The 573,610-nt window shown below is 39.8% G+C and overlaps 3 protein-coding genes across 3 annotated transcripts; all 3 read left to right on the top strand.

The window, feature by feature from the left end:
* The first annotated feature begins 7,786 nt into the window (after nucleotides 1–7,786).
* On the top strand, nucleotides 7,787–24,821 carry LOC124246594 (nephrocan-like). The gene is made up of 3 exons (XM_046674908.1): nucleotides 7,787–7,975; nucleotides 15,784–16,685; nucleotides 24,374–24,821. The coding sequence occupies exons 1-3, from the start codon at nucleotides 7,787–7,789 to the stop codon at nucleotides 24,819–24,821; spliced, it is 1,539 nt and encodes a 512-aa protein (XP_046530864.1).
* A 19,403-nt stretch (nucleotides 24,822–44,224) lies between these two features.
* On the top strand, nucleotides 44,225–74,882 carry NUS1 (NUS1 dehydrodolichyl diphosphate synthase subunit). Its single transcript, XM_046676059.1, has 5 exons — nucleotides 44,225–44,810; nucleotides 58,790–58,915; nucleotides 59,817–59,966; nucleotides 68,835–68,934; nucleotides 72,117–74,882. Exons 1-5 carry the CDS (start codon nucleotides 44,396–44,398, stop codon nucleotides 72,205–72,207), a joined length of 882 nt encoding a protein of 293 aa, XP_046532015.1. The 5' UTR covers nucleotides 44,225–44,395; the 3' UTR covers nucleotides 72,208–74,882.
* A 105,568-nt stretch (nucleotides 74,883–180,450) lies between these two features.
* On the top strand, nucleotides 180,451–550,925 carry SLC35F1 (solute carrier family 35 member F1). Its single transcript, XM_046676589.1, has 8 exons — nucleotides 180,451–180,628; nucleotides 401,735–401,910; nucleotides 473,433–473,560; nucleotides 503,868–504,027; nucleotides 510,931–511,087; nucleotides 512,972–513,024; nucleotides 520,492–520,646; nucleotides 549,118–550,925. The coding sequence occupies exons 1-8, from the start codon at nucleotides 180,456–180,458 to the stop codon at nucleotides 549,340–549,342; spliced, it is 1,227 nt and encodes a 408-aa protein (XP_046532545.1). The 5' UTR covers nucleotides 180,451–180,455; the 3' UTR covers nucleotides 549,343–550,925.
* Nucleotides 550,926–573,610: the final 22,685 nt, after the last annotated feature.

The raw sequence follows: 573,610 nt of genomic DNA, 5'->3' as shown, positions 1-573,610 counted from the left end.
TTCTTTAAGCTCGAAGCCTCAGTTTCCAAAATTTACTTCACTCAGTAATAAGGTAAAATGCTTAGCCTCAGTGCTTGGCACTTGGTATTCCTTATTATTACACCACAGGTCATACATTTCCAAAGCAACTGCTTAAAAAGGTGTACTTATTTCAAAAACTGGTACAGTGCACCCACGCGTGACATTTCAGAAAAACAGAATTATGAAGATTCATATGTTCATAAATATATCGAAGGCAGAGCCCATTGGGGACACAAAAATAAATGAGACGTGACCCTTATTCAAGCAGAGCTCACAGGCTAGTGAGTCTAACCCGCATAGCTACAGCTTTAATTTGAGTTTTGCAGTACCCTTGGGAGTGTTTAGCAACTGCCCTTTACCATTCCACTTACTCAGTTTTAACCCTCTTCTACACAAGAGTAGCCCAGTCTTGCAAAAGGAAGGAGAAACCAGTCTGATTAGAGGAGGCTGGTAGAAACTCTCTCTCCTGCATTGCCTAGGGGACTGTTTTACTGGCCGACTACAGACTTTTCTATGGTGTGTTCAAGGGACAGACTCTCCCAGTTAATCGCCACCAAAGCCAGTACTTTGTGCTCCTCGCCAACGCAATGCTAATGAGGAATAAGAAAACATAGCTTTAGTTTGCTCTCTGGGTACTGCAGGACCAACTGGTTAACGTCAGTCAATAAAGTCCTTTGGCTTCAGCAAACTTAGCAAAACTAACCATGAGATCCTTGCCTTGAGCTTAAATTGCCACCACCATACCGGTTTTTATACACAAAACATAACGTAAAACTAAAGTTTGCATCTTCCCCGTTCCCTTCCAAATTAACTCTATTTCCACATTTCAATATTTGCAAGAACAGTACAGCTACCACGTTCCCAGCCACTTTCTCTATACATAATATAGTTAGCAATGCATTTTCAGGAATTTGAAGTAAATAATTTAATATTGGGGGGAGGGCACATACACACAATCCCAATAATAGTAATAGCTTTCACTTGTTGAGTGCATACTGTGTTTAAGCAGTGTGTTATAAGCTTTACCTCTTTGTCCCTCACAAAATCCTGTGAGGATGCTATTATCACTTTTTTATGAGTCACAGAGAGCTTAAGTATCTTAGTAAGGTCATAAAGCTAAAAATTGACTAAGGTGAGATTTCAATCTAGATGTCTTTTTCTCCAAAGTCTTAGCTGTTAACCATGGGGTATATAAGGAGGAGGGAATTCATTTCTTCTTGTATAAGTTGTCAGTACAATAAATTGGCAAATCAGGGCAAAAGTTTTTTCAAAAACAGAATTTATCCCTAGTTATAAGCCATATACAAATCTCTTAATATATAAGAAATATTACTTAAAAAAATTGTAATATTCATTTACTGTTAGTTACCACTCTTGTTAGTTTATGTGGACTACACTTGAAAATAAATTTCATTTCTTTAAGAAAAAAGTACCATTTAACTTCCTGCTGAATTGTGTGTATACAACTGAAATGGATTTTAAGTGCTTATATGTTTTCTGTGCTCTGATCCTTGATGAATACCCCCATTTTCAGAATTGTAGAACTCAGCTCCTTTTCTGTTTGCAGTCTTTACAACTCCAACAAATCACGCCCTCTGTGTCTCCAAATACTTTCATCTCATATTGTCCCTTCTCGTTGCCACACTGTGTACCAGCTGCCACATCCCTCTGTGCTTGCTATCTTGGTACTAAGTGACTATTTCAAATGCTCATGAAGTGCCCTGTGTGTGGACATAATCCTTTGCCAACCTTGATTGGGGGTTTGCATTTCTGCAAGTCACAGACTAACAGGGACAAGAAAGGCAGAGTTTGACGTTCAAGTGCTGCCCTCTGCTGGCAGTGTGCTCTCTTACATTTACTGCCTTATCTTGACCTACTCTGGAATTTGGAATTGTATGTAATCTCAATACTTGTGGGATTTATTTTCCTAGACATAATGAAATCTTGATACTTCTGTTTGTTACTGCATTGGCAGAAACTTCCAATAACTGTTTCATGAATCATGCTTACATGATTAAACATTTCTAGTATAACTTAAATGCCACAGTCTTGTTTTAGGAACTTATCCCGAGAGTTTTACTGCAAGGTATTACTAAGAATAAATAGGGAGGAGACTGAGGAACCTGGGGGAAAAGGGAAGACGCTAAACATCTCTCTGGTAGGTACTGGCAATTAGCTGTAAGGTTAGAGTTCAAACATTAATTGCAAAGACCCTGAGGTGAATGGCCATAGAAGATGTGCCTTGTACTGGAGAGGGAGACTGCCATTTATTGGACTCTGTTTTGTACCAGGCCCTGCACTAGGCTTCACACATTTCATTTACTCTCCAACAATCCTACCAGGAAAAGGAAAAGGTAGTCAGTGCTGTTGGTTGCCACAAACAGTTCTATGATGAATAAAGAAAGCCAAGGAAAACCCATTACTGTTTTACTGGAGCAATGTGGGGAAAGTCTGGGGATATCATATATATGCATATTATTTATATTTATTCATATTTCCTAACAATTTGAAATTTTGTGATAAACATGCTAAAGAAGTAAGTTTGGACATTCCAAGGTGCTTTATTAGCCTCATTCTCCTGATCATTTCTTTTATATACACTTACAGAACAACTGTTTGCTCTCGTTCTTAAAACTTGAGAATTTTGTTGCAGTGATTTAGGATTAGCTCAGACACCTCTTCCTGGAAGCCTTCCTTTTTCTCCTCATTTGGAGCTATGGATTCCATCCCCGTTTAGTTTCCTGCAAATACCTGGTATAGCATTTATCATATATGTTTTGGAGCCCCTTAAACTGTGAGCTCCTTGGCAGCAATAACTGTGTCTTGCTATCTTTGAATCCCAGGTCCTAAAACAGAGTCTGGATGATAGTAGGAATGCTGAAAATATTTGTGTGGTCAGTTCAATAAAGATAGTACAACAGTGTTATCTAAGAAATTCTAAAAACAGTCACTTTTCAAGACATACCTTTGATACTTGCTAGAGAGCATAGCTGAACATATTTTTATATGGGCTCAGGGGTTAGAAATGTCTGTAAGATATATATTCCTTTAAATTCCAAGGAATACTTCTCCCAACCTAAAAAAAAAGTTTATTTAACAGTGATCTGGTCGATTTGACTCATAAATCCAGTCTAATTTAGGCTTCAAGAATTATTTTACCTAGTCCATAGTTAAAATTTATGAGATACTATGTTTTGTATGGTGTACCCAAACCTAAAAACAAAACGTAACAAAAAACAGTTTTAGAAATCCCTATTACTCTATTTTTATTCCCTCTCACTCTCAAAGACGACTATGACTGCTTTCCCACTGTCACTGGATCTGCATTCTTCATTTACTCTTTCCCACAGCTCCAGGTTTAGTTCAGCATTATCTAAAACCACCATTTATCAACAATGGTATCAGAGTTTACTCATCATCAATTCTTCCTCTTTCATCCACTGTCAAGTCACTGTTTATTTCTCAGATTGTCAGACTTTACAGATCAAACATAGACTCCCCCACGTCGGCCTCTGTCATTTATATTTCCTATAGATTAGTTTTATAAGGGGCCCAAAACAATTGCATTCCAAACACCCTTTAACATTAATTATCTTTTCTTTGCACTTATATTAAAAAGTATAGGAATACTTTAAATGATCTCTTTAGAATCTTTATAGGCTTCTAAATGAACAAATCAGAAAAGTAGAGTGAAGCAAACACAAGCCATGTCACAATAGTTGTTGGAAATGAAGTTGTTTGGTCCCCAGTGAATTGTAACTTACTCAGAACTCACTTGGCTTTTGTGGTCATGGTGAGCAAAAGGAGTGAGGGTAAAAAGATTTCTATAGTGGGCATTTGTCACTGCAAATGAGAGACTGTCTGTATTTGAACCCCCTTCCTCTGCTTAAGGAATTCCTTACCGTATGTGACTTGAATATTGGAAATAGAGTCCTCCTCCCATAATGAGCCAAAAAGGTCAGATAATCACTTTCCCAGCTGTGCACAGGCATATGACCTAGGCTCACCTAACCAAAATCGTCCACCTGAAATTTTTAATGTGGAGATAGTGAGGCAGAGATTGGCAGAATTCTTCTTGGCAGGGAGTAGAGATGGGAGTGGGGGTAGCAGCATCCTTTTTCAGTAGCAGCAGTGCCAGCAATGGTATCCAATTTCTGGTTCAGTGGCGGAGGCCAGGGCATCTGTATTCTGTGGTGACACTAGACTGATATGTGATTTGTCTGTGATTCTGGCTATATAGCCTTCCTTTATTCTTGTCTATTTCCAAATCTGGTTCTCCAGGCATTCCTACAATTCTGTGTGTTACCCAACTGTCTTTCAGTAATTCCTTTTCTGCTTAAATCAGCCAGATTTGTTTCCACTGCTTGCAACTAAGAACCTAAACTGATACAACTATTATTTATTGAAATCCTCTTTTTGCCCATGGACTTGACATGCCTTAGTTTATTTCATCTGTTTCTTTCTGTAAAATGGAAATTATTTCCCCCATTTTTATCTTCATTCTATAGAAGAAAAAATTGAGATTAGGAGAGATGAAGGAATAGAAAAATTTATTTTTTTGTTTTACTTTAAACTTATGCTCTTTTTGCAACATTCTACAGAAGAAGCAAACAAATTAAAAAAGAGTTATATTCACAATTTTTTATTCTTTAAATTTCTTTTCTTTAAACTCAGAAAGATATTTTCATAAATTAAAGTCTTCTGTTTAGCTCTTGGTTGATCAGTTTTATAATAGGAATCACAAGCCAATGCTTCTGCACTCAAGTCAGGGAGAGTTTGGGTTAGTCAGTTGCTTTTCTGGAATTCTGGTTTCTTGTCTGTAATGGGAACTTGCCCTTTGCTTTTAATAAACCAAAGAAGGCCAATATCCGTTGCACAGAGGCACACATTGGTGTTTATTGCAGATTTTCTTACCAATGGCATTATTGACATTTTGGACTGCATAATTCTTTGCTGTGGGGGCTGTCCTGTGCATTGTAGGGTATTTAACAGCATCCCTGGCCATTGCCCTCTAGATGCCAGTAGCACTGCCTACCCGCCCCACCCCACCCCCAACCTTTTATTGTCATCAAAAATGTCTCCAGACATTGCCAAATTGCCCCCGCTTAAGAACCACTGGGTTATAGGAAGGAAGAAAGGAAGAGAGGGAGAGAAGGAGGAAGGAAGGGAGGCAGAGAAGGGGGGTAAAGATATAGAAGATAAGAAAGCAAGTCAGGGAGGATCCTGGCTTGAGAATCTGAATGAAGACATAAATCTGATTCAATCCGAATTCAAATGCAAAGCATGTTCCTAGAGCTTGCAATCTTTCCTGTGCTGAAAGCCTAAAGCTAGACTCTGGGCTGTTTTGAACAGAGTTGCTGGGTGAGTTGTCGAGTTCCCTTGCTGGAGAAAATCACTCATTTTCCTTTACTCTTTTTCTTACCTAAAGAAGCCAAGTAATAATGATCGGATAAGGTGTTGTTAAGTCCTTTTTAGAGAAAAGAGAAGTGTGCCTCACACTTAGCCTTAGGGACCCATAAGCTCAAGAGCTAAAAACACAAGCTAAATGTAGGGAACTTTATACCCATGGCCCTTAGTCAACATTTGAAAACTCCAAAAGTCAACAGAAAGTAAGCTAGAAGCTGAGGAATGGTGGCAGCTTTTGTGGCTGCTTCATAGCATAACATAACTGCAAAGGGGCCTGTCACCTCCAGAGCAGATGCAACAAAACGTGCACGTTGTTCGAGCACTCCGGCTACACCTTTCTATTACACTTTCTCTGAAGTTTATAGTCTCAACAAGATTTCGCCTTCTACCTGAGAAAAAATTGACTTCTCAGATTAACCCTAAATAAATAGATGTGGTCCGGGGAACAGATGAATCTTTTATTCTTCAAAACATTCTCAAACTTTTTATGATCAAAGTTATTTATATTTATAACGGTAAAGTCAGGAAACAATCTAAAAATCCAACACTTAGAAAGTAGTTAATCAAATTTAGACAATACTCTTGATGGACTATTAAATGTTTAAAGTTATATTTATGAAGACTATGAAATAATATGGAAAAATATTATAATAGTGAAAAGTGCAGAATATAAAGTTGCATGAGTATGTTTGCAACCTGGTCAAACAGAGTTATTCATAGTGTAAAATAGTGATATATTAGAGATAATACCAAAATTGCAGGAAAGTTATAGAAATACTATGGAAAAGAAGAAAAAATATTAGTGTAATTGCAAGGCTTAGTCAAAGAAAAGGGAATCCTGTGGCCACCAACAGAGGATAGAAAATGGAACTCATCACTGTGCTGAATAACAGAGAAAAATCAGCTTTCATTGATGGCAGATGAGAGGATAGAATTTTGCCAGCAATTCATTCTGAGTAACTAAATATGAATTTACGTTTTTAGCAACACAGGAAAAAAACTAGTGATCAATGAGTATTTCTCTTCGTTGTTTCAAAGCCTAGGCAGAGAAAACAAAAAATATTTGATCTGGAGACAGGATTAAAATTGATTCTTTTCCCTCCTTGCTCTTTTTTTTCCAAATTTTCATTTATTGGAATTACTTTGCTATTTGAAAATCCTAAAAATTAAAAAATAATTATCTTATTAGACAAGAGAAATAAATAAAGTTTGTTGAAAATCAGAATATTGACAGAACACAAATCTCTTATCACTTCTTGTCTCTGATAGTAGAAGAAAAGAAAACAGAGGGAAAACAATCAGAAAAGAGGAGTGGAAAAGTCTTTTGGGAAATGCACACAGAAATCCTTACTCTGGAAATAAAACGAATTGATTATCAGATGAAAGAAAATTTTGGCTTCAAAATGAAAATTGTAGCAAAGAGAGGTAAGGTCGAAGAGGAGATAAGAGAAGCTTTTGAATATTAGAAAGGGTTTCTTTAGAGCAATCGGCTGAGGCCGACCAGCCTGGGGAAATTCAGGTCTTCCATTTGGGAGGAGAGAGCTTCTGTATACAATCTTTTGCTTAAAATGCTTTCAAATTCCTCACCAGGGGAGACCACAGCAAGACAAAAAGCCACAACAAAAGAGCACCCAGGACAAATGAAACTTTCCCTCTTCAGTCCGTTTTCACAACCAACAAGTTCCTCTGAAGAAACTAGAGGCCTTTTCTCCCATTATTACAAATAGATGTCTGATTCTCATTTGAGTCAACAGATTGTTGAATGACAAAAATGTTTTCCAAATATGATATTTGGGTAGGTCAAGTGATAGATGAATTGAGCATGTTATCTGTGGCTCTCTCTCTCCATTGTTTCACCCAGCAATAAAATGTTACTGAAACAACAATAATAAATGGAAAACCTGCCCATTTTCCCTTACTAGTTAACGTGAGAAGAAAACACCTGCCTGTTGCAGTCCTGCAAAAATGGTTTTAATATAGGGTCACAGAAAATTCAAAGGTTTTATAGCCCGCTGTAAAACGGCTCTTTGTCTTTTCCCACTAATTCCCTAGTGTCACATTTAACAAAACAAGGAAACTACAGATAATAGAGGTGTTTGCAGATTAGGCTTCCAAGCCATAAATAACATAGGGTTTTGCTCACCTACAAATATTAAGGCAGCTTATCAATGTTTAAGCTCCTTCTTCTTTGTCATGGTTGCTAACATTTTAACCCGGGCAAATTGAGAATTTTTTCTTACCTGTCTTCTTACATTGACAGAGTACACATTCATAAGATTCTATTATCAGATTTCATGGTATAAAGAGTGAGACATCACCTACACCCTGGCCTGCTACTTGAGAGGCCCTGTTTGGGAAAATGCATCTGCTGTATGCTGTCCTTGTTTTGCTCTCTCTTAGCCATGGTTTCGACCCTAACTGCCCTGGAAGATGTAGCTGTGATGCAGTGCAGTCTGTGCAATGCTACAGGCTAACAGAGGTACCACCAGGTCTTCCTTCCACCACCAAGAGCCTCTACATCAGCCACAGCAAAATTCAACACCTCCAGGTAACTACTCATTCTACACTCAGGTTGCTGCCATTTTATTTTGTGACAGGGCGAGTGTGGGGTTATTAAACTCGATTTAAATAATCAAAACTTAAAAGTGATGGTTATCAAGTTAGGGTAGTTTACAATAGCCACCTGCAAGATGGGTATATGCCTCTGGATATTTCCTTTTAGGGAAGCAGTCAAAAAAATCAGAATCTGTAATTAATGATATTTTATTTCAGTTTTTATTTAGAATTTTTTTTAAATTATGTTGTTGCGAAGCAAAAGTAAAGAAATGGCTCTTTCCTAACAAAAAGAGTTTGAGAGCATATAGCCACTTTATGTCCCCAGGATTAAGAATAAGTCCTTTCAGGGGAAAAACAGAGTTTTATTTATGCCATAGAAGGCACAAGATACTTACAGCGTTATAAGACTATCAAGATGAACCCAGCATATGAGAATTATTCATAAAACTCTACATACCAGGCATCGGTGTCTTTGTGGAAACGTACACAGAAGAAATATAAATTTTGGTTTTGCCACATTCTGCAGTTCTCATTCTTTGTATTTTTAATTACGGCTTTTATTTTCGTGCTTACCTATTCAGAGGGCACAGAAAAGACTGCTGTAGGTTTGTCTGACTTTCATAACATGAAGGAACTTTTGTTTTTGGCCTTTGGTATTTTGAAAGGTTTCGAGAGACCAGGATTGGCATCCTAGTTTTCTCACTAACTAGAGATGTGACCATCTTAGGCAAGCAGTTAAAGGACATCTGCGCCTCACTTTTTACCTGTATGAGATGGCTGGATTAGATTGGTGATCCCAGGCTCCTCCTTCTAGATGGAAAATTCTGTAGTTCTCTGATTTTCTCTTTACTGGTCACTGCTTCTCCCTCATGGATACAGATCCTAAGATAAGAAAATACCTCTCTGTGCTCTAGGTGCAAAAAGGCAGCAGGTGAACGTGCTTTCCTTTCAAATAAAGACACCCCCCCCACCACCACACACACACACCCCTCTTCCATTTGGTTAAGAAATTTTAATACAGGTGCAGAAACACAGAGAGTTTAAGATACGTGGCATGGTATTTATTTGGAGGCTCAATAAGCACAATAGCCTAGTCGTCATTTGTTTACTTTCCTCTTCTAAGCCAGTCGTGCCTAATGCCAGAGAGCAAGTGTGACCCTGTCAGTCTCAGCAATCAAGCAAGACACCTGGTTAAAGGGCAAAATGCTTAAATATTTGTTCTGAGGACTTGAGATGCCGAGCGCTGGAGTATCAACTAAGCCTGATGATGACCCTGCGCTGCTGCTTTGCAGACAATAAGATGAAATGCTACCTCGATATGTGTAAATATAGATATATGTATATCACAATTAAAAATGTTTCTATTACACGTTCATATAATTCAACTGTGTTTGGGACTGTGAATGCTGTGATGCTGTGTTTGAGGCTGTGGATAAAAGGTGAAAAATTCACAGTTCCTGCCCTTAAGAAAAGAGGGACTTTATCCATTTACCTATAAAAATTCCTGCTTCTTTGAGGTTGATGCCATTGGACTGTAACACTTGCTGTTTGCTCTGTCTGTCTCATACTGGGCCCCTGGGCCCTTCCCTCCTAGCTCCTAGTACTCCTCTTTATCCTAAGTCCTGCATTTTCTTGGGTGCCTGCAGTGTCCAATATCCTAGTCTCACACTCCCTTGAACTCATAAAAAAGGTATCTATTTACATTTCCACTTCAACACAGCCATCTACTCTCTTGGTTATATCATAATCCTCATTATACCTGAAACTTCTCCATTCAAAAATCTTGAATTCCTACATCTACTCTCTGGTCATCATATCCTTTCCTTTTAGCTGCTATACTCTGAACTTATCTCTCCACTTCAAAGAGGCTTGTAACCCTAGATCTATTCATGTCCTCCCAGAAAATCAGTTTGTCTCCTATCTATCTCCTTTCCTACCTCTTCCCTTTTTTGCATCCCACAATTAATTATCTCAACACCTATTCAGCAAAGCCTCACTCTTAAATTAGGGTGATAATTTCCCTTTGTTTCTCCTATACCTAGACAGCTAGGTCCTGCTGGAGAAGATCACACAACCTATCCACATATGTGTGTGTATACGTGTGGTTTGGAACCATTACAAATTTATAGAACCAGCACAAATTCAAGGTCTTCGACCTCATCTGGGTCTTCAGTATCACCCATCTATCCTTTCAGTTCTTCGTCAGATGCCTCCCACATTCCCTCTGCATCTGCCAAAACTTCAGTACGGTTTTGGATTACCTTCTCTTACCTGCCCTCCTTATTCTCACCAAGTGGCTGGGCTCGCATTTTATTGACAAATCTTGAGAAAACTGAGGCCATTAGTTCTTGATCTCCCTCAATTCCTGTTCACTGTGTCCTAACTTGTCTCCATTTAATTGTGCAAACTCTTTCCTCTAGACAGAGAAGATGGGATGTCCCTCCTTTCAAGGCAACTTCCCTCCCATGCTCTTGCTTCCCTCTTTCTTTACCTCCCGAGAGCTTGCTCCATCACTCTCCCCACTCTCATATCTTCAGCTGCTCTTTCTTTACTAGTGCCCTGTTCTAGCCTATAAACATGTTCCTTTCATTACACTAAAATAAAATTCTTTTAATTCTGTGTCTCCTCTTGCTACTATCTCCTTTTATTTGCAAATCTCTGTGAAAGAGTAGTCTGCACTTACTGTCTCCACTTCTTCACCTCCTCATGGTATATTCTTTACTTGAGTGCTGTCTGGTTTCTACTTACTCTACACAATTAAAACTGTTCTCTCTCAGACATTGGCTCACTCCTATTTTCTTGAAATTCTCACTCTCTTGCCTTCCATGACACCACACTTTTATGTGCTCATTAATCCTCTGTGATATTTCTTTTCTGCCATTTTTGTAGGTTTCTTTTTGTGCACTGCCCCTTATTTTTTGGCTTCTCCAGGAAGTCTCAATCCTCAGCCATTCCTTTTCATACTATACACACTCTCCTTAGGTGACTTCACTTTATCTAAGCCCTGATGGCTCCCATAACTGAGTTTCTAATTCATACCTTTCCCGCATGTATCTGACTAATCCAGCTGCCCACTGGACCTCTTCACCTGTATATATAAAAAGGATCTCCAAATAACATGCCCCAAATGGAATTCAATCTTTCTCCCTAAACCTGTGGTTTTTGTGACTGGTTTATTTCACTTAAAATAATCTCCTCAAAGTTCATCTGTATTGTAGCATGGTCAAAAATTCCTTCCTTTTAAAGGCTAAATAATATTCCATTGTATGTATATACATTTTGTTTATCCTTTCATCAGCTGATGGACATTTGGGTTGTTTCTTCTTTTTGGCTATATGAACAATGCTGTTAAGAACATTCATGTACAAGTTTTTGTATGGCCATACATTTTCATTTCTCTAGAAGTAGAATTTCTGGGCCATATGGGAACTCTATGTTTAACATTTTGAGGAACTGCCAGATTGTTTTCCAAAGTGGCTACATCATTTTGCATTCCCACAGCAATGTATGACAGTTCCAATTTCTCCATATCCTTGCTAACATTTCCTCTTTTTTTATTTTTGAGGAAGATTAGCCCTGAGCTAACTACTGCCAATCCTCCTCTTTTTGCTGAGGAAGCCTGGCCCTGAGCTAACATCTGTGCCCATCTTCCCCTACTTTATATGTGGGACGCCTACCACAGCATGGCTTTTGCCAAGTGGTGCCATGTCCGCACCCGGGATCCGAACTGGCGAACCCTGGGCCTCCAAGAAGTGGAACGTGTGAATTTAACTGCTGCGCCACTGGGCCGGCCCCTAATATTTCTTATTTATTTATTTATTTTTGGATCACAGCCATCCTAGTGAGTGTTATGTGGTATCTTATTATGGTTTGATTCGCATATCACTGATGGCTGATGACGTTGAGCAACTTTTCATATGCTTATTGGCCATTTGGTTATCATCGTTGGAGAAATGTCTATGCAAATCCTTTGCCCATTTTTTAATTGAGTTATTTGGTTTTTTATTAATGAGTTGTAAGAGTTCTTTATATATTCTAAATACAAGTCTTCTATCAGATATATTATTTGAAAAATTTTCTGCCATTCTGTGGGTTGTCTTTTCATTTTATTGATGATGTCCTTTGAAGCACAAAAAATGTTAATTTTCATTAAGTCCATTTTATCTATTTTTTCTTCTTTACCAAATCTAAGGTCAGAACAATTTATGCCAATATTTTCTATTTTCTTCTAAGAGCTTTATAGTTTCAGCTCTTACATTTAGAGGGCAAATAGGAATGTCACTATGGGGGCTGGCCCAGTGGCGCAGTGGTTAAGTTCGCACGTTCTGCTTCTCAGCGGCCTGGGGTTCACTGGTTCAGATCCCAGGTGCAGACATGGCACCACTTGGCACACCATGCTGTGGTAGGCATCTCATGTATAAAGTAGAGGAAGATGGGCATGGATATTAGCTCAGGGCCAGTCTTCCTCAGCAAAAAAAAGGAGGACTGACAGCAGTTAGCTCAGGGCTAATCTTCCTCAAAAAAAAAAAAGGAGTGTCATTATGGTGGCAGGCAATTAAAATGACTGTACTTTACCTCTTTTGTGGAAGAGAAGAAGCTATCTCAAACTCCTCCTGGGTAAGAAAAATTACAAGCACCAAGTTTATCATTGAGTGGGGGGGGTTTGGGGTTATTTTTATACTCTCTCCCTACTTTCTAGAATTTTAGAACTGTTTTCAGAGAACACGTGTTACTTTGACGATCAGAAAAAAATTCCCACATTGTTTTATAAACTCCTTGCTAGCTTAGTTCACACAAGTCTGAGACAGTCAAGTGAGGGTGTGTCAGTTTTGTGTGTACATTGCACCTATAAGGAGCCCAAGAAAGGTGTGAGGCCCTCTCATGCTTGGAGTGGGGCCTGCTTGGAAGTGAAACCAGAAACAAAGCATTTCATGGGGAAGCCGGCAGGAGTTGCCCCTGTGTTCTCCTTCACTTTACTTGCTTATTTTTTTTAAAGTTTTCATATTTTATTACAACTGTTATCTACACGTTTATTAGGCTCACTAAACTGTAAAACTGTGGTGGCAGGGATTATACTAGCCAAGCTTCCTGTGCCTGATTGTTAATACTGTGTCATACTTGTCTTGCTTAAGCAACGTTGAAAACACTGCCAGCCCCAAGGTCAGCTCTCGGGCAAAAGCATCTCTTTCCACATCTCTCGAGCACAGCCCTGCTTAGGCCCTGGACATGGAAAAACAGGTCTGGCAAAATTTTTTTCCTGTTGCCAGCTCTGCAAATTCAACTGAAAAGTTGAAAAATCAGCGAGTGTCTTCCTCACTGCTTGTGGCAGCAGAATTCTATATTCCTTAGCTAGATGCATGCTATAGCAGTTAAGGTTAAAAATATACTTGTTGGGGTGATAAACCTGGGGTGGAAGCTTACCTTTTCCACTTGTTAGCAAGATATCCTTGGACAGATTATTTCACCTTCTTGAGGCTCAGTTTCCCTCTCAGAAAAGCGAATAATCATGCTCACACACAGGGCTTTGTAAAGATTAAACATAGTAAATACTTAGACAATAGTAGCCATTTTAATTAATAATAATCCAAGGTAATCAGCAATGACTCTGACAAAAAGAAAAGGAAAACGTTCTCTATTCTTCATAAAACAACTATCCACTGGGTTCAGTTAAGAATATGAACTATATTTACTATTCAGACCAGTCCGTGTACCTTACAAATAGAAATGAAGATAAATGGAAACTCCGATACCACACTTTCTTTGTCCCATCCTCAAATAAATTGCCCATTGAGATCCACGTCATCTCTGAGACTTGCTGCATAGCTAGCAATCTTTTAGGGCGTGTGGTCACTCAGGTAGAAGTGGCAGTACAAGTAACACCTAATTCTTCTCTGGAGAGATCAACAGTCCAAGAGGTAAAGATTTACATCTAGAGTCATTTTTGACTTTCTGTGAAAGAAAAGCATAGAAAAGGTCACTTCAGAATGGAGAGTAGATTAAAGAACACTGAGTCTTGGGCAGGTCATTTAATTTTTCTGGCCTAAAATTCTTCATCCCTTAAATGAGGGGATTGTACTAGATACTACCTAAAATCTCTGCTTTTCTAAAACTTTATGATTGATGTCCAGATCTTGAGTCTTTTTTGAAATCCATTAATTCTAGACCAAATGTAATAGAAATGCATTAGAGAATGGTGAACAAAGGAAGAAAGGGAGTCCAATAGACCATGCTGAAGTTCTCAGCCCTTTCATTTACTAGCTTCAAGTTTCCTCGTCCATAAGCCAGTGTTGATAATAGCAAAGTTGCAGGGTTATTAGGAGAGTGAATGACAACATATAAAAAAGCACCTGGCACTTGTAGATACACAACAAGTGTAAGAAAAAAAATTGCTATTATTATTGGGATTAGGTCTAATCAATACAACTGATTAATCATTAAGAAAATATCAAATGTTAGCAGCACTATATAACCCAAGGCAACTGCCAAAACTATTATGATTAAAAATATCTGTTTATGGAAATTTTAACATGAGATCCTTCTACTAGAATATCATATTAGAAGATGCTTTAACATGTACTTTACCGTAGTTCCCATCACATGTCCTCTCAGAATATAAGTACCTATAATAAATATGTGATGCCAAATTAACCCACTTTGAAGGTGTCAATCATACATTCATATTATAAAAGGGCTCAATTGCACAATTAAATCAAATATTTAAAAAATGTAGGTAGGAAGACATAAAAAATCGTGCATTGCAAATTCCAGCTTAATTCTAAAGCAGGTTGAAAATTTTATGAAGATTTATCAAGCTGAAGAAAACCTGAAACAATTCCTCCTTCTGTTTAATCATGATCTTACTCCAAGAACCAATACCAAGGATTACATTATCCTGGAGAAGAGGTGGATGTCAAGCCAGAAGGTTGGGGAACATGTGGAAAGATAAGAGTGCTTGAACTCGCAAACCATGGAGAAAGTAGATCAGATTTGGTAATTCCTAAAATCTAGGAGAGAAGCAGTAGTAGGACTGGGATGTATGTATGAATGACCTTCTTGCTCAACAGAGACAGAGACACATGAATCCTATTTGTGTCTTCACCGATCTTGTTCATCGGTGAAGTGCAAATTGTGGGGTAGGGAGCAGAGAGGTTGGTTTTCCAAAAGATAATATAGTTGAAAACATTTATAGTTGATGAGACATTTATAGTTGATAATATAGTTGAAAACCTAGGCCCATCCTAGTGACAGCAGTATCTAGGACATTTAAAATTTTTGCTTTTAATACTTTAAAAACATTTTTTAAATGTAACTTATAATTTTAAAAAGTCTAAACGATGCAAAATGTATATAGATAGTGAGAATCCCTTGTAATCTTAACAGTTAGCAGCTGTTAATAGCTCGGTAAAAGATTTTCAGTTGTTTCAACTTTTGGCTATTATAAGATGAGGCAACAAAGAACATCTTATTGCATAAATCATTATGCAACTTGTAAGTATTTCTGGCTAGAAGTAAACTTGCTGGGTCAGAGAATATGCAGCAAAAGTTGACCAATATTATATATCTACCGATAGTGTGTGAAAGTGCTTAAAATGCTTTTGATGTCTTACACTGTTAGCAATCATAAGTAAAATGAGTCAGGACCTGAGTTTCCACCCGTTTCCAAGAGATAATTTTAAATAGATCCTGAAGGGAGATCTGAAGTATCATTAATATTGAATGATAATGCATACGGTATTTTTTTCACAACAATCTTAATTTACTGCTTTTCTGCCCCCTCCCCGCCCCTGCTTTCCTTTTTAGCTCTCTGACTTCACTGGAATGTTGGCTCTGGAAGATTTTATTCTGCTGGCCAGTGGAACAGAGTCAGTAGAAAATGACACTTTCAAAACTCTGAGTAACTTGAAGACCTTAGAACTCTGGAAAAATAAGTTAAGACTAGTCCCCACTGCTCTCCCAGCCAGTCTTGAAGTGCTAAAACTAAGTGATAATTCAATATCTGTCCTTCATGGATCTGATTTTGAAGGACTGGAGAAATTAAAAATCCTTGAACTTAAAAACAACCTGATTTCCTCCCTCTCTCCCAGCATGCTCTCCTCCCTTGTCAGTTTGCAAAGTTTGATGTTGGATGGCAACAATATCGAGTCTGTAGCTGGACCACTGGCACTTCCCCATCTGAAACATATGAGCTTGGAGAATAATAAACTACATCTGATACCAGCTAGCTTCTTCACTTGTCTTCAGTCTTTGCAATTTCTCAGTCTCAGTGGTAACTTTCTGACTAAAATTCCTATGAATCTGCCCAAATCCTTGCTCTCTTTAAAAATGGAGAGAAACCAGCTCAAAGTGGTGAGGTTTCGAGATATGAAACACTTGGAGAATCTTTCCCATCTTTACCTGTCAGAAAATTCACTCTCTTCCATTGATGGGGCACAGCTTCTTGCCAATTTAACGACTCTTGAGTTGTCCCAAAACCGGCTTCAAATTTTGCCCCTCAGACTACCAGCAAGGCTTCAAAAACTTGATATTAGCAATAATCTGATTCAGAGAGTTACAGCGCAAGATTTCCAGGACCTTCGAGAGTTGAAACACTTGTTTCTGGACAACAACATCGTCAGCTTGTTCGAAGCTGGAGCCCTGCAGAGGTGTTCTCAGCTCTCCAACCTGGCCCTGGAGCAGAACCTGCTGCTGTCTATCCCTCTAAAGTAAGTGAGCGCTATCATTTATGGTAACTACTATGAAAGTTGTCTGAAGATTGGGGCAATTAGCACATTATACAGGCAAGGAAAGTAGTCAGAGCAAACACAAATGTTCTGATCAAGGTTACCCAAGGGTTCAGGGGTAGAAGTTTTAAAGGGGCATTTGGAATCTCCTGCCCTCAAACTGAATCCTGCACTAACTTAATTTATCTTGTCTGTGGGACAAGACACCAACAGGTGAGATCTGTATCTGATAATATGCAATGCAGCTTTGGGGAAGTATGCTAACAAACATCATATGGGGATATTACTTGTAAAAGTGTGTTTCAGTTTCTAGGTGTACAGCCTGGATTCAGCAAAAGGCAGACTACAGGAGCTTAGCTACCAGCAAAGCAAGGACATGAGGGAAAAATGAGGGGGCAAATGCAGTAAGATATTTATATTTTAAAAAGCATTGAAATAGTAGTCATAAAAAATTCAAAACTTTATAATTTGTCGTACTTATTTTGAATTACATATTTGAGAACCTCATAGTCTTCTCAGTGCTGTGATCTTTAAAGGACTTAGCCTGACTCTGCTTGTTTCTCTGTGTGTCTATCTGTGAATGTGTGAGTCCATTTGTGTCAGTCTTCCCTTCTATTTTTGGTTGTCTCTTCAGCTTATCTCTCTCTCTCTCTCTCTCTCTCTCTCTCTCTCTCTCTCTCTCTCTCTCACACACACACACACACACCCCTTCATACTCTGACACTTAATTTCTCTTTCCAGAGGAGGGAGGAGGGCAAAAGGGGGTGATTACGCACATGGGTGTGGAGATGGATGACAATTAGTCTTTGGGTGGTGAACATGATGTAATCTACACAGAAATCAAAAGATAATGATACACCTGAAATCAATACACCTAAAATTTATATAAGGTTATAAACCAACATTACTGCAATAAAAAATAAACTAAAAAAATAATTTCTCTTCCCATTATCCCTCCGTCTATACCCAACCTACTGTACCTCTTCTCCCTAACTAGTCATAATCTGTAACTAATATACATATTTACATTAATTGTTGCATTTATTTAAACTTTATTTCATGTTCTACATTTTAAAGTAGATTAAAAAAACACTAGAATAAAGCACTACTATTCTCTTTAAACTGTTTATTATATGTGCCTACCAGTGAATTCTTTTTCCCTTAAGAACTTTATAGAAAAAGAAAAAAGCCTTCTTGCCCTATGTATTATCATTATCAAATTTCCAATAATTAATATACTAACTTTGGCCTCTGTAGAATCGTATGGCACTCTATTTACTTATTTTCATTGTTAGTTACAACAATTTTTTTTGCCATTGAGAAAGGGAAAAATTATCTTTGATATATACAGATGTTCACTTTTTTTCTAGTTGGAAAAGGATTTTTTTACTTCACCGCTGTACCCGATGCAAAATATCAAAAAGTGATTTTTTCAACTGAAATCAGTATTTTAAAATATATATTGAGGGTGATTTGAAAGTAATTTCTTTTAATGCAGAAAAATGTACATACAATTAATTTAATTCAACAAATATGTTTGAGCATTTACCATATGCCAGATACTTTAACAGTCTATATATCAGTGTAATAAGAGATAAAACTTCCTGTTCTGAACAGCTTAGATTCTAGCAGGAAAGAGTGACAATAAACAATGAATAAGTCCATAATATTTAGATAGTGTTAGGTGTTAACAACAACAAAAAAGGGCAGGATTAACTGGTTCAGGACCATGGCGGGAGGAGCTGGTTGCAATTTTAAATAGGGTAAGCATGGTAACCGTCCTGAAAATGTAAGCTTTGAGCAAAAACTGGAAGGAGGCGAGGATTTTGCCGTGAAGCTATCTGGGGCTCAAAGTGGTCAAGACAGAACAGCCAGTACAAAGGCCCTAAGGCAAGAACAGGCCTGAGGTGTTTCAAGGCTCAACGACTGGTTGTTACTTAAATAACTTCTCTACTCTGTTGCAAGCCTTATTTTCTGTTACTGCATGCACCTACTGCAAGAAAAAGAAAGCCATGTATAAAATAAAAACTCATAAAACAGGTTTGGGAGTGCCTATATCACGTAAGTATTCTCAGTAGGGTAGGACGGCCATGGGCAGAATTGTGAACTAAGGGGCCTTTTCTCTTCAGGTGACTTTTAGAAAGGATTTGGTTAAGTAATCGCGTTCAGTTTAATGAGTGAAAAATAGCTTAATTATTTACTCCTGCCAGGGTATCTGTGTTTTTAATAAGTGACTACAGAAAGCACAATGCTTTTACCCAATTGAATGTATAAAGGAATTGTAAGCCTGAGCTAGCTGACTTGACAATGGAATTATCTGGAGAACTCTAAAAAAGCATACTCATACCCAGACCTCACTTCAAACCGATTAAATCAGACACCCCAGGGTTGGGGACCAGGCCTCGGTATTTTTAAAAAGCTCCGCACATGAATTTAATGCGTAGCCAGGGTTGAGAATTAGTGGGCAAGGACAATGGGGCAAGGAGCATGGACAAGAGTGGGCTTTTTCTATGAGGCTTAAATTAAGCAACACAACTGTCTGCTCTGTCAAGAATTTGGCCAGCTATGAGAGAAAGTTCTTGTAGAGAGTGATTTTCAAATTCTCCATCACCCTCTGCCCCCACTCTCTGGCTTTTCTTTGAATTGGAAAGTGGAATGACCCAGAAAAGTCACTCTGTGGTTTTCCTCCCATAAAGAATTAAAACGCAATAATATCTATTTCTTATATTTGAATTTTAAGACTTATTTATGAGCTTTAAACAGTAAACCCTTTCTTTCCTTCGTTTTTATTAACAAGCTTCTTATTCATACATAAAATTATACTTTAATATTCAGTTTTCTATAAATAAACTGTAAACAGAGGCAACCTACTCCTACCACAAACTATTTCCACAAATCCCTTCTTTTGCCCATCATTCTCCATTTGACATTTCATCAAGAAAATAATGGTATATGGTTTTAGGTAATACATATATTCAAATATCTACCATATTTGTCTCAATTTGCTAATTGAGGTAGAAAATAGTACCTAAGGTTTATTAAGTGCTTACTAAGACCAGCAGATGAACTTAGAATCATTTGTTATTTTTTACAACAATCCTGTGAAGGTCGATACGTTGTTTTACCTGTTATTTTACAGATTAGGACATTACTGTTAAGAGGTATCAAGAAACTTGCTCTAAGTCACATCGTCAATAAGTGGTGGAGTGAGGACTGAACACAGTAGTCTAACTCCAGAGCCAGGGAATTTTAGCCACCGCGGGATCCTGCCTCTGAGCTTTACTGTCAACAAGACACTCTATTACTTAGGACTTAGAATGTCCAAGACCTGGGCCTCACGTTTTGCTGCTTCACAGTTCACCAATCTGCAGCTCAGTGAACAAATATGTTACATCTTCTCTTCTTTTCCGCTCCTTGGATAATTCAAATCCAGAATAGCTTTCTACAACCTAACGCGGTCAGTAAACATTTTATCGCACTTATACTCAAGTGCCATCTACTGGCAAAATGGGGTATGCCCGTTTTAGTCTAAAAAGCAACAACCACCCAAAGAATATACAGCATTTCTAGAAACATGTTTGTCTTAAAATCAGGGCTACTTTTTGATGTACAGCAGACTTATAAAGACAAATTATATCAAAGTAATAAATGACTGCCCCAAAGTCACAAAACTAGGATAATAAGTGATTTCTCCTACAACGCCATTTTGGTTATAATGTGCATAGAAACAAGAAAGAAAAAAAAGGTACTCCTAAAAACAGGCACAATTTTTGGCTATACAGCCCAGAACTGAATAATTCAACTAGTTTAAAAGAAAACTTGGCTTGCTCATTTTCATTAGCTAACATTTATTATGTGACTTCTGTGTACTGAGCACTTTTATCTGTAAGGTGGAAAATCAGAAGCTTTAAGAAGCTAAATAACTTACCTAAAACCACAGACTGGTAAGTAACATGGCCAGAGTTAGAACTAAAGTCTTAATAAGTAGGGACTTTTGAGTGCGCAGTTTATCATATCTTTCCCCAGCTGCGCTCCATTGTTCTGTCAGTAGGAACGGAGGCTGGCTTACTGCTCCGTAGTCTATTAATACTCCATCTTTCCTTAGGGGGAAAAAAGGGACTATTTATAAGAGATTTTCTGTGTAACTTTTAGAGATGTACCTTATAGAAGCTGGTGTGTGCACAAAATTACATTGTCTTGGGGATTAACTTCAAATTGAATTTAATTCTCAAACTGTTAAAATGTATGAAGTGATTTTCCCTGATAAATTAATTTACTTTGCTAGGGAAATTTTGTTCCAAGTAAGGAGAAGTCACTTTAAATAAATAAGACTTTAAAATACCCAAAACCACAAATACTTACATATGTATATCTACTGTATAGTTTAGGATATGAATGCAAATATAAAATACATAAACATAAATATATATAAATATCAATATAAAAGAAAAAACCAAGGGCAAAATTTAGGCTAAGTACCAATAACCTAAAAGGTTAACTTTTTGGAATGAAATTCGTATAAGAATAATACTATAAGAAGCGAAAAGTAATATTGCCATAAAATATGGTTAAATTCATTTGCTTTTGTCTCTTCAACATAGCAATCATATGATTGGGACCACCACAATAAATTTCACTCAATACTAAAAGGCGTGAACATACGTCTAATGTGTTCACACTGTATGAAAATAGCATTTGGATGGTAGTTCAAGGGCCTTTTGAAGGGACGGTTTTTCCTATAAAACTTTCCAACTTCTTGTACTTCAAGAAAAGAATAGCACTTAATATAAAGTTGTATAACAGAAAGATTTTCAGGCTCACAATTGTGATTCTTTCTTGTTTTTTATCAATGGGCATTAGCATGATATTTTTCACATTGTATCAACAGTTTTAAGAAAACTTCCCCCCCATCCCCCATTATAAAGCAATATTTGTTCAAGGTTGAAAACTTAGTGTGCTGAAAAGTAAAAAAGTCACCCATAATTGCTCAACCAGAGCCTATGCCTAGATATAATTTGTTTTTACATATTTGGGATCGTTCAATTTTGTATATTATTTTTTCTACTTAACGTTATAGAGTATTTTTTTCTTTCTCTCTGTGTTTTCCAAGTATCGCTCTGGACCCATGGATCTTAATTAATTCAGTGTGTTATGATCATCTACAGTTGCTAGTCTATTTTGATACTCAAATTGTCCCAAATTTTTCTAGTGGGAGCCCTCCAAGCTGGTTCCTATGTTCATGAGACATGAGTCCATTATCTCTCTTTTTTTCAATTGTGGTAAAATACACATAACATAAAATTTTCCATTGTAACCATTTTTAAGTGTACTGTTCAGTAGTAGTAAGTATCTTCACATTGTTTTGCAACTGATCTCTAGAACTTTCTCATCTTGCAAATCTGAAACTCTACACCCATTAAACGACAACTTCCCATTTGCCCCTCCCTCCAGCCCCTGGCAACCACCATTCTACTTTCTGACTTTCTATTTTTATGAATTTGACTACTCAAGATGTGTCATATAAGTGGAATCATACAGGAGTTGTCTTCTTGTGACAGACTTTTTTCACTTAGTGTAATGTCCTCAAGATTTATTCATTTTGTAGCATTTGTCAGAACTTCCTTCCTTTTTAAGACTGAATAATAATATTCCAATGATGTATATATTGCATTTTGCTTATCCATTGATCTGTCAATGGACACTCAGGTTGCTCCCATGTTTTAGCTACTGCGAGTTCAATATGGATGCATAACATGGATGCAAAAATACCTCTTCAAGACCCTGCTTTCAGTTCTTTTGGTACATACCCAGACGTGGAATTGCTGGATTATATGGTAATTCTATCTTTAATATTTTGGAGAACCACCATACTATTTTCCATAGTGACTGCGCTATTTTACATTCTCACCAATAGTACACAAAGGTTCCAGTTTCTCCACATCCTTGCCAATACTTGTTACTTTCTGGTTTTTGATAGTGCCATCCTGATGGGTGTTCTACTCATCTTTGAACATTTTATTGCATTCTGGTTCAGAAGTGCCAGCTCACTGAACCCCAGACATGGAATCAGCCATTTCTCCAAGAAGCCTTTGTTCTTTTAAGTGGAAAATGGAATCCTGAAACTAAGATCTGTGTGCTTGGTGTGCTTATGTTATTGGGGGGTGGGGGGGAATTGCTATTAGGGCGTAATATTGCTTCTAGGTCTTTTCAGCATACAGATCTAGAAAATATATTTTTTTAAATTATGAATTCACACTGACATTTCAAATTCATATTTAACATTAGAGAGAGTTTTTTCTTCTTTTATTTTATATTTGTATCTTTTTCTCTTACAATGAAAATCTTGATTCCTAATAACATTCTCACCTGTTAAGTCAGAAATGACATCTCTGTATGGTTTTATTTTTCATTTCTCTATTCTGAGTATGGTTGTTTATGTGGACTTCAAGTCATGCTTTTTGCCATTTTTCAGTTTTATTTTAAAACCTTTTCTTCTCAACTTTTAAGGGCCCTTTATGTTTAAGGGCCCTTATGTTAGCTCTTTGTCTGGGATGTGAGGTGCAGACGTTTACCCCGGTTTTTGTCATTTGTCTTTTGACTTTGCACATGTCTTTTTCCATACATGACTTTTTAAATTATTTTTAATGTAGTATCTGAACCAGTGAAACCCTGGGCCACCTAAGTGGAGCATGTGAGCTTAACCACTCGGCCATGGGGCCAGCCCTGCTCCTGGATTTTTAAGTCATAATTAGAAAAGCTTTCTCACAGAATTAGTATTTTAAAATTTATTTGAGTGGCTGGCCCTGTGGCCAAGTGGTTAAGTTTGTGCACTCTGCTTTGGTGACCCAGGGTTTTGCCAAGTTCGGATCCTGGGTGTGGACATGGCACCACTCATCAGGCCATGCTGAGGCGGCATCCCACATAGCACAACCAGAGGCACTCACAACTAGAATATACAACTATGTACTGGGGGGGCTTTGGAGAAGAAGAAGAAAAAAAATTATTTGAAAACATGATTTTTATAATCACATAATAGTTTATTACCCCCTAATTTCTGTATTAGTGGACATTAGTCTTTTATCATTTTTTGCCATTATAAATATGATCAAATATGTGACAAACATATTTGTAAATAAATCTCTATTCACTTCTCCTATTATTTCCTAGGTCAAAAGGCATGACATTATTTAAATACAACACATGGTGCCAAATTAAAGTGATACCAACTTACACTCCCACTATCTAGTTTGATACATACAAATATTGTGTCCTTTTTTGTTTGCTTTTTATATTCATGAAGAATAACACTTTCTTCATATTTTTACTTCTATAAATTATTGATTCATAGCCTTTGCCAACTAAAGAATTGGCAACTTAGTGTTTTTCTTATCAATTTGTTTATGTGACCCTGTTTGACAAGAAAAAAAATAGAGTTTTATGACCAGGAACCAGAAAAAATCAAAGGATTAGAAAACTAGACTTATGAGGAAGGGTTAAGACCTATAGGTAAGACTGAGATTTGTGCTTAAAATTACTTTTTAAAAGTAAAGCTACTTTCTAGATTCAGAAGTGACAGAACTATACAGAAAAGGTGGGTGTCGTTCAGTCCATGGCAATTGTGGAATGATGGTCACGACCTCCTCTCCCATCCTGTTTCCGTGCTTTTGCAGGCTCCCAGAGACCTTAGCCAGGCTGGACCTAAAAGGCAATGCCATCCAGGGCATTGCTGAGAGGGAGCTCAAGGATCTAAAGCAGCTTCAGGTTCTAAACCTCAGGAACAACAAGATCTCTGCCTTAGACCTCAAAGCCCTGGAGGGGCTGCCTCGTCTCAGGCACCTGTATCTGGATGGAAATCCATGGAATTGCACGTGCAGCCTCCTAAAAGCGAGGGAGGTTCTGAAGGCCAAGGGCACAGATGTGAGGGGAGGACAATGTGCAGCACCAGCTGAACGACAAGGGGAGAGCTGGATGTCTTCCAAGAAGATCATGCGGCAATGTGAGCATCACTTACATCTGACCGAGAAAAACAAAGAAACCAAGAAGAAATCAAAACCTGAAGAGCACTCCAGTAGCAGAATCAACATGGAGGATGATGATTATGATTACGAAATAGATTAAGTATGAGCTTTGTTTACAGTTTAGAAATAGGTTTTTTTTTTTTTAATAGACTTCATTTTTAGAGCAGTTTTAGGTTCACAGCAAAATTGAGAGGAAGGTACAGGGATTTCCCATGTATCCCCCACCCCTAGTCATGCATAACCTCCGCCATTATCAACCTCCTCCACCAGGGTGGTACATTTGTTACTATCAATGAATCTACATTGACACATCATAATCACCTAAAGTCCATAGTTTGTCTTAGGGTTCACTCTTGGTGTTGTACATTCTAGGGGTTTGGACGATGTATAATGACTTATATCCACCATTGTAGAATCATACAAAGTGCCCTAAAAATCCTCCGTGCTTCAAAAAAGATTTTTAATGTTCAATCTCTTAAGCAGAAATATACTATGTATTTAGATATGAAAGACTCTTTTTGGTAAGTTTTTCTTTTTTTTTTTTTAAAGAATGAAATGAGGGTTAAGATAAGTTGAAGTAGGGGGAGGAAAGTAGAAAGGAACAATGATAAGAAGATGTAAGATTCCTTCTATTTTAAAAGTGAAATTTTTGTGTTTTATACTGAAATCTGGGCAAATAATAATGCCAAATAAAATCGCCATCTGGCTAACTTTCTGTAAATAGAGTATTTCATTTTATCAAATAAAAAGTGATGATGGGGCCGGCCCCATGGCCAAGTGGTTAAGTTTGCGCCCTCTGCTTTGGCTGCCCAGGGTTTCGCCAGTTCGCGGATCCTGGGTGCAGACATGGCAACACTCATCAAGCCATGCTGAGGTGGCAGCCCACATAGCACAGCCAGAGGGACCTACAACTAGAATATACAACTATGTACTGGGGGGCTTTGGGGAGAAGAAGAAGAAGAAGAAGAAGAAGAAGAAGAAGAAGAAAGGAAGACTGGCAACAGATGTTAGCTCAGGTGCCAATCTTTGGGAACAAAAGAAAAACTTTAACTTAAAAAAAAGCAGTGATGAGTTTTGTATGTGAAGCTGGTGCTATGGGCCTACACTAGCAGCTTTTGGCTGCAAGCAAAAAAACTGACTGACTGATATAATGAAGAAAGACTTTATTGGAAAGATTAGGAATAGCTCACAGAATCAAAGGAAAAGCTGAGGAACCTTGAAAGGACAGGGATCAGAACTGCTCCAGGGCCCTGGGCAGAAGGACATAATGGAGGGACCCTCAGCTTCTTCAGGGTTCTCTCTGCCAAATGAAGCACACCCACCATTATCAGTGTCAGCTTCCCTCTTAGGATTCATATCCTCCAAAGGGAAGGCCGATTGGCCTCATGTGGGTCATACATTCACTCTTGGCTAAGAGACAGTAGGTATTGTTTGACAGTCTTACCAAGACCAAATGGAAGCCAGCAATGAAAACGTAAACCAGCACCTTAAATACTAGAGACATCCCTACATGGCCTTCTGAGAAGAGTTGTGCTTTGAGTTGTATTCAGTTTTCCCCGAGTTGGCCAACAGTCCCCGCACTGCCTTCCTTTTTTTTAACAGCATGCTTTTGAGAGGTGCCTGTCTGGAGATGAGAGAGTGACTGTGGAATAATTTTTTTCTCTGGATCAATCTACTTCTGAATACTTGCAAATAAATCTGAAACCCCATCCAAATTAGTCCTGTTCTAATTTGTAAGATTTATCTGTTGCAGTATTTTACAACATTTTCCATCAAAATACTGCCAATGGCAGAGAAAGTAAACAGTAGAGATGGAGTACAAAGATGCCCGCCAGAAGCTAGACCTTTCTCCCGAGTGTCACGTTTTCAAGTCAGGCCTACTTAGACCTGTCAAGAGTCAGGACTGAGCCACTGCCTGGTCTGGCTGCTCCCTTGGTAATACAAACCCTGGTGAAGCCTTTAAATTGCCCCCTGTAGGCGCTTGATTCTTCTTAGATGAGAGACTAGTCTTCCACTCATCCTTAGGGAGAGAGGTGGGAATTTCATCCTGGTTTGGAACCCCAGAAGGAATAACTGAAATGGATGGTCCAAAAGAAGGCACTGGTGCTCCTTTCTGGAACACACACACATGGTCACAAATGAATATACTATTTTTATCAGAGCTAATATTTTCGTTCAGGAGCATTCTTAGTTTCTACACAGAGTTGCTCAGAATTTATAAACTTTAAAGAGTTTTTCCTCACAGACTTTATAAATTTCTGTTATGCAATATATGTAACAGCAAGAAACTCTGTAGATTTGTCTTCTTTTGACACATAGGCTTTCTGTTAAAGCCTTTGCAAAGGGGCTCACAAGTCTTCTCAAAATCTCTGTGTGGTTGCGCCTCTGAATGTCTTCCCCTACATCTAGTGGTTTTAGACGGGAAAGATGTCTCCAAGGCTGAGGATCAGAAAACTCACCTTCATCTGAAGGGGTCCTTTTTCTCTACAGCTGTTCTCTAGGTCCCCTCATCAAATAATGCTCTGGTGTTGTAACCAAAAATTATGGTCTCCTCATTATAAAACAGCCGTGTGTGTGTGTGTGCGTGTGTGTGTGTGTGTGTGTGTGTGTGTGTGTGTGTGTGTGTGGTGGGAAGGTTGGAGAGGGGTCTGTTGACATTTAACTCTTTCATGCCTTATATATATATATATATAGGTTATGTAGATTTCCCCAGCCCCGAAACTGAATAATAATAATTTTTCTACAGCTCTTCTTTGCCAGGGGTCATGGCTTAGTTGTGTCACTCATCATTTAATTAGATATTTTCCTCTTAGCTAAATTTGCTTAAACAAATATGCACACAAAAGAACAACTATTATCTTTTCAAGTCAACTAGAAACTCAATGTTTTTCCATCATATAATTGTGTAGTGAATGTTAAAATTGAATTCCTGCCAGCTTATCAATTGGAAATCTCGGGGAATGGTAAGAATGCCTCAAAGCGCAGTTTTGCTAGAATAAACTTTGTGGAACTGGTGTGATCCCAGTAATAATGAATTATCTTAACAGTTTGATTCAGGAACATAACTAGCACTATCTCTGAGCCCTAGGATTGCCTTTCTTCTAGATGGTATCTGTTTTTGACAGGGAAGAGCTGGTATGATGGATTTCCCAATCTTTTTCTCTCTAAGGCAAGATATTGTTCTAATATTCTCTATGGTCTTTCACAAAATACTGTTTTTAGGAATTCAATATAGAGGATTTGATTTCATAGCCATTATTCAACTTTCACAACAGTCACTGACAATTGCCTATCGACTATTCTTGTCCCAATCTATCTTGGTTTCAGAAAAATACTTAGGATATAGTCATTCCTTCCTGTTGAGTCTCTCCCTGCAAGACAAACTCCTGCCCCTCCCCCACCCAGGGACCATTATTCAGACTTACAGAACTCATTTTCACTTTAAGATTTATCAACTACTTTTTTAAAAAATCATAAATGCCAATGAAAATAATAGTGTTTAAATAGATCATGAATGTCCATGTATTATATGAAAAGTAGCTCATGATAATTATTCACTTAGAAATGTAATGAAATTCCTAAATGAGATCCCTGTGTGGAAGGCTATGTGTATATTATTTTATTTTTTTTGAGGAAGATTAGCCCTGTGCTAACATCTGCCACCAATCCTCCTCTTTTTGCTGAGGAAGATTGGCCCTGAGCTAACATTTTCCTCTATTTTGTATGTGGGATGCCTGCCACAGCATGGCTTGATGAGCAGTGCGTTAGTCTGCACCCGGGATCTGGGCCTGGGAACCCCAGGCCACCGAAGCGGAGCGCATGAACTTAACCGCCATGCCACTGGGCCAGCCCTAGGCTATGTGTATTTTTAATTATAATTGATCCTAACAGATTATTTTACAAAGATTACTGCCTCCAAATGTTGTATGAACTCATCAGCAATATTTGTAGATACCTGTTTCTAAATAATTGTCAGCATTTACCCTCAGACTTTACATTTTGCCAGTCTGATGGGTGATAAAACAGGATCACATGGTTTCGATTTTCACTTCCTGACTCCTAGTGAGGCTGGGCACATTTTGTATATATTTGTTAGCCTTTGCGTTTCCTCTTTTGTTTATGACTTATTCATATACATTGCTCATTTTTAAAAATTCAGTTCCTTGTCTTTTCTAAAAGTTGATTTGCAGGATTTCTCTGTATAATAGGGATGTTACATCTGTCAGCCATATTACTAATATAGCTTTTCTATTACAGTGTAATATTTTCTCACAGACCATCATTTTTCTTTTGGCTTGGTTTATGATATCTTTTGCCCTATAGAAAATTTTAACCTTTAGATAGTCCAATCAGTCAATCTTTTATATATATAGTACACACTGTGCACATATATGTATATATATACACTAAGAAATATTTTAGTGTGTATATATATATGTGTGTGTGTTTATATAATATATGTATATGTGTACATATATAGTGCGTGTATATATAAGACATATATCTCTATGGATAGATATATATCTTAGTGACTGTGTTTCAGTATTCTATGTTACTTAGAAGTTATCTATGTAACTGATATCAATTAATTAATTAACCTGATTTAATATTATTTCCAACTGTTAAAGTTAACTAAGGATCTTGGGAATTCTATTTAAAATGACACCCTATAGCTCATAATTAATGTTAATATAAAAGGTTCATCAGAATTCATATAATTCTAAATTGTTGAACATATAATTTTATGCTCTTCCTCATTTTAAATACTATGTGGGCGTGAACTCATGTGATAAGCCAGTAAAGAAGTTCAGAAAGTTCAGATGAACTCTCTTTATGAGAAGACAAATCCAGGGGATGAACTCAACAGATTTTTCTAAAAACCCAAACTATCAAACAAGTATGATTCACCCTAGGATTTCAGATTCTTGTATAAAAATGCTTATGGCCAAGCAGTTTCTGTGAGGAAGCAATGTTTTTTCCCTTAAAAAGCTGGTACATAGTTGAGTTTCTTTACTTTCTGGGAATTCTAGGAATATTGGACTTATATAAGTACTTTTTAGCCTCTATAAACCAGTCAGAATAAAGCTCCTTTTACTGGAGAGATTTTGTAATCTAAGTCAGGTGTTGGCCAACTTTTTATGTAAAGGACCAGATAGCATGTATTTAAGACTTTGTGGCCTCTGTCGCAACTACTCAACGCTGCCGTAGATGATTCATAAATGAATGGAAGTGGCTACGTTCCAACAAAACTTTTAAAAAACTGGTAGTAGAGGGCCGGCCCGGTGGCGCAGCGGTTAAGTTCGCACGTTCCGCTTCTCAGCGGCCATGGGTTCCCCGGTTCAGATCCCGGGTGTGGACATGGCACCGCTTGGCATGCCACGCTGTGGTAGGTGTCCCACATATAACATAGAGGAAGATGGGTGTGATGTCAGCTCAGGGCCAGCCTTCCCAGCAAAAAGAGGAGGACTGGCAGTAGTTAGCTCAGGGCTAATTTTCCTCAAAAAAACAAAACAAAACGAAACAACAAAACAAAACAAAAAACTGGTAGTAGATTTCTGGTTTACGATCCGGCGCTTGGAAGTTGTCAATCCATGGTAACAACAAGTAAAAAGCTAAACACACTGAAAAATCAACAATTCTTCTCAGATCTGTCAGAGAAGTGAGGTCACAGGGCAAATTGCTGCTCCCAAATTGGAGAGACAGACAAGCAAATACAGAGAATTACAACTTACCAGAGCAGAAACCCCTGAGCAGGAACCTCCACGGAGACCAGTGCTGTGGTAAGGAAACCTGAACTGTAAGTGATGAATTGCTGGAGGCTCAGAGTGGACAAGTCGGAGAATTAAAAACCCTCGGGGGTCCAGACAAAGCCTCCACCCCCCACCCCCCCAACCGTGAGTTTTACCTCCAGGAACTCAATCAGGTTCTCAAATGAATATTGGAGAAAAATCCCCTCATGCTTCTGGGCAATGGGAAGGGTAAAGAAACAATTTTGAAATATGCCAGAGCATTCTGTTCTTAACAAGGTCTGCCCTCAAGAGAAACTATTTTACCAGAATCTAAACGATTGGGGCTTTATCAGAACCTAACCAACCTATGGGAAGGAAAATACCCAACTCCAGTCCACTCTACCCATCCTGACCCACGTAAGAACGGGTGGGTTAGGGAATTGAAAAGCACTTGTGAAGCTCACAGCCCAGAGGCGAGAGGCTCACTGAAAGACTGAGACCTAATCACAGGACTAGAGAACACTTCCCAGCAATGAACAAGTGGAATTTGAAATTAAAAATGCAACGCCATTTACATTAGCACGAGCAAAAATGAAACACTTAGGAATAAATCTAACAAAATATGTACAAAATCTATATGAGAAAAACTCCAATACACTGATGAAAGAAATCAAAGAGGAACTAAAGAAATGGAGAGCTATTCCATATTCATTCCAGCAGGACGAGGCCTCAGGGGACAGCAAAGCGGATGGGGCAAGACTAGGGGCTGGAGGATCTGCCTGCCCATTGCTGGTCCCATGATCAAGTGGCTCCTAGGAGGCAGCTGTGTGTGGCAGAAGGGGGATGGCTGGGCCTAGGGACAAGACGGATTTGATAGTGATATTCTGAAGGTGTTTGAGGTTCCATTGGGAGCCTACCTCTGGAAAGACGGCATCTTTTTTGGGGCAGGGTCCTGCTCTGGACACAATAGGCATGGTCCTCAGACCTCACATGGACTGGACTAGGGCCATGGATGCCTTCTTGGAAGCGGGCTGCCAGTGGATATTTGGTGTCTGTAACTCCTTCAGGCTTCAGGGTTCCCTCCCGGGCGGTGGACTTAGGAGATTTGGCTTTGGCTGCAGTGAGACAGCAGCCAGGGCTTCCATAACTGGTAGGGAGGGGTAGCTGGAGGGGTGAGTCCTGCCACACTGGCCAATTCTATGGCTTGTAACTGGTCTAGGAGTCTCCTGCTGGGGAGTGTCAACACTGTATGAGTGTCCCATAGCCCAGCTGTAAGCAGGATGCACAAGAGGGTTCTCCTTTTTGGCTTCTGATTTCTCAAACTGCTCCAACAGAGTGGGAAGGTAGGACGCCTTGATTCCAATCTTACTGATGAAAGTCTGAATCATGTCTTCAGGAAGCTAGGTACGTAGGATAGGCAGGAAGGGCAGCTTCCTTACACCTGAAGGGTGGACAGCAGGTAGCTTGGTGACAGTGCTCTGCCTTGGTGTGGGAACAGCCTTGACAACAAGAGATGGGGGCTTCAACCTGGGCCTGGTCTCCTGGGTCTCAGGCTTTAGTCTCTCTGATGCAGCCCCTCAGCAGCCACACTCTCAGTAGACAGACATGGTGGAGTCTTGATCCAGGGCCTTTGCACTGGGGAGAACACCTTGTCTTTCAGATGGGGAGACGTAGGCAGTAGCTTGACCTCCAGCTTGGTGGGCTCTATCTGTGGAGCTCCCCGGCCAGCTGACCCAAGACTGAAAGAAGAAATCAGTGACACAGGAAGAGTCAATATTGTCAAGATGTTCATTCTTAACAACTTAATCTATAGATTCAATGCAATTTTAATCAAAATCCCATTAAGTTATTTTGTGGATATCAACAAACTAATTCTAAGGTTTATATGGAGAGGCAAAAGACCCAGAATAACCACCTAAATACTGAAGGGGAAGAACACAATTGGAGGACGGATACTACCCAACTTTGAGACTTACTATTAAGCTATAGTAATCAAGACAGTGCAGTGTTCATGAAAGAATAGAGAAATAGGTCAATGGACAGAATATAGAGCCCAGAAATAGGTCCACATGAATATAGTCAACTGATCTTCGACAGAGGAGCAGAAGCAATATGATGGAGAAAAGATAGTCTTTTCAACAAACGGTGCTGGAACAACGGGACATTTGAATCTAGAAACAGACCTTACACCCTTCACAAAAATTAACTCAAAATAGATCACAGATCTAAATGTGAAACATAAAACTATAAAACTCCTAGAAGATAACGTAGTAGGAAACATAGTTGACCTTGGATATGGCAATGACTTTTTAGATACCACATCAATGCATGATCCCTGAAAGAAATAATTGGTAAGCTGGACTTCATAATACCGAAAAGTTGTGCTCTGCAAAAGATGTTGTCAAGAGAATGAGAAGACAATCCATGGACTGGGAGAAAATATTTGCAGAAGACTCCTCTGCTAAAGGACTGTTATCCAAAATATACAAAGAACTCTTAAAACTCAACCATAAGAAAATAAACAACCCAATTTTATTTTATTTTATTTATTTATTTTTTGGTAAGGAAGATTGGCCCTGAGCAAACATTTGTTACCAATCTTCCTCTTTTTTCTTTTTCTTTCTCTCCCCAAAGCCCCAGTACATAGTTGTATATCTTAGTTATAGGTCATTCTAGTTCTTCTATGTGGGATGCAAACACAGCATGGCTTGACAAATGGTGCTAGGTCTGTGCCCAGGAGCCAACGTAGTGAACCCAAGGCCGTCAAGGCAGAGCACGCGAACTTAACCACTCGGCCACAGGGCCAGCCCCAACAACCCAATTTTAAAATGGGCCAAAGACCTTAACAGATACCTAACCAAATAAGACATACAGATGACAAATAAGCATATGAAAACATGCTCCACATTATGTGGCATCAGGGAAATGCAAACTAAAACAATGAGATATCACTATACACCTATTAGAATGGCCAAAATCCAGAACACTGACAACACCAAATGCTGACAAGAATGTGGATCAAGAGGAACTCTGAATCATGACGGTGGGAACGTAACAGACACTTTGGAAGATGTTTTGGTAGGTTCTTACAAAGTGAAACATACTCTTACCTCATGATCCGGTAATCGTACTCCTTGGCAATTATCCAAAGGAGATGAAAACCTATGCCCACACAAAAACCTGCACACAGATGTTTACAAAAGCTTTATTCATAATTGCCAAAACTTGGAAGCAACTAAAATGACTTTCATAGGTAAATGGATAAATAAATCATGGTACATCCAGACAATGGAAGATTATTTAGCACTAAAAAGAAATGAGCTATCAAGCCATGAAAAACATGGAGGAACCTTAAATGCATATTACTAAGTGAAAGAAAAGGCTGGATACTATATGATTCCAACTATATGACATTCTGGAAAAGGCCACACCATGGAGACAGTAAAAAGATCAGTGGTTGCCAAGGGTTTGGCAGGGAGAGTGGGAAGGATGTTCAGGTGGACCACAAAGGATTTTTAAGGCATTGAAAATACTCTGTATGATACAATGATGATGGGTACATGTCATTATTCATTTGTCTAAACCCATAGAATGGACAAAACCAAGAGCGAACTGTAATGTAAACTATGGGCTCTAGGTGATAACGATGTGTGAATGTACGTTCATCGATTACAACAAATGTACCAGCCTGGTGGGGGACGTTGTAATGAGGGAGGCTATGCATGCGTGTGGGCAGGAAGTATATGGGAAATCTCTGTACCTTCCTCTCAATTTTGCTGTGAACCTACAAACTGTTCTAAAAAAATAAAGTCTTAATAATAAAGACAAAAAACAATAATGTCTTGTGGGATTTTAAACATACGCAAGTAAACACATTGCAGCAATAGCACAAAAGGCAATAGGGTGTAAGTGGACTCCTGTTAGTCCAGGCCCTCTAAAAAGCTGATGTCGAGACTAGACTAGCCGTGCAAGAGATGTGTTAGGTGAAGGCCTGTGAAGGAACACAGGGAGGGGGCTGGGGCATAGTTTTTAATTTATCAGATGATTTGTCATATAAATCCTGTGTACTAGATCCATAACTGCTGGAAGAATAACTTTTCAGTAGCTGCACAGATCATTTTCTCTTTTGCTACATAAATGATATGCAACCAAATTTGGCGATATTTAAGTTTCCTCGTGAATGACTAAGAAATTGTTCCCATAACTGTATATATTTTTCTTTTCTTTAATTTTCGAGAAGCTTATTGAAAAATTCAGCCTGCTGTTTCCATGTTTTTGTTTTTGTTTTTTAGTTTGAAGGTTATAAGCTTTCATTTGCAAGGAGATCATTACAAATATTAAATAAAACTTCAGGGTCTCATTTTTTGGGCTTGCATATTTGACAATAATCTATTAAATATATTTAAATAACCCTCATTTTAAATTCTTGTGGTTAGTTCTGTTCTTCTTAGAATGTGGCTTGATGGAAATCAAAATTTACTGTTTGAGTCAACATTTTTCTCAATATTGTCATTCTTTATGTTTCAAGATCCAGCAGTTGAACTTAGGTCAGACTTCAGTATTTCTACTTAAAGAGGCTTTTACTTTTTAATGAGAAAATGATCTATTTTAAGGGCTATCTGTACCAGCTCAATTATAAGGTTACAATTGTCAAAAATGAAAAACGTACTATATGATCATGTCCTTTCTAAAAAACATACTGAAATTTTGTCTCACTTTTTTCTGCAATGGATTAAATTACTGAGCTCTCATTAATGACCAGACACTGCCGAGCACTTCATGTTCGGTATTGCCCTAATCCCTACAACAGATGAGGATGAGCACCATCTCCATAGTGCTTCTCCACACTACAGATGAGGATGCAGGGAAGGGCGTAAGAGGATGGGCTGGCTGAAGGGATGCGTCTTACAGCCAGCCCCTTTCTCATTATTCTTAATTGTTCATCTCTTTAACAGTTTCTTTTCTGTAAAATTGAGATGGTTATACCTGGCCTACATAGGTCATATGTTGGTTGTGAGGATTAAGTTAAGGTAACTGCAAGCATTTTCGTAAACTGAAGAGAAATCAAATACTGTCCCCATAATGTTTGAGACTTAATATCTCTTGAGACTGTGGAACTTTTTCCACATTTTTCTGTCCCTGGTAGAATTTAGGAGGTGGAAGATTAATTATGCTTAAGAAGTCCAAACGTTATATTCTGAACACCCAAATTTCCTAAAAATGCCCCATTTACTTTTTCTTGAAGATGACAAAATAGGAAATTCTTTAGAAAAGAGAGAAGTCCATAAAGTTTAGATTGAATGGATATACAGTCACACATCGCTTAACGATGGGGATACATTCTGAGAAACATGTCATTAGGCAATTTTGTTGTTTGGGCGAACATCATAGCGTGTGCTTACACAAACCTAGATGGTAAAGCCTATTACTCCTAGGGTATAAACTTGTACAGCATGTTACTGTACTGAATGTAGGTAATTGTAACACAATGGTAAGTATTTGTGTATCTAAACACCTCTAAACATAGAAAAGGTACAGTAAGAATGTAGTATAAAAGATAAAAAATGGTACATCTGTATGGGGCACTTAGCATGAATGGAGCTTACAGGACTGGAAGCTGCTCTGGGTGAGTCAGTGAGTGAGTGATGAGTGAACATGAAGGCCGGGGGCATTACTGTACGCTCCTGTAGACTTGATAAACACTGTATATTTAGGCTACACTACATTTATAAAAACATATTTTTCTTTCTTCAATAATAAATTAACCTTAGCTTACTATAACTTTTTTTACTTTATAAATTTTAAGTTTTTTTAAAACTTCTTGACTCTTTTGTAATAACATTTAGCTTAAAACACAGACACTGTACAGCTGTACAAAAATATTTTCTTTCTTTATATTCTTACTCTGTAAGCTTTCTTCTATTTTAAAAAATTTTTATTTTTTTTTACTTTTTAAACTTGTTTGTTAAAAACTAAGACACAAACAGAGACATTACCCAAGGACTACACAGGGTCAGGATCATCAATATCACTGTCTTCCACCTCCACATCTTGTCCCACTGGAAGGCCTTCAGGGGAAGGAGTGCACAGAGCTGTCATCCCCTATGATAACAATGCCTTCTTCTGCAATGCCTTCTGAAACAAACACTTGCCTGAGGCTCTTCTTGAGGAGGTGTCACCCTTTTTCAGATATGTCCATGGTGATTTGCTTGGTTTGCTTCTTTTTTTTCATCATAGATTTGCTTGTAAGCAGATAACGCACCATGAACATTCCTCTCTGTTAATGAAAACCTTTTGGTGTTGAGGGTCCATGTTTTCAAGCTTTTTAAGGAGCTTGTTGAGGTCCATGGAAGCTTCTCCTGAACACTTCACTGTGAATTTTCTTGGGGGTGTAGGAGAGCAGAATTTGCTACCTCATGATGTGTCTCTTTGGCATGAGGATTATTTGGGGCTGATTATGTTTTTAAAAACTGCAGACAAGGGAGAAGCTCTGAAAACCAAGTAAGAGTTACCCTTTGTAAGAAACATTTACATTTGTAAGGGAAATCTCCATTTGTAAAGGTGTCCACCTCTCTGTACCAGGAAGAAGGGGATGACCTTATCTCTAGAAACTCTTATCAGTGCGGAAGGCAAGGACTTAAATCTGCATAATAACCTCACTCCTGTTTACTGTGCTTTTTCTGGTAATCTCCCATAACTGACTCCCCACACCCCCAACATTCTCCTTTGTCTTTAGCTGAAGATGGTATTTAAGTGGCGAACTCAGCCATTCTGGCGAGTTATTCAGCTTTCCTGGGTTTCTCCCATATATACGTGTGAGTAAACTTTGTTTGATTTTCTCCTGTTATTCTGTCTCATGTCAATTTAATTCTTAGCCCAGCCAGAAGGACCTTGAGAGTAGAGGAATTGTCTTCCTCCCCTACAGGGGTTCTTCTTTTTATTCTCCTGCAGTTTCCTTTTCTACCACTTCTTCTTCAGCCATGCATTGCTGTTCCAGTTCCCACAGGTCCTCATTAGTCAGTTCCTCAGGAACCACCTCTACGAGCTCCTCAGTGTCATCCTTGATGAGGATTTTAGGCTGGTTACTTTTAAAACTACAGATGAGAAGCAGGCTCCGAGAACTGGAATTTTGCTTGCCCTTTTGAGAGACATTTGCATTTGTGAAGGAAGGGGGGGATCAGCTTGTAGGGACCTGAAATTGGCCACCCCAAGATATGACTCTTTGGCATTGGGATTGTTTTGGGCTGATTGCTTTCGATAAACTGGGACAGGGAAGGAGGCTCTGGGGAATGGAACTTGCCCTTGTTGGGACACATTTACATTTGTAAGGTAAATCTCTATCTGTAAAAGGTGCCTCCCTCTCTGTACCAGGAAGAAGAAGAGAGATGACCTTATCCCTAGAAATTCTTAATGGGGAAGGCAAGAACTTAAGTTGGTTGCTGTCTGGCAATCTCATGTAACTGGTTTAGGGTGGTGGTGTCTAACCTTTCTAACCTTTACTTAATCCGATTTGATTCTTGTCTAAAAGTCACGGGATCACCCAATGACCAGACCCCACCTGCACTGATACCATTTTAACTTTTTTTCATGTTCTTTCCTTTGTCTTGTGAAGAGATGAATCATATACCTATGCCTGAAATTTAGCCCTAACCCTCAACTCGGGGCAGCAGCAGGAGCTCTGACTGCCCGTGGGTCCTGTCCCCACACACCAGCTCTGCCTGCCCATGGGTCCTGTCCCCATGTCAGCGGGGGCAGCAGCAGCTGCTCTGCCTGCCCGGGGTTCCTGTCCCCATGCCAGCGGGGGCAGCAGAAGCGGCAGCAGAAACTCTGACTGCCCATGGGTCCTGTCCCCATGCTATTCCATTCTCTAAATAAAAGAGCACTACTGCCAGATCTTAAGAGTCTAAGAAATCTTTCTTTCGACTCCTCGGCTCACTGACCCCACATCAATCTTCATCCACACTGAGGAAGAAAACTGCAGGGCTTCCTGGTCATGGCCTTTTCCCTGTCCCTCTCCTTTTCCCATTACCAGAGGAGCAGGTGCAGAAGCTGAGAAAGAGCCTGAAGGGTTTACCTGGTGCACACTTCACTTCCTCAGGCTGAGCTGCCAAAGGAAAACTTTGAGATGAACATTGAAGTGGATCAAGGCTGCTCCAGGGAGAGAAGCCCAAGGAGTTCTGGCCTACATGCCGATCTATATCATCCTCCAGGATGTATAGGCTGTCCCGACCTGATTCATGTCTAAAGTTATACAACCACATGATAACCAGACCTCACCTGCACTGATACCAATTTAACAACTTTTTTACATGATCTTTTCTTTGTCTAGTAAAAAATAACTCAGACATCTATGCCTTATAAATTTACCCCTACCCTCAACACATTGCAGCTCTTCACTGCCCGTGGGTCCTGTCCCCATGCTATTCTCTGAATAAAAGAGCACTATTGCCAGACCTTGAGAGTCCAAGAAATCTTTCTTCTGACTGCTCGGCTAGCTGAGCCCACATCATTTCTTCTGGTGGCCTGTACGGGGATCTTTCTTCACCACTTTGTGAGCTTAAGTTCTGGTCAGTACATTTTTCTTCCTTGTGCCTTCCTCTTTTTCAAGGATGGATCTAAATTCACTTATTCATTGGGAACCTTCTCAGAGAGCTGTATGAATCCAAGTTTGCTGCCCATGGCTACTCGATGAGGCAAACCATGGCATTCAGCCCAAAGAGAATCAGTACCTTAAGTCTGAGGGTGATGAAGAATGAATTAATCCATTCCTTCCTAATGCAATCTCTAATATATAAATTTTACATGGGCACAGGTCGATCACTTAAGTCATTAGGACAGTTGCTAATCTCCAGGACTCCTGTGGCAGGTTTCTTTTCCTAAGGCTGAATTGGGATGCCTTCCTGTGGCTCCTGATGACACTCTGAACTGCAGGAAAGTCCCAATCAGGACTCCCGTTCAAGGAAAATACCAAACTCTAACCTTCAGTTGAGTGTAGGAACTCCTTCTTGGGAGAACAGCTCCAGGACACAATTGGCAGAATGTCCCCCAGACTGGTGGAAAATTCTTCACTGTATTTCTCTATTGTTCTTTTATCTCTGGGACCATTCACCAGGCACCTATTATTGCCAGGCATAATAGGGAAGATATACAAGGGGTGCAATGCAGGGGGACACCCCAATAATTTCTTTCTATAGGAAGCCCACAGGCAGAACAATGGGTAGGACACTGCCCTAGGTTCAGGGGGGAATTTCAAGGTAAAGGACCCTTTTCTTTCATCTCTCTTCTTTTGTCTTTTTGCTTTCTAGAACCATGAGAGCTTCTAATTCCATTCCTAAGGACTTGCCTTTGGGTTGCCTTTTAAATAACTGGGCAAAATTTGATCAACAAGATCTAAAGAAAAAGAGACATTTTTTATTGTAATACTGTTTGCCCTCAATATACTCTGAATGAGGAAAAATGGCCCATGAATGGCACCCTAAATTTTAATACTATTTTTCAACTAGACTTATTTTGCTGCCACCTGGGAAAATGGCCTGAAATCCCTTATATTCAAGCATTCATGGCCCTAAATCAAGATCCTGAACTCAGAGCAGTTTGGCGCTTGTGTCTAGCTTCCCCTGCATCTGGGGTCCTTCTGCTTATGGCAGGGCCATCTGGGGTCCAATAGGACTGTCTGGGTGCACACTTGGAGTGGGAACAGTTGTAGGATTTTATACCCTAAATTTGGGAACTAGTTCACTGGCGTCTGGTTTTCTGTGTGTCTATGTCTGTGTTGGTAAATAGCTTAAAATTGGCTGTTTGGGGAGCGAGTTTCTTGGTGATCATAACAAACTATCTTTAGAAGTTAGCTTGTTTGTTGTGGCCACCTTGGGAAAGGCCCCCTAAAAATGGAGATAACTGTGAACAGCTGGCTAGATAACCCGGGATAATTTAAAGTTATGGTGCCCATTTTGGACTCCTTTTGAGCTTTGCAACTGAGAAACAAAGAAACTTTTAGAGAGTCAAAGGATCCACCCCTGGGAGCCCCACCCTCTGGAACCTTGAAATATTTTGGGTGAGCTTGAGAGGAAAGGAATCCACCCAAATATGTAGGCATTGCAGGCAAAATCTGATGACAAGTCCTTGGCTTGGCTTTCCTGGTCTTGAGAGGCCTTTAAAGTTCAATCTGAGGGGCTGGCCCCATGACTGAGTGGTTAAGTTCACGTGCTTCGCTTCGGTGGCCCAGGGTTTTGCTGGTTTGGATCCTGGGTGCGATATGGCACCACTCATCAAGCCATGCTGAGGCGGCACCCCGCATGCCACAACTAGAAGGACCAGCAACTAAAAATACACAACTATGTACCGGGAGGCTTTGGGGAGAAAAAGGAAAAATAAAATCTTTAAAGTTCAATCTGAGATACCTTATAAAAAGTTCCAGCAACACAGATTTAAAACAGCCTATATGACCAATTCTTATTCTTGCTGCACTTTGTAAATAATTGGACCAAGTTTTATTGAAACTACGCTTATTTTGCAAGCCAGTTGATCTTAATTTGGTTATGTTTTGTAAAAAATTAGGGTGATTTTAGAGAGAAAAATTAGGTTTCAGTAGAAGCTGTAGTACACATTCAAGGATATTAGATTTTAGCTCTTCTCTTCTACAAGATTCATCTATTACTAATCATAATGTCTCCTTGTGGCCATCTGTTTCTGATACTTGGGAGCTCCCTGGCCACAATCAAACCTTCTCCTTCAATTCTATGGCCCAAATACTAACTAAATTTGCCTTGTCACAGGTGGATCATAAACAACAAGTTCCTAAGGTAAAGTCCCCAACCTATCGATACACACAGGATGGACTATATCAAATTTGGAACAAATATATTCGGCTCACTCCTACCAGTGGTCAACTCAGTCAAAAGGCCACTCTATGTTGGGAACAAACCAATCACAAATGTGATACTTGGCCTAACAGCACCCAACCTATGGGATAAATTCCCCGTTATATGTGTTCTCATATCATAGCCTTAAAAAATACTGATTGGTTTGAGACTAACTGGGATAGATGGCCCAGAACACATTGGTTAGTTCCTAATGGCACTCAGTGGTAATGTGGTTCCAACTTATGGCCTTGGCTGCCACCTGGATGGATTAGACGATGCACCCTAGGCTCCGTCTGGATACAAGGTAGAACTACTTTTACTACATCTCTTCCTGCTAACCTACCCAACCTACAACAACCCTGGACCCATTCTGTCTTCCACTGGTATGATCACCTTGCCTCAATTTTCCTTCCCTAAAGGAATTGAATATGTCATGTGGTACATGGAAGCCCTAAACAAATTTACCATGAAGGCATTAAATGATATATAGCATAGCCTTTTGTTGTTTGATTTAGAAGTATACCAGATACATAAGGTGGTCCTCCAAAACCAAATGGCATTGGATGTCTTGACAGCAGCACAGGGGGGCACTTGTGCCATTTAAAAACTGAATGTTGTGTCTATATTCCTGACTACCATCAAAATATCTCTGGCCTCCTATTTGATATGAGTCACCAAATTAAGTCCATGTCCAACCCTACTCCATCCTTAAATGATTGGTTGGACTCCTGCTCAGGTCCAGGTCTCTGAACTATTATCAAAGCTTTATTCATCAGGCTAATCACATTGCTTGTATTTCTTCTTATAATTTGTTGTCTCTTTTGTTAGTTGTCTTCCACGTGTCAACAAAGTTTCGCCTCCTGGACCACCTCTCATCAAATGATTCTCTCGTCTCCAGAGGATCTGTATACCTTGTCTGCCTTGGACTCTGCAGGTGCAACCTTCTGGTCCATTGAACTTCCTGCCTGTACCCCTGTGGCCCCATTTAGGGACAGCTCTACGACCCTGTACAGCCGGAAGTAGTTATAGAAGATTGACCATCGTCCACATCCCCAAAGGATTTCAGGGCCAAATGGATTCAGGGGGATATTTTATGATGTGAATCAAGTCTGCCCCAGGGAGAGAAGCCTAAGGTGTTCTGGCCTACATGCCAATCTATATCAGCCTCCAGGAAGTATAGGATGTCCTGACATGATTCAAATCTAAAGTTAAATGACCACGTGATAACCAGACTCCACCTGCACTGACACTATTTTAATGACTTTTTACATAATTTTTCCTTTGTCTAGTAAAATAACTCACATATTTATGCCTTATAAATTTAGCTCTACCCTCAACACATTGCAGCTCTTCACTGCCCATTGGTCCTATCCCCATGCTATTCTCTGAATAAAAGAGCACTACCACCAGAACTTGAGAGTCCAAGAAATCTTTCTTTTGCCTCCTTGGTTTGCTGAGCCTGCATCAGGTATTATGAAAAAACAATTGTTTTATCATATATATATACAATTTTTTTTTCCTGATGACGATTCACTCTGAGCTAACATCTGCTGCCAATCTTCCTCTTCCTTTTGCTTGAGGAAGATCAGCCCTGAGCTAACACTTGTGCCAATCTTTCTCTATTTTGTATGTGGGTCGCCGCCACAGCATGCCTTATGAGTGGTGTAGGTCCAAGCCTGGGATCCAGGCCCACAAACCTGGGCTGCCAAAGTGGAGCGTGCTGAACTTAATCACTACACCATGGGGCCATCCCCTATGTAATTTCATATATAAAGTATATATAACATATAATATATATTTTATGTAACATATTACATATAACCTGTAATAATTTATATACACACACATATATGCGAAAGAGCGAAGTGCTATAAACAGAGCCACAAAATTTACAAGGAGCCATATTTACAAGGAGGGAGAGATAATTCCAGGGTAGGGAATCAAGTGAAGTCTCATTGGGCATGTGGTATGAGGGACGAGTCTTGAGACATAGGTTGGGGTTTGGGCAGTACCTATTTGGGAAACAGGAATGTAGGAGAAGGGAAGAGCTTGAGCAAAAGGGGAAAAAATGATATAGAATTGTTGCAGGGAAGTACAGGACTGGTCTGGAGGACCACTTTGTAATCCAGGATCTGCTGGAACATTAGGCTGCATGAAGGGGATGATACGGCTGTATGGGCAGTTTACATCAAACAGTGATGGTGACTGAGGTCACTCGTGCTGGCAGTCAATAATCGGTTGCTGAATAAACGAATAAAGAATGAAGTTACTGGACTGTCAGCTGGTGGAGCCTCTCTTTTATGTACCAAGCAATGGACAACCAGTAAGGATTCTGTTTAGCGGGAAATGACACAGACAGAATTGCGTTTTAGGAATATTACTAAAGACTTCATTCCCACTCTGGCAAGAGTTAGGCTCAGTTGGAAGGTTAGACCAAAGAACAGTGGCAGGATCTCTCTAACAGGCCACACTCCTGCCTCTGCAGACACTTCCCTTTGGGGACCCTGGTTGATCCCCAGCATCAACGCTTGCTGAGGGCTACTTTCTACCCCTAGGTTCTTTGTGGCATTTGTAATTTCCAAGCACACCTTGGAAACTGTTTCTGGCGGCCGGGAGAGGAAAAACAGAGCATAATACGCCAAGGACCCGAAGGGCGCGGACTCGGTGAAATCGCCCATTCCAACAAGACGACGAGCACCTTGCTGGGGTCCCGCTCCCGGTCGGTGGCGTCCGCTCCTCGCCCTCCCACGGCCAGGGGGCGCCCTCGGCCTCGGGCCCACCTGGTTGGCAGGCGCGCGCCCTCTCTCGCCCGCCAGGCGAGGCCACATCCTCGGACTCAGACGCCGCGTCAGACTTCCACGGCGGCCAATCAGAATTGTCCATGTACTAGCGGGGCCGGGGCTGTGGAGGCAGGAGGAAGATGGCGGCGGGGGCGAGGTGAGGTGTTGGCAGTAGAAAGGGGTACGGCGCGGGGGGCGGGGGACGCGGAGCAATGGCCCGCGCCGGCCGCAGGGGCAGATAAGCAGCCGCCGCGCCGCGGGGGTGGGAGGCCCGGAGGGGGGGCGCCGGGGCGCCACGAGAGTATGACGGGGCTGTACGAGCTGGTGTGGCGGGTGCTGCACGCTCTGCTTTGCCTGCACCGCACGCTCACCTCCTGGCTCCGCGTTCGCTTCGGCACCTGGAACTGGATCTGGCGGCGCTGCTGTCGCGCCGCCTCCGCCGCGGTCCTAGCGCCGCTCGGCTTCACGCTCCGCAAGCGTCCGGCTGCCGGCAGGAACCGCAGGCATCACCGGCACCCGCGCGGGGGGCCGGGCCCGGCCGGCGCCCACCTCCGGCTGCGCTGGCGCGCGGACGGCCGTGCCCTGGAGAAGCTGCCTGTGCACATGGGCCTGGTGATCACCGAGGAGGAGCAGGAGCCCAGCTTCTCGGACATCGCGAGCCTCGTGGTGTGGTGTATGGCGGTGGGCATCTCCTACATTAGCGTCTACGACCACCAAGGTGAGGCCCGGCGCGGGGAGGGGGACCGGGGCGCCTCTGAGCGCGGGGACCGCACGTCTGGCAGGTGTCCCTGGGGCCCGCCGCTCACCGCAGCCCTCCTGACTCCAAGAGTTTTCCGGCCCCTCGGCCTTTGAGTGCAAGTTGGAGTGCTAGAGCTTTCGAGGAAGGAAGATAAGCTTTATTGAACATCTAAGTCCCTGAGTTCGATTCATTCGCTTTCTATAGATTTTAAAAATATTTCATATTCTTTATAATGCCCCAGTCAGGTAGATGGCTTTGTATGCCCTTGTTTCACAAATGAGGGAGCTGAGGATTAAAAACATTCACTGATTTGTCCGAAATCACAAAGGTTTGATTAGGCGGATTGAGATTTTAGTCTGTGATTTTTTTACATATGTGCCCTTTTGTTACACGGGACTCTTTGTTCAGAGAGATTCAAGGCACTCTTCTCAAGTCACAGTCAAGCCGTGGAAGATTTATGCATAAGCTGAGTGGTTGAGGCCAGGTGGCATTTGAACTGGGCTTATGAAAAGTTAGGTGAGAGACTGAATAGGCAGAGAGGAAAATGGTCACCTCCTGCCTTTGGAAGTCTGGGATGGTGTGTGATTATTGATCCTCAGTGGCCAACGTGGCAATTGACACAATAACTGTCCTCCCATAAGTTTTGATTGAGGGAATGAATTCCACCATAAGGAATTTTTATAAGTACAAAAGTGCATCGTTTATCAAGTGGCTACAAACCTAAAGCACTGTGTTAGGCACATTCCTTGGAATCTTATATTCAATTCCATGGACTCTCAGGCTTATGGGGAGTAGACACTTAGCATAAGTGGCATGGTTAATAACAAGAAGTGTTGAGAGTAGGTAACTACTGTGAGATGTGGGGAGAGAAAGTCTGAATGGAGGAACTTGAGAAGTTCATGCAGAGGAGATGGGCTTTAAGCCCGATGTTGAAGAATGAGTAGAAGGTAAGATTGAGGAAGGCTCTCAATGTCTGGTTTGGGTTTCAATCAAATCCTGAAAGCAGGAAAATTTTCTTAGAAATAAACCTGTGGGGTGATAAGAATGATTTAGGATACTGGTATGGAAGAAAGGAAAGGAATGTTTTATTCTCTTTTCAGTAACTTAAATTGCTGGTATGCTCCACAGAAGCTACGACTTGATTTCTAATCTTTAAATCTTTAGATAGGCTTAAGTGTAGGGTTTTGTCTGAAAAGGTAGGTCAAGATCAGACAGTAACTCTTAAAGGGTATTAGTCTTTGATTGATCTACTACCTTCCTCGAAGCTGGCAAAGAAAATGGTGACTCAGTACTTGTCATCATCAAATGTAAAGTTTAATATACTGAGGGACTGACATTTTATGGAACTTGCCCATGAACTCAGCCTGACCAGTAGAAATCACGAGACTGTAAAGAGGCAACACAGTCTTTGCTTAAAGCAATGCAACAGAAGTGTTGTCTGGGAAGAAAAGTAAGTGAAGCAGAAATAGAACTTAGTTAAAGTTATCAGGCAACATAGTGACTTGAGTTTTAAGTGGATCACTTATATTCAGGTGATTCTGGTGGGGAAGGAAAATGTATAGCTTAATTGTCTAACTTGGTGCCTGTGCTTGCTGACACAGATTGTAACATTGCCACACTTCCTTGTTCCGGCAATTCCTGTTATTGAATTGCTGATATGAATCAGAAATAGCCTGTGTCATATTTGCTAAAAGAAAAATGATTGGTAATGAAAAGGAAGAAATCAAGCTAAGCAACTATTGACTGATAACCAAAAGGCGTTTTAAGGAGCATGTTCCATGAATGGACTTAGAGCACTTTGTGTCCTACTGCAAAAGCAGTTTTAATTATTTTTTAAGAGATAAGGGATAATTTCATTGTTTGAAATAAGAGACTTCCGATTCAGCCATTTTGGGTTTTGATTCATTCATTCCTTCTTTTAACAGGTGACAGTAGGGCATCTGTGTAGTACCAGCTACTATTCTGGGCATGGGGTGCAGCAGTGATCAAAACAAACAAAAATCCCGCTGCTCCCAGAACTGACGTCTTAGTGGAAGTGTGACAAATACTGCAAATGAGTGAAATGTGTGGTATGTTAGATCATAAGTGCAATGAGGAAAAATAAAGCAGAGAAAGGAGATGGGCATGTTGAAAGTCAGTGGTGGTGGAATGGGTGCAGTTTTAATAGATGGTGGCCGAAGAAGGCCTCAGTGACTTGAGGATAGACCTGAAAGAGGTGAGGGAGCAAGCCGTGTGGATATGTGAGAAAAATTGTCCCTTTTCAGGGGAAGTACAGATATTTAAGCTTTAGTCAGTTCTCCAAAACAAACTTTTATTTAAGCTTATTTCTGTATAGATATTTAACTTATTAAAAAAAAGCCTGTGGGCGTACTCATAAATATTACATTTATTGAGTACCTGCGGTGGTCTAAAGCTCTGGGATACAAAGGAGTACAAGAAATGGTATCTCTTAAAGAGTGTACACACAAGTTAGGGTTATCTACTAAAAATTAATGCAAGCTAATATATAAATGTTAGCGAGTGGCAGAGACTTTATCTGAGCAGAGAAGAAGAGGAAAATCCTTGAGGAGCAGGGTTGCCCCCATGTCTGTAGTAAGGAAGGCGGTGACACCTGAGCTACACCTTGCAAAAATAGGTAGAATTTGGATTAGCATGAACAGTATAGTGTTGTGTGTGTGTGTGTGAATGGGGAATTCATCATGGCAACATTCCCATTAGACTAGCTTGAACAGCAACATTGAGTAATGTGTTGGGAACAGTAAATACAATAGGTAAGTTTATGTACAGTCCTGGATCTTTTAATGACAGGGATATGTTCTGAGAAATGCATCATTAGGTGATTTCGTTGTGCGAACATCATAGAGTGCACTTACACAGACCTAGATGGTGTAGCCTACACACCTAGGCTCTAGGGTACTAATCTAATGGGACCACTATGGTATATGTGGTCTGTTGTTTACTGAAATGTCATTATGCGGCTCGTGACTAATGAAAAGTTGAGAAATGAGGTAGGATGAAGCCTTGGGCAACTGTTCTGGTTATTTGTTACTTTGTAGTCTACCACCAAGTACAGTATTTTAAAACACAATTCAGTTGGGCATTTTTTCCTTAGTGTTGGTCCCACTTATAAGGTTACAGTCAGAGAGTAGCTGAGACTTAAAGGTTTCTCCTCATACGTCTGGTATGTGGTTTGTGATGGCTGGAATAAATGAGGCTAGGTGGGTCATCTGTCTTCACATGGTCTGTCCACATGGCCAGCTTGGGTTTCCTTATTTACCAGTGGCCTCAGGGTAGTCAGACTTGTTACAGGTAGTCAGCTTTCCCCAGGGTGTGTTCCCAGAGACTTAGCCACATGTCAAAGCTACAAGGCTTCTTATGACCTAGCTTACAAAATCATCCACTGTTACTTCTGCTGTATTCTCTTGGTCTGAGAAGTCACCGGTCTGCCCAAAATTAAGAAAATGGAGAAACAGACTTTACCTCTCAATTAGAAAATGGCTTATACAGAAGGGGTGGGGTTGGGGGGAATGATGGCAGCCATCTTGGAGATAAGCTACTGTACCACCTTCTATTTCTCCTGTCCTATATACCCTTCATCCAAGAATTTATATTTAAATGAGTATTCATTCTGATTATAGTTGGATCTTTGTTGTTCGTGCTGTCAGGTTGATTCCAACTCCTAGTGACCCTGGAACTCTGCCTGGTCTTTTTGCACCATCCTCTCATCTTCCAGCTCTATATCAGACAATACTCCGCAGCTATTCATAGAGTTTTTGTGGTCACTTTTTTGGAAGTGGGTGGCCAGATCCTTCTTCCTAGTCTGTCTTAGTCTGGAAGCTCTGCTGAAACCAACCACTGTGGGTGACCCTGCTGGTATTTGAAATACCAGTGGCATAGCTTTCAGCATCACAGTAACACGCAGCCTCCACAGTACAGCACCTGACAGATGGGTGGTGTGATTCCCTCATCCGGAAACAAACCTGAGCCATGGTGATAAGAGTGCTGAAGCCTAACCACTAGAACACCAGGGCTGGCTGTAGTTGGATCTAGATTATATGTACTTTTTGGACTAAAAAATCCATCGGTAATTACCTTCGTTTGCCTCTGCCAGCAAACTGCTCTTTTTATTTTCATTGCCCTGCAATGTTTCTTGATTGTAGTAATTTCTGCCAGTAATTCTTTCATCTTTCAGAAATTGAAGTTGTTTTCTCAGGAATGTCTTGAGCTCAGAATTCCGGTAAGATTTGACTGTTTTGTCTACATGATTATAATTTAAGAAATGACCATAATTGGGATGGTACAAAAACTGGAGCTTGGGGGCTTTTGGTGCTATGGCCTTGGGGTGCTGTGCTTGCCTGGGTCTGACTTGAAGTATGCCGAGATCCACATCTAGATAATAATATGTATTATTATCTTCAGTGATGGAACCTGTCCATATTGCCTGGTTGTATTGGTGCCATGCTGGGAACCTTGCTGTAGGATGGTATTTTTCAAAACATGGTCTGTGGACTATCTGTGAAGGAGTCATTGGGGATGCTTATAAAAAAAATACAGATTCAACACAATTATTGATCAGACCGAATTAGGGAAGTGGGATCTGAGCATCTCCATTTTTATCGAGCTATCTATATAATATATCTGCACACTGAAGTTTAACTGTAACACAAATCAAAGGATGCTTTGCTACTTGCCTTACATCAAATTATTCAACCTTCATGTTCCTTTTCATGAGTGAGGATAATATGGGGTGGGTCTTAATATTACTTACTATAAATTGGAGTGATTTAGAATAAGGCATTGCCTTCTATATGAGAATTCAGTAACAAGACAATAGCAATCTTGTGTGGCACTCTTTTTAGTGTTACTTCCATAGTTGTAAATCCATACTAGGTGAATTATGAAATGGTTTTTTGGGTACAAAATCTCTCACACTAGCATTAAAAAGGTCTGAGCAGTTTGTTCTCAGACTTCCCAACCTATTTCTCCCTATTTGAAAAGCCTTTTGCTTACAGCTGTAATTAGGTTACTTGATGTTTCCTCCTCCTGGAGTGTCTTCATCTCTTTTTCCTCACAAATGACTGTCTATGTGTCAGAAGGCTGTTGTTGATCCTTGTAAGTCCGTCCTAGCTGTCACCTCTTAGGTAGTCTCTCTTCACTGTTCCATTCCTAATCTTGCTCTATCCCTGATTCTCCTTAGAATTTTGTACATCTCTAAAGGTACTTCCATTCTCTGTTTTGTAAAGCAGTAGACATATGCGTATGTGCTTGAATTTTCTTGCTAGATTGTAAGCTCCAAAGGTGCTATCTATCCGTCTCATTTTTGTTTCTCATATAGAGTGTACCTTGACGTTATACATGTAATGGGTAGTCAATATGTATTACTCGAATAGAAAGAAGGGCTGCATTTCTTATAGATAAGAATAATGAACTGAGTTGTAGTTTGTTTCCCAAAACAAATACCCAGAAGCCTTAAAATAATGGAGGAAGAAGAACATAGTATGCCCTAGTTTACTTATTTGGCACAGTGACACAGATCCTATTGCAAAGTATGATTTTATTAACTTTTGGTCTCCTTATGTTGAAATGTAGAGTTGCCAGAGTGTAAAAAGTCCAAATATAAATTTTGATGTACCAAACAATACAAACTGGAGCACTTGTCTTCCTTCCTGTGAAAACTCATATAAGGGAGCATTCTATTCCCAATGTTCACCTTTGTGTAGTTTGCTTCTGTACAGAATTTCACATTTATCTTAGCATTGTGGAATATCCTCTTCTCCTTTTTCTGCCAAAGGGCTAGCTTCCTGTCAAAAGGCTATCATCAATCCTGGTGTGTCCTTTCTGACTATCACCTCCTAGGCGGCCTCTCTTGACTGTTCCATCCCCAGTTTTGCTCTGTCTCTGAAAAGCTCTGTCCTGCTTTTGTTAACTTTTGGGATAACCCTATTCTCTGAGTACCCTTTTGTTTAACCGTAGTACGGGGTCTGTGTATGAAAATAAACCTTTACTTAATAGTAATGAATACTCTTTGTTGAACTCTTAGTATGTACCAGATACTATGCAAAGAAGTCCATTAAATTCTTAGCAGGTTTACAAATCAAGAAACTGAGACTTAGAAATCCAAGAACCCATATCTAATAAGGAGCAAATCTAGAATTTGAACCAGATTTTATTTCCAAAGCTTTTGTACTTAACTATTGTGCTATACTGACTTACGTTGGTAAAAGAATGTGACCACAATGCAGTCACTCTTAGTACTATTCCTGATTATGTTGGGTTGTCTTAAAGCCTTGGTAAAGTACTATGTACAGGTGACAGAAATGATTTGTAGAAGATATATAAAGGCAAATAGAGTTTTCTTCATACCACTTACATAAATGTTCATCGGGTGAGTCATAGGACACACTTTACTTTTTTTTTTTTTTTTTTGGTGAGGAAGATTCACCCTGAGCTAAAGCGCATTGCCAATCTTCCTCTTTTTTTTGCTTGAGGAAGATTAGCCCTGAGCTAACATCTGTGCCAGTCTTCCTCTACTTTGTATGTGGGATGCCTCCACAGCATGGCTGATGAGTGGAGTAGGTCATTGCCTGGGATCTGAACCCATGGACCTGGGCCACCAAAACTGAGTGCACGGAACTTTAACCACTTGGTCATGGGCAAGCCGCTCACACTTTACTTTTTTAATCAACTGAATTTAATTTTATGGAGCTCTTTCTCTGTATTGAACTATTTCTTTGTCAAGCAAGCAGAATCTGTGAAGATATTCTCATTTTTAAAATGTGCAGCCAGAGGCCGAGAAAGCCCACGTGGCTTGTTCGTTTTACACATCTCTTGCTGAAGAGCTGGGACTTCAAACCCAGCACTCATTCCATTATACTGTGCCACCATTACACATATCTGCTTCATTGCTATAGCATGCTAATTCCAGTATGATTGTTGTTCTGTGAGGGATCCTGGGGCTCTCTCTTGAAATAAAATTGTTTAATGGCTTACAAGATTTATTTTGTTATGATTACTTCAGTCATGTAAAATTTTAATGGTAGACTTTTTTTTCATTTTAAATAATTGCTCCATAAGCATATGTTTTCTTCTCTGATGATTGCCTCTAATAGTGGTATTATTGGATTGTTAGAGAATTAAATGAGGATAACCATAGGAAACTTATGTAGGTGTCTAGTTTAAAAAGAAACAAGGTAGGCTATTTTGAAGGTTGGGCATTTATTTATAAAGAAGTGTTACTTTAATTCCATAGCTGGTGAAATGCTTTATAACTAAGAGAGATTGTTTCAGTGTTTATCTCACTTTTCTCCCTTTTCCTTCCCTTGTCCTTATAAATTCTTGCTGTTAATTTGTCTTTGTTTCTTTCTTTTTTTCTTTTCTGCTGTGGAAGATTCGTCCTGAGCTAACGTCTGTGCCAGTCTTCCTCTATTTTTGTCTGTGGGTTGCTGCCACAGTATGGCTGACAAGTGGCATAGGTCCATGCCGGGTTGCTGAAGTGGAGCATGCCGAACTTGACCAGTACACCACAGAGCCCGCCCCTAGATAGATCTTTAAAAATCTCTTTCTATAGAAGGCAAGGACTAACCATAGTAAAAATTCTAACTTCAGATTTAAAAGGAGATATGTTTAACACATATTTTAGGAATCTCATTTTATAGAATTGATCATTTTGCATAAATTTTAAAAGAAGCTATGTTTAAGGGATACAGATAAGATTTACTGCCTAAATACTTGGCTAATTAAACTCCTTGTTACTTGGTTCCCTTAATTTGAAAAAAGTATGTATCTTATGGCTTTATTACTCAGTTAACATGTACATACTGGAGTGTAAGTTTAGATGAAATAGTGAAACCTATAAATAAGTCTAAAATGTCATTTTAACTAATATAGCAAAGATTTTTTAAAGACTCCAATAAAGGGCCTGAATGCACTGTATCATCTAAAAGGTGGATAGGGCATGCTTAATTCCACTGTCTTTGAAGTATCTTCTCTCTTGGCTTCCATGATGTTTCGTGTGGTTGGATTTCTTCCTGTCTCACTGCCTCTTCCTTCTGAGCCTTATGTCTGGCTTCTCCTCATTTGCTCCACTTCTATATGTTGGGGTGTCCTAGAATTTTGTGCTGTGTGTCTGCCCTTGTCTTTGTGTTGTTCACTCTGTCTTCTAGATCGGGGGTCACAAAGGGCCAGCTAGTAAATGTTTTAGGTTTAGTGCTGTATGGTCCCTGTCACTCAACTCTTCCGATGTAGCCAGAAAGCAGCCATAAGTGGATGGGCTTGGCTGTGTTCCAGTAGGAGTACTTTGCCGATCCCTATCCTAGATGATTTTTCTAATCCCTTGGCTTTATATATCATCTGTATGCTTAGTATCTCCAGTCCTGATCTCTCCCATAATTCCAGGCTCCTGTGTCCAACTCCCTGCCTAACACCTCTACTTTTATTTTATTAGCATCTCAAATGCTTAACATGTCCAAAACAGCACTCTTGAATTTTCTTCTCTCCAAACCTGCGTCACTCACAGTTTTCCCATCTCACAAAATACTGCTTCCTTCCAATCAGTTGCTCAGGCTAATCACTTAGATGTCATATGTGAGTCATCTCCTACATGGTATCATGTCCCACCTGTAATCTATCAACAGGCCTCCTTGGTCTTTCTTCTAGAATATGTCCTAAATTTGCCACGTTTTAGTTCTTTGAGCCACCCAAGTTTGAGTTATCATTATCCTTCACCTGGATTACTGCTGTAGCCCTTTGATTGGTCTTCATTTCTATTCTGACCCCTATAGAATCCATTTTTCACCCACCAGCAAAGTGAGCTTTTTTGGTAACATTCAAACTCTGAGTAAAATCTGATACCATAGTATATGTAGTTTCAACTTTTGTGATAGTTTTTTTACTTTTATTACATCATTTTGACTTTAGATTCTGTGAAGGCAAACAAGATGAATTATGATATGAGAAAAAGAATCTCCACATATACTATGATATTGCTAGAGGAATTGCCTATCTCAGTCAGAGGCACGCTTATATATCTTGTTGTATTTCTTGTGTGTCATGTGGAGGGGATATGTGTAGACTCGGAGTCCTGTAGAGAATTGTAAGCTGATAGCACTGTTTCTGGAGAAGCGAGGTAAGTACCGCAGAGTATAATCATATTGCTGGATTGGGGTCAAACTGTGAGGGATCAGGAATCATCTTGCTGATCATGTCTTATCTACACATTTAGTACTTCTCAGAAAGAATACTTTTTTGTTTCATCTTTTCATCCAAATCAGCCAAGACAGAGGTACTGTTTAAAATAACTTTATGAAAGTCTTCTTTATAAAAGATACTTTGTAACTGTGCCTCTGTAATAGTCTTCCTTTTTAATAGAGTTTCTGCGTGTGTGCAGTAAGGAAGTGAGAGGTTCCTGGAAACCTAAAAAATTCCATTCAATGACATGTCCCTTTGGGTTTTGTTGTTGTTGGGCGGCGCTTTGTGCACTGATAATTCAGTTTATTAAATAGACATTGAACTCCTGCTGTGTGGAAGGTGCCTTAGGAGAAAAGAGATGAGTAAGACACAAATTCACAGGTACACTACACTTCAGTAGAGGGCTTAAGCTCTAACTATAATAAAAAGTAGACTATTGATTTATTAAGGAGTTTGAACTAAATGTGTGCATTTGGAGGGGGTGAGGTGAGTCGGGGGAATGGGGCACATCTGGCTGGCAGACTGAGAAAGGCCTCTTGAGGGTAAGTGACATTCCAACTGGTCTGTGAAGAATTAGAATTTTACAGATGTGAGGCTGGGAAGGTAACAGAACAAAGGGCGGAAGTTGGAGTCACTCCACGTGTTTTGTAGGGGAACATAGGCAGTCTGATTTGCTGGGGGTAGAGTATTACACAGAAATAGAAAGATTCATTTATTTCATAAACATGAGTTATTTCCGCCCCCCCTTCCCCCAAGTGTGGAAGCGTAGGCTGGAATGTTAATGCTGATCTGAGCAGTTTGTTCTTAATACTTTAAGCATTTGGGGAGCCATCGAAGATATTAAAAGTTGGAATGTGCCAGGATTGAAGATGTACCCAAAGAAGGTTAATCTGGTAGTTAATCTAGTGATACCTACTAGAAGGGGCAGGAAGACCCAGTAGAAGGTACTTTTTATATTTCTTTAATATTATAAAGAAGAAGACCATTACTTGAAATAGTGGAGACAATGGACAAAAGGAAATATTGCTGTAGATTATTATGTGGGTTTAGCATATTAACAGGGCACTGGTCGGGGCGGGGTGGCGGTTATAATGCTAGAGAGTAGAGGAGATGCCTGGGTGACTGGGCAGGTGGTGATGCCTTTATTAGAAATAGAGCAACAAGAAAAAGGTCTGTTTTTTAAAAAATTATATGAACAACTTATAGCAGTTATGATTTTAAGTCACGTATTGTCTCGTCACCCTTTTGCATTTATCGTTCTCATATTGCCTCTTCTCTTCCAGGCCTTGTCCCTAAGTGCAGATGAGTTTTACACTTATTTACTGTTCTATATATATTTTCTTAACTTGATGTAATATAAGTGTTTGAGGGCTAGCTTTAAAAGATAAGCTACCAGGTTTTAGATTTGTTCATTTTCAGATGCTTACACAACTTGTAGGTAGGATTAAATGTTTGAATGAACTTGAAATGTTAGGAACCAAATACTGATCCTGTTTTTACTTAAAATTTTAATGTTTTGTCCAGCATAGATGTTTTGCATTAATTTTAAGATTCTAAAGATATTGCATTGTTATTATTTATCCTAATTACTGATTCTTTTGGTGTCCCCTTAAATTTTGTCTCACTCATCTTCCCCTTGTCCTGGTCCTGAATAGTTTTAAAGTCCTGTGGGTGACTAGAATCAGAGATGGAGGAACACAGGGACAGAAAGAGAGGGCAGAGGTAAGAGCTCTGAGGAGTGAGTAGTCTGCACTTAGGGTGGAGTGAGGAAAAGGATTCAGTGCAGAGTGAGAAGGAGCCATTCAAGGAGCAGATTGGGAGTTGAACCAGGAGAGGACATTCAGATGAGCTTGAATGAGGGTGGGATCTTTGAGAAGGAAGCAGGGTGGTCATTGATGGTAATACTTCAGAAAGGTTGAGAAGGAAAAGATAAAGATTGAGAAGAGGTGGTGACCAGTTTGGTGATGAAGATTGTCATCCATTGCCTTAGAGACAGCAGGAGTTCCTAAAAGCTTTCCCAATTTAAACTGGAGGCAAAGGTAAAGATGAGTGAATTGGTGAGAATTGAAGCATGGGTCTTTTAGCATATCAAAGGAAGGGATCATTGTGGTGTGAAAAGACAAAAGCAAGGGTTCCTAGTGTTGCTACTATTAAAATGAATAAGTGTTAGTTCATAGGACAAATTGATTGATTGATTGATTTTTGGAGAGGAAGATTGGCACTGAACTAACATCTGTGCCAGTCTTCCTCTATCTGGTATGTGGCTTGATGAGCGGTGTGTAGGTCCACGCCCAGGATCTGAACCTGTGAACCCCGGGCTGCCAAAGCAGAGCATGCCAACCTAACCACTACGCCGGCCCCGAAATAGATTTATTTAACATTTTATTTTTAGTAAACTCATATGTCCTGGCAGTAGTGTTGTGGAGATTTTATGTTTTTAAATTTAAAAAATTTTGAAATTCATGTGCCTTCCGTAATTTATACCTGAAATATAGACCAAAGTGTGGTGTAAATTATTTTTTTCTTGCATAGGTAATTGGAAATCTTCTAATACATTACATATTTATATGCTGTTTTGTAGTATATGCTTTTGTATCATTCATGTGAATTTTATGTTTGACTTGAGGGTAATGATTATATTCCATACATCTGTATTGCTACGAAAATATTACTGTTCTAAACATTGTTTTTCAAATAGCTCCTGATATTAATCACTTTCCTTTAAAAATTTTCTTTGTATTTGGGAATATATTTTTTTGTTTAATCCTGCTCTGGATATGGGTGTTACAAAATGTTCACTTCTTTATTTCCAAGCTTAGAGTCTATGATTGTGGCTTTTGTAAGGAGCCACATCCTTAGCCCACTGCTCTTCTTCATGTATACTCCTTTACCTTTGGAAATCTTATTTGTCATCTCGTGTGTGTATTTACTTATCTTCTTACCTTAAGGAGGATGACTCCTAAATGTACATCTGCACCTCCATCCCTCACCCATTGTTATGTTGCCGTCCTAGCCCCACCCCTGCAAAATTCTCCTAATTCTTCACCGGCCAGCTGAAATGTCACTTACCCTAAAGAGGCCTTTCCCAATCCGCCAGCCAGTCTCTGACCTGTCGTCTTCGCCTTCTTTCAGCAGACATTTAATTGTTGAGTGTCTGTTCTGTGCTAGGCCCTATGTTAGCCCCTGGTAAGCAAAACAGGTAAGATCCCTACCCACACAGTGTTATTTGTCCTCTTTTGAACATCCTTCCCTCGTGTCTCTTAATCACTTTTACAGTAACCCCCACCTAAATACTCTATCCTCAGCTATCTAAAACTAAACTTTTTTCCTTCAAACCAGTTCTCTTTGTAGAATTTCTCTACTTTAAAAAAATGTTATCATTTTCTGTTACCCAGAATTAAAGCCCTGGAATTTTCCATGTTCACCTGTAAGTCAGTCATGCTCTTTATTTGCCCAATTCTTCCCTTGTAGTGAATCCTTTTCCGTTGCTTCATCAAATTATGTATGGACTACTGCAGTAGTTTGTTGCCTGGCTTTCTCTGTACCGTTGCCACGTTAATTTTCCTAAGATATACATTTCCACATTGCTCAGAAATCATTGGTTACCCAGTGGGTAGGCAAAATGAAGTGAAAATTAGACCTATTCCTTTGCTCCTTTTCTCAGGTCCTTTGTACCAGCAGCATTTGTCTGTGTGAGTGTTCAGTGTTCTTTCTTAAGCATTTTCTCCATTCAGATATCCTCTCATTTTCTTCTCTTTAACTTTCTGAGATCATCTCAGCTTAAGTCTTGCTTGTTTTACAAAGCCTTTCCCTACCAAAAGAGACTGCTTTTATCTTTGAACTGCTGTTACACATATACTACCATGTTGGCATTTGTGTACAGCATATGCAGTGCGTTCTGTGCTATTTTATATATATTTGCTATGTTCTGTCTCCCAGTTAATCTTTGAAATGTTTTAAACTCAGATCTGACAGAGAAGAACACTTGATAAGGGTCAAAAAGGCAATGGCCGTTAGAAGGCTGGCCTCTCTGAAAATGCCAAAAACTTGTTGCTTGTTGTTAGTTACAGGTCTCTATATTAGTTTTATATTAAATATATGTCTCATAGTTCCTTCCTCTTTCTCAGTGACATGGTAGTAGTTAATGTTAAATTTTCTGTGCATGATTGGAGGATCAAAAACAGTTTTATGTGGTATATTCCTATGTTTTGTTTGAATTTACTAAATTTTGGGTTTGTTAGTTTTGTCTGGCTTTTACTTTTTACATAATTCATGTTAGTCCCTCTTACCATTGAAAAAACTAATCAAATTGAGGTAGTAGTATTGAATGCACATAGTAAATCTGCACGGAAATTACATTAGACTGGGAGTCTGGAAGATATGCGCTCTGCGGCTAGAGACCACTGCTGCAGTTATAAATTTTTGGATAAGTCTCTTAAGGATATTGGGTCTCAGTTTCTTAATTTGTAAATAAAGATGTCAAGTAAATGATCTCTTAAAATTTCCTTCTGGGTCTAAATTTCTATCATATTCATATTGACACTTAAGTAGTTACCCCATCCTTTTTTTGACTTTAGCCTGAAGCCAGACTCTTGTATTAATAAAGTTTTGTGGTCATGTTTTCCTTTTAGATTCTAGTTTAGAATTAGTCATCACTGCTTCATTTGGAATTCAGTTCTAAATCCAGTGTTGTTTTCACAACAAGCATCCATTAATTATTGAAGAGGATAAATTAACCTAGTTGGGATTTACTTGCTTTTTTTCTTTTTAAGGTATTTTCAAAAGAAATAATTCCAGATTGATGGATGAAATTTTAAAACAACAGCAGGAACTTCTGGGCTTAGATTGTTCCAAATACTCACCAGAGTTTGCAAATAGTAATGACAAAGATGATCAAGGTAAGCATGAATGTAAAGTTGAATAGCTAACATGCAGAAATGTTTGTGTTTCAAGGCAAATTCTGTCGCTCATTTATTTATTCAATAATTTTGCTCTATTAGTCTTTATTGTCAACACTTCTAATCATCAGATTTAGGTTTTTCTTTCTTCATCTTGTTAATATATAATTTTCAGAAAATGATGAAATCATGACTCATAGATACTAAAAAAAACACATTAAAGATTTTATTTAACTCAAACAACTAGGAACCAGGCAGATTTTATACTGATTCAAAAAAGAATCCAAAGAAGGGATGCATTTCTAGATCAATGAATATGTAAAGAGAGGCAAAACTGGTTTTTCTGTGAGGTTAGGGGGAGGATAATTGAACCTCTACCAGACAAGAATTTGGCATTGCTATCACTTAGCTAGTATCCTATCAATTGTAAAATAGCTTCCATAGAATCAAAATTTGATAAGGCAGATGTGTGTACTATAGACAATGCATATTCCATTGAAACACATTTTTTTCCTACAATCGTTATTTTTATCTTCTATCCTGTGTTACTGCTAACTGTACTATAATTGTAAATGGTGTTTTAGACGAGTGGAAATTATAGTTTACCCTATAATTAAAATTCCTATTTTCTAGAGGATTTACTCACAGGTATAAGGGCTTTCTGAGCATTTGGAAAGAAGGCAGTATTTAAATATATATACAAATGTGATATGTGGGTCTTTTCAGAGGAGAGTAGTTAAGTATGTTTTGATCTTGAAATTGAAAGTCTTAAACAATTCTTGTTTACTATAAAAACTGTACCTTTATTTTGGTCTGAAGTTTGTATTTCTTGAACCTGACTTTGAAATATATCTGGATGAGGGTGTTTTTTTTTTAATGTCTTCTTTGCTTTTTCCTCCAGTTTTAAATTGCCAATCGGCAGTGAAGGTGCTGTCCCCAGAAGATGGAAAAGCAGATATTGTGAGAGCTGCTCAGGACTTTTGCCAGTTAGTAGCCCAGCAGCAAAAGAAATCCACAGATTTGGATGTAGCTATGTTAGACAGTTTGCTTAGTAAGTCATGTGTATTTGTTTTTGGTTTTGTCCCGCAAGGATGCAGTATGAAGGAGGACATCTAGGTTCCTTTCGCACTAGAAGGCCTGATTTTTTTGTTGTTATTGTTGTTATACTTGTTGTGTTTCTGAAGTTTGAAGACCTACACATGAAAATGGTTTTGAGATAATGAAATTTGTTGTCAACTCACTTGCATGGTAAATGAGAGGACTTAAGGATTTTTAGGGGGAGGGATGAATATTCCTGAAAGTAGGACTTCTACTTGTCAGGTTTCCTCCCTCCGGGATGTTTTCCTACACTGACAATGAATTTCTCTTAATTCTCGACGCCACCTGAATGTCCAGCAGTTCAGTTCAATTCCATATTAACTACCTGGAGTTAGTGTCAGACTCTACAAATTTAAGGGCTCGGTCATACAAGACTGCCCCCACTTCAGATGCCAGTTCAATTCTCTAGCCACCTGTACTTCTGAGCAACCGACTGTAAATAGAGGTTCCCATGACTGCCTCCTAAGGTTTGGTAATTTGCTATAATGGTTCACAGAACTCAGGAAGCCACTTTACTTAGGTTTACCAGTTTATTATAAGGGATACAACTCAGAAACAGCCAAATGTAAGAGATCTATAGGGCAAAGTAGTGGTGGGGGCAGGCGGGGTGGGTGGGTGAGGTAATGCACCGTTTCACATAGGGATCACGTAGCCATGCCCTCTTCAGGTCTGCCACCCTCTGAGCACCTCTGTGTGTTCAACCTGGAAGCTCTCCAAACCCTGTCCTCCAGGGATTTTTATGGAGGTTCCATTACCTCTGCATGATTGATTAAATCATGGGCTGTTAGTGACTAAACTCAATCTCCAGCTCCTCTCTCCTACCTGGACGTCGAGGGTGGGGCTGAAAGTTCTAACCCTCTAATCACATGGTTGATTCCTCTGGCAACCAGCCCCCATCCTGAAGCTGTCTAGGGGCCTACCAAGAGTCACCTCGTTAATATAAACTCTGGTATGGTTGAAAGGAGCTTACGAATAACAAAAGATGCTTCCCTCACCCCTATCACTAGGGAAATTCCAAGGGTTTTAGGAGCTCTGTGCCAGGAACCTGGGACAAAAGACCAAATATGTATTTTTTATTATGTTAAAGTACCACACTTTCCCTCTCCCTCTTTCTTTTTAGTTTGAACTTACTAAGTTTAACTCAAGAGCTATTTAGGAAGCAATCCCAAGAATATAATCTTACTGTCATCCATGACTCCTTTTTCAGTGTTCCTTCTATTATGTTATACCAAATATACCACTGTATTGGTCGTGTTACATCAAATAGAATATTTTATTTATTTTTCTTCAACTGCATATCAAAAGCCTTTGGTTTCCTTATTCTCTGTAGAGCCCCCTAGGAACTTTTTGCTGTAAATTTTCTGTTTTTTCTCCAGTTATTTTCTTGAAGTTATAAGGGTTTATAACATTGTGAAATTTCAGGTGTACCTTATAGTTTATCAGTTTCTGTATAGACTGTGTCATGCTCACCACCAGTAGTATAATTTTTGTCCGTCACCATACATATGTGCCCCTTTACCCGTTTTGCCCAACCCCCTTCCCCTCTGGTTACCACGAATCTGTTTTCTTTATCCACGTGATTATCTTCCACATATGAGGAAATCATGTGGTGTTTGTCTTTCTCTGTCTGGCTTGTTTCACTTAGCATCATACCCTCAAGATCTATCCGTGTGTCAAATGGGACGATTTTGTCTTTTTTTAATGGCTGAGTAGTATTCCATTGTGTATATATACCACATCTTCTTTATCCATTCATCAGTTGAGGGGCACTTGGGTTGCTTCCACATCTTGGCTATTGTGAATAATGCTGCACTGAACATAGGGGTGCATAAGTCTCTTTGAATTGTTGCTTTCAAGTTCTTTGGATAAATACCCAGTAGTGGAATAGCTGGGTCATATGGTATTTCTATTTTTAATCTTTTGAGAAATCTCCATGCTGTCTTTTTTTTTTTTTCCCACCTCCTTCTCCCCAAAGCCCCCAGTACATAGTTATATATTATAGTTGTAGGTCCTTCTATTGTGCTGTGTGGGACGCCACATCAGCATGGCCTAGTGAGTGGTGCCATGTCCACACCCAGGATCTGAACTGGCGAAACCCTGGGCTGCCAAAGCTGAGCGCACGAAGTTAACCACTCGGCCAGGGGGCTGACCCCGCCATACTGTTTTCCATAGTTGCTGCCCCAGTTTGCATTCCCACCAGCAGTGCATGAGGGTTCTGTTTTCTCTATGTCTTTTCCAACATTTGTTATTTTTTTGTCTTGGTAATTATAGCCGTTCTGACAGATGTAAGGTGATATCTCATTGTAGTTTTGATTTGCATTTCCCTAATAATTAGTGATGGTGAGCATCTTTTCATGTGCTTGTTGGCCATCTGAATATCTTCTTTGGAAAAATGTTCATATCTTTTGCCCATTTTTTGATCAGGTTGTTTGTTTTTTTGTTGTTGCATTGTATGAGATCTTTATATATTTTGGAAATTAACCCCTTGTTGGATATATAATTTGAAAATATTTTCTCTCAGTTTGTGGATTGTCTTTCATTTTGTTCCTGATTTCCTTTGCCTTGCAGAAGCTTTTTAGTCTGATGTAGTCCCGTTTGTTCATTTTTTTCTTTTGTTTCTCTTGTCTGAGTAGACACGGTACTTGAAAAGATGCTAAGACTGATGTAAGAGAATGTACTGCCTGTATTTTCTTCTAGGAGTTTATGGTTTTAGATCTTACATTCAAGTCTTTAATCCATTTTGAGTTAAGTTTTGTGTATGGTGTAAGATAATGGTCTACTTTCACTATTTTGTATGTAGCTGTCCAGTTTTCCCAACCCCATTTATTGAAGAGACTTTCCTTTCCCCGTTGTATGTTCTTGGCTCCTTTGTTAAAGATTAGCTGTGTGGTTTTATTTCTGGGCTCTCACTTCTGTTGCATTGACCTATGTGTCCGTTTTTGTGCCAATACCATGCTGGGTTTTTTTTTTTTTTCCCCGACGAAGATTAGCCCTGAGCTAACATCTGCCAATCCTCCTCTTTTTTCTGGGGAAGACTGGCCCTGAGCTAACATCCGTGGCCATCTTCCTCTACTTTATATGTGGAACACCTACCACAGCATGGCTTACCAAGCAGTGCCGTATCTGCACCCAGGATCTGAACCAGCGAACCCCAGGCTGCTGAAGCGGAAGGTGCACACTTAACTGCTGTGCCACCAGGCCGGCCCTCATGCTGTTTTGATTACTATAGCTTTGTAGCATATTTTGAAGTCAGGCATTGTGATGCCTCCAGCTTCGTCTTTTTCCTCGGGATTGCTTTGTCTATTCTGGGCCTTTTGTTGTTCCATGTAAATTTTAGGATTCTTTGTTCTATTTCTGTGAAGAAAGTCATCGGGATTCTGATTGGGATTGCATTGAATCTGTAGATTGCTTTAGGTAATATGGACATTTTAACTATGTTTATTCTTCCAATCCATGTGCATGGAATATCTTTCCATCTCTTTATGTTATCTTGTCTGTCTTTCAGTGTCTTCTAGTTTTCAGTGTCTAGGTCTTTCACCATTTTGCTTAAATTTATTTCTAGATATTTTATTCTTTTTGTTGCAATTGTAAAGGGGGTTGTATTCTTGAGTTCTCTTTCTGCTAGTTTGTTATTAATGTATAGAAATACAACTGATTTTTGTAAGTTGATTTTGTACCCTGCAACTTTGCTGTAGTTGTTGATTATTTCTGATGGTTTTCTGGCGGATTCTTTAGGGGTTTCTTTGTATAGGATCCTATCATCTGCAAATAGTGAGAGTTTCACTTCTTCCTTTCCAATTTGGATACCTTTTATTTCTTTTTCTTGCCTAATTGCTCTGGCCAAAACCTCCTGTACTATATTGAATAGGAATAGTGAGAGTGGGCACCCTTGTTTTATTCCTGTTCTCAAAGGGATGGCTTGCCTTAACTTTAATGGTCCTTCTCCTTACTAGCATTATCCCTGATCCTCTCGAAGAGAGGCAATACTTCTAACAAATTCCATTGATAGCTTCTGTAGCTATGCAATTTCAGATACATATTTTTCATTCATTCATAGAGTCTCCATTAACCTTAGTTATTAATCATGTGTTTTCTAACTCTGTCATTTATTTAACTCTCTTTTCTTTGTTTATTCCACTTTGACATATGTCCATCACAGAACACAGTCTGTCTCTGGCCTGTTGGTCTCATTAACTCCCTCCTTTCATTGACTACTTACTTCTTACCCTACTCTCCTATGCTCTAGTTTGTCATTGCCTAGTTGTATTGAGGCTGAATAAATAGACTTAAAGTAGACCATTGTAGGTGCTTTCTGGTAGAGGTTACTGGGATGTTGACTGTTTCCTGAATCCTGTAAGGCCCCAGCCAAAGAATAGCTTATGAGCATGTCTTAAACGTGATGCAGGGACCAAAGATGATCCTTCAGGTAGTGTTTAGCCTAAGTGTTAAGCCCAGGTGTTGTCTTCAGGGGTTGTAGACCCATGATAAATGAAAATGTACACAGTCTTTAGGTTAACACATTAATCTGACAGAAGCAAACCCTCTGGTATTGTCACCCCTGAAAGTTCCCTTGTGACTGCAGTTAATCGCCCATCCTACCCCCAAAATGAGGCAACTGCTGATCTGTTTTCTGACTATGCTTTAGCTTTTTCTAGAAATTTTATATAGATGGAATCGTATATATATTTTTATGTCTTGCTTTGTTTACTTAGCATAATATTTTTTGAGGTTCATCCGTGTTGTATGTATTAGTACTTCATTATTTTTTGTTGAAGAGTAGTATTCTGTTTTATGGATACCACATTTTGTTTAGCCATCAGTTGACGTACATTTGATTTATTTGAGTAATGCTCAAACATAACCATTTGCCTACAACACTTTATGTGGATGTGTTTTCTTTTGTCTTGGGTAGATAACTTACAGTGGAATTGCTAGATTGTGGTGAGTGAATGTTTAACATTTAAGAAACTGCCAGTCTTTTTCCACAGAGTCTGTACCATTTTACCTTCCACCAGCAAAGTAGAGAGTTCTAGATTCTCCATATTTTTGCCATGACATAGTATTATCAGATTTTTTAAAATTTTAGCTGTTCTAGTGGATGTGTAATACTATCTCGTGGTTTCAATTTACATTTTCCTAATGACTAATGATATTGAGCATTTTTCATGTGCTAATTTGTCATTTGTATCTTCTTTGGTAAAGTGTCTATTCAAAGATTTTGCCTATTTTTAATGGGCTTTTTGTCTTATTATTGAGTTTTATGAGGTCTTTATATGTTCTGGGTACAAGTCTTTTACCAGTGATAAGGTATGTGATTTGTAAATACTTTCACTCAGTGCATGGCTTACCTTTTCTTTTTCTTAATGATTTCTTTTAAAATGTTTAATTTTTATGAAGTCTAGTTTATCAATTTTTTTCTTTTTGGATCATGCCTTTGGTGTCATGTCTAAGAAATCTTTGGCTAATCCACAGTCCCAATTATTTTCTCCTGTGTTTTCTCCTACAATTTTTATAGCTTTTAGCTGTTAGATTTGTAAATATATAATCATTTTGACTTAGTTTTTCTAAGTGGTGTGAGGTAAAGGATACCAGTTTTTCTTCCACCATTGTTTGTTGAAAAGACATCTTTTTCCCCTTGAATTACTGTGGCTCCTTTGTTGAAAATCAGTTTATCATAAATCTGCAAGTTTATTTCTGGGCTTTCTATTCTATTCCATTGGTCTATAGGTCTGTCCTTATAATGCTACACTGTCTTGATTATGGTAGCCTACTGAAGTAAACTTCGAAATCAGGTAGTGTTATAGTCTTTCAACTTTTTCTTTTTTGAAGTTATTTTGGCTGCTCAGGGTCCTTTGCATTTTCATACACAATTTGGGATCAGCTTGTCAATTAAAAAAAAAAAAAGCAAAACAAAAAAACCCCTGGTTTGATAGAGATTGAGTTGAATCTGTGGGTCAGTTTGGGAAGAATTGCCATCTTAACAATATTGAGTTAGAACTAATGCATGAACATAGTATTTCTCTCCATTTATTTGGGTCCTAATTTTTCTCTTAACAGTGTTTTGTAATTTCAGGATATAGGGTTTCTACTTCTTTTGTTAAATTTATTCGTATTTTGTTCTTTTTGACGCTGTTGTTAGTGGGATTATTTTCTTGATTTTATTTTTGAATTGTTGATGATAATATAGTTTTTTAATATTGATGTTGTATCCTGTGACCTTGCTAAAATTCCCTTAATAGTTCTAGTACAGTCATGTGTCACTTAACAATGGGGATATGTTCTGAGAAATGTGTTGTTAGGTGATGTGGTTATTGTGCGAATATCATAGAGTGCACTTACACAAACCTAGATGGTATAGCCTACCACACACCTGGGCCATATGATACTGATCTTATGGGACCACCATTGTATATGCTATCCATTGTTGACTGTAGCATCATTATGCAGTGCATGATTAGTTCTTTTTGTAGAGTCTTAGGATTTTCTAAATATAAGATCACATTGTCTATAAATAAAGATGTCTAGGGGCTGGCCCGATGGTGCAGCAGTTAAGTGTGCACGTTCTGCTTCGGCGGCCCAGGGTTTGCTGGTTCAGATCCTGGGTGAGAACATGGCACCGCTTGGCAAGCCATGTTGTGGTAGGCGTCCTGCGTATAAAGTAGAGGAAGATGGGCGTGAATGTTAGTTCAGGGCCAGTCTTCCTCAGCAAAAAGAGGAAGATTGGATTGGCAGCAGTTAGCTCAGGGCTAATCTTCCTCAAAAAAAAAAAGATGTCTACTTCTGCCTCTGCTCAGTTTTTCTTTTTTTGTTTTCTTTTTGAGGAAGATTAGCCCTGAGTTATCTTCTGCTGCCAGTCCTCCTCTTTTTGCTGAGGAAGACTGACCCTAAGCTAACATACATGCCCATCTTCCTCTACTTTATATGTGGGACACCTGCCACAGCATGGCTTGACAAGCAGTACATCTTGCACCCGGGATCCGAACTGGCGAACTCTGGGCCACCGACGTGTGAACTTAACTGCTGCGCCACAGGTCCAGCCCCATCTATTTTTAATTTTATCTTTTAGTCTGACTTTCTGTGTCTACATTTTTTAATGTGTCACCCAATGATTTGCACACTGGTTGTGCTCAAACACTTTTAGTTTGTAGGGCTTCCAAGATCTCTGTGTGATGTTGGAGAGTGCATTCAAGTTAGTTCTCCAGTCTCCTTGGCTGTTACTTTTCATTGGGCTTTCTTGCCTCTCTGTCGCTCTGTCTCCTGCCCCTCCTCCTTCCTCCTTCATGTATGTATTTGTGTAGTTTCCTCAGCCATGGATGTGTGGACAGCTTATCTAAGCCGCTGTTTCCAGGATCTCTCCCTGTGAAGTTTCTGGCCGTTATACTGCTTGTCCTAACTGGGACTACAACCTCCAAGCAAAGCTGTGGGTTTTCCTCATTTGTTCCTTTTGAACTTGTCACTTTTAGTTGGTAAAAACTTAGGTTTTCACCATTGGCTCCTCCCTCCTGCCCACAACCTCCAATTCTAAATTGAGTCCATAGCTTTTGGCAGCAAGCAGCAAATCTGCTAGTTTTTGCTGTCAGCCGTGTACTGGTCAAACTACGATTCTCTCTAATTGATGGGGGTAGAGGCGTGGGGTTGGGAGCATTTCCAGGCAGGCAGGCCAGTGACTCTTGCTGTTCTTACCTGAGGCTCTAGCTGGTGTTCTGTTTTGTGTTTTTTTGAAAGAACAGTTGTCTGCTTCTGGTTAATATCCACTGCCCTTCATTGCTTTTGTCCGGTTTGATACACGTTTTTTTGAGAAGATTCAACACTGTCTTCACACCACTATTAGCCAGAAGTCCCTTCTTGTCGTTTTTTTCGCTAACAAGAACTTGCTTTTTCAGCAAGCAGAGGGATATATGTTCTTCTGCTTAGTCCATTCACTCTGCCAACATGGACTTTTAAAGAGACTTTGTTATGGGAACACTTCTTTAACTCCTGCTGGATGGGCCTGTCTAATCTGGTCTCCTTATTTAACAGGTGAAGGAACTAAGCCCTGGAGAGATTATGTGACAAGAAAGTTAGTGGCAGGACGGAGGTTATTAGAAAGTGTTAGAATTCGGGTCCCTTGGATTGTAGCATCTTTTCTGTTGTACCAGTGACTCTTGATTTTAAGAGTTTTAAGTAAAAGTTTATTTTACTTTATTTTTAAGCAGTTGAAATATCCTTATCCCCTTTTTTCCTCAAGCCAGGTCTCTCACAGAAACCAGTTTGTAAAGCAAAAAAAGGTCATGGCTTTGTTGAGGCAGGTGTAGGATCTCCTTTTCCCCTCCCAGGGGCTCGGGCTCTGGGGCATGCTGAGAACTTTGTATGAGTTGGTCTTTCTGGGTCCTTAGCTATAAAATGAGGGGCTGGGGAAGGAAGGAGAGTAGATACTTTTTAAGTTTCTTTTCACCTCTGAAGTTATTTGATTCTCTGGCCAGAATAGGCTTTTGTGCTTTAAAGCAGTGCTGTTCCTGGAGAATACTTGAGTCGAGTCTTGAAAGATAGGTGGGATGTGGGAGCTACTTATAGGGTTTAGGGTGGGAGTTGGGTTACCCTCCGTATCAGGTCATTCCAGTTAAATGGACTTTAGAGAGAACTTTCACATTTGGAAGTAACTTAGATAGTAAAGTATAGTTTGGGCAGTGGGGTAGGGGTATGGAAACGTACAAATAAAGCATCTGAAGAGAACAGATCCTCAAAACGTGTAAGAAGCCAGTTTGCTGAACAGATTTTATCCTTGATCATTTTATTTGTCAACAGTACATGTTAAGTTCATGTGCATTTCTTTCTCTCCAAGGTTCAAATGGTTTCCCTGATCCTGATTTAGTATTGAAGTTTGGTCCTGTGGACAGCACATTAGGCTTTCTTCCCTGGCACATCAGATTGACTGAGATTGTGTAAGTAGTAAAAAGTGGACTGACTTTGATTCGATTCATCACATGTTTCTTGAGCCCAGTACTGGACTGTGGTGGGAATTCCCAAACAATTATAGTACTGGATCCTTTCCCTCAGGTATTGCACCGTGTCAGTGGTAAAATAAAGACATCTGTAAATGACTCAGACACGAGAGAGTGTGGTTGTGCAGATGTTTGGTATTGACACTGAGGAGTGGGAGGTCTCTCTGTGGGCCAGATTGTTGATTCTGCAGAAAAGATGTGACTTGATCTGGGGTCTGTAAAATAGGTTGAATTTTTGTAGTTAGAAGAAAAGGTGGGAAGTGTAGGGGATGGTCAAGGGGAAAAAGAAAAGCTGTAGGGGGCGGGCGGGGGTGGCGGTGGTTAAGGACTTGCGCGTTAAAGAAGTAGTGACGGAGTGGGCTACACCAGAGCAGAGAGGTAGTGTTAGCTAGCAGTGTAAGGTGAGCTCAGATACTTTGGGGTGTGGACATTGGAAAGGCTTTAAGTACCGGTGTAAGGAACGTGTATAGTTGTTTAGACAGGCTATAGGAAGCCATTGAGCCTGTGGACAATGTGGGAATGGTGCTTTTTGGAGATTTGTTTGGCAGCTGTGTACTAGAGTAGATTGGATTTGGAAAAGGGTGAGGTAAAAAGACAAGTGAAGAGGCTACAGCTCTAATTCAGGGGAGAATATAGTGATGAGAATGTAATTGCTATTTAGAAGTTTGGTAAACTTTTTGTATAGAGGGCCAGACAGTCTCTTGCAACTACTCCTCTCTGTTGTCACTATTCACCGCTTGCTAGGGTGACTGAACAACCACAGGCCGTATGTAAACAACGTGCGTGACTGTATTCTGTGAGACTCTGCCTAGGAAAACAGGTGGCGGGCCCCTGGGCTGTGTTTGCTGAGCTCTGATCTAAAATACAGGGGAGACTTAGGAGCCTTAAAATATGTTTAAATTCTGGGTCTTAGGAGGAAAATAATTCAAATTCTGTCTCTCATGAGGAGTAATTATCAAGTTAATTGCAGGCCTAGCACTTTATTAATTGTGACAAAAGTTAGAACATGAAATGACTCCTAAGTTTTTAGGCCTAAGTTTATGAATTATGGTGTTATTGAGAGAAACGGGAGAGTCAAAGGAGCATGATTTTGAAGGGAAGATGTTGACTTCACAGATCAGATGCTTTTGAGGCCAGTCTATTTAGATGGAAACACTTAGGAGGGCAGATGAAGATGTGGAATTGCTGCTCGGAGGAGAAGTCTGGTACATTTGGGGATCTTCAATCCCTAGGAAGTAGAAGTAGCTGAACCTGTGAGTAGGGAACCGCTCCAAAGTGTACATGGAAAAGCACAGTACCAAGGGTCCTTTAGGAAAGGCCTCAAGCTTGGGAGCAGGAGGGGAAAAGGGTGTCAGATAAAGAGGTAGAAAAGAACATGTAGCATATTAAAGTCAGAAAGGACTGTAGTCATCTGGTGCTCCCTCATTTTGTAGGCGAGGAAAATGAGACGTTGCTCAAGCTGGTAACAAAGTGGAATTAGAAGCCAAATCTCCAGATTCTGGGTTTCCTCATGGTGGCGTGTGTTGCTCTTGTCTCTTTTTCTCCAGTGGTTTTCCATGTCGTTTCAGGTGCCTTTCAGGTGGACTCTAAGAAAGGTAGCTGTGAGAGTGTGTGAGGCTGGGAGCGGTTTGGAGGAAGAGTGTGTTTTAGAACAGACAGATGTTGGGTCGAATCTTAGCTGTGCAGCTCAATAGTTTGACTATGGAAAGCTATTTAAACTCCTTTATCTTTGTAAATGGCATTTTAAAATGGAGTTGAGGATTGAAATCTGATAATGGACAGCAGATCCCTAGCACATGAGGGGCTTTCCCAGGGATCTAGGACGTATGGCTGTCATAGCTCTGTAGCCTTATATCGAGGTTTGCTCTATATTTGTCTACCGTCCACCAGACTGTAGGCACTGTGATGGCAGGAAAATGTCTTCTTCATGATATGGAGAAATAGGAGGGTGCAGCCCTGACACAACGGGGCAGGAAATAGCAAGACCACTGCTGGCGCACTGAGGGGTAGTGGTGCCGAGTGCTGATGAAGTGATAGGAGATGAGGCTGTTGAGGAAGGAGGTAGAATGAAGAAGGCTTAGGAAAGTGGGTAGTTTGAGGAGGACATTTGAAGCAAACTTTAGCAAGAGGAATGTCATTAAATTTGTCTTGAGGATGTCATTTCAGTAGGATGAATAAGATATAAGGTTGATAGCAGAGATTATTAAGAGATAAGGAAATGAAGGGAAGTAGGTGACTTATTTCAGGCTTCTTGGCAGTCAAAGGAAGGGTAAAGATTATATGCCAATTATATCTCAATAAAGACTGGGGGGCAGAAAAGGAAGGAGAAAGAAAGCGGAGCTCAGGGGAACCACAGGGTCAAGCAGGAGTTCCTTCCCAGGAGGTTTGTTCAGTCCTTATTTGTGGCGTGTGTGACTGTAGAATGCTGAGTCTGACTCTTGTGCTCTTACCAGGGATTTGGCTCTGATACTGTTTGGAATTTCCAAAGCCTCGCTATAAAGCTGTATAAATAGAGATTTTTTCATGTTAATTATTGAAAATTATTTTAAGTGTTTAAAATACTTAAAGGGAAACCCTCTGGCCATATGTTCACTCTGCCTTTAAAGTGCTTGTCTTCGCACTGTAATTGCCCCCTTGAGCGACTGGAAATGGTGGAGATAAGTATTGTTCATTTGTTGGTTGCTTACCACGTGGCTTCAGTGTATCGTCGTGTGGGGACGCTCTGCTGCTCTGCCAACGTTAAACCTGGCTTTCATAAGCTGTTCTGGTAGGGTTGGCTTTACTCTGACAGAGATAAGTTCTTGAAGTGAATTTGAGTGAGATCCTTTGTAAATAGATCTCCAGTTTTGCATTCATCGAGACTTAGACTTTCATAGGTTCTGAGTCTCTGTCTCACTACGAGTTGATTTGCTTTTCTTGTGGAAAGAGAGAGAGATTATTTTTTACTTGAATTGTTTCACAGTGAGTAACAATCATTAGGCAGAAATGGTTTGGCATACTCTATGTTTATAATTTATTTTCTTCTGTCCTTAACCTCTTTTTGGTCATTGCCCTCTGGTTCCACCCCTCCAAATTACAGTACGTCATCTAATTGTTTTTTTTCCCCTGTGCTTTCTTTTCAGCTCTTTGCCTTCCCACCTAAACATCAGTTATGAGGACTTTTTCTCTGCCCTTCGTCAATATGCAGCCTGTGAGCAGCGTCTGGGAAAGTAGTGATGCCTGGCTGTGTAATTTGATTTCAGGCTTTTGGAGAAAAGGACCAAGTGACTCTGATGTTTACAAAGCACCTATGAAACCCTGTACACACCTAGTTCATAATCCTCGTAATTTATCAACAAACACAAAAAAGTGTCTTACTTGAGAGTAAGAGTATGTGTGAGTGAGTATGTTTGTGTGCGCGTGCGTGTGTGTGTGGAAATAAATTTATAAATGGGGAAGTATTGGAGAAGGAAACACGTAGACTTGCACCTTTGAGCAGCAAATAGCAGCAGTGTTTTAGGAGCTGAAATTTCAAATTTAAAGGCTTCAGCCCCAACTACTTCCCTGTTTTGTGGGGAGAGAAGGGGTTGATTAGAGCTGTTTGGTTGTTGTTTTGGGGGGAGGGGAATAATTTTTGTTCAGTCTTTCCTAGTGACCAAACTTTAATTTTTAAGAATAATATATTGACTTATTAAATGGAAGCATTCTGAGTTTGAGGATCTCCGGAGGAGTGGAGTCCTGTGTTGCTCACATGTTAACAACTTGCTCAGCTTTGGAGCAGAGGGAATACCTGTTTTCAGATATCCGTCCATTTTCATCTCATCATTCTTGTCAAACAACGTGATTTGGGAGTGCTGCTCTGATGTCTTGTCTTCTGGGTTGTGAAGATGATTTGAAAAAGAACTCTTACAACATCGAAATGCAGAATTTAAAAATTGTATTAGGCAGTCAAAAAAAGGTGAAAAAGTTGTAATCTCAAAGGTGGAAAGTTTCCTAAAAAAGGAAAGAAAGTTTTGATTTTCTTTTTTGTTTGGTGGGCAGTGTTCTAGATAGTACCCAGAGTTGGTTTAAAAAATACTTCAATTAACTATGTTTATTTAAAATAAGCATTTGAGAGAAGTTACCAGGGCAGCCTGTTCCTCTTTGGAATAGCACATTTAAGGCCCTCTTAGAACCCAGGATCTTTACTCAGTAGATCCTGAGGGTGAGTTTGCATAAAAGATCTTTAAGTAGGATTGAGACCTGTGTGGGTAATAAAATATTACCAGAGTCTGCAGGAGTAATTTAAATTGATTTTACATGTTCTCGTTCATGTCAGAGAACAACACTGCTTCTGTTATTTTTTAAATGAGTAAATGATTTTTTGATACTTGTTTAATATTTCTTCCCTCACTTCCGATTCTTGGACAGAAACCATTCTTATATTTGATGGACTGTTTTCAGAAAAATCTTATCAACAAGTGTATAATAATTATCTAAAATTGTGCGTGTAGAGTGGAGTAGTTTAGACACTAGGTCTCAGAAGTCTGAAAAATAGCAAAGACGACTGGATTTGCTGCAAAGCAAGGTCTCCAATTGCTTGTCAAATTCTGAAGCTATGAAAAATAAATGTTTCGACTTTGGATTATAAAACCCCATTTATGATTTTAAAATACGCTTGAAATAAAATGATTAATTAAATTTTGGTTCAGTGACATTACTTTGCACTTCATAGTCGTTTGTACATCGGAAGACTTTTTTTAAGTCTTAATTTATTGCTGAAAGTTTTGTGTGAGGCTACAGCATATCTCTAAACTTCACCGGAGAATTTTTTATTTCTGTCCCCCTGTACTGTGATCCATGTTCTATTGAGGCATTTTTGCCTTAGTTTAAGACTGAATTTATGCCTTTTATAAACATGTGTCTTTTAAAAACATTCTGGAATATGTATAGCTTTAATGAATTAAATGTAATGGACCTGACTGAAGTGATTCAATATTTGTTAAAATGAAGTTAGTCAAACAAATTACCCCCTGGGATGTAGCCAAAGTTGCTCAAGCTTTAATAGTTGAGTCCTTCCCCTTTTCTTTTTCCATTTCATAGCCATTAATGTTACACATCGGAGTAAATCTATAACCTGTGACCTGAGTCTGTTACAGTCCTAGGGAGAGACGCTTTAAACAAGTTGCTAAGGATTCTGAATTCAGATATTGGCATTCCAGATCTTTCTCCTCATGAGTTCAACTGCTTGTACAATCTCCACTACTTGAAAGGCATTGGTTGTTCTGTAATTCCTGCCCCAGTTCATCACTAGTTCTGAATTATCAGGGCTCCCTTTGCACTCCCAAGAAGAACTGATAATTTTAAAGAAAAGCATTATCTTTATGTATGTTGAAGGATGTTGTCTGTAAATTTTTCCTTCTTGACACTCCCCACAACAGAAAGGTTATCAGATTAAACCTACTTTATGGATGGCAGCTTGGAGTGTAGCAAGAAGTTGGAGGGCTTGAATTCCATTCCCAATTCTGGCTGTGTTCTGTTTCTTAAAACTGATTCCTGTTAAAAAGTTTGAAAGCTGGTTTTGATGTGAATAGCAAATTCTGGTATATTGTGACTAAGGCTTAATAATGCCTGTCTTAAGAGAGGAAGATGTTATAATGTTAATGGCAGTGCCAAATATACTGTGCATATCTACGGTTAATCTTTGAATGTGTCACTTAATTAGCTCCCTCCTCCTTCAGTGTGATGGTACCATGCATAGAGTCAAATCCTTGTGATGTTTCGTATGGCTGTAGACTTTGGCAACATGTAAATAATGTGTAAAGCAAGTTTTTATTATTAAGGAATCAAATTTATTGAATTTTATTATTGAAAGTTGAAACTTAACATGTATGAACAAAAACAATAAAAGAATATACTCTTTTCATGGACTATAGTATTATGTGAATGCTACATTTATTCTAAACATGTAGGGCCTGCGGAAATGTAATGAGAAACTCATATGACTAGATAGCAATACTATTTTTTTAGATAGTATGTTCTTGATTGAAATATATTCTCATTTTTACCAGGTGGTGAAACATTTGCAGTCTTACAATGTTGTTTGCTTTTTGTTAGATAACAGTAAGATAAAATTCAGCTTTGCCACTGCTAGAATTGTCAAGTTCCCACAATAATTAAAATCTGAATTGATTTTTAATGAACATGGAATACCAAATTAAAAGTGTGTATGTGTACTTTTTTAAAAAGAAATTTGACAGTTCTTGTCAAACCAGGAAATAGAAAGGTGAAAACTATGGTTTGTCGTACATTGCAAAGAGTATTCGCTTTCCAACTTGAGGATCTAATTATAAGATGGTTGGCTTTTTATGCGTAATTTTCATCTGAAATCAGATTTTTCAAATGCCACATTTTAACTTTGGTTAGTAGGAAATGCCTTGAAATAAAACCCAGGAAACAAGATTAATGTCAACAATTGTCCAAGAATCCTAGTTGATAGGGCAAAAACTGATAAAAATTGATGGAAAAGGGGAGTGCAAAAAGAATTTGCTTAAGGTTTAAAAAAAACACGTTTATTGTAGGAAAAACTTAGAGAATTCGGAGAAGCAAACTTAAAGGAAAGTAATTTTTAATACCATCGCTCACTGAGTACATTTTTGGTGACAATCCTGCCAGGATTTTTTTGTATTTATATTTTAAAAAATGGATCCTACTGTAATAGGTTTAATAAAGAGATTCTTTTTGAACTATAAACTATAAATCAGGAGTCTTGTGTTCTGTTTCGTACTTGGTTATTGTGTCTGGATATAAACAGTGACATCAGCACATGAAAATAAAAGGTTTGGAAAAAATTATAATCCACATTGCTAGCCTTAATGAATAGTTAACATTGGTCCAAATTTTTCAAGTAATTTTAAGCTCCTCTCTCTTCCCTCTATCTTCTAGAGATTCAGGGACTATGAGTTAATTTTAGCATCTGGTTCCATACCCAGATGATTATAAAAAATAGGTATTAGATGTACTCCCAGATGAAACTATTTGGATTATCTGCTGCTCATTATGTTTATACTCCCCTTCGTTAGCACTAATAATAGAAGTTTCTTTTATGAGGACAACAAAAGAGATTGTTTGTCTCAGAGAAGGAAAGCCTGAGCAAAATGAAAAAAATCAGAATGTAGGTAAGTGTTAACAGCAGGGTTATACTTGTATAGAGTAATATTTTCATTCTGATGAAGATTGATTTCAACTGCTCTATCTTTTATGGATGTGGTTCTATGAACCCTTTATTTTGATAAATGTGTATGTTGCAGTGTTATTCTAAAGTAACAGCTGTACATAACAACTGCCTTAAATTTCTTATTTTACAAAATGTAATGGAGAAGTAGATAAGTAATGATGATAACCAACTGTTTTCTCCAGAGAGGAACCTATATTTTAATTAGATTTCAGATAATAGAAAGAAAATGAGACATAAAGAAAAATGTGGAAGTTATTTAACCGGAGATGTTTGACATAGCATTTGTCTAGTGCATTGTTTCTCAACTGGAGTGATTATGCCCCCCAGTGGACATTTGACAATGTCTGGAGACATTTTTGTCATGGCTGAGGAGGGAAAGGAATACTTCTGGTATCTAGTGGGAGGAGGCCAAGGGTGCTGCTAAATGTGCCATGATGCACACGACAGCCTTCCAAACAATATTCAGCCTCAAATGTCAGTAGTGCTAAGCGTCAGAATCTTTGGTGTAGTGTGATTTATTTGGGGAGAGGTCGTGATGATGTTGCCTGAAATATGCTGTAGGGTAATTGTAAACAACAAGTTTGTTTAGATTTGAATGTATACATCATAGTTTAGAGATAAAATAAACATATGTGTATTTTAATTATATGAAATAATATATTAACTTTTTTCCAGTAATGAATTCCATTCATTATTTTCACATTTATCTTTGACATTCTGAGACAGTTTTCCAAAGCTTGTCGGCTTGTCTGAATTTATTTGAAAGAAAGTAATGTTTTACACACATATAATGTTATAAGAAGTCCCATGCTTCAAATTACCTGTTGTATAAATATCAAGTTAGCAATTTCTTTCATTCACCCTGTAATTGACTTCCACATTATAACTGCTTATATTGTTCTTGAAAATGATCGTTAAATGCTTGTTGAGCGCCTGCCCTGGTGGTCTAGTGGTTAAGATTCAGTGCTCTGTCCCCCGCTGCCCGGGTTGGTTTCCCAGTCATGGAACCACACCACCCATCTGTCAGCTGTCATACTGTGGCGGCAGAGCACTAAGAAAAAAAACTAACAACTAGGATACACAACCGTGCACTGAAGCTTCAAAAAGAAAAAAAAAGAGTAAGTAAATTGCTTGTTGTTACATGTCCTATGCTTGTTTTTGAGATCATATCTCCAAGAATAATGACTAAATCATTGCTAAATTTCTTTGCCTCTTGTTTTTAAATAATTCATCTGTGACCTTTTTTAGCCCTCTGAACATAACGTTGAAGTGGCTTCAATGTAGTGTGATTTCCCCAAATATTACCTGCAATTGAAATAAGTAATTAGAGTACTCCTTGTGAAGAGATTTTGCTTGGCCTGGAGAAAGATGACTTTTCTGAGGGATAATTTCAGAGAAATAAAACCTGCTTGTGTTCAGATGTACATGGGATATATATGTGCATGTGAAAGTTGTCCTGATAAGTCTGTCATTGACTTTGGAGTGTGAGGTGCAACAAAAATACAGAGTATTCAGGAGATTAACAGGAATGCACAAGAAGTATCCAGGCGAATGATTTCATTACATATTAATTTATGAGTTACTTGCAAGCTGAAGCTCATCTATTTGTAAATATGCAGAATATCAGGTTGATTGCAAAACCAGACCCTAGGAGATATACTCTGGGGTCCTCAGGTTGTCCGATGGAATATAAGACTAGCCACAATCTCATAGCATATCAACCAATGATGCTTTTAATTTATTTAAAAGAAAAAAAATCATAGCTTCCCCACTGCCTATTCTTGTGGGCCTAGGAAAGGAAAAGAGAAATTAACAAAACGAGCACGTGTCAAAGGGGAATTATTGCTGCTTCCCCTTCACAGGACCTGTGCGGTACTCTGCTTCCACTTGCAGTGTCTGAGAGTGCCTGTTTCTTTAGAGTTTGTTGTCAACTTTTAGATTTCTGCCAATTTGATGGATGAGAAATGTCTTTCTGTAGTTTTAATTTGCATTTTATGGTAGATTGTGTTTCCAAAGATGCTGTAACAATAGTTCCCATCCTACGTGCTTTCTTACAATGGTACCTTGCCAGTTTTCCATAATGAGGTAGAGTCTGTTTCCCCTTTTCTTGAATCTGGGCTGGCACGGTGACTGACTATGATTAATGGTATGTGTCAGAAGTGACTGCAGCTTGCAAGGCTGCATCTTAAAGATCTTGTTTCCTCCTCCTCGTTCTTGGAGTCCTGAGCCATCACATAATGAGGTCTGTCTTGCTGGAGAGACCGCTTGAGAGAGAGAAAGAGAGAGAGACTTCAGGATGAAAACGATCAGGTATTTTTGTTGGTAAATAATACGGTGCATATAGAAAAAATAGAAAAGATTTATTATTGAGTGCTTTGTACCAGTCATTTTATGCATTTTCACATATTATCCTATTTAATGCTCATAACAGTCTTATGAGGCAAGTATCATTAAACTTCCCAGATAAGGAAATGGAGACATTGGCAAAAGAAAAAAAAGGGGAGCAACTCATAGTTTTGTCACTCTGTAATCACCCTCAACCATTATTAGTAAGTCAGTTGTGTAAGACTTTCTGGCTTCTCAAGTGGAGCTAGGTCCAGACAATTCAGCTCCTGCAAGACAGTGTGTCCTTTATCTGCGACTTAAGTGTGCCTCTCAAAATGGCACCACATACAGATGGTGCAGCAGGCCTACCAAAAGTAGACTGAGGCCATCTGCAGAACTTCACAAATGAAGCTGTAGTTTAATTTGCTACAGATATACATATATAATATATAGTAGTATACAGTATATCTATAAATAGTGTATATATATAAAAATAATAGTGTGCTATCAATGGATAATTATTTTCTTAAGGAGCACCTTTCTCTTCTAGGAAATTATTTGGGATTACTTAAGGCAATCTCAAGTGTGTAGCTCAGCTGAAGACCATTTGGAGAATCTTGATAGGGAGGTATAGACTAAAAATAACTTAAAGAAGTCAGTATGGCTTAGGTTTCATGACCAAACTGGCAGAAATAGCTAGCTTTTTTAAGGCTGTTGTGTCCTAGGACCATATTTTGACCCAGTGACGTTTTACCTCCTTATTGTGGTGGGCGAAAGGCATCATGTAGGTGGAATGGATTGTCTGAAGCACAATTCTATGCAGGAACCTGAGGAAGCAGGATCGTGCATCTGCCCCAGGTTCTCTTTTTCTGTAATTTTCTATTCATTCTCATAGTGCCTCTTACCCGCTTCTCCTGGCCTCAGCTTTCCCTCTGGAACTTATCCCTTTAGGTGTGTTTTAATTATCTCCTGCGAATTAATTAAGTACCCCCAAAATTTGCTGGCATAAAACAAGAACTGTTTTTTAATTTCTCACCATTCTGAGAGTCAGGAATTCAGACAGGGAATAGCAGAGTTGACTTGTCTCTGCTCCACATCATGTCTGCTGGGGCTAGAATGTCCAAGATGGTTTCCTGACTTATATGTCTCATCTCTCCACCAGGAAGTCTCCAATGGTGAGGGTTTGAATGGCTCTGCTGAGGTCATATATTCAGTGCCCTGTTCTTCCTGTTGTCTGGATTCCTCAGTTCTCCATGTAGTCTCATGACCTCTCCCTCTCCAGGGGGTGTCTCCATATGGCCTCTATATGTGGTGCTTCCAGTGGGGTAACTAGACTTCCTACATGGCAGCTCAGGGCTCACAAGAGCCTTTGCTCAAAAGCAAAAGCTGCTAGGGCTTCTACCTTTTGCTGTTGGTTAAAAGCAGGTCACTGGGTCAACTCAGATTCAAGGGGAGGAGATTACACAAGGCCGGCTTGGGAGATACCAAAGAAACTAACGTCAGCATCCCTACAATGTTTGTGTCCAACAATTGCATGCATACACTTGCTGGACATTTGAGGAAAACTTTTTCTACATTCTGCTTGCATCAGGTCAGATCCTTATTTCAGCTGCCTCTGCACAGATGCAGAGAGTTACTTACCATTTTATCATGCTATTGCTTCATTGGGTTAGGTCAGATTTGGAATAATTTTGGTCAGAGGTAAAGTGCAGAATTTAGAGAGCAATGAGTTGTGCCTTGTCTTCAAAATAAAGGACAGATCAGAACAAAGAAGAAATTTCTGAGAAAAAGAATAGGTAAATCCTATCAGTTGATTATTTTTTAACACCAACATTCTTAAGGTATAATTTATGTAATGTAACTTGAGGTCTAATTAACATAACACGGATAGATCTTGTGTTCTTTCCCTGAATTTTGACGGTTTCATACAGCTATATAAACACTACCCAAAACAAGACATAAATCATTTTATCACCATAGAAAGTGTTCTCATGCCTCTTTCTGGTCCAGTGGACTCTCCCCTCCAGAAGCAGCTACTGTTATAATTTCTATTACTATAGCTAAGTTTTGCTGCTTCTTGAATTTTGTGTAGATGGTATGGATGATGCAACTTTTTGTGTCTAGATTTGTTTACTTTACATGATGTTTTTGAAATTCATCTGTTAAGCATATTAGTAGTTTGTTCCCTTTATTAATGAGTAGTTTTCCATTGTATGGATATACCACATTTTGTTCATCCCTGCTTCTATTGATGGACATTTTGGTGGTTTCTCATTTTTGGCTGCTATAAATAAGGATGCTATGAACATTCTTGTACACATCTCTGTCTCTCTCTCTCTATATATACACACACACATACTTGCTGAGTTGAAGAATAAATGTATATTTAACTTCTAATAAGTTTCCAGAGTTCTCTGATGTGGTGGTACAATCCCAACAGCAGTGATGAAAGTTTTAGTTACTTCATACCATCACCAACATTTGGTATTACTGGTCTATTTAGCATGAGGTATGAGGGGGCCAGCCCCTGGCCTAGTCGTTAAGTTCAGCATGCTCCGTGTCGCAGCCCAGGTTGGGTTCCTGAGTGTGGACCTACACCATGCTGTGGCGGCAGCCCACATACAAAATAGAGGAAGGTTGGCACAGACATTAGCTCAGGGCGAATCTTCCTCAAGCAATAAGAGGAAGATTGGCCACGTATGTTAACTCAGGGTGAATCTTCCTCAGCAAAAAAAGAAAGAAAAAGAAAAGGAAAGAAGAAATGATGTCTCGTAGTTTTATTTTGCATGTCTCTTATGACTAAAGATGTTGGACACCTTTTCATGCACTCATTGGCCATTCATAGACTTTCTGTCAAGTGTCTTCAAGACATTTTCCCATTTGTACAGTTCCTTATATGCTCTGGTAAAAGTCTTTTTCAGATCTATTTGGTAAAGTTATTTTTATCCCCAGTCTTTGGCTTGCCTATTAATTTTCTTAATGATACCTTTGATGAGCAAAAATACATACTTTTGGTTAAGTTCAAGTTATTGACCTTTTATTTTATGATAAGTGCTTTTTTGTTGTCTAAAAATATTTTAATAGTCCAAGGTCATAAAAGGTATTTTAAAATATTTTTTAGTAGATATTCCATGGTTTTAGCTTTTATATTTAAATCAACTTCCTTTTGAACTAATTTTAGATGTAGTGTGAAATAAGTGCTGTGGTCCATTTTTTGACATATGAATATCAAGTTGTCCCAGGACTACTTTTTTACAGACTATTTTTTCCTCATTGAATTAGCTTGGCATTTTGGTCAAAATAATTGACTACATGTATGTGGATTGTTTTCTAGTTTCTTTGTTCTGTTTCATCGATCGACTTTTCTCAGCTCATACCAGGGTCACACTGTCTTGATTAATGCACTTTACGTCTTAAGATCATATACTGTAATTCCCCCAACTTTGTTCTTTTTCAAGTTTGCTTTTCCCATGCTAGACCTTTTGTTTTTTCAAATAAAGTTTAAAATCAGCTTTTCAATTTTTGCAGAAAAGCTTCTAGGATTGCATTGAACTTTTGGAGAGAATTCAAATCTTAAAAATTTTGAGTCTTTCAATATATGTTCATGGCATATCTCTCTCATTAGTTTTCATTAATTTCTCTCTGCAATGTTTCGTGTTTACTTAATGTAGAGGTTTGCACATCTATTAGGTTTATTTCTAGATCATGGATGCTTTTTTGATATCTTGTGATACTGCTAATTTCATGTATTAGTTTATTAGTTGTTTGGTAGATGCTGTATTTTTTCTTTATATACAGTCGTGCCACTTGTGATTAAGAAGTTTTGCTTCTTTCTCTCCCATCTTTATGCTTATTTGTTTTTCTTGCCTTATCAAACTAGCTAGGACTTGCAGTACTGTGTTGGAGAGACTACACATCCTTGTCTTTTCCCCAGCCATAATGGAGATGTTGCCACATTTCACCATTGAGTATGGTGTTGGCTGTTTATCAGCTTGATGAAGTACCCTCTATTTCTTGTTTGCTGCAAGTTTTTACTTTTTAAATCATTAACTCGTGTTGAATTTTATCCATTTTTTTGTTCTCTATTTATGGAAATGATTATATGACTTTTCCTCTTTGATTGATTTTCAAATTAAATCAATTTTACATTCCTGGGATAGGTTCCACTTGGTCATGATATATTATACTTTTTATACATGTTGAATTCAGTTTGCTACATTTTCTTTTCTTGAGGAAGATTGTCCCTGAGCTAACATCTGTGTCAGTCTTCCTCTATTTTGTATGTGGGTTACTGTGTGGCTTGATGAGTGGTGTATAGGTCCACACCCAGGATCCGAACCTGCGAACCACTGTGGGCCGCTGAAGCAGGACGTGTGAAATTAACCACTACGCCACTGGGCTGGCCCCTCAGTTTGCTAATTTTTGCTAAGGAGTTTTAAAATACTTGTTTATGAAGCATATTGGTCTGTGCTTTTTTTATTTGTAATTTATTTAGTTTTGGCATGAAGGATATGCTGGCCTCACAAAACAAGTTGGGAAGCATTCCTTCTTCCTTTATTTTATAAAAGAGTTTGTTTAAGACTAATATTTCTTCCCTACATGTCTGATGGAGTTCATTGGTGAAGCTTTCTGAGTCTGGAGTTTTCTTTGTGGTAAAGATTTTGCTTTAACCTCAATTTCTTTCATACATATATGTCTACTTAGGCTATTTGTTTATTTCCTCTTGAATATGCTTTGGTATTTTGTGTTTTTCAAGAGATTTGTCCACTTCATCTATCTTGTTGAATTTTATTGGCATAAAGTTGTTTATACTATCCTTTCTCATCCTTTCAGAATCTGTAAGATCTATAGTGATGTCCTCTCTTTTTTTGTGATATTGCTAACTTATGTTTTCTCTCTCTCTTTTCTTGGTAAGTCTTTCCAGCGATTTACCAATGTTACTAAAACTTTTCAGGAATCTGAAGCACTTCCTGGTTCTAGTTTAGCAGCTGAGGACAAGTGATTTAAGTTTTTCAGATCTCTATTTGCTCATTTTTTAGAGTTGATCTAGAGCAGTAGTTTTCAAATCTTTTATTTATAAAGATGTAGGACCCCCATTTCCATCAGAAATCTTATTTGAAGTCCTAAATATAAAACAGATAAAAGAGAAACTCCTCTGATTAAAAATCCTTTTTTAAAAAGGCTAATTGTGTATAATATCCCATTGTATTTATATAGGACATTTTCTTTATTCATTTATCTGTTGATGGACGTTTAGGTTGTTTCCACATCTTGGCTGTTACGAATAGTGCTGCAGGGTACATGAGAGTGCAGATCTCTCTTCGAGATCCTTATTTTACTTCTTTTGGATAAATACCCAAAAGTGGGATTTCTGGGTTATATGGTAGTTCTATTTAAAATTTTTTTTACCTTAAATTTTTTTTTATTGAGGTTATGATAGTTTACAACATTGTGAAGTTTCAGTTGTACATTATTATTTGTCAGTTGTCTTACAGGTGCACCCCTTCACTCTTTGTGCCTGCCCCCCACCCCACTTCCCCCTGGTAATCACTAAATAGTTCTCTTTGTCCACGTGTTTGTTTATCTTCCACATTCGAGTGAAATCATACAGTGTTTGTCCTTCTCTATCTGGCTTATTTTGCTTAGCATAATACCCTCAAGGTCCATCCATGTTTATGTGAATGGGACAATTTTATTATTTTTTATGACTAAATAGTATTCCATTATATGTATATAACACCATATCTTCTTTACCCAATCATCAGTTGATGGGCACTTAGGTTACTTCCATGTATTGCTTATTGTGAATAATGCTGCAATGAACATAGGAGAGTATAAGTCTCTTTGAATTGCTGATTTCAAGTTCTGTGGATAGATACCCAGTAGTGGGATGGCTGGGTCATATGGTATTTCTACTTTTAGTTTTTTGAGAAATCTCCATATTGTTTTCCATAGTGGCTGAATCAATTTGCAGTCCCATCAGCAGTGGATGAGGGATCCATTTTCTCCACAACCTCTCCAACATTTATTTTTTGTCTTGGTTATTATAGTCATTCTAACAGGTGTAAGGTGATATCTTAGTGTAGTTTTTTTTTTGACTTTTTATTAAGATTATGATAGTTTACAATCTTGTGAAATTTGAGTTGTACATTATTGTCAGTCATGTTGTAGGTGCACCACTTCACCCTTTGTGACCACCCCCCATGTCCCCTTTCCCCTGGTAACCACCAATCTGTTCTGTTTGTCTATATGTTTAACTTCCACCTATGAGTGGAGTCATACAGAGTTTGTCTTTCTCTATCTGGCTTACTTCACTTAACATAATACCCTCAAGGTCCATCCATGTGGTTCTGAATGGGATGATTTTATCTTTTTTTATGGCTGAGTAGTATTCCATGGTGCATATATACCATATCTTCTTTATCCAATCATCAGTTGATGGACACTTAGGTTGCTTCCACATCTTGGCTATAAATAATGCTGCAATGAAATAGGGGTGCATGGGACTTTTGGAATTGCTGATTTCAAGTTCTTTGGATAGAGATCCAGTGGGATGGCTGGGTCATATGGTATTTCTATTTTTAATTTTTTGAGAAATCTCCATACTGTTTCCCATAGTGGCTGCACCAGTTTGCATTCCCACCAACAGTGTATGAGGGTTCCTTCTTCTCCACAACCTCTCCAACATTTGTCACTTTTTGTTTTGGTTATTTTTGTCATTCTAACAGGTTTAAGGTGATATCTTAGTGTAGTTTAGATTTGCATTTCCCTGATGATCAGTGATGTTGAGCATCTTTTCATGTGCCTCTTGGCCATCTGTATATCTTCTTTGGAGAAATGTCTGTTCATATCCTCTGCCCATTTTTTCATTGGGTTGTTTGATTTTTTTGTTGTTGAGTTTTGTGAGTTCTTTATATATGAGGGAGACTAATAATCCTTTGTCAGATATATGATTTGCAAATATTTTTCCCCATTTGATGGATTGTCTTTTCATCTCAATCCTGGGTTCCCTTGCTTTGTAGAAGCTCTTTAGTCTTATGAAGTCCCACTTGTTTACTTTTTTTTTTTTAAAGATTTTATTTTTTCCTTTTTCTCCCCAAAGCCCCCCAGTACATAGTTGTATATTCTTCGTTGTGGGTCCTTCTAGTTGTGGCATGTGGGACGCTGCCTCAGTGTGGTTTGGTGAGCAGTGCCGTGTCCGCGCCCAGGATTTGAACCAACGAAACACTGGGCCGCCTGCAGCGGAGCGCGCGAACTTAACCACTCGGCCACGGGGCCAGCCCCCCCACTTGTTTACTTTTGCTTTTGTTTCCCTTGTCTGAGAAGACATGGTGTCCAAAAAGATCCTTTTAAGACTGATATCATAGAGTGTACTGCCTATATTTTCTGTATTTTAAGTTTTTTGAGGAACTTCCGTATTGTTTTCCATAATGACTGCACCAATTCACATTCCCATCAACAGTGCACAAGAGTTCCCGTATCTCCACATTCTCACTAACACTTGTTGTGTTTTGTCTTTTTGGTAATAGTCATTCTAAAAGATATGAGGTGATATCTCATGGTGTTATTGATTTTCCTTTTCCACGTTATTAGTGATGTTGAACACCTTTTCATGTGTCTGTTGGCCATTTGTCTGTCATAGTTCTTGTGTGTGTGTGTGTGTGTGTGTGTGTGTGTGTGTGTTTGTGTGAGGAAGATTCACCCTGAGCTACCATCTGTTGCCAATCCTCTTTTTTTTTTTTTTCTGCTTGAGGAAGATTAGCCCTGAGCTAATATCTGTGCCACTCTTTCTTTACTTTGTAGGTGGGATGCCTCTACAGCATGACTGATGAGTGGAGTAGGTCTGCACCCAGGATCCAAACCTGTGAACCCCGGGCCAAAGTGGAGCACGTGGAACTTTAACTGCTCAGCCACAGGGCCAGCCCTTTGTATCTCATCTTTTGATAAATGTCTATTCAGCTCTTTTGCCTATTTTCTAAATAAGTTATTTGTTTTCTTGCTACTGAGTTGTATGAGTTCCTTGTATATTTTGGATCTTAATCCCTTATCAGACATATGACTTACAAATATTTTCTCCCATTCTGTAGTGTCTTTTCACTCTGTCAGTTGTTTCCTTTGTTGTGCAAGAGCTTTTTAGTTTGATGCTATCCCGTTTGTCTATTTTTGCTTTTGTTCCCTGTACTTTTAGGGTCATATCCAAAAAAATAATTGCCAAGACCAGTGTCAAGAAGATTTTCCCCTATGTTTTCTTCTAATAGTTTTATTGTTTTAGGTTGTACATTTAAGTGTTTAATCCATTTTACATTGATTTTTGCATTTGGGGTGAGTTAAGGGTCCAATTTCATTCCTCTGCATGTACAAAACCATTTTTCCCAGCACCATTTATTGAATGTTGTTTATTTGAGATCTTTCTTTTTTCTTCTTAAAATCATTTCTCTCTCTCAACTTCCATCTTAGAACTGATTTTCCCTGCATCCCATAAGTTTTGGTATGTTGTGTTTCCACTTTAGTTTGTCTTAATATATATATTTTAAATTTCCCTTTTGATTTCTTCTTTGACCCATTGGTTTTTCAGGAGTGTGTTGTTTAATTTCCACATGTGTATGAATTTTCCAATTTTTTCCTGTTACTGATTTCTAGTTTTATACCATTGTGGTTGTAAAAGATATTTGATATGACTTCAATCTTCTTAAATTTAAGACTTGTTTTTTGGCCTAACATATGATCTATCCTGGAGAGTGTTCCATGTGGACTTGAAAAGAACATGTATTCCATTCCTATTAGATGGAATGTTCTGTCTATGTCTCTTAGTTCCATTTGGTTTATATTATTGTTCTAGTCCACTGTTTTCTTATTGATTTTTCTGCTTTGATGATCTATTCATTGTTGAAAGTGAGGTATTAAAGTCCCCTACTATTATTGTATTGCTGTCTATTTCTCCCTTCAGTGCTGTTAATATTTTCTTTATATATTTCTGTCTGCCTGTGTTGGGTGCATATATATTTACAATTGCTATATCTTCTTCATGAATTGACCCCTTTGTCTTTATATAGTGACATTTTTTGTTTCTTTGAAAATTTATGACACACTCTATTTTGTCTGATACAAGTATAGCCATCTGTCCCTGTTTTGGTTGCCATTTGCATGGAATATCTTTTTCTATCCCTTCACTTTAAGTCTATATGTGTCTTTAAAGCTAAAATGAGTTTCTTGTAGGCAGCATATTGTTGGATCTTGCTTTTTTATCCATTCAGCTGTTCTGTATCTTTTGATTGGAGAATTTAATCCATTTACATTTAAAGTAATTATTGATAGAGTTTACTATTGCCATTTTGTTAATTGTATTCTGATGGTTTTGTAGTTCCTTTGTTCCTTTCTTGCTGTCTTCCTTTGTAGTTTAATGATTTTTCTGTAGTGGTATGCTTTGATTCCTTTCTTTTTTTTTCTCAGACTTTTTATTTGTGGTTACCATGAGGCTTACATAAAACATCGTATAGTTATAACAGTCTATTTAAAACTGATAACAACTTAACTTTGCTTACAAAAACTCTACGCTTTAACTTCTCCTCTCCCCACATTTTATGTTATTGATGTCATGTTTTACATCTTTTATATATGATGTATGCATTAACAAATTATCATAGCTATGGTTGTTTTTAATAATTTAGTCTTTTAACTTTTATATGAGAGTTAGAAGTGATTTATGCACCACCATGACGATATTAGAGTATTCTGAATTTGTCTATATTATTACCTTATGCTGAGTTTTACACTTACGTATGTTTTCATGTTGTTAGCATCTTTTCATTTCAGCTTGAAGAACTCCATTTAGCGTTTCTCATAAGGCAGGTCTAATGGTGATGAGCTTCCACATCTTTTGTTTGTCTAAGAAAGTCTTTATTTCTTCTTTGAATTCTTTGTCAGGCAGTTCATAGATCTCTTTAGGGTTGGTCACCTTTGATGGTGTCATGTTTCCTTGATCGTTCTTGATACTTGTGGACTTGTCTTGGTATCTCTGCATTTGAAGAAGTAGATACCTCTTCTAGTCTTTACAGACTGGCTCTGGAAGGGAAAGCCCTTCACCAGTCAGCCCATCTAGAGATTCTGGGTGAGTTGTCTGTGGTGTCTGCAGGCTGGCTTGTTGCTGGAGTCCTCAGACAGGATGGTAGGGTGCCTGGGTCGGCAGGTGGGCAGGCCTGGTGCTTGGGTCCACAGGGTCTACTTGGTCAGGCCTGCCATCTGAGTCCATGGTAGCAGGGCTAGGAACTGGGCCCACATGTATAGGCCTGGATCCTGGGTCCACAGGGGCCAACCAGGCAATGGGGACCACTGGGGTGGTCCTGATGAATGGGTCTGCAGAGGCACACATGGTGACTGGGTCTCCGGGGGCCAGCCTGAAGCCTGGGTCCACAGAGGCTGTTCTGGTGCTGGAGAGGGCCTTGAGCATGAGTCCAACAGTATTGGCCTAGCAACTGGATTTGGCCCACTACCTGTATCCACAGGGATGGGCCTGGTTCTGAATCTTTTGGGACTGGCTTGATGCTGGAGTCTACTGGGGGCAATCCTGGTACCATGGTCCACAGAGGCATGCCTGATGTGTGGGACTGTGGTATTGGGCCTAAAGCCTAGGTCCATGGAAGCAGGCCTGGAGCTTGGGGTTGTGAGGACCAGCCTGATCCTGGGGCGAGCCTGGAGCCAGAGTTCACAGGGGAAGTTCTGGAGTCTGGGTCTTTGGGGGCCAGCCTGGCATCAAGACCTACTGGAGGAAGCCTGGACCCTGGTTCCACTTGAGCCTGGGGCCGAAAGGGCTGGTCTGGCACTGGAGTGGGCCTGGAATCTGGGACCTTAGGGACAGGTCTGGAGCCTGGATCCCTGGGACCGGCCTGTAAGGCTGGGTCCATAGGAGCTGACCTGGCACTAGGGCAGGCCTGGAGGCTAGACCACAAGAGCCAGTCTGGAAATTTCAGCCATGGGGTCCAGTCTGGAGCCTTGGGGTGGCCTGGCACCAGGGTTCACTGGGGTGGGCCTGGTGCTGGGGTCCATCATGACGTTGGGTGCTCACTTCACTCTCCTTCCTTCATGGTAAGGGTGTCTCTTTCTGTGCTGCTCTGCCTGGTCTTGGGGGCAGAGCATTGGGGGTAACGTGAAACTGTCCTTCCTACCCTCCTCAATGCATCTTTTCTTATTTCTCTCCTCCATCCAGGTGCTGTAATCTCTCACTTGGAATCCTTAGCTCTTGTGAAGGTATTTTTGTGAGTGAATAGTTGTTCAAATTGATGTTTCTGCAAGGGGACAAGCACTGGAAACTCCTATCTTGCCATCTTGTTGACGTCACTCCAAAGCATTTTAAAACTAGACAACATAAGGGCCATTTTTTGAGGCAGTAACCTTGTTGCTATCCATGGTTTGTTGTTATAAGTCCCATTTCTCAAAAAGTTGCAGCATCAGCAGATTTCAGTGAAGCGGTTATCAAGCATATTTGGCTCTGATGAAGGCAGACTCACTTCTTAATAATCTTTATCAGACTGAAAATAGCAAGTTTTGAATATGCTAGTTTTTGTGTCGTGAATATTAATGTATTCTTTATTTTTCCTAGTGGTATTGTATGAAAATGGCATTTGACAAATCAGTCAACTGAAACAAAATTCTGAGGTCAACTTAACGTCTATTCATTTCATTAGGGGTAGAGTCATATCCATTGTGTTCATTTTTTCTTGTTTTATTTTCTTGGCTAAACACATGATTTAAGGGCAATTAACTTGGAGAAGTCATATTTCTATTCCATATGCCATATGAAATACAAAGGACCGAATTCTTCCATTAGAGTATAGGAATTGATTAGACACATACATCCCTACCTCATCAGAGAGAAAAGCTTCCTTTGGTGTCTCCTGAGAATATTCAGTTATGGGGCTTCTGGAATGAAGAATTTGTTGTACTTCTGAGTAAAGCTGATGTTTCTCCTATCAACACTACATCATCATGCAACAGATTCTGTTTCTCCCTTTGCATTGACGACTAGGATGCTCGGAACCAAATGGTTGTTCTACATCTATTGAGTATTATTATCAACTCTGTCTTCATATTGTAATTTTTAGCCTTATTTTTCATTAACCCCAATTTCCTCATTCACTGATTTTAGTTTTTGAAAAGCTTAACAGCCATATTTAGGTTGTCCTGAAAAAGTGGATCTCACGTCTGTCTACAATAAATTGAAGGATGTTGGGAATGGGGCGAGACTGTTACCCAGGCTCCAGCAGCTTGAGGAGTTATTCCCAGCAAAAATAACCCAAGTCTTGCAGGCTCTTTCCCTTGTACTTCTTCTCTCCACGGGGCTCTGACACCTGTCCTCCTGGTGACAGACACATGCCCTCTCCCTCACTCCTTCTCCTTTCCCATGCAACTGAGCAAAATCTTCTCCGAGGCAGATGTTCTCCACCCACTCCCTCCCCCATTCAAATCAACTCATGCAAATAGATATCACAGGCTTGCAAACACACTACTCCATTGAAATTCCTGAAATCCTATCCACACTACAGGTTTATCCTAACCAGGAAGCCAGGAAATGTACCACAGAGCACAGGGGAGTAACCAGACATGCTCTATTTCTCCCCCACTGGTTTGTTTCTCTGCAGCCCCAGGGCTATGTTCCTGTTCCAGGTACTCCAAACACTTTTACTGCTCTCTCTCTTTTTATTTTTATTTTTTTACCATTACTCAAGCCACAGCGTCTCCGCCAGGTGCACCCATGCTGCTGATGTCCTCTCATGTAGTCTTCCCATCCATGGTTTTCTTGCTTCTGATGCACATGCTATTTGTGGAATGTAAATGGAAATAGCTCAATTAATTTCCTGACACTTGGATGAATATGTGCTTCTTGAGGAAAACAGTGTGTGCCGATAATTCATTGGGAAAAGTACAAGGTCCTATGCCCTTTACAGTTTCAAAGAAAATAGCGTTAATTAAGGAAATTATTCTCTTTTTCAGTCAAGTCCTTCCAAGTTATGTAATCAAAATATGGTTTTATAATCTTTCCCATTCATGAATTGTCCCCTTTAGCTATTTGAGTCAAGTTAGTTCAGTTAAGTATGGAGCTGTATGTACGGCAGAGTTATAAGCTATAAAAAAATAAGACATTGCTCCTAACTCATAAGAAATTTTAGAGTAATCCACTTGTCCTCATCTCTGGCTGCAGAGAAGAATCGCTCGGGGAGGACTTAAAAACACAGATGTCAGCACTCTGTTCCCAGGAGCTCTGGTTTACATGGCTCGGCGTGGAGTCCAGGAAGTTTTCTAAGGTGATGCTGATGTGCAGCCAGGTCTGAGGACCACTAAGGTAGGAGGCGCATGGGTTATCCACGAGATAGCTGTACTGCAAAGCAGAATGTAATTTAATTGTTACAAGACAGATGCCATCACTAAGATAAGCTTCCCCACGGCTTCCTCATGACCACCTGCCCTCTCCCCCACTGTGTTCTGGGTTAGTAGCCCCTCCTCTCTTCTTTCATGACTCTCTACAGTTACTGGAGCATAGCATTTATCAGTAAACCTTTCTTTTTTTCATTTATCAATAACCAGTGTTTTTGTTCCTGAACTAGGTTCCTTGAGGCCAGGGACCAAGATCTGCAGTCAGATGAACGTAATTTCACATTTGGGCAGCTCGTGACATAGGCAAATTACTTAGCCTCCATGCATCCCCATTGTATATCTGTAAGATGTCAAAAATAATGTGTCTAACTCATAGGGCTGGCCTAAGGATGTAATAAAGCAATGCCTGTAAGGCGCTTAGTTCAGTGCCGGAACAGAGTGAGCCACGCGTGTTCACTATTGTTATTACCAGTCTCTCTTGCCCCGGAATCTTGCATATTTGATTCGTACTTGTTAAGTACTTAGTAAATTAAAATGCCACTATACTTGACTTCACAGGCCAGATTTATAGAACTCTATGGGTGTTTAAGCACTTCTTTAACAAAGGGCAGGCTGCTGCTGGTCCAAACAGTGCCTCTGTGCGACCTAGGAAAAGGACCCGGTTTTGCTGTGTTGTTTCTGGGACCAGTCTGTCCTCCATGCTCCCCTGGCTCAGGAGGCTGACCTCTCTTGACTGCATCACTTGGGCCCCCCTTGCCAACAGGCTTGACTTCTGCCTTTGGCAAACCCCAGAAGGAGAGTAGAGGGCAGAAGGAGAGATGGGACATTTATTCCCACTCCCGCCCTGCTTGGGGCTGCATTTCAGGTGGTAGCTGCATCTGTCGATACCTGCACCTCCTGTCAGGAGGGAGGCCAGCCCCTCTACCTCCAGCTTCCCTGGATTCTACAACACCGTTTCCTTCCCTTGCTCCTTCAGGCCTAGGGGTGGTGATGGCTTCCTGCTCTTGCTAGTCTCCAAGTGCAGTATACCTTATTGGTTTCCTTAGCTCTGTCCACACATGGGAGGGGTGGGGAGGTAGTGTCTTCATGAAGGTCTTCTGGATTATCTGAGGTGGGCTCTTCCCTATTAGGTTCAGCCTGACTGATGCCTGCTTCTTCCTCAAAGACATTTTACTGCCTTCTGCTGGAAACTTGGGGTAAGCAATAGATATTCATTAGGTCTTCAGTGTGAATGGTGCCACTTAGATGTGGGTTAAATAAACCACTCAAGGCACAACATTTATAGCATAATATAACTGACTTGCCATCTTGTACCTCATAAAGGAACCCCAAAACCTCCTCGCTTAGTCATTCAGTGTCGCCTGCGGATGCTCCCTCATTCCCTGTCTCTCTTCAGTCCTCTCACTCGGTGGCCTCTCTCAGGCCTCCTCATCTGGCAGTCTGCCCTCCCTTGGGAAGCTCCACTCTTCCCCACCAAGTAAACAATAATAATTTGGGGAGACATACTTATATTAAAGTTATTCATTGTTTATCTGAAATTTAAAATTGAACTCAGCCTCCTGTATTTTTATTTGCTTCATCTGGCAGCTACTCCCTAGGCCATTAGCTGTCATTGGCAGCACAGACCTTGTTCTAGCATCAATCTCATGAGAGGAGGGGCCAGCCCAGTGACGTAATGGTTAAATTCACGCACTCTGCTTCGGCGGCCTGGGGCTCACAGGCCTGGATCCTGGAGTGCAGACCTAGCACCACTCGTCAAGCCATGCTGAGGCGGCGTTCCCACTTGAAATAGAGGAAGATTGGCACAGATATTAGCTCAGGGACAATCTTCCTCACACACACACACACAAAACAAAAATGAAAGGACTGTGGATTAGAGTCACATTTCTACGGGGCGGGTCTGATTTGGCCTAAAAACATATTCCCTTCCCATTGCTTGTCTTTTGCTTAAAGAAACTTGTCTTTATCAGCACCGGTGTGTTCGTTCCAAGTGCAGCTATGCCCTTTCCAGGATGTGAGAATACATTACCATTTACAGTTGGAATGTTCACTTTATTTATTTCTATAGGATCCGGGTAGTGAACAATATGGAAGGTAAAGAAGGAATTTTCGTTATATGCATAATTTTCAGTTTCAACTTTAATATATTAATATTTTTCTTAACAACAATGATCGCTTAATTACTTCATTTTTAATATGGCATACTGCTTATACTCTGTTATAAATTTTCACATATCATCATTTATCTTAAAGACCCTATTAAACACTGCAAGTTATTCAATTTTCTACTAGTTCAAAAAATTATGAATTTTCCAAAAAAAAGGAAAAGAAACTACTCAAGATCTTTGTCTATGATATGTCTGTCTCTTTGTTTTACTCAATCATTCATCAATAAATATTTTTAATACATATAATGAATAGGACATCTGATAGGTACAGTGTATGAACAGTGTGAGACCCTCTCACTGGCTTTCTGAACTTCATACTTTGACAAGGGCATCACAAATGCTTGGTGGTTTGTATTAGTTATTGATATATGACAAATTAACCCAAGTCTTAGTGGCTTGAAACAACAGCATTTATATCTTACTGTTTCTGTAGGTCAACATCTGGGTGCAGCTAATCTGGGTCCTTTGCTCCAGCCTCTCTCACAGGCTGCATCAGTGTTGGCCAGGGCTCTGGTCTCCTCTGCAGGCTTGAGTGGGGAAGGAGCTGCTCTAGCTCACCCATGTGTGGTTGGTAGGATTCAGTTTCTCAAGGGTTATTGGGCTGAGGGCCTTAGTTCCTCATTGGCTGTTGGCTGGAGACTGCTCTCAGTCTCTTTCCACATAGACCTCTCTATACAGTAGCTCAGAACATGGCAGCTAGTTTCTATCAGAGCAAACAGGCAAGAGAGTCAGAGAGTGCCAGCAAGACAGAAGTCACAATCTTTTGTAACTTAATCATGGAAGTGACACCCGAATACTTTTGCTATATTCTGTTTGTTAAAAGGAAATCTCTAAGTCCAGCCCTTAAGAGAAATTACAGTTAGGGGCAAAAACTAAAATCACCTTTAATATACTTTAATCTCTGGCTTTTGTTTTCCCAAAAGTCTGAGCTCATTAAAGTGATTACTTTGAGGGACAGAGGAGAACAGAAGCGAATACTTTTTAAGTTAGAGAGAGAGATTTCCCCAGGAGTAAAGAAATTGGAAGTCAAGGAACCTGCTGAGAGTTACGGCCCTAGAACTGTGTGGGGTGAGGGGTCAGAGTTGATCTTAAATGGATTTAAAGGCAATAACTGGATATTTCTTACACACTTGTGTAGATTTATGAACTCACAGCCACTTATGATATTTGTTAATGTTTATTCGCTTTAAGAGTAGCTATGTCATTGAGGCAGGTCTAACACCAATATTTGAAACTAACTGCATAGTCATTTTATAGATTTAAATCTTGGTGTGTCTAATTTAAATTGGTTGTTTGTAGAATTCTGTAAAGCCTGTTAAATCGTGTTAGGTAGAATTAGTTCCAGAACAATTATTGACACTTCCACCAGACTTAATGTGCCTTTTCATAATTATTTTCCAATACATGAAATGTTGTAAAAAGACCAGAACAAATGAGTTTTTGCTCATTTAACTTGCTATTTTTAGTTATCAGAATATGGTGTTTATTGGACTTGGGAGATAAAAATATTACAAACATCTTCAAGTTTGAGATAAAATCCTAGTAAAATGAACAAAAATAATGATCCATCCCATGGCTCGTTCTTACTTCTATTGCTCCTTCCATTAGAAAAAATGCAGTCATTTGGTGTTGCCTCTTGTTGCCTCTGCCTTGGACCTCATAACTAAGCTCCATTCCCAGTGCTGCTGTGCTGGGTAGAGCCAGGGGTGTCTCTTTGCTGGGCTTCTCCCAGAGCCTGCCAACAGCTCCCCCCACTCCCCGCCACTCCTGCCCCTCAAACTCATCTTTTACACAGCAGGAGAGGGATCCTAAAACAAAGAAAATCAGATCACACCACTCCCTTCTCAAGATCCACCCAAAGCTTCTGCTCCAACTTCGACTAAAGCACCAGTTCCTCAGATCTCCCCAGCCAGCCTCTCAATGTCAACTCCACTCTCCTCTCACTCTACTCCACCCTCTGTTCCGGTCCTCGTGCTTAACTAAACTCTAGAGCCTGTTTCAGGAGAGTCAACACACTAAAAAACAAGCAAATGAATAAACGAAAAGTGAATCTGCCTGAGGTCATCAGAGTGCGCATCCTGATTATTTTCAGTAGGTAAACTTTCCATTAGCTCTTGCCTGGATCCATTCAGGTTCTGTCTCACCTATTAGCTCCTAGTTCATTCAGTCAAGTGACCGAGTACAGTCAAGGGTCCTGTGTGGGCAGCAGATTAACGCAGCCTTCTCTGCCGTTACTCTCCAGGGTGAGTGCAGATGATCTGTTTGGCTGTTCAGCTAATCTTTTGCTGAGAGTTAAACGACTCTTAATGTATCTGTTTGATGAAGTCTAGCTTTAATATGTATCTGTGGGCCAGATATTTTGTGGTATTTAGAGACCGGACAGTGGATTGTGAACCTGAGGCAAATTTATTTGTTATTAAATTCTCTCTCTTGCAGCTCATCCATCCTCATGAGCAGACATCTTCTAGTTTCCAAAAGTAACTACCTGTCAACAACTGTGGAAGGCCCCCATTGGCTATGTCCTCAGGAAGGAGATATATTTTCTTGATTAAACAATATACCATCACACTGAACAGGCTTGAATGCGATGGAGAAAATGGAGTTATTAATCATTCTCAATGCTCATCAGAAAATGTAATTTCTATTTTAGCAAAGCAAATCAGTTCTCTTCAGTTAAATAGCAAAAGTGTACTGTAAACTCTCCTTACCTTTGGGTCATGCCCGAGAGCCTGTCTGTGAAGATTCCATAGGGCCCAGTTCCTTCTCTATGGTATTCTTTCTCCCAGTTGTCTCTGCATGGTGGAAAGAGGTGAGGCCAAGTTTCGGTCACTGTTCCTGGAGATTCTATGTTATGACACTTAAAGTTCTCCCGGAGCACATCCTGCCTAATGGACTTCAAGTTGTCAGAAGAAAACTAAGACTATGTATAAGCCATAGAAATATACATTAAGAGATGATGAAAACAAACAAAATGGTACATTAAAAGCTTTCATCACTTCCCCTAGAGAGTCAAAGAAACACTTGTGAGGTACCTACAGTATGCTTAGCACTTGGCTAGGATGAATAAGCTATTTGTTTGGGTATTCAGTAATGACAAATAGGCAACAAGGAAAAATATGAATAATACACAGCATGATGGAAGACAAAATCAGAGACTAGAGGAACCAAAAGGATAGACATCAAGAGGACTGAGGTGACCAGCAAAGCCTTCAAGGGTCTGCAACAATAGCAGTGATTTGCCTGGGAGCCGAAGCTTTGTCTTCCTTATGAAGCCTAGAAGATAGCTTTTCTGTTTTGTTTTGGTTTTTTTCAGCCGACATTCCACTCCTGCAGAAACGTCATCATTAGGCCATGACTGGCTCCTTCAAAGAGGCCTAAGTCCTCCTCTGTCCTCCTATTTACCTGAGGACTCCAGATATTTGCAATGTACAGTCAGGCCTATAGAACCATCCAATCTCATTTCTGTCTTCAAACCTGGACCCACGTTTCTTTGGAGGCAACATCATAACTTCTCACCAACACTCTATATAGAACCTGCAAAGGACTGATCACCAAAATCAGTGTCCTCTGTCCAAGAACCTCAGGATGGGGGCTGAAGGGCGTTCTGCTAATTCCCTACACCACTGGTAAACCGTGACTCCTGCATGCTCATGCAAAAGCCCTTTCTCTTTGAAGACTCAGGCCTTTCCTCTTTTTCCTCCTCATAGCTTTCGGAGCTGGTCACTCTTCTAGACTCAGTAACGACTGTGGACAGTGGCTCATGTCTTCCTCTTCATCCCAAGTCCCACCCTCATTCTTGAAAGGAGCACAAGCTTTGGAATCAAAGAGAACTGGCTTTGAAACACAGCTCTACCCTCTACCAATTGTGTGACCACAGGCAAGTTGCATAACTTCTCCAACCTTTAGTTTCCCCTATGTAAAACATAATAATGGGCTTACTTCGAAAAGGCTGTGACACTATCCATATAAGTTGCTCACCACAATGGACAACTCATAGAAAGTGGTAAATAAATGTTGTTTATGAGGATTACTGTGATGTGGACAGCATGCCCAACACCCTCTGTTCGCAGTTCTTCGATCTCTGCAGCTCTACCAACTCCACACCGCTCAGCCACTTTCAGCTTTGGGCTACACTGCAGCAATCTGAATTGCTCTTCCTGCAAAATCCTAAAGATCTACATTTTTGTTACACCACTTTTTTTCTATGACTCTAACCCTCTTGTTTTTATACTCACGTTATACCTGTTCTTCAATTTTTCTTGATCTTCAGTTCCTTCTTGTTATCCCTCGTCTCTTTTCTATGTCTCAAAGACGTATAGACCTCATGACGTTATTAATAACATTCTTTGACAACTCTCTTCCTTCCTCATCTTTCCTCTGCATCTTTCTGGAAAAACCCTACTACTAAATCAAACCCAGTTGATTACCTCTTCGGTGTTTATCCCAAGTCTCTGGAGAGCTATTAGAAAAATAAAATTACCCTTCAGTGAAGATCTGTAACTTTACAGTCTCCAGCCTGGCGCTAGTGAGCTGCTTCTGCCACACTTCACATTCCAACCGACAACATTCTCCTCAAGTTTTCTAAATATCGTCCCTCTGAAGGCTCCCAGATGAGACTCTTGCCATCTACATCATGAGAAGAACTCCCTTAACTTTCTGCTACATTATCTCTCTTAATCTTTTCCGAACTCCTCCCCCTCCACTTATATACATTCACAAGCTCTTATAGTAGAAGGTTCTGTACCACATCCTTTCCTACTTAGGGATGTCATTCCAACGTTCACCTCTGCTCTCTTCTGCTGCTTTACGCTGCCTCCAGCTCCTTGCTTTCTCTCAGAATATAAATGTGCTCAGGATCCTCTCTCCTTCACCTGCTCCCCTTCCCCAGACACTATTGACTATACTCTCTGTTTGAAACACTCCTCCTGGTGTTTCCTGTTATGAATCTCCTACCTCTCCTTCCTCCCCCTCTTCCTCCTCCTCCTACTTCTTTTTTGTCTTCCAGGAAACATATGAACATTTTTTTTAGGGTTCTATTCTCAACCCTTTCCAATCGTTATTCTGTATCATCTCATGCAGAGGTGATAGTCACAATAGTAACAACTGGCACAGCTGGGCACTGACAAATCAGAACATACTGGCCACAGTATCTGATACAGCCATGCCAGAGCATACCAGCTGAGCATTAGCCCTGACCCTATGGCATCAACCGTCACCTTCGTCCCAGATATGTACCATCATCCAAAACCTCTGTCATAAATCAAAGTGGACACATTCACTGGGACATATCACAGGTACCATAAGTTTAACATTTCCAAAATTGAGCTCTTCTTTTCCTCTTTTCTCTTCTCCAAATGTTTCTTCTCCTAAACTCCCCTACGAGCAAAATTGTTTCACCACTGTAATGTTGGGTCCATTTTCTACCTTGACTGCAGTGGGAAGAATACAAACTTTAAGCTGTGCACTTCCCTGCTAAAATCCTACCATGGCTCCTTACTCCCTTTAGGATAAAATTCCCACTCCCTAGGTCACACAAGGCTCTTGAGGATCTGGCGTCTGCCTACTTCTTTAACCTGACCTCTCAGCCCCTCCCTCAGCACCCTTAACTCTTTGTGCCTTCCTCTCCATGCTAGATGGCACCCCAAATACCAGCCCCAAAAGTCATGCAGATTTTTGGCTTGTGCCTTTCCATGGCATCTCTCAGCTACCTGGACCATCATTGTCACCACCGACACACCCTGACCTCTTTGTTAGAATAGCTCCTGCTTACCTTTAAAAACCTAGTCAGATAGGTCATTTCTTTTAGGAAGACTTTCTTGAGCTCCCCGCTGTTCAGTTTGGGTTAAATTCACTCCCCGTTGCTCTCATTACACTTCGTGGTGTTACCGAACCAGCTTCATTTTTTGCTCGCCACCCAGAAAACCAAACACCAAGACTGCAGCAGAGAGAGGGTTTACTCACAAGGCAGCCACGTGAGGAAAAGAGAGCCTCAAATTTGCTTCCCCGAAAATAGAGACTCAGGAATATTTATGGGATAGGGGTCAAGGTAGTCTGAAATGTGGAGAGAGGTGATTGGAGGTGAGGAGAGGTGAGGTAATTGATGATCTGCACAAGCGTAGTCAGACCTCATGCCTCTTCATAGGACCCATGTTCACAAAAAGGCGGCATTAGCATGATCTGAGGGTGGAGTTTTTAGCCTCTTGACGTCAAAATGTTGCCTATCAGACATCTGCACAGGCCCAGTTGGTGAGTTGGTGGTGTCAACCAGCCTGAAGTAGACAAGGAGTTCTAATTCCTGAAAAACAGCTCACACACCCATTACCGTGGTGACCCATGCTCCAGGAAGATGTTATCTATAGGACCCTAGTGGAAGTCAGATAGCATATTGCCTAAGCAGCACAGTTAACAATGGGTGGGTTAAACAGCTAACAGCTATAATCAGTAATTACAAAAAGGAAAAAACTTTAGTACCTAGATACTTAATCATCAACAGCTGTTTGCCATTTCAGTCCCTCCTATTCTTTGGTCATTCCTCATTCTTGAGGGATTTGGGGTGACAACCAATCTAGCTACTTCCTCCTGAATTGGGGCGTAGATCTTGGTTAAAGGAATGAAACTGTTTAGCACTCATTTGAAGATATTCTCTTGTTCCCAGCTTATTAGGAGGGTAAGAAGTATAGACAACCCAAATTTTAACAGTCCCTGAAAAATAGACCTAATCCCAGTGGGGCCTCTATCTGATCTCCAGGTGGGGGCAGACGTCTGCTCTCTGTTCCTGATAGTCTTTTGTTTTACTGGACATGCATCAGAGACCGGAGCAACAGCCTATACCCTGATCTTTCAGTTGTCATTGATGATGGCCATCAGCACAGACTCTCTGCCTGGGGGTCATCACATTCCTAAGGAATTCAAAAGAACAAAATTATCAACTTATAGCAGCTGAGAGGGTCCATAAAAATCTACAGAGCATGTCTGGGTTAGTTAATCAGAGGTCATTCAAAGTTACAATATGGTGTCTTTTTTACAGTATGGCTTCCCTTATGTCAACCTTGTGTTGACCAGTATCAATGGTTACCTCTTCCATTTCACTTATCAGAAATTATTGTCTCTCTCTCTCTGCCTCTCTAGCTCTTCACTAAAATGTGAAGTCCTTGAAGGCAGACTGGCTTAGTGCTCAGCACACAGTAGGAGCTCAGCAAGAGTTTGTGGATTGAAGAGCTGATTGCACCAAGCAGGAAAATTGTAAATGAGCAACACCAACACATTGGGTCTGCTCATTGTTGCTATACGGATTTTGTTTATCATTTGAAAAGGCTTGAAATTGGCAATGCAGAGAACACTGCCTGGTCTTTGTTCAGTGTTGAGAAACTGTCAAGACACACAAAGTGTCCCCCAGGAGTTTCTGAGACTCTAAAACCGATTAGAGGGCTCTGTGAGCACCTGCCGCCTTCCCCTGGGTACTCATGGCGCTTAATGAATCTAGACTGACTGACTGCCTTTCTCTGGGCTTTGCCCAAACAAGCCCAGATGCTTTCAGTTAGTTTCATTTGCCCCTGTCCTCCTTTCTAGATTTGTCTTTCATAGAGTAGAAATAGTAGCAAAATGGACATAAGTAGCATTCTCAAATCATCTTGTTTTTATATTTTGGATGCTTTCTCAAATCTTCCCTCTTAATCGTTTCAGTAAAACTAAATAACTTACCTTTTTATGTTTCTCGGTTGCCCTGTAATTTTGTTACATAAAAAGGGGGCTCTAGACACAAATTGTGATTTAGCTTTTAGTTCTGGATCCTATATTGCTGCAGCCATTTGATTTAAAATTCTGGAGAGGTATGCTGCACTTACTAGAGGCCCAAGCACTGAGTCCTTGGTGACTTGGGGGTGGTGGTAAACACGTGGGTTAAATACAGGGCTGTGAACAGTAAACGAAGAGGCTGCCTTTAGTTGTCAGAGGAGGCCAAGTAATTTGGAGCAGATGAAATGCATAGTAGTAAAGGACTCTTTCTTCAGAATCGTCTTGTAAATTATTGTCCAAATTTTGGTTAAAACACTCCCTCACTTGTCCTTCCACTCTCGTTTCTCACTGCCCCTCAAGGAGATTAAGAAAAAGTGGAAAAAATAATTTCTCAAATTTTTAAGAAGATAGAAGCTCAAGCCTATAATATTAGGGCAATTTATCTTTCTTGTGCAAATCCTGTTGATGGCAATTTGAATTCTGCTTATGATTGAAATGCAGAGTAACTCTTTTTCCATCATGTGATTTTCGCTGGGGTTTCCTGATCTTATTACCTGTCTCGGACCATTCTCATTTTCTTTCTTTCTAAGGCTAGCCACCAGTAGGCCTTGTGCTGTGTTGTAAATTTCCAAATGGCAAGGCTGGTGTTTATTAATTTCATATTAACATTAAAGAATGTAAGGGGATTAGTATTTATTGATCACACCTGATATGCTAGAACGGTGCTTACGTTTGCTATCTCATTTTTTTTTCTGTTTTTTTATGAGGAAGATCAGCCCTGAGCTAACATCCATTGCCAATCCTCCTCTTTTTGCTGAGGAAGATTGGCCCTCAGGTAACATCTGTGCCCATCTTCCTCTACTTTATACGTAGGACACCTACCACAGCATGGCTGGATAAGCAGTGCCATGTCTGTACCTGGGATCCAAACTTGCAAACCCCAGGCCGCTGGAGTGGAGCATGCAAACTTAACCACTATGCCATCAGGCCAGCCCCCACTAACTCATTTAATTCTCACCATAATCCAGTGACGAAGAGATTATTTTCATCCTGTTAGATAAATACACTGGGGTTCAGAGAGCTTGAGTAATTTGATTTGATCCACAGAACACAGAATGTGGGGAAGCTTGGATTTGAATCCACTTGTGGTTGAATCTGGAAGTCCGCTATCATTCTGCTACACAATACTACATCCTATTGTGACTAGGGAGTATTATAAAATTTAGTAATTTCCCTTTTATTCTTATTGATTTTTTTCCTGTTAAAAAATTCATTGTGGTTCCTAATGGATTCTCTATGTCTCTTATAAACTGCTTTGGAGGGTACTGTGTGTACACATACACATCCATGGATATACATTAGAAATTAGCTATAGTTTTGTTTATACATTGGACATTTAGCCAATAGTATTTTCTCTTGAGAATTTTTCCCTTTTCTATACTTCCAAATTTGAGAGTTTTATAAAATAGTCTATAACTTCAAAGTCAAAATGTGCAACAACAAATGGCTTCTCAGCACAAACTTTGTTGTAATAGACATGGTCCAAACTCTTCTGCTCTTCTTTATCTGTCCTCACCTCCTTCCAACCTCATTCTCCTCTACTCACCATTGTGTTCCCCTCAAACTTGGTCTCAATTGATACCAGTTCCTGGCTGACTCCATCCTTTGTGCCCCCTTCTCTTTTCCTGGGCTAGTTTGTCTTCTTTTCTATGAAAACTTTCTCTATCTACTCTCAGCTTTGATCTCCTTTTAGTTGGAGCCACACAGTAGAAACAGCGAGATTAGGGCAAGTGATTGTTACAAGTATTTCTACAACCAAATTAAAAAAGCAAGGACATTGATTTATGAAGTTTTTTCTTTTTAAAACTCATCCACAATGGTTGGACAATGCTGGTACATGGTGAGCCCTCAACAAATATTTCCAGGTTGCTGGTCATCACTACTGATGAGGCTATATAAATATGGCAGCTATACAAAATGGTGTGTTTCAACTGTTGTTGGTTTCCATGTCACGTACTTTGAAAATGACCAATCCAGTGCGTGGGATGAGCCCTCCCATCTGCCAGGCACATCAAGAGTAGGTTTTTAGTGAGGAAAGGCTCCTTAATACAAGGAATACTTTGGCATTATTTAGCGCCAGGTTAATTAAAGATGTGATGTAAATCATAAGCAGGCTCTCACATTACTCAACAATCTTTTTAGCCTTATTGTTCTTCTGTCCTAAACAAACCCAGCGCTTTGGCCTCCTATCACCTGCTTTGTGCCATCCACCCCAATCACAGTCTTTTCTCCATTTTCAGTTGCTGAAATTCTTTAAGGTCTATGTGTGCTTCCAGAGCACCCGAAACTTCTTCTAGCAAAGCATTTACAACAATTTCAATTGTGTGTGTGGCTGGATAATAGATCATGGCCTCCCTGTGAGGCTGTTGTATGCTCATTGCTTCAGAGGAGCCACGTGGAGAGCAGAAAACAAAAGGCTTCAACATTTTGGAGAGAGAAGGGCTTCCCTTCATGGCGGAATTTGCTGTTGTGCTCACCAAAACTTGTTTCTTTCTTCTCTTGAACACACAGCTAGATGACATTTTCCAGACTCCCTTGTAATCGCGTAAGACTATAACTAAGTCTAATCCGTGGAATACTGACAAAAGCGATGTTTGCTTCTTCCATACTTGGCCATAGAAACCTCCCACGCAATCCTCCACTCTCCAGCTCTCCTCTTCTGCTGGCTGCATGGAGAGGACCCTAAGGACCTAGAGGACAATGGAGCCGCAAATTGGCAGGAAGATAGGTCCCTGAATCACCATATGGAAGGTTTCCTGCTAAACACTCCCAGTGGACTTTAATGAGGAGACAGAGGGTGGGGCTGGGAGGCAGAAAGACCTGATACAGACAGGTTTGTGGCATCTGAGAAGAGCCGTAGAACAGGTTAGTAGCAGAACCCTACGAAAGGAGCGGGAATGCAGTGCGTCTAGGGTCCCAGAACAGCACACAGCAGAACAATCCCTATCCCTACGAGCACAGTTCAGACACAGCGTACAGAACTGCTGGACATGAAGCCCTCACAGATGGGTCAGGAGCCACTTCTCGGTGAGGACTGCATGGGCTGATGTCAAGCATCAGTTGCAATGCTGGATGTCTCAGCAGATGCGAGTGGACAGATAGCCTTGAGTGGCCTCAGGGGACCGTGTTACCCTTCCACAACCCTCCCCATCAACTCCTCAACACTTTGTAGGACTCACCTCCAAAATTGTGTGTAACCCAAAGAAAGAAGAGGACCCAAATGGGCTGAGATGAAGTTTCTGCTATTCTGGGTAAATGGGAGTTTGAAATAGAAAGTAGATTGAGTTTTCAAAAAATAAAGAAATATATATATTTTTCTCCACTTAGTAAGAGGACTAAGATTTATCCCCACTCCTTCATTTGCTTGTCTGTCTTTCCTGTTGTACTGTGAGCTCTGAGTCAGGGCCTGTCTGGTTCTCCAGGATGTCCCCAATGCCCAGCACATGGTAGGCACTCAAGGTATTTATGAATGTGTGAACAAGTGAAGAGTCTGTGTGAAGAGAGAGGTCCCATGTCTGTCTATCAATGGGGCTGTGGGAATTAACTTCACATCAGCAAGAGAACTAGGTTGAGAGAGACTTCTGTGGGGTATTTTATTCTTTTCTTCTAAAGGTCTAGGGGCTGGCCCAGTGGCATAGCAGTTAATTTCCCGTGCTCCACTTCTGCGTCTGGAGTTTCGCCAGTTCAGATCCCGGGCACCAACTAAAGCACCACTTACAAGCCATGCTGTGGCAGGTGTCCCACATATAAAATAGAGAAAGATGGGCACAGATGTTAGCTCAGGGCCAATCTTCCCCAGCAAAAGGAGGAGGATTGGCGGTGGATGTTAGCTCAGAGCTAATCCTCCTCAAAAAAAAAATTAAAAAAAAAATAAAGGTGAAAAAACTAAATATGGGGCTGGCCCAATGGGGTAGTGGTTAAGTTCGTACGCTCCGCTTTGGCAGTCTGGGGTTCCCGGATTTGGATCCCAGGCACAGACCTGCACACCACTCATCAAGCCATATGTGACGGCATCCCACATACAAAATAGAGGAAGATTGGCACATACGTTAGCTCAGCAACAATCTTCCTCAAGCAAAAAGAGGAAGACTGGCAACAGATGTTAGCTCAGAGCCGATCTTCCTCACCAGAAATAAATAAATTAATTAATTAATAAACATTAGAAACAAAAGCTAAATGACACTGAGGCTATTTCCTGGGAGACAACATTAGCTACAGGGTCTTAAAATAAAAATTACCAATGGCAGAACACTGTTATCTCTGTGAAAAGCTTCCTTTCATACATGTTTAACTCTTAAGGTATTAAGCTCAGAAGACAATAAGCAGATGTTCAGTGGCAGGCTTCCACTGTGATATTTGTTTTTATAAAAAACAAGCTTGTTCGGGGTTGGCCCCGTGGCCGAGTGGTTAAGTTCGCGCGCTCCGCTGCAGGCGGCCCAGTGTTTCATTGGTTCGAATCCTGGGCGCGGACACGGCACTGCTCATCAAACCACGCTGAGGCAGCGTCCCACATGCCACAACTAGAAGGACCCACAACGAAGAATATACAACTAAGTACTGGGGGGCTTTGGGGAGAAAAAGGAAAAAAATAAAATCTTTAAAAAAACAAAAAACAAACAAACAAAAAAAACCAAGCTTGTTCATTTCGTATACTGTGTCTCTATAGCTTTGATTTCCATCGTGATGAGCACAAGCAAGCATCAAGAGTGTTTTTATATGAGCTGGAAATACTATATTTGTCAATGACTTGAGAGTGGTTATTTTTGATGTACGACGATGTAAGATAATTTCATTACTGGGTTTTCATTTTATGTGATAATTATAATCACAACAGTAATTATCAACATTGTCATGGTGGGGATCACTTATTGAGTACTTACTTGGAGTATCAGTTGTTTTTTAAATTACTTTTGAGCCTATGGTTTAACTGGTTTTAACCTATGCCTAGGGTGTATAGGGAGGTGTCCTTTCCCCCATCCCTCAATGGGTCACATCTGGAGAGGCATATGGGGGCAGCAGAAACTTGCAGAGTGTTCCTGAACATAGCCTGGGAAGGTGTCAAAACCAAGAGAAGCTCTGAGTTCAGAATGGTAGTGGACTGAATTTTGACCCCCAAAGGATACGTCCACCCAGAACCTCAGAATGGGAACTTATTTGGAATAAGGATCTACGAAGATGCAATTAAGGTAAGGATCTTGAGATGAGATCATCCTGGATTAGGTTAGGCTCTAAATCCAATGACGTGTCCTTATAAGAGATAGAAAAGGAGAACTATAGGGAGAAGGCCATGAGAACATAGAGGCAGAAATTGGAGTTATGCAGCCCTAAGGCACGGATTGCCAATAGCCAGCAGAAGCTTGGAGAGAGGCATGGAACAGATTCTCCCTCAGAGCTTCCAGAAGGAACCAACCCTGCTACACCTTGATTTCAGATTTCTGGCCTCCAGGATTGTGAGAAGATAAATTTCTGTTGTTTTAAGCCATAGAGTTTGTGATAATTTGTTACAGCCGCTCCAGGAAACTAATACAAGAATGGAGCCAGACAAGAGCAGCAGTGGTGAGGCGAGGGGCCTGAGGGCAGCCTTACAGTCTCATATATGCACCCGTGAAACCATCATCACAATCAAGATAATAAACATGACCATAACTTTCACCCAAAAGTTTCTTTCCACCCTTTCCTCCCTCTCCACCATTCATCCACAGATACTCTCCAATCTGTTTTCTGCCTCTATGGATTCATTTCCATTTTCTAGAATTTTATGTAAATGAACTCACCCAATATATTCTCTTTATTGGAGGGGCTTCTTTCGCTCTGCATAATTATTTCGAGATTCATCCAGGTTGCTTTCATTGCTGAGTAACGTCCTATTGTATGTAAACCGTAATTCATTTATCCATTCACCTGTTGAGAGAAATTTCATTTTGTTTACAACAAATAAAGCTATTATGAACATTTCTATAGAAGTTGTTGCGTAGACATACGCTTTTATTTCTTTTTGGTAAATATCCAGGAGTGGAATGACTAGGTTGTATTACCACATATTTATGTTAACATTTCAAGAAACTATCAAGCTGTTTTCCAAAGTGGTTATGCCAACTTACACCTCCACCAGGAGTGTACAAGAGTTCCAGTTTCTTCAAATCCTTGTCAACACTTGCTATGTCCAATCTGTATAAATTTAGCTATGCTAGTAGATGTGTAGAGGATTATCCTTATGGTTTTAATGTGGATTTCCCTAATGTCTAATGATGTTGAGCATCTTTCCATGTGCTTGTTTACCTCTTCCAAATGTCTTCTTTGATAAAGTGGCTGTTCAATATCTTCTGTCCTTTTAAAATGGGATTTGATTGTCTAACTATTGCATTGTAAAAGTTCTTTATGTATTCTAGAAAGACATTCTCTATTGGGTATAGATTTTGGAAATATATTCTCCAATTGCGTGGCTCATTTTTTCATTTTTCATAGCAGTGTCTTTTGAAGAACAAAGTATATAATTCTGATGATGGTAAGGCATCCGGTTATTGCCTGTATAGATCTGGGAGGTGCACCATGGCTGTGGAGCCAACAGTTGCAGAAGCAGTGGCTTCTACATATCTGCATTGGAGCTAAGACAGGAGGTTCCTGAAGCTAACAGCTGCTGCAGCTCTTTTCTGCTTCTCTAATGTGTTGATCATTTGCTTGTTTACCCCCACTCCTCTCCTGACCTTCTGTGCCCTGTGTTGTGGGGGGCAGAGACTTTAAAAACTACATTTTGCAGATTCCCTCCCCAATTGGTGCCTAGTTAGGTTTGGCCAATGGGTACCAATGTGTGGAGATTGGCAAGGCGGGAATAGGGGAGAATGAATTCCATCCTTCTTCCAGGATCTGGAGGCGTAACAGCGACTGTGGCTGCCCTAGCAGTAACTGGCTGAAATGCAGGCTCCCAGCGCCTGTACGGGCAGCTCAGCTCACAGGAACCTTAGCAGCTCAGTGATCCTTGGCTCTGGGTAATGCTATTTCTCTTTTCGGCTCCTCCAGCTATGGTCGGTCATAGTTTCCTGAAGTTACAGATCTTTAGGAAACCCTATTTTTCTTGTTTTTTCTTTACAGCCCTTCTAACACCCATGCAATCAATGTACGTATTAAATTTCCTCTGCTTGAATGTTGAAGAAGTTTCTTTTTTCCTGATTGAGCTTGACCGATACATCTGACATCCAACTGTGGCAGAGACCGCTGTTCCCCGGCAGGCTGGCTCCGCAGAGTTGTTCTAGGAAACATTTCTGGCAGCTCCAGCTAAAGATTCTTCTCTAGCCCTTCTAGATTCCTCAGGAAGCAACAAATTTCCTACACTCTACTCTTGCTGCTTAAAATAGCCAGAGTGATTTCCATTCTCTGCAACTGAACCCTGACTGAAGCAACAAGATTCTGGATTCAAAGACTTGGTCATCTTTCTGATACTCTCTCTCTAAAACATCTGAACATCCATCTCTCTGGCATAGCCTCAGGCTGTGGCCAATGAGCTACATGTACATTCTGGTGACCAGAGATCCAAAATCTCAGTGTCCTAAGAATGACCGCTGATTGCTGGCGAGGACACAGGGCAGCCAGGTTGGGGTGTTTGTGGGTTTCCCTTTGTTGCGTATTTATGACCACAATGATCAGATACAAGATGTTATTTGGGGGGCATTCCTTTATCTATTTTGCACATATTAACAGTAAAAGGAAGTGTGGGAGATATGCACTCAATTTTTAATCAGACAAATCTGAATGAATCCAGCTCCTCCACTAAGCCTGCAGGTTAACCTCGCAAAGTCTCAGGTTTCTCATTGGAATGAGGGTCAAATGTCCTAACAACCTTCTAAGATTCTTGTGCTGGAGTAAGAGAGATAACCTGTGTATGTATATGTAAGGCACTTAGTTTAGTGACCAGCATACAGTAAGTATTCAATGAAAAAATAGCTATTGTGTTTCTGAATTTGCAACATAGTTTTGCCTGTAGATATACTTTTTAAGAACATGGAGGTGCAAATAAGCAATTTAACCAAGTTCCCCAAACTCTGATGAGGCTGCCTGGACCAGAGCTAGTCTGTCACTGGAGGCTATGCCTTCTTTTCCTGAGACACAAACCTAGAGGTCTGTCTTCAGGACTAGATGAGAAAACAGCCGCTTCCTCCTGCCAGCCACAGTGATGGTTGGGCATTCAGGAGACAGCCTGAGAGGAGCACGTTAGGCGTCCAAGTGTGCTCCTGGCCGGTTTCACCCACGACCTTTCACAACAGGCAAAAGTGGTGAAAGACGACTGTGAAAGGCTGCTGATGAGTGTGTTCCACTTTCTCAACAAAGTGCAAGTTTTGAGTTTGGGGACAATTTTTTTGGGACAGTCTCCCCAAAACTAGGGCTGTTTCTGGGGATACGCCTAAAGACTCCAAGGATTGATTCTCAGGAGGGAATCTGTAGAGAAAACTTTGAACAACAGGTTGGTCAAAGGGCTGCCTGGTCCATCAATGTGCAGATCTTATCTTGTGTGTCACACACTGCTGTTAGCCTACTCAGTGGTTGCTGCTCTTCCTCCTTGCTCACAAGATCTACTTTATTTGGACTATAGCTCTCCCAGCCTCAGAGGATGAATCAGGACTGAACTAAGTCAGTCATAACAATTCTGTTCCCCTGTGTAGAAGATTTGTTTAGGGATCTAGCCAATGGCGTAAGAAGTCAGCTGGGGGATTCTAGGAAATATCTTTCGTCCTGCTGCAGGAGAGTCACACAGAGAGAATGCTCCCTTTCTGTTCTACCATATCCTTCCTGCTTTGGACCTTTTCATGTGAAGTTGTGACGCTTGGAGCTGCTGCAGCCATCTTGCAACCATAAGGTCAAGAGAATCACACACAGAGCTCTTATTTCATTGATCCACTGACCTCACCCAAAAAGTGCCTATCTCCAGACTTCTTGATAAGTGATATTATAATCAAGGGGCTAGTCTGTTACACTGCTCTGACCCTGATTCAGTCTGGCTTCAGTTTGATGTTCTAGTCAGAGTTTGAGAAGATAAGTTCATACAAGTTCTAGTTGGTAATTTCTGCTTAAATGTCGCTCTCAAATTCTTCTCATTATACTCTCTGTACTGGACTATGCTATACAGCAAAGGAGTCTCTAGTGATGGACATTTTCTGTCTATGAATCAACCTGGTACAGAGGAAGATTGTACAGTGTGTGGCTGCTCCCGCTCCCGCTGGGTCTCTGGTAAACAAGTTCATTCACACAGTTGTTGGGGCAGCAGAGATTTCCATACTGAGAAATCTTCAGTATTATTGTCAGTTGGTTGTATAAAAAGTCATGCTTGCTGTCATAGCCTTGATAACTGATCTCGTAAAAAAAACAATACTCCGCCTCCTCCCCTGCCAAAAATCCACAAAAAAACAAGCAATTTCTTCTTGATGTTTATATTTCTCTAGTATTTCTATTGACCCTTTGCAGTGTTTCTTTGCCATCTTGGTTTTTGTAAAATTTTAATTCTTGAAATCTACTGCATGCTTGACACAAAAAATGTGTTTTGCTTGTCCTAATGGCTAATTACTTGAAGTGGGGAAAAAGACCTTCAATACAGACTGATTAACTACATAAGTTTGGAAGTTACCACCCACACGTGAAACCACTCATCTTCAATGAAAATATTTCATAGAATTACATGAATCCACAAAGAAGCTTACACTATGTCTTTTGGGAGAAGAGGAAGCAGGCTTCCTGTAGAAAGACCCTAGTGACCTCTATTTAACCACCATAAAGAGCTTTTTATGTGTTTATAGCTGTGGCATAGTTTAGAGTCAAGAATGGGCAGAGAAAGTGCTGGAATTTTTGCTCAAGTAACATGACTGGATGTGCATATTTAAGAAGGAGATTTAGAAAAAGTTATTATAAGCCAACAATATGCCATAAAATATAATATTCACACACAATACCATTTAAATAACATCATGGAAACTTGTAAAGGAAACGTCCCCCTTTTTGAGAGAGATATCTTGGTTTTGTTTTGGTTATAAAAGTAACACATGCTCCATGGCAAAAATTCAAACTCCACATTCAAATGTCCAAATGTACAGTGTGGAGGAGGCCCCACAAGCTCATCTTCCCAGGGACAACCGCTGCTAACTACTCAGTGCACAGACGTCCACATTCTTCTGCAGACATAATATATTAATATAAATGGGATCTGACTCAACATACTGTTTTGTAAACTGCTTTTATCACTTAACATTGAAAATCTTTCCAAGTCAGAAGTTACATACTTCATCTTTCAAAACAGATGCATAATAGTCCAATGAGTGGATATACCATATTTTATTTAACCAAATAAATAAAAATTTAAAACCCTTTTTTTTTTTACTGTTTTAAACAAATCTGTAGGGAACATCTATGTACCTATATCCTTGTGTTCTTGTCTGATTATTTTTCTTAGGATATATTCTAAGAAATGGAGTGATTTTATTAGAGGATAATGCTTTAAAATTTTAATACATATTGGCAGATTTTTCTAGAAAATGTATATCAGTTGCACTCTTGTACATAATGAATGAGAGAACTCCTTTCCCAATATCCTTGCTGTTGCTCAGCAGTAACAATCATCTGAATATTTGTCAGTTTGAAAGATAAAAATACCACTGATGTTTTGTTCTGTATTTAAGCAATGACCAGTGAGGTCGAACATCTTCTCATTGGCTTACTGGCCATTTGTATTTCATACTTTGTTAATTGCTTGACCACATCTTTTGCCCATTGTCAACAGGAGAGTTAATCTTTTGCGTGTGAGAACTTTTATATATTAAGGGCATCAATGGTTTATTTTCATATATTTGTAGAAGTTACTTGCTGATCGAAGATTGTTTATCCAGTTTGCTGAGCGTTAGTTGCTCACATAGCTCCAGTCTTCTTGGGGAAAACAGGTTGACTTAGGCAGTTCCTCTTTGTTTCTGTGGCACTTTGGATGTGCATCTACCAGAACACTTGTTGCTCTGTCCTGAGTGTTTTGGGAACTGACTCCTTCGTTGGACCTGTAGCTCATGGAAGGCAGGGAGAATCCTTGTTCACTTTTTTTTTTTGAGGAAGATTAGCCCTGAGCTAACTGCTGCTAATCCTCCTCTATTCGCTGAGGAAGACTGGCCCTAAGCTAACATCCATGCCCATCTTCCTCCACTTTATATGTGGGATGCCTACCACAGCATGGCTTTTGCCGAGCGGTGCCATGTCCGCACCTGGGATCTGAACCTGCGAACCCTGGGCCGCTGAGAAGCAGAACATGTGAACGTAATTGCTGCGCCACCAGGCCGGCCCCCTCTTCTTCACCTTTGTACACTAGGACCTAACATGACACTTCTATAAGGTAGTCATTAAAAGTGGTAACAAAAGCAAAGCCATTTGGCTTTCTTTTCCTTTTTCTTCCCAAGTGCAGCCCAGGCTGAATCTGCAGAATGGCAGGGCATGCGGTTTTTCTCTCTTCAGTCCAGCTTTCAGTGCTTACAGGATGACAACATTACACCAGTGGCATATGAGGCCCAGAAAGGAAGGACAAGACTCCCCTGGTCATTTGCCTATTTTTCAATTCAAGGAAAGGGGAATCTCTCCCAAACATTTGGAAAGTAAGAGCCAAAATGTGAAAGCCACTGTCTGCATATATGGTGCTATATATGACTGGAGAAAATTAAAACAGATAACTAACTGACGTTGGGAAGATTAGCCTTCCAATCTCTCAAAAATGAGATATAGAAAGGATAATGCCTATGTTTTGATATTTATTCATTTATTTCTAGATGCAAGTGTTTTTAAGAGCTTTTGTAGATTTGTTTTTCAGCTTTTTCTCTTTTTGGTGAACATGCTGATAATGGAAATTTCTGAAGAGCTGTTGCTAAGCGATGTAACTTGAAGCATGTAATGAAGCTTTCCCGTGACTATTTAAATGTGAAAAAGTACTAGTTGAAGTTTACTACTTCATTATCAATCTACTTTTAATGTTTGTGTGATTGTATCCTTCCTCCTTACCTAATTAAAAATTAGTGCGGTCATTTAAAACTGATCTAATAATCTGATGGCAGATTAAGGAGGAAATCTCCTTCAGAGGAAATGCTTATATAGTGACAAAGAGACAAGATTTTGGTATTTGATGTTGGGTTATCTGTCATTATCTAGCTGGGTGACTTTGAGCATGTCCCTCCCTCTTTCTAAGCCCAACAGTGAAAGTCTCAGCCAATGTGATAAGATGAATAAAAGACATGGAGTGTAACCATGGGGAAAAGATAGAATTTTCTACATAGATTGCACTGTGTTGTATGTCTTGAAAAATCCAGATGACTTTACCAACAAATTATTAGATATAACAAAAAAGTTCAGCAAGTTTGCTGTATAAAAGATCGACATACAAAATTCATTTGTATTGCCATATCAGCAATAAGCAAACAAGAACAGAAACAGGAAAAAAAGGCCATTCCAAAAGCAGCCAAAAAAACAAAGGTAACCTAGAGATGAACATGTGCAAGTTATCCATGGAGAATATTCAAATACGTTACTGAAGGACCTAAGGGGGGAAAAAGCTAAACAAATAGATGTATATATACTGTGTTAATAGATGGAAAGAATTGATATTGTAATTGATGTTATTTTTTCCCTGAAAAATCTTATAAACTCAATAACATTCCAATAAAATCCCAATAGAGTTGTTCATGGAACTTGACAAATAGATCCTGAAATTCATATGAAAAAGGCCAAGAGGCGCTAACACAATTTTGAAGAAGGTGAAGTGGAGAGGCTTGCCCTTCAGATATGAAGATCAATTATAAAGCTATGGTAACACAAGGTGGTGCTTTTTTCCAGAAACAAATAAAAAGATTAATGAAACAGATTGGTGCAAAATAGAACTCAGCCGAAGCCCACACTTGATACATGACACTTGATGCATGACAGGGACACCACCACAAATCAGCAGAGAAAGGACAGCCTTATTAAATACTGTCCGTACAATTTAATAGCTTCAGATAAATTCAAAAGTAAATTCCAGGCAGATTAGAGAATTAAATATGAAGGACAGAATTCTAAAACTCTTAAAATATAGATGAGTATCTTTATAATCTCCGTGCAGGCAAGGATTTCTTAAATATAAAGACATGAGGACAAACAAAGAGGTTGACAAATTTGATTATATTAACATCGAAAAGCTTTTTCATTATAAAACATATTTAAAAGCCTCAATTACAACCTACAAACTTGGAAAGATATTTGAAATAAATATAATTGACAAAGATTTAGTATCTAGGATATGTAGAAAACAACTAAGAACCAATAAGAAAAAGGCAGACAATCAGATATGAAAATGGGCAAAAGATATGTGTGAATTGTCACTCACAGCAGAAGGCAACACCAATGGCCAATGAACACAGGAAAAATAGCTCAACTTCTCGTTGGGAAAGTGAAAATAAAAATAATAATGAAATAACATGTTACACACTTAAGATTGGCGGAAATGGAAAACCTTGATAATAGCAAGTTTTGCCAGTCTTCGGAGAAGTGAGAACTCTCTTCTATGACCTTTAGAGCCTAGAGGGAGGAGAGCTTAGTGGTTAAGAGTGTGGATTCTGGAGGAAGCCTTCCTCCCTTGCTAGCTGTGTGACATTGGTCAAGCTACTTTAAATACCCAGGCCTCAGCTTCCTCATCTGTGAAACACAAATGAAAATAATAGCCAATAGGGCTTACTTTCATCAAACCAGGCCCTGTTCTAAGGTACCTCATAGGGTTTGTGTGAAGATTCAATGGAAAACTTTAAATAGTGCTTCTCACAGAGTGAATACTATACAAGTGTTAGGCATTTTTATTTATTAGTATCTAGTAAAGCTACAGCTGTCCATACACTTCAACCTGATGACTTCATTTTAAAGTGCAAACCCTTGAAAATCTCTTGCACATGTGCTCAAGGGGCCTAGATAATAATATGTATTGAGGTATGATTATTACAGCAGAGTAAAACTACCCCAATGAGTAGGAGGAAAAGAGATAAGTAAATTGGGTTGTATTTATTCAATCTTCTAAGAACTACATATAACAACATGGATAAATGTCAAAAATCTATAATGTTAACTGAAAAGCAACACACAGACTGATACATATGGTAAGATACGACTTATTTAAAGTTTAAACACATGCAAAACAATATGATGTGTTTATGGACAAATAAAAATGTGGCAAAAGTATAAAAACAGGTATGGTGTACCTCGTCAACTTCAAGATCATGGTTACATGATGGTAAGAGAGGGGCATCAGGTGTCAGGGGAATCAGGGATCCAGGGTGATGGCAATGCTGTCGTATTGTTTCATCATCTGGAACATACAACATCTCTGTTGCTGCAGAAGCAGACAAACAAGACAGGAGAAGAACTGGCCACCTCAGCCCAGAAATGTCATTTTCGCTCCCATTTCCTTGGTTAGAACTCTCACTTGGCCCCACCTATCTGCAAAGGAACTGAGAAGGGCATTCTTTTGGTGAACATCAGTGACATCTCCCACATTTGGCCTGTGGACTAAATGGAGACACAGCACGCTTAGCTCCAGAATAAATAACCTCACGTCGTCTTTTTTTTCTCCTGATCTGAAATTCCTCAATAATTCGGTCTCCCTGAATTCTTTGATCATTGGATTTTCAAAGACTGGATCTGTCATTAAATGTCTTGAATGTCTTCACAGAGACTAACCATTCATTTCACAGAATCACCAGATGGGAGCAGAGTTTACCAGGATTTTCTCCAGCAGAGACTCAAAGAGAAAGTCAGGAGTGGTTCCACAGCTTTAGAAGGTTTTTGTCAAGTGTCCTGAATATTTTGTGCTTTAAAAAATAAACGCTAAATAGTAGTCTTTTGTAGTTATTCATTTAAAATAAGTTAGGATTTACCCCTTAGTGACTTAATCAAGCTCTTTGATGACAGAGTGTTTGAATGAGGTGCCTGCTGTCTGGTAGATCATCCACGAGCTCAGGAAGCTTTGAAAGGCTCATTCATCAAAGCTGGCAGTTTTGGCAAACTCTAAGCTACAGCTTTAATTAGCACTATGTTGCTGTCTTCAGTTTGGATTTCACATAAGTTAAAGCAGCCAGGGAAATATTTTACTAAAATCCACCTGCTCACTCAGCATCACCTACCCCTTTGGTTTTCCATAAATAGCTCAGGATGAAGAGTTGACAGTCTACTTGTTTCTGTACTCACAGCTTGGGTGCCTCAACTGAACATATGGAAAGGTAGAGTTTGGGGGCTCTGTGACTCTTCTTGAGCCAGCAAAGTGGGTACCTGAGACTGTTTTCTTAATATCTTCCTTGATCCCCATCCGGATCTCAGGTGTGGAGCTGGCCTTGTAATTCAGTCAGAGCTCTAGCTTGGCTTTAATGTTGTCCTGGCATGATCTTTCACTTTTTTCTGAATATCTTCAGGAACCAGCACTCTTATAAGTCACTCTCAGAACTTCCTAGGTCCTTCATTTAGGCACCTGTGCCAATCTGTCTTTTAATTAAGTATAGATGATAAATAATTTGGGTCTATCATTAAGCCAGTTCCCATAAACATAAAATTGAAATAGAACAAAAACTGTTCTACTAACACAGGATGTTCCATATCTTGCAGTTAGTTTCCCCTATTATTGATATATTCTTCACTAATTTCCATTCACATAGTGTATGAGATTTGAGAGTTTCTCTCTAGAACTGGAGGAGAGAGGAAGAGGAACATGCATGGAGGTGTGCCAGTTGTGATGGTGTGAGCCTTCACCATGATAGGAAATAGCTTACTGCTTTATTGCAGCCTGGGTGGATTCTCTTTGTCTTCCATTGTTTCTAGAGATGGATACCTAACCATGGAGAGACCCCATATCTCACAAAGCTTATTGATCCCCTTTGAACAAGTTGGGCACTTTCAATGCCTTCCAGGATAAAAAGGAAAGTGGTTCCTTTCTTTTGACATTCCATATCTTCTCTCTAGTATAAGTGGAGCAGAAAGAGCATGAATGTGTTCACCTTAAGTAAGCAGTGGATGCCGGACATGGAGGCGCACCTCCCAGACTCCCTCAGTGGAGGACTTATTGCCCAGCTGTCCATAGAAAGCCTCTAGCTGCTCCTTCAGGGTTTGCTTCAGCTGCCAAGACTAGCCTTACTCAAGGGCTCTACTGGTCAAGATGCGATATAAAAGCCTGGACATTTTGGCCTGATGTGAGTCAACTCTGATGGGCAATATTTGTTCTGAGGTCCCCATGTAGTTGGCCGAGACTTTATCTTATCACACCTGCGTCACAGACTTATCCCTCTACCCAATACTGCTTCTGGCCTCTCCCTTCTACAGCTGTCCTTCCTTAATAATTCCCTGTATGCCAAACTCTGTATCAGCATCTGCTTTTGGACAACCCAACCTGCAACACAAAGCTCTTTCCTTGCCAGTCAACTACATATGCAAGCACAGTTGTGACTTCTCTATATCCAAGAGTGGTGGCCCAGGTGGAGAATGGGATATAGCACCTGGTGTGGCCACAAAATTGTGGATTCCAAAGATACTGAAAACCGACCATGTGGGAGCTGAGAGGTCCTTTGATTCGAGTCCAGATTGTCTCAAATTGTATTCTGAGGAAGATGTTACAGAGCACTTTCTGCAACAAAGGTCCCATAGTGAAAACATGTGGGACCACAGCACACTACATTTCTCTTTGGAGGTTTGTAATGCGTATTAGTGAGAAACCCTATTGTAAAGAACATAATGTAACTTTAGCTTAATGATCACTATCCAAATTTGTTTGATTTTGGAATCCCTTTTATCCCTATGAAACAACCATCAGTAGCCCCCAGCGCCAGTGTTCTTTTGAAAGCCCTGTGGGAAGCTCTGATGGAGACATGCAGAAACTGAGTCTCAAACAGACAAAGTAACCCCCAAACGCTACAGAATTGTTCTTGGCAGGATCAGGACTAGAACCTGGGGGCCTTGATTTTTTCCTGGTACTTTACCTGTGAGATCCAGCTGCCTCTCTCATGTAAGCAAAGACAAAGATGTTCAAATAAGATCTTTTGGTCTTATTTTTGGCCGAGGCTCAAAAGACAATAAGAGGAAACTAGTCCCACATTCATAAAGGCCATGTTAGACCTCTGAGCAAGACTGACAAATGATGAGGCTGACCACCAGTAGCCAACTCTCACCAAGAGCCTGAAGTTGGAAGTTGGAGAGTTGTCTTGAGAGAGTGGTTGTTATGACATGAGGGGGCTTACCTCTCCCTTCAGTTAAAGTGACAGTGGCTTCCAGGGATACGCAAGGGCTCACATCCGCTGCAGAAGGGAGGCTGGAAATCAGTCTAGGGCTGCAGAGCAGAAGGCTATGGTTTAGAAAATAACCTCTATCCCATTAGTGACAACAGAGGAGTCCATTTTTCCACAGTGGGCTTAAGAGAGAACTGATCTAGAGTCCTCATAAAGGACTTGGCCCAAGAGGGCAGCCTGGAGTGGAGATCAAAACAGAAAAAAAGGTAGTCTGTGAAGGTGAGTTACTGACAGTCAGAACCAAAGGGGCATTGTAAGAAGCTTGTTGGAAGGCATGTCCCACACAGGGGGCTGCAGGTGTGTGACCTTGGTGGTGGGAGTCCTCCAAGAGCTCACAGAGACCAAGTTGGCTTTAAATATCAGCATGGCCAGGGCAAGCTGATGCTGGCTCAGTGCAGAAGGGAAGGCGCTCTGAGCATCCCTTGTCTACCTTCCTTTCCCTTCCAAAATGCCATAGCTAGTGGAGGCAGTGGGAGGAACTGGCATGCTGAATGGAGACAGCCACGCAAGGCCCCTCTCCCAGCGCAGTGCCTGTGACAGCCACCAGCTGGGAGGTGCTGGGTGCTAGGAGGTGCTTGTTTGGAGCTTCAAAAGTTAATATTACATTGAACCTCATTTATTATTTACTTAATGGTGACTGTTCTTTTGCCTTCAAGTTACTGGAAGGCTTTCATTCTCTAAGAGAAAGGCTGTGAGACCCGCCCAGGATTTCATTTAAGAAGAGGCTGGGGCACAGATTATGCACAGAAAGGAGCTGACAACAGATTTACAAAGGCAGTATTAAGAAAGAAAAAAATCCCTATATGAAGCCACAAGAACAACGGTCGTTAACAGGAGGCACCGTGAGCCAGATCACCTGAGTTCACATCCTACGCTTAAAGCTGTTTGACCTTGGACAAGATACTTAAATTCTCTGTGCTTCGGTTTCCTCATCTGTAAAATAAGAATAATAATAGAGCCTACCTCACAAAGTTATCATGTGAATTAAATTGGTTAACACATAACAAACGCTTAGACCAGTGTCAGACACCATAATAAATGCCTTATAAATAGTGTCTATTATGGGTCTAGTGCTTTCATTACCTTTACTTAGTATGTCTGAGGATGCCAAGGATGACCCTTCCAGAGTTGATGGTAAATCAAAAAGCAAGTTATTAAGTGAATTTCCTCCCCTGTTGAACCAGGAAAGATTGGTCTGTGCCCTGTAGTCCAGAAAGGCAAGCTAGTTACCATGCTGTTGATAGTTGTTCAGATTTCCTGTCTAGGAAAACGTATGATATATGCACAGCTGGCTGTGTAGACCCTGGCATAACTTCTTAGTAGGCGCTGAAAAATGCTGCTTTGTTTTATTTTTTATTTTTAAAAATTATTTTATTGAGGTCATATTGGCTTCTAACATTTTATACATTTCAGGTGTACATTATTATATTTCAGTTTCTGTATAGACTGCATTGTGTTCACCACCAATAGTCTAGTTTTTATCCGTCACCATACATATGTTTCCCTTTACCCCTTTTGCCCTCCCCCTCTCTCTCCCCCTCCGGTAACCCCCAATCTGTTCTTCTTATCTATGTGTTTGTTTATCTTCCATATATGGGTGAAATCATACGGCATTTGTCTTTCTCTGTCTGACTTATTTCACTTAGCATAATACCCTTAAAGTCCATCCATGTTGCTGCAAATGGCATGATTTTGTATTTTTTAATGGCTGAGTAGTATTCCATTGTATAAATATATATATATATACCACATCTTCTTTACCCATTCATCCATTGATAGGCACTTAGGTTGCTTCCATGTCTTGGCTATTGAGAATAATACTGCGATGAACATAGGGATGCATGAATCTTTTTCAGTTATTGATTTCATCTTCTTTGGATACATACCCAGGGAATAGCTGGATCATATGGTAGTTCTATTTTTAATTTCTTGAGAAATCTCCGTACTGTTTTCCATAGTGGCTGCACGAGTTTGCATTCCCACTAGCAGTGTATGAGGGTTCCCTTTTCTCCACATCCTCTCCAACATTTGTTATTTTTTGTCTTGTTAATTATAGCCATTCTGACAGGTGTGAGGTGATATCTCATTGCAGTTTTGATTTTAAGACTTCCGATCTTCCCTGAGGCCCCTGCACCAGGACTTAATGTTGAAGGCAGATTTCATCTGCACCTCAGCAGGAGGCGCTGGCCCTGTGCGAATCTAGTAGAACTGGCACCTGCCATTCAGCATTCAGGACACTGACTCTTAAAGCAAATGTTTAGCATCATTTGAAAAAGATTCCAGGTCTGTTTTGTTGATTCACATAGTGTGTGAATTCCAGCGTCCACTAAGAGAAAATCTTTTTCGGTTCCTTGCCCATGACTTCAATCTGTACGTTTGCAAAGAGAACGGAGTAGAAACCCAGATTTTTTTTCCATCTCTTGGAAATGAGATGTCTGAGGTTTGGAATCTGTCTAGTGGTTTCCAAGTATTCAGAGAAGAATTTAAAACAGAAAATTTAAAAAGAATTTGACATTTAATTTCTATATCAATGAATCATGTCACTTGTTCTTAACTATGATCTGCAAACTTAGCATTTAAAATCAACAATCCATTTTGCACCATATGCGGTTTAGTTTAATAATAGTCACATATGAACAAGAAGGTCAAGGATGTATTTTTTTTAGTTTTATGTTCCCAGTTTGCTTGTCTCTGTTCTATATTTACTTCTCTTGTCACATAAAGGATCTGAAACACTATTTTCCACTACTAGGAAAATGACTGAGGCTATATCAATGTGATGACTTTATATATGAATCTGATGAAATTATTATGAATTCAGAACAGATATCAACTTGCCAACATGGAACAGACACACACATAAATTAACAGAGGTGTGTAGTTTTTATTTCTTACTTATCTCTATCTCTGTGACGAATTTCTGAGTTTTTAAAAAATATAACTGAAGTTAACTTGTTCATTTTGTCTCCCATATTGGCCTTTGAAATGAAGACCCAGATTGAGTGACTTCAGTTAGTTCTGTTTTCCCAAGTCACTTCACTAGACACTTCTGAAGAAGGTTTTGCCTGGGTAGGTTTGTGTCTGAAACTGTGCTTCAGCCAATTCTCGTCTGGAATGACTGGGCCACCCTGCAAAGTCAATTTTCTGACAGTCACATTCTGCCATGTACTTATTCGAAGGAGCAACTTGTCCAAAGTTCCATTTGTGGTGGGAGAGTGTTTGCAGTATAGTAGTGACTGAGCATTCAATGCCTCTATGATGTTAGTTTCATAAGATACAATTTTGACTCCTACACACAAGGCGAAAACATGAGAATGTGTGTTTCCTTTAATGTGAATTCTAGGGAATGTGTTTTCTAAAACTCCAAATCCCTTATACACACTGAATATTAAAACCCGTAAGCAAAGCTCTTACCCATCATACACATTCTATGTAGGAGGGAGACCTCAAGCAATATGCTGGTTCTAGAATGAACAACCATTGATCTTATGGGATTTAACAAAGTATATTTGTAGCTAAACCTAGCAGAAGATCTACCCTAGCATAGAATATACTACATTTAGCCTGTTTTTGGTAATAGGTTTCTATAAACTCTCTGGACATGTCTCAACCAGAAATGGAGCTAATTGCTGATGATTCTAATGCACTCTCAAGGGAGAGTGAAGTCAGATGGAGATGTTGCTAGCCTGAGAGCTGATCCCTCAGCCTGGAGGGGACTGGAGGAAATTGGCTCCGTGGGGCTGGGTGGGATTTAAGTCAGTCCAGTTAAACGTCTGTATTAGATTGTACATCCATAAGAGGCCAGCGAGAGTAGAAGCAACCAATGGCCCTGGGAAACAGGAATATATTACTTTTCCCTTATTTTCTGGTAAGCTCTTCATAAAGGCCAAGGAGACCCAACCAAGAGCTTCATAATCACCATTCAGGGCAAGAGGGTAGAAGAGGGTTTAGAGAATAAGGAAGATTCTCTCACTTTGGAGAATAACAGGAAATTCACCTGTGTTATTTCTCTGTTTCATCTTTTCTTTCCTCCATTCTCTTCTCCATTGTTCCCTGGTTCCTTTGGATGGCTACAATGCAATGAACACTTGCTGTAGTAGATACCATGTAAATACTATGGTTGCCATACAATTTGATGTAAGATATTATTTTAGGTAGAGTCCCAGATTGTTGCTGATTTTTTACTTGGCTTTTTTAGAGCATCCTCTAGCATTTTGGTTTAATTAATAATAGACAAAAAAAAACCAGCAAAAATTCTGAGTGATGGCATACGTCTAGAGGTAATTATAAAAGTAAGAAAGAAGGATTCCTTAACACTTGAATGTAATTTACTTTAATCTGAGTTATAGCAACTCCTAAAGAGTTTTCTTCACTTGGGATTGGTTATTGGCAATTCATTAACAATCCACTAAAGATATTAAAAAAGTGTTATTGATCAAATACGTCTACATTATTCCACTTGTGATCCTGATAGTTGAGCCTAGAGCTGTGTTGGAGTGGCCTCATATGGGAGACAGCATGACATAGTTGAAAGCATAGTGATGTTGATTTAGGCAGACTCCTTGGGGAAACTTCAAAGCCACTGGGATTTTATGAATTAAGGCCTGAATTAGGGTTGGAGGGTTGGTTTGGGTCACACTGTTTGGCCCAGGCCTAACTTTCCTCATATGAAGCTCTTCTGTTACAGATTTTGATGTCATTTCCAAATCAAGCTGTCCAACTGTCACAGAGATGTAGTCACAGCATTGAAAGGAGAAGACACTTATCATCAACTTTCGCTTGTGTCCTATTCCCAAACCACATTGGCTATAGTGGACTACGAATTAATATTCTATTGCATGTATTTTATATCAAAGGACTTGTTTATTAAATGCAAACTTTCAAAATATACAGCAAATTTATAACTTCGTATTTTTAATATAATGGTAGCCTTGAAAAGAAATGGAAGTTTCTTGGCCTTGTTATATCGTAATTTACAATCTACATAAAAATGGTTAGTTAGCATTTGAAAAGTGCTAACTAGGAGTCCAAACTCCGGAGGTAGCTTGTTAAATATTGTTACCTAAATCTGCGCCACAGGGTTTGGTTATTTAGCAGAAGGGATGTTACAAATAATTCTTCACTGGAGAAATGAGTGGGGTTCAAGGTATATGGATGGTTGGAAAGATAGTACAGGCATCTTCATCCTAAAAAGGAAAAGAAAAAGGACCAAGCAAACAGCCAGCAAAAGTAGCAGCATAAAATGTTTGGAGTGACACCTTAGATCTAGAACTCCTTTTAGTCATTTGTGTCTCCTGTAATGGAAGACTAAAAGGCTTGTTGATCCTGTCTTCAAAATATTGTTAGGTCTGCTTTGGAGTTTCCTACAGGATGCTTTTTAGAGTCAAGAGTCATCTTAGTCCGCTTGGGTTGCTATAACAAAATATCATAGACTGGGGGCTTAGACAACACACATTTCTTGCTCATAATTCTGGAGGCTGGGAAGTCCGAGATCAGGGTGCCAACATGGTTGGGTTCTGGTGCGAACCGTCTTGCTGCCTTGCAGATGGCTGCCTTCCTGTCTCACATGATGAAGAGAGGGACAAAGAGAGCTCTGGTGGCTCCTCTTTTTCTTATGAGAGCACTAATCCCTTCATGGGGGACACACTTCATGACTTCATTCAAACCTAATTACCTCCCAAAGTCTCCACCTCCAAACACCATCATATCGGGGTTTAGAGCTTCAACTATGAATTTTGAGGGAACATAAACATTCAGTCCGTAGGACGGTACTTTGAGGGAAGACTTTATTAAGCTTGAAAGAACAGGTTGTATGACTGTTTCTGTACCTGCTTGTAAATCAATATTTGTGTGTGTGGCACCATTCAGTCGGACTTGTTTTCATTTAACATACAATCTGGCAGCCAGGTGGTGGGGAGGAGACAATTAGTCCTCAGCTCTCTGATTGTTGCTGTCAACCTCGGGAGGCCCCGCTCTGAATATAAGAACTTCATTCTGTATCTGTCATTAACCTTTCAAACTGGAGGAGCCGTCTTTCTCAACTGGATTATATTTTTCCATCAACAAACTCAAACCATGTAAATAATGTTAAATCACATTAATGAACTATGTACGTAAAGAACTTTAAATATGATCTAGAGGAATTTCCTCATGTGAAGAAATCATTCTTTATTACCCTGAGTCCTGAACCACAGGGATGGTTCAAGATGATCGCAGCAGACTTGTGAGGTGTTGAAACCGTCCTGGTGATGTGCAGAAGGAATGGGGACCATCGATTGGTTATTCAATCCTCAGAATCTCAGATTCCTCCAAGGATGAACTACGGAAGTCTATTTAATTTTTCATGTTCCTAGTCTACAAGCCAGAAAGATAGTCTTTAGTGTAAGTATTGCAATGCCCATAGAAAACAAATTGTTCGGAATTTATTTTTATCTTTTTTCCCTTGTTCATTAACCCATTCCATAAGTGTTATTTATAGGCTTATGATTTTCAAAGGGTGACCCTTTTGAATCTCTTTGCATGGGAGCTAATGTATTTTTGTAGAACTATTACAAATACTTTGTTGACTCTATTGACTCAGTGTTGAGGTATTTGGAGTGCAGAGTTTGAAGTAGAAATTGAAAAAGTGAAGGAAGGAGCAAATGGGTAAAAGATTCAAGGCATAGACTGGTGACAAATTAGTGTAATATGCTGTAGGGATTTGCTTATGCTGATTAAGAACCTTGTCCATGTGCAATTAGGAACTTAGTAAATTTTTATTTGATCAGTGTTTGCAAAGAATATGAAGGTGCTCCCAGGCATTGGGTGGACCAGGCAAGATTTTACCTAAGGAAAAAAAAAGGATCCCTTTTCCCTCTGAGGATGATTTTTCATGTGTCCAGAAATTCTTCTTGCCAGTAAGGAAATGAGACCCACTGTCTTTGGGTGAATTTTAAGGGCAATCCGTCAGACCCCTAGCCATGAGGTCTTGTGAAATATGTTCCACTTTTTGTCAATGATTCTACAGTTAAACTCTTGAGTTTCTTCAAAAGTTTTGCACAGATTATTTATCACTACCTTACTTCCTAATATCTTTTGATTAGGTGTAGAATATCAGTGTTTATTATTATTACTATTCGATGTAACATCTTTGATCTATCTGCTTCAAAAAGCAACTGAGAGTAGAAATCTTCCTAACTTTTTCCAAAATAAAGAGCAAAAAAGATATCAGATGGACACATTTTTTAAAAAAAATCCAATCTCCTCATGTTCAAGGCCCTGTGCTAAATGCTCTGAACAACAACCAAACACGTGTTGCTTTTTGCTTTTAAATCTCCTGATTACACCTTTGCTCTATGATTATGAAATATTCCCATAGAGGTTGAACCTGGTTATCATGCTTCAAAAATTTAAAAATGTGTTTCCATTCCTTTGAAAAATTGTCCCGGAATTCCTTCTTTTGCTTTCTGCGTAATTTCTGGTTTGCACTTTAATGTTTAGTTTGAACTTCCCTCTTCTACTCTAGCCAGCTTTCCATTTTAAAAGGATGCTTTCTTCTCTCTAATACTCCACCACCCCCACCCCAGGTCTTATATTTTTGTCCCTTGGCCCATATTTTTTGAAAACTTTGAGAAGTTGTAATAAGTTATCTCCAGGCTTCTTTGGCTTTCAAAAGGCTCCTGTTCTAGACAATTATTTGTCCTTTACTAACTTTGTTTTTCACTCTCTAATGATGAGTTAAAAAATCTCCCGTATATTATCTGCCTATTACTACTTCTTTAATGTCATGTAGCTTTTTCGGATCAGTTGTATTTTCCAGTCCGAGCTGATTTTGTCAATTACAGAACCACCCACAGAGACTCGGTAGTTCCTTTTTTGTCCAGCAAGCTGTTTGTGCAACATTTCGATATCTTTTTTTCCTTGGGTAAGTCCATTATTAGCCCTCATATATCTGTATCCTTCCTTTGGAACTCTTGACTCTACTTAATTCCATTTGCTGCCCTCAGGTCTTCAAGGCTCTAAGAAGCTGCCTTAGTCCACTCAGGCTACTATATCCAAATACCATAGACTACGTGGCTTAACCAACAGACATTAATTTCTCACAGTTCTGGAGGCTGGGAAATCTAAGATCAAGGTGCTGGCAGATTTAGTGTCTGGTGAGGACTTCTTCCTGTTTTCAGATGGCCGCTTTCTTGCTGTATCCTCACATGGCAGAGAGAGAGAGGGCTCTGGATTCTTCCCCTTCTTAAGAGGACACTAATCCTATCTTGGGGGCTCCCCTCTCATGACCTCATCTGAACCTAATTACCTCCCAAAGGCCTCACCTACAAATATCATCACCTTTGGGATCAGGACTTCGACATATGAATTTTGGGGGAATAGAAACATTCAGACCATAGCAGATGCCCATTATATCAAAGTTCTTATTTGTTTCTTTCCATAGAAAGCTTTAGGAACACACATACACACACACATTTTTTTTAGAGAAAAAGTATATGAAGAAAAACAATCTAATTATGATCATCATTAATATTGGGAAAGATCATATGTCATATAAATTTTAAGATAGAAAATGATTTGAAACTAGGATATCTTTGATCAGTAGATCTTTGGAAGTAAGAAGATCATTGCAGTGTATGTCTATGTGCTAATTCTGTTAGGATTACTTTATAATAGAAATTCAACCAAAATTGTTCTGACTATTCAATGGAATAAATTATTTGTTCTCTCGTGGATACAGTTATAAAGAATCACAGAGTTTTAGCTGTGATATTCGAAACACAAACCAGAGTAAGGGAGAGGTCAGGAGCTGCTGGTGAATTTATATGTTGTTGCTGCATTTATTTCCGAAGGGAAGACAAATATCTTAGGGGAGAAACAGAAGGAAGCAACACTCTGATTCTCCTCCAAGCACAGTCAAATGCAGTGTCCTTATTTTTCTTCAAAGAGTGTGTGTTCATGCTGATGTTATGAAGTTATGAAGAAGACTGAGCCTTCAATTGGTTAAAAATCATGGAGCCAAAATAATGTTTTCTGGTGTTGACTTTTACAAACCGTAGAAAAATACTTAATAAATAAGAGGGAAATATATTCTCATTGATGACGTTTCTAACATCATTTGTTTTACTTTGCAATAATGTATTTCAGCTTCATAAGGAGTAACAACATAAATAACCAAAATATCAGGAAATAAATCCTTGAGAATTTCTCCTGAACCAAATTATTTTCTGAGAAAATTCTATTTTCTAAGATAGAGACTGACTCCTTCAATGGAGTTCCTTGCTTCCTGGTATTAGAACTAGGCAGTTCTGTAAGGTGATGGTAGTATTCTAATACTTACAATTAATGGTTGAAAACAAATATTTTTTATTGGGGTTTGCAAACTCTTAATTTCTGTGATTTGGCCTACATAAAGTTCTGCCAACAAATCGATTCAGTCAACACTATCAACAAAATCAGCAAAATAAAGGAAACATTGTTTGATTTCATATGCATTCACTTAATAAGTGTTTATTGCACTCCTTCTATACTCTAGATACTGTTCTATTCACAGTCAACCAAACAATCCTTCTTGACCTCAAGAAGCTTAGATTCCAGTAAGGGAGGCAGACAAAAATAAATAAATAAATAAACATATATGTACATACACCTAGAATAGTGACTGGCAAATAATAGGCATTTAGTAGCTTTTACAAAAATGGTTTTTATTGAAGTAAAATTTACATAAAGTATGGTAAGCAGAACAGTGGTCCTCCAGAGATGTTCGTGTTCTATTCCCTGGAACCTCTGAATGTTACGTGACAAGGGGAATTAAGGTGGTAGATGGGATTAAGTTTACCAGTAAACTGACCTTAAAGTGAGGAAACTATCCCAGATTATCTGGATGGGTCCAATGTAGTCACAATGGCCCTCCCAATGTGAAAGAGAGAGTCAGTGTCAGAGGGACGCAATGTGAGAGAGATTTGAATGGCCGTCGCTGGGTTTGAAGACAGAAGGGAAGCATGAGCCAATGAATGCGGGCAGCCTCTAGAAGCTGGAGAAGGTAAGACATGGATTCTCCCCTGGAGCCTCCAGAAGGAACCAGCCTTGCTGACACCCTGACTTTAGCCCAGTGAGAACTATTTTGGACTTCTGACCTCCAGAATGCGAGATAATAAATTTGTGTTGTTGTAAGCCACTAAGCTTGTAGTAATTTGCTGCAGTAGCAATGGGAAACTAATACACACAGTAAAATTTACAGATCTTAAGTGTATAGTTTGATAAGACTTAAATACCTTCGCTCATGTAACCAACCAGGTTATAGACATTTCCATCACTAGGAAAATTCCTTCATTAGCTCCTTCTAGTCAAACCATTCTCCTCCAAACGGAAGAAATCACTAACCTCTAATCTTTCTAATTTCTACTACTTAAATTACTTTTGCCTGTCCTTGAATTTCACATAAATGAAATCACAAAGTATGCATTCTTTATGTCTGACTTCTTTCACCATAGTGGTTTTGAGGTTCATCTAAGTTGAATTTATCAGTGGTTCAATCCCTTTGATTGCTGAGTAGTATTCTATTGCAAGCACACTGCCAGGTCAGATCAGAGACATGTCTGCACCTGACAGTGTCACATCTGTTGTAATCTATTGGTTAAAGCAGTAACAGCACCTGCCCGGATTCAAAGGTTTGGAGAAACAACTCTACCTCTTGATGTGAGTGACAAAGTCTCTGTTATGGACCGAATTGTGTCCCCTGGCAAATCCATATGTTGAAGTCCCAATCCCCAGTACCTCAGAATGTGACTGTATTTGGAGGTAGAGCCTTTAAAGAGGTAATTAAGATAAAATGAGATCATACGAATCGTAGAAGATTTAACCTCCACAACTGTGAGGAAATAATTTTATGTATTTTAAGTCACCCAGTCTGTGGTATTTGTCATGGCAGCCCTGGAAAACTAATACAGACCCGTTGCAGAAGATGGGACTATTATTGTGGCTCCATTTGGAAAATACAGTCTGCTACAGTTAGGTGCAAGCCCTCCACCTTCTGTTAGTTTCCTACCTGTCCCATCTGTTTTTACGTCCCCCTCCCCCTACTTTCTTGCCTTCCTTTGGTTTAATTGATTATTCTTTGCAGTTCCATTTTTCCTCCTTTTTAGCTCTAACTCTGTTGTGTTCTTTCAGTGGTTGCTCCAAGGATTGTGTTTGTTTTGCATCCTTAGTTTATCAGCCTGCTTGAAATCAACAGTGTACCACTCTCACATTTAAGAGAATTTTAACATTATAACTCTTTTGTGCTCTTGTCTTATATTTTTCTTTTATATATGTTAGAAACATTACAATACCATTTCATCATTATTTTCTTTAAACAGTTAATTGTCTTTTAAAGAAATTAGGAAAAAATAAAATAAACTTTTTAATTTACCTATGTACTTAATTCTGGAGTTCTTCATTTCTTCTTGTAGATCTGACTTTCTACGTAGCATTTCCCTTCAAGCTAAAGAACTTCCTTTAGCATTTCTTAAAATAAGGGTCTGCTTGCAGGAAAGTTCCTTTAGTTTTATTTTGTGTGTAAAAAATCTTTATTTTATCCTCATTCTTGAAGCATATGTTCACTGGATAGAGAATTATAGTTTGACAGGTCTTAACATTTTTCTTTTACATGGGTTGATTTGTGTCCCTCCATCCCCCCAGCAAATTTATATGTTGAAGTCATAACCTCCAGTACCTGGGAATGTGACCTTATTTGGAGATAAAGTCTTTACAGAGGTAATCAAGTCAAAACGAGGTCATTAAGGGGTCCTAATCCAATATGACTGGTTTCCTTAGAAAAAGGGAATATGTGGTTAGAGACATGCATAGAGGGAAGACAATATGAAGAGGTATAGAAAGAAGATGGCATCTATAGCCAAGGAGACGGACCTCGAATAGCTCCTTCACTCATAGTCCTCAGAAGGAACCAACCCTGTCAAGATCTTGATTTTGGACTTCCAACCTCTAGTATCGGGAGACAATAAATTTGTGTCTTTTAGCTATCCAGTCTACGGTACTTTGTTATGGCAGTCATGGCAAACTAATGCACTTCCCATCACTTTAAAGGTTTTTTTCCATTATCTTCTGGCCTCCAAATTTTTTCTAATGAGAAGTAAGTTGTCATTATTATAATTGTTTCCTTATATGTAATGTGTCTTATTTTCCTCTGGAAATTATTTTAAGATATTTTTCTTTTATCTTTGATTTTCGCTAGTTTGAAAATGATGAGGCTCAGTCTGCTTATCTTTGTATTATCCTGCTTGGGGTTATCTGAACATCTTGGATCTATGAATTAATTTTTTCATCAATTGATCTGTCTTCAGGTTCACTGACTCTCCTGCCATGTAAAATCTGATTTTAAACTAATCTAGTTAATTTTTAATTTCAGATACTGTATTTTTTAGGTTTAGGATTTCCATTTAGTTCTTTTTCATATTTTCCATTTCTCTGCTGAGATTCTCAGTTCATTTATTCATTCATTGTCTATATTTTCTTGAACAAATTTACAATAGCTTTTAAGAATCTATCTGCTAAATCCAACATGGGATAATTTTGGGATCTGTAGCTATTGCTTGCTTGTTTTTTGGATTATGGATCACATTTTCATGCCCCTCCCCCCTTTTTTCGTGTCTAGTAATTTTTTATTATGTGCTCGACATTTTCAATGATAAATTGTGAGGAGTCAGGATTATATTGAGTTGAGTTTTTTTCTGGAAGGCAGATCAAATTACTGGTGAATCCTCTTGACCCAGTCTGGATTGGTTTTAGGCTTTATTGAGCCAGATATATTTTGGTCTTGTCCTTTATCATAGGTTATGACTATTATTCTTGGGAGTGCTACTTACTCTTAAGGCACGAGTCATATTTAAATGCTCAATGCCCAGCAAGGTCTCTCAATTCTGGCATGACTAGGACTCCAATTCCTCCCAGAACAGCCTGACTGTGGTATCTCCATTCAGCTCTTTACCAGCCAGTAGCTGCTCTCTGCTACACCCTTGGAGTGTTGTGTTGCTTATGCTCAGTCCAGCACTCAGGCAGGTACCCAAGGGTAACCACCACACAGATATCTGGAGATCCCTCCATACTGCCTTCTCTTAGTTGTACCATGATGTGTGAATTCCAGCTACCTGAACAGCCCCAAACTAGTCTGCTCTCTCAGATCCCAGAGATCATTGTTCTCCTGGGTTCTACATCTCTGAGTTGTCAGGAAAATTCCCCAAGAAAGAAAACTGCAATAAATATGTAGTTCACTTTGTGTATTTCCTGTCTTTCAAGCTTCAAGACCAGTGCTCTTTGTTGTTCAATACCTGAAAAAATAATTCCACTTATTATTTGCCCAGTTTTATAGTTGTTTTTGGTGGAAGAATAAGCCCAATACCACTTATTCCATCATGGCCCAAAGTGGAAGTCTAATACTCACTACATTTTTATGCATAAATGAATGGATTTGACTTGGCATTCCTAGTGTTCAGTATAAGGCCTGGTACAATTGGAGCTTAATAAATATTTGTTGGATAAATTTCTAAGATTTCAAAGAAAATCTACCCTCAAGTTCCATTATTGGTCCACTATAAATGTGGAAGACAGGAAAGTAGAAGTAGAGGAAGAATTAAGTGCTAATATGGCACCTTTTTTTTCCTTATTTCGGTTATCTTGTACTTCATGCAAATAGAAATGTTTTCCTATCCAGAACTGTTTTATTAACAGACTCTATAGAGGAGATAGAGGGGCACTGAAACAATGCAGATTACTTTCTACGTGGAGAGAAAATTGACATCTGTAGTAGAACTTAGCTGTGAAGAAAGAGCCACATTGTTGAGATCGGAAGAAATAGACACGGCTTTCTGTGGGGAATAAGGAAAATGTCTTGTCAAGAGACCCATATCTTGTTTTATTGTGGATGTCATTGTCAGCTTTCCAACAAACTATACAAAAAGGATGACTCTCTCTCCTTTTCAGCAATTTTCACCTTGTTTTCTAAGGGATGTTTTGTGGTTTCACACCAGGCCCAGCTGGGTCTAAGCAAAATCAGCTGGGGGAATCCTTCAGCATCTGGGTCCAGCAGGTCCACTGTATGTCACCAGGTAAGGTGGGAGTTGTCAGCACCAAGCTTAGTCCTCAGCGGAAGCTCTGCCACCTCTAAGCACATGGTAACATGTAACCTTTATTCTAACAGAATAAAATGTTCATTGTTTCAAGTTTTCAGAATGATGATGCTCTCACTTTTCTTCTTTTCAAACTGGGACTCCTTCTAGAATATCCATTAAGGGAATAGAGTGTGATTCTTCATCACAGTGTGGCTGCCCACTCTTTGCCTTTAACTCCTTTCCTCCATCCTCTGCACGTTATATGTAGACACAAATCTCTGTTCTTGTTTGCTAGAGAAAAAGAGACAGCAGAGTTAAAATTTACTAATAAATCATATGTCTGCAGTACAAATTTTATTGAAAAACGAACCAGAATTATGCAGATCTCCCTAGCTGCTTGAGTCCTGACACTTCCTCCTTCAGAGAATTAATTTGATTCAAGACTGTGGAAAGCAAGAAGATGAATAAGATATTAATAAGATTGATTTATGCAAAGGAAGCCACAACAATGAATATATTGTGCATTATGCAAACCAGAGGCAATGCACTTCAGAACCAGAGTCACTTGAAATCTTAATTACAATGGTTATGTATTGAAGTACACAGCAATGACAATGTGTCCCACATTAAACATTTAACCTCAGAGCTATCAAATAAAAATGCAGTTATAAAAGAAATGTTTAAAAAAGCAATTAAAAAATCACAACACCTAAATTGTTATGAATTTACATGTATTTCTTGGCTTAACAAGTGTAACAAGATGACAAGTGATAGGAGACAGTTGAGCACATTTGACATGTGCCTTTCTGCTCTACAACACACCTTATATGCCTAATGAGGATATAACCTTCTCTATTATAATACGGCTCACATCTCACTGGGGAATGAGGCAGCCATTAATGCACAGCTGTTAGTTTCTGTGTAATAGATAGATATGGAACAAAACATCCTCTGTTTAGCTGTTGCTTTTTTGTGAAACAGCAGTGAAATTTCCTACAATAATAGTAATGATAATAATCCCTTACATTTACTTAGTAATTTACAGTTCACAAAGCCTTTGAAGATTTAGAATAACAATGGCTACCATTTATTCACTGTTGTGTGTGTGTTTTAGGCACTTTCTTCAGTGCATTACATGCATTTAATGGTTTAACTTTTACAATGACTCTGTGAGGTAGCCATCGTTTTTCCCATTTTCCAGATGAGAAATCGAGCTTTTAGAGATTAAGCAATTTAACCAGGATCGTGTACCTATAAGAGCCGAGAGCTGGGATCTGTGTGACTACAAAGTCAATTGTCAAAAACTGTGTTGTACCGCCCCATTTGATGTCACAACAAATACCTTTTAATGTTAAATAATTATAGCTGCTCCCTACCATACTCCCAAAGTTATGTTATGATTTGAAAAATAGTATATTTATATAAAAGTAAAATGATTGAAAAAGGTGTAGCCTGACTAAATTTTTTCTCTTCATTTGCTTATATTATCCTCCATATCTTCTACACCCTCATATACTATCGCCTCAGACAGAGCCCACCATTCTTTGGCCTGTCCTCTGCTGCCCCTTAGTCTGGAAATTCTCCTGGCTACCCAGTCACGAGACAAGCTGTGTTCAGTAGGAGACTCTGTTCTTCCATCACAAGTATTCCACTGTGTGTGTGTGTGTGTGTTTGTGCGCGTGAGAAAGAGAGAGAGACAGAGAGAGTAGATCCAGGTAGAGCCACGTTTAGCAAGATCACAAACAAAGGGAGCAATCTGTTTTCCTGTGGCAACAGTGGTAGCTCCTGGGTACTACCTTGAGACCTTTCTGAGTCATGCCTGGATATTATTCATATTCACTCACTCACTCATTGATTCATTCAATAAATAATACTTGAGCATCTACTCTACGCCAGGCTTTGTGCTAGATGCTAGGAATACAGATAAAAATACAGATAGATTCCTTACCCTCAGGGAACTTACCAAGCTAGGAAAGTAGGTATTCCCCATTACAATATGGTGTGAAGAAGGAGGTTTTGAAAATAGTGACAAAGCACAAACTAGAGACCAGAAAAGAACAAAGTAGCTTTTGGGAGCTGGGGAATACTGCCTCCCCACTCCTGCAGTTTCCATCCTTGTTGGGGGACATGAATTAGTGTAACACCCAGCATCTTTCAGTTTGCATTTCATTCTCTGGGTGTTACTCTTGTTTGTCTTCACTCTTGCTCTCCACCCTTCCTCATTCAGTCTTAACTGCTTGGTGAGTTTGGGAGAAGGAACCAGACACGTATAGCCACACTCTCTTTTTCTTTGGAAGCTCCTGCCCATTGGAAGTGTATGCTCTTGTCTGCTCCTCCGTCTGTTAAATTATTCCAGGCAGGCTCTACCCTCTTGGAAGGCCTGTGGGTTCCAGCCCTGCCTGAGACTGGGTGGGTGAAGCTGTCTAATTCTGTGGTGCAATATTAGAAACATGTTGTTGCTGCTACACGTTTAAACCACATTCTTCCATATCAGCTTAAAGAATAATAAAGGCGATTCGAACCCTAATGCATCTTACTCTTTTGTATTATTGGGGAGGGGCTGGTGTAAATTATTGAGTTCATGTACTGATTGTAACGAGAATCTTTTAAAACATCTCTACTTTAGAGGAGGACTAAGAAACATAGAATTACTCGCATAACTCAATTGTCAACATGATTACTGCCTGTTATTTTATTTCCTAGAGCAATGTCATTTGCATAAAAAGCAGTGCTGGAATGAAAAGTTAAGAAATTGTTCTGTGTTCAATTATTGAAATCTAATTTGTCTTTGACCTTTACTACATATACAATTATTAATGGTAAATGTAACTTGTGACTTTTTATTAATGAGTTTTCCTTTTCTATAATATTAAGCTATGGAGATTTATTTACTTTTTAAAAATCAGTACATAACGTTTATACAGAAAATTCACAAAATATAAATGTCCACCAGCATAAATTGAATTATTGAATTCTTTGAGTTATCACTGGCTATCCACTGTTTATTCACAGTGCAAATTCTGATGAAGAAAATCATATGATAGGTTTGCTTTTAGATTTGTTGATTTCTTCATTTGTCAGTGAAATCTAGGAAGCTCTGATGTCAGCTCAGATTTTGGTTCTTTGTTCTCATCTTACCAGTGCAGCTCTCAGAACACAGTGGATGATCAGGACCACACCTCCCAACCTGTGAATTGCCTCTTACTGACAAGAGAGGCTATGAAGCCACTGTTTCCTCTTACATCTTCAGCATCGGTCACGTGCATGCGTAAGTGCAGAAGATTCATGGAGAGAAACTGTCAACCTAATGACATTGTGACGTTTCCTTAGGGACTTAGGAGGGTTGGAGGGAAAAAAAGGAAAATTTAATCTTTTCTTTTTTTCAAGTGATATGAGTTATATTTTCATAGATGAATCCTCCAGTTCACTTAACTCTAATCCAAATACAATCAACCCTCACTCTAAACCATATCCACGTACAATTTTCACCATATAAATTTACATTTACTAAATGTTGTTCTTGTGTTCATTTAATCATTTATTTAACATCTAGTAAGGCCTTTGCTACATCCTAGGAATCCCAAAAATGAAGAGGAAACAGAATTATAACAAAGTAACAAACTCTAGAGTAAATTTAGGAAGTAGAGTTGGGAACACAGTTCAGACGGTGCTTGATATAGACGGGAGCCAACAGGGAAGACTTCTCGGTAAAGGTAGCGAAGGAAACAGGAAGGAGAAGAGTTTATTTACAGAGGATATGGAGGTTCAAGGGCAGAACAGAACAGGTGAAGGGGAAATTCAGAGGTGAGGAGATAGGAACATGGAAGACCAAGTAGGTGGGAATGAGGGTAGGGAAAGGGATGGTGATCCCATGGGCTTGCGTTTCAGATGACCATGCAGAGTGATGTGAAGGGAATTAACCGGCTTCAAGGTTCCAAAATGAGCTGTAGGGAGAAGCTATTTTGGAGATGCCTGGACTTCAGCAATTCTTTTGTATACTTATGGGAATGCTGCCAGGGTCAATTCTACTCCCCATCAATTAGAAGGACGAAATGTTGGAGGGAGGGGATGGCAAGACAGAGTTTTTACTTCAGAAAATACATTTCTAAAATACTTGGGTTGCGATAATTAGAACTATTCTTTTATGATATATGAATACGATCTTAAATTCTTTTTATGTTTGTGTTTCTATGTTCTTTTTTCTAAATAATATGGAAGTTATTACATTTCAGAAATCATACTTTCTAATTTCTTTATTTACTTCCCCATCCATCACTGCATAGTACAGAATTTTACATATTTTGTTGTAGCTATTGGGTACATGACAATCTCTTTTGGTTAGAAACTTCTTTAAAGCTGGAATTTTAATCACCCTTAGTAACAACTCTATATTTAGTAATTACTTAATAAACATTTGTCGAACTACAAAAACAGAACTAAACTGTACAGTGGAGCCTCAGGTGTTGCTCTTTTCCATGAACCTGTGGAAGACAAGAGACAGCACACCACTTTCTGGCATGGAAACCAAACAAGTCTGCGTGAATAGTCACTCCTGTTGCCCTGGGCTGTAGACATCCAACATAGATGCTGACTTCTACCTCCAAACCCAAGGAGAACATTCATTCTCTGTGAAATAACAGAGTATGCCAAGAACTGTCAAAGCCAACAGCCGTAGATGTTAATGACTTTTCTTCTTGATTTTTTCCAGTAAGTTTAGCTTAAATAGTTTTTAGGATAGCAGTGGAGAGAAGGTTTTCTCTTTCTACAAGACAATATCAGCCTTGTTATATGTCTTGTTGATATGGAAGGGGAGAATAAAAAAAGACCCACTAAGTATTTTCTATTATTTGTTGGGACACTTGCCTCTAAGATCTTTGACTTTGTGTGAAAATTGAGTTGATATTTCATGATTTCCAGATCCCTGAAGGGATTTTTTTTCTTTTTCCTGAGGAAGCTTCACCCTGAGCTAACATCTGCTGCCAATCTTCCTCTATTTTGTATGTGAGCCATCACTACAGCGTGGCCACTGACAGACGAGTGCTGTAGGTCTGCACCCGGAACCGAACTCAGGCCACCAAAGCAGAGCATGGCAGACTCAACCACTAGGCCACCAGGGCTGGCCCCAGAAGGCATATTTTTAATGAACAGAGAAGGAAGCAGTATGATGCTGAGTGACAGTTCCTTAACAATGGGTTTCAGCTTCTGTTACGATTTTTTATTTTTAAAATAGTTGTAGATTTACAGAAAAATTGCACAGGTGGTACAGAGTTCCCATATACTTCTCACAAAGTTCCCCTATCATTAACATCTCACATGAGTATGGTACATTTGTCACAATTAATGAACTAATATTGATATACTATTATTAACTAAAGTACACACTTTCTTCAGAATGCCTTATTTTTCCCCTTATGTCCTTACTCTTTTCCAGAATTTCATCCAGGATACTATTTCAAATTTAATCATCATGTCTTCTTAAGCTACTCTTGAAAGTTGGACATGCTGTATCAAGTAATAGGGACTTTAGCTAGGTACGAGGCCTTTAGTGGGAGGATTTATATTAATTGGACTGGAAGCTAGGCTATGCTAACGTTTGCTGCTCCTACAGGTGTCAGAGCCTTAAAATTCCTCTTGTGACCTTGTTTTCGTCTCCTGTCCTGACTTGAGCCTTCCCTAAGTTTCCTCCCTCCATGATAGACTGTGTCCTGTAGCTCTTCCAGCTGCAATGCACTGTTATTATGCTGGAGCTCTGTTGGTGTTGTGATCAGGTGTGGAAGAGAAATAGCATTCTGTAATGTTGTGATTAAATCTCATTCCTTTAGTGGGCCCATGTCTTGGGACTGTGACCTTCCCAACATTTCCCTAGTGGTGTAGTTTTTCTCCCCTCTGCTCCCTACTCCCTTCTCTCACTGCAGTGCCAATCTATTTTCCTGGAGCCCTGGTCTCTGTTGATTATACTATTTCTCCTTGAGTGTCACCACTCAGCAAATATTTATATGGCACCTACTGTGTTCCAGGATCTACTTTGGCACTGGGGAAATGATTTAGTATTGAGAAAAAAATTGATGCTGCAGGACAAATTGAGAATAATATCTGGAATGATATTCTTGAATAGGAGATAGAGGATGTGATCCAGTTTACAAGTGGAGAGACTGGCTTTAGATAGTAGCTTGTACAGTTGATCATAGGAGCTTATAACAGAAAGGAAGACAATAATTTGGCCCAGATACAAGTAGGTTGGCTTGATTTGGCTTCCTAAGGGACTGAAGCCGGGAAAGTCATCAGAAGCAGACAGTTAATTTCTCTCTCACTCTTTGTCTCTGATTCTTGATCTTCATGGTTTCTCATAATTCTTATTCTTTGCTTCATTCTCCATTCTCACTAAAGTCTGATAATGAATACCTAAGCAGGGATATGGTAGGAAAATGGCTCCACCATAATTCTCTCAGGTCATCAGCCTAAGAGCTTAGAATCTCAATTATAAATTTCTGGAAGAGAGAACCATACAATTTTCCCATTGGAGGTCTGGTGTCTAACACTGTTTCAGTTACCCACTGGTCACTTTCCAGGGATTGTGAAGACTAACTTTCTGAGAAGCAGATATGAGCAGGTTCTTAGAAGGGTATGTGGAGTTGGGCAGGAAATGATTTCAATTTCTAGAAATTGTGTCTATGTGTGTGTGCACGAGCAGGGCATGCATGTAAAACATCAAAAGTTAATCTGTGAATTTTATTTAACATCCTTAAAAATATAGCTTTGCTCAACTGAATTTAGGATTTGTCCCCTTTTTCACCTCTTCTTTTTTTCCCACTGGCTGGAATTTGGATGTGATGTCTATACAGCAATATTGGACCATCAAATTGAAGCCACAAATTGAGAATGCAGAACTGCAAAATAAAAGGAGCTTGGGTCCCTAACTCTTGTGAGCTTTCATCCTTGCCCAGACTGCTTTGTTGCTATATCAGTTCTCTATTGTCGCAGTAATACTGAGGAAGAAATATTCACAAAATCTCAGTGGCATGCAGAAACACTTGTTTCTCACACATATTTGGGGTTCAGCTGATCTGAAACTGGGCTCCCCTATGCTTCTAGGAGTCAGCTGGGGGTTGACTGATCTAGGCTGGATTCAAATGGGGCAATTAATATGATTCAGCTCTGCTCCATGTGTCTCTCATCCTCCAGCAGAACAGTTAGGCACATTCTTCTCATGGAATGACAGTGGCCCAAAAGAGCTTGTGGAAACATGTAAGATCTCTTAAGGTTTAGGCTTGGAACTGGAACACCAGCACTTCTGCCTCATACTGTTGGCCAGCACGAGTCACAAGGCCAGCCCAGATTCAAGGAAATAGATTCCACCTGGTTAGTGGGAGGAACTGCAGGTTACATAACAAAGGAGAAGATAGAGGGAAGAGCCAAGAATAGGGGTTATTTTTGCAATCTTTCACATTTTCAGACTTCTTTTATGTAAGAGACAACCTTCTGTCTTGTTGAAGTTTCTGTAACTTTGTTTCGTTTCGTTTCGTTTTTGTTATATGTTATATAATCAAAGCTAATTGATTTATTGAGTTTCCACTGGCATGCGAACTCCATGAGGGCAGAATTTTTTGTCTTTTTAAATTCACTGCTTTATCCATAGAATGGAACAATGCTTTTTCCATCGCAGGCGTTCAATAAATACTTATTGATAGAATAAACAAATGATAGGCAATTAAGCTTAACGTTTTAGAAAAGAACCCATCTGTAGAAAGAACACAAACATGAAGAGTGGTAACAAACAAAAAAACAGGATTATGAGTAGCTTCAGAAACATTAGACTACCATAAAATAAATATATTTTAAAATGCTGATGCGTCTTAAAATAATTTGGTGACTATGGTAAATGCTATAATTTGGCTCACTCAGCTCCCATTCCAATCCCTTTTAACTTGATTTCTAGAACTATACAGACTGTAAAGCTAAAATCTACATTTTCACACTCCCTAGCAGCCAGGGTCCTGCAAGCAACCCAGCTTTTACCGAGCTGACCCACCTGCACTTGATTTGGAGGGAGCAGTGGCAACACGTGGTGGTGGTTGTGCACAGAGTGTGTCTCTTGGCAAGACTGATGGCACAGGCGCCCAGTTCTCCTAGGTCAGCTATAATGAAGTTTCTGAATTGGGGTCAGAGGTATAGATTGGTGGGGGCAGCACAGTTGTGTTTCACTGTTTAGTTCCCAGTGGTGTCTTTTAGCTTTTCTCTTGTCTGCCCCATTCCTGGCTGTGTGGTATTCAAACCCAGTACTTGGACACTCCAAGATATCCTGTAAACTACATAATATTTTCTAAGAGACTTTTTTCTTTTTTCGTGAGGAAGATTGTCCCTGAGCTAACATCTATGCCCGTCTTCCTCTATTTTGTATGTGGGACACCATCACAACATGGCTTGATGAGTGGTACATAGGTCCATGTCCAGGATCTGAACCCATAAACCCCGGGCCACCGAAGCAGAACGCATGAACTTAGCCACTACGCCACCAGGCTGGCCTCTCTAAGAAACTTTTTTTATTCATAAACCAGCTAGAGAGGATTCTGTGGTGTGCAATTATTTTCAGAAACAACCAAAGGTTTGATCAATTTTATTAGCACCACATTTGTTGGGGTGCCATTTTTATGGATCTTCAGTTAAAAGGTTGTGGAAACTTACTTTTGGTTAAGGACAGAGGTATGGAAACATTATAAATAGGTACATTTTAAAAGCATATCTTTGATTTTTGTTTATTTTAAAGAATTATTTCTTTGGCAAGCAAAACAAGTGACATTACAAAATGGAATATGATTAAAGCATCAAGTGGGAATTATTAATATTTTAAATGTGTTTTATACCAGTTCTTTTCTATACTCATAAAGCATAAAGACCAAACTTTGTTTTAATTATTATTCCTTTTTTTCTATGTGCCCTTTCTTATGTCCTTGAACAGGATATTTATCCCACACAGAACACTGATAAACATGAACATATTAGAAATAAAGCATTTACTTTCAGTGATCTTTTTGATATGGATAAATGTTTCTCCACAAGCAAAGTGAGCTGATTTTTTCAAATGTTTTGTTTATTTTGGGAGAAATGGATATAAACCCACAGGTACTATGTAATTGTCACAAAAACAAATACAGATTTATACGTGTAAGCTTACACTTGGGTTTCTCAGTTTCAGCATTGTTGATATCTTGGGCTGGATAATTCTTTGTTGTGGGGGCTGTCCTGTGCATTGGAGGATGTTTAGCAGCATCCCTGGCCTCTATCCACTAGATGCCAATAGCGCTAACCTTCCCAAGTTGTGACAGCCAAAAAGGTCTCTAGACATTGCCAAATATTGCCTGGGGAGTATATCACTGCCCATTGAGAACCACCAACTTACACAGATGCGTAAGTTGGTGCAAGCAATTTCTAATGAAGCATTTAACAATATTTTTCAAGATCTTGAAGAATGACATCTTGTTGCATGAAATATGCACCATTGGTAGTATATTAGTATCACATCAAGGGCTTGCAATGAAATGAATGCAACTTTACACTGTTTCACTCTATTGCAATAGTGATACGAAGTTTGATTTTCTTCATATCAGATCTAAATGATCAAGTTGTCAACCCGATAAAGACAAAAAAGCCAGGCATGTGTACAGTGAAAGAAAAAGAACATAACTAGAGGCACTTAGCAATTACCTGTGATTCATTTTTGAGCCTATGGTGTTTTTATTTCAATTCCTGGGGATACTCTTAACAGTTGAAATCTAGTCCTGGGGGTGGAATGAAAAATTATTTTCTTCTCTTCTCAGCAGCTGGAAAGAAAAGTGACTGTTTACCTGAGTTCCGTTCTCAAGCCATGAGGAATGGCCCCTGGGCTGTATTGTCACCAGTGTTTGTTTCTATGTTCTATGATCTCGGTCTGGGAGTGCTTCAGGCTTGCTGGAGCAGTTTTGAGACCTCAGAATAATAATTAATTGTGAAATACCCTGCCAAAATAAAAATTTTTTTCTGACTCAACAAACATTTATTTCAAACACAATATCAAGATTTTTCTGTTAAAATGAAAGTTTCAATATTTAGGACTCATATAGAAAGGTTTTTAAAATATTATGGTAGAATGACAAACAAATTAAAGATGTGGTTATAACGATAGACATTTGGCTTGTTTAGGTAAATTAAATAAATTACCTTACTTTTAAAAATACTTGTTATTTAGATTCATGCAATCCCAATCAGAATCCCAATGACATTCTTCATGGAAATAGAACAAAGAATCCTAAAATTTATATGGGGCAACAAAAGACCCCGAATAGCTAAAGCAATCCTGAGAAAAAAGAACAAAGCTGGAGGCATCGCAATCTCCAACTTCAAAATATACCACAAAGCTATAGTAATGAAAATAACATAGTACTTGTACAAAAACAGACACACAGATCAATGTAACAGAATTCAAAGCCCAGAAATAAAACCACATATCTAGGGACAGCTATCTTTGACAAAGGAGGTAAGAACATATGATGGAGAAAGGAAAGTCTCTTCAATAAATGGTGTTGGGAAAACTCAACAGCCAGATACAAAAGAATGAAGGTAGACCACTATCTTTCACCATACACAAAAATTAACTCGAAATGGATTAAAGACGACGTGAAACCATACAATTCCTAGAAGAAAACGTAGGCGGTACACTCTTTGACATGTCTTAGAAGGATCTGTTTGAATGCTATGTCTACTTAGGCAAGGGAAATGAAGGAAAAAATAAACAAATGGGACTTCATCACACTAAAGAGCTTCTGCAAGGCAAAGGAAACCAGGAACAAACAAAAAGACAACCCACCAACTGGGAGAAAATATTTGCAAATCATATATCTGATAAGGGGTTAATATCCAAAGTATATAAAGAACTTACACAACTCAACAACAAAAAAACAACAACCCAATCAGAAAATGGGCAGAGGATCTGAACATTTTTCCAAAGAAGATATAAAAATGGCCAATAGGCACATGAAAAGATGTTCAACATCACTAATCATCAGGGAAATGCAAATCAAAATATACTGAGATATCACCTTACACCAGTTAGAGTGGCTATAATCATCAAGACACAAAATAACAAATGTTAGAGAGGATGTGGAGAAAAGGGAACCCTCATACACTGCTGGTGGAAATGAAAACTGGTGCAGCCACTATGGAAAACAGTATGGAGATTTCTCACAAAATTAAAAATAGAAATACCGTATGACACAGCTATCCCACTATTAGGCATTTATCCAAAGAACTTGAAAGCAACAATTCAAAGAGATTTAGGCACCCCTATGTTCACTGCAGCATTATTCACAATAGCCAAGATGTGGAAGCAACCCAAGTGCCCACTGACTGATGAATGGATAAAGAAGATGTAGTATATATATACAATGGGATACTACTCAGCCATAAAAAAGACAAAAAATCATCCCATTTGCAGCAACATGGATGGAACTTGAGGGTATGGTGTTAAGCAAAATAAGCAAGACAGAGAAAGACAAACGCTGCATGATTTCACTCAAAAGTGGAAGACAAACAAACACATGGACAAAGAGATTAGTGGTTACCAGAGGGGAAGGGGGTTGAGGGGAGGGCACAAGGGGTAAAGGGGCGCATATATCTGGTGATGGACAAATAATAATGTACAACCGAAATTTCACAATGTTATAAACTATTATGACCTCAATAAAATAAATTTAAAAATACGTTATTTAATAGAAATTCAGGACATCCAAATTTTCATCCTACTTATGGAACAAATTAGACCTGTGATTTTGTAAAGAGGAAGAGGAAAATAACCTTTTTTTTAATGATTCCCTGGGCCAGGGCCTCCACATATATTCTGCCAGCTACCTTACTTATGCTATTTCTAGTCACTTCACTCCTCTATGTCTAAATCCCTCACCTTCAGATTAGGTTGTTGAATCTGGCTAGGGTTTCTTCATTGCATGGGATTCAGGGTGGTCTGCGAATTCCCTAAAATTGCATGAAAAATTTTGAGTATGTACAGTATTCTGTGGGAGGTGTTCCAGAGCTTCCATCATTTCCTCAAAGGGTTTCAGGTCCTGAAAAATAAGGAATCTATTCACCTAGAACAAATTGGGGTGTGCGTGCCCCCGGGAATAGGCAAATCCAGGGGTTATGCTGGTATGGAAAGCTCTGAGGATATCTCTTCGTGTTCCTCAACTTCCTCATATATTACGTGCTAAAATGGATCTGCTCAAGAAAGCACGAGTAAGAAAGCCCCTGCGATGGAGGGCTGATTCTCCTCTCTGCCACCTCCTTCATAATCCCATTCTTCACTTTAAAAAAGAAAGATGTACTTCCAATTCTCTTATAACCTTACTATGGTACACTGCCCCCATGGTGTTAAAAACCTCCATGGTGACAAACAGAGAGATATTTCAAAATATCAGTGTTAGAGTCAAGAAAGTAAATGACTTAAATGACTAGATGACAATTCCTTTGCACCTTTCATGGTTGGCTTTAAATCATATTGAAAGAGGATGTAATCAAATTGTTAGCTGATAATCATTACATTTTCTGACAATTGGCCCCAATAATTTTCTCTGCTGTACATTTCTTTCTCTATATCGTTAATTTCTGCTCTTATCTCTATTATTTCTTTTCTATTTTCTTTGGGTTTAATATGCTGTTGTTTTTCTAACTTTTTGGAATAACTCTTTCAATCATCAAAAAACTGGGTGATATTGCTCTATTAAAATGGTTTCTATTTCCATATTCTTATTTACATAAACAAGTTTATCAGTGCTAACATTCGTGAAAATAAAAAATGCGAGTAGATTTGATTCTAAATGCTGTCTCATTCTAGCAATCAATATATGTATTTTAATCATTTAGAGTAAGGATCAGCAAAATACAGCTCATGGGCCAAATCTGGCCTGCCACCTGTTTTGTAAATAAAGTTTTATCGGAACACAGCCACTTCCATTTGTTTACATATTACCTATGACTGCTTTCACACTACAAACACAGAGTTGAGTAGTTGTGACAAGAGTAAAAGGCCTTCCAAACTAAAATATTTACTCTCTGGTCTGTTTACAGAAAACATTTGCTAACTACTAACTTAGAACCTAATGGTTATTAAAATTAAATAATATTTAAATACCTATGCATTTATGTGTGTGTGTGTTGCTGAGCAGTAAGATAGGATGATGAATAAAATACTATGAAGCATGAAATAGTTTACCTTAGGATAAAATTGTGTGGAGAAAGTGGAATTAAAATAGAAGCTGAAAGTGGAAAAGGAATTATGTACAGTTTCCAACTGTCAAAGGAGAGCTAGTTCATATATGTGTCAATTTTGTCATAAATTGTAATTCTAGATTAAACATCAGCTTGATTGTGATGTATTGCCCTGTACATATATTGATAAATTTGATTTGTTAGTTTTGTTTGATTTTTGCAGCTGTATTTTTGAGAGATTAACTTGTAATTTGCCTTTCTTATAACATTCTTTTCAGTTTTTTTCTATGAAAGTCATGCTGACCTCATAAAACAATTGGAATATGTACTCTTTTTCTATGTTTGTGTAAAATTTGTATTTTTTTTTCTTAAATGATTGAAGAATTCACCGATGAAGCCATGTATCTGGGCATGGAGTTATCTTTTAGTGTGTGGGGGCAGATTTTTAATTATTAATTCAATTCCTTTAGTAGTTATAGGACTATTCAGATTTTCTAATTTTTTTGCACTAGTTTGGATAGGTTGTGTTTTCCTCAGAATTTTTCAATTTAATATAAAATTTCAAATGTATTGGTATAAATTTTTTATAATATCCTTTCATTAAAAGTTTTACACCTATAAGCTCTATTGTGTGTTTCTTGTTTACTCTGATATTATTTGTTCCTTTTCTCATCTTTGTAAAAATTAGTTTTGCTAGCATTTCATAAATGCCTTACTCTCTTCAGAAAACCAACTTCTAGTTTTGGTGATTCTCTCTACTATATATTTCTTTTCTATTTCGTTAGTTTCTGTTCTTATTGCTATTATTTCCCTTCTATTTTCTTTGGGTTTAATTTGCTGTTATTCTTCTAATTTCTTGGGAAAGATATTTTAACCATTGATTTTTCAGCCTTAACTTTTGGTTAGATGTAACCAATCTATAGAAGCTATAAATTTCCTTCTAAGCTTCAGTGGATATCTACAAATTTTGATATGTAATATTTCATTATCATTCAATTACAAGTATTTTATTTCCAATATGATGTTTTTGAGCATAGACTATTCAGAAGTGCATTGCTTAACTTCCAAGCATTCGGCAGATTTTTTGTTATTGATTTTTAGCTTAATTACATTGTGTCCAGAAAGCATGTCATCAATGATTTCAATTATTTAACATGTTTTATGGCTCAATGTGTAGTCAATTTTGGTAAATGTTCCATATGCACTTGAAAAGCACACGGAATTTACAGTTCGACCTGACGGTTCTCTTGGCCTTCCCCAGCCTCCTCCCTGTGTTCCCTCAGAGACCTTGACCTAACACATCTCTTTCATGGCTACTCCAGTCTTGGCATCTGGTTCTTAGAGGGCCTGGACTAACAGGGGCTCACCTACCCCCTACTGCCTTTTGTGCTGTTATTGTAATGTATTTACTTGCATATATTTAAAATCTATAAGATACTGTTGTTTTGTCAATATTTAGTTGCATTTACTTACAAACTAACTTTTTTTTCTACTAGTCTTTATTTTTTCCTGCATTTTCATGGTCCTGCCCTCATAGAACTGGAATCACACTTTTATTCTGCCGCAAGAATCCCTTTGATATTTCCTTTAGTGCTAGTCTCTTGCTAGTAATTTTTTTCCTTTCTTTGTCTGAAAATATTTTTATTTTGCCTTCATTTTTTTAAAGATATCTTTGCTGGATATAAAATTTTAGGTCTTCTGCCAGCATCCATGAAACGGTGGCAGGCTAACTTGTTGGCTTGCAAGTAGGGTACAATCTCAGACCCTTCACAGCTCTTGAAGATTGAAGCCGGCTACCTGAGTGTTACTGTAGATATTCAATAAGAACATGATTGCCTTTTTTTTGTTGTTTTTGTAAATAAACTTTTATTGGAACAACCCATGCCCTTATGTTTCCACATCATGTATGGCAACTTTCACATTACTTGAGAATTGAGTAGTTGCAACAGAGACTGTATGGTCTACAAAGCCTAAAATATTTACTATCTGGCCTTTATAGAAATAGCTTGCTGGCAGCTGATTTAGGATGGCCTCTGAGCTTTGGGCCCTTACCTGTGCCCGGGCAGTGGGAGACCATCAGCTCACTGTGCGCAGTTTGAGGTCAGAAGAAAACACACTAGAACGTGATTGCTTTTTGACATTGTTCCCAACACAGAAATAGATGAATTTTGTCAGTTTGCTGTTTTCTCGTCTAACTCGAGGGGTGACTCAGGTCTTGAGGACTTTTGAGTTTGTTTTGTAGAAGAAAGAGAATGCCTTCGGGGAGGCTGCGATCACAGGATGGCTGGCCCTCAGTGGCGGTTGATGCCCAGAAGTCAGATTGCCCAGGAGCTTAATGGGAGTGACCCTTTTGTTTCCCCACAGCTCCTCCTACCCAGCCCCTTAACTCTATGAAACCTCCCTGCTTTCTGCTCTTGTGAAGGCAAATTTGAGCGAACCCAGGCTCCTCCCTTCTCATTTTGGCCAATTCAAATAAATCTTTCTCCATCTCCAAGCGCCAATGTCTCAGTGTTTGGTTTGCTGTGCATTGCGCATACAAACTTGAGATAAAGAGATTTGGTATCACAATGACTACCTGAAATTCCCTTTCTATTTGGTGACTTGTATATGCTCTCTCCTTCTCTAAAATTTAAGTTCTGTGAGGGAAGGGACGTTGTCTCTTTTCACCCTATATCTTCAGCATGTAAAACAGTTCTTGGCACACAGCAGACGCTCAATAAATATTTGCCAACTGAATAAATGAAAATCTTTTCTTAAATGCTTTCCTAGCATAACTTTTCAAAAATCTATAGAACCATTTTACTCATCATATCCTAAAACAAAAAAAAAATACTATTTTCTCAAAGTTTATGCTGCCTAGATAATTTTTCTTCCTGACTAGAATATTACTGAATGTCTTTTCTCAGCATATTCACGTTATTTATCATTTCTTCCAAAGCACATTACTTACATTTGTTCCTATTATAGGAGTTTAGTATCGTGGGTAATACGTAACAGTACAGAGGGTAATGCTATGGACTCAAGGGTAAAATTGCTTCTTGGTCTTCTGTTGGCTTTCCTCCCTACGAGCAGTGCATCCTTGAGCAACTTACTCAAACTTTCTAGACCTCAGTTCCTTAATCTTTAAAATAGGGATAACAATAATCCCTAATTCATAATATTATTCCACCTATAATCAAAGATAACATATGGGAAGCACTTAGCAGAGTACTAGACGTATAACACACATTGAATAAGGGTGGGCTGAGTTGTCCATGTTATTTGAGTGTGGTTATTCCTCCCTGTGGTGCCGACAGGGCCTGAGAGTTAGAATTCTTTGCCAACTTTATGCATGTGCTCTTTGTTGCACATTGAAGCGAATCACAGAGCCAGCGAACAATAATGGGCTCAGACAGAATGGGAAAGCTCTGGAATGTGTCACTAAACTTTCACCCAGCTTTTTATTTGCTGTAGGTGATCTGAGAACCCTTCTCCAAAGTAAAAGAGGAGCAGAAGAGTTGGCCAAATCTTTGGGAAATTCCAGGAAGGAAAAAGAAATGCATTTTGGTTTTGATCTGCATTTCTATGTTTATGGTAATTGAAATTTTAACGCATTTCGTTACTCAGAATTTCCCCCTGAATGATTGTCTCAATGCTCTCCTTTATTAAAATTAGAGAATAACAATATAGTTGAAGTCTCATTTTACAAGATAGGAAACAGACATGGTGGTGAAATGACGAAACTGTTATAATGGAGATGCAAATTCTGGCTGAGCAGACACTCAGGAATCAATAGCCCAAGTTTAACTGTAAAGACCTGAGCTGAGTACGTGAAATTATGTAAGATATCAAACAATCACTATGCTCCTAGATAGGAGTCTAACCACCTGATTCTGATAGCACATTGTATTTTTTTCTAACTGTAAAGACCATCTGAGTAAAGTTTCTGACTAAGCAGAAATATCGAAGATGGAGACTGCTTCTTTTGTGAGGTAGCACAAAGGCTCAGCAAAGCCTTGGATTCATCTTTCCTGAAGGCTGGCAGCCAGCAGTCATGTGCAACTGCTAGCTCAAACAGTCACGGTTCATCACGAACTCCACATCAACACCAGTGCAAAGGGTTGCCGAAAAATAGACTGAAAAGCTCGTGGTTATAGACAGATTTCTAGAAATAGATGAATTTCAGAAAATAGACACAGAAAAGGCTTGACATTCTCAGATGGTGTTGTACTTGCAAGTTGCTCTAGCAAATGAAATTGAATGCTGGTGACAAAGTGTTCACCACCAAATAAAGAAGCAACAGAAACAGTCCCTTGGGCCTGTGATTGAGGATGGCATTTTGCTATGTCAGGCAGAAAACTTTCCCTAACTAAGGCTAAATCTAAGGAGTGTGAGACGGGATGAATACAAACAGCAGCTTCACAGACATGGGGGTTAGTAACAAATGCCAAATGCAGAACTACATTGGGCACATCGTCCTCTAAGAGCATTGTTATCATCCTTATTACCATCAGCACCCCCACGTGCATGCTAGGTTGACCACACGCCCTGCATTCTGGTTTGTTTGGACAGTACTGGTTGATACTTGTTGCTCTTGTGACCCTGTCTGTTAGGGTTCCCTTTCACTCTCACAAATGTCCTAGTTTGGACAATAAATTATCTGGTCACTCTGCACACTGTACACGTTATTAGACATTTGGAGGCTAACCCAAGAAAAGCTGTGGCCCCTGGACTTAGTCCTTATTTTTCTCCTTCGAAGACAGGCACTAAGTGGCCCCTGTTGCATGCTGGGAGAGCAGGGGCGGGGTGCAGGGCTATGCAGCACCTTGGCACATGCAAGACTTAATAGGCAGGTAAGTTGGTTGAATTAAATACTTAACCAGCCCAGAGCCTCTTGGGTTTACTAAATACTACACCTCTGCTGAAGATTCTGAGGAGTTTAAAGAATACTGTAGCCCAGTCAAAGGGAAGTTGTGTTCAACCTTACCGTATTGGAAAACGACCACGACACAGTGTTTGGCTGGAAGGCTGCCTCTTACAGCATCAACCATATGACCAGCACTTCTCTTCATGTCGAGAAGTATAGAGTGAGTTAATCTCCACTATTATCCTGATGAAAAGCCCCCAAGCATTTGCTTCCCAAGGAGAACAAACTTGTAAAGCTACTACTTACAGCTGTTTATGGACTAAGCATCCCTTTGTCAGTTATCAGGGAAAGTAACCAATCAACTGGGTCCTGAATAGAGTTTATTGTTTGGGGATGTGTAAACTCCCAAAGTATCACATTGAAAATAAAGTTGGGATTATCTTTTTAAGTGAGTAATCTATCCCTTGTAGGCATTAGAGGTAAAAAGAAATGAGATTTAAAGTCTAAGCAGGATCTTAGATTTTTTTTTTTTTGAGGAAGATTAGCCCTGAGCTAACTACTGCCCATCTTCCTCTACTTTATATGTGGGACACCTACCACAGCATGGCGTGCCAATCGGTGCCATGTCCGCACCCAGGATCCAAACCGGCGAACCCCAGGCCGCCAAGAAGCAGAACAGGTGCACTTAATCGCTGTACCACTGGGCCAGCCCCATGGATCTTAGATTTTTAATAGCACCTGACACGAAGATGTTCAAAGAGAAATGTAGATTTATTTCTCAAAATTAATTCTCATATCTCTATGAAGAAAGGAACAGATATTAACATCTCTGATCTCTGTAAAGTAAGAAACAGGTATTACCATCTCTGTTTAGTTGAGAGAGGAAACAAAACTGTAGTTGCAAAGATGCATTTATATCCATGGTGAAATAATGATGTTTCATTGATCTTTACATTAAAGAAAATGGATAAAAACGATTGAAACTTTACTTCTGGTGATGATGAGAATGGTATGCATCAAGATGAGGGGCTCAGGGCCAAAGCTAAGAAGGAGGATTAAAGAATTCTCTGGCTAATTTATTCTGAACGTCACTTTTGCTTGAATTATCTTGGGTATTTGTCAACTGAAAATAGCTAAGCAGAGTCATTTATCAACAAGAATCATTTATTGCTCATTTGAAAACACACATCAGTTGGAAAGAATTCATTAATTCATTCAACAAAGATTTACTTACCACTTATTATGTGCCATCACTTTTCTGAGGACAGGAAATGCCGAGGTGAGCAAGATGGACAAGCCCTTCCTGCACTGACACGATTGACGAGAGACACATGTAAACGTTAAGCAACAGGATGGCTTCAGACTCGGGGAGCGCTGGGGCTGATGGGCTAGAGACTGCTATGAGCTTCTGGGGTTTAGACTATACATTTCAGGATGGTGAAATTTAAGCAAACATCGGGCCAGGAACAGAAAAAAGGATGAGAAAAATAGTTACCAGAATAAAATTGGGTCTTAGTACTGTTTTCTTTCGCTAGCTGCCTTCCTTCAATGCTGAAGGACTCCTAGTTTCCTGCAATTAGGCAGCTTGCTACTCTCTATCCATTACTTAAATTGAGAACCTCTGTGACCCAAGGGCTCACTCTGTGAATCCTTGACCTTACACAGAATCAGTTTGCAATCCAAAATCTCTCTTCTCACGCTCTTCTTCGATGCTGTAAACCTTGGCAGACTGTTCCTCTGTTTAGTCCTCTTAAGAATGGTGACATTCTGTTGGTTTGGTTCCTTTACGGGAATTACCCAGGTGCCCACAGGAGAAGGCGGCAGCAAGGCTGGCGGAAGTCCGGCTATGGGGAGAACACTTTTGTCTCCTGGGGCAGTTGATCATCATTACTGTCGAATCCTGCCATTGTTTGTTTGTTGTTGTCCTGAATTGTATCAATATCTCCCACCTTAGTTACTTTCTGCTCCAATTAATCCTCCAAATGGTTGCCCCGAGTTTGTTTTGTTTTTCCTTTTTCACAAAAAAAGGAAAAATTGTAGCAAATTTAAAAATAGCAAAAAAAAAATTGTAGCAAAAATTGAATAGTTGTCCAGGTTGTTTCTCCTGCACTCCCTGCTAACAATTCCATGTTGACAGACCTAGATGTGGTTAATTAATTGGCTTTATTCTATTCAGTGTATGAATATACCATGCTATATTTGTCTAGTCCCCTATTGCTGGTGGCTTAGTTTGTTTCAACTTTATGATAAGAATCTTATTTAGAATCCCGTATATACTTAGGTCAATAACTCTTATGCTTTATTGCATGTGTACATTTCAAACATTTTCTATTCTAAGGCTTGCTTTTTAAGTTTTTCATTTTAATATAATCAAATGTATTAGTTTTGTGTGTGTGTGTGTGTGTGTGTGATTTGTGATTTCAATGTTTTTCTAAAAAATTCTTCCTGGACTGGCCCCGTGACCGAGTGGTTAAGTTCATGCACTCCGCTTTGGCAGCCTGGGGTTTGCCAGTTTGGATCTTGGGTGTGGACCCACACACTGTGGCGGCATCCCACCTAGAAGAACTAGAATGACCTACAACTGGGATATATGACTATGCACTGGGGCTTTGGGGAGAAAAGAAGCTAAAAAAAATTTCTTCCCATGGTAAGATCATGAGGATATTTCCCCATAATTTTTCCTAAAATGTTTTAAGTTTTATTCCCATTTAGATCTTTAATTCATCTGGATTTTATTTTTCTAATTGGTAAGAGGAGGGGATCTAAAATAATTTTCTTTTTTTTTCAGATGGATCAATTTATCAAAACATCTCTTACTTTCTTGTGATGAGGACTTTTAAGATTACTCTCTTAGCAACTTTCAAATACGCAATAAATATTGTTAACTATAGTCACCTTACTGTACATTACAGCCCCATGACTTGTTTATTTTATAACTAAAAGTTTGCACCTTCTGATCCCTTTCCCCCATTTTTACCACCTCTCACTTCCAACCTGTGGCAACCACTCATCTATTCTCTGTATTTATGAGTTTCTTTTTTGTTTTGTTTTATTTTTTAGATTCCTCATATAAGTGAGATCATATAGTATTGGTCTATCTCTGTTTGACTTATTTCACTTAGCATAATACCTTCAAGGTCCATCTGTGTTGTAGCAAATGACAAGATTTCCTCCTTTTTTATGGCTGAATAGTATTTTATTGTATATATAAACCACATTTTCTTTATTCATCCATCCATTAATGGACACTAAGGTTGTTTCCATACCTTGGCTAATGTAAATAATGTTGCAATGAACGTGGGGGTGCTTGTGTCTTGTCAAGTAAGAGTTTTTGTTTAGTTCAGATAAATACCCAGAAGTGGAATGCAGTTTTAATGGTTATTACTTTATATTAAATCTTGATATCTGGCAAAGCCATTCCCTTTTTCTTGTACTTTGTCTTGAGGACACAATTATTTTAGCTATTTGTGACTATTTCATTGAAATAGGTTTGTAGATTTCTGACAAAATCTTTGGACTTTGACTGGAATTACATTTGACATAGACTAAATTTGATAGTGAAATCTTTTAAATACTGGTTTTTCCCTCCATACACATGCTGTATCTTTCCATGTGATCTTTTATGTCCCTCAACAAAATTTTACAACTTTTCCCATAATAACTTTGTATATCTTTTGTTAAATTCATTTCTTGATACTTTGTCATTTTCTTATCTTATTGTCCTGTCTAGGACCTTCACTACTATATTGAATTTCAGTGGTGACAATGAGATTTCTTGTTTCGTTTTTTAACTTAAGAAGAATGCTTTTAAAGTTTTACTATTAAATATAAGATTTACTTTATGGTAGGTACCCTTTACTGGATTAATAAAGAACCATTCTATTTTTCATTTTTATTTAAATCATAAATGTGTGTTGAATTTTTTAAGTACTTTTTTGCATCAATTAATAACACTAAATGTTTCCTCCTTTAATTTGTTATTGTGGTAAATAATTATAATTTCTAGATCAAAAAGTTGTAGGTATGTCTTATCTTTTGTAAATAGCATATAATAGGATTTTTGAAATTCTTATATGACTACTTTCTAACTTTCTGGCACTTTGAGTTGCTCTGGGTCCATCTTACATTTTCCCTGCTCCAAGCCTAGAAGCTGCCATTTCTTCAAGGATCCCTTGTTTTTTTAATTGGAGAATGGTGTGTAGAAAGCAAGCCCGGGGAACTAGGTATGCTCATTGCTATTGGGGTATTCCAGGCTCTCTCAGTGGACAGAGGTAGGAAGTATATGTGTGTATATAACTCCTGTCTATACTGATTTTTAGTTTCTAAGTTTGTGGTTCTGACTTCATGCAGGTGATGAGACATGGAACCCAATACCCAGGCATGGCTTTCAGTTCCAGTTTCTTGAGGGCGACTCTTTCCATTCATTACTCAATACTTTCAGCCTACTTCCTGTGACATATTCTTGGGCCGGTGAGCCAAGGTTTCCCTCTTTCTGTTCCATAGACTGGACTCTTCTTTCTGACTCCTATTTTTAGGCAGGGAGCTCAGTTCCGATGTCCCTCAGCCATAACCCTCTCAGGCATCAGATCCTATCCCCTTACCTCATGTCCCCTGACACTCCTCAGGGCTATTTAGCTTTGGTCACTCCTTCAATTTCAAGTTTCTCCATAGTTTCTGGTACCTACAGGCATCTTTTTCTTACTTTGGAACTTTCATAAGCATAAGAAGCAATATTTGATGCTATTTTCTATCTAGCATTTCTACATGTTACTTGCGGGTATGTGTATGTATCTTCACGTTAGCTTCATCTGCTGTATTGAATAAAAATTCTGTTTATAGCTAAAGAAACAAATGCTAGAAAATTTGCACGACCTGCTAACAGCGTGTTAGTGCCAGAACTGTCTGCACTCCCATCTCTGGGCTTTCCACTTCACATTCTTGCTCCTGTGGTAACTGCAATAGTTTCAAAACATTTTAAGCCTTTTCATGTATGATTTTTCTATTTCAAAAACTACTTCAGTCCTAAAAACTTCCAGCGTTATACACTGTGATCAGCTTCCCTTGAAATGTTGCCATAGAACTGATAGGGGAGAGCGGAAGACCACGATAGACTTCGAATGGATTCCCCTTCACTTTAGGACGTCTGAACTATGTTTAATCTGCAAGCTTAATTTTGAACAGAATAGTACTTGGCAAACACAATAACCCTAAAATTGCAGAATTCTTATAGAACTCAAACAGTAGCCATATGCAAACTCATCAGTTTGTTGGAATTTATATAGATAATATTTATATCCCAGCCCTTCACTTTAAAAATATTTAAAATGATTAGATTTAAAGTGTCTAGATTTAGAGAAGTAGGTCAAATTCTGGGCTTTCTCTTGCTAAGGAGGAGGCTGATGTGGGGCATATTGAAATGGGAGTAGATATTTGTTTTCTAGTCCAGAGGTTGGAAGAAGAAAATCATTAAAATGGCCTCATTCTATCGCACTTCATTGGGTTTTCCTTATTATGTAGTCTTTGTAACAGTTGGTTGCTTATGTGGTTGTCTTATTACATTTAAAAAGTAATAATACTGAGAAAATTTTTACATAATCAAATACTCTCAGAATTCAAGCTCTTTATTGATAGGATGAATTGTATCAAATAAGTAAGTTAAACATTATAAATTTCATTATAATTTTCGCTGAGAAACAAGTAAAGACAAAACAAACAAGCAAAATAGCCCCCTCTTGACTTCTAACCAAACCTCTCTGTTGATGCCAGATGGATATCAGATAGAAAACATGACTGATACTTCCTTACTCATATTATTTTTAAGCAGAAGAATTGATCCTCTCAAAAATGCATTCTAAATAATTCACCACTGAGTTGTGAGAATCACTTAACTAGATTCCTTTCCTTAATCTGACATCCACATTAGTGATGTGTAATACTGATAAAAATTCAAAGATTAGTTATGCTTGGGTAAACCACAAAAGTAACTTTTTAAGCCCAGATTCTGAAATTTTTGTAGCAAATATCATGCGTAATGAAGCTTTGGTATCTACTTGTGGGCTTCTCAAGAGTAAATATCTTAAAGACATAACTGTATGTTTTGTGGGAAATTATTAAACCCTTTTAAAATATTTATTAAAATGCAGCCACTGAAACTATATTTCAATTGATTTATTCTAAGAACCAAAATGCAATGTACAACCAGGAGATTTTTATTCATGGTCATTTGTTATGACTGAACATCAAAGTCTGATTCATGTTAGCTGGAGATGGAAGAGTCCACTGGCTGTCAATATTTATACAATTTAAAAGTTTTTACTCATCCACATCATCTGGCAAATGTTAATGGAAGTTGCTATTGGGCATGATGCTTTCATTCTAGGAAAAACTTACATAATCAAGGAAGAGCGAGACCTCAAGTCCAAGATTATTGGCTGTCACTGACTATAAGATTTTTATCTTTTCTATGAGGAGAGCAAGAGATATAAATTCAATGAAATATTAATTTATGTTAGTTATTCCAAAGACGCTTATCTAGTAATCATGGAGAAATGATTTGGAGGCTGAAGAACTGTGTGAGCATTTGATGAATTAATGTCTTAAATTACCTCACAGGAGCATCATGGATTCCCATGATTATTATTCTCATGGAATCCCAGATTATTCCTTTACTTTGGGACTGAGGCAGTTCAGAGCCATGGGCTTAATACTGAAAAGAGAAGGCCTTTGTCTCAGCTTTCATATGCAGGAATTTATCAGTTCTTTATGTTTGCGTCTCTACTGGAAAGATTAAACTCTTATGCTACTGTACAACCGCTCTCTGTTCTAACAGTACACTCTATTCCATTTTGATTCTCTCTCTCCTGCTTTCAGAAACTTTTACAGCAGTTTATTAGAAAAAAGCGGCCATACCCCCAGCAGCTAGTGTTGTGAACAGACCACTTTCCCGGATGTTTCCCCATCACTGTGTCCATGTGTGGTCCATGAGTTAATGCCGAGTTGGCAGCATCTTGGGGCACCTAGCAGTGTACACACTCTACCCAGGGCCTCGACCAGGCACCTGCTTTATTGTCTTTCTGCAGATGCAAGCTGTCTTGCTCTTTAAAAGAAAGGAGAAAAATATTTTTGCTGTTCTTTTTCCCCCTTTGCCTTCTTTTGGTTTTCCCACACACGTGTGTTTTCTCTGAGGAAAGAGGTAACCGTCTGAACTTTGGTTTATCCCATAATTCCCAATTGTGCTTCCTGAACAAAAAGCCTGTTCAAGAGGACAGTGGGAACATTTTTCATTACTATTTCCAAAGAAAAAGAAAACTAGCATCACATAATAGAGTGGTGGTTCTGTAACATTAAAGGTCTACCTCTCTTTTTTACGTATCTCTTTCTGAAAGTTCTAAAAGCAGAATTTTCTGCTCCTGACAGGGAGAAAAGGATGTGGGGGGTGTGTGTGTGTGTGTGTGTGTGGTATTAAATAAGATGAAACAGTTAAAAAATTAATTGGAGAAAAAAATAAAGCTCTTTTCATCCTCCCCACTCCCCCTTCACTAAACGTGGCCACACTAACCAATCCTGCTGAACGTCCCCAAACACAGCTCCTTAATGACCTCATGAGGCAATGGAACCAACACCTGATTATGCTCTTTTATCTTGTCGACCAACGGGCATTTAGAACTTGAAAAAAATCCATTTGAAAAGATTCGACTCTTCCCTCTTAAAAAATACCCTAATTATGTTTAAAATAGTGACACATTAGCAATTACCATTGCCCTCCCCAAATGGGGTGCCGACTGCCTTCTCTTTAGTGGTAGTGGCTTCCTCCACACTTAACTTGACTGCTCTGTCTGAAGTGGTCCTCCCACTGTCGTTTAGCTAGGCGATTTGTCTTTGGCTTATCTATGTTTTCTAGGTGCTTTTGACAAGTAAACAATGGTGGCAAGGGAAGGGGCTTGACTCTTTGACAAGATGATCAGACTCTGATACTGGTGAAACCCCACAGGGAAGAACGTAGATTTTGCAGAACTCTTTTGTGAAGGAGGTGGTGACTGGGTGTGAGGTATTTGAAATAGATTGATGCCCAGTTACCATTGTTTAGTGGGCAGTAGGAGGGATGCTGAACCCCCTGCAGAGAAGAAAACAGCCTTATAAAAGGAAGAATTATCCCATCAAAATGCCAAAAGTGCCCCTGGTGAAAACCCCTGCGGCTAGTGTATATTGAGGAAGGAAGAGTGTTGTCTTAAGTCCTACATAGGTCCCCATCTGACAGTTGTGACTGTATCATAAGCAGCCCCTGTTGCTCCCAATTCCACTGTGGGCCACAAGTCATCTTGCTTCTAGTCACCTTCTGACATTCCTGGATGCAATCCCTTTCAGAGAATATTTCTCCCTGTCCATGGGAACCAACATGGGGACCAACTTCGCTGTGCTTCTGTGCTCTCCACAATTCCACCATCTTTTTTATCTGATTCTACTGAGATTTTGGCATAACCAAAGACAATGACCTTGTAAACAGGAAAATGTTTAAAACTTTACACTAAATATGACTTTCTCTGTAGTTCAAGGGGAAAAAACACTCAAGTTTGCAATCTGGCTAAACTTGCTTAAGTCTGAGATGCTTCTTTAGAACACTCTCTTCTTTTCATCTCTGCTGTGGAAATCCACCTTTCAGAAACTTTGTGCCATCCCTACAGAATTATCTTGCCCCAGGATCCTTCACCCTCCTGAGCAGTACATTTTCTGAAGTCTGGGCAAATCTATCTAGAAATTCACATGCACACGCACACCACATACATACATGTTATAACTGATGGATATGTCACAGTCTTTCACACCAGTAGGGGTTTAATCAAGACCTCGAATGAAGAAATGAATGAATGAGTAAAAAAACCTCCCTTTCTATTCTTGAAGTGTTTTTTTTTTTTGCTTAAGATAATTAGATTTGGTTTCCGTCACTTGAAGTTAATAATCCTGACTGATATAGAATTGAATTGCTTTTTTTTTTTTAATTCTTATCTTCTGAGAAGGAGAATTCAATCCAAACCCAGTATTTGCCAAGAGACAACTTACCAGTTACCCTGGCCTCAACCCTGCCCAAGGGCACTTCTCAGAAAGCCAGTTGGATAACACTTGATTCACAACCCCACTTCAGATGTTTGGCAGACTTTCTTTAGTGCAGCTCTGTTGAACTGAAATGAGATCTTCTCCTAACCCCGCTTTCCACCACTCTGAGTAAACAACATACACAAGAACTTCAGTCCCCAGAAACGCTGTCATCAGCTCTTCCTGACACCCTCACCTAAAGACTATGAGGAACAAGCCTACACATATACCCCTCTTCCCTCTTCGTGCCCTTTCTGGGTGTAGCCATCTCTGTGTGGCAGTAGAGATGCTGAGAGAGGGGGAGATGGAGGAGGGACTCTGGCTGCTCCAGAAGCATCGCTCACATGGCAAGTTGCCCAGTTTTCTGATTGATGTTTTTATGACCCAGTGATTAAACAGTGGGGAGCAGTAAAGTTGTCTCGCTCCCTATTATCATGTGAGTATCATACAGCTTCGCTGTGTGGTTAGCTTCATCTGATGTACACTTAGAGGAAATTCCTCTCAAATTCTGCGGATCAACTGAGTTATCATTTTTAGGTCACAGCCTTGGAAATGTATACATCCTTTTTGAGTTCTTTACAAATATTTTAGTGGAAGTTTGGAGAGATCATGTTTGAACTTAAACTAAAAGGCCTAATGATTATTTACATACAAGTTATATTTCAAGTATTTTTAAGGGCCTTTATTCAAATATCACATATACACTCATGTATGAATCAAGCTAGTACTTGCATTCATACACTTCATGTTTCAATAATGTGATTCTCTAATTTGGAGGCATGGTTTCAAGCTTTGAGCTTTCGCCATTGCCAGCTTTCGAACTCTGGTCCCCCTGACTCCATTTCAAATCCTTCCAGTCATCAAGAAGATATTAAAAGACTCAGTGGTAATTTGTCAAAATAAGCCTCTTGACTTGAGGCCCTCCCTTCACTGCTGTTTCCAATGGTGTTGGTAGTCTTGGCATGACTTTCAGTTTGTCTGGAGCCTTATTGATGGCAGCCACAATGTTCATTTTCCTCACTGAAGACTACTCTTAAAGTTCTTCTAATTTGTTTAGATTTAAGTTCTTTGAATGAACCATACTTTGTAAGCAGTGTACTTCATACAAAGCCTTATACATTTACAGACCACTTATACACTGTGTCCTTCAGAGAGGGAACGCTTGATGGCTGTTGGTTAATTAATTATCATTAAGGCTGAGGTTGTCATGTGCCAAGTGGCAGGCTCAGATTGGGATACTGAATGGCAACCCTTCGAGCCGTTAGAAAACCACCGTATGAATGGAGTGACTTTGTGAATTACATGTATTTATTGGCATTTTCTTTAATTTACTTACTCTTTCAACTAATTACTTATTTAATTTAATTAATTTATTTTTTACTGCAGATATTATTATTCCATTTTTACTGACAGAAAAATTCAGGCTCAGAAGAAGTGATTACATGGTCACAATGACTAAAACAATAACTACATAAAATTTCATTCTGGGAGCTGAAAAGAAAAAGTCAGATGTGTACATATGGGAGAAGTTCTTAAAGTATGATAAAAGGTAGGATGTCTGTCTCCTGGGGAGATAGCTTGGGCCAAGGATGTGGTTGGCATTCTATAGAGACCTGAAGTTCTAGAAGTATAGACTTCAAGAGCTGGAACTTTAACTTAGAGCCATAACTTCTCTTCTTTTTTCGTTATTTTTATTCTGAAGAAGCTATCCCAGGGAACTTGAGCAAAAGCATAAGGCAATTTTGAATTTCTCTGATTACTTAGCATTTTATGTTGCTAATCATGCTCAAGTTAGGCATCAAAAGCTCCTATCAGGACAGTAGCCTTATTCCTGATTATGGAAAGCAATGTTTCCCCTACCAATTGAGGCCTTGTCCTCTAATTGCCCTGGTGAGGGAAACGTATCTAGTTCTGTATTTTCAGCTTAATTTTAGGAGTCTTCTACTTGAGGCCCTGTAGTTTGACAATGCTAAGTCTCAGCAAATCATTTGGTATTTGTCTAGTACAGCACAGTCCAATAGAATTTTCTGCACTCATGGATATGTCCTTTATCGGCTCTGTGCAATATGGTAACCACTAGCCACACGTGGCTACTGAGCATTTGAAATGTGGCTAGTGTGACTGAGGAATTGAAATTTAATTAAATTAAATTAATTTTAATTTATTAAAATTGTTAATTTTAATTAATTTTATTTTACTTTGTTAAATATAGCCACATATAGCTAGTGGCTACCATATTGCACAGCACAGCTCTAGTGTCTGGCCAATAAAGGCTCTAATCAATTTCAGGTTACTTATCAGTCTGTTCTCCCTACTGAATTCTTGTCTCAACAGAGCTTTCTCCTTTGTACAATCCTGTGATTCCTTCCTGCTCTCACCTCACTCAATTAACTTTCTCTCTTATCACTTGTTTCTCAGCATTTTTCAACCATTACTTGCTTGCTTCTAGCAGGAATTTCAAAACTGCTTTATTGGACATCTTTTCATAGAAGCATTGTTTTCCTTATTTCTCCTTATATTTGGAAAATAAAACTAATAGTCTGCAAAAGCTGTTTTCTTTTTATCTTACTTATTAATGCAAAGCAGTATTTCCCAAAGTGTGGAGCATGTGCCCCTAGTGGCATGAGAGAATTTTAGGCAGTACAGTGCCAAGCATTTACATAATTTTATTACTTATTTTTATTTTAATGACTATTGGAAAAATCTGATTAGCACCTCAAATGTGCAATTTCATGGATGTTATTGCTGAACAGGAAGCTAAAGTAGACATCTAGATTTCAGAAAGAGAGTCATTTAAAACAATATTAAGTAAATAGTGGTACAGGTGGTACGGAGATATGGCAAAACTTATTAATTTATTTAACAAATGGCTGAACTCTGGGAAATGCAGTTGTTAAATAAACTTTCTGTATGAGCTCCAGCCCATGCCGCTTCCCACACATTCTCTGAGCTTCAGCCCATGGCTCATGGCTTGCAAGCATGCTGTGTGCTTGTTCTCCATCAGACCTTTGTTGATCTGGTTGCTTTTGCCAGGAGTGCCCTTCTGCTCTCGACCACTCGCTCTCCACAGGGTGAAATTCTACACAGCCATCAAGACCACATCAAATCCTCAGAGAAACCATCCAGGTCACCTCTTCTTCCTCGACTCTTTCCTAAGACAAATTGCGCCTACCTTCTGACCTTCGTCATATGTTATTCATTCTTCCAGGATAGCACTTACCATTTGATGGTTTCATTGGTTCCACACAGATCTGCTTCGCTCACTGGAATTGAGAATTCCTTGAAAGTAGACAGACTGTCATAATCATCTTTGTACTAAAGAGTCAAACACAGTGGCTAACAAGAAGTAAATTTTTAAGAAATATTTGTTAAGGGACACACTCAGTTTTTAAATTAAACTTAATTACATGAAGCCAATTTTCAGGACCCACTTCCTCTTCCTCTCATGTTCATTATATTTGCAGGCAGCCTTTGGCCACACTGAGCTAGTAAATGCTCAGAACAGCAAGTTACATTTGGTATTAGCCCAAAGGAAACAAATAAGGATGTTCAATCTATGAGGAAAACACTGCAAAGCTTTCTGAAGCTAAAACAAAATGATTTTTTTTTTTCTCCTCAAAGCCCCAGTACATGGTTGTATATCTTAGTTGTAAGTCCTTCCAGTTCTTCTAGGTGAGCTGCTGCCACAGCATGGCTACAGATGGATGGATGGTGTGGTTCTGTGACTGGGAAACAAACCCCAGCCGCCGAAGTGATGAGCGTTGAACTTTAACCACTAGGCCATCAGGCCTGGAAAGCAAAAGGATTTTTTAAACAACTTACACCTCTGCTACCACAGAGTTTTTAGACTGAGAGTTTAATTTATTCAAATAATGCAGGTTAAATTACTCTACTGGGAAAAAAAAAAGAGATCTTTTTGGTTTTAATTATGAACCTTGTCTCTGCTGATTTCCTTCGCCAAGTAGTTGCTTAACTCTCCTTTTCATGTAGTCTGGTTAGCTGCATTACAAACATAACATTGCATAGCTCTTTGCTATCAAGGTCAGATAATAAGATATATACAGAGACTATCTGAATACACCAAGTTTTCTATAAACCTCCTTCTGTGAAGGGGTCATTTACTTATGTCTAGGACAATAAAAGTATGCAAGACAGGCAGAATTTATAGGAACAATTTCTGTTTGAATAAAAAGTTAACTACATTACCTTCTGGAAAGCTCTAGGCCTTTTCTTAAAGTGTTTTCTATCTTGGATAGGCAATATATTTGTTCCAGAGGTATTTCCTTTCATATTGGCTCTTTCCCTCCAGCTTTAAATGAGGTCCAGCAGGTAAGGCCTTACTCCATCTATATTATTTAACAGTATCTGATTTTGAGAATGTGTGGGACAAATTCCTAAGTCCATTTCTTCATTGCCAGTCAGTCATTTGACAAATACTTATTACATGCCAGATACCGTACTAAGTGCTGGCAGAGAAGTTGCCTGAGACAAAGTTCAGTAGCTCATGAAGCTTACAGTCTCCAGAGAAACACATAAAAAAGTTGGTGCTGATTTGGTGCACATAGAGAGGGCTGTGATTGCACTGATGAGGGCATCTAATCCGGCTATGGGGTCAGAGAGGCTTCCTGGAGGAGGTGACTCTTGAGGTAGTTTTTTGAACAATAAGAAGGTGTCAGCTGATTTAGGAAAGGAGGGAAGATAATTCAGAGAGAGCAGTAGGTGGGAAGGCCCAGAGGCATGAAACAACCCTGCACAGAAGGGAGAGTGAGTGTTGGTTGGCTATGCAAAGGCTGTTCACACTGAGGAATGGAAGGAAATGAGGCTAAAAGTAGATGGCAAATGGCCAGAGCATGAATGGACCTTCCTGAAGCTAAGGGGCTTGAATATTATCCTGTTTGCTGGTGGAGCCATTGAAGGGCTAAGAGCAGGGAAGGGACAAGGATAGATCCATGTTTTGGACAGAGCACTCTGGCTGCTGAGTGGAGGGTACAATGGAGCAGGGAACCCAATTCAGAGCCCACTGTAGTGACCAGACTAAGATGGGACAAGAGCCTGGACAAGGCTTAGTGATATAATGGGTTGAGGGAAGAGCAGGAAGGGTTTTAGGTGCTAACACTACACGACTTGGTGACTGCGGTGAGTGAGGAGGCACAGTGTAGGAATCTCCTAGGGTTCTACTTGAGAACCTGGGTCAGGAATAATGTTATTTAGGAAGCCAGGTGTCACAGCAGGAGGAAGACGTAGGTGGGTGGGGTTTGGGACATAGTTTTTCTGATGTGTCTCTGGGACATCAAGTGTTGAGACTGGGGATTGTCTGAGAGTTCCGAGAAAGAAATAGAGATTAGAGAGCCATTGATGGTAGCAAGGGACAACTGAAGACCAATATGTGGATGAGATCACCCAGGGATCATGCATTGAATGAGAGAAGCAGGGAGCCAAGGCTGAGGCTCTGGGCAAAACCAACAGTTAAGAGGCAATTGGGAAAAGAGCCAGCCACAGAAGAACAAATACTGTATGATTCCTCTTATATGAGGTACCTAGAGTAGTCAAATTCATAGAGACAGAAAGAAGAGTGGTGGCTGCCAGGGGCTGAGTGGAGAGGGAATGGAGAAATTATTGTTTAATGGGCAAGGAGTTTCAGTTTTGGAAGATGAAAAAGTTCTGGAAACAGTGGTGACGGTTGCACAGCAAAGTGAATGTACTTGATGTCACAGAAGTATACACTTAAAAATGGTTAAAATGGTAAATTTTATGCTATGTATATTTTGCCACAAAAAAATAAAGAAAAGAGATTTTGTGTTCATAGAAATTATTTAGAGAAATGGTATATTTCTCAAATTTCACGTTAAAATATCAAAAAAAAAAAAAAGAATGGAAGAACAAGAAAGAAAGAAAGAAAGGAAAGAAAAGAAAAAGACAACTGGTGCATGTGGAAGTCTGTAGAAGAGATGGAGAATCAAAAAGTAGGTGAAACAAGAGAAGTGTTCTTCCAGAAGCAGAAAAAATAGAGAACTCAGGAGAGGAAGATCAACAGGGTCAAATGCTGCAGACTGTTCAGGTAAAATAAAAACAGAGAGAAGTCATGGGCTTTGGAAAATGCAGGAGATATGGAAGTTTTTGGTGACCTTAATGAAAGTCGTTTCAGTGGCATGGGGGCTGGGGCAGAAGCCAGATTTTAGCAAATTAAAGAGTGAACAGAGCAAAAGGGAATTATAGACAGAATGCAAAGCTCTCCTTTTCAGGTGTTTACAAGGCTACATGGGGTGGAGAGAGGTCTTGATTTTGTTTTGCTTTGACTTGCTTTGCTTTTAAAGATGAAAGATATTTGAATATGTTCATATGCTAGAGAGATAACCTAGTGGAGATGGAATTCAAGCACCGATAGAGAAATTAGCCTTGCAGGGGAATGAAGAGGGGATACCTCAGGTCCAATGCAGAAAAGGAGAAAGAAATGTATTTGAAGAAAGGTGTTTGTAGAGCAAAGAGGAAATTTTCACCTAATAAAATTCATTTTCTCACTGAAGAATGAGAAGGGGGAAGGTGGCAAGACAGGGATTTGAGGAGAGGCTAAGTCCTGCGACTTTTTTGTAGGAGTCTTTTCCAAGCTCATAGCAGCCTGAGGGAAGGCAGAGAATTCGAAGAGTTGAATTGATTGAGGCCAGGGATCTTGTTGGCTATGGGGAACTGAGAAGCAGAGGAGATTAAGGAGTAAGTTAAGAAAGTGATTGAAATGATGGTCTACAGGGTTGAAGCTATTCAGAGAAGCACAAAATGCTGTGATAGATAGGAAGGAATACGGAGGTTTCCTAAGCTTTATCTTAAAAGACAAGCAACAGTTAGCTAGGGAGAGCGGAGTGCAGGAAAGTTGCCATGAAGAGAGTACTATGCAAAAATCCTAGAAGTGAGAGTGTGTCCCATTCAAGGAAATGAAAACAATTCAGGGTAGCAGGAGGAAAAAATATGACAGTGCAACATTTGAAGATAGAAAGATAAATAGGAGTCAGATAATAAAAGATGTGATAAGAAAAGGAGAGAATTTGGACTTACTTTTGAGAAATATTGGGAACTATCGAAGGGTTTTAAGCAAAGCGGTCAAATGGTTGCTTTGGTCAAGTGGTCATATTTGTACCCTGTTTCCTCAATATGGAGTATGAATTAGAGGGGAGGGAGTGGGGTCAGACAGCTCACTTCAGGGGCTGTGGCCTCTTCCCATTGAAGAGAACAAGGCTGTAGCAGGGAGGAGGCAGTGGGAGAAGAAGACCGTGAATGGACTCAGGATACATTCAGGTACTTGATGAGATGTTGGAGGTGACAGGCAAATGGTGCCATTCCTTCGGTTAGTGGACAGAGGAAGAGTTATTTTAAGAGAAAGATACTGAATTCAGATTTAGCATTTTGGGTTTGAGATGCTTACGGGATAAATAAATGGAGATGTTCAGTAGGCAGTCATCTATACTAGTCAGAAGCACTGGAAAAACACTTTGTCTTGCATGTAGATTTTAAAGTCATTAGTATATAAATGATAATTTAAGCCACAGGAATAAATGAGATTGCCTAAGGAGACGTTGTGGAGCAAAAGAGAAGAATTTAGGACAGAGCCTCAAGGAACACATTTAAGGGACATGCAGAGAAAAAAGTTCTTGCAAAAGAAATAGAGAAGGAACAGACAGAGAAAGAAAACCAAGAGTACAGAAACCAAAGGAAGAAAGTTTCAAGGGGGTCAGCTGTGTTATGATTTATACATTGTATGTATAAAAGAGTCAACAAAATAAGGACTGAGAAATGTCTACAGGATTTAGCAACTAAGAGGTCCTCAATAACTTTGGGAAAAGCTATTTCTATGGAGTGGTGAGTGGGAGCAGTGTTGGTACAAACCTGGCTGTATAGGATTGGTGAGTAGGTGTGAGTTTAAGAAAAGGAGACAGCAGATGTGGATAACATCTTCAGGAAGTTTCACTGTAAAGGAGAGAAAATTCCTTTAATTAGAAGGTATTCCTCTGACACAAACTCAGAGAAAGGTATGTTGGGTTTTTTGGAAGGGAGAGATTTGAACATGTCTAAATGGTTATGATAAGAAGAAGTAGAGGGGAGAAGTCAAAATTACAGGAGAGGCAGGGGTACTTGCTTGATCAAGATCTTTGAGAAGGCAAGAGGACACAGGATCCAGAGCATAGGTGAAGAGAGCAGCCTTAGGAAGGAAGAAGGATACTGCTTCCATTATGAAAGGTAAGAAGGAATAAAAGAGGTAAATTTGTAGGTTTGGTTGTGGGAAACTGAGGGAGTTCTCAATGACTTCTATTTTCTCTGTGAAGTAGGAGGCATGTAGCATGAAAGATGAGTGTGAAAGAAGAGGTGGTGGAGATGGTGGCAGTGATGGTCAGAGAATAGGATATTTTGATATACGTATTTCAGAAGACACTCAGGTTTTTGTGATGATAAGAACCATGGGATTGAAGGAAGGATTGAAGGAAAAATCATGGGAACAAAGGAACAGAGGTATCAAGGTATTTGGTGGATCATTTATTTGAATGCTGAAATCAAAGTAGTGATGGGAATAAGTAGAATGAGAAATAGGGAGTCGCTCACTAAAATGATCAATCAATGAGGGGAATTGTCAGCAGGTCATTAGATGACAGCAATAATAATGGGGTAGGAAGTTGTCAAGTGTGAAGTTCTGAATTTCAAAGGAGATGTAGTTTTTTAAAGAAGTGGGAGGAGAAATGTTGTTAAAGCAGCAATAGGAAGCAAGAGGTTTCTCATCCTACTTTTGGGACCATTGGTAAGTGGGTATAAGAGAAAAACCAATATCCACTTGAAAGGGCTGCAACGAAAGTGGAATCATCAGGGGATATTCAGATTTCAATTAGGGAAAAAAGTGAATATGCTGAGGACAAAAAGAATAGTTTTCTGATAACATATCATGAGTTCTAGAAGGCATAGAGAAAAAGTTAAGGATTTGGAAAGGTGGAAGCTTAAGTCACATTAAAGGATATATTGCTATCATTGTGTCTGGGTGATGGATGATGACTTAGGAAGCTTGGGGTTTTGAAGTTAAGAAATAATCATAGATGTGAGAGACATGATGGGATTAGTCTCATAGATGAAGTTACAGTATTCACTTAAAAGATATGGGGCAATTGGGGACCTGTCCTTGCCTGCAGCTCATGGTGGTTTTGTTGCTAAGGGATAAGGAAAGTCTCTCTCTTATGCAGCCATGGACATATAGATGATAATTAAAATTATGGGCATGGTGATCTTGTCTAGGGAGTACAGACTAACAAGGAAGGGGTCTAGAGACAGACTTGAGGAATTCTGACATTTGATGACTGGATATAAGAGACCAAGAAGGAGCCACAACGTTAGAGGAAAACCAGAAGCACGTGGGCCATGATAGGATTCACTAGGAAAATTTGTTTTCTGAATAAAGGATTAGTTAATATTGTCAAAGGCTAAGATGAGGACCAAAAACTGTGTTCTGTTTGACAACATGGAGATCATTAATAATCTCAGTGAAAGTGTGATGTGAAGTCACTGCACAGCAGCCAGGTTGACTGAAGAGTGCGAGAGAAATGAGAAAACTGAGATAATGAATTAGCAGGTTCAGCAGATTGGCTTTGTGGGAATGATGAGAAAAGGGAGGGTGATATGGGATCTAGAAAAGGTATCTTTTTTAAGATTGGAGGGACTTGAGTATGTTTGAATAGTTACAGGACAAGGAAGTTTTATATATAGGAGGGGGAACAGAACGTTGATGATATGAGTAAAGTTTCCAAGAAACTGAGGAAGAATGATAGAATTGAGTTTCTTCTTAGAGAACAAACTGAGAAAGGTTGACTGAGAGGTCAAAGAGTAGAATAGCAGGAGAAAAAGTCTGGGAGATAAAGTTAGAGGCTTTTGTGGTTGACTCCTAAATGACCTTTAATCCCAGATGTTTAGTCTTAGCCAATCATAGTAATGTCATTCCCCTTGCCTCAATAGTCTAGGACCCAATCATGGCCAGTGACATATGAGAGGTCTGCTCATGGGTTTCTGGAAAGGAAGCCATGGCTCCTTTCTTCTTCTGGTTGTTGGTTTATTTGGATATGATACCGAGAATCTAGGTCTATGATGATATGTTTGAGACACTGTAATAATTAATTCTGGCTCCTGCCCAACCCCTGGACACTTCTCACTATACAAGGCAATACATTTCCTATTGTGTGAGCCAATTTGAGTCAGCGTTTTCAGCTACTAGCAGTTGGATATGTCTTAACTAATGCAGTAGAATTAGTTGCTGTCAAGACAGTATGATGCGGGCGTGCTAGCTGGCTTCAAAGGCTAGACAATATTCATATTTTGAGATCTCACCAGAAATCTGTGGCCTTTATATTGGCTCCAAACAAAACATTGATGCTATTTGTTGTTGCTGTTTCTGAATTGTATAAACATCAGTGCTGGGTGACAAGACATTATTTTAGGACTGGATCAATACGCAAATAACTAATGCTCATAGGATCTTATGACCTTGCAAAATTCAGCTCTAACTGATTTTGCCATGGGAAAGATCACCCTGCAGTAAGATTTTTGGCTTCTATGAAGTTTATTAAAAAGTAGAGAATATGGCATGTTCAAGTATGAGTCACAAAAGAAGAAATTGGAATTATGTACAAAATTAGGAGCTCAGTTGGGATTTCAGGTAAACAAAAATATAACAAATTTGTATATTTTTTGGAAGCATAAGTAGAAATACTTTAAAAGTAAAAAGAATTTAGAAACAGAAGAGAAATTGTTACTGGATTGGAGGTAGACTATTTGCCTTTTCATTTGACAATTCAATGTTGAAAGATATCCAATATGAGATACCTTATCCCCACTGACTTTAAAGAACCTATGACTTGTACAACCCTAATGGGAAAAGAAAAATCTGCTACACCCAGTTCAATGAATAAACTCAACCATGTTTAACCTTTGATTTATAAAGTGAAAAAAACCATGTTTCCTATCTTCCTACCTTCCCCACTTTGCTGCCAAACGATAACTAGAAAATGATGTCTCATTTTTTATTAAAGTTCTAACATTTTATGTTAACTTAAAAGAAAGAAAGTGTTGAATTGTGGCTGAATTCATCTGTTGGGAAGATGAAGGGTTATCAATGAGGAAAGGATAAACATCTCTAGAGAATGGATGCATAATTAGCAAATTAGTGAATCTGCTTGTAGATTTACTGGAACAATTATTTGTTAGCTTAAATAAGAAACTTGGAGCTCTTGATAGTGACCCCTACTTTTCCCCCTTAGCTGCAACCTGCTCAGGAAGCTTCCTTGACAATACCAAAAACTCAAAGGAGAAAAAAAAATGTGTTAGGGTTAGACTTATGTATTTTCCTTTCTTTTTTGGAAAAAACTGTTTATTTTTGTCAAATTTATACCTGCACATGGTTTAAAGAGTTGATTCTACAATGTTTGTTAAGCAAAACACTAGCACTTCTCCTCCTTATCCACCATTTTCCCCTTCACCACAGGTAATCACTTTCCACCCTCTTAATTGATTCTTTTATTGATTTCTCACAAGTGAAGCTATCGATTTTGCTTTCTTTTTTCTTGTCCCCAAATACATATGCATCATTTCATCCTCTCATCAATCAAATATAGTTATACATTTATTTAGATAAAATTCAGTGTCTGCATTGTTATCACTCAGCAAATACCATTCAAAGCTTAGACAGTTAGTGATCTATGATTACTTTTCATTTCCTGCCTGAACAACTCTCAGGTACCACTGGAGTTAACAATTATCATTTTCTTAAATATTCTTTTTCACTTGTTAAATTCAATTGCGAATTCCAGTCCAGTTGTCTAAATTTACTATCAAGGGCTTAAGAAGCATCAGATTTTTTGTTTTGTTTTATCAATTTCATCTCCTTGAAGATAATTCTCCCAGAGTCTTCTGGCATTTTCCAGTGTGGACTATTTGTCCTCTATGACTTGTGCATACCTGACACCTGAAGTTTTGAGATCTCCCATCACCATCCCACCTATTCCCTTTGTTTCTCTCCTGTGTTGGATCTTCCTGTTCCGATTTCTCTTTCTTCATTTACTCTCTAGTTTTGATGGAACACATCAACAAGTAGCTGCCTGATAAAAGGTACCTGGGAGGTAAATATTCTGAGACCTTACATGTCTGAAAATATCTTTACCTACACTCATAGTAGATTGACAATTCAACTGGGTATAAAATACTAGAATGAAAATAATTTGCCTTTAGAATTCTGAAGACTGCTCCACTGTCTTCTAATTTCCATTGTTGCTATTAAGAAGATCAAAACCATTCTGGTTTCTCTTTTTCCTCCCTGGAAGCTTAAAGAATATTTTTTGTCCCCAAATTATTGGCCTTTTACGGCAATGCACTTGGTGTAGTGTATTTTAATCTATTGTGCTTGGTCCTTTAAGACTGTTAACTCATATTTTTCTGTTCTGAGAAATGATTGAACTATTTCATTGAGATTTCCTCCCATTTCTCTGTTCTCTTATGTGGAATACCTATTTGTGGTTTCAATGTGCATTTTCCTAGTGACTGATGACATTAAGCATCTTTTTATATGCTTGTTAGCCATTCATATGTCTTCTTTGGTGAAATGTCTATTCAAATTTTTTGTCCATTTTTGATTGGATTGCTTACTTCTCTTATCGAGTTGTAAGAATTCTTTGAGTATATATCCTTTGTCAGATATGTGTTTTGCTAATATTTCCCTCCTAATCTGTTGCTTATATTTCTGTTTTCTTAATGATGTCTCTTGAAGCACAAAAGTTTTGAATTTTGTTGAGGTTTACTTCAGTTTTTGTTTCTTTGTTTATGGACCATGCTTTTAGTGTCATGTCAGAGAAAGCTTTCCCTAACCCTAAGTCTCAAAGATTTTATCCTATGTGTTCATGTAAGTTTTTTTTGTTTTGGATCTTACATTTAAATATATCATCCACTCTGAGTTAATTTTTGTGTATGGTGTGAAGTAAAGTCTAAGTTCATCTTTTTGCATGTAGATATCCAATTATCACAGCTCCACTTGTTGAAAAGACTGTCTTTTCCCCAATGAGTTTTCTTGGCAAATCACTCAATTGACCATAAATATAAGCACTTATTTCTGGACTTACGGTTTTGTTCCATTGATCTATACATCTATCCTTAAGCCAGTATTGCACTGTAGTTTAATAGTAAGTTTTGAAAGTGGGGAGTGAAAGTCCTCCAACTTTGTTCTTCTTTTTCAAAATTGTTTTGCAATCCAAGGTATTTTGCACTTCCAAATAAATTTTAGGATCATCTTGTCAGTTTTTGTAAAAATGTCTGGAGGGATTTTTATAGGGATGGTGTTGAATCTGTAGATTAATTGGAGGAGTACTGACATCTTAACAATATTATGTCTTCCAACTCATGAACATGGGATGGCTTTCCATTTCATTAGATCTTCTTTAAATTATTTCAGTAACTTTTTTTATTGTTTTCCATATATACGTCTTGCACTACTTTTGTTAGATTTATTCTTAAGCATTTTATTCTTTTTGATACTATTGTAAATGCAATTATTTCTTAATTTCATCTTCAGATTGTTCCTAGCTAGTATAGAGAAATACAATTGGTTTTTGTATATTGATTTTATACCCTGCAACTTTGCTGTATTTGAACATTAGTTCTAAAAACGTGGGGTTTTTTTTCTTCCGTAGATTCCTTAGGATATTCTACATATAGGATAGTGCCATCTGTGAATATAAAGATAGGTTTACTTTTTCCTTTCCTACCTGATGCTTTTTATTTATTTTTCTTGCTGATTGAACTGGCTAGATCCTCCAGTGCAATGTTGAGTAGAAGGGCAAGAGCAGATATTCTTGGCTTATTCTTGAACTTAGGAGGCATTCAATCTTTAAATATTAAATATAATTTTTACTGCAGTTATTTTGTAGATGCCATTTCAGATTCAGGAAATTGCCTTCTTTTACAAGTTTTTTGAAATATTTTATCATGCATGGATGTTGGATTTTGTCAAATGCCCATGAAGGTTTTGTTCTTTATTCTATTAATATGGTGTATTATGTTAATCGATTTCCAGATGTTGAGCAAACCTTGCATTCCTAGGATAAATCCCACTTGGTTACAGTATATAATCCTTTTTATATGCTGTTGGAATTGGTTTGCTAATATTTTGTTGAGGATTTTTGCATCTATTTTTATATGGATATTGGTCTGTCTTTGTTTAGCCTCCAAGCCTAGAATAGTTTTTACATTTTTATCTTGTCAAAAAAAAATCAAAAGAAGAAGAAGAAGATTTCTTGACATGTAAAAATGATATGAAATTCAAATTTCAGTGTCTATCTATAAATAAAATTCTATTGACACACAGCACACTCATTTATTTATCTATTGGCTATGGCCGCATTCACATTGCAACAGCAGAGTAGTTGCAATAGAGACTGTAGGTACAAAGCCTAGAATATTTATTACCTAACCTCTAACGACAAACATTTCTAACCCTGCTATAGATTATTAGTCATGTTTTTTTTCTTCTTCTTCTCTGTATGCGTAGTAATTTTTGGTTAATTGCTGGATGTTGTGGACATGGGCTACAGAGGTTTTTATGGCATCTTTCTCAAAAGAGCATTAAGTTTTAATCGGGAAAGCAATCGTCACCTTGATCATGTGGAGATTTGGCTTTAGGCTCTTTTAGAGAAGGCTTATTGTTTTGTCCTTAGTTCTAGGGTGTGGCTCTTACTACTATGACATGGTCCTTATACCTAGGGTATGGCCTTTTTTGCAGTCTCAATCAAAAGTCTGGGGGTTCACCAAATACTCACTACCATCACTGGACCTAAATACCAACCTCTATCCCTCTCAGCTCTGTGCTGCCTCTTAAATCTCTCTCCAACTCCCCAGCTTCCCAGCAGTTTTCTTTGCTGGACCTCCTGGAGTCTCACCCTGCACAGCTCATGAGTTGGCTCTGAGTGGAATTTTCACACAGAGTTTTTAAGGCTCCTTCTCCCAGGTCCTTCCTTTCTGGAACCCTGACCACCAAATCCTAGTGGCCTTCGCAGCTCTAAACTCTGATCTCTTCTCTTCTAGCCGGTGAGACTACCACTCTCTGATTGGCACTATTTCCTTGCACTGTGCTTTGGAAAATGTCCTCAGGGTAAAAGCTGGGATGAACATGGGACTCATTTAATGTGCCTCATTTATGTGTTTCTTTTCCCTAAATATCACAGCCTTACACTGGCTACTATCTAACATTTTATCCAGCTTTTAGAATTGTTCATGGGGAAAAGTTAATTCTAATACCATCCACTTCATCATGTCCTGTCCAGAGCAATTACTTTTTTAAAAACACCTTTCCTGCCAGATTCTTCGTCTACATTATTGCTAGTCTCATGTATCCTGAAAGTTCTTTATTATTGTCCTCACTTTTATTGATTAGAAAACTGATGCTCAGAAAGCTTTAAAACATTGCCTAAAATTAACCCAGATCATCAATAGAGCTGGAATTGGGACTAAGATTTCTTTGGCTCCAGTTTCTACTGTAACATGCTACCTACTTAGCCACTGACATATCAGTGTAAAAATTCCACACAAGAGTCACTACAATTTTACCCAAAACTTTGCATCAATATTTTTGTAGGTTAAAATGTTTAGAGGGAGAGGATACTGAAGTCATCAACTAAAAATGATAACTGAGGTTTACATGAAAGTTTTGCTCCCCTATTCACAGATAACTGATAACTTAACATAGTTAAAATAGAGAGAGTTTCTGGAGTATTACTGTGAACTGAACGCTTTTGTCCCCCTCTTCCTATTCATATGGTGAAGCCCTGATCCCCAATGTGATGTTATTTGGAGGTGAGTCTTTGGGAGGTAATTAGGTAAGGAGGATGGAGCCCTCATGAATGGGATTACTGCCCTTATCGGGAGAGACACAAGAGAGAGGATCTCTCTCTTTCTGCCATGTGAGGATACAGAAAGAAGGTTGCCGTTTGCAAACCAGCAAGAAGGGTCTCACCAGACACCAAATCTTCTGGGACTTTGATCTGGAACCTCCCAGCCTCCAGAACTGTGAGAAATAAATGTTTATTGTTCAAGCCGTATGGTATTTTGTTATAGCAGCCCAAACTGGCTAAGACAGAAATAATTTACAGATTTTCTTTGGCTAATATCTTGGGATATTGAAATAATCATGACCCATTTAGAGGAAACTATACTACTGGATCAGTGCCCTCATGAATATGGCAAGATTTCTGTTGACAGAGACTCAAGAGGTCACCATCGCAGCCTATTCTATGCTTTTGGAAATGGAACACTTGGCAAACAATACTTAGGAATTTTTAACCTATCAAAAATGTAGTCTGACCCTGGAAAATGAGCCTCTATTCACAACTAACGACACTAAGCTCCTTCTCTAGCCCTCCAGGTCGCTTATCAGGAAAGGTCAATTACAAACCCGCAAACAGTATTCTGAGCTTCCCCCAAAGGAATAAGTTTCTAAAACAGAAAACATAAAAATTACATAAATAAACAGAAAAGGGGTGTAAAATGTGCGAACAGTCTTTGAAACCTATTGTTTATTTCCCTGCTTTCTGTATATTTTTCATACCCACTAACACTATCTACAGATTGTCCTTGTTGATGAGAGGGGCTCACTCAAGTTCTGCCAATTATTTGGTCTCCCAGTTATTTTGTTCATTTCTCGAATATAAATTTAAACACCTACCCACTCTATTCCTTTTCCCTTGCCCCTCCCCACAAATTTCCCACCGGCTTTGCTTCCTTCTCTCCTGCCTGAGTTCAATTATGCAAATCAAAACTCTGAAGCGCTATCATTCTAGACGCCATGCCTTTAGTAGTGGGTGTTGAGTAGATTCCACCAGACTTAGGAGAGAAAGAAAAAGAGTAAGAGAATGCACAGGGACAGCTTATGGGCCACTGGGCATTTGCAGCAGCACAAGCAATTCTAGGCAACTCTTCAGCAATTTGGGGAGGATCATCAGCCACTTTTGGAGCATGAATTTGAAGCTTCATCCAATACAACACACAGGTGTAGTCTATGCTAAACAGATTAGTCAAAATGCCTGTTGACTCTGAGGTCTGAAACACAGGCCACATTCCACTCTTCCCTAGATGAGTTGAAACAGCTTCAAAAGGAGCAACATTAAAGAAGGTGTAGCTGAGAGCCGACTTCTGCTTCCTAAAGCAATTCAACAGAACTAGCACGTGTCTTAAGTGAAACTCAGATGATGTAATGGTAAGAGTGGAACGGAAATTTTCAATAGTGTTGTGCCACTAAGCACGACTGGTCAGGGAGAGGTAAACTGAGCAGTAGTGGGACCCTGGAATCCACATGTCACCACTAAAAAACCACATACAGATCCCCAACCTATTGCCTTCATCCTTTTTCCTTTTATTCAGAGCTGATGGAGGACAGATTTTGAGGCCAAGGAGGCAGCCGAAAGAAGAGAAATAGGCCTTCCCCACATTTTTCTGTTTAATTCCATGTCAGACACACTGCCATGACACTTGCAGTTTTAACACCTGTTTCTCTATCTCTCAAATGCCATTTAGCTACTTTTTAGGAGATGAGCACGGAGCACAGACTTGGAGGGTAAGAGGGATCTGATGCTGTGTCCCCTTTACAATAAGGAAGAATAAAGATGTAAGGCCAGAGACTGCTTCTAGGTCTTTTCTTAAGAGGAGGATTGAAATTTTACATCTCACCTCTTGTGCCTCTCCCATCTTGGTTTTCTCCTTGCTGACTCAGTGGAGATTTAGATCATTTGGATTCAGTAGTCCCTCTAGAGAATGACCAGATGCAAATGCAGACATTGAAGTGCAGACACAGCATCGAATCGTGATGTGCCAAAAACAGTCAAAGCAAAGCAAGCCAAATGTGAAGGAAGAGGGCACTGAAGCAACCGGTCATTCAAGGCAGGCACCTGAAATTACCGTAGACGTTGTTTGAATAGAGAGATTCTACCATGATTTGCTGCCAGGTTCAGGGGAAGTGCATTTTATTCCCATCTCCTGCATTTGGTGGGTTCCCCAAGGGCAAACTCATTGTGAACTATTAGAATTTTAATGCCTTGGTCATGTTTGTAAAAATTCTTCAGAGTGTCCTGTGCAAATCTCAGGTGGAAAACTCTGGAAGGAAAGGCTGTTGAGAAAGAATGAGAAGCGTGTTAATTATAAAAAGGAAAATGTTCTAATTTGGATGAATTTTTGTAGAAAAAGACCTCAGGGATATTTCAGGTGGTAACCGGGTTTTACATAAATTGAAATATACATTGGAGAGTTTTTTTTGGATAGCTATTTTCTCAGATTTTTGATGGTTAAAACAAAGGGCTCCCAATGTTGTTAAAGGGATGGGAACTTCTTAACCAATGAATCTTATTTTCTTTTTATCCTCCCCTCTCTCTTTCTCCTCTATCAATCGGACATAGTCCATTCCTTTCTTGAATATTACTTTGTCCTCAACCCCATTCTCTGTGGCAAATCCTATCAGCAGTATTTTTTATTTGCTGGTTTCCACTGCATTTGGATTCAGTGGTGGTATTAGCATAACTTTCTGTAAACATACTTATCTATCAAACATATTCAGCGCAAATAATTCCACGTACTGCAGTGAAATGGAAAATTTTTAAAAAATACGTATCATTGTTCACAGTAGAATCCCTATCTAGGCAATCTAGACAAAGGAGAATGTGAAAAATATCTGTCTCTTTAGAGTCAATTATTAACTGGGATCTGGACCAATAGGTATACGAGAGGCCTGGGACAAGAATCAGTTTCCTTTGGTAGCGGTATGGTCTTGTTCAGGTCTAAGATTTCTGTGCCAGATGCACGGGGGTTTTCCCCTTCAGCAGCGGAGCTCTCTGGTCATAGCATCGCTAAAGGAGCCGTCAGGGCCCCCTGCTGGGTGGTTTACCTCATTTAACTCTTACAACACCACGGGGAGAAAGACACCGGTAGCCCCGTTGCACCGAGGAGAATGTGCGTCAGAATTTAGGTAAATTGCTTAGGATCTCGCTGCTAATAAGTTTCAGAGGCACAAGGGGAACTCAAATCTGCCTATGTTCCTTTCACAGCGCTACAAAACAGAGGCGTTGGGTTGGTCTGACACGCTTTTTCCAGTTCCCAGGATGAATTCTTTGTAGGAAGTTGTTTCTCCTCCAATTTCCTCCAGCCCCATTGTGGTGAGTGTAGGTGTAATATTTAGGATGCTGGAGTTTGGATTTTTAATCCGGGGGCCAGCCCCTGTCTCAGCGTCCTGTCGCTGTCCCGGGATGGTGGTGCTAGATTCCGCGGCGTCTCGGCAGGATCGGGGAGTTCCCGCCAACTTAAGAGCGAGGAACTGTCCCCGGCCCCCAACGAAACATAAATAAGTAAATAAAACAAAACAATCAGCACAACGCAGCCGGTGAGCCTCCGGTGGCCGGGGGAGAGGAGGGTCGCGGGCAGTGAGGCACCTCCGGAGCGCCCTCTGGCGACAGCAGAGCGCGCGGGTCCCCCGCCCTGGCCCCCCTTCGCCGCCGCGGCGCCCCCGCCCGGCGCTTCGGCTCACTCTCGGTCTCTCACTCAGAGAGACACAGACGGCAGCTCTCCCAGCGCGCGGGGGACCGGCGGAGGCGGCGCCAACACCACCGCCGCCGCTAGCCCAGAGAAGACCTGGGCACGGGAGAGAAGCGAAACCCGAACCCCCATCCCCTCTCGCCGTGGGGGTCTTCTGAGCCGCCCGGCAGCTCCGCGCCCCCGCGCGACACCCTTGGCGGCCACTTCGCGGGGCGTGCCAGGACTTGGGGACGCGGCTCGAGAAGAGCCGGGGCAGGCGGCGGCGGCGGCGGCGCGAGGCTGCGCGCACCGGGACGGGAGCGGAGTGAGCGGCGGGCTGGGCGGCGGCGGCCGTAGCCGCGGGTGCCTCCCCGCCTCGCCGCCTCGCAGGCAGCGCCGCTTCCCCGGGCCGCGGCCGCCCGGCCGGCTCCTCTGCGCGTTCCCGGGCCCCGAGCCGGCGCGCGATGCGCCCGGCTGCGTTCTGATCGCCGCCGCGCCGCCGCCTCCGCCGCGATGATCCCCCCCGAGCCGCCGCAGCAGCAGCTGCAGCCGCCGCCGCCAGCCCCGCCGAACCATGTGGTGACCACCATCGAGAACCTGCCGGCCGAGGGCAGCGGCGGCGGCGGCAGCCTGTCCGCCTCCTCCCGGGCTGGCGTGCGCCAGAGGATCCGCAAAGTGCTGAACAGGTGAGCGCGGCGGGGGCGTGGGGCAGGGGCTGCGGGCGACCGGCCCGGGGTCCCCTCCGTCCCCTCGGCGGCCCGGAGGCCCTTTGGGACGGAGTCGCGGCCGGGGGAGACTGAGGACTCCGGGCGACCAGGCGCCCCGCGCTGGCGGAGAGGCCGCGCAGCTTTGTCCCAGAGCTGGGAGCCCTGGAGCGCCCGGGTGCCGGCTGGTCCGAGGCGGGAGTTCGGGGAGAGGCGGGGTCGCCTGCCTGGCTGCCGTGGGTCCGCACGCCCACTCTCGCACACGCATGGTGCTCACTTCCCTTTCCCACTCGTACCCCAGCTTGGCGCTCAGGGGCCGGGGGGACCCGAGGGTGGCGGGGCGGAGGCGGGAAGGCGCCGGGCTGCGGCGACGGCGTGCAAGTCTCCGGCCTCCCGCTGTCGTCTGCCCCGCCCGCCTGTCTCCGACCCCTCGCCGGGGGATAGGGTCGCGGCGACCGCTCGCGTGGGCGGGCGGGGGACCCACTTTTCCTGCCTGACGCTCCAGTCGCCACTCCGACTCTTCCCGGCTGGGAGCAGGGAAGGGAGGCTAGAGGCCTGGACCAGACCCACGCAAAGTGCAAAAATGTTGCAGGAAGGGGCGCCCGGTTCTTCCCGAGCGGGCTAAAGCCAGAGGAGGCGAACGCCTCCAGTGCTGGAATCTGCGCGGTGGATGGATCAAGGGCGAGGCGTTCCAGGAAGAGAACTCAGGTTGACGCGAAGATGCCCCCCGCCCCCATCCTGCCCCCCGCACCCCTGACTAGAATGCAATGTGAAGGGGTCTTAACTTCAGTAACTTGAAATGATTGAAGAGTTGACACAAAAATCGCATAGAAAATTGGTTTTGTGTGTTTTTATTTGGGTGCGTGCGTGCTTTTCAATGCATCTGTAGGGGTAACTCGTAAGGTCACTCTGTTCATACAGGTTTCTGTGTGGCACTGTATTGGGGTAACTGAGACTCCCCAAGGAATTCACATCGCTCTCTCTGGGGCTTAAAGCTCTAGAGGAAGCACAAAATATATACACAAATAGAAGCTTGAGAAAATCTCATTTAGGAGAGTGGTTTAATTTAGTTATGTCAAATCTCAAACCATTCGAGTCCCTTGTGAAGAAGACTTGACATGTATATTAGCTTACTTGTGGGTACTTCTGTCTGTTTCCATTTATGATCAAACAAATGAAATTCACTCCGAAGTGAGACATGAGTTGGTAAAAGAAAGTCAAGCCTTTACTTTGCTTTGATTTGTAGCTTAGAATAACACCTTCTGAAATATTACCTTTAAAAGATAGTGAGCAAAATATATCAAGATGATGCTGGCTCAGTACATATTATGTGGGGTTCCTATTCTTTATGAATACCTGTGGTTTTTTGAATTCCAAATGCCTTGACATTGGTTCTTTAAATTTTAAAGCAGAATATGTTAATTATTAATTTTTCTCATCAAACTGGAAAAAAAACCTGGTGGAATATTTCATTTATCTTGGCTTGATTGTAAGTTATTACTGATTCTGTGCAGGTTATTTCTTGATACATAATGAATCTTAGAGTCCAGAATAACAAGATCATTGAGGTAGGAATGAGGGGACCTGGGTTGTCATCATTCCTCTGCCACTAACTAGGCATGTGGCTTGGAGCACAGCCATTCATCTCCTTGAGACTCGGTTTCTGCACCTGTAAAATGTGTTTTATAATACTCGTCTTACCTCTCATCATAGTTTTGAGAATTAGATGAGATAATGCTGAAGAAAACATTTGGGAATGTACAAAGTCCTACACAAATTTATTTATTCAGCCGATTTCTGCTGCCTAAGGTGGGTCTGTGGAAGCATCATAAGCAAATTCACTGAAGCCACAGTACATCCTGGGTAGAACTTTGTGTTTTACTGAGCCTTCAGTGATCTGTGACACGAGTTGCACTATTCCTAATTTATAGAGGAGGAACTTAGGCTGAAGGGCTGGGTCAATGACATTTCATCCAAGTACATCTGTGAATGGAATCCTGGGGTTATAGCGTTTAGACTTCAACTAAAACAGTTATTTGTCTTTCCAAGTTCTTCAGAATTTTCAGTATAATGTTTTGTATTGAGTAAATGGTTTTTCCTTATCCTTAAAAGATAAGAAGAAAATACTTCTTTTGAGATAGAGCACCTTCGGTAAGAAGACTGAGAATAATCAGAATAAATGTAAAAATCTCAATGGAATAATTTTGTCAGCATGCTGATGGGCTTGGCTTTTGGGCCGTGGTTATGTCAACAGGAGACAGTGTTAGCAATGGCTGCTGAGTGACTGAGCTTTAAGTAAAAGCAAGAGTTGGGGGGGGAGTGGAATTTTGGAGATCCTGTGCCATTGGTTAGGTGTGGCTCCCCTTGTCTTCGAACCCTCCAGGTGTGTTGCGCTAATCAGTGATGCTCCAAGGCAGGCCCACTGGGGCCTAATCATAAGCATCTTTGTTAATTTTCTAAAAGCTTGAGATCACTTTTTCCTTCTTTTTCTCCTCCTCCTCCTCTGTCCTTAGTACTTCTATTCCCTTCACCTGCATTAGCCTATCTACTGGTTGTCTCTGGGCTTCAGCTGTTTCCTTTCATCTACCCTGGCATGCAGCAACTTAGCTGCTAACAGAAAGTGAAGTTACAAATCTGAAAGTTTGGAGCCAATATCAAAAATTTCCCTCCAACTTTTGGCATGCAGATATACGGTTGGCAGCATTCCATTGCTGTGAGCTGGCTGGTAGAGTCTCTTCAGTGACGGAATGAGGCATTGCGCCACTCTTGGCTCTTAGCATCCCACTGGGCCGAAGGGGCAGTGCTGAGAGACTGAGGATGGTGCAAAGGGACGAGAAGTTTAGACTGTGAGCAGTGCAAGCCTGGCGAACTGCCTGCCACTGCTCGCAGTCTATAACAATAGCTACCTGCCAACTCAGAGGAAGAAATGTGAACACATATGCCATCTATGTCTCAGCTACCTAGGGATAGGTAAAGAGAGAATTACTGATTAATCATTAACTAAAGGTACTTGCTCTCAAGAAGCTTAGAATGAAAATGTAGTGTTGCCTTAGTGAAATCTGCCTTACATTATCCTGCATCATTTTATGTTCTCAGCATAGCTCCATATCCATTCTCCTTTCTTCAATGGCTTCTAGAGATGGATTGCTGATGACAATTGGGACATCCCACTGATTGACTGCTCACTCTCTGTGGAGCAATTAGATTAGAATATAACAGTATCCAAGACTTTGGTGAAAGAGGAGGTGCTAGAAACTTTTCTTTTTAACCAGTTAGCAGGATGTGTTACATTCTTTCTCCCTGTCCTATTCAAAATTTTTTGACAATGAGATGCAAGAAATACAAGATGATTTAAATGCTAGAGTAATTGTTACTTCTTTAATTCCCAAAGATTTAGAAGAATGTATTGGTTCGAGCAAGGAAGAAATTATGGCGAACTTTTCTTCACTATTTCTTAGCATGGAATACTATTTATCACCCTGCCACAGGCAAGCAAGATATGACAAAGAAGAAAATACTTCAAGGGCAAAAGTGGGTGACCCTCTCACAGAAACTGCTGATACTGTTACTGGACCAAACATGCGTCTCTTCTTGGGAGTTAAATCAAACTGCACCAGAAGTAGTTGTTTCACAAAGTAGAATTTTTGTTTGTGGCATGCAGCAAAGAAGAATGAAGACATGGGAATAATTTCACAAAGCTCTGCCTCCCCCCCAGCACAGAGAGGCTGGTACCTTTATTTGGGGTAGGAAATGAACATTCGAAGGGGATGTTTCATCATGGCGTGTAGAGGTGGGCATAAGTTTGCACATGCGTGGTTTGAAATCATGCTTCTACATACACTGTTTGATATAAAAATGGCTGCTTCGCGCCTCCCAGAGAAGGGGAATTTACGGTATTAATGAGGGCTGGTCACTTTTAGCACAGCTCTCTGCCTACCTGTGCAGGTCTCAGTCTTGTGGTTGCAGTCTGGGCCCGTGTGGTCCATTTCAGAGTGACTGGCTCCTGGGCTGTTGTCCCTTAGAACTTCTTGGAACATAGCTGAAAACCGCGTAAGTTCAAGGCCCCAAGGTGTTAGATAAAGGAGCACCTGCATCTTTCAAGACAAGAGAATTAGGTCAAATGCAGAGGTTAGAACTTAGGAAAGACAAAAGAAGCAGGCTAGGGTCCATGTTTGGTGACAAAATCCGTAGATTTCTTAGAAACATATAAGAGTAGATACTGATCTATATAGTATCTGAAGATTTTCCTTTCTAAAATGATTCCTTAACAAAATATTTGTGAAAAACAAGTTGCAGTTTGTTTTGTGTTTTGCATATGTGTGGTTTTATTTGTCTTTCCCCATTTGAATATTATTTTCAGATCTTAACAAAAATTACTATGAGTTTCTAGTTTTGACTCACTTTCTTCCTAATAAGAGATACATTGAACTGTCTTAAGCTGTAAAAGGTTTCTTTTTGAGTCTTGTGGTGGGTGTGTTTAATCACTAGAATGAAACCTATTGGTGTGATCCTGGGTCATCCATTCATTTGATTTGGAACTAACTGATTTCCAACTTACATTTAGATTCATTTTATTAATTTCCAAATTTCTGAAACATTTTTGAATTGAAACCAAGGAGCATTAAAGAGGGTACATAGGAGAGTTGGGAGCAAGCCTACATGAAATCAACGTCTATGTGGAAAGTTGCCATACGAGCTGGGACAATATGTATTTATATATAGTTTGTCTGAGTCATTAAATAGGGTGGACAGAACATGGTGAACCAACAGAATGGCTGCCAAGGAACAGGGTTATGCATGAACCAAGTGTTAGGTACAGTTGATGGAGCCGTATTATAATTTAGATGATCCTTTTTTGTTGAATGGGAATGCTTTTGTTAAAAAATTGATAGTCTCTTCCTCAAGCTGCTCCTTCTGACAGATGTCAAAATGAAGGGAAAGACTGACTATTAATGGGATAATTGATACAAAATATTCCAAATGGAATCAGGTGGTGTGATTAAAAACAGACATTTCTACGATCAGTAGTAAACAAAGGATGTCTGCAAGATGCATTTATTTTTAACTAAAGGACAAAATTATAAAAATAAAAGATCATCCAGTATACTTATTTTTATGCATGGGCTTGGAGAAATGAATGTTCATATTAAAAGAATATTTGGTTTGCCTCGGATAAAGATGATGCATTCCCAAGTAATTAATGTGTAAGAGAATGGATGTATCTTTGTGTAATTTTTCTTTGACCTTTTGCTATGTCAAGATCCTTCACTGAATCAGGGTCATCCTAATAGATGTCTATTTTTACTCTGCACTGCTGTAGATGTAGATGGTATAGGAAATGAGTTGGCTGCCCATATAGTTCGGAAGTTACTTCATGCAAGAGCTGATTTATTATTTAATTGCCATTTCTCATAAAAGTAGAATGCAGAATGCGAAAGTGCCACCATCAGGTTTTAGTTGAGCTTTCTCATTCATTTGAGTTCAGGCCAATGAGCATTTACCGTACATTGTTGAAACACATTAATTCTTGATTATGTTTCTGAAAAACTATGCTTAGGAAGTCAAAGTCCAATAGACACATGGAAAACTACCCCATAAATATTTGGCATGTTTCTTGACTGTGGCATGAACATATACGAGTACACGTTCATTTATTCTTTTTTTTAATGGTCAAAATCACATAACATAAAATGTATGGTTTTTAAAGTGTAAGGTACAGTAGTGTTAACTGTATACACATTGTTATGCAACAGATCTCTAGAAATTTTTCATCTTGCCAAACTGAAAAGCTGTATCTGTTGAACAACAACTCCTCTTTTCCGCTTCCCCACTTACCCAGGCCACCGCCATTCTACTTTCTGTTTCTAAGAGTTTGATTATTTTGGATACCTCATAGTAATAGAATCATGCAGTGTTTGTCTTTTTGTGACTGGCTTATTTCACTTAACATAATGTGCTCAGGGTTCACCCACGTTGTCTCAAATGGCAGAATTTCCTTCATTTTTAAGGCTAGATGATATTCCATTTTTTAAATCTGTTCATCCGTTGATGGACATTTAGGTTGCTTCCATCTCTTGGCTATTGTGAATAAAGCTGCAATGAACATAAAGGTGCAAATATCTCTTCAAGATCCTGTTTTTAATGTTTTGGGATACATACCCAGAAGTGAAATTGCTGGATCATATGGTGATCCTATTTTTAATTTTTTGAAGAACCTCCATACTGTTTTCATAGCAGTGGCACCATTTGATATTCTCACCAACAGTTGGTGGAAGAACTGGATGCTTTATTATATAATTCGATACAACCCAATGAAAGTGTTTGAGCTAAAATTATCATTTAGACAGTGCCTCAAATTCTTAAATTTTACCTTATAAAGCATACGTTTGTATTATAAAATTTTACAGCATATGTTATTTTCATAATAGTGAAAGTTGTTGTCATCCTTTTATAGATACTGATTTTATAGAAAATAATTTTTGTGGTCACACAGCTAAGTAGTTTTATAAGACTCCAGAGGCAGGAGAGACCACGCTAGGCTGGAGACAGGGTAGGAAGGTTCAGGGATGGCATGTTTCCTTGGCATTGAAAGATGGTGGCTTAGTCGGCTTGGGCTGCTCTAGCAAAATGCCGTGGCCTGGGTGTCTTAAACAACAGACATTTAGTTTTCACAGTTCTAGCGGCTGGAAAGTCTGAGATCCAGCAGATTTGGTGTTTGGTGAGGGCCTTCTTCTTGACTTACAGACAGCTGTCCTCTCATATCCTCTCATGGTGGAGTGTGGGGGTGGGAGAGAGGGAGGGGGGAGAGCTCTCCTGTCTCTTATAAGGGCACTAATTCCATCATGGGGGCTCCACCCTCATGACCTCATCTAAACCTAATTGGCTCCCGAAGCTCCCACCTCCAAATACCATCACTTTGGGAATTAGGGCTTCAACACATGAATTTTGGGGGGACATAAACATTGAATTCATAGCAGATGGGTAGGATAGGAACATGCACGAGAAGAAGGATGAGAGAAAAGATAAACCAAATATGGGGTAAAAGATCGAAGGAGGATTAAGTGTCCAGTTTGACAATAATATGTGTGGATATAAAAGGCAGTAGTGAAGTACGACTAGAATTGTAGGATGGAGTCAGATAAGGGAAAGGCTTACATGCTCCAATAAGGAGTTCGACTTCATTCTGTGGGTTATTATTATTGCAGGTTATTGAGTAGAGGAAGGACATGATCAGAGATGTGCCTGAACATGATATTCTGGCCAAAATCTCTAGGACAGATGGAGAGGGGAGGGACAGGGGGGATCAGCTGGGGGCTACTATGGCCGTTTAGGAGAGAGGAGACTGGAGTCTCCATTGGATGGAGGTAGTCAGAATGGAGAGAGAGGTGCTGTGATTTGAACAGAATCTGAATCAGAGTCAGGGAGAGGAAAATTAGGTTAGATTATTTTGGGGAGAGCACCCCAACAGTACCTGCATCATAGTGGATGTTTAATACTTGTTTATTGAAAGGTTTTTTAAAAGTTGCTACAAGGAAGGGATCTGCTCACCAGGGCAGAGGAGACCTGGGATGTTGCACAAGCTAGACAGGCTGCCAGGAGGACAGCAGCCAGCCACTCACAGCATGGTTCACGGACCTGTACTGATCCACAAACTGTGAGAAGAACAGAAATCGAGAGTAAACATTTAGAAATATGCGTAGCAATTTAACAGGGTAATTTTATCTATTTTCTTCTAATATTAAAAACTGGGTCATGTATTTTAGTAAATTTTTGTTTTTTGCCATTTTTATTTTTTCTAGTAGTTGATTTTTTCAGCTGTATTTTACAAAAGTATTGTCTGCAATGAATTGAAAAAAAAAAAATTGATGTTTTACAGCAGATAGTTTGAGAAGCACTGGTCCCAGCCCAATATCCAAGAGGGAGCAACAGTGAGTCTGGATTCTGGAAGAACATCTAATTGTGGAGTCGGGGGTCCACATAGTGGTAGCATTACACTGGTGCAAGTCCCAGCCGTGGGAATCCGTACATTCCAGCTGGGAATGTGGAGGCAGCAGGTTAGGCTTGACAATGGCTACATTAAGTAACAAGGACTCAACCCGATAGCTTGGGTTGGAGCTCCCACCTTAAAGGGGTCCCCTGGAGCATTAGGCAGAGAAGCTCTTTAGAAGTGAGAAGGAGTACAGCGCAATACCCCAGTTCTGTAGAATGGGCTGTAAGCGGAGGGTGCTACCTTTCAGGGATCACAAAGTTGAGGAGAGCAGATTCTAGATCTGAGTGACAGAAAGGAGGGTCAGGGTTTCATGGGGACTCAGCATGAAAGGCGGGACCACTGGTGTGGCTTTACTTCAAGCTCTGAGGAGCACAGAATAGGAACTGTTCAAGCCAGTCAACAAATAATTACTGTGCCAGGTAAGAGGCACCGCTCTCTAGATATTGGGGATACTGTAGGAACAAGACATAAAGACCTCCACTCTTGTAGAGACTGCATTCTAGCTGGGGGCAAGCAATAAACAAATGCATAAGAAAGATATCCAAGGATGCTAAATACTGTACAAAGAATTAAAGTGGGGCGATGTGACAGAGGGGTAATGGGTGGTACTTTATTTACCTCCAGGGGTCAGAAGAGGCCTCTCTCTCTCTGGTGACATTGAAGCTAAAATCGGAGTCAGCAGAAGGAACTGGCCATTCAAGAGTCAGAAGGAAGTGCGTTCCAGGCAGAAATGTTAAGATGAGACAAGCAGGGGTAATGAACTGAAAGAAAGGGAGGCTGGAGTGCAAGGAGGGGAGAGTCAGAGGCTGGGAGATCACAGAGGGAGACAGACTGGAGATCAAAAGAGGGCCAGGAGAGGAGTTGTGTTTTATTCTAAGTGGGGTGGGGAGCAATGGGAAGATTTTAAGCAGAGAGGTAATCTAGTTAATGTTTTGAGAAGACCACTCTGGCTGCTGTTGATTGCAGGAGAGGTAAGCGGCTGCTGGAGGAAAGAGGTGTGGGAGGGCTGGACTGGAGGGTAAGTGGAGGTGGAGAGAAACGATTGCGTTTTGGAGTGATTCGCACTGGGAATTGGAATCCATGGGACTGGATGAGTGATTTGATAAGCCTGCCGAGGGAAAAGAATAAAGAAAAATTCCAGTTTGAGGGGCTTGAGTAATTGGGTGAGTGATGGTGCCATTGGGAAAGACAGGGAGAGGAACGTGTTTGTGGGTAGAAAGTCAAGAGTTTACTCCCGGCAAGTTCAGTTAGAGATGTCTAGCAGAAATGTCAAATGACAGCTGGAGTATGGGATTCTGGGGAGAAATCAGAGGCTAGGGATTTGGATTTGGGAGTCGTTGGGGTGGTCCTAGATGAGATCATTTGGAGACAGTGTGTCGACAGAGGAGAAGAGTCCCAAGGTCTGTCTGGGGAGCACACCAACTTCCGAGTCAGACAGAGGAGGAAGACCCGCAGAGGAACTGGAGAAGGAGGGATCTGACGTAGGAGGGAGAACAGGAGAGTGTGGTGTTCAGAAGCCAAGGGAAGGAAGTGTTTCAAGAGGGAGGAAATAAGCAGTCCACTGCGCTGAGAGTAATTGAGGAAAGGGCAGAGAAATGATCAATGGCTCAGCGACATAGAGGACTTGGGGGCCGTGACAAGCCCAGGTTCAGAGTGGTGGTGCAGATGGAAGCCTGGATGGAATGATTTGGGGAGGGACTGTGGTGGGGAGTGCAAAACATAACTTTGGAGAAGTTTTGCCTTAACCAGGAGCAGAGTAAAGGGAGGATCTTTTAATAGAGGAGATAATACAAAAGGCCTGTGTGGTGATGGGAATGATTTAGTGGTGAGGGGAAAATTGCATATGCAAGAAGCATTGGGGTAAAGGAGGGAGGGAAACCTAGGATGTCAGATCCAAAGCACAGAGGGAGGGGTTGACCTTTGAGAGGAGCCAGGACACTCGCCGTGGTACAGGAAGGGAGGCAGAGAGTGTGGGTATAAATGAAAGTAAATTGGTAGATTTGGCAGTGGGAGTAAATGGCAGTTCCTGGCTGGTGAATTCCGAGACAAGGATATCATTGATGATGAAGGTGCTAGGTGGTGGGAGACGGGTGTAGGATGTTTGTACAGAGAGAAGTGGGAAATAGTCATTTTGAGGAATCAGAAAGGATACATGCTAAAGAAATATAGTAAGATTTAAGGGCAGTGCTGTGCGCTTATTTGACATTTGTGGTGGGGATGAGGTGGGGGGGTGTGATGGGCAGAAAGAAGCCACTGCTATTTAGAGCCTGCCTTGGGAAGGGTTACCTCAGAAACAGATCTGGGTCCAAGCTGCTGGCAAGCAAAGAGCCATCAGTGAATTCACCCAGGAAGAAGTGAGGATAGTGGTGCAAGGGCACAGTGGAGGGAGCTCAGTAGGACTTTGGTCCTGATTATATTTGGGACTGGAGTGTGAGAGAGAGGAGAGAGAATTAAAAGTCACTTAGAGATTCTGTGTCTGGACCACTGGAGTGATGGTGTCCCCTTTAGAATGTGATATGTTCTGTCTCAGGCAATTGACTTAACTTTGGGGGGGGGGGCCTCAATTTTCTCATTTGTATACGGTTCAAGTAATCCTAGCCCTTCATTTCCCATTGCATTTGGGGGATTTTAAAATGAAATAACATCCAGGAGAGGGCTTGGAAAGATGCCGGGCACTATGCACTTGTTATCCTGGTCGCAAAATTAAAACAGGAGCGCGGGTTTTTGTGGCTTTGGGCTGTGGTCGGGTGACCCACGCCCTCAGCTCCCAGCCAACTGGGACGCAGGTGCTGCTGGGGGCCTGTCGTTTTTCTCCTGAGCCTTGTCAGCCAGAGTCTGAAGTGAAACCCACCCATCTACGAACAAGGCACAAGTCTTTAGTTCAGTGTGTTCCTTGTTTTGAAAGCTAGGTATATTTAAGGTTTCTTGGTGTTGTTTTAAGAAAGCCTCTTCTTGGGAAGACTAATTAGCCAGAAGGCATGTGTCCTGCTGTCTGATTGTGCCTCTCGGAGGGAGGGTGCTTCGACAGTACCTGTGGTTTGAAAAAGAGAGTTTGACAGGCTTCAGGAGAGGGTTAGTGCCTCTTGAACCGGGGAGGTTTGGAAATGAGCGTGGGCCTAAAAGGCTCCATAGAGGCCGGCAGTGGGACAGACAGAGCCGCTCAGAAGGAAGGGACAGAGTAGCTTTAATGTGCTAATGAGGGGAGCCCAGATGCCAGCAGGATCAGAGGAGCTCTTTGTGACACTGGGTTCCCGGGGATGGCTGGAGTCTCTGTCCCTATCTGGATCCTGCTGCAGGCAGGAGAAACACTGCGCTCTCAGAGAGGGGCCCTTTCCTCAGCAGGTCGCCTTACAGACCGCTCTGAATGCTGGTGGGCAGTGAGGGGCTGTGGAAAATCCCAGAATGGGGTGACTGCTTGAAAACAGGGAGGCTGTGAGCTGAGAGGAGGTGTGTGTGTGGGGAGGACAGAGGATGGGAATGGGGCGATGTCTCCTGGAGGGTGTATGTAGTTAGAGAGCTAAGAAGGGTATTCGCGGCTTCACAGAATTCACTGTTGTCCCTCTAGTACTGCCAAGCTTGGTGTGTGGTGTTCAAGCCAGTCTAAAAGAAGGTGATCTGGCCTTGAAAATAGTGCGAGTCAGTTTCTGGATAGTTACGGAGCACATCTGAAACATCGCAAAAGCCTCCAAGCCAAAAACTACCATCGCCCAGTGCGGCTGGGATGAAATTCACGTTCTGGTTATGTCATTCAGTGGTTGCTCCAGAATTCTGGGTGGGGAGGGGTGAGGGACACCCATGTAGTTGGAAGCAGGGTCAGGAACTCTTTCTGAAGTGGGATTTGCATAACAAGAGCACGGTATTTACAAAGATTGTGTGTTGACCCCATCTACTGATGCAGAGATTGGGTGACGAAAGCGCCCCCAGCCTCCTCTTAATGCTGCCTCTGGATTTCATCATAACAACTAGGGTTGTTAACTGTCTCTGGATATGAGATCCCAGATAAGACGGACAAATGAAGTTGGTCAATCCATCAATCCGTGGTATCTTGACCTTTCCTTTGGCTCCCACTTTTCCTTTCTGAATCTTTCTGGGACTATGTAAATATTTAAATAGAATCTATGTAATATGTTATATATATTATTTTCCAAATAATGTACGTATATTAGATATTATTTGTAATGAATCTTTGTGTATCCATTTATCTCTTTCTGTCCTGCTCTGTTTCTCTCCGTCGTGCGCGCGCGCGCACACACACACACACACACACACACACACACAGACTGATAGATAGAAGATAGTTTTCCACTTGGAATAATTTGTCTTCCTTATTTAAAGATAGCCCTCAAATTTCCTTGCCATGCTTTTTTTTGGCTCAGAGTTGGTTCAAGAAGCGTGCTTTATTTTTAATGTGTCTTATTTTTATTTTGGAACCACACTGAATTGGTATCACCTAAGAAGACAAAAATATTCAGTGTGGAATTATCCATGAGCTAGCTGTATCTGAAGGTGTGACTGCACCTATAGAACAGCCACCCCTTAAGGATCGCCCCCAATTTCGCTGAGCCATTTATGGTTTCGTTACAACACTTCAGCTCCAGGTGATCATGAGTCCGGTGACTTGACTTTAAAAATTTACCTTTTGCCTACTCTGATTCTAATAGTTTCTGTGATTTTAATGCTTTTCAGGCAAAATTCTTCTCTATTATTCTTTTAAATTCCTCTTTTCCTTGATGCTTCCCATTTATTTCCTGCCCCTAATGGGATACATGTTCTTTGGAACGACCTTCCCTAGTGAAAGCAGGTGCTCTCAGCCTGAGGAAGTATAGGCAGCGAGGAGCTTGCGTGCACTGGTTATAGAAAATTGATCGTTTACAACTCTAATGCTGATAAATGGATTCATTTGTGTCCAATGCAAAGAGACCATAATTATTACCTCCTTAGAAGCAAAGTTAGTTGCAACCTGAGAGTACACCTTTGACGATGATGGAAGAAAAGCACTGCTTAAAGCGTTTATAGCAATGGGTATCAGATTGCTCATTTGGGATATCAGTTTGTCAAAGAAAAGGGCGATTATGAAAAGTATGCAACTGGGAAGGCCTGTTGAATGGGCTGGTGTTCCAGGACTGCAATTTTTGGGGAAGTTTGTGTTGGTGAATTGAGATACGACAAAAAATTTCTTAGCAGCACTGTCATCTCCCTGCCTTCCTTTGTCACCACTGGAAAGCAGTTCTTTGGCTTTAGGAACCTGACAGTTCTCTCCCTTTTTAGTTGCTATTGGAGAAGTAGGTAAAGGAAACAGAGTCAGAAATGCACTCTTTTTCTAAAAATGAAATTTCCACAGCCTGGTATACTCTACCACAAACTCTTCCAAATGGTGCTTGGGAGAGATAAGTCATGTTCAAGAAACAAAGGAGTTTTAAAGTGAAATGCATAAGGAAACAAAATGTTGGGGCGGGGAGGGAGGAGGGAAACCTTGCCAGGAACTAGCCTTTTATTTCTAGTATACTCTGCTGTTTTAACCATTAAAGTAATTGGCTTCATGAGGCATAGACTGTTGCTTCTTGACCCATCTTAGGGGAATGCTAGCAAGTGAACAAAGTCACAGAAGCCATGTGACATGTTAATGAATGAAAGGCACCTTCATTCCACGTCAGAATTCCCATTCTGGTGAATTATTCATTTTCTCTGTGGAAATATTTTGAACTTAAGAAATGAATAAAGTAAAGCAATGAGTGGCATCATAAAGCCCTGAGCCTCAATTTCAAGGTTACTAGGCAGGGCCACGAGTGCTGTAGGGTACACTCTGATAGAGGAGCTCAGTCTATGAGACATTATAGCTCTTCATCCAAAACCCAAAGGCATCGGTGCTTCTGGAAACCTGCTTGACATCCGGCCCCCGACCCCCAGGTCTGGTTAGATGACCCATTCAACATGCTGGCTGTTTCTTGTCCTTCACACTCTACAATATTTACTTGTCTAAACCTTCCTAATGGCTTGTAGGTCCACGAGGGTGTTCTCTACCCAAGATCTTACATAGAACCCGGCACAAAGCAAGTGCTCGTAAATATTTGTTGAACGAAGGAGCAAATAATCTGCTAGAGGCCCCTTCAAAAGAGAAATTACTTTCAGCAAGTTGATCATTTTATTTTCTCAAATCATGTGTGTGATAGTGCCTGGCACAAAGGAGGTACTCAATGAATTTCAGTTTTAATTGTTTTTTTTAAATCAATCTATGGAAAGGTAGGAGATACAGGAAAGCATAGAAAGGTAATTTGAATGGTACCAGAGTTAGGAAAGCACTGCAGTGCACTGCTTAAGTCCTACTCACACTTCAAAACTTGATGCTGTTTCTATCAGCCTTCTTTCCCAAAAGTTTTCAATTCTGTCTGCCAAGAAATTTCCCTTGGGATAATCAGTTGTAGATATAAAAATAGAAGTCGCTTAAAGCTCGTTATAGGCAGAAGAGGTTAAGAACAGGGCTAGATTGCTTACTTGAGCATCTGAGTACTCCGATCTTGAGGACCTCAGTTTCTTATCTGTTCACAGGTTGTTGTGAGGACCAAAAGACAAAACATATATACAGGACTCAGAACAGCATCTGACATAGAGAAAGTCTACTCGGAGTTGTACTATTATTCTTACAGTGATGCACCACGTAATGATGTTTCAGTCAATGACTGACCACGTATATGATGGTGGTCCCATAAGATTAGTACCATACAGCCTCGGTGTGTAGTAGGCTAGACCATCTAGGTTTGTGTAAGTGCACTGTATGATGTTTGCACAGTGATAAAATCCCCTAAAGATGCGTTTCTCAGAATGTATCCCCGTCAATAAGTGATGCATGACTGTATTATTATTATCACTAGCAGGTAAAAAGCTTGGGAAAAAATAAAGAAGAAGCAATCCAATTGCTGAGGAAACTACATGAAAGTAGAGCCCATGTCCAGCTTGTTTAGTGCTTTCTATCCAGTGCCCAGCATAGCCCTTGAACATAATAATGTTGATTGTACTTGTTTAATGAATTAATGGTTTACTTATGGTGGTCTGGGGCAGGAAAGCTAAGAGGGTTGTATGGTAGTTAGAATCCCAGCTCAAAGTAGGCAAGGAGAAGAGAGAACGACATTTCTTCTTCCTCTTTGTAAATATTTTCCTAAACAATTTCAACCAGTTAGAAATTAATTTGAGTTAAATTTCTTCTTTAAATAAGTCACCCTGGAAAAATTAAGCAAGATTAGATTTATATCCTTTGTATGTCTGCTCCAAGGAAGGCAGTCCTAATTGTGACTAGGAGATGCAAACACATAAGGTTAGGTCTCTGTTCTCAAGTGTGTTTTAATCTACTTAATCAGTTATTATTTCAGTCAGTCGATTAGATTGCTTTCCTCTTAGCTGAAATCAGTCACAGGGAAGGATGGAGCATTACCTGAAGGCGTCTTTGAAACATGGGACGTTGGGCATGAGGGCAGGGCTGGCTGGCTTTTTACAGTGGGGGAGTTGTACCCCTGTAAGCATTTTGGGGTAAAGGAGAAGAACACACGGTGTGGGAACCATCAGGGATCAAGTTTGCTGTCTCTGAAGTATGTCCACAACTCTCCACCAGTGGGATCGGGCATCACTTCCCCCGGAGATTTTCAGAGGCATACTGGTCAATAAATGTTTGAGAACGTGTCTATGCGACAGCTGTGAGAATTTTGACAAGTCATTTGAAATACGTGGTCACTAAATCCCTGTCCGGCTCTTATGGTCTATGGTTATATATGACAATAAAGCCCAAGGACCTTCTGACAAATCAAATGGAGTTTGTTTCTAAAGCATAAGTGTAGTCTTTCTTCTTCATGTACTGGTACCTAAGCATAAAATGACAGCTCAGCTGTTTCAGCAGTGGTTCCTGTGTCTTTGTGACCTGGGGGCAAACAGCCCATGCAGAGAGTTTAGAAGTTAAAGATCCTGCATGCTAGACTAGAGTTCCAACCAGAGAATTATTACATACCTCAGTGTATTTAGATAAAGCCTGTAGAGCAGGTTATCTACACTGGAATAGAATGAATATTAACATACATATTTTTTTCTAAAAGTAGTTGGCTTTTAAACACCTATTCTAGAACACGCAAATGGGACACCTTGAGCAGCAGGACAGTCCCAGAGGGTTGCTCTCTGTGACAGCCTTTCTTTTCCTCTCTCTGGCCTTTGTTGCATCACTAAGGCGGAGTGTTTTATCCAGTGTAGAGTGATGGAAACTTCTGCTTTATGATATTATCAAGGATCTGCCTACATAAAAAAGAGTAATGAAGTCATTTGGCTTACATTCTTGATATCATTTGTATTGCCTCTGTGCAGGGTTGAGTGAAGCAGTTTCTATAGCTGCTGTAAGCAATAAACCTCTAAATGTTAAATGCTGACTCAACATAAGCATGTCTGCAGAAGATGATTAACTTGAAGAGAAGCTAGCGTCAGCAAGAAGAAATACAACCACACATTCAAAAGGAGTATGGAGTACTATTTACATGTGACATCTCTTGGAGCCATTGCAAATAGAAAGAGAAAAGTATAATTGTGTTAGATGGAAATAAGTGTACTCTTTCTCTTCTACCCTTGGCGTTGGAGATTTTGTCCTCCAGAGTCTCTTGTTGGTTCCCTCACTAGTGCATCCATTTTGCCCCAGATGGCTTGTATAAGCCAGTTAGTTCTTGACCTTCTTCTGGACTCCAGGGCCTGCGGATTGTTGTTGGTCTTGGGGTGGGCATAGGTCCCAGGTTGGCCCACCCAGATTGAAGGGAAGGACTTAACATTTCATGGTAGGGCGAGAGATTTCTCTTTCTCTGCTGGATTTGGTCAAGTAAACAGCAATCTTGCTACTGGCTGTTACTGTCATTTGACCGTGAAGGAAACCAGCCTTAGGATGTCACTGATGCTGAGGACAGCGAGTGGAGAGAGGGAAAGTACCTGCGTCCTTGAAGATAATATTACTATCTGACTGACTGCAGTGCTGTGTGCTTGGAGCTGGCTCTGTCACTGGACTTCTATTCTGTGGGATAATAAATATGCTAACTGTTGAGGCCAGGTTGACTTGGGACTTGTTTTACTTGCAGCTGAGAGCTTCCTTAACTGATGCACACAGCTCTCTCACTTACCTTGAAATTGACGACCTTGTATGGATACCAGCCAGGGCCTTTTCGTCTCTTTCAGTCTGGACACATCTGAAAAGGAAGAGCAGAGGCAGTTTTGCTCCAGCCTGTGGTGTGGAGGGTTGGCTTTCCCAGGATGCTGTTGCACAGAGGGTAGAAGGAATGGGCTCTTGTGATGGATGCCATGAATAGCCATACCAGTCTGTAGCACTTTTGATAATCCCGAACTGGTCTGATTAGACAAATATATTGAGGAGATTGGAGTGCTGGGTGATAGGCTCCCCGATCAAGTCGTCCATTTATTCCTCTGTTTGATAACCATCTCTTCCAAGCCTGCTCTGTGCCAGGCTGGTGTTAGGCACTGGGTGTTTGAAAGATCTCACAGAGTATAGTGGAGAACCATGGAGCACCTGATAGAAGGGATTGGGAAGGCGTCTGAGCATGTGACAGCCAAGCTGACAACTGGAGAATGAGGAGGACTTAGCCAGAATAAAGAGAGGAGTGTGTGGAGTGTGTGTGTGTGTGTGTGTGTGTGTGTGTGGCGAGGGTTTTTAGGAAATGTTTTAGGCAGAGGAAACAACACATCAGAAAACTGTGAGTGGGTGGAACTGTGGTGCATTCTGGAAAATGAAATCCGTTCATGTGTCTGCAGGTGTGTGTGAGAGGGAGTGAGATGTTAGGGGCTGGAGGAGTAGATAGGGTCCGGCTGATGCAGGCCTTTGGAAATTTGTTAAGCTGTGTGCGCTTTGTCTTAAGAGCACTGAGCAGCCTTGGAGATTAAGCAGAAGAATAACTTGACCGATTTTCATTTACATAAGCTCTGGCTGCCCGCAGTATAAGCAATGAATTTGAGTACAGCAAGATTGGCTGCAAGGGGCCCAACTAGGAGATGGTTCAGAGGAGAAATGGAGAGTTAGGATGTACTCTGAACTTCTCCTTCTTGAAACCATGGGTTTTGATTGTAATTACTACATAGGAGAAAGTTGAATCAGGTTTGACGGCAGTCAGCATTTGATTTTTTTTGGTGTGACAACTATATGAGCTTAGGCAAGTTGCCTAAACTCTCTGAGCTTTAGTTTCGTGATCTGTGAAATTACAGTAAGAACACCTACCTCAAGGGTCATTGAGGAGGATTAAATAAGATAATATGTTTATAGCTTTTGGCACTGTGCCTGAAATATGTTAACTGTTATAATTGTTAACCCTTAGCCTAATAAATGTGAAAGGAGGAGGCACAAGAATGAAGGTAGAGTTTCTGTCTGAGTTCTTTTGTAGTCTGGGAGTTGAGAGTCACACGAAGGTCACAAAGCAAGCATAACTGTGGTGCTATCATATTTTTTGGGGGAAGTAGGACTTGTGTCTATCATGTAGGGAACACATTTCTAGTAATCGTTGCTCTTGGAGGGGACGAAGTAGAAATCAAGATAAAAAATCATAAATAGAAGGGGTGCTTATTTTTGGCTAAGGAGAAGAGGAGAGAAGGGGTGTTGAATTCACAGGGCAGGGACAGAAGGAGCCTTGGCCCTGGGAGATGCTGGGAGGAAGGGTTTCCAAAAGACCTGTGGCTTCTCTGCAGTGACAACATTCTGCAGAGGCACAGCTGGAAGCTCTAGGTGAAAGCAGGCGGGTTTCTTGTAGGATGGGGGCTTTTGTTTGTTTGTTTCTTTTTTTAATCATATAGAACAGCTGCCGTATAGCAGATTTTGTATTCAACACATATTTGTTGAATGAATGCTGGAGAGGTGGATGTACTTCCACCAAGCTTGGATTCTGGGGTCGGAATTTCTGCCTGAGGCGTAGACACATACTGGGTTGGGTTTTCTCCCTTTGCCGCCTACAAAGCAGCCTTGTATTTTCTATTGAAGTCATTAGAGAAGCTAATTAGAGAAGCTAATCAATGGCTCATGAACTGATTCATGGAGATAGATTTCTCAAGCCAGAGTTTGAAAGAAAAGAATGGATTCTTTCCCTGGGCTGCGTGAGGAGCTATTTTTAGTCAGCAGGTGTTGCTGCCTTTAAGAGGCATCTGGCAGGGCTTCCTTCTACTTCCATTTCATCCCAAATACCAACTTTCATTCCTTCCATTCTAAAAACATGCTGCTCTGTGAGTGTTTTCTGAGTAGAAAGGGGGATTATGGGAAAGAATAATCAAGAAAACATATATGAAGTGCTTAGCACAGACCCTGGCCCCACAGTGAATGGGCAGTAAATAAGAGAGAAGGTAGACAAGCCATTCACAGGGGGTGGCTGGAGGAAGGAGATGGCAGGTAGACATGGCTCCCTGCTGAACATGGACGAAATTTCTCTGCATCACTAGAGATAATGTGTTGCTTTCAGCTTCCTCAGTCTGAATCAATTCCTGTACCCAGAGCCTTGGCTTATAATTTTAGATGTCAATACTTATTAGATAGGAAAGGGCCAATCAGGTTTCCTTGTGTATTGCTTACAAACAAACAAATCCCCTCCAAATCAATTGGTGAAAACACAGTGACTTCATGCTTTGATAAGTGGGTCCTTAGGAAAACAGTATGACGCACAGTTTTGGGAACTGGGCTTCCAGAACAGTTTCTTCCTATGATAACTTTCTAATCATACATTAGATTCATGCCAGAGATTGGTAAAGTGTGAGCCGCAGATATTGGTTTGCTCTGTGCTCATTTGTTCCACTGTGAGATGCCTGCTCAGATCTTTGATGAAGACAACCCTGGAAATTTCTTGCTTCTTGGAGAACAGCTGCAGAAGTCAATCAAATACAGGCATACCTCGGAGATGTTGTGGGTTGGGTTCCAGACCACTGCCACGGAGCGAATATCACAATATAGTCATGCACCGCTTAACGCCAGGGATATGTTTTGAGAAATGTGTCGTTAGGTGATTTCATTGCTGTTGGAACATTATAGAGTGTACTTACACAAACATAAATGGTACAGCCTATTACACACCTAGGCTCTGTGCTATTAATCTTATGGGACCACCATTGTACATGTGGTCTGTAGTTGACCAAAACGTCACTATGCAGCGCATGACTGTAAAGCAAGTCACATTAATTTTTTGGTTTCCCAGTGCATATAAAAGTTATGTTTACATTATATTGTACTCTGCTAAGAGTGTAATAGCATTGTGTCTGAAAAAACAATGTACATACCTGAATTAAAAAATACTTTATTGTTAAAATGTGCCATCCATCGTCTGAGCCTTCAGCGAGTTGTAATCTTTTTGCTGGTGGAGGGTCTTGTGAAAAACACAATATTGGCAAATCGCAATAAAATAAGATATGCCTGTACGCTACTGGCTTGCTTCAGCGAGCTGTACACTGTCTACAGTTACGGATCGTGTGCTGTCCAGTACTATGAAGAGGCTGGGGAGCAGCTCGACAAGTCGTGGTGATCATGTCAGTCAGAGAGAGAATCAATAGGAGAGAGAGAGAGAGAGATTATACAATATATTTATATACTAAATATATTTTTATATATTATGAATAAAAATAAATAGAGAGAGAGATTTATTTTAAGGAATTGGCTCATGCAGTTGTGGGGGCAGGCAAGTCGAGAATCTGTAGGGTAGGCCAGTAGGCTGAAAACTCAAGCCAGATTTCTGCTACAATCTTGAGGCAAAATTCTTTCTCCAGGGAACCTCAGGTTTTTGCTCTTAAGGCCTTCAACTGATTGGATGAGGCCCACCCTCATTATTAATGGTACTGAGTGGCATTGCTATGGCTTGGTTCTGAAGCCCATGCTGTTGTGTAGCATTCTATACAGCAGATATTCATTGATACCATTTTGTTTTTCCTAGTAACAGAAAGCTAACTCAAGCTAGGGTACAATTTATTGTCTCGTGTCCTCAGGAAGTCTAAGGTGAACAGCTTTAGGCACAACTGGACCCAGGAGCTGAAAGGATGTTGTCAGGACTCTCTTTTGCTCCATCTCTTGGCTCTACTTATTTCCTCTTAGCTTTATTCTCTAGACAGGCTCTCTCTGTGAGAAAGGTGAGACTCCCATTCTCCAACTCAGCCAGCGCAGTAGAAAGGGGCTTTGCTCTTCCACAGCTGTATAGCAATTCCAGAAAATGACTTTGGCCTTGCTCGGACTATGTGCTTATTCCTAGTCTAATTTTTGGGTCCAAAACATGCAGCTCTATGGTTGGTACCACCTGGGTGTCAGGTCTAACTCTGGGTTGGAGAGCCTGGGGGTCCGGGAGCTGGGGCACAGTGATGGAGAGTCACACTAGAACAGGTGGAGGGAGGGAGGGCCCTGCCACACGCAGGCCTCCCATCAGTGACAGTTCCCCGTGGACGCCTCCCTAGTGGGTACCTCTGAGGCCTGGACTGGGTGTGAAAGTTTTATATTTTCCCAGTGGCAGATGTACCTTGAAGCCGTTTTGTGGGGACAGTGTTTTTAGTGCTTTGGCCTATTTGAAAGGAAAGCTAGCTCTAAACTATTTAGAATTTAAATATGGAATTTCTAATTTTTGCCTCCAATCCAATCACAGGACCTAGGAAAACTTCTTTTTTAAGCTTTAATGCTAAATTAGCTTCCCCCTAGGTACCTAAACATCAAAGACCGTCTGAGGGAAGGTACTGGTGCCACCCAACGCTCGTATCACCTCATCCTTTCTAGCTGCAGATCACAGACAACCTTGAAATATGGCTGTTTGTATTCCCATCTTACCTTCCTACAATCTCATCTTCCTTCTTTAGGGGGCAGGGTTCGATCTATTTTTCTGTTAGTAACTCCCTACAGTTCCTAGCACAGATTTCTGTCGCAGTGGGCGCTCAGTAAGTGCTTTTGAGCAAGTGACTGAATCTGAGTCATTATGGAGTAAAATAATCCATTGTGAGTTGCACTCAGAGTTCTCCAGGGTAAATTTTTAGAGGGGTAAGGCACGGAGCGGGGGTGACCAGCACTGGGCTGGGTCAGACTGTCTGGGTTGGAATCCTTTATCCTAACCCTTTCTACACCTCCATACCCTCATCTATCAAACGGAGATTATGATAGTATCTACCCTACAGAGATCTTATGAGGATCTATTGTATGCACCTGGCCCACAGTTAGTACTCAATAAACATTAACTATTACAATTGTTGTTGTTGTTTTGTTGTTTTTGATGCTAGAAGGTTACCAGCCCCTGTTTGAACCTGGCGAGCATTTGACTGACTTATGCTCATAGTGGTGCCTCTTTCGCATATCCCAACTGCAGTCTGTTCTTGCTTACATTGCAAGGTAGGGAAATATCTTTCAAAGAAATAGTTTGCTCTTTTCCCTTTTGTTAAAACAATACTAGTGAATATCTTAAGAAAGCTGCTATGAAAACAAACACAAACAAAAAACAATACTAGTGTACAGGTGGTTGTTCTCTAAGGACCCCAGTCTCAGGAATTTAGGATAATAAACCTGTAGCTGGTTCATCTTGATGATCTCCAAAGATGTTCTTCCAGTCGCCAGATCTATTTTCACGGTGAACGTGGCCCATTTCCCACTAAGCTACTGGTCGACTAATGGCTTAAACCCTATCCTGTTCATTCTCCTATGGCTCAGTCACTTCCTGGCACATCATTCAATAATCTTTATGTCTCAAACGCATCCAAGTCACCGAGAGGGACTTTTCACTTTGCAGGTAGGTGTAATGAATTCTGAGAGTGAGGAGAAGGTAGGTGGAGTGGGCTCAGGCTTCTCTGGAATTCTCTAAGGATTTCCACAGTGGGAGGATGAAGATTGCCTGCAGAGGTCTTTAGCTTTGCTACCCACAGTATAGACAAAGGAACTAGGTGCTTATCTGCTTAATAGTTGTTATGGGTTTCTGAGAAACTCTGGATAAAGAGCTGCCTCCAGATCAAGGTGGGAAAAGCCCCTTATTGTCTTTTGCTGTTGTTGCCTAACACATTTTCAATTTTTTCCAACATTATTATCTCTGTTTCACAGAGAAGGAAACCAAGGCATGAAAAATTTCAGATAACAGAGCAAGTAGCCAAGCAGAGACTTGAATTCAGTTTGGCTTTAGCGTCTGTTCTGTTAACCATCACGCTGTCCCTACAAAGATGGCAAAAAGGAACACCTTTTAAAGCCTCTTGTGGTCTCTACCCAGATAAATTAACTTTCTAGACCCAAATCTAAGATGAAAAATGTTAGATGAACCAAATTTCAGATGGATGGAGCCTTTTCTCCTGGCAAGACCAAGACATTCAAATGCTTCATTTCCCAAAACTCACTTTGTGGTGTAACTGAGTGCTGTGTGAACTGTGTCTTTTCAAGGATGATATGAAGTTTTTGGGAAATGAAAAGACCACGTGGGACTTTCAGAACTTGGAGGCACTGAGGTCAATCGTGTTTTCCTTTGGAGGTGGTCAGAAAATGTGAATTTTAGGAGGCTCTTCTGATCCAAGAAACAGGGGCACCTATTTGATTGGGATTCCAGGGCTGGGCAAGCCAGCAGTTTGCTCAGGGCCCACCCTCTGCACTTTGGTGTCCCTAGACTGCCTGCTGGGCTTCTCAGAAAGTGCTGCTCAGAGAGCTAGTGATAACAACCACCAGTGTCTTATGCTGATTTTATATGGCTCTAAGGACAAGCTGAGAACTTGTTTGACTTCTGCGTTCTGTGCTTCCTGATGGGAACAGCACAGAACCATCTACTGGTACTTGTGACATGAATACGGTGCATGTTGAGACATGTCACAGATGAGGATGCAGCACTGCTTTTGTAATGATAGGAAATGACTTTCTTCTACTTTTCACTCCTCGTAATGCCTCTTGGACATGCATACATCGTTAGGTATTATAAACCTTGCACATTTATATCTTTAATAGTTTCTCAGTGCATACCATATTCAGTATTTAGACTCCTCTTCCTCTTGTTTTCTTCCTTCCAAGAAAAGCAAGCCCTATGAAGCACTTTAAGTGTATTGTTTTAGAGTAGCAAATTGTCTTTAAAACAACATTACACTTAAGTCACTCCCATTTTTTTTAAGCCTGTATTTTTTTAAAGAAGGTATACCACACTCCCAATATTTCTGAGTAAGCATAGATGTCTTGTGATGAAGTGGTTGCTGTAGAAATTAATCACCTTCCAAAAAGAATAGTGGAGAATATAAATCCATATAAATTACCCAGAACACTAGTCAGGACTGCCCCCTGAGCACCTTGGTTTATGAGGAATTTCAGGAGAAAAAAGGAAAAAGTAGGATGTTTTCCTCCTTTTCTCTGTCATGGAAAAAGGTCTGGAGAAAGCTGCTTTCGTGCTCCGCCTGCCCGGCCTTCCACCTTCCTGCTGGCAAGTGCCAGAAGGTTGCGGGGCACTGTGGCCAGCACCCCCACTGATGGGGAGAGCTCTTGTGATACTAATTGCAAAATACACTTGGGCATGGCGGGGCCCATCACTTTATGAATATTCTGCATTCAGAGTCTAAATCGCCTGTGCACTGTCTAGGACTCTGTGAGAACTCGGAGCTCAGTGCTCATGGCTGTGGCCGACTCTCTTCTGCTGTTCCGACCTAGGTTTTCCTTTGAATTGAAGTGCAATTTACCACCGATTTCTATTCAATAGGAATAACAAAAGTGGGAATTATTTTGAAGGTTGTCTGTTGAGCAGGGGTCTACTGAGACAGAGCAAGGCATTGTGGAGGGAAATTCATGAACTACACAAAAAGAGCACAAAAAGGAGTGAGCAGCTAGTGGGTGATTTCCAAGATTTAAACTACGTTGAGCGGTGCCATTTGGCACCTAGGATAGAGTTAGCCTTTGAACCTGCTCCTTGTCGGCCAAAGCCCGTAGCTTCCAGTCCTTTTAAAGAGTCTGTCCTTCAGAAGCGTGATGCAGTTCACTGTGACTGCTGTACAGAGCCGTTCCTGATCAGAAAGATTTCTTCTAGAAAGGCTAATGGAAACAGGTGTGTATGGTGGAGGTGTGTTTCTCTAGGACACTTCAAGAAGTCATATTAAGAAGATATTCTGTGACAGTACTGGGGAGACAAATTTTAATATGGGAATATCTGATAACTTAAGGATACATTTTTAAATAGAATTAATGGGCACAAAGAGAAGCCTCACTAACTCATGTGCAAGTTTACCTCACTTCATAGAAGATGTTTTTAGAAGTCACTTGGAAAGTGAATTCTGGTCTCAATAAATGCAAAGTTGCTTTTGGTAGAATTCATTTCCTAAGTATGAAAGTTATAATTTGTTGTTTCAGGACAATATTTGGTTAAATTATAAATATCAAACACAAGAGTAAAACTATTATATTTAATGGTTTCATTTAAAAGAAAATGATTTTGTCTGATATTGTTGAATAAAACAGATTTCAAGATATGAAAACTTTTCATGTTTGACTCAACCATAAGATACAGAGTTCACTGTCACGTGTAGCCCTATAGAGCCTGATGGCATGAAAACTCATTTAGCCACTTTCAAAGAATTTGTGCACGAGTTTTACACCAAGAAAACCTACCACTCTATTCCATTGGATGGAGTTTATTCTCTGGCAAATATCGTGCCTTACTTCTTTCCTCTGTTCAGTATCCCTTGCATTAAACAAGTCTGAATAAAAGAAGAGATATCTTATTTTTTCAGTATTTTAGTGAACGCCAGAACTTCTAACCATGAGATATGGTAAGACAGAGTCACCATTTTCTATGGACTTTCTGTGGAGCCACAGAAAGGGAGGGAAATTCAAGATCAGTTATGATAATGGTAGTGTTTCAGATCAAAGCCAACAGAATTAGATTTTATTTCATCTGTGTGAATACTTGTCTCTTATGGGAAGCAGTGACCCCTCCAGCTTAATAAAGTCCAGATAATTTTGATATACATCACTGCCAAGTTACTCAGGCCATGGTGACCTCTCCCTCACTCCTCAAAATTTACTACTAACCATGTCACTAGTGGGTATAATGCAATTGGGTTACAGGAACCAACACGGCACGAGCATCTCCCAGGGGCTGGGCACTGTGCGTCTCATTTAATCTGTGCAATAGCCCTGTGCAGATGATCACTTACCAAATGGGAGGTCATTATGAACTCCATGTCAGTAAGTGAGGAAATTGGGTTCAGAGAAGTTATGTAAGTTGTTCAAGTTCACGTGGACAATACTGTGGTTGATATTCAAATCAAGATCTGTTTTATAATAAAGCCCTTGTACCTTCTCTATCCAATCATTTTCAAGTGTTGTAGACAGTAGAATTCCTCTTTTTGTCCTGCATGAAATCTTACTAGGAATAGCATTGTATCTAACTGTTAGAATCAATGACCAAGTCACAGAGATATATTAAGTCTTCATTATTTGGTGAAAGCACGTCACTGTCGGCGAAAGCCATGAAGCATCTCCTCAGAGCCCTAGCATTCTGGGAGGACCTGGTAGAACCACTGCCTGCATCAGCTTGGAACAGTGCTAGGTCTAGAGGCCGGGAGACTATGAAACTGAGAAAATCACCTTTCTTAAATGCGTCTTAAAACAGGCTCGTATATTAGGTACCTGAGCAATAGGTAGCAGAGCTTTTCGACTAATCTCGAATGAAAATAGTGGTTTCTGTGACCTAGTCTAAATGTACGCAACACTGGGAAGTGAGGCTCTACAGAGCGCATGAGTCTAATTTTTACAATGTTTTCCCATCTGGTGAATGGCTTTACTTTTTGTGTCTCCTTTCTCAAATTGACCTGTTTTGTGCATGCTAGTCATTCACTGAGATCTGTTATCTCTCTGGTTTAGGGCAGGACAGGATCATAACCGTTTCAGTGTTAGCTACATTAAAGTTAAGTTAGAGAGGTGAGGTGGCTTGAGCACAAAATTGGCAGTCAGGAATTCCAAGTAGCATTCTTAATTGCTGCTCTGACTTTGGAAAAATCACTTATTTAGAATCGTGACTTTTAGCCTAATGGAATAATATGGTTTCCCTCTTTAAATCTCGCTTTTGGTTTTTTTTTCCTTCCCAGCCTCCTTTTCAAACCTTTTTTTTTTTTCCCTGAGGAAGATTAGTCCTGAGCTAACATCTGCTGCCAATCCTCCTCTTTTTTGCTGAGGGAGACTGGCCCTGAGCTAACATCCATGCCCATGTTCCTCTACTTTATATGTGGGACTTTACCACAGCATGGCTTGACAAGCGGTGCCTAGGTCTGCACCCAGGATCTGAACTGGCAAACCCCAGGCCGCCGAAGCAGAACGTGCAAACCCAACCGCTGCACCGCCAGGCCAGCCCTCTTTTCGAATCTTTTAAGCCCTGGGATATCAAAGAATTTTTTTCCCAGAGGAAGGCAATGCTTCTTTCCCAGGAGTGACCCTGGCCAGTAGATTCCATGAAATATCCCACTACAGGATTCAACAATGACTTTTATTTTTCCTTTTATCTTTCTCTGTTTCCCAAAGTTTATCTTCCCCCACCCCTCACTGGGCCTGTAATACATTTACAGTCACTATTTTACAAAATATAAGTAGTGATCAAAGAAGTCTGTAAAGCTTAGATGTATATGTAAATAATTATTTGGAAAATATTGCTTACTCAATAATGATCAAGTTGTGTCCCACGTCTTCTTCATGAATTTTTTTTTTCCTCCCCAAAGTCCCAGTACGTAGTTGTATTTTGTAGTTGTAGGTCCTTCTAATTCTTCCACGTGAGCCACCGCCACAGCACGGCTCCTGACAGACAGTGCTGTGGTTCTGTGCCCGGGGAACTCAACCCAGGCCACCAAGCAGAGCATGCCAAACTTCAACTGCTAGGCCATCAGGGCTGGCTCATCAGGAATTTATTTTTTGTTTTGCTGAAGTACATTAATAGTTCTTTTGGAGTGGATATATGAGTGATAAACGTTCAAAGTCTTTGCATAAAAAAAGTCCTTTTTTCCCCTTGAATGCTAGTTTGACTGAGTCTAGGTTTTATGGTCAATTTTATTTTCTGTCAGAACTTTGAAGATATCGTTCTATTTTCTTTTAGCATCTAGTGTTGCACCTGAGAATTCAGAGGTTAAAATGAATGTTGTTCCTTTGCAGGAAGCCTGTTTTTCTCTCTGGAAGCTTTTACGACCCTCTTTATCCCTGGTATTGAAATTTTACCACAATGTGCCAAATGTGGACTCTGAAATTCATTCTTCTGAGCATTCGATAGGTAGTCTCCAGCAACTTGAAGACATGCCTTTCTTTGATTTTGAGAAATCTTTTCTGATCTCTATCTTCTTTTGTTCTGAAATTCCTCCTAGGTAGATGTTAGAACTTTTGTGCCTCTCTCTAATCCTAAGCTTCTCTCACCTGCTTTGCCTTTTCCTTTTCGTCCCTTTGCAATGTCTTTGGGAGCATTTTTGGCTTCATCTAACTTGCTAATTTATTCAAAGCTAGGGTCTATTTTGCTATTCAGTATAGCTATTGATTTTAAAATTTCTGCAATCATATATTTATTTCCCAAGGATCTCAAATTATTTTTTTCATACAGGCTAGTATTCTCCTTGGATGCAATAGCCTTTCTTATTCACACGAGGATATTCATTGTACAGTCAATTTTCATTCTTCACAGTAGTTATGCTCTATAAAGTCACCATGAGTTAGTGAATTAGCAAATACTGAATTAGTGAATATTGAACCATTGCTCCCCAGAGAAATATAGGATTAGGTGCCTGTGAGATTCTGGTCATAACATTTTCATCAACCGATCAATACATAATCTTATGTGTGTTTATCTGGCAGATGCCTTATTTAATATATGTTGTTGATTCATAAACATTGAACTTACAGCCAACAGCACTGTAACTTATGCCTGAAAGAAGCTTATCGAACACATGTATTTTCACTGTAAAGCACATCATAGCCTTCTGGTGCTTACGAACACGAGACAGCACTTCAGGGCTACACTTGGGGGCCATTTTAAACAGCAAAATCACCAACAAAAAGCATAAAAATGTGAAAATCATGGCACTAAATATACCAGAAAAAAGACACTTGTTTACAGTATGAGAACTGAAACAGAAAGACAGAGTGTTGCCTTGTTTTCCTCTTGTTTGAGTGTGTACACTGGGGGACTCAGAAAGTTTCACTGCTCTATGTGTGTCTGTGATTGACCTTGAGAGCACCACAAATGTTTATTTATTTTTGGTGAGGAAGATTGGCCCTGAGCTAAAATCTGTGCCAATCTTCCTTTATTTTGTATGTGGGATGCTGCTGCCACAGTATGGCTTGATGAGCAGTGTGTAGGTCCGTGTCTGGGATCTGAACCAGTGAACCCTGGCCTCTGAAGCAGAGTGTGTTAACTTAACCACTCTGCCACTGGGCTGGCCCTCATAAGTATTATTTTGAGGTTACAAATAAGTGTTAGGGCATAGGCGAATTCACAGATATGGAATCCACAAATAATGGAAGAAGTATATTTCTTTCAAAGTCACCTTCTGTTTGTTCTATTAAGTCTGTTTCTTTTTATGTTTGTGGTTTTCTTGATTGAATTTGGCGCCCTCTCCCATGGGGTTGATTTTCTTGAAATATTTGGTAATTCCCTCATGTGTTCATTTTTAGTTTTGAGATTCCTTGCTTACCTATGTTAAATAATGTATCCATTTATGAGAATGTGCTTTCTCTATTGGAGGGGGAGAGATGGGCTGTGCTGCCAGGCGTGCTGTTAGGTGCTCCTCTGCTGGATATGGGGACTCTACTCTTTTTGGGCGTTGATTATCCGAGTCCCTCTCCAGTCTACTGTCCTCGCGTGGTGACTAGGTCTAGGGGTGGATGCTGCTGTTGCTGCTGCTGTTGGTGTTGGGGGTTGGCGGTGGGGTTGTGGAAGGTGGGGGAGCAGGGTATGCTGAGCTGTTGACCAGCCAATTCCTGAGACAGTTTCCTCAGGACTCCTTGCTGCCACCTTGTCTGTCATCTCTGAGTTTTGAGTACCCTGGAGCTGCTGTCAGCTTTACAGCTGACTTTTCCTCCTTGTGACCTAGGTTGTGGTTTTCCCCGTCAATATGATTCTGTCAGTCTTTCTTCTTTCTGCAAATCCTCAAAATTTCTGCCCATCAATTCCACCCATTCTTGTTTTCCAGCACTGTTATGAATTTATTCTTTTTTAAAATACCAGATTTTCTGGTATTTTTAGTAAATTGAGGTGGGAGTAGATAGGCATAAAGTCTTAGTCTGTCATTTTGATCTAATTCCATTCTATTTTAATTAGGAAAAAAATACAATTTTCTAAAAAAAAAATTTGGTATTTTTTAAATGTGTCAGACAAAAATGTGTCAATTCTGGATTTCAAGGCAGGATTTTATGGAATTCTTTATTGATGGCCTGTGTAGGTATTTGTAAGAATGCTTTAGTAGATTCCAATTTAGTGTTGTTACTGTTTTATTTATTACTGTGTGGATTATTTTTATCTTCATAATTATTCAAAGATACTTTGTTAATTACATTTTTATATGCGTACCTTCTGTACTTTAACACATTTGTATCTTCACAGTGATTCTAGGCACTTTATAGTTCGTTATCTCATTTAACTCTCACGGAGGTTCTATGATGGAGTGGTTGCCTTTTGCTTTTTGAAAATGAGGAAACAGCTTCACTGACTTTAACTTTCCTGTGGGCCCCGAATTAGTAGTGGACCCAGATCTGACCTCTCGGCTCTCCAGCTCCAAGTTCATCAATGTATCATACTCTTAGGGAGCATTGGCACTTGTTCCGTAATGCTAATTATTAGCTCTTGGCGCATGTGCTCATGCGCTTAAAACTCAGAAAGATATGCTACGCATTATGAGAAATTGGGCCTATACTGGAGGAACTGTGTGGTAAACATTTAGGCATATGCTGCAGCCTTCTGTTATGCAATTCTTCTTCTTCATGTTAGAATGAATAACTTTCAAAGTTCATCTTTCTAAAAACAAATTAATGATCAATTTAGTGTCATTATCAACCATTAAAAAATTCCTTTCCAATTTAAAGCATAGCAATCAAACATTTATTTAAGGAAGATAATTCTGTTCTCCCCAGGGTTTTTCGTTTGAATAAACAGATAATAAATCAAGAAATACTGTACACAGCAGGCCTCTAGCTCAGAGCAGCTCAAAAATTCTCCCAACATCTACATTGGAAAAACCATTGAGGACTTGACAATTGGATTTAAGTTGGAAAAATACTCTGAGTACACTGGGTAAAAGCAAGACGGTCCCAATTTCTAACTTCTCCATTTTGGACTGTTCAAACTCAGAATAAACTCAAATTTAGGAGTGTTTCCTGAGAGCATGGCCTGAACTCGCCCTCATGTGCCAACCTCTGCTCTCCTCATCCTCCAGTTTCTGATGGGTCTGGTTGGAAGAGAAGAGTTAGCTCTCACACATACTTTGGAGACATAATTTCCTCTCTGTAGGACACTGAACCAGTTGTAGAGACTAGTCCGATTCTCTTTGACATAAAGTGACATAAAAATTAAATATAAGCCTATGGAAATCAAGCCTTGGGCAACAGGCCTAGAAAGAAGCCTACGTGCTCCATGACTTCCCTATTTCTTTACCTTTTTTTTCTTTGGTGGGGTTAGAGGAGGAGATGATGTACTGAAATCCAGAGGTTCTTATCTCTGACAATACTAGTTGCTAATCTGTTAGTGTAAGTCATCTGAGAAACATTACATAGAAATGAAATCTTGCTGAAATTAAGTTGAATAAGTTTGTTTCACAGGACCAGAAAAAATGTCAGCTCTCATGATTTTGGTTAATGCTGCCACACTAGATCACGTTTACATGAATAAATCTCACTGTTGTAAATCTCTCAACTTGTTCCCATGGAAGCTCCAGTCTCTTCTGGTAAACTCTCCAGCGTTGCCTCACATGCCTTACAAGCAGTCAGGACTCCCCTGCTGCTGGCTTGCTGGTCCATTCTGTATGGATCCCCCGCCCCTTGGCTGGTCCTGCTTCCCTGAGGGGCATTCGCCCAGCTGGATGAGCAGATTCCTGCTGAGTCATTAAGGCTCCTGAAAAGCTTCAACCTGCTCTGACAGCTTGGCCAACTCTTGGGAAGTAGGAAGGAGGATGTTTCCTCCTCTTGGGAATTCTCAGCTGAGAAAGTCTTGGGACAAGGGTTCTTGGACCTAGACTGTGGCAGAGTTTAGTGTGATGGCTTTGCCAGGTCACAGCTTTTTTCCTATGTGGGATTTGTACATACCACCCGGTAGCTTTGTCTGAATGGATGCAAGCACGAACTTACTGGATACTGCACTCATACTAGCATCTTCTCCTGACCCTCAGGCCCTGTGGCTTCCTATGTTAGACAACCTTGGCCCTTGATGAGGATTTTCTTTTGCAGGCAGTCCCCACTGTCCTCCCTGCACCCTGGCATCCATTCCTTTTCCTTCCAAAGTTCTACCGGATGTGCCTGTATCTGCCCGAACTCTAAATGGAGATGTGATTCAAGTGTGTTTCCCCTCCCAAGATGCCTCGCAGCCCTAATGTAAATCAGTGGATGGAAATTGGTACTTGGAGGACAAATATCACTTAGCTCTACTTCCCAGACATACCTGAGTCTCGCTTCAGCCAGCCAAGTCCTGCATGTAATTTTTGCATTTATTTATTTTTTTCCACAGGAGTTCTTCCTCTGGTATTTTTATGTTTAAGCAGCAAGTTACGGTAGGCTAAGAGTACATGGGCATTCTGAACCTTGGTTTTCCACAGTGCCCAATTCATCTTTGAAATTTTCTGACACTTGCTGAAAGTTAGTCAAAAATTTTGGATCCAATTGGAATCCAAAGTACCTTCTTCCCAATACGTTTCCTGAGAAGTGCCAGTTAGAATGGAGCAAAAGTGTGTAAACCTAGAAATATAACAGATCCCCTTCTGTGGAGTTTGTGGAAGAGGAAAGAGGTAGGGAGAACTTGATTTATTAAGTAACTGAAATTACTTTACTTTCACATTACTTTCCTTTTCTACTTTTACATTAGGAGAATTCCCCTTTTAAATTAGCCCCGAGAGGCAGGACCAAGCAAGCTGAGCAGGCACAGGTCACAGTATCAGTGTGGCCTTGGTGGGGCAAAGGGGCAGAGGGACCTCAGATACCTCTACTCAGGTCCCACAGTACCCTGGTCCAGCTCAGCATGAAAGGGAGAATGAGCAAAGAGGAATGAGCATGCGCTGTCTCGCTTATCTTCCGGCCGGGCCAGGAGCACACAGCGGTGCTCTTTTTAAGTCAGCCTTTTCCCTGCACTCTGCTGACTGAAGAGCCCCCACTGGCAATGAGCCATGGCAGTTTAACCAAGTATGATGGTGGGCAATGGCATGGAGGAAGTATGCAGGGAAATAATTTTTCATTTCAAAATGAGTGCAGTAGGGAGAGAGAAATACATAAGGGTACTTAGCTCTTTTTTAGGCTCATTCTTTTTGATCTCTTGTAAATCAATTTGCTGAATACCAGAGGGACACAAAAAAGCGAGGTAGCCTCTATTAACCATCAGAAGAAGGCCCTGTGCACTTCCTGTTGAAGTGTTGGTGGAGGATGGAGTTTTCTTTTATCTCTGAGGGTCATCTGGGACATTTCAACTGTACTAAGACTATTGTCTTTTTGTTTTTTTAGATTATGTCTCTGCATCTGAAACTTTTCTTAGAAATACAATTATGACAACTTGAATTTGTGCCATATGGTGCTTGCTGACCTGAAGGCAGAGCGTCAAATTTGATCCCTAATCACAGTTTTCCTTCAGTATTTTAAGACTTGGTGGCCACATGTTGGCTATGCTGTTTATATTTGGTTTTAAGAAACTAGATGTATCTTTCTGATTTGTAAATTCCATATTAAAAGAAGGGTTTCCCAAAGCAAAACAGAAGCTCCCGTACATCTTGAGAAAATCCATATTCAGAATCAATTATTTTTAGGTTTTTATGCTTCAGGTGAGAAAACATATTGGAAAGACTTTCTGCCATTTTGAAACATTTAGAAGCAAATTAGGCTCACCACATTGTTTGTATTCATGGTAAAGCCTTAACTGTTTTCATTCTTCTATTTCTGTGATCAAGGCAGGAAGAGTAGGGGTAACATCCTCCATGAAACCCTAAAGTCAAAAGCAATAACAATAGCCAGACTGGTCAGAACTACCACAATAATGACCCATCAAGTAAACCAAGAATCATAGAGATGTCAAGAGAGTGCATGTGGTTGTGAAATGCCTACTTACCTTTAAGCCAGTGACTTTCATTCCTTTCTTTCATACAATATTCTATTTGCCTTTGGAAATGACTGATTCGGTTGCCAATAATGCAACAGAGTAGCTTTCAATTCAGAAACAAATTCATTCCATGGAGTGAGTTATTCAAGTATCATTGAGGATTTGAGTCTATATTTAAACAACCATATATATTTAATCCTATTTCTTGTCACTTAAGGCTTTTCTGAATGAAAACAGACTTTTTTTTTTATCTGGAATCTCCCACCAAGATCTGGAAAACACTCATAAAATTAACATGACTTATTGTTGATCCTCCAGGAGTTAGCTAAGTAGAGTTTCTTCTTCATCATCATATCATTTGCACAGTAGTTACCTTATGTGTGAATACCTACCGTATGCCGTGCACACCTCTCTCTCAAGATCATAAGCATTATCATCAAGGAGGAGAATAAAGTGGGAGAATGGCCAATAACATATGTATTGTATAGGAATTATCATTTAATCCTCTCAACAACACTTTGAGGTTTCATATCTTCTTATAGACATTGGTACTTGCCAACAGTGCCTCAGTCACTCATTTCAGATCACACAGCTAGTGAGTGATGGCGAGGACTTGAACTCAAGTCTCACTGACAACAAAACACCTGCTCTCATTCCGGATTTGGACCTAATTTTATTGTTGTTAACAGAATATGGGTATATAATATGAATTATGTAAACACTATGAGCTTAGATATTGTAAATATCCAGGAAAAAAGAAGGAGGAGAATAGTTTTTTGTATGTGTTGTCGAGAGGTCAACACCAGTTTGATACAGAATGTTTTGACCCTGAGGATGTCCCTGACTTCATGTAAGGGAATTTGAATTTTTAATAATTAACACCAATTAATCATAGTCCTTTCTATAAGCACTCTCCATTCTATACAGAACAACTCATTCCATTTTCTAAGTCTATTTTTATTTTACTGAAATTGATTTCATTGGATCACTTATATTTTGTCTAATTTTTATTTATTTTTTAATTTTATTTTTGTATAATTTTTAAAACAATGATTTAATATATTGCTCAGCTCTCTGGCGTATGTTAAAATGTTGATGATAGCTTCTGTGATTGAAGTTGCTAGTTTACAAAGTCCAAACTTCGTGGTCAAATATTGGTGTGGTTGAAATTTTACCAGGAAGATTTAATTTTTCCGTCAATGGTTAGCCATTACCAGTTTTGTGTTGATTATTTCTATTAAATCTGATTTTCTGAGATCAATTTTGTAGTTATCACTGTCATTGCATGATGACGAGTGCAGTTTTAGCTATTGTGAATTTTGTTACTTTTTCTTACAAATAATGCATTCATTTAGAAATGAATAAAAACCTGATAGTTTTTATTTCTTTCTTAGCCAATTCATGAGAAAATGATGATCAATTTCTCTTAGTCCACAATTTATCCTTTCTCAAAATATCATGCCAGTCTCAAATTCTTTCAATTCTAACACAATCAATAACCAGGTGCGTCTGAGACAACTTAAATTTGTTGTCATTTGAATGTGATATGTGTATCTCTAACCAAATTGTTTGATAAATCATACAGCTACTTGATATTTCATGTTGGGACCAGATCTGTGGAGATAATGGAAAACACATTTTTCTGAGCCAATTTAAGAGTTGTATTTTTTTTTTAATATAATAGGTTGTATTTTTTCTAATATATTAATTTACCAATTTGAGTTGTATTTTTTCTAATATAATAGGTTATATGTTTTCTAATATATTAATTTACTAAGATCTCCAATGAAGCCCTGGCTTATAAATTTGAATTTAGGCAAGTGACACAGTTATCGCCTCTGCATGAGCAAAATACATATTGCTATCAGATATGCTGTTAACATGTTCTGCCCCAACTTTCACTGGGTTAAAAAAAACCCTGAAAACTTTAATGTTAGGGAAAATTGAACAGATTGAATTAATGCCACTTGTGAAGACTGCAGACATTGATGTCAGTGTGAGATTTTGTGTAAAGTTCTTTATGAATTTAAGATATATCAGTAGTACATCAGAGATAATTGAAATCATCTTGTATAGGAAATTACCTAAATCCTTGGCAAAAGAGTTGGCTCTATTTTCAATGCTCTATCAAGGAAATCTTTTCATTTGATTGTTTCAGTGAAGACTACTGACCAGACTCAAACAAAATAGAAACTTCCCATCTTTGTAGGTCTGAAAATGTTCTTGAACCTCAGTTGGTGTCACATCATTGTTTTTACTGGTACTGGAAGAAGTTCCTTTAGCTTTACCTCACTTTTTGTCATCTCTCTGCCTTTATTTGTTTCCCTTTTGCCTCCCTCTCATGGGGTCTGATATACATAAATCTGCAATAAAGATAGCGTTTCAAACATTATAAGCATCAGTCATGGAAGCACAGACTCTGCAACAGCACCTCCATGACAATGTTCCTTCACCGTCGTTAGATCTGGTCTCTTCATGGAGATGTGAAGTCTAGCTTTGCAGGTGTGAGAAATGCACTAGAAACTGATGCTTTCACAGTTGTTTATCTTTTGAAAAGCAGACTAAGTGGCCATCACAAGAGAATTTTCTGCAATTATATTTGATGGTCTTGTTGTTCTATAATTGTGCTTGCTTTTCAAAGACAAAACGTGAACAGTTAGGAAGAATTATTGCTATAATTGAACTTAGTCCAGTGCTTCTATTTGTTATCACTCTGCTTACTCTGTGATATCTGTACACATTATTGACAACTCAAAGGCTATTAGTAAGGAAAAGACAGAAGATCTAAGTGAGGGAAGGGACAAATCATGTCTGAGGTCAAAGTTGGGCGGTCAAATACCTGAGGTCACTGCCAAAGGTGGCATAAATTCTGTTGTTGGGCTCAGAAATTCAGAGCCATGCTGTACTTTGAAAATACTATGAATAGCTGAAAAGTTCAAAATGTAGTGGAAAAAATACCGACTGAATTTCATATGCTACAAACCAGTTATTATTTTTGTTTTCATTTTCTGAAAAAAATTTTCCATTTTGTCTTTTGTGATCCACCCCTTCCAACACACAGACACACACAAAAACACGCACACACGGTGAGAATATATTCTAAATGTAAGCACATGATAAGTATTTGTTGATTTGTTTCGACTTACTTTACTGTCATCTTTATGGATGCATCTGTTCTAGAGAAAGTATGCCTGCATACAAGCAAGGCAGATTTCACTAAACCTTACAGGATTCCAGTTTTAAAGAGTAATTTGTAAGCAGTTTTTTGAGATGTGATTCTTATTCCTCTATGAAGCATTCTTCCTCTTAGTTTCAGTTAGGCTGTCTAATCTGAGTGTTTTTACTATGCTCCTAAATGGTCTGAAGTCTTGCAAAAATGTAGCTGGAGCTGTCTTTGCCAAGGTACAGCAGATTTGCGGGTTGGAAGGCAGAGCTGGGAAATCTCTCTTGGCAGGGCACCTGGAAAAGCTGCGGGGTCTGAGGGCCACCACTGTTCCCAGCCACAGGTCATTTGGCATGTGCCCAGTCACTCCTTAACGCTGTCCAATCTCAGTCCGAGTACCTACTGTTCTCCTGAAGTCGCGTATAGACGGGGCTGGCCTTGTTAGGACAGATCTGCTACAACAGAGGGTATGGTTCTCCTTGGTGGAATTTCTTCTTTCACATATCATCACAAATTTAGTACTGTTTATTTAGTACTTGCTACATACATTCTATCACTTAATCCTCATAACATCCTGCAAGGCAGGTGGTATTTATCACCCTGGTTTACATATGAAGAGAGTGTTATTTAGGGACAGTATGTATATATGTGTGTGTGTGTGTATATGTATGTATATACATATGTATGCATATACACACACTTTTTGGAAGGTATACATTAAAATGAGCAGGAGCTAGTGCTTGCTTTATCAGTGAAAGCTCTCTTTGGATTCAGTGGCTTATGAAAATTGGTCGTGGCCAGCAGCCTTCATCCTGATGGAATCTGTGGTTAAGGTGCTCTTCTCCTGGGACAGCTGCTTCCTCTCTGTGAGCCACAGACTCTGGTCATTGAAGAATTGCCGTACACACACACACACACACACACACACGTATATATAAATAAAATAGTCACGGCTTTTCTGAAAAATAAGTTAACTGCTCATGATGATTATTTTAGAGAGCACTGCAAGAGTTTAAGATGAGCACTTCTTAACAGTTAGAAGCAGCATACTTTTCCCCATTCTCTGTTTTTAAGCCTACAAGAAAAGACACGCCTCCAGAACTGCAGGCTTAGCGAGACTCTCCATTGTCTTTTCACCATCGATGCTGGGCTTATTCAAGTTGTGGTGTGTCTTCACAGTGGGGTTGTAGTGGGAAAGCCTTCTTTTCTGGATGGTAATGAGTTTTTCCTTTCACGTTGTAGAGACATTTTCAATTTTGGAAAAAGTGTAAGTTGCTCAGTGTGATGGTTCCTCAGAATGAACTTTTAGAGGTGGATTTGAGAAGAGCTGAAGATAGAAGCATCACAAGGAGAGACACCGAGGTCCTAAGAAAAAATGGTAGTTGTTAAAATCATGAGCATTTTCCATAAGCTGCAAAAAGTTTTGAAAGGAATTGCTGTTTGCGTTGTTAGTTTAGAACTGAAGAACAAAAACTCTTACTCTTTCTTTATGCTCCATTGTTCTGACCAGACTGTCATGCGAGAATAAAAGGAAAGTGAACTGGATGGTTTCCTCAGTAACAACCATTTCCCTCCATTCTCCTCACACCTAACAGTCGACTCCCGACTCATTTCCAGACTGTTTTTGGAAAAGTTGAGGGTTGAGCAGAAGAGGATAGTCTAAATGGGTTGGCACCTAAGCCAAAAATGTGGATTTTAAAAATTATTCTCTTAATAACAACGACATAAATACGAGTAAAATGATGACTGTGAAAGCAATCCTTGAATTGCCATTCAAATACAATTCTCGTAATGACTCTAGGATGACAGAAAGGCTAATGTTGTGATTTTTAATTCAAATATGTGTAAGCTGAGGTTTTGAGAGGTTGGTGTCACGCCTCACAGAGCTTCTGAGGGGTGGAGCTTGGATAAGAACTCAGGTCACATCACTGGATGAGACTCCTGACTCAATTCCCCCTTGCTTTCCCATTTTAAGCAAAGTTTTCTGTTGTAAGTATGACAGACCATATGACACATACCCCCTTATTGTGACGGTAGCATGGTCCTTTTCAGCCTCTCTGTGGACTCTTTTAAGTCATTTGACCTAGAGGAAAACCACGAGTGGCTAAATGGAAATGTTGTGCCTTGTGACATTACCAGAGAAGTGGGGATGAATGTCCTTAGAAAAATATTGACCTTTTTGGGCTCTAAGGTTATTTAGTTTACCTGATACTGAACTTCAACCATTGCAGATGTCTTTAGAAGTCATATAATAGCATCATTTGTTTTTATTTTCAAAAGTCAGGTCTGGGAAGCAGGAAAGCTGTTGATTTACCTGTCTATTCATTTGTTTAACAGGTATTTATCGAGTGCCTGCTGTGCCAGGCACATTTTTAGTTTGGTGGAAACAGCAGTGAATAAAGTAGGCAGAAATCTCTGCCCGTGTTTGGGAAGACAGACAATAATAAGATAAACATATAAAATGTTGAATGGAGGTAATGGCTCAGGAGAAAAACCTAAAGTGGAGAGGTGACATGAAATATGGAGAAGGTGATGAAATTCTAGATAAGGTGGTCAGGGAAGGCTTGTCTGAGAAGATGACTTTTGAGTAAAGACCTGAAGGACATGAGGAAACAAGCTATTTAGATGTCTGGGGAAGAGCTTTCCAGATGGAGGGAATAATAAGTGTGATTGCTGAGACTATAGGTGCCTGGGATGTTTGAGAAATAGCAGAAGGCCAAGGAGGCTGGAGAGGATTGGGAAGATAGTGGGGAAAGAGGTTCTAGAGATGAAATGAGGACTGATCACTGCAGACCACTGTAAGGATGTTGGCTTTTACTATGAGTGAAAGGAGAGCCACTTGGGGATTTTTAGCAAAGGGAAGGTGTGATCTGATTTATAAGAGCTCTCTTATAAAAGATCGCTCTGACTGTGTTGAGGAGAGACAGTCATAGGTGGACAAGAATAGAGTTAGGGATAATTTAGAAGGTGGCATCAGTAATCCACGTGCAAGATGATGGCAGCAGTGTAGATGAGCAAAAAGTGGTGGGATTCTGGATGTATTTTGAAGGTAGAACCATCAAGATTTATGGACTGATTGGGTGTGGGGTGTGAGAGAAAGAGAGGAGTTAAAGATGACATCAAGGCTTTTGGCCTGAAAACTGGAAAGATGGAATTGCAGTCAACCATGATAGGGAGGGTGCAGTGAGGGGGCAGGGGTGAGGGAAAGATCAGCAGTTCAATGTTGTGTTTGGAATGTATATTACGTATTCCTGTCAACTGTTGTGTCGGCAGTTGAGTATAGGAGTCTGGAGCAGGAGAAAGGTCTGGCTGGGCATGTGCATTTGGGAGTCGTCACATAGTTGATGTTTAAAACCATGGTACTGGATGAAATCTCCAAAGAAGTGATATAGACAAAGGAGAGAAGAGGACCAAGGACTGAGCCCGGGGTCACTCCTACATTATAAGTTCAAGGGGAGGGTGGAACTAGCAAAAGGGACTAAGAAATGGTTATCTGTGAGGTATAAGTAGACATTTTGTGTGTTAGTAGATTAATTCATTTCAGTATTTCTTCTAATTATGAAACAAATGGCAGTAAAGGAATCTGAGAAAGAGTGGCCAGTGGTGTAGGGGAAAACCAGAAAAATGTTCATGAAGGACAAGGCTTTAACTAAGACAAATCCCAACTGGGTTAAGTAGCAGAACTAAGTCTGCATGGAAGTTGGGGATGAAGAAGCAATAATACTCATTTTGTGTTTTCCCAGCCTTTGCTATTGAAGCTGTACCAATTCTAATTACTTTGGGTTTGACATGGGATTGAAAGATAATTTAGGCTATAATACCCTGGATGCTAGGTAAACAGCACCCACTCCTTTACTTTGCTCGGAAGTTGGGTCTATTGCCTTCTAAATTGTTTTCGTTTACTTGAGAGAAGGGTTGGTTAAGTTTTCCCTCTGATTGGATTCTCAGTCACTTCCTTTTTTTCTGATGCTTGAGGGTGAGAGCATGCTGGATTCTGGTGGAGGGTCTAGACTTGTCTTCATGACCCTTATTCATTTGTTTAGGAAACATTTTTCAGATTTGATTACATATCAAGCTTTGTACTTGATGTTGGGGATAACAAGTACCGAATAAGCCAACTCCCTCTCCTGAAAGTGTTCTCATTCTAGTGTGATGAGCAACTATAATATAGTGTGCTGTGTGCTATAGTGGAGAGGAGTGTTGAAGAGAGATTTGTTAAAGAAACGCAACGGAGAGAGCAACCAATTTCCAGGCAAGGATTGAAGAGTGCTTCTTGGAACAGGTAGTACTCAAGCTTAGTCTTGAAGGATCACCAGTTTTCCAGGGAACAAGAGGGCAAAGGATATTCTAAGCAAGAAGGCAGTATGTGTCTGGGCAAAATAGTGTGAAAGAAGAAGTGCAGCGTTTAGAAGGCATGTGGGGGTAAAGTCAGAAGGGTTAGCAGGAGGTAGGTCTTGCAGGTCCTATTGTGCCCTGTGCTGGGCACTGTTCTTAAGGGTTTTTGTGTATTTATTCACTGAATTCTCACAACAACCCTCTGGCATGATACAGTGTTGACACCATTTTTGCAGATATGTGTCTTAAGGCTTTGAGATGAGTGATTTCTCAAAGTCATGCAACTAACTAGTCAAATTATAATATGTGCATCTGATGCTAAAAGTGTTAGTTGGTTAGTCCTCACACTTTTCCTCATTTTCTTCTTGGAGTTATTGGGAACCTCCCCCATTATGGGTTATTGTTTATTCTTCTCTATAGCGCACCTGCTATCCTCCATCATATCAGTTTTGACAAGGGCCGTAATTTTTTCTGATTATTTTTTTTCTCCTCTTTCCGCAAATTTGAATTTAAAGTCTCTTCAGTAGGTTGGCAAGCCTTCTGCCAAGGCTTGGTTTATGTGAGAGGCCATCTGACCCCTTCCAGGAGCCCATGATCCTGGCATTATGAACCACGGCTCAGAAAAACTTCCATCCTTCAACACTATCCATGGAACCTACTGTTTGCACCTCATATGCTCACATTCCTCATGAAATTATTCCTTTCAGGTTGGACAAGGTTTGAAAATATCTGTTCACCTGTGTCCCTGAGGCTTTCAGTTTCCTAACCTATCACTGTAGGTTTCTACTGACTGAGTTGTGAATGGTAATGTGGGTGCCCGGGCCCAGGTGCACCTCCTGGTTAGCCATTGATGTACATTGTTAACCTTTAGTAACGTGTCTCTCTGGGGGATAGTTTGGGTCCTTGCACATGATAATGTATCCTCTACTCTTCTGTGGAATGAAGTGCTTCTCCATTAGCAGTTCTGGAGCCCCCCTCCTTGGGCAGTCTCACATGTTTTAAGTAACTTTCTTGGTGTAGCTTTTCGTTCTGCATTACAGTCTCCCATTCAAAGCCCTTCAACTAGGTCTTGATTCCATGCTACTACTTTTCTTCTGAATGCTGTTTCCACCCTGGGGTTATTTATCTTCCTTAATAAGCTGGTAGAGAGGTATTCCTCCAGCTCTTTCACATTCTTTCCTAGCAAAGAGTGTGACTAACCTGCAATACGTAATTGGGGGCCACACATCTACCAGGGGCATGGCTGAACTAGCATTTTTTCTAGACTCTACTGACTTCTAGGTTTTGAATGCTTCGTGAGGTTAGGTAATATCCCAGAGCACATATTGCCATCAAAACAGGCTTGAACCTTCATCAGCTGGACTCCAAAGGCAGAGCTTTTAGTTACTGAGTTAAGAATTGGCCTCTCCAGTTCTTAACATTAAAGACTATTGGTTTTGCTAGTTTTATTCAAGAAACACTTATTGAGCACCGATTTTTTTTTTTAAAGATTGGCACCTGAGCTAACAGCTGTTGCCAATCTTCTTCTTTTATTTTGTCTTCTTCTCCCCAGAGCCCCCCAGCACATAGTTGTAGATTCTAGTTGTGATTGCCTCTGGTTGTGCTATGTGGGACGCTCCCTCACCGTGGCCTGGTGAGTGGTGCCATGTCTCCACCCAGGATCCGAACTGGCAAAACCCTGGGCTGCCGCAGCAGAGCACATGAACTTAACCACTCGGCCCCGTTAGGGGGCCGGCCCCTGGGCATCATTTATTGAGTACTCTGTGCAGGTGCCCTGTAAGATGCTTGGCATACAAAGGTCTCCCCTTACAAGAGGGCTCATTCTCCAGTGGAGTGACTCAAAGACCGTGTGCATGACTCCAGTCACTGATTTATTTCAAATGTTCTTGGCACGTGTAGCCATAAATTCAAGTAAAATAGAGAATTTCCATTATAAAACTAAGATGGTGGATAGAGGGAAGTCATCTGATAGAATTTTAAAAATTTAAATGAATATTAAACATTAGCAGTAAACATATTCAAAGCCTTTAATTTGAAAATGTGCAGTGTTGGAATTATAATTCCCTAAATGACAATTAAGACACAGAAGGAAGCAGGTGTTGAGACATCATTGTTGATAAATAAGGGACTTTTAAATAGTATAAGTCATTTCTAAGAAATGGAAAGAATTTTTTCAAATTCTTTAACATATTCTTAACTATGTGTAAACTAGAATAAAAATCGCAGACTTGCACAATTGAATGAATTATTTTCTTATTCAGTTATGTCTGGATCTTCTATTCTTAGACCTGAACGGGAACATTTCTCTTCAGAAAGAATTTATTTCAATAGCATGAATGTGATCTATGAAAAAGATGATGTTTTGTAGGGTTTCTGCAGAGCCCAGAGTCTTTTCCAGAATGAACTGAGGGAACTCTGGAGCAAGGCTGGAAAAGTCTAAAGATTTAGGGCCGAAATTCAGTGCCCAGAAGGAAGGGCTTAATTAATCTACTTTCTCAGGAAGAAAGAAAAAAATAAAGTCATAGTAGAAGGAATAAAGAGATTTCTGCTAGGTTTGAGGTTGAAATAATCTGGCTATAAAACTGTTCTACAGGTGGGAAAAAAACTCCCTCATTTACTAGAAATTTAGCAATATGATTTTACTTCACAAAGAAAAAGTAGCAAAATTTTGTGAAACTTAGTGAATGTAATGGAATTGAATGACCTGGGGAAAATCAGGAGTATGTATAAGATACAATATCAAATAACAAAGAAAACGCAAAATTAACAAGAGAAAAAAGTAAAAGAAAACATTTCAGTAAGTCAAAGGCATGATCTAATTTTTCTTTCTTTTAAGTTTCTGGCTTCTTTGAAAGAATAGTTAGCAAGCTTGCTTCTTTGTGCTGTGTAGGTCAAAGAATATGCTAGGGATAAAAGACTGGGAAAAGACCCCTGTTCAAACCTAGGCCACTGTTCAGGGACCCCACACTAATGCTCTTTTTGGGAGAAGCCTAAGCCTTGCCAAAGAATGGCAGTGGTGCAAGGGCGGGTGGAAGACAAGGCTGAGGAAGATGGAAAGGGAGTCTGTCCTGATTGCCAGTGGACTGTGCCTAAAGTTGTCCATTAAGTCGAAGGGATTCCCTGCAAAGTGCCTGCTGGTGGAATGCAGAGCTTCTGAAAGGAACCTTAAAGTGCAGCTGGGAGTGAACATTGCCTGTGCTGCGGTTGCCAGCCGGTGGCCCGCCTCATGCTGGGCCCTTCTGCAGAGCAGCCATCTGCTGCGGCTTTAATGAATGAATCTCTCTCGGGTGGTGTTTTTTTTTTTTTTTGACAGAACAATAGCTTCTGTGGTGTGATCTGCATTCCGATGGATGGATTGAGTCCTTTGCTTGCTCACTCTCCTGTGTGTTTGTGTGTGGAGGTGGTGAAGGGAAAGAGATGCTGTGTGTCTGAGCCCTCTCAGGTGGGGAGAGGGTGGTGGTTGTTGAGAAAGTTGATGATTTAGGTTTGTTTTTAATTGGAATGCTCAATCAACTCTTCCTTTGGGGACCTGGACAATTGGGCTGTTGCTCTTCCCCCTACATTTCCTTCCCATAGCTTGTTTTCTTTCTGAAACACTGAAGGCTGGATTCTCTTCTTTCAGAAAATGCTACTGAAGTACAGGCCTATGGAATAAAATCTTTAAGCGGATTTTTCCCCTTTTTTGAATCACCCGACATCAACTTGGGTTGATTAATTTCCTTCTGTCCCTCTTGCCTTGGCCTGTGTCTGTAAATCCATTTGGCTGCCTTTGATGCAGTATGCTGGAAGAAACCTCTGCACCGCTGTCAATATCTCTTTTCCCTGTGGTGTTCATCAAACTAGAGACAAGTTCTTCTTAATTACAAAGGAGGGAAGGAAACACCCCAAAAGACAAATCAAAAACTTTACCAGACAGATTGATTTGGTCTTTGGTTTAATCATCTTTAGAAACAGAGAAAAAAAATCCTGTTTTGCCTGTCAATAATCGTCCTGTGGGTATAATCCTTAGCCTAACAGAACTGAAGGAGAAGCTCATTTTGGGGAAGACTTTTCAAGATTGCTTACTGGACTCATTGAAGTCGTCTAGTTATTGCTTTATAAGAAAAAAATGATTTCCAGTCAAATCTTACTCAGAGTGTTCACATATAAACCAGATACAGTTGTAGCTGCTCTAGTCGAGGTGGAGGGAAGTGAGAAAGATGGAGACACAACCATCCCCCACAGTGGCCCACATTCACAGGGCTGTGCTGCATGGAATTTGTAAAGCTACTCATCAGGGGTATTTGTTTTGGGGTAGAAGTCTGCTAAACCGTAGTAGAAAATAGTTATTAATTATTTGTATTTTTATTGTTATTCTGTCTTTTAACTATTAGCAGAAACGCTATTTTATATCTTTCACTGGTATCCCTTCCTCTCATCTATTTGAGCTTCATAAGGCAGAAGATGGAATAAATGGTAACTAAAAATCCCCTCCATTCTAAAATTCAAATGGAAATTTTTTTACTTTTACTTTTTTGTGGATATATGCTGACATTTTTTTACATGGTTGTCACATGACAACCTTACTATTAGGTATTTTATTACTGTAAGAACTGTGTTTTCATTTTTATGGAATTTCTTTTTCTATGTACGTCTACTTATACGTAAAAGACATATTCGTGTAGTTCTTCTATGGTTCACAACATATCTCCACTGGTAGACAGTAATATAGAACATCCCTGAAATTCCTTTGTCCAAATCCACTTACGAAACCCTAAGAAGACCCTTTTTATAGAGGCATCAGGAGAGCCTCATCAAATATATAAGTTGTTGCTGTTTTCCATTTAAGGGTGAGCCAGGGGCTAGAAAAGCAGGCTAAGGAGGCTGGCGTTTACATACATTTTAATCTGTTTTATATGTGAATATTTCAGAGTTCATGCACGGTCTTGGGACCCCAACCAATCTGAGGGGATAGAGAGTCGCATCTCCAACTAGGTCCTGTATGAAAGTGTCTGCGTGAGTAACCTGCCATTCTCATGGTGGGCATAAAGAAGATAATTTTTGGTAAAACTGAGATTATTTTGAGTGAAAGGGAGCACTAACTGAATGGGATGCTGGAACAACAGGTATCAACCAGAGCGTGTGGTCACCGTACTGTTAGTTCTTGATGTTTCCCAGGAATTGTTTATGAAGAGGATCTTTAGTCCCATAGATTTCAAAGTATGCCTGAAGTTATGTAAGCAATTGTGGATAAGATCTCAACAACTCAAGGAAATAGAAGCTATCTGAATTTTGTTAAAGCAGCTTGATACTGTATAATAATCTTAATAGGTTATGATGGCTGCAGTGAGGTCACAGATTATGAAAGTGGTGCAGTGAGAGAGCCAGGTGAACAACCATCAGTGATGATCATGGTGATCAAGAAGACAAGGGTTTTTTAGGGAGTCACCAAGATAATGTTGCTCAAGTCAGATCTGCAGAATGAACAGATCCTAAGTGAAGAAGTAGAGATGGAGATGCAGGGTGGAGAGGACAGGTAGGAATCGTTCTCTCAACTGAATGTATGTTCTGCTGCATCCCAACATCTGACCATACAGAATATGTAGACCCAAATTCCATCTCATGGCTCTGATCCAGAATGTGCATCCAGATGGTCTGGTGGTGCCTTACCATAGGCTGTCTTTCTGTGCCTCGGTTTTCTCATCTGTGCAAGTGCTTAAATATGCAGGAAATATAGTGATGACCCCAAGGTTTTATTACTCATTGAATATTCATATATGCTCAGTATAAATTTTGGAATGTTAAGCGTATTTTATTGTATTGTAAGACTGAAAATATTAACTCATCTATAATTTATTTTGAACTGTCCATTAGCCTTAATATTAAATTAAGCTTCACAATCCATTCCTAGACTATTCCACATACCTAGGGGCTAATAATTCATTTAAAAAATCTATCATGAGAAAATTCTTTCTCATAGCTAGTACATTTTTAGTGTTAAGTTGACTAACATCTGAACATGACTTTTCTGACGCTTAATCTGTTGTAGAATGCCTGTGCTATTTTGTATGTCAGGACTCATACCCCCTGATTTTTAAGTGACTTTTAAATTGCTATTGCCAGAAGAAGCGCCTTTTAGGAATTGCAAGCGAAATTAATACTTGAACTGAATTTTGTAATATTTATTCCCTCTCAAAACTAGAGATCTTATTTCCAAAGCTCTACTTGGAACCCATTGTCGAATGCATGGTGTGACAAATGGTCTGAGAAATGGATTGCCTTTTGGAGTCAGGACTGTCCCACCCTATGGTTACCACACACAGAGCAGCTGACATATGGTAGGAGCTTTGCACAGGGTAGGAGCTCTGTGAAACTTGCTGGAGTGCAGGATTGTAGTAAATTTGGCTTTAAGCTCTTTATTACTTCTTTGGATTCTGGGAGGATTGTTGATGCTCCATAGTCAACAAATATGAACAAGGTTTCCAAGCTCCCAAAGCTGTTCCAAGAGATTTCCCTGCCTCATCACTTCACCAGAGACCCAAGGTCAAGGAAAGAGGTTAGAGGAATTGGGAACTACAGAGGATGAGAGAAGAGTGGGGACTGTGTGAGGACTCAGCGCAGTAGAACCTGGGTCCAGGGTTAACCACTGTCTCTCATTCGTGCCTGTGCATTCAGGTACTGCTTTGATACCTTGCTTAACTGAAAGTTTCGTACCCAGCCCTGCTTGAAGGTGGTCCAAGGCAATAAAAAGCAGAAACTGCAGCATAGAAATGAGGACTGAAAAACCTATGTGCAGGCATTTTATAACTGTGGAAGTTCCTCTTTTTGTCCTATTTGTTCCTATTGTTGTCAATGCAACAATGATCATTAAGAGAAATGGCATGAGGGATCAACACTGCTCACTTGAGCCAGCTGGCTGTGCTCTGGCCTGTGGAGGGAGCAGGGTTGAGGCACTTGGGAGGTATGTATGAGCTGCTTTACAGGAATGTCAGGAGCCTCCAGCCAGAGCTAAGTCTCTGCTTCCAGGTCCACTATTAGGTGTCCTTTCTGCATCTGTATTGGATGCCTCTGAATAGGTCATGGATGCGTGTTGTTCAATTCACAAATAGAGTGTCTTCCTGGCAGACAGAATGAAGCACCTCAAGCTCTTTGTCTCCAGTGGGTGACTGGCATGAGTGCACCACCTCTCTGGACAGGAGTGAGTTGGGGCGGGGCGCTGTGTGCATCAGCCTTTTCCAGAAGATGAGCAAGCCTTGGTTCTTTTGCCTTGCCCAGCCAGAGAGAACATACATGGGGCATGCAGAACGATGGTGCTGTCTTTTGATGTGCTGTTGGCTGCCTTGTGCAGTGAAGGATTCTGGCCCCTCCATTGTGGATGGGAAACTGTGATTAAACCTTCAATGAGTGCTTCTTTACTAGGCAACGAGGGGACAGTGCCTGGAATCTAGTCAGTTCATTGATAAAACTCGAGGTTGAAAGCATGACTATTCCTTTGTGTAAGTGCATCCAGGCCTCATTAACGGGCTACTGCCCAACTCTGCCATCTGATCCAGCAGCTGAGTAATCGGAAGCATCGCAGAGGCCATTTTAGAGTGCCTACAAGCGAAGCTTTTAATTTCTCGTTGGAAAATGTCAAGACTCGCCAGATGTCACCAAGGCCCCTGTTGATAGGTTAGGATTTCAGCAGAGGCCACGGAAGGTTGGGATTTCTGCAGATATCAAGGAGGTGGGGAAACTTCATCCTTCTTAGTGGACATATTTTCAGTCTTTTCTTTAAGCAAATATCTAACTTCAAAGCCATAACTCTTACCATCAAAATGAAAGCTGAAAAAGGAAAGAAGATGCACGAGAATGTTTATCTTTCCCACTTTTGTATATGGAGTCATATTCTAAGCCTGCGGTAACGACTTCCTTCTTGGCCCTGCTTGGGGCAGTTTTTCTTTAGAGAGATGCTTGGTGAGCGTCTCTTCTCATGACTCAGGTACCCTATGTAGTTTATATGATTCTGCCTCTGCGTCTAATGTGTCGTTGTTTTTTCATCCATCTTTTCTAGACACATTTCTAGGTAAAATGAACATTTATCAAAACAAAGAATGACCCCAATTGCACATGCGAATATTTTAGTATTTCTTAACTTGATCTTCTTTTTTTGGCCATTCTACAGCTCTTATAGAAATACCTTTGATACATTCAGTTTTCAGAGGTTAGCGGGCTTAGAACTATACAACACTGGGACTCTGTTTTTAAGAAAGCCACAAGAATTAAAGAAAAAGGAGAACATCAAAGTGTGAGGCATTGTAATAGTACTTAGTAAGTATTAGAATTTTCAAAACAGGTTCTACCAGGCGTCTGAAACAGCTTGAGTTTTAGATGTGAGCTTTGATAGAAGCATCTAAAAAATAGTTTTGTTGTATAATCCATTATTCTTTTAGAATATTTACTGAGAAATCTAAAAGATTTATATAGGGTTATATGAGGTTATACAAGTTTGTGAATTTTCAATATTGGCTGTTAAATTATATCTCTCTATACCGTTTAAAGATTAATAGTTTTTCTCTCATTTTGTGGGCAGTTTTTAGTTAGCGACAAAGAGCGCTTGAGTGAAAGACAAAGGTAAAATATGCATTAATTCGGTAGAACTCTACATTTCTAGAATTTCTGATCCCTGACTACGCTGGAGAGGTGGTTTAGTTGAATTACAGTGTAAACTTCGGAGACAGACTACTTGTTTCAAAACCTGGCTTCTCCACTTGCTTGTTGCATGATCCTGGGTAAATCACTTAAACTCTCTGTGCATCCATTTCTTCATCCATGAAGTGGAGATATTCATAGGGCTCTTCTGAGCTTTATTGAACTCATCTAAATAATGTATGTAGAACAGTGTGGCACATGGTGAGCACTATGAATGTCCGCTATTTCCTAACATTCTAAGTCCCGGAGATGAGTAGTGCACTCCGAGAAAAATGGGGAATTACAAGCTGGGGACACTGAGGCAGCCGCGCAGCTGTTTTATTAGGGCTGTGTTTGTGAGTTGAGTACCCTGCTCCTTTAAGCACGTTATAGCAAACACTGTCCCTCGGGTCCAGGACTTGTAAGTGAGACTTCCCTGTAACAAGGGCCTTTTGACATTTCAGTAACTAAATCTCTGTGGGGCCCGAGGCAAAGTTCCCCAATGCTCAGGATTGCTCTGCAACAAAAAGTTTTCCATCTAGGTTCCAGCGTGTCATATCTGAGGGGAGGAAAACAATTCTAGCTTCTGAAAATAGATTGAGCTTGCCGTCCCTGAGATGTAGGGAAGATATAGTCTATTTCTACATGGATACATGGATATAAAAATAGGACTCAATAAGCAAATTTTTTGGCTAAATAATGCAGGGAATAAGAACACAAAGCACGATAGCATTTGAAAGTCCTTTGTTCTTTGTATAGTTGAAGAGCAGTTTGCTGAACCAAGGGGTTTTTAAGAGAAAGTATTAGGATAGATTCAAAGTACATATGAGACCTGACATATGTAACTGAGTAATTAATAATTATAAATTGAAACAGTTCTTTTTGATCACCTACTATGTGCTCAACACTTTCACAAGCTTTTTCAATTAAAATTCTCCACAGACATATGCGTTACATTGTTTTCATCTTTGTTTTTAGAGAGTAAAACTACATTTGTGGGGGAATTATTCGAGTTTATATCCCGCGAATAATTGACAAGGCAGCATTCAAATCCAGGAATTTCTGACTCTGAATCTACACATTTTTCACTATAATCTTATTGTTTTTCAAGGATAATTTAGTTCTGTCTGGTAGAAAACTAACTGAGCCCCTATTGTGTACAAGGCACCCAGGAGGGTCCTGAGCATCCAAGGGGACAGACAGGCATGCTCCCTGCCTTCGAGAAACTGACAACTATTAGCAACTCTCTTTATTTGCTTCCCTGTTTCTATTATGCATTCTTAGATGTCTGCCTTGAGTAGACATTGCCACTACCTTGAGTACAGTTTAGGCGTTCATAAGGCACTGTGTTCTCTTGAACATAATATTTTTTTTTTTTGAGGAAGGTTAGCCCTGAGCTAACATCTGCTGCCAATCCTCCTCTTTTTTGCTGAGGAAGACTGGCCCTGAGCTAACATCTGTGCCCGTCTTCCTCTACTTTATATGTGGGACGCCTGCCACAGCATGGCTTGACAAGCAGTGCATAGGTCCACACCTGAGATCTGAACCGCTGAACCCTGGGCTGCTGAAGTAGAACGTGTGAACTTAACCGCTGCGCCACTGGGCCGGCCCCTGAAGATAATATTTTTAAATGTTCTTATTTGTGCAAAAATGTGTACATCTCAAATTTTCCTCCCCATTACCTGATGTTGCCACCTGATATGGTAGTTTCTAGACTAGATTATATACAGTATAGGCCCGTTCTCCATTTGGTTACTTTGAAGGATCAATGAGAGAATTATAATTTAGTGACTTATAATGAATTTCGTGTTAAAATAAGACATCTGACTATATCAGCTCTCTGACTCCCAATGTGATGCAAGTAAAGCTGAAGCAGATTTGTCCTGATGTTGTGGAGCTCACATGGAAAGGGGAAAGGGGGAGCAGGAAAGGAAGCCTTTGGTGTATCCCCAAAGAAAGTGGGTGAGTGAAGGATCCGTGCAGGAAAGATAAGTTGTGTGACAACTGATGCTTGATGGGGAAGGGATAAATTATTAGTACAGGCATGAGGGAGACAAAAGTCAGGTGACCAGGGGGGCAAGAAGAAAATGAGGCTTGATGGGCTGTCTTAGAGCTAATTTTAGGACAGATTGCATTATTTGTTTCTCACTTATACGTAGCTATATGAAACTTGCATTCTTTCATTTAGCAGTCTCTGCACCTAGGATCTGCTCTTTAGTTTCACCTAAGAGCTCAGAAAGAGAAAGACTTGTGCCCTACGACGGCCTGCTTCCTGTCACTCATCTTTGACTAACTTAGCATCACCTAACATGGCACTACATCTGATTCAGGTCTACACCCGAGAAGAACAACTAACGAAAAGAGAATCAAGAGGAGTTTCAGAATGTGCTACGTTTCTCTTAGGAATTGTGAATTGCAAATTTCCTTTAGGTTTAGCATGTTTTCCTTTTTTTCCTATTCTGAGTGCTTGGGCGGCTGCTCATTTATAATGGGAAATCCTATAAGGAACTCCATGAAAAACTTGGAAATGAGACAGCTGAATCTCAGTGAATGAATAACTAAAGAATCTCTAACTGATTCAATTATTCTGACAACATTTTTACTCTGCTTCATCACTGAAACTATTCAGAAGGCCAGAACAATTGCAGGCAGGACACCAAGACTCTGGTCATCTCCACAGGATGAGAACATTTAATAAAACCAAATGGAAAACTTGTGATCCCTTCCTTCCCAGCTGACACTCGGGCAGTTGGACAAAGGACTCATTAATAGAAGAGAGCCCAGCCTCAAGCTCTGGAGTTGTTGGGTCGGGTCTAGAAGAGAAGTGACTCCCAGGGCTTCTCAATCCTGTGTCTGTGTCAGGCCTCTTCATTCCCACTCCTGCTCTTCTCAGTTGCCCTTTGTGCTCCGTTAACATAAGGCGCAGATACACAGTGTTTCCCGAGGACATGACTGTCATTTTTCTTGATTCCACTATTGCTTTCTTTAACCGAAATACTAGTCTGAAGTCTCATGTTAAGTATACAACCCGACGTACATAAATTTAATCTTTCCCAGTAATCTCTTGTGAAATGAGAGATTTCTTTCCAGTGTTGAACATACTAATGTGTGACATATCTCATTTTCTGGAATTCTTATTTGACACAACTAAATCAATAGTCCTTCTTTACATTTTTGTCTCTCCTGTAGTGCCCAGTCTTACCAATTATAAATAAATGTATGTGAAGAAAAGTCTTGGTCAGCGATAAAGATAAAGCAGTGATGGCAGAACATAATTTGCAAATATAATAAATGGCTATAGTGATGGTCACTCCTGTGTGTGAGGACCTGTGTCTGATCCTAACTATTGAGGATGTTGTAGTTATGTTTCTAACATCTGGATATTTATCGACTTGTGTTATAGACTGAATTGCTCAGTTTCTATTTAAAGATTTGGGGTCCTTGATATATAACACTGCTTTGGAATTCAGGATGAATCTCTTTCCAAGCCAGGATGTAACCACATACAAGATGTGAGACATGCAGGGGCCTTGCTCTCCCATCCTGTCTATCAAGCAATCTCTGTTCTTCACTACTGAGCATGGGAGAGGAAGCCACACAGCTCATGAAATATTCTCCCAGTATTTTAATAAAGAAAAACAAAACCCAGGTGTAGTGTTATGTAAGACAATGAGAATTATTTATTTTTTTCCTTCACTTATTAAAAATTCCAATAGTTTCTGTAGATCTTTCAGCATCTTTACATTTTGACATGACACCCTTCCTTGCTTTTTAAAAATGCAGGACCTTGAACACCATCACACTCACAAACACACAGAAGGTTTTAAGATTCTCTCTTCTTTGATGGAAAACCATAGGGTCTTGTATAATCATCTGCTCACCCGGAGAGCAGATGCTGCTCTCTTTCTCTGCAAACAAAGCTTGGATGAAAAGGGCAACAATGCAGGGAAGATGTTAACGCCCACCACTCCTCTCCCACCAACGGGCGCTGGACTTCCCCGGAGGACCTGCCAGCTCATGTCAGCTGCTCCACATAGGGTCTTCCTGCGTGATCAGAGAAGAAAGGGTCTTCAGAGTATAATGGACTGGAGAAGAAATATTGAGAAATGCAGAGAGCACGGGACTCTAGATCAGCTGGGGCACTGTTTAATTGTGATAGGCTGCTCCGCCCACTTTTCATAATGCTGGGAAGCACTCATGTGTGCGTGGAGAGCGCACTGTGTGAGAGCATGGTCTGGGGCACCCGAGACACCTGAGCTCAAAGCCTGGCTCCACCACTTCCTGGCTCTGTGATCTGGGCAAATATCTTAAATCTCTGAGCCTCAATTTCCTCATGCTGTGATGTGCTCTCGTAAATGGGCTCTGGGGCATGGGTAGGGGGAAAGGGTAGGATAAGAGCCCTGATTTGTGGTGTTTGCCAGTTCCTCTGGTGTAACTACTTCCACTAAGGCAATTTCAAGCTATAAATTGTTGTGGTTTGCAAAACTCCTGAGTATTTAATAATAGGCTCAGTAGCCAGCACAAACATATCATTGCTGATCTGTAAAATGGGCATAATAGAATTTACCTCATAGGGGTGTGGTAAGGATTAATGAGACAATATATGCAAAGTTCTTAGCACCCTAAATTCTGAAATATAGTAAATACTTAATGAATAGTAACTATTTTCAGTGTTTTGGGGGCATACCACTTTTAGGAAGTCTTTGTGTTGGTGATTCTAGCCCTGGTTTCAGAGTATCACAAAAAATGATGTAAAATTAATCCTAACTTATTTTAATTCTTAAAATAATCATATCTACTGCACAGCCATTTTAGAGGGAAAAGAGGGATATTAAAAAATGTGAAATTATACATTTCCCAAGAAATTGTTAATTGATGGTTTTTAAACTCCTAAAGTCTTTCTAAAGACTTTTTTAAAAAAAAATTCTTGAAGATCTTTTTGCCACATCTTGAGCCTTTTCTGTATTTTTAATGACTGATCTCAGGCTCTGTCTTACTCAGGGAGCCTCCTTCAAAAGGTTTCATGGAGGAACCTCACTGTGATTGGGCATAAATATGACTGGTTTTTCATTTTATTTACTGTTTTCATCTGTGCTCTCTCACCTTTTCCTTGTCCATCCATCACGTCATGACATCATGGGACATCCCTAACCTTTCTGCCCACTTCGAACTGGTTGGAATGAAGTGTTGGTAGAGTTTTGGCATTCCCCAAATCTTCTTTCAAGCAAGTTTTTATCTCTCTCCAATCTCTTTTCTGTCCCCCCCCCACTAGATCCAAAAGTGATTTTAATGATGAAACTCCTTTCACTGGAATTTGCCTAAAATGTTATGATTCCTTATACTACCAAATATTGTAGCTTCTTTCCAGACAAAGAATGGGCAAATAAAATTCACTGTTCGTGAAACCCTAGTATGGAAAGCTGTTCTCAGGGAGAAAGCCAACATCAGTTAATTTGGCGAGACTTACTATTTTTACAAATAAAATAAAGTTCTCATTTTCCTTAGGAAAATAGGAATATGATCCAGAAGAGGGAGGAAAGAGTGAATGAGTCCTGTCTGAAGCACGTGCACGAATGCATTTCTGATTCAGAACTTCTTCCCTCCTGCGGGGTGTCTCTGCTTATGACTGAAGGGGCTTGGAGCGGGGAGGGAGTGGGCCCTCATCGCCTTTGTACATACGTGTTGTAGGCTGGCTTCTCCAGTGCTGTGAGCAAGAAGGGAATGGGCAGAGAGGGGAATGTTTCATCACGTAATCGAGTGAGACTCAGGTCCCTCCTTTTGCCCTTTCTTTGGCTGATTTGCTGTTAGTGACAAGCCATTAGGAGCTGTCTTCACCTTTCCCTGATGTGCAGGTTTAGACGCTGCTTGACTAGCTTGTCCCCACTCAGCTCCAGTCACCAGCTGCTTACCACACAGCCTCTGTGGTGGGGTGCCAGCAATGTGTTGTAAGTCTAGGAGCCTCCAATGGAGTACACACAACCCAAGGACTGTTCACAAGGCCTTGCTGTGCCAAGCAATAGGAGCAAACGTCAAGCCCCTGGCAAGCCTTTTCTCAGTCTTACCGTCTTTCTTCAGTTCTCAAGAACTCTGCCCAGATAGGCAGAAAGAGGCAAGGCGGCTGCCAAAGCAGAAGTCCAACCAGAGAACCAAATATTGGTTTCCCAGTCTTGCATGTAGCCCAGTCTTTGTGAATGAGTCTCCTGGAGGCCCTCCTACTTGTGGGAGGGAGGAAGAAGCACCCTCCTTGCCTCCCCCATGGGATCCTCCACCATGAGCACTACTCTCCCCACAGAGCCCTGGACTCCTATTACTCCCTCCCCACAGCTGGGGTGGTAGATGGTGGGTGGGTGTATTAGTTTGCTAGGGATGCTGTAACGAAGCACTCTAGACTGCGTGGCTTAAATAACAAAAATTTATTTTCTCACAGTTGTGGAGGCTGGAAGTCTGAGTTCAAGATGTCAGGAAGGTTGGTTTCTCTCTTTGGCTTGGAGGTGGCTATCTTCTCCCATCGTCTTCCCTTCATCTTCTCTCTGTATCTGTCTGTGTCTAAATATCCTCTTATGAAAATACCAGTCATACTGGATTAGGGCCCACCCTAATGACCTCACTTTAATTTAATCACTTCTTTAAAGACCCTGTCTCCAAACACTGTTGCATTCTGAGGTACTAGAAGGTAGGACCTGGACATATGAATTTTGGGGGGACACGATTCAGCCCATATCAGTAGGGTAGGGTTGTTTCTGCTGGCCCCAGGAGTCATTGATGCTTATCTTTAGAAAATTTGATGTTTTTGGTTTGTTTGGCTTCAGCTTTGGGCCTTATCCCCCAGTTTTGAGATGACAGGAAAAAGCCCACTTAAAATTATGTTCACTGGAAATATAAATAGCTAATACTGAACATTTTTGAGACCTTTACTTTGCCTTACATCATCCAAATAGTTGAAAGGATGAAATGTACAAAATAAGAAATTACTAGAGCACGTGGCAGAAGGAGCTGAAAAGAATGAAAGGAAGAATTAACTACGAAACGTAGGAAACAACTAGAAGAAGGGATGGAAGATATCAGAGGAAAAAAATGAAAATATCAAAAATCCATTTTGAGACCATGGAAGAGAACCTACACTGTATTTCTACAACGTGTCCTGTGGGAAGAAACAGGATACTGCACTCAGAAAACTCCGCTGAATAGAGTGTGGTATGAATTTAAGAGATTGCCGTAAATGTTACTGTTATTGTCTGTCAATAACATGGAAGTTAGTAGATTATTCTGACTCTTTTGTTCCCATCCATTTTATGGTTTACGTGACTATTGCTTTGGCCTTTATGGGGGACTCTCAACACCTCAAGATAGTGTTTGTTCAACTTGACAAGTTGGCATTGTGCTGTTTACTCTTGTCTCCAAAACTAACTGATGGCTTTTCAGCAGTTTCTGAGTGATAAGAACTGTTAATGTTCATTTAAATAGACAAGCCACTGAGAGCAGAAAGATTGGCCAGGCAGTCTTCTGCAATGAAGGAGTTAATGAAAGTTAGTCAATAAATCTGCTCCTAGGTGCATACTGGTAACAAAACGTTAGTTGCCTTAAGCTCATGCAGAGAAAAGAATTAAGAGCAGTTTAGGGGAGCCCTTTCCATGCAATATGAGCAAATTAAAGAAATAAATATTTATTCTTATTTCAAAACCTCTTTTGTTTTTAATTCTTTGAGTTCTTATAGTGAAAAAGTGATAGATGTGTGTGTGGGGGGGAAATAATGAAATATTGTAAAGAATGAAGATGTTAAATATTTTCCCAGAGTACTATTTTCATTTCATTTCTGAAATAACTGGCAGAGAGATTAGCATAAATTCTGGCAAGCATCCAAACATCCTGTGTTCATATGAATTGTTCTTGGGTTCTCCACCCTAGCGGACCTCTCTTGTTTGCGTAGGGTACTACAGAAATGCATTCGTGCATGTGCTTCAGACAGGACCCATTCACTCTTTCTTTCCTCTTCTGGATCATATTCCTATTTTCCTAAGAAAAATGAGAAACCTATTTTAATTTGTAAAAATAGTAAGTCTCACCAAATTAGCTGATGTTGGCTTTCTCACTGAGAACAGCTTTCCATATTAGGATTTTATTTGCCCACTCTTTGTCTGGAAAGAAGCTACATTATTTGGAATTATCAGGAATCATAACATTTTGGGCAAATTCCAGTGAAAGGAGTTTCATCATTAAGATCACTTTTGGATCTAGTAGGGAGGGGATAGAAAAGAGGTTGGAGAGAGATAAAAACTTGTTTGAAAGAAGATTTGGCGAATGCCAAACCTCTACCAACATTTCATTCCTACTATTTTTATGAAAATTCTGTGTCGAAATAACTAGAGAAGTACATTTTGCTGGTTTTTAGATATCTACTGTGATTTGGATTGGCAGTGGTGTACCAGAAATCTAATACTCAACTCTTTATATATTTTAAAGATTTCTTAAAAAGATGGCCGACAGTCTACTGCATCAGAAACATCCAAGTTACTTGCTAAACCTGCTATTCCCAGTCCTTTGAGATCCTGCTTCCGTGTGGTGACATCCAGAGCCCTGAATTTGTAGAGGGCTCTCCAGATGGTTCTGATACACATAGAACTTTGAGAACTGCTGTTTTGGGAAATAACTCTGCTCACAGACAACTTATTCTGGCAGCATTGATGCCTGCTTGTCTATTAAATTCTTTTTTCCTTCTCTCTGTTGTATAAGTTCACCAACTATCCATTTTGCTCCAGAGAGGGATTATGTGACAAGCCTTTTCTATAGGTAGCCTGGATAGCCCAGGAAATGTTTTTTATTGAATAAAAGTGATTTCATAATTTCAGTACAAACGTTTCTCTGCCATGTGTCTTTTAGTCTTGGATGGATATATTTCAGCTGACAGAAACAAATTGAGACAGACAGTCCTTTCTGAAGTGAGAAACAGGTACTTTTATTAAAAAACGTGTTTACCTTTTCACAATGAATTTCTCTGTAATATAGTTCAAAATTTTCACCCATAGGCTGAAACAACTTAGTGTGTTTAAACAGAAATATATTCTTTATTCGTGTCCTTATTTTCCAAAAGGACAAACTGAGACATAAAGATACCCAAAGATTTTGCCCAGTTTGTGATGAGAACTCCAGTGACTTGGTTAATCTGGTTTAAAAAAATTTACTGTTTTTTAAAATTTGCTGATTTATAAAAGTAATGTATAGTCTTTGTAGAATTTTTGAACTATAACAAAAATTATGAAAATAAAACCATTTTCAATTTCAAAACTCAGAGAAAAACATTTTTAACTTTTTGGTGTGTTTCTCTATTTTCCAAAATATGTATAACTGTTGTTAATATTGTGTGCATAAACCTGTAGGCATTCCTGATCATTCCTTTAGGATGAATCCTTTGAAGTGTAACTCCTGCAAAAAGAGACATTTTTAGGACTTTCAATACTAATTGCTAAATTGCTTCCCAGAAATGTCAAGCTAATTGGTATTCTAAACAGTTATATGGATAATCAGACTTCACTGGTTCAAATTGTTGTCTTTTTTCTTTTAAACTTGTAAGGACAACATTTTTCATTTTTTTGGAATTTCATAAATCTTTAGTGATTTTGTCTGAATTTTGTAACTTCTGCTTTACTCTTTGACGCTGAAGTCACTGTAATCAGTGGATTGAGTGGGGTAGCATATTGGACAGTGTCTTCATCATGCTAGTGACTGCTAATTGCAGTGTCTGAAGTTGAACACCTGTAATGCCCCGTCTCTCACCTGCTGTCTCTGTGAGGAGCTCTCCAGACTGTAATGATTGTAAGAACTTCTCCCATCAACATAGCACATGGCAGCTATTTGAGCTGCTAGGTATGGCCTCATTGTCCTTTGCAACACCTCATAAAGTGCCTCAGTTCATGATACCCCTTCTTACAACGTTCTAGAATATGACAGACATATATGACCTTGAGTTTCTATATATACTTTTTCAATAGTGTTACGTGGGTTAGTCTTTTTGCCTCCAGCTTTTCCCTGTCAGCTGCTTGAGGACAAGAGAGATTGACCACATCCTGTAATTCAGCCTGACATCCACTGCAGAGCCACCGACACCTAGATCCTCAGTGTGGAATCACAGACACTTCCTTTTTTTTCCTCAGACTAATATCTAGATGTCACGATTTACTAAATTTACAAATGTTATGATGGATGTTAAAACTATGAAATTAAAAAAAATGCAGTAAGGTGAATCATATCTATGTAATGGAGCCCAATAAAAACTCTGAAGACCGAAAAAAAAATGCAGTAAGGTGAGAGAGATAGGCTGATGTCATAGTCTCCCAGGACTACCATAACAAAATGCCACAGACTGAGTAGCTTAAACAACAGAAATTAATTTTCTCACAGTTCTGGAGGCCGGAAGTACAAGATCAAGGTGTTGGCAGGTTTGGTTTCTTCTGAAGCTTTTCGCCTTGGCTTGCAGGTGGCCACCTTCTTGCTGTGTCCTCACATGGCCTTCCCGCTGTGTTTGCACATCCCTGGTGTCTCTCTTTCTTCTTACAAGGTCATATTGGACTAGTGCCCACCCATATGACCTCATTTAGCCTGAGGTCTTTAAAAGCCCTGTCTCCAAATACAGTCACATTCTTAGGTGTGCTGAAGGTTAGGACTTCAACATATGAAGGGGAGTGGGCGGGTACAATTCAGTCCATAACAGCTGATTAGTTAATTAATTAATCTAAAAATAGATGTCAGTGGATGTGCACAGGTTATTTTACTGGGATCAGGTTTCCTGATGGAATACTTTCTGGGCTTCTGACCGTATTTCAAGGTCAAGACTTGTTTTATAGAAACTATAGTTTAGGATTATTGGTAACATTAGGGCCATTTCTTCACAACTTTTATAACTGTGAACAAGTTAAGAATGACCAAAAGTTCCAGTCAGCCTAATTTTTTTGTCCAGTCTACAGAATCTACGAATCAATGGTAAACTTGAAGTGATGGTTTCTTCCAACTCTGCCAAGATAAACGAACTCCAGCAAATCTTGATGTGGCTTTGGATTTGCTCTAAGTCATTTGCAGTTGGTCCTTATATCCAGCTCCAGGGACTTGCTGGATGGGGCCAGCTATACTGTGGAGGTCAAGTGCAGAGATTCTGCTGGTTTAGATCCTGCCTCTGCCATTATCGAATTGCTAACCTTGGACAAATTGCTTAATCTCTCTGTGCCCCAGTTTCCTCATCTGTAAAATAAGAATAGTAATGGTACATAGAGTCTTCCTTAGGAGTAAATTAGTTATGCCAATAAGCTCCTAGAACAGTTTCTAGCACATACTGTGTTCTTAATAAATGTTAGGGCTTATCATGTTAGAGGCAGCCATGGTTTTTTTCAGGCTAAGATGCTGTTGTATTTCCCCAAACTAGCAATTTACCAAACATAGCTGTATTTGCACGTAATAGGTTGTAATATTGTGATTTATAATAAGAAACATGTAACTGATCTTCATCACCTTTTCTGGCACTGAGCTCTTAAAACCCTTGGAAGTTCCTAAGTGATGAGAGCGATCAAGGTGTCCTTTGTTATGTTAATAAGGTGATTTTGGGACAGCACCAAAGGAGGGAGGCTGGTTGTCTCTGGAGCCAATCATGTGGTTAGAGGGTTAGAACTGTCAGTCCCAGTGCACCACCTGTGACCTCCAGGGCGGGGAGAGGATTGTGAGATTGAGTTTAGTGCCCAGTGGCCAATGAGGCAATTAATCATGCTTATGTAGTGAAAACTCCATAAAAATGCAAAAGAATGAGGTTCAAAGAGCTTCCGGGTGGTGAAGGAGTGGAGAAGCTGGGAGAGTGGCCCTCAGAGAGAGCAGGGGAGCTCCATGCCCTTTGCCCACACCTTGCCCCATGCATCTCTTCCATCTGGCTGTTCCTGAGTTATATCCTTTTATAATAAACCAGTAATCTAGTAAGTAAGATGTTCCTCTGAGATCTGTGAGCCACTGTAGCAAATTAAGTGAACCTGAGGAGGAAGTCATGGGAACCTCTGATTTATAGCCAGGGTGTCAGAAGTACAGGTGACAACCTGGACTTGCAGTTGATGTCCTCAGTTGGAGGGGGTCGTTGGGACCTCCAATTGTAGCCGCTTGATCAGAAGCTCGGGTAACCACCTGGGCTTCTGACTGGTGTCTGAAGACGTGTGTGTGTGTGTGTGTGTGTGTGTGTGTGTGTGTGTGTGTGGGAGGGAGGGAGGGAGGGAGGAGGGCAGTCTTGTAAGACTGAGTGCTTAACCTGTAGAATCTGATGTCTCCTGGTAGAAAGTGTCAGAACTGAGTTGAATTCTCGGACACTGCCACTGTCTGAGAATTACTTGGCTGTATGTGTAGGGTTCCCCCTCCTCTTCTCACACATTGAAATTGGTCTCGGAACACCAAAAAGATAGGTACTCACTAGATTTTTATTGAATGGATGCATGAATGATATTTGAAAATTTCTTATTAGTTAGTTCTACACTGAAGTGAATCTTAATTTGGATTCTGAGTAGCACAAAGTCAAACAAAAATACTTTTCAACTCTGGGGTGAAGCAAAAGTTTACTTTGATTGTGAAAATCCAGAAAGATGTTCTGTAGCCTCTGAGTTCAATGTTAATATAACTTTTAATGCTGAGGCAAAATAAAAGTCTCTGACAGCTGTTCTCAAGAATTTTGGTATAGGACCCATTACACTCTTTAAAATTATTGAGGACCCAAAAGCTTTTGCTTATGTGGATTATATCAATTCCTATTTACCATATTATAAATTAAAATTGAGAAATTTAAAAATATTTATGCATTGTCCAAATTAATGAAAATAAACTGATTGTGGGTTAGCATAAATAACCTATTCTGTATGGAAAATAACTGTATTTTCCAAAACAAAAACAAAATTCAGTGAGTAGAGTGGCATTTGTTTACATTTTTACAAATCTTTTTAATGTCTGGCTAAATAGAAGCCAGGTGGATTCACACATCTGCTTCTGCATCAATCTGTTGCAACATTTGCCCTGTACACTTGTAAAAGAAAGAGAGTGAAAAAGGCAAATAACATTTTATTATGATTATGAAAATAGATTTGACCATGTGGACCTCCTGAAAGGATTGTGGGGGCTCCCAAAGGCCCCCAGACCACACTTTGAGGGCCTCTGATCTAAGCCAAGCCCATTAGGAATCTGTAACCTCAGAGTGGCAGTCCTCTGTTTATCAGCACTAGTGAGCTCTAGGGATGGAAATATTTACTGGCTGCCATTGCTGTATAGACCCAAGTTGACTAAAATGATTTTCCAATGCCATTTACACACTCTTCAGTGATGCTGTCCATCCTCAAAATAAATCAGAACATTAAAGAGCTAGAAAAATATTTTTGTCAAGGTTATTTGACAAAAAAAAGAAAATTTGATTAGAGTAACTAAGTTATAAATGCCTTTCTCAAATGTAGAGCCCTCTAACCGGGAATGCCAATTCAGCTTTGACCTGGGATTGACAGACAGCATCCCAGAAAAGTCGGGCAGAGTTGTTGACGTATAGATATAGAGTCTGGAGTCTTGAGAAATGCTTTTCATTTTAATATGATCTTCCCACGTTGATGTGTTAGAATTACTTGTGTATCTCAGCCTCTTGGGCCAATGTGCTGTTACCGTAGTAAGGTGCAATAAGTAATCCCCAAATGAGAGTGATGGAAACGTGCTTCTCCTTTTCTGGTAGATGGTTTCATTTCACTGTAAGGGGGAATTCATTCCGTCCTACGCATGCTCTGTACTGTGCTGAAGATGTCATAGTCTCTATCCTCGATGTCATAGTCTCTATCTTGAATTTGATTTTGTTCCCAGCATAGTAAGTTGCTTTTATCCTCTTTATTTTTAAAGTAAAGATTTATGACTCTTTACATTAAGAATTTACAAAAGTGACTATCTTCTCTCATTTCAGAAAGGCTTGACTCCTTTCCGGGACATTCTGACCCTCAAATGTGAGCACAATAGAGTGTATTTGCCCCAAAGGAGACTGTCATGTCCTCCACTGTGATTACCCTAAGCAGTGGCAGCAGTACAAGAGAACATTCGAGTTGCCTCTCATGAATTTTAAGACGAGCTAACAGTCCCCAATTACTCCCCAATTGAATTTTTCCCCTCAAAACTGAGTTTGCCACATATCTGACAAGTATTTGATACATTCTATTAGTCTTTTACAACCTAAGATTTGTAAAATTTGAAATTATTCTGCTAAAAGAAAAGGAAGCCAACTAGCAGTTATCTTGTGGCCAAGGTTTCTCCAGTTTGACCACAAAGATAAAGAGATTTGAGCTAACAGTCTGTTGAATATCAGGCACTTTCCTATACAAAAGCATTGTATGTTGAAAACCTAAATGATCAGGAATGCTGGGAGGATTTTACTTCAAAGAGTGTGGTCCTTGTCTAGTGAGCACAGTTGTGTGTTTTCTCCCATGGGGAGTAATACACTGAAGTCTCTTTTAGCTCTAAATATGCTTTTAAAATTTCATCACATGGTCACAAGAGGGCGCTAATTCATATTCATGCCCAAAGTGGCAACAGAATAAATTTGCTCAAATCTCTTTATCTTTGTGGTCAAACTGGAGAAACCTTGGCCACAAGATAACTGCTAGTTGGCTTCCTTTTCTTTTAGCAGAATAATTTCAAATTTTACAAATCTTAGGTTGTAAAAGACTAATAGAATGTATCAAATACTTGTCAGATATGTGGCAAACTCAGTTTTGAGGGGAAAAATTCAATTGGGGAGTGAAGATTTTATTTGTTTTTTTGTTCAATTTAATTCTTGTTTACTTTTTATTGTATTGTTGAGATGACAATAAATAAAGTGTTGCAGGGGATAAGGCAGTCTATAAATATAAGTATTTAAATAAATACCAAGGTATGGGGTCTAAGCCTTGTGCATATTCTTAGATTAATCCATATTTCTGTTTTCCTTGTTGTACTAGAACAGAGCTCGTTAGCTAATGCTGGTTCTCATCTCCCCCTGATTACCAAATAGATACACATTTATTGCAGAAACCTCAGGAACTATAAGAAAAAATTGTAAAAGGAAACAATAATTACTCATAATCCCACAACTCGTTTAATTACAGTTGACATTTTGGTATATCTTCTTCCACTTTTTTCATATTTGATTGTGATCATGCTATATATAGATATATAAATATATTTTTGTGTGCTACCTTGAAAAACAAAGGTATGTCAATTATTTTCAAGGGTCATTTAAATTATTTTAACTGTAATTTTAATGACTGTCTAAATTTCCGTTTTAATTATTCTCCTATTAATGAACATTTGTATGCTCTCCTTTTTTTTCTGCTATAAATGATAGTGTGATATCTTTGTTCATAAATCTTTGAGAATACATCTGATGATTTCCTTAGGACAGATTCCTAGAAGTGAAATTCATATGTGGAAGAATATGCTTTTGAAATACGCTGCTAAATTACTTTCCAGAAAGGTTTTTACCAATTTATACAACAGGCGAGTGCCTGATAGTCACCAACTACCCTCATTAATGTTGAATCTTTTAATTAAAAAAATAATAGCTAATTTGATAGGTGAAAATGTTAGCTAATGATTGATGTAATTAGGATTTCCTTGATTGCTAGAGAAGTTAACTATTTTCTGTGTTCATTAGCCATTTTTGTTTCTTTTTCTATGAATTATCTTTTCATGACTTTTGTCCACTTTTCTACATGGTGTGGAAGATTTTCTTCTCTTTTCAAATGAGCTCCTAATAGTGTAAGGATAATAGATCTTCATCTGCTATATTTGGAGTGTTTCCGTTTGTACTTTGCTATTTAATTTCTTAAGGCTTTAAAAATATGTATATAATATATAAATATATATTTTATATATGTATATGTGAGCAGTTTTAATTTTTCGTGTATTTAAATCTGTTGAATACCTGTGTGGTTTGTGCCAGTGATTTTTCTTTTAATGCATAGATGATTCAGACAATGCTTTATCAAAATATTTTTTATGATAGGAAAAGGTTTTCAGAGGCTGTGACTTAAATTTTAGCTTCATTTAGTAAAAGATTTCCAGGAGAAACAAGCAGTCAAAATAATAAATATTGAAAAGAAAAATCCCCTAATTTATTGTTACCTTAATTTGGCAGTAGATTAGAATTTTACTGAATTTTAGGAAGATTTTGCTTCATTTGGCATCAAAGCCTCTTCTGACAAGCTAATGAAAGCATTTATTACAGTCTTTCCTATTTTCCTTGTATTACATGAGGATGACTGCACCTCAAGGTGCTTTTGAATTTCATGCCTTATTTGTGAAGTGCGGCTTAGGTTTTGCAAAGGTGCCTGAGTCACCGGCAGCTCTGGTAAGTTGCTTGACTCTGAACTTTTTGTTGTGTTCTGACGCACAGTGCCTGGAACGTAGTAAGTGCTCAGAGATGTTGGTTGAGTAAATGAATGACTTGGTATTTTTAAATTTTTCAGAGTGAATTAGTTGTCTTGTTTCCTTAGGTGTGCCTGTCTAGACTGAGCTTGACCTCCTGTTGACTTCCACTGCACCTGTCTTCTCCGCCAAGGCAGTAAACAGTTGCCTTATTTTTTTCATGCTTTAGAAATGCAGATAATTGAAATAAGGGCCTATTTCCTCTCTGGTTGCACTTCCAAGGAATATTCCTGTGGAAAATGATTCTCTCTCTCCCCCTCTAATTTACCAAGATAATCACTCTTGCCAGAACCCCAGGCCCTATGAGATCAGTGGCAGAATCCAGGTCTGCGATACCACATTACTTAGCCTTTCTCTTCAGGCTGGATTAGTTGTCCCCTTCCATTCTCATAACAATAAGCAACAATTTGTGTATTCTTAGTGTTATTTATCTATGGTACGTACTTGCTCATGACAAAAGTCTTCTTTTCCCTTCACAATATTTTCTTCCCAGGCCCCTTCCTCTGGCTCCCAGCTTGGTTCATACCTAGGTCATTTGTCCTTGGTTGGACATCTTGTCAGATCCACACTTTGAACAGAGTCCCTCTCTTATAACAACTCAATACTGTTCTCTCCTCTAAGAAACCCACCTCTTTTGGATGTTACGAGTCAGGTTGTCAATTCTCATCCCTCATTTAAGGCCCTATTTCCCATTAAGGCCTCATTTGTTTTATTTAGGGTTGCCAGATTTAGCAAATGAAAATACAGGATGCCCTGTTAAATTTGTATTTCAGATAAACAAAGAATAATTTTTCTGTATAAGTATATACCATGCAATATTTGGGATATACTTAGACTCCAAAATTATTCCTTATTTTTCTGAAATTCAAATTTAACAGGGTGTTCCGTATGTTATCTGGCAACCCTGCCCTCATGCTATGGCTCATTTTAGGGCTCCTCTCACCTCTCTTTCTGGGTCATTGGAGCTCTGTCCTACTTGCCATGCCTCCTCCTTGAACTCCTCCCAGTCTGGTCACCATCCTGGCTTGACGTCTTCCCTGTGCACCTGGACTTATTAATTCTTTTATGTGACGGGAATATATTTTTCAGGTTACCCTGTGCTATTGTCTGACTCACTTCTATGTTAGTAGATGCCATTGTGGTTGGTTTAGATGGAAAGCCAGCTGAGAGCAGAAGCTTCACTCACACCTAAAACTCATTCCTTCCGTGGACATCATCTCCCGTGTCAAAGGGCTTCAACTGTGTCTAATTTGAAAAGCTGGCAGTGGAGCCCAGACTCAGGTTGGTAAGGTTTTCATTGTACAGCCCGTAAAAGTCACAACCCTCCATTACCTCATTAGAAGATTTCCTTATGAGGCAGGTGTTAGTTTCTGGTCCCCTGAAAACTTTTAAGAAGATTTTACGGTTTGCATAAAGCAAATAGCAGGAGATGCAGCTTAAAGATTGGTTTTGCTTCACATGTTTCTCCTTTTTCTAACAGAAGTAGATTTCGGATACATTCATTTCACCTTACTCGCATCTAGAAAGTATTAATAGCTCTTTTTCTTTCACTAACACAGCTTGTTCTCTAGCAGTCAACATACTGGTGTGTTCCCAATCCTGCTGTGTCTTGCCTTTACATCAAAAAGGGAAAATCTTGCTTAAGTCACTCTTTTGGAAGCACAAAGGCATTAAAATTCTATTATTATTTCTTTTTTTCTCTTAGGCTCTTAGCCCAAGGTCGTATACGAGGGTCTGTTACCACAGAGACAATGGAGGAGAATCCACTTCTGTTTTCACTAGCATGTGCTGTGTGACCATCACTGTCGTGGTCCTTTAACTTGTGTCTAATGGATCCAGCTGATGCAGTTTCCAGTATCGAAACCTTTTGTTTCCTGGCATGATGGGATGATGGAGTTTTTAGTACATCTTGGCAGGAATACTTTGTGTTTCTCTTTGCTCTGCCAGCAACAATTACTTACTGGGATTTTTTTTTCCTTCACTGTGGTAACAAGTTGCTGTTAGCACAGTTATGAAATTCTTTCTATCCTATGCTGAGATTGGGATCTCAGATTCCTTTTCGCTTCCCAGATGGGTTTCTGTTCGTGCACGTGTGTGGCGGCTATGGCGTCGGTTGCCTCACGCGTGCTATGGCACTGGCAAGTAGGGTCTGCTTCTGAGTGCTGTCGACATCTTTGTTGAGGGAGGCCTCAGAAACCTGCTAAATCTGGGATTCTAGGAAGTACATCATTAAAGAAGTATGGGGCATGGTGGGAGTTGCAGGCACCCTTGGTCCCTTTTGAGGAAAGCCTGATTATTCCCATTTCATGAGACCCTGATGACCTTGTAGAATTACAAAAATTGGGTTGAACATCTGATTCTTATGTTATATATATATGTCGAGCTCTCTGGCTAATTCAACAAGTATACATCTTAGGGAGAATGTTGCAGTTTCTGGAAATATCACAAATGATCCAGGAAAAAGCAAAAATGGAGCAGAAAGGAGTTTCTGTTTTCATTCATTTACTTTTCAGACGATTGTTGACCACCCTCTCTGCCAGGCAGTGTGTTAATTGTTGTCCCTCTAGATTTAGGGAGCCCAAGTTTTAAAAAGGAGATAAACATGGAAAAAGTAATCAGAGTACATTGTAGTGAAGGCTGACAGGAAATATTTACAGAGTATCATGTGAGGACTGAAGAGTCTGTGCAAGAGACTCAGTTAAGGATGCATGGAGACCATTTGGTTTTCCAAAGTGGGTGATATTGGAGTTAAACCTTGATAGAAATAGAGGAGTTCACAAGTTATCCTAGAGCACATTCAAGGTAGCAGGAGAGAGATGAATGAAGACACAGGGAGGGGTGAGCTACCTTTTTTTTTTTTTGATGAGGGAGATTCACTCTGAGCTAATATCTGTTGCTAATCTTCCTCTTTTTTCGCTTGAGGAAGATTAGCCCTGAGCTAACATCTGTGCCAGTCTTCCCCTATTTTGTATGTGGGTCGTTGCCACAGCATGGCTGACGAGTGGTGTAGGTCTGCTCCTGGGATCTGAACCCACGAACCTGGGCCGCCAAAGTGGAATGTGTCAGACTTAACTGCTATGCCATGGAGCCAGTGCCCCCTCACCCCTTTTTTAATTGCAAAGGTGTTTTGGAGTTATCCTATGGCAACAGGGAAGCCTAGATGATTTTAAGAGGGAAAGTGACATCATCAGTTCTGAATTTTGGAAATGAAACTCAGAATGTGGGAAGACAAGTTGTGGCTATGATGAAAACATGCAATAGAGGCAGAAGAGTGGGAAAGGAGAGGATGAGGTGTATTTGAGACAGGTTTGGTTGTAGAGGAAGAGGAGAAGGTTTCCTATTCCAATGTAACTAGGTGTTTTGACTTGCCGTTAAATAAGATAGGAAGCTGAGGGTGAGAAGGAGGTTTGGGAGAGGGGGAAGGAGTTGTGTTAGTTATATTTTGGCTGTGTCGGGTTAGAGGTGGAACATCTGGATGGAGATATCGAAAAGACTGACCCAGAGTGTGGGAGAGAGATGGTGGTGCAGATGTGGGTATGGTCACTACACAAACATAGGTGGTGATTCAAACTGTGACCCTGGAAGAGATCAAGCAGGGAGAACGAAATGTATGGAACCAAGAACAGAAGGTTTTGAACATGTAAGGTGGGGGAGTAAGAGGAGCAAGAGAAAGACACAGGAAGACTGACTGGAGGGGCTTCCATCTGGGGTGGTAATGGTACATGAAGGGGGCCTTGAGGGAGGGCTGGGAGTTGACAGCTAGAGTCAAAGGTCATGAGGGAAACTAATCAGCATCACAATTCTTATGGAAACATTGGCATTAAACTGTTTAGATGTCTCTACATGGTCCATTCCCAGGCATCACCAGAGGGCCTCTGGGTGTACATAGAGGGGCTGAACTCTGTGGGCTACTAGCTTTACTTAGCAGTGATGAATAGGAGAAAAGGCTACATGGAGTGGATTATAGTTAATGGTTAGTGTTTTATTTTTATAGTCTACTTTAAGCTTTAAATTTTCTAAACTCTGCTAAAGAATATGACAGTGGGTGAATAATTGTCAGTATATTCACACTGCTACCTATACTATTCTCTTATAACTCCAACCTGTAAAGCAGTTGTCAGTATTGTTTTTACTTTGCTTTTTTGTGTGTCTTCTTTTTTGCAAAGAGATGTTTTTTGGGCACGTATAGCTTCTGGTTGGTGCCTCTGCTGCCTGATGGGTGGGAAGGATACTGATGTGTGTCTGACAGGCTCTGCATTGCATTATCTGCATTTTTCAGGATCACAGCTCTATCCTTATGCTTTTAAGGATATAACAAAATACTAGATTCATGATTAATCTGTGATCCATTATGGTGCCTAAATCTATTTTGTCAAACTCATATTTAGAATATATTTCTTTAAGTTTTCTGGTTTTCTTTCTAAATGAATTAGCCTTTTCTGATTTCTTTTCACATTGATGTGGTCTGTCTCTTAAAAATCACTTATAGGAAAGGAAGTTATTTTGACTCTAAGTTTACTTGGTGTATTTCTGACATGTATTCCTTGTTAGCTTTCCCCTCTGAGCTGACAACAAGCATCTGTGAAAGTTACTGAAATGCAAAAGGTAGGAAAGGAGACCAAGAAGTCAGGATTTAATGAAGATTTGGATTAGCATTCAAACCTTCATCTTCAAGAAATAAAAAATCCTATGACTTCAGAGAATGACAGGTCCTTTCTCTCTGGCTTTCACTCTCCATTTCCCTATACATTTATGAACATAAGAAGGGCAGAAACTATTTCACTTTTCCCTGATCACAGTACCCAAAACATTAGCTGTGGTGACTAACATGGATGATGAGTTGACATTTAATTGGAACAGAATTCACGCACGGATGGACCGAGGGAACTTCTGAGGTGCTGACTTCAGAATGGGTTCCTCTCTGGTTGGAAGGCACTTCCAGCTGGCAGAATTGTAAGCACATTGTCAACAAGAACTTCTCAGAAGGGAAAGCAGTTGAAACATGGTCTACTATGTGGGGTACTTCTTCTCAGAGAGAAGGAATATGAATCAAACTAAAACCCATGGAGAATGAATATGGAACTGAAACAAAAACCCATATATGTTTTTTTCCTTCAAGTTTTCTATACATCATCACTCTTGTAAAAAATCAGCAAATTAATCATTCTGTCTTGGGGACATTACCTGGGAGACTGTCTACAAATACATTTAACTTTTCTGCATCTTCAGGTTCTCAACTCTGTGATCTTAATGATTGGACATTACCCCCTAACTAATACCTTATTGAGGTGATGGCATTTACATTTCACCTGCTTCTCCATCTACCTACCTTTCTTGATTCCATTCATTACACTGGAGACACTTGGACTGGGGCACTTAGTAGAAAAGAAAGAAAAATACAGTTTTGCCCCTTGCTCCACTTTTGTCGGCAGACTTGTAATTGTATCCCCTTGGTCTCCAAGGGTAGTCAGCAATGGAATGGTGATAGATGAAATAGATAGATAAATGCCTTGAAAACCAACCCCAAGCACATGCCTTTGGATAGGTGGTTGGTGCACTGTCTTTTATGAATGAAGAATTGTCAGTTCTTAGTTGCAAATGTGAGTTGTGCTCATCTCACATGGGAAAGCTCTTTTAAAAGTAGATTTCCTTAAGTCTCAATTGGTTACTCGGTTTACTCACCTTAAAAAATTCAGAAACAGTCATAAATTCATGACATGCTTTTAGATAGTCAAGAACTTTTTTCCGGTCCACAAAACTTTCACCATTCTAACCCAACTGGTGAGCTAGAAAGGTCTTTAAAGGCGAAGTTAATAAAAATCCATTTATTATATAGATGAGAAAGTGAAATGGAATTCGTCCTTTCTCTCTGTGTTGAATTAAAATCCATACTGATCCCTTATTTCTGTCGTGACTGGTCTAATGTTTTTTGAATGTTAGATATGTAGAGGTCCATCTAAGCTCACATGTCTAGGTTGCCATATGCAATTGGAGTGGCCAAACTTGGAGGCTGTAATGGGAAGATTGGGCTTCTCTGCTCCTTCTTGAATCCTTTAAGAGGTGAATTCTATCATTTCATGGGCACCATCCCCAAATTCCTGTTATGATCTGCCCTCCACTGCAGTTTAAACTGTAGGAAAAAGGTAACACATTTACTGCAAAAATATTTCTTAGTACCTATTTGGCAGCAACACAATCCCTCCTCTATTTTCAGTTATTTTGTTATTGACAATACTAATAATATTTTTCAGGGTTTCCTGTGGGGCAGGCTCACTGACTATTCTTGTACAGCTTGCAAGCAAATAATCATTTTTACATTTTTAAATGGTTGGAAAAAATCAAAATAGTAATATTTCATCACATGTGAAAATTATATGAAATTCAAATTTTGTGTCCAGAAGTAAAGTTTTGGAGCGTAGCCTTGCCAATTTGTTTATGTATGGTTTAAGGCTGCTTTCATACTACAACAGCAGAGTTGAGTAGTTGCTTTAAACATCGTGTGTCCCACACACCCTAAAATATTTACTCTGGTCCCATACAGAAAAACTTTGCCAACCTCTACTCCATACCACATAATTTGCATATGTTAATCCTTACAACAATGCTCTTCAGTATGTGCATTTATTGTTCCCTTTCTACAGATGAGCAAACTGAGGCCTAAAGGATGTAAATTCACCAGAGGGAAGTAGCTAAAGGATGATAGAGCTGGGAGTAACACATGTTTATTGGATGTGGAAGTGCTAACCCTTTGTCTTATACTAAATTGCCTCTATTATTGGCTAACAACTCAATCCTTTTCCACAACTGTGTTGCGGTCTTCTGGACTGCTTCTTAATTCTCTCCATCTCCATTAAATTGAAGAGTCAAAGAATGCACACTGTTGCAGAGTAAAGCAGAGCATAATATAGATCACAGTTTGATAAATCTTTTGCTCAATTGAATAAGTAATTTATCAAACTCTGCAGTTGACTGAGCATTTGGTAGAATATATGTGAGAATAAAAACATCATGTGTTTTTCCCCATTCCCTCAGTACATATCTGATGAACTTCTGATAGTAAATAGTGAGAAAACGAGCTGATGTGAATATAGGTTGCAGCTGAAAGGTAGTTTGAGCCCCTGGAGGAGGACATCGTGACGAAAATGAGCGCCTTGAATTTGATGCCTGTAACTTGAGTTTTTAAAATGGAGCAGTGATTATAATCATTTAGGTTTCTCTATTTTTGATGGTGGTGCTTAGCTAAAAAACAAACATTAGACAAATCACAATTCACTTGTAATGGGCACAGGGAGGGAGAAAGTGCTTGAGAAGCACTCTCCGAATTTATAATTCAACTTGTGTGTGGAGTTGTTTGTCATGTAGAAAAAAGCAACAATTAAAAAGTCATTATATTATACATTTCAAATTGGAATATCTCAAGATGTTCATTACACAGCACAGAGGAGCAGCTGAGGCTACTGAACACCTGTAGCTGAGTGGTATAAATAGCTCTGTATCTATCCTTTCAAGCCATATGCTCCATATGTTGTTAAAATCTCTTCAAAGAAACTGTGAATAGTACCTCTACCCATTGACTCATTTCTTTTTGACTTTCAAGTCTTTCAACTAACGAAGAAAGAAAATGGTTCATACAGTTACTTCAATTTTTTAATGTATCTTTAAATTTCTGGAAAACTGAAAGTAAATATGCATGCACTTGAATTGGGTATCTGTCTTAAAGTTGGGCCTCCTTTATTTGTAAGGAGCTGTCATGGAAAACATCGCTAGCTTGAATGAAAAGGGGAAATTTATTGTAAGTATACATATGATCCAGGGGTATCTCGTGGAATCCGAAGGGAGTTAGTGTGATGGGACATCACAAGGACTGGGCAAGGCTGCAACTGTTTGAAGCTAGGCAGCTATATTTTAGTCTCTTTCTCAGGCCATATGGTCTCCTGTTTCAGATTCTTTCTAGTGTCTGCTTTAGGCTTCTCTTTCTGCAGCCCAGCCTTTTCTGCTTCTCCATTCACATTTTGGAACATGGCCTTCTCTCAGCTCTCCAGAGACTAACTGGTGTCGCAGTTCCCAACTCCTGGGAGATAGAATCTGTTTGGTTTAGCTTGTGTCCAGGGCCAGTCAGCTGTGGCCAGGAATATGGGTCCCCTAGTTTAAACATGACCATTAGGGTCCATGCTTGGGTTGAGGAGAATTTTTAACCTTTTCCTTTTTTAAGGAAAAAGAAGTGGCAGTCTGGGCAGAGTCTCAGAAATGTATCTCCTACCTATCCTAATTGCCCATGTCAAACCAAAAATGAAGAGGCCACTTGATTTATTAGCTTTACTTTTTCTTACTTAATTCAGAAAAGCTTGTTAAAATTGCATTTGTGTGTGTTTTCGTATGTTCTATTTCTTTTCCACAAGTGCTCGAGTCTCCTGGGATGTTGGGATGTTTGAAGCTGAATGTTTGAAACACTCGCTGATTGGCCTGTGTCCGAGCTCTGTTCCTGATCACATCCTCCACTAGGCTTCTGCGGCCAGTTTACCTCCGCATGGCCGACCCCAACCCTGCACAGCGTATTTGATCTTCCAACCTCGCTAGTGGGAAATTGTTAGTCTATCCCTTCACCCTGGAGAGTTTTGAAAGATGAGGAATCTCTATATTTACCCTGCTAGTTAAAGATGATAGACAGGGTCAAATATGTCTGAGGTGCCGTTTCTCTCCAGCAGCTCTAAAGAGCTTTTGTTCTTGACCACAATGGCAGCTCCTACTATTGGACATGATTTCCAGCATCCTGTGTTGGATCTCTTATGTGTAGTTCAGTTCTTTTTTTAAAATTTTTTTATTGTGGTCTGAATAGTCGTAGTTTCGTTCTTTACCTACTATATGCCAGGCAACATATTGGGTGCTGGGGATGCAGACATGCAAAGAGTTGATTTCCACAATTAGGTAAGTAAAGAGATTTAAAGATGTACAGGGTCCTAAGGAGCACAGAGGAAGGGCATTCAGATGAACTGCTGGGGCTGAAGTGATGCTTCTTACAAAAGTCATGTTAAAGGAGCAAGCGTGGGCCTCGCACCCAATTGCTTTCTTTGTTTCAGTTTCCCCCTGTTCTGCAGGAACACCACTGTCGGAAATCAGGGAACTGTACGTGTGTGAATCTGTTTCTGGCTCCTGTCCATTCATCATTGTGTCAGTTCCGTACTGTCTTAAGTATTGCAGCTTTATAACGTTTGCTATCAAATAATATGCCTTCCAGCTTTCTTCTCCTTCCTCTCCTTCTTCCCCTCGTCCCCCTTCTTCTCTTCAGGATTGCCTTGGGTATTCATTTGCACATCAATTTTAGAACCAGCCTTGCAGTTTCCACCAAGAATTCTAGTGATTTTGATTGGGATTGCTTTGAATCTGTAATTCAATTGTGGAAGAACTAATGTCTTTACAACCATGAGTCTTTCAATCCATGAGCTAGGTATTTAGGTCTTTTAAAAATGTTTTCAGTAAAGTTATATAGTTTTCAGCAGTAAGGTCTTGGATACCTTTCATTAGATTTACTCTTAGATATTTAATGAGTTTTAATATTATCGTAAATATCTTTGTTAAACCTTAGTTTTTGTTTGCTGCCAGTGTATAAATAAAAACATTATTTTGTATTTCTTTATATTTGTAGTGACCTCGAAACATTTACTCATTCATTCTGTTTCTAAGTAGATTCTTTTGGATTTTCTGCACACACAAGAGACTTTCAGGCTCTCTCTTTTTCCAGCCCAATCTAGGACACCCAGTTCAATCTCTGTGTGGATTTGGGGTTTTACCAAATCTTTGAATCTGAGCTTGTTTCACTTTCCAGTCTCGGAAGCGAGGCATCACAATGCCTGTTTAGAAATGAGGTGGGTGGGAGTAAGGTGGGAGAGAGAGGGGATGAACCTAGGAAAAACAAAGGCAAATTAACACTTCAGCAATTATCGTGCCCTGCAGATATAAGCCCCTTGGATTGTAAAGGGCTGTTCTCTCCCAGACATATAGATTAAGCTTGTGAATCTTTTTATGCCAGGGCATTTCTCTAAAACACTGTTTTACGTCTTTAGATAACTGACAATTTTCATTGGCAATACAAATTTATAAATTTTGCAGTCTGGGCAGTATACTTTCTGAAGCTGAAAAAATAGCTTTTCTTTCAGGAGCTTTGAAGCTTGGGGTACAGAGTCAGAGCCCACCAGTGGTGGGACATTTGGAAAGGAATATTCAGTATTCCCAGCTCCAGAGAAAGGAGAACCTGCCAGGCTCCATCCTTCCATTCAGGACAGTCAGGAAGACGCACATCACTCCCCAAGAGCTCCAGGAAGTCAGGGATCACATGAGCTTGATCATTGCCGAGTCCCCAGCCCCTAGCAAAGTAGAGGGCACAGCAGGTGCCCCAGCACTGTCCATTAAGTGAGTGAACGAGGTGTAGAACAATGAGCTTCTCCTGCGTGAATCATTCAGTGCCACAATATTATTCTAGCCCCAGGTAGGAGGCAAGATGGTGGATTTTCTATGTCCAGTCAGTTCACGTCTGTCTACAGCAGCAAGACCATCTAGACTAACATAATGCCATAATCCATTCTATATTTCTTAATTTACTTCAAATCAGAAATTTAAGGTTTTCTCGGAGCCATAGAAGACCTCTCTTGAGAGAAAACCAGAAGGGAAACCTAATTAGAAGAGAGTGAAACTTTCAAATCTCCCAGCTCTCTTTGTGTGTGGGCAGAGTTCAGTGAACAGGGTCCTCAGCTCCAGCGCCTCAACTGAGATGAGCCTTCTTTAGAGAGAAGCTCATGGTGTGAACGTTGTTTCAGTGACATTATTTGAATATTGGACATAGATGTGCCTGTCATTAATACTGACCACCCTGACCATAAACTCTCTTTGATTTCTTTTATGATACTGAGATATGTGCCAGCACGAAAGGTTTCCCTTGAAGAAGATAAAGAATATAGCTTCATAATGTAGAGTAAAGCTGCTTTCTCAATATTTATTGTCAAAGTCTTATTTAGGGCTGAGAGGAGGGGAAATTGGAAGTTATTTAATGAGTACACAGTTTCCGTTTGGGATGATGTAGGGCTGGAGATGGATCGTGGTGATGGTTGCACAATAATGTGAATGTGCTTAGTGCCACCGAATTGTACACTTAAAAATGGTTAAAATGGTAAATTTTATGTTGTGTATATTTTACCATGATAAAAAAAAGTCCTATTTTGTGAATTTTAGGAGGTGCCATATTTCAAGGCAGTTATTGTTATAGCAAGATGGGTAGAGAGGAAGTTCTTACTACCCAGGGAGCTGATGTGGACTCAGGTCCCAGATGGTTCATGGGAGACCTCTCATAGGTCATCTCTGTAAGGGTCACGGCATTCAGGGACCCCTGCCCTCCACCCCGTCCTCAACCCCAGCAACTTCAGCATTGCATTGTGGTAAATAACAAGTCTCTATCACTAGACAGAACAGTTACAGGAATAGCATCCTTGTACCATTTTTAGCTGAACATCTTTTATTCCTTTTTCTGTCCCCAAATGGGAGACCTTGTCTGTCCTGTCAAATTGTGCCCTGTGGTTTCTGAAGGACTGTCAGCCGTGGAGGATGTGCTTCCCACTGGTAGCCTGTCAGATCTTTTGGGATTCTTCTGAATGTAAAGTAGCTTGTCTGGGAAAAAATGTTCTCTTACTCAAGATAAGTTTTGGTCTGATTTTCACATGTAGTTTTCATTTTGAGGAAATTTTACCTCAGGTGTTTAATTTTGGGACATTCTGAACCCTTTTGATTCACTGAGAGGGTTTAAAAAAAGTAGAAATTGGATTGTAATTTTTGACCTAACAAATGATTTGCTTTTTTATTAATTAAAAACATTTTTAAGACCCATAAGTGCAGGATTTAAAGTTAAGTATCCTAAAACTGGGAACAGTTACTAAACTTAATGTTGGATTTAATTCATTTCTTCAATGAACATGAATACAAATTTGTAGTTATGGTTTATAGGCAGAATGAATTGTAAAGCAATACATATTAACAGCACTAATCAAGTTTTGTTTTATGCAAAGGAAAGCTTATGCTTTAAGAAAAGGAGAAAACAATGCACATGGTTAGAACAAAGCCTCTGACATGATTTTCTTGCAAAGCCTTCATAGAAACACCAAGTTCACTTAGCCTGACAAGTAACAATGGTTTTTCTGTTTTGCAAGCTGTTTTGTTCTACTCGGGGTTTTTTTTGTTTTTGTTTTGTTTTTTGGCAGCAGAATTGAGACCAATTTAGCATACGATCATGACAGCAAAGCTCTTCAATTCAGTATTTTCTTTCTGCCTGAATGTCTGATTCAGAGTGGCAGCTGGCAGTTTTTATTTCGTATGGTTAAAAGTGGTAGTAGATGGCTTCCATTTTAAGGGCACCTGAATCATTTAAAAATTAAAAAAAAAAAAGCCATCAGGTGAGATTCTTCGTCCCAGATATTTCTACTGATTTTTAGTGCAGGACTAGAATTCTGAATCCTGAGCTTTGGAGTCAGGGTTATTTTCTCTAGAAAGTAACTCGATGGGTGTATAAGGAACTTCTGTGTCATTCTGGAAGTCACTGGGAAGTGTGAGTCATCTTAGACACGAGTCTCACACTTGGGCTGACTTCGCACCATATGCTTCTTGTTCTCGCCCCTGGGTGGAGTGTCTTCTCTGGTTTATCCAGTGGTAAATTTCCGATAGAAGTCTCTAGATAACTATTAGAAAAGTGAAGAAGTATATTATTTCAAGAATTTCAAAATTCACAAAAGACATAGGACATTCTGTTGCATGACATATTGCAGCTCAAGGCAACTCATCAATTACTACTTGCTTGCATTTGCATCACAATTTGCAGTTTACAGAGTAATTGCATGTATCCCAGCTCATTGGTTCTTGAAGTTAATGTGTGGGCAAGTGCCTACTGTGTACTGCTGAGTCTTGCTAGCATCAGAGGGCATATAAAAGAAGATTAAGAGATGGCTTTTGTCTTTTTAAAACCTGCTCTTGCTTTTTATGAAGTGTTAGAGGTTAGCAACATTAATAGAAGAGAGTTTGCATGGAGGGGTAAGAGAAAGCCCAGATCAAGCTAGGGTAGCTGGTGTCTCTGTGTTAGCTACTGCGGGGTGTCAGCTCCATCCACCCAGTCTGCTGCTGGTTCTGCTGTATGTCTTCATAAATGACCAAGATTTGGCCAACTTGTGGGCATTAATGATATTGGCCCCCAAATATCAAAAGTAGGGGTATAAATTTATAAAGCGATGGTTTGGCGATTCTTGATTTTTTTCTTATTAGAAAACGAGGTGGACATTCTAATTGCAGAAATTATTGAAAATGCAGGAACATATAAAGAAGAAAATAAAAATCATTTATAACTAGGATCAGATCAAGACATTCAGAGGCATTAAGCAAAGAATAGAAGAATATAGTGCCCTCAACCCATGTTTGCACTTCAAATTGGAGACAATACTAAATTGGGTAGTAAATATAAAGAAGTCCAACTATGTTCTGATTTTTCTCATGATGACCAATTCACTGTTTTTTCTTTTTTAGTGATGAAGTTCTTTCAGAACGAAAAAAAAATTGTTGCCTCTGCTCCGCTGGTGCCCTGGCCACCTGCTGAGTGAGCGCCTGCTGCTTCTTCTCCTATAACCCAAAGACAATCAGTCTTCCTATTTTGGTGTATATTCTTCTAGAATTTTCTTGTATAGATAAAAGCAACTTTTATAATTAAATTTGGGTACTGAACTTGTAGTTCTAAAATTTTTGAGTTTTCACTTATACTCTTGCCATTAAGAAATCTGTAAAGACACTTTTAATGGCTGAGCCATGGCTATATTTAACCAGTCTCTGAGTGTTTCTGGTTTTATATGCTTAAATAAGTTTCTGTGAACAGCCTGCCGCATATGTCTTTTAACCTATTTCTAATTTTTATTCATGTTAGTTACCTGGATCTAGTCTATATGCCTGCCAGCTAGTCTGTCTCGTAGTACCTTTGACAAATCCAGCGTGGTATTATTTTAAAAAAGAATAATAAACAATTTTTCTCATTTGTTAGAAAAAGTAGTATCCTATTTTATTTTACACTTATTTGATTAATAGTGGAATACATTACGTATATTTGTTAGCCATTTTTTGTCTTTTTTTGTCCATTGTCCATTTTTCTGTCATAATATCAAATTTTTTAAGTGCTTTCTCTATTTTAAGGATATCAGACTTTTAAAATATTTATTGGAAATGTTTCATCTCTGTTTTTCTTTGCCTTTTAATTTTGTCATTTTGATATAGAACGACTCAAGTTAATATGGCTAAATTTATCAAGATATTCTTTTGAATTTCTTCATTACTTTGAAAGTCCTTCCCCATCCTGAGAGCTGCTAGCCAAGATTTTCTTCTAGGTTTAAAAAATGTTTCTTCCTTCTTTCTAACTTCTTTTACATCCTCTGACTAATGTTTTCTGTTTTACACAAGGAATTATTTCTTTCCATTTATCAGTTATTTAACATTATTGTATGTGAAGTGTTCAGTTCTTGAGTTTGGGAGATGAGAGAGGCTGATCTGAGATGTCAACCAAAAGGATCGTCATTCCACATCCTTTTTAATATCCTGAAATCTTCTGCACGTCAAGCAGCAGTGAACTTTCCAGCCTTCTTTTAACATTGCCTTGTCCATTCCGTTTCTTTGCATCCGTGTCCCTCTTCAGCTCTCATCTTCCCCCAATTATCATTTGATAAATACAAAATCTATTGTTTGTCTCCTCAGCTAGGCAGGTATGAAGACCCTGGTCACAGAGAAGTCACAGTAGGTAATTTGATTACTTTGCCCTTAATATGCCTTTCTGACTGAGAGAAATTGCTGACTTTTGTCGATATTGGAGATCTTTCCTGTTTAGCTCCACTTATTTTTCTGTGAAAGATATTTTTAATGGAATGGCTTCAGGTTGTTTTTCAAATGCCATGGAGAGACGGTCAGAAGTGAAAGGGTTTTAAAGCTAGAATGTGCAGAGAGAAATTCAATTTCATATTTTGAGATTAATTGATAGTCTTTCCAGGAGTCATCAGTATTTCTGAAGAGTATTTTAGTTTCATTAGCTTCATCCCTCTATATCAGAAAGATAGGATTTTTGCAGATGGCAGTGGGCCATGCTTCATTTCTGGTCAAATCACATCATAATGATGCCACTTATTCATCCATAAAAGCTTGTGGAAGTGCACTGAACATCTGCACATAATGCAGCCATTCATGCAAAGAAAGCCGAGGACCCTGTTTATCACAAGGGATCTGGGAGCTCTCTCTTCCTGCTCAGTCTGCCTCAGGAGTTTCAACTGTCCTGGGAGAGAAGTGCCAACAGCCCATTAGCCTGATGAGCCAATCCATAGAAACATGCTCTCTCTGCCCTCGCGGATGCCAGGCTGGAGCTGGGGCACAGCCAACGTGCATTTAGTTCTTCTGGAGCCCATCAACCTCATCTTCCTTCTTTAGCCCCACACTCCCAAAAGCACTGCTTGGACATATGGCTTCCTATGGTAATGTTTACCCTTAACCACATGTTCTGTGTAACCTTTAGCCAAAACAAATTTGAAATTTTTGAAATTAGAGCAATTCCTTAAACAGACTTTCTTACAGAAGTACCAGTTCAATGAAAAGCATAATAATAGTTCCCTATTTCCAGTCATTATAAATATGCTTTCATTTGTCCAGTTAATAGATTTTTAATGAGCAGCTACAGTGTACCTGGGAATATGGATATAGCAGTGAATGAGGAGGAAGTCATTTTATACCCTTCAGCATAATTCAAGTACAACAAATGATTCTGGACTGATCCTTTGAGAACTTCTCTTTATTATTTTCCCAGAGAACAATCCAGCTTCCACTGATCTGTAATTATAGCATAATTTAGATTAGAGCCTGAGGGAAATTCTAGAAATCTGAGAAGTCTCACTTTGTCCTCACAGTTGTCCTCACCTTGTTCGGCTTTAAATAGCTTTCTTGTTTCCTAACTGAAATGTATTTTACAGTTACCCATAACCACTCCTCAACCTTGTTTGCTGTGAGTAATGATGATGCAAGGGATAGGTACTTCCGGTCCTAGGAGGAATCCAAATGCTAGTGTATTCATTTTTTTTTTAATTGAGGTATATTTGACATAACATCACATTAGTTTCAGGTGTACAATGTGTTCATTTTCTGTGGCTGCTGTAACAAATTGCCACAAACAGAGTGGCTTAAAACAACACAAATGTGTTATCTCACAGTAGTTGAGAAGTCTGAGTGGATCTGTACTGGGTCTCAAGAGGCAGAAGTTAAGGTGTCAGCCGGCCTGATCTCTAGTCTGGAGGCTCTAAGCTCATTCAGATTGTTGGCAAAATATAGTTCCTTGTGGTCGTAGGACTGAGGTCCCCAGTTCCTTTCTGACTATTACTTGGGAGCCTCTCTCAGCTCCCAAAGGCCACCAGCATTCCTTGTCATGTCACCCTCCTTGTCTTCAAGCCAGCAATGTCGCATCTCTTGGAACCTTACACTTTGAATCTCTCAGACTCCAGCCAGAGAATGTTCTCTTAAGGGCTCCTGTGGTTAGATTAAGTCCACTTGAATAATCCAGGATGATCTCCCAATTTGAAGATCCATAACCTTAATTCCATCTGTAAAATCCCCTTTGCCAATTAGATAACATACCCACAGGTTCTAGGGACTAGGATGTGGACATATTTGTGGAGCCATTTTGCCTTCCACACCTTCACGGACCGCCTCACAAGAGCTCTTTCTGACTATTCGGATCCTCACCACGACCCTGTAAGATGGGTACTATGTAGCCTGATTTTACAGAAGAGGAAACTGAAGCTCAGAGAGGTCAGGGTCCTTGCTCAAAGCATTGTGGCTAATAATGTTGGCATTCGGATTTGAACTCTGTCTCCAAAGCCACTGTGTTTCGTCTGTGAAAAAAAACGTAGTGTAAAATATTGTTGACTGATCGAATGCTTGTCCTTTGGCATACTTAAATAATTTGGTAAAGTTAAACTTCATCACAGTGTTTACGGCTTTACAAAAAACTAAGATGGATGACAACACATATGTATCTTCTTGAATAATTTTTACATCAGAAATTTACATTCCTTATTTTCTCTCAGTTTTCAGGCAAACCAATTAATCCAACTTAAAACATTATTATGAAATGAATATCAGTGTCTAGTCATTGGTCAAATTTGATAATGTCAAATTTGATAACGTTAGCACTCTTTGAATTAGAATTCATTTTACAGATCATCTTTCTTGACTTCTCATCTAATGTAGGAGTCGGCTATGAAATATTTCCGACTCTCTAGCCTCATCTAGCTTGAATTTTCTGTCACTAGTAGAATACTAACAGTGTTATAGAGTTTACTATTTTGTAAGGTAGTCATTTTTACTAATGAGCAGCTTTAATACTCATTTCTTCTTTCATTAAATAAATATCTTGCTTCTGCCATTTTCCATCACTGATATTTATTATAACATTTGGGAAAAACTCCCAATGTATTTTCCCATTAGGAAGCAAAATTGGACAAATATATCTAGATCTTTTGCTAAATACCAGTCTTTGAGAATGTCACTCAAATGTAAGTTCAGTTAAGGCGAAGATGTTGTCTTGTACACCCAGTGCCTACGACCTGATACTTGGCAAGTACTCAATAAATATTTATTGAATGAATAAAGCAATAGATGGATAATGATTTACATTTTCCACCTACACCAAGAAGAAACATATTTAAGTTCTGCTTAAGCAATGGCCAAATACATTTTATTTGGACATTTTGGTAGATTGAATGGATTGTATTGTATAGAAAAGAAAGTATATATTTTTTATTTTTCACAAAAAGAGACAAATTACTGCTGAATAAATTTTAAATCAGATAAAACATGAGTATGGTGGATTCCTTAATGCCATTTTATGGAGAAACAAGTGTTCTCCATGGCTGAGGGAACATTACAAAGTCTATCATGCACATTTATAGTGTATAAATAATTGTCTGTTCAAAATGATTTTTTCTGAAATTCACACATTTAAGGTAAGAGTATGAAAACCCCACATTTATATTTTTAAGTGAAATGTTCAAGGAAAACATTTCAGTGTTAAGACTCTGCAATGAGTTTAGCACAAATTTTTAAAATCCAAGGGCATTAGATTAGTGCAAAAGCAAAACTTTGTGCATTTTGCTAAATAATAAGAATTTATTTTTTACCAGTTTAAATAATGTTTTTGTAAGATCTTATTGGTCCCTATCTCAGGTGACTATTTGCTATCATCGTAGATGATGTCTAGACATATGCAAAAACTTAACCTTTTCCAAGATATGTGAATTTCTATACTGTCTGGAAGAAAAATTATAAGAGATAAGAAAAACGTGGTATCAGAAGGAAGACATTCAGAATTATTTTTGAGAACTTAAAAAAAAATTTGGCAGCCATTCCTACAACTCCAGACACACTAATAGATCAGTTTTATATTATTCCAGTTATGTGTGCTTTCTCGAAGGTTGCACTTAGTTATGAAGCCAGTCTTGTGCAATATCGGCATCTCTGCATACAGTATCCAGATTCTGCCTAGCAAATCAACTAGCATATATACTGCACACTAATTCATTTGGAAGGACACAGAACCACATGTGAACTGCAATGAGGTTGTCTTAAATTACATCCAGAGAGGTTTAGTTGTAAAATATCAGTTGAATCTCAGTGTAAAATAGTTTAGGATGCATGCATGATCTTTCAAGGCTCTGCCACATCAAAATTTCCTTTGTGGTGGCATGACTGACCCCGTTGTGTAGGTTTAGGCCTGTCTGAGGAGGTTAAGTTAGCTCTTCCATCAAATCCAGAATAATGAAAAACCCATTATTAAAAGAATAATGAAAAGAGGATTATTTCTGAGATCCTATAAACTTAGTTAATTCTATAGTTATCATGATAGCATCATGGAATGCACAGGCCCAGGTGCAGAAGGTGCTGATTGGTTCTGGGCCTGGCTTCCATGGCAACCGGGAGGCTGTGGTCTCATCCGTGAGGGTGGGTGAGCCAGGGGAGTTGTTTTTCAGGTGGTGCTGCCCTGGTGAGAGGTCTGGGCACTGGTGTGCCTCCCTTTATTCTGGAGATGAACTGAGGGCAAGCTCCACATGTTGAGAGTCACAGAGAGAAAAAAACTAAATCATTACTCAGTTTTCTCATCTGTAAAATGGAGATAATCATAGTGCCTATCGTCTGTCTCCGTGGGTTGCTATGAAGATTATGGAGATCAAATGAATTAATATATGTGAAGCCCTAAAGTTATGCTTCCTACCTAACTTTATGTTAATGATGTTACATTCTTTTTCTTAAAAAAGGCACTGCAAGTTGTAGAAAGCTTCAGATCCCGCAGAACCTGGATCTGCCCTGCCTGGCAGACTGAGTGAGAAAAGCAAAGTCAGGGCTCCCATGAGGAAGATGAGGTTGGAGGAGAGGTTCAGGACTTGTCCAGCCTCAGGATCTCCATTCATAAAACGGGAATAGTGGTATCTTGGCTACTTCACAGGGATCTTGTGACGTTCAAATGGAGAATGCTTGTGAAAGTAACTTACAAATGTAAATTACTAAGTTATTATTATTATTGTTAGTTAGCAGTCTTCATATGCAAGTCCTGTATTTTGCAAACACAGGAGGCAATCTGGATAAGTGTACACCAGGTCACCTTCAATTTGTTATATTTCCCTAAGTGTTTATTTCGTTTTGAAAGATGGTGATTGCACAGGATAATTTAGTTGTCTGGACAGAGTTATTTTGAAGTTTTTCTTTTTGTTCATTTCAAATCCTGAAATCAAGTCATCCCTCTAAATGTTCTTGTGGAGATAATATCAGCATAAACTTTAGGGTTCCATTTAGTATCCAGAGTTTCTATTTTATCACAGTTTTTTTTTCCCTGGCTGGGGAAGATTCACCCTGAGGTAATATCTATTGCCAATCTTCCTCCTTTTGTACGTGAGCCACCACCACAGCATGGCCACTGACAGATGAGTGGTTTAGGTCCACACCTGAGAACCAAACCCAGGCTGCCAAGGTGGAGTGTGCCAAACTTAACCGCTAGGTCACCAGGGCTCACCCTCGCGGAGAGTTTTAACAATGATTCAAAGCACTTAGTTAAATTGCGAATATTTTGTTTATTGTCTGAAACTTAAATCCTTATAAAATATGCTCACGATTGGTTTGGAACACATAGTTCTAATGATGCTAGCTTCTGTCCTATTATCACCTAAAATTCAGACAAACTCAATTCAAAATTCATTCAGTAAATTTTATTGAGTGTCTGCTATGCCCCAGGGATAGTTCTAGAAGCTGAGCATACAAAATCAAGTCAGATACAGCCTTTACTCCCAGGGAGCTAAGTCTAGGTGGAGAAACAGACAAGCACATAACAATTAAGCAACTTGATGGATGTCGTGACAGAGGTATTTATTCACAGGTGTTAGGGTATGACCAGAAAAGGCTCATCTGTATTAGACTGGTGAGTCTGAGCAGAAGGGTTTCCAGAGGAGATGACACAGAGAGACAGTTTGAAGTATGACTAGAAGATAGCAAGGCCAAGAAGGGGAGGAAAGGCATGGAGGAGTGGAAGGGCCCGCCGTGTTCAGAGGACCGCTGGTAGCGTGATCCCAATGCATGCATGCATGCCTGCTTACATGCACACAGGCTGTGCAGCAGAGAGAAAAGAGGGCGAGGCCTGAGGGAGCCCTCAGTGGGACGCTGTTATTCTAGAAATATGGGAGCCGCTGAAAGATGCTTTTCTCCCAGTCACGTAGATTTAAAACCACAGTGTCTTTACTTTTTCTCTCTCTGCTGGTCTCCAAACCGTTTAATAATTCTCTTTTTAATTTGTCTTTCATGGCATTTCTAGTCTAGCTCTTTTGCCCTATTTTAGGCTCATCTTCCCTAAGCGACAACCACTGATGGGTCTCCCTGGACCTCCTCCCTGCCTCCCTCCATCCTCTGCTCAAGCCTGTTCTGTCTTCCCATCCCTGACAAATTAATCTACTTAAACCGCTTTGGCTTCAGAAACCTTTAGCAGCTTTCTGTAGCTCACAGTTTCCTCCAAATACAATAAATAAATATTGACTTGGATTGGGAGGAACTAAAAACCTCTTCACTTGGCGCCCCAAGCCCAGGATGCAGCACTAACCAACCAGTCATCGACCCTCAGCTGCCCTTCTCCCCCATACCCACGCTCTGATCCAGCCAGGTCTGCTCCCCATGCTCCTCCCGGCTCCGCCATCAAGGCTCCTCTGCGCCCTCCTCCTGCAGGGGTCTCTTCTTCCTCTCAATTTCACTTGCTGCTTCTGCCACACACACCCCAGCCCACCTTGGCCCATACATGCTGTCTAGAAGTGTTAATTATTATTTTAAGTTGTTTTATAATTATATTGATTTTCTTCGAATAAATTTCAAGCTCCTTGAGGAGAAAATTTGTGAGATAATCCATCAAGCACAATGCATGGCACGTAGTCGACTCAGTAAATGATAATTATTGTTATTATCATTTTTTTGGTTTGTTTTGAGGATATTGCTTCTTTGTATCCCTGCATCTAGGAAAAGAAACCCTCAAAAAGATGTGGTATCCTAACTAAGCGGCTTGCTCATCATCATTACTATCAAGTTCTGGCAAAATGTTGAGAGTTAAAATGAAAAGATTTTCCTCTTGCAGTTTTAAATTTTAAAAAGTATCTGATTCTAGGCATGCTCTTAGACAGAACATTTTTATTGCTAAAATATATCTTTTTTTATTAAAAATATGACATTTATTGCAAACATTTCTAAGGACGTGAAGTATACCCAATAAAAAAGTGAATGTCCTTCCGTACCCACCCACTGAATTCACTTCCAGATGTAACTCCTGAGAGGAGTAGGTCTTTAGCCAGTCTGTTACATGTATGGTAAAATGGTAATAACTTTAAGACACTGCAAATTTATGAAGTGTGTATTGAGTCATCAAAGAAATATGTTCACTGTTTTCTTAATTCTGAACACAGCACTTTGTCTATTAATAAACTTATTTATTCAACAACACGTGTTTATTGACCACCTACTATGTGCTGCGTGTTAGGCTATGGAGAGCATATGCTCTGCCACCCAGCTCTAGTCCTCATGGTTGTACTGACTTTGTACTAGCCCCATTCATTATCTGATGGCTTGGGTTCCCATAGCAAGTATAACTCTGAGTATTAAGGAACAGTTCAACCATTGTGAACTGGAGCCCATCCTTTCTCATAACGTATACTGGATTTAACTTCTATCACTTTACCCATCCGCATGATGTCATAATGTGCTCATGACTCTTTCCCCTTTGTATTAGATTTCTATTAGTGTGTAACACTTGACCACAAACTTAGTGACTTAAAACAGCACCCATTTATTGTCTCACATTTCTGTGGGTCCAGAGTCGAGTATGGATTATAGTCCTCTGCTCAGGATCTCACTAGATCAGGCTGCAGTTCTCATCTAGAACTCAGAGTCCTCTTCTCATGTTGGGGAATTCAGATACTTGTGGTTGTAGGACTAATGTCCCTGTTTTCTTGCTAGCTGTTGGCCAGGGGCCACTTTCAGCAACGAGAGGCCAACTCCAGTTCCTGTGGTATCCATGGGCCTTTTCACAACATGGCTATTAGCTTTCTTCCAGGACAGCAAGAGTGCATCTCTCTGACTTCCAGTCCCTTCTGGTCTGCTACAATAGTCGTATAACTGTAACCTAATAAGGCAATGACCATCCCATGATATTTACAGGTTCCACCTGTCAGGGAAGAGGATTATGCAGGGTGTACACACTAGGGAGCTGGAATTTTGGGGGCATTTTGAGGGTCTGCCTACCATACCCTTGTATGATATTGATATGTTGGGGTCAATATTTAAATTAATTACATACTTGACATTTAAAAACAAAGCAGAGACTGTACCATGAGGAGGTTCACTACAAGAGGTAAAAACATGTGGCCACCATCCTTACTTGGCCCTCGTAGGAGGTGGGGCTAGATGGGTCATGGACCTGACCTTATGGAACATTTTTATGTTCTTGCTAAAATAGTCCAAGGATGAAAGTTTAGCTCACAATTCAGAAACTGATAAGAGAATCTTTTCTGGAATTTACTTAGAAGAGCAGAATTTAAACTTATATTCAATACTAGTGACCAGATTAGATGTAAACAGATGGCCAGTGACAACTGCAGATGGTAACAGCCTAAGTTTAAAAAGTCTGTCTACTGCTGTGGGAATAACAATCTTTAATATTTTGCTTCCACTGTCCAAATTCCCTCTGGAGTTGGTTTCTTTGAACTTTTCCTCAGAATATGACTCTTCCACTCTTGTTTTCATTTCTGTTAGTAGGAAATAAAGACCTATACAAAGAATTTCAGAAGGTACTATTATAATTATTGAACATGCCACATTGGAAAACTTGAAACACTAATAGCCCTTAGAGCTCTGTCGTGGCACTGATGTGCTGTCCTGAAAAGCCATTTATTATTTCCTGTGTGTATAGTCAGTTAACAACCAATGAATCAAGTGGAAAAGATATATTGTGTCGGATATGATGCATAGAATTATTCATTTACTCTATCAGTATTTTCTGAGTGTTTTTTCATGTGCCAGGTCCTCTGCTCGTGCTCAGGATACAACAGGGAACAGGATAGACCTGGCTCCTGCCTTCAAGGGTCAGAGTAGAGAGATTAGACAGGGTAAAGAGATGCTAAGATCGTTGTGTTGTTTTATTCTCTAAAATTAGTCGTTTTTCTTATTTTAGAGGTGGTGAAATGATGGTGCATCAAGGAATCAAAGATACATGAGATCAGGGTGTGGACAGAATCGCATTAGTAATGAAATTCCAGAATGCCAACTGGTCCAGCCTTGTCATGCCATCTCCCCGCTAAATCTAAGGAAAGCTAAGTGGAACTGTTTTGAGAAAATAAAATAAGTATGATGAAGATTGAAATCACTGATCTGTTCTTCTTCTTTCAGTTTCTGTGCCCCACACTAATGTGATTGGGCAATTTTGCCGAGGGTCACAAAGCTAATTAGAGGCAAGACAGCAATTTGAATCTTCCAAGTCCAGTCAGCTTTTGACTACAGCTCCATAGAATACTATAACACCCTCTGTTTCTTCTTCACTGCCGTTTTCCAGTGTGCTTATAATTATTCACTCAGTAAAACTAGTTTCAAATGACAACCTCACTTCCTTAGTATAAATTTTATTCTCATTTTCCTTAAAGATTTTTAGTTCAAATTGGTACAACCGTATTTTCAGATTTTTTTTTCTTAGATTTGTGTTCCACCTCTGCCCACTTAAGAGTAAATTTTCTTAGTCTCAGGCATCCAGGTTCCAGACAAAGAAATTTGGTTGTTTTATTTAGAAGGAAATTTGCATGCTATAGAAGTAATGACTTGGAAACGTATTGGCTGCGTATTTTGCCGTTGACCCCTGAAGATAGAACCCACGTGCATATGTGATGCTTATATTGTTATTTGGGATTCTGTTTAAAATAAGATATACTTTCATAGGTGAGAATTTACTAAACAAAAACCCTTCCTAACTAAAGTTAATTTTGATAGCACAAAGAAGTTTAGTGTTCAGAGTGCTGATTCCAGAATGTAACATGGCAGATTTTCTGTTGTGGTCCAAGAAAGTCTCTATATCCTGGACCTACGGATGAATCCAGGATTTACTGATGTTTTGACACAAATCTTCTATTCAAGAGCCTCTTATTAGTTTGTATTATTTCAGAACAGTAATGCCAATTGTTTTTACATCTGCCTCCCCAGTAAGAGATGACAGTGATTCCTTCTACATTAATGCACTGCAAGGATTAATTAGTTGTTTGCAAAGTGCTCTTGAATATATTTCCAGAGCTGACTAATGCATCCTCGTGATAAAGACAAGGGAAAATAAAAGTGATTTATGATATTTCATGATGAACTCTTGAGCCAGCCCTGATGGCCTAGTGGTTAAAGTTTGGCACTCACTGCTTCAGCAGCCCGGGTTTGTTTCCTGGTTGCGGAACCACACCACCTGTCTGTCAGTTGCCATGCTGTGGTGGTGGCTCACGTAGACGAACTAGAACAACTCACAGCTAAGATATGCAACCATGCACAGGGGCTTTGGAGAGGAAAAACAAGAGGAAGATTGGCAACAGATGTTAGCTCAGGGCAAATCTTTCCCTGCAAAAAAAAAAAAAGAAGAAGAAGAATGAACTCTTATTCTTGATGATTTTTTTTTTTACCATCTTATTAGGCCATATCAAACAGTAGATGACAAAAAATGTTGGCTTGTTAACACATGCAAAATGTAAAAGATACATATGGTTTGGTTAGGCTCAGTCCACTCATGTTGTATAAAACATATGTTACCCTTGAATGCATTTATTATTGTTTTTTGGGTTTTATTTTTCCTCCAAGAAACTCAAAATCCTTTAACCAGTCTTGTGTTCACAGCATTCTCTCAGACCAATGTGAAGTGAGTAGACATTATTACAGAAAATAATCTCTCACCTCACTGATCCCCAGCTTCATCCCTGCATCAAGAATGACATGCACAAAGCTCAAAATAACCACCTTCCTTCTCCAATGCACACAAACACATGGACAACCAGGCAGTGTGATCTAGAGGAGTGCTTCTTGACTGGGGTGATTTTGGCCCCCCACCCACCCACCAGGGCACATTTGCCAATGTCTGGAGACATTTTTGGTTGCTGTAACCTAATGGGAGAGATTGCTATTGGCATCTAGTGGGTAGAGGCCAGGGATGCTGCAAATCATCGTACAATGCACAGGACAGCCTGCACAAAATAGAATTATCTGGCTCAAAATGTCAACAGTGCCATGGTTGAGAAACCCTGATACAGAGGCAAAAGCAGTGGACTGAGGGACATGAGATATAACATCTCTTTATTTGTCCCTGCTTCTTATAGGTCCATCAAAAAAAAGAAAGAAGAAAAACTGCTTTGGATTTTGAGAATGAAGAGCTTATACATGTCATAAGGGTTTTAAAAAATGATGTGACTATTTTTGATGCTGTTAACAACAGGGTTAATAGGATGCATAGACCTTTAAGAAAAAGAAAGAAATCTGGAAAGAATAGATTAAGAAAAAGATCTTCTTTTACATCTCAATATTATGAGAAGTGATATCCTATTACTTGTAACATTAGTGGCCAAGATGGAGAAGAAAAAGAAGCAGGAGGCACAAGAAAAGGAGAGGAAAAAGACAGGGAGATGGTAGTTATTTGTTTATTTAACGAGACTTGTGATACTTTTTAACCATTTAATAAACTCGGCGACTGTCATTTCATTGGTCTTCCTCCTGAACTTGGAGCTGTCACAGGAGACAGCACATGGGGCCAATAAATGACTGGGAGGAGGAAAACAAAATAAAGCAAATGGAAGAAAAGGACCCTCTGGAAAGGGGACTGTGAGAGTCTTCACTGCGACAGCTGCAGGAAGGGTTAGCAAGCTGTTGCCTGTCATTTCCGAGAGTTTCGTCCTGATTGGGAACCCTGAGCTGCGACACCAGGCTTGGTGTGTGGGCCCTGTGTTATCGAAGGATCCTGCTGCTTCCGACCTTATTTATACTCGCTAACTTGCTAAGTGGTTCCTGGCAAATCACTCAACCTCCCAGAAGTGAGATGACGCTTCCCTTTATTTGCTTCCGGTAATTGAGTGAGAAAGGTGGGATACAGTGAGAACTCAGAATTCAGAGATATGTGCCATTTTACAGGTATCCTTTCTTAACATCATTCATTAGTAACGTGTTCAGCCGCCAAAATGGAAATGCGTGCTATTACAAATTGTTAAGTGCTCTGTTTAGATATGAAATCTCTTATGTTATCCACAGTAGTAGCTGCAAGTGTTGTAAGCAGCATCTTTTGCCAAATCTAACCTTCTTGGGTGCTTGCTTGGAATTTGGATGGATGTGATTTTTTTTGTTGTTTTAAGCAATTAGTTCATTAGTGCAGCAGTAATCATGAAAATAGGTCAGAGGCTTCTCAGAGTTGGGTTCTTATGCTCCCCCAGCCCCCACCCCCAGAGAACAGCAGTTAAATATTAATAGCATCACTGGGAAAACACGGCAGCTATTTCCCTGTTCTCTGCAGCTCAATGAAGAGTTGTTCAGTGTGGACCCCAGTGCTCGCCCCTCATGAATGGACGTGATTGTGAGGAAACCATCTCCTACTAAGGCAAGACGTGACCCTGAGAACAAAGGCTGGTCTTCAGCCTGACGCGATGAGCTCACCCCAGTGCCCATGTGGGGACTTTGAAGCTCATCCAGGTGCCAGCTTTCTGTGTATCTGACATTCTCAGAGGAGCTTTGGGGACTGGGCAGCAGGCCTCTAAACATTGATCTGCAGTGTATGAATTACAAGGTCAGCTCGGGTGAGATGTCATAATTTCTATGAGCCTGAATTTGCCCCAGAGAAGACATATTTCCTTTACCCTGAGGAAAAGGAAACCACAATATTTTCAGTTCAGCCAAATCAATAAAGGCATTTGAAAAGTAAATTTGTATAATTATTTTCTGGGTTGGATATGTCTGTGAATAAGAAAGTGCATTTCTCCTTTCTGGTATCTGCCTTCTGTGAGGCTGTGCTGATGCTGAGGAGAAATAAACCAGGAAGCTGGGTTCAGCAGAGCCAGTCAAAACGGGAAAATCTCACAGAATCAGTTTTTGATTCATGTGATGTCTTAGAACCACTTTGATTGCTGTTTTTCTCATTCAATTGACTGATTCCATTTTTTTTTATCATCCTGTAGTCATAGTTTATTATATTGGCTTTATGCAAATCTATCCAACTGTTTGTGGATCAAAGTGAAATTAAATAGCCTTAGTTTTTTTCCCACTTGCATAAAGATTTTCCAGTCACACTATATATTTTGTGCAGAAATAGTTAATTAGGTACCTATAATACACCTAACACTGTGTTGGGTGTTATACAAATTCAGAACAACAGCAATTTGCAGTCTAGACTTAGATAAAAAAAATATTACAGAATAATGTAAGACGCTATTGCTACCCAGTGGGAAAAATAACAGCTTTTGAGTCAGACTTGGGTTTGAATCAATGCTTATTGACTAAATTATCTTAGGTAAGTTAGTTGATCTCTCAGTTTCATTTTGTTCTCTTGTGAAATGAGTATAACACTACTTACCTTGTAAGCACATAGTAAGGATAAGATAAAGCATTGTATATAACACATCAGCACAAAGTGGACACTAAGTACATGTTACCCCTTACTAGGAAGATCTCAAAATGTGCACTACACTTTGAGGGTTCTCGAGATTCAGGAAAGGGTGTCCTCTTCAAGGGTCAGAGTAGTATGGGAGGAATTCATGGGAGTGTGTCTTCTTTTTTTTTAAGATTGGCCCTGAGCTAACATCTGTTGCTCGTCTTCCTCTTTTTTTTCCCCCACAGCCTCAGTACATAGCTGTATATCTTAACTGTAGGTCCTTCTAGTTCTTCTATGTGGGATGCCACCTCAGCATGGCTTGATGAGCAATGTGTAGGTCCACACCCAGGATCTGAACTGGTGAACCTTGGGCTGCCGAAGCAGAGCATGCAAACTTAACCACTCTGCCACCCGGTTGGCCCCTGCATCTTCTTTTTTTTTGCAGGGCAAGATTCGCCATAAGCTAACATCTGTCGCCAATCTTTTTCTTTTTTCCCCTCCCCAAAGCCCCAGTGCATGGTTGTATATCCCAGTTGTAAGTCCTTCTACTTCTTCTGTGTGAGCTGCTGCCACAGCATGGCAACTGACAGACTGGTGGTGTGGTCCTGTGTCCAGGAAATGAACCCTGGCTGCTGAAGTGGTGAGAGTGCTGAACTTTAACCGCTAGGCCTTCAGGGCTAGCTAACGGAGTGCATCTTAAGTTGGGCTCTTAATGGCCTGTGAGAAATGGTGGGCGCTAATGCACAAGAAATCCACGAAGGATGCTGGGATGTATTAATCACGGTAACATTTTGAAAACAAGAATTGGTAAACACAGAAACTGTATATGGGGAATAATTGTGATATTCAGATTCTGAAACCCAGACTCACACTTGTCACTTCTCATGTAATCTCCTTAAAACCCAGGTGCAATTAGATATCTTTTGGGGTGGGTGTGGTCAAGACAGGAAGCAGCTTTGGATTTCTCTTGGGGCTGAGGCTGTGGAGGGTTTTGGGAGCAGAAGTTGGAAGTCAACTGAAAGCTGAAGGAGAGAGCTGCTCCCTCCCTCTTAGTGGGAGTCAGAAAGATGCCACATTTGAAGGAAGCACAGTGGATATGTAGATACATGTCATAGAGCAAGTGTTCAGAGTCACAGACACAATAAAAATGGACTTAAGACCAAGCCAGAGGGCATCTTGGGTGCCTTATGCATCAGCTGCTCTCTGAGGCTCGCCTATAGGGGCTGGCAGGTATATGATAATTAGGTAGATCAGACTGGCTTAAAGAGCCGGTAGTAGGATGAACACTCGCCTAGAAATTCCTGCTCTAAAACCGGAGGCTTTCTGTGTCCTGGTTGATCCACAGGCTCACTGTCTTCTTTTAACTCTCCCTAATTCTTTTCAGCCATCAACCCCAGCTGAGCTTGTGTTTGCAATATTCTCCATAAATATAGTTTCCTAAATTCAAATCTTTTATTTATATCCAACCTCAATAGGTTGGACCAGTCTGAATAAAATGTCCTTGTTTTCCCAGCAGGAAGTATCACACCACACCTCTAAATTTTTTTAAGACACCTCTCCCCCACCCCCACACCTCTATTAGACTAAAATTTCCTGTACTGGTACATCCTTGTATGCAGCTCAGTTTCTCAGATATACCCAGTGCATCTCAGAGTGCCTGAACAGCTAAGAAACCCAGTTATTTGCTGAATAAATCTGTACGTAGTCTCTTGGAAGATGATTAACAAAATTAATCTAATTCCCTGGGGATGCTTGTATCAAGAAAACTCTCCCATGCATGAATGGTCACATCTCTTTTTGAGATATAACTGACTTCCAAAACGTGCACCCATTCTCCACCTTCCTGTTCAGTGAGTTCTGCTGCTCGAGAATTCAGTTCTCCCCTTGCTGTTTCTCACACCTCTGTCTGGGACTCAGTTTGCTGTATCTTGTAGGCGTCCTTTTGTTACCCCAGCATTAACGTGCTCTCCCTTGGAATGTTTCTAAGTCAGCCCCAGGGGATCAGGCATCCAGTCCCCTGTGTCATGAGCAAGTGTTTTTATAGCTACAACCATCACCACTCATGTTTCTTTTGTGTCATTTCAATCCTTGGGGTAAACAGCATGGGCTAATATTTACTGTTTCATGCTGAATACAGAAAAAAAGAATCATTCATTATGTAATATTGTTTCCCACAGAAATACAAATTGAAAGAAAGGCTAGGAAATCTGAATTTTGTGAGCCCTTTATACATTTAAAAACATTATTTTGTTTAGCCTAGTTTATCAGCAAAGGTGGGAGAGAAAGTAGCACGATTTATGTCCTGTTCCTTTTAAATTGAATAGAATTAATTTCTTAAATCAACATTTTAGGGTTAAACTCCAAATTTCTGTTCAGGAACTTCTGTTTTTGTAGAATGACTTTGGTTCCAAGCTGTTGTGTGAAAATGATTTGGTGGAGTCAGTGCCTGCACCATGTCTGGTAATTAATATTTGCTTAATGCTTGAATTAATCAACGTTGGATTCTTTGCTGGTGTCTTGGGTTCTTCTCATCCAAGAGATTTCTTTCTTTAGACTTGCAATAGTGCTTTCAAGGTAAAAGGCATGCCTTCTAAGGAATATTTTTGCAAAAGGGAAAGGCTCTAAGCCATCCTTCTCCCTCCCCATGATGCCCCCTCAAGATTTCCACCACCACCATTATGAACAGCAAACAATCCTCCCAAACCCCAAACAACTCTTGCAGTGACATTGCAAGGTTGTTTTCCTTTAACTTGAAGCTGCTTCAAGATATCCAGATTGCGGCCTTACTTGGTTTCCTCACCCCTATGCTAACCCTCGAGAATAGAATCTGTGGAATCCCCCTGCCCCTAGTCTTTCCCTCCTTGGAATATTTCTGGAAAAGTTACAGTAGCTTCAAGAACCAATCTAGGAGAGGAAAAATAGACTCAATGTCTTGCTTAGTTTGGCTCACTCTAGAACTGACATGAACTGGTGGTGTTCTGAAGCACGTCTCACACGGGCCTAGACCACATCCAAGGGCCACAATAGGACGAATCTCTGGGACCTTCCCTGAGCCTGAAGCAAAACTTGCAAGCAGGATGCAATCTAGGGTGTGGACAGAAGGGCTAAGCAAGTCCATACTAGACTGGGTACCTTTGTCTTGGTGTTAAATTTCCCAAGAAAGGAACAACGCTGCTCCTTTGTCTCTCTCTCTTTTTTTTTTTTTTGGGTCACATGCATAGTCATAGGCAAGCCAAGGTAGGAATGTGGCTTCTCATTAGGGACCTCTCAGGAGTACTCCCCGGAATTCACAGCAGGGTCATCTGCTCTTGGGCTGCCATTCTTCAGGTGCTGGTGACTGTGAGATTCAGTGGGTAACAAAAGCTGAACTTGAAGTAGAAAGTGCTCTTCTAAATCATAGCAACTTGGCAATTGCATGAGCTCATACTAATTATGTTTCTGTCAGTCATCTGTGGTAGATCTTTTGTGGCTCTTGTAGAAAATAGCTCCAGGGTATTATTTCTGCACACTTATGTAAGCTCTGCTCATTAAGTAAAGTGCTTGAAGTTAAGTTCCCTTTTAATTTTGTTTTCTAAGATCATCATAATAAGAGAAGGGCTAGACTGTAGTGGGCCCCTTTGCAGAATAGTTAATGGCAACTTGATATAAAGTCCATTTTTAAAAATGCAGAAAGAAGTCAATGGGCCTTATCATTACTTTACACTTTGCTTTTCAAATTCTCCAGCATTAGTCCAAAGTGCCACAGTAACAGTTCTCATGGTGCCTCCTAAGTAGTCATTATCAGAGTCTGGATTCCTTAAGTGGAAGGAGTATTAGACTTGTAATCAAAGGATGAACTTTATCTCTGTCACTTAGTAGCTGCATAAGTCCCTCCATTTCTCTGATCATCCCTTTATATTTGAAAATGGGCATAATAATTTTTATTTTACAAGGTTTTTATGAGATTAAGTGATTCCTTTATGTGTTGATTTTTTGTATCTGTCCAGAGCGCTTTGTAGATTGGCAAATTATACACATCTTTGTTGATGTTGTTATTATTATTACTGTTGTTACTGTCAAACCGCTTTATATAGGGATATTTTAAACGTGTCTTTCCATGTAAGCTAAGGGTTTTATGCTTTGGGATCTAGACATAGTTTTTCCAGGAAACTTCGAATATTTCTCTTCATAAGAATAATGATAATGAACAATATCGTGTAGAAAAATCCTGTCCGAAAAATTCTGTGCTCTCCTGCTGACCCTGTGGAGCTAGCTGGTGATGTGTGGCTAATGGGACCCGGCACGGCACGGTGTCCAGATTTGTATTGTTTGACCATGCTACGCACATCCCAGTTTCGTTGACCTCTGCTGACTCTTTCTCAACTTGGGCAGTTTTGAGGACATTCCAATTCACGTGCCATGACAGAGAATTCCAGTTTGCTTGGTGACAATAGCACTTGATGAGGACTGTCACAGTAGACTTAAAATCTTCTAAAATAATTTCAGCTCTTTAAATTGAATGTGTCAGGTCAAACACGACCAATGGAGTTGCTGCCTCCACTTATCTTTTCTTTTGTCCTGAAAGACAATGGTTTTAAAAGTTTTGCATGTGGAAATTTATAGCATAATTTCCATAATGTGTAACTGACCAAGTTTTAGTTCTCTCCAGCACTGGATTTCATCAAATATAGTTTTGATATCAGAGTAAATATATTGAAATATATAGTATATTTAGTATTTTACATTGTCAAGGCATCATTTTACCCATATGTACATATATATTTTATGTGGTAAGTAAATAAATCTTTAGCTGATATTTTCAGTGCCAAATAATGAAACATGTTTGTGCTGTGAGCATTTGAATACATCTTCTGTATAAGTGTAAATAAAGAGTAATCAGAAATTAACACAGAAAATGTAGTTGAGGCAAGTTAAAAGATTTCTTTTTACTCTGAAAAGTTATATTCAATTAGTATCATCAGAAGATAATTAGCACTTACTATATGATGAAACATTCTTGTAGATATATTATGGATTAGTGAAAAGGAAGAAGGGGGAGAAAATTCTGAGAATTTAATATTGTTTTTTAGTTTTTAGGCACAATTTACCTTACATACATCTTTCCAATAGCTACATTGTCCTTATTTCATATTATATAATGCACAGAATAATATGTTATCCTAAGTGACTCTAACCTCATCCATTTTAACTCCCTTATTTCAGATTGAACCCCTTGGGCAAAACTGGTGGGAAAAATGGAGGTCTATTTTTATGTAATAGTTAGATGGTGGTGATATTGTTTGATTTGGTTGCTATTTGTCTTCAGTGAAGAGTCATTTTAGCAAAACACTCATCCTATTTGTGTTGTACCCTTTATCATGATGGATCTAAATTCACCATAATGGTTTTTGGGGTTTTTTTCAGTGAGGAGTGTTTTTAAAAGTGTTAGACAAATGTCACAGCATTTGAAACAATATCAGGGCCTAGCCTCTGGCACATTTGAAGATTCAATGAAAACAGACGTGATATTTCTTCCTCTTTTAAACTAGCCATAATGAGTCCTTTGAAGTGTCTCCATTTCTGCTTCCTTTCTCAGAAACATCATTATGAGGACATATTATGCTGTACTTACTGTATGGAACTAAAAGTGAACACCAGTCACATCCTCTAGGCTGCACAGTCTGTGTGGTATCTGCTTATAACCACTAGTATGCAAGTTAGAATCTTCTGACTGCTAATTATGTGCCACGTGTCTTAGGGTGACCTGAGCAGGATATGACATGGTACCCAACTCCCAATAATGTCCTAGATGATTGGAAGGCGAAGGAAAATGATTACAAAAGAAACACTTAGAACTCAAGTGCTTGGCCAGGGTGGAGGAGGTCAAACCTAGGAAGAAAGGGCTGGATCTGGATCAGAGACTTGGAAGAATCACTGAATTTTCAAATGTTCCAGCTAGAGGTTCAATCCCCTTAGAGAAGAGATGCAGAAACTAAAGTCACTCATCTGGCATGAAACAACTATCTTGGACAGAGCAAGGATTAACATCCTGTCTCTGATTTAGGATCCAGGGAGTTGAAGGAGGTAAGACTTGAGTTGGTTCCGGAAGGGTGGAGTAGTAGAGAGCAAAGCGTGGATGGGTGAGTGTCTCTGACTGACTAACGGCAGGGGGATACGATTAAGCGCTTTCTCCGTAGCTGAGCAAATTGAACTGGTATGCTGAAGAGGGCGTACACAAAGGAATAGTACTAGGAAATCAGTGTGGCTAGACTTGGGGGGTTGGAATTATGGGGGAGCCCTTGAAAGAAACAGAATGTGTTTACTTGATGAAATGGAAAATAGAGAATTATTGTAGACTTTCGTGTGTGGGAGAAATAAAAGGAAGCTTGTTAAGAAAATTAGCCTGAATGCTATACTTAAAATGTTTGGAGGGCACAAGACTAGAGCCTGGAGACTATCCAAGGAATTGCTACTATAATTCAGTTAGGGGCATAGACTCGGGGGAAGGGGTGGCACTGGGGACTGAGGTGAAAGGACAAATCAGAGACCTTTTGAAACAAGCAGCGATGGGATTTTAGGGAAATTGAATATGGAAGATAAAGTAGAGGAAAGGGTCAAAGATAACTCATAGTGTCCTAGTTTGGGATGCTATAGATGGGATATTGAAAAAGGAGAACGATTTTAGGAATTGGTGGGCAAGTAAAACCTTGCATCTAACACTGTAGTTATGCACAGAGGAACTTCTCCAGCAGCTAGTGCTGAACATCCTGACTGACATCAGGAACCTGAATTCCCCTGTGGCTTCTGGAGGCCTGAGTTCGGAACTCGCACACTGTCACACTTCTGCCACATACTGCTGCTCAAAGCAATTGACAAGGCTAGCGCAGAATCCAGGCGGAAGAAACGGATTCCACCTGTTGAGGAGAGGGGAAGATGCCCAAACTGCCTTGCAAAAGGGCATATGTTCAGGAGTGGGAATAATTTGTGGCAATATTTTTTTGCAATATGTCGCAGAACATGGTCAGATTTTTATTATAAAATCTTTGTGACTACAGCTTGAAAATGCATTTCGTGATCAGGAAGAAAATTTAGACTGGAAACATGGGGACTAATTACAATGTTATTGTGGTAAAACTAGAGAATAGTTGGGAGTGTATTAATGAAAGCAACGGCAAAGGGGATGCACAAATGTGAACAGATTCAAATAAATATTCAGATGACAAGAACTGGAGATGAATTTATTGTGGAGAAAAGTCAAGGATGACTACCAAGTTTGTTGTTTGGACATGTCGGGAGGAAAGTGGTGACAGTCATTGCAGCAGGAATACTGCCTGAGGAGCAGGCTGGGATGGGAAGGTTAGGACTGCTGTTCAGGTCATGTTGAGTCTGAGAGGCGTGTAGGACATCCAAGAAAAAGGCAGAGGTCTCACCTGAGGATGAGAAGGAAGGTGGTAGAGTTTTAAGGAAACCGGTGAAATAGCTGTCTTTGGGAATGGAGGGGACAGAGGACTGGGAAATATGGGATTGTGGACAGTGTTGAGCACTGGGCAGAGATGGAAATCATGAATGTGGATGGCTCAAGGCTACTGGGTTGGGCAATTTTTTCCAGGAAGGCTCAGCTGATTCTGTTTAGGCATTGAGAATGCCATGGATCAATCCTGACATTTAGTAGTTGCTTGTGAAAATGTCATTGTTCAACATAAGGAAGAGAAGTGTAGGTGGAGATTTCTGAAGATCAAAATAAGATATCTTAAAAGGCAACGGACAAGAACAGCTACATGATTTGCTGGACACACTGCAAAATGAAAATGCTTAAACCTTTGTTAAAAAGTTCTGAAGTTCATGGGGCCAGGCCCGTGGCCGAGTGGTTGAGTTCGTGTGCTCTGCTTCCCACGGCCCAGAGTTTCGCTGGTTCGGATCCTGGGCGCGGGCATGGCACCACTTGTCAGGCCACATTGAGGCTGCGTCCCACGTGCCACAACTGGAAGGACCTACAACTAAAAATACACAACTATGTGCTGTGGGGATTTGGGGAGAAAAAAGCAGAAAAAAAAAAAAGATTAGTAACAGTTGTTAGCTCAGGTGCCAATCTTTAAAAAAAAAAATTCTGAAGTTCAAGATTGCGACAAGAAAGCATTAACCCAACCTACGAGCCCTTCTGAGGGTGCAGCCCCGTGCGGCTTCACATGTCACATGTTCGTGAAGTTGGTCTGGCCATGAGGAAACTATCTAGGGACTGAGGAAAGCACAATCACTGAGTGAAAATTTGGATATTTCTCTTGGCACATCTTTTTCCTTCCTCTTCTTTTTTTGTCAAACATATAAATAACTAAGGTAATAAAAGTGAACGATGCTAGGGAAGTGGTGGGCATGGAAGGAATTCGGTGGTATGATATATTTAGAGGCCGACCCTCACTATTCATATCTGCCTTTTTAAATGGAAAAGCTGATCTCTTTGGCCTCAAGTCCTATATCACAGTGTCAGCTCCATGCGTGACAGCCGTGGTGGGTCCTCAAGCAATATTAAAGTGAAGGTTATCTTAAGCACAATTTTCCTAAAACCCTCTGTTTTCTTACAAGCATACAAAGGTTTCCTCTTCATCCTTTTTCTTCTCTTTGAATCTATCTGCATTCTGGCTTCTCTGTGCTGTGGAAGGAGAGGCTGCTCTCTAGCTTATTGAAGAGTCAAGGGAACATGAAACAAATTTTGAAATCAAAGTTGAGTTAGGTGTGCTGGCCCCAATGAGTCATATCTCTGCAGCACAGTTCCTAGTGCAGAGACATAAACTCCCAGCCCTATTTCCATTAATTTTAAAGAGTCTGCACTTGAGGGGCTGTGGGGTTACTGGGGAATCAAGCTCGCTATACTAATTTGAAAGGCAAATGTGAAATTATGCTCAGACTTTAGACTTTTTGTAGCAAGAGTGAGTTTAGAGATAAGTGATTGTGAATTGTAATCTGTTCATTTTATAAGTGAGAAATCTGAGACCCAGAGCTGTGATTTGCTCCAGATCAGTCAACTAGATGGGGACGGCTTCTGAGACTCCAGAGGATCACTCCCACAGCATCCCAATATGCTGTTCACTTCCATCCTAAACGACAACCAACTAAACCAAAAACAACTCTTTCCTAGTTCTTTCTACTGTTTTATCTCCAACATAGATGTAATTTATGCAAGGAAGCTCATTAAGATCAAAAGAAAAGCTTATAATTTTCGCAATGGAAAATGGCTAAGATCTTACCAGTATCGAATTTCTTTCCAATTTATTTTGGAAGGATAGTTGTGAAAATTAAGAACATAAAGCCTTTTTTTCTTCCTAATAGCAAAATATCGTATCCCTTTATTTGGAAGAAGGAAGGATAAAAGAGAAAATCAGTCATCTCCTCAAGTGGAATCTATTTTAGATAAAGCTGACCACAGAGTGAATTTCTGGAAATAAAGTCACACATTTTTCAATCTCTGTCAGTATAAAATTGTATTACATCTTTGTGAATTTAAGGGAAAGGAAGTCACATGCAAGAATGAAGCAATTGTTTAGAAATTATACATTTAAAAACAATACTCTTGAAATAAATATTAGAAATACTGGGTTTATTTGGACTGAAAAAAATATGTCCAGGGTGTGTTTCTCTGTGGGGTACATCTCATATGATATAACTTAAATCTTTATTGCCTAGGAAAGTTTTGTGTTTCACGATAAATTTTTAATATTTTTAACATTTTAGACAGTTGTAGCTTTACAGAAAAATTGCAAAGGTGGTACAGAGTTTCCGTTTACTCCACATTATCTTCCCCCATTGGTGACATCCTACATTATATGTTATCTTAATGAACCAATAATTATGCATTATTATTAACTAAACTCCATGCTTTATTCAGATTTTCTTAGTTTTCCCTTATGTCTCTTTTCTGTTCCAGAGTCCTGTCCAGGATAGCACATTACTTGTAGCTGTGATGTCTCCTTAGCTGCTTCTTGGCTGTGGCAGTTTCTTAGACTTTACTAGTTTGTGATGATCTGGATGGTTTTGAGGAGCACTGGGCAGCTATTTTCTAGAAGTTTCCTTCCTGAGATTTGTCTGATGTTTTTCTCATGTTTAGACTGGGGATCTGTGCTTTGGGGAGGACAAGTGCCATTCTCATCACATTATATCGAGGGTACATACTACCAACAGTACTTAGCATCATTGATCTTAATCATGATCAATTGGCTGAGATGGTGTTTGTCAGATTTCTCCCTCCCCCATTTTCATACAGTACTCTTGAAGGAAGTCACTATGCACAGCCCACACTTAAGGAATGGAAGTTATGTCCCACCTCCGTGAGGGCAGAGTATCTATGTATATTATTAAGAATTCATCTGCATAGGCGATTGTCTGTTCTCCCTCATTTATTTATTTATTCAATCACATACTTGTGTCAGTGTGGACACATGGATATATATTTTATATTTTTGGATATAATCCCAAACTACTTAATTTATTTTTTTGCTCAAAGTGTTTTAGCTTTGGCCTTTGGGAACTTTTAGTTGAATTTGTGTATATTTTACCCGATAGTTTTCAAACAAGTAAGATACACTTTTAAAAGACACCAGGATATATCTTATATTTAGAGTAAGTCTATTACCTTGGAACAAAACAGAGGTAAGTAAAATTTACAAATGGGCCATTCCTGTGCTTGCATCAAATTTTCAAATTTGCATCGCATCAGATAAAGTCTGCTTTTAATATTCAGTCATGCAACAAATGTTTCTTGGGTATTTGTTACCTCAAGGCACTGTGCTAGGGAATGTGGGAGGTTTGAGGATGACCAACACACAGGCTCCAGCCTCCATCGGCTTACCACCTGGTAGGTTAATTATGTCAGTATCACAATAACTACACTGCAGAAATTTAGGAACCAGAAGAGAGATGCAATAAAGGGCTATGGCAGTTTGCAAAAGGTAGAACACACTTTTAGTCCTGGCGATGTTTGAAAGGATCCTGAACTTTTTAGTGTAAGAGAGGGAGCTTTGAAGAATAGAAAGGATTCAGATGTGATGAGATGGGGAGGGCAGCATGACCTGTGTACGGAACACAGTGAGCAGGACAGCTAAGTAGTTCACTTTGACTGGAACTGCTCATTTCTTTCAGTATAGATTTATAGATAGTATATTTAGTTTAAGTGGGTGGCTGTACTTTTATAGATGGACTGCAATGTTAGCTTATGACTTTTTTTAAAAAGGGAAAGGTTATTCTGACTTTAAAATATGCTGAAAAGGATATTGACGTCACCCTTGGTGCTCTGCTGAATGTCTTGTTTTGTTAATATCCTCTTTGTGAATCCCAGAGTTGTTGAAATTTTGCAGTGTAAATTTTTATTTCTGTCTTGTTTGCAGCAGGAAACTTTTAGACCTAGTCTGAATTTCGTTTTTCTTATGGGAAAGATTTAAAAGTGTGTCATTAAACTGATTCTGAGAAATTGGTTTTAATATGAAGATCGTTGCGGACAGAAATTAACAAGGAGGTTGGGATAAGGAAAATAAAATATTTGCCTTCTCTTTTCTGGTTTTTAAAACAAGTCTTGATTTTTTTTAAAGTCAGGTTTGTTGAGGTATAACTTCTATGCAGTAAAATCCACCCTTTTTAGGTATGAAGTTCAATGAGTTTTTACAAAGCATTTAGTCTTCTAGCCACAGTTGAGAGATACGGTACATTTTGATCACTCCAGAAAGTTTTCTGGTGCCTTTTGTGGTCAATCCCTTTTCCCATCCCCAGCCCCTGGCAACCACTGATTTGATTTCTGTCTTTGCTTTTTCCAGCACAAGATGAATACAATATACCTAGAACCATACAGTATGTGGTCTTTTGTATCTGACTTCTCTTACTTAGTCTAATGCTTTGAGCTTCATTCTTTTTGATGATGCGGGTATCAGCAGTTTATCCCTTTAGATAGCAGAAGTATTCCGTTTTATTTGTTTATCCGTTCACTGGTTGATGGACATTTGGGTTGTTTCCAGCTTTTGGCAGTTGTGAAAAGCTGCTATAAACATTCATGTTCAGGCCTTTGTGGGCACATATGTTTTCTTTCATCTGTGGTAAATACTTAGGAGTAGGATTGCTGTGTCATATGGTAAATGTTTGTTTAACTTGGTAAGTAAATGCTATACTGTTTTCCACAGTGGCAGTACCCTTTTGTATTCTCACCAGCAGTGTGTGAGAGTTCCAGTTCCTCCACATTCTCTCCAATACTGGGTATGGTCAGTCTTTGTAGTTTCCGCCCTTCTAATAGGTGTATAGTGGTATCTCATTGTCATTTTACTTCGTATTTCCCTAATAAGTTAATGATATTAAACATCATTGCATTTGCTTATTGACCATCTATAGCTCTTCTTTACAAAGCAATTGTCAAATCTTTTGTCCTCCCATCTTTTTGTTTTTAAATTGGGCTGTTTATCTTCTTATTAACTGGGTTGTAAGAGTTCTTCATGTAGTCTGGATACAACCTCTTTGTCACATGTGTGTTTTGCAATTTTCTCTTCCCAGTCTTTGTCTCGTCCTTTTATTCTCTTAGCAGTGTCTTTCAAAGAGCAAAAGGTTTGGATTTGATGAAGTCCAATTTATATTTTTTCTTTTATGGTTCACACTTTTTGTCTCTTGTCTAAGAATTCTTTGCCCAACCCAAGGAGATCACAAAGATTTCCTCCTATATTTTCTTCTAGAAGTTTTATTTTTAAGTTTAGGATTTACATTTAGTTTTGTGATCCATTTTGAGTTAGTTTTGTTTGATATGGTGCAAAGTTATTATTTTATTTTTGAAATATTTTTTGAATCAGTAGATTTCATATTCAAAAGCAAAATCGAAAATATATACCTGAATTTTTTGTTAATGCATAGAGTGTCTCTGTAATATAATGACTGGGAGACAAAGCTCCTAGAAAGGTAAGTGTCACTGTTTCCCTGTCTCCTGTATTCTTTTTTCCCACAGTAATCAATATCAGTGGGACTTTCTTTGTAATATTGTTTCTATTTTTCATTTTCAGTCTTTTTCAAAAGACTGGGAGACTCCGGAGAGAGTCTTGTGAGATCAGTGAAAATAGGTAGAGAAGGGATAGTGGGGGTTATGTGGAAAACTAAAGGAAATAGAGATAACTAACATAGAGCAGCGAGCAGGTAGGTGAGGGAGTGAAGCATATACTTCAAGAAGTCTGGCATGAATATACAGGATAAATTAGGAAGGGTGAGTGACTGTGGTAGAGGTAGCACACTGAAGCAGGGGGTGGGGAGTGTTGTTCCGTTCCACAATGGAAGAAAAGAAGGATTGGATTGGGATGGGGAGCGACTCAAAGAACAAAGTACCCATCTGAGACAAGGTGCAAAGGATGAGATAACTAAATGACGGGGGATTGGAGAGGATGTAGAGAAAGGAAAGCAGATGTTAAAGATAAATTCCAACATTTCAAGTCTTGTGGACAGGAAAATAGTGTGTCCAGTGGCAGAAATGGGGGAGTTTAGGATGAAAATCCACTTTAAGACGATAAAGATATTGGTTTTTTAAACTATGTTCTTTTGTAAAAGATAGCAATTGACCCTAAATTGGTCTTTGGAAATGTAATCTGGGTTTGGGTTAGAGGCATGAGGATTATTACAGAAGTGAAAATTGAAAATATAAGATCAGTTTCTCCAAGGACAAGAAAAGTATGATGAAGATTTAATTTTTGGAGGGGTGTGTGTATACTAAAAATTAAAGGGCAGATAAGGAACAACCAAGGGAAACAGAAAGAGTGTTCAAAGAACTAGCAGGGGGAACAGAACAGATAGAAGGTAAACAGATGGAAACGCTTCAGGAAGTACTTAAATATACAGAGCAGAGACCAAGCAGAATAAGGATCCACAAAAGGCAATTATATTTGTTTAGAAGAATGACTTTGGTGACCTTGAAGAACCGTGGGGGAAAAGGAAAATGAGTACAGGAGAGAGGAAACAGGGACACTAGCTCTTAGCTGTGTTTCCCAGCTTGTATGTTTTGACGGCTATTAATAAATGCTACAAGATTAAATATTCTGTTTACAAAAGTTTAACAAAATTAAGGACATTTCTTTACTGGAAAAACTTAAAGTGTTTCTTTTTTACAATACTTGGCAGCCTTCAACATGCTAGTGTGAACTACCGAGCTCTAATGAAGAGAACTATAATATGCAGCTTTTCCTACTTACTGGGCCGTGCATACCTCTCCCTCCCTTCCATTGAGGGAAGAGAGAAAATAAACAAATAAGTAGTAAACTTTATAGCATACGCTAAGCTTGATGTGGTAAGTATTATGGAAAAAGTAAAGTAGAGAAAGGGGATAAATGTGTTAAAGAGGTCAATGTAAAGGGTGGTCAGGGTAAGATGACACACTAAAGATTAGAAGGAGGGGAGGAAGCAAACCATGCTTCGCTCTGAGGGAATCGCATTCCAGTGCAAAGCTGCAGAGGCTGAAGCAGCCTAGCAGGTTTGCAGAACAAGCAGGACAGTAAGGCTGGAAGGGGAGAGTAGAAACAGATGTGGGCAGAAGTGTGTGTCTGAGATGGTTTCTGGCAGTACTTCGACAGTGTGCAGTTTCTGGGACTGGGGTATTGACTTGCATGGTCTAGGGTGGGTTTCTGGTTTTGTGTTTCTCATCAGTGGCAGCAGCTCAGCATCTTTTGTTGTTCCTTCTCGTTATTTTGGCCAGTGGTTTGTTGCCACACGAGGAGCCTTGGTCAGAATGCTTTCTGCTCTGACCCATTCTGGAAGAGCAGAGCATGATTTTATGTGGCTTTGGAGAAATAAGTAGAAGCCAAGCTGAGCATACCACAGTTTATCTAAGAATGTCTGAAAAACGAGAGAATAGTTGAGGCACATGCAGGAGTCTGGGAGAAATAAAAGACTGTGAAGATCTTTGGGGATGGGTAGGAGGCAAGAGAAGATGGAAAAAACAATCATCCCATCAGTTTCACACCAAACGATCAAACGTGGACTTGTTAGAGATCTTGCTGCCTGGGATTTTCTCAAAATTAGAGAGCCCTAGTGATATATAGTTGTTCTACTTTTAAAGCTCTCTTCATATCTGTATTTTAAGAAACAGTCTATAATCTTTAATAGTAAAGGATCATTCCCTGTCTTATGCTTGGAAAATTGATGTCCTCTAAGTCAGTTTTAATTTTTTTTTGTAATAGCATGTAAAACATTCAAACCCTTAGAATTATTTATTAATTTATTTTTGAATTGATAAAATTTAATTTTTCAAGTAGATTTAGGTTTACAGAAGAATTGAGCAGGAAGTGCAGAGTTCCTATATAACCTCTGTCCCCACAGGTTCCCAATCTCCCCTACTATTAACATTCCAAAATGGTACATTTGTTACAATTGATGTCAAATTTATTTTTAAATAGAATGAGATGAGAAGTGAAAAATCGGTATCTTTTTGAGGCAGGAGTGATTCAGAATGCACTTGTTAAAGATTTAGTATTTTTTCCCACAACTAGAAGGACCCGCAACTAAGATATACAACTATGTACTGGGGGGGTTTGGGAAATAAAGCAGAAAAAAAAAAAAGATTGGCAACAGTTGTAAAAAAAAAAGATTTAGTATTTTTTTTAAACCTGTTTTTTTTTAATCTCTTTCATCTAGTAATTTTTAAGTAAATATGTCTTAGACTGTTATTTCTATGTGAAATATTACTTTTGAGGCCAGGTATGAGGTCTACTATAGTGTTACCTAATTTACAGATGATTAATTTTAGCAAAGGATTCACATGGTTCTGATGGAGAGAATTTCGGGTTCCCACTTTTTAGATGGACCTGCTGGGAGATTCTGCTGGAGCAAAGAATTATTATAGCAATTGGTTAGTCTGAAGCTGCTTCAAATGGGTACGTGAATGAATACACTAAAATTTTATTAGAAATATAAATAAAGCATGGTTGGAGTTCTTATCCAGATAGCTATTTGGGAGGAACTATTTGTATGTGTGAAATAGTTCACAATGTATTAAGATCGGATGGTTAATTTAGCCCGATAAGCCCAAAGACGTTTTCTCTCTTTGGTTATTATTCATCTTTGTAATCCATCTGAGAAAAAGCTTTTTATTCATATTTTAAGGTCTGATTTCTACAATCATTGAATTTTTAACATGGGAAAAATGAAAGAGGACAGAAGGAGGAGTGAGAACAGGTTCAGTTTGTAGCCATACGACACATAGCAAAGTGGAGGTTTGTCCATTTGTATTCATTTAAAAAATCTCGATTCATCATCTGTATATGTCAGATGCTGTGTTTGGGGCTGGAAACATGAAGATGTCACAATCTCCGCCCTCAAGGAAGTGGAGTGTGCATAGATGGCTCAACTTCAAACATCTCTCCCCTGCCTTTTCCGCCTCTCCCTCTTCCTTTGCTCTTCCCCTCTTTGACTGTAGAAGTAATAATAGGAATCAAATCTTAAACAATTTATATGCAGTGTAGGCTGTTTCTCTCCCAGCCTCATGTAACTGTTACAAGTGATTCCAGTGTAATAAAAATGATTGTTAGAAAGGTGGTTGTTGGTATTTTTTAAAAGCTCTTAAATATTATCCAGTCTACTTCTTTTCCCTAGGGTGTAATTTGTCATCATGCTCTCCTATGTCATAGAAAAGCTATTGGCTTTTAAGGTCTTTACTTAGGAAGTACCTTTCATGAGCCAACTCCGTTTCTTGACCTTGATTCCTTTGATCTATATTTTAGGTAGTTTAAAATCCTTTCCCTTCAATTAAATTCTTGAGTCTGATAATCATTCCTGTTCAGCTTTTCTCACCTTTTTCAAATTTGTCCGCTTCTCCTGGGAGTTAAGGCTTGCAGGTGATGTGCCATTAGTCTTGTTTCTCTTTGTGACATCTTTTCTGCAATTCCAAGTCATTCTGATTACTCTGGTCACCATTTTGTTTTATCAACATGATTATCTTATTTAGTGCTCTTGACATACACATTCCTTCTGATAGGTCTTTCTTCCACCAAATTTTTCTATTGTATGAAATACATCATTGATTCCAAGCACTTAATCCAGAAAATGTCCTCAGCATTTTGTTGAATGACATTTTATTTTCTACCAGTATTAATGCCACCCTCGAATCCTTTTGGCAATTTTTCTAACACCCTCCAGATTTAGAACCCAAATAATTATCAGTGGCTAAGTAAATGTTAGCTAATGCTTTTTAACACATTAAGATGCATATCCTTTGGATTTGGAGATTTTTACATTAAGTTTAAAATAGGGAGTTATTTTTGGATGCATTACCAAAACCTCCTAGGCATTATCTTTCCCTAATGCTCCACTGTGTTAGTTTTAGTTTAAATATGAGATTTAAGAAGGCGCTTCGATTTGAGAGAAGGCTTGACAATTTTAAACATCCAGTGAGGAAGATATAAAATTATAATAATATGTTACATTTGCATTTGTATATATTCACATTAATTTTTTCTTCTTTTCTCTTGAAGTGTATTATTATCTCTGTATTATAATCATGAGAAGCCTCAAGTCCAGGGAAGCATAGCATCCAGTGCAGAGTGCAGAGTAAGCCTCAGCAGCGAGAAGAGGGGACGGTGTGCTAGGCTACGGAATCGCTGTTACCCACCTGGCCTGGTGAAACCTTGCTGGGACGATTGATTCATTCGTTGAATCAACATTGAGGCCTCTTCTGTAAATCTGGTAGGCTCATTGAGAGTTGGGTTGCCTATCTAGTTTATCCTTATATAGTGACTGATATGTAATAAGATCCTCTGGCATGTATATATTGAATGAATCAATGCAGAGAGGGCAGAAGCTGAGTGGAGGGAAGAAGAGAGGACGGCTGGCAGGTGTCCTGGTCTCTGAGCATTTTGCATATCCACCCCTCCTGATAGTACCACCCCTCCTGATAGTAGAACAATAAAATAGCTGATTGTTCTAAATCTGTTACTCCAACAAGGACAGCAAACTTTTTATGTAAAGGTCGGAAGTAAATATTTTAGGCTTTGCAGGCCACGTATAGTTGCTGTCACTTCTTTTGTTTAATAACATTGTTAAAGTGTACAAACTCTTCGTAACCTGCAGGCAATACAAAAACAGGCCGAGGCTGGCTCTGACCTGCGGGCTGTAGTTTCTCTGCTATAGAACAAAATCATTGGAAAACTATCCAGAGAGTATATGCTATACTATCTGTTTCACCTGAGGCTGTATCATAATCAGGTCCTTCGAGGCCTTTCCGTAATGAAAGTCATTTGTGTATGGTCCAAGACTTTGTTACAGGGGTGCAGAGTAATAGGACTCCACTTTAAAAAAATTTATAACTGTATTAAGATATAATTTGTACTCTTCGCCCTCAGACTTTGATATTGTGTTATACTGGCCTTGTAAGATGAGTTGATCAGTGTCTCTTACTTTTCTGTTTTCTGGAAATGTTTGTGTAAGATTGTGTAAGAAATGTGCCCATTTCATCTAAGGTGTCAAATTGGTTGGCCTAAAATTGTTCTTAGCATTCTCTTATCTTATAATGTCTGTATGATCTATGTTGATAAATCTTTCCTTTTAGTACTTTCTGTTCTTTCTCCTTTCTCTTAATTAGTATAGCTGAAAATTTGTCAATTTTGTCGATCTTTTCAAAGAACCAACTTGGCTTTGTTAATTTTCTCTATTGTTTGCCTGTTTTCTGTTCCATTTATTTCCACTTTTATCTTTGTTATTCCTCCCTTCTACTCATCTCAGTTTACTTTTGCTCTTATTTTTCTAGTTTCTTAAGGTAGAACTTTAGGTTATTGATTTTAGTTTTTTCTTTTTTTCTAATATGAGCATTTATGTTTCCCTAAAAGCACTGCTTTTAGCACCACACCACAAATTTGAATAAGTTGTGGTTTTTGTAACTCAGTTAAAAATATTTTACGATCTCCCTTGTGATGTTGATCCATATATTATTTAGAAATGTGGTTTAATTTCCAGATATGGCGTTTTCTCAGGTATCTTAATACTATAGATTCCTAATTCAATTCATATGTCATCAGAGAATATATGTTGTATGATTTTTATCCTTTTAAAATTTTTAAGACTTGTTTTAAATCCAAATCTATGGTCTATCTTGGTAAATGCATATGTGCACTTGAAAAAAGAGTATATTCTGCAGTTGTAGGACTAGTGTTCTCTAAATGTCAATTAGATCAAGTTGATTGATGGTGTTGTTCAGATCTTTTATGTCTTTACTGAATTTTTTTTTTTTTGTCTGGTTGTTCTATCAGTTGCTGAGAGAAGACCTCTAACTATTATTTTGGAATGGTCTGATTCTCACTTTAATTCTGTTAATTTTTGTTTCATGTATTTTCAAACTCTATTATCAAGCACATTGTTATTTTGTGATGAATTCTTATTTTGTTATTATGAAATATCTCTCTTTATGTCAGGTAATACATTTTTGTCTTAAATTCTATTTTATCTGTTATTAATATAGCAACTCCAGCCTTCATTTAATTAATCTGCATATTATGTGTTCTTCCATCTATTTTATTTCAACTTTTCTGTTTTCATATTTAAAGTGTGTCTCTTTTTGGAGTATATAGTTGGGTCTTGCTTTTAATCCATTCTTTCAATCTCTGCCTTTTAATTGAAGAGTTTAGACCATTAGCATTTAACATACTCTTAGATATTGCTTTACCTTTTTATCGTTGTTTTTTTCTGCTTGTTTCCCTTGCTTTTTGTTCCTTTGTTCCTCCTTTCCTATCTTCTTTTGGATCACTTGAATGTTTGGTATTTGATTTTAAATTATTGTCTTTTGGCTATATCTCTTTGAATTTTTTTTCAGTCTACTTAGAGTTAATATTGTACCACTTCAGGTAAAATATAGAAATCTTGCAGCCACATAGATCCCGTCACTATGCCTTCTTGCTATCTGTTTATATTATGGTTGTCATATTATTACATCTCTACATGTTGAAAGCCAACTGGAAAATGTTATGATTTTTACTTAAAGCACTTATGCCATTTTAAAGAATTTAAGTGGGGAAACCCATAGTCTCTATATATTCCTAGATATTTCCCATTTCTAAGGTTTTTTCTTTATTGTTGAAGAAGTGAGTTTCCCTCTAAAATGTGTCTTCAGCCTGAATAACTTTCTTTACATTTTGTGTACAGCAGGACTTAGGGCAAACAATTTTTAAATTTTTCTTCATCTGAAAATATCTTTATTTTGGTTGGGATTGTGTTGAATCTGTAAACTGATTTGAGGAGTACTACATTTTAACAAAATTAAGTCTTCCAATCAAAGAACATGGGGTCTTTCCATTTATTTAGATCTCCTTTAATTTCTTTCAACAATGCTTTGTAGTTCCCAATTTACATGTGTTTTCTTTTGTTAAATTTATTTTTAAATATTTTATTCTTTGAAACTACTATAAATGGAATTGTTTTCTTAATTTCATTTTTGAATTATTCATTTCTAGTGTATAGAAAAAAATTGATTTTTGTATGTTGATGTTGTATTTGCAAACTTACCAAACTGATTAGCTGTAATAGATTTTTTTTAAAGATTCCTTAGAGTTTTCTAGAAGATGTCTTTATTTTGCCTTTATTCCTGAATGATATATTTGCTGGATGTGGAATTTTGGTTTGACAGCTTTTTTCTTTCAGCTCTACTGTCTTTCCATCTCTGTAGTTTCTGATAGAATTCCATGATCATTTGAATGTTTGTTCCCTGTATGTAATATATCATTTTTCTCTAGCTCATTTCAAGATTTTTTCCTTTATTTTTAGTTTTCTGCAGCTTGGTTATGATATATCTAAGCATAATATTCTTTTAATTTATTCTGTTTGAGGTTCACTGAGTTTCATGAATCTGCAAGTCTGTCTTTTACCCATTTTGAACTGTCTTCAGTCATTATTTCTTCAAATATTTCTTTCTGCCTCGATAGCTTTCCCTTTTATTTCGCCAGTTAAAAATATTTTAGATTTTTTATATTGTCTCGAATGTCTCTGAGATTTTGTTCATGCCTCTTTTCATCCCATTTTCTCTCTGTTCTTCAGATTGGATAATTTCTATTGATCTATTTTCATGTTCTCTGACTTTTTCCTCTGCTATTAAGTCCATCCAGTAATTTTAAAAAATTTTCAGGGGGCCGGCCTGGTGGCACAGTGGTTAAGTTTGCACGTTCTGCTTCTCGGCGGCCTGAGGTTTGCTGGTTCTGATCCTGGGTGTGGACATGGCACCGCTTGGCAAAAGCCATGCTGTGGTAGGCATCCCACATATAAAGTAGAGGAAGATGGGAGTGGAGGTTAGCTCAGGGCCAGTCTTCCTCAGCAAAAAGGGGAGGATTGGCACTAGTTAGCTCAGGTCTAATCTTCCTCACACACACAAAAAATGTTTTCAGATATTGTGTTTTTCAGTTAAAAATATCTAGTTGGTTCTTTTTTATAGTTTTTATTTCTTTGCTGAGATTTTTTTCATTCATTTCAAGTTTATTTTCCTTTTCTTCATGCGGCAGTATTATAGTAGCTACTTTAGTGTCTTTGATTTAATATCTAAGTCATCTCAGGATTGGCTTCTGCTGATTGTCTGTTCTGTTCAGACTGTGTTATATATTCATACTTCTTATGTCAAATAATTATTGATTGTACCCTAGACATTGTGAATGTTCTGTTGTGTAGACTTTGGGCTCTATTATAATCCTCTGAAGAATGTTGTTTTGGTTTCAGTAGACAATCAACTTGATTACTTCTGTCTTGCTTTCTTTTGGCAGTAGATCAAGTCTCAGTTCAGTTCTCTAAGCCTTTGCTATGCTGCTTTGGGTCTGTCTCACCTTGTGTGTTTTTGTGAGTGAGGCTGAGACTTGTGTGATCTTACACAGAATTAGGTGTTTCCTTCTCTGTCTCTTTACCCTCTAGGATCCCTCCCCTACTCTCTGGCCACAGGAGCTCCTTTCTCTGTGCCTGTAGCTAGAAAAGTGGTGAAGTTTCTCCAGAGTTTTAGCTGCCTACACTGCAGAGCTGCTGTGTGACTGGGGCCCACCCTCAGGGCAAAGTTTCAAAAGAAGAATGTAACTGGAAATGTGAAAATGCAAAAAAAGAATGTAACTAGTCTCCATGTTGATTGTTTCTCGAAGTTTGGGGGACTGCCCTCCTTGGTCTTCCTGCCCTTGTTTACTTTTCAGTGTCCTCAGGTTGGGTTATTGCTGTTGTTGCTTTTTCAGAGTTTGTAGGTGGAGGGATGGATTGTAAAGAAATTGCATTGCTATGGCAGAACTGGAAATTATCCGGAATGCATTAATTAATAAAGAAGAAAGTTACTTTTGCAATGAACAAAACAGTGACGGGGTAGCCTGAATACCAAGCATTGTTCTAGAAGCACTTAAATATCTTTTAGCATCACAGGAAACAATGTTTTCATAGTCAAATTGATTACTCTAGGCCTTAGCAAAGGATAGAATCTTAGAAATTTGGGGCTGGAAGGACATTAAAAGTTATTAATCTAACCTCATCATTTTATATATCATGGCCCAAAGTGAAATAAATGGCCTAAATTAACTCAGTCCGTTGTTCAGATCAACCATACAGTTGCCATATATGCTATATATATCCATGTAAGTGTATATAATGAAGTCACAGACTCTATATCCTGAGTGTGGATGTTGTTGCATTTCCCCAACCCCAAAATCTAAAAATTAGACACAATTATTTTGAGGAATGAATCTAAACCAATCTGAATTTAAATATTTGTTGCACCAAATTTAACTAGCTAGGTCTATTTTAAATTCCATTTATTTTGGTTCAGGAGCATAAATACAAGTTAGAATTTAATAGTTGCTACTCTGACTTTTTCTAGTGTTATCAGAAGTATGAAAAGAACTTAAATGAGTATGCCCTGTGCTTTTGTAAGAATATTATAATACTAACAAAATTTTTAAAAAACAGTGAGTGGTACCCTTAATCTAGAATTTGCAAAACTTGATATTCCTTATAGTGGCAGAAGCAGCTGAATTGATTTCAATAAAAAAACAAATAAATAAATAATTTCTAAGAGTGGTGACTGGTATGAAGGAATAAAGCACGGTGTTCCGATAAAGAGGATGAGCCTAAAGTGCATCAGAGATGGGGACAGAGAAAGGGCCCCTTGAACAGATCGTATTTTACTTCAATATTAACCACCCTTCAAGGATTTGCACAGAAAGGGAACAAGAGTGGAAAAAGGGCTCAAGGTAGAAACAAGCTTGGTGTTTCAGAGAGACAGAACTAAGGCAGAGTGGGTGGAGTAGAGTCAAGGATTGGGAAATCAGTGAGCTAGAGAAGTAGTCTCACACGTGAGCAATTGAGATCTTACTGGTTGTGATGAGGTCTTCAGATTTTATTCATGGTCATTTGCTCCAGCCAAACAGAACTTCTGCCTTTTTTTTTAGTTATCTCTACTTAAAACTTTTGAAACTCAGTTATTCACTGAGTACTCGCTATGTACAGGCATTGTGATAGGCAGTAGGAGTACAAAGGTAAATAAGATATTGTCCCTGCTCTTACAAAGCCCACTATTTGGTGAAGACAAAGCCATAGCAGCAGATAATTATGATCAAGCATGATGAATGCTATAACTGATCAAAAATGAAGTATGTTGGCGAGGGGCACAGAAGAAGAAAAAACTCCTTCTACCTGAGTAGAGTTTTAAAGGATGAGTAGCAGTTTGCATGTGGGGAAGTTGAGGAAGGCCATTTCAGACCCTGTGTCTGAATATGCAAAGAAATTAAGGTATAGGTAGGCATTGTGAGTTTGAGCAGTGGTGGAAGATCCGGGATGATCACCAAAGACTTGGGCATTAAGTCGCAGGAAGCTGTATGAACCCTTCTATTCCTTGCCAAGGATTTTGGACTTTATGGGCAACAAGGAAAAGAAATGTAGAATGTTACCTGGTGACAATATGAAGGATGATCTTGGGCAGGGAGAGAAAAAAGATAGGCGGTCATGTTGTTCTGTTGGAATAATCCAAATGAGTGATGATAAAGACCTGAATTTAGGCAATGATAATGAATGGACAGGAGGGGCTGGATTTAAGGGTCAATTCTGCCTTAGAAACTATCAGTGTTGGTAACCAATGGAACATGGAAAATATGGGAAAAGGAGAGCTTTGAAAGGGCTGGCTTGGGTGAAAGTTGTCCCCATGAATGAAATAGAAGACAGAGGAGGAGGAGCATGGTTAAAGGAGAGATAATTAGTTCCATTTTGAACAGGTTATATTGAAAGTTCCTGTAGCACACCCAAGATACCTATTTTGCTTGTTGAGTTTACAACTCAGTTCATTCTTGGCAGCTGCTGTGTATCCTATGTGGTTACTATTCTATTTATAAGGAGGACTCATCTCTCTAGGTAGAATGTTGGCCATAAGAGAACAGAATCATCTATTTCAATTTTCCATATGCTCCTTAGCCATACACACATGATTGTCCCTAACAGGTGCTCAGAAAATATACTAAAGAATAAATAAATAGAATTGTAACATTGATGATTCTTTTTACAAGTTGCTGAAGTATTCTTTTGGCTTCCATCCACTAACAGAGCTCATTGGTTAAGTGCGAGCCTGGCTTTTTACTTGTGTCCACCTGCACCCTTGAGTTAGGAAGAGTGGGTTAGTCTTATCAGCAGCCTCTCACAGAGGAGAGTTTTGAATAGGCCTTTATATTTTCCTTAAATGGACTCTTTGCAGTGTGTGTAGCAGAAGGTGTTGGCGCTTTGTGGCATGCGAGTGGTACCTCTTCAAGGTTTGAGGTAGAAAAAGGAGAGAGGGGCCAGTCTGTCTCATTTTCAACGGTTTACCTGGTATCTAGAGCTTTATTTGGTATGTAGTAAAACTTCAATAAAATATTTAACAAATGAATGAATGAATATAGCTTTCCCCATTTTTTATATTTTATTGGGTATTTCTGTACAAATCTAGGACTGAGGGTGTTGACATATTCCCTCGCACTCAATCTTCTCTTTCTTCTAAAAGCACTTCAAATGTGTTGTACACCTATATATTTTTAGAAAATTGAACTTTCTGGCCTTTGTCAACTTTACCAGGCAGGCAGTGTGAAAAAATAGCCTAAAGTCCTTTATTCAGGTTTACAGAAAAAAATTGGTTTTCCCTCTGCCCCTGCTTTCAGAATTGCTTTTACGTCAGACCTTTTAGGGGAATCTGATTTTCTCTATTGTCTGTACAGGATGTGACCTATTCCCCTTGGTTTTGACAAGTCTGTGGTGATTACTGATGGAGGAGGGCAAAAAGGACTGCCAGTGGATCTCTTGATTGACCCAAATGCGGTGAACTGGCAGCATGTTGACGGATGCCAGGATGCCCGCTGCAGGATCCTGGGATGTGAATGGAAAGCGCTTGGGCAGCCACAGTTCAGTCCTGATTCTTCAGGCACAAATGGCTAATGTGGGTTCTCATTTTTTGCCTGTCATCCATAGCAGTGATGGACCGCTTACCTGTTTGTGATGAAGCTCTTCTAGCACACCTGGGTTTCAGGCAAGGGCTTCCTCTCTGCAACTGTATACCTCTCAAGTCCTTTCCTCCACCTTCCCTTCTCTTCTTTCTTCCTATGCTTAAACAGGTTTTCTTTCCTCTCCCTCCATGTTTCTCTCTTGCTCTGAACTCTTTACATCCGTTGTGTCAGTTTGAAATCCTTCTCCAGGGCTTTTCCCTTTGGATCTGGGTAGGCGTTTCTGAGTCACCAAGAGTTGGGAGGCTCTGACAGGAGGTCTGGCAGCATTTCGCTTCTCTCTCAGACACACTTGGTTCATCCTGTGTGTCAGTACACTGCGTGGCAGTGCGGTCAGATATACAGTTGAATAGCCAAAACAGTTAACTAATCAATAGCCAAAATACTTGAGAATTATTCAGGTCTTTGAAGGATTTTGAAGGGGAAAAACACTCACAGTTGTACTTATAAAATTCCCTTTCTCTTCCTTTCTGCTTTCCTCACCCCTAAACTAGTCTCCTTCCTGATCCAATTAAACTCTTTTTCCTCCTCAATCTCCCCCATTTTCTTTCTTAGCAGAATTAACTTGTTATCATGTAGCAGAATCAACCTCTCTCTCCACAAGGTCTAGTTCTTATAACTGAAGAAGGAGGTGGAGTAAGAAGCTACGGGAGACAGGAAGTTTGTGAACACTCTTCATTTGATCATTTTCATGCTATTATGTAAATAGTACAAAAATCCGTTTTAAATAAATCAAGACAAGTCTTGCATATACTCATAGATATGAAGAGAATTTTTCAAGAAAACAATTTTGAATTATTTTGTTATGTCATTTCTTTCAGAGGTAAACTATGAACTTTCAGGGAACTAACTCCTTGTCTGACAAATTCGCTCGTAAATGATGGACTTTGTGATGTCAGAATTGGGGAAATTTCACATTCTGGGAATGTCTTTCATCAAAGGCTGCTTTCCTCGTAGTGGAGAGATTTTGAAATAAGACATGCTTTGCTACCACGAAGGAAAAACATACAAGAAAGTGTTCCTTGGCTGCCAGCTATGAGCGTAACAATTTGTCAGTTGTCTGAGTTAAGAAGGTCTAAGATCAAGTTCACTAGCTGTGTGCTGTTTATGGATGGGGAGAGTCTCTAGGGCACAGCGCAGAGTCTGGCTTATAGGAAGCTCTTGATGGATGTTTAGTGAACTGAACTAATGCAGAAGATTTGAAGTCCAGAAATTTACTTTTGGACCTTTCCCTCCCACAGCTATTTGTCTTAATTTCTGATGTTGCCTCTCACACTCCTCCTTCCGTTCCCGATCTCATGCACACAAAAGCCCTCAGCCCTGACTCCCATATCTTTGGGATTTACTGGATATTTTCTGCCTGTGAATGTGTAACATTGTGAGCTTCTGGAAGACAGGTGGAAGGGATAATGTCTAAGTGCACAAGGCCTACCCCTACTCCAGTAGCTTAGAAACGTGCATTTAGATGATGCTGATGATTTTATTCTAGGGAGACTTATATTGGGGGAATGAGAGAAGGATGCTGTAGTATTCTTACATGTTTAGTTAGTTTTTCTCCTCTCTTGATATTGTCTTCAGTTATTTATTTTTCCAGATATTGGTTTCTCTGGGGTTGACTCTGAGACCAGTTAACTGATGAGGAAAGTAGGCGGACAGGAAGAATATGTTTCTCATGGAGTTGTGACTCAACAAGATGGTTATAAACCTGCTATATTATAAAGTACTTCAATTACTTGAAGCCAGATACTTAAAATGCATAGAGAGGAAATCTGTGAGTACTTTCTTAAAATAATGCAGGAATCTACAGGCACTTGTCCTTTTGGAAAGTGAATTGGCTTTGTAAGCAAAGTCTGACATCTTTAAAACTAGACTAACCAAAGACCTTTTCATACGCTGTACATTACAAAGTAAAATTTGGCTTTTCTCAGATCTGACTCTACTCAAAATTCAGTAGTGACCATGGCATATCACCAGTAAGGCTGTGATAGTGGCCAAAAGTTCTTGGTACCATGGAGCCAATATCCGTTCTATTGATGAGGCTCCTTTACATACCTCTCTATCCTGTCTCTCTGGAAATAACAAATGAATTCGATGATGCTTCAAATGTGAGGTTCATAATGTTAGTACTTATTACAAAGTGCTTTTTCAAAGAGTAGCATGGAGATTTGGGCATGAGCTGTGAAGTTAAACAGCTTCGGTTTGGATTTCACGGGCAACACTTCACGGCTCTGTGACTGTGGGTGTGTGGCTAAGCTCCTCTAGCTTCGGTTTCCTCATCTGAAAAATGGGAGTAATAATAACCAATCTCAAAGTTGTGAGAATTGAATAAGAAAATATTTGTAAATTCCTAGCGTGGTGCCTGGAACATTGTAAGTACTCCACATGTGGTAACTATTATAAACATGACTTCATTTGATATTAATGGCAACCCAGTGTGATGGGTAAAGCAGGGATTATTGTTATACCCATTTGTCAGATGAGGAAACAAAGTCCCAGAGAGTTTAAGCTACTTGCCAAGGTTACACGGCAATTTTGAGAATGAAACTGGGGCTCCAATTAAATTTTCTGACTCAAATTTCCCAATTTTAAGATATAGCAAGATTGATTTTCTCCACATTTTTCAATTACAGCTAGATATTTGAGATAGGAAAGAAATCAGATATGGTTTTCTGATCTCATTGCAAAGAATTTCTATCCATTTTCCTTTCTCTCTTCTCCTCCAGGTTCCCAGAGCTTCGTCTGATCTCTCATTGCCCTGTCTCTGGGGCTGACCAGCTGACCCTTCTCTTTTCTTCTGCTTGTAATCAGCAGCATCGCCTCTGGGAGTGTATGGGGTGGGGACGTGTCTGTATGTACTAAATGGAGAATGCTTTGCTCCTTGTGTCTTGACTAGCTTATACTCTCTCCCCTGGAATCCCAAGCTTCATCTATTGAAATCCAAGTGAAGAGGAGGACATTGAAATAGATGAAAACACGAAAATAGGTAGAGGAGCAGCCAAAGGAAATTCTGTGACAAGTGGCATCTACCTCAGGGAAAATTGGGCATCTTTAGAGCCCAGAACTAGGAGCCATAAGTTTTGGGTTCTAGCCCAGGTTGATCTTCTATCTAATTGCGCAAGTCATTGCTCTTGTTTGTGCTCAGCGGCTTCCTTTGTAAAATTAAGGGGGTTGGTCTGGCTCTTGGATCATGAGCTCAGAAGTCCACAGTGTGGGCAGGTCATGTGAATGGACACAGTGGGCTGGGGAAAGTGCTTTGCAGATGTGATATGGGTGGCGCGGTCTGTGGGGAGTTGGAGAGCTGCATATGGTTAGCTCTGGAGCATATTGTTGACCTGGAGGAGGGGTAATGATCTGTCCAAAAGCAAGTCGTCAGATTAGTATATAGGGACAGGCAGTTTATTTGGGAGTTGGTCCCAGGAAGCTTGGTGAGGGAAAAGGGAAGGGAGACTGGGAAGGGATGAGAGGCCCATGAAAGTTATATTAACACAGAGGATTTTTAGGACAGTGATATTACTGTCCTGTAGCATCTATATGATACAATAATGGTGGATACACATCATTATACATTTGTCCAAACCCACAGAATGCACAACACCAAGAGTGAACCGTAATGTAAGCTATGGACTTTGGGTGATTATGATGTGTCCACTTGTAACAAATATACCCCTCTGGTGGGGAGTGTTGATAATGGGGGAGATGATGCATATGTGGGAACTCTCTGTACCTTCTGCTTAATTTTCCTATGAGCCTTAAACTGTTCTAAAAAAAAATAGTCTATTAAAAAAATAGAGTGGACTAATGAGTGTGGGCAACTGAGGCTCTATTACCCTTGAGAATCCCCGAGAGACTGCTTAGAGCATGCCCCAGAATCACACTTCTGAGGGCCAGGGAAACTGGCGATGGTAACTAGGCAGGGAGACTGCTTGCGGTAGGGAGCTTTTGGTTAATAAGGAAACTGTCCTTCCAAGCTGCAGGGGACACAGTGGGAATGTGAGTGGACCCCAACTAACGGTATCTGCCAGCTGACCTTTTGCTTATTCAAGAAGCCAGAAATCTCACTTCTTATGGGAATTTTCCAGATTTTTAAATTGGCAATGAAGTCAATTTTTTATAAATCTGAAAAGGTCAAATAAAGCATGTTTGTGGGCCGTATTTGGCTCCCTGATCATCTGGGCTAGGTATGGTGCTAAGTTTTTTACAAGCATTATATTATTTAGTTCTCAAAAGAACAAAAAGTTGCCATTGTGATCCACATTTTATATATGAGGAAACTGAGGCACAAAGGGGTTGTGACTTGTCTGGGGCCAAATAGCTGTTAATTGGTGCATCTACGATCTAAACTGAGGGACTGGCTCTGAGCCGCTACGGCTCATTGCCCTGGGTTTCTCTGATTGTACCCAAACCTAAACTCCGTGTAGGAGTAAAACCCCAAATCCTGCCAGCGGCTTACTTTGGCCCACATACAATTAAACCAAGGTTTGAAATCACTTAAATCTCTGGTTCTCTAATGAAATGGCTTCCAAAATAAAAGTTTAGACACTGAAAAACACTTTTTCTCCGATATCATTTTTAGTTTCAAGGGATTTCCTTCATTTGAGAGCATCTGAGACCTAGGGGAAAAGTCAGTTATTAAACTAAGCCTGGAAACTTGAAAGCATTCTCCTAAGTAAGCTTTGAAAAAATCCAGGAAAAGATATACTCACAGAGATTCCAATAATTATTACTCACGTGTTTTTTTTTCTGCTGAACACAGGAAGACAAGAGGCTTTGCAAAAAAAAAAATATTCTATTTTAGTTACTGAAACTCTCTGCAGTTTTGCTATGCCCTCACTCAGACTGATGGGTAGTCCTATTGTAGGCATGTCAAAATGCGATGTGGCAATTTTTCTTCTATTGTTCTTATCTTTACAAATGTTAGGTACAAAGAATTTCTAACATCCTCTCCAAATTCAAAAGGGAATGATGTTTGTAGATGTAAGATCAGTGCATTCATCTCACAAATGTGGTGCTCTCTGTACAGGCTTGGAGCCCTTGAGGGATGGCTGCAATTACTAAGTGTTTCTAGGGTATTAGGTTTTATTTGAAGTATTTGAGCAATTTTTAGTAGAAATGAACTTTTTGTAGTTGGCTTAATACTATCTTGGATAAAAAATAAAATTGGCTGAGCAAATTTCATAAAGCGTTTCTTCAAAGACTGAGCTGTGCCTCTTTGAAAGCAAGTGTTTCTTTTTTTCCTAGACTTTATTAGCAAATATGCATGGTGTCTGCCGCTATAATATCTGTCTTTGCAATGATGGGAGCTTACCTACTTCAGTGCCCTTATCTGTGGGTAATTCTGACAGTCAAAATTTACAGCTGTCACTGGAAATAATAGCAATAAACAAGATGGTACCTGTTCTCGAAGAATTCACTGTTCAGTGTGGGGATAAAGGCAGAAAACAAAATAAAAAATAAACAAAAAACTAGGGCTGGGCCGGCCAGCCCAGTGGCGCAGTAGTTAAGTTAACACATTCTGCTTCAGCGGCCCAGGGTTCACCGGTTCAGATCCTGGGTGCAGACCTGCGCACCACTTGTCAAGCCATGCTGTGGCAGGTGTCCCACATATAAAGTAGAGGAAGATGGGCACGAATGTTAGCTCAGGGCCAGTCTTCCTCAGCAAAAAGAGGAGGATTGGTGGCAGATGTTAGCTCAGGGCTAATCTTCCTCAAACAACAAACAACAACAACAACAACAACAAAACCTGACAATTGTATTACAGTGCAATAAGTGCAACAATAGAAGTCATAATGAAGACAGACACAAGGAAGGCCTAAAAGAGGGCAGCTAACCTTGACTGTGAGAGAGAGGCCTGGAGAAGAATTCTTGAAGTGAGCACTAAGGAAGAATAGAAGTTATCTGGGCAAAGGAAGAAAGGGGAGAAAGAGTGTTTTAGGCAGAGAGAACAACGCACTTGAAGGGGTGGACAGGAGCCAGCATAAGGGATAAAGAACTGAAAGAAATTCCCTGTTGAATCCTAGATGGGAGAAGGGTTAGGGGGAACAGAAGCTGAAGAAGAAGGTGGGGCCAGACCAGGCCAGGTTTTGTTGTAGACCATGTTTCTAGAGCTTGGTCCTCATCCTAAGAAGAGTGGGTAGCCATTAAAGTAAGAATACTACAGGCAGAATACGAGTTCTGTCATTCCTTGTTGACCTTGACTGGAGAGACGTGGAGAGAGAACGCAGTGACTGGGGGGCTCCTGGCAGCTGTCGGGTGGAGAAAACATCTTGATCTGATGGAGACTGTGTGAACTGGGTGTTCTTTGGCACATAACTAACGTTAAAGATGAGGACATCCACATCTAGAAGTTTCTTCCCTTCTACTAGCTAATATAGAAAAGTTGTGTAAGTTTCGTTAAAAGACTTGTTTATGTTAAGAATTTGTGCTTTCTAGGTTAAACATTTACCCCGGTTTCTTAGTTGTCTGGTTTGTCGACATCTTACTATTTATAAAGCATTGCCTACTTCAGAATTGTACTTATTTAATTCTCATTCTAAATCTGTGGTCCTTAGAACTATGTCATTTAATTTTCTAAAAAAGAAGCTTCAAGTATATTTCCTTTTGTTCCTCTTTTCAATATGCATCTATTCTTTCCAAGCGCCCGCCCGTTGTGGAGCCAGTGCTGTTGACAGCCAGCACTTGACTGTTGCTCAGTACCTCACTGAATAATTGAATAATTTTCTAATTATACATTTAATGAGTATGATGCTTGTGTGTGTGTTTTAAGGAGAATTTATCGGCTGTTGTAGTTAGAAGGAAAGTAAATTAATAATAAGTACAAATTTGTCATTCACCCACCATGCCGTCATCACTGTGCAAGTTTGGGGGGTGCAGACGCAAACAATGTAAAATACGTAATACTTAACTCCCTTGCAATTCCCAATATTGGTGAGGAACCAGATCATATGTGGACAAAAATGGGGGATAATTCCAGGAAAATATTATTAAGAGCTCAGAGTTATGATTGAAATAACAAAGTGAAGAGGGGTGCAAAGAAGGAAAATTTCAGGAAGAGACAGAATAATCAAGTATGCAGGAAGGATGCTGGAGCCCAGTGTGCAAGCTGGCTTTGGATGTTAATGGCTTGCTGGGGAAGGCTCTGTGTGTGGAAATAATATTGATGCTTATCACCGTGCCAAGGAGAACAGAATGGTGATGATCTGGAACCGATCATGGCCTCAGTGTCCTTCCCTTACAGGACCCAGCCCTAATGCTACTGGTTTGCCATGGCTTTGTTCCGAACTACCTTCCTAGTCTTATCAGGACCCCGTCACTCTCAGGCTTGTCTCCAGTCCGCCATACTTCATGACATCGGGAGAGAAATCCTGCCTCCTCTCAGCCCACCCATCTCCTTAGGCCATTAGTCTGGGAGAGAATGCCCTCCCTACTCTAGACTTGATGGCCAGAAATGGCAACTTGCAATGACCTCCCTCTGTCCCCTGCTTTGCCTGAAGCCATTTGGTAACAAACCCCACCTGTAACACTACCATTCCGCAAAAAGCAACTTTATCTCCCCAGATGTTGTTCACACACAATCTCAAACCACTAAAGGAATTAAAAACTAAAAACATATTAAAACAATTAAAAATGTAAAAGTATTAAAACCAAATTCCCTAAATGCTAATAGAAGACTGAAGAAGTTAAGCAAAGTCTCTGAGTCTGAACTTTTACCACCTCCAAGACTCTGCCTCACTTTCTGATATAGAAATAAATGTAGTACCTAGTTACTGTTGCACAGGGACGCTCCAAGACAAAGTCAGTTATAGATAGGAAGAACTTGAAAAAGTGAACTTAAAAGAACCCTTAAAAATATAAAACGTAGGTGGAAGCCAGTGAAGAATTTTAATGTTATTAGCTAGTATTATCAAATATTTATCACCTTCTTTTCAAATCGTTTTTATATCTGACCAGTGAGAAAAGCAAAAATAAAGTTTAAGGAAAAAGTTCAGCATTATCAATTAAATATAATATATAATATACATTGTATAAATGGTATATAATATATGATTACTGTATGTTATTTTTTCTAAATTAAGAGAAAAGCTATTTAGTTGTGGAAAGAAAAATAACCAAGGACCTAAATATAATGTTATTTTCATCATGGAACAAGAATTAAATTTTTTATGAGAAAATAGTTATTCTGGGTGAACACAGCATATCAGCAAACATCCTTTCTGGAAAATGTAGAGACTTCTGTATTATGCATTTGCAATGAGGAGAGTATCTAAATGAGGTAATCTTTTCCATAAACTCTCTGTTCAAAGAGTGTTTGTACTTCTCTCAAAGCACCTTGTCTAAATCAGTGGTGCACAAAAATAACTACCATTAACTTTGATACAGCATTCCAGATCTATAAGGCAGTGTAAAGGATTTGCATCAATATTATGAAGAGACTTCATTTTGCAAAGGAAATTTATTGGGTAAGAAAACTTACCCAAAGAAGATTTCTTTTAAGGACTCCAAAAAAACTGAAATATTGCTAATGCAAGATTTTTTAAGAGTTAACAATCCAGTTTATGAAATTCCACTGCTCTCTGGCATTCCTGAGAATGCATTGCTTTGCTATTTCTTAGACATGATGAAATTGAAGATGAGTAAGAAATCTACATTATTGTCTAAAAGTCATGGTATGTGATGATGCTCTAGCGAGGTGGGCCTGTGTTCAGTATGTCACAGAAATGAACAAAACCCAGCCCTGGACTTTAAGATGATAACTTAAATGTCCGGAGAGGAAAGAAAATCTTCTGTAACCCAAAAAAACCCTATCTTAAGTTGTAAAACTACAACTTGTAGTATTAATACTTAAAGTCATTAAATAAATCCTCCTTAATCCTATTTTCCTAATGCATTTGGTTCCATTTAAAAATGTTTCTCCTTTCTTTCTCCCTATTTATATGTATATTTCACCAATTACAATCATAGTGAGCATATAACTTGTATATTTTCACTTACTAGTGTATGGTTAACATTTCTCCTGTTGTTTTTATAGTGTTCATATTTGTAATTTTTAATGGCTGCATAATATCATATTGAACTGAAGCATCAGCATTTACTTAAACATTCCCCTATTTTTAGTGTTTTTATTTTTCTTATTACAGGCATTTATATAATAAACATCTTCATGCTCATATTATTTTTATGCATGAGAGGTTTTTTCAGGGTAAGTTTTATAATTACTGGGTCAAAGAGCAAGAACATTTTTATGGTTCTGGATATATATTGCCATATTATGTTCCAAAAGAGTAAAATCTAGTTGATACATCATTACTAGCAATGTATTTCTATGTTATGCCACATTGATAGCACTAGGAATTTTCATTATTTTTTTTCTAATTTACTATATGCTGAATGGTGCTTTATTCTTGTTTTAATGTACACTTCCTTGATAATTAGTAAGGTTGGAAAATACTGCATTTGATAATACTCGATTTGCTTATTAAACATGTGTCCTGCCTTGTCTTTGGAGACTTGACTTCCGTTCGTGAATTTCTCTTTTAGGGTGTTGATTTCTTTCTTGTGGTCATAACTTTCTGCAATTGATTAGCAATAAGCAAGGCTTTTGGGGCAGAAGAAGTGTTTTCTAGACAATGAGGCATTCAGAGAGAGGGGCCCTGGGAACAGGATTTATTTGGCTGCAGTAAGATGACGTGGTAATAGAGTTCTCTCCTTTAAATGTCTGTCCATTGTGTGAATGGAAATAAAAAGGATACTGTTTTAGTCATATATCATACTGCAATTTCAGAATCCGTAAGGAATGATTTTTGACTGTGGGATCGAAATGTTTTACTTGGGATAACATATAAAGGTCATTTTCCATCTGGGAGTATAATTCCCTGCTCTTGGCACAATTACAGCCTGACTTTAGAGACAGGAGATCATTTTTCAGAGTCTTACATTCTCTCTATGCCATTTTGGCACCAAAGGTGACGTGGATTTGAGGGAGTTGTTTCCTTGTACCTCTGGTATTTCACATTGCTTGTCACTTCATTCCCTCTCTGACACTAATTCACCCTATTCCATTAGACATGATGGGTAGCGGATCTGACATGCTGGCAAGTCCATTTTTCCAACTGTAATGAGAAAAGCCTGGTGCTGAGTTGATGGTGTGAGTCAATCTACCATTCTTTTCAATCAATTGATGAATACGTCTGAGTATTTAAAGGGTGTTTGGATATTAACATCTAGTTTAGAATATTAGGGGATGTTACTTTATCAGTGTTTGAATATTTATTCTTAATTAGATTCTACTTTAAATTTTGAATGGATAGAAGTATTCTTGAGGATGTTGTTTAAATAATAAGTCATGAAACATCTTAATGTAGTTCTGGCTGGCTTATCAATCCCTTCATTGATTAAATACTTACAATACAAGCATTGTTTTTTATTGTGGGTAACTTTTTATTATTTACTGAGATTTTGATTTAAGGAACCTGGTCTGGTAGTATTGTGAACATTTGAAAGAAAAGTCTCTTTGCTATTAGATGTCTCTGCAAGTCATTGTCATTGGCTTCTCCTGTGTACTCAAAGAAAGAGGAAGTTTTCATTTTAGGAAGAGACCTATTTTTAAAGTGACCAATTATTTTGATTTTTTTCAAATTAATTTGGCAATCACAGCATGAATTGTATTACTGCTTAGTTATCTTCTAAAAATGCTGGGAGATATCTTCAATCCAATAAGTTCTTCCCGGAAAGTTGCCTTTAATCTGGGTGTCAAAACATCATATCATCAGATGCCCGAGCCAGAGCTGTAGATTGTGAAGCTGTGGTTGACGTGAGATGCACAGGCAAAGTTAGAGGCAAATCATGGACAAGGCTTGAGCCAAAAAACAGTGTTTGGTCTGGAAGGCCTCTGGAGGAAGCAGTTCCTTGGTTATTGACTGACACCCATGACCAAACCAGGTAGGCTGTGGAATGGTCCCAAGCAAGGGTCAAGTTTGCCTTCGCATCCATAACAGGCTGGACTTTGGTTCATAGTCAGAAGTCAGGGCCAGAGAGATACCTATTAGGAACCACTTCTGTAGCTTCCAGAGAAAGAAGAATTCATGTGGCTTTTTCTCTGGGATGGCTCAGCTCCTCCTCATCACCCTTGACCCTGGGATTATCCTTGACATTAAAGATCTCAGAATGAGTCCTAATGCCCTGGGTGTGGAGCTGTGTCCTCAGTTCTTCAAGGCCTTTTTTATTTCTGTCTGAATTCTCTTTCCCACATGGATGGGGACAAGAAGGGGACACATTCCCCTGTTTCATAAAATCTGCAGAGGAAGGAGTCAGGGGAGGTCAGGAAACTAGTCCAGGCCAAAGCGTGCCAAGAACCCAGCAGATGGAACTGAAGTGCTGATCCGAAGGGGGAAAGCTATGTGGGGAAACTACCGATTTTTTATTTTTATCAAAATAGGACAAGAGTACCTGGAACATTGGATGGCAAGTGGAGTCTGGAGACATTCCTCAGGTGTTGACTTAAGGACACTTTCAAGAGGGTTCCTGGGTTTGACCTCTGGTTGGGCAGCAAGATATTAAGGGTTTTCAGTCAATTCAGACAATGTTAGGTAGTACTGATATTATATCTTTTATCTCTAGCATACATAATTATCTTTAGGTTTATTTTATTATTAAAATGCTCTTTGCTTAAAATATAGTTTAAATATACAATTCTAATTTTTACGTCATTCTTTGAAAATAATTTTGTTCATTTTATATCCTTTTAACTATGACATCCTCCTTCTACTTTCATTAAAAATTAGTACTGCTTCTTCTGGGGCCAGCCTGGTGGTGTAGTGGTTAAGTTCACGTACTCCGCTTCCATGGCCCAAGGTTCACAGGTTCGGATCCTGGGCATGGACCTACACACCACTCATCAAGCCATGCTATGGTGACATCCCACATACAAAATAGAGAAAGATAGGCACAGATGTAAGCTCAGGGACAATCTTCCTCAAGCAAAAAGAGGAAGATTGGCAACAGATATTAGCTCAGGGCCAATCTTCCTCACCAAAAATGAAAACGAAAAAGAAAAATTAATGCTGTTTCTTCTAAGAAATAAATCCTGACTCAGTATGGATAGATTAATAGACATCTAAAAAGCAATGCTAGTCTCATAACATCTATTTAATATTTCAGATTAAGGAAACATAAAAGTGGACATTTTGATATTTTAATTCAATTGATCACAAGATCCCAGAGGAAGGCAGTCCTCTTTCATATTCTGGATACTGCTTTGAATCTATGAATATTCAGCCAACATTAAGTCAATCTATAAAAGCTTGATCGAGGCCAGTTTTGCAACTCAAATCCAGTTGCACTCTCAGGCAGACTAAATAACCACAGCCAAGTCCATGATAATAAATGGCGATGTCGATACTTTGTATTCTGGTTCAGTGAACCCAAGAAGAGTGTATGTATTCAAGCATGGGAGAGAAAAATGTTTTGCATTTATACAAAGACTTTTTTGGGGAATTTCCTTGACCTTGATAATCACTCTCTTGATCATTCGTGCCGCGTGGTAGTAGAGAATTGGTCTTGCTATTGTACCTGTTTGGCGTTTGGAAACACTGGAAAACAAAGATGAGAAAAATAATTTCTCCTTGTTTTGTTTATTAGACCATGTTGTCTGGGCAGCACTGACAAGCAGGAAAACTTTGTTCTTTTTACCTTGTCGGTAATAGCTGCTTAAAAAGAACAAGCAAACAAGGATAATAAGAAATTAAAGGTGAAAAGTGAGCTGGACCTAATTTCGTTCTCCGCATATAGATTTGATGATAATGAGATAATTGCATCTGGGAGTGATTACCTCTGCCCCATGTAAATTTAAACTCCAGAGTCTATGAGAAGGCTGCCTTAAGGCTGCCATATCACATGAGCCATTTAGCAGGGGCAAATGAAATTAAGCACTGAATTGGTTGGATTAGTGTTTACTGCACTGTTGTACCAATGTCATGCTAGAGACGTTTACAGCTCGCCATTCAAATACTTTAATATGAGCTTTAATAGTGAAATTAGATGGAAGTGCTCCACGGGCACAAGATCCTACCTGGGCAAACACACACTTGTGCCAAGCTCAGAGAATCCTTCTGATGGCTGCAGTGACCTTGATGGCCACAGTGACCTTGATGGCTCTGAGCAGGAGGAGGGGATCCTGTGGAATTCTAAGGATAATGCTGAACCCTCTGGGATTCTTGCAGATGATTATATGGCGGAAAGTTGCAGACGTAATGTAAGTTGACCATCTAAGAAAGTGTAGTAAAAAGAAAAAAGTCCCCTCCCCTATTTTGATGTGAGATTAACCTGCCAAAAATCTTTGGCCTCTTTATTTGGCTAAATGGGGTTTTGAAATGTGGTGAGAGGTTGCTATGGTGGAAGCAAAATACTGGAAAAATTCTGATTTCTGGGAAAAATCAAGAATAAAAGAGGTCTGGTTGTTGTGTCCAGTGCGTTGTGTTGGTAGAAGAAGTTAAGGCTCCTTCATGGGAAAATCTTGGACAAATGGAGCCAGCGGGGTGCTAGAGCAGGAAGAAACATTTGAGGTGTGGATTTCTGTTGATTAGAGGCGGGTGACTCGTGGAAGACCACCTTCTCTGCCAAATTTGTGGACGCCTTTGGGCCAAAGGCAGGCAGGGATGTTTGGGATGAATGAGGGAAGAGATTCTTCAGTAGGAAATGCTTCTGTGAGGGGCTGCAAAGCATCAATGCACTCTCCTGTCACCCCTGGTGGGGTGGACTGGGGAAAATGATTCCCTGGCACAGGAAGAAGGTATTACAACTTTGATTATTTTATATAATTTATCTTTTTCACGTATTTTTAACGTGTAGAATATGTTGGCACAGATTTATACACATATAATGCATGAATTATAGGGGGTACGTGTCCAGATTTTCTTTTACTACCATGGTAAAGAATCTAGAAAGTTTGTTGGTCCAGGATCTCTTCCCACCAGTGACTCAGCCTGACCTCTCCAAAGACATCCCATGAACCGGAGCCCCAAGGAACTGGTTTGTTTTCATTTTATAGGCCCTCTGCATCTTATAAATTACTATTTTAACTTATGCACTACTCTGATATCTATCTTATTTCCAGACATTTGTATTTCATAGACCCTATTTCCTCATTTCTTTTTTTAATCCCATTGCTCTCTATGCATTTCTGCAGACCACCTTGAGATTTTTATGGAACAAGGTGGAGAGTATATAAATAAAGTTGAAAGTGCTTAAGGAATACATTATTCATCAAGCTATTAGGGCTTCCCAAAACAACTTCACAGTTGGTGAGTGGATATTTCTATTGTGGGATCTCTAAGTGACTTGAAATAGTCAACTATTAAAAGTGCTATTTGGCTTGATAATCATATTTTTCTTTCTAATAAATCTTTCCTTTCCTTTGCTGCTCTTCTATTGACCTCTGATTTACAGTAAGTTGGAATTGTGAGAATAGTTCTTAAAATAGAATGCAATTCTTTTTCTATAATAGGATCAGCTTTAATTTAGTTTCAGTGCAATGAACATATAATGAAAATCTCAACTTCAGAACATAGGATCTGGAGAAATTTGCTGTCAGTACCAAAAGCTATTCAAAACCTTTTTAAGTTGTAACAAAGTATTTCATTTTTCACTGAAATTATTTGTGGGCTTTAAAAATATTCTTCTGGTAATAAAAGATGTCATGAAGTTAACCTCAGCGAAATGATTTATTGGAATTCATCATTATAAGAGTAATTTAATTAGTCATTCAGGATATGACAAGGCATGCACCACAATAGTTAATCACCGAGCCCAGTAAAAATGCATTACACATATTTGAATTACCTCTCATATTCAGTGACAGAAAGAGAATGCACACTAGCTGGTACTTTTGTCAACTTTGGGTTCACTTAGAACAAAAAATAAGTATAAGATCGTGTTATTTAGTACACTGAGTCCACTTAGGAGAATGACTCCTGTATTACGTCAACTGCAGCTTCCCACACTCGCCAGTACATGCCTGGGAAGCACAAAGGGGAAAATGGCAGAAGAATACAATTGAAGGAAGATGAAGTCTAATTCTGTGGGCTATTACCCTGTAAGTTGTCATGAAATGCTATAGTAAAGTTTCTTTACTGTCTTGAAGAATAACCTTTATAATGTTAAATTGGGATCTTAAGGTAAATGCCCTATTGATTAGATTCTAATACGCTATATCAGTCAGTACAAAGTAGATTATGTTGTGGTAACAACCGACTCCAAAATCTCAGTGGCTTCCAATAACCACGTTTGTATCTTGCTCACCCTATATGTCTGTTTCAAGGCAGCATCCTAATTACTCAGAAACCCAGGTGTGGCGGTTTCAGCTCCACCCATGATTTCACAGTTGCTGAGACAGAGAGACAAGAACATGAAGAGTCCTGTGCTGGTCCTAAAAGCTTCTGCTGGAAGACAAACTCATCATTTCCTCTTACAACCACACTGCTTTTGAGCAAGCAGAGGATTCCAGAATTCTACCCTGCAGCCAGAGCAAGAAACTCAGCATTTGTAAGCAGCCCTAACGGCAATCACAGAGGCCACTAGCTGGAAGATGTCCCACCAATCTAATGATACCAAGTTTAGAGACGTGGGAGAAAAAACACTGTATTGTGTACCCATAAGGTTTATAAAATGTGCTTTAGGGCTGCATATTAAAAATAAACATTGTTTATACCCTCAAATACCTTACATTCTGAAAGGGAAGGTAAGGATATAATTATATGAGACTAGATAATGATATCTGGTTAGGGGGAAATATCTTAAATTGTGAGGATAAAAGCCACATAACAAACAAGGAAAAACATGGACTTTAAGCATAGGATTTGAACTCGCACATGCTCCCTCCTCTTTAGTAGCTGTATAGTTTAATCTCTGTGTGTCTGTCAACAGGGAATAATATCCATACCATTGGGTTATTATGAGGAATAATAAGATGGTAGATATAAAGTGTCTGCCACGTAGTAGGCACTTGATCAATGATAATTATTGTTAGAACACTTTGGCCTACAAAGTATTATGCTTTGACAAAGTATACATGTAGATGGGAATTTACTAAGTGAGTTTGATTACGTATGATGAGTTTTCATTCCCAGTGAATGTAAATCCAAGTCTACATCTGATGTCATTATTTTTTTTAAAAAGATCAAGTCAATGATACTGTGTTTTTTAAAAATTATTTTTACATTGTTCCTTTACCCCTACACAAAGGATACTCACATTTCTATTGAGCTTGTTATTTTGCAGTAACTGGTGTTAGTTATCATCTAGATTTGCCCTAAAACATTCAGAAACCTTAAGCATTGTGCTCACTTGATGAGATTTGGTCACTTTCACAACCAAAAGAGGCTTAAAATAAAATCAGACAATGTGAAATTGATGAACGAATGAATGAATAAATCACAAAAAGACTACATTTTTATGAACTAGTGCACAATTTTACATCATTTTGCCAGCTTGAATTGAGGCTACTTAGTGAAACAGAGACAACAGCCAACATGTGTTAAAGTATTTAATCCTTGCAACCAGACAGGTGCTGCCCTTTCCCACATCTGACCGTTGTGGACACCACATTAAGTAGCTTGTCCGTGGTTGCACAGAAAAGAAGAGGTTGAGCCAAGGTCCAAACCAGGCTGTGTGGTCCTCAAGCCCAAGCTCAGGCACCATAGCTCTGCCACTCATTCATTCATTCATTTTCCTTCTCTCTCTCTCTCTCTGGTAAAATTATTTGCATCTTGCAATTCCGAATATACTGGGAATCCTCTTGATAAACTTACTGGCAAGTTCAGGCCAAGTCACGGTCACAGAATGGACAGTCATTAGTAATCTCAACTGCCGGCCCCTGCTAAGGGGAACATTAAAAGGAGGCGAAAGGACCGTCTACTCCCCAGAGAGGCTGGAGGCCACCATCATGGACTTGAAATTGCTTTTTACATGCATCAATTGAAATGGCCTCTGCATAGCAATTAGATTTAATGAAGGGAAGCTGCTGATAACTAAGACAGGCTGCCAGACCTTCTGTTGGTTATTTTTAGAGGAAATAGATTGTACAACCTGTTTGGCCCCAATTCCTATCCTTCTAAAATTGCTTTTTCTTGATGAGTTTTGCTTCTTTTTCTGAATTCAAAATTGAGAACGAACTCCTAAAGATAGCTTACTTGATAGTTTCAAACAACACCATCATTAAGAAACTGGACACATGATGATTCTCGTAAGACCTATTATATAGAGATAGCCATATAAAGATAAAGATACAGATGTAGATACATTATATGCATACATACACACATATATTACATTTATGTATGTGTATGTCTTTTATGTTTTTATTTAACTGTATGTATGACTTGGGATTTCTCTCCATTGTTTAAACTGTAGTTTTACCCATTTTCCACAAAATACTTAATTTTTTCTTATTTTTAGAGAAAGTGACTAGAAGTAAAGAATCCATGTATACAATTCAGAGTATTTTTGATGAGTGAGCTCCCTACCCATGATGTCTGCAGAATCTGTCAGTTTTGGAAGGTGCCCAAACTTCAGTTAAAAGACCTTTCAAGTTATAAGAAAGAAAATCTGTTGTCAATGTTAACAGAGGGTTGATTGGCTGTATGTCCTGAGGTCACATATTCTCAAAATGAGATCTAAAAAGAGACAAATTTAAATGGCGATGTAAGATGCCTTTTATTGCTCTAAAAAAACTAAATTGACTGCACTAAGCTGAGAAAAATGTGTCCTTCTAAAAATAATGGTATTACAACCCTTGAACTCTTAAGGAAGGTCTTTTTATTTTTCTAATAAGAATTCAGAATGAGATTTTTGAAAATGAAAACTATAATTTTTAAACATGAAAATATATGATTTTTAAACAAAACGCAGTAGTTCTAAATGACAATACTTTGTAAGACATTGAAAGAAAAACCTTGCTGTATAAAAATCATGTAAAAGAAGTTCTGATTTTAGTTGATTGCTCATGTTCAAATAAATGGTTAAGTGAAAAGGAAAAACGACTGACTCCTAAAGCTTCACTAAATAAATACTATTTGTTATTTCTTTAATTTTTTAAAAAAGAATTGGAACAAGATGTAACTATTTTTAGGGGATATTTGTTTTTTAAAGGCATTTTATTTATACTTATATCTACTAATGCATGGGTTTTGGGGTATGATATGTCATATAATTCTTATGTATCTCATATTTACATTATAGGAAAAAAAATAGCTAAATTTTAATGTCATGTGGTCACCAGAGGATTGGAGAGCTACAGTCTATAATCAGGGGAGGAGGAAACAGAATCTACTCTGGGCGAAACTTTCCATAAATTTTCTTGTTTATCTTATACTTCCCATAAATTTCCATATTTAATTTGTCATCAGATAGCCACAGAAATATTCTAACTTTTTTCACTATAACTTTTTAATGGAGTAAGATTCATTACTCCATTACATAAAATTTTGAAAGCAAAGGAGAAAAAAATCTTAATTAGCAGAAAGATTCCATTTCTTTCCTTTCTTTATATGCTACTGTGTTTACCCCAGTCCAATGCGTCTCAAGACTCCTCTCTGGGAGTGTTCTAAGGTTAAGGGCCAGAACCAGACAAAGAGACAAAATGTCTCTAAAGGAAATTATGTAATATGTATGCACTTTTCTCTGTATTTTTATTGACATACTTTTCAGTTATTCGTTGCATAAAAGGCTAATTGTTTCTGATATTCAGAAATGGGTCAAAAGCCATCCTCTTCCCCCCTTCTCCACCCCCACCCCACATATCAAAGCTTTGTACACTGCTGAGTGAAGCATTCTTATCCAGTGAAGTCATTCTCCCTTCTCCTCAATAATCACTGAGGATTGACTATTGTGAGTAACCGATGTGCATAACCACAATCTTTTTAAATTTCATCCAGGAGAAGGAACTGTGGTCTGGCACTGCCAGCATGAGTGATTCCACTCTAAAGAATCAGCCTGATGATGTTTTTAACAAACGCCTGAAAAAAACCCTCGGGATCATTTTGGAACGATTTTATTGAAAACTTATATCAACTTTATTTTAAATTGCACTGAAGGTGTAATAATATACAGGAGTGACGTGATTAAATTATGTAAAGAGAGTATCTTCCTAGATTGGAGAAAACATTAACTTTTTTGCAGATTTTGATCATTCTAATTTAGTGGTCCTTGCAGAATTGGGATTACTTTTGCATCATAGTCTGACGTGGATAATAGATTATAAATTCGAAACCACAGCAAATCTACAATAGCCATCACATCTTAGAATTTTCTAGGATTCCCACATGTTTGGGTAGCTGGCTGCTGAATAGCACTAGTCTACTGTGCAAGTGACAGGAGGCCAACTGAATATCAAATGTCAGCGACCCAAGCTGGGCTTTGGCAGACCCAATTAGTGCACAGTAAATGTCTCTGTTAGAAAGTCTCAGATCGCCTTGGATTCTGCCGTACACCTAGGGTGCCTAGAAATTTCAGACATAATTTCCTATGAATAATAAATAATAAAGCCAAATTCTGAACTTGTGTTCTTAACTTTATAATAGCTCTGAGGAATTTGTCACTCTTGACATTATACCACATGCATATTGGTTTTCGGTTGTCATGGCTTTTCTCTTTGTGGCTGCTGTCTTGTACGTATTTTCATCCCACTCAGTGTCTTCTCCTTATTGGCTACTTGATATAGGTGTGCTGAATTGAATTACCCAAAGCACAGGAAACCAATGAAAGTTTACACCACCAATTGCTGTATCAGGGAACAATCTCATTGCCAATCTAGATAATTTGGGAAGGAGGTGGTGAGGAAGGTCACCATATCACTTGAATTAATTGGATTTACTGTGGGGAAGAATCCTACGTTATTGTGTGGTCCTCCACTAGAGGTTGATAATGGGATATAAAGAGATAGGAGTAAAATCCAGTGCTCCACCTTCTAGGTTAGTGCACTAAATGTGATCACATAGAACTTCCCAGGCAGGCAGAGCAGGAAAAAAAAAAATCCTGCCTTTGGATATTTTAGTGCGGCATAGTAAACTAAGAACATGAATTTATATTCCAATAATCTGAAATCTGCCTTCTGCAAAAGCTAAGAGATTCTCAAAGATAGACAGGGCTGTATTAATTTTTAACATGATTTCGTAGACTTTTTTCTCCTCTGATGCTTGGTGGTTGATAGATTTATACTGCATTGTGTTGCCTCAGTCAGGCCATGCTCACAGCAAAAAAGCCGTTCTGAATACAAAATAAAATCTGTATAAATGAAAGTGTTGCTGTTGAGCAAAGATTGAACTGGTTCTTTATTAGGAGATTTACCTCAAACTGGTTGAAAATATTTCAGTTAAGTTTAATATAATTTTATTGTTACAACGCAGATTACTTTCATAAAAATTAAGTAATGACTTATCACCATAGCGTGTCTTAGATTTGTGAAATTATGCTGTTGACTTGAACTACTCATTTTTGGATAATTTTGAAAGTAGATAAATCATCACTAGTGTTATTGAAGGGCTTTTTCTTGTGCATGTAATTTTATAACTCTGTTCAAAGATTTTGTTTGCAATCTAAAATAAGACATTTAAACCTACATATGTTTATTTTTCATTATATCCTACAGAGTGGTGGTTACCAAAGCATGATCCTTAGGTCATCTGAATTAGATTCAGCTGGGGTGCTTGTTAAACATAAAAACCTACTGAATAAGAAATCTAGGAGGGGGAGTTCCAGAAGGTGTACTTTTAACAAACATCCCTTGAGAGTCTTATGCAGAGTGTCACAGACTTTGAAAAGAATGTTTTTTGTGACATTGGGATTTGACTTATTTCCAATTTACTTTATTTAACTACTGTGTGCCAGTGGAAGTGTAGATTCACAGCATCTTCAAAAAGCAAATCTCCGTTGTTTGATGTCAATAAAACACCTATGGGAGAAAGACAAAATTTCCTCTTTTGTCACTGCTTGAAAAGCAAGTGGCAGGGTACTGTAGGTGGCCTCTAGAACCTGAAAGCAAGCTGCAGCCTGTGGTCAGTAAGAAGCCAGGGTCCTCAGTCATACACCAAAAGGATGTGAATTCGGCCAACAACCTAAATGAGCTTGGAAATAGATTCTTCCCTAGTTGAGCCTTCAGATGAGAACGCAGCTCAGAGAGAAGTGCTGTCTTGGAAGCCAGGACACAGTGAATTTAGAAAGGGGGATGGCAAATGGTCCCAAATGGTGATTAAAAGTCAGATGAAACAAAGGCTAAAGACAGGTGATTCCAGTAGGCAATTAGGTGATTTCAAGAGCAGGTGCAGTGAGTGGTGGGGGTTTAAGTTAGATTGCGGTGGAGTGACAAATAGGAGGTGAGGAAGTGGAGGCAGGAAAGTGTCCAAACTTCAGCATGCATCAGAATCTCCTGGAGGGCTTGTTAAAACACAGATCTCTGGGCCCCACATCTAGAGTTTCTGAGGCAGTACATCCAGGGTGGGGCCCAAGAATTTTCACTTCTTACAAATTCCCAGGTATATTAGCTTTCTATTGATGATGCAACAAATTACTACAAATTTAGTGTTTTCAAACAACACCAATTTATTATATATCAATTTGGGAGGTCATAGTTCCAACATAGGTCTCAAAGGGCTAAAATCCAGGTGTCTGCAGGGCTGCTGTCCTTTCTGGAGGCTCTAGAAGAGACTCTGTTTCCTTGCCTTTCCAGCTTCTAGAGGCCTTCCACATTTCTTGCCTCATGGCTGCACTTCGTCCTTCTTTGGAGCTAGCAACATTGCATCCCTTTGACCATTCTTCCATAGTCACATCTCCCTCTCTCTTCACTCTGGGAAAGGGTCTTTGATTTCAAGGATCCATGTGATTAGACTGGGCCCACCAACCTAATCCAAGCTAATCTCCCCATCTCAAAGTCTTTAACCTTAATCACATTTGCAAAGACCCCTTTGCCACATAACATAACACAGTCACAGGTTCCAGGCATTAGGACATAGACATCACTGAGGGCTATTATTCTATCTACTCTACCAGGTGATTCTGATGCTGCTGGTCCAGGACCATGTTCTGAACACCACTGGGGTAGACATTTCTTTCTAGAAGTTTAGCAGTGAGGGCATATTGTATTCAGAGTACAGTAACTTAAGAGAGAGAACCAGGGAAGGGAACATTTTAAGGGGATGGGAAGATTTGGATGTTTGTGGGAAGGAGGGGGAGATTCTTGTGAAAAGGAGGAAAGGCTAGGTGCAGAAGAAAGAACCTGAAAAAAAAAACTTCTCAGAAAGAATTTGCAAAAGCAAAATAAACACAAACAAAAAACACAGCAAGGGAGATACCTACTTTACTTGAACTGGCATTTACCCTGCTTGAAGTTTAATGTTACTTCAACTACTACTTCAGAGCTACTGTTGGTAGCTTTCGGTTTGAGCAACCAGACTTCAGATGTGTTTACATCTCTGAAAATAAACATGTCATTTAAGTATCAGTGACACAAAGTGTCAGTATAGGTGCCCGAAGAACTTTAAGTAGACTTTGCATGAGATTCAAGACCTGAAAAGCACATTAACTGATTTTTTATTTTTCTAAGATTATTTTAGAATTATAGAATAATTCTAGAAACCTCTAGAAAATATAGAATTTTAGAATATATTTTTAAAAATCTAATAAGGCTAATCTTTTACCACTAACATATAAAATTATTTTATACATGCTCTTAAAGAAAAAACAATTACTGGAATATGACTATTCGACTATCTTCCAGTACAAAAGGAAGCTTTGTTTTCAATATGTTCTCTTTACAATTCTTATACTTTGGAACGCTGAGAATACCAAAGATCATCTTTTTATTCATCTGAAATATGAAATTAAGCACAATGTATTAACAGATTCAGATCAGTTAATGTATCTGTTAGAGTGCTTTTATGTATAAGGATACACAACCAAAGTGGTATAAGCTATAAGAACATTTATTATGTCACAAAAGAAGGTTTGAGGTAGTCAGTTTCAGGGTTGCTCAATTCATAGACCAGTGACATTAGTGCCCTGATTTTGTCTTCCCCCTTGGTTGCAAGCATTACGTCCTCAACAACAATAGCCAAAGGTAGAGGGACGAATTCACTGTTTTAAGATCCTTTTCAAAATGAAGGAAAATTTTCCAGAAGAATCCATTTTGCTCCTACACCCCTTCCACCTCCACATCTCTTTGACCAGAGTTACGTCCCAAGTCCCTGCCTAAACCCTTCCCTGACAAGGAGAATGGAATCAACATCTATTGGATTAGACCAGTGATTCTCATCATTGGCTTTGCTTTTGTAAAATCTCGGTGTCTATGCACCATCCCAGAACAATTACATTAGAATCTTTAGTGATGGTCCTCAAGCACTGACATTTTTTTAAAGTTCTTTGAGTGATTCTTATATACAGACAGGATTGAGAATTATTGGATTACTAGCGATTCTCAAGGCTTGTTAACGGACAGATTTCTGGGCCCTACCCTCAGAATTTCTGATTAAGTATGTGGGGATGGGGCAGTCATTTGCATTTCTCACAAGTTCCCCAGTGACACTGATGCCGCTGGTCAGGAGATCACATTTTGAGACCACTGAGGTTAGAGAGGGGCCATGAAGCACATAGCTGCCCTGTGCTTGAACAAATCAGGTTTCTCTTAGAAAGAAGGGGCAGCCAGCATCATCTGTCTAAGCTTACTTGTTCTAACGTGTCACCACTGAGGAAAAGGCTTCAGTTTTATTGCCTTCAAGTAAGTTAGAGATTCCATGACGGGAAATCTGGTCTGTAGTCATAGACTTCAACTTTGATCCACATGCTCAGGTCCAAGAATATATCACAGGAGACACTAGGAAAGTGAGCATGAACTGGCCAGTGCCGACCATCACTGTTGGCAAAATAAACAAGAGGATGCCTGACCATGGAAGACCTGGAAGCAACCCCTCTTTGTTATAAAAGACGGCATATACATATGCATACACATAGACCTCTACTTTAGAAAGGCAGAAACCAGTGTGGAGCTTAAAGTTTGGACAACTCCAGAGTTCAGAAGTAGGAGATGGCTTTGTGGGACGCTATGAGCTTTAGAGAACATCTGCTTGTGAAGGAGAGAGAGGGGAGCTTGAAAATGAGAACCGAAGAAGTCAACTGTGAAGGAGATGGTGATTATGATATTCTTCTTAAAAAATAATTTCAAATTTGGGGGCTCTGCCTTGTTATTTTTATTTAGGGAAATAGAGGTAGGGTAGGAACAAGCCAATTTCTGTTAAGGTTAGATATGTTTAAAAGGAAAGAATTCTTTCTCCTATCTCAGGGAAAGTGGAAGAGAAATTATGAGGTAGGAGCTAGGAGGCGTGTGGCCTCACAGGGATGGAGGTCTGAATCAGTGCTCCCTCAGCCCGAAACGGAGGAAGGCAAACGCTCTTTCCTTTAAGCCCTTTTCCAGCTTGGCAAAAAAAGTCTGATCTTTGCCTCTAGAAGCTTCTGCTGGCAGCACATTTGTTGCTTCTCAGAAGAAGGAACCATGAGAGAGATGGGACTTATTCAGAGAAACTTTCTTTTCATTATCTCCCTCAAGATGATTGGAGAAAACCTTATCCAAAGGAAATAAGATGTCTTTGAAAATGGTCTTTAGTTACAAAACACCTGTCATGTGTTAGGCATTCTCATATATTATCTTATTTAAATCTCATAACTTTTTTGTGAGGAAAATATCTTTATTCTTTTTGTACATAACAGGAAACTGAGGCTGAGAGAGACTAACTAACTTGGCTTATGTTACCTAGTTAGTAAGTTCTGGGGCTGGAGTTCAAACTCAGGTCAGCTTCGCCTTAACCATGAAGGTCACATTTTCACTGTATTGTAGAGTTTACAAAGGAGTAATACAAATATCACTAAATACAAAATTAATTCCATTATTTTGCACTTAGAACAAGGCCTCAAGTGAGTATTTAAGTTTAAAAGTAAATCAATTAAAAATATTCAATTAGGGGCCGGCCCCGTGACCAAGTGGTTAAGTTTGCATGCTTCACTTTGGTGGCCCAGGGTTTCATTGGTTTGGATCCTGGGCGTGGACATGGCACCGCTAATCAGACCACGTTGAGGTGGCGTCCCACATGCCACAACTAAAATATACAACTATGTACTGGGGGGATTTGGGGAGAAAAAGCAGAAAAAAAAAAGATTGGCAACAGCTGTTAGCTCAGATGCCAATCTTTAGAAAAAAATATTCAATTAAGAAGAAACATGTAGTATGTCAAAAGTCGTAAATATATGTGAATGTCTGAAGTTTGATAAGTATGTATTCAAGAAACAATTTTGACTCCCTTTGTCAAATTGGGATAATTAAGAAGATAAAAAGATGATATAAAATGCTTTCCTTCTAACAAGGTTGTTAGTCATGATTTCAAGTACACGAACATGAAGCACTTACATTTACTTATGGTCATTTATCATATACATTTGAGGCCATTTAATACTTGTGGATATTAATTAGCCAACTCACCTGCATAATACACAACTCTTCCTTTGATCCCACCCATTTTGTTTTTGACAATTTCCCCATCATCTCAAGGTAACATTAAATTCTCATTGCAGGACAGATCAAATCTAAGGTCTCCACATCATCTTCAGAGTCCATCTTGAGCATGACCAAGGACATCAAGGAAGTTTTTTGTCCCTTTCATTCTGAAGACCAGTATTTCCTATAATGTGTGTGTGTATGAGAGAGACACAGAGAGAGAGAGAGAGAAAATGAGAGATCAGATGTCTTACTTAGTATCTTTTTAGCCAGCCTCCTTCCCCCTGCAATGTATCTAGGATCAGGCCCAAAGAGATAAGATGTTTTCTATTAACATTGCCTTTCTACTAAAATCTCCTAGGCTAGTAAGAGTTATTTTCTCGGAGCTCCAGCTTGCCACTCAACTTTGATGGTTTTATGAGACACATATAAAAATAAAGCAGAAGATTGTCGTAGCAATGATTAGCAAGCCTCATTGTTGGCTTCTCTAGCTGTTATCTAGCCATTAAACTATTCTTAATGGCAGGAATACTTATACTTATTTACCAGTTCCAAACAATTGAGAAAGTACGGTTTACCCACTGTAAAGGACTGAAAAGTGAACTCTGTCCCTTTTGTGTCTGAGAGAACAGAGATTCCTAGTACTCAGCTACTTACTCAAAATGAGATCATTTGTGCAAGAATGTTCATTTAATTAAAGATAACTTTGATGCACAATATATTATGCAGTGAAAGCTAAGGAAATCTAAGATAGAGTAAAAAAATCAAACTTCTCCCTTCACATAGAGGTAAGGACTTAAATTTCAGGGAAACAGCAACCTGCACTAAATCTCATCAAGGAGAGTTTTATTTCTAACTGGCATTTATGTTTCTTCTGTGGCTCAGTAGCTATGAGAATATAAATCTTGCATCAAGAAGCTGAAGTCTCCTTTAAACAATGACAGTAAGTTCTACACTCTTGGATAGGACTGAGGCACAGCAACTATACAAGTCCCATAAAAAGAAGTATGTACATACACATACATACCTGAACACTTGCGTGCCCATGTTTTAAAAATTGAGCAATATCCAATTTTTATAATTCCATCCTCTTGCACCATATCCCACCCTACACCACCGAGTCCCACTTCCAAGTAATTTATTTTAAACTGTTGTAGCTGTTTCTTCTGGTAGTTACATCAATTTCTCTAAATAATATGACTTTCCTGCTATTTCCTTTTTTAAAATTTTTAGACATCATTTACTAGCTTCTTGTTATGATGGATGAAGACTTAAATTTTTTTACACTAGCCCATCTTCCTTCTCCCAACCTCCCAGTATAGTGATATTGCTCTCTTTTTTGAATTGATCGTTACTACTTAGACTATTGCTACTGCTCTCGATAGCAATATTGTGTACATATTGTTCACACAATAGTTCACACAGTAGTGTACTATGGTAATGTTTCCTTTCCTGAAAGCCCTTTGCTTTCTTGGACTTTCTAATTGCTCCTTCTTATTTCTTGCCCTATCTTCCCATTGTCACATCCTTACCTTATTTTCAAAGGCTTCATCACATTAGATATTTTGTTAAGTCCTTTTTCCTTGTCTGGATCCTGCCGTTTTCCAGCCTCAGTCAGGGTTGTTTCTCTCTAGTCCCTGTGCAGTGACTTCGCCATCTCCTGGAATCCTGGCATGAATCCAGGAATCCTGGATTTTACATCTTTCTCTCTCCTGTTATGCTTCACTCTTTGGCCTGGAGCACATCCTCAAAAAGGAGGTAATTTTCCAGGACTCCTCCTGCGGCTGAAAAACCTCTTTATTTCACTTTCAAATTGATGACTTTGCTCTTTATGGTATTACATAGTAAGAATCATTTTTCTTAATAACATTTAAGGGACTCTCCATTGTTTTTTAAGCATATTCTGTTCTTAAGGAGCCCTCCGATGCCATCTGGTTCCCATTCCATTTTGGGAACCTCTGCCCCCTCTCCCCTAAAAGTGTCTTGTGTCTTCTCTTTTGATTGGAGATCTGGAATTTCAAAGGGTCACCATTTGCTGTGGACCCTTTCTTCATTCATGGGTCCTTTCAACTTGGAGAACTCATACCAGTTTGTCTCTCAACTAGCTTTTAATATTGTTTCTTTGTCGATTTCTTCCTCTCTGTTTTCTCTGATACTTATTTCTGAAATTCTCTTATTCAGATGCTGGATTCTATATGCCTCCTATGTTCTCTCTTGCATTTTACATATGTTTTTATTGAGAGATTTCCTTGATTATCTTCTAACCTTTTAATTTTTTAAAATTGAGAATTCACAGATGTTTATGTTTAATCTCCAAGACCTCTTTCTTGTTCTTTCTTCCTTTTATAGACATAATATTTTCTCAGATCTCTGAGCATACAAATTAGAGAATTTATTTTTTTAATGACTTTTTTTCTTTCTCTTTCTTACTCTCTTTCCTCCAGAATGAGTTTTATTTCACTTTATTCTCTGTAATATTGGAGATCTCCTTTGATTGTCCATGTATATTTAGGAATAAGGCATTAGAAAGCTAATTGTGAGCTCTGTTTATGTAGATTGAGTGTGTTGATTGGAGAGTTTTACTTGAAGTGTTTGAGCTCAGAGTTGACTATTTCATTGAAAACCCAAAATCCTAGATTATGATTTCTTTTTCCCCTCTGTGACTATTCAGTTTTTCTTCAGAAGAAATATTGCCTGGCATGGGTAGATACATAGCTGTCAGACGTCCTGTATGTGGCGGAGGAGGAAAGATGAAGTTCCACATCTTGGGCTTGCTAAAAGCTTGCTTTGACCTACTATCATAGTAACTACTCCTCCATACTATTTCTCTCTTCCAGAAATTTTCCACTGATGACCCCTCTCCTGATTGCAGTTATGACTTTATACATGTTATATTCCTTTACTGCCACTGAAGTAATGTCTCTGGAAGGAGGAAAAATAGATGCATTTTATCAAGCCTTCTTATTTAATCCAAAGTCTTGGACTCTGTTTTTAATAAGGTTCTCAGGAGAATTTTTGCACACTAACATTTGTGAGCCACTGACCTAAGGTGTGAAGAGCACATTGGTAGCCAATGACTCAGGGAGGTGGGAGACACAAAACAGAAGCTCTTAATTGCACCTCTGAGTTTTATCCTCTGTGGAAAAGTCTAAAATGTACCCTAGAGTTTAAGAGTTCTGGCTTTGGAGTCATAGTTTTGAGTCCTGTTTCTGCTGCTACTAACTGAATCACCTTGGATGTTGTTGAAACTAACCAAAGTTTAGCTGCTCATCTTTAAATTGGGCGTACTTATAATAACCACCTCATTGGATGATTTTTGTTGTTAGTGCCATGGAGGCCTGTATACAGAAGAGCAGAACCCTACTCGGTCTTTTTGCACGATCCTCTCACCTTCTGGCTCTGTATCAGACAATCCTCCGCTGCTATTCATAGGGTTTTCATGGCCAATTTTTCAGGAAATGGGTGGCGAGGTCCTTCATCCTAGTCTGTTTTAGTCTGGAAGCTCTGCTGAAACCTCTGTCCCCATGGGTGACCCTGCTGGTGTCTGAAATACCGACGGCGTAGCTTTGAGTATCACAGCAACGTGCAGGCATCACAGTATGACAATCAGCAGACGAGTGGTGTGGTTCCTGACTGGGAAATGAGCCCACTCGGCTGTGGTGAGAGGGCTGAATCTTAACCACTAGACCAGCAGAGCTGGCTCATAAACAAGATAATGCTTGCAAAGAGCTTAGTATTGTGCCTGGCACATGGTAAGCACGTGATAATTATTTACTCTCATTAGTTATTATTAAAGCAGCCATTCCCCTTCCGTTGGAATTGCAAGAAACAAAGAACAAATAAAATGCTATCCACAAATTTAGAGATAACATGAGTAAGTCAGTTATAAAATCCAACATAGTTTATAACATAAAATCAAAATGAGGTTTATACGTGAAACTTTGTCACATAATTGAACAGACATGTGTTAGTATTATTTTCAATGTCAGTATTTGAAAAGAATTTCCTGCCATTATTATTTAAATGGTGAGTAATATATATTTTTCCTTGTAACCTCATCCTGTATTTTTTTTTTTTTTAAAGATTTTATTTTTTTCCTTTTTCTCCCCAAAGCCCCCCGGTACATAGTTGTATATTCCTTGTTGTGAGTCCTTCTAGTTGTGGCATGTGAGATGCCACCTCAGCATGGCTTGATGAGCGGTGCCATGTCTGCACCCAGGATTCCAACAGGCAAAACCCTGGGCCGCCAAAGCAGAGTGTGCAAACTTAACCACTCCGCCACCTGGCGGGCCCTGGCAGCATGTTTTTATAATTATGCCCTGCAGTGGAGAGGAGCATTGCTCCAGAAGTTGGGAAACTTGGATTCTAGGTCTATCTCTAGTTCAGACTGTTAGTATATCCTTTCTGTTCCTTAAAATGTGTAAAGCCTTATATAAATGCAAGTCAGCAATACTTGCAGCAAATTCATTACAATCATGTTAAGCTGTTGCACAGATACCATTCCTACCTGTATGAAAGAAGTGGAGTAATTCAGGTTGCGTGATGCTATTGTATTTCCAACTTGGAGAGTTGACTGAATTTCTCTTGTTCAGCCTGACTGTCAGATCCTCTTTAAAAGCCTCTGTGCCTGTGCCCTCAGGCACAGAGCTCCTCAAAAGCGGGTCATCGGCTTGACTTACCTGTATTATTTGTCTTCATTGATGGTAGGGATCATCCACATTGCCTTATTCTTAGTTCAGCATCTTCTTTAGGTCTGAAATGTAAGTTTGAGATTCTGGTGGCTCAACATAGTACAGACTAGTGATTTGGTAATTATCCAGTAACTTTGAGACATGTAGCCTTAAAAAGTAAATATCTGGGGGGCTGTGTGCTTCGTCTTTGCTACCTAAGCGCCAAAGCTTTACTTTGCAATGTATTGTTCACACAAACCTTTCTCGACATGTGTTGTCTGAATGAGGGATGATGAAGCTATGTTCTATTTTAGAACATGGTGCTTGTTTAGTGAGAGTTTTAGATCTTCAAAAGACTTCGGTTAAATTAGGCAATTGAATTCTTGAACCTGCAGTCAGGATCTTATTTATGCTATGCTGGTCAGAATATAAATGGTCAGAAAAAGAAAACCTTGGGACTCAGAACATTTTTCACTTCTAATTATACTTTAGAGGATTCTTAGTTTCTTCAGTGGTTTTGCATTAATTCTCACAGTATATTAATAGTGATGCACTAAAAGCTTAAATCTACATGATAAATGGAAACCAGTGTTATTTCCAAAAGAAAACCTGTTATTAATTTTATATTGGCATCTTTTTAGCATTACTAAATAGTTCATCAGATTTTGTGGTCACACATACAGTTTTTTTTCTTCCAGAAACATTTCATAACTGCAAACCAAGATGCACTGGGAGCCTAATGGAAAGATTAAGATGACAAATATTGTAATTAGATGCAGAAACAGCAGTAAAACCCTGACTAATATAATATTTAAAACTGGATTTGTATTTTTGTTTGCACATTAGTCTTTGAGTTACAGGACATCTTGGTTATAGAAATGCGATATTTTTGATCTATTATCACTTTACTTTTGGAAACAATTGGTTACTGTTTGGAGCTGATTGTGGTTCTCAGTGTATATAGATTTCAAAATATATGTTTATACGTACATGTTTGTGATTTTTTATGTGCAAGAGATTATAAAGTTTATATTGTCAAATCCATCAATATTTCTCTCCATGGCAAACTAGTAACTCATGAGCTGAATCAGGTGTTTATCTTGGTCCCACACAGCTTTTTTTTTTTTTAATTTAAGGGAACATTAAAATTGGCTTTTTTTAAAAATGCCAAAAGATCTTGGAACCCTGAGCCTCTGTTTCCACATGCAGCTGCCCCTGTAGATGGAGCATGTGTTCACCAGGACCACACAGGGCCCACCCCTCGCTATCAGCTCTTCAACATTAAGGCTGAGTGTTACCTTAGCTATCAAAAGCTTAACATGATTCTGTTGGGAAAGAAACAGAATTGTTTTATCTAGTCTGACAACTGCTCATTTATGTTATCTGGTTGGCCCTTGTACTTATTTGAGCTTATGAATTCTGCTTTATATAATTGGCTTTTTGTGTTATGATTAGAAAACTTTTCTCACCCCCAAGTTATAGAAGTAGTTTTCTGTATTTCCTTATGGTACTTTTATGCTTAATTTTTACTTTGAAATATTTAATGCATTAAGAACTTGCTTTTAATCTAAGGCATGAGGTGGGAACTTTATCCAGTTGTTTTCAATATTGCTAAATAATTCATATTCCTACCATGAATTTAAAAGAATTTCTTTATTATGTACAAAGTTATTACATGCAATTATATATACTTTTTCCTTGGCTAGCATTGACTCTTTCACCCCCATTATGCTGTTTTAGTTATTATAGGCTTACAAGCTTTACTGTATTTATTATACACAGAACAAGTCTTCTTTTTCTCTTTCCTGAAATCTTCTTGCCTATGTTGTGCAGTCATTTTCTAGGTTACCTTCAGAATGATTTTTCAAGCCCACTTTTCCTCTTCCAACTATACTACTGTTCCCACATTTTATATATATTTATTTTAAATCAAAATTGAAATTTTATTGAGCTGATGTATTCATCTTTGGGCAACTGACATCCTCCAGTTTTGAATGTTTGTAAGTAAAGCATGGACATGTTCTTCATTGCAAACAGACAGCAATATCAACAAGGTGAATGCTGAAAAGCATCCAGTGCAGTGTGTGCTGGGCCAGGAGAGAGCCCAGCCCAGTCGGGGATGCTCAGGAATGGCTCTGCGGAGAGATTGTGTGTGGGCCGAGGCCTATGTGTGCACAGGAACACACACAAGCAGTAGAAGATCTGTGTAGAACTCTTGAACTCTGTTGCCATGTCATAGTTCCAATATATCACCTTGCTAAGTACAAAAGTGGCCATAACTGTTTGACAGGGAAATGCCCTTTGAAGCCTAAGTTGAAAGTTTATAGGGTCATTGCTAGAAATGGGAATGGATAACTCTATCAATGTTGTTTTTTTTTAAAGATACATTTTTGTCTGACTGACCTTATAAGACTTTTAGGAATTTTAGTTTACTCAAAATAAACATGGAAAGTGGTAGCCACTGTTCAACTTCAACAAAGCAATATGTGATCTAAATGCTGGCCAAAAGATTGAGGGTTTAAGATAGTTTTCTTTAGAAGCTTTGTCAGCATATCGAAGGACATGCAGAGCATCCAGCTGCCCCTGGGGGTTCTTGTGACAGACAGAATCAGCAGACTGAGAAATAAATTAACTACGTTTAGTATGAGAAGGAGAGAATTCCCAGAAAACTCTGAAACAGCAAGAAATCACAGTCTCAAGGCCTTCACATCCAACCATAAATATATTACTTAAACCATTTTTCATTTAGTCTGGCTGTGTTTTAATTTTCTAGCTCACTAAGTTTTCCTCAGTAGAGGGTTAAGCTTGCCATTGGTAGTCAACTTAAGTTCTACCTCTTGCGATTAAAAAAAAAATGTCAGAAGACAAGTGTCTCTCTTTAATTGATGTCCTGCAAAGACTAAAGCAATGGGACCTATGTTTTTAAATGGCTTCTCATTTCACTGCTGTCACCTCAAAGGCATGGCACAGTTGGTGGAGTATTTTTTATTTTTTCAAATTCATGGATGAGAGAAATACTCAAAGGTATTCTTTCCATATTTCTATCCAAGTTCATAGAAAAAATATAAGTCAAAAAGTGTGTCCCCATGGCATCCAGCCTAGTGGCATAGTGGTTAAGTTCGCACACTCCGCTTTGGTGGTTCAGGGTTCTCAGGTGCAGATGGACCTAGCACGCTTGTCAGGCCATCCTGTGGCAGCATCTCATATAAAATAGAGGAAGTATGGCCCAGATGTTAGCTCAGCGACAATCTTCCTCAAGCAAAAGGAGGAAGACTGGCAACAGATGTTAGCTCAGGGCCAATCTCCCTCACAAGAGAAAAAAAAAAAGTATGTCCCCATATAGAGACAGCTCAAGTTGAATCTAGTGAAAGAACAAAGAGATGGAAAACCTTGTGAACTACTAATACAAAGAAGAATGGGTGGAATTTTGGGGCAGCACTTCGGAAATAAGGGCAAATTCACCAGTTTTGTTTTCGTTGTTTAATATTGTGAAAAATCTTTAAAAGAGTACATGCATTGGAAACGACAAGGAAAGTAATAGTGACGTGTATCCTATCACTATGTCAGACTGAGGACCAAAGGTTTTGCACACCAGGTTCCATAGGAGAAGACTGGAGGTTGCGTTCAAATAAATAAATAAATAAATAATTTATGCAACTGATCTGCTTGTGCCTTCTTGAACTTTTATTCCCATGATGGTGGGTTACACTTTGATAGTTACAGTTAATGCAGTCCCGGTTAAAACTTTGTCACTTGGGTCTAATTAGTCAATTCAGAGTTTAATCTCTCTGTTGGGACTCTTTTTTTCCTTCTCAGAGGATCTCCTTTACCACTTCTGTACCCCAAGATGGCCTCAGGGTGGAGGAGGAAGCTTGTGTATCCTTTCAGCATTGGTGCATCTTGGTGGGGAGACACCTGATGTCCATCTGGCCCTGGTGCTGTCTTTTAAGTCTTTGATGACCTCTATGGAGATGTCCCTCAGCCAGCCTGAAGCCTGCGCATTCCAAGCCACAGTTGCTTGGGCTGGTTTTTTGGCATGCCTTGTGGACATTCACTGCTGAAGTTTGTTGTCCCTGCTATGGTCTTTGAATACTATGTAGCCTCCTGGTCTGTTCTCCAGGCCACTAATGGTCCGCTTAAAAAAACTGTTTTATTGTGGTTAAATTTACGTAACATAAATTTTCCCATTTTAAGCATTTTTAAGCGTATAATTCAATGGCATTAAGTACCTTCACAATGTTGTGCAACCATCCGCTATTCATTTTCACAATTTTATTGTCATCCCAAACATAAATTCTGTACCCATTAAACAATCACTCCCCATTCTCCCATCCCCATGAGCTCCTGGTAACCTCTATTCTACTTTCTGTCACCACAAATTTGCCTATTCTAGGTAGCTTATATAAGTGAGATCATACAATATTTGTCCTTTTGTGTCTGGTTTATTTCACTTAGCATAATGTCTTCAAGGTTCATCCACGTTGTAGCATGTGCCAACCTTTCACTCCTTTTTATGAAAATATTATTTCATTGTGTATTTATATGTATGTATACCACATTTTATTTGTCCATTCATCTGTTGATAGATACTTGAATTATTTCCACCTTTTAGCTACTGTGAATAATGCTGCTATGAACGTGAGTGTGCAAGTATCTGTTTGAGTCCCTGCTTTCAATTCTTTTAGGTTTGTACCTAGGAGTGGAATTGCTGGAGAAGGCTCCACTTTTTATCTTAGTGATTTTTTGTACCCGTTGAAGATCTGAGAACTTTCTGCGGCTCACTCTATACTTCGCTGAGGTGGACAGGGCATTGTGAAGCTTCCTCAAGTCTGTTTGCTCAGACATTTTCCTCAGTCTTCTTTTGTCGTACCATCCTGCTGCTGGCTGAATGTGAGGTCTTAAATGTTGCTGAACTATTCCCCAGACAAAGGCACGACTTGCCCTGCTCTGGTTTGAGGTGTCAGCCCTGAGAGAGGGTGAGCCAGGGTAAGCCCATCTGGTCACATGACCCACACATCTTCTCTCTTTTGTCTCATGCACTAGCAACAAAGGACTTTCTTCTTCCCCTTCTTGTTGTCAAGAATTTTCCCTACACCATGACCTCTTGCCTTCTAAGTTAAGGCTTATAGTAAAACATGCTCATTTCCAAAGTTTGCTTTTTAATATGTAAAGCAACTCTTTTGGAACGTAGAAATCTCTTATCTTCAATAAACCCAGGCTCTCAAAAGTTATCTCATTCTGAACATTAAAACATTTAGCTTGAAACTCAAAGCTCTAAGTTCTTTCTTCCTAGATGGTATCCACCAAATCCTGAAGTAATAAGTGCCATCAATTCAGTGAATGGGGGGATTGCAAGGTAGGAAAAAAATACATCAGTGAAATGTGTCAACACTGCTAGTCGCCATTACATCAGCAACACCGTTTATTCGGCCAATTTCTGGTCAACTTCTCTTCTTTGCTCTGCTTCTATGTCCTGCAACCTCAGCTCTGATTTTGGTGAAGCCACACTGCTGTGTGGGGCCAGTGGGTTGCGTTTGGTTTGATGAGTTCTGGAAGGAGACCTTAAATGTCTTCTTATTAGCATATGCACGTAGGGCCTGTTTTCAGATATGGTGGGTGTTGTTGGATCAGAACACATCCTAGCTAAAGCTTTAGTACATGTGTCTTAAAATAATACGATAAAGGTAAAGAATGATAAATTGGCTGCATGGTAAAAATCACTGCAGAAGTTCAGGCTACTGCTTTGTGTGATTATTGATTTCTAATGGCTTTCCTGTGACCTTAATTGAGCTGTTAAAGGCTAAGCCAGGTTTGAAATAAAATGAAAGTGCTTGTAGCATATGCAGATTGATTGAAATAGTGATTGGGAAGACAGTGGGAGTCCTTACCGGTGTGCTTGGATTCCTAGTGGCCACAGAGCTGAAATGCATCATCACCTTGCAGGGAAACAGCGAGCTGCCCTGTGCAGCATTTCCACTGCCTTCAGCCTGGAGAGTACGGCAGAAAAAGCTGTTAACAGTCAGTGAAGAGAGAAAAAGCTAATGAAGAAAGCAGCGGTGTTCCTAACAGCACATCAATGCTATTCTCCATTTTTAGTCAGTGTCTGCCTAGGAGTAGTAACTCCCAGCCCCTCTTACCTTTTTATTGTTTACGTTGGTTCACTTACAGAGCAGAACCCTTGTCTAAACCTGAGAAGTTGGTGAGCCAAGGTCCTCTGCTCCACTTCTTCATCATGGCTAATTTCAGAAGCTCAGAGCTTCTGATGGAATCTTCTCTTTAGTCCTCTCTTCTCTTTTACTCTCATTTACTTCCATTTAGTCTGGGGCATACTCGCTGAAGTTTTCAATAATAGAAAGATAAATTCCTCACTTAAATAACATATTATATTTAGGACAAACTTTGTAGAGATCTTACAGCAACACTTGTGCACACACAAGAATTCACACAGAGAAAAGGCCAGAATGATGAAACGTATAGTTGTGAACTTTTACTGGCTTTCAGTCTGTGTTTCCTTTAAAACAATGTGATCTGGTTTTGTTTTGTGTATGGTATGACCTGGCCCGTTGTTTCAGCCTGGTTTGTCCTTGCCCAGCACATGTCATTGTGCAAGTAAATGCTGGTTGGTACCAAGCCTTCCACATCTCATGCATTTTCAGCCTGCGTTTATCCCTTCAAAGCCTCTTCCTCGGTGTCTGCAAAATGGTCGTGAACATAGATTCACTGAGGGTGACTTGGCCCATCATTTAATCCAGCAGTTCTTACACCTGAGTGGTCATCAGAATCACCTGGGGAGCCGTTAAAATTTCTAAAAGAACTGTTAAATCAAAATCCCCATGAATTTGTCTTAAGAATCTATATTTTTAAAGAGCTCGCCATGATTCAGATGATTAACCAGATTTAAGACCCACTGACTTAGTCCATTCCTAGTTTTTAAAGAAGGTACCTGCCTAAAATAGTTACAGGCGATTCCTAAACCAGGCATACGTATATGAATCACAAAGCTTCTAAAAATACATGTCAGAGCCTCAAACTCTGAGATTTAGAGACAGCTCATTGAGATTGAGGTCTTAGGGAACTGAATTTTCTTAAAAACCAGATAGACGACCCTAGTTCACATCCCAATACCAGGTGATAGTCACTGACCTAAACCATTTTGTACAGATAAGAACAAAGCCTAGTTTTAAAGATGCCTAAAGGAGATATCTTGATTTAAACTATGTGTATGTCTTTATTATAAGATGCTGGTGGCTAGTGATAGAAGTAACTGGAATTTGAAGGGCTTGGGGAACAATTTTAGAAAGCAATAGGAACAAATAGAGCCTGGAGTTTATCCCTGATAGAAGAGGAAAATTTAGGAAATTAAAGAAGCAGTGATTATGAAAATGAAACTGTAATGTCTGTCCTTTCCTTAAACAATTGTGGTCAAGTCTCTTTTAGATACAAGTAACAGAAACTCAACTCCAAAAAGTGAAAAACAGAATTTTTTTTTACATAAAAAAGAGACCGAAAAATGGGACTTCAGGTATAGCTGGGTCCAGAAACTCAAAAGACGGCAGAGCTGTGTCACTCTGGGTTTTTTTTCTTTGTATTAGCATCATTCTCAAGCAGGCACTTTCCAAATGGCAAGAAACAAAGATAGGCACTGACAGTCCCAAATTTATTGCTTTAAGCAATCCAAAAGGAAAGAGTCCCTCTCTCTTACGGTATCTGTAGTCCAAATTTTAAGGAAGGCTCTCATTGGCCTTGCTTGAATCACCTGCCCATCCATGAATTTGTCACAATGGCCCAGGGAAGGAGGACTCCGAATGGTCAGCCTGGGTGACAGACTCCCCTTTGGAACTGGAGATGCCAGCATAACCTCCAGGACCATTGAAGGTAGAGTAACTCCTCCAAAGAAGGAAAGGAGAAAGAACTACCGAGCAGGAAAAAGCAACAGCTATCCTCTGAAAAACAAAAGGAATGATTTTGCTCTGTCTGCCCCAAACTCTAGTATTCATTCAACTTTATAATCTGTAGGGAGTCACACATCAGACACGTAGGGGGCAAGGAGAATAACTTTCTTCTCTGACTGTGTGTATTTAATGGCCCATTGGGAAGCATGTGTGACTGAAATGGAAACTAAATTTTTTTACATTGAATATTATCAACCTGAATTGATGTTGTAAACAAATATGTGAACAGATTCTCAAAAAAGCATTTTATAAACCCTCCTGAGATAAGTGGGCTGACCTAAGTGGTAACGTAATAAGGATTTTGCTATCCCTAAATATTTGTATGCAGATGTGTTCCTGTATTGAGAATATGACCTTAAATTTGAGCAGCCCACAGCTTTCCAAAACTTGTTTAGTGATGCTTACATGAAAAGAAATAATGAGGAAATGTTAAGGTACAAAATATGTAATTCTTAGTCATTAAAAAAAATCATTAAAATCATCCCTGGGGTACTTCCCTCCCAGATATTAAAAGCAAATAATTAAGAGAATCCTTTTTACTAAATCTAGTGATGCTCTTTTCCCTCTATTATGAAGTCAAGGTCAAAAAATAGTTTAGTACCTGGTTGTCTGTTATATGATGTGCCCTTTAAGAACATTCTATGGTTGATCTTGATTGGTACTTGGCAGTATATGTTTGGCTTCTAGCTACAGACAAACAATAACTTGCAATTTAGTGCTCATTAATTAGCCTCATTTAAGGACAGTTGTTATTGCCACTCAAGTTATGAAAAATATCTTTCTCAGCTTTATGAATGCAAACCCTCTTTGTTGTTCTCAAGATTTCACCATTTACACTGAGGTTATTTGAATGGAATTTCAAGCCTTGGCCTTTTGCTCACTCTCCACGCATGGAAACATAGTGATAACACTTTGTGAGCACTAGCTGTGGGACAGGTACTATTCTAAGCCCTTTGTATGTGTATTTTGTTTATTTCTTATAAGAGCCGGATGAGATAGATGCTTTGATTTCCCCATTTTGTACATGAAGAAGCTGAGTCTTAAAGAGTTTAAGCCACCTGCCCAGGGTCACACAGCTAGTAATTTCTGGCACCAGGATTCCAGCCCAGTTGTGTCTGGCTTCAAAGCCCAAATTCTTGATCCCAGGCCCTTTCCTCTCGTCCTCTCTCCCTAACCCATGACTTTATAGACAAAAAAAGAAGAAAATTAAAGTTCTTAAATTAAGTGGAGTCCCGTCACATAAATCACATATACTCCCACAATCTAGTTATTTTCCATATTAAGCTGGAATAGATAACTTTAAAAGATGTAATAGATGTTGATTCTTATTTTAGCTCTTGTTTTACACACAGACATTTCTAAAAAATTCTAAACAATACAAGGCTATTCTCTGAATTTGTCTCATTTCCCACTTTGTTTGCTAATGTGTTAAAAGAGATTCAGAATAATTTAAACACAATGTTTGCCTGCAAATGCTTTACCTTCTGTATTCGTCAGCTTGGTCTGCCATAATAAGATATCAAAAACCGGGTGGCTTAAACAAGAAAAATTTATTTTCTCATGGTTCTGGAGGCTGGAAAGTCCAAGATCAGAGCACCAGTGTGGTTGGGTTCTGGTGAGAGCTCTCTTCCTGGCTTGCAGATGGCTGCCTTCCTGCTGTATCTTCACTTGGTGGAGAGAGAGAGTTCTGATGTCAATTCCTCTTCTCATAAGACCGCTAATCCCATCTTGGGGCTCCACCCTCATGACTTCCTCTAAACTTAATTTCCTTCCAAAGGCCCCATGTCCTAATAGCATCAAATTGAAGGTTAGGGCTTCAACATATCTGTAACAACTTCCACTGGGGGAGATGAGGCAGATCCAAGAAAAACTACTACAAACTGCAGTATGTGCTTTGGGTGACACAAGGCACTACTAAGGTAGTAGTGTCTGTGCAAGAATATGGGCTCTAGGGTAGATGATCCTACTTCTGGCTCAGGAGATGAGGAAGACCAAATGCAGAATCATTGAAAGGTCTGGCATATTACTAAAGACAGATTTAGGGCAGGGGTCGGAGGTAGACCGGGTGCCAGGGGAAAATGGGGCAACTTGCTCCTTCCTCCAGCTGTCACTGTTTTCAGTGAGATGATCCTGTGGGCCCAGGGAACTCAGCAGCCTGTCTTTTGGGGGCTTCAAGGTCTCATCACCTCTGACCCTGACTTGATGGGTGTCTTTGCCTAATTTTTCCATTCTGCGTCTCATTTTTCATGGTGTAGCACCTTCCCCCCATACTTGGTGGTATGTGAATAGGAAGTAAGAAGAATGATCACAAAAATAAAATATAAATTGAAATTGCAGTACTAGGAAAACAGAAAAACAAAAAGTAGCCTTTGAATGGTTTATGCCTTTCCCTGCCCTCAGCCAGTATCAGATAAACTGGGAGCCACTGATTAAGCATCTTTATTCTCCGATTTGTTTATTCAGCCCCCTTTCCAATTGTAGGCAGCCTGAAAAATTGGGTCCACGTGTGGAGCAGTGACTGAGCAAGCGGTCAGAACCCAGGCAGCAAGATCCTCACTGTCATTGCTCCCTGCACACCCTAACCTTTCTACTCAGGAGCCACCAAGACTTTTCTAGAGTTCAGGTCCACATCTGAAAGGTCCCAAGGAATTTGTCCCCCCTTGGAGGAGGACTCCTCTGGTCTAGGAGAGTCCTCAACAAGGCTGTTGCTAAAGTGGTCCACATTCAGGACTGCCAGCTGGTTCTGACAGATTTGGGGCCTGCCTGTTCCAGTTTGGACCCAATTCCTTGGGATCTTCCTGATGCAAATCAAAATATAAACCTCATTCTCACAAATCCATGAATTAATATTCTTTATGTAAAGGCTATTTCAACTGGTTACAAATTTAGCTAAGTTTGTGATTATTCAGCCTAGTTTTCTATCTTGTCTTCAAGATATGCTTGCTGGATACTAATCCATTGATCTTACAACTGGCCCTGGATGAATTAATATGATTATGTCCAATTCATTACGTGAATGAGCTGCCAGGAAAAGTAACGAGTTTCACCCCTGGAGGTGTTCAAATGTAAAGCTGGGTCACAAACTTGTGGAAATTTAAGCATTTGATGGATTTTTGGGCTAAGTTCCCCCGAAGGATGCTTTCAATCCTGAAATTCTATAATTCTGTATTTTTTTCAAAGTGCGTCTATGCCGACTTTTAATAATCAACTTTCCCCTTTTAACTGCTCTATTTTTTTTTAAGGATTGGCACCTGACCTAACATCTGTTGCCAATCTTTTTTTTTTTCTTCTTCTTCTTCTTCTCCCCAAAGCCCCCCAGTACATAGTCGTGTATTCTAGTTGTGAGTGCCTCTGGTTGTGCTATCTGGGACGCCACCTCAGCATGACCTGATGATTAGTGCCATGTCTGCATCCAGGATCTGAACTTGAAAAACCTTGGGCCACCATAGGGGAGCGCGTGAACTTAACCACTGGGCCATGGGGCCGGCCTCTCCCCTTCTTAAATGCTCTTAATTTGCCCATTTGAGAATATATTCTTGGGACTGCTGTCAAATTGTCCGTTTTATAGTTTATAGACTTCTCTTTCTTCCTTTTGGTGAAAATCAGGCCAGCATATGCCCATCTCCTGTCTTGTCTGCCTCTTCCATTTTCTGTGCTGTCTCAAAGGTCAGCGTCAGGAGTTCTGCCACAGATCCGCAAGTTCTGCACTTACCTCGAGATGTGATTTATCGAGGGCAGGATACTTGAACTCAGAGCGGCCATGTGCTCTTTCATCATCCTGCACCTCCTTCGCCTGTCAGTTCTCTCTTACCAAGGCTCATTCCTTCGTTTGGAATCTCCTTCTCACCAACAAAAACCGAAGCAGAAGAGGAAAGGGAGGTTCTGCTTGCAGCTGTTGTCTGGGAGCGTTAGAGCATCTGCCCAGCCCAGGCTCCCGCCTCCCCTGGTCTTGGGGAATCTTCTCTCATTTAGGAAGCTCTTATTGTTGACTCGCTTAATTTTTGAAGCCTCAGTTCTCTGTGGTCTTTAACCTTCCTGAGGTTTCTGACTAGTCTGTGTCTGTCCCATACTTCCCCTTGATTGTATGTTCTTCTCTCCGTATTCGTGCTGTCCTTTAAAATGCAGGTGCATCAGGAAGCTCGCCCATGCAACTTCTGTGGACTCTCCTTCCCGTCTTCCCCATCAGGCTCACTCAGAATCACATGGTCTCGGAACATGTGTCATGCCTGCCTCTGCTCTGATTTTTCTGCTGTCTCTAAAGCCTGGTCTACATGTCCAACTCCATCTCCCTTCTCCCCACCCCCTAGGAACTCTGAGATGCTGGGGCCCTGGATTAGTCTGCTCAGGCTGCAGTAATAATACACCGTGGACTGAGTGGCTTAAACAACCAAAATTTATTTTCTCATGGTTCCGGAGGCTAGAAGTGTGAGATCAATATGTCAGCAGGGTTGATTTCTTCTAAGGCCTCTCTTCTTAGCTTGTAGATGGCTGTCTTCCCCCTGTGTCTTCATGTGGTCTTCCCTCTGTCACCATCTGTATCCAAATGTCCTCTTCTTATGACAATACCAGTTAGATTGGATTTGCTTACCCCCTAATGACCTCATTTTAACGTAATTACCTCTTTGAAGATGCTGTCTCCAGACACAGTCACAGTCTCAGGTACTAGGGGTTATGACTTCAACATACTAATTTGGAAGGGGACACATACAATCCAGCCTGTAACAGCCGCTTTCCACTTTAGCAGCTGGTACGAAAGGTCAGAATTAGGTCCACAGTAGCAGTTTGTGGGGGTTTTCTTGTTTGTTTTTGTGAGCTTTTGGTGGTGGTGGGGGGGGTTTCTTGCCTCCTTCTTTATCTTTTTGAGATTGTGATGTCAACAAAGAGTCAACATTATCCTTGCTGATCTGCTCTTGGCTAAACTCAGCGCCATGTCCCAGGACTGAATTCACTTGACTTCTCCTCTTCCTACATTTTTAGAAAGTAGACTGAATACATGCCTTCCATGCCTTTGCCCCACTTCCTGCTATCAAAATCCTACCCATCCACCAAGCTCTTCTGAGATTCTGCCCACTGCTTTCCTGGGCTGTGCTGCCATAGTCCCTGTCTGTATAACGTTTATAGTTATTTATTCTTTCTATTGTGTTAATGTTAGTGGCATCTAGCCCTTCTTGCTCATATATGGTGGTTAGCACCTTGTAGGAACTTTCTGTTATCATTTTTATCTTTATTCACCCTAAAGCACCAAGCACTGGATTTGTGCTTGTTCTTAATATCAACAATATTAAATTGGTTTGAATCTTGTCATAGATTTAGAATGGCATTCAAAGCAATAAACATTTAAATTGCATCTTATAGTTATGCATATTCTTAAAAGTGCTGTATAACAAATTATTGATATAGTGACCATCATCATTGGATTATGTTATTAGTTACTTTTAATGGTTACTTGAAGTATTTAGCCTAATTAAAGTGTGTATCTTTTCATAAATTTTTCATGGCGATCTTGCCTTCTGAACTCCCAAAGCCCGGTTTGTTCTGAGCACAAATTCTACATTTATTATTTATAATGGAGTATCCTTTTATCCATTCTTCCAGTCCCTTGTATTAAACTGCAGTCCCTTGGTGAAGAGGGACACGGCTTATAAATGTTTCCATCCCTGACACCCGTGAGGTAAACAGTAGATAAAGCAAGGCAGGCCACAGAGGGTTACTCTCATCAGCTATCCAGGGTAGCCATCTGACTATGGCCACAAAAGTAGTTTCTTGGGAAAGAACTCATTTGAAAAAAATGTTAAGTCCAGCAACCAGGCAGCTTTCCTCTTAATTAATCCCTCAGCCTTTTTTTCCCACTCTGCCTCATCCACAGAGTGGATATTGAACATTCATCCATTTATTTTTTCATATTTCAATATTTAATGAGCACCACTTGTGATAAATCTTATCTTGGAAATAAACGGAATGTCCTGAAAGTGATTAACAGTGGTGGTGGGGAGGGGCGCAAAGCTACTGTGTTTGGTTGTGCAGGTTGTACGCTGAATAAGAGCATTCAACCAAAGAGATGATGGGGCTGAAACCAGTCTGATGAAGCTTATCAAGGCATGCACCCTGGCATACAGATGTGTTAGCTACAGAAGGAGAAAGGAAGGCTTTTTATCTAATTAGCATAAAGATACTGTGCATTCACCAAGCTCTGCATCCATAGAGTTGCATCCATCCAGAGGGGCAACTTTTTTGGTAACTTATATAAAGCTACCCTGTGGGCTAGCAGCAGCCCTGGGGATTAGAGAGAGATGGACCTACCGCATACTGCACAGTTCAGAGGCCAGGGTGCAAGCAGAGAAATCATTTAACAAGCTATTGCAGAAACCCCTGATGGTGCCTAGCACAGGATAGTGGCAGTGCAGGTAGAACTGATAGACTGGATACAGGGGATGTGAGGAAGAGAGAGGAGAATAGGAGGGGACCGCAGAACTCTGGCCTGAGCATTTGATGATTATTGTTGCTATTTAGTAAGATGGAGAAGACTGGAGGTGAGGGCCAGAGTCACAGACAGACACATAATGTTTCTGTTTGAGGAGTCTCGCTGTAGGTGCTGCCTGAGAATTTTCTACTTTATACATCTGTAAAGTCCCATAAAACAGCCAGGACAAGACTCATCCTTCTGTGTGCCTAAAGCTTATAGGAACTGAAAGAGCCTGCACTTGGAGTTTAGACAAGTCATTCGACATCAATAGGCTCATTTGCCAAAGGACTTAGATACTCATTACTTCCAAGGTCCTTTCCTGCCATAAAACATTACTGTTAATTTCTATTTCCTTTTGCTCTCTCTTTTTTTTTTTTTTTTTTTTGAGGAAGAGTAGCCCTGAGCTAATATCTGCTGCCAATCCTCCACTTTTTGCTGAGGAAGACTGGCCCTGAGCTAACATCCATGCCCATCTTCCTTTACTTTATATGTGGGATGCCTGCCACAACATGCCTTGACAAGCTGTGCTTAGGTCTGCAACCAGGATCCAAACTGGCAAACCCCAGGCTGCCAAAGCAGAGCATACCAACTTAACTGCTGCACTACTGGGCTGGACCTTCCTTTTGCTCATTTTTGTGATATTCTCTGTGCGGGATGTACAACTCAGGAAGAGAGGGTGGCATTGACAACTAATAGTAAACTAATGCAGACTCCCCAGCTAAAAAACAAAATCAACAACACACACAAGAGGCCACAAGCTTCTCCCTAACATATTTTGCAATAGTGCCGGCTCAAAGATAGTCAGTTGGAAAACTTGTGGATCTATTTTCACATCTGAATTGACAGTAAAAGATCTCTCTTCCACCATGGATTTAGATCCTGGAGGCATTTGTGGATCATGGTGTTCTGTTAACAGCTCTCTCCAAAAGGACCATCAGCCTGCAATTTGACTTTGCAAAATTGGAAAGAAAGTCCTTCTTCCATAAGCCAATTTCACAAAATGAAAAACAATGCCTCAATTCTTCACTGGCAGCCAAAAAGCTGTAATGGTCTCATAAATGATTAAAACAGCAGCTGGTAATGTCTTGGAAACAGATTGATCAATTGGAATGCCTTAAAATCTGTCTAGGTTCTGCATGCCTTTGAGCAATCTGAACCAACTCTGATGTGAGACTAAAAGAGGGTGGTTAGAACCCAAAGATGTCAGATAATTATTAAAACTCTGATAGGGACTGCATCTCTGTAGGACAACTGCTAGCATATTTTAATCCCAAAGTGGGGTATAAATTTTGCAAGCATTTGGCATTATGGAAACTCACGATGACCCTTGTTTAACTGGCCAGGATGCTGTAAGTCAAATTTCCCAGTATTGTCATTTACTTGTAGCAAATGGGTTTTGAGTGCCTATGATGTATCCGTCATGGGGATGCAGTGGTGAATGAGACAAAGTTCCTGCCCTCATCTAGCCTATGTCATTGTGGAAGGAAACAGACAATAACTTAGGAAATAAAGAACATATGTAAATTCACACAGCAATAAGAGCTATGCTGGAAATAAAACTGAAGTGGTGAGATGCTACTTTAAACTGAAATATCAAGAAAGCCCTCTCCAAAGAGGCGACATTTGAGCAGAGAAGGAGGGAGCCAACAATGTAAATACCTGGAGGAAAATTCTGCGCGGGCAGAGGGAACAACACATGTAAAGCATTGAGGTGAGAATGGGCTTGGCATAGCTGAAGAACCGTGAGAAGGCAGATGGGGATGGAATCTGATGAGTGAGGAGAAGAGTAGTAGGAAATAAGATAAGACAGGCTGGCAGAATCCAGATCAACTGTTGCCTTCTAGATCATACAGAATTGGGTTTAATTCTATGGGAAATCAGCGGAGGGTTTTAAACAGAGTTTTAAACAAGAATGGGATTGATTGAATTAATATTTCTAAAAACATCCCTCTAACTGCTGGGTGGAGATTCATCTACGGGCAACAGAAGTAGGAGGAGGAAGACTAAACAGGAGGCTACTCCAGGCAAAAGAAGATGGTGGGCTTGGGTTAAGGTGGAAGTGGAGTGCTGGTCAGAAGTGGTTAGAAATGGGATAGAGTTTGAAGGTGGATCTGATATGACTTGTTGGTGGATTGAATTTGGGAGGTGAGGAAAAGAGAAAGAAAGAAAAGATGACAGGATGACACTTAAATCCTTGCTCTAAGCAATTGGGTGAATTAGTCTTAGCTGGATGAATGAAATGGGTCTTAACCGAAATGAGGACCAGGTTTGGATGGAGGTGGAGGAGAAATCCAGAATTTAGACTTGGACTTGTTAATGTGAGATGCCTATTAGACAGCTAAGTGGCCATATCTAGTGGGTTGTTAGAGTTCGGTGGATGAGTTAGCAGGGGAGTGAAACAGACACAGGAGAGGTCTAAGGACCAAATCCTAAGGTCCTTTAACTTTTAATGAGTTCACAAGAAGAGCAACCAGTAAAATGGGAGAAAAGCAGGAGAATGTGGCGTCCTGGAAGCCAGGGGAAAGGAATGCTAAGAAGATGAGTAAGAAGACTAATAATTGACCATGATATTTGACAAGACAAAGGTCATGGCCATACTTAACAGTCGTACTTTCAGTGGAGAACCTGAAAAAGAGCCACAAAAGCCCGAAGTGGATGCATGGCAGATAGACAAGTCTTTGAAGTTTTCCTGTAGAGGACTTGAGGAAAGTCGGGTGATAGCTTGGAAGGGATGGCCTTTCGCTGCACTTTTATTTTTAAGGTGGCCGTTATAGCATGATTCTGTGCTGTTGAGAATGATCAAGAGGGAAAACCGAGATGCAAAAAAAGGGAGCAGGGATATTTTCAAGAGCAAAGTCCTCTCATAAGCAAGAGAAGATGGTGTCCAGGGCACAAATGGAAGGCTGGCCATTGATCAGAGCAGGGAATGTTCTTCCATTGAAACATTAAGGAAGGTAGAGTAAAAGGACCGACCGCATGAGGTGAGTATATAAAGTATGTGATAAGTCCATGATGTAGCTCTCACAAAATTTCTTTCATTTTTTTAGTAAAACGTGAAAGAAAGATCATCAGCTGAGATGAGGAAGGCCAAAGAAATGGTCTTAAAGTTTAAGGAGAGAGAGCAAATTTTCCAGAAAAATAGAGTAGGATTACTATGTACCACTCTTAAGAAGTCTATGGTTATTAATCTGAATTTATGCTCTTTCTTCAAAACAGGTCTCAGCATCTCAGTGAAAAGAGAGCATGCTTCTGGGCAGAGGAAATGAGAGGGCAGGAGCTCGAGGTTAGCTGCATAACTTTGGGCACATTATTAAATTTTTAGAGTCTCATGTTCTTTATCTGTAAAATGGAGGTGATAGTTCCTCCCAACAGGCTGATTGTACGTATCAAGTTAGACAGCATGTTCGATGAATTTTTTGCTTTAAAAAACTTGCCGTTAGTCTTCTTCAGCCTGTTTGTCAATGGGAAAACAGCTGTGGGAACCAGTGATTAATATGTTCTATGCAGGCTGCACATGGAGCCTAAAGGGAGCCCTGGAACTTTGATATATGTGGGAAAGGAACATCATGGCTGTCTGTCACCAAGTGCGACATAACCAATAGGGCACTCAGGGGCTCAAGAAGTGGAGCTGGTAGAGGACTGAGATGGTGTGCAGATGCAGTTGGAGTTAGAAAGAAGCAACTAGAAAGGAAAAGAAAAAGTGGAAGCAGAAAAGGGGTAGAAAGGCCAGGAATTGAGATGGGGCTGTGGACCAGGTGAAAGTTACACACAGAGTTCAATCTTCCTGTTTAGGATCAAGATGGTTCATTTGGCTCGTCCTCATTATTACCAACGGAGTGCCAAACCTTAGACCTGATCTCCAATTTACAGATTTTGTTTCAACAGGAAAAGTAATGTGAGAATGTGGGCCGTGGGAGAGGCGTGGTCTTGAGTGGCTCTGTACTCTCTCAGAAGTAGGGAAAAGGAAGGAATTGATCAACAGAAGATTGGAATATTGCTATTAAATCCTGTTTCTCTCACCTTTCTCTGTGCCAATCTCAACCTCTTCCTTCAATCAAGTAAGTTGCTGGTTCAGGACTGAATTTGCAGTTGGCAAATATTGAATAAATAAAAATCATGAAACACTAATACATGTGAGGAATATGGACACAAATATTTTTAGGTAAGCTTGGTATAACTTGGCCTAAAAATATGCACTCCATGGCTGAATCCACATGGTTCCTTTAGTTAAGGCATAGCAGAAGGCAGTGAATGTGAGTCGTAAAGAATAAAACCACTTGTGAAACAAATCTTTGTAGACATGCTGCCTCCTTTAACTATCTCAACTCTCTTTTAGAAAAAGCTGAGCTATAAATAAATAATCATAGTTCTCTGGGCTGAGTTTCCAAAGTGATTGGGCATTCAGTTTTGACTACACACTGAGCAGCCCCTGGTCATCCAGGCATTGTTGTAAAATCTCCTTTAAATGCACAGTAGACGTGCCTTCATTATTTTTCAAAGTCTCAAGGATTGACTGTCAGGGATCACACTTCATCTCTTATTTTGTTCATTCTAGGACTTTCTTATTGAGAAACTGTCAGTGTGCTAAGGAGATGCCCTGGTTACCTTCCTCCTCGACCATTTATTCATTTAATGTCTAACTAGACATGAGGTAACATTACCAGAAAATGCAGAACCATGAAGGGAAGCATATTCTGTTATTGATGGTATCACTCTCTCCTACCTCAAATCTGTTCTTTTTCCACTATGTCGATACTCCCTACCTTGACTCAAGCAGAGTACTCCTCTCCCCTTTATTCCATACAGAATTGGTCATGAAATTGTATCCGTTCTATGTCTTCAACATTTGCTGGCTCTGTACCCTCTTCTTCATCTTCTCTACTTCAGTTCAGGATCTCAGAAGTCTCTCACTCTTGATTCTTAACTGGCCTCTTTTTCCTCTTTAATCTTCTCTCAGTGTTGTCTCATTGCAGCCCCGATGATCTTTCTAAAAGTCAAAGCTATCACTCTCCTCTTTAAAATTCACACAACTCCTTCAAGTTGCCCCAGGATAAGGCCACACTCTGAAGCTGACTCATGCCATCCTCCCTCATTGAACCGCTGCATCCCTTTCTGGCCTCGTGACTTTCCACCATCCTTTTGTCCTTTGCCCAGGCCACACTATACTACCTTCAGTACAGCTTCATAAATGTTGTGGAAGGAAGGAGAGAAGGAAGGAAGGCAGGGAAGGAGGGAGGGAGGGAGGAAGGGAGTGAGGGAGACAACCTGCTTCTACAGGGAACAGGGTGTCCCAGGCGAGGAGAGTTTGCTTCTTCCTTTTCAAACACCTTAGCCCATTTCCACTTGTCCTGAGTCAGAGCATTAAAGGCCTTGTTTTTCCTTCTTTTTAAGGAAGTTTCCAATCAGTTATGTCTTGGGGGTGTGCGTTTATATCTGTCTCTTTTCCTGTTGGACCCAGATGGCAATGGAAGCCATTTTGGTCTAAATGTCAGCTGTCACAAATGGGACGTTTAAGTGCACAGCCAGAGCTGACTCTGACAGAGTGATGTTTTTCTGTGAAGATTGCCTTATGTGGGAGAGTGTATTCAAATCACACATCTCATTTATAAAATTATTTGCTGCTAACACCAGCTGCAACAGCTGATAATGCCACAGTGGTCGTTCTGTGTACCGATAAAACAAAGTACACTAATCCATTAAAAACAGCGTTGAGTTTAAATATGTAACAATCATTCAAAGCAATTACCAGTTACCTAGTACTTATTCTAAAGTGAAGTTTCGAGTCTTGCTAAGTGAGTAGGTGGTTTAGGTATTCCTTAATCTGGTCGCATCTATTTATAAATAGGTTTGTTTCTAAGTACCAAATGCCTCCTTTCTAAAAATGACTATTATGGCTACATATTTCATATGCACTGTGCTCTGACATAGTGTAAATAGAAAATTCACACTGACACCCATACTCTTACCTAATTACAAGAGTACTTTGGTTCATTCAATAAATATTTATTGTTTCTTTTGTGTGCCAGCACAGTTTTAGGTACTGAGGATACAACACGGCAGTCAAAAATCCCCAGGCTCATGGGCCTTATGTTATTACGTCAAATCCTAAAGGAGGTTAAGCACTTTCACATGCATGCATACCTTTGCCCTTCACAATAACCTTATGAGGTGGATAAGGCTATTACCCTCCTCCTGAATTGAGAAAACCTAAGTTCAGACAGTCTTGATGACTTAAACAAGAACACATAACCAGTAAGTGATAGATCTAGGATTGGAATTAAGATCAGCTGATGCTAGTGCCAGTGTGGTTTTCACATCCCATTTTTCCAGTGACAATCCAGTTTCTGGAGCCAGTAAGCCTCATGCTTTGTGCACTGGGAGTGAAGATAGCTAAAGCATCCCACTACAAGGAGGCCCACTTTTCTTCTATTGGCTTCCCTTTCTTTATATCTCTGATGACTTTTTGCTTCTTTCTCTGGTTCCTGTTTCATGTCTTTTTCTACACTTCTTTCTTTGTATCCAGATAGTATCCTTGAATGGCCTTCCATTCAAGGATGCTATCCCGAATGCACCACTGCCGGGGAAGTTAGACGAAGGAGAGTTCCAGGGAATTTTGCTCATGGTGTGAGGGACAGAACTGTGTCCCCTAAAGGTTAGAGAGGAGACTTGAGCATGATGGTGGTGAGGGTGGCAGTGCCACGAAGACAAGTCAAGATTTTCTGATCTGAGGGCAACCCCACATCTTATGAGGAAATCATTTAGAGCAGTGGTCCTCAAACTTGAGCAACAGAATCATCTGGAAGCCTTGTTAAAATAGATTGTTGGACTCCACCACCAGAATTTCTGATTCAGTAGGTCTGATGTGGCTAGTTGGGTAGCTTTGCTTTGAAAACTACTGATTTAGATGCTACAACTGTCAAATAGGGAAGGCATATAACCAGGGAGATGACATGCACTTCTCTCCCTCTCTCCTGCTCTCCACCCTTCCACCAGAATCTCTTTACTCAGTGGTGACAACTGACTCTCCGAGCCTGAAATGCTCAGTCATCTAGTCTCATGTAAATGGAGTTGACTGCTAAAGGGGCTTACGGGAGTGACCACCAGCCTGAAATGGCCCAGTGGCCGAGGGTACATCTGAGTTCAGCCATTGAGTTGAGCCTGTCAGTGCCATCTGTACCTGTAGACTCCCACCTCATGCAGCCTGCATGGGGAGAGGATTCTCTGTGAGTGGCTATGGTTCACAGTCACATGTGCATTGATTGGAGAGATATTCATCCCTATTCCTCTGTGTTCTGAAACCGGCAACAGAATCAGCTTTTGGTTAAATGTCTAAAAGCTGTGATTTGATACTATAGTAAATAAAAGATAAAATACGTGAGTATTACTTGCTTCTTGGTTATTTTTAATAGAAAAAATAATGCATTAGTTTGTGTATAATAAGTAACATTTATGAGGACTTGAGAGCATTTTGCACAGATAGTACATTTATCCTCACAACCACCCAATAAGGTAGGTATTGTATAATTATACTCTTTTGATCAATGAAGAGTCTGAGGCACAGAGAGTTTAGATAACTTGCCCAAGGTCACACAAGCTGTAAGTAACAGAGGAAGGATTTGGACCAAGGCAGTCAGGTACCAAAGCATGGACTTGCTTTTTACTATTATGTCAGACTGTTTTGTGCTTATCACTTGAACAGGCCTTTCATGCACCTTAATAAAATGGTTCCTAAGTTTTGAACCAAATAGAGCATTGAGAAAGCTACCCAGAGTTAGCCATACTCAAGGTCAAGGGTATAGCACTCCATGAGACTGCTCTCACTTCAGACACTAACTTGGATCAGTTGAGGGATCCCCAGGGCCACCCTCACTTCACATTAGCTGGCTACAAATTTGGGGGTCCCTATGGATTCTGTCAGGTTCCATAATTTCCTAGAATGACTCATAGAACTCAGAAAAGTGCTCTACTTAATGATTACAGTTTTATTATGGCAAAAGCAGGCAAATTAGCACCAGCCAAAGGAAGAGGCAATAGAGAGAAGTCTAGGACAGTTTCAAGTGTGAAGCTTCCATCATCTTCAGGGATGTGTTACCCTCTCCATATCAAAGGATGAAAATACTCAGAGTACTGCTGACCAGGACAGTTCACCTAAGCTTTAGTGTCCAGAGTTTTTATTGGTGTTTCTTTATATAGGCATAATAGATCAAATCACTCGCCATGTGGTGGTTGAACTCAGTCTCCCTGTAATCTCATGCTTGGTCTTTCTGGTGTGGCCAGCCCCCTGCCTGAGTCACCTCATTAGCATAAACTATCAGTTGTGGTCCAGGGACACACTATGAATAATAAAGACACTCCATTCACTTGGGAAATTCCAAGGGTTTAGAGGTTAACACCCAGGAGCTGGGGACAAAGGCCAGCTAAATTCTTTATTACACAAAAGCATAGCACAGGAAGGTGGTGGAACAGGGATGCCTGTTCAGACATGAATTTTTATGACATCTTTTAGGTCAGCAGCACTATTTTGTGCCAGGCAGTAGTCCCACCATAACAGAAAAGGGAAGAGCTTTCTCCTGGAATTTTTGCAAATAATCAAGCACTATGTCAGGCAAAATAACACTGGAGAGAGTGTCTAAATTAGGAGGAATCCAGAGAGCTCTAAGTGGTGGAGGCTGCTGGTGAGCACCACACAGTAATTTGCAACGAACTTACTCGCAGACAAACCAAACTCCATAGCAAAGGAGCGAGTGTCTACTGTGTGAACTGAGGGCCATAGAATTCTGCAGTTGAGATGCTTTTATACCCCCAACATGTAAATTACAGGGGGTTGGTTCACATGTAAATGAGAAACTGCTTGAGTTAACCAAGTCCGCCTTTGAAAAGAATGGATATCTAGGAACTAAAGACTGTACTGAGGTACTTGCAAATAATAGGGAAGGAGAGAGAGCTGTTCTAATTCCAGGGGACTTCTGGAAAGAAAAATAACGAGGGGCGGATGGGGGAAGGGAGGGTAAAACATCAGAAGAAGCAATCTTCCATGAAAATCTGCCTGTATGCCGCTAATGTATGTGTCGCCAAGAAGAGCAAGCAAATGAGAAAATAGCAAGGAGGTATAAATAAAGGCTGGAGTGAGCTCTCAAGGCAAGCGTGTTATGCGTGGATGGAGCCTTTGATTTTAAAGGGCTGGCTGTTTTAAAAATATGCACATTACACACTTGTGTTTATAACTCACTCAAAACTTGGAGTTTCCTATTATGTTCAAGCCCTGTTTTCTCTGAAATTGAAGCCGCTCAAATCTGATGAGTAAAATCAAGGTTTCCGGTAGGAAGGAGGAAGAGGTGAAGGAATGCTTAATTTGGCCTGACGTATGCATCGGAGTCTCCTGGCTGTCTGCCAGATTGATTGGTTTTGCCTGCTCATGGGTATGCTCCTTTTATTCTTTACTCACGAACCAGAAGTCTGAGAGAGATGGGGTTTGACGATTGCTACGGCAGCTTTTACACTGTGGAGTCAATGTAAACTGGTACACAATAAAAATTTATAGCAAGGACGTTTTCCTTCTTCCATTCTTTTAAAGAAGAAAATATTTTAAAGAAAAATAATACTCAGATGCAAAAACCAGCTGTGTTTGTAATGTGACAGTCCTGGGTGATGAGGAATTAAAAATGACCATGGATGCCGAGTGGCACTTTTTTTGTTGTGGTACAGAAGGCTTTGCTCTGAAATCAGTTGCTGCAGATCTCAAGAAAGCAGCCACTGCTGTGCCTAAAGAGCTCATTCGGGGCTTTGAGGCTTAATTGCTTCTGTCCTCCCTGAATTTTCCTTTTGTAGGTCTGTCCCCATCAGCCAGAGGCAAAACCAGTGGTTGACAGGAATGAAGACGTCTTTCTGGGGGGCATGGGTCTCAATCCAGACAGAAAGCTATAAAGGAAGCTTCCATTGAACACAGCTAAATATGATACCAGGTAGCCAGGAGAGTAGAAAGCAAATGAACTTTCATATCTGCCCAGACCTAGATTCGCACCCTTGTTACATGCTGAATAATCTGGGGCAAGTTATTTCACTTCTCTGAGCCTTCACTTATCCAGCTGTAAAATTGGAGTCTATCTCCCAAGGTGGTCTTGAGGATTAAATAAGTGAACATATCTGTAGCTACTAAAACACAGTAGGTGTCCCCCTCCCAAGAAGAATATGTTGAATATCCAGTAAATAGATTTCTAATGCAAAATGGAAGCAAGTAAATAGTTATCACTTACTTTAAAAGTTGATGTTGGTCTTAGAGAAACAGTACTGTATTTTCCTTTACGCACACACTACTACCATACTTCTGACACCCAAGGTGTGGAAAGGTTTTCCCTATATCAAGCAATGCTGCAACACCAGTTGGGTGTCCTACAATTCAGTTCAGTTTTGACGCCATCTACCTGGAGTTAGCATCAGATCCCACAAGGTAAGGGCTCAGTCCCACAGCACCGCCCCCAGTTCATATGCCAGTCACAAGTCCCAGGTTGTCACCTATACTTCTGACCTACCAGCTATAAACTGGGATTCCCTCAACCTCCTTCTTGGGTCCACTAATTTGCTAGAATGGCTCACAGAACTCAGAGAAACACTTACATTTACAGGTTTGTATAAAAGGATATGATAAAGGATACAGATGTCCATCTAGCTGGAAGAGGTGCATAAGGCAAGGTATGGGTAAAGGGCCTCAGTGCTTCCATGCCTTCTCTGGGCATGCCACCCTCCCAGTACCTCCATGTGTTTGCCAACCTGGAAGCTCTCTGGACGCCAACCTTTTGGGGTTTTATGGAGGTTTCATTACATAGGTGTGATTGATTAAATCATTGGCCACTGGTGATGGATTCAACTTGCAGCCCCTCTCCTGTCCCCACAGGGTGTGTGTGTGTGTGTGTGTGTGTGTGTGGGACTGAAAGTTCCAACCCTGTAATCACATGGTTGGTTCCCTGGCAACTAGTCCCCGTCTGTAGGGGCTTTCCAAAAGTCACCTCATTAACATTAAACTCAGGTGTGGTTGAAAGGGACTAGCTATGAACAGTAAAAAAATACTCATTTCACCTTTATCACTCTGGAACTATCTCAAGAGCTGGGAACAAAAGTTGCTCTTAGAGCTCTCGTCACTTAGGAAACTACAAAGGTTTTAGGAGCCATGTGCTGGGAATCATGGCCAAAGACCAAATAGATACTTCTTATTGTAAATCACACTATCACAATGCCTAATTTATCTTATGTGCTGTCAACTTAGTGACATGCTGCTTTGAGGATCTTAAGGTCCAGCTGAGAACATTTATTTATTACTATGCAGAGTGCCACTTCTACCTAAGCAGGAAGACAATTCTGTCTGTGTGTGGAGTGAATGGCACAGCCACACCCTGTGAGTGTGCCCACCCAGGCTACTGCCCTCTGTGCTCAGGCCTGGGAAGACTGAGAGGGCACATTCAATCTGCTTGGTCAGCACACGGCCCCAGAAATGGCAGGGGGGCCGCCACATGGTGTTGAATGAACCCAAGTGTGTGTTTGCTGATCTATGAAAATGCCAGCTGTCTCTGCAAGAGGAGATGCTTGTCTGGAGCTGTGAGTGGCCACCTCTCTACCCTTTCCTGTCCCTTTGCAGGAGAGAGTGGACCTTTGAAGGGGTGGATTACAGCCCAATGGATCTGAGCTTGCTTTGTTTATGAGTGCTGCTTGTCCAAACTCAGATGATTGTTCTGCAGCCTTGAAATAGTTTTTCAATTTAACATTTTAGTTTTCCATCATTCAGTTCTGCCAGCAGTTATTTTTAACCAATAATGCCATCTAAAAATGTCTTAGAGTTTGAAGTAGATTACTATGTTTTATCAGCAGATGCCTCCTAGTGAACTTACACCGAAAGAGTAAATACACCAAAATACTGCATATTCCGTCACAGAACTGGCCATGTAGCATTTTAAATACCTTGCATATGAGTTCAGAATCATGCCAGGTTTTTCTCCTTCCTTACTTCTGTGGGGACTGGTTGAGTGAAGGTGGTAAGAGTCAATCTTTTCCAAGTTCAGTTCTGGAAAGGAGAACAGGAGAAAGGCATACAAAGTTATTTAATGTAAGCTCTACCTGAAACAGGAGCCTTCATAAGGAAGTGAAGAAACAGTTAACCCTGAGGTTTGAATGCTCAGTTTGATGAAGAGTGGACAGTCACGGAGGAATATGGCAGGTTGAGGAGAGTGAAGTGATTGTGGTAAACTGGGGGAAATTCAGCAAGGCCTGTTGGTTAGGATTCTTCGTGGTGTGCTTCTGTCTTCAAGATGAGGGTGCTCCTTTCCTTCGGGTGTGGGGAGGGCACCTCCCACATGAGGGTTGTATGACCTATTTCAGGGGAGAAGGGTGAGGGACGGTCAGAGTGGCCTTCTTGCTTCTGCCATTTTCTCAAACTCCTTCAGCTTAAAATATTCAATATGTCAAGGGGCCGTATTTTGGGATAGTGTGTCTTGAACCCCGTCACTTCTTTCCTTCCTTTCTTTCTTTTCCTTTTCTTTTTCTTTAATATTTTTAAAGTACTTGTATTTAAATACTCCAATGGTATGTTTGGAGATTAGATTGTATGTCTAGCATCATTCAGAGGCTGTATAGCCTAGCATTCTAGAATAAATACTGGCCAGGGCCAAATCTTGGCTTCACCATTTTTGGCTGTAAGATGAAAAATTCCTTAACCTCCTTAATTCTTACTTAGAGTAACCATGAAACGTAAATCATAATGTTGGACTCATAAAATCCTTGTGAGTTTTAGATATTGCATGAAGCACAGGGCCAGACATATAATAAAAACTGCTTAATGACAGCGGCTTTCTTGATTTATTTATGGAGAATTTTGTAAGTTTTGGTAACATTATTCTTGGTGTTTGTAACTCATTTCTCGAGTTCAGCCATACAGGAGTTGTACCATAACCAAATAAGTAGAAACTAGGGAGAAATAATGTAGCTGCTAATATGATTTGTTTTTAATAAGCAAAGAACTGAAAATAAAAAGGATATATCCTTCTGAAAAGTCTTAGGATAACTTCTGAAGGCAAGAGCTTCAAAGCTTTGGACCAGTGTCACCCAGGCCCTTGTGGTCTTTCGTCTTTCTGCCTTAGTGCCCTTCTAAGTTAAAAAGATCCTTGAGGGGGCTGGCCCCATGGCCAAGTGGTTAAGTTCACGCCCTCTGCTGCGGCAGCCCAGGGTTTCTCCAGTTCAGATCCTGGGCGCGGACATGGCACTGCTGTCAGGCCACATTGAGGCGGCGTCCCACATGCCACCACTAGAAGGACCTGCAACTAAGACATACAACTATGACAACTATGTACCGGGGGGATTTGGGGAGATAAAGCAGGGGGAAAAAAAAAAAGATTGGCAACAGTTGTTAGCTCAGGTGCCAATCTTTAAGAGAGACCCCCAAAAAAAAGGTCCTTGAGACTCAGTCTACCTGTCCTCTCTTTTCTGTCTAAAGTCCATAGAATAACTCCTCCCCTCCAAGTCCAGCCCTTCTAGTCTCTACTGCGCCCATGAGGTTCTAGCAACCTTGTCCTGGACATGGACCTCCTTGCACCTCTCCTTCTTGACTCCTTACATTGTGCCCTCCAGAGATGCTCCTTCACTCCCTTATTTCCACGGCTTGCTTTCAAGCCTTCCCTCCACTCCACCTGGCTTTCTCCTGAGGACATCAGTTTTTTCATAGTCATCTCAAAGAGTAGCTGAGTATTATTTTGCATCTACGGTTCCTCAGAGGGAGGCAGTAGATCTGTTGCTCTGTTTACTTTGTTGTGTCCAACTATGACCCAGTCCCCTCTCTTGTGAACATGCCATTCACTGATACTATCCTCTCCCTCCTTCTTGCTGTTGTCTCCTCCCCAACCCTGCACATTCATTGAAGACTGATAATTGGTTCACAGTCTCCATCTCCGGGAGGCCTCAATGGGTGGTTTCACTGTCCACATGGGTGACCCATTTAACACCGTTGGCCTAAGTTCCTTTGAGACCTGTTTGTCTCCTCTTCCTTGACCTTCTATACCCCAGCTCAGAAATGTACCCTATGTCTACCCCTGGACCTTGGCATCACCATCTCCAAAATAAATAATTCAAGCATTCTACATTCTGTCTGAAACCTTTTCTTGTTCCACTTTGCTTGTTCCACTACTCAAACTGTGACCACTCTTTGGCATTCTTTCTACCTCATCACTCCCTCTGGTTCATTGACCTCTTTACTCATGGTCTGAGCATCTTTTAATAGCATCCTTATGTCTTAGATTCCAAGGTCTGTTTTCTAATAGGACTCTTGCCAATACCTTCCCTCTCTGTATTTTCATCATGCCCATCAGATAAAATATGAACTCTAGAGGAACATACTTTTATGCTTAATTCGTGCCTGTTCCTGCCCAGCGGAGTGCTGATAAAGGAAAAATCACACATCAGAGTGGATAAACTACTACCCTTTCATGGTCACTAACTTTGAAGGAACCTCACCACTACCTGGCAACCCTCCTGCTTTTTTTCTAGTCGGCTCATTCTCCCAGACTCCACAATAAATATTTCAAATGGTCTCCAATCTCTTCAAATCTCCATCACCTCTCTGTCCCTGCCTCCCTGTACTTCATAGACAAATTAGCAGCCATCAAAATGCAATATCAAGCCTGCAACTATGTGTTGCTAATACTAACGTTGGTGTGACTCAGTACCCATCTTCTCCCCACCTCCTGCAGAATAGAAGACCAGACCCTCCTTAAAACTAAAAATGACTCCTCCACCTAAGCTTTGTATACTATCCCTCTGCTTTCTCTAGGACCTTGAACAATCACCTCTCCTTTCTCTCTCATTATAGTCAATGTCTTTCTTTCAGTAGGAGCTTGTAAATTGCAACAGAGTTCTTGATTCCTCTCCCCTTACCAACCCAATGATGCTTTCTCATTTTCCTAATAGCACCACCAACCACCCAATTGCTCATGGCAAAATCCTCAGACATCCTTCTTTTTCTTACACAGCCATTCAATCCGTCAGCAAGTCCTATTGGCTTTACACCTGCTATTAGGCTATGTCTGATCACTCTTCACCATTTCACTGCTACATCTCTCTTACATGTACTACAGCAGTAGCTATCTAATTGGTCTTACTGGGTTTTTGTTTTTTTTTTATCTCCTATAATCCCTCTCCACATAACAGGGAGACTAATTGGTTCAAAGTTTAGATAAGATCATTCTACTTCCTCTGTTGAAAACTCTATGTTACATTCCTATTGTGATTAGAATGACATTCAGAGTCCTTTCTGTGGCTTATGGGCTATGCCCACCTCTCAGATTTTTCTTTCTACCACTTCCCCTCATATACCACACTCACTGGCCGTCATTCAGCCATTTGGACACACTGATTTGTGTGTTCCTGCCTCAGAGTTACCTCTGCTTCCAATGCTCTTGCTTCATATCATTTCATGACTAGCTCTTTCTCGTCACTTCGGCCTCTAGTGAAATGTCCCCTCCTCATAGAGTCCTTTTCTAATCACTTTATATAAATAACACTCCATTCCCAACATCACTTTGTGTCATATTCTTCACAGCATTTATCCCCAACTAAAATTAATGTTATTTGCTTATTGTTTATTCCTCTTTCCCCCAAATAGATGGCAAGCTCAGCAAGGGTGAGGCTCTAGCCTGCTTTGTTTGTTGCTATTTTCTAGTGCTTAGAACAATGTGTGATACACAGTAGATGGTCAAGAAATGTCTGTTAAATGAAAGAATGGATGAATAAAAAAACCTGAATCCTTCCTCCAAATATTTGAAGCTGTTTCAATCTGTGCCTTCGCAAAGAAAATAAAAAAAAACAAGCAAAAACCCCTCACTGCCCTCTTTCAACAAATCCTATCAGTTCCTGCTCTTTTTTCTCTTCCCATCGTATATGCTGCACTCTCAGCTTCCGAACTCTTTTCTCCCATTGTCATTTGGGCTACGTATGTGCTCAGCACCATCTTGGAAGAGAAATTGGGGAGCTCATGGAAATATTTTTTTCCTCAATTATTTGCCTCTCAAATGGAATGCTGATAGATTTTATAAGAAGCCATATATCAGGACAGATTTTCTTTATTGCCCAACAAAGCTAGAAAAATGAACACATAGCCTGTCAAGGTTGGATTCTGTCTTTTTCCCTGGGGCAATATTTTAGATGGATCCTAGATCTAAGAACTCTATTCTATAGAGATTAGTTCAATTTTTATGCATATAAAAAAACACTTTCAAAATAATCTTGGCCACTTTTGGACTTGTGTGTAAGTTAGACGTACACACCTACTCACATGGGCATGCATGTATATATGAGTGCACGTGTGTGTGATCAGAATTGTCAGCACTGGTAAATGGAGACAGTAGTGTGAACGGTGTTGGGGATCAGGGAAAGATTATAGACATTTTCAGGGTCAAACAAATCTCTAAGCATTCCCTCACATTACGGCAAATTCTACCTTGCCTGGAGTTTTATCAATGAAGGCCTTTATCAGTCCCTAGTTTCCACACAGCTCTGGCACAATGAGAACTTCAGATCCTACCCTTAGGTGGTCTGATGGAAATGCTTTCTGAATCATTCCAGAAAGAATAAGCAATGTAAAATTCTAGTGTACAATCCACATAGTTATTTGGAGATTGATAGTATGTGTCTGGTGTATATTGTAATTCTATATAACTCAAATATTTGATTCACAAAGAAATTTTGCTGCTGCTAAACAGCAAAGAATTAACTGTTTTTGCCAGGCCAATCCAATATCTCTCTGGAACCTGATGTTTAACTGTACCAGTTTAGTAGTTTCTTGTTCTTGTATAATTAAACTACAAAGTGAGCTTTTGTCATGATCAAGACTTATTTGTCACAGTCATCATATTGATGACAGTGCTAAGGTACTTTCAGGTAAATTTCCTCAAGAACCTGAAGGAGTCACTGTGGTTTTTCCTTTTTTTTTCGTGAGGAAATCAACTCTGAGCTAACATCTTTTGCCAATCTTCCTCTTTTTGCTTGAGGAAGATTGTCGCTGGGCTAACATCTGTGCCAATCTTTCTCTTTTTGCTTAAGGAAGATTGTCGTTGAGCTAACATCTGTGCCAGTCTTCCTCTATTTTATATGTGGGACACTGCCACAGTGTGGCTTGTTGAGTGGTGTGTAGGTCCACACCTGGGATCCGAACCCTTAAGCCCTAGGCCGACAAAGCAGAGCGAGCAAACTTAACCACTACACCACCAGCCAGCCCTGCTGTGGATTTTTTAAATGGTGGTTTGTCACTATTTTAGGCCCTGGGGCAACCTGCCTGTACATCCATAGTCCCCTGTGGCAGGAGAAGTCAGAAAGCTCTTTAAGAAATGGAGGATCCTCAAAAATGCTCGAAGTGCTAGGAGGTCTTTGTTGGCAGATATTTTTAATGTACACGTATGAAAATACCTTGGATGTATGACTAAAGGAAAGGAAATTACCTGAAAATCTTTTCTCAAGAACAGTTTCCCTAAAATACCTAGTCTGTTGCCGCACCGTGTCATTCCTAGAGCATAGGTTGGAGGATTGTTCGGGAGCAATTTATACTGTGTTTTCCCCATGCTGGAAACTATCAGTCAGCTACTATCTGTTAAATTATTTTTCCTTATCAAACTGCAGATGGAGAAAGGAGTTTAGCTTCTTACGTTACACTGACATTTTATGGGTGTATTATTTGCTCACACTGGGAAAATTAAACTTCTCATAAGATTAAGTTGCAATACTTATTGCTTTCCTTTGTTTTGAATCATTCTAAAGTCCTCTGTGCCTGTGCTCCGTTGAAGGAATTTCTGCTGGGTAAATTATAACAGCTTCAAGTTAAAGAAACTGAGGCAACATAGTGAAAGTTAATGAGGAAGAGTGTCAAAGGAATGGATGAATTTCAAATGGAACTTCCCATGTAGGAACAACTTCTTCATTATTAGGGAATCATAGCAGAGGAAAGATGAGATTCAGAGGAGATTTCAGAGCCAAGATGAGATTCAGCTAAGAAAAAGTAAGGCAAAGCCTCATGATAAAATCTGAATGTTTGAAGAAATTGATTTAAGAGGTTCATCAACTCAGAGTAGAAATGGGTGATGTAAACAGATGTGGAACTTATGGAGAAATTTGAATGTCAAAGGTTTGGTGATTATGCCAGGCCATTGGCCACAACCCAGGTGACTAGGAGTGGAGTAACTTTGGGAATGCTACGTCTCAGAATTCCAGAAGCATTGACTGATACCTCTGGGAATCTTTCCTTAACAATCCTTGTCTTTATTCTTTCCAATGGCCAGAGATACATCATCCTTCTGTTCAAAGCTCATGTATAAACTTTCTCTGCTCACTGCCTGAAAAAGAAACCAGCATATTCCAGGTAAATAATGCTCGGGGTCAAACTTCAGTTGGATATGAAAGTTTTATTAGGGTTTCAACATCTAATATTTAGAATGTAAGAGCTTGGAGAACTCTTACAAACCTTTACCGGGGGAAAAAACAAAAACTAAACCTGACCTAAATATTTTGGGAGGAGTGTGTGGTAAAAAGAGGAGTTATTGTAAGTTACCTTGTTTTACTGTGAGAATAAATCGCATAAGGTAGAAAGATCCATAATATATTAGCAAACAGAGTATCAGTAACTCAGACATGGGAGATAGTCAGCAATTATTTATTGAATGACTGAAGACAATAATTCTGAAGCATAAAGAACTAAACTTCTATCAAGACGTAACAATGTAAACCTTTCTTAGTCCATATGAGGACAAGTACTGATGGTCAGGATGTCCTGGAGGAAAATGCACAGAAAATAGGGGAAAAAACCTGTGAGGAACATTGAGAGACTTGTAGATCCATCCTCTCACCTTCTGACAGGAGGACTCAGAAATCATGGCAGACATACCAGGAGTGGGGCTGCTTCTAAAGACACATGGGAAGGGAGATTTCACAACCTGGCTTAGTGACCCAGTCCAGGACTTCTTCATAGCTAGCATTTACCTTTATCTTTAGTAGCTTAAAAGACACATAATTTGCTGCACTTAATAGCCTTGCAGAGCTAACAATCGGTATATGTAGAAGCCATTTGGCACAGAAGGTGTTTGTTTTTGATACTTCTAATTTGGTATCCAGACTGTTCTTCCCAAACAGATGCATTGAGTTATTAAGTGACTTCTAAACTCACACTTCTCTTTTAGGAACTCTCTCAGCTCTTGCCTCAGATAATGCTGAGCATCAGTCAGTTGATTTTATTGCCAGCACAGTTCTGCATTGATATAAAACAGGAACTAATAGTATTGACAATGGACTACTTTTTCTGGCAGGTGCTTTGCTGATGTCTTCTAATGAAGTGATGGGTTGTAACTGGAAGTGCATTTCTGCATAATTGCAGCACGCTGTGGGTGCCATTATAAGGGATTACATTTTTAACCATGAAAGAGTAAAATGAGTGTTCAGAGAAGCAGCGTCTAGGATATGATCGCTTTTGTGAAATAGAATTACAGTGTATGTGCGATTAAAGAGGCTAGCTTTGCCCTTAAACATCACCATCAAGGTCATTATCTACTGTGTTCAGAGACACAGCTTTGTTTTACATCTTGTGGCTGGTCCCGTTGAGTCTCTCAGGTACGGCCTTATCCATTACTCCACATTGATGACCTTGTCACAGTGACCCAGGAGGAATGATTTATGTGTAGTGTGTCAAAGCTGGCCATCACCTATCTGCAAGGGTGGGAGATAAAGAGATGATTTGTAGAGGAGGAGAGGGTCCTAAAGCTGCTCTAAAGGAGGAAGGTGCACTGACCAGATAACAGGTGTGCAGTGAGTACTTATTGGTTGACAAATGGAAGTGGAAGGAAAATAACAATACCAATAAGGAGAAAAGGTGAGGTGACAGAGTGATCAAGGATGAAGTCGTGGTTTTAATGATTACACCTTATTGTCTTCTACTTATCGTGGGATAAAAATACTTAGATTCATAGTATTTTACAGTCCACACAACTTTTAACATCAGTTGTTTCTTTGGGGCTTCACCACCAGACCTTAAGTGGATCATGTATTTCACAGACGCTGAAACCAACCAGCAGGATGCTCTCTTTGCACCACACCAGGTGTCACTTTGAACCCGAGACAGTTCAGGTAGTTCTATTAAGAACTTATCTCTGAAATTTTCTTCTCCACTTTCCCTCAACTGCAACATAACTCTATTAGTTTAGTATAGGTTTCATAAATAGTAAGAAGGAATAAATGAGCAGAGAATTGGTTGACAAAATGACAGCACACTGACTTGTACCCAAGTAGAGAATGAATATGGACTGATCATATCCAGTAAATATTTGGCTAAGGTTAATAAAAGTGTTACTATTAAAAGTGCTGAAAGTTGGTAAAATATTTCTTATTCAATTCTGAGAAAAAGAAAATATAAAACATCAGCCTCCTTGAAGTAATTCATATATGCAGCCGAGAGACTGACTTGGTGCCTTGATAAAAGAAGGCTTGGCAGATACAGTATTTCAAGCTGTCCCTTTGTGTAGTGTCCCCAAGTACACTATTCTCATACCCCAAGGCTCTCTCCCCACGATACTGAAATGCAGGGTGAGTGAGAGGTACGGTGGGAGATAGGACACTACGGAGGAGATGAGAAAGGAGCTGTAGCATGACATTCAACTCTAGGTTCTGACGCAGATCCAGCTGGGAAAGCATACATCGGGAAGCCAATGCTCTGCCAATTGATTATCTTCAAACTGCCCCTGCTTGCGAACCTTTGTGTAAAGTTTCTGTGGGCACACATAGCCCAGTTTGAAGACCACTGGGTCATAAAATGAATACAAGCATGGTCAACATTTTGAAACTTTGCAGTTAATGAAAATCTTGAAGACATTTCTAGAGTTAAAGTCTCTCTGTGGGCATTAAATATGTATTGATTGAATATAATGCTTATAACTGTTGTTTAATTCAAGCCATACTTACTACCATATAAGATGCATAGAATAAGCAATACACATCAAAATGAAAGAGACTTGACAATTTATGTCATTTAAATAGTGTTTTAGCATTTAACTCATGCTACATGGAAACAAATATATTGTTATATTAATCCTTTCTAAATTGTTACTTTAAGTTGTAACTCTGAAGACTAATTATTTTAAAAACAAAAATAGAAAAGGGAAATTTCAAGGTGCATCAAGCAGTGCAATTAAAAAATACAACAAATAAAAAGACTGAAGAACGTGGAGGTCAAAAACCTGAACTTGGTGGTTTATGTGTTATGAAGGAACAGCGACTTGAGATGGTTGATTCATTTATATTTCTGCGGTGTTCAAGTTGTTTCACAGAAGAGTTTTCCTTACAGGGCTTGTGCTAACTCACAATTCCCTTGTATTTATTGAGTAGCTGCTATGTGCTGGTTAACAGAGCTGGATGCTGAAGACATGGTGAGGAACACTACCATCTCTGTCATGAGAAGCTTACTGCTTCTCTCTCCAACTCTGTCCTTGCCCCAGGCTCTACACACAGAAAAGACAGTAGAGGTCAAAGAAAGAGAAGGATTCTTTGGTATTAGAAGACCTGGTTCACATCCCAGCCTCACCATGTGAGCCTTGTGACTTAGTGAGGGTCTCTCAGCCTCAGTTTCTTAATCTGAAATCTTGGAGATAATGATGCCTTGCAGACTTGTTGCGGTAATTAAATAAAATCATGTCTATAAAAACTCTGGGTAAAATACCATTAAATGTTGATTACTGTTGAGACTGTTCCTGTTCTCCTTCTTTACCAAAAGCTCTAAGCATCTTCCACTGAACTCATATCATTAAACTTTTCTAGCTTCACTGGGTCTTTAAAGCTTACTACATTCATGCTGCTCTTTTCCACTGCTGGAATTCTCTCTTCTCCCTTGATCTTTAGCTGAGACCAGACTAAACCTCACTCTCAACCCTAGATCACCTGCTGTCTTCCTTTTTTGTATGTGAGCTGCCAGGAGAGACACAGAACCTGTGAATAACCCATCCAAGATGTTTAATTTTATGTTGACACTTGCGTCTGCTCAAACATCCTCTCATTCACCCATTCTCCACCTTCTGTTTCTTTAAACCCTCAGACTCATCTTCTCCCCCTCCTTTTCAAAAGACTGTGCCTCCCACTTTACTGAAAAGCTAGAAACCATCCAGTGACTTTACCTAATGTACAGGAACCTACACAATATCCTCTCGTTTCTTTTCTCTCTGTCACTTCAATTTTCCCTTTTCAGCTTCCTTCCTTCCTCTTGTCTTTGAAACTCACATTCTTAAAAAGCAAGTGCTCGTTAGACCCTGTTGAAATCGTGTGACATATACCACTGTTTTCTTTCTGCTCTTTGTGGCCAACTTCTCAAACGTATTTCAAGCGAGCGGTCTGTGACTGCTAGCTCATTCCCTCTGCAATCTAAATTTTTGATCCACGCCTTTGGTGAAAGTTCCAATTATTAAGGAGAAGGTCATTAATGATGTAATTGAATAATAGAATCTCAGCATTGAGCAAGACCTTGGAGATCATGCAGACTCATCTCTTAGCCAAAGCTGGAACAACATCTATGACATTTGCACAAGAGTTCCTTCAACTTCTGCTTCATTAACTCTAGTAAAGGGACGCTCACTATTTCACAAGGCAGGCCATTCTAATTTCAAACAGCTGTAGATTTGAGGATTAGTTTTGTATATATACAAACTCTGTCGCTTCTACAAATGACCCTCGTTCTGCTATCTGAGGCCTCATGAAGGTCTCACTCTTCCTTTCTGCTGAAATGAGATGGTCATTCTCAGACCTGCAGCAGATAAGTGAGAGGTTGGTGATATATACCTTGCTTTACCAACAACCTTATTTGCATACATTTGATTCTAAATATTATCACCTTTATGAATACAAACATTTTCAAAGCAGAGTCTTGTAAAGAATTCTTACCACATTTTCCTAAGCGAAGAGGTATACATTTTGTGGAACAGCTTGCTTCTCCAGTGGCACTGTGTTTATTGCTTATGACATAGAACAAAGAGAAAAAAAATAACACATGAACGTTTGCAGCAATTGCATTCTGAAAACAGAAAAGGAATAGCATGTTTCATGGGAACAGTCATGGTGTCAGAGGGCTTCTGAGATTATCAGAGTTGATTTTCTTGGTACCAAGAGTCAATAATTTGGAGTCAATTTTATCACTTTATAGTAAATAGAATGAGTCAGAACAACAGTCCAGGATAACATTTTTTAATTGAAGTATTATTTACATACAACAAATTCATCAATGTTAAGTGTTCAGCTTGGTAAATTTTGGTAATGGTATATAATCATGCAACCACCACTAGAATCAACATACAGGATATTTCCATCACCCTAAAGATTTCTTGTGGCCTTTGCAGAAAATCCCTTCCTCAAATCACCTAAACTGAAGTGGCCATGGATCTGCCTTCTGTCACTGTAGTTTTGTCTTTTCTGAATTTCATGTAAATGGAGTCACACAGTACACTCTCTTTTGTGTTTTATTTCTTTCATTTAGCATAATGTTTTTGAGATTCATCCATGTTGTTATATGTATTAATATCTCATACTTTCTTATTGCTGAGTAGTGTTCTGCAGTAGGAATATAGCACAACTTGTTTTACTCACCGGTTGAGGGAGATTAAAATTGCTTCCAGTTTTTTGCTATTGTGGATAATGTTGCTATGAGCGTTCACATATACACCTTTGTGCGACATATGTTTTCATTTCTATTGGGTAAATATCTAGAAATGCAAAGCGCTGGTTCACATAGGAAATGTATGTTTAACTTTATGAGATTTTCCAAAGTGGCTATACCCTTTTGCATTCCCATTAGCAACATATGAAAATTCCAATTGCTCTGATTCCTCTTCAACCTTTGATGTCATCAGTCATTGTAACGTTAGCCATTCTAGGGAAAGTGTAGTGCTATTTCATTGTGGTTTTAATTTGCATTTCACTGATGATGAGTGATGTAGAGCATCTTTTTGTATGTTTCTTGGCCATTCATATATCTTGTATCGTGTCTGTTCAAATCTTTTGTCCATTTTTAAATTGGGTTATTTGTCTTCAAAACAGATTTTTGAAAGAATCCAGGGGTCTCTGAGTTCTCATGAATGCCTTCTTATTTGGAGGAAGTAACAAATCTGGTAGGTAACCAGGGCAGAATTCATTTCGGGAAGGGACAAGGCTGAGAGCTAATGAGCCTCTTTTCCCAGTCTGCCTGAATGGTGTACTGCTGTGTGCCATACACCAGTGATTTATCGATACCCACGGCAAGATGCAAATGAAAGACCTTGCCATAAAAATGGCAGCTTCTAAGGATAGATATGCTTTGTGGTTTTTTTCTTTCTTTTTTTTTTTTTTTTGCTGCAGGGTCTAGGCATGGATTCTTCTTGAGCTAAGAGCTAATAAACCATTCTTTTTTGACAGAAGTTCCTCCAAAATGCATAAGGTAACTTTTTCAGACTTATACTGGAGTGGGAGATGTTGACAAAACTATGGGCTGACAGATTTCAAAGCACAGAGGGTTTAAAACAAGGTAAATATTTCTCAATGGTCATTAAATCTTATGTTAGAAGAAAGGAAATGTAGCACAAGTATTCTGCTTTTTTAAAGATTTAAAATAACATATTTATATAAAGATGACTAAAATAATTCAGCAGTAACAATATTTTCTTATTTTAGAGAGCAAAATATTTATACATTATTGGCTAATCTACAATAATGCTGTGTAATACCTAATAATTTACTACTAAGAAGTCATTACCGCATAATATTTATTCAGCACTATTGTGTATATTGTGAGGTGCCCACAAGAATCACCCAACATAATTTCAGTAATCCTGGCAGTTTACCTAAAATGTGTAGGAAACGTACAATATGCTGCTCATTTTTACAGGAGGAAGTAACAGGCACACATATTTTGAGGGACATTCAGACCATTATGGTTTATCTTTTGTAGGTATCCAAATCAAATTATATAAATAACTTACTTTTTGCACCACTGATCTTAATAAATTGAGTATACAACAGATGGAGAGACAAGAGATAGAACTAATTAGGAAGTCGAACATGATGAAAGTCTTTGTGAAAATAATAAGGTTACATATTGAAAAGGATAATCTTTGCAATGGAAACCGGAAAAGACAAATGGCATTAAAAAAAAAAAAATAACAACTTGCAGTCACAGCACAAACAAAGAACCACGGCAGCCTCTTGGCTCAGGTAGGGTCAAATGAGCCCCCAATTTAAGAGCATCTCCTCATTTCTTCTGGACTAATTTGACACTGGTGATAAACATACAGATGGATTCCTACAGTGCACAGTGCCTGGCATGGAACAGGCAGTTGGTACAATTTGGTGAGCTACTTGGAAATTCTTAAGAATCCAAAGAATTGTATAAAGAGCAAACCTTTGTTTTAAAAAAAAATCTTTTATGTCTAGTGACAAGCAATGATGCTGCAAATAAAGTTAGCTGAGACCAGGCTACATAGCCTGAACTGTCTGGATAATTCTTGAAAATGGACTTGCTTTTGTATAAGTACCATGTCTTTAAGAGTCACTTCAGCCAACCACCCACTCATCACACAGCGTCAAATTTAGCTCATTTAAAGAGTAATTGAGAACTTATTTTGTCCCCACAATTCCCCTACAGATGCATGCGGATGCTTAAAATACCCTCGGAAGTCAGGAATCCCCTTTGAATCTGTAGATGTAGACTTAGAAGGGGAAGATTGGGCCATATTATCTTTACAGTTTACCAACTCTTTTCCACATAGTTCCGACCTTGCAAACGTGAGTTTCTTGGTTTGTATTTTCTGCTTACAAGTGATTTCTGCATTGTCTCAAGATAATTCAAATAATGAACAAGAGTTCAAAGCCTTAGTTCATGGAGAAAAATTGATGATGGAGGGTGATGGGTGAGTTGAAGCCCCATGAAAGGAGAGCACCCCCTTGCAAGATTCCACAGTGAAGTGACACAAATAGCTAATTCTAGTAAGGTTCTAAGAATCCAATAAAAAAGGACCCCTTTTTGTATTGGCTGCCAGGACTCTCAGTATTAAACTTAAGCCTCAACTGTAGTAACTCAATGATTCGAGATAATTCCTGGCATAATAATCTTTTCTTTTCCTTTCTTTTTTAACGGCTGTTTTTTAAACTCTCTTTTAAATTTAAATATTTAACAGTTCTATGAGAAATTAATAATATATATATTTGTTTTTACTTTAGGTGATCTCAAAGGTTTTTAGAAAGTAGATTAGATACCAATTAAAATAGATGAAAATAATAGCAATGAAAAGAGGTTCAGCACTATGAGCTATCAAAAAGCCAGGAATCAGGCAAAAGTTCCTTTGCTTTAGCACGCCTTTCTTGTATCTATCCCCTAATTTACCATGATAAGCACTAGCATGGACATGTTCACTACTTTATTTTATTGGATGTTCAGAAGAGTTTTTCAGAGGTTAAATTAGAATCTATAGCACTACTCTATTTTTAGAAAGTTGAAAGGGACCTTAATAAAAAAAACTATTACCTTCTGAAAGCACATTATGATATAGCCACGATGGTAAGGACTTTTTATATTGATCTAATTTAATATTCACAAAACCATATGAGTCATCATGTTCATCATTTTATGGCTGAGAAAGTTGAAGCCCATGAACGTTATGTTTGTGGCTCAAGGTGACACCACTAGTAAGTTGTAGAACAAGGATTTGAACCCAGTGCTGTCTGGCCAATAATTCTTCTCCACTGTACAAATATCGCCTCCTTAAGGATCATTTCAGCCAACTACCCTCTCATCACACAGAATCACATTTAAGTTATCCATGTAAATTATTTTGTCTTCAAAGATAGTCCTGCCATTCCCTTAGAGAGGCATTCTGATGCTTAACATTCCCCTGAAGGATGTGAAATTCCTCTTTGTATCTGAATTTATCTTTCATATGGTCTCCCACGTTCTTTCTCTTTTGTCTTTTCCTCACTTGAAGGGAAGACCTCAGACACATTGACACACTGTGATAGACAGAAGGGAGAATACAGTTCTCAGATCTTTAGATACCAATAAAATATAAGTTACTAGATGATTTAATGACAGTACTACTTCGGATTTCAGAGTAAGTTCCTCATACATCCTGTGTTTGAATAGCTATCCTCGTCTTTCAGAATCCAGTGTTGCCATCAAATCCTATAAGAAAGAGGATTTCAAAGTTATGTTTTCAAAGTTATGTTTTCTTTAAAATTGAAATTGTCCTCAGAAAATGGGAAACTGATAAAAATGAACTCTACCTTTATTTTTAGACTGCAATTCAGGGCCCAGTGATATTTTATTTTTGTATCTCATTTGAGGCAAAATAATAGTATAATAATTTGTTCTAATTGAAGAATTTAGCGTGGCATTTTTGCATGTCCAATATAAGAGCATCTTTACTCCAATTCCCTCATCTCTTTCTTTTTTTTGTTTGGTTCAGAAAAAAAATTGAAACGCAGCAAAAACGAAAACCCCATTGTTAGCTAGCACCATTGCAGCTCAGCTGTGGGGAGCCTGTGACAACGTGGTGGCTTGATTTCCAATGGCTGATTGCCCCATGCTTGCTGATCTGAAAGGATTCAGTACTAAGCAAAGCTGCTCATTAAACAGGCTTTTGCCAAGTCAGAGAAACTTTATTTTTCCTGCCATAATATGAGGTACCAAGTGCAATTCTGCCAGCTTCCAATTTAACCCCAGCAATGGGAATCTGGGAGAGCTTGGATAAACGAGGTGTACATGATAAAGAAAGTTTACTTTTATGATGTGCATTTAATACACTACCTTGCCAAACTTTTCACCCGAGCTGCCAACAAATAACAAAATGAGCTTATTTGAGTCTCCAAGCTTTTATCTCTACCCCACTCCTGCCCCTCATTCCCTCATGAAGGAACTAACAAGCTGTGCTGTGGCCAAAAGGCAGGCAGCAGAAAAGAAATGGAGAAAGAGCAGAGTCAAGTTAATTCCAGACCCTGGCTAATTGGCATCTAAATAATTAAGAGCTGGCTTTAAAATAAAATACCCAATACCAAATAGAGGCCCAGTAGTGGAATAGGATACAGGGAAGAGCATTGAAAATTTTGGAACATTTACCAACTAGTAGGAGTCCATGGCTGTGGGCTAAAAGCAGGAAGTTCGAGAGAAAGAGAGGGCCCGATAGGAGAGAGGAAATGAGGCAGCTAGCTGGCAGCCCCAAACTCATCCAATAGCTGGAAAAAAGATCAGCTTTCACTTTCAGTGATGAGATGGTGGGTAATTGGTAGTTTGAATAAGATTTATTCTCAAAAGGCCTTTTTTTAAAGCTTGTTTTATGTTCCATTTATGTTGTATAATAAATACCTATCTACAAACTAAAGATAAAACCCTGAGAGAAACATTTCTCTAGCTATGTCTCCAGGTTCAATTAAACTGGAAGGTTAAGGCAATTACCCAGACAATTTAGGGGAAAACAATCTCACCTTTGCTGGAATTAACAGGCAAATTCAACCCAAAGCTTACACTTCGCTTCAACTCCAGAACTTAACTATTGTTGGGTAGAATTGACAATCAAAAGTAAAATATTTGGTAGGTGTTATACGACCATTCTTAAAAATTCAATACCAAATGACAGATTTTATTTTACAGTTACCTTGGAGATGGCTTCTACACAAACAGATGAGAAATTTAATAAATGGCAAAGAAAGCAGTTGCTTATTTCACTTTAAGGAGGCGACTCCCTCTGTACCTTGCTGTTCTACACGCTAATGCTTGGGAAAATGTCAATTTTGGACTCAATGGATCTCTGCAACCCTTGGTCTTCTCTGAAAAGAATGGCAGACTCCCAGGCTGAAAATGGAAAACATTTCTGAATTAACATCTTGCGGACTGCAGTGAGCTCCTATCGTTGTCAAAACATACCGCCATTCTCTGGAACAATCTGTTTGAATTGTATGTCCACTTTTGTCCCCTTGGTGAGAGTTTCTGGAAACTCTGGGTTGAAATGACAATTCTGGATCTTTACTTTTAGTTGGACTAAGGAACCTCTTGTAATAGGACCGTTAAGGGCCTGTTAATCAGCTATGTTGGCCAGGGTTGCCGCTATCTTTTGGGAGATGGAGTGGTCAGTAAGCGGTCAGTCCTATACGCAGCAAATTGGCTTTTGTAATTGCATCTTGAGCAGAAACCCAAATCACAGACCTGAAGAAAGCTGTATTTTGAGTGGAATTAACTCTTGAGGGATTCCTCAGGGTATTTCCAGTTTTTTCAAGGACCAAGAACTCTGGGAGACATAGAGAGATGACATCTGAACTAAGAATTGGAGTATCTGGTCTCCAGCATTGGCTTTGCCGCCATCAAGTTGTGACCTCAGAATATTCACTTAACTTCTCTGAGTTTTATTTTTCTCAACTCTAAAATGAAAGGGGTGGACTATATGATTCTTAAAGTCACTCAATCTCTTGGAATCTCTTAAATTAATATATAATTACACTTTGGTCTCAAAGGCAAGGACTGTTAAATCTGATGGATTGGTTTAAAAGATAAAATCCTGGAAGTTCTGTGGTAATCATTCTTTTTCTCTGAACAGTGCTCTCCAGACTGGGAGTCCAAGCGTCCTCTCTGTGGTATTGGACCTCCATATTCCCGTCTCTCCTTAGGGAGGAGAGAAATAAAATAGTAACAACCTATACCCACACTGGAAGGAAGGAGAGAACCCGCCACTGTCTTCCCCCTGGCTAAAGTCTCAGGCCTCTGTGTGGTTATTGAGCCCAAGTCCACGCTGACTTGACCTGCTTCAGGTGACATCCCGAGGTTTCCTGTCATGACCGCTTGAAGGTTCTAAACCTCTTGAAAGCCCCATATCCTTATTTACAGATCCTTTCCTCTCTTCCTCTTGAGTAGGACCCAAGTACCTATATTAAATCTAGTTTCAGGAACACATCAAGAAACTCCATATATTCTCAAGGTATCACTAAAAACGTAAACTATAAAAATGACTGACAGTTACAATTATAAATGCTACTCTTTATGGTGTCTGACCTATTTCTTTCTACAACTCAATACTCTTCACGTTGTGCAGAATAGATGACATCAGGATGAATGAACAATAAATTGTAATGAAGCAAAACTCGAGCAACCAAGAGCCATGGACAAAAGAAATACTGGAACAGGGTATCATCAAGCTCGACTTCTCAAATTTACTCCCATATTGCAGAATCTTGACTGCGTAAGCAACTATTTGCACAAATTTATGTCTTCAAGTATACAGACATATAAATAGGTGCTTGCAGGGGTGTCGGGGGGTGTGTGTGTGTGTTAAGAGAAAAATCTAGTACATTTATTTACAGGAAAAAAAGAAGAAAATGGTGTTTTCAAGACTAAGTACTAAGTTTTGTTTCTGGTTCCTCATTTAAAATCTATTGTTATAGGGAATAATGTGTCACTTTTCCCTCCGTGCTGTCTTAACTTTACACAATTATTTGGGAAAAGATACCAACTGTGTATATATATAAACTTGGAACACTTTTATTTTACTCATTTATGCTTTCACATACTTACTGTAGGTATAGTGTGTTTACAAATGATATACAGTTTTTCACTGACATTTTTCTGCAAGGTGAAAATGAGCAAATTTTGCCCTCGAGAAGGTCTTCAGTGGAGCAAGAATCAGACTCTAACTGACCTTGTCTTTTTGTAAGCCTATCCTGAGTACTCGTGGACTTACTTGGATAGTACAAGTTAAGCCTCATACCCTTGTTCCTCCAGAGTTCATCCCTTTTATTAGCATTCATAAAATGTGAGAACTCTCCCAGATATACAGCGGGTGGGCAGCCTCATAATTAGAACCCCAAGGTGGTTCTACTTTTCCATGTTTCTAAGATGAGTGTTTGCCAATGCATCAGGGGAGGAGCAAGCCAAGTGAGATGACATCTGTGATTTTGATGAGATTTTGGAGAAAAGGCATATTTAATACGTGATGTTGTTAATATCATTGCATCCACTCGCAGCCAGTAGTGGAGGAGGGCTGCCAGTTCCATGGTCTGGAGTGGCTCTTGGGCTACCGCCTGTGGACAATCTCTATTCCTTTTTTCAGCTTGTTTGTCTTAATTCCCAGGGCAATAGACATTTCTGCTAGCATTTGGCCATGGAAACACTGGCTGAGTTAGAAATGATTCTGGATCAGGGCATTTTAAGAAAATAAATTTACAATATATACCATCAGAGTTTTGAGAGGCGGAATAGTTACTGGTTCAGCCTGCAAAGGTGACAGCCATAATACTCCCCTTGCTAACTAAGGAGCAACTGCTGACTTTTCTGGGCTTGGTGTCTCATCTGTAAAAGAAGGAGACAAATAACACTCTCCTTAGAGGCTCCTTGTCAGGATTAGATGAATCAATCCAGGTAAAACATTTAGAAAGGAGCCTGCCACATAGTAAGTGCTGCATTAGGCTACTTTTTTTTTCAATCTTTGAATGTCAGTGTTTTAACTTTGGGTATTTCATGAAAACAAATGATTAAGCGATACCTACTCAACACATTCATTGCTCCTTTTCTAATATTTCACTAGATTGTTATTGATCCATTCATCGATTATTTATTAAGTGTCTCCCCTGTGAGATTCAAGGTACTAGGCAGCAAAATACAACATACACAAGAGACACTCAATCCCTTTCCTTATGGAGCTGAGAGTCTAGTTGGGAAGACACATGATAAATAGGTAAACAAATGAATGAATCAAATAATTACGGATCGGCATCAGTGCTGTAGAGGAAATCAACAGGAGTGGTGGTAAAGGATAATAGTAGCTGGGTCTTAAGTGGGGAGGTGAGAAGCAGCTTCTCTGAGGAGGTGCTGCTTGGGCTGGTTTATGAGGACTTAGAAGAGCTGGCTCAAGAGCATCCCAAGCAGTAGGAATAGGAAGAAGATATAAAGGCTCAGGTGCAGAAGCATTGTCCAGGGGCCAGAGCAGCTGGAGCAGAATGAGGAAGGAGGAGGAAATCAGAGTATCACAGGCTTTTTAAGCCAAGGAGTTCTGTGCTGTGATTTGAATCTCCTAAAGATTCCTTTGACTGCATCATAGAGAATAGATTGAAGGGGGGGGCGCAATTATGGGAGCAGGGAGCCCAGGGGCATTCACAGAAGTCTAGAGGAGAGAGAATGGTGGCTTGGACCAGGGTATTGGCGGTTGTGGTGAGAGTAAGGGATGGATTTGGGAGATGTTTTGGAAATCAAATCTACAGGACTTGCTGCAAATGGATTGGGCCTGGGCTGTGAGAGAGAGGGGAGAATCAAGGATATAAATGAAAGGCCCTACCTTAATTTTGATGGTAAATATGATGAACACTAAGTCAATGACACCAAAGGAACAATCTCACATATTTAAGAGATGACATACATATAATGCAGTTAAACATAGGATCTTATACTGCATGTTATGGGACAGAATTTAATAGCTGGAAAAGCTATATGATATTTTAGGAATTTTCTCACTGAATATAAGGACAATGGGTAAGTTTCATACATTTTTCTCCTTGCTGGGTTGCCTGTTGCCTCAGATGTATCACCATTAACCTTCCAAACGATCTGATGGATCACCTTATACATACTGTAGGTTATAGTTTCTAAACTACATGATATTTACAAAACACTTTGTTAGTTCTAAAACTTTTTAAGCATTGTGTTATGAGCAATTTGAGACATTTGTCTTTCTACCTTGAACCTGGAGCAAAGATTAACCTCTCTTTAGTGGCTTCTTCACATGCAGACTGAAATTTAACAGTAGTACCTTCCTCCGTGGGTTGTTATGGAGATTCAGTGATTTGATGCCTGTAAAGTGCTGTGCAATGCCTGTCACAAAGTATGATTTCAATCAATTTTAGCTGTTCTTATTTATTACTTAGCTTCTTAGTATATGTGTGCTTCAGTTTCTTTATCTGCCAAATAAAAATGACTCCCTTCTCAGAAACCAGTGGCGAGTCTGGTTTCCTATAGCATGCTGTGTCTTTCTAAGGAAGCTATAATTTAAGAACAAGCCATTAGTAGTTTTTTGAGTAGATCACACCAAATGTACAACACTTGGCCAATCACATTACATAATGGCAAATGTTCAGAAATGTGAAAAAATGTATCCCTTAAGGCAGTAACTTTTTTTCAGTTTTACCTGCAGTTTTGTGGGCAGAGAACGGCCACTATTTTGTACACATGAAGCACTGTTATTACTTCTTAGCTATTTATGCTGTGCTACATTCAGAAAAGATTTGAGGTGGATTACAATAAAGGGCTCAGAGATCATAAATCATTTAAACAAAAGTAACAGAACCAAAACCAATAAAGGAAAAGTATGTGAAGATTTTATAAATATTTTATGTTTTCTATAACTAGGAATTTCTTCATGCAATTACTTCAGATTACTTTACCATCTTCTGATAATCTTCATAAAATATGTGGCGTGGAAAGGTAACGAACACTGTCTTACACCATGAATGTGAAATGTCACCATCTTGCTAAAGTCAAAGGTTGGGCTTAGTCACATATGTGCTGGTTGGTCCAATATTACACTTTCCCCAAACACACACAATTTTTTTTTATCGGTAATATTTTTTCCCGCAATTTCAAGTTACTCTGCAATTAACTTAATAGAGGAGGATAAATTCAAAAGTAAGAATTTTTTATTGATTCATCAAAGTCATAACTGAAAGCAAAAAAGAAAAAATCTGTTAATATGCATAAACTCATTTTAGCAGCTGTTAGTCAAAGCACAGAAACAATTTTTATTATAGTGTTTTTCACTTGGCATTACATTTTAAGCATTTTTACGTCTCCACAATCTTTTGGCAATGATATGAAATTGCTGCATACTCTTCAATCAAGTTGATGCACTGTCACTTAATGAACCATTAGGTTATAATAACATTTAGGTCATTTCCAATTTTTTGTCATTGTGAGTAATAATCATGATGCAAGTCTAGTTTTTCCGTCCTTTGGATGACTTCCTTATGATAAATTCTCAGATTGGAGATTACTGGAAGTGCCAAAGAATACGAATATTATTGTGTCTCAGTATATGCTGCTGTCAGTAATGCAGGAGATGTTTTGCCCCAAATATTAAACATAAGTACTCTCACCTTTTCTACATTCATGAGTATAAGTTGATGAAAGTTTTGCCTACTGATGTAGTAGCTCTAAATTTTGCATGCTGGTATTCAGACACAGGTGAATTTAATCTATGTTGTGTTATATTATTGTATTATTCTATTCTATATTGTAAGATTCAGGCACACAAATATGCAAATATATAAATATATACTGAAATAAGTACTGTATAGTACCCTACTGATGAATTATTTCATCTTCCTGCTAAGACCAATGGTCTTTTTTTTCTTAAACGGGCTTTTCTAGAAATAAGTAACACCATAGAAATATGGTTAAATCTTTTGTTAAGAAAACTCCACAAACTCCCTAAGTGTCAAATATATAATCCATCCTTTGTAATACTACTTTGTAAGGACCTCAAGAAATGGATACACAGATTTAGTAAATAATTCGAAGGATGAGCCTTGCTCTTAAGTTGTTATTTCAAGAAACACAAGCAGACAGACCACAGTCTTTCAGAATGGATCACATCTCTTTTCTTCTTCTCCAGCCCCCATCCCGTATCACATCATGGCACAGCCTTTGGATCAGAGTAATGTTAAAATTGTAACAATAAAGACTTAGGGGGAGCAAAATATATGAGAAAGAAAGATAATGAAGTAAAATAAAAGTAGTGCTGCGAGTAAAGCAGTGTTAGGTATTTGTGTGCACATGTGTGATGTGTGTATCTGTGATTGTCAGTGTATGGCTGTGTGGTTTGTGGTTAAGGACTCAGGCCCTGGAGTTAGACTGAGTTTGGATTACCTTTCTATCACTTACTAGCTATGTGATCTTGGGCAAGTTACTTAACCACTTTGTGCCTCAGTTTCTTTATCTGTAAAATGGAGATAATGAAAATATCTACTCCACAGGGTTGTTGTGGGATTAATCCGTATAGAGCCTTTAGAGTGCCTGGCACATAGGTAAGAGCTTAATAAACGTTAGTTACAATTGTGATTATTATTATCACTATATGTTAAGACCTGAAGTCTCCTAAATGATTCTTTCTCTTAGTAAAGAATGATTGAGTAGAGCCATTTTATTCTTTATCATTTTGTGGTACATCTTCTTAGCCACTTCATGATATTTGCCCATAGGGTATAATGTGAGCAGTATCTGGAAGAGTCTATCCTCAAATATATCTTCCACTAATCTGTCAAGTTCCATTATTATGGCCATTTTCTTTTAAATTGAGTTTTGCCCTACTCCATTTACCATCTTCTAAATGCAGAGGACATGGCATACTCCCTCACTATCTCCTCAGCATCAATAGAGTTATCAGGATTTCTTGAATGATCAAGACAACACAGGAGCTTCTAGAGGAAGGCATGGAGATGGAAAAGAAAGGGCTGAGGGGGAGCTATGGCGCTGAAGGTAGTTCCCCCAGTGGAGAGAGGAAAGAGGCTGACATAGGGCTCCATATGCTTCTTGGGATATTTCAGCGGAGCATGAGATGTGACTGAAATGGACTTGAATCTCTGGGAGGGAACATCCAAGAGTTATGTGGTTTCTCTAAACAAGAGGTCTTTGCACAACACTCAACATGATGTTTTCCTAGAATCAGGAATCTCTGATTTGTCCCCTTATCTAGGGGAAGGATCTGGTCCATAGAACTCTGCAGTCAGGACCTTGCTGATGGCAAAGGAAAAAAAAAGAAAAAAATAAAAAATGCAACCCAGCTGCATAAGCACGCATTCCTAGTGCTATGAATGAGCAGAAAACTATTGCCTTGACTTAGAAGGCTTTTTCAAAATTAAGTGGCAGAACTATTTTTAGGTTCTAAAAATAATGTCATTTCTTTCCACTAAAACCCGTTTTTATATGCATAAATGGCAACATTTCTGGCTATAAAAAAAGAATTTTCACCAAGAACAAGTTTATGGAAAGGTTAATCATATTGATAGAATAAAATAGACCAATTTTCACTGCAGCGGAATATTTCAATGTGCAGAATTACCAGAGGGAAGAATGTTTTCTTTTGAGTTTCATTTTGGAGTTAAATTTACAGAAAACAACCTTCAACTCCCAAGGAAAAATAGTTTTGATTTTTTTCTCTTTTCTTTCTGGTAATGCAGAGATCCGGGACACTATTTTGTTGTTGTTGTTGCTTATAGACTTTTTTAAATGTCAAAAAGATGGATTCTTTGACTTACTGATAGGCTGCTTAACTGCTAGAGGTGACCATACACATCCACTCTGACTTCCCTCGTCACGGTCTCTGTATCTAGGACCTTGTAACTATGGCACTCACTGGATGCCTAGTGGGTGCATGGCATGGTCAAATTGAGTGATCTAGTGCTTTGCTTCTTGGAAGCATTGGCCTTTCTGTCCATGGAGAGCCTTCTTGGTTAACACTCGTCCATTGCTTCCTTGTGTCTTGATACCTTTCTTTCCTAAATGTCTCTGAGACCATCAAGGCAGTATTCACATGAGTGTAATGGGTCTGAGTGTGTCCATCTATCTATCTCCTTTCTAGATAAAACATAAAACACAACCCATTTTTGCAAGTTCAAATTCTTATGAAATCTGAAGTTAATAAAGACATATCAGGAAGAGGAATAGATTATAGCATCACCAGAAAAAGAAGAGAGTGCCTGTGCAAGACAGGCCTTGATATCATGTTCAAAGGTGAACTGCTTAAGGTGGGCGTTGGGCCTTCGAGTAGAACAGCGTTAGACAAGGTCAAGACTTTGCTTCAGAGAGGAAATAATTCAGCTGCATTTTATAGTCCATTATCTCATTACCGACCATGAAATTCTCCTCCCTGCCTTTGAGACACTTGCTTTATCATCTGTCAAGTCCAGTTGGAAACAGGGAATTAGAAACATCATTGGCTGCCTCCAGGTCTGATTCAGCGCTCTGGGAGCGCGAGAGCCAGGAGAAACGTGTTGGTCTACAAACGAGCTGCTCACAGTAGCAGGTGGCTGATGAAAGCTGGTCAGTAAATGGTGCTGAGTCTCAGAATGCTGCCACATGAGGCAGAATTTAATAAATGCAATCCCAAGGTGAATCCGAGGCAGAGATCTAGACCAGGGCAACTTGCGGTGGCAGCAACACATAAGAAGCCCACTTTGTGTTTGTCTCTGCTTTCTGAGTATGACCCTGTGAGGCAGGCCTCTCCTGGAGCGGAGCCCGGGACTAGAAAAATCTAACGACACGTGAAAGAAAGGCCCTCCAAGATGTGCACACCCACCCAGTGGCTCAGAAATGAACTGTGCGGCTTTAGAAACTGCAGTTACTTCCGTCCATAAAGCAGCAGAAATGAAGATCAGGATCTGTCTTTCTTCCTCTTCCTTTCCTGTCATTTTCCTCCTGCTCTTCCTCTTTTCCCCCTCCTTTTTCTTCTTTGAGTTTTGTCTTTGATATTGTCAAACAAGGGACTAAAATTTGAATGTTTTACTTCCTGTTCTGTCAGTCAAAGTGAGGGACAAAGTTGGAAAGCTTACTTCTTAACAGAGGTTATACCGAGGCTAAATCAGTAGACAGAGAAGGTCAAGTAGGTAGAGATTGAGAATGAAGTCACCTCTCTATGGGCTTTGAGTAAACAATTTGCCCCTTTATTATGACATATATTTCTGATATAGCTATGAGCCATGGTAGACACCTTTTTTTTTCTTTCTCTTTTTCTTTTCTCTTTGTTTTTGAGGAAGATTAGCCCTGAGCTAACTACTGCCAAACCAATCTTCCTCTTTTTGCTGAGGAGCACTGGCCCTGAGCTAACATCCGTGCCCATCTTCCTCTACTTTATATGTGGGATGCCTACCACAGCATGGCTTGCCAAGCTGTGCCATGTCCGCACCCAGGATCCGAACCGGTGAACTCCAGGCCACAGAAGCAGAATGTGTGCACTTAACTGCTGCGCCACCACTGGGCTAGCCCGCATGGTAGACACTTTGAAAAGCATCTTGACACACACTCACATCTTTAGTGTCCAAGTATGCACAGGACACACAAGTTTACCAGAGAGTCATTAAAACTGAAAATACCCAAATTTCAAGTAGGCTCTTAATTACTGGCATGCTAATAAATGGAGAAGTTAATAATCTTTCTAACCTTCAAAATTATTCTCCAGGTTATAAGTTCTTTGTCAATCATAGCATTCTCTTTAAAATACCATTCAAGAAATTTCAGTGCTACTTAAACTCTATATTATGCTTCTGCATCAGAAATATTGTCTATGTTGATGAACAAAAAGATGCATTTGAAATAAAAGGGAGGATTGAGGCACTCTGAAATCTCCACCTTTGGAAGCATTTAGATGTAGGGTACCAGCCATCTGTGCTGGTTGTTGTGTAGGACCTTGCCCAGACCCTTAATTTGACCTGGATGCTCTACAGACCAGCTGAGCTTCCCACTTGCTCCCCAGTCCAGCTGGATTTCAGCATCTGTCTCTGATGCACAGATTAAACACCTGCTGGTTTCCAAACACTCTGAAGACCTCTGCTGCCCGGGGAACAAAGGAAGGCTGGAGCTTGAACAGCACATTTGGATGATTTCTAGCATTCATTGCAACTAAATATACTGTAGAAAATTCACATTCTCTCCAACATAGTTCCCTTATCAATTCTCCTCTAAATATTTCTGTGGAGGGAGAATAGCACCAGGTGTTGCCCACCTGTGCCATGTAGTTAGGGAGCAGGGGATCCTCAGTCAGATCTCCCTTATAGGCCTGGGAGCCAGATACTCACTTTTGTCAGAGATCCTGTAAAAGGCCGAGCTTTTTTGTGGAAACCTGGGTTCCCACCCCATGCACTGGGCCTTAGGGAAGACCAGGAGACAGAGCATTACAAATCCTTAGGTAACCGTCAGCACGTTGACTGCAGAGGTTGGCAAGCACCACCATGGAGTCTCTCTTACAACACCTCCTGTGTGATGCCCTACTGTGAGCATGTAGTATCTCCTCCCCGCTACCTGCCCTTAGCAGGCCATGGTATACTATAAATTAGCATCATTTTTTTATAACTCTCCTGGTGTTATCAGTGGTCTACATTTATGTTAGCAAATTTGTGAAGAATTCAGACATCTCCCTACCCCTTTCTTACATGTAATCTATAGTTACTAGCCCATTGAACACACTGTATGTGTCTCTGTTTCATCTTTGAAGAGATATAGACATAGAATTGTCCCCATAGTGCTGAAACATTTAACACAGCTCATTAAAAATACCCTCTGGTTTATTGAATTGTCTCTATTTGGGATTTTACGTCTCAATGCTAACATGAATGCCTTGGTGGGAATAAAACATTTTTTTTCTTTTAGTTTCTAATTTTATTATAGTTGAGTCACGGTATTTACCGTTGGCCCTCTGTATTGGCAGATGCAGAACCCACAGATATGGAGGGCCGACAAAAGGACTTGAGCATCCGTGGATTTTGGTGGTGGGCTTGTAGGGTGCTGGTGGTGGTGGTGGTTCTGGAACCGACCCCCCGTAAATACCGAGGGATGACTGTATATCTTGAAGGAATGTTTACACTAGTAGAGGATGGAGCTTCGTTTCTCTCTCACTAATCCATCTACTGCCCCCCTCCCTTTTTGTTCTTAAAGACTCCCAAAGTAGTTCAAGAGTCTTCCTCTCCTTCCAGTCATGCACTTTCAATAAATATTTCCATAAATATCAAATGGGAAAATGCTTGCAGATGTGTTCTGGGATTGTCAACTGAACTAAAAGTTTCTGTGCCAAACATGAGAAAGTGAGTTAGTGAGGAAACTGGCACCTCTCCTCTCTCTCAGGGACATATGGCAGACAGCACTGGGAATGCACAGAAGAGAAGACTCCATAAGAAAACATTTACGAAATATGTGTCACAGCGGCCATCGTGTTCTGTTCTTCAAAGGGCCTCATTTCTCACCTTCCTCAGATTGGTTATGGATCTGGAATATAGATTAGACAATATCAATTCATTCATGGCCAGGTAAATTTCACAGTTTCTTAACCCATTCCCCTTTGATTTTATATGTCACTGTTTTAGAAAAATGAATAATCATCAGATGAAAAACTCTATTATTACACATGATCCCTTGTCTACTCCTCATTCAGCCTTTAGCACATCATTTAAGTGTCTTTTAGTTTGATAAACCTTTCTTTTCTGCCCCATCCTCATCCTCTCAGACTCTACTCACTGCCCTCTCCCCAAGCCAAAGGAACCATAGTCCTTGCAGCTAATAAACTTCCACATATTTTCCAAAGAAGTAGGAAAAAAGGAGATTTTAGGGGAGTGAGATGCTGTACTCATGAGTGACTTCCTTGCTAACCAAAGTGGAAATAAACTTTTCCAAGAGTGGAAGAAACCGAGACCTTCTGTTCTACAAATTTCCACAAAACAAATTAAATCTGACTCCAAGTTCTCTTTGCCCTGGACTCAGAGGAAATTCTCTCAGCCATTTGGGGAAGGGGGTTCCCTTTCCTACTCCAAATTCACCCCAAACCCTTACATCCCTCTCCTGCCAACCCCACCCATTCCTTTAGGGCCAGGTGACTCAGGGTCTTAGGTACATCAAAACACACTGGCCCACCAGTATACATAGTTTCCAAGCCTACACTGTCCCTTGGAATCCACAAGCTTTGAGGGTTTTATGCCACCCTTGGGCACAGAAACCTATTCAAGCTGGGAATCTTGGTTCTTGGATACGGTTTCCCTAAATGGTCTACCAAGCCATTCTGCCTAGGTGTCTGCAACCCTCCCCTCCCATGAGGGGCATGAGCGGGGTGGGTCTGGGCCCCTCTCACATGTGCAATCTACCCTAATCTTGGGGAATCTTCCCCCAACTTGATACTTCTGTGCCCTCCTCCCTCTAGTTGATGTCTGTCTTCCCTGCCCCTAACAGATCCCTTCCATGGGATTCCAGAAACCAAAGGAAGATTTGTTTCAGCCCTCTGTTTCCCTTCCCAATGGAAACTGTTCTGAGGCCCAGGAACTCAAAACCTGAGAGGAAAAAATATAGGGGGAAAACCACACAACTAAGTGCCTCAATAAATTTTTTTGCTATCAACATAAAGTAAATCCTAGTCTCTTTTCAGCCAGTCTTTCTGAAGTTAATGTAATATCTGTCTCTCTCAGGGAAGAGATGACCCAAGGGCAGCTTGACCTCTTACTCACTTCAAGGGAACATATCATATTCACCCCAAGGGAACATGCCGGCAACTGAGTCATTAAACAAAGCCCACTCTACCTTTTTCACTCATAGAACTTCTTTAGGTTTTTCTAAAACGCGCTTGAAAAATAATCTGATTTATCTTACTCCAAGTAATTTAATTAGAATTCAATTAAATTCAGGAGAATGCGTACATCATTTGACAAGCTGCACCTTGATTCATTTTATTTGCTATTTTTACTGTAAAGATGCGGTGGAGTTGTTTGACCCTGCAGTACTCTATCCAAAATAATCCACTTCATGCATAAGCTAACTGGTCCTTGGGAGCGCTAAGGGAAACAAACTCTGTACCTTATTATGCATGCCATGCACGACACATTTGAATTTAATCCCTTTGGCAATGTGTGCGCTGCTGAGACAGGTACTTCAGGTATCAGTTCACTTATACTTCCAAAAAGGATATCTTTTCAGCCTCTCCCTTGTTTTCAGCAGACTCACACACGTAAATGGATCAACAGAGGAGAAGAAATGATATTCAGACTCTAGTTAAATCTCCTTCACAGTCACTGTTAAAACTTCAAAATGGCAATCGAAAAGCACAGGCAACAAAAGCAAAAATAAACAAGTGGACCACTTCAAATTAAAAAGCTTCTGCATAGCAAAGGAAACACTCAGCAAAATGAAAAAGGTAATCTAGGGTATGGGAGAAAATATTTGCAAACCATTTATCTGATAAAGGAGTTAATATTCCAACACATATAAGGAACTCATACAACTCAATAGTAAAAAAACAAGTAACCTGATTTAAAAAAAGTGAGCAAAGGACCTGAATAGACGTTTTTCCAAAGAAGACACACAAATAGCCAACAGGTACATGAAAAGGTGCTCATGTGCTCATCAGGGCAACGCAAACCAAAGCACCTCACACCTGTTAGGATGTCTGTTATCAAAAAGACAGGAGACAACAAGTTTTGGCAAGGATATGGAGAAAAGGAAACGCTTGCATACCATTGATGGAAATCTAACTTGGTAGAGTCATTATGGAAAACAGTATGGAAGTTCCCTCCAAAATTAAAACTAGAACTACCATGTGATCCAGCAATCCCACATCTAGGTATATATCCAAAGAAAATGAAATCAGTGTCTCTAAGAGATATCTATGCTCCCATGTTCATTGCAGCATATTTCACAATAGCCACAATATGAAAACAACCTAAGTATCCCTAGACAGATGAAGGGATAAAGAAAATGTGGCATAACACACAGACACACACACACACACACACAGAGGAATATTATTCAGCCATAAAAAGAAGGAAATTCTGCCATTTGCAACAACATGGATGAACCTGGAGGGCATTATGCTAAGTGAAATAAGTCAGACACAGAAGGATAAATACTGTATGATCTCACAGTAGTGTTTAATCTAAAAAAGTCAAACTCATAGAACATGAGAGTAGAACAGTTGTTCCCGGGGACTGGGGGCTGGGGAAAATAGGGAGAGGATGGTCAAAGAGCAGCAACATTCAGTTATAAGATGAATAAGTTCTGGGGATCTAATGTACAGCATGGTGATTGTAGTTAATACTGTATTGTTTACTTGAAATTTGCTAAGAGAGTAGATCTTAAGTGTTCTTATCAGACCAAAAAAAATCTAAGTGTGTGGGGTTATGGATCTATTAAATTGACTTGATTGCGGTAATCATTTCACAATGATAAGTATATTAAACAATCATGTTGTATACCTTTAAAAAAATCACATTGAGGGCTGACCTGGTGGCATAGTGGTTAGGTGTGGCTGCTTCACTTTGGCAGCCTGGGGTTTGCAGGTTTGGATCCTGGGTGTGGACCTACACACCACTCATCAAGCCATGCTGTGGTGGCATCCCACATACAAAATAAAGGAAGATTGGCACAGAGGTTAGCTCAGCACCAATCTTCTTCAAGCATAAAAGGGAAGATTGGCAACAGGTGTTAGCTCAGGGCCAATCTTCCTCATAAAAAAAAAGTCATGTTGTACAACCTAAAAATATACAATTTTTGTTTGTCAATCATACCTCAATGAAGCTGGAGAAACAAACAAAAATTTAGAGTGTCAAGAGGACCAAAGATGGAGTTTGAAACTCTCTTCTGTAGGGACAATTCAAAATACCAACGTGCCTGGAACTTGTTTTTCTGTTAAGGAATAGACATGCCATACTGGGATACAGTTGGTCTTAGTGACAATCTTAAGGGGCCTGGCACCACATGGGTGCTATGTAAGCACCACTGGAAGGGTGCTGACTTAATAGTTCACTTTCCAGAAGGAGAGCCATCGGACTGTCTTTTGGGTTGTTGGTGGCCATGCTCACTTTAACACAGCAGAAGTCCTCCAAGGCTGTATGCTTCTGTGATTCAAGATACAAAGGGGAATAACAAGTGTCTTTTCCCTATGTCTTCTTGATCCCAAATTGCTTATAGCTGAGGCGTTCACAAGTAGAAGGTGAGCCCACTGCCCTCCTGGTTTCCCAGTGTGCTGAAGCTGTCACAATGCCTCGGCGTTCTTCTCAGCCACCAGGCTGCGTCCCGGCAGCTGTTGCAGCTAAGGAGCATCAGATGGTTCCAAGAACTTAGGCATGGGGGGCGTGGGGAGGGAGGGAGATAGAAAACATACCTTCAGCAAAAAATATCATCAGAATTAAATTGGAGTGTTTCTTTTTTAGCTCTTAAAGTTTTACTTAATTTCCCCTTTAGCAGAACAGTAAAAAATTGAATTAGGCCACTCGCATTTTTTTAATTTGGAAGACAAAATCCTAAGGCTCTATTTTTCGGTATTTTGCCACATGCTCATTGGACGCCCTTTGAGCCTCGGACAGTTTGGAAACATGGTTGCAGCCTTTTCTAGGGGAGACGGGTGAGTTGGGTGAAATGGGGCACAGGTCTGAGGTTACCTGGATTTACTCCAGTCTTGGCAGAAGAGAAAAGAGAGGAAAGGTGGTTTGTAAGTGGTTTCCGTTGGAGACGTAGTAAGTGACTGCTTTCCCCAGCAGTCTACACTGTAAAAGGGCTGCTGTCAAAAAGCAGACTAGACTGAAGCCCTGGGGAAAGTTATGAAGCCACCGCACCCCATCCCTTCCCATCCTGGGGACCGGATTTCACGAAGCCAGGTCTATCAGAGCACCACCTCGTTCCTTAACAGATTATTTCACGATAAGCTCAAGTAGGACAATGCTGAGTGTACAATTTATGTGCGCTAAGGTGATCCTTCATTTTTTTTCTTCCTTGTTCTTAAAGAAAGTGTCAGTGGGTTCCCACAGCTTGAGGGCCTGAGACTGGTTTTCAGTCATAGCCTCGGCAGTGGCTCCACTTACAAGAGCAGGCTAATCTCTTTTACACAGAACACGAATTTAATGAGAAGGCTCATTTTCAGAATAAAAGTCACTGTTGCATCTTTGGTTGGTAATCAGCCTGATGTTTTCATTTGGCCTGATATTTTTGCCACAATGCTTAGTCTTGGTACCTTTTAAAAAGGCGGAACATTTTGTACCTCAAGAACCAACCTGAACGGTCTTTTAACAAATTCATCAACTTAATTTTATTGCTTTTTCTTTTCTCCACCAGGCTTCCACCCCATCAAGCTTTTAAAAATCCTTTGATTGCCCTGCCTCAGAAGCACTCCCACCGGCCTAGCCTTCTGTCCTCTTCCGTCTTAAAAGATGTTGAGAAACTTTTGGGATTTCTCACTTAAGGACATCCCTTCCTTTTTTTTTTTTTTTTAAAGATTTTATTTTTTCCTTTTTCTTCCCAAAGCCCCCCAGTACATAGTTACATATTCTTCGTTGTGGGTCCTTCTAGTTGTGGCATGTGGGATGCTGCCTCAGCGTGGTCTGATGAGCAGTGCCATGTCCGCGCCCAGGATTCGAACCAACGAAACACTGGGCTGCCTGCAGCGGAGCGCGCAAACTTAACCACTCAGCCACGGGGCCAGCCCCGGACATCCCTTCCTTTTAATTGCCTTTTCCCCTGAAGCTGAGCAGAAGTGGAAATAATAGTTTTTTTTTTTTTAGCTAGTTAGAATCTTTCATATAGAAGAAATTTCAACAGGTCAAATTTCTTCCTAGTCATTATAATACTTAATGATGGAAAATATCCAATTTTCATTCTTATAGAAGACCTTTACCTCTAGAATAAATTTTGTCTAGCCCATGCTGCAAAAACTGGATTTTGATGTAGTTTTGAGTTGTTTTTCAAGGCAGTCTGTCAGAGAAACTGAGATGAAATTACTCCTTTATTGTCAAAGCCTTGTTATGGGGCAATCGGAGTCATCTTTTGATGCCAAGAATGATGAAGGAAAAAGCTAGCCTCCACTCAGAGAATCCTTTTATTGCTTGAAAGCAAAAGCCAGATATATTTATCTTCTAAAATGAGCTGTGGCTTCTCTACTTATTTATCCCAGGTTCCCTGCATGCCGTTCCAAATAAAAGGCAAAATTGATGGTCTTAGTTGATTATATATTTTTCAAGCAGGTTTTAATTGTGTGTGGAGAAGTTCAGCACTTAGTGGAATCTAATTTCCTCAATTTGCTCTACTTCAAAAACACTACACTTCACGCATACAAATTTGGGAAGTATGTGGTAAAATAATGGAATTTGACATGGGGCTTTATTTTAAAAGAAAGTGAGTCATCAGTGCGCTTGCATACTTTCTCTGTTTTCATTTATTCAATAGATTTTAAAGTTAAATGTTTGCCCTTTGGCCTCAGGATTCGCTAACATAATTCAAAACGCAAAGTTAAAAGCATTTTGTAATGAAAAATGTCAAAGTCATTTAAAAATGCGCAAAAAAAAGAAAACAGCAACACAGTCGGCTTAAAAGTGTTGTCACCTTCTTCCTATTTTCAAAGGAGATGCCAGCAAGTGTGAGAACTTGAGTCATAAATTCCTATTTAAAACTAAGATCTGTTAGTTTCCTAATAGTCATGTCAGGTAAGACTAAATATTCTTCATTTCTTTCTTGCTTCCCTTCCCCAGTTTCTGAATCCTTTAAACTTTCTAAATTTGGGAATAAATTTTATTTAGTCAAAATTTGAGGAGATAAGTCTGGGATGCATGTTAGCGATATTTTCTCTAGTTTTTGTCTTAAATGTATCATGATGCAATTATATAGATAAGATTTAGGTAATTAATAAGCGTATTGGTACTTCCAAAGCACACTCAAAGGTAATAAGAGCTATTATTCCGAGCATTTGCCATGAGCCAGATACTGTAGTAGGCAGTTGATATAAACGATCACATTTAGTCCTCATGACAGCCCCATGGGATATGTATTATTATCCTCATGTATAGGTGCAGAAAATAAGTCTCAGCTAGTTAGTGGCAAAGTCAGGATCCAGATCCAAATCCACATCTGTCCATTTTGAAGACGTGTTCTCATTTTATGACTCCATGCTGGTTCTCTGGAGGAAGACGACAAAGGTTCTTACCTTACAAGCTCCTGATTAAAAACTTATCTTTTAAGTCAGTTGTCTCCAAAGTGAGAGTACACATCTCAAGGGAGAGTACAAGATGATCCCCTGGCATCTGGGAAGAAAATATTATCCTTATTTTATATGTGAAAAGAAAAACATCTTTATTTTATACGTGGAAAAAAATAAGAAAGTAATTCAGTTTGACTGATTTTTAACATGTAAATTGACACTGGTGCAGTCACTCGATTTGCAGATCAGAGGGTTAAAGCTTTATTTTTTAACTGCAGTGTAATTTCCTTTTTCTTTTCTTTATCTTTTTTCCTTTTCTATTTTATTCCTTCCTCTCTTCGTTCCTTCTTCCTCTTTCTTTCTTTTTAATAACAGCTTTATTGAGATAGAATTCACATATCATACAGTTCACTCATTGTGAGTGTACAATTCCATGGTTTTTAGTGTATTGATATTTAGTATAGATATGTGCAACTAACACCACCATCAATTTTAGAACATTTCATCACCTAAAAAGAAACCCCATACCTTTTGCTATCACTGCCCATCTCCTCAACCACGTGGCCCTCAGCAACCAGCCGTCTCCTTGCTGTCTCTCTAGATTTGCCTGTTCTGAACATGTCATAGAAATGGAATCATGTAATGTGTGTTCTCTTGTGACTGTCCTCTTGAGATGGTTAACTCTTTTAAGGTATATGAGTTTCTTTGACAGAGGAGTGGATGTTCTGCTATCAGAGGGGGTGGCCCCCTTGACCTCACCCAGTTTATGTGGGTCTGATTAAAGGATTTAGCGATTATATCACCTCGGTACCTAAATGTCACAAAGAGGACTGCTGGCTTAAAAGATTCCTACACAAAAGCTGAGGGTCAAAGATAAGACCAAATTGCACCATAAATAAATTTAAAAATTTGCTTAGTTGAAACTTCTCTTATTCTTAACCTCACCTTCCTTCACTTCATCATTGCAAACTAAAACAAATACAATAAAATCTAATCATATGTAACAAAAATATTAACTAAAATTTGTAATTGTCAATAAGACAAATTTAAATATGAATTTACTTCTACTTTTATTAAAGATGGACTTCACTCTAAGTGTACAGTATGTCTTAAGATATTACCTGACCCAATGTTAGGAAGCAATTAAAAAACTAAGCAACTATAACATAAAGATACCTTCTGTAATTTTTCAAAGGGTAAGGGGTTACATTTAAAGTCATGCAATCCAATACTTTAAAAAATTCCATTATAGGCCCAGCTCCGTGGCCAACTGGTTAAAGTTCTGCGTGCTCCACTTCAGCAGCCCGGGTTCGCAGGTTCAGCTCCCGGATGTGGATCTACTCCACTCACCAGACAAGCGGTGGAGGTGTCCCACATACAAAAAAATAGAGGAGGATTGGCACAGATGTTAGCACAGGGCAAATCTTCCTCAGCAAATAAGTAAATACAAAAATTTCATTGAATGTAATAATAACTGTAATTAGCCTCAGTTGGTAGTTCTTATTAAGAAATGATCAATATCCTCATACTTTTGGAGAAATTTCTCCTCTTTTTGTCACTGTAAAGATGATTGTAACACACAAGAAAAGCAAGATAGCAACAGAATAAAATGCATTCTTCTGTCAGCAAATAATGTTGATGCATAGAAAGCCATGCTGAACATCTGAAATAGCACGTATTAGGAGACTGCAGCCAGCAGTCTGAGGATGCTGGACAGAGTTTCAGGGTGCCCCACTTACACAAAGAGATACCTGGATCATCAATCTTGCTTCTTATGGAAACTTTTTCCCCATGATAAAAGCAGGATTTGGTTCTAAGGAATGGAGTGAGCAGAGAAATTTGGGGATCTCATGGCAGGAGCTTCCTTCCTTTCCCTTGCTCAGAAATTGCAAAGAACGATTCCTACTGAATTAAAACTCTACCCTACGCCTTAGGTTTCTCTGCCGCTTACCTGTCTTTATCCATCTCTGCTATTCCTGTGATTCTCACTGGCCAGCCAAGTGATTCTGTGTGCCGATCTCTGCATCCGAGACAGCACAGCATTCTCTTTCCTGGAATGACATGCCAACTTCACAATACCAAATTACATCTCTTCCTTTATTTAAAAGAAAAGAAAGACTCAACACTGTGCTCTCCATGAAACTTTTCCAGATTTGCTTTGCTTAAGTTTAAAGATTGAAATTACCTCACTAACTTTTGGCAGTTTTACATCGACTCACTTTGAGTACTTAGGTATTTTTACGTTCTCACTTCAGATAGTTTTACTTCTTTATGTTGCATGCTCTAAGCTTCTTGGAGGCAGGGACCAAACATTCCTTTCTCATAACCTGCACTCGGCAGGTCTTGGCAAATGCTACCATCTGATCTATTTCTCTGTGGCTAATCCCATAGCCCACAGAGTTTGCACATACTAAATAAGTAAACACTGTTGGTAAGTCAGCTACCAAAGAGTTTAATCAAATACACAAAAGGAATAGACTTTAGATAGAAAACACCAATTTCAAGAGTTGAAGGTTACACACCAGCATCTTCTAAAATTGTCAAAATTATGGAGTAGAAGGAAAGAAAAAGCTCATTGCCTTAGCCTGAGTTCCTCAGAAAACAGACTCGTATACTGCTTCTTTCTTTAAGGACTGTAACCTCAGGGAGCAGAGTGGGGAAGAGAAGGAGGGAGAGACCATACAAGGGCGCAGAGTAGCCAACAGAGCACCTTGAGAGGCGGGACCATCTTCAGAGAGCCTGTGGAAGTGACTGCTTCTCAGGTCAGTCTGCCCAGGGGAGGAAGAAGGAAGAATTTGTCTGCTATAGTTTCCTAGTGGTCAAGTGCAATGATTCCCCTGCACTCCCAGGTTGCTGATGAGTGGGCACGAAGCAGGTTTCCACAAGGTCTGGCTCTCCGGATCCACTTGGAATCCCCAGAGTAGAAGCACAAAGGTGCACAGGATGGGTATGAGGCATGGGGCCACTGGGCTGTGCCCACATAGTGTTGGCTGTAGTCTATGCAGAGTTGGTCATGGCAGCCACTACTGGAGCTAGAGTAAGTGACCAGAGACCTTAGAGATAGGTGAGACCAAGAGGATATGAAGGGGAGCATAAGAAGTGTCTTACACACTCACCAATTATAATATCCTTACTTACGCGAAGGAATGCAAGCCCAAAGTGGCAGATGCCCAAGATCATGGAGATTTAGTAGTGAAACTCAAGAGCCAGGGGCATCCAACTCCCTATTTGGTGCTTTTCACTCTTCCGTACCGCTTCTCTAGACATACAGCGTACAATGTATGTATGTATTTGTGACTCATCCTCTCACACTAGTTTCAAATGTCTCCTACCCTTAGGACATCACAGACTCAGTGAAATATTGTTTAAGAGGGCTTCCTTGTGGCTTAGTTGGTTTTCTCTAAAAACCAAAAGCCTGCTACCAGAGAACAGATTAAACTCCATGAATACAGAATCTGAGGCAAAGAAACTCCAATTAATGTTAAACCTCTGGAGATGTATATTTGCTTCTTGCATAATAATCTTGTTACGTGGAAGTCTAATTAATACTTAAATATGATAAAAGCTTTCGGCAAAGAGCTTCAAGAAGCCAATCTCCTAACTTCTGAAAATAAGAATCTTGTCAAAGAACATAGTAGAACACATGTTTCTCCCATGTTCAAGTGGTATTGGTTTTAGTCAAGGCAGTATACTTAAGTGTTGTTTAGGTGTACATATCTGAAGTCACATACTGACTCAGATCTGACACGACCTGCCTGAGAATAGTTATCAGGATGAAGATGTCTCTACAGAAAGGTTGATGTGCTCTAATTCAAGATGATAACATAATTGTTCCACTCTTATGCCAAAGAATTACACCGCAATATGATTATGTAATACCATGTTGAAATTTTTCATGCCTTTTTAAAAGAATGTATTCTTACAACTAAGGAAAGAAAACAAAATTCAATATGTGTTTTCTTTTAAATCATATTATTTTGAATATCTGATTTGTAATACAAGTCGATTCACAAGATTCTAAAGTTTATTTCTTTAATAGAACAAAGTGCTTGTGGTAATGGTTCTGTCAGTCTTTATGCATACAAGCCCTTTTATAACAGGTATTCAGCTTCCAGCAGCACTATTTTTCCTGAGACTCATGCATTTTTCATTGTCTAGTCATTCTGAATTTAAAGTGGATAGGATGTCCTTTTAAATGCATAAACAAAGAAGATGAAAATGTGTATCATAGTCTCCTCTCCACTTCTGCTACTAAAATTATGGGAACTATGTACCTTACGTTAGAATGCATCTGGTGTGCTATTCTATACACTACATGAATAACCAACAGCTCCCTGTGCAAAATTCCACCCGGAACCGTATATAGCATCATTTTTGCAAGATAGCACCTTAGCAGGTTTGTTCAGAAATGCACCAGAAAATAGCTTATTAATCTCAGTGTCTAACTTGCAGATGGAATACAGTAAAAATGAAGTTGTTTTCGTCTTTCAGAGCTAGTAGTTTTTCAAGATGTGATAAGCAGCCATCTTTCAAATCTTCTAAGACTTCGCTCTTTTCGTTTGTAGATAATTGTTCACTTGGAACTTTGTTCGTTCATTCATTCTGTATTTATTGAACATCTATTTCCTTTCCATCCAGCAGTCCACAAGGCAGCAGGAACACACAAATGAATAGAATACACTTCCTTCTTTTCAGGAGCTCATGAGTACGCAGTATGTTGAGTATGGGTGGAGATGGGAGCATAAGGTTGAGGATAGTTAACTCAGCCTTGGGGAGCAGAGAGTGGCCAAGGGGAGGCTTTCTGGAGAAGATGATGCCTTAAGATTATGAGGAGTTAGGTGAAGAGATCATAGATCTACTGTGATGTCACCTCTGGGAAAAAAATAGTTCAGAGGGATAAGGTGTCATTAAATAAACTGAAAAGATCCTAAAACAGAGAGAGTGGTAGGGAGAACATTTTGTGAAGCAGATCACCAAAAGGATCTGTCCTGTGCTAAAAGAGAACAGAAGAGAATTTGACGAGAGGAAGAGGGCAGGGCAGGGCGGGATAGGGGAGTGTTAGCAGAGTGTCAACATCTAGGTTTATTTATATTTTTATTTATTTAGTTATTTCTTTTGCTTTGGTGACTGTAGCAACTCAGCTCAGATGTGCAGACAGCAGCAGCTGCAGTATCTAGCTCCCTACAGTTGAGAAAGGACTCCTGAGCTAATCTGATAAAAGGTCCCTTCCACGCCTTCCTGTTTTACAAGTCATGTTTATCAGCATGACAGATAAAATCATAAATTGTGTTTTCTATCAAATCATACCAGTAACAGCTGAATGACATGGCCACTAATTAAAAGCAGAAATTGAATGCAGCAGATCTGCTGTTTTGTTTGGCTAAAGAAACAAGAATAGGCTTGTGGTGACCTCTTCCTGAAAGGCACACGTGACAGATATCTTGGTGGAAGACTTTTCATCAGTCAATCTGGCTGGATTTTTTGTCTTCACCTTCCCCAGAATATTTCTGGAAACTAGCCACGTAGGTTTCTAGCACTGTGCTCTGTGCCCTCTGTGAGGGCAGAGTATTTTTTTGGCGGCATAATGATATAACATAGTAATTAGGAAATTGGGATTTGGAATCATATAACCTAGATTCCATCTAAAATCTCCCCTTTCCTAGCCCTGTGACCTTGGACTTGTTGCTTAACCTCTATACGCATCAGTTTACTTATCTATGAAGTGGAACATAATAATATCTGCCTTATAAAGTTATTGTGAGGATTAAATAGGACAGTATGTATAAGTCTGAGTCCAGGACTTGGCACATAGTAAGAACTTATTAAATGTGAGTTGTTATTGTTATTTCATCTTAACTAGCTCCATTTTGTAGTAACTTATTTGGGAACTAAGCTCCAAAATCTTGGTTTAGCAGCTCCTCAGTGACAAGGACTGTGTCTTATTCATCTTTGACTATATAGTGTCTGGCAAGTAGAAAGCAGTTTTATAGTATATTGACACACATACATCAGAAGGACTAAAATTTTATTCTCTTATGTAAGTACTGTCGTTTTTTGTGGCTTGATTTTGTTCAGAATGTTGCCATGGTTGTAATTTAAGCAGCTGTAGGAATTACTATGTCACAGCAGTTGTTTCAACCTTCTTTTCCCAAGGAGACACTCTCCATAAACAGCATTCTCCTATGGACATACTCAGTGTCAGGAGCAACTCTGGTATCTTTAGCTGTAACTCTCTCTATTTCTCTTCCACTTAAGGATGTAAGTTATTATGCAAATTATCGAGTGACCCAATGAGAGTATAATCATGAATCCACTCTAAATTAATTTTAAGCCATTTTAAATATGTTTAACTATCATTGCTGTTATTATATGGTGATAAGATCAAACTTCTTCAAAGTCAGCACTTTTATGTCTCGCCACTTGCTGTCCACGTAGTCACCACTAACTATCCCCTCTGTGAAGTTGTCTGTTCCCTCGGTTTCCCTGACACCAGTATTGCTCTGGTACTCTCCACTCAGCCAAAACTGGTCTTTCAAAGGCAGGTAGTGACTACAAATCATCTCCCATTGATCCTCATCTTCCCTCCCCTCTAAGCAACATTCAATATTACAACTATGCCTTTCATGAAGGTCTCTGTGCCCTTGGTTTCCAAGGGACCAAGAACTATCCTGGTTCTCCCTTCAGCCTCTAACCACTTCTGTCTTCAGTGATGTGCCTCTTCTTTCTCCCCTAACCCCAATTTAGGGGTGCCCCAAGGACTTTCCCCAGGCCCTCTTACTCTCTCTCTTCTTCTTCCTTCCTTGGTAGTATCCATTTCCAGTACTTTAGCCATCACTCTTGTGTGTGTAACTTCCATGTTTATCTCCTGGTTGACCTCCCTCTACAACTCTGATCCCATGATTCCAGTGTTGCTGGATCGTTTGGGAGTTCATCTGGCAACCTAAATTCAAAATACAAAAAATATTTATATTTCCACTAGAACGAACTCCTTATCATGATTTTCTTTAGTGAATGTGATACTTCTCTTAGACTGGCTTAAAAACCATCAAGTTAATTCTGGTTCTTCTCTTTACCTCTGCCTTTCTTTTTTTTCTATCACTCTTTCACTTCAACAAAACTGTTCATTGTTGCCTGGGCCTACCTCTGCACTGTCTTTGAATCTCTGCATTTTCTACTTTCTCTGATTGGTATTGCCCAGCTGTAGATGCAATGAAGAACACTGTACAAAATTCACAGTCTGGCAGTGGGGAAAGGTATAAAAGCAGTAATTATAATACAACAATACAGAAGTAAAGGAGATGCATCCCAGGGAAGAGAGGGCCGGGGAGACTTCTCAAAGGGAGTGACATAAAAGCTAAGTCTTGAGAGACAAAAAGGAGTCAGAGTGACAAAAGCAGGATGAACATTCTGGAAATAATAATATGCTCAAAGGAATGCAGGCAAAGAAGACCATGACTGATTGTGAAGTGCAAGTAGCTCTGGAAGGATGGAGCTCTGGCTTCATGGAAGAATAAAATGGTAGAAGTAGGAAGTAAACCTCCAGAAGGAGAAGGAATGGAGGGAGGGCGTGTAGGACCCTGTTTCAGTTACCCGTTGCTGCCTAACAAACCACTGCAAACTTCATGCCCTAAGGCAACCACTGCCCCTGGTTATTTCACACAATTCTCCAAGTGGGCAGCAATCTCTGGGGATGGTCCATCTCCACTCCATGTGGCACAGGCTGGCACAGCTTCTCTGGGACAGGAGGTTCCAGGACCCTCACTCGTCTCATGCTTCAGCTGGGGTGGCTGGTTGGGTCTCTTTCTCTTTCCAGGTGGTCTCTCAGCGTTCATTAGTCTAATTAGTACTTTACATGTAAGCTGTATCCTAAGAGGGCGAAAAATGGAAGCTGTAGAGCTGCGTAAAGCTTAGGCTCAGGAGTCACATGACATCACTTCCCTTACATTCTGTTGGTCAAAGCAAGTCCCAAGACCAGCTCATCTTCCAGAAAAGGAAAAAAAGACCCCACCTCCCTTTGGGAAGAGCAGCCTGAATGTAGCAGGATGGGAGGAGATGTTGGCAGCCATCTTTGTATGTGGTCTACCACAGGCCTTATAAATCACTGTATTCTATAGGGTACCACTGTTGAGTTTTAAGCAGTGGACTTAAACGTTTAAAGATATCTCTTTGACTCCTTATAAAGATTGGATTCAGGGGTTGGGGGCCAGTACCTGGACACCAGCAACCAATGAGAAGCTTATATCAATATGTTACAGGTTAACCTCAGGGACCCACATGCCTTGCCACAATTTTTCCTCCTCATGGAAGCAAATGGAGTGAACAAAGGGCAACAAATGCCTTTTTTTTTAAAGCGAGATAGCACCAAGGTATCTGCCTGGAACTTTGTGCCCCCTCCAGAGATGGACTCACATCTGTCATGGGGGAGGAAACATGTAACACTGCAAATCATCTGCCTAATGATTTTTTGTTTAGAAATAGTACCCCTTGCTTATTTTATATTGCAGTTTCTATAACTAAACCAGGAAAGTCAGAGGAGACTTTTGGGGAGGGCAGAAGCCTGCTTTATATTTCCAGAGGCTCTTACAGAGGCTCTACAGAGAGCACGCAGGTATATGTGTCCATAAAACCCAAGCAAAATGAACCCCTTGACCTTTGCCTCTAGTCCCCACTACAGAAGCTGACAGGGGAGGTGCCTAGGGAAAAGCCACAGAAAATATTTACAGAGTTTGAAATGTTTTATTAGGCCACCTCACTCACTGAATTTCCTTATAGTTTTAGTCGTAAATTGAGCAGGGGACAGCTAATACTAGCATTTACTAATGCTTCCTTGAGCAAACAGAGATCCGAAATCCGGGAATGGAGAGGAGATGGTCCTTCTGGGTTTTCAGGGGTTTGTACAGCCCCTTCACCTACGAGATTTCTGTTTATAAAGAGAAGAGTCTTCCTTTATCGGTACAAGAGCCAGAGGATAAGGTTGGAATGTGGTCCCTCTTGGTCAGCGTTCAAGTGCTTGGTCAGGTTTCTGAACGCTTAGTTAATGCATCTGGACAGTGGGCATCTGGATGATGTTAATCTCCCTGCAGGCTCCGGAGTGCAGTGGCTAGAAGCCAGAATCATTTGGTCTCAAATCCCCGTTTTGCCACTTCCTAGTTATGTGGCTGCAAGCAAATTCCCTAACCCCTCCAAGCTCTGGTTTCTTCCTCTGTAAAACTTCAGTAATAGTTGTGCCTGCCTCGTGGGATTGCCGTGATGGATTAAAAGAAATACTAGCTATTGCACTTAGCCCAGTGAATGTCACAAGTGCTCAATAAATTTTAACTGTTATTGTTTTAATGGACTTCCTGCTGATCTTTGTTTTGTTTCTCTATTTCCCAGGGAGATGTTAATCTCTGTGGCTCTGGGCCAGGTGTTATCCCTCCTTATTTGTGGAATTGGCTTGACCAGCAAGTACCTGTCAGAAGATTTCCATGCCAATACACCAGTCTTCCAGAGTTTCCTCAATTACATCCTTCTCTTCTTGGTTTATACCACCACCCTAGCGGTCAGACAAGGTAAGCATGCAGAAACACCAGGAATATAGCCTGGTTTCTCTTTTCCAAATGTCTAGAAGAATGATGAGCCATGACCAGATTAACTTTTTTCACTTACGGCATCATCAGACAATTCAAAACCCCAAATCTCTCTTTTCCATTTTGCGGTAATACAGCAAACACAATGAATGAATAAATCACAAAGAAGCATACATTGTGTGAATTCAGCAGGAAGTAGGAAGTGCGTGTATAGGCAGAAATGTACAACTGCTTGCTATCTGAATTCCTGTTAACATTCCTGGTACCCCTAGTGAATCTCAATTGAGCACTTCCCTGGAACCTGGAACAGGCCCGATGCAGCTGTCCTAAATAATGCCAGCCCTGGGAAATCCAACAGAATTACAGGCAAATATGTGTTCTTTGGGAAAGTATCACGAGAAAGATAAAAATAGTAAACACAACTTTTGTAATAACAAAGGGGAAAAAAAAGAAAAGAAAACCACCACAAAAGGTCAGGTGAGGTGTTCTGTCTAAGCTTAAAATAACTGAAGCAATAAAACAAGTCCTCCAAGAGTCAATGCCAGAAAAAAGGGGCAATTGCAGTGTAAATCCTTGGGGTGTATCTCTGGAGAGTATGTTTCAGAACCTTATCGTTATACCACTGAATCTGATGGAAGCACCTTTATCTATGGCCCAGAAATAGCCAACCATTTTCCCCCAAGCATAGCTGTTACCTGTAAATATGCATTGAAAAATAATCTTGAATAGATTTGAAGAAAATTATACACCTTAATAAGAAATAAGGATACATATATAGCTGTATACGTCAATCTTAATAGTCATACTTTTTTGAAACTTTTATAAGGACTGTTTCTCAGTATTTAGTTTTCACTTTATTTGGATTGCTGTCTAGAATAATATTGCTTAATTATAATGATTTGGCCAGTACTAGGTTTCATCTTAGAGGGAGAATAAAATGAACAAGTTGAGGCTGAATTCCAGTTTAACTTTGGATTTGTTTCAAGTATTGAAGAAACTAATTCCATTTACTTCCCCAAAATTGATGTTATCAGCATTTTTTTTTTAAATTTAACATCAGGAGATATGATTAATTTAAGAATAAAATTTCAACTAAAATCTCAAGCTCCAGAAGTTATAAATATTGTCTCAGCTATATTTCCTCAGTGTGATTTGCAAGCTGATGATTTTGAATGATATAAATTCGATGTCTAACAGTTATACCTGCTATTTTACCATTAATGCCTCACTCCAGGAAAGGACTCCAGAAAGTTGGGATATTGGAGAGGTATATCATTAGAAATCCACTTATGAGACACTGTTAACATGAGGGATGTGTACTTTGGTTGTATGAAGAGCAGAGAGCTCTGTAGTTGGACTTAAAACTCACTTGAGGAAAGCTTGAACCATAGCTTAGAATTCTTATAGAATTATTTAGCCCAGTACAAGGAGTATAATTAAGAATAGTAAGATTAAATTAAGAATAGTTTTCAATACTCTAATATTACCAAATAAAAAAAAATTCTCGTGAAACTTGGGCATTTATCTTTTCTAGTGATTTTTAGAACCAAACAGTCTAGACCACGAATGGTGACTGGCAGCTAGTCTTTGGGTTCTTGTCCATCTTACTTTCTGGGAGTCCAGAGATCTAACAAAAACCTGCATCAGGAAAAAAATAAGATCAAGCCATTCTAAGAAACAGACAGAAAAATTTCACAGATACAGGTAGAGGTGAAAAGCCTAGAGAACAAAACTTAGAAAAAGACCCAAAGTTAATAATAATACCTACTACTAAGCATTTATAATGTACTAGCCATTATATATGTGAATTATCTCTTTTATTCCTTCAATCCAAGGAAATAGATATTATTATCCCAAATTTTATATGTGAGAAAACCAAAGCTCTGCCAGTGTAGGAACTTGTTCCAGGCTGTAGAACTAGGAAGTGTGGAGGCCCATCCTAGTCCAGAAAGTGTCCTCCTGGCTCACCCTGCCTCCCTTTGACCATGGGGAGGCAGAAACGGGGAAAGGAGACAATTTTTAACAAAGGGAGGGATTTATTTTTCTTGGGTTTCAAAACCCTGAGTAAGAAACTAACCCCGAGTGCAAGGTCTAGCGAGACACAGCAATGGAGTCAGGAGGATGTGTTTGTAGATGGTGCCAGGAGCGGGTGGGGAGGGTGGGCAGGGCAGAGACACAGTTGGAAAGAAGCCAAGGACTAGGAGCAGCAAGGACCTTGAAGGATCTTTAGAAAGAAGACTGAAGAGGGCCTGAGGAAATTCTGTCCACCCCAGTCAGTGAGGGAGAGAATCCATTTATAAAACGCCCTATCTGGAGATGTTTGCCATTGCCTCAGATTATCTCTAAATTTGCTGGTGTGTCTTTATTTGGGAGTTTATTCAGAATGTTTGTTTGTTTTATACTTCATCTTTAGATGTTTTGATAAGCTGGCATTAAGCTAACATCTGGAAATCAACATAGTAATTACATTAATTTTGTATAGGCTGATTCAGTAGTATGTTCTAGAGACATAATAATCTCTTTCCTCATGCACCTCAAGGTTGGAGAGGGAATGATCAACAGAGCAAAGGGGAGAAGAGGATGGAAAGTCTGGTATGCGCAAGGGAGGTGCCCTCAGCCCCAAGATCTCCTCCTTTCCCTGTGCTCTCTGACCACTCTCCCCAAAGGACTGCAAGTTAGGACTAAGCAACATGCTGTCATCTCAATTCTCCCAGCACAGACATCACTGACCCTGCAGGGCCACCATATTGTTTTGATGCCACTGTATACCAAGAAGTTAGACTCAGGAATATATTTTTAAACAAATCTTTCTTCATAATTTGTTGTTGTTGTTGTTGTTGTTGAGGAAGATTGGCCCTGAGCTAACATCTATTGCCAATCCTCCTCCTTTTTTTGCCTGAGGAAGATTTCTCCTGAGCTAACATCTTTGCCAGTCTTCCTCTGCCTTGTATGTGGGTTGCCACCACAGCATGGCCGCTGATGAACGGTGTGGGTCAATGCCGGGAACCAAACCTGGGCCACCAAAGCAGAGCACACTAAACTTAACCACTAGGCCATGGGGCCAGCCCCATTTTCTTCATAATTTTAATCATACAACTTCTAAAAATGTATGATTGTCATGTGGAAACACAATGTGAAAAATGCAAGAAGGCTTTCAAGAGCGTTAAGAGTAATATTACTACAAAAGCCTTACTAAAATTTGACTTCAAAATTAAACTGAATTCTCTTTATCAAATTTGCATTGGACCAACGATCAAAGACTCTGAAGCAACAGGTTCCAAAGTTCCACTATAACTCCAGTTCAAACTGGAGTTTTTTACTTGTCTCTGATTATTAATTGCTTCCTTCAAAAATTTGAGTACATTCCTCCTTAAAAATTTTGTATCTTGGGGCCAGCCCAATGGCACAGTGGTTAAGTTCACACATTCCACTTCTTGGTGGCTCGGGGTTCGCCGGTTCGGATCTGGGGTGCGGAAGTGGCACCGCTTGGCAAAAGCCATGCTGTGGTAGGCATCCCACGTATAAAGTGCAGGAAGACGGGCATGGGTGTTAGCTCAGGGCCAGTCTTCATCGGCAAAAAGGGGAGAATTGGCAGTAGTTAGCTCAGGGCTAATCTTCCTCAAAAAAAAAAAAATTCTATCTTGTTGAACAAGTTTTAATTCTAGCCCTCTCTTGGACTGGAGCTAGATTTTCTTCCAGATGGTTCTAAAATTCAAAAACTTCTTGCTGTTCATAACAACTTTGTAGAAAAAAATGTACTTCAAAAAAGTAGTTCCATCTACATTGTATCAAGTTTGAGAATTTAGGTAAAATTTAGAAAGCTATTACTTCAATAGTTTCATTGTAACCACTTTTGAGAAGCTATTCAGGCAGTTAACATGTACCCATTGAAGTAATGACTGAAATCCACACTCATGCTGTCTGTACAAAGCAGGGCTTCAGGAGTTGTAAAGAAAAATTCAGTCTTCCTCCTGTGTGCCTTTCTTTTACTCTAACATTACTACCACACTTACAACACTTCTGACACCAGATGTAGGGTGGGCGGGGTATTCCCACACCACGCAATTCTGCGACACCAGCTGGATGTCCTACAATTTAACTCAGTTCTGACACTGTCTACTTGGAGATGGTATCAGATACCACAGATTAAGGGCTCAGTCCCACAAGTCCAGCCCCCTCAGTTCAGATGTCAATTGCGTGTCCAGGTTGTCACCTGTGCTTCTGACATATCAGCTACAGATCAGAGATTCCCACAGCCTCCTCCTCAGGTTTGATTAATTTGCTAGAGCAGCTCACAGGACTCGGGAAAACAGGTTACTTACTGTTTACCAGCTAGTTATAAAAGGATATGATAAAGGATATAGATGAACATCCAGATGGAAGAGATGCATAAGGCAATGTGTGTGGGAAGGGGCGTGGAGCTTCCATGCTGTCTCTGGGCACACCACTCTCTCAGCACCTACGTGTGTTCACCAACCCTAAGGCTCTTCAAACCCTATATCTTTGGGATTTTTATGGAGGCTTCATCAGGTAGGCATGATGGATCAACTCCATTTCCAGCCCCTCTCCCCACTCTGGCGAATGGGGAGGTGGGGCTGAAAATTTCAAGCTTCTAATCATGGCTTGGACTTTCTAGTGACCAACCCCCATCCAGGAACCCACCAAGAGTTACCTCTTTAGAACAAAAGACAGGCTGGGGTCCAACTGAAGACCACCCCTTTCTTGCATTTGTGATGTGGATGTAAGAAATATGACAGGATTTTAAAAACAAAGGTGAAAATAGGATATATTTCCTATCAAGAAAAAAATACGTCATCAAACTTTTTGCCCATAAGTTTCTTTTATCAATTATTATGAGAATTCTGCGCTTCCCAAAACTATTTTCAGCATTTCTTAAATGATAGATACCCATGGTTCCTCTTTTGGCAATTTTTAACATCTGGGTGTACATAAACCACAAAATTTTTAAGCACTCAATAATTTCCTTCCCCTTTTCTTCTCCTGCTAGTTTTTCTCAGTACTTGTCTCTCTAATTCCTTTTTATTTTCCCATCAACAATTTACTCAGTGATGGAGGAAGTAAGGCTTGTGGGGCAAAGGCAGGATGCTGAGGGTAAAAAGAAAACACCTTCCTTCTTGTTTTCTTTCTCATGTCATGGTGGGGGAAAAAATGGGTATCAATAATGAAAGCATGAATAGAATCAGAACTGTATGCTTCTTTTTATATACAGACCCTGGAAGGGAAGGAAAATGTTGCCACCATTGCACATCCTTAGATATATTCCTGGTGACTGATTCTACAAGTTTTGCTTTTCACTGAAAGATGTTTTTATGAGCTCTTCAATTTTTTGTTTTTTTGATGAGGAAGATTCACTCTGAGCTAACATTTGTTGCCAATCTTTCTCTCTCTCTCTCTTTTTTTTTTTTTTTTTTTGCTTGAGGAAGATTAGCCCTCAGCTAACTTCTGTGCCAATCTTCCTCTATTTTGTATGTGGGTCACTGCCACAACATGGCTTGATGAGTGGTGTAGGTCCATGCCTGGGATCTGAACCCGCGAACCTAGGCCGCCAAAGCAGAGCATGACAGACTTAACCACTGCACCACAGAGCTGACCCCTAAGCTCTTCCAATTTTGAATAAAAGACAAGCTTCTGGCTAAGAGCAATTTGATGAATATTGCATATATTTGGCTTCCAGCAAATTCTGGAAACATAGACAATAAAGTATTTATTGAATCATTTATTATTTCTTTGTGTGAACATGAAACAGGCTTCTAATAGTACTAACAGAGCACTCATAAAAATATCACCATATGTAATCCCTTTGATTTTTTCCAAAGAGAATACTGAAAAGTAAATGCATGCCTTACTCTTTATAAGAAATATTCTTATTTTGAACATTAAATTCCAGAAGACAGAAATCCTAGAGGCGTAGGTTCAAATTTCAGTTCTAAGTGGGGAGGCTGAAGAAATGAAGTCAGCTCAGGTATTTCAAGTGCTTACCCTCTCCCAGTCCCTTCTACATACCATCTTCTTTTTCCCACCCGGAGCACCCAAGTAGGGCAAGAGGAATGAGAGAAATATAGGGAAATGACAGCCCTGTCTACACATAACAGCTGGATGCAACTCATGGCCCAATGGTCCAGTCCCACGTGAATGTTCTTCTCAGAATTTGTTCCCAAAAAGTATTCCTGCTTTTGGTGGTGGCTGAGGAAGCTTTAATCAGAAGATAACTGTTGCCTCTACCAGCACAAGACAGCCTTCATATTTGTTCTCTGCAGAAACACTACACTTCTTACACACAATTACATAGCCTAAATTCTCAGCTACCAATGTTGCGAGATTAAAAATATCTATGTAATTAGAAGGGATGCTGGACTTCAATGAAATAACATAGACCTCTCAGAGAGCCACAACAAGGTCTTAGAAACTTCGGTATCTGACATTTCACAGTATGTCAGACCCTAGAGTCGCCTGAAGCCCTCACCTCCCCAGTTCTGTTGGTACTGCTCTGCCTCTGTGAATCTTCACCCCTTGCCTTTCTTGGAATTTTCTTTGACGCTTACCACAAGAAGTCAAAAACCCAGGCCAGAGCAGTGAAAAGAGTTCAAGCACGATCCAGGATTTTCTCAGAGCAGAAGCCCAAGTTCTGCTCACACACAGCTCAGTTTCCAATTCTCTGGATAACCTTGACTAAATCACTGAGGAGAAGGGACCGATAGTAAGTTGGCAGAGTAAGAAAGCACTTGGCAAATGTAAATACTGAATTATAACTCCCTTGGGAGTCGTGGGGGAGATAATACTGTCCCTTACCTAAGTATGGTGAGGTAATATTCATTGGAGCCTCTTAAAAAGTCTCCATTGAGGGAAATTGTTTGGCAAACCTCCATTCCTATTCCTTGTCAGGTTGCATTTATTTTTACTTCTTAGGTATGATTGGAGAGTTTTAGCCTCCGTATATAAAAAGATTGTACCTCAGGGATTTCTGAGGTGAATCGCTGGTAGATGCTCCATGGGAATTACGCTTCTGTTGTGGGGGAAGGGAGAGGAAAAGCTGGGGCTGGGGAGGTGAGCAGTGACTTCTACACAAACCATGCTGGGAAATTGGTAGAGAAAATTAGAACCAGTTCTAGCAAAACTGCCTGCCAGTATATGGAGCAAGTGGAACTCTTGTATACTGCTGGTGGGAATGCAAAATGATACCACCACCTTGGAAAGCAGTTTGGCGGTTTCTTATAAAGTCAAGCATATACTTCCCACGTCACCCATCAATCACACTCTTCCAGGAGAAATGAAAACATAATGTCCACACAAAAAACTATACACAAATGTCCATTGCAGTTTTATTCATAGTCACCAAAAACTGTAAACAACCCAAATGCTCATCAACTTGTGAAATGATAAACAAATTGTGGTATATTCCTCCAATGGAGTACCACTCAGCCGTAAAAAGGAGTAAGCTACTGATACATGCAACAGTATGGATTAATCTCAAAAGCATTATGCTAAGTGTAAGAAGCCAGACATGAAAGCTTACACATTGTATAATTACATACTGCGTAATGGGATGTTCTGGAAAAGGCAAAACTATAAGGTCAGGAAATAGATCAGTGGTTGCCAGAACCTGGGGGTGAGGGGAGGAGTTGACTGCAAAGGGACACGAAGGAACTTCTGGGATGATGGAATTGTTCTCTATATCTTGATTGTCGTAGAGGTTACATGACTATATACATTTGTCAAAACTCTCCACACTGTACACTTAAAAGGGGTAAATTTTATCGCATGTAAATTATACTTTAATGCGTTGATCAAAGGGGAAAATAAGAGAATTGACTGTCTACTATCACTCTGTGGTTACCATGATGAAATAATGTATGGTTGAGCTCAGAGTTTCCAATAGGTAGCTATTCTCTCAGTCACTTATGGATGTTAGGAAGTGCCATTAAAATTTCGTGCTCCATTGTGGCATGCTTTTAGACTACAAGAATGAGTATAATAATGTCCCCCAGAAACGTACCTTACTCCAAGGAACTTGCTGGCATGACATGAACTGTTTGTTATCAAGCTCATAACCCATTAAACACTGCAAAAGTGCACACATGCCACGCAAATGCAGTACTTATAGGCTGAATCTGCACCAAATCAAATCTCCCATAGTCTTAATCAAATTTGTGGTATCCGAAAGTGTATGTCCTCTTGGTGCTTACGTGGGTGAGTCTCAAATGAAGGAATACCTTCTGCAGAACTTTCAGTATCACTTAGTGCAATAAATGACTTTTAGACTGTAAGAAAATGACATGAATATGTGGCACATCTTCTCTTAATGAATCCTCATGTAAACTTACAGACACACACTCTTTATACATCAGACCCTTGGTCATTCCCCATACCAAATACTTCGCTAATGGATGCCTTTGTGATTCTTACATTCCAAGCAGCATAGAGCTTGGAAGGAGGGATTATCTCCCTGTTTTATCTGGAGTCCATGTTGACTGTTAATTTTGCAAATCTTTAAGCATTCATATCTCCATGCTGAGAGCAATACTCACTCCTGGCATGCAGTTCCAGTGCTCACGTGGGAGACTGAAGGGTGGTTACAAGATGATAACTGTATTGCCTGAAGGAGATAAGTCCCCTTCTGCCAAAATAGTGCTTTGTATGTAATTAGTGTAAAAATTCAGGGGAATAGAGTTTATCCTGACTATCATCTTTCTCATTAAAAAAGAATCATAATGGAGGAACAAAGCAGCCCCTGCAGTGAACTGAATTGCTTTCCCTGAGTTTGCCTTAAATCAAAGACTCAGCAGTTAGCCATCTTGCAGACGCTATTGCAGTCTGCTGCATGAGATTTGCAGGGGGAAGAAAAATCATGAAGGAAACAATTATTTTTCCTTCACAGGATTAGAATTGCATTGTGATTATCTTTAGATCAGAATTCCCTGTTTGTGCATTTTTTTGAGCATCTGGTTCATTGATTTCCATTTCTGAGGTTTCTGAGGATCAGGAAGAGGATCGTGTAATTCAGCAAATTTAAATGTGATGTTTGCACCTGGTCAGTTCTGACTACACGTTGGAGTGACCGTGTCCCTATAGTGACCTATATGAGGAAATGAAAATATGATCAGAATTTATGCTCCTAACCATTCTTTATTTTACTATTTGACACTTCTTTCTAGAAGTAACATGACTGTTACTTCTTTTTACCTTTAACTGCCTAATTAATCATGTCTGAAACCATATCTGTCTTTAAGAATCGTATTTAGGAATTATTAAATGCCACCCAAGTAATATATAATTTTAAACAATTAGGATCTAGACTTTTTTTGTTTCTCAATTCAATCAAAATTCAAGAACCATTGAGTCATCCCAGTAAGTTTCCATAACTCTTCTGAGTTGTATTTCTTTATTTCATAAGTCAGGATAATAATAGTAACTGCCTCATGGGTTTCATGTGGACTCAATGAGGTGAGGTATGGAAAACTCCTAACACAGTGTCAGGCACATAGAAAGCATTCAATGAGTGAGATCTGCCATCATCAGCATTAGACTTGCTTGCTAAATATTGATTCTCCTCCCCAGCAAGTTGGATTTTACACATGTAATCCTTCATTTGAATAAGTTCTACCATGAGGACCCTGAAGTTCATTAGCCACATTCCAGCATTTCTGTTCCCCTTAGTTTGTCACTGGATATCTGTCTTAAGGAAAGAGTTGAAAGAAGAGTTCCCTAGGCCAGTGCTTGCTCCGGACATGAGTGAGTACTCTGCTGTAGAGCTTTGATTATGAATGTGAAATCTCAAGGAAGAATTGCATCCCACCTTTTCCCTCCCTGTTGTTTGTGTGTGTGTTTCCTCTCTCTTCTTCCGTTTCCTGTCTTCATCCCAGCTTTTTCCTTCTCACACTGCCAAAACTGATATAGAAATGGGAAGAAAAACATCCCCTTTCCCTTTACTGAAACAGAACTGTCATTACAAATTCAGACATTGCAGAGAAGATTCAGATTCAGTTTAAGCTCTTCCTGCAAATAACCACTCCAAGTCACTATTCTTTGCTCAAGAAAAGGCTAGGAGCACAAGGACACCAATTAAGATCAAGGATGTTGTAAACTAAGCTTGACTACCTTTTTCCTGGGTGTTTTTTCTTCCACAACACACAGAATGCACCTGTGAACTGCAACCACCTGAATACACATACAGAAAGCAAAGCAGATCCAAAGCAGCTGGGGAAATCACATTCCTGTTTGGCCTGCTGACCAAGACATATGCCAGCTGGAGAAGCTGAGGAAAATGAAGTGAAGTTTGGCCAAAGTCAGGAAGGGATGGCATTTATGTCCCAAATAATTTCCAGCAAGGAATCGGTTCTTGAGACAAAGGCCATGGATGCTGTAGAAGGCTCTATCATTACAACAGTAGGAATTCTTCAAATACATTCCCAGAGGGAGAGTTGGGTCATTATTTTACAAACAGAATACCAAATTGATTATTTGGAATAATCAATGAGCAGCACATCCCTTTTGAGGCCAGTTCAATGGAAACCATAGTAAGAAATCTATAAATAGTAATAGTAATAATAAAATTTAAAAAAGAAATCTATAAGCAGAGATCTAGTCTTACTAATGAGCTGCTGCACAGACAAGAATTGTCCTTGGATAAGCTCATTGAAAGGAATCTTGCTCCCATTTTTTGACAGGGTAAGAACATTCTTTCTATTTCAAAGTTGAAAAATAAAATCAGGGTGGGGAGAGGAAAATAATAAAAGTAACCCAAGATGAAAAAGAGCTGCAAAATGCCCTGGGAGAGCAGAAAGCATTGGGGGCTACATAGGCAGGGAAGTGGCCGCCAGTGTGTCATTTTCTAGCTCAGAAGAGGGGAAGGCCACGCTGTCACAGATCATGGAGCCATTGCTCAGCCATCTTTCAGCAGGAAGAGCACACCGCAGACACACTCAATGGACTACTGGGGCCTCACCAAATTCAAAGCAGCAGGTTCTATACCTACAAGCACATTTCAAATTTGGGCTTAGTGGATGTCATTCATTGAGGTCGAAATTTCCAGCTGTGCTATGTTAAACTCAGGACCATTATAAAACAGCTTTAAGCAAGCTATTGATTGTAGACTTTTGTCAGACTAAAAGAAACTAAGTTAGATCATTCAGAAGCAAGCAGAGAACTCAATTTCTAAAAATAAAGTCAAGGAACTTGGTAACTTCTTTTAACAGAGAAATGTGTGGGCAGATCTTATATAAGTGGCATAAATGTAGAAGTCTCTACACTGTGAAAAATTGTAAGTTATTTACTATATGAAAACTTAAGAGATCGCAGTCCCTAATTTCTGTGGTTTTGGCATCAGATAGGTTGAGTAATTTAGATACCTGACAGGAAAGTCATTGATAAATGTGTTCGTGTACTCAGTGTCTCTTCACTGAAGAGGTCAACCTGGTGTACACAAGCCAAGTATGTCACCCCTCCTTAGCCTACAGAGTTTTATGGTGTTAGTGCTGCCCAAAATTACTTCATACAGAACCTTCTAGAAGGCTGTGTGAAGGATACCTAATTGACTAAAGATGATCTCCCTCCTCCCACTCCTTTTAAGCTCACAGACAGGAGGAGGAGAGTAACAAGTAAAGAGTCCCTGTAATTTTAAGAGTACAGATCTGAGGGCCTCACTTTCCCTTATCTCCACCAGATCTTCATTGCAAAAGAATTTACTTCTCCTCTGTCATCCATTTCACCACTCTTTTCTCCATCTACCCTCCATTTCCCAGTTATCCACAGCAGAAGAATGCATTTCAAGCAGTTGGAAGGGACACATTGCTGTTTCACAGCCTTCTCGTTGGCCTTTCTTTGATGGTGCACACACTCTTTGCTCTAGGATCTTGACTTTGCACTAAGAGCAGCAGCTGTTCTTCCAGTCCCTGTGCCAACCCCCACACTGTCTTCCTGAGAGAATCTGACACAGACAACATCCACCTCCTTTATTTAGACTTAGCTGTGGTGACTTCTTGGCTGCTAGGCTTCTATGAGCTAGAGCAGTTGACTATTTTCATGATGGTTAGTAACTCCCAAGACCCTCAAAGGTCTCCTATCTCTTACAAGCAGTTTTATATGGAGCACAGGTCTGCATCACTTTGCCTGATGTATGTAGTGGCAAATAGTCCTTTACTTGTCTGGCTTCATCCCTTTAAGAAGCCTTTACCCTTCTGGTGCTTTGGGGATGTACCTTCAGCACTTGCTGGTATATAAATTTAAGTTCTCCCTAAGTTTCTAACAACCCCCACAACGCATTAGAAACCACAATAATTTAATGTAATAAAGTGAAAAGTAAAACCATAATGGAGAATATCAGAGTTCATGGGTTTTATACCAGTACCTGACAGAAGAGGAAGACTGCCAAGCACTCACTAGGACCATTAGCATCTGCAGGAGTGGGAAGGAAGAACAAAATGTTGGCCTCTTGCTTTTGACCAACTATCTCATCTCATTTTCTTAGTATGTAGCATGTTCCATTTAGCATATATTCATCAAGTCTCTTTCAAGGTATTAGATTCCCATTTTGAGTATTCTAGAGGAGTAAATTAATGGTTCCTTTGATACTAGGGTAACAATGTGCACAATTTACAATATCCCCAATTCATTTTCAGTAATTATCACAGATAAATATCCAACTAAATGCAGCAATGATTACGATTCCTTTGAAGAAACCATTATTGCCTCTTATTAATCTTGTACCTAAATCCCCAATCTAAATCTGTTTATTCTTAGCTTCACTGGAAGACCAGAATAGTGTAATTCACTTTAGCAAGGGTATCTCCAGCCATAGGTATCCCCTGAGTATCTATGCACTTCCCATGGTTAAAATTTAAACACACCTAACTAACGAGAAAACCCCTGTCATATCTGGGGTTGAAGTTTCTCTTGGTTGTAAACATATTGACTAATGCAAAGTTGTCTACAATTAAATTTCACAAGTATTTGTTGAGCCCACTGTTTGCCAGACACCCTATGACTCCCTTTCAGATACCCTCTCTCCAGCCTCATCAGCTCTAGCACTGCCTCAGCTAAGCCGCCCATCACCTCTTGCCTGGACTGTTGCTACCATCCCCACACTGCTCTCATCTCTAACAACTGCCACACCTTCATCACTGTAATCCCTCTTTTAAACCTTATTTGCTTTAAACTAAAGTGCAGTAGTCAACCAGGCACTGAATGATCAGGTAAATGCTTCTTTATGTATGGTTTAGGTTGAAATCAGGATTTTAAAAAACAATTGGGGACGAATTGTTTAATAAAAGGTGATTAGTTTCCATAATCATCTAAATCAACTTGTATTTCTCAGCTTCATTCTCTGAGCTGAAAGAAGATCTTTTAATAAGGATTCAAAAAAGCTCAAAGTCAAAACACTAGAATGTTGCTATTTCTGCTTTCTAGTTAGCTTGCACACTTGAGGAAAGGATGCCAGAGATGTAATAGTCTAATTTTTGTTCTCTGAGCAGGGTGCCTTCTAAAGTGCAAGCCATGTTATGTTGGATTTCAGAGTAGGAGACATTGATCCCAAGATAAAAAAAAACATAATATTTTAGGTACTGATTTCATAAGAAATAACTTTGGTTGGTACTGCACTCTATACACAGCATTATTGCTAAACTCAAAGAATTTCATTCATCGCTTAATATAGAACTTCCAATTAAAATCAATTCCACTTGGTTGAAAGTTAAAATAAATGGAAAGACCTCCTTAATAATAAATCTTCTGACGAGAGATCTTTGTTGAACGGCTTCTAAGGTAAATGTGTACTTTATAAAAACTGCTAAATACCAGGAAGGAACCATGAAAGTCCCAGAGATTCTGAGAGAGTATTTGAGGTGACAATGTTATAACTATTTTTTAAATTTATTTTTATTTTCTAAATTATCCAAGTAAATATGTGAATATAAACATTACATGTTTATGTAAACATAAACGTTTCAAATGCAGACATATGGTTTAAAAAAAGAGAGAGAGAGTGTTTCCCACCTACCACAAAATCCCACCTTCTTCCTCAAAGGAGATCTTTGTTAAAATTTTGTTATTCATCTTTTATGGTATTTTTCTAGGCGTATGCATTCATATACATAGTTACAATGTGTTTTTCATGTAAATGCTAAGAACTATGCATATTATTCTGCAACTTGCTTTTTCACTTAATAATATATCCGGGAAAATTTCCCGTCTCAGTACATTTACATTTACCTTATAGTTTTTAATTGCTAGAATAATATTGATAAACTCACAATTAGTGGTCATACAGATTGTTTCCAATTTCAGATTATTCTGTTCATTTTACAAGAAACATCCTTGTAGATGTATCTTTAAATACATGTGAGAGTATCTTAGAGTTTAGATTTCTAAAAATTTAAATGCCGAGTCAGGGGCATTTTAAATATGGATAAATATCATCAAATCTCCCCTCCCCAAAAGGCATTTCCAGTTCAAAAGCCCACTAACAGTATTTGAGAATATCTATTTTTCCATTTGTTTCTCAACACTGGATATTACAGGTAATTTTTTCATCAATCTGAAAGGTAAACAATTATCTCATTGTTTTAAATTTCATTTCTTTAATTACCGGTGAAATGAACATCCTCTCACATGTTTATTGGCAAGAGGAAGCAACTTTTAAATCGTGAAATAAAAACATGAACTGATGACGATCCCTGCACAGTCTGTTCTTGTGTGAGATGTCCCAAAGGCTCCTTTCCTTCCTTTTTTCTCTGTCTCTTGTTTTCATCTCCTCATGAATTAGCGTAAAGAAGGGAAAACAAATGAGCCCTGTGATACCTTCCTCTGGAAGGATGCCACCGCCAGAGCAGTGGAGCAGTAATATAGAAATTTATATCATCCATAAACCTTTTATAGTAGTGTAATTAGTAGGTCTATTAATGCTACCCAAGCCTAGCTTGCTTTATTGCTGTAAACACAGCTTGTGACCACATAAATGACATCAGTAATAATCCTTTAGGGCATCATGGAAACCAAAGCACGTGAATCAGTTTAGCTAGGGTTTAATCAGAATCTTCATTCCAACAAAGGGAGATTCTTTTCCCTTAGAAAGCAGAATATGAGGGGTAACCCTTGGGCATTTACTAACATTTGGATTTTTGATCCCAGGGGAGGTTGATGTGCCTGGGAAGAATGGATTGGCGAGAAATAGAGAAATTTTAGCCAGTATCAGTGAAGGATTGTGCCCGTCAGCCAGATATAGTCTGCCTATTTCTGTAGGCAGTGTCATTTATGCATGGTTTTCTTCGCCCTTGTGGCATTTTTATTAATGTTTAATCCAAAACGTGAAGTGAGTTTAGTAAACAGGCATGCACCGGATAACAACATTTTGGTCAACAATAGACCACATGCATGATGGTGGTCCCATAAAGATTAATATCATTAGCCTGGGTGTGTAGTAGGCTATACCATCTAGATTTGTGTAAGTACCTTCTATGATGTTTGCACGATGACAAAATCACGTAATGTTGCTTTTCTCAGAATATATCCATTTCGTTGTCTCTTATCTCTTATCCTTTATCTCTTCTTCAAAAAATAGTGAAAGTGACATGGAAGTAGTTCCAGGAATCCCAAATCAGTGTAAATTTACAGGATGGTTTAAATGACTGCTCTGAGAATTAAGACAGTAAATTTACATTCAGGGATGGTCTCTATTATGGTTATGTTCCTTCCTTAAGCAGATCAACTTAATATCTCTGTGACTCAGATTTCCTGGCTAAATAAAGTGGGGATGAATACAAATAAAAGTTGTTTATTAACATATGTTGATCATTTTATGTGCTCAGAGATGGTTTCATTAATATGTTAATCTATTTGATATTTGAGAGACTGTATTCAACCGTATGTGATTTTTTTAGTGTTAGCGTTTAATTTACTCAAGCCAGGGCTCTGAATAAAACAAGTATGTGCGAGGATCAGTAAAATTTTCTGAAGCAACAGGTGAAAAGTTGGTTTATTTGACTTGGATGATCACCGACAAAGAGAAGAGCACAATTAAATGAGGGAGAAAGAAATAGTGCACAATGAGTTTCTTTGGTTTTATGACCACGCTATGCACCATTTCAAGTACCAACTAAAGGAGAAAGAGAAAGGAAATGAGAATATACAGCACAGCTACATCATCTTTAAGCCTTACAACCATTATATAGGTCATCTTATAGATGAAGAACCTGAGGCTCAGAAATTAATTAATTTATCAAAACTTATATAGTGGCTTCTGTTTAGACTATAGTAAGTCACAAAAGACCATCACTCTCACTCTAACAACAAAAACATATAAAATCATAGTTTTTCTAAACCCACCAGAAAGCTAAAGAAGAAAAGAAATGTGAAAGTATCAAACTCCGGAAAATTCTCTTTGTCAGAGAGAAAAGATTCACAACTTCTCTCATCCACTGCAGAGTGACAAGAGAAGGAATTCACATAGAACTAAGAAAAAATAGCCTAAAACTTTAGGTTTTAACTCCTACACGTGAGCTGGCATGGTAAATTGTAATTCTAAAGGATCTCAGCCATGGTGCAGGTCTACACATATCTGCAACCTATGTTCTGTGGGTCTTTGCTTAGTGCCAGGCATGTAGTATACCATGAGGGGTAAGGAGTGAAGCAGAAGAGCTAAAAGAGATTCCACCTGAGTTGTGTGTGGAGCCTCCCCAAGTGCATGGCAGCCATCCTTTGCAGGTGGAGAGGAACACTACAGGAGATCTGAGAAAAACGAACTTGAGGCACTGTAGACTTTTTGCTGCCAAGAGTTGGAGGCTTGGTGAGAGAGACCTGAGGGAAATTCTGAGACATTCCAGGCAGAGATTCCTATAGGTCCAGAAAGCCTACTACAGAACTGGAGAGCAAAGAGAATTCACCCAGCAGCCCAAACAGTAGTTAACTCAGCTGTAAACTAAAGATGTATATTTTAATGGTTCCGAAAGTTGGCAGCTTGGTTGTAAAGTGCTGAGACATCTCCAGAACCTCACCAGTACTCAGACCCCAAGTCTGAAGAAGGTTAAGTACTGATCCTGCTTTCAAAATATTTAAAGTTGGTAGTGAACTAAGTCAAACTAAACTTGCAAGAAAGTCCAGTCCCTCTGACCAGATTGACTCGATGCTGCGCACCCCCCCCCCCCCCCCCATCCCCCCCCCCTCCCCCCCCCCCCCCCCCCCCCCCCCAACAAAGCAGCCCAACACAGAAAAAGGGCATTCTCTTTTTGGAAGTAAATATTATTTAGTTCAGTCTCTACTGTTATTTTATACAAAATGTCCAGATACAATAAAAAATTACTAGACATGTGAATAAGCAAGAGACTGTGACAAATGGTCAAGAGAGAAAATCATCAATAGAAATAGATCCAGCAATGTCATAGATATTGGAATTATCAAAGACTTTAATTATAACTATGGTAAAAATCATAATTTCTTATGGAAGAAGTCTACAACATTCATGAAGAGATGGGGAATTTCACCAGAGACCAGGAAACTATTTTGAAAATAGTCAAATAGGAATGCTAGAAATAAAAAACACAGTGTCAGAAATGAAGAATGTAGGATTGAGCAGAGGAAAGAATCTATGAACTAGAAGGTAGGTCAGTACAAAATATTCCGTTGAAATGGGACAAAATGAATGATGAAAAAAGGAGAGAAACACAACAGAATATCTGAGTCAGTATGAAATGATCCGATATGCATGTAATTGGACTTGTAGGAGAAAAGAAGAGAGACAATGTTTGAAGAGATAACAGCTAAGAACTTTTCAAATTTGTTGAAAGACATCAAATAGATGCAAGAAGCTCAGGAAATCCCAAGCAGGATAAATTCAAAGAATACTACACCTGAGTATATCATAGTCAAACTGCTAAAAACCAAAGACACAAGAAATCTTGAAAGCAGCAAAAGAAAGAAGATACATTACATAGAGGGGAAAATCACCAGATACAATAGGGGCAGGGAGGCAATGTAACATTTTTAAAGTGCTGAAAGAAAAAAACACCACCCATCATCAAATAACTCTATAAACAATGCAAGCATCCTTTAAAAATGAAGGCAAATAAAAGGCATATAGCTAGTGAGAAGCAGAGCCAAGATCTGAACCAGAGCCATATAAATGGGGAGACTGCTTCCCACAACAGCCAGCCCTGCCTATACCTCATTGTATTTGTTGTATATTGGCATATGTCTCTGGCAATGCCAGCCTTTAAATATTTCATTTTTACAATTTATTTTTATTGTAAAAATAATGAATGTCTTCTAAAAAAATTCAGTCAGTGAGAAGTACAGAAGGTAAAGTCAAAGCCTTCATTCCCTACCTCCTACAGACTCAAATTGGCAAATTAGAAATTAGAGACAAGCTCCATTGAGTAACTCAACATGACCCACTTTTCTTGATCTCATTTCCTAGACTTGAGATGTGAAAAGTCATAGCGAGTATCCTTGTTAACCCTTCTCTGTTATGACAAATCCTCACTGGTAATAAAAATAAGAAATTCAGTACTTTAAATATGCAAATTCAGGATATACTATTTCTTTCTAACTCAAAGAAAACCATCAGAAAGAGCAAAATTTTTTAATCAGTTTACCACAATGACTCTAAGATAATTATCTGGGTTGTAAAGAAAGCGATAAGTTTTGTGTGGTTTCCTGCTGCCAGGATATCTGATGCTCTGTTAACTCCACATGTTACTCAGATGCCTTCAAGCTCAGTTCCAGGATGCAGCCTCACCTTCACAGCACCACCATTGTCATAGACATACACACGTAAATTGCCTGCAAATATGGTTGGCAATTTCAGAATTACCATTTTGCCATATGTATTCACAACAGCTTCTTGGGACAGAAGATTAGAAGCCATACCTGAGGGTTAGGAGAGGTGGCTTGTGTTGATCAAGCACTTCAGCTCCACTTGAGAAACTATCTGTAGTCACTACATGGTTCATAATTGGCTAATCTAATTGCAGGCAGAGCCAAAGAAGGCAAATAATTTTTCTTGGTTATAATGAGACTTATTAGAGAAAAAAATACAGTGTTAGTGGAGACTTTACGAGTCACCTACTCCAAGTGTAGAATCTCCACGTCTACAATATCCGGACCAGGGACTCAGAATATACTTAAGTATTTTCAATTCATTAAATTGCAGGGATACACATCCATTTTTAGGCAGTTCTGACCATTAAATTCCTTCTTTATCATCAATCAAAATCTATTTCCTTTTTAGCTGGTACCCAGCTATTTGGGGGCAGTCCATTGAACGTTAAATTCTTCTTTTACAAGACAGTCATTGAATATTTAGAAACAAACCTCAGGCACACTGTTCACTAGGCTAAACGTCTCTAGTCCCTCAAATGTCACCGCTTCTCCATTCTGATTACTCTCCTCGCAACATCTTCCATTTAGTCCATTTCCCTCTTTCTAAATATTACGTTCATGTTTATGAAGTTTAAACTTGCACTTTATCTGTTTATTTGCACTCACAGCTCATCGCATCTAAATAAATCAAAATGAAAAAGTAATTGATTGATTTTCTTACATATTCCTATATCCTTATTATAAGAGAGCATTTTCCCAAGCAGCCAATTCCATAACTTTAACTTGTTAAAAGTTATTTTTTCTGATCCCTGACCAGAATTTCTTCCACTGTATTATAAACTCTCTTCTTTCTAATTATCTTTTGTATCCCTCAAAGTCACCTTAAGTCATATTAAATCACCAAAACCTTTCCATCTTTGATTAAGGCCTACTGCATAGTTTTTAAAGCTTTCTTCATAGGTCCTACTTTCTATGCCTCTCATAGCTTTCCGTGCATACCTCCAGACTCTCTTTGATCTCTCCATGCTCCCTAAAAATGTGAAACTCTAAATTAGACGCTGTTAAGTATAGTATAACTGATGGAAGTTCATCTTTTCTGAGCAAGCCTCCCTATCCTTGTGCTATCTTAGACAAATTTTATTTTGTTGTATTTCTTCTATTAAATCAAAACTTACTGGAATGGTTAAGAAAGTAAAGGAGATAAATCCTCCCCTGTTCCTTACAACTGGAGCACAGAGTAGTTGCATGTTTCATTGTGAAAACTCAGAATGAAAAAGATGCATTGAATTTCTTTAAGATTTTTCCTCTTGAGTTTAAAAAGGAAAGTGCCAGAACCTCAGACAGGGAGTGATCTCTATTCTAGTCTGGTCCAGCCTCTTTTTCCTTTAAACTCTTCTTCTTATTAATGTGTGACAAATTGGTTACAAATTGCAGAGAATTTTTAGTCTTTTTAAAAAATAATCAATATTCGTACTTTAGGCAGAATCATCCTCAATTATAGTTCCATTGTTCTAGGTAATGATCTTCTTAATTTGCTACTGTAGATTCCAAGTCCCTTTGGTGTCTACCATGAACTCGGAAATAGGGTCTCTGCCTGCTTAGGAATGGTTTTTCATTGCCTCGGTGTGAAGGGGCAGTGGGTACCTAGATCACACTGGCCTTTGGTGGAAAGAAAGCATCTAGATTAAATGCTGCCTATAAAGCCATTTTCCATCACTTTTCACTTCTTTGCTTCCTGTGTCACACTGTCAGACATCCTTTTGCTGCAGTATTGGGTGGGTGGATGCTGAATTATCTTATGCTCACTTTTGTAAGATGTGGATGATCTACTCCTATGACAGTAACTTTCCAAACCTTGCAACTCAAGTATCCCCAGAAAACGGAAAACCACAGCTAATCAACCCCCATCACTGGCCCCTGTCCCTTCTGTTCAGATTTATGAGCTGTCTATACTACTCAATATCAACACCTCCTAAGACTTGGTGATTTGGATTTTTGACCCTTCTCTGAAGGATGCCAACTCTTCTGTCCCCTTACCTTCCCTCATTCTCTACCTGAACTGTTGTGCCTCACTTCCTTCTCCACACCTGTCTTGTCACAGTCTTCTCTTGTTAGGGCTCAGCCCGTGTGTGTGTTTAGACCTTGTGTTTCTACAGCCACTGTTTAAAAAATTTTCCATGTCCTTTTATGTTTCTATTCAATTCAGCTTACCCTCTTATTTACAAGAATTTTTTTTAGTAAGTGTTATTTTTGAACATTAAAAGTGAATTTTAGCATATTTTATCTCTCTCATGATACGTCTTCCCTATCATTTGCTTTTTAAAAGGGGAATTCACAAGCAGTTTAAGGAGAATCATATGAAGAAAGCCCAGATCACTTTTCATTCCACTATACCCTAGATGTAGAGAAAATTCCCTACACTGAGCCTCATTGAAGACCCTATCCTAAAAATAGTCAACTAGGAAAGACTGACAGTACCTATAAAGAAACCCAGGCAATCACAAGACAGTTATAAGATTTATCCCAAAGATAACTCTCTTATCTTGTTCCCAGGATTTTTCAGTACCTCTGTGAGTAGATTTATGCTGTAAAAACTTGTGTCTGTGATTGACACACAATCGGATTCACCCATGGTAGTTCTGCAACTCAGTCTCTTAAAACTAACCTTTAGATATTAGCAAAATAGTTTTTATAATTAATTAATTGTTTTAATTGCAGTAACATTGGATTATAACGTTAGGTAGCTTTCAGATGTACATCGTAACATATGTCGAATTCTGTGTAGATTACATCAGGTTCACCACTCAAAAACTAATTATAGTCCATCCCCTCACATGTGAGCCTAATCACCCCTTTTGCCTTCCCCTCCTTTCCCCCATGGTAACCATCAATCCAATCTCCATTGCTATGTGTTTGTTTGTCATTGTTTTTATCTTCTACTTAAAAGTGAGGTCATACGGTATTTGACTTTCTCCCTCTGACTAATTTCACTCAGCATAATGCCCTCACGGACGATCCATCTTGTCACAAATGGCCAGACGTCATCATTTCTTATGGCTGAGTACTATTCCACTGTGTATAAATACCACATCTTCTTTGTCCATTCATCCCTTGATGGGCACCTAGGTTGCTTCCAAGTCTTGGCTATTTTGAATAATGCTGCAGTGAACATAGAGGTGCATGTATCTTTATGCCTTTGCGTTTTCAAGTTCTTTGGATAAATACCCAGCAGTGGGATAGCTAGATCATATGGTAGATCCATTCTTAATCTTCTGAGGATACTCCATACTGCTTTCCATAGTGGCTGCACCAGTTTTCACTCCCACCAGCAGTATACAAGGGTTCCCTTCTCTCTACATCCTCTCCAACATTTGTTGTTTCCTGTCTTGTTAATTATAGCCATTCTGACCGGAGTGAGGTGATGCCTCATTGTAGTTTCGATTTGCATTTCCCTGATAGCTAATGATGTTGAGCATCTTTTCATATGCCTGTTGGCCATCCATATATCATCTCTGAAGAAATCTCTGTTCAGATCTTTTGCCCATTTTTTAATTGGGTTGTTGGATATTAACCCCTTATCTGATATATGGTTTGCAAATATCTTCTCCCAATTGTTAGGTTGTCTTTTCATTTTGTTGATGGTTTCCTTTGCTGCACAGAACCTTTTTAGTAAACTGTCACTCTTTGCAGATGTCATGATTTTATGTATGGAAAACCCTAAAGAATCCACTAAAAAACTTTTAGAAACAATAAATGAATACAGTCAAGTCGCAGGATACAAAATCAACATACAAAAATCGGTTGCATTTCTATACATTAACAATGAAGTAGCATAAAGAAAAATTAAGAATGCAATCCCATTTACAGTTGCAACAAAACGAATAAAATAGCTAGGAATAAACTTAACCAAAGAGATGGAAGATCTGTACTATAAAAGTATAAAACATTGTTGAAAGAATCGAAGAAGACACAAAGAAATGGAAAGATATTCCATGCTCTTGGATTGGAAGAATTAACATTGTTAAAATGTCCATACTTCCTAAAGCAATCTATAGATTCAACGCAATCCCTATCAAAGTTCCAACAACACTTTTCACAGAAATAGAACAAAGAATCCTAAAATTTATACGGAACAACAAAAGACCCCTAATAGCCAAAGGATTCCTGAGAAAAAAGAACAAAGCTGGAGGTATCACACTCCCTGATTTCAAAATATACCACAAAGCCATAGTAACCAAAACAGCATGGTACTGGCACAAAAACAGAAACACAGATCAATGGAACAAAATCAAGAGCCCAGAAATAAACCCACACATTTATGGACAGCTAATATTCAACAAGGGAGACAAGAGTATACGATGGAGAAAGGAGAGTCTCTTCAATAAATGGTGTTGGGAAAACTGGACAGCCACATGCAAAAGTAGACCATTACCTTACACCATGCACAAAAATCAACTCAAAATGGATTAAAGACTTGAATGTAAGGCCCGAAACCATGAAACTTCTAGAAGAAAACATAGGCAGTATGCTCTTTGACATCGGTCTGAGCAGCATATGTTCAAGTCCCATGTCTGACCAGGCAAGGGAAACAAAAGAAAAAATGAACAAATGGGACTACAGCAAAATAGTTTTCAACATTCTCCTTAAGAATATTTTTAGGGAGGGGCTGGCCCCGTGGCCAAGTGGTTAAGTTCGCGCGCTCCACTACAGGCGGCCCAGTGTTTCATTGGTTCGAATCCTGGGCGCAGACATGGCACTGCTCGTCAAACCACGCTGAGGCAGCATCCCACATGCCACAGCTAGAAGGACCCACAACAAAGAATATACAACTATGTACCGGGGGGCTTTGGGGAGAAAAAAAAAAAAAAGGAAAAAAAATTATAAAAATAAAAAAATGAAAAGGAATATTTTTAGAGGGAGCCATAATAAAAAGGCTGTGTCCACATCACTAAAAATTTTAATGAAGACTTTTTAATGCAGAATATACATGACTGAATGGATTCATCTCTTTTTTAGTCAGAGATTAAACTACTTATTCCTCTTGGTTAAATATCTGTATACTCCTTCCTTACCTGGGGACTAAGGAGAAGCTGGCTGGAGCCAGGCTCATCTCAGAGATTTTAGGGACAGGAGCGTGGCTATGCTTCCCCTGTAAACATGGATCTGCTGGTCAGGACCCTAACTAGAGCCTCTCCTCCTAGCCTTTTTGGAGATTGAAGAGGTAGTTTTATTATTGAAATAGTTGAATGGATTGGTTTCAAGAATTCTATATTCTATAAATAAATTAGTCCTTTACTTTTCATTCTTGGTTTAGTATATTTTGCCAAAGTGGGCCTCCAATATCATTTCAAATAACTGGAATTCAGACAATGAGTACTTTTTAGAATGATCACATTAGGATTTCTAAGTTTTTCAGCTTATAAACATGATGTAGGATATATGTTATGAAAAACCTTTCCCAGTGCAGCACCACTAAGATTATGGGATAAAATATTTTTTAAAAATCTGTTTTTAAAAACTTAACTGACCTTATAGGAAACTTTTGGGAATGTGTGGAGGCCAGACACAAGCTGTAGGCCAGAAGCTCATCTGGATGGACACACTCACACTGGCGCTGATTTACCATCAGGTGTATAACAACTGATCCTGGTGGTTTGAAGCCTGGTTTTAGTGTAGTGCTTTTAACAGGTCACCAGTATGACATCCAGAAGGAAAAGCCTGAAACACAAGTATGTACTATAGGGCCAGTGACCTAGAATAAATCCAGGACTGCCAAAGGGAAACTTCAGTGCATGAAACAGGATGAAATCTGTCCCATAAAAAGAAGTGAGGATATGGGCCTGTCTGAGCTTTGATCTGGTTAGAGGAGAATGAATTGAAATAAATTGTCCCCTGAGAATTTCTGACCACAAGCCCACATGCTTGCATATTTGGGGCCAAAAATCATATTATCTGTGTGAATTCAAAAACACTGAGGCTAAAATTCAATTTTAAGTCTCAGATTAGTAGCTTCCCCAGGTGCCTGGCATTAACAGATCCTCTGGAGAAATACACTTTAAAATAAGATCTTGAAAATCCCCATAGAAAAAATTCTAAAGAATATGAGCTAATAATTTTTTTTAATGTTAAGCAAACCAGGGAAATAAACCACCATGAATAAGAGCCAACATAGCAATTAACTACAGAAATAGACCTGCACAGATTACAGATATTGGAATTACCAAAGAATTTAAAGTAAATATGTTTAAAAAAAAATAGAGGGTTTTCATTGTATGACAATGGAGAAAGATGCTACCAAAAGAGTTGATAAGGTAGATCTGAAAAAAAGAACAAAACAGGATTTTTAGAAATGAAAAACATAGCAACTGAAATTAAAAACTTAATGTAGAGGTTAAACAACAGATTCAATTCCAATAAAGAGAGACTTAATGAACTGAAAGTTCTTCAGGATGCAACACAAAAAGATAAACGTAAAAATATCAAACCAATGTTCATTGACATGGAGAGTAGAGTGAGAATGTGCAACACAAACAGATTCTAGAAGGAGATTGTGGTGAGAAATGGAGAGAGGCACTGAAGAGATAAAAGCAACAAGTTTTCCATAATTAATGAAAGACCTGAATCCCTAGGTTGTGAAAGTCTAATGAATGCCATGCAAAATAATTAAAATAAAACCACATCTAGACAAATCATAATAAAAATGCAGAACACCAAAGAGAAGATCTTAACATGACAAAAGAGGAGATAAGGACTACTCACCAGAAAGCAACAAGTAGATGAACAACAACATCTAGAAAATAGTGTTTTAATGCCTTTCAACTGTTCAGAAAAAATAAAACCTACAATTACATATATAATAAAATTATCCATATAATCCATACTAACAGACCTTCAGTAACAGAACTTCAAAGGATGTACATCAGGAAAATAAATGTGATCGGAGGAAAGTGTAAGATAGAAGAAGGGATGGTAAGTAAAGCAGATGGTAAACATGAAGGCAAGTCCATACAAATACTAATTGTGTAAAACATAATTATAATGCTTTTTGTGAGGTTTTAATTTTGAAGAGAAAATCAAAACCACAAGCAACAATAGCATTTAAATCAGGCAGTGATGGTTGGGATTAAAACATTCCAAGGTCCTTGTATTGATTTGGAGGAGGGTAAAATTAACTTTAAACACTAGAATATTACATTTCTTAAGTAATCACCAGAAGAGTAGAAATAGGACACAATTTAAAACCTGTTACAGGGAAGAGAATGAAATAAGGGAGTGATATTCACTAAGACCCAGAGTAGGGATGAAGTGCGGCAGGGAAAAGCAATAATACATGAGACAAATAAAAGGCCCAAACATAGGGCAAAAATGAGTAGAAATATATCAGAAATCACCATCAGTGTAAATGCACAAACCTTTTCACTTTCAAAAAACAAGCACCAGGATGAATTTATAAAAATTCCAGCTTTATGGGGATTACAAAAGATACGCCTAAAAATGGAAAGATAGAAAAAGAAAGATTGAAAGTAACAAATGGACAAAGATAAACTGGAAAAACACTACACAGAAAGAGTGCTACTATGGATATAGTTGAAAAAAAGTTTAAGACAAAAATATTACTTAGTGATGAGAAGGCTCACCTTTTGATTAAAGGTTTAATCAAAAAGTTAAACAATCTTAAGCTTGTAAATACCTAGTAATATAGATTCAAAATAGATAAAATAAAATTTGTTCCATTGAAGTGGGAGATTTTTAAAGTGACTCAATAATTGATAGATCAAGAAATATTGTAAAGTATGTTTGCTAATTTTATTTTTTTAAAGAAACAACTTTTGAGTTGGATGTACTTTCTATAGTCTTTGTTTTCTATTTCATTATTTTCTCCACTTCTTCTGTATTATCTTGTTCTTATTCTTTCTTTGGGCTTAAGAAATTTAATAGAGTACAGAATAAACTCAAGGCCTTAATAACCCAAGCATTAAAAAGCAATTTGAAAACAATTAAGAAGTAAATGGATGTAGGTGTTCTGTATTATTCATTGTTATGAAATGACGTTGTTTTCTATGCACTGCACACAAAACATTTGTACCAAAATTGTGCTTTTATAGATTTATCAAAGCCCTATAATGTAAAATAACCGTGATGGTACTTTTTCATGACCAGATGTAATCCTTAAAGACCATTACAGTAAAACATAGGTAATTCTTATGATTCTTCTGTTCAAATGAAGGAACTGAAGTCTATTATTGTTTTTCGGAAATGCTCACCCTGGAAGGACTTCTCTTTGGTTTGATTCTAAAACTTTAGACACCCCTCTCAAAATCTATTTCAAAGTAAGAGAAACTGTATGGTTCGGATTGCTGCAGTCCATCATGGTAACTCCAGATGTCTTGAAATACCACCGGCAGTGACCATCTTTATTTTCTGAAGCTTACTAAGTGGCTTTGAAACCCATGGCAGAAAGCAAATGATTGGATGGCATGTGTTTGTGCATTTTGTGGTCACAATTTAAGCTAAAATTCCACTCCCTGAAGTTAAGGTTAGAGGTGAATTCCACCTGGATCGTTGAGAGCTATTATTGATGACAGAAGGTAAAGTTGTCAGAGCAAAATTTTTCTTGATGCTGAGACATGCATGGAAGAAGAAGAAATTGCTTTTTAGATAAAAATTGGATAGATCCCATGAAATGACAACACTCAAAGTAGAGATCAGTACTCAACAGTGGTCATGAAGAAACACGCATTTCAAAATATATCCTTGGAAGCCAAAGCATGTACTTCTCAATAAGTTCTCATTACCTGGATTCCCAAACTAGTTAATTCAAGAAGAGCCAACCTCAATAGAGATGCCTTCCTGTAATAGAGCTCCGTCTGCCTCAGGTCAACAACTGACTGCAGTTATGTGAACATTAATAGAAGCATTTTGCAAATTACTGTGAATTATTTTTTCTTCCGCCAAACTCTTCTACTGTTTCTTTTCTTTTGTGGTTTTTTAATCATTGATTTGAATTCCCTCTTACAAGCAAGGCGTAAAAATATCCTCTATTCTTTGAGCTTATCTTTCTTTCTATAATCTTTTTAGTATCAAGAAGCAGAGAGAAATTTGTTTCTCTCTCCACCTATCTTGGAACAGTGGATCTTTCAGCAAAGACGTTTGTGGAGTAGCTAGCAGATCAACACACAGCTTACCTTGGTTCCAATTCCCTGGGTGATTTAGAAAACAGCAATTTGTAGCAATTTTCTCGGATGTGATATTTTCCTGATAAAACATAGAAAACAGATCGCAATGTAGCATATACCGTGAGAGGATTGCCCATAGTGAGGGTAGAATAACCATACGTCTGGATTGCCTGTGACAGTGCCTCGTCATGCCTGCGTCCTGGAATAATTATGAAGAGCCTGACTCTCAAAAGTGTTTCTAGATGATGGGCTACCTAGCCCTACCACACTTGGATCAGGTTTTCTAGAAATCCAGTCCAAGGGGCTTCCAAGCTTCCCTGCACAGGGAATCGCCCCCAGCTACTCTGTTAAAGGGGAATAACATGCATGAAGTCTTCTCCCACCATCACCCAGAGACTCTGCTCTGAGTAGGCAACCAATGCCCCAGCTCCACTCTTCCTGTTCCAAAGGACAAGGGTATCCTGCACCTGGATTTCTAGGGAGCAGTCCCCAGGAATTCTCTCAGAGTCAGGATGTAGAATTAGTGGCAAAAAAGAAAAATATGTGCCATACCCGGATATGTATATATATCATATATATATATGAAGGGTTCTGAAAGACTTTATATGAAAACAGGGACGCTTTAGTGTGTGATGTCTAAAACTTAAAATGTAGTGGGTTTGAATTTCAGGCCACATCTCAGATTTGGAGGAAATAACACATTTTTATATTTTTTTGTGACTCAGCCTCTTAACTTTAACCACTGCTGATAAAGAGGACAAAAACCTCACTTCAGTTGCACTTGGGGCGCTCCCCTCCCCTTAGGGCTGTGCCATGGCTCCAAAATCTTTTCCAGTGTCACGGATGGCACAGAGGTTCTACGGTCATGGTCGTGGATAAGCAGGAGACATATTTCCACTGAATTACCTGTTGTCCTGTCCGCATGGCCCCTTCTTGTCCAGCAGCTCTTGGCAGCTCCTGATGTCATGCTTGGGTGCAGCTGTATTTTTTAAGCTGCCTGTAGACACCTCTGCCTAGACGTACCAGTGATGGCATTAGCAAAAAGCACGTTCACTTCTCTGAATCCCATTGTTGTTTCTTCTTTCCTTCTCCTGCCTCTTCCCACTCTGGGAGGAATTTCTTTCTTGTTTGGGGCGGCAAATACGTGCTATTTTGTCTTTGGTTATCCAAGGCTCCACATATATTGGAAAATCCTTCTTCCTTTTACCTCTTCTGCAAATTACTCCTAAGGCTTTAAGCTTTGGGAGAATAAAAGCCAGAAAGATTTGCAGGCTAATTCTGTATTGGCCCTGCCACATTTCCCCCGAGATAATAAAACGGAAAGTCAGCTACTAGTTTGAATAAGTGGAAAGAATAGGGAAAAATAAGGGAGAGAGAAAAGAATCTTAAAACAGTATCTAGCCACAAGTCAACAGGACATGAAAATCAAATAATATAAACAGCTCTCTCCTCCATATGGGAACTTCTGCATAGATGCTTCAGAGAAGCACTTCTAGACTAGTGTAGGAGCCCCCTTAATGGTTCCAGGTAGCACCCTGACTATTCTTTTTGTCATAATGATTTATTAAAATTGTTTACCACAGAAGTAACAAATTCACAGACTGCAGGCCAAATCTGAACTGTGGATGGCGTTGTGTTTTGCCCACACATGTTTATAAAAATTTGAGTTGGTTGGAAGCATTTAAAAAGTCAGAACATTTTATGTAAAAATGTGGATTTCCAGCTTCTTTTGGAAATCAGACTTGGCAACAGTGGGTCTGCATGGCTGACGGCAACAATCGTAGGAAGTGAGCTGTGACTCGCCCCCTTGACAAGACCGGCACCTTCCCATTGGCCACAGTCTCAATCTGTTACTCATCCGGGAGGCACTTCAGCTTGTGAGCCCTGTTCTAAGTTGGTGTGTTTTAAGTTCTGTAACGTCCGGGACTGAGTCTGTCTTGTTCATTACAATGAACACTGTGTCTGGCTTCTATTAGGACCCAATACATATGTCTAGAATGAACAGATTCAAATCCCCCCCTCAAAAAATCCTTAACATTTTATTTTTACTCAATTCTGCTTTGTTCCTCCCCCAAAAAAAGATTTGATGTGTTTACAGGACAACTTTATTTTGCCACTTACCTGCAGTGTACAAAATCAAGAAGGTAAGTTTTATCCTCAGTAGTCTCATGCCAGAGGATGTAACACAGAGGACCTAGTCACATGGCCTTCTCGCCTTCCCTGGATCACCCTGTCCAGGACCAGAGTTGCCTTTCTATACACCACACACCACCGCTGCCACTGCCACCATCTGCCCTGTAGATGTACCTACATCTACCCTGTGGCTGTATCTGGAGTTACCTTGGATGTGTGTTTAATGTCAGTCTCCTCATCTAGAATGCGAGCACCAGGAGAGAGAGAAGAGTTCTTGTTCCATCGCACCCCCAAGCCCATCATAGAAAAGGGCACTCAGTATTTGTGAGTGGGAATAAAAGTCAGCAGCCCCCCACCCCCAAGCCCATCATAGAAAAGGGCACTCAGTATTTGTGAGTGGGAATAAAAGTCAGCAGCCCCGCTTATTTAAATCCCAGCTGGTTCTCAGGAGCACAGTTCCAGGGCATCAAAATATGCTTTGCTTCAGCCTCCTTTACCTTACCCAATGCCCAAAGCTGCTTTGCAAAAGCATTTCTTCCCATTGTACCATCTGAGTCACTGTCTCTTTTCCCCCCTTCCCAGTCTCCAGTTTTCTTTTTTTTAACTATTCCTGAGACAATATAAGTATCTCATATTGCCTAAATTTACTGTGAGAGTCTGCCCAGTTTTCAGATAATAGATATGAATTTTGTTTAACCGTTCATGGCACTAATTCAGTACGCATTTATTGAGCTGCTTTTATTTGCTCATGCCCAGCTAGGTGCTAGGGACAGAAAGGGAATGAGACCTGCCGCCCACATTCTCTGAACGAGGCCTCAAGTCATCCCGGGGAAAATGGTGAACTTGGAGAACTCTCCCCACAACCCAAATAAAGGTACAACTTCTCCCATCTACTGAACTGTTAAGCGCTTATGATAAGTTTCCTAGACAACTTGAACCAACTCCAGCTTCCCGGGCTTTGAGCTCACTTCTAAAGCTGGCAGGGGCAGATATTTTCTATAGACTCCCAGTGCCCTCCAGACATTCCCTCTGTTTTCCCACATCAATCCCATTATTTGTGCCCATCCGTCTCTCTCCTTCTACCTCAACCAGCAGCCGTTTGGAAAGATCTCATTTTCTCCTGATGTGGCCAAGTCGAGGTTTGTTCATTGCCCTTGCTCTCTGTCTCTGAGTCAAAATCTGTTAAATGAGATAATTTATGTCCCAACACCTTGCACAAGGCAGGCCTGTGACTGTTACCTCTCTCCCCCCGTCTCCTTCCCCAGAATGCCAAGGCTGAAATTACTTTTCCATCAAACGGAGGGCTCACATTCTAAGAGCATGTTTTCGTGTCCATTTCTTTCTCCCTCACCACCTTTGCTGACACTGAGAAGTGTTCCAATTACCGCCAACCCCCCTTTCACTAGATATGAGAAAAAAAGAGGCCTGAAAACTGTAATTAACTCATGAAAGCCATTCTCTGAGCATATAAAGTGAAAAAGAAACTACAACAAAAAGAAGATGGATTTTTTTCTGCACTACTTCACCTTTTGGTCACGAACGCCTTTCTTCAGTGATAACGGAGTCTACACTTTGCTCTGTTTGGAGTTTTTTCCTTGACAGCCCCTGAGTCAGGTTCCCCCAGTCATCTGGTGCGTGGGTGGCTTGGAGGGACTTCCCTGGAGGCTGTGAGATGAAACAGCTCTCTGAAGAGAGAGATGCCCACCAAGCCTCCAGCCCACTCAAAGTACAGGGCCTAATGACTCATTTCAATTTTAGGAAGCATATCGATCTAAAAGGTGCCTGAGCCAGAAAACAGCATTTTCTCAACTTGGAGAGTTAAAAATAGTCTTTGTTACAGGCAAGGGAGAAACTCTTCTGCCTCCTGGCATATAAATCATTTGCCAGCTCCACCCCGGGAAGATGCTGCCTCCACAGGCCGTTGTCTCTGTTCTCTGCCAGAGACAGAGTTGTTTCAAGAATAGCAGCATCAATTCCTGTTGCCCGGCTCCTCTGGGACCGCGACACCAAATACCTGATGTTAATTCACGTTCTGTCAAGTCACTGAGCAGTCTGCTGTTACCAAAGAATTCAATACTGGATTTGTTAGTTTCATTACGTCTAACTCTCCTAACTTCAGCAATAATGCTACTTTATCACTTAGAACTTCACTCAGACTCGCAGATTCAGGGGGAAACCTGTGGCTGTGGACACCAGCTGGGCTCTCAACGAAGAGATTAAATCTCTCCCAGGGATGGCACTTCTGATTCACAGAAAATTCCTTTTACATTTATGTCTCCTCTGTCTTCATTTGCTAAAGTCCAGCGGAGAAAATCATAGTGCAAGAAAAACTATACTCCTGGTTAAAATCCTTTAAGCTTATTGGAGCATTGATAACTCAGTGGCATCTAAAAACATAGTTCTCGGCGTGCCTTCGTTTTTATACCTAGTGTTAGCTATTTGCTTCTTTCTTTTTTTCTTTCTCTTTCTTTGTTCTTCTTCCCTTCTCTCCTTCCTTTCTTCCTTTTTTTTTCATTGTGTAACCTAAGATGTATCTTTGTCCAAGTGTCTGGAAACTAAATGCTATCAGAAATCAATGATGTCAGGATTTTTCTCTTAAAAAAAAGTCAGTGTGCCTTTGTGCTTCCTTATGGCAAAATACATGAATCAAGGAGGTTTTGCCTTCTTATGAAGTTATTTTCCCACATCTAGCTTAGAAAGTGCAGAGGATCAGATCAACTTTACTATCTCTGGGATTAAGGAAAAGTTTCCCTATCTGATCCATGTGTAATATTAATAGAGTAAAAGAGGATTCAGGAAAATATAGAACTCTAGGCTTAGAAAAATCGATCTCCTGCCTCCTCAGGCTTCAGCCTGAATAAAGACCATAGCCTGAGGCCCAAACTGTACTCAGCTCTTACAAATGCCCTCATAACAATTCAGGGTTGAATTTTTGAGACTTTAAGTTGTCTGCTTTCAGAGGGAAGAAGGCAGAAAAAAAAAACCTACTTTACATTTGAAAAGCACACTTTCTGAACCGGCTGATTCCCCACTGGGAGAGCTGGCAGTGGATTTGTAAGGCATCTCTCTAATAAACTTGCAGACGAGATAAAAGCTGCTTTAAATCGGAACCCTCTTCTTGGTCCTAAAATCTGTAAGTTATTCGCAGTTACATAAAATTTACAGATGAGAGAATTTTCTTCTATTAAGAGGTAGTCTAATAGCAGATACTTTCTTTCTGGAACATGTTCCCCTTTAAAATATTCAATCGACTTGAGGACTCTTAGCCCTATGGTAAATGACAAGAAATACTGTGATCATTTTCCCCATTCATTCAGACATCCACTTGGAAATCAGTTGTGCAATCTGTGAAGCCAGGCATCCTTTGTTTTTGCAAACGTATTTTTCTGGAGTAGATAAAATTCAGATTTTGAACTGGTGAATTATGGTGTTGCTCACAGACATTCTAGTTTCTCTTTACACTACTTACTTTATACCCTGAGGCATGACATGCTTCAAATCTTTTGATCTTATATCACAGAGGGAAAATGGCCATAAATTTGTTTTTCAAACTGGGACACTTTTGAGAATGAAAGAGGGCCCTATTATTCATGTGGGGACAACAGGCTGGAACCAGGACTATGCTGAGCTAACCTACGCATGACGGATTGAGTTTTTAAATCTCAAAATTAATTAGTGCAAGATAAAAATGTTCTTGCTTATCCCATTGCATGTTTTAAAAATGCGTTTTCTTAGTATAAGCATAACTTATTTTAGAAAAACGAGAAAATACATTTAAGCATATAGAAGAATTAAACAGTCACACTTCCAGCCCAGAGAATCTCTGTTATTGCCTTGATTTATGTCACTCCAGAGCTGAAGTAAATATATATGTCACATTTATGTTTAGAGACACACACACACACACACACACACACATATATAGTAGGGGAGGAAAAAGTTTTCCTCAACCCTCTTAAGGTCCCTGGTTGGATCTGGAAATTAAACTGACAAAGACAGATTAAGTGGACAGAAGCATACAAATTTATTTAATACAAGTTTTACATGCCATGGGAGTCTTCATAAGGAAATAAACACCTGAAGAAACAGCTAAATCTGAGTGTTTTTATGCTAGTGAAGGGGAGGAAGAACTATTCCTCTACCCTGTAGGTCCTTCGGGCTGCTCTAAGAATTAAATTGACATCAGACAGAATAACAGGAGAAAAATCAAAGTTTAGTAACATGTATACATGAGAGAAATCCAGGAAATCTGAGTAGCTCACCAAAATGGCCGAAGCCACCGCCTTAAATACCATATTCATCTAAAGACAAAGGAAGATGTTGGGGGTAGTGGCTTGGGACTTCAAAGGGGAGGAAGGCAATTTACATGGAGATGGAAAAGCAAACGTTTGATAAACAAATGTTGACCATGCCTTGCAAAGCCAATGAGAGATGGAGAGGACTTTGATTAAAAAGCACCTTGTTAGGTTCCACGCCTAGTTCACGTTACACTATAGTTGTGTTATGGTATTAGCTCCTTCCTGGAACAGACCTTCTATCTTAAATTCTTTTAGCCAGTTGGGGGAATGTCAAAGTTTCTTTCAGAGTCTTTTGTTCTTAAAAATAATCAAACTGCGGGCTGGCCTGGTGGCATAATGGTTAAGTTTGTGCACATCACTTCAGCACCTCGGGGTTCACCAGTTCGGATCCTGGGTACAGACCTACACACCACTCATTGAGCCATGTGCAGTGGGATCCCACATACAAAATAGAGGGAGATTGGCACAGATGTTAGCTCAGAGATGATCATCTTCATGCAAAAAGAAGAGGATTGGCAACAGATGTTAGCTCAGGGCCAGTCTTCCTCACTAAAAATAATAAGAATAACAATAATCAAGTGAAAGAGATACATTTTGGGGTGGCAAATTTTGATCCCCCACACTGAGTTTGACAAAGAGTGAAATGTCATGGAGAAATATGAGAGAGAAAAGAGTATGAGCTAATTGTAGTAAACTGGAGGAAACTTAGTAAGGCCTGTTCATTTGGGTTCTTCTTGGTGTCCCTCTATCTTGGAAATAAGATGATCCTTTCTTCAGGGCATAGGGAGGGCACCTTTCACATGAAAGTCTTATGACCTGCTTCAGGGGAGAAGGGAAGGAGAAAGGTCAGGTCTGAGAGATCTTCCTGCCTCTGCTGTTTTTTCAAACTCCTTCAGCTTAAAATATTCAGTATGCCAAGGTGCCATATTTTGGAGTAGCATGTCCTGAACCCCATCAATAGATATATAATATAATACATATACATGAATACACATACACACATTTTTATTTACATTTTTATACAAGGTGAACTCATACTGTGCGTATAGTTCTGCAACTTGCCTTGTTCTATGTCAATAAATGTTCTTCTCTGGCAACAACTTTTAAGGCTACGTAGCATTCCATTATGTGAATGTACCATAATTTATTTAACCAATTGCCATATTAAAGGATAAATTTAATATGAACATACAAATTTAAAGTGAGCACATTGTTACTGAAACCAAAATGGATTCCCTCCTGGTGAGTTAAATCAGATTCTCCACCAGAAGTAGTTGTCTCACAAAGTAAGGTATATTTGCAGCAAATAGGAGACCATGCGGAATCATTCCAGAATCATGGTATCCCCAAACAAAGGGAAGCAGGGACATTTATTTCGGATTGAAAATGAATATTTAAAAGGGAGAGGCAGGTATTTGCTTGCACAGGCTCAGTTGGAAAACCTGCTTCCACATACAGTGCAGGATAGGCTAACAAGGTGTAAGCTCCTCCTGGAGAGATCTTAGCATTAAAATAAGGCCAAGGTCACAGGCGAATCTTTTGTGCAGAGGCTTGGTCTGGTTCAGGGTGGTTGGTGATTGCATCTCCTTAACATAACAAAAGGGGAAAAAAAACAATTTGGGAAAAACAGTTACATGCTTCTAAACCCACCCGTGAGTTCCTCAGAATGGTGACAACATGTCAAAGATTTTATTTATCTCATTGGTTATGAGGAACCAGTAAGATGTTACAACTAGTTCAAAAAGACCTCAAATTATCTCACATTTAGAGTCCGGGAAAGAATACCGAAATAAATTCACAAATGGATGAAAAACTGGTCAAACCCACAGGGAGATAAACAATTGCGTTCCACCAGATCCAATTTATATTTCCGTGGGCAGGAGTTATGTGCATTACTCTGTTTTCTACTAGTGAACTTCTATATGGAGTGGTAAATAGCGAACTCAAACACAAATAATGGAGGACATAGCTAGATACATAGTATAGGACACTTGGGGAATTTTAAAATCTTTCGACGTTTTTCCTTACAACTCCATTGTTGTGTCAGATTTTTCAAATATTGTACTGCAAACATCCTGACAACTAAATCCTTGTTTCGTTTCATTTTTAAATTTAGGGTAAATTGCTAGAAATGCAATGACAGAGTCAAAGAGCAGGCAGTTCTGTGATTGGAGGGGTGGAGAATGACTAACATTTTATGACTTTGGAGACTGTGTCAAATTGCCCTCCAGAAAGATGATACCCTTCATGCTCCCACCAGCAGTGTAGCTGAGTGCCGGTTTCCCCAAATCATCACCAAAAGTTATTCCCCTTTTCTAAATTGCTTCAATTTGTGATGGCAACTATGGCTTTGAAATGCCTCATAAAATATGCCACTTCAGACTCCTTTCTCTTTCTCATCCAACATCTCTTTTATAGCACTCTGGAACCATACCTTTGACAACCTTCTGTTTTGAAAGTCCCTGGGACAGTAAGAACTACAGAGTGGCAACAAAGCCCTTAAGCTTGCTAGATATAATCCTCTCTGTTTGCTGCATCTATTTTCAATTCCCCCTAGGCTTTTCTGGGCACCTTGTTTGCTGCTGGTTTAAAGCAGTCAGTCTTTGGCTGTTCTTTTTGATTTTTAGCTGCTGTTGGGAATTCTCAAGCACAGGGACTCTTGGTCACTCTGCATGGGGCTAGAAACTTGGCGCCACTTGCCCTGGCAATACTTCTCTCTCCCATGTTCTTCCTCCTTTCCTTGACCCTCCAACTGTTAGGGCACAGGTCTAAACACCTGGTGCCCTGTGCAAAGGTAACAGAATTGCCCTTGTTTACTTCATTACAGCATCTTTTATTTCTGTGAAGGTGGAGGAATTTGGGGCTTGGCAGTAAGTGCAGGAATTATGTTGGGAAGTCATTCTCCATTTTCCACACAGATGAATGGACACCAGGGCAACCATTTTGTTTGTTTGTTTCCTTATTTGCTTGTTTTCTTAAGTGCTTGATAATATTTTCATGGCAGTCTGGCCTTCCTAATGTGGGCTTACTTGAAGAAATGTCAAAATTTGTTTGCAATCCCTGAGTTAGAATCCATTCCAAAGAGCATCCTTCACCATCTAATATGATAAAATGAATGGAATCAGGTTTAAATTACTGTGAAGGTTAGTCTTAAAGCTATAAAGAAGGAAAGTCAAAATGGGAATATAAACCAGGAAGGCAAGTGAGGGAAGCAGAAGGAGGCAACCCCAGTATCTTCTTGATAATTTAGATATGAACACTATGTTGTTTTGTTTGTTTCTGTGTTTTAGTATCACCTACTTATACTACTGTATTTAACCACAAGTACCCTCTCCCCTGCCAGTACGCCTCCAGGTGCCTGGTGGCTGAAATAACAGGAGTCCTCAAGGCATAGAAGAAACCCCACCAGGGTTAAGTAATAAAGACAATAACACAGGTCTAATCAAAGCCTGATAAAATTTTCACTTTGTATCTGAAGGAAAGTAGCACCAATAAGCCTAAATTTTTAAAGGATTGGAAGGGGCCTCACAGCCTATGGTATTTCTGTTTTTCTATTATACCCCAACGTGTTAGTTAGGATAATACTGAGTTTTGCTTGAGTATTGGAGGGTTATTTCTTCCTAGCATGACAGTGCAATTATGGGAGGTTTGCAGCATAGAGTCATTCAGGGACCCAAGTTGATGAAGACTCTGCCTTCTTCACCATGCAGTTTCCAATATCAGCACACTCATTTTTATCCCATTGGTGGAAGGGAGGAAATGCGTGGAGAAGCAGGCAAAAGAAGGTTTTATGTGCCAGACTTGGAGATGGTGTCTTACTTCCTCTCACAAACTGTTAGCTAAAGCTGGGTTATAAGGCCACCCAGCTGCAGGGGAGGCTAGGAAATGTGGTCTAATTGTGTGCCTGAGAAGAATAGGGAGCGTGGATTTTACTGAACAGATAGCACTTTCCATCACACACCATTTCTTATCATCAGATTTCACCTACAGAATGTGAGATAAGGTGAGGAGTCGGCATAGGGACTGCAAACATTTCAATAGATTATTTGTTTCTGAAGGTACAGCCCATAGTTGTTGATTTGTGCATCTCCCTCATTTGCACTGAGCCTCTTGCATAGCAGGTGTTGAATACATGTTGGAAGATTGAATGAATGAGTAATTTCAGGTATCAAGCATAGCTGAATGATTTTTTAAATAATAGCTTTATTGAGATATAATTTACATATCGTACAATTCACTCACTTAAAGTATACAATTCAATTGTGTTTAGTATATAAACAGAGTTGTAAAACCATCACCATAATCAATTTTAGAAAATTTTCATCACCCCAAAAAGAGATCCTGTACCCGTTAGCAGTCACTCCCATTTCTGGCCAACCTCTCCAGTTCTAGGCAACCACTAATCTACTTTCTGTCTCTATAGACTTGCCTATTCTGGATATTTCATAGAAATAGAATCATATATGTGGCCTTTGTGAATGGCTTCTTCACTTAGCATAATATTTTAAAGTTTTATCCATTTTGTGGCATGTGTCTGCATTTCATTCCTTTTTATTGCCGAATGGTATTTCATTATATGGATATAACATATTTTATTTATCTATTCATCAGTTGATAGAAATTTGGGTTGTTTCTACTTTTTGTATGTTATGAATGATTATGCTGTGAACATTCACGTACAAGTTTTTTGTGTGGGCATCTGTTTTCATTTCTCTTTGGTATATACCTAAGACTGGGATTTCTGGGTCAAATGGTAACTCTATGTGTAATCTTTTGAGGAACTGCCAGACTGTTTTCCAAAGTGCCTGCACCAGTTTACATTATTGAATGTCTTTTTGAATCTCCAGTACTCCAAGGTTAATTTATTGAGCACTCAGCATGTGCCAGGCATTGTCCTAAACGCTGAAGTTATGATGGTGACAAAGTTCTTTCTCTTATGGAGCTTACAGTCTGGTGAAGGGAGACAGACAACCACATAAACAATCAAATAGATGGATTTCATGTAGTAATAAGTGTTATGAAGATCATTAAATAGGCTAGTGTGACAGAGAGAGGCTGACATGAGGCTAGGAATGCACCTTTAAGTTGGGTCATCAGGGAAGTCCTCTCCAAGGAGATGACATTTGAGCTGAGACTGAATGATAAGTTCTAGTCACCTCCAGATCTGGGTGACGAGTGTTCTAAGCAAAAAAAATGGTAGTGCAGAGGCCCCAAAGATTTACATTTCTATCACACATTGTGCATAAGACGCCAGTGAAGTAAAAACTCTGAACTAACTTCCTTGAAGAAAGAGAGACCATTGTGGCTAATTGATTTTTGGCAAACTGCATTCAACAAAAGGCAGCCCAGCTGCTCTCACACAGTGGCCAAGATCTCACGACAGGGTGGGAATGTTCGTGTTCATTCCTGCTGTTCACTCCTGTGCTAGACCGTGTCTCCATGCATGCTTCCACCCTATTTATGCAGGAGCCAACTGTTGTCTGAGACTCACAGGGCTCTGAGGACAGTGGTTATCTTGAGCAAAGCACAGCTCCTTTGAGCAGCAGTGTTTTCCTGTGTTAGCACTCTGCGACCAAAGGTCATCTGTATGAATAAACGCCAGACACACAAGATGCCCTACGTCAGGGCTGCCCCTCCAGAAGTCAAGGCAGGATCTTACAAACTGAGGGCCTATAAAACTTCTGCTCTAAGTGGCTTGCCCTAGTCTCTTTCCTTTATCCCATTCTCCCACCTTTCAGGAGGGCCCCTCAAAATCCCACAGTGCTTTAATCTAACTGTCTCCCTCTGAGGGCTCTGTTTGCTTTAGACAAGCATCTGAGGCCATCAGAGTGAAGCCTTGCTTTATGAAGGGGAGGGAACCATCCCGTTGGGAGGGATATGTCAATTTCCTGCCAAGATTTGTAGGCAAGCCTGTCCACAGAGAGATGTTAGAGGAGAAATTACTGCAAACTCTCTGATACTCCTAACTTAATACCCATCTAATCCCAATTGTGCTATGGAAACCATACTGTGGGAGGACAATGCTATTTGCTGTGTTCCACTCTGACCCAGTTTCTTTCCAATTAATTTAGAGCCATTCATGACTTGATTCATTTATGTAGTAAATAAGCATTTGTGCAACGCTATGTGTATTTAACAGTGCAAGCATTCAAGCAATATTAACAGCAAACAGGACTGACAAGGTCCCTGTCTTCGTGGAGGATTACATGCTAGTGGGGAAGACAAGTCAGCAAGATAATTGCTAATTGTAATAAACACCATCAAGGATATGAACTAGGAATAATGTGGAAAGTAGTAAAGAATGACGGAGGGCCTACTTAAATAGGGTGGTCAAAGGTGTTGTTGGGGAAGTGACACTTGAAATGAGATCCAAAGCATAAGAGAGAGAGACAGAGAGAGAGCAAGTCACGGGGACAGGCAAGGAAGAGCATTGCAGCAGAGGCAACAGCAGACACACAAAGGTGAGGAGGGCAGGGGCCTGGGTAGATTTGAGGAACAGCGGGGAGACCTGTGTTGCTGCAGCGTTGTAAGCCAGGGAAGCAGGGGCACCAGATGAAGATGCAGAGGTAGGCAGGCGCCAGGCCATGCGAGGCCTCCTGGGCCAGTGTTAAGAGTGCAGGTTTTGTTGTAACTGCAATGGAAAGTCATGGAAGCTTTTTACTTTGGAGAAAGAGACGATCAAATTTGCCTTTAAAAAAAGGCACTCTGCCTTATGATAACGGTTGAACAATGAAGCAGCATCTCTTGATTCTTGGCCACTAGAAGGTTCTGATTTTCGTTTTCTAAAATATTCAGGAGCTTTTAGCTTGAGTCTAGATGTGCCCTCAGACTTACTACTTGCTCAGTAGACATACCATGAAGCTATTAAACCTGTTGAATGGGCAGAGTTTGTCCCTTTGTTTTCTTCTGATCCTTTCTTGAAGTATAGCATACATGGAGAATAGTGAGTAAGTTGTAAGAACTTTTAAAAGCGCACTGCCTCTGTAATGAGCATCCAGATCGAGAATGGGAGTATCACCCACTCCCCAGAACAGAAGTGCCCTCCACCAGAACCTCTTTCAGTCTCTACCCCCTTCCCAAAGGTAGCCTCAACCCTAATTTCTAACCACATAAGTCAGTCTTACCTGTTTTTTTATTTTGGTTAAATGGAATCATTAACATTTGCACTGTTTTATGTCTGACTTCTTTCACTCAACATTACATTTGTAAGATTCACCCATATGTTTTGCATATTGTTGTAGTTCATTCATTCTTAATGCCGTATGGTATTTCAGTGTGGGGATTCCCCACAGTTTATTTATTCCACTGTATATATGTATATGTATATATGCATTTCTATTGAGTATATACATTGGTGTGCTGGAGTTAGCTTGTACCAGCTCACAAAAGCCAATTGTCCACTTCATGGTCAATAATGTCAGGTTATAACTTGAAATCACATGTGGTGCGGTATGGATACCATGGAAATCAACAAATGCTACAAATCAGAGCTTTTGTTTTTTTGGTTTATTCTTCCCAGAAAAATACTTATTGAACATTTGTCAGCACACTACCAGGCATATACTCAGGAGAAACTTCAGAGCCTTGGATGTGTATACATTCATCTTTTCTAGATGCAGCCAAATAGTTTTCCCAAGTGACTGTTCCAGTTTGTACTCCCACTAGTAGACCAGCAATCTGAGAGAGTTCATGTTGCCCTGCATCCTTACCAACACTTACTAGTTTCTATGTTTTTAATTTTAGCCATTCTGGTGACTATCTCATTATCATTTTAATTTGCATTTCCCTGATGCATAATGAGGATGAGCACCTTTCATATGCTTATTGGTTGTTTGGATATCTTCTTTTGTGAAATCCTTGTTCAAAGCTTTCGTCCATTTTTCTATTGAGTTTTGTCCATTTCTTATTGATTTGTAGTTCTCTATATATTATGAATATAAGCCTGCATCAGTTATTTACTCCTGAATAAGAAACTACCTCAAAAATTAAAGGCTTAAGACAAATGATTGTGCTATTTTCTCATGATTCTGTGGATTAGTGACTTGGGCTCGGCTCACCTGTGCTCAATCATGTGGCTGAAGGAATCTGAAGGCTCCATAGGAGCTGCACAGCGTAAGATGGTTCCACTCACCTGTCTAATTGTTGGCTGGGGTACCTCTGTTCTCCTCCATGGTTTCTCCATGTTCACATCGTAAGGTTCCCACCACAGCCAAAAAAAAGGAAATCCCAGTGCACACTGCTCAAGCCATTACTTGTGTGATGTTTGCTGATGACCCATTGACCAAGGAAGATCCCCTGGCCAGTCCAGAGCTAATGTGGAAGGGACAATGCAAGGTTGTAAAACAAAGGAGGAATATAAGACCATGGAATGTAAGCACAGACTCCATAAGGGACCTTAAGAAGTGTTTGCTTCCTTTTGTAGGAAAAGAATGATTGGATTAATTAATCAAAATTAAAATTCCTAAATTATACATTAGAATAAAAAGGCATATTTAAAATAAGTCAGTCAATCACTTAGGGTTAATAAATGAGTCAAAGTTTTGTTGGTTGGTTAGTTGATGAATTTTAAGAAATAATTCCTTTTAAAGTATTCATATGTAATAAATTACAAGGCTTAGGAGGTATGTTCTGCAGAATGTGACTTACAGTCTTTTCCTGGAGTTCTCAGGAGCTAAGATACATGGACAACAAACCACAAAGGCTGTGTTTCTTTATACACATGAAATGTACTGTTCTACTCAGAGGCAACTTAGGACACAGTGGTGGGTGTCAGTATAGGAAGAAACTTGCGTTGGGGTGATGGCCCAGGGATGGGGAGAGACTTGTGAAGTTCAGAGTAAGAGGAAGGCAAGTTGAAAGACAAAGTCAGCAGACATTTCTAGGTACCTAATGAAAACTGAAGCTATTTTCTGTTTTCCCAGACTGGAGACCTAGTCTGATTTCAGGGACAAGGAGCTATGTCTTCTGAAAACCTTCCCCATCCCCCTGCATTTAAACTACCTGCTCCCCATCACCCCGAATTCCCTTAATTGGAGATAAAGACTTTTATCTGCTATTAGACATAAAGTTGTTGTTAGTGCCATCCGGTGGATTCTGACTCCTGGTGACCCTGTGTAGAGCAGGGCAGAACCCTGCCTGGTCTTTTTGCACCATCCTCTCATCTTCCAGCACTACATCAGACAATGCTCAGCCTCTATTTGTACGGTTCTCATGGCCGGTTTTTTCAGAAGTGGGTGGCCAGGCCCTTCAGCCTAGTCTGTCTTGGTCTAGAAGCTCCGTTGAACCCTGTCCACCATGGGTGACCCTGCTGGTATTTGAAATCCCGGTGGCATGACTTTCAGCATCACGGCAACATGCATCCACGACAGTATGACAACTGACAGATGGATGACGTGATTTCCTGATCAAGAAACAAACGCAGCTCACTTCAGGGAAAGTGCCAAATCTTAACATAAGTACCATTGACATTTAAATATTTAATAGAGTTAGCCACCTGGCATGAATGGAATCTATTAAGTTTAAGGGATAACAGCAAATCATTAACTGTTTGGATCGGGGTAATGATTTCTGCCCTGAGTAGAAGGCTCAGAGCCCCTAAAGACAGGCAGTGGATTCCTTAGAAGAAAATGGAAGCATCAAGGGAGGGACACCTACACAGACACAGACACACACACACACACACACACACACACACACACACACACACAGAGTAAAGGACGTCCTGTATGACCTGCCTGTACCTTCCACTTAGCCAGGCTGTGATGAGATCTCCAGTTCTTTATGTTCCACTCGTGTGACCCGGGGAAGTAATTTTCTCTCTCTAATCCAGAAGCACTTGGTAATGAAATGAGAACCTACCACAGACTGTGAGCAATGCTCATAAAATAATGACAAATGACTTTGCAATTTCCTTTGACCAAGACATTTATTGTTCAGTATTGTGGATTAAATCATTCTCTGATTTCTTTATAAATCTTTTAAATTATCAGAATTCAAACTTGTGAAGAGAAATTTATTTTAAAATAACTTTTATTATTTGGAGTGCACAGATTTTTTTTATGTAATAATAAGTGCTTTTTAATTATGGAAGCAATTCATGCTTATTAAAAGAAAAATTGGAAAATATATGTAACTAGAAAGAAAAAATACCATTGTGCCACCACCCAATCACAAATACCTCTGATGCTATTTGGATGTCATTTTTAGAGCCTTTCTATATGTAAGTATTTGTGCTTTTATTTTGCATAATTGAGGTCGTACTGTGTTTACAATTTTCACGCTTGATTTATGTACTTTAATATTCCATCATTTTATGTTGTTTTACAAAGCCTTTCTAAAATTTCTTTTTTAAAATAACTGTTAAATATTCTAACAAGTAGATGTTTTGAAATAAACCTCTATAATTGGGCAATTAAGTGTTCAGATGCCCAGAATTTTGAAAACTATGTCTATTAAATAATAATATTGCTGTAGGAGCCAGAACCCATTTTTTTCTCTTTTTTGGTAACCATGATATTTCAGAAGTCTTGATAGTTTTTAAAAAGAACACTGGGGGCTGGCCCAGTGGCATAATGGTTAAGTTCACACTCTCCGCTTCAGCAGCCCAGGGTTCACAGGTTCAGATCCTGGGTGCAAACCTACACATCACTCATCAAGCCGTGCTGTGCAGGCCCCCCACACACAAAATAAAGGAAGATTGGTGTGGATGTAAGCTCAGAGACAATCTTCCTCAAGCAAAAAGGGGAGGATTGGCAGCAGATATTAGCTCAGGGTCCATCTTCCTCACCAAAAAAACATAAAATAAAAAAAAATTGACCCCTGGCCAGCAGAGTAATAAAATTACTTTAAATAATCTCTAAAGAGTTTATAAACACTTACACTCAGAGTGTCCATGGTTCTATGAGAGTCCAGCAATGTCCTATCCAAGTTTTCACAAATATTTTATGATCTTAAATATGATGCTAACTTTCCCAGACTCGTCTCAATTCCACTCTCGAGGACAATTCATATGACAAAAAGGATCTGAGTCTGCCTTTTCCAAAGGTTTTATCTGCAACCTTGCTATTCTAAATAAACCAAGTAATGGCAATTACTCTGATAATTTCAGAGACCTGCTGTAAAAAGTAAGTTATCTCTATTCTATATGCCAGTAGAAACAGTAACAGTGGTATTCTAGGACACTTAGTTGGAGCAAGTAAATGAACAGAAGGAACCAATTATGCAAATATGTGCTCTTCCACCTTGAGAAGGTTGGCTTAAAATGGGAGAAAGTGACAAGCTTATAGTTTTCTGCCTGAGTTATGAGCTCTCCTTATAATTAAAATCAGACCTAATTATGATTATTACTCTCCAAAAATTTTTAACAATTAAAAATTATCCACTTGATATATTAAAATGTTTCACATCCCTCATTTTCTAATCTTTTCTAAAAGAAAATTTTCCCTGTTAAGATTTTATCACCTGCTCTATGGAAAGTCTTGCTTAGAGTACTTACAATTGGGACTGTCACGGTGACAAATGACAAAAAACATCGAATTCTAATTGCTTGAATAAAAATAAAACAACAAAAATGAAATGATAGCCAAAAAAAAGACTGGAGAAACTGAAGGGCAGTGCTGGTTTCATGGAGCTTGACCTGGCTCAAGTTATGCCTCAGGACCCATTTCCCATTGCTGCATCTCTTCACTCTGCTTCCCCGGGTAAGATCCACTTTCAAATCAGCTTTTTCTCCCCTCGTGATTATAGGAAATCTACCTCAGTTCCAGCCTTCAAACTTTCAGGTTCAGGCATTTAGGGGAAAAGCGAAGCACTTCCTGGTCACTCAGGTGGAAACCTATTATATCTCTTTGGCTCTGTTTAGATCGTGTGTCCAACCCCAATTCAAGCATTTTGGCAGGCATAAAATCACATACTGATTATTCCATACTTGAATCAGACTGGAGCCCAACCCATCTGATGCCTTCCCTCATGAATCCATCTTGAACTACTTGTTATGGGCTAAATCGTATACCCCCCCAAATTCTTATTTTGAAGTCCTACCCCCCCAGTACCTCAGATGTGACTATATTTGAAGATGGAGTCTTTAAAGGGGTAACTAAGGTAAGACAAGGTCGTTTAGATGGGCTCTGACCCAATTTGACTGGTGTCCTTATAACAAGAGGAGATTAGGACACAGAGGAAAAGACTATGTGAGCACACAGGGACAAGACAGCCATCTACAAGCCAAGGAGAGACCTCTCAGAAGAAATCAACCCTGCCAACACCTTGATCTTGGACTTCCAGCCTCCAGAACTGTAAGAAAATAAATTCCTGTTGTTTAAGCCACTAAGTCTGTGGTACTTTGTTATACTACACCCAGCAAACTAATCCACCACCCAAGTCAGAAGTAAACCCTTTTTCTTCTGAATTAGTTGCCTTTTTCGGCCTTTCTTACTTTCTACCTAGTATGACAACTATGCGTCTAATGGTGTTTTATCTCTCTCTTCCCAGATCATGAGATCTTTGTACAAAAGACCTGAGTCCAATTCATTTCCCACTGCCCACATTGAACTCATTAATTCATCAAATAATTATTGTGTGCCTACTATAAACCAGGAGTGTGGCAGTCTTACTAGGCATTCAATAAATACTACCTAAATGAATAAATATGACCCCAAAGAGGCAGGTGACTGACATAAATCATTATGAAATGTTAGTTCTTAAAGAATGCATGATCAGTTAAAGAACAACCCAGAACATATGGACCCTTAAGGAGGAGAAGCAGTGCCAAGATCCTGTCATGCTGACTATGGCATTTTAATATTTTCATGTTGCTTATCCCTGCAGGGCTAGGAGCTTAAGTGGTGTTAACAGGTCATTACTCTAATAAATTCCTTGTCTGATCTTAGCCAGAATCGTGCGCAGCTGAGTGGAAAGGAGTTGGAGTACTTAGTTGATGCTTTCCCTAAATAATTGGATTTCTCAGGTAAGGGTATTAACTGTTGATTTTCTCACAGTAAATTTAGTAGAGAGGCATCCATAGATTATAAAAAGGAACCAGAACTATATAGTAAAACCTTCTGGGGTGAACACTATTGTTTTTACGTAGCCAGCATCCATTCATCCTGTTTCCAACAGAAGCCCAGCTTTTGTCAGGGGATGTAGCCCATCCTCTATCCAGGCCACGTGGCTCTCAGGGAGCCCCAGTTCTCACTCAAGGGGTGGATGCATGACCAAGATGAAGCCAGTGGGACGTTCTCTCCTGCAACCTTGAACTGTGTCATGAGAGAACACAACACAAAAGAGAACAGAAGGAGTTGGAGGTACCACATTGCTTTTGCAGTTCCCTAGCAAAAAGACCAAGTATTTCATGCCACCCTGGTTTTTGGCAGCAACCCACCAATCTCAGGAAGTGGGTCACTCAAGAGGCACAGACCACAGAAGAATCCTCCCCAGTGTGGCCATCCCACATGTTGCCATGGAGCGAAATGGACAGGAAACATTCTCCTCGAGAAAAGAACCAGGGACCATGAAGGAGAAGGGACGAGAGAACCCCTCCTCAAGCGGAAATGTGGTGAACTATATTGGCTGACTGAAAGTACCTCAATACCAGGACAGAAAGTCCTCCATTTTCTCAAATGAGAGTTTTAATGTGGTTTTCCTATTCTCTGTCTCCCTCGTTGCATAACTCACTATGTTGGGGGTGGTTAAGCTTATCATTCAGAAGAAAGTTCCCAGACCTTTGAACTACGAGTCTCAGTCTCACTGGGAGGACTGCTCATTACTCAGGGATTTTTGACTTAGATCTAAATGTGTATTCCAAGTTCAACACTGGCAACAGTGATTTCAGCACTGGACTTTAAGGAAGACTTTAACCCAGTAACTAGGCGACACATTTACTTGTTTCCCTTCGTGAGGGGAGAGTGAGTGCGTCCTGTTTAGATGGGGACATTTCTGTAAATGTAAAGTAAAACAGCCTGACATATGGTAGACATTGTGTATATATATATATATATTTGTTCAACCCACATGGAGCAGATATTTGTTATTTCAATTAACATCCAATCCCCTCTATTTTAGCTAGATTATCACTTATTTTCTTCAGGGACATAAGCTCTTTTTTTCCTATATATGCATTCTTACATAACTTTAATCAAGGTGCTTCATCTTCCTCTGACCGCGAGCTGGGCATGTGCTCCAAGCTAGGGCAATATTTCCTTTTCCCCCAGGTCTTTACATCTGGAGTGGAATGGGGCAAACTGTTAAAACAGTTGGTCTTGATTTACTCCAGCAGTTGAATCTTAAAAAGATTATCTGTTTTTACAAGTAGCTGTCCCAGAAGTCTGGTTCCTTAAGGACTTTGTTCACACCCCATTCCTAGCCTTCCAACAATTTCTTTTCTATTCCCAACCCCCACAGCTGGTGTCTGTTTCTTTCAATTATAAAAATCTTGATTGAGAAATAATCGTATAGCAGCAGTATCCACATTCTCTCAACAGCACTATTCTGAGCCATTTAGAACAATAATTAACCTAGTTCTCTTATAGAAGGAGTTACCATAACTGACTGGGAAATCTCCTAGTGTTCAAACACCATTTATATTAGGAAGTAATTCATATCTAATCTGGATCTCACCTATAAAAATTTAAAACCGTAAGTATTCAAGAAAGAATACTCAGAGATGGAATACACTACCACATTATTATAAATATGCTAATACAAGTTAAGGCAAGTCTGGATGTATCTGGGCATCTTTTTTAAATTTAGCAATGCATAAGGATGCACGCCAGTTCTGTTCAAGTTATCACTTCTCAGCTCTGGGTCCTTTCTCTCACTTACCTCTTAATTAGAATCCACTATATTAAAATCAGCAAGTTTATGGCATGTTATAATTATTAACACTGTACTAGCAATCATTTAAGGGCTGTTGAATTTCGTTGTCTTGATCGCAAAATATAAAGTTGATGAGCAATTATCCTCTTTATCTGTTGTGAAATAAGTGTGCAGGATGCGTGCATTTTATATCGGCAAGGATGGGGAGAAAGGGAATTCTCATGCACTGCTGGTGGGGTGTAAATTGGCACAAACACTTTGGGGAGTTATTTGGTAGTAGCTAGGAATGTAAAAAATGTGCATATTCTGTGAACCAGTAAGTTGGGGACTGGTAAGTCTCTCACAGGCATGGAAACATGTTTATTTCAGTGTTGTTTATAACAGCAAAAATTGGAAATAACCTATGAGTCCAGGGATGAGGGGAATAAATAGATAAAATGTAGCATGCTGTGCAGCAGATTTTTTTTCAGTGGTCAGATTTATTTGTATGTAAAATGTATAACACAAACAAAATGTTGTGTAAAACAAAGCAAGTTGTAAAATGGTATATAGAGTAACTGGAGTATGATACCAGATATAAATTTTACTAAACTCTTACAAAAACATGTTATTTATGGACATGCATACATATGCATTACATGTGCATAAAAAGAGAGGGATTGTGAGGCAATTCATAAATTCCCTAGTGTTGCTTCTGAGGAAGGAGGAAATAGTATTGTGTATGAAGGAAAGTGAAAACTTAAACTTATACAGAATGTTTTATTTTTTGTTTTACTTTGTTCTTAAAAATGGTTTTGAAGGTATTTCAGAAAAATATTAAAAATTACCAGTTGTCCGTTGTAGATACATTGGTGTCGCCAACTATTTTTCTGTATTTTTCATTTTTTCCAAACTAAAAGAAGTCTTCTCAAGTCCACTACTATCCATGACACAAGATGCTTGATTCATTCATTTTCTCACAAATATATATTTCTTGCCTGCTATGTATAACACAATGTGTTTGGTACAATAGGAAATAACAAATGCATATAAGCCATTGTCCTACCCTTAAGGATCTTGTAACTTTAAAATTTAAAAGTCTTTATTGGAAAAAGTATGTGTGGGCTCCGGCATGCCTCAGTGTGGAAATATTTTCAATAGGCTTGTGATATGAAATTATTCCAGTTGTCATGAAATTACATGTGGGTGGGCTTCACTCTATGAAAACATAACAAGAAAATCACCACTTACAAAAGATTAAATTATAGTGTGATTGGCACTTTAAAAGAGAATTATTCTTTTTTAAAAAATGATTCATTGTAGGCCTCTTCCCTGAACATATAAAATATGGCGATATTTACAAAAAAAAGTCTCTTTACGTCAACCTTTTTGGGCAACACATCCATTAGATAAAGTAAGGAATACCAGCACAGGACAAGACTTTTTTCCCCTGGACTGGTACACAATCAGTAAATCTGGCTTGCATGGAGACAGGTAGCTCAGGACCTTCGGAATAGCTCCTTGCCCAGCTCTGGGGTGTAAGTGGATAAATCAGATCAAACATGAGCCGTAAACCCAGGGGAAAATATCCTCTGGAGTGTCTCTCCATTGCAGCTGCCATGAGAGCCGAATGTTGTCTCTTAGAAGTTGAAGGATCACACCTCTGCCCTGACTAGAAAAGGAATGGTGGATCAGTTTTGGAAGAAGGGGCAGAATCCAAAATACAGTCTACGTTTTTCAAGGAGAGAATCAGAAAGGGCAAAATCATAAGTGAAACAAAGGGGATTGATATGAGCTTTAGGGGAGACTAGAGGAATTTGAAGACTACAGATAAGACAGACCACCCAGCAAAGTGTGTACCTTCTGAAGAAACTCAGTAAATGCGTGTTGATTGACTGAGGTCCTGAATTGAATATTGATTGCATCGTATGGACACAGATCCTCTAGGGCATCAAAAGGAATTGGAATCCACAATGTACATAGCTTACTAGCTCTGAGGCTAGACGTGGAGGTGCGGAGCTCACAAGGGCACTGCCCTTAAAGGATGGTTCAGCACCCACTGTACTGGATTCATTTTCTCAAATAGCACAGTGGATTTCGACATGCTTTAGCACGCTCTCCTCTCTATGCTCCTTTTTTCCCTGGGCAACTAGGTTTAATGTGGGAAAACGCCTGGCAATTGCAAACAGACAAAAAATGGCAGACTGCAAATGTGTGTGCATGTGTGTACGTGAGAGAGAGAGAAAGGGACAGAAGTATAAAGGAGGGTCAGAAACACAGAAAACCCATGACATACTTAGTCCTTCTTATGAATGTGTGACTTTTGCTCTTTAGTTTTCCTCCCTTCTCCCTCATCTCTCCTAAAAGTGATCCACTGATAATTGACAGGCATTGCTCAGTATTTTGGAGGACAGCATTCTGGCGCTCCCCTTCTCCAGGGAGCTATAGCATTATCCCTGGTATCAGGAGGCAAAGGAGAACCCCAGCCTCCCTACAGGGTCTGCTCACTGGTATTTTTGGCTCAGGCAGAGTGGACTTTGAGATAGGAGTCACTGCAAAGCTGGGAAAGAAGCTGTCAACCACAGTGTGCCCTGGCATTCAGGCATGTTCTGTTCCTTGGGGATTTCTTTGTGAAAGTGAATTTTCCTTTGCAGTCTTATATCTCAAAAAAAAAAGAAAAAGATGCAATTTAAAATGCGTGTGAGAAAAGGGTATTTTTGAAAGTTTTCAAAAGTACTTTCAACTAGTATATATTAATATTATTTGCCTACATAGATAAGATGGCCTTGTTGCTAGGCAACAAAGACATCAGACAATGGTGGGCCAGGAAGGTAGAGGAACTCATGACGATTTTAGTGTGAATTCCTGTTACAATAGGAGCCAGGCTGACAAGCTTCTCCCATAATGAGAAATGGCAGAAATGAAGATATGATGGACTGAGAGAGGTGAGGCATCTTGATTTATTTGCCCAATATAGCCAATTCTTGTGTGATGCAGTCAACATTTTTAATACAGAATGACCTATTTATCCTAGAAGAGATTTTTCCAACCTTCTAGCTTGTATTTGGTGACTGTGTTAGTTGAAGTTGCTGCAGGATTTCAGAGTATATTAAACAACTATCGTGGGCAGAAGTAAAGCTTCAGTATCTTAGCAGTGTGAAATGGTGTATTCTGAATTAGAAACAAGGACTCGATTCATCACTCACCTATCAAAGGAATTTGGTTGTCACTTAAAAGTGAGATTTATTTGACAGATGGTGGCAGATGTTAAAGTGTATTTCATATCACAGTTTTTTCATAGGAGTAAGAACACTGTTCATTTCAGGAATCCTAATGATTTTGGGTATTTTGTATGTGTAATTTTTATTCTAGATCCCCATAGTCTTTAGAATTCTTATTTTATGATTACTACTACTAAAAGTTACGTATGAGGCAAAGAAAATAAGTCCCCCTCCTCCCCAGAGAAAACTGTTGGAGAAAGTAAACAGAGGGCTTTTTAATTCTTTTAAGGTAGAGGAGCAAAAGCAGTCAAGAAATGGTTAAAATTAATTGTGTCAGAGTTCTCTATAGCAATTCATTTACAAGAAAGTCCATATAAGAATTGATAAAGATTATTCATTAACTGTCAATAATATAGTTATTGCATAGGAATTCTTTTCTTATTGTGTTTATTTGAAGAGCTCAAAATACTGAACACAAAGTAGCACTTTATTATAGTCATGATTTTACAGGTTCACAAGATTGTGAAAGTATCACATTTTGCACAGAGTAAAATGGGCATATATGTGTGTGTGTGTATATATATATGTATATACTATATGTATATATATAGTAGAACTTCAGTTTAATCCAAAAATAGCAGCTACCCAGTTTCCCATCAAGTGTGAACACAATAATGCATAAATTCTACTCCTGTACTCACCTCCATTCACATAGAGTGACTTTAAACTGAGTCAGATTCCAAAGTGCTTCAAACTGAGTGATCATCTAAGTGGCCTGAGGATCCAGTGATTTGGAAGAGCCAATGTGGATGATGAGAAAGAGGGGCCAAAACAATTCCCTGTAGTAGGTTCATTCATTACGTAATTTCAGTTATGGGTGACAGAATTTATAAAAGGTCATCATCTCAATTCCACTTCTATGTATATACACAACGTAATTGAAACCAGGTACTCAAACAGATACTTGTACATCAGTGTTCATAGCAGCATTACTTACAATAGCCAAAAGATGGAAACAACCTAAGTGTCCATCAATGGGTAAACAGATAAACGAAATGTCGTATTTACATGCAAGGGACTATCACTCAGCTTTAAAAAGGAATGAAGTACTGACACATGCCACAACATAGATGAACCTTGAAAACATTATACTAGGTGAAAGAAGCCAGGCACACAAGGACAAAAAAAATGTATGATTCTACTTGTATGAGGTACCTAGAATAGTCAAATTCATAGAGACAGGCAGTAGGACAGTGGTCTCCCCAGTGGCTGGGGAAGAGGCGAATGGGGAGCTACTGTGTAACAGGTGCAGAGTTTCAGAAAGAGATGATGAAAAAGTTCTGGAGATGGATAGTGGTGATAGTTGTACAGCAAGTGAATGTACTTAGTGTCACTGAATTGTACACTTAAAACAGTTAAAATGGTAAACTTTATGTAATGTATATGTTACCACATGCAGAAAAAATAATGATCATGAAATAAAAATGATCACCACCTCATCCTAACTTATACTTGAATTATTCCTTGCTGAAATTGTGCCCTTCTGCTTTTCCTCTCCTGACCTCAGGTTCAAAAACATAATGGTGACATCACAATGTGCCTTAATTTAAACTCTGGTAGGATACTGCAAGTTCAGTTTAGTAATTTCCTCTCCTGGAAATATTTCTTTGGGTTGCTTTCTTGAAGCATTATTTATTGATCTGTTTACTTGCTAAGGCCAGCCACGTGCTTGGGGCAGCACTGAGTCATAAAGAGAGAAGCCCAGTTTTTCCTGTCCTGGTTGAAACTTGTAGGACAGATGGCGTGGTACAGACAGCATGTCCACAGACTGGGCAGATGGCCCAATCTTTATTCTGAAGTAGAATGCTAGTCCTGGGATTTTGGTTCAATTATTTCAGACTAATGATGAGTCTAAGTTTCTGTTATCAAGGAAGAAATGAGAGTTACAGAGGCCCTTCAGGAAAACAGTTAAGCAAGGAGAATGGAGGAAGTGTGCTCATAGGCACAGGGCACACAGAAGACCAGTGGGAAGAATGTCCTTTGTCCTGTTCATGGTCAAGTTTCCTACTAAGGGAACAGCCGTGTTAGCAGCTTTATTTCTCAACTAGATGAATATCCACAACCTTTAGCTACCCTTCAGACTTCAGCCATAACCTTCACAAAAGATCACTCTGTTTTAGTTGAAGTCAGATCTAAAAATAAACTCGATTTAGTGGATGTGGGGGGTGGGTACTCCGAGTTTGGTCTTTGAATTAGATCCGAGATGTAAAAGTGAAGAGAGAGAAAAGGTTGATGGGACTACTTTGGAGAATAGCTTGAATCATCTTCCAGGTTTACATTAGGAAGCCTAATTTTAGCCTGTGCCTCCTTCTTACCTCCTATCTTGAATACTAATTAGACATCTAAAGAGTTTTCTTTTAGTTACCTTTAAGCTCCTACTATTTCGCTATGTCCTAAGAAATCCGCAGGCAAATGGAACTTCGTATCAAGAGCTGTCGTGTAGCCTGTGATTTCTGGGACACATTCTGATCAATTTTGATTCCTAAGAGTTCACTCCCATCAGTCACTAACCCCTGGTCCTGGAATGTATTGGTGGACTGTTGCTCAGCAGTGCTTGAGGGTTGTTTCATAGGCCATCTGCTTTGTCTCAGGGACAGGTGTGCTCAGGGACACTCTCCTTTTAATTCTCAGAGATTTATAGTCTATCAATGGACACTTACCCAAGAACAGAACCACGTTTCAGGAAACACAGTTAGTGTGGTTCATTAGGGTTGGTATTTGTTGTGGATTTTTAAAAAATTGTTATATTGTAAAATTGACCTTTTTGGGGGATATATATGTCTATGAATTTATAAATATATCTCTAAATAAATATTTATATATTTATCTAGATAAACTTATATAAATTTTTAATAAACATAACTTTTTATTTTATATATTTATATTTTATTATATAATTATTTTATATAATATTTATATATTTTAATAAATATTTATATTTTAATTGGATCATTAGGTTTTGTGACGTTGGCAATGCACACGAGCTGAATCACTAGTGCCATAGTTGGCATATAATAAATAAATTAATTAAATATTTGGAGAGTTAAAATCTCCCTAAGATGTAACATGTAAATGTAGCAGAAGATAGTAAAAATAGAGGCTTTAGGTTACATGTAATAGATCTGTGTTATATATATTTCAGGATTTGTTTGTAATAGAAAGTCAGTAGATATTTGTTAAGCAGACAATAACGTGTTCATAAGAGTGTAACAGAAAAAGATTACAAAAGAGGCTTAGCTTTCCATAAGTTTACTGCTATTTCAGTACAGGAGAAATACACACATGCAACATTTTAAAATATAAGAAATGGGGCCAACCTCGTGGCATAGTGGTTGGGTTCCACATGCTCTGCTTCAGCAACCCAGGGTTTGCAGGTTCGGATCCCAGGTGAGGACCTACACCACTCATCAAGCCATGCTGTGGCAGCGACCCACACACAAAATAGAGGAAGATTGGCACAGGTGTTGGCTCAGGGCTAATCTTCCTCAAGCAAAAAAAGAGGAAGATTGGCAATGGATGTTAGCTCAGGGCTAATCCTCTTCACTAAAAATAATATAATAATAATAATTATATATATATAAGAAAGATATTATTAAGTTCTGAAATCAATAGAACAATGCATGAAGATTGTAAGAATTCAGGGGAAAAGTCACTGCAGATCAAATTGGGGAAGCTTCTCTGAGAACACAGGATTTGGAGCAAGGCTTCTAATAGTGCATTTGTCCATAAATAGCCCTACACTCCCTTGGGCCCTGATAGACTTAGAGCAGATATCAGATTTATTCCTATACCAAGAGCAACCCTCTCAGTTGGTTCCACTCACCAGCCAAACAGGTAGCAAGCCCCCGAGCATCAATGCCTCAGGGAGGAATAGGCCAATTTATTTATCAGTTTAAATCAAGATTGCCTAAATGTACCAAGGTCAGCGACAAGCAGCATTGCAGCCTCTGAGAGGTTTTTGAAATGCAGATTCCTGAGACCCAGCCCAGACCTGCTGAGTGAGAATGTCTGAGGCAGAGCCCGGAAATCAGGAGTTTTAAAACCTCCTGAAGTGATTCTAATGTGCATTCAAGTTTAAGAACAAGACTAGACAAAGCTGGGGAAAAAATGGCAAAAATCTGATTACATGAAGAAGTAAACATTCATATAATCTTATGAACAACTGAGTCACTGGTTGTTAGGTTTTGTTTTATTGCTTTCCAAATATTCTAGCATTTTTCACTGACTTCTTCTAGGCCCATGTATGTGGATAAGACTGGTAACATCCACTAGAACTCCCCACACTGCAGCCTGTGACATCTGTGCCTTATCTGTGGCTCCAAATGTGTTTGCCATGCGACACAGGAGGCTTCACTTGGGACAGAATTTAGCTTATTATTTGTCATCTTTTCCTTCCCTGGTTCTTGGCAGTCACAAGTCAAATCATGCCGTCTTATAATTGTGTTAGATATTATTGTGTTCAGCCGCTGTCCCTTAATAGCATCTACCTAACTGGACCCAGTACTGCCAACGCTTGGGGAGTGATTTCTCCACCAGCAGCTTTACGAAACTTTACGAAGTAGTTGGTACAGACACTACGCTGCACCAACAAAAGATTCCCTCTAAGGGCTTTTGCAGTCCAAACATAGACAAGCTTTGTCTGTAAATGAAGCAACAAGGTCAGGGAAGATCTCAGCTATCAGCGCAAGGGCAAGACACCTCCACAAACACAGAACGCAGAGAAATGAACAAGAGAGATTCTTAGCTCTTAAGAGCTTGTTAAAACCTCTGCTGGACGAGTTGCCAAGTATTCCTTCTGACCTCCAAGACTGAAATGAAGGCGGGGAAGTAATAGAATTCAAACTTTCACGTTCTCTGGCTGCTGAAGAGAATAATACCACCTACAACTCAAGGACACTGTAAAGAAGAATGTGACTGCACCAGTAAAATGCTTCAAGAGGTCTACAGACACACAGACACTATTGATATTCATATGTTCCGGCCAATGCTACTGCATTAGCTAAACTCTCTTTTCTCCATGAAAGCTCTTCCTTTTGTAACTTTCTTATTATGAAAAACGTCAAGCCTATAGGAAAGTAGACAGAATAGTATAATGAACACTTTGTGCCAATATATCAGCTTCAACAAATTTCAGCTGATGGTCAACCTTATTTTATCCTTACCTTCCCCCTTCCTGCATTATCTTAATCAAATCTCAGACATTGTATCAACCCATCTATAACTATTTCAGTATGTCTTTCTAAAACGTAGAAACTTAAAAATAACGTAACCATGATATCATGATCACACTTAAAATTAGCAGTAATTCCAAATATCTTGTCAGTGTTCAAATTTCCAATTCTCTCATATGTTTTTTTACAGTTTGTTTGAGTCAGGATGCAAATGAGGTATGAAAGTGGTAGAGATTTTTCTTAAGTTCTTTTAATCTATAGATTTCTCTTCCTTCTTTTATTTTTATTGCCGTTTATTTGTTGAAGAAACTGTCATGTGGCCTGTACGATCAATGCTTCTCAAACTGTAATGCATCCACATCTCCTGGACATGTGATCAAATCCAGATTCTGAGTCAGTAGGTCTGGGTGGGTCTGAGAGTCTGCATTTCTGACAAACTCTCAGTTGCTGCTGTTGCTACCATTTGACAGACCAAACCGAGCATATCCCACAATCTGGATTTTGCTGATTGAATCTTTCTAGTGTATTTTAGCATGCTCCTCTGACCTCTGTGTTTCCTAAATTGATAGTTGAGTCCAGAGACTTGATCAGATTTTCTTTTCCGTTCTGTATAGATAGTGTTTTGTTTTTCCGTCAGGAGGCACGTAAAATATAATATTTGATTGTCTCTTTTTTTTTTTTTCACTTTGGTAGCTTGACCTTTGAGGTCTATATCCATTAATTCTTTAGGGGATACAAAATGATGATATTCTAATTCTCTCATTTCTTTTTCATTTATTAGCTGGAATATTACCATAAAGACAAATCTCTCCATATCTACTATTTAGTTACCTAGTTCATACAAGAATCTCAGGGAAAAAACTTGATTTTTTTCCTGTATTTACCAATTTTCAAAATAATGAATTGGTTTACTATCCTCCAATGGTGATCAGTTAGTTTTTTTTTATTTGTCTGGTGGTGATTGGTGCTGTTGCTATTGCCTTTAGATTCATTATGGACTCATGGATCTAAACATATCTGATGTATTTCACTTGTCTCCATTTCAGTTATCTTCATATGAAAGACTCTTCACGTTGGCCTCTGAGTCCTTTTGACACATCCCAGTAGTTTTTGATTGCTTCCTTACTCTTTAATAGGACAAGATATTCCAGACTTAACTTGTATTACATTCCCTGACCCAGATCTGCAATCAACCATTTCTCCAAAGACCATTATTTCTTTTAGTGGAAAATGATATTTTAGGATAATAATCCAGGTGCTGTGGTGCTCATTGCCGCTAGGTTAGTATAGTGGAAACTTTTTAATCCCATAAATGTATTCTTCAGTATTTTCAAATAGATATAGATAGAATATAGAGATAGCTATATATTTTAGAAATATGTCATACTATTACTGCATTACTCAGAAAATACTGCCATGTTTCTACTGAACTTAATTTCAGAAGCATCATATAAATAAAAATACTTCTGATTTGTTTTATTAAATGTACCGTGTAAATAAAAGCATCGTTCTCACAGTAGTGAATACTTTGTCATAAAAAGTCAGGACAGACCTTGGACAAATTACTTAACTTCTTCCAAATCCAGTTTCATGATCTGAAAAATACTTTCCTCATAGGGCTATTAGTAACAAAGCTATCATGTACTAGGTATTCACTAGAAACCAGACACTTTACATGCATTTTCTCATGTAATCTGTATAGCAACTCAAGTAAGTAGTGTTTGCCCCATTTTATAAATGAGTAAACTTTCTCAAGGTGACACAGCCGGTTAAGTGGCAGAGTCAGTATTTTAACACAAGTCTCTCTGGCTCCATGCTTTTAACCTGGAGTAGGGGGCGGCAGTTAAATGAGAGAATAAATATATGGTGCCTCTGGCTTAGTGCCTGACAAACAGTGTTCAGTGAAAAGTAAATGTCAGGTAACAGAGGTGGCCTTGGTGGATCTGTGCTTGGCATTTGGGATGGGAGATGGGAGGGCAGACAGGGGAGAAAAGGCTGAGCAGCTTTCTGCTTTACCAGGGCTTCTAGCCTGTTGACACTCCTCTTGCTAATTTCTCATGTTGGGTCTAACCTATGTGTCCACCATGACAGATGCTCTCATGTCAGAGCTCAAGGTCAGCCCTCAAGAGTTCAGGCTGGCACCTTCTGTCATGTTGTCTTTTGAATTTGCTCAGCAAGTGGCAGGAGTCCAGAGGCAAGCCTGTGCTGGCCACTTCCCCTTCTATCATGTGTCATTAGCTGCTGCACAGCTCTTTGTTCAAACCAAAATTCACAAAACTGACAGATTCATCTGCTAATGTCGGGAGGCATCAGAGCCAATTACAGGAAACCTCCAAAAGGCAAGTAGGGTCACTTTTCACAAAATGGAATGAAGAAAAGGAAAATAGTCTTGTCATTAAAAAGGACAAATACATTTTCCTCTCAGCAGGCTCACCTCAGGAAAATAGAGAGATTTATATTAGTACTTAGTTTCATTATGATTGCTTTGAATAATTTCAAATCAAAGCATTCGCCCCCACACACAGCCACCCTATCATTAACCATTTTGAGTTACAGAATAGTATTTCCCACTGTAAGTGATATCTTTATAATGACAGAAAATTTAGGTGTAAAGCACAAAGTTTTTTTTATGTTAACATGCACAAATTTTGTTTACCCATAAGAAAGAAAAATAGCTTCCAATTAAAATATTACAGAATGTTTCTTCATAGACAGAATTTTTAACTTTTTTTCAGTTATTTTATTGAGGTCAAAGTGGCTTATAACATTGCATAATTTCAGGTGTACATTATTATTTATCAGTTTCTGTATAGATTGCATCATGCTCACACCAATAGTCTAATTTTCATCCGTCACCTGTCATTGTGCCCCTTTACCCCTTTTGCCCACTCACCAACCCCCTTCCCCTCTGGTAACCACTAATCTGTTCTCTTTATCTGTGTGTTTATTTACCTTCTACATATGAGTCAAATCATGTGGTATTTGTCTTTCTCTCTCTGGCTTATTTTGCTTAATATAATACCCTCATGGTTCATCTATGTTCTTGCAAATGGGACGATTTTATCTTTTTGTTATGGCTGAGTAGTATTCCATTGTGTATATATATAACACATCTTCTTTATCCATTCATCAGTTGATGGGCACTTGGGTTGCTTCCACGTCTTGGCTATTGTAAATAATGCTTCAATGAACATAGGGGAGATAAATCTCTTTGAATTGTTGACTTCAAGTTCTTTGGATAAATACCCAGTAGTGGGGTAGCTGGATAGTATGGTATTTCTATTTTTAGTTTTTTGAGAAATCTCCATACTATTTTCCATAGTGGCTACACCAGTTTGTATTCCCACTAGTAGTTTATGAGGGTTCCCTTTTCTCCACATCCTCTCCAAGACTTGTTATTTTTTATCTTGGTAATTATAGCCATTCTGACAGGTGCAAGGTGATATCTCATTGTAGTTTTGATTAAAGCACAAAGTTTTTACACTTTTTTAAGATAGGAAATAATCACATACATAGTTTAAAATCACCTGGAAAGGAGACTAGTTGTTTGGTTTAATTTGAATTCAGACCTAGAAGATTCTGAGGTCTGGTTCTGCCAAGATACACTTAATACGTATTCAAGTTCTTGAGCAAGAGAGGGACAAACTTAGTTGTGTTTGGGGAAAATCTACTGCAAAGAGTTAGGGGCATAGCCCCAACACTACCCTGACCTCACACCACTGTGAAAGTTTAGGCCACGCAAGAAAGTTTAGAGTTCACACAAGACCACCCACTCTCCTGACACCAATTGCAAGTTCAGAGGTGTAGGGAGAGCATTCCCCAAAACCACCCTCATGTTTAGCAGTTTGCTAGGACTCACAGAACTCCCTTAAAGCTATTATACTCATGGTTACAGTTACTACAGGGAAAGAATACAGATTAAAATCAACCAAGGGAAAAAGCACATAGGGCAGAGTCCAGAAGTACCAAGTCCAGAGCTTCTATTGTCCTTTCCCCATGGAGTCAAGATGTGTTACTTTCCCAGCACTGATGTGTGACAATATGGACAAAATAGTGCCAACCAGGGACACTTGTGAGAGCTTCTGTGTTCAGGGTTTTTATTGGGGCTCCATTACGTAGGCATGATTGATTGCCCACTTGGCTGATCTCAGTCTCCAATCTCTGGACATGCCCCGCAGTCTCCCAGTGTAAATTATTATTGGTCTTTCTAGTATGACGAGCCCCTACCCTAAATAATATTGGTAGCCTAGGACAAATCTCAGACCTCTTTTTGGGCAAGGTTAAAGTCTTTACTACCCAGCTACATTATGTAGCAGATTTGGCATGAGGAAAGACCAGCTATGATAAAAATCAAGATAATAATAACAAGAGCTACGTGCCAGGCACCTTGTCTGGTGCATTCTACAAATATCTCATTTAATCCTGACAAACACTCAGGGAAGCAGTTTCACCTGGTAGATCAATATGTAGATGAAGACAGTTGAGGTCTAGAGAGGCTAAGTTGCACAACAACATCATACACCCAGTGCATAGAGGAGCCCAGAACTGAATGGCTCCAGTGCTGCCCTCCCATGTTGCCCTCCCAAAGGGAAGGTATGGCTGCCATATACAAGAATCCGCAGGGTACCATTCTTGCTGTCTTCTCTGAGAAGGCTGCCTCCTGGAGCTGGGCAACCCAGTAGCCCCAAAGGAAAGTCTCAGCCTGGCAGACTCACCACCTAAATCAAAAGGAAGGAACTCTTGATGTGACTTAGAGCAAGAACAGGCACATATAGATAACTGCAAAAGATACAACAAAGTCGAATGGCGCCCCAAAAGGTGGTCGCTCAACAAAAGGCGTAAACTGGACAGGAGTTTGGGAAGAAGATATACTCGATTTTAATGGGTTAAATTTTAGTTGTTAGATGACATATATGAAGAAATGTGCCTGTTACAACGAGAAGTACGGAACAGAAGTGTTGGTTTGTGTTTGATCATTTAACAACTTAACATGTTTAAGATTTTCAGATTCTCCTTTCAGTTTTTGATAGTGACAGTGTTTAGCCACTCAGGCAGGTTTATTCTTTTATAGTGTCCTTTCCAAGAATATAAAATGGATGCTTGGAACTGTATACTGAGTTTCAAAAGTCTGCGTGGGATTTGTTTAGGGGAATTGTTTAGATCTCATGCACTATTTTCATTAAGAGGTAGAGGAACCCATAACACATAGGTATTGGTCAACAGAGTTTAATAGTTGGTACGCAGGTTTCGTATATGGGCTTTTAGACATCCTGAAAGTTCCTTATTTGTTTATCTGCTTATTTGTTTTAACTGCCTATATGATAAAACTTGGGCAAACTTTCTATCAGTTTTTATATTAATATGAAGAAGAAAATGTTAGCAATTGTGTTTTCTCTCATAAGACACATCAGGACCACAGGAAGTTTGGATATTTTGGAAAAGTGTACAGTATAAATGTTCCACATAAAACCATATATCTTAGCTTCAAAAGATGACAGCTTAAAAAAATCCAGAAAGAGGGGCTGGCGCCGTGGCCAAGTGGTTAAGTTCGTGCACTCTGCATTGGCGGCCCAGGGTTTTGCCGGTTTGGATCCTTGGCAGGGACCCAGCACCGCTTATCAGGCCATGCTGAGGCGGTGTCCCACATAGCACAACCAGAAAAGACCTACAACTAGAATATACAACTATTTACTGGGCGTCTTTGGGGAGAAGAAGAAGAAGAAAAAAAAGAAGAAGATTGGCAACAGATGTTAGCTCGGGTACCAATCTTTAAAAAAAAAAAAAAATCCAGAAAGAAAAGGTTCCCAAGATTTGAGTGATTTGGTTCATGTTAAAAATGGTAACATACGCTGAAATATACATGTTGAAAAGTTGAGACTTTCATTTTCATATTACAATGCGTAAACGTTTTTTTCTCTCAGAAGAGGTTGTAGATTGAGTTCATAATTAGAGCTAGAATATTGTATTTTAATTATCAATGCCAAAAATGTAACTTTGAAAAAATAAAATAAATTTACTGTTTAGAAACCTATCCTGTATGCAACCATTTCTCCACATATATGGGGCATTTTTTCATATTCAGCTTAAAGTAACAGCTACCAGAACCTTATTTGATTATGATTCGTTTTTATTTGCTTTTGGATATGTTTCCAAATTCTTACCAGGCATTTCTGAACAACAGCCAGATGATTGAGTAGATTTTAAAGGTGTTCCTCCTCTATCTTACCTTAATAACAAGATTTTACGTTAACTACTCTGTCTAAATCAGTATGCTAGGTATAGTTGAGGATATGTACAAAAGAGAAAAGTGTCGAAAGGGACTGGGAAGGGATGGCAGAGACTTTGGGAAGCCTTCATATGGGAGGTAACATTTAGATTGGGTCCGGAAGGATAAGTGGGAACTTGAACAAGTAGGGTATGAAGGGAACAAACTGGAAACTGAGGCAAAGTCTCTTCTCCTCTTAGCTTTCTTTGAGCCCTCCTGTGCAGTTTCCTCTTTGATGTCTTGCCCATCATGTGCAGCTTGAGTGGTAAGAGGGACCTTGCAAACACCTCCTCAGAAGCTCCCAGCCTGGAAAGACCTACTAGGAACAGAGTCTCAGGGAATAAAGCCAGTTCTAGTTTGGGCCTGAGGGAGAAGGTGGGTGTTCACAGGGTCTCCACTCACAGATCAAGTGATGAGATCTAGAGGACCAAGACAAGGGTGTGACCCAGGGGAGAGGCGTGAAGGACGAGGCCCTCAGCCTGCCTCTAGTCTAGCCGGCTGTTGTATGCTAGCTGCAGTGTGATCCAGTGTAACTCACCTGGGTAAGAGACAGAAAGGGATGTGTGGCCAAAGCCCTAATGAGTAATCAAGAGAGTTCACTTTCCCGGGCTTTCTCTCTGCAGAATCTATCATGCACAGTGAGTTAGCGTGTGGTGGGGGCTGGTCAAGGATTCAAGAATTTCAGGACCCCACCAACTGCTGTCATATCTAGTGCACATACCTTGCATTAGATATTAGCTTAAATGCATTACTCATGCTACCTTCAATCTGTGATGCCCTGTGAGATAGCCGTTATGATCTCTATTTTACAGTAGAAGGACTGAGGTTCAGAGCCATTGACCAAACTACTCACTACCACACAGCAGAGGGCAGTCTGTGGTCAAACCCAGGTTTGTTTGCAACCAAGCCAAAACATCAAAGGACTGCCTTTTGTGCTCTTCCTAATCTCACTGTCTGGCTCTAATAGTAAAAATGAATGAAAGAACACAAAGCAAAATTTAATCTTCATTATTTATCTTTTTCATATTTCATCCTCACACTCAGGTTCACATTGTGAAGTGCAAATGGTCACGATCCTTTTTGTGAACAATTCATTTTCATTTCCTTATTAATGCATTTATTTTGTTCACTTCTCTGACTAGAAAGAATTGTTTTGAACTCCACATTCCAATACTAAATTTCAGCTTTTAAAGGTGAGTAATTAAAACTTCCATCATCAGTCATTCTTTATTTCAGATTCACTGGTTAATCCTTAAACACCTCCCTTTGGAGTTCTGGTAAAGAAAAATGGCATTTTGGCTTCAAATTTAGAGCCAAGATGGGGTCCATTCAAGTGAGGTTCTCACCCCCCATGCAGGGGCATCGCTCTTGCTGTAGACTCTTTGTGCAATGTGTATTGTGTTCTGTTCTTACAGAAAAACACCATGAAAGATCACACCCATGAAAATGCGGTCCCGAGAATAACGCAGCTTCTTGTTCCCCAGCTGAATTCACCTCGGCTGCTGTCTTACAGTACTTTTATTCTCTGCTCAGACAACCGCTGGGGTGAACAAGAATATTACGCATCAAAGGTCTTCCGTTTTCCAGTCACTGCTGTGAAAGTGGACCATGTTTCAGTCTCTGTACAAAAGTTTCCTCTTCCTTCATTTGACATTTATTAACCACTACCACCCTCGCCCCACCCGGTGTGTGACCACTGTATTATGCCTGAGGCTTCAGCAAGTAGTACAGCATGTAACAGTAAGTCTTATAATTAGACTTTCCTAAGCCATAAAATTGATTTAAAGCCTTATTTTACATTTCACAAGGGAAACACTGTCACAGACTTAAATCAGGCAGGGAGACATCAAATCCTTGATACTGAACTGATGGTGGTGGGACACATCCTCATCTGTAAGCTGATTCAGGGGTGGACACACAGCTGCACAACAGGCACTGTCAACTCCAGGGGGCGCCATGCACATCAGCTTCAGTGTGACAGGCACCCCCTGGAGTTGGCCATGGGGCACCCTGCAGATGAGTTTGGACAGGTCGGTCATGAAACATCCTTTAATGAGAAATGAGTGACTCCTTAGGACAATGCCACAATTAAAAATCAGCAAGGCAGGGGCCAGCCCGGTGGCTCAGTGGTTAAGTTCGCGTGCTCCGCTTCGGCGGCCCAGGGTTTCGCTGGTTCGGATCCTAGGCGCGCACGTGGCACCACTCATCAGGCCATGGTGAGGCAGCATCCCACATGCCACAACTGGAAGGACCCACAACTAAAATGTACAACTATGTACTGGGGGGACTTGGGGAGAAAAAGCAGAAAAAAAAAAGGAAGATTGGCAACATTTGTTAGCTCAGGGTGCAATCTTTAAAAAAAAAAAACAATCAGCAAGGCAAAATACTACAATATTAATAAGTATGAAACCTGATTGTCATAATTTCAAATCCTGGCCTATCTGTGTGATCTTTTGGGCAAGTTACTTAACTCCTCCAGGCCTCAATCTTGTCATTTGTAAATGGGTTAACAGCAATATCTACTATGTAGGGTTATTATGAGGATTAGGTAAGTTAATATTTGTAAAGCATGTAGACACTGCCTGATACATAGCAAGTATCATATAAGTTTTTTTGTTAGAAAAACTCAAAAAGACATTTGATTGATCATCCCTTTGGTGCTTAGTAAAATTAAATATAAATCACATACCAAGATTGTCGATAATTTCCCCCTCCATTCTCAATTATTGAAGTGGTTATTGTTACTGAATGCTGTCACTTCAGATTAGAATAACTTTCTTTAATTATGTTTTACACATCTGTGAATACTTTTCGCATGCTCCACAGTCCTTTAAAAACAGAATGAAAATGAAGTAAAATTTTATACCAATTATGGGGATACACATGTGCAATGATGTTCTTTGCTGCACTGTTCCTAATAGAGAAAAATCAGAAACAACTTAGATGCCTATCAATGGAAGACTGGATAAATTGTGGCATATTCATAAAGCATGATAATCTTTGTTCAAAATAAATGAATTAGCTCTGCGTGAAACAATAGGGATACATTTCTAAAACAGTATTAAGCATAAAGAACCCTAGAAGAATGACATGTACAGTATATGCAATAAACTTTCATTTAAAGTCTAAAAACATGCCGAAGAAACTTATATACTATTTTGGATACATTCATATGTAGAAAATGTGTAACAAACATGAGCATGGAGGATACACAACAATATCAGGATCATGATTTGAGGAAGGAGGGAAAGGAATGGAATCTGGCAAGAGCAGAAAGGGGGCTTCAATCTCATCTGTAACATTTTGTTTCTCAAAAGAAAATCTGAAGCAACATGGCAAAATATGAACGTGTATTAAATGAGATTGGAGGTTACCTCATTACATTTTTCTCTAATCTTTTTATTTATATCTGAACATATTGATAATAAAAATAATAATTAACAGAATGCAGTTAAATGGCAAACAGTAATTTTAAAGTTTCCACCCATGGATTTTACTGCTTCTTCTAGTTAATTAAAAAAAAAAAAAGAATTTCAAACATTAACATACCAACAGTTGTGCTGGTGTTTCTTATGAATGGCCCTATTTCATGAGGTTTAGGAGTGCTTTGGCACAAGGGCTCTAAAGAATGTATTTTCATTATTCTAGAAAGAATTTTAATGGCCTGTTGTACATGAGTGTCAATGAGAGTCATGTAGACAAATCCCTAAGCAGTTGTTTTAAGAGCATTTTTTGCTCAGCCAAAAAAAAACCTGCTCTTGGGGCTGGCCTGGTGGCGTAGTGGTTAGGTTTCTGCACCCTACTTCAGCCTCCTGGAGTTTGTGGGTTGGGATCCCGGGTGTAGACCTACACACGGCTCCTCAGGCCATGCTGAGGTGGCGATCCACATGCCAAATAGAGGAAGATTGGCACGGATGTTAGCTCAGGACAATCTTCCTCAAGCAAAAAGAGAAGGATTGACAACAGGTGTTAGCTCAGGGCCAATCTTCCTCACCAAATAAAAGCACTCTCTTGCCTTCCTGGATAATTCTGCTAAGCAAGCATATTGTATGTTTTCATGTGTTTCAAATGAAACAATGTGGAAGCATTTATTTTGGGTGTTTTGCTTTGCAAACCTTTTCAGCAGAAGAGCAAGGAAACTAATCATTCCTTTGAATCTATGTAATGAATTACATTTTGAATATGTTATTGATTGGTGCACCACGACCCAGATTTTCACTGTGACAGATTAAGATGCTGCTGGTGTGTTCTGAGTTTGGTAATTCTCTGTTCATTGTGTAAATTAACTGGGACAATGACCTGTGACTATAAAATTGCAGCTTTGCGGTTAAATATGCCATCGACCTTTTTATGTCCTGTGCATAGTGTATTAAGTCTAAAATGGTCACCAAATTAATTTTGTCAGATGTTGTCTACGTTCTAACTAGAAAACAATTTTTGTTGTCTGGAACATGAATGTTTACAGTAGATATATTTTAAGTACCTCAATTTCAATGCTATTTAGCATTGCTGAGATTATTAAACATGAAATTTATTCATATATTCTGTATTATTTATTGACTGCTCACCACGTCCTGTTGCATCCTAGAGATAAAGTGATGACCAAGACAATGCCACTCTCTTCAAATTGTTAATAATCTAATGAGTAATAGAGTCAAGAAAACAGATCATTATAATACAATGGGATAAGTCCTGTATGTGGGATAAGCAAAGGGTGCTAAAGGAATACCTTACAGGGAAACCCAACCCAGTCTAGGAAGATCAAGGTGAGAGATCAAGGAAGGCTTCCTGTCCTTAGTGTCTATACTGATTCTTCATGTGGAGACTGGAGGAAGAATAGTCCCAGCAGGGGAATCAACACATGGAAAAGCCCAGAGACGAGAGAAGAGAAAGCATACTTTGGAACAAACGTTTGGGTTGTTTCTTTGGTATGAAGAGTCGTCACTGCTCTGTGGTTATCTGTCTCTGGAATTCCTAGCCCAAGTCATCCTGAGGATGGCCATTGGACATCAACTATCTGAAAGTCCTAGATTTGATCCTCAACCTAGGATCAACCTTTGATGCCCAGGCCCCACCCAAAACTAATTAAATCAGAATTTCTAGGGGCTGGTCCCAGACATTGGGATTTTAAAAAAATCTCCAGAAGATGTGAATATTCAGTCAGGTTGAGAATCACTAATTTACGAGATAAATCCTGAGAGGTGTGTTGATTTATCAAATATGCAGGCAAGTAAAAAAGGCAGAAATGCTGGGCAAGGACATTGCAAAAATGAGCTGGCTGTGAAGAAATGACCTTGGGGATCATATCCACCAGCTATGAATCTAAGTGCCAAACAATAAGTGTGACTCATGTTCTAGAATTGGCTCGTGACATACTCAGATAGATAGCACTTCACAGGTTTTTCAGTTCAATTATTTGTTTATTCCCAAACTAGCTAACTCTTACCCTATGTCGGTACGCTAGGTGCTGTGGGCACATGTATGAGTAAGACATTTGATGTCTTACACCCCAGAATTCCCTGTCTAGTGAAGAGACAATTTCTGAGTAATCACAATCATGTGAAAGGACTATACAGAGCTGGGTACACATTGCCTTGTTGAGGCATGGTGTCAGACAAAACAGCAGAGAATAGCTCAATTTTGAAGAAGGAACAGGAGTTAGCAATTCACTGAGACAGAAAGTTTTAGTGTGCTTAGAGCAAAGGATGTGAGAAGCGTGGCATCAAAAGTGAGGCTAGAAAATGGGGTTAGCTACTGGAAGTCAAGAGACCTCTCCCTCCTTGTACTAACAAGCCACAGCCCACACTCTGCCATTCTCTATGTAGCTGGAAAACTTTGTTTTCACAAGTCTCCGAAGGTTGAAAAGATCACCTTATGTGATAGTCATTGGAATAAGACAAAAGGTATAAATCAGGAATTCAAAGTTCTGCGAGTGGCCCAGAGACAGGTGAGGATGTATTCTGTTATGGTTTTGAGGAGCAGCCAAAGCACAGCTGTAGTATTGGATATGCGTCACTTGGGTAGCCAGCCTCTAAGATGGTCTCCAATGATCCCTGTCTGCTACTATTCACATTCTTATGAAATCCTCTCCCTTGAGAGTGTGGGCTGGACTGACTTACTCTCTCCTAAAGAATAGAATAAGATAGAAGTGTCATTTCTGGTATTAGGTTATTAAGAGAGACTGTGGCTTCCATATTAAGTTTTCCCTCTCTCTTTCTCTCTCTCTCTTTTTTTCTCCCTCCGCCTTTCTCTCTTTCTATCTTGAATTTCTCATCCTCGGAGGAAACTAACTGCCATGTTTTCAGGCAGCCCTGGGGAGGGGCCCTTGTTGTGAGGGATCAAAGTCTGCCAACAACCATGTGAGTGAGCTTGGAAGCAGATTCCCAGTCAATCTTTCAGATGAGACTGCACCCATGGCTGACACTTGGCTACAACTTAGTGAGAGACCTTGAACCAGAGGCATTCAATTAAGCTGTGTCCGAATTCTTGACCCACAAAAACTATGAGATAATAAATATTTTTTGTTTTAAGCAGCTGTATTTTGGGATAATTTGTTATGCAGCAATAGATAATGAATACAGTCACCATTCACCCAGGATTTCTGCATATTCCACATCCTCTATGAGGACCTCACAGGTTGGCTACAGAGAGCTATTATTATTAATAATGATGCTTCCCCCTTGAGAAATAAGGTTTATTTCATGCTTGAAAGATGTAAAAATAAAGATGAAGAACTAAGGGATTTAAAGTCTATTCTGATGCTATCAGCTTAAGAGGCAAAATGGTGGAGATTACAGTTGTAGGCAGTATTAAGACCATAGTCCTATGGCACTCCTTTCCATCTGAGGGTGATCCCCATCTTCCTCTCTCTTCCCATCACCCACACACCACCAGAGTGTAATGTTCAAAGCATTTAATGTCCAGCACTCAGGATGGCATCTTGGAGCCTTACTACAGATCTGCTGCCAAGCATAGACTTTGTCCATTTGGCTACCCTCTTTCATTACTATCTTACCACAATAGAAACTTAAGAAGATTTGGACTTTTATGTTTACGCAGGCTTTCTGGCACACCTTTCCTTTCATTTTTACATTATGTAACTTTTTTCTTCAAATGTTCATGAGAAAATGTTTCGCATAGTGAACCAAAAACCTGCCCAGTCTTTGTTTGGCATAGAAACCAATCTGAAGGACCGAAACCTACAACGAAGACTATTAGCTAAGTAACAACATGTCAGTCCTTGGGGCGGGCCCCGTGGCCGAGTGGTTAAGTTTGCGCGCTCTGCTGCAGGCGGCCCAGTGTTTCATTGCTTCGAGTCCTGGGCGTGGACATGGCACTGCTCATCAAGCCAACTATGTACCGGGGGGCTTTGGGGAGAAAAAGGAAAAAAAAAAATCTTTAAAAAAAAATTGTCAGTCTTTGACACATTGATTCATTTCTTTAATTAAACATTTAATAAGATAATGGTAAAGAATATAATACTATAATATTTTAGAATCCTTTTAAATATACAGTTTATTACGTGTTCAGAACCTAACCCATTTCTTCCTAACTTTGTAACACAGGAGAAGAAAACCTCCTGGCAATTTTACGACGAAGATGGTGGAAGTATATGATCCTGGGACTCATAGACCTGGAAGCAAATTACCTGGTGGTCAAGGCCTACCAGTACACGACTCTGACCAGTATCCAGGTACTGACGACTCTTCTTCCCTTCTCAACTGCCTTAGTTTCCAGATGTAGTTTACTTAAAGTTTAGTCACTTGGGAATCTGAATATTACTCTATAAGTTTTGCACCAAGAAGGAAATTGGCAGTATAAAAATTAACTTGAACTTTATTTCTATGTTTTATTAATTTTTCTTAATTTGTGTAATGGGACATCTGTTTCCTCTTTGTTCTTAATACACCACAATAACCATTGACAACATAGGAAAATAATTTGTAGCTATGAATACTGGTAACTAATCTTATGTCAGTAGAAGAATTATTAAAAAACATAAAAATAAGTCTATTTTAGTCACAACTTATAACATTTTAGAATATGTTAATGAACTTTGATTAAGTAATCAAAGTGCTTAATAATCTTTTAGCTTCATTTAATGTGGAGATTTAGCAAACTGAAGGGATAGAATTTTTCCTAAATGGAAAAGATTTAAATTCCTGAAACATGTTATGCATGAAGATAGCCACTGTGTCCTGCCTCCCTCTCTTTTTCTTTCCTGCACATGCACACACACACACACACACACACACACACACACGTGCATATAATTGAAAGTTTAACTTAGGTTTTCACAATTTTCACCAGCTACCACTTGTATTTCTCATTGCACATAAATAATAAGTTTGACTTTTTTGTTTCGTCCTATTTCTCTTTTTATGGCAATATTATGAATTATAATCATTCCAAAGCTCCAGGATGAAAACAAAACATTGTTCACATATTAGACTTTACTTAGACTTGATGCTTAACAACATTCCTGTCACCCTAATAATTCGCTTAGAAACAACAATAACAAATATGGAGAAGCAAACAGGCAAGCACAGCACGTGAATAAATTTGTATCTAGATTGAATGGAAAGCTGTCTAAACCAGATTTGGATGGGGCTCCATGCTTCTTCCTGCAAGCCCAGTGAGAGACAGAAAGGATGCCTGCCCACAACCAGTGAAGAGAAGTCCAGAGCTCTATTCCGATTGGACCACACTGATGGCAGGGGAATGCTGTGTGCTAATTGCCTTAGACCTGGACTCCCTGAACCAATACGGAAAGAGATTTCTCTGATTGGTTTAGACAAATGTTTCTCAATGGGAGTACTACTGGCATTTTGGGTGGGGCAATTTTTCAGGATGTGGGTTCCTTTCCTACTTTCTCCATCATTTAGCACTTCTAGGCCCTGCCCACTAAACGCCAATAGTATCATTTTCAGCCTTCATAACAACCATAAGTGTCCCCATGGATTTCCAAATGCCCTCTAGCAGAGAAGAACCATCTCTGGTTGAGATCTCTGGCTCACCAATCAGGACACGCTCCTGGAGTCAGGGTGGGATCAATCCCACGCAATCACATATCTGTCACTCATTGAGGGCAAGGTGAGGTGGATGGATGCTGGGAGGACAACTTCAATGCCTCTACACCCAGCATAACTCCCCCCTTGCTTCAACCAGCCCCACAATGACAACAGATATCTCTCTGTCTCCTGGACTCCCATGACACTTGTTTTTAGCTCTGTCTCTATAATCCATCTTACCTAAGAATGAGGTTTGAATCTTCCCATCTATTCCAGCAAGCTGTGAGCTCTTTCACAGCAGGGCTGATTTCTTGTTCACGTTTGAACCTCTAGTACCTTGTAGAAAACCCAGTACATGCTAGGTACTCGATCAAAGTTTAAAGAAGTTAATTAAATTGCATTGATTTCCAGTATTTTAGGGCACAGAAATTCCCAGCAGTTCTATACCTAAATGTAGAGGCCTCTGGAATGTCTATACAGATTTGGTGGGAGAAGGAAGAGAGGAATGTGAGCTTCATGGCAGAACTGGGCCCAGTAGCCTGGAGTCAAAAATTATACATAGGCCCAAGGGAGAACGAGGAGGAGACTTCCTCCTTTGGAACAGAGTTGACTTTGGTTTTTTATGCTAAGCATTGAAAAGTCACAACCAATTGCTGGTTTCTTACTCTATGGGGTATTTTTAAATTTTTTTTTAATTTTGAATTTTTTTTTCTGAACAGGGACAATTTATTCTTAACAACTGGTCACCTTATCCTCAGGTGTTTAATTCAACCCATGTTATATACCACTGTCCAAATCCATCCTTCCTCTCTCAAATTAGCTGCTTGACACAGTGTGTAGCATTGCATTCTATGAAAAATTTTAATTCTATAGTAAGACAGAAAAATGATAATTCCGCTGAAGTATCACTTGGTCCTCGTTGTTATTTACTGAGCAAGGGAGAGGAGGAAGTGAAAAAGTAAGTTGCATCTAACAGTTCTAGAACCATTTTGCCACCTTCAACAACTAAACCTGTTAAATAATAATAAATGGTCAGAACAGAAGGCATTTGCTCTGGGGACCATGTCTGTACTGCTGTTTAGTAATTTAATTCTGTTTACTCATTGCAAATCGGTGGAATTAACAAGGACCAATGATGACTTTCCCTTGTTTCTATAAATATTAACTGAGCACATAATATGTGCTCAGCCTTGAGCTTTTACTCATATTAATCATTAAGGAAAACACCTTAATTAAGCATCTGAGAAATGCACTAGTTACTGAAGGTGATGTAAAGAGAGATGAATGAGCCTTGCCCTCCGGGAGCTCATGAACTAAGGGGATAAGAGGCACAGTCTATTGATTGCAGCACCAAGTATAGGAAGAGAGCAGATACCCAGGTGCTACAGTTTTCAAAAAAGACAGAAATGATGTTTATCTCCAAAGGCAAAAATGTATCCATTCAGATGAGTTTGTAAGGTTGGGTAAAATGTGGAGAGGATAAAATGTGGGTATGGCTTTACACATGGAATGAAGTGCATGACTGGAGCATGGAGGCAGCAGATGCAAGGAATATGATTGGAGAATAAATTTTCCAGTTTGATTCATCCAGTCACTTAAAAATTAACTACTGAATACTTCTGTCTTCAAGACAGTGTATTGGGTGGTAAACATACTTGTGAGCAAAAATAAATACTGTCTGTATTTTCATGGAGCTTCCAGTCAAATGGAGAAGGCAGCCTTTGATCAATTCACCAAACAAATGGATGTATAATTATAAGCAAGGAGAAATGTTCTAAAGGAAAGCAGCACAGTTCTATGAGAACTTTGTCAAAACTACCTGACCTAAACTGGAGGAGGTTGGGGAAGATTTTCCTAAAAACCTGATGGTGGAACTGAGATCTAAAAGAGGAGTGGAAGATCGGTTGAGAGGGAAAGAAGTCCAAGCGAAGAAGACAACATGCTCAAGGCCCTGTGGTAGGAAGAACCACGGCAAAGATGAGGTTGTGGACAATGTCATGTGGCTGGGCACGGAGAGTGAAGAGAAGAGTGGTACCAGATGGCCTGGGGATGGAGGCAGGGGCCAGACTGCAGGCGTCTTGCCGGCCAGGTCAAGGGTTTGAGTCTTTAGGCTAAGTGCCATAGGGAGCTAAATTTGAGTTTTAAAGGCAACTCAGGGTCTGGTGTAGAGAACAGATTGAAGCAATAAGTGCTCATAAAGGAATAGAGGACGACAGAGCTGAAAAGTTAAGTTGGGGCCATATTGTAGGTGGCCTTCAATGCCGGGATGAAGAGCATGACTTAATTTTGTCAGTAAAAGAGAGCTGTGAAGGTTTCCAAGGGAAGATATGATAGGATGAGACTCAATAGCCCCTTTTCAAAGCATTTTTGTTTTAACAAGACAGTCTTCATTAAGAGTTGGCGGAGCACCAAATACTGTTGTTTTCTGATTCTCTTAAAAACGGAGATGGTAAAGCAAAAAGACGTGAAGAGCCCCTCCTTGCTTTATCTTCTTGTCCTTTCAATTCATTCATCAAACTTATGGTTAACTGTCACAAACAATTGATACATGAATCTTGAGAGGAAAACTATCTTTTTGAAATGATTATAGACTCAGGGAATTTCAAAAATATATAGCATTCTTTGGACTGTTCACACAGCTTTCCCCAAGGGTGACATTTTATATGACTTTAGTATAATGTCAAAACCAGATATTGACACTGGTACAATACTGCTAACTAGACTCCAGTCATCCCCCCTTATCCGTGGGAGATGCATTCCAAGACCCCCAGTGGATGCCTGAAACTACGAATAGTACCAAATCCTATATGTACTACGTTTTTTCTTTTACATACATACCTATGATACAATTTAATTTATAAATTAGGCACAGTAAGAGATTAACAACAACTAATAATAATAAAATAGAACAATTATAACAATATACTGTAATAAAAGTTACCATAGATCTTAGCAACTTCAGCATGCAATTTTTTTTCTTTCCTTATTAATTCAAGAACTTCCACCTTTCCACTTAAAGGATGCACTTTACAGCTTCTCTTTGGCATATCCAAATTCCCAGCATCACTAGTCTTGCACTTTGGGGCCATTATTAGGTAAAATAAGGGTTACCTGAACACAAGCACTGAGATACCGTGACAGTCTGTCTGATAACCGAGATGGCTACTAAGTGACTGAGGGACAGGTAGTGTATACAGCATGGATGTGCTGGACAAAGGATGATTCGTGTCCCAGGCAGGATGGAGCAGGATGGCACAAGATTGCATCACACTACTCAGAATGGCACACAATTTGAAACTTATGATTTGTTTGTTTCTGGGATCTTCCATTTAATATTTTCAGACCATGGTTGACCGTGGGTAACTGATACCATGGAAAGAGAAATTGCAGATAAGAGGCACTACTGTACAGACTTTATTCAGTTTTCATACCTTTTTCCTTCACTCGTGTGTGTGTGTGTGTGTGTGTGTAGTTCAGTGCAATTTGACCCTATGTATACGTTTGTGTAACCATTATCACAATCAGAATAAAGAACTGCTCCATCATCACAAAGGAACTTCCTCGTGCTAGCCCTATAAAGTCATATCCATTCCACCATCCCCATCCCTGGCAACCACTCATCTGTTCTCCTATATAATTTTGTCAGCTGCAGAATTCTATATAAAATGGAATCGTACAATATTCAATCTTTTGAGACGGGCTTTTTTTCACTAAGCATAATATCCTTAAGTCTGTTCAAATCGTTGCGTATATCAATAGTTTGTACCTTTTTATTGCTGAGTAGTATTCCATGGTATAGATATCCCAGAGTGTGTTTAACCATCCACCTGTTGAAGGACACTTGGGTGTTTCCAGCTTTGGGCTTTTACAAATAAAGCTGCTATGAACATTCATGTGCAGGTTTTTGTGTTAACATAAGATTTCATTTCTCAGAGATAAATGCTCAAAAGTACAATTGCTGGATCATATGGAAAGTGCCTGGTTTTAGAACCTGTCAAACAACTTTTCAGAGTGTCTATACCATTTTACATTCCCACCAGCAAAGTATTAGAGATCCAGTTGCTCCCCATCCTCACCAGCATTTTGTGTTATTGCTTTTTTATTTAGTGATTCTAAAAGGTGCATAGTGATTGCTTCATTGTAGTTTTAATTTGCAATTCCCAGGTGGCTAATAATGTTGAACATCTTTTGGAAAAAACATTTTTTAATTTTGTCTTTATAGTCAGAAGCTAAAGAAAATTAACAATGGCAAAGGAGATAACATTTATTAAGGAAAAAGATGATGAAAGAGAAACAGGGAAGTGAAGAAACCCAGCCGTTTCCTTTATTAGAAAGTAAAAGGAGATTTATAAGGATTTATAAGGATTGTATTCTAAAGACACATTTGTGAGTTTGTATCTCTTGACTTGTAGAGAATGAATAGATTGTGCCTATGACTTTGAGACAGATTAGCGATGACATTTGGATAAATTCTAAAAGCCATGCTATTTTTATAACTGTGCTATATGAACCGTTTCAGTAGAAATATCAGCTTTACGACTTCTCGCCTAAAGATTATTCATCTTTCTTCAGCCATGTGGTACTAAAATGCAAACAGATGAAACTAGTGTTTCTGTGAAATAGGAAGAAAGCAGGTCTCTTCAAATATGATATTTGGTAATTAAAATTAACTCACATTGGAAACAATTTCCAGGACTCTTGCTGACAACCGTGCTGAGGGGTCTGCACCTCTAACACGTCCACTCCTGCACACAGTGCACATTTCAGAGTTCTTCCCATTCTTCAGGCAGTTTCCATCAGGAGCAAAGAACAGGAAAGAAATCCCTCCAGCCCTGATTATTTTATTTCTGCCCCACTCCTCTGGCTTGGACATGTTAGCAGAGGTTAATACAGAATGAAAGCCAGCCTCCCTGATGTGCAGTGTGATATTAAGCCCAAGACTAATTCTCCAAGGCATTCACATGCAACATATATGTGTAACACACACAACATGCTACAGCATACACATGCAACAGTTTGTCTCATTGCTTTACATAACTCTCCAGCCTTTCTGGGTCCATTCTTTCTGAATTTTTGGTAGGCTATGAATTAAGTTGTATCAGTACAGAGAAACGTTGGGTAGTTTGTGCCTTGTTGTGCTTCTCTGGAGTCTAAAGTTTAATCCATGTGAATAGATTAATAAATCTATACACTTGCCTTTATTGCTTAAAAAATGCCAATGCTGGGCCTGGCCCCCTTACCTGAGTGGTTAAAGTGCTGTGCACTCCACTTCAGTGGCCTGGGTTCGTGGGTTTGGATCCCGGGAAGAGACCTACTCTACTCACCAGCCATGCTGTGGCAGTGTCCCACATACAAAAAATCAGAGGAGGATTGACACAGAGCTTAGCTCAGAGCTAATCTTCCTCAGGTGAAAAAAGAAGAGGATTGGCAATGGATGTTAGTGCAGGGAGAATCTTCCTCAGGAAAAAAAAAAAGAATGCCAGCGCTATGGCTGGATGCTGGGGACACAACAGCTGATCAGACCTGAGCCCTGCTGTGGGCAATAAACAGCTACATTAACAATTAGAATACAGTATAGTAGCATGATGAAAAAAGTATGCATTCAGTTTATTGGAGACCCAGGAGAGAGGTACTTCTTACCCTCAGGATTCATGAAACTGTGGTCTCATAGTCAAGAAGTTATGACACACAAGAGAAAGTCACTAAACAGACTTTTTATTTGTAGCCAACCTGAATTTCCACCTCCGTGGATGAGCCCAGAGACAAAGCTCGCCTATGCACATTAGAAGCGGGTCCCATGGGCTTGAGTTTACGATTATGAGCTCAGCTTTTAAAGCTGTCTTTCCTTCTTTATCCTTGCTGTTTTTACCTGTCCCTGGTGCAGGACTGTGGCAGTTTAACGACTATTCAAGAGATATTTTAAAGTACATTTAAAGGCAAAGGCTTTTAAAAGCAGACAAAATTCTTATCGCTAAAGGGAACATGATATTCTGAATCTCTTTCAGATTTCTTAGATCTGAACTTCCTATTCTCATGATTGTGAAAATAACTTAAATATGTAGCAGTTCAATCTGAATATTTGATTGGGTGCTGCCTGGTTTTCTGTCAGGCGTTTGTCCAGATATGGGGTATAGACTTTGCCCATGATTGGAGGAATACATTAAAATTATCTTCAGTCTCTCTTTAGTTCCATTACTATGCCCATCGTGAAGCCTATCTTTAAAAGTGTTCTGTAGAATTCCCTTCTACAGAAGGGCACTTTCATATTCTACCTCCATTGACTCTGATCTCCCAGATGCCATCAGGCAAAGCCACTGGAAAACAAGAAAGTGTCTCTCTCCCTTTTCTTCCACTGCATTCTGTGACAGCCATGCTTGCAAGACAGAAAAAAATGCATTAGGTCCTGTCTTTATTTCTTCATCTTCACTTTCCTGATGTTAACAGTCACTTTCTACTATATATGATAGTTCTTTGTTTACATATTTCCTCTCTCATTCAAGTCTATAAGGTCCTTGAAGGGGGGGACCTGTGTACCTGTTACACATGAAGCGCTGAATAAATTCCTGATACTTGAGTAAATGCAGAAACAATTCGTCTTTGTTTCCATCACAACATCATATACATATAGATGCCAAAAATGTATGAAATACTTGAATAAATAAGTTAATGAATGAAAGGATGAATTTCTGAAGGCTGGTTACTGGGCAAGTCAACACGAGACCTTTAGTAGTTTTATCATCAGTAAGTGCGTTTATTCATACGGGACCCAGTATGGAATTCTAAACACCTTTTAAGTGTTCTGCTGTACTCTGGGGATGTGAAGATGATGGAAAACGTCCCCGTTCTCAAGAAGCTCAAGTGTTGTAGGCATAGCCTAAATGCAGATTTGTTCACATTTAAAGCAACAATACCTCTTTTATATCCCATAATTGATCTAATCTTTACAGTGAAGCTTCCCAAACACCCTGAAGCTGGCTAAGGAGCAGCAGGTGGAGGGAAGAAGCTGATTAAATGTAAAGTTTGCCAATTTCTTCCAGTTTAAAAATTTTCCTTGGATAGTTCATTTGCTTTTGAACAAATGCTCAGCCTCTCAGAATTCCTTTCTTCCACACTCATTTCTGAGATGACATGTGGGGCTCTTGTGTGACCTTCAGCCTCATGTTGGTCCTTTGGCTGCTGTCCACCATAGGGCACTGGGCCAGTTGTTGAGTATGCACTTGCTGGATTGGATATGAAGCTGCTGTTCGGTTCTGTGCCTGGCATCCTGTGGGCCTCTACTCTCTCAGTCCCAGCAATCTTCTCTCTGTCCTTGCTGACATCCCCCTTGATTCTCCTTGATGCTGTGGGCCTCCAGGTATCTGGCTGTGAATGCATTTGGTCCCCAGCCTTGGCAGTTCCTGCCATGTGGAACGCCCCCCCCACTGCATGGTAAGCCAGCCTGAACCTCTTTGCAGAGCACTTGGATTTCTGGCAGAACAGAAGCTGAGGAGGATTCTGGGGAGTCAGGGGGTTCTGCTAATGACACTTTACCTCTGGTTGTCCTCTAATGTGCCCTCTTCAGGTTGGTGTGGTGCTGCCCCAAAAGGAAACCAATGGTTTGCTTTCGGTTTCCTCTCAAACTACCTAGCATTCTTTCTTCCCCTGGGACTTCAATACCAAGAGGGCACCTCTGGGCACATATGACTCAACACTCATTTCTCCTATGTCAGTTTCCTTTCTTCTTCCCACCGCCCACAGGTGGGAGGGACAAGCCCCTCTTTCCTCCTTCCTCTCTAGTATGGACTTCTTTGTCTCACATCCTCCTTCCAGGACACCAGGCCTCCTGGCTCAGCCCTAAGAGGGCAACCCTCCCCATTCTGGTAGGAACTCTGATACAGTTCGCAATATCAATTCTTGATGTGTTGGAGAGAGAATTATAGAATTTAGAATCCCTTCTCTCCCCACGAACCTGACTCTCCAGACCTTTCCTTGCTAAAGAAGTCAGGAAAGTCAGCTTTGTGGTTGAAAGCTGATCAATGACCTCTCTGTTCTATAAAGGACCTGCTCTCTTTTTCCCCATGTCTTAGTTTGACAGTTAGAAGGCTGTATCGGGCACGATGTAAGGGGAAATTTAATATTTCCAAAAAATTTTATCCTGTTTTTCTGGAAGACCGACCTGTAATCAAACTACAGTGCAGCATGAAAAGTAGAAAAAGGGAGCTATACACAAAATGCTAGAGGATGACAGAGGAGGAGTGACTGAATCCACCAGTGACAGGAAGGCCTCTCAAGGAGGCATTTCAGTGGGGTCCATAAACCTAGGTTTTACTGAAAACATGAATCTGACAGTAAAACAGGGCCACTTGGTTCTCTGGTGATTGTCAGCTCCAGTGGCTCACGTGGACAGGTTATAATTAAATGAGATGCCCTAAATATGTTTTTCTCTCCCTCTGAGCATCCGTTTTCCCACTTATAAGTGAGAATTTGAAAAGCTGCCTCCTGGTGTGGTCATGGGCATGCAAATGTAACACTGCATTCAGCAGTCCATGTTTCTCCACCAGCCCTAAGGCAAAAATAATGCAACAAATAATAACATGTTAGATTGTTCTGATCCTGTCACCACCTCCTATTGCAAACTCTAACACCTTCCTCAGTGAAGTTCCTCTGTCCTTCCTACAAATAGAACTTTCACTGGTCTTCCCACATTGTCAGTCTTGTCTGAGATTCCTGTCACGATCAGTCTGAGGTCCATGTGACAATCAGTCGGCCAAGCTGGGACACCCACTACCTTAGCAATACCTGCAACATGTAGTAGATGCTCAATAAATGCCAGCTCCTTTTGCTCATTTATTTTCCACTTCATGTATTCTTTCCATTGATCCAATTTAGAGAAAAAAAATAAAGAAGATACGTGTTGCCTAAAGCAGTCCACCCTTTCATATACTCTCACTCATGAGATACAGCAAATTTAAGATGAGCGATGAAAAATTGCACGGTTGCACGCAAAGTGATCTTGGTGAAAGTACTTGCTAGAGACACAAGGAGAAGATTAGGAAACCCATATCCCAACTGGCTTTGGCACTGATTGATTACTGGGTTACCTCAGGTGAGACCATTTGCCAGTCAATGGAGGCGAAATTTCATAAAGATTAACAAGAGTGCTTCTGGCTATCAACAAAATCCTTCCAACCCACTCTGTTCAGGAGTGAAAATAGCAAGGGAAATTGTACGAGCACATATGGCGATATCCTATTTGGAATCATGTTTTCACAGTCTCAGGAGCTAAACAAACCTTAAAGCCCTGGAATACTGTTGCTTGACATGTAAAATCAGGACAATTTTCTCCAGTGATACAGCTATACCTCCTTGTCTGCAACAAAATGTTCCTGAAATAATATTTCCAAATAAATTTTTATGAACGATTTATAATTTTAATACACTGGAAAATGCACAGAGCATTTCTTATAAATTGAAAGATCATTTTGTACTATGAGTAATAACTCGTTTGTTTCCTTAGGTATTCTTTCCATATGCCGAGTTTGTGAAAAGTAAAACTGTCCTATAGTCCAATGTTATGCCACACACAAAGATGTGTATTTTTCAGAGTTAGTGGCCACATTGCCTAGCCTGGCATAGGGGTGACTGGGGCGGATGGAAAGACTCAAGAGGCCCAGCCTTGATACTCACAAGGCTTCTTTACACTCACACAGAGCAAACTGGTATCCATTGACTGCATTAGACCTCCTGAACATGGATGTTCTCTACAGAATACAGACAGGGAGATTGTGGGCAGATGCTTGTACAAATGAACCGCTTTAATCAATATTTTCATTCATTTAAGTACGGAATTCGAAATAGATTTAGTGAGCACCTCTGGGGGGTGGGGTGTGTGTATGTAAAAGAGAGACAGACACACAGAGACAGAGAGAAACTGAGACAGAGGCAGAATGAAAGCATAGCATTGAAAACAAAAGTTTTTAATGGCCAAGTAAATAAAATTTTAAAACAAATTTTTCTTTACTTTGAAACTTTTGACTTATAAGCCTTGATAGAAACTAATTTTAATTAAATTTTTCCAAAGTCAGAGCGTTCCAATTAGCCATGCTTTAAGATCTTGCCAATTAAGGTATGCTCATTGGCTGAATGTGTTCACTTGGCCTTGAAGTGGTTTTTATAGACATGAAATCTTTTGATAGAAATTTAGAATCATGTTTTTATTTCAAGTCATCCCCCTTGAATTTCTCCAAGCAAAATTCTATAAATAACATCATTGATAGTTTCTCATCATTTTCTCCAGGTAATTCCCGCCTGGTTCCTGAAACATTGAAGATTATTAATAAGATGAAAGAAAAAGTGAAAGGTTTTCTGTGTTGGATAAGGATTTGAGGACTTTTTAAACCAATGATCTAGTTTTGGCTCATTTTAAAAGACAATGCTATATCCTATAAAGGATTTAATTAGAGGACACAATATGAATAGATAATGGACTTGAAAACAGCTACTTTGCAACAAAGAGCGTCCATCATTAGGCAATGTAGCGTGAGAATTAAGAGTAAGCAAATTCCAAATGGTTTAATTAGAATCCTCTTTCTATATAAGAATTCTCTTTGCTTTTTAAATATAAAGGTCCTTGAAGTAATAACAATATTTTACTATATAAGATGCAAACAAAGTAGCTTAATAAATTGCAAATTTTATACATTCAAATCAATATTATCCCTCCAAGTTTTTATCTTTTGTTATCACACACTTATTCTAATGTGGCTATCATTGTTCAAAATATTTTAGAATTTTTCTTTTGAATTTGTCAGAGCCAGTTTTAAGTCATGCAAGTTTCCTTATAATTTATACATCCTTTGGATCCAGAAAGTATTATCTAGTTCAATCCAGCATTTTGGTTCTTTTCAAGAAATAAAACCTATTCTCAAAGAGAGAACAGTTGCATCCATGAAGGATATTCCACTGAGTGCTCCGAAGGAAATTTCAAAGAATTCAAAATGTTTTTGAGCAATAAGAGCTTCATTAAAATACACCCATGACCTTCCAGAGTGACTACCTTGAATGACAACCATGTTCAGATGAATGAATTCCAGTGTGTTAAAGACTAGATATGTAAACACTTGCACATCCTGGTCAATAAGTGGCAGTTTTCTTTCCCTTAAAAAAAAATACTCATTATTTTCAAGGCACACCTTTGATTATACATGAACATAGCTGGTGTAGTAGGCAGAATAATGGCCCTCCAAAGATGGAACATTCGAATCCTCGTAATATGTAAATATGTTACTTTACTAGGCAAAAGGGACTTGCAGGTGTGTTTAAATTGATGAAGCTGAGATGATGAAATTATCCCAGATTATCTGAGTGACCCCAATGTAATCACAAAGGTCCTTTGAAGAGAGGAGCAGGGGTCAGAGGTAAGAGGAGATATGGCAATGGAAGCAGAGGTCAAACAGTCAGAGAGAGATTTGAAGATGCTACACTCCTGGCTTTGAAGATGGAAGAAGGAGCCACAAACCAAGGACTGCAGAAAGCCCCTAGAAGCTGAAAAAGGCGAAGAAAGGGATTCTGCCCTCAAGCCCTGGAAGGAACTGTCAACACCTTGATTTTAGGACTTTTAACCTCCAGAACTGTAAGATAATGAATTTGTATTGTTTTAAGCAACTAAGTTTGTGGTCATTTGTTACAGCATCTATAGGAAACTAATACAAATGGAGACAGAATTTAATCCTCCCCACCCTACAGGCAGATTTGAAAGCACTGACCTTTCGAGGGCTTCCCCCAAGAAGAACCAAAAACACGGGTACAAGAGCAGGCTTCTCTTGCCCACCTGTGTTCGTGTTTCCATTCTTTGAGAAAAGGATTCTTCTGGGGACCTGTTCTCTCTTTATGGTTACTAAGATGCCAATCCTCCCAAGGCCGCCTAGATGGGCTCCTTGGAGGAACACTTTGGTGCTGTCTGTCATGGATAGATGCACATGAAAACACTACCATGCCATGACTGGTTGCATTTACAGAAGTGCCCATTTTGACTCAATCACTACACAGAATTCACCTGTAATAAATGATTAAAGTAGGAGGGTGTCCTTGCACTTAAAAAAAGAAAAAAACATGCATGGCCTGCTTCCCGCAGCAATACATTTGAAGGGATGTATTTGTTCATAAATCATAAATCACTAGAACCCTGTGAGCTGCTTTAAGACGGAAGGGTACAGTCTTAAAGCTGCAAGACTTTTTAAGACTCAGACAATGAGAATTCATAAAAACACCACATATGAGAAAATAGCAGGAGTTATTTCTGACCTTCTTCTTCCTGTCTTCCCTCTTGTTTATACCTTCTGAATTAGGGGCCATTTCTGACACAAGAGCCCTTGAACAGGAAGAGAGTGTGGTTGAACATTCTCTGGGGCCATCAAGTAGGGGGCTCTGTGATCAGTTTAGGAGCTGGACACCATCTGGGCCAGAGAATGAGGACAGGAGCTAGCAACTGCACGTGGCGCTCACCTTCAGGTCCTCATGGCTGAAATCATCTCAATAAGCAAACTCAATAAGTTTTAGGCAATACCAGTTACCTTGATAACAACAAATTTCCCCAGATGATCCAGAGAAATAGAAATTATTCATTCCCAGCTTATTCATTCATTCAGCATTTGCTATCTGCCAAGCAATAAGACAAACACCTCTGGACTTTGCTCAATGGCACCTTTTCAGTGAGTTCTTCCCTGAACACCCTGTTTAAAACCACAATCTCCTGCCTCATTCGGCACTCCCTACCCTCTCCCCTGCTTTATTTTTCTCCATAGTCTTTATCATCATTGGCATATTATACATTTTACTTGTCTGTCTCTTCCTTTGTAAGATTACAAACCCCCATAAAGGGGGAATTTTTTTATTACCTAGCCATTTTATTTTCTAGGATAGTGCCTGTCTCCTAGTGATGCTCCGTAAATCTGTTTGAAGGAATTAATAAAATACTGAAGGGACCCTACTGTGTACCAACCCCATCCTAGCTGCAGGAGATAAAACTGACTGCAAGAGAGAAAAATTCCTTTCCTTATGGAAGGTGACCATGTTTTAGCATGATAAGTACAATTCAATAATAAAGAGATCAATGGGAGCCTCTGAGGGGGCACCTAATCCCCACTTAGGAAGCCGGAGAGGGCTTCCTGGAAGAAGTACTATCTAAACCAAGCTCTGAAAGATCAGACCGACTGGGCCATACAAGGGGTCATGAGAGAGATGGACATGAGAACTCCAGTCAGGGGAACAGCATGTGCGAAGAAGTAAGTCAAGAAGGACCATGGCACATTAAGGAGGTAAAAATACTTCAGCATGGAGTTTGAAGAAGGAAATGGTCAAAGAAGAGAAAGAAGGAGTAGCTGGTGATAGATCACAAAGGGACTTACAAGCCACTACTTAGGGAATTTGGGCTTAATCCTGAGAGTTTCTAGTGTAGGGATGACATGATGAGATTTGCAATTTAGGAAGATCATTCACATGATCCAGTGAGGAAGGGGCAGACAGGATGGGACAAGTGAAGAGATTCTAAAGAAATTCAGGCAGCTAGAAAGACAAGACTTGGTGACTTATTTGATGTGTGGGCGAAGAAGACTGATGAATCTATGTTTTATTCACTCATGTACTCAGCAACTATTTATTGAGCATATACTATATACACTTTTCCAGGGGTACTAGACATGTAGCATGAAGATAGTGCTCCTGCCCTCATGAAGCTTCCCTTCCAAGTGATACTTAGTTTAGTTTTTATTCTCCATCTCTCTCACTAGGATGTGAGGAAGTGAGATATGCAAAGATGTGAGGAAGAGAGTTCTAAGCAAAGGGAACAGTATGAGGGTAAAGGCCCTGAGCATGGCACATTTAAGAATGAATGAAGTTTCTAGTAGTAAGAGATGACATTGAAGAAGGAGGTAGGGGCCAGGTTATATAAGGCTATGTAAGTCAAGGAAAGGAGTTTGGATTTGTTCTAAGGAAAATCACTAGAATCTTTAGAGCAGGAGATTGATGGGAACTTGTTTGTATTTTCAGATCTCTGTGACTGTGGTGGAGAATTGATTATATAGGAGCGAGAGTGGACATGGTTAGACAGTTAGGAGGCCACTAACTGAAAATGTACAGTGACTTAAAGCCCAGCGCTGACTGCAGAGGTGTCTAGAGGTGGTAGGATGCATTTATAAGATAAAGCCAACTGGATTTTCTGAGTATGGGGAATGGGGAAGTTTGAGAGAAAAAGAAGAGTCAAGAATGATTCCTTACTTATTGGCCTGAGCCACTCGGTTGTACCATATGGTAAAATGAGAAAAACTGGGGAAGAGCAGATATGGAGCAGAAAATCAAGAGTTCTGCTTTGGCCACATAGGTTTGAGCTTCCTGTTAGACATCCAGGAAGAGCTTAGCATAGATGGCTGGGTATATGTATCTGGAGTTCAGGAGAGAGTTGGGAACTGCAATTATGGATTTGGAAGTCATTTTCATATGGATGGTGATGAAACATGGTCTGATTAGATCACCAATGGAGTGAGTATAAGTGGAAAAGAGAAGAAAGCTGAGCCCTGGGGCATGCCAACATTCAGAGACAGGGAGAAAGTGGGCTGAAAAGGAGAGGAGCCCATAGACCAGGAACCCAGAAAGGAGTCTGTGAAGGAGATATGAGAGATGAAATGAAGAGCAGAGGGGAAGGAGTCCCAGCAGGTAAGAGAGCCAAAAGAAGTAAGGAGTGTCAGATGCTGCGCTGAGTAAGGGAGGGACTAAAATGTCTCTGCTGGGTTCAAAAACAGGGGATGTATTTTTGAGCAATTTTGATGGCATTCGGGAAACAGAAGCCAGATTGCACTGAGTTGAGGGGTTGAATGGATGTTGAAGAGATGGAAACAGTGGCTGAATGCAAGTCTTTTCAAGAAATTTGGCAGGAAGGGAAGTAAGAGGTGGGTGACAGCCAAAGGGTGGCATATGCAGAATGTGAAAATGAGAGAGCTAAGGACTGAACCCTCAGACACACCAACTTTGAGGACTAAAAGGAACAAAAGGAGTCCACACAGAGACAGAAAGAAGGGCCAGAGTGGCAGGAGAAAAAAAAGACAGAGAAATGAGGAGAGGAGAGAATTCAAGGAGAGAGTGGTTAACCATGCCCAATGCTGCAGACAGGTTTAGTCGAAAGTGGCTGTGTAATGTAGCTTTGTTGATCATGGCAAAGGAAGTTGTCAGTATTGATACAGCTTGAGGAATGAATGGGGCCAAGATACCAGAGGCAGTGACAGCAGGTTAAACTTTCAGGAAGCCCAGCAGTGAAGAGGGAAAGATAAATAGCTAGGGACCAGTTGGACATCAAGGATGGGGTTGGGGCTTGATGTCCCATATAGGAAGATTTCCTATATGGTGAAGGAAAACAGACAGCAGAGAGGGGTGGTGGTCGAAGATCCAGGATGGATGCAGAAAAGCTGATGGAACAGGAGCAGGGAGCAGGAGATGAGGATCCCAAAGAACAGGGGGCAGAATCGCCTTAGGAGCCAGGCAAGTCTTTAGGGAAAGAAACTGGCTGTGAACTGGAGGAAAGAAACACGCGTTCATTGGGAACTGTCCCCTTGGACCTGGGTGTAGAGTGTTTTGTTTGCTCTGGTATCCCCCACACCTGTCGCAATCCCGAGCATGCAGTAGGCGTTCTGTAAATATCTGCTGACTGAATAAATAAATGACAAGTACAAGGTGATGAAAATCCGATTTTGCCTTTTGTTAATAAAACCTGGAATAGTTGAGTCAGACCTAGAAATAGACTCCAAAATGTACAAGATGTTTTCCTCTAGCTTTTGAAATTGTTTCTCCCTGCTGTTTTACGGGTGGGAGGAATAAAAAGTAATGCAAAATTAATGTAGAATTAATATTTTATCAGAAAACATTCGTTTCCTTCGATAGGTACTTTGAAATGTGTACTTTCTTTAATGTTATGTTAATGCTCTTATGTTCATGAATTCTATAAACAAGAAATACAGGTTAGTAGTGCTTGGCTGACTTAAGGCAACCACTTCTCTGAGAACACTCAAGATACCCACACAGTATCAGCGAATGATTGATAAAACAAATGATTGTAATTCTTTTTTTTCCCAGAAAAATGTTGGATATGCAAGACAACAACATTATAACTAGGTTTGTGATTGTCTTCTTGGGCGGGTGTATCATATCATAGAGTGGATCTTGACGAATGGATGCTCGTTGAATGGGAGAACATCCAATGAATGGATGCAAAATATAACCATACTTTATGCTGTAATGATTGGAAAAGCAGCAGTTTCCACTCTGGCGGTGCACTTCTAACCCCCATACACTTTTTCTTATAACCTACACCTTCTTTAATATAAAAAGTGCAGACAACCAGTGATTACTTTTTCCATACCCTCAGTCTGCTCTCTCCCAGAGTGCTCACAATGTAAGAGAGAGCGCACAAGCCTGCTAGATTGAATTGAGGCTGGCTCAGCCTAGACCACTGGTAACTATAACTGGATCCTACATAATTTCTACTCCCCCTGGACCCTGACTGCTTAAACTCACTTTGTATAAGGCAAAGGGCAGACCTGAGCTCACATCTGGCTCTGACGCTTACTACTGTGTGACTTCAAGTAAGTTACCTGTTATCTTTAGTTCTGTTTCCTCTTCTGTAAAATGGGAAAAATAAGAACCTGGCATTGTACCTGGTATATGGTGGACACCGTAAATGTTAAATCCTTGCTGTCTACTTTTGGAATCTGGTTTGCTGATAATCAGACTTTCTTCTTAAACCTGATGAAAGCTCCAATGATGCTCACCCAGAAGGAATTTGCTCTCTGGGACGGCTCTGCTCTCACCCGAGGCCATTTCTCTGCAGCAGAGCTAGAGAGCGTGTCTCTTAATGATCTGTGTCTTCCGGTGGTCACCTAGATTTCTAGGTACTTGTCCCAGATTTTCAGTGCACGGTAGTGTCTTTTTTCTTTCTTTCTTCCTTTTTGTCTTTGAGAGTTAAGGCCAAAAAAAGTAAAGCGAATATACTTTAACAACTAGGAAGTTCTGATGAACTGGCACGAGGAAACACATGAAATTCACACATTTAAATCCTTATCAGTAGAAACGAGAAAAATAGTTTGGTGCAAATCTTTTTTCTAAATCCTGAAAATAGGACATTTCCTGGAAAATGGCTGTCATATAGTCAGCACAATAACACATTTTGTTAGTTTGAATCATCTCTTGGGCAACATGGTAGAAACATGGCTTCATCCAATATGAATATTTTAAGACAGTAAAACCTAGACATTAAATCTTAAGGTATGGGGTTTGTGGGGGTGTCTACATTATGAATAAAATAGCCCCGTGAGGAAAAAAATCTGGAGGGGTGTGGGGGGAGGGGATTGTCTACCGGGAAAGTCTGTTCCAGATGAAAGATACTACTCCCCGGAATTACACCCCTGGTTGGATTTTCAAATGCTGCTGGGGTGGCTACATGTCCAGGCCACCGAATTAAAATGGTTCTTGATTGCGTGTGCATGTGCATTTCCCAAATTATATTCCACTCTCTTCGGCTGGACTGTCAGCCGGAAGAGGACTTTTGTTGTGTCTGTGTTACCAAAGTTTGTCTTTTTTAAGATCCTTCCCTGTTAATGCTTCAGTTTTACTCACAGAAGATGAATTTATAATATATATTACTTTTAGAAACATGGGAGATTTGCCAATTAGAAGCAGAAGAAGGGAGAGCAGGGACCTGTTCTCGCTCCTGGAATCACCTACCAGGTGCCTCAGGTTTAGCCTCTGACAGCTGGGCCCTGTGAGGGGAGCATTCTCCCTGTGAATAGCCGGAGGGGAGCGTTAATGAGGAGCTGCAGGCTGGCAGAGGAGTCGCTTTTGGGCAAAGAGAAATAGAGGGAGGGATGAGGTCACCTCCTCATTAAGCTCTACCACAATGGGAGCAGTTGAGTAGCGGTTTTTTTGTTTTAATTTTTTTTTACAAACCATCAGCTTCCCTTGAGAAAGACTGATCTGGCTCTTGTAGATTTTTTACACTCTCATAACGTGTTGTTTTATATATTTTGAAAGTAGTATATGCTCCAGAGGAAATTTGGAAACCACAGAGAATTTTGGGTGGTGGGGTTGTGAAGATTTAGTTATCTTATTCAAAGATAACCATTGTTAACAATTTATTCTTATAGATTCTCATTTTCTCCTTCTAGAGGGTTTTTTTTTTTTTTTTTGAGGAAGATTAGCCCTGAGCTAATATCCACTGCCAATCCTCCTGTTTTTGCTGAGGAAGACTGGCCCTGAGCTAACATTCGTGCCCACCTTCCTCTACTTTACATGTGGGACGCCTGCCACAGCATGGCTTGCCAAGTGGTACATAAGTCCATGCCCAGGATCCAAACCACCAGGCCACTGAAGCGGAGTACACAAACTTAACCGCTGCACCACTGAGCCAGCCCCTCTCCTTCTAGAGATTTTTGTGGCTAATATTATGATATGTAGATCCTTAATCAAGAAATGAGCTTTTACATGAACATGTATGTCGCTCACACCAAGTATGGTCTGGGAGGAATGTAGAGGGACTCCTGTTCTCCCCATGATACCACCCAGGTAGAGGGAGACTTCCATTCCCTTCCAAACGCTGGGAGAATAGAAGGAAACTCTTCCTCTCTCTCCATTCCTTCTTGCTGCACCCCAAAGGGGAAATAGCTAATCCAATAGCCAGTAGGGGACTTTACCACTTGCTGGGGTTGTTATGCCTTAAAAGAAATCAAAAAAGGAGGGAAAAAATTGTCTTCAAAGTATTTCATTTCTGCCTGCTTTAGGGATTGGTAAGGACTAACTTGCTGGAAGGACCCCTGAGACAGAGACCAAGGCTTGGTAACCATTTCCCCCAGTATATCTGCCTAAGAAAGTTTAGGCTAAGTTACAATTGCAGTAGGAGATAAAAGGCAACACTGCCTTCTGCAACCCAGGTCTAACTAATACAGCTGGTGTCTGATCTCCATCTGGTTCCTGATCTCCATCTGGTTCCTTGAGTCTCGTGGGTGAACCATGTGAAATTGTCAATATTCAACCAATGTGACCTATAAAATGGCCATTCTACATGGATCAAGCTATTATTTTCTGCCAGATAGAATCCAGCAGAGAGAAGAGAAGTGATTGGAACCACAAGCATCTAACATTAAAGAAGAAACAGTACATGTAGCATTTTAGACACAAAGACAGCCTCTAAATATAGACATTTTATCAGAGTGGAAACATAATTCTATTCGCTGTTTTTCTGAAGATATTTAAGAGCCATAGGTTAAAGATAAAGAACAAGCCATGTTGAGTTTTTAAGTCTTAAGTACAAAATGGGAATGCTATGGAGATTTCCTGAAATACCTGTTTTTAATTTGCAGAACAATTCTCCCATCTTAGTTACCTAGATTCCCTGGTCATCTTCATCCATGTTACAAAGTATATATGCATATAGGTCAGAAAACATAAAAATACCGTGATACGCTAACTTTGTAATGCTCTGGTGGTTTTTTTTTTTTCCATGAATTAAAATAACTCTTTGAAAGGGGTAAATCTAAGTTACAAAGTTGATCTTTTAAGAGAAATCACCTCCTGCTTTGGAGAAAGAAGTAGCCCACTGGTCTTTTTCGGCATCTCTAGGCAAAGCTACTCATTCTTTTTGAAATAAAATGAATTTTGTTTATACTTTGGATTAATTTGGTGAATCTTTGTATAACTAGCTCAAAGAAAAAAGTTAACAGTAGTCTAAAATATAACATTTACTTTAAGTGTTATGTGACTGCCTACATTTTCTGGTTTGATTAAAACAAACAAACAACCTCTGCCATGTTTATCTGACATCAATATCACTGTGCCCTTTTTGAAAAGTATAATTTATCTCCAATTGATATTTTCCAGCCGCTATAATAAATGCAAATATCTACATTCAAAATTTCACTGGAAGTTCCATAAGAGTTTAAAGATATAGATTTTCCCTAAAAGCCTTCATTTAATGTTTGACAATGAGATAATAAATATTATAAAAGCTCTTTGAAATCCCTAGAGATTTTTTTAAGTAGAGAGAGGGGTGAAGACTAAAAACTATGACTGTAAATTTCATCTGGAAGAAAATGCAGATAAAAATAGCTAATTTTGAAAACAATGAATAGTGAAAAGCAATTTGCCTTAGAATACATTAAAATGCAGTTGTAAAGCTACAATAATTAAAGCAACATAATACTCTTGATCATATGGTACTAATATGGCCCTAAAACAGATCTTAATATATACGAAATACATTACAGAGAGAATATTACAGACCAAGAAGAAAGAGAAAGATTATTCAGCAAATGCAGTAAGAAAATTGGTTATAAGAACTCAGATTAGATATTGACTTAGTCCCATGCAACTAAATACTCCAAATGAATTAAAATTTAAAATTTAAAAATTTAAATTTTAAAAGTCAAAACTTAAAAATGAACCATAGATAATTAAAAGAACATATAGGTGACTAATTGGCCGATTTGGGGAAAGGGAAGAATTTCTAAAAATGAGCTTATAGATAAATACTTAAAACTTGTTTATCTCAAAAAACATTGTAAATAAAATCATTAAAAAACTATAAAAATATTTTCAACAAATATGACAAAGGTCTAATATCTTTCATATATAAAGAGATTTTATGTATAAGTTATAATACTAATACTTCAGTAGAAAGAAATGAATCTGGAGCATGCGTGAATAGATCGTTCCCAAAAGAAATACAGATAATTAATAGAAAATGTAGATTAAAAAACTTTGCTTCATCAGTATCACATAACTTAAATTTAAACAATAATTAAATTTAATTTGGGGTATAAATTGGAAACTTTTAAAAGATAATGCACAAAGTGGTAGGAGTACACTAAGATTAGAACATTCATCCTCTGAAACTGGACAAGTAAATAGCCACTAACTTCCTGGAAAAAAAATTGGCAGTATGCATTAAGAGTTCTTAAAAATGTATATTCTTTAACCCTGTACTTTCAGGCTTGTAATCTATCCTAAGGAAATGTTCAGAGATATAGGCAGAGATTTATATACAATATATTCTTTTAAAGTATCATTTATAATTAAAAAGAACTGAGAACAAATAAAATGTTCAAAAGTAGAAAAATGATTCAAAACAATACTTTATAAAAATGTTGACAAATTCTCAATTTAAAAATCAGCAAAGGATTTGAATAGACATTTTTTCAAAGAAGACATAAAAATGGGCAATAAGCTTATTAAAAGATGCTCAATATCACTAGTCGTTAGAGAAATGCAAATCAAACTCATAATGAGATAACCACTTCACACCCACTAGGATGGCTAACATCAAAAAGACAGATAATAACAAACGTTGACAAGGATATGGAGAAATTAGAACCCTGGTACATTGCTAGTGGGGTTGTAAAATGGTGCAGCCACTTTGGAAAACAGTTTGGCAATTCCACAAAATGTTAAACATAGAGTTATTATATGACCCAGCAATTCTCTTTCTCAATATCTACCCAAAAGAAATGAAACCATATGTTCCCCACAAAAGTTTGTTTGCAAATATTCATTGCAGTATTATTCATAATAACCAAAAAAGTAGAAAAAGCTTAAAGGTACATTAACTGAGAAATAGAGAAGTAGAATGTGGTCTACAGCCTGTAGAATTCTCTACATCCATACAATGAAATATTAGTCAGTAATAAAAAGAAATGAAGTACTGCCGCATGCTACAACATGGACGAACCATGGAAACATTATGCTGAATGAAAGAGGTCCGTGTTATGAAAGGCCACATATTTTATGATTCCATTTATATGAAATACCCAGAATAGGTAAATCCATAGAGACAGAAAGTAAATTACCGGTTGCCACAAGCTGTGAGTAGGGAGGAATGCAGAGTGACTGCTACTGGGTACAGGGTTTCTTTTTGGGTAGGGTAAATGTCCTGAAATTAGATAGTGGTGATGGCTGTGCAACTCTATGAAACACTAAGAACCACTTCCATTGTACACTTGAAAAGGGTGAATTTTATGGTACATGAATTATATCTCAAAAAAATTGAGCATGATAAAGTATTTACATTACAGGTTTAGGATTTAAAACATTTTTTAAAAACAGGAGGTGACTATCCACTGTGTGAGCTTATTTTTAATATGTGATCTCAATTTTTTTTTGAAGAAGAAGATTCACCCTGAGCTAACTATTGCCAATCCTCCTCTTTTTGCTGAGGAAGACTGGCCCTGAGCTAACATCCATGCCCATCTTCCTCTGTTTTATACGTGGGACGGCTACCACAGCTTGGCTTTTTGCCAAGTGGTGCCATGTCCGAACCCGGGATCCGAACCCACGAACCCCAGGCCACCAAGAAGCAGAACGTGCGAATTTAACCACTGTGCCACTGGGCTGGCCCCGATCTCAATTTTTTTATCCCCAAATCGGAAGGAAATACATCAAAATCTTAGTATTTATTTCAGGTTGCTGTGATGATGGATGATTTTTATTTTCTTCATTAAATATTTCTATACTGTTTGTTTTCTACAAAGAAAATGTCTTGAATATAAGCGTGTGTGTGTATACACATATATGCATGTTTATCTAAAGAGTGTTGTTTTGAATAAAGGAGTTTCTGTATGCTGATGAATTTTCAAATCCAAGAACAAATGTAGGAGACAATGGGTCAAATGTAAGCACATATTTATGGACTAAAGATAAGTCTAATAAAACCGAATTCCTTCATCAACCAGTACCAGAGGAGATTGGCGATACCAACCCCATAAAGGTGAAAGAGAGAGAGACAGAGAGAGGGAGAGAGGATGCAGTAATCCAATGGCAAGGATGATATTGAGAGGGTTACTATGGTATCACACCACTGGTGAGGTTGTTGGACTTTGGGTGATTATGAGATATGTCAGGGGACAGGATCTATATTATTTCCCATATTTAATCACTTTGCATCAATCTTAAGAGTCACATAGCACAACTGCATCTAACTGTCACCTTATAATTCCATGGTGGTGATTGTGCAATGAAATTATTTGTAAGTCAAAAATGTTGTATCATCGTAATCATCCAAGTGCCAGCTGGCCTCAACCAGCCAAGTTGACGTAGTGACTCTCAGAGCTCTACCATTTAAGTTGCACCCACAAAGACATTCTAGACACATAGACACACATCAACTCCATATACTCACAGATAAAGATGTAGATACACATCTGCTAAAGTCGAAAGGATGAAATTCATATCTTGTTCAAGAAATAAGTTAAATAAAGTTAGTGGAATGGCAGGTGAGGAAGTCATGGGAGCAGCGGAATTAGAGAAAAGCGTAAGGCCAGGACAGGTTCATTGTTTCATTTATCTCGCATTTATTGGGTATCTACTACCAAAACCCAGGTTCTGAGTGAGACAGTGGAGTAATGTACAGAGGAACGGGACGCCCTCTCTTTCCTTAGGAAACTCATCATCCTGTAAGGAGTTAGTACATTTACTCATTAAATTTTTTTTCCAGACCACTTTCTCTGGGCGCCGCCAGGCTCTGTGATAGAGTAGCTACAACCGTCCCTGCGCCCCGGGGGCTCACAGTCTAAGGAAAAGACAAATCATGACCACAGCCAAGTGCGCCCGGTGCGCCGCGGGCGCTGTGGGGGCGCAGAGCCAGCCTGTTACATCAAAGTGCACGGAAATCGTTTATAGTAGAGGTTCCCGGAGAATAAGCACCAAAATAAGGAGCCCCGCCCCCCAGGAGATTGGGGCGTCAGAGCAGCCAGCCGCAGGTGGGCGGGCTGGGAGCCGCTGGGCGCCCAGGCGCGGTCGGCGCGGGCTCCGGGCAGGCGGGGACGCCGGGTGGCGAGCTGGGGCGCTGCGCTGCTCTTGCCTCCCCGAGGGAGCGATCCCGGGCGGAGTGGGAGGGGGCTTGCAGGGAAACAGAGAAGCCAAAGCTTCCGTGGGCCGTGGGGACGTCCTCCTGGTGCCTCCCCGGGAGCTGTCACAGCCGGCACACCCCGGGGGCAGGGGTGAGGCAGGAGCACCGCCGATCCACCCGACTTCCCCTCTCTGCTTCTCCTCGCCCTCCTATCCCACCCTCTAGAGTCGTGTCCACCTCCAGTGTTTAGCCTGCGGAAGGCACTGGCCCCTGGTAGGGTTTCTAAGGAGAGGCCTCAGCATACAGCTGCTCTAGGGCCTGTGCCTTTTCTTGCATCCCAGACTTAGAGATGTGACCTCGCTTGGACCAAAAGCTTGGAAAATACTCTGCAAAACCAGGATGCGACGGAGGATATCCAACTTACGGAGGCTATCCACCAACTCTAAGGAGGCTCGACAGTCTGTGAAAGCAGATTTCACTGATACACAAAGAATGTGTCGTCTCCATGAGACTGTCCATTACCAGAAACGTGTAGTGAGCATGTTAGGGTGCGGAGGGACTTAGGAGTGAGCACACTTTTGGAAGCGTGAGTGTCCGAAGCCAGATGGAGGTGGTCTGGGGAGTGTGGGCAAATGGAGGCGGCATAGAAAAGAAGTCAGGGTTTGGTGTGTGTGGGTGCGCATGCACTTGTGTGGGAGAGTGCATAATCAAGTGTGATTAAAGAGTGCAGGGAGAGATCCAGGGGTAAGAGATGAGCTGAAGCTGAAAAGAGAGAGAGCAAAAAGTTAAATGATGCTGCTGTCCTACAATATACACCTAAGAAATTTAACATTATTTGATATTGATTTTTAGGACAACTTCTGTTGTCCTAAAAGCAATGTCAACACAGACATGTGTTTAAATTATTTGAATAACTTCTGGAAGCTGCGCTTGAACTCTGATCTAGGAGTCCAGAGACTGTTTTAGCCCAGACTCTGACACTAACTTGCTTTACTCTGGGACCCTCAGTTTCTTTATCTGTAAAATGGGTATAGTCATAACTCCCATAAAGGGCTGCTAGAAGATTAAGTAAAAATAACATAAGTGTATTGCAAACTATAAATGTAAACAGTACAACCTACTGTAAATGTTCTTTAAAGCTACCAAGTTCATATAATAGTTCTAGCGCTATCATGATGACTTCAGAGAATTTGCCCTAGGCGAAGCGTGGTGTGCCTCAGTACCTCCATCCATAAAACCAGATAACTTGGGATCCTAGACCTCTCTGGCAGGTATCACCTGAGGATTAATGACGTAGAAGAGTAAAATTAGTTTAAATCTCCAGGGGGAGGAGATGCTATTTAAATCTAAGGGGTGATGAACACTTTTCTTTCCAAAGTATTCTTAATGTTCTTTGAGATTTCTCAGAGCATAAGATGATGATGAAATAGAATTCATTTGTTTATTTTTTGGTATACTATTTTATAATTTCCTTTTGGATCTAGAAATGTATGTGAAGAAAGGTAAATCTACTAAACAGGTTGATGACAGAAGCAGAAGGGTTTTTGGGGTTTTTTTCTTCTTTTAACAATCCCAGTGATGGGCACCTATTATAATTCCTCTCTCTTTTATTCCTCTAACACCCACTTTGCTAGGGAGTTAAGCTACCAGAAAACTATTGGAAAATCATTTTGCCAGTATGTTTTATGCTTTATGACCACAGGGAAAGGTTGGAGCCAAAAATCACTAAAAAATAATAGCCTGTTTGTTAACAGCAGCTCCCAAATGGTTTCTTTTCTGTAGTTACAGATACTGTGGTGAGACCTCCACTTGTAGCAATTCCTGTCCTTGATCTTCATTAAAATATTGTTCAAAAAAGTCATTACACAAGTGCCGGTCCATTAGCACAGCAGTTAAGTTCGCACGTTCCACTTTGACGGCCTGTGGTTTGCCAGTTCAGATCCCAGATGCGGACATACATACCATTTACCAAGCCATGCTGTGGCAGGCATCCCACATATAAAGTAAAGGAAGATGTTAGCTCAGGGCCAGTCTTCCTCAGCAAAAAGAAGAGGATTGGCAGCAGATGTTAGCTTAGGGCTAATCTTCCTCAAAAAAAAAAAGAAATCATGATACAACTACTGCTGATGCCAACAGTTTGAGTTACCTTGAGTGCAACACTTCACCTCTTGAAACTTCTGAGTCCCCAGCTTTTAAATAAAGCCATTTCAGCAATTCTAAACTGGGAAGATACTGCCCCCACGGGGCGCTTGTAAATGCGTAGGAGCATTTTTTGAGTGGTCAAGACCCAGCGATGCTAAATGCCCTGCAGAGAGTATGAGGCAGTCCTGCAAAATGAAGAATTGTCCCACCCAAATGCCAGTAGCAGCCTGGATTATCTCTAACGTCTCTTCTGACAGTCAGTGATGCCAAGTGGCTATCCATTCATTAATTCATTCAACCACCCATTATTGATTCCCTACTGGATGCTGGACATCAGCCTCCCAGCTGAAACGTCCCAGAAACCCTGGCTTGCCTTGTGTCCTTCTTTCCCCTTCTCTTCTTTCTAAAAGTCCTCCCCACCCATTGGATCACCTGATACTCACAAATAAGGATTTTTTGACTCATAAAGTTCTTTGAGGTTTCTAATGACCCTGAGAACCAAAAAGGCTTTCTCAGTGCTCCCCAAAGATTGGGTGATGGCCTGGTTTGCCTTCAACTCCTCCTTCAGGAATGGAGGCCTTCTGCTCCACTGACCGAGGGCTGCCAGCCAGATAATGAAATCCCAATTGTGGAGCACGTGGCTAAATATTTCAACTGTTGATTCAACCATTTCTCATTTTTAGGGCGAAACACCAAATGTTTTCTGCCCAGTGAACAGTTTTCACTGGCAAACTGAAATTTCCTAATAGACTTAATTGGTATTTGAAGCCGTTTGTAAAACCTGCCTTGGAGCCTTTTACCACTTCATGTAGAATCATTAACTTGCTAATTAACTGTGCAGTGGGTAACGTGTGCTGTAGTACAATCCTACCAGCCACCACCCCTATGCATAGCTCCTCCAGGAGCCCTGTGACCTCTGGCCTCAGCCCCCAGCCATCAAGGTGTTACTCAGCATTCCCATGACCCTTCCTTACCTTAGCATCTCACAGCAACCCCCGTCACAGCTTAGTGTGCTGATTGCTTGTTCCGTTTTGCAAAGGAGAAGACCGATGCTCAGAGAAGCGTGAGGGTCTGTCCACATACAAAAAGCTTTGCGGATAGAGGGATTCTGAGTGCTGGTTACAGTGCCAAAAAGCCAGTCCGATGGTGAGGGATGCTTTGTGAAAATAAAAACACTTTTCAGCCTTTACTGAGTCTTAGAGACTCCATTTTGATGTTACTATTATTAAAAATCCTGCTATATATTTGTTCAATAACTATTATTGGATGCTTCTCATGAACCCAGCAGGGTTCTGGGTACTGGGAATATATTCTCAGATTTCATGGACCTCCAGACAAGTGGGGACGTCAGACATTATACCAATAATTCCATATTAATTATTATTGCCTACACTACAAAGGAGAAGCACAGGATGCAGGAAAGCATTGAACAGGACCCAGCCTAGCCTGGGGATCCTAAAGGCTTTCTTTCACAGGCAGTATCTAAGTGAAGTCCTGAAGAAAAAAGAGGCAGGAAGTTCAAGCATTGAGGTGAAGGATTCTAGAAGGAGGGAGATGCATGAGTGAAGACCTTGAGGCAGGCTGGTAAGGTCTTGTTCCAAGTAGGAGAGGATTCTAGTTCAATTAGGTGGCAGAAGTGGGAAAGGGTGGCATGAATAGATTTGAGAGATGTTCAGAAGATGGAATTGGCAGGACTTGGTGATCAAGAGGATGTAGACAGTCAGAGTGAAGGAGTATTAGGGATCACTGGCCTGTATCTGGCTACTGGGTGCTAGGGCCCCTTGTTTAGGATTCTAGCAGAGGACCTCTACTGGGCAGTGGGCCAAGATCACCAGTTTCTCATTTGGTATGTAGAGTTTGAAGTCCTGTGGGACATCAGTTCGACTAGTGGAGACCCTGCTTTGCATGGAGTATCCAAAGGACACTGCGTCTTACCAGGGTGTGGTAGAGACAACCAGTTCCGTGGAGCCCAGAGTGCAGGTTATAGAGTGGCACTGAGGCCCTCGTAAGTTACAAAATGTTTCCATGTGTATTATCTCTGAGCTTCACAATGATCTTTGGAGAAAGTCCAGTAGGAGTCATTATCTTCATTTTACTAGCAAGATATTAAGGCTTCCCGAGTTTGTAATTTGCCCAACATCACACTGCCATGAGTAAGGATCTAGTACTCAAATTCAGATCTTCTGGCTCCTGGCACAGAGGTCTTCCCGTTTACCACTTTATCTCACTACAGGTCTGGGACAAACTCTCCACCAACTCTTGGAGCTTCTATGTCAGATGGAATCTTATTATTTGTGCAAAATACATAAGAAATGAAACCAAAGATTTTTTTTCTATACTCCGCTCATGCTTCTGTTTGTCTCTTTTTTTTTGCTCTTTTTTACAACAGTATTTTTTAAGTATTTGTAAAGTTTCAAAACTAATATTTGTATTTATTTTTAAAGCAATTTTTTTTCCTGTAAGAGTGAAATTTCAAGGACAAATTAAAGTAACTTTTACTGGTCGTGGGGAGACAGTTGTCTGGGAGAAATTAAGTTCACCTTTTGTCTAAATTCTAATAATTTATAAAACATTATTAGACCTCTGCCCCCTCACCTCCCATTCCCAGATATACTCCTAAGGTAGCAGGACCATCTGAAGTGGCTCAGCGTATTCTCCCCACAAATGAGGTGTTCCTGTGGAGTCGGCCAGGGTGCTTAGGGAGCCAGGATGCCGAGCTGCCCTGACACAGTAGGGGCAGGAAAATCTTCCTCACCAAAAGCCTGTCTTACTCGTTAGCCTTCTCCCCTTTTCCTCAGAGCTTGCGGGATCCTTAAGTAGGGTTAGTTTGTGTTTGTTTCAGAGTCTATTTTAATTGCATCAGTTCTGGGTCTACACAAAAGCTTAGGTTTAGGGGAAATGCCCTTTCTCCAGAGCTAAGTTATTTTTCTCCACGAAGTGGAAAGCTTCCCCATGAACCTCCTGGTGTTGTTTGCCTTCCTCCCTCCCAACAGCTCCTGGACTGTTTTGTGATCCCAGTGGTCATTTTGCTCTCCTGGTTCTTCCTGCTGATCCGGTACAAGGCTGTGCATTTCATCGGCATCGTTGTCTGCATCCTGGGAATGGGCTGCATGGCGGGAGCAGATGTGCTCGTGGGAAGGCATCAGGGAGCAGGTGAGTCTCTGAGTGTTCGCCAGGTTGCTTGCCTCTGTGGGTGAGGCCAAAGCAAGACGTGGAATGTTCATGGTTGAGTGGAAACTAGGAAGCTGGTCTTCCACGGGTATGTGTCTTACTTATGTTAGTCACCCCACACCTAGGATGGGGCACACAGGAGGTGCTTAATACGTGTTTCTTGAGTGAATGAAGGAAGCAAAGTACAGGTTTTATACCCTTTTACATGAATTCAGAAACATTCAGAAAGTGTTTAAAGCTGAGAGTCAGGACCCACTTGCAGTGTGTTTTGGAGGCCAGAGCTGCCTGGCCCAGACCAGCTGGTCAGAGATTGTGTCAATGGATCAATCCACTCCTGAACCACAGGGGCCTTCCCGACCCTCAACACCCCCCAACTCTTTCTCTTCAAGTCAGAGAAAGACTGAGCTTTCAAACTACTGGGTGAAGGTTGGTATATAGGTCTAAGCGTGGATATTTAAAGTTTGAAGACTAGATTATGAATACCCAGTATTTTAATGAGGGAGAGCTAAGTTCAGTCTCCTCATACAGAGGGTTTTTTGTGGTTTTTTTGCTTATTTGTTTTGAGGGGAGAAGTATCAATCACAGCTTATAAAACCACAAAGTAAAGCTTCAAGGTTTACTCATCAAATTGCTATGAATCTGCTAGGGAGCGCTGATCCAGGATGGTTTCCAGAGGACTCTTTTTGAAGCATTACAATTCTTTAAAATACACCAAAATCATTGTGCTACAGAAAGTGTTAGGGGGGGCAGAAAAAAATTACCCCCTTTGTTAACATTGGTAATGGAATCAAAACTACCCACTTTTCTATAGTTCTTAGAATTGATCTTTCTTGTAGGGAATTGGATGATGAAGAGTCAAAATTAGGAAATTTTTCTTTATGAGACTAAGTCATGCAAAGTACCTGAAATGAACATCATTATGTTTTTGAGTTGCACTGTAGAACATTATAGCTGAAAGGGACCTCGTTCAGCAGTTTTACATTTGGCACACAAGGAAGCTGAGAATTGGGGAAGCCAGGTGAGTTGTCCAAGGTCTCGGACCTGAAAGAGCAGGGCTAGAACCCAAGGCTCCTGACCTCAAGGGCAGGCTTCCTTCCCTCCCTCTCCCACATTGCTGGGAGCGCAAGATACAACACAAAGCAAAAGAAAGAGATGGTCCCGGCCCTCACAAACCACTACCTACACAACATAATCTGTCCCCACCTCAACAGGTGGGCTAAAAATACACACACTTGCTTTTCCCAAATTCTCGTCTATGACACAATGGTTGCTTGGGATTTCAATAGAAGTCGTATGAAAGGGCCGGTTTTATGCTCTGTATCCATAGTGATCCTAGTATGGGAAATCTCTTGGGACCAATCAGATGGTATTTTTGCCTGACACAACGTGGCCAGTTTTTCTAAAGTCACAATTTAATTATACTTTCTCAGCTTTACTTGAACTATGTAAGCACAGACTAAGAAGAAGCATGTGCCCTTATTTATGAAAATTCGGCTTTGCCGAGTCCTAACCCTTCACCCTGGCTATGATCTTGCATTCTGTAGTCAACAAAGACAATTGTCCTGATAAATCTGGATGTTTAAGCCTAGAATGTGAAGCTAACTTGAATTGATTTCACTAGATTGTATTCACTAATTCGATTAAAAAATGTTTTCTTTATGTCAAGTGAAGTGTTAGGAAGGGAGTAGTACTATTTAGAAAAAGAAAGTCCATTTAACGGTCTTTCAAAAGTGGTCATTTTTTATAACAGTGCAGAGTAGCTAAAACATATGGAGCGGTGTTTTGTCTGTTGGTGTGAATCTGTTTAAGACCCACAGCAGCAGCAGTTTGGTGACATATGAGGTACCAGTGTCAACAGAATTAAATTTTATTACTGTTGAGTACCTTTCATGCTAAAGTAACGGTGCCCAAATACATGATATGTTGTTCTAACGGCAGCCCAAATTTGGGACAGTGTTGGTCCAAACAGTGTTAGACCTGCTTTACTTCTATAAAAATATTAAATTAGGTAGAAATTTAAGCTATCATATAAAATGTTTTGAAAAAAGAAAAAGATCCCTCTGGTTTTGAGGACAAGATAATCCTAAAATTGGTGTGCATCATTATGAAAAATATTCCATTTGTTTTCACCTTTACCATAGAGTTGGTTCAGCTGCGTTAATTAGCCAGGGACAGAACCTGTCTAAAATACTTCAGGCACTCATCAGAACTTTAATCAGTTATTCAACTCAGTATGAATGGTCATCACCATATCAAGAGCTTTTCACAGGAGAAGAGAATGACTGACTTGATCTTTTTTATATTGCTTAATCCATGGTTCACCTTAGCTTGGGACCTTGAAAATTCTGTCCTGAAGAACATTGATATTGGCCTTTTCAAAGTTACTTTGACCTCCTAGTAATTAAAGTAATTGCTCTAATTCTGCTTGGTTAGAATGTTTCTTCCTCCGCTCTCCAGGAATTCCTCATTTTGATTTGAGCCTTGCTGAAGGAAACTTCTCAGGTGCCACCAGGCACTCTAGATACAAAATGTAAATGTCAGGACACACAGTGATGTGCCCGGAATTATGCTTTTGATGAGAACTTTACCAGGAAGTTCACCCACTGTAGACAGAGGTAGAGAGAAGGCATCTGCAGTCCGTGGCATTTGAGACTCTGCCTGGGTCCTGTAGAATTGTGTACAAAGTAGGAAGGATGCCAACAACACTTAGGTTCCAGTTCTGTACTTGTCACAGGTGCAACTGATCATCCACCTTAGGAAGTTTCCATGCCTTTGCGCTTATCTATAAGGAGATGTCTTTTCTGAGTCTGTCATTAAAAATCAGTGGACCTAATATGTATATTCTATCTTTGCCACCAGCATTATAGGCCCCCTCTGAAAGACCATCTCTGCACTTACTGATGTGTGTGGGGAAAGATGTGTGGGGAGAAAGACATGCAATAAAAGTGATTTCTGAAAATATGATAGATGTTGGAGTGTGTAAAGTTGATTAGTAAGGCCAAAGAGATACAGCTCCATGGCATTTCTACTTTCCTCAGAAAACTTATGGATATAAAAGAGAAGGTTAGAAAGTAACAGGATTAAGATAAAACTCAATGAAAATAGCTCCTTATTATAAAATATATTTCTTACTCTTCAAAATATCCTCTTTTTACCATAATACATTTATTGCATCTTATAGTTCATTTAGCAAAGATGTTAGATACCCATAACAAAGTTTTTTATTATTAGATATAATTTTATATTTATTTCAAGGAGCCAGATAACCATACACAACCAAGTAAAAGTGAGAATTTTATTGGTGCCAGGCACTTTCCCCATGCGTTATCTCATTTAATCTTCCTAATTATGCAAAGTAAGTATTTTTATTCTTATTTTTGTAACTAAAGAAATAAAGACTCAGGAAAGGTAAGAAACTTGTGCAAGGGCACACCAGTACTAAATGGTGTGGCCTAGACGTGAAATCTAGCCAGTATTCTTTCTGCTCCACCACTTAATACTTATTTTTCCGTGATTGTGACTCTTATAAGAAATGTACAGTTGTTCTGTTGTGGTAAATTAGGGTTAATGACTGTCTCAGATTGCCCAGAATGGAGGGTTTTCCCCAGATATGGGACTTTTGGTGCTAAAACTGACAGTCCCAGGAAAACAAGGCAATTGGTCACATTTAAAACTCAAAAGTATTCAGTGGGATGGGTTCATTTTCATAAATTGCATTAATAGCCTTTCAACTCTCCAGGATAGTATAATTCACCATTTATTTCTTGTTCTAGTGGTAAGTAGTGATTTTAAATAATCTTCCTTCTTCTCCTCCCACTGCCACAAAGACACAAAATTCTTCCAAACATGGTGTTTCTTGTATTTAAGTAAAAATCTAATAAGGAAAACCAGTTCTTGCAAAGCAATTATGACTGGGTTGATTAGAACCAAGAAGCAATCCCAAATGAGAGGTGGCCAACCCAAAGAGACAGGTGGTTATTCAAAGGAAATGATTGATTCACTCTTTGCAAACTGTTTAGTGAACACTTAATAAGTGCCAGAGGAAATGCTAAGCATTTTACATTATTTTGCATCATTTTATTTATTTACATCATTTTACTATATTCTCACAATAACCTCATTTTAAATAAGGAGACAGAAGTGCAGAAAGACTATAGCTTGCCCAATGTTCAACAGCTAATAAGTGACAGAGATGTGATGAGAACCCACATCTACCTGAAGTGAAAGCTTTTGCCACTCAAAACTTTCCCATAGGATGGATTAAGACCTTTCAGTCAGCTCAATTCATTTAAACATTTATTGAGAATTTATAATATGCAAGGATCCATGCTAGGAACCACACAGAATAGAAAGCTAAGTCAGTCACAGTCCATGCCCCTCAGCTCTATTGTGTAAGGAAACAGCTGGGAGGAGGGAAGACACACAAGTTAACAAATAACAGGCATGGAGCAGAATGCAGTGGGTGCCATACACAGGCACAGTGGTGTGAAATTCAGAGGAGAGAGAGAAGGCACTGGATCTGAGTGGGCTTCTCACAGTTTGAATGGGTCCATTTGCCCAACATTTGCAAAACATTATTACTTGTTGTGGTTTCATACATACGTAAATGATGGATTTGCTGGGTGCAGTTTTCCCCCGTGAACGTCGCAGAGAAACTGGCTTCACCATGTCAGGTATGTGCTGCATTAACAGTGCATAAATCATAGGGTGATAATTTCTAGTTAACTAGGTGTAAATTGTAGATAAAAAATATTAGTCTTGGGACTTTCTTATACTTATGTCAAATGCTTCTTTATATACTATGCTTGGATAAAATCATGTCCTGGTTAATTTAATTATATTTACTCAACTAAATTTTCATACATGTGGCGCATATATGTATCCATTTTCAAATGGTTTAACAACTGGTAAGTACACTTACTAGTGAAATTTTAATAAATAATATTTCATTTCTTTGTCACTGATAACTTAGGAAGTACTTCCAAACTTGTAGTTACACAAAATTGTATTATTATTAATGATAATTATCACTGCACTGGTGAAAACTCAAAGTACCGGGGAGTGGATTTCGTATAGTCAAAGGCCAGTTAACAAAATAAGCTATAACTGTCAAATGTGGGTTTGAAAAACATTGGTGAGACTATTCATTGAGATTGAGTTTGAAAAACATTGGTGAGACTATTCATTGAGATAGAGTGGCCTCTTTTTAGGACTTTTAAAAGATAGACTGATGTTCCCCTAATGTCTATTAAAAGATTTCATTATAATTTAGCTTTCCTGAATCTATTCATGTAAAATTAATTTCATTAACCAAGAATTCTGTTAAGCAGCCCTTCCACACTTCACGCGTACAACAAAAATTGATATTCATTATAATGACTCCATGTCAGCACAAGATTCTGAAATGGCTCCTGAATGAAAAGTGACTGAATCCTGTTCATTATAATTTTATAATTTTGGTAATGGATCCTTTTTATTTTACGAGTTAGTCTTCAAATGAGCTGCTTAAAATTAAAATTTTTGTCATTATTTTCTAGTTGACACATAAAAAAGATTAGTCAGGTTGCTGAAGATGACACTCTCTGTCACAGCAACTTTAATTTCCTCGGAAGATGCGCCAGGGAGCTTGTGGTTTCTCCTTGGGGCCTCATCCCGGTGAACCCCGGGAGCGCTGGGAGCCCTCACAGATCCGGATTCTCAGCTCCATTCCCTTGAGGGCGACTCCAGCAAGCTGTCCTGCCTTTCAGAGTCTTTTCTCTGCTCTCCAATTCTTACCAGGAGTGGGAAGTCGCCTTAGAGAAAGTGACGCCATTTAGAGTAAACATATAATCTCCCAAGGTGACCAGATGGCATGAGTGAAGAGGTTTTTCCCCAAGCCAGGCTCAGATTCTTTTATGTGAAGCCACTTCCTAGAGAATGCTCAGTGCTCCCAACCCGACAGTGAGAATCCGGTTCTACAGTTTTAGATTGTTCCAGCTGATATGGGAATCCAAGGCCGCTCTAAGGTGAGTCCCTCCCTTAGTCTCATGCTGGAGAGAGCACCTTTCCCATCCCGCATCCCTTCTGCCGGGGAGCTGGCAGCCTGCCGAGCTCTCCTGTGCTGAGCTGTGCTGGACTGGTGTCCTGGTGAGTCCGCGTGGGCTGCTGACTTCCGCTCTCCTTCCCTAGCTTCACACTTCCTGGAGTGGAAAGAGTTTGCCTAATTATAAAAAATAGCTAGGCACGGCATTTATAAAAAAATTGGACGTAAACCTAAACCAACCAAAATTGAGTTTAAAACAAATAGATATTTTTATGAAAAAAGGAAAATGTCATTGTGATAGTGAATTACATATATTTTTCACTCATGTTTCGTACTTTAGGGGAGCTGAAAATTTCAACCCATAATCCTTTTTACTCTCATTTTCTAAGCAAGTACACTTTTTGCCCATAGTCAAAAAAAAAAGTGTTGACTACTTCTGTTATAGCTTCTCTCCCTGTATCGCGGAGAGTGGAAATTCAGACTGATTTTATTTGTTCTACATCCTGTTCACTAAACTGTTGGAAAGTGCCCTGCAGCAAATATAACATGTGCATATATTAGCATATATTCATAGACACATACCTGGGCAGAAGACGTGGGGCTTTGTGGAGATGATGCAATCTAGAAGGCACTGGTCCCTTTCTTAACTAGGGAAGACTTACAGATGGGTAGACATGGGCAACCTTTTTGTATCAGAACACATCTGGGGCGCACAGAAACAAGCTTTACTAAATCTCAGTTGGCAAATTACAGAACTTCTATAAAAATGTCAGAATAGAATAGGCATAAGAAGCTGATTTTGCTGGTGCCAAATTCTTGTGAGAAAGTGTTAATGAAGCTCCCTCTGTTTTTTTGGTTCCTAGGAGAAAATAAGCTGGTAGGGGACCTTCTGGTCTTAGGAGGAGCCACACTCTACGGGATCTCTAACGTCTGGGAAGAATACATCATCCGAACCCTGAGCCGAGTGGAATTCCTGGGAATGATTGGACTCTTTGGCGCATTTTTCAGTGGAATTCAATTGTGAGTAAAAATAACAAGAAATTCAGACAGTAGATACTCTTAGGGCTTATTCTTACAATTTTTCTTCATTGGGGCATGGTTGGTCTTTGTTTTGTAAAAATCAAGGCTGAAAACCTTTCATCAACCTCCCACATGAAATCTGAAAACTCAATATCTTTATCTGTAAATTTCTTCCAAATTAATCAAGTTTATTTTAAATTGTTAGAAAAACATTTAATGGACTTTGAAGATAATTTACAAGAAAGCATTAAAAGTACACTGATTCTCCTGAACCAGCCTGTGAAGTTTTACTTAAAAAAGTAGAAAAACTAAGTGTAAATGCCATGATTTGATGCACTTCCAAATAGGGACATTCCCTTTACCAGTGACAAGAACCGCTAGAAAACTTGTAATTTAAATTTACCCTTTTATAAATTTGTGCTTTTACTGCCCATGGATTTGCATGAGTGAACCATATTTCAAATTCATCTTTTATAAATTTAGTGTTTCCATTTTCCTTAAACAGTTGAAAATGTGACACAGACATTCCCTAAGCATCAAAAAAAAGTCAAAAACACCGATTTTACAATAATTCCGGCATTGGAGCATATAAGTCAGCGCTGACCAGTGGCCTCAGAAATTGTTGTGAGAACAAGCATCCAACAAAGCATAATTTTCCCTCAATAATATTTTAGTTTCACATAAGAGATAAAGAATAGTAGAATAAACTCCAGTCTAATTTCACCAAATCCCATTCTACAAAGCAAATAATTCTGATTTCACCAGATCACTTTCTACAAAGCAAGTACTTTGTAATTGTATTGGTTCAGTGTCTGAAATTATTTGTGGAAGATATTTTGACATCACCTTAAACATGTTTTGCAAATTGGCTGTTTCCAAGAATCTTCCAAATTTCGCTGTGCTGAGATAACGGATGAAAAGCTCGATAGCAAACAAGGCATGGAGATGGGAAGAGGAGGATTTGTTTGGGGGTTCATTTTGAAAGCATGATGACATTTTAAGGCCCCTACATTTGGTGCTTCAGCTTTGTAAGAGGAAATGAAATTGCCTAGTTCAACTGTTCATAACCAACATTTTGTAGATGGACGGCTCATTTTATGGATTATTATTCTTGAATCCAAAAAATAGATTCGGAGATCTAGCACTCATTTGCTTCAGTTATAGTCCATTAGGGCTGACTGAGCCCTTCAGGGACACTGCTGCTGAAATAATGGAAGTGGCATATGGGTGTGTTTGGCAAGTGGGATATATTGAGGGCACACTGGAACCAGGTAATGCTGGTGGAGTGGTGCCAACCTCGCCTCCCGGTCCTCTTCTAGAGCAGTGGTTCGCAAAGTACGGTTCTCTGACCAGCAGCCTTGGCACCACATGAGAACTTGTCAGAAATGCACATCCGTGGGCCCTCCCAGATCTACTGAATCAGAATCTCAGGAATGGGGCCCAGGAAACTGTTTTAATAGGCTCTCTGTATGGCTTTTATGTCCATTTAGGTTTGAGAACCACTGCCCAAGAGGATGCTCAATCAGAACATTGATTAAACTGGCAAGCACAGAAATTTTCTGAATCTCGCCGTTTACTTTTTAGAAAGTATCTCAAGGAGCAAAGGCTACAGGTAGACCATGTGGGTGAGAAGGACAGTGGGAGGTTTGAGCTCCATCATGCCCAATGGCACGCTCACCAGTGCCGGCCACACTTAACAAGATTCTTCAGGGATCCACCTCAGGCTGCCTAGTTAGACTTGCCTCTGCATGGCCCAAAGTTATTTTTGAAATTCAGTTGGTTGCTTCATGATTGTATAAATCTGCTAAGTGAAAACAGAAAAAGAAGAAGAACTAGGATGCATTATAACCTTGTTCATCAGGTCCACTTTCTTTGAATTTGCAGAGCCATAATGGAGCACAAGGAGCTGTTAAAGGTGCCCTGGGATTGGCAAATAGGTAAGGGGTTTGTTCGTCTAAGGTGCTGTTTTTAGTAAACCTGAGAAATAGGTTTGAAAAGTGAGGTGAGTAGGGTTGGGGCACAAACAATGAAAGGATTGAGAATGTAGAGGACACAAGAAAATGAAATCCCCTTGTCATTTTAGGAATTCTTGCATACTATAAGAAACTGAGCTGTATGATTCATAATGTTTCCTAATTGAGCTTCTGCCCATTATTGTCATCAAGATGCCATTAGTGTAGACACAGAAGTATGTTATTAGGTTAAAGACCAACCAGAGAGAAAAAGTGCCCTGAGGCAGGAGTGGGACATAAATGACAGCAATTTGCTCTGGCCAAGAAACACGAAACTGATGTGATCATTTAAAAGTAGCACTTTAGTAAAGGGAAAAAACTGAACTGAACCAAGAGGCATAAAAGAAAACAACATAATGGGCATTCTGAGCCCATAAAAACTCTTCAGAAGGGAGCAGTTTGCACATAAGAAGTGGTTAATTGCTCTTCAGATAGACTTGGTAGAAAATACCAGACTTGCTTTGAGCTGGTTAATAGTCGTCCAGGGCATCTCAGATTCCACCTGTTTTGAAAAATCACTTTTCTCTGAAAAAATTTAGGATAAGGATTTAAGATCCTAGGTGATGTTCTAGGATCACACAGCAAGCCCCAGAAGGGACTGACACTGAATACCCTCAGCCCAGAAGATATTCCCTACAGTGTCTATACCAAAACTCATGGGTTCCAGCAAAGAGCACAGAGCTTGGCTTATGGGGGTTGCTTGGAAAATGTGTGCATGGTGATGCAAATGGAGGGTGAAAATACAGATGGTTCCCCACACTGAAGCTGGCTACTTGAACCATCTCCAGCTTATGTGAGCTTTGATGGAATTGACAGCTTCAGTCAAATTCTGCTTCCATGAGCAAGGACAACAATGACATAACTTCACCACTTTACCTACCCCACACTCCAAAGTATCCAAAGCTGACTTGCTGCTGACATAATTCCCTCTGAAGGCACGCTGTGAGCTACAGCATCATGCATAAGTCTCCCTGGGGGTTATCTCTAGTGACTTCAAGGGCTGCCCAGCCCTTGAGTCTGTCACAGAGTTCTGCCATTTAATTTCTCTTAAGTTTTGCTATAGGATGTTACAATTAAATGAAAGTCAATAGAGAGGAGAGGATGATGGGAGGGGAGGAGGGCAGCTGAGAAAGAAACACAGCTGCAGGTTACAGATGCATTTGCCTCTGTGAGCTCAGAGCCAGGAACCAAAATGTTACCAGTGCTAGGTAACACCTCACATGCAGTGGTCCGTGAACATAAATTAATTTTATATTAATAGTAATAGCAATAATAAAAAATAATTTGTCGTCTAATTATGTGGATGTCATGTGCACATCCACCGAGATTCCGTTATAATTCGGTGTTAGCTAAATGTGTCATGAAAAGGTAGTTTTATTCTGAACTCTCATATTACCATTAAAATGTCAAACCCCTGCGGTCCCAGATGATGAAGGGTTGTGTAAAAGGAACACATTATAGAGCCATCCGTTTCATTCCTGATTGGAAATGAGGCCAAAATGGTCTAGAAACCAAATGGTCATCCTTTTCTTTCTGAAACATCAATAGGGTTGCATTTGAGATTTTTTTACACCACGGCCACCTTTGTCCTTATTATCTCATCCTGACCTCCTGCACAGTTCTATTGTTTAGCTCAGTTCTAGGCACGTAAAATTCAGTGAATAAATGTTTATTAAATGGAAAATGAATGACAAGCAAAGGAGATGAGACCTGTCCTGCCCTCTCTCATCTCACAAAATATAGACAAAAGGAAAGTAGTGGAGACAATGGCAGGAGACTTTAGGCTTGACATTGCACTTTCTGGGGAACCAGGAGATGGCATAACAGCCACTGCAACTCCAGAGTTGGCAGGAGACATTGAGGGGGATCAGCATCCTCTCAAAGCATCCTCAGTCCTTGGGAAGTCTCCCAAGAGTGCGGAGCTCTGATCACTGTGTCTTGATGGGGAGCTCACAGCATCTTAGTTAAGAGACCAGAATCCAAGACTCTCTTCATCTCCCACCATCTGTCAATGCATTTCTCTCCTTTCCTTCTCTTCACATCGGTAATCCCTCTCATACAGTCTCTTGGACAGCTCATATGGTTGCCATTTTATCAAAGTAAAAAGATGTTTTTTCTATGGAGTAAGTGAGATAATGAATGTGTTTTATATTTTCTGGACTAGAAAGGCTTTATTTTTTACAGATAGTTATTTTTCTATAATGTTGGCCAATTGCAACATACAGAGTAATTAAAAGCAAGAAGATAACAGTTGCTGTTTGTTTTTATTTCTCTGTTTTACTCTACTGAACAAAAAGACTGAGTCTGGTTATGCAATCATTAAACTCAAGTAAAACGTACGACCTAACAGAGCTAAAATGGCCTCCTGGGGAGCAGACATGTTGGACTCACCATCAGAAATCTAATACCTGACTTAAGCATTTCCTTCATCCCATTTGTCATATTGTGTGAAAGGATGTGTAAGCAAATATCAGCTGATGTGCAAGTCGAATGTCAGAGGAAGGACGAGGTGTGCTGTGGGGCGGCTAGCACAGGTGCTGATACGAGGGGCTGCTGCACTCTTCATTTTGTGAGTGATGCTGATTTGGGTTTTGGTTTTGGTTTTTTCCTGGAGGGCAAAACAAAAGATTTGATATTTTCCTGAAAATAGAATAATGGGACCACAGAGCAGGAAGGACCTTAAAGATAATTAAGAATACACGTTTCTTTTTACCAATGTTTAATCAAAGGCCTGGGAAGTTGAGGCGAATTGACTAGGCTCACGGCTGCCTCTGGTGGGACTAATGTGCACTCTCTGAGCAAGCCCCGCCAGCCTGGTGCCCTTTACAGACTTGGCCTAATGCGTGTGTTCTGAGAAGCCATCTTGCCTAGCCTTTAAGAATTAAAAATAATACTTAAGGGGCCAGCTCCATGGCTAAGTGGTTAAGTTCACACGCTCTGCTTCCGTGGCCCAGGCTTTCGCTGGTTCGGATCCTGGACACGGACATGGCACCGCTCATCAGGTCACGCTGAGGCAGCGTCCCAGATGCCACAACTAGAAGGACCCACAACTAAAATATACAACTATGTACTGGGGAGCTTCAGGAAGAAAGAAAAGGAAAAAAAAAAAAAAAGCAGATTGGCAACAGATGTTAGCTCAGGTGCGAATCTTGAAAAAAACATTTAAGAAATCTAGTACAGTCATGTGTTGCTTAAGAACAGGGATACTTTCTGAGAAATGCAACATTAGGCAATTTCATCGTTGTACGAATGTCATAGAGTATACTTACGCAAACCTAAGTAGTAATAACCTACTACACACCCAGGCTCCATGATACTAATCTTATGGGACCACCGTCATATATGTGGTCTGTCATTGACCAAAACGTCATTATGCAGCACATGACTGTATATTCAAAGGAAAGTGAAAGAATGTCAGTGAGATCCCAAAGAAAGTGATAAGATAAAATATATGCAGCATACACAGACTCATACTAAATACATGTATATATTATATCTATCATGTATTAACATTTATATCACATATGATATATTGTGTATTTGTTGTTAGTGCCGTCAAGTCAATTCCAACTCCTAGCGGCCCTGTGTAGAGCAGAGCAGAACCCTGCCCAGTCTTTTTGCGCCGTCCTCTTCAGTGCTGTATCAGACAATGCTCCACTGCTGTTCATAGGGTTTTCAAGGCCCATTCTTTTGGAAGTGGGTGGCCAGGTCCTTTTTCCTAGTCTGTCTTAGTCTGGAAGCTTAAATGAAACCTGTCCACCGTGGGTGACCCCACTGGTATTTGGAATGGTGGTGGCATAGCTTTCAGCATCACAGCAACATGCAGCCACCACAGTATGACAATGGACAGACAAGTGGTGTGTGGTTCCCTGACAGGGAAACAAATTCAAGCCACAGTAGTGAGAGCACCCAATCTTAACCACTAGACCACTGGGGCTGGCTGTATCATGTATATGTCACATATGTATCATATATTAAATGAGATGCTCATTAGAGTCAAATAGAATGATCCTATTTCTCTTCATAGTAATTGAGCAATGTAGATTAGTGTTACATGCTCAGAATTTAAAGTCAGACATCCTATGTGACCTTAGGGCAAGTTACTCAACCTCCATACACTGTTCTTTTTCTGTTTAGCCACATCTCCGTTTCTTCCCCTTACTCTGCTCTATATTGCAGAGGCTAATTCATGCAAACCACACTTCCCAGGCTGCCGTGTCGGCTGGCTTCCTGCTAGGTTTGACCAATGGGGAGCAGTAGAAAGAGATTGGAGGGTGGGAGGTAAAGAGAAGCCAGGGTGTGTCTCCCTGTTTCTCTCTATTTGGGGTCAGGTCTGTAGAAATGGCCGAGCATCCTCTGTGCGTCCACCTCTGCTGGGCTTCCCTAACTTCCTGCCTCTGGTAAGATGGCCTCCTCCCTGGATCTCTCTGGCTCCAGATTACTGCTACTGCTGATCTCTGGGTTGCCTCACCATCCCTGTTTCCCCATCACCCATTCAAGCACCTTTGTAACTTGTGCCCCATGTTAAATTTCCTCTGTTGAACCTGGTATGGACTATGCTTCTTGAGTAATATACTCTATAAGCCTATTTCCATACCTGTATAAAGAGGAGAACAATTGTAATGGTGTTATTCTGTTGCGGAGGTTGATTAATTAATGTATGTACAGTACATGATACATGACAGGTTTGGACCCTGGGCATGGACATAGCACCGCTTGTCAAACCATGCTGTGGCAGCACCCCATATACAAGGTAGAGGAAGACTGGCATGGATGATAGCTCAGGGACCATCCTTCTCAAGCAAAAAGAGGAAGATTGGCAACGGATGTTAGCTCAGGGTCAATCTTCCTCATACAAAAAGAAACAGGTAATTCAGTCTATTTTATTTATGTCGATCAATTGTTTGAAAACCCTACACAGACAGCACGTTGGGCCTTCAGATGAGTTGCTAATGTCCATTAACTAGCTAATGTCCATCTAAGATGAGCAAATCAGCAAATTGCAGGAATGCTGCATTCCCCCTCTCAATTTAATTATGTGTTCACTTTTGCTCACAAAACAGGATATTCACACACAAAAACATTGGTTGACCTAGCAAAGTGGTTAACTGTGACGGTGTATATGTTCTACTCCTATCCCCCTAAATTTAATTTCTGAAACTTTTAAAAATATGTTTAGAATGTTTGAGCTCGAAGCATCCTGATGATTAGATGTTCTAGCTTCTAGAAGTTCCTGGAACATACCAGGGCCTGTCCCTTCTCAGGGTCTTTTCATTTGCAGATCTCCCTGCCTAAAATATTCTTCCCCTGGCTCCTTCTAGGCAAACTCCTTTTAGTCCTTCAGCATTCAAGGTGAGTGCCACCTCTGCAGAGAAGCCTTACCCAGTCACCTTTCCTAAAGCAAGCCCTCTGCCTTTCTCTGTAAGGAACCCTTTTATTCCTTCATTACACTAAAACCAACTCTAAGCTGCTTGTCTATCCTGTTTTTCCATTGCATTGCTAGCTCATGGCAGAGCGCCTAGGGCGTAGTAGGTAGTCAGTGAGTACATGGTTCAACAACTGAATGAATATAAAACTTCAGAGCCCACACGTAAGAGACCACGGTGTGTTGGGTAAGGTGATGGAAGCGTAGGATTCTGGAACTTCTTAGCCCAGTCATGGATAATTTAAATCAGTGATACCCTCAAAAGAAGGCTCTGGTATGTGGACTGTGTTCTGATCAAGTTTGATTATTTTTAGTGTATTAATTTAAGGGTACACCTTGTCCCTAGTCTGTTAATCTCAGATTCCTTAAAGGAATACTGAATTAATTTTTTTGTCTTTTCACGTATTAATCATAGGTTATTTAGTATTGCATTGTTTATAACTTGGTTAAAAGGAAAATGAATTGTAAGTAGCATGAAACCCAAGTATAGGAAAATTGACCATTTTTAGGTAATTAGAACTTCTGATGGAGAGTCAAAAGCCATCTGACGTTACTGTGACAGAATGTCCACAAGAGGCCTTGTACTTTACCAAACTAGGAAGGCGGTTGTTCCGTTTTCCTCTTGGGGCGCTTCCACCACACTAGAGGGGGCTGTTGTACTGGGTTTGCTTGCTTAGTGTTCAGAATTTTTTGTGTAGATTTGATGTGGCTTTTCTTACACTTAGGATAAGAAATTTATAGAATGATGATTTATGCCCTTAAGTACTTTTTGTATGGGAAAGCCAGACTTCTCTTTGGGAAACTCTCTGGTCTTCATAGTCAAAGGGACTGGATGTCCAGTACCAACCAAATCCAAAATTCACAGGATTCAGAGGAAGCAGTCGGCCCACGGCCTACCCCAGACACACAGTTAAAAATTGCTTTGGAAAGATTGGTTTCCTTTATTATATTATAAAACCCAAAGATCCACTGAAGTGTATTACTTGTGCCTATTCTATACATTATTCTTTTAAGGTAGAGAAATGAACATTATTTTTCCAAAGTGTGTTGTATCAACATCTGGGAAAAGACAAACCAAACTCTAGATTTATCCATAAATTCTTGCTTGAGACCCAACAAGATTGTGTACTTATGGAATTAGTATTAACAATTGTGTACCTAGTTATAATCAGAGAGCGAGTAAGAATTTTAGAGGATGAGAGACTGACCATATAGCATTTTAATTAAAAAAAAATATTTCTGTTTCACAAAACTTATTTCTTTGATGGTCTACAAAGCATTCACCTAACTATTTATTTACAAAACAGCAGAACCTACATGTAAGAGCCCACGGTATGCTGGGAAAGGTGATGGAGGAGTAAGACTGTGTCTGTTGTGGGTAGGGCTGAGCAGGATTCACAGATGTGGGAGACATTGACAGATCATCTTGTGCTCAGAGCAATGCAGTAGTCTGCCCAAGGTCACAAAGTTAGGATCCCAATTCTGACTTAGTCCACTTCTCTTTGACATGTAAGCCCTGCCGTTTTAAGGACTATGTAGTTATTCATCATTGTAAACAATACATGGTACCAAGGGGTTTTGTTCCTATTTTGTAAATAAAAAAGAGGTGAAAAAAGTCTTAAAAGACATGAATAGTAGAAGTTAATTACAGCACAATTGGAAATAGAATTCAGAAGCTTTGACCCCATATTCTGACTGTAGCCGCTAAGAGGCACTCCCTCCCAGAAGAAGCAAAAGAGGAGATACGTGGTGAGAAGCAGAAAGTTCACTTCCCACAGGCAAAGTTTTACTTAGTATTTTATGTTTTAGCCATGTATTACCCCATAATAGACATCAGTTAAGAGAGTGAAAGGAAAACTCCCCCTGCGAGTGATGCACAGTGTGCACCATCCACTTCCCTCGCCCGCCGTGGGTACCAGAGTCTCTGGAGGAGGCTGTGACATCGCCTCTCTTTCCTCTCCCCCCAGGACTGCTCTACGTTGGCTTTAGCGCCTGCATGTTTGGTCTCTACAGCTTCATGCCCGTCGTCATCAAGAAAACCAGTGCCACTTCAGTCAACCTCTCCCTGCTCACAGCAGATTTGTACAGCCTGTTCTGTGGATTGTTTCTCTTCCACTACAAGGTAGGTTGCGTCAGCACTCTTTGTAAAGCTGTACTTGGCAAGGACTAACACAGACCCTGCTGTGCAGAGCCCTGATTTTGTTTAGGGAAGTAGGGATGCACCTCTGGGCGCAAACCCCCAGGATCTGGGTGTTCACATTTCCACTATGAGACAGAGGCAACATTCTGTCCTAAGGGACCAGTAACTACAGACTTGTGATAGTGAAAGATAAATAGCCATCGAGGAAAGGGCTTTCAATAATGGGGGACAGTTTTTCTGACATCATTCAACCCTGAAGCTACTCTTGGTCCAGCCTAAAGCTAGGAAGATTTGTACAATTCCCCAATTATAACTGCAAAATGGATTCTGCCAAAGGTTCTAGCAGAGTCTACTTTCATTGGAGAAAAGATACAGTCCTTGCAGTGGCTGCTTTGCAGATATTTTCGTAGCAAATGTGAATGGGAAATGCTAATGCATTAGAAATAGTTTCTTTACTAAAAGATTGGAGTTTGGGTAAAGGAATGCAAAGAGATGTTTTGAAGCATTTGCAATTAGTGTGTTAGCCCTGAAGAGGAAACTCTCCTGTCCAAAGATGGCAGTCTCTTCAAAAACGCAAGGCTCTACCCACTTCCTAAGCCGAGGCAGGCATGACTAATTGGTTCTGGCACACTGAGGTCAGATGCTCTTTTTTATACACTAGACTCACTGTGGCCATTAATAATTGATTAGAATTGGTATGTGAGAAGAGACCTGCTTGCCATTCCTTAACTAGTCCTGTAAGATAAGGGTCAGTGGGACTATGACCAGTGTGAAAAAGGATAGTATGGAATGTCCAAAGAGATAAGACCAAACTAGGAAGATAAAAGAAGAGGAGGCAGAAGAAAAGAGCGGGTACTCTAGCAGTGTCTAGCCAAGCGCTTCATCAGCAGCATTACAGTCAACATCACCAGCCCTCGGGTGTGGCGTGGAAAGAGCATCTTCAACCAGGTCAATCTCAGCTTGGAAATTCCCAGAGAAAAGCTGAGCTGGAAAGAGTGTGTACTTGAGGGACCAGAGGCAAAGCAGCTGAAGTGAATAGTCAGAAATATTCCAGAGAGAAGCCAAAGTCATAGCCAAGAAACAGACTGAGAAGGGCATCTGGTCGGGCTAGAAGCAGGCCTGGAAGGTGGAAGGTGGAGAAAGTGGCCATGGCAGCAGACAGGGATAAAGTGCTGAGTTCTATTTTATATGGAGCCATGGGCCCAGAGTGGTGGCAAAATGATAGTTTAAAGACACTGTCTAGGACTAGACAATCTTGATATATTGTTTATAATTTTTTTTTCTGTCTGCATAATGCAATCTTTGTTTCCTGGGCGCACCCTTGTCCTTATAAGGGTAAAAAGTAAAGTCACAGCATGTTCCCCAATTACTGACCACCACGGTGTTGGCAGGAGCGGCTTCCCTCAGAATCCCCCTCCAAATACACCCAATTATTTTCCAGAGCCCTGGGGACCCCCTAGCCATGATCTCATCAGTACAGCGACCACTAGTTTTCTTCTCTCCTCTGCAGCTAAGCATCCACATCTAGTTCATTCCTCAGCATGAGTTCAGTTCTCAGCAATTATGCCTGTAATTGTCTTTATAAACTCCTGAACCCTCTTTAATCCCTTTAATCTCCCCTAAGGATGGATGACTGAAACCTATTGTTTTGATTGAGGACCCTGGTCATGTCTTGGGTGGCCCAGAGCCACTCCAGCTCTCAGCATCCTTTATAGCAGTGTTGCTAAAAGTCTGCTTTCACCAGGGGTGCTGGCTAAAAATGCAGATTTGTAGGCCACACCCCTGAGCCACAGAAGCAGTATCTGAGGATGTGACTGGGGGAGTCTGTGTTATTAACCGGCTCCCCTGTGAGGCTAATGTTCTCTGAATTTGAGAACAAATACCCGAGAGGGGTACTTGATCAGTGCTCATTCCTATTTGAGTCTGTCACACATGCTTCGTCCGACTCTTGCTTAGCCCTGGGGCTCTCCACATTAACAAGCCTCAGGAACTAAGAAGGCTGATGAACCAGGTAAATTCTGATTCTCCACAATCCATCTACTTCTCCCATCCTTTGTATGTTACTACTGTGATAAGTAACTTTGCCAAAGAGGAAACCATGTAGTGACCTTCCATCCTGCCCAGTCAGAAGGGAAGTGTCTTATCTGAAAATGAAATTCCTTTGTTCACCAATTTGGTGGTATGATGGAGGTTTTTTGTTTCTTAAAACAATGTTTTTCACTATACACATATATTTTGTTACTATTTAACAGATAGATTTCCTTAAGGCAACAATTGGTTCAACACTGTAGGTACTTTCTCTAGTTAAAATTGATTCCTATTGTCCTCTTCTAAATTAAACTTTTGAGATAATTGTAGATTCATGCAATTTTAAGAAATAACGCAGAGAGATCCCATTTACCCTTTACCTAGTTTCTCCCATTGGTAACATCTTTCAAAACTGTAGCACAGTATCAGGCTATTAACAAGAATGCTGTCAACATACAGAGCATTCCATCTACACGAGGGCTGCTCCTGTTGCCTTTTATAGTCACATCTACTTGCCCCTCACCTACCCCCTTAAACCCTAGAAACCACTAATTTTTTCTCCATTTCTCTAACTTTGTCACTTCAAGAATGGTATGTAAACGGAATTACACAGTAAGTAACCTTTTGGGATTGACTTTTTTCACTCAGCATAATTCTCTGGAGATTCATCTAGATCATTTTGTCTATCAGCAGCTCATTCTTTTTTATTGCTGAGCACTATTCTGTGGCATGGATGTACCACAGATTATTTAACCATTCACTTAGTGAAGGGCATCTCGGTTGTTTCTATTTTTGGCTATTATAAATAAAGCTGCTGTGAACATTCATGCACAGGTTCTTGTGTGAACAGAGTTTTCATTTCTCTGAGATAAACGCCCCAAGAACAGTTGCTGGGCATGTGGTGGTGGCATGTTTAGTTTTATAAGAAATACCAAACTGTTTTCCAGAGTAGTCCATTGTCTTTTATTACAAAGAAAAACGTTCATTGTGAGAAAGTCAGAAAATACATACTGTACATACTGTTTTGTTACATGCTTTATTTAAACTTAACATGTATATATATCCATGTCATTTAATATCTAACTGTGAGTCTGAATGAGTGGTTCTCAAGTCTGGCTATGCATTACAATCGCCTGGAGAGAATATAAAACGTAGCCATGCCCAGGTCCCACCTCAGAGAATTTGATCCTTGTATTAGTCAGGAGTGGGGATTCTGAAAAGCTCTTCAGGTGACTCGTCACATATTCTAATACACGGCCAAAGCTGAGAATCACTAATCTACAAGGTTATTTTTAATTTATTTAATGTAGGGTTTCTCAACTACGCCATTGTTAACATTTTAGACCAGATGATTCTTAGTTACGGAGAGGAAGCCTGTTCTGTTCTTTACAGGATTTTTGGTAGCATCTCTGACCTTGGCCCACTCAATGCCAGTAGCATCCCCTTAGTAGTGACAATCAAAACTGTCTCCACACATTGCTAAATATTGACAACCACTGATTTAACAATACTTAATTATTAAATTCAAATGGTGTCTCTTTTTTGAATTCAACTAATATAAGTAGTTTGGGGAATTAGCTTGTACTAAATCTTTGCTCACATTCAATGTTACAAAGTTTTTAAAGAATTAATTTTTAAATAAATCTCATGATTGGTTTGTTTCGTTTCTATTTTGAAACCAAAATCTTTAATGGAATTTGAGAGTTCTATTGATCAATCAGGACCCTTGCAAAGAGACAATTTGCAAATCCCTGTTAATAGTATGGCAGTTAATATTAGGACATAGACACATGCTCTATTTCTCCTCTCCCCTCACTCTTATTATGTTTACAGTTGACACAACACCACTTAGTTCTTGAATAAACACTGCCTTGTGTTGTTCTTTGTTTTATCAATAATAGTATTTAATATCTGCAAAGAAATAAGCTAAAGACTCAATGTGAATCTAAAAATAAAAACTTTCCTTTGCTTGAAATAATTTTTAAAAGAATCTTCCTGGCAATGCTTGAATTTGCAGCCAAATACCCATTATTTGGGAAATCCAGAGGGTTTTTTCCCAGGATCTTGCTTGCCTGCCTCTGAAATTGGCCCTGGGCTTGCCACATGAGAAGCTCTCCAGAGCCAAGGAGAAGGGCAGTCTGAGTGGTCTGCAGCTTTTCCACCACAGCCAGACAGGCCACCTCAGAAAATTTATTTTTAAAGAACACTTATTGGAGGTGCTTTTATCAAGCAATTTATGGTCAATGCAAAAATCTTGGCAAATTTTGCAAAATTCAAAAATGATGTCTTGTGTGTGTGTTTGTGTGTGTGTGTGTGTGTGTGTATTTGGGGGAGTGGGAAAAGAAGGTGGTTCTATTTTTATATCTCTTCTTTGGAGAAATGTCTATTTAAATCCTCTCCTCATTTTTTATTTGGGTAGTCTTTTTATTATTGAGCTGTAATAGTTCTTTATATATTCTGGATACTGGACCCTTATCAGATATATGATTCACAAATATTTTCTCCCACTTTGTAGTTGTCTTTTCATTTTCTTGCTAGTGTCTTTTGAAACACAAAAGTTTTTTAATTTTGATGAAGTCCAATTTATCTATTTGGTTATACTGTTAAAAATATGAAAGGAACCAAGTCGTTCCCACCACGGCCTTTGGGCCACCAAGTCTTCCTCCCGTGGTTCCCAGCACTGCCTCTCTCCAGGGCTGCTGGCAATGACTGCTAGTTGCTCTCATTGTCGCTCTAAGGTGATGGTTGAAAGTCACAGCCTGGGGAAGAGAAGATTCCATTCAAGTGAGGGCATCTTTAACTATGTAAAGAGTGTACTGAGGAAGAGAGGTTAAGGCAATAACCCTCAACCTTGGCTGCACCTTGGAATCACCTGAAGAGTTTTTAAAACCCTAATGGTCCCACTCTCCCTGATTCTGATTTAAATGGTCTACCATGCAGCCTGGGCATTAGATTTTTAAAGGCTCTCCAGATGATCCCAGTGTGCAACCAGGGTTGAGATCCACTAGTTCAGACTTTCTTGATGCTGCAAGCAGGTGGAACTAGGACCAAAGGGTGAAGGCTATAAGATTAGAGCTAAATGTAAAGAAACCTTGCTAACTATTCGTCATCTGAAAGTGCAATAGGCTATCTTGGGAGTTCCCAACACTGAAGGAAGCTGGACAAGAATGTGAGGGATAATGTGGAGGGGTCTCCCACTTCAGTACTGAGGATTGACCAGTGACCTCTGAGATCTCATTTGGTTTTACTACAGTCTGCAGTTGTAGTTTATTCTTTCACTTAATCATGATGTCGTCACTCCAAACAACCTTCTGGTCTGGTTATAAATATCTGCACGTTGAGAGGGGTGGGCTCTGTGCTCACAGATGTTGCTTACCCAGGCAGAACTACATGATTAAGTGAAGCTCTCCTGCCCAACATTGATTATTTGTTTTTTTCTCACTTTCTACCCTTGGAAAAAACCCATTCCCTTCCCCACCTATCAGTCCACTGTCTGCAGCTTCTCTCCCTCTTATGCTGACTGCCGTGCTGACTGGGCAATAAACCCCACATCCCAGGGAAGCAAATGACCTAATTCTGAATTAGAATATCTGTATGGTATAGTGCTCTTGGAAATTCTAATTTTACAAGACTTTTGAGAGGTGGTTATAGATTTCTGGTTTTTATTACCCAACAACATTATTGAATCCAGAACGGTAAATCTATAACAATCCATGGAAAGTACAGGAAATGAGCTTTACTGGGCCTCAGAGACCCCCAAAACCAAACCCAGGAAGAGATTTACATGGAAGCTTTTCAATTTGATGGTGTGTTGGCTTTTTAAGGTCAGAGCTTAGTCAGTTATGAACTCCATCCCTTAATGTTTATTGTACAAACAGGGACACTTTTGAAATTGAAAGGGTGTTAGTTTCCTTTGGCTGCTGCAACAAATTACCACAGACTTAGTGGCTTAAAACACCACAAATTTATTATCTTCCTTTTGTGGAGGTCAGAAATCTCACTGAGCTAAAATCAAGCGTTAGGAGAAGGGTGTGACTTATGGAGTCTCTGGGAAGAATCCGGTTCCTTGCCCTTTCCACCTTCTGGAGGCTGCCTGCATTCCCTGGCTCGATGCCCCTTCCTCTATCTTCAAAGCCAGCAGTGTAGCATCTTCAAATCTGACTCGCCCATTCCTGCTTTCCTCTTATATGGACTCATGAGAATAGATTCAGCCCCCCAGATAATCCAGGATAATCTTCCCATCTCAAAATCCTTAATCACATCTGTGAAGTCCCTTTGACTATGTAAGATGGCAGATTCACAAGTTCTGGGGTTAGGATGTGAAGATCTTCAGGGGGCCATTATTCTACCTACCACAGGAGAACTGTTAATAATTACACCAGGACAAATAAGAGTGCATTGTCTCCAAGCCTGGCCCGCTGGGACGTGGGGATCTGCTCTTTAGAAGCTGCATCTGGGCAATGAAGACACATTCTCCACCTAGAGACACTGTGCTCTGTTGAATTTCCCAACTGATTTTTAAAGTAGTTCTGGTCACCTGCTAATATGTGACTTTAATAAACAAAACACTAAGTCATGTGGGGAGGAAATGATTGTTCAGGCTTCCTTCCCTGTCTGCTGTGTGAAGTGGGAATTCGGCAGTATAGTGTGGCAAAAAGAGCATGGACTGTGAGGTCAACGGAGCCTAGGTTTAAATTGTGGCTTCGGTTTACTCCTTAAATACTTTAGACCAGTGACTTCTTCTCTCTCAACTTCAAGGTGATGAGACTTGCCTTATGGAGTTTCTGCAAGGATCAGATAATTTCTAAGTGATGACCAGTAATGATGCATTTCTCTGATTAAATATGTGGTTCAGGATGAGTAATGTCTATCTCATTCTATTTTTAGAATACTAATCTTATTTTAAGATTTTGTAGCTAGGTGTAGCTTTTAACAATTTCGCGGAGGTTTTCTCTTATTCCTTGTTTGAAAAGGCAAAACTGGGGTCTCATGCATAAAAATTTAGAAAATATTCTATCAGCCATTTTCAACGGAATTCCTTGATTCCTTCATTGCTTACAATAGACTTTTTAGGTCGTAGTCGTGAATTCAAAGCATTCAAGTGTTGTTAAAATAAAATACCAATAAATTATTTCACCTTATGCCATCGTGTGCTGAACATTCTTCAGGAAAATAGCAGCCAATGTTGAATACGCAGAATATTCCCTTTTTCCTGACATTCAAAGTAGAAAATTACTTACTTCATACATGTGTCTATTACCTTTTCAAGGCTTAATATTACCAGAAAACTGTGGTAATAGTTAAAATCGTGATAATAGTTAAAATTGAGAGTAATTTTATAAGAAGAGATTACTTTTGTAGCTTTACCAAAATAAACTAGAAATCAATAGAGAAAAAATGAACACTGCAAGTTCTCTCCAACTTCTCTTTACACTTCCCTGAGGCCATCGGCTTATATGGTTCTCCACCCTGAACAGCTTGAGACCACAGGCGATCCTATTTCAAATAGGATCCTATTTCAAATATGAAATAGAAGTAATATGAAATAGGAGTAATATTTTAGGAAAGTGAGGGCTCCATAAAACTTATACTCTTACATCAGGAAAATGTTTTTGTCATCCAGATAGTCGCTACTAAAAAAAGGGAGGGAGAGATTTCAAAATCATTTGTTCAAGAAGGCTACTTCAGCTATTCTGGGTAACGTGATTCCTGCGAAGTTTTTAGAATTTCCTCTGTATGCGTTCATTAGAAAACATTTTACATGTTTTAGTCTCATCTTTATATCAGATAGATTTTTTATAGTTCCTGTGAGTTATTTTTGACAAATGATCAGAGAAGTTTCTTCTATTGTCCACTGTCTATGCTAGCAATCCAGGTTACATCCTATGAGGACAGGTGTCGAGTCCATGAACCACCCTGACCCGCCCTGTCAGCCACTAAAAATTACATCCCACTTGTGTCAGTTTCTCTTCTTGGTTTTGTTGTTGTTGTTGTTGTTACAAGAGATTTGGCAAGAAAAATGTAATAACTCTGGACGTGGGGCTAATTTAATAATATATGATTATGCACTGAATTTAAAACAACTTCATTCAGTGAATATTTATTTATTCTACGCCTGCTATGCGCCAGGCGCTGTTTTGGTGCTCAACTCTTTGTTTATAAATAAAGATGACAAGAACACCAAAAATCATCAGGAGGATTAATACAAAGGAGGAGATTCAAACCACTGAAACTTGAATAGACCAGCAATCTCAAGCATCCTTAACATCTGAGCAGCAGTGCCAGGGAGTTTGCAGAGATTGCGTTAAGAGTGGAATCTTTCATTAGCCATGGATTAGAATCTGGAACCGGGCAACCCTGTTGATCCCCTGTGACAGTGAACAATTTCAGTTACGGAATTGCACTGGAAGAGCCAGGGCAGGCAGCCGCGACCTGTGGCAGCCGATGAGCATAAAAGTAATACTGCTCATCTTATTTATAAAAATACCCTTGCAAGGAACCTGTTATATTTCTTTTTGTAAGAATGGCATCTGAAAAGCTTATGAATTTTAAGCTCGTAGTGCCTGAATATAATTATAAATGGGAGATTTTAAAATTAATACTTCGCTTTGATGACTCTTTTCCTATTCTTTAAACTCACTGGTGAGTAGAGAATTGGGGATTCTGGCATCACTGGACCCAAAAAGCATTTCACATGAAATACCAAGATGATCGAGCAATGAGTGTTTGAACGTGGTTTCCCCCTGCATGGAAACGCCAGCCTCTTTTGAGGTTTCCATCGTGCTGAATTAGTTAGGGTAAGTGTTGCTAGCTTCTAGATGTAGGAAGGAGTGCTTCCCATGCAGACATTTCAGAACTCAGCCTCCTTCCATCTGGTGACCCTGCCATCCTCTAGGGCAGGGGTCAAAAAACTATGACCTGTGAGCCAGCCCCTTGTTTTTGTAAATATAGTTTTATTGCAGCACAGCCATGCTTTCTTTCTTTCTTTCTTTCTTTCTTTTTCTATTGACATGTTGTTGACATACAGTATTATATTCGTTTTATGCGTACAACATCGCAATTCAACGTTTACATACATTACGAAATGATCGCCGTAGCAAGTCTGGTAACCATACAAAGTCACTACAATATTATTGACTGTATCATCTATGCTGTACATTACCTCCCCATGACTTATTTATTTTGTAACTGGAAGTCTGTAGCCATGTTCGTTTCTTTATGTATTATCCATGGCTGCTTTTGTACTGCAACAAGAGAGTTGAGTATTATGACAGAGACTGTGTGGCCCACAAGCCTAAAATGCTTACTATCTAGACCTTTAAGAAAAAGTTGGCCAGCCCCTGGGCCAGGCCCCTGGAGTCCTCTGCAGGGCTGTCTGTGAGACAGCCTGGAGGCCTTTATGGCCATGTCTAGAGTGATGTACATAATCTCCTCCCCCTTTTATTGACTGGAACTCAGTCACATGGTCACACCTAATTGCAACGGAGTCTGGGAGATGTAGTCAAGCTGTTTGTGCAGGAAGAAAAGAAAATGGGTTTAGTGAACAAATAGCCAATTTCTATCCACATTAGCAATTTCCGTTTACCAGAAATATTGGAAGGATTAGAGAAGTTGGGGGTAAATTATGAGACAGGTCTGGAGTAATAGCCAGAAGTCCAAGCTCCTTCTTCATGGATCTATTCATAAACTCCATGTCACAAACAGATATTTGGAACTCACATCATCAGGACAAGCTGTAAGGAAGAATGGAATGAGCTAGAGGTGTTGCAGAAGTTTCATATGGAAAGGCTTGTGGTTGGACTGTACTGTAGCCAGGAAAATCCAGCTAGTTGTCTGCCAGGAGAATGAATGGGATGTGTTTGTCACCGGGGTGCACAGTCTGGCGCACTTACACACTCAGACACCTAATTTTGTCAACAGACCTATATGGAGCCATCTCCCGTGGACCAAAATATTAATGACTCAAGCTCATAGAAATCAGAGCATCAGTTTGCTAAGATAAAGAACAAAGATTGGGTCAGACATTAAAGGCTAAAGCAGAGCCACCACTCCACATGGCTCTGGGACTACCAGGGATGGAAGACTTTGTTTTTCTTTTTTTTTTTTTTTTGAGGAAGATTAGCCCTGAGCTAACATCTGCTGTGAATCCTCCTCTTTTTGCTGAGGAAGACTGGCCCTGAGCTAACATCCGTGCTCATCTTCCTCTACTTTATATGTGGGACACCTACCACAGCATGGCTTGCCATGCAGTGCCATGTCTGCACCCAGGATCCAAACTGATGAACCCCGGGTCACTGAAGCGGAATGTGTGCATTTAACCACTGCGCCACTGGGCCACTCTGGAAGACTTTTTTTCAACTCTATATTTAAAGTTTTGAGAGTCTTTACTCTTTTCTTTGAAAAATAATTAATACTGTTCCTTCCTCATTTCCTGACTTGTATTGTACCATATTTATGTTGTCAATTATTTTTATAGTTAATTTCTACCAATATACTCCCTATGGTTTTTAAGCTATATTTCCATACTTACTACATTTGCTATACCACCAGTCTCTGAAATACAGGCTCTTCTGAATTCCTTATTTTGACTTATCTCTTAATTAGCTGAATTTCATCCCTATTGGTATTGTCCAGAAGCAGGGCTGCTATGTACAGCTGTCCAGGCTGTCCACAGTGCAATTTGTCCATTTATAGACAATATTTTCCAGCCTTGAAGAAGGAAGACGTTATAGTCACTGCAAATGTGCTATTGGGCTAGGGGTGGGTCTGTCAGGAAGTGTTCATAGGGGTTGTATTTCCCAAGTCTTTGCTTCCTTGAAAACATTTCTTATATTTGTATTCAAAAGATAACCTTCCTAGGGTACATTTTCCTTTTCTCAGGACTTTATAGATATTGGGGGGTTTTTTGTTTTTAAAACTTGAGTACTGTCCCCAGTCCTTTTCAATCTTTTGAGTGACCGGATTTTATTATTGAAGAATTTGATGGTGGGTTTTTTCCCCCAAAAAGAGCCCACAAGCATCATATCTCTGGGTTCTTTTTGTTTGGGAATAATATCTCTGATGTCTTTACCCTTGTAGGTCACCTTGGTCTATGAAGCGTCCCACTCCCATGGGTACAATTCCTTGATGTCCTTGAACTGATCCCCGAGTTCACCTCAGCGCCCAGATAATGGCAAGCCCCAATGCCCCCCTGCCTCCTTGAGAATGTGAGGAAGCGGGAAGAGTTTCTGTTCCTGAGAATGTTTACTTGACTTTTCTCTGTTTGCCTAATCACCCCTTAATCAGTTCTCTCCAGATTGGAGGGAGATCTGAAAGTGTAGTCACCCAAATGTGGACGCGAGTCCAAGGGCAGGCAGAACGGAGAGTTCCGGCGAGTCTGAGCCCAGGCTCTGGAGTCAGACCGCCTGGGTGTGAATTTCAGCTCACTCCCTACCAAGGGGTCCCTAACATTTTTGTGTCATGGGTCCCTTTGGCTGTCTGGTGAAGATCCCTTCCACAGTGTTTTTAAATGTCTAAAATAAAAGACATAGCGTTACAAAGCAGGCTGATTGTACTAAAATAAAGTTATCAAAATATTTTCAAATGTGATGATATAGTAACATACAAATCACAAGGTCTAGAAGCACATCTAATAACTACTGTCATTTCAAAGCAGTGATGAGTGTAAGCAGTATTTGGAGAGACCTGCGGCAATTGTAATGTGATATGAAAATACATCAGATTTCTGTTGGCGAAAAAGTCTAAGGTGTTGCTAATACTCATGTAGCTCCTTGCTTACATTTATAATGAAGAAATGCTAAATATTGGTTAGATGTCAATGAAAATCAAAGCCTAGGTTTCTTGTCCGGGTTTACAGACCCCCTAAATTCTATACGGGAACCCCTGATGCTACCAGTTACACAGCCTGTGCAAAGTTACTTAACTTCTCTCAATCTTAGTTTTCCCATCCGCAAAAGGGGGGTCATAATAGTGGACTAGTGGACACTGTATAAGGTGAAGCGTCAGGGGTTCCTGTATAGAAATGAAATAGTGCACGTAGGTCTCTTACCGCAGTGTCCGGCACAGTGAACACAGTAAATAATGCCATTATTAAGGATAGTAGAATTGTGAGTGCTTGAATTTCATGTTCTTCACCCCTTTAGGTATTGCGTAAATTCTATATTACTGAAACACTATAATAATGTTTGTTACTTTTGTAATCGTAAAACAATAAGATTATTTTTAGTTGCAAAATACATAAAGCTCGCAATCCCATCAAATAAAAAGGAAATCTAAGCACAAATCTCTGTCATTGAAAAATGGACAAAATTGCAATTAGACACTGATTAGAAGGTTCTATATGATTTAGTCTTGGTTATAAATGACAAATATGGAAAAAAATTAAAGTGCTTCTTTGTGTTTGTTTACCTCATTAGTTTTATGTAACTAAAACTCTTCGCTCATTATATTGCTAAGCACTAACTTAGTCACATGCCTAGTTTCTTTCTCATTTAAGTATATTTCGGGATGTGGTTTTATTTTTTATATAAATATGTTGTAAACCCTTCTGTGGGGCCTCAAATTCACGATGTAACTCAATTTAACTTGAATGTAGATTTTGGTTACCAGTTTCACACCCAGTTCCTTCTTGATGCTATGCGGAACCAGGCACGTCTGTGCAGGTGTGTGTAGCTGTTTCCCATTGCTCTGTGGAGGGCTTAGCAGCAGAGGACCGTATTGGTGTATTGGCATTTCCTTTGTGTACTAACCAGTCCTACCTTTAAATGTAAGGACTGGCTTTATGTAAGAAGTAAGTACTAAGCTCTGGATGATGAGAGCCACACATGTTTCCTTCTCTGCTGGATCTCTGGTGACTACAGTGCCTGGCAATTATTTGTTCAATGAAAGACGTATTTCTACAAGAAATACTACAGGTTAAGCTTCCGTTTCCTAGGCTGAACGTTATTTAGGAATTTTCACATAAGCAAAAAAGATTTTGGTTGATGTGGACTCTTTACATCTCAAGTTGATGAAACTGGCTGAAAAGTAAAAAAATTTAGATCCCACAATAGCAAGCCACTGTTTTGATTCGTTCTTTGATTGAACTGATGGGTTGCTTAGGGAACATCTCAAGGGAACATGGAGATTAGAAAACCAGTTCAATGCCATAGCAACTATATACAGTGTCATGGGGAATGGAAGAATGGGACTCACATCAAAGGTTGAAAATTTGCTAAGAAATGTATTCTTTTTTTTAATTTTATTTACGTTTTTTGAGGAAGATTAGCCCTGAGCTAACTACTGCCAGTCCTCCTCTTTTTGCTGAGGATGACTGGCCCTGAGCTAACATCCATGCCCATCTTGCTCTACTTTATATGTGGGACGCCTACCACAGCATGGCGTTTGCCAAGCGGTGCCATGTCCTCACCCAGGATCCAAACTGGCAAACCCCGGGCCGCCGAGAAGCGGAATGTGTGCACTTAACCGCTGCGCCACCGGGCGGGCCCCAGAAATGTATTCTATTTATAGAGAAATCATATCTAATATTCAGATTTATTATTTGTAAGTCACCCCACAGTAAAATTATAAAATGAGTCATTATCACATTATCACATACGGTATTTCCATATCTATACCTATATTTGCTCATGTGTCTGTATTCATAAGGGTCAGCAGTGTTCTAGATTAGAGACCAGATTTTATATATATGAAATATCTAGTCTAGACACCAGATTGTAAATATTTCAGGCTTTGCAGGCCACACAATCTCTGTCACAACTACTCAACTCTGCCATGGACATGACTGTCTTCTAAGAAAACTTTATTGGCAAAACCAGGCAGCTGCCAGATTTGTTAGTTTACTGACCCCGATGTAGACTAGAACTGTTCCTAGCCTTCGGCACCAGGAAACAGCCATTGCTCCTGCAAACTACGGCACTAATAAAGCTGCTGAAAGCCATACAACGAAATGTTACAAATTTCTTTGCACCTCAAGTGTGCAGACTTGTTTTCAAAGCTATTTATTTTTATTGAGGTAACATTGGTTTGTAATAGTACATAAATATCAGGTGTACATCATTATATTTCAATATCTGTGTAGATTACATCATGTTCACCACCCAAAGTCTAATCACCGTCCGTCACCACACACATGTCCCCTTTTACCCCTTTCGCCCTCCCCAACTGCCTCCTTCCTCTCTGGTAACCACCAGTCTACTCTCTGTGTCTATCTGTTTGTTGTTGTTGTTATTTTCAAGTTTTTGTGTCTTTTTTTTTAATCTTCTACATATTGGTGAATTAATACAGTATTTGGTTTTCTCCATCTGACTTATTTCACTTAGCACACTACCCTCAGGGTCCATCCATGTTGTCACAAATTGCAAGATTTCATCTTTTCTTATGGCTGAGTAGTATTCCATTGTGTATGTATACCACATCTTCTTTATCCATTTGTCCACTAATGGGCACTTTCAAAGCTAATCGTAATAATTTCTACCCAGATTTAGAATAAGTGGAGTATCAGCCTCCTATTTGAATTCTTGATGGCACCGAAGGCTCTATCTGCTAGTTTTTTTTATAAGGATGTCTGTGATATACATACAATACAGTGAAATATTTTCAGTTTATTGGTTTATTGTTTTCATTTTACATAAAGGAATGAGTGGGGTGCCATTGCAAACCAGTAGCCCTGAGCTCAGATGTGAAAGGGAAGGAATATTAAAGCCATAGCTTACAGAGAAGGATGAAGCAAAGGCATCTGGAGGAAGGGAGCCCATTCTAAACTGATTTTGTACATATAGTGTGCTCCAGAAGAAACAGCAGTATCAGATAATAGCAATCATGTTATCAAATTAACCTTCCCAGAATCACATGTCCAGAGAAAAGAGATCATTTTGCATACAGGCTAACATGACGGTAAAGAAGTTCATTTCCAAGTGACAAAACTCTTTATAGCCTAGTGATGTCTGACCATTCCCATCTCCCTCAAAACTGGAGAGAGAGAGAGAGACATATCGATGGTTGTGGATATATCAGTTCATGGATGTCAAATTTAGGGGACACTTCTAGATTTTGATTTTTTAAATGTGTTTATTTAATAGTGACATAACCCAAAGTTCACATTGTTTTAAAGTCTTAAGACATTAGTTTAATTTTATTTTTATAATAGGTACAAAGTTTAATTTAAAAGGGTAAAAAGAAGGTAACAGTGTTGTTGAATGTCACAGTTTTTATTGCTCTCCATGGATTTCAAGGATTATATAATAAAATGTAACAATAAGGATATTATAAGATTTTATTATGGAATAACCAAATATTCTGGGCCCAATGGCAATACTTCTCAGTGATATTCTGGAGTTAAAAAGTGAATGTTGAGTGCTATTTAAGGGAAAATGGCAGCTATTTATCAGGTACCATACTTCTTATTTAGAAAAAAATTGATTAACCGTTAAAGCCATAATACGATTTCTTTCTTGACAGCTGCCACATCATGATGTTCTTTAATAAATTACTCATTCATTTATTTCATTTTTCTATCTCTCCTGCCACCACCAGGTACATGTCAGAGGAGGAAATAAAGAATTCCAATATGATTGCAGGAGGGTTCATTTTTCATTTTGTCAAGCTGTTTCCCCCTCCCTCAGGCGTGATAATATTTCTTGATGATTGTTCATTTCCATGAATTGAGAAAGAACAGCTTCCAAGTTCATCAATAACCCATTAAGTTAGTTCCAAGATATGATGAATTAAAGTTGAGTCTTTCCCCTATGCAGTAGAGATATGGATTGTCCTTAGAACTTTGAATATAGGGAACGGAAGAAACAAAAAGAATTATGTTGAAATGAAGTTAGCCAAGCAATTAGGAAATGGGAAGAGAATTGGGTGGAGAATCAAGGCCTCTGGGCACTGTGTCAGCTGTCACTACATGCCCTAAGCACTCTACTAAACCTGCCCATATCTTCCACTTCCTCAGCTCCATGGTTTTCATCATGAGACTCCGTGCTTCTCTGAGGGGTTGGTTTATTGAAAATGAAATGAGGTGATATACATGAAAATACTGTGGAGGAAGTAGACAATAGATTATTTGCTATGATTATCATACTTAATTTAGACCTGTTATTAATTGTACTTTCCTAAATATGACTCTCTTCTTAGAACGCTTCTAGGCTTGCAAGAGAGGAGATCAGTGGAGAAATGGGAGGACTTTATACAGTAAATATTGGCAGGAATTATACCTAGAACAACATACAACTTATATTAGTACTGTAGAAAATGTGAAGTGTAAATCCTCTCTGTTTAAAGAGATGATATGTGAAAATAGGGGAATAAATGCACCATGAAAAATGCTTAGAAAAGAATCATATACCCTCAGAATAGTCGGCTTCGGTAACTGAGGTTGTCTTAATTTCTCTCTTCTTCACTCCCCACATCTAATCCATCAGCAAGTTCTGTGGATTCTCCTCCTAAATGGATTCTCTTACATTTCTACTGCTGTCATCTTAGCTCAAACCATCACCATCTCTCATTTAGACCATTAGTCTCTTGGTCTTCCTGCTTCCACTTCTTCCTCGCTACAGTTAATAGCCCACCAGCAGCCAGAATGATCCTTTTAAAACACCAATCAGATTATACTCTCTTCTGCTGAACACCCTTTAATGCTTCTTTCTCATTGCCTTCTGAGCAAAATTTAAATGCCCTGCTGACCCCTGAGGGCCTAACCACTGTTCTTGAGTATTTGTGCTCCTCTGGCCCCAACTCCACTCCTGACACTTTCCCACCATACTGTGCTTCAAGGCCTTCCTGTTAGAAAGGGAGAAATAATCCTAGCTTCCTCATGAGTTAGTAAGAAGATGAATAATGTGAATCCTATCGAACAGTGCCTGGTACAGAGTAAGCACTCAACTGTGAGTCACTATTAAGCATTAAACACCAGTGCCATTGGCTGTCCTTCCAGTCCTAGAACTAGTCGTGCCCTTTTCTCCTTGGGATCTTTGCTCTTGATGTCCCTCTGCTTGGACTGCTCTTCACCAAGCTCCTCCCACAGCTGCTGCTTCTAATCCTTCAGGTCTCAACTTCAATTCCTCATCTTCAGAGAAGGCTTCCTTAACTATCTAAGTAACTCCCACCACACTCTCACATCATCCTGGTATCTGTTTGTTTCCTCATGGTATTTCCCAAAATCATATTCCAGATTAAGTTCTTCAACTTTTTTTAGTCTGTCTCCCACAGTAGACTGGAAACTAGGAATGGAGTTATAACCATTTTATTTATCACTGTATCCCCAGCACGTGAGACATAGTAGGAATTCAATAAGTGTTTCTTGAATGGATGGATGGTGAGGTGATAATTAGGGTCTCAGTTCACAGTTAAGCTCAGTTATTGAATGAATAATTAATTACTAAGTCTTTTAGTTTCATATGGCTGCTGTAACAGATTATCACAAGCTTGCTGGCTTAAAACAACACACATTCATTCTCTCACAGTTCTGGGGGCCAGAAGTCTGGAATCAGTTTCACTGGGCCAAAATTAAGGTTCACCAGAGCCATGCTCCATCCAGAGGCTCTAGGGGAGAATCTGTTTCTTTCCTCTTCCAGCTTCTGTGGCTGCCAACATTCCTTGGCTTGCGGCTGCATCATTCCAGTCTTTAAGGCGAGCATCTTCAAATCTCTCTCTGATCTGTCTTCACATCCCCTTCTCTGCATGTCGAAAATCTTCCTCTGTCTCCCTCTTATAAAACACATGCGATTGCGTTTAGGGCCCAGCTGAATAACCCCTGAATGTTATCCTGCTCAGGGTATCATAACAGAACGCCACAGGCTGGGTGGCTTAAACAACAAAAGTTTATTTCTCACACTTGCAGAGGCTGGAAGTCCTCGATCGGGGTCCAGCAGGGTTCAGTTTCTGGTGAGGGCTGTCTCCCTGGCTTGTACACAACCACCTTCTCACTATGTCTTCACGTGGCCTTTCCTCTGTGTGTATATGTGGCGTTAGGGGGAGGTGGAAGAAAGAGCTCTCTGGTGTCTCTTCTTCTAAGGATACTAATCTACCTTTATGGCCTAATTTAACCTTAATTAATTCCATAGAGGACCATATCTAAATATAGACACATTGGAGATCACAGCTTCAACATACAAACTTGGCGGGAGGCACAGTTTAGTGCGGAGCACCCAGGATAATCTATCATCTCAAAATCCTTAATCACATTTACAAAGACCTTTTTCCAAATAGGGTAACTAACATTCACAGCTTCTAGAGATGAGGAATTGGATGTATTTGGGGGGAGCACTTTCAGCCTACCACACTGAGGGAGCAAAATGAATTGCTAAACTTAAATAGACTCATGGATGCTCAAACATAATTTGTGCCGATGGGGAGTAGTTGCTCAAAATTAATAAACAAGGTGAGGCAGGATAGGAATTGATGAGCATTCTTTTGACTTATGTAATTATGCTTCATGGTAAGAAAACAACATAAATAAGTCCAAACACCAAACCTATAAACCGGGGGTTTATTATTTGCATTGACAAAAAAGCCTTCCACTCCAGATGGGTTGTTGCTCTCTTCTTTTAAGTTGCAATTCTGTAAATGCATTTGTAGTTCAACTTAATTCAGGCTGAACTTTTCAGAAAGAGCTATTGAGGAGAGTTTCTATATCTATCTTCGCTTTAGCATTTACACTTTGTGATATAAAGATAACGATAGCTGACATTCATGGAAATTTACTATGTGCCAAACACTGCACCAAAAGGTAGATATATATATAATTTAATGCTCACAACAGGCTCATATGTCAGGTAGCATTATTATCCTTAGTTAACTGATGAGTGAGCAGAGGCATGGAGAAGGAAGGAACTTGTCCAAGACCACAAAACAAGGAAGTAGCAGAGATGCAAACCCCAGCATTCTGACTCTAGAGCTCATCCTGGGAACCACCACTTGGTATTTCCTGGAAAATATCACTAAACCCTCCATTCTAAAACTTGCCGTGAAGAGAACTTGTTAGGAAAGTTTACATTAGCGTTAAGACCTTTAACACTATAACAGATTTTCATGTTAGCAATCGTATCATTCAGGCTTCTGTAGAGAAATAGAACCAATAAGATGTGTGTGTTTGTGTACCTATCTATCTTTATCTCTATCTCTGTCTATTTCTATATATAGTCCTATCTATCTATCTATTGTCAAATCTAGAGACAGAGATAGATAGAGAAATTTATTTTAAGAAAGTGGCTCACGCAACTGTAGAGGCTGGCAAGTTTGAAATCTGCAGGGCAGTCTGGCGGGCTGGAGACCCAGGGAGGAGTTGGTGTTGCACTTGAGTCCAAAGACAGAATTCTTTCTTCATTGGGGAACCTCAGTCTTTTTCTCTTAAGACCTTCAACTGATTGGATGAGGCCCATCCACATTATGAAGGGTAACCTGCTTTACTCAAAGTCTACTGATTTAAATGTTAATCTCTTCTAAAAATTACATTCATAGCAACATCTGTACTGGTGTTCGACTAAATATCTAGGTACTATGGCCTAGCCAAGTTGACACATAAAATTAACTATCTCATGTCTATGTCTTGTCAACTTACCACCTATATACACATCTCCTTAAATCATACTTATTCCCAGAATAAAGACAATAACTAGGTCATACTTGTGCCTAACATGATACAACTATCCTGCACATGACCGAAAACACAGTAACCTTTTTCCCAGGAGAGGATGCAAGCATCTTGGGGGATATTCACTCCTTTCATTGATATCCTGTCACTTAAATACTATGATGTAAAGTTGAGAATACTTAAATCCTATGATGTAAAGTCACTACATCTTTTATGGTAGGGGATAAGAGAAGGGAGAAGACAAAGATATTTTACATACACACAAACATATTCATAACAAAATAAAGAGTAAATAGTCACGACAATTACAGTCCTCATTTCTGTAACTGGTCATGTTATTGTAGCTGGTACTTATAACTACTTTCTTCCACTACTCATTCTGTATTCCATCGGTCTGCAGCTATTACCTCAGCTGATCATGGTTCTTTACCTGGTAGGGCCACCCAACCTTCATTCCTAAAGAGTCTGGGACATTACTAGTCCTTCCTGGATTGAGTTGTTGAAGTTTTCTGTTAGCTTTAATCAAAGGGCATGGTAATGCTAAGTGATGCCTAAGGGATCCTTGTATTCCAGATTCTTCCTTACCTCCATCGTGAAGTAGCAGCCCAATTTCCCCTTGTAACCAGGATCAGTCACCTCAGCCAGCACAATGACAAAAACTCTCTTCTTTGCCTGTTAATTGAGAAGCATGAAGAGCTCAAAGTGGTTAGGTGGCGGTCTTAATCTTCAGTTCAGTGGAATCATTGTTTTGTCTCCTGGTGGAAACATTCCTCCCTTTGGAACTGAGACTTTTAGATCAGCAGAGCATACAGTTGCAATGACAAGAAGCAGAAATTTTATAGTGGATCACTAGGCAAAATAATGAGTGGTGCCACTCCCATTTCCACCTCTGGATTCCACTGGTCTGTAACAGGTGTTCTTTGAGATGTGTTGAGCTGCAGCATCATCACTTCTATAAACTAAGTATCTTTCACAGGCTTTAAAATTCATCCTTCTGCAAAGTCACTCCAACCCAGTGTGCACCTCTGTGTTGTGTGGAGGGAAAAGAGATGTCTTGTGATGCAGGAGTCCAAACATGGGAGTAAGGGCTGCTGCTCAGTGTACCTCACACACAAACGTAATCCCTTTTTGACTAGTAATAATAAGAATGATGCACAAGAAGGTGACATAAATGAGCCATCGAACAGCCTTTGTTGTAGCTGAGCCTATGACTAAACACTCCCACAGAGTAGGCCTCTTTGGTTCCATTGCTGGCTTGGCTATTATGGTCTTCTCTTGCTGGGCCTCAGAGAATAGAAATCTTCATGAATGAGGACTTCTAGCAGTTCATCAAACCAAGTGAAAGTGTCTGTTAGTCATATAAAAGATAATGGCAGAAATCCACTTTTAGCTCCCTATTGCTGTACTCATGTGTGAAATTACCTGCAGGGGAAGATACTTGCCCGTAAAAGAAACTTTATTGGCCTTACATGTGATTGGTTGTACAAATTATACTGCCAAATGAATTATTTTGCAAACCAAACAGAAGGCCTCATAAACCCAGCTTGATTGCAGTGGGGGCCACAGCCTTGCCCTGGGTGACAGTGTCAGGCCACAGAGAGGCAAGGGCACTGGTTGCTCCTTCTCTCCTTAACAACGTGATGTTTGGAGGATAAATCCTAGGAGTGCCTCAGTTTTCTGCTTTGAATGGAGAGATCATTTGGCATTTTGACTGAGGCACTCATTGATTTTTTTTCTGTCTTGATTACATTAGCATCAAATTGAGATTATTTCATCTCCTAACTGGAGAAAGAATGGGGAGAGAGGGTGGAGGTCAGTATTCTTGGTCTTTAAAGATAACCAATTTTGGTCTTTGTTGGTAGATCGTGTGCCATGCCCACTTTTGGTATTTTCCGTGGTAGGACTTAGAAGAAGAAATATTGCAATACTTAACCAGCGGGACTTAGTGCGTTTTTTTTCTTAAGGAAAAAAGGAATGAGGAAAAAAGAGGAAGAGGAGAAATAAGAGGAGGCAAGAGTAGGAGAGAGAATGATAGTGAGGCCGTTCCAAAGAATTTGAAAAAGCTCCGGCCTCTCCAGGCAATTTATCTCCAGTTCGGTAAACTCAGAAGTCGAACTTTTGCATTTTAAATACTCTTAATAATAATAAAAATGATATTGTTAGTTTAGTGCAGAGCCAAAATTAGGAGGTCAAGCATCAACTTGTTTATGTTGGCATTTCTGTGGAGCCAGGTCCGTCTAGTTTCCTTGCCCTGAATAGCAATTGGCTCAGACCTAGCAGCAACAGGTCAGGACCAAGCAGAGCCTTTTGTCACAGGGTCCCACTCAGGCCACGGCTCATCGTCTGCCCAGCAGTGGCCAGCTTCCTCTGGTTCTGCTCCCCACCATTCCACTCCAAGGCTCAAGGTGTGGTCCACACCCCTCTGAGACACACACGGCTCCTGAGAGATGTGTTGTCGTTGGTGAGCTGTCCTCTCCTTCCCACCTTTAGGACACTCAACAGATTAACCATTGCCCAAAGGGTCCATCCTTCAATCCACATATCAGTTGGGGACTCAAGAGACCCTAGGCTCCCCTTTTAGTTATGAGATCCAATTTTGTCAGCCTTGGGTTTAAAAATTCCACGATAGCAGCATTATATTTAATTGTGATCACTCTTTTAATTGGCATTTTGCTTTACTTAGTCACTGATGAGTCTTTAAACGACCCTGGGACCTAGGACCTCCAAACTGTGTGATCTGGTTTGGTTTGAAACAGAATTGGGCTTATCCATTCCTTCTTGGGCTACAAATTCTGGTTAGTTGTTCCAGTTGACTTATCTTTATATGTGCATTTTATATCACAGAGTATGGAAGTATCTAGAAATCTTAGTTAGATGTGCCAGGTGACTTATCTTTATATGTGCATTTTGTATCACAGAGTATGGCAGTATAAGGGGAAGAACACTTTTTTTTCTTGCAGGGTACTGGGGACAGTTTTCACAAACTTAACTAAAAGTCTAATTTTTCCCAGGGCATAGCTTGCTGCTGAAATTGCCAGGCTAATGGAAATAGAAATTCTTCCCAGCAGCTCTTGAACCTCACATTTGCCAGCCTGTGCCATATAACCTTGGGAATGACCAGTCACTGCTCAGTGCTAACCCAGGTTGTGTTGACTTCTGAAGCAACTGCTAAGTTTGCAGATTCCCAGGCTCCTACCTCCTACATGTTTTCTGCTAATGAGTTAAAAATGTGGCAAGGTTTAGTTACATCTGTTTCTGTTTAAACGAATAAACCTGAATAAGAACTAGAAAGGAAATCCTTATTGTGGCCACATAGCCTTTGTATATGTGAAATATACATCTCAAAAACAATGTCTAAGAACACTTAGAAATACCCTTGAGTTAATTTCTGAGCAACTTCCTTATGCAGTTCAGGAATTGGTGTCAACTCTTACCGTTATCCCATTTCCAAATGGCATGCTTCTTTCAGTGGCAGTCTCACATCCAGTAGAGCCCCCTTGTTTGGGCAAAACAACACTTCTTTTGAAGTGTTGGCAATAATGTCGTCCCTGAGCTGTGGTCCGAGATATTTGGTATTTACTTCCTTCTCTCATCATAGATAGCCTTGGGAACACATGAGTTCTTGAAAGCGTTGTCCCTTGCTCACCTGCCACACACGAGAAACCTTTAGGAGTAGTGTTCTTTCAGGCTATTCATCTTCTGTCAAGAAAAGTTCAGAAGGCAGATCCTGTCAGGTCAGCAGTAGTGTCCTACGAGGGGTGTGTGTATGAGTGTGTGTGTGTGTATGAGTGTGTGTGCGTGTGTGTGTGTGTGTACACAAAAAGAGAGAGACAAAGAGAGAGAGAATACATGCTGGCTTAATTTAGAAAAGAGTTCTTATTTGTTGATTATCCATCCAGCTCTGCAGCCCTCTTTCCTCCTAGCTATTGAGAAATTTTCTTTACTTGTATCTTCTTTCTTTCTAATTAGACCTTATTTTCTCCCTCCTTCCAATTGTATTTTCTCTGAGCTTCCTCAGCTCTCCAAGTTAGATCGAAATTGGATCCAAACCTAAATATCTTTGTTTTCCTCAGCTTACTCCAGGAGCTTTACCCAAATCTCATTCCTCTGTACTCCACTTTCCTAAGAAACCTCACCAACTGCTCTTTTCCGGGTCTTTCTTCTACCTCTCACAAGTAACATAGTTTCTTTTTTCCATTAAATCTTTGTTTTTTCTGGAGATAGAACTGCCATACATCTCCCTTTAAGAGCTATAGAATCTTTTAACATTTCATTAATAGGTACAAGTGGAGTCACTGAGCAAAAATGACCAGAGCCCAACATCAGAAACCTTATAAAAGCCGTATACACAGAGGCATTCACCACAAAAGGCCTCTTTTAAAGTGCACTGTCCAGCAAAGAAGGAAAAACTGGGCCTACCAAATAGAGTGGTTGGTGCATGTGTTCAGTAAAAGTAGACCTTTCACCCAGAATCACCTCATGCTCCACCTTACGCCTCTCTGTGGCTCGCCCATGTTCTCTTCCACTCACCTCTGCCATCTTGTTAGTCAAGCTAGAAAAAGAAAGCTGCCCTTGAAAATTGCCCTCTTCTTCTTCTATTCTAGTTAGTATATTTATAAATGTACTTTGAAATGGTTTCATATTCAGTGGTTTTCTACTTGTATGGGCTAGGCCCACTGAAGTCATTAGTTTATTAAAACTCAACATGTTTAATACCAAAGCTAAAATGAAAATTTGATCTGTCCTCAGTTGATGTACTGACTGTCTCATTAACTAAATGGTAATCATATTGAGATGCCTGCTGGTTAAGAGCTGGATTTTTAATTCCTAGTTGGAGGTTAAAGAGCTTTGTACATCCTTATCATCAGTCTTCCAAGCCACCTCCTTCTGGACAGTGGCTTGTGTCCCAGTCAGATTGCTCTAAGCAACACACAGGCATTCTCCTTATGTACCATGAGAGCTTGACCCTTGTTAGCAAAGAGACCCGTCAAGATGGAAAAAGGCAGCAGCGAAGTAAACAGTGCGTGCAGTGTGGTGGTGTTAATGCAGGGTGCACCCCTTCTCAGCTTCTACAGCTCAGATAAAATGCAGGCAAAAGTGTGTCTGCGGCACAGAACGTACAGCGTCTTCTGAAGGGCTGCTGTGCGCTGGGAGGACCACAAAGAACACTTCAGACAGCAGCCCGTGTTCTTAAATGGAGACAGCAAGCCTGTACCTGAAATTTGCCTTATCTGTAACTCGGAGAGGAACTACAGAGTGGTCAAGTGATCAACAGTCGAGTGATCCAGAACAGTTCCTGTTCTCTTTGCTTAGGGAACTAGAAATGCATATTTCTTTGCAATTAACAAGTGAAGCATCCAGGAATATAAAGAGTTTTTGTTTAATTGATTGGTTTTTTGAATGAATGCTCTACCAGGATAAGTGCAGCCTCCAGAACTGAGGGCCATCCTCTTAGGTACCCTGATTAGATTATCTTTTTTCCTCTATCAATCTATAGGGAGAAAAAAGATGAAACTTTTTCTTACTTTTTAAAACATCAAATCCTTCTGTAATTATTTCTAACATTCAGTATTTATCCAGATTAATCATAATGCTTGTCTTTCTGCTCCCTTTTTGGGCTTGTGTTAAGTGAAAACTCTCTCCACCATCTGTTAATAAAACCTCTTGGGTGACTTCCAAGGTGCCTCTGTCATATAAAATTCCATGATATCTATATTTTGGACAATTTTGGAATGAATTCTGCATGAATTAAGTGGAAATGCATTGGAAATAAAGTCCTTCTAAGGCTGTGTCCAGGAAAATGCTTTGTAGTGGATTTATCATTCAACTTGATGATTCTGTGTCCAAAAAGGGAATGATTCACGTATAATTTCTTACAATGGCAAAGGTGTTAGCTTTACAAAATGAATTTTTAAGATATTTGTCATATCGATCAAGTCAGAATACGGGAGCCAAGATCAGAAAGTGAGGGGAATTCACATCTTTCTCACTGGATATGCTGTATCAGACCCTTTCCTGTCCCTACCCTATGTTGGTATTTCAATTGCCAAATCCTGTGCCCTCCAAGTTAGTGACACCTCCTGTGCCAATCCCCTGATCAGGATCCCTCAGCCTTCTACCTTCTACCTCAGACTCTTGCCTTCTGCATTGTCCCGCCCAGCTCAACGGCCCATCACTCTCCTCTGACTGACCCCGGGTTTGAAGATGACTTTTGGACTCAGTGATTAAGGGTCAGTGCTGTGACTTCCCTTTCAAGGAGTTTTTGTTTAGCAGTTTAGGTATGAGAAATGACATTGGATTGAGTTTAAAGATAAAAAATTTGAAATACCCATGGGTACAGGCTGATTTTTTTACTGTTTCTTTAGTCTGAAACTTCTCCATAATTAAATTCATTCATTCATTCAAAATAAAAACAAGGAGCAGATAACACTTAGTAGATGCCTATAGGATGCCAGACTTTGCACTTGACCCTGGTCAGAAAGGCACAGTCTCATAGTCAAGGGACTGTGGGAGAAAGGCAATTTAATCAATGATTATATAAGAGCATTATAACACTCTGATCTACATAATCATTGATTATAAGAGAGTGCTATAATAACAATAACAACAAAACAATAACAACAATAAGAACAATGAAGCTAATATGAGCTGAATGCTGGCTGCAAGGTAGGCACTAAGAAAAGTACTTTACATGCCTTATCTAATTTAATCTTTATAGCCACCAATAGAGTAGGTACAATTATTATCCCCATTTTAAGGAATAAGGAAACTTGGACCTGGAAAGGTTAAGAAGCTTATCCAAAATGACAGCTGGAAAGTAGCGGAGCTAGGATTTGAACCCAGTTTGGGCTTGGAATGCAGTTCTAACCTTGAAGCCCCCATTCGTAATCTCCATGCCTCCATCTGCTGAACAGAGGCAGGCTCACACCCAAGGCTGCGAGGCTCTTTGCTCAAAACTGGAGACACCCAAGTGGAGTTTTAAAAATGAAAATCACCAACAAAATATTTGCAATGATGGTAATATTAGGAACAAACCCATTTCATTCACCGAAGTTTCAGATAAAGGGTGAAGCTCCTGAATGTCGAATATCAGGAAGCAAGTTTGGGGGTAAATAAGTTTTCTGAGATCGTATACAACAGGACTGAGTGAGTGGTCTTCTTTGCCCACCATTTTATTTTACAAACAAATCATGAATCAAAGAATAAAGCGCTTTTATTTTCATTGGGAAAAACTGAACTAATTATTTCAAGTGCATTCAGTGAAGCTGTTAGAAGCTGAGTCTAGTATAAAAATCCGCATGAGGAAGTGTTATATGATTTGAATGTGAAGAAGAAAGGAATTGAAGGACAGGGTGAGGAGTGCTCTAGAAAAAAATCAGAAAACAGTACTTAGTCTGAGTTACCTTGTTGCGAGGGAGAGAGAAAGAAAAGGAGGAGGGGGGAGAGGGGTGAGGGCGGAAGTGGGGAGGGGGAGGAGACAGAGAAGAAGAAAAAGTCAAACACCACCATAGCAGGGACTTTTAGCCATAGGAATATCTTTCCTATGTCCCACTCTTAAGACTGGCTTTCCTATTATAGCCATCTTTTAACTCTTTGTTATAGCCTTGTAACTTACTTCACAGATTCTCTGGATCCTTTTCCTGCTCGCCTTTCTTCCAGCTTCCAATTAACTTTTGTCTTTTTACCAGTTTTTAGTTCTTTTAGAGTATGAGCATAAAAAATAAAATAGGAAGATCAAATTGATCCTTTTTTTCCCGTGGATGCAAGATGTGGTCAAACTAGGACAAGCTGTTGACTAAAATGAGACCTGGCAATGCCATAAGTCATCGTATTATTTTTGTCTATCTGTACCTCTGTTTTCCCCAGAGCCTATATTAAGTGCCTGATGGTAAAACCATATGTTTTCATTTCTCTTTCACCAATACAAAGTTCATTGTTTGATATAGAGAAGACATGAAAGAAACTATTCATTGACTGAAGGAATGAAGAAGTAAATGAAACAGCAGAAATGGCAACACTCATACTGTTATTTCACTCTCCCCCAGTAACTACTCAAGTAACTACTTCCTGTGTAACTACTCAAGAAGGTCCAGAAGTTGTAGTTTTTCAAAAACGTATGTAAATTCTTGGGCACTTGTATAAACCAATATTTTCTTTTTTTCCCACAAAACTCTATGAATTGTCAAGCAAGTAGTTTAGGAAGCAAAATGCTGTGTATACAGCCCTGTTTAGTTTTGTTTTTAGATTAATGGAGCAAGAATGGTATGCTATACTATTTCTTTCCATGCGAAGATAATCTAATATTGCAAAGATAGTTACCAAAGTCAGTAACAGTTTCTACTAGGAAGACAAATAGTGTCTGAATTGGATTAAGGTGAAAGGAGAGTACTCTGATGCAGCTGTGACAGGGCGGGGTTTGGTGTTTATAGCTTCATTACAACCTTAAATGGAATATCTATTTTTCTTCTGGGTCTAATGAAGCCCGAAACAACCAACTGCTCGTTGAGTGATATTGGAGATTCTCTGCTTTGAACTTGATGTATTTTAATTTGTGCCGAGCTCGCTCTCCCACATCAGGCACTCAGACTGGTGTTTTAGGGAAAATTAGCTAAGTGTTCCTCTGTGTTTGCCACAGAGTCGAGAAGAAAGATAAGGAGAATCAATAAGACCAAGCCAGTTTAGGAAGAGAAAATTCACTTTCCATCAAGAGCATTGGCCAACTCATCGAGCCGCCTGTTCCAGGAGGAAGCGGCTCGGCTCTCGTCTCTCTGTGCCTCGTTAACGTGTAAGTGGTTCCGCTCCGGCTGCTAACTGACTTGCTGTGGTGTCTTTTAGTTTTCAGGACTTTATCTCCTGTCTTTCTTCACCATCCTCATCGGGCTGGTGCTCTACTCCTCCACCTCCACATACATAGCCCAGGACCCCCGAGTATACAAGCAGTTCCGCAATCCTTCGGGACCTGTTGTGGACTTACCAACCACAGCTCAGGTGGAGCCTTCGGTCACCTACACCAGCCTGGGCCAAGAGACTGAAGAGGAGCCCCATGTTCGTGTGGCCTAGGATGAGGCCCTCCCTGCCCGAGGACCACCCGGTGGCCAAGTGTTCACCCATCATCTCTGTATTGTACATAGAGAAAGGTATTTATTAGGTGCGGTTTACACAGGTGGACTGCAAGGTAGCAAATCTGAAAGCCTGTAAAAGACACGAGGTAAACATCACCCGAGACGCAGGCTCTGATCCATCTGGCTTTGGAGCGATGCCTGGCTAGTGTATATTCTGATCACAATCCCCCTGCATTAATTACTGTGAACATTTTTGAATCAAAAGCAAGTATGATTATTATTATTTGTATTATTCTTGTTACTGTTATTACACTGACTTTCAGGAGGATGTTTTATACTCCTGATGGGAACTATTGCCAGACCCACATGTAGTTAACATAGATCCCACTTTTCTATGGCAAGTCACTTTTTAAGAATCATACTTTATTTTTTTGCACAGTCTGTGTGAGTGTTGCACGCCACAGGAGCTCCACCCCTGAGAAGTTTCCTTATCCTATGGACCTGGTGGCTAATGGTTTCCTCTGTTACCTGTTGGATTGCCTGCTCAATAAGTATTTTGTGCTGTGACCCTTGTGGGGAGGGGCAACTGACCAGATAATTCTCTATTCTAGGAATAGATATAAAACAAACATTGTAACCTTTTTATATTCCAATCTCTGATTACTCTAGGCCATTGCCTTTCTGTTTTGCCATGTGATTCTGCTAATCAAGTCCCTGTAATAACAGGATAAGGAATGTTCCATTTCTGTGGCTTACGAAAAACCCCAGAAATAATAACATTTGTGTTTAGGGTAATATGTATTTTTTTAAATCTTTCTGCCCCTCCCTATATCCTCTCTTCAAAAAGTATATTTGATTTTCCTTTTTTCCTTATATTTCTTAGTGATAATGTGGAAATTAATCAAGGCATTGGAAAAAGCCATGGTCCTCTATCCTCTTAATTGTGTGACACCTTTTTTGAAATACACCAGCATGGAAATTACCTTTATTATAGAGTATCATTGGTTGTGTGGCCTCCCAACAAAGTCAAAGTGCTGATGTGGAGCAGTCTCTGACAGTAGCTTGATTGATCTCGCCACTTTGTAGTGGTAAAGACGTTAGCAATAAAAAAAGTCTGGCATTTTGGTCATATTTGGCATCCATTTAAGAGCAGAATATATCAACACAATGTTCTTATGGATACACAGAATATTACTGGGTCCTGATAAGGCTTTGAGGGATATGTCACTAGTCCAATTTTATTGCCCTTCAAATAGCCCTTTTTTCAAACACAGAAAATCAAGAAACACCACAGACCACTATGATTTAGAACAGATTCTGTGTGTCAGTACGTGAAATAGTCTTTAAGGTTGACTGGTTCCAATACCATTCAAAAAGATCCTCAATGGAGTTATAGAGTTTGTGAAGGAAAAATAAATGCTTATGAAACTTTGGGCAATTCAAATCAATACATCTTAAGCCAGCAAAGCAAAATACCAGTGGGGTCTCTGTAAAGTTGAACGATAGATTGCAGCTTAGTCAGCATTTATTTTGGGGTGTTTTTTTTGGTAATCAAGACTGGCCCTGAGCTAACATCTGTTGCCAATCTTCCTCTTTTTGCTTGAGGAAGATTGTCACTGAGCTAACATCTGTGCTAATCTTCCTCCATTTTGTATGTGGGATACTGCCACAGCATGGCTTGATGAACGGTCTGTAGGTCCATGCCTGGGACTTGAACCCATGAACCCGCAAACCCCGGACTGCCAAAGCGGAGCACGCAAACTTAACCACTACGCCACCAGGCCAGCCCATTAGTCAGCATTTTTAAATAGACTGAACAAGGCCTATGTACAGCAGGCAAAAGCACCCCATGCTGTCAGTCAACATCCATGAGGCCCCTCTGCCTGCCTTCCACCCAGGATGGGTATTCCTGCTCTTGGAGATGGGGAAGAAAATTGTCTTCTCTGATATGCAGATTTTATGGTCATCTCTATTCAGCCCCCTTAGAAACATGTTTTATTTTCTGTGAAAAAGGGAATCAACATTAAAGCTATATCAAGCCAAAACAATTTTGCCAATGTCTGCTCTCTGCTACCTTTTAAACCAATTAAATACCTTTCTCTGAATATTTTGTCCATTCAGATCTGAAGACCTTTAAAGACTGTGGTTTTATTTTTGTGTTTACATTCCTTTGATTTGCATAATTTGCTTGATTTATTGCATTTTTAGTATTTATTTTAAGCCAAATGTTTTAGTCTTTTTTATTCATTTTTATGACACTAATTTGTAGATGCTTAGTAAAGTCTTATGAGAAATAAGCGGATGAAAGTATCTCCAAGTTGACTCAGTGGACTAGGAATTTTTTTTAAATTTCAATTTCAAAAAGCTTCACAATCAGATGACTAACAGTTGCCATCTGAATTATTTTATAAGATATTTTAATTGACTCCATTGTATGGAAACCAAGTGTGAATGTTAAGGTGAATTCACTATCTACCCTTTGTCATCCAATATCGTTGTACACAAGACATTCATCTCACCGGGTACCTTACTGTATTGGTTCATCTCCATTTAGAAAGGCTGATAATATATTGAATTGTCCGAGATCAGGAATTTCCGTTTGACCCTTTGGAAAAAAGAAAATAGCAAAGAACAAACTCTTTTTTCTGTGTAAAAACATTGATCCTTTGGGAGTGGGGTGGGAAATGGGAGTAGGACAACATTAACTCTAGCTGTTTTAGTTTCTGAAATTTCATAACCCCAGTAGACACCAGCAAAAATGTCAGCTTTTCAATCCGAGAACACTCTCTCCTCCACCGATGAGACTAGCAATTTGTATAGAATTTGATTGGCTCAGCAAACCACAGCTCTTCTAAACCCCAGCGAGAGAGAAGGGGTGCTTCCCACTTCCACAATGAGAACTTGTACTGGGGCCAGAGCTTGCCTTGGTCATACCTTTCCACAGCTCCAAACTCTGAAATACACAACCAGGTAGACCAAGCAATAGAAAAATTTGCACCACTGTGTCCCATGAAAATGTTTCAATGTTTAGTTTAGAGATTGCTAACTTGTGCTATTAACCTTTGACAAGCGTGTAGTATTGTTTGTTTTGGGTTTGTTTTTGATTTATAACCATTTAGTAGTCCCCAGCTAGCTACCAGTATGGATTTTACCCCATGGGTAGGATTCCATTGTTGAACCACGTAACAAAGCACACTAATCCAGACACTGCAAATGGAAAATATGAACCAAAAAGGAAATTTACACTGATAAGTTGAACAAACTCTCCATTTTTGATATTTGCATGCTCCCCTATGGACTGGCTGTGGCAATGTAATGCCTGTATAATGTTTTCAAATAAAAATAAATGCTTTATGAAAGCACCGAGTTCTTGGTTTTCTTCAGTGTTTGTCTGCACTATGACAACCGTGGAAGCAACTCTCATGGGATGCTAGAAATAGCAACAAAAGCAGATAGCAGGGTACATGTCAAAATAAAAATCAGAACTAAAATATTTCCAAATTAGGAAGGGCACAGTGGGTCTCAGAGCTGTAGCTTCAGAAAGCCAAACTGAACACGTTTATAATTTGCAACACTAATTGTTTACCTGACTACTTAAGAAGGCCCTGGGGCTACAACCTTCAAGCCCACATTTAAAACCCATGCAGGACAATATAAATTTACCCCCGAGAAACAGTTTCTCATAAAGAAGAGAGTTCTGTGTATGCTGCTCTTGGCACAATGCCAGACTTAAAGGATGAGAATTCTTCCAGAGCACATTTTATGAAGCAGGACTATTGATGTTTCTGCCCAGAACTTACACAGTATCTTATCAGCATCCGTCCGCCACTAACCACAGTCACCCGGCAACCCTTAAGTACTTAGAGATGATTGTATATAAATTCACATGTTCTTGACATTTGTCTTCACAGTCAGACCTCAAAAATTAAGTGAGCTGAAAAGACTGTGTGAGCGAGTTACATACTTAAAACATTTTTAAAAGAAAAATTTTCATTTTTCAGGAAAAAAGGAACAGTGCCAACTGATCCTGTATAACATGTTCTTAAGTTGAGACCCATCATGATCTGCTTTTATAAATAGTTAGAACAGTATGTACTTATAAATAATTTGCTTGAAAAATGTGACTCGCAGTTTAAAAAAAGATTTTTCCTTGAAAAATGTAATCTTTCTCCAAAGTCTTGTTTATTTGTTTTTAGTAAGCTCTTTGATGAAAGTTGAAATACAGTTGAACCCAGCCTATGTCCAAATGTCCAGCAATCCTGAATTATTGGGATCCAAAGAGTATACACAAGATATGCATACATTATGTTTAATCTCGTCTCCCCAATGAATTATAATTTTCTAAGAGAAAGAACTGGATTTCCTAAATGCTGGGAAGTTCTTGCAAAGATAAGATAAGGCAGTGCTTGAATGATTTTTGTGCCAAATAGCATGAAAGAAAAAGAAACAAGTAAAGTTCAGCAGGAGAGCCATAATTTATTATGTTGTCTTGATAAGTCCACAGAAAAACGATTGTAATGTCTGAAATAACAGGATCTGAAATCAGATCCAGTGTATCTACTCTCAGGCCTAGCAAAACACCTCACACACGGAAGGCACTAGAACTCTCTTTTTTAATAGAATCCCACTTCTAAACTGGAAATAGAAAGTTCAAGGGTAAGATACTCTATTACAAAATGTTCTCTTTTTTCTTCTACTACTTGAGTACTTTTTTCTTTTAAAATTCCTGTTCTCGGAAAGGAAGAAATCATCAGTCCACTTAAACGCACCCTTTCAGGGAAGTTTTTGTAAACCCTTAAAATTTTGGCCCTTTGGGTTGGCCCTGGGATAAAAAAACACCAAAGGAAAGTTTTTCTTTTACTTGCAAATAGTGTTTTTGAATTTATAACAATTGCTTCTTAATTATGTACACTGATCTTTCTTTTCTTTCCTTTCTTCCTTTTTTCTTGGATTTCTTGGTGGTTTTCTTTTTTTCTTTTTTTCTTTCTGCAAGCATAGACAGAGGGCTCACTAAGGGCCACCTAGGCAGTGTCTCTGCCCTTTATTCTCTATGTGGTCAAAAATGTTTAATTCAAAAAAATTATAATACAGCTGGAAAGCCCTGCACCTCCCAGACGGCCTTTCATCAGTGCCTGAAAGGACGAGGCGTTGTGCGTCAATTTTCAGACAGCCAGACGTGTCGCCTCCAAACACTACTGCAGCCTGATTAACAAGGAAAACTAATGATCAGAGGGAGAAGGTCTCTGGGAATAGACTAAAATGAGGGGCTTCCATCTGGACAGACAAAGGCCTGGTGTAGATAAGGGTAAATCTGTAAACGCATGAAAATGAGCTTGTTCACCCAGCATCAGCGTTAGAGCTGGAAACAATCTCATAATGCTTGAAAGATAACTTCAGGATAGATAAAGATAAATATTACTTTACACAATGGGGAGTGATCTTCCTGAACTCATTACCCCAGAGTGATAGTACTGGCTAAAAATGTGTTTGGTCACCTAACAGATGAGAGAGCTACCATAGGGTATTAGTAGGCTGTGTAATTTGTTATCCAATCTGTTAACACTTTCAAGGGTGAACACAGGCACTGTTCGTAATTATGCCTGGACAACAGATACAGACCCAGTCTGTCCCAGGGTGGATGTGTGGTCACCCTGGCTTTACGAGATAAACCACCAGTATATCCTTAACCATGGGAAGTTGGCAGCACAATAGACAGCCATGCCTTCCTGCCACTAGATGTCACTGTCTGAGGTAAAACATCAGTGAAGCCGACCACCTGCTCACAATGGAGAGGCTGTTATTGGAGTCATTCCTGGAGGGCAGCCCCGGCCTACCTTCCCGTCTTACTGTTCAGGCCTCCTTGGAAACGTCTGTGGCCGGGATGGTGGAGAAGTGAGAAGAGTTCCAACGGTAATCTCTCAAACGTCTTCACCACTGTTTCATTGCTAAATGTGTAAAAAAGTAAAAAAGCCGGAGAGAAACGTGTGAGGCAAAGAAGGCTGTCCTGCTGGAATTATTCCAAACTAAATTACATTAGGAGCCAACACGCCCATGCATCTCAACAAATGCTCAACGATAAATCAAAGCATGCGTGAATGAATGCGTATTCCTCATGGAGGGGAAGTAAATTCTCAGGTGCTGAGGAACAGATGCTTGTGGCTGTGGATCCAAACCATTCTGCAATTCTGCACCCAACGTTTTCCCTAGCAGTGTCCACAAATGCCATTTCTGGGATTTGGGGCTAAAAGGTTGATACCTACTTTTGTGCAACATTGGATCTTGTTCATGCCTTTCTTAGCCTTGTCTTTGTAGGCAAGGAGAATTATTTCCACAGTACCTGAAGAGGTTTGATGAATTTTAAGTAATAGTAATAACGGCAGTTTCACAGATGGTTGGCCACTTGCCAATTTCACAGCAAACCAGAAAAGCAATAAAGAAAATCTACTTGTTCTTAAAATGACTACTTTTCTAAATGAAGTTACTAAAGAGAGGGGAAATGGGCTAATCACGGGAATAATCAAAACAGTCTCATTATGGGACTCCCTGTGAGCTTTTGTTTGAATTCTCTAATGTAGTTTTTGGCATTAAATAGGATTTTAAAAGCTAAATAGGTCACACATGCATACAAATGGTTGAATGAATCACATAACTGCTTTATGCGCCCCAAGATTCTGCCTATCAGGCTGTGTTTTAATTAAAAGGAAAATCATCAGGGATAGAGGACAACTTAACGCGAGGAGTTCGGCGTCGTAATTGAAGAGTGAGATTTCTCTTGGCGTTCGGTTTTTAATTCATAATCATGACTTCCAAACAACAATGAAGTTCATTTTAGTCACAAGCTGGGATACAGAATTTGAGAGCTGAAGGGAACATTGGAGATCATTTCATTCAAAATCTCAACTCATTTTATGACATGTAAGAGTAGAGATGGTTTAGCTGAAGGAAAGATGTTAAGCTTGGAGAAGCAATAGCCTTGTTCGTCAACGGCAAAATTCTGTGGATAACAGTAGAGTGTGTGATTCCCCAGTTAAAGAGGCTGCTCAGTGATCACTAGAAACCAGAGTCAGAGTGCTAACCTAGATCCTTTCCATGAAGGAGCCAGGCAGCTTGTTAGCAGCTTAAATAAGTGGTCCTTAGGAGGATCTCTATTTCCCAACCAGCTGTGTAAGTGCGATCCCTGAGAGAAAAGCAAGGAAAAACACCTGGTACACGCTCAAGGTAGACTGCCTTTGCCCTTCTGCACTGAACCCATCCAGGCAAACTTGCAGATGGGAAACGGTCCCTCGGCTCCTCCTACTCAGCACACAAGGGCAAGGGGTATCTTTAGGACTGGCTTTGCCCATGGCACTCCCCAAACCAGACAAGCTACTAAGAGCTGCAATGGTCCATCTGTAACTGCTGTGCCAGGGTTGAGAGCTCACTGCCTCCGTGCGGAGATTTCTTACCACCAGGCACCCACTAACTGTCACTCCTATATTCTCCAATGACCTATGTCGGGTCGGCGTCACTAGTAAGGCCTCTGCCCTTGGGAAACAATTCACCTGGCATTGAATGACAGCTAGACTTGACTCTAAGCTGAAGGAGCTTCTGTGTTCCTCCTCACTATTGGAGCAGCTTGAACCACTCAGTCCAGGGGCCCCTGTGATGCAAGATGCAGGGAAATAAGTCATCAAACAAGATATCATGATAAGTGGACCTTTGAAGTGTTAAAAGCAAAAGCTGCCACTGCCTTCTCTGAGGATTGCAAGTTCTTGTCCGTGCTGGCACCAGAATCTCTTTACAGCCCTCCTGGCTTTATGGAGCCACCACCCTCTACCCCTGGGTTAGTGGGCTTTTTTTCAGTGAAAGTGTCCTTCTACTATTTCTCCAGAGGTTGGTTGGATGAATTGCTTCTGTTTGAATTGCAGTCTCTTTTTCTTGATTCTTGATATTGTAAACAAATAGACTTTTATGTATTCACGCAACTTGGTTATTTACATTATCACCATAAAATAGAATGTCTTCTTCAGGGTACAGCATAATTCCCATTGCTTTCTACTGAGAACATACTAACATCTGCTTTTTAGCATCATATTATTTCTATTCTTCCTGAAATGATTGACCAGCTTCATGGCAGCATTCTACATTTGTTGCCGTGTTCTCAGCTTGGTCTTTCTACTTCAGCAATTCATCCTTGATGACTGCTTCTTTGAACGTTTCAGGAAAATGGTCTTCTTCACTTTAGAACTTAGCTATACTTGATCTTTTGTCTTTAAAGCCATTGAAGAAAAGGATAAAACTCTACTGAGCATGAGTGATCATATCTCAAATACTGTCTGTAGGCTGTATGCACATTTGTTTCAAAAAATAGAATAAAATTAGATTTTTTAATTTCACACTGCATATTCATTAAATGAAAACACTCTGGGTCCTAGATAACAATGAATTTAGAATCAAATCATAATTTTAAAAATTAAAAATTATTATTTTTTCCAATGGCCTTACCTGTCAACACTATACTGCAAGATTCCCACATTAGTGAAACACTGTGAAATGTTTTACCACTGGTAGAGTTGGTTCATATCATCCATCCTGCAAAATAAAACTTATTTTCCTCAATGGGATTATCAGCTACTTTAATTTCTCTTTCTCTTGCATTTTTACTTCCAAAGGTTCAGAAAAAACTTTTTTATACTATTCTTTCATTCTTTCAAGGAAACAGTCTTGAGAGGAAGTTATAACCAGGTAGAATAATGTGGAGATAATAACATATAGCAAATAATTCACTGCTATCATGATTACAATGAACTTGAAGTTTTTCTTTTTTTCTTAAATGCTTTATCCTTAGAAGAACAGAATAGTAAGCAAAAGTATTCATTCTAGAGATGAAAATATGAAAAATAAGGCAATAAAGTTAGGCCCCCAAATCAAACTAAATAGAAGTTTTGGTTAAAGTCAGATGTTTCGCACCAATCCAGGTTCTGCCCTTGACTGGCCCACTTGAAGCAAAGGGACAGGTGTAGACAAGATTCCTGACAGACTTAGTTCAGCTCACATGTTCAGCCAATGTGGTAAAACAGGTGCCGGAAAATCCATGTGCCTACACGGAGGCAAAGTCAAGACATGAGAAGAGAACCCAAGTTAATCAAAATTATCCAGGGCGCCTTGCACTAGCCCATAGTTACTCCTGATAATGCTCCTATCTGGACTCACCACAGGGGATTCTAAACTCTACCTCTGTGCGGGAAGTTGAGACTACCTTTCAGCCCCTTGCTTAGAGATTAAGTCCTGTTTGAGTTATGTACACTAGATGATGGTTTTTCTCCAGGGAAGCAAATTCAAAAGTTCTTCCACCTCTAATCTTTTGCAACTTGATCTAGTAGCTATGTCTATTTTTACCTTAAAGGGATGTGCTCCTCCTCATGTTCATCACTTGAGCATCTCATTCCAGTTGTCAGTCTCCAGCAAAGCTGTGAACTCAGAGCTCCGAGATTTCTCTGGGAAGCCCAAGGCCAATTAATAACAAGACCAAAGACATTGATTTTGCCCAGCATCCCATGGCACTTGTGGTTCAGAATGAGATGAATGTTTAAAAATTAAGCAGTTAGATTACATTCCTCCTTCCTAAATGCAACTAGAGCTGTTCTTCAGATTCGATCATTGAATGCCCTCTTCCACTGAACAAATAAAGCCTTGGAACACACCAAACCTAACTTTTCCATTTGCATCTCTACAGGAAACCCAGTTGCTCCCTTGATAAAATCAACGCTGGTCCTGTGATGCTGACAATTGACAATGGATAGAGATTCTTCCATCGCTTGGGGGATAATGTGGAGCTGCAGTAATTAGTATGAGATCTTCAAGGGGAGGATGCAGTTCAACGATAATTGTCAAACCTCAAGGTCTCTCTTGTTTTAGATACTCTTCGCTCACTGTCAATCTTGGAGCATCCTGATTCAAATTTTTAAGGGAGTCGAAGCATTTTCTATGAATCTATTATGGATTTCTGTGTAGCCGTAGCTACAATCACTATCATTTACTCTACTGAGTGCTAGGCACTAGGCATTGTAGCAATTGTCTCATTTAATCCTCGAAACAACCCTATGGGATGGCTTGTAAAGTGTATCCCAGTTTTTTTGATGAGTGAATGGAGCATAGATGGGTTATATAAAATGGCCCCATTCACACAGCTAGCAAATGATGAAGCCAGGATTCAAACCCAGGTGAGCCTGACTCCAAAGACACATCAGAATACTGTAGAAAATGTCTCAGGATATCTCAGAAAAGGGTTTAAGTCGACAAAACCTTTGAGAAGTTTTAAAGGAATCCAGCAATAAGTACACGGGAGAGGAATGAAGTGAATTGCATCCAACTAGAGAATCGATTATATTGTAATGATTAAATCAGCTAGCATAAGACACCAACGCCAACCTCATGCCTCACCTTTGACATGGGAAATGAGTGACAGACAGGTCCCCTTTTGTGCAGTACCAACAGCAACAGATGGTCTGAAGGAAAGAAAAAAAAAACAATTCCATCAGCCAACAGAAGAAATGACTTGCTCTAGAAGTAAAAAGGTGTAGTCAGGGGAATGTCTGCTTCTTCCAGGGCTGCATTCCCACCTGCTAAGGCAGCCAGTCTCCCTCAATGCACCCTCCCCCACATAGACATCTTATCTGTGTCACATTCTATGATTATTTCTTTCTCCTCATTCTGCTTAACCTCTCAGCGGCATTTGGCACAGCCTACCGCACCCTTCTTCTTGCAACACTTCTTTCCCGAGAAGTTGGTGGAATCACATCCGTCTGATGTTCCTGCACCTCACAGGCCACTCCTTGGTGTCCTTTACTAGGTCCTCCTTCTCTTCCACAACTCTAAGGGTTGGAACTCCCCATGGCTATATACCCTTAGGTTGCTTTTCATTTTTTTTTTACCCTCATTCTCACTAGTTAAACACCAGCTTCATGCTGACAACTCACTCTTTTGCATCCTCAGCCTGGACCTCTCACTGCCTGCTCCACGTCTCCCCTTGAATGTCCATTAGGCCTCTCAAACCTAACTTGTCCAAAACAGAACTCACAATTCCCTCAAAATCTGTTTCTCCTCCAGTCCTCCCCGTCTCACTTAATAGCACCATTATCTACCTGGTTACACAAGCCAACACTCAAGATTCCTCCTTGATTTTGTTCTTCTCGTCAGCATCCACATCCAATCCACCAGCAAGTCTTATCATCCTATTGCTTGTGTCCGCAATCTGACTACCTGCCACAGCTGCTTCTGCCACCCCAGTCCAAGCTACCTTCCCGTCTGTCCTGAACTCTGGGAACTGTCACCTAAGCGCTCCCCCGTTCCTCCCTCCCTACAATCCATTCTCTACACAGAGAGATCTTTTTTAAAATGTAAATTACATCCTGTCATTTCCCTGCATAAGCTGCTCCAGTCTCTTCCTGTGGCTATTAGAATAAAATTCAAATGCATTACCATAGTTCTCAAGACCCACAAGACCTGGATTCTGCTGAGCTTTACCTAAGTGCATTTTTTCTGCTATCCCCTCACTCGCTCATCACAGACACCTGTCTCTTTCTCCAATGGACCAAGCTTATTCCTACCGTGAGGCCCCGGTGGCTGCCTTCCTGATGCTTTTCCCCTCAAATACCACAGTTCTGGTGCTTCTATGCCACCTCCCTAAGGGCCTGCTTTGATCGCCCTCACTCCAGTCTCACTCTTTTCGATCACCCTCCTTTAGTTTCTTCATGAAACTTCTTGCTATTTATTTTTAAAAAGAAATATTTAAAGAAATGGAAGTTTAAGTAAAAATATCGGTTTTTAATTTTTCTCATTTATCATATTTGTTTCATTCCTATATTCTCTACTAGAGTACAAACTCTGCAAGACTGGAAACAATATTAGGTAGTTGTTTTTGTTTGAAGCAACAGAAACTGGCTCTGACCAGATTAAGGAGAAAGAAGAAATTTATTGGGAAAGCTCTAACTCTTTGTGGTAGGATTTTAACAACATTTATGCTCCTGGTAACACCTGAGGTATCTTTGAAAAACAAATTCCAGCATACGATCACTAGGAAGCATTTTTTTAAAAAGACCAGAAATAGTGTTTGAAAAAATATTCAGCCTGTTCACAAACATATAGGGAAGTGAATGAGTGACTTTGGACCTGTACACCCATGGCTATTTATCCAAGTCTGGGCAAAAAGAGAACAATCTTTACGGAAGAGGTAAAAATTCCTGTGTGAAAAATATGAAGACAATGATGATGATGAACACTGTCTCTTAAATAAATTATTCAGCTAGAAACACAGATTCCAAAAAAAGGGAAAATCAGAAAATTATTTATCTGGGCCTGGTGGCAGTGGACTCTAAGTTTTTGCTTAATAAAACATGAACTAACCCTTGATATTGTAGGGGAAGAAAAAGTTTTCCTTGACTCTCTTAGGGTCCCTGGCCAGATCTGAAAATTAAACTGATAAAGATTAATAGGAGAAAAGTATTCACATTTATTTAAGGTAAGTTTTACATGACATGGGAGCTTTCAAGAAGAAATGAAGAATAGAAGAAATGGTTAAACCTGAGTGTTTTTATGCCAGGTTAGGTGGAGAGTGGAGAGTTGTGGAGAAATATGATGGAACAAAGGGAGTATGAGTTAAATGTAATAAACTGGGAATACTTAGCAAGACCTGTGTATTTGGATTCCTTTCCCTCCATCTTAGACATAAGGACACTCACTTCCTCTGAGTAGGGGGAGGGCATCTCCCACATGAGTGTCTTATGACCTGTTTCAGGGGAAAAGAGCCGGGGAAGGTCAGAGAGACCTTCCTGCTTCTGACATTTTCTGAGACTTCTTCAGCTTAAAATATTCAATATATCAAGGGGCCCTGTTGTGGGGTGACATGTTCTGAATCTTGTCAATATCAATGTGGCAACGTATTTTCAAATAAAATAAATGCAAAAATTAACTGAAATAATAAGGGTTTTTCCTGAATGTGATATGAAATATCGTTTTTTAATGGTCTTTCCAGATTCTTTTGACACTCAGCACAGTATACATTCTGGAAACAACGTCTGAAACATGGGTGTTCTTTCATGCTAAAGACCAAGTATTACAGTCCTGTTGTGGGAAATTTGAGATCCAATACACAGGGATTGAATATTTTCCCTAAGTGACAAAGTCTGGGGAAAAAAACTCAAAGAAACGAGATTCCCTAGTTATATGAAATGAATTTGATTACCTTCTAGCAGTATTGACGAACAAGTTGAGGGATGTCAGCTTGACTTTCGTTATGAAATAAATACACCCTCATATGGAAAAACAAGGTTCTGAAAAATATGTAATAAAAATTCTAAAATATAAATTTTAAAAAGCATTATCATTACTCTTGGGATTCACCAGTGTTATCCCCGGAGACTCTGACATTATGCCAGGAGATAATCATTTTCCAGAGTAAAAAGAAAAATAACAGATCTCCTGAAAACCAGAAATACACAGAGATAAATAACGGGCAAACTTTTTGTAATTTCTATTAACGTCCTTCATAATGTGCTCTCATTCTGACTTTGGAATCTTTTAGGAATTTTCAAAATTAGAATCTCAAAGTGGTGCCTAACATCCTGTCATCAGAGATATGGGACATGAATGGTTCAGAAAGAGTGAAATTCACAGACCACACTGAAAATTTCATATTAGTCAATAACTCTAGGCTTTTCCTCACAAAATATTTTTCTGAAGAGCATAACAAGTGGCAAGTTGGCTGATGTGAGTTTTGATTCCTTTCTCTTGTTCAATCTGCCCTCAACAGTTTCTAGAGAACAGGAAAATGCCGGCGTTCTATAGTCAAGAGCTGACTGTAATTTCCACATCCTCTTCTGCCTCTTGAGAGAATACTTAACAAACACTTCATATTGCATATTAAGACATCAGAAATTGCCGTTTCCTCTGAAAAAAAATGAATGTGGGTGCACATTACAGTCAATCTCATGCTTCAAGAGTTAGTTCCAAGGTAAAGAAAAAATATGACCTGGGAATGGAGGAAAAAGAAAGCCAGGTAACACCATGCTTAAAAGTCAGAAAGGGATTGGGCTCATAAACACTGTGAAACAAAATAATAGTGGCAAGTTGAAATTAAATTCTAACATGCCTGAGATACTGAAAGAATTTCTTCCATGCATAAATATGAAGAACCTCTAAAATAAACAACCATAGAAATAAGGGCTAATTAGAAATTTATTATTTATATATTTTTGTGTGTGTGAGGAGGAATGGCCCTCAGCTAACATCTGTGCCAATCTTCCTCTTTTTATGTGGGATGCCACCACAGCATGGCTTGACAAGCGGTGCTAGGTCTGAGCCCAGGATCTGAACCTGTGAACCCCGGGCTGCCAAAGTGGAGTGTGCAAACTTAACCACTATGCCACCATGCCGGCTGCTAGAAATTTATTTTTAATACCATAAATAAAAGCAGGGATGAAAGCCTTTAGAAAATAGGGACATGAGGAGCTCCCCTTTCTATTTTGCCATGTAGGGTGTTACGAATGAGAAGCCTCCACTGGGAAAGAAGGCAGGATGAGCTACCCCACTCCTAGTGCTCTGCCTCAACCTGGCCCTTCCGGGAAGCAGGGACTGTGAAGAGCTCGAGAAGAGCGGCCTCCAGCAGTTGCCCCTGAACCCAAACAGCCAGTGCCAGCTCCAATCAGCTCCCGGGTGCCAACAAACACCATCTTGTGTTCACGTGGAGGCCTAGGTCTGGGGGACCAAATGGTGCTGTAGTGGGTTGAGTAGTGGCCCCTCCAAAAGATACATCCACTCAGAACCTGTGAATGTGACCTTATTGGGAACAAGAACCTTTGCAGATGTAATTAAATCAAATACAGTAAGATAAGACCATTCTAGATGACCTGAGTAGGGCCTAAATTCACTGACAAATGTCCTTATAAAAGGCAGAAGAGGAGAATACAGGGAGGCACACAAAGGAGAAGACCACATGAAAATGGAGGCATAGATTGGAGGTATACAGACACAGCCATATTTGCAAATATGGTGGCTAAGTTTCTGAAGTTCAGGTCTAAGTGCGTATTTGGGAGGATTGTTCTTCCAGCTTTTCAAATTAAAGCCAATTACCTGGATGTTATGATTTGTGGGGGAGGAAAAATGTCTTTTTTCTCCACCTTTCTAAATTCTCACCTGGGACCCCTGTAACAAAAGACAGGTTAATAAGAGAAAAACATACAGATTTATTTAATGTAAGTTTTACATGACATGGGAGCCGTTGTGAGGAAATGAAATGGTTCGACCTCAGTGATTTTATGCTAAATTTGATGAAGTGGAGGGTGCTACTCATGTGAGGGTTTTATGACTTGCCTCAGGGGAAAGTCAGAAGTCCTTCCTGCTCATACCATTTCTTTTTTATTTTTAAAGAAGATTAGCCCTGAGCTAACATCTGCCAACAATCCTCCTCTATTTTGCTGAGCAAGACAGGCCCTGATCTAACATCTGTTCCCATCTTCCTCTACTTTATATGTGGGACACCTGCCACAGCATGGCTTGACAAGCAGTGTGTAGGTCCGCACCTGTGATCCAAACCTGCGAACCACGGGCAGCCGACGCAGAACGTGTGAACTTAACCGCTGCAACATCAGGCCGGCCCAGCACATACCGTTTCTTAAATTCCTTCAGCTTGAAATAGTCAGTATGCCAAGGTGCCTTATTTGGGGGATACTGGGTGTCCTGAACACCATCAGATTCTTAGGATGCTTGTTCTCCAGTCCAGGATTCCCCACTTGATTATTAAGCTCAAGCTGACTATAATCTTCTGGGGGATGAGTTTCTGCCCCCCAGCAGTGTTCAACGACCCCTGTCAATGTGGACTCTGATTTTGATTATTTAATTTGCATTGGTCAGCTCTAAAGATGTGGACTTCTCAAGTTAGATCCAGAGTAGAAGCTATCCAATTTTTTAAAGGTCCATAAATTAAAGACCTATTGGCTAACTAAATGTTCTTTCCCAAGTGTTTCTTGTCCCATGATAAGATTAGGTTTCTGTGGCCTGTGCGTTATGGGTAGGTATGGCAGGCATGGGTAATTTGGTACTAACTCCTTGCTCATGGCTGACCTCTGTATCACTTTCTGGAGAAACGGGTCCAAACTAAAGTAACCTTTCCTTAGCTTTTAGTTCCATTAGAAAGAATCCTTTGTGGGCTTTATCATTAAGATTCTTTATTACAACCTGGCTACTTTAAGCAAAAAAGGAACTATGGAATTATGAGAAAAAATATTTGGTATCTCAGAAGTTCTAAAAGAAGGCTGTAGAATTAGGCTCACATAACAGACAAAACCCAAGGTAAAGACATAGTCAGATAGGAGCTACCACTGTCATTGCTGAATACTTCTCTGGCTACTTGACTCTGCTGCCACTGGACACTGTCACCAGTCATAGACAATGCTGCTAATCACCACCACAACTACCTAGAAACAAATCTCCCAGTCCATTCATCTGTATGCCACTTACTTAAGATTTAAAGTTTGAATGTACACTTAGCCAAGTCATGTGCAAGGAAAGGATGGAGCTCCCTCAACTCATGGCTTCTCCAGTGTTTCCTGTCACCCACCAAGACTCTTATAATGAGGGATTTCCCCTCACTAGAAATGCTCAACAGCCAAAAATTATGACGAATGGGCTAATCTTCATGGTTCTATGGAGATCCTGTTCATTTCTATCTGGAACTTAAACCATTATAGCCGTTATATCGAGACCCACGAATCGAAGAAATAAATTGGATAAAGACTTCCGTTGAGCTAAAAGCCACATGATCTGGTTCTACTCCTTTTAGCTTATGCTTAATACCACTTTGGGAAGAGCACATCACACCACTATGCCTTCCCACTTACATAGACAGAACTTAGCAGTCTCTCAGACATAGAGGATGGGGCTCCATCATCACAAACTCAAGTAGCCCTAAACAATACTTCTCTGCTTTTCTCATGTCACATGCACACACAGACAATGGTAACATTTGTAAGGCACATTAAGGTAAATAGAAGTGGTTGTTGGATTATAGGCATTCAACCTGGTGATGTGTCCAGGTGTCCAAGTTGGCTGAGGCCACCTTAAGGACTATGCATATCAGCATCTTAGTTCACCTTAGCTCCCCCTAGAACCTCTAAAATTTATCCCTGGATTAGGCCAGGCTAGTAGAGACCTGAGCACCGGAATCACGCTATTTTTACTGAACTGACCTTTCGGGCAATGCCATTAGTCTGTATTAAATGTTGTTAATAAGAGAGATACCATCATGATTCATAGCTGTGTAGACCGTACAGATGGATGTTGTTCATTATACCACACACATCCTCTCAATTGCAACCCGCAAGAGAACTTTCTTTCTGATCTCTGTATCAGGAAAGCTATGTGCTCATGAGCACCTGTTTCTGTTTTACGTCACAGGCAGGACACTAAGAATCTTATAATGGATTGAATGTCTCTGCTAAACTGGCTCTGAGAGGGTTAGAATAAAATTTGAAGCCCGTCTCTAATGTGCTTAAAGGACTCCAAGGCATGGTTTTCTGTACCAACCTCACATGTGGCTCCATCTCACTTTCCTACTCTTGTGTGCCCTGACAAATTTCTATTTATTTCACTCTGTTATATTGTATATATTTTTGTAAGCCACTTTAGATCAGTTTAGGAACAGAATGAAAATGAAAGAGAGAGAGAGAGAGAAGAAGGAAGGAAGACAGACTACCTTAAAAATCTTTTTTTTTTTTTTTTTTGAGGAAGAATAGTCTTGTGCTAACATCTGCTGCCAATCCTCTTTTTGCTGAGGAAGACTGGCCCTGAGCTAACATCTGTGTCCATCTTCCTCTACTTTATATGTGGGACGCCTGCCACAGCATGGCTTGCCAAGCAGTGCCTTGTCCGCACCAGGGATCCAAACTGGTGAACCCCAGGCCGCTGAAGCAGACATGCGCACTTAACCGCTGCACCACCAGGCAAGCCCCTGCTTAAAATTCTTGATCAATTATATCATGTTTATTCGTTCAGCTAGGTCACATCTAGAAGGTAAACTCTCCAAGGTGCAAATGATAACTCATTCATTTTTATACACTCAATCTTATAACTCTCAATGAGTTATTGTGGATAAAAATATTATCACAACACTGTGACTGTACTTAATCCTACTGAATTGCATGCTTAAAATTGGTTAAAATGATAAAATTTATATGTATATTTTATCACAATAAAAAATGTTTTAAACTATCCATTAAGATAAAAAACATTCTGTAGCTCCACTAAATCTTTAGCTTCTTAAAAGAAAGAACTGTCTTATTTATCTTTGTGACATACCTTTCATGTCCCCAGGGCCTGGAACAATAAAATGTGCATATCTGGGCTTCCATATATGTTTCTTGAATTGAATGCCCTGAAGGTGTAAGCAGACTTCATGTGTAGGCAGTTGCTTAGGAGTGTGAATTGGGACTCCCAAAGGTTCTGGGTGAGTAAGTATCTCCCCATTATTTGGGGTACCATTCCTTTGGGTTAAGCCCATATTAAAAGGAAGACATCTTATCCAAAAAGAATATTTTCTTGAATGCACAATTTTTAAAGCTCTCTAGCTAAGAGTATGGCTCTGGGGAAGGGAACTGCAAATCAGGTGAGCCTGGGTTGAAGTTGAAGTGAAGAGAAATGGAGATAGTATTTCAAACAGGGTATATTCTGGAACATAGTGAGCCTACATGGTCTAGAAAGAGAAGAATCCATACACTGTAGTGGAAAGCCATGAGCTTCCAGAAGGCATGGTAAAGGCACTCACTGTGTGACCCTGGAGGTAAGGGATTCTCCAAAAGATGGGAGAGAGAGTGATGAAATTCTGGAAGGTTCTTATGAATATGAAGGCAGAGCTGCTTTCTGCCCAAAGTAGTCTAAAATCACACTGAATACTAGATCATAGGATTCAGAGCTGGAAGGAATCTTAAAAATCATTGAATCCCACACTCTTCTCTTATAACTTTAAAAGCAGAAATACACAGAGGGGCAGTTGGTGGCATAACCAAGAGAAAATTCAAACCCCAAGTCAGTGCCACTTCCACTGTACTCTCCTAACTTATTTACATTGAGTAGAAGATTTTTATTTCCCAAATTGTGCCTGATTATTTGATTCTGGCAGCTGGAATACCAATGATTTCTCAGAGTAATGGCGTGCTTGATGCACACCAGGTTGTAAAAGCTCATGATGATGGGGGAGAATTCAAATTGCAAACTGCAGCAGGTGAAAATCCCACACTGACTCAGGAATAAACTGTGTTAATCTTTCCTTGATGAAGGTTGCTGATTTGTTTACATCTTAGAAAATACTTGGCAGCCCTTACTGCCATTTTGCCAAGAAAAATCTCCTTCCAACATTATTTCCATTGGGCATTCATCATTCCAAACCCACAGGCTAAAAATATAAAGACATCATGGGAGGGAAGGGTGGGGATAGGGGGCAAACATATGCCTTGCTGTGTATGCTACCATCTCAGTGCAACTCTATTTTGCAATGTCCAAAATTGGTTTAAGCCATTTGCCAAATAGCTCCCTTGCCCAGATATGGTACCGTCTTCCCTTTCATTGATCCTCTTCTGTTTTTTTCCCCTTTTCTGCCTCCTGAAAGTGCTCTGTGCTTTTCATAACCATCTGGTTCATTTTCACTAAGCAGAGTTGCCTCTTTTTCCTTCTTTTTCTTTCCATTTCCCCGTTTGGGAAGCACATTAAACAATTACCAATGAATCATGTGCACTCAGTATGCTTGATTCACTCTATTTATAGAATCTGAAAACCAAACTCAAGGTATTTCTAGAAATGTTGTTGCCTTGGTGAATGTTTCTGCCCCAAATTCCTCCAAAGATCTGAGGTTGCAGGTAGATAATAAACTCACATGGAAATAACAATTACTCTAAACGCTTCAAGCTATAGATGTTTATATAGCATTTACTATGTCCCAGGGAATGTTTTCAATGCATTTAATTATTAGCTCATGTAATCCTCATAACAAATCTACAAGGTAGATACAATTATTACCCTCATTTTTCAGAAGAGGAAACCATTGCATAGAGTTGTTGCATAACTTGCTAATGAACTCCGCTAGTACCTGGTAGAACTGGATATAAACCTAGGCACTTTGGCCCCAAAGTCTGTTGTCTTAACCCTTGCCTTATGCTATCTCCAAACCTACATAGGCAGGGTGAAAATGATGCTTTTTCTTGACCAACTATCTACATTTTTAACATTAGACTCCATCACCTTGAGAGTTTAGAGACAGAAATTATAGCTTGCAGAAGAGCTGTGTTCTGCACAGGTTAAATGACTGGTACTAACCCATCCCAAAGTGGAATGGCGATGCTTCTTCCTTCTCTCCAAGGCCTTGGTATTGCTCGCTGTTCCTTTCTCATGGGACTATTTGTGGCCACATTCAGCACCAGTCCCCTGAGGCTCTGAGTTTGAGAGAAGAGTGCCAATAAAAACAGCTAATTATTGAAGGCTTATTATTTGTTGGGCACTGGTCTAAGCTCTTGTGTATTATCTCATTTAATTCTCAAAATAATCCTATGAGGCAGGTATTTTTTTATCCCTACTGTGCAGATAGGAAAACAGACACACACAAAGACTATGTGACTCGTGCAAGATCTTACTGCCAGCAAATGGAGGAGCTGGAGTCTAGCTCCAGTGTCTGGGATCATGTCCACCAGACACTGCAATTGGGCTGCTGCTGGGAGACATGTTGCCCCCTCCCACACTGGACCTGTCACACAGTACCTGCCACTGTGTCTAGGGCTGGAGAATAACGCATCAGCTCCTCCCCTAGAGTCATTTCATGAGTCCCTATGATTGCCTGCTGCAGGTCATCTCCTGCATGGGTAATGCCATGTGAGGGGAGCCTGGATGACGGCTACGGATATGATGTTGAAAGTGCAGTTCATCCTTCCTTTGTGTCATTCATGTCCCTCAGCATGTCTTGAGTAGAGGTCTGTGACAAAAAGATCCAGGAAGTAGTGTCCTCAGAGGTCACCCAAAATTCAGCCCTCACTTTAGAAGTTAAATGACATTCCCTCTCTCTCCTTTTGACTCTCTCTCTCTTCTTTCCTGTTTTGTGAATATATTTTCCTTTCCTTAATAAATCCAAATGCCCTAAACACATTTTCCTCTTTAGGGGGATGTTAACTATAGAAGTCCAAAAAAAAAAAAGTCCTATCTCATTCTGCCATGATATAGGGAGTCAATTTTGTGGAGATAATCTCAGTTGAATATTACACCGCGAATCCAATTAACCTAACACTGAGTTTAGCAGGGGAAATGGGCCTTCTATGAGCTGGGGAGAGAGAGATTAGAAAGAGCTTCGAGGAAGATAAGCTAGATTCACAGCTCTGACAGCAAGCTAGCATATCTGGAGATGCCCTGCGAAGAAAACGTAAGCATCAGGCTGGTTTCAAATTTGTTGATATTATTTTACTCCTCGGCAAAATATCTAAAGTGTACTCATTCCTTGATAGAGAAAGAGAGAGAGAAATCCTATTATTACCACTGAAACTTCTTCATTGAAATAGTACATTAAGAAGATAATTGATAGTGGAGGAGAAACTCTTCTGGGCCTGAAACTATCTGTTATTGCCTCATTATCTTCCATCGATTGAAGATGTTAGGACAAACTGTGATCCCAAATCCCCAATGTTAAAATTAATTCTTATAAGGTAAACCAAGCACTAGGCTAGAGATATTTCACTTACATCGTTCTTGTGTTTCCTGCTTCTTCATATAGTGGTGAGGAGTTTTTTGACCATAGAAACTAAGGGTTTCAAGAATGTGATAAAAAGAGAAGCACCATATGGTTGGCCATCTTGCATCAACGATTGAGTTGATAAGAATGTCCATGCTAAAGTCCAGTTTGAGGCCAATGTGGAGACAAACAATTGCAATAAATATACTGCCGGGTGGGAAGTCACTGAGAACAGGTTATTTCAAGAGATCCTAAAAGCATTTTTCTCAAATGCAGAGCAAAACAGCCTGCTGAGAATGCTGCATATGGTAGATGTCGTCCAAATATGACACAGTGTCCCCAGCATGGAAGTGGGTACCCCACCAATTATGATTGCCAAATGCCTAAGCCAGGACAGCACCACAACCGGAGTTCACTTAGGAAAAGCTCAAAGCCTACCTTCACATCTTTGTCCTCACTGAACCAATATTTGGTCAAGGAGAGCCACTGAAGCATTTTTTGATGATATTTTTCATTGTAATAAAATAAACATAATGTAAACTTTACTATTCTAAGTGTACAATTCACAATGTGAAGTCCATTCACAGTGTTGTGCAACCATCACCACTACCAATTTCCAGAATTTTTCATCATCCCAAACAGAAACTCTGTATCCATAAACAATAACTCCCTATTCCCCCATAACCCAGCCCCATAACCCCTGGGAACCTCCACTCTACTTTGTCTCTGACTTTGCCTACTGTAGGTACCTCTTATGAGTGGACTCATATGGTATCCATCCTTTTGCGTCTGGCTTATTTCACGTAGCGTAATGTTTTCCAAGTTCTTCTATGTTGCAGCATGTATCGGAATTTCATTCTTCTTTAAAGATGAGTAATATCCCATTAGGGATAGATATACCACATTTTGTTTATCTAATTCTTCTGTCGATGGACATTTGGGTTGTTTCAACCTTTTGGCTATTGTGAGGAATGTTGTTATGAACATCAGTGTAACCAGTGAAGCATTTTAAGCAAACGAGTAACATGGTCAGGTTACTATTTTAGAAAAATCTCCCCTTATATCCCTCAGAATACAGTCAGGAAACAGAAATCCCACCAGTTATTGTAATAGAGAGAATTTACTATAAGGATTTATTGACTAGATAAATGAAAAGGCAAAAATAGAATGATATATTATCACAGGGGCAGGAACTGAAGGAAGCAGCTACCGTCCCTAGGGTTGGGGATACACAGGGGGCTTGGGTTTGCTCTGATGGAGAGGCCTGGAGAAGGGGCCCACATTGCTGAGACTCAGACCCTTGAGGAGAGAGTGCTGCTCAGCTGGTGCTGGTGTCTCCGAGCTCGAGGAGAAGATTCAAGGGGCAGAAACCCCAAACTCTGAGAAGGGGGTGCTGTTTGACTAGTGCTGGTGTCTCTGAGCTTTAGGGGGCCCTTGTGGTGTTGGAGCCCAAACACTGAGGAGGGATGCTGCTCAGCTGATGATGGTGTCTCTGAGCTCAGACGAGGGGACCCATGTGGCTGGGACCCCACACTCTGAGGGGGGCATTGTTTGGCTGGCGCTAGTGTCTCTGAGTGGGTGTGATGAGGCTAGCTCTGTGAGTTTTGAAAGACTGCAAACCGGATTCAAGGGCTGCTACTGAAATGAACTGGCACTGCTGGAGGAAGAAGCCAGGTGGGTGAGTCACACTAGCAAAAACAGGAAGCCGCCAGCAAGGAGCAAATCCCTTCTCCTGCTCCATCCTTGCACACTTCTTCTAGTGCCCCCATCGCCAGAGCCTGACAGGGATCCATCTAGAAGAGAAGAAGTGTGGTTCGCAGAGTCCCAGCCCCAATGTCACAAAATAGCGTATGGAAGGATGGGTTTGAAGCCGACAGACAATAACTTAATACCAGAACAGTCCTACAGCAATGGGGAAACATCTGCAATGAGGAATAAAGTGCATGTTGGGCATCTTCCCAGTGACAGACAATCCTTAGAGGTGACTGCTTCAGTTTGATGTCCCTACCTTGGGAAAGGTCCCCCATGGCTGTGTCTGTATTATGTCACTTCATCTGCTGCCCATAGCTGATCTATCTAGAGTGATCACCAAACCCAAGCTGAAGTCAGATTCTCTTTCTGGTCTTTGAAATTTGGAAAAGATACACTAAAATTTGGGAATCTGAAACTACCTAAATATTACCTCAATAACCTAAAATTACGAGGCCTGCATTTGCCTGATACTAAAGCCAGATCTGAGTCAAGTAATGGATCTGCAGTCACCTGCTATGGAGGTTGCTGGAACTCACCTGCTTCTTTCCTCCCCATGTTCTTGATTTTTTAATTCCAGCTTTGATTACATGAGATAATCCAGAAACCTTCCGATAAAACATTCTCCTTTTCCTTAAGCTAGCCAGAGCCACTTTCTGTTGCTTCATATTTTTTCTAAGCTCTCCGAGCTTACATTCCAGGGGAGTTTAAGAAACTTAAACAACATAACACTGAGGGTTGCTAAGTGTTCTAGGAGAGGGAAGTAGAGTGAGCAGACTGT

Source organism: Equus quagga, chromosome 11, assembly GCF_021613505.1.
Source record: "Equus quagga isolate Etosha38 chromosome 11, UCLA_HA_Equagga_1.0, whole genome shotgun sequence".
Classification (NCBI taxonomy): Eukaryota; Metazoa; Chordata; class Mammalia; order Perissodactyla; family Equidae; genus Equus; species Equus quagga.
The sequence above is the reverse complement of the archived record's forward strand: the minus strand, read 5'-3'. Positions and strand labels throughout refer to the sequence as shown.

What these genes read in the sequence shown, in the direction of transcription:
- LOC124246594 (XM_046674908.1), top strand. Translation starts at nt 7,787, where the DNA reads ATGCATCTGCTGTATGCTGTCCTTGTTTTGCTCTCTCTTAGCCATGGT. An exon ending in GCAAAATTCAACACCTCCAG is followed by an intron (nt 7,976 to 15,783) that starts GTAACTACTCAT and finishes TTTCCTTTTTAG; the next exon opens with CTCTCTGACTTCACTGGAAT. An exon ending in CTGCTGTCTATCCCTCTAAA is followed by an intron (nt 16,686 to 24,373) that starts GTAAGTGAGCGC and finishes GTGCTTTTGCAG; the next exon opens with GCTCCCAGAGACCTTAGCCA.
- NUS1 (XM_046676059.1), top strand. Translation starts at nt 44,396, where the DNA reads ATGACGGGGCTGTACGAGCTGGTGTGGCGGGTGCTGCACGCTCTGCTT. An exon ending in TAATGACAAAGATGATCAAG is followed by an intron (nt 58,916 to 59,816) that starts GTAAGCATGAAT and finishes TTTTTCCTCCAG; the next exon opens with TTTTAAATTGCCAATCGGCA. An exon ending in TATGTTAGACAGTTTGCTTA is followed by an intron (nt 59,967 to 68,834) that starts GTAAGTCATGTG and finishes TTTCTCTCCAAG; the next exon opens with GTTCAAATGGTTTCCCTGAT.
- SLC35F1 (XM_046676589.1), top strand. Translation starts at nt 180,456, where the DNA reads ATGATCCCCCCCGAGCCGCCGCAGCAGCAGCTGCAGCCGCCGCCGCCA. An exon ending in ATCCGCAAAGTGCTGAACAG is followed by an intron (nt 180,629 to 401,734) that starts GTGAGCGCGGCG and finishes TCTATTTCCCAG; the next exon opens with GGAGATGTTAATCTCTGTGG. An exon ending in GGGAAGGCATCAGGGAGCAG is followed by an intron (nt 504,028 to 510,930) that starts GTGAGTCTCTGA and finishes TTTGGTTCCTAG; the next exon opens with GAGAAAATAAGCTGGTAGGG.